The sequence below is a fragment of the Callospermophilus lateralis genome, chromosome 3 (genome assembly GCF_048772815.1).
Source record: "Callospermophilus lateralis isolate mCalLat2 chromosome 3, mCalLat2.hap1, whole genome shotgun sequence".
NCBI lineage: Eukaryota > Metazoa > Chordata > Mammalia > Rodentia > Sciuridae > Callospermophilus > Callospermophilus lateralis.
In genome coordinates, this window is record NC_135307.1 from 195,083,483 (window position 1) to 195,658,792 (window position 575,310).

The 575,310-nt window shown below is 48.9% G+C and overlaps 4 protein-coding genes across 4 annotated transcripts; 2 read left to right on the forward strand and 2 right to left on the reverse strand.

Moving 5' to 3' along the window:
- The first annotated feature begins 8,324 nt into the window (after nucleotides 1-8,324).
- On the forward strand, nucleotides 8,325-180,407 carry Phactr3 (phosphatase and actin regulator 3). The gene is made up of 12 exons (XM_076849507.2): nucleotides 8,325-8,442; nucleotides 112,551-112,712; nucleotides 115,828-115,905; nucleotides 121,207-121,389; nucleotides 129,472-129,684; nucleotides 134,237-134,411; nucleotides 135,151-135,398; nucleotides 156,336-156,489; nucleotides 174,242-174,297; nucleotides 177,685-177,746; nucleotides 178,616-178,756; nucleotides 180,327-180,407. Exons 1-12 carry the CDS (start codon nucleotides 8,325-8,327, stop codon nucleotides 180,405-180,407), a joined length of 1,671 nt encoding a protein of 556 aa, XP_076705622.1.
- Nucleotides 180,408-190,705: 10,298 nt separating this feature from the next.
- Nucleotides 190,706-253,465, reverse strand: Sycp2 (synaptonemal complex protein 2). The gene is given in 44 exon segments (XM_076849229.1): nucleotides 190,706-190,793; nucleotides 191,896-191,952; nucleotides 192,065-192,143; nucleotides 192,290-192,348; nucleotides 193,016-193,115; nucleotides 193,228-193,322; nucleotides 194,320-194,447; nucleotides 195,084-195,236; nucleotides 196,769-196,859; nucleotides 197,698-197,835; nucleotides 197,837-197,884; nucleotides 200,876-201,081; nucleotides 202,345-202,543; nucleotides 203,895-204,062; nucleotides 204,550-204,587; nucleotides 206,970-207,138; nucleotides 207,773-207,830; nucleotides 208,977-209,032; nucleotides 209,494-209,551; nucleotides 209,648-209,718; nucleotides 212,058-212,094; nucleotides 213,096-213,223; nucleotides 226,178-226,608; nucleotides 226,945-227,078; nucleotides 228,136-228,193; nucleotides 228,434-228,503; nucleotides 230,268-230,425; nucleotides 231,162-231,261; nucleotides 233,229-233,375; nucleotides 233,822-233,896; nucleotides 234,686-234,834; nucleotides 240,323-240,383; nucleotides 244,066-244,161; nucleotides 244,728-244,773; nucleotides 245,988-246,040; nucleotides 246,126-246,268; nucleotides 247,085-247,119; nucleotides 247,369-247,454; nucleotides 248,050-248,135; nucleotides 250,068-250,092; nucleotides 250,380-250,484; nucleotides 251,262-251,390; nucleotides 252,126-252,269; nucleotides 253,442-253,465. Coding segments are annotated over 44 exon segments (4,569 nt in total). The 3' UTR covers nucleotides 190,706-190,715.
- Nucleotides 253,466-271,016: 17,551 nt separating this feature from the next.
- On the reverse strand, nucleotides 271,017-274,353 carry Ppp1r3d (protein phosphatase 1 regulatory subunit 3D). The gene has a single exon (XM_076849230.2). It carries the CDS (start codon nucleotides 274,024-274,026, stop codon nucleotides 273,130-273,132), a length of 897 nt encoding a protein of 298 aa, XP_076705345.1. The 5' UTR covers nucleotides 274,027-274,353; the 3' UTR covers nucleotides 271,017-273,129.
- Fam217b (family with sequence similarity 217 member B) lies at nucleotides 274,025-282,050 on the forward strand. The gene is made up of 5 exons (XM_076849508.1): nucleotides 274,025-274,039; nucleotides 274,388-274,710; nucleotides 276,140-276,251; nucleotides 276,381-276,466; nucleotides 277,849-282,050. The coding sequence occupies exons 1-5, from the start codon at nucleotides 274,025-274,027 to the stop codon at nucleotides 278,966-278,968; spliced, it is 1,656 nt and encodes a 551-aa protein (XP_076705623.1). The 3' UTR covers nucleotides 278,969-282,050.
- The last annotated feature ends 293,260 nt before the right edge of the window (nucleotides 282,051-575,310 follow it).

Sequence of the window (575,310 nt, forward strand, 5' to 3'; positions counted from 1 at the left end):
CACCTGCCCAGCGCTGCCCTCCCAGGCTGCTCTCACTGCCTCCATGCTCACGGAGGGCTTTGGCTCATGCTGTTTTGGGGAATCCTCTAGTGCTCCACGTGGGGCTCACAGCACCACCTCGGTGTGCACCCCTCACAGACACAGGGGTGGTGACGGAGACTCAACCTGAAACAGCACAGGATCAGGCCCAGCCCCCAAGCTCTTCAGGCCCCTCGCTTCCTGGACTGAAGGAGCTGCTTCACTTGGTTGGGCATTTTGGGATCCGATGGGGGCATAGCCCACCCCACCCTTAGTTCCACACCTGTGCTTCCTCCTCACAGCACCCCAAGGTCCTTTCTCCAAGAATCTGCAGGCTCCCCTGGTACTCCAGTAGGCACCGACTCTCAGGTCCCCCCCCAAGTAGCAACTGGAAAGAACCCCAGAGGGTGGGCAACCCACGGCTGCATCGAGGAATGCCAGGGTGGCAGCTGTTGCACCCCAGGTCACGGCACTGAGCTGGCTGCTGCTGCTACCTGCAGAGTGAATATTCCTCCCCTTTTCCTCTGGAAAGCCCTTGCACTGTGGAAAGGTACCAGCACAGAGGCTGGTGATGGTGCTGGAATTTAATTGCTGAACAATTGCTCTCTAAATGCAAAGCCCTGGCAGGCCCCTGCGTTGGTAGGCAGACCCCTGTGTTGGGGTGCACAGGAGTTTCAGTGAAGGGCAGAGGGGCTGGAGAGCAGGGCTCTGTGAACGCACAGAGGATCCCCATTTGTGGTTGGTACAAATTGATTCCTGGAATTGTCATCTTTATGGCTACAGAACTTATGATCTATTTTTAAAGTATCACCTATATACCTAGTGCTATGGATTTTCTGTAATATATAGATCCACTTGAGGCTGTGTTTGAACTGTGACTCTGGGAAGCGGCTTGCCATTTCTGTGATGGAGGACGGTGACATAAATCCGGGCTGTGTATGGTGAGATCAGCCCAGAGTCTCCTAAGTGTATAAACCCAGGGAACATTGAAATGTACACATCTCATTCGAGGAAGGAGGAAGTGTTTGGGTCACAAAGGCCATCATTTTAATGTGATTATTCTCTTTTAAAAGTCACCTGTTGTAATGCGCACAGCGTGTGTTTTACCACGTGGCACGGGATCCCGGGATCCCGTGAGGCCTTCCTGCTCAAACCTGCCCCTCCTTTCTGAAGGGCCAGTCGCTCCTGCAGGCTGGACTGCAGAGGGCCCTCACTCTCCCAGCACCTTCCGTTAGGTCCTTCACCAAGTCCCGAGAGGCCTCCTTGTCATCTTGCTGGTGTGTGGCTCCACCTTGGCCTCCGTGGTCTCTGAGTGCCTGAGCCAACCTTCTGCCTCCCGGGGAACCTGCTGGGGCTGTTTGGGTACAAATGAGGAAGCCAGGCCAGAGGAGGGCAGCCTAGGACCCCAGTTCCTTGTCACAGGAGCCAGGGTGGTCGCCGTCCTCAGGGACCCATGACAGCACTGTGGGGTGGTGTTTGAACTCCTGGAGAAGGGTGCAGGCAGGACAGTGTCTCACTGAGGACTGTGGCACCGGTGTAGGTTTGCTCTGTTCCTCCCGCTTTGGCGTGGGATTCTGTTGTGAGAGCACATACCACAATTCATTACTGTCGTGCCTGCTCACATTCTTTGGTTGGAAACCTCAAAGAAGTAGTTGTCCGCCTGATTGTGATTGATTTGGAGGGGCTATTCTGCTGTGGGATGCCTCTGGACTTTTCCTACCCGGGGTGTCTGCTGGGCAGATTCCCCCCAGATCTCCAAGGCCTGTTGCAAAGCAGGTGCTCAGTGAACGCTGGTGCCATGAAGGCCTGGGCCCCTTCCCAGCCTGACCAGGCCTCTGTCCACTCCCTGTGAGTCCACATGGTGCTGGACACGCTCCACTTCTTCCCCCTGCAGTCTAGGTGGCAGGTCAAGGCTGGGGTAGAGCCGGTGTTGGGTGTCTTGGATGGCCGTGTTGACTTGGGTTGGTGGTGGGGATTTCAGTGAGGTGGGAGGCACCAAGCATGGGCTGGCTCAGAGGCCTGTGGGAGTCCTCCTCTGTCCTGTGGCACACCTGTCAGATGGGGCACCTTGGCCAGGGCATGTTAATGCAGTGCAGGTCTGAGCCCCGGAGGGTGTGTGGCCCCAGCAAGGACTTAAGTGCTTTGCATCTCATTTTCTTCCTTTGCCCAATGGGAGCGTCAGAGTCTGTCTCTCGGGTCTGTTGTAGCTCCAGCCACGTGAGTGATCAGAGTTCTGGGGACCCTGGCTCACAGTGGGAGCTGAGCAGGGAGTGGGTGAGAGCCCTGCTCTCAGGCAAGATTGATGCAGGGCTCCTTGCTCCGCTGCCGGCCTTGCGCCCCGCCATGTGCCCCTGCAGGGTCAGAGGATGGCCGCTGCCCCACGCCCAGAGACTTTGCCAAGGCCGCAAAGGCCCACGTCTGCATGCCTTACGAGGGGCTCTCTTCATTTACCCCCATCTTTCCAGGGGTCCCTGCAGCCTGCCCCCTGCTTCCATCCTGGCACCCCTGCAAGGGAGAGTCTGGGAGGGAGGGGGTCGCCGGAATATTTAAGGTTTCATGGAGCAGCACATGGAATGGTGCTGGGCCACGACGCAGCGCACAGGAGCCCGCTGGCTGTTTTCCCTCTTCCCTGGGGTCTCCTGCCCTCGCCCTGCCTCTCGGCTGTGTTCTCCGTCCTCATGCTCCCGGTGGAGTGTGGGGGTCACACAGGAACTAGCAGAAGGCAGGCGGCTATTGCAGAGCACCTGTGCTGGTCACAGGAGTGTGAGCTGGGCAGAGGTGGGACCCTCCTCTTGGCACACTAGGTTTAGGGGGGACATGGCTGGCCGAAGGCCCTCCTATTGTAAGATCCAGACCCAATCTTGCACGTGGGTCTTCAACCTCTGCTTGGAAAGGACTTTGTAGACAGCCTGAGAATGAACTGGACTGTAGGGAGGGCTGGGCACATTTCTAGGAAGCTGTGGGATGCCCACTAAGTTAGCACTCTGGCAGCCGATGCCTTTCCCCGGGGGACCATCAATGGTGAAATGGAGGATTTTGTTTTACAAGAGCAGTGTTTTATTTAAAGTTATAGTTGTCATTGCATTGAACTTCTCCCTGAGTCATCCAATGGCTGGGCCCTGTGTGGAGACTCCCATCAAAGACGGAGTCCTGAGGTGAAGGATGTCAAGTTCAAGGCTAAGACCTATCTCCAAGAAGTGCAAGGATGGCTCCCGCTTGGCTGCTTTGGTGCAGTTCCCCTGATGGCCACAAGAGGGTGCAGCCGCCCTCGTGTTAACCTTGCCCTCTGAGGCAGTGTTTTGTCTTCTTTTCTTTGGTCCTTGAATTCCCACGCTGGTGTTTTGCCCTTTTGTCCCACTTTGGTTGGTTCCCAAGAGTTTAGACCGCAGCTTGAGCAGTTCCTATAAAGTATCTGAAGTTTGCTGGTTTCACTGTGTTCATGTTAATGTGAAGGAGAAGCCCTGTGGACTAAGGAGTGGTGGGGTGACCGCTCAGTCCTTCCCAACCCCGGGGGCTCGCGCTTGCGCCTGGGCATGCCCCTGGACACACCACACCCATGCACACACTTATCCAGCCGACAGAGCTCTATGTCCTGGGCGCTGACCAGTGCTGGGAACATTCTTGGGTGAACAGATCCAACAGAGACCTCTGTGGAGCTGACATCGCAGCAGCTTAGGTCTTTGGTTGGGGGCTTCAGGGACACCAGGGCCCTAGGAGAGAAGAGCCAGTAGGCAGCAGCTAAGAGCAGCGAAGTGGGGGCAGCCATCCAGTGCTGCTACAGCAGTCCGTGCTAGAAGCTGAGGATAGCCCACCACCCGCTGCCTGCCCGCTGGCCATGTCAAGACTGTGGAGGGCACACAGCAGTCCTCCGGGGGGGGGGGGTCCTCACGAGAGCCACTGCCACTGTGTCCAGCACTGGACACGACCCCAAGTGGTCTCATGGAGCAGCCCAGCAGAGTGCTCCACAGATGGGAGATGGAGGCCCAGAGAGGGCTCACCCAGCCTGTGGGCAGTGGGGGCAGGTCACCCTGCCCCAGGGCTTGTGCCCCAAATGTTCCTCCTCTCCTCTGCCCCCTTTCCCTCCTGCCCACCCAGGAAATGGCATCTCACTTGACCCGTTGTCAATATGAGACTTGGGGGCTATTTGGACACTGCCCCCCATATCTGGTTAATCATCGTAACATCAGCCTCCCCCCAAAACCTGGGAGTCATCTGCAGCTCCTCCCTTTCATCCCAGCCTGGCAGTCACAGCCTGCAGGGACCCTGGAGCCAGCCTGCACTCCCTGTCTGCCTCCCCCAGCCGGGCCCAGGCCACTCCCCCTCTTGCCTGCAAGGTGGCTGGCCTCCTGATCTACCTTTCTGCTTCCGGTCAGCACTGGTCTCTTCCCTAACAGCAGCCAGGGGGTCCTTTGCAGGCCCACCTCTGCCTCCAGTGGCTTTCCACCATCCTTGGAAGGAAACCAGACTCCCCGGTGAGGAGATGTCCTGTTCACTGTGCTATTCCTGCACAAAGTAGATGCTCAGGAAACGTTGATGGGTGGATGGTTGTGCCTGTTCATCTGTACTTCCTGTGACAATAAGGCCATCACAGGGGGCTGAGCGGGATGGCCCTCCTGCAGTCTTTCCTCACCACTCCTCATGTGGTCGCATGAGTGCATGTGTATATGCAGGTGGCAGTGCTCTGCCAGCCCAGTGTCCCCTTCACCATGACACCCTTTCTGGCTGCCCCAGGGCAGAGGACAGTCCTTTCAGCACTTTGTGTTTCTTAGAGGCAAAGGGACCATTGGACTGATGTCACCCAATTCTTAGTGGTTCCTTCAGATGACAGTGTTGGGATCATCATGGCTGCCCTGGGTTGGGGGGAGGCTCTGGGTTTTCTGATCTAGGACCTGCAGGGTGGCCCCTCAGTGAGCTTCTGTCTGTTTCCAGGGTGATCACGCTCAGCAGGTGAGGGGTGGCACCTGCTATCCTCAGATCCAGAGCTCAGCCTGGGCCCCTCTGGGCAGTTAAAAATAAATAAATAAATAAATAAGGCAGCATGACTGAAGGAACTTATGTACCAAAGCTCATCCATTCAAAGTATAAAATTCAATGGCTTTAGTGTATTTTCAGAGCTGTGAAACCATTACCATAATCTAATTTTAGAACATTTTAAACATTTCTAGCACCTACCTCAAAAAAAGACCTATACCTTGGCCGTCGCCCCCGCCCCCCATCCTGGGCATCTGCCAATCTACTTTCTGGTTCTGTGGACTTTTCATAAAGTGGAGCCACAGGACATGTGGCTGTTCGTGCCTGCTTCTTTCCCTAGCATGGAGTTTCCAAGGTCCAGCTGCGGGGCAGCAGATGTGGATAACTGGAGCACGCGATACTTACCCATCCATCAGTTGGGACATTTTGGGGACTCTGGGGCCATCCTGAAGCCTTGTTGGCTCCTGTAGGGCTGCTGAGTGGCTTCCAGAGCTACCTGCCCTCACCAGGGATCTGTTGAGGGGATAGTCGGGACTTTCACAAGGATGGCTCCTCAGGCTGGAGACTCCTCTGGCCAGGTCCTTCCACACCCCCAGGGGCTCAGTCCAGGTCTGGAGAGGGCGGGCTGGAAAGCAGCTCCCTGATGGCAGTTTACCCAAGGCCTTTGACAGTCTTCTGTCCAGCATGAAACATGCTAAATGTTTCAAAAATTCAGAACTATTTTTATTATAGAACATCTTGAAGGCAAAGAATAATATAATGAACAGCTCCATCCCTACCCAGTTTTAACAAACCACACTATTTTGCTAAAATATATTTTTAAAGCAATAATAAGTAGCCATGCCTCTGTCTTCTGCTTCCCATGCCCCTTGGCTCCGGGGTGCTGATGCCAAGCCTGGCCCTTTGGTTTGCTCTGACCCCTCAGCTGTATGCAGGCGGGTGCAGTGGTGAAGGCCTCTGGGGCGCAGACCCTGTCAAGGGACTGGAAATCATCTTTGTGACGCACAGACAAGGCACCAGGTGACACTGACGTCCATAGTCCATTCTTCTGCTCTTCATCTTTCTGGGAGCAGGAAGGAGGACCCCTCCCTCTGGTGACTGCCTATCTGAACTCAGCACTTACCTGTGCACCTTTCCCACACAGCAGGAGCCAGCCCAGTCTACTGTGGTAGACCTGGTTGGGGGCAGGTGTTGCTGGAGTCCTGCCCACCAGCCTCAGCCCTGCTGGGTTTCCATGCAGATTCTGTGGAGGGGACTGAATTGACCCAGGCATCACTCACTCAGACTGGGAGATGCCAATAGTGTGGTTCGGGTGGGGACTCAGAGGACTTGCTCATGGACAACCTAGATCAGGAACACGGGCTGGCCCTGGCCCTCCACCTTCTGGCTGTGACCTGCGCTCATTTCTCAGCTTTAAAGCAGAGACCAGGGCGGCTCTCACATCCCAGCAGTTGTGAGGAGGGAATCACAGCCTGGTAGAGAACACTCAGCCCAGGGTGGCACACGTTTGTCACCACAGAGCCGGCTCATTTGTATGTGGATAAAAAATATCCAGTCCTGTGGAATTCTGCTTCCTCTTTGTTTCATGGTATTAATTTCCAACTGCAATTTAATGTGTCTTTGGCATCTACTGGCTTATTGGTGACCATCCTCAGCCTCCCCTCCCTCCTTCCTGGAAGACTCAGGGGTGGAGACATTTCTGTGTTTGCTTACACAGGTCCCTAAGCTTGGTGTGGTGCCTGGCACATACTAGACTCTGAATATTTTGAATGAATGAATAAGTGAATGGACCCTTTCTCTGCTGACATGGCCATTTCCGAGAGCCCCAGGCTGACTGTGGAGTGAGCGTCCATTCTACTTCCTCGTCTCTTCCTTCCTCCCTGGGCACCTAACTGGGTGTTGTTCAGCATGCCAGGGTGTTCACCTTGCACCCCCAGACCCTCATAACAGCCGCCTCCCGAGGTTCCAGTCCCGGCTCGGCAGGTGACAGCTGAGGATCTCAGGCAAATTCCCTGATCCTCAGTTCCACTGCCTGCCCCATGGGGTTGTGTGCAGGGCTGAAATGGGAGCCCTCTTCCCCAGCATCTCCTCCTCTGGGCACCTCCTGGACCAGGCTAGGTGACACAGTGCTGTGCCTGCCCACCCCCTCCACTCCTTGATCGGGTTTCCCTTTTCTCCACTGCTCTTGTTGTTGTCATTGTCACTTGGGACCAGGAGTTACCTGTGCTCACCCCACAACATAATCTAGAACTGTGAGAAGGGCTCATTAGCACCTTGGAAGGCACCTCTGTGAGCAGCAGCCCTAGAGTATCACCTTCCTTGCTGGGTCCCCTCAGCTTCATAAGGGTGTCTGGGGGAAGCTCCCTGGAAGGTACCTGCACCCCTCCTGCTGCACCTTTCCTAAGGGGTGGGGGCTAAGGGGAGGGCAGACCGGCAGAAAGGGTGTCCTGCAGGCCAGGCCATGTGTTGGGGGATAAAGTCTTGGATTGCTCTTCTCCCACGGTGGAGGGGTGCCGTGGGACCCACTGGCCTTCACATCCCCAGAGTGGAACGCAGAGCAGCCAGCTGCCACTGCCCGGGAGCTTGGCCTCCAAGGTAGGCACCGCCCTCAGGGTCTCCTCCCTTCCTGCGGGTGGGGGGCGGGGGAGGAAGGGACAGGGAAGGGCGCTTTCTTGTTTCCAGAGCAGGCTGGCATGGGTGGGCGGCTCTTACCCGGGATCCAGCTCCCACTTTCCCCTGGCAGCGCGCAGTTCAAGTATTTGAGACCCCTCCCCATCACCACGCTCATTCTCACTCCCAGCTCCCGTGACGTCATGCTCCTCGCTCGGCATGATGGGAGAATCCTAATGTTTTCCAACAGATGCTCCAAGAACAGCTTTCAGATTAAAGCAATTGCACGAGCAAAGATTCTCCCTTTTCCTTTTTTTCGGGGGGGTGGGGGGTGGGGTGGGGGAGGGAGCACCCCCAGACATTCCTGGACATCACCCCCTGCCCCAAGCACGCAATAAACACTGACAAGAAAAAGTTTTTATTTCCTGGTTCAACTTTTTTTTTCCTGGAATATAGACCGAAGAATGGGAATAAACACGAATAAATAACAAAGCAAGCGAGGCCGCGCACGCCGGGATGCGCCTGGCTGCAGCCGGCGGGGCTATTGTCTCCCCGCCCTGAAGCCAGCCCTGGCGTCCTCCTCCCGGTCCTTCCCTTCCCCAGTCCCTTTTTCTTTTCCTTTTTAAAAAGACGCCCCCTCCAGCCCCCTCGCCGGTGACCTTGGCCGCCTCGGATGCTCTGATTCCGCGCGGCTCCCTCCAACTTGCCCCCGCGCTGCCGGGCCCATGGCTGCATCCGAGGACGGGAGCGGCTGCCTCGTGTCGCGGGGCCGCTCGCAGAGTGACCCCACCGTCCTCACCGACTCCTCGGCCACCTCCTCTGCGGACGCCGGTGAGAACCCAGGTAACGGGTGGGGCGGGGGCGGCCGGGCGGGGTCGGGAAGGCATCACGCAGGTGGCGCCAGGTCCGGGTCCCCGCGCGGCTCGGCGTCCCTACCAGCATTGGCGAGCCGCGGCAGGAACCCGGCGCGCGGCCGCGGTTCCATCCCCAGTAATGCAGGACTGGGTCGCTGCGGAGCCCTTTGTCCGGAAGGAAGCCGCTTTCCGGGCTAGAGCCGGGCGCTCCGCAGCGTGCCTTCCTCTCTGGCTGCTGGGCTTTGCCATCCCCTCGGAGGGGGCTTCCCTTCCTCAGGTGCCCACCGCCTGGGGAACAGAGACCGTGGCCGCCTCCGCCCAGTGCTGTCTCTGAGCTCTGCCCTCCCTCCCCCGCCCAGCTCCTGGGGCCCAGCTTGGGGACCCCCGGCAGGGCAGAGCTCTGCTCCCCAGGCCTCTGCGCTCGGGGTTTCGTGGGCACCTGACTCCGGCGGGGCCTGCGGCACCTGGGCGCGCCCGCCTCACTGGACAGGTGTGCTGGGCAGAGCTGCCGGCAGGGAGCTGAGGGCGTGCGCCTGGACAGAGCCCGGTTTCATTACTCTGTGGACTCGCCTACTCCACCACCCCTCGACAGAGTCGATTGTTTAGGTGATAAACCGGTCACAAAGGCGTCTATATGGCTTGATTGATTACTTTCCAGGGAGAAAGAAAGGCCTAATGAAGCAGGAGGGGGGTGGGCTGTGAGCTCCCTGTCACCATGGAGACGCAGGAAGCAAAGTGATCATTAAAACCTTCCTCCACCAGAAGGCAATTTTCACTTCTCCCGGAGAAGTCTGAGCTTCTGAAATGTATCCTTCAAAAAAAGAATCAAAGCTGGTGTTTTGGTGTCAAGCTGCAGGGACTCAATTTTCTGTCTTAGAGGAGAGTGATCCCTTCATAGATTGTTTGGTAACAACTTGCCTTTACCTTCCTTTGAAGACTTATTCTCTCTAAATGCAATGACCCCAAATGATGGTGTTAAATGGTGGGCATCAAAGTAAAGATAATCCCCCAGGCCAGTGAAGGCTGGCTTTGTGGGGAGGGATTCCTGCACTCCCTGGAACACATCAGAGCTGTAGAGACTGCACAGAGAGACCCATTTAAGGCAGCTCCGTGGGTACCAGGGCCCTATTTGAAATTTTAAACAATAAACCCATGCAAGTCTTGTAAGATTTCTTTGTTAGGACTATTGACACCCTGTCATTCGGTCACACTAAGGTGCCAGCCTGAGGAAATCCCTACATCTGGGAGGGCCAGTTAATTTCCTTGGAGTTTCCAAAAAGGCTGCCATAAGCAGACCCTTAAGCCTTTAATTAATCTTTTTATTAGTGATCGAGGGCTAAGCCTTCAGTGCTCCATGATGCTTTGGTTTTCTCTGCGTTGGAGATGCACATCCATGATTGTTCCAATTATGGAAGTTGAATGGCTTCTCACGAGAAAATCCTTCCCCACTCCTTTTGTCTCCCTGGCAGTAGAAGGAAGCAAACTTGGAACGGAAATTATGGAGGACTTAGCTTTTTGGCTGTCTGTGAGTCGAGGCCTCCGTGGGTGGGAACGGAGGGTTTGGCAGGTGGCTGCTGCCAGTCCATTAGGGGGGGAGGAGGAGGGCTTGGAGGCTCCGAGGCCCGCGATTAAGTTGTGCCAGGAGAGGACGTGTGCGGGAGTTTTCTTTGGTTCCAATGGTCAAAATGGGACCCAGTGAGCAGATGTCAGAGGTGAAAAATCTAAAATATGGATTATTTACTAAGTGGTGGAACCTTATTAAAAAGCACCAGGCAGTTAAGTTTTTATGGATTGCATTCAGCAGAGGAGTTCTGGCAGAAAGAGAATTTTCAAGTTGGAAGGGACCTGGGAGCTCGGAGCAGCAAGGGTGGGTTTGGGGCATTGTGTGGGTCCTGTTGGTGGGGGACTTGGTGCTTAAGATGCTATGCATGCTTCTCTTGATGTGATGTGATCATACTGCACGTGGCCCAGGGCTGGAGAGAGTGTTTCCTGTTCTGGTCAGTTATTGCAACACCTTTGGGTTAAAAAGTCCCAACCCTTCATCTGACCCTCTCTCCTTTTAGGGCTGCCTCTGTCTGTCTATCCGCTGCTCTAACTCTGGCCTCCTGAACACAGAACTTAGCTGCTCTAGTTGGGGAGAAAGTTGATAGAAAGTAATGTGGAAGAGTTCTTGCTCCCACTGAAGTCTGTATATTTATGAAAGAGCTCAAAGCTGCAAAACACCCACCCCCTGGCTGTCAGTGCACTACTATGATCTTAGCCACAACTCCAAGTGTCCTTGGAAAGGTAGACTCTGCACTGTGCTCTAGACTGCACCTCTTTCTCTACTTCAGGGGGTCACTGTGTTGTGGATTCCAAGTTGCTGACCTCCCCAGAGCCTGTGTTTACAGATGCACTGGTGTGTAAGAGGGCAGAATGCACTGGGTGTGGGGGCCTCAGCGTGTGCTTCCACCTGAGACCACTACATCCATCCCCTCTCTTTTCACAGTCACATCTTATTTCAAAGACTACACTTTTGTGGTTCAGCCATCGGTTATTTCCAGTGTTTAGCTATTATGGGCAGCGGGTGGTGATTACCTGAGTGTAAGTGGCCTGTGCTTACCTCAGAGTTTCCTCCAGGTGGGTGCCAGCTTGTGGCATGTCTGGGCCTCAGGGGACTCACATTCTTTATCTTAATGATATTTTACCTTCCTGAAAAATATACCAACTCATATTCCTTCCAGGATCGGCCGAAGTGCCCTTTCTCCAGACCCTACCCACTCCTGAGGTCTGGAATCGCTTTTCCCCCGACAAACAGCATGACACGTGGTACCTGGTGTTAACTTGGGCTTCCTTGAATACTAGTGGGCATGAGCATAATTTTGTGCCTTCATTGTGCATTCAGTCCCTCAGTGGCAGTCCGTGGTGTGGACTGCAGGACAGGGCTGAGACGGTACCCCTGGGACGGAGCCTCCCGCCTGGTCCCCTCACTGCCCTGTCTGCGTCCTTCCGCAGCGCCTCTGTATAAATGGTCCTCTGTGTCTGCAGGCAGGGTTAGGACATCTTCCCAAGTTCCCGAGAGCTTTCCTCCTACGAGCAGTTCATGGTCACCAGGAGCTTTCTCCCTCTCCTCCACTGGCCCCAGGTCATAGGAATGGGCCTCTGCCCACTGGCACTATGGACGGCCCTGACACTGTACCTGGCAGGGAAGGTGGTGGTGGCCCTTTCTTGTGGGTCCTTCTCTGCCCTTGTGCCCTTCTCCCAGCTCCCTGCACTGTGGTCCTCTCCCTGGGCCAGGCCATCTGGGGTTCCTGCAGCACCCTTCTTTCCACCCTGCCCTTCCACTCTAAGCCTCTGAGCTCTGTCCTGTGCATCTGTCTCCTAGGTCCCCAGATGCTAGGACCATGGATTAGGCCAAGAGTCTCTTGCGACCCTTGTTTCTAGGGGTCTTGTGGGGGACCTCCTTCCAGATTCTGCTCAAGGGTGTGGTGTGCAGTGAGAAGGGGCCTCTGATCTCGTGCTGGGGTTCTCAGCCCCAGTGGTCTTGCTGTTGTGGCCAGGTTACTCTCTGTCATTGGGCCATGCCATCGGCTGTTGAGTGGCTTCTTAGCATCTATCCACTGGATAGCAGTGTACCCAGCTCCTGGTTGTGACAATCACATCTTCAGACATTGTCTTCTGGGGCAAAATCTCTGGAGAACTGCTGACCCCCCCCCTTCTGACTCGCTCCCAGCTCTCTCAACCCCCCTCCCCCCTGGGTTGCAGAGCCAGTGGGCATCATGCCAGCACCTTGGGCTCAAGTGACCTGGCTGTGACTGGTCAGCTGGCTGGACGCTTGCTGCCAGGGTGGTGAGTGAGGAAGAACCTGCACCCACATGTTTTTGCAGGGCCAGATTACCTCTGCTGCATGGCCTGGGGAGGGGGGCACCTGCCAGAACTTTCCCTCCAGAGCAGACTTCCTGCTCTCGAACTCCGGGCTTCCTCCTCACCAACAGGTGGGTATCATGGGAGCACCGTTCTTAGAGCCTCCCTCTCCTGCAGCCCCACATCGCGGTGTCACTGCTTTCTGTCACCCACCCACTTGTTCCAGGCCCCCAGGCTCCACTGAGCCTCTTCTCCTGGACAAGCTCAAGGTGGAGTCTGGGGTCTTCACTTCCTCTCATCCATTTCCCCTGACAAACAGAAAGTTTCCAACATGCAAATCTGGTCTAGCCTCTCCTTGGCCTCCAGCTCTGTCTCACGGTGTCCTGCCTGCAGGTGGGCTGCGGGGTGTCCTGCCTGCAGGTGGGCTGTGGGGAGCGGGAGCCCGGCTCTTTCTCTTTGCATTCCTCGAATGCTCTTTTACTCCACAGTTCTGACTGGGAGTCTCTGGCCCCTCTAGTGTATCTACATGGCTTCATTAGTGGCAGAACTATGCAGTAATTACCTTGTCAGCTTCTCTAGGGCTATTAAAAGTAAAAACTGGATGCTTTAAAAATACAGAGTTTAAAAATTCACAGTGTTTTCCTGATTATAAAAGCATTGCATGTTCATTATAGAAAATGTCCCCACCTCTCCCAGTGCCCCAAGGAAGCCTATAGGAATGCTTGTGTTGTAGGGACAAGGTGCCGTTATTCAGTTGCTTTGGTCAGGCTCCACAGTGGAAGAGCTGGGGTCCCCACCTCCTGCACCCCACATTCCTCTTGATCATGTATCCTGCGGCCGCCCGTCACTCGCCACCCTTTAATTCCACGTATTTCTTTGACAGGCCTGCTTATGGCCTAACTGATAGAGTAGGCACCTGCTCCCTGTTGTAATTTGACTGTAAACAACATGCAATACATTAAAGTTGAAATCCCCTTTCCTCGTTGCAGTAGCAACATTTCAAGTGTTCAGTAGCCTCATGTGGCGATGGCTGTGGCTGCCGTGTTGGATGATGCCGATGTCACACCTTCCATTCATGAGGACAGCTTTGCAGATTCTCTGGCCTGAGACCTCCCTGAGGACAGGGTCTGTTTTCCTCTTGCTGTGTCACCAGCACTGGTCTCTTGTATCATATCTACGTGAGTCAGACCTGTGCACTGCCCAGGGAGTGTTTGCTGACTGGATGGATACTCCACAGTGTCCTGGAGGCAGCCTTGGAGCTGTCATGTTGGAGGGGCCCTCGGCCTCCTGTGGTCTGATTGTCTCATCCTTGAAGGGGGAATCCCTAAGCAGGGAGAGTTTCTTATCTACCTAGGACCAATTTATTTCATGTCAGTGAGCTTCCCCAGAGAGTTTGAGACATGCGTGGCCCTTGCTAGATGGTTCTCTTTGGTCAAGAGAGCAAAGAGATACCATGGGTCCAAACCCCGGCTCTTCCATATATAATCTGCATGAATTTAAGCCACTTGTTTCACCTCTCTGAGCCTTGGCTTCCTTTACATTGTGGAGTGGTGGTAGTTACTGTCGGACTCTGCAGGGTGGGTGAGGGTTGCTGAGCTGTTGTCTGTACCAAAGAGCACATCTAGAAACCCTCTGATCCCTTGGAGATGACTCTATCTTTCCTTAGTAGTGTCGGGGAGGCTGGGAACTCAGTGATGTGTCAAGTGGAGAGGCCTTGGGAGGCAGCCTCAGGTCCATCCTGCCCACCTCTGCTGGCTCTGTATGGGCCTTGAGGACCACCTGCCCCAGAGTCTAGAAGACCACTGAGCACAGGGTCCATCTCAGACAGTGGTGAGGAGGAGGAGCAGCACAATACTGTATAATAAAGATATGTGTCAAGTCGTGCAGCCACCGCTCCCACCCTCTCTGCTGCTGCCAACTTTCAATGTCAGAGTCTACTGACACCTTGCCTGCTAGATCAGGTACGTTGGAGGGGAGACTGAGGCTGGCTGTGGGTGGTCAATTACAGATCCCAGATGGCGAGGGCTGCCTGCTATGTGGAGCACCGCCTTCAGGAGCGCCCATGCCAGTCACCCACCTCGCCTGCTCTCCCCTTTCCGCTGTTTGCTGGGGTCATTCCTTACCCCTCCCCCTCCAGCCCAGGGTCCTGGGTGCTACCCCCTCCTTTCCTGTCTCCCAGCAGGGCCCTCCTAGAGTCCCCCTGCTGTGCCCTGTGACCTGATAGCTGTGGGACAGCTCTTTTTTTTTTTAAGATAGAGTGAGAGAGGAGAGGAGAGGAGAGGAGAGGGAGAGAGAGAGAGAGAGAGAGAGAGAGAGAGAGAGAGAGAGAGAGAATTTTTTAATATTTATTTTTTAGTTTTCGGTGGACACAACATCTTTGTTTGTAGGTGGTGCTGAGGATCGAACCCAGGCTGCATGCATGCCAGTCGAGTGCGCTACCGCTTGAGCCACATCCCCAGCCCTGTGGGACAGCTCTTGCTGAGGTTTGGACGTGTGTTTTTAGGTCATCTTGCTTTGCTGCATTTGTTTTCTTTGCAGGTATATTGGTGACTCTCAGGGAAGGGCATCAGCCTCGAATGTCCAGGGAGGGCAGGCCTTGAACCCTGGTCCTGTGAATTGGCCAGACCAGTGAGGCCAGTGGGAGGGGAGTGTGTGCACAGAGGGATGTTCTGGGCCCTCACCAGGACCTGTCACCCAGAGCATGGTTGATGTGTGAGCAGAAGTGGCCCAGGAAGGAGAGTTGGCATGCGACCAGGTCTACCAGAGAGTTGGAGAACTCTCGAATTTAAGAAGTGGATTCTATCCTATGAACTGGAAACTATTTCCAGGACTCTGAAATGGTGGGGGACAGGAGGGGCCTTCTGGGCAGAGCTGGCTCTTGCCACAGGGGGCTGTGAGCCCTGGGTGGCTGGGTCATTCTGTTTTGGGAGCCTTGCTGGGAATCCAGATTTTTATGGGAGAAGTGATTTTTCAGTATTGGCTGGTCTGTTAGCTAGGGGTTGGTTTTCCTGCATGTAATAGAAAACATGCCCAAGCCGGGCCTCAGCAGGACGGAGGGTCCTCTTCCCAGGAGGTGCAGAGAGCACATAGCTGCCTTGCCCAGGGTCCGGGGCTCTGTCACGTTCTGGCCAAGTTCTGACTGCAGAATAGCACTCTACCTGCGGCAGCGGAGCGTGTCCTAGGCAGAAGAAGGGGACAGTGAAAGGCAAGGGTGTCCACCTGCCATTCTTGAAATGGCTTCCTGGAGCCCTACCCAGATTCAGTCACTATACCTGTTTGGCCAGAGGGGCACTAAGTGGCCACTTCCAGCTGCAAGGGAGGCTGGGAAATAGGCTTTTCTCTTCTGGGTTCTAGCTGTAGATAGCACATTGCTCCTAACCAAAGTGGGTCTAGAGGGAGGGGAGACTGAGGCTGGCTATGGGGTGGTCAGTTACAGCTCTGCTGTGTCATGTCAGCTTAAAAATCAGAAAAGCACCAAGTGGCCAAAACCAGCCTCACTGGGGAGTGGCCTGAGGCTGCAGGCTGTGCTCAGAACTGCAGGCAGAGCGTGTCTCACGGGAGAAGAGGTGTGTGTATGTTTCCTGCCTCTGCGAACAAGTGGGAGGTTGGCCTGGACGTGAGCCAGCCCCAACATCCTGTCATCTGGGTTCCACCGGCTGCTTTTCATCCAGGAACAAGACGGGTGAGGTCGGTGTCACTCTCAGAGCTGACGGTTTGGTCAGTGACTGGCTGCAGCTGTTCCCACATGGGAGCCCATTCCTCCCCGTGTCCTCTTCTTCCACACCCTGGAGATGGGGCAGGAGAGCTGGTGGGGGGGCTCCGTGGACCCTGTGGTCACATACACCGCTGTGCTTTACCTAGCAATCCTGGGCACCGATCGACGGCTTATATACAGGAGTCACCTAAGAGCGTATTGCCTAGTGATGTCCCACCTTGGTCTGTGTCCCTGCACTCCCTGCCGGACACATCTCAGGAGCAGCATCCGCTTTGCCAAGCCAGGCATGACTGTCTTGAGAGGTGGCTGAAAGAGTGAGTCCTGACTGAGTCTGGTGCCCACCCTCGCACGTGTGCCTCGTCTCCTTCATGTGGAGTAGAAAGGGTTTGATCCCACTCCTGGTTGAGTGATCTCCAGACACATGTGCGCCTATCTGTCGTCACATGGGTCCAGAGACACAGAGACACTGCTGGTTCATTTAACCACGGTGGCACCAGGACAAGATTTGTTCACTGAGCGCCAGGCAAGGTGATGGCAGAGGACGGCTGCCGCGGAGTCCTCAAGGTCCCATCTTTTAGTCTGGGGCTCGTGTTCCTGTTTGTTGAAGAGAGTCATGGAATTGGTGGCTTGGCAACGTACCTGATCTAGCAGGCATAGTGTCAGTAGACTCTGACATTGATCAGTTCGCAGCTGGGAAATGAACCTGCCAAGAACAGCGGAGAGGGTGAGAGCTGTGGCTGTACAACTTGACAAATATCTTTATTATACAGGATTGTGCAATTGTTTAAAACACGACACTTCTGAAGTAACCGTTTGTCTCAGTGCTTACTGATGAACTGTGCTGTTGTTATCATTATTATTTGTGGTGCTGGGAACAGAACCCAGGGCCTCCTGCATGCTAGCCAAGGGCTTTACCACTGTGCTGCACCCCAGCCTCTGACGTTTTTGGTTCAATATTTCTTGAAAATTTGTATCCACATGACATGCAGACAATTTTTTGCCTTCTTGTAATCAATAATTCTGGGGTTTAAATAAAGTTGGGAAGAGATCCCAAGAACTGTCTCTCCATTTCCCTTTGGAGGAAGATGCTGTCTCAGGCTGCACTGATTCTGGGACAGGTGTGTTCCTTGGATCATGCAAGCCCAGCAGTTGCTGACTGTGGCACATTCCCTGGCAGGGTCATCTGTGTGACACCCCGAGATGTGCTGGCTTCAGGACTGCCTCGTGCTGTTTTGCTATCTGTCTGGTTCTTCTCTATGACCTTTATTTTCCTGTATCCTCTCTGCACGGCCAGCGATACAGGGTCCCCACAGAGAACAGCTGACCCTCTGCAGCATGGATTTGACCAGCCCTGGGTCAAAGATAGGAGGAAAACTGCATCTATAGTGAACAATAGAGAATTTCACTTTTCCATATTCCCTAAGCAGCACAGGTGAGCAACTGCTAGTGGAGATAGTGCTGGAGGACACTGTCGTATTAGGCGTCATGAGTCACCTAGAGAGGAGTTAAAGCAGGCGTGTAGGAACTATGCAAACACTATGCCCTTGCACGTAAAAGGCTTCAACATCTGTGGATTTGGGTACCCAAAGGTGTGTGGGGGGGTGGTCCTAGAACTTCTCTCCATGCACAACTGGATAGTATTTCAACCAGGTTTGTTTACAGGAAAAAAGAAGATGGGCTTAAAATATTAATGGAGTAATGTGGTTAAGATGAAATATGGGAAGAGACCAGGAAGGTTGGGTTGGGAAGACATGCAAGGCCAGGCCACAGAGGTGGTGCGGTTTCAAGAGGGATGGGCAGATGCCGTTGGAGTGATCACCTGGTCTTGTGGCTTGGGGTTGTTGCACATCTGCTGAGGCGTGAGCCTTGCTGTGTGCTTGGCGTATGCTGTGGGGTGGGCATCTTGGAGCTCTGTGAGTGAAATGGCAGACCTAGGTAGTGCGTGCCAGTTCTCTCCAGCTGCCTGCTCTGCTGCTGAGTCTGCCCTCTGCGGGGCGTCCTGGGCCCCTGCAGAAGCACCTCCCGGCCCTCGGGGCCCACAGCAGTTCCCTGCCACTCTGCAGGTGTCTGCGTCTTGGTGGGGCGGGCCACATGCTGCCCTCAGCGCGTGGCTCTTCTGCACGTCTTTCCCTTCGGGCCCAGGGTGTGGCCCCGTGGTAGTGGTGGAAGGGGTGGGGACTTTGGGGTCTAGGCTGGAACCTTAGCTTCTGTGGGTTCTTTGAGAGTTGTCACACGAGCAACCTCAGGTCCAGGGGGTGAAATGCCCTGACCCCTCTGGTGCGAGGAGCAGGAGTCACATGTGAACAGGCCAGGACTTGGGGGATGTGGGCAGGGATGTGGGCCCTGGTGTCAGCCCACCGTAGACACCGTGTGACTTTGGGGTGAGCCTGACATCTCTGTGCCTTGGTTTTCCCACTTGTGCAGTAAGAATTGCTGATAGTAGTGTCTACCTAGGAGGACCCCACATGACCGGATGGGACAGCAGAGCCTGCCCAGGGAGCTCTGTCCCTGTGAGCTCCCCTTGGCCTCCACTCTCTGTGGAGAAGCGTCCGGCACCTTGGCAGGCAGCAGCAGAAGCTCTGGTGCCACGCCCTCCCGAGGCTCCCAGATGCCCTGGTCTCCTGCTGGGCCTCGGTGCTAAGGGGAGATTCCCTCCTGCCTGAGGGTCACCATTCCTGTGGGACCCGTCACTTCACCCTGCACAGCCCGGAGCTGGTCCACGGGACCTCTGGGTGTGCTGGGGGCTCCTCTGTCAAGGCACGGTGTCCCACTGTCCGAGGAGGAGCTAGGCTGAGAGGGCTGGGCCTACGTCACAGGCCGTGGTCAAAGGCTGACCCGCGGATGCTCTGGGCTCAACCCTGTGGCTGGCTGAACTGCCTTGGGGTCCCTGCGCTCTGTGAGGTCGGCTTTGGGTCAGAGGAGCGTGTGTGCGCAGCTGGCCAACCGGGCCTCCTGCCCTGTGCTCCGGTCCCTTTCCCCTGTAACCTTGACGAGGAGCTGGCTCTTCTTCAGGGTGACCCAACGCAAGATCTAGAAGTTCTCCCTCCCCTAACTTGTTCTGTGGGGACAGAGGGGATGTCCACTGACTTGCAGCGTGGAAGTCCCCTCCCCGGCTCCCGTTTGCCCAGGGTCTCTGGCCGTGACGCGGTGGCAGCACCCTCCTCCTCTCCAGGTCACGATCCCAGGCGGGGTCCGCACTGTCATGGGCTGGCTTTCCACTCTGACTGCCCCGCCTCCTGGGGAGCCTGCTTGTGTCCCTTTTCTGTGAGGATCTGTGTCGCTCCCAGCTCTGTCCTAGCCCAGGACCCAGCCTCGCAGCGAGTGCCCTGGGGCGTCCACTGCCTCCGGGCCGAGTGGCAGTGGCACTGGCAGCTCCTTTTTGTGCCTGTTCCTTCGCGGCCACAGGAAAGCAAAGGAGGGAGGTCTCGCCTGTGGGGGATCCTGGGGTAGAGGGGCCGCGGCTCAGAGCATGACTTAGCACGGACAGGCACCACTGAAAACAAGCCTATGGATCATTGGTATCTGTGGTTTTTAAAAATCAACCAATAACAGTTTATTTATCCCCCACGCAGCCTCTCTCGCGGGGGAGGATCTCAGTTCTGGTCATTTGTCTCTCTTTTCCTTTCTGTTTTGTGTCCTGGCCCTGGGGCTGGACTGTTGGCCGCGTCCTGCCTGGGATCACTTTGGCAGGAGGGTGTAGAGGTCATTCCTGGGCACCCAGGGGCTCAGCTAACATTTTACAGGGACCACAGCCCAGGTGCCAGCCCTAGTGGAGGGGAACCAGAGGCTTCTTCCCTGGGATCCAGAGCCCTGGTAGAAAAAGGCAGGTGGGACGTGGGTGACCTGCCCTGCAAGTGCCATCCCCGCTTCCATCTCTGTCCCTTCTGGCAAACTGCACACCGATGACATGCCAGGCCTGTGGCTGGGCATGAGGCACAGGCAGTCCCCAAGCCCACTGCCCAACCGAATGGAGAGTGCAGGGGGTGGTGGGCTTGGCAGGTGTTGGCCAGCGGGGAGGCGCCTCCGAGATGGGGAGGGCTGGCGCTCTGAGGGCACGCACCATGTGCATGAGCTCCAGGAGCTGCGGCAGGCCCCCAGGAGGTGCTGTGCGAGTCACAGCCAAAGGGGGATCCAGGCCAAGAGGGAGGGCAAGCTGTGCTGGCCTAGGGGAGGACATGGGCAAAGGCCAGCGTGTGCGCAGAGCTGGGGTGCCCACGACTGAGCACTGGGGTCTGGAGGGCAGAGAGAAGCCAGGGGTGGGGGGCACAGAGGGTGGAGGAAAGCCAGGGCCTCCCGCACTGGAGGGGCCTGGCCCAAAGGGAAGCGTGGGAAGCGCCGAGCAGGGTGTGCAGGTGCACAGGTGAGTGGCGGGTGGCTCAAGGGCCTGAGGGGCGCTGCACCAAGCCGACACCTGGGTGACCCCCGGGGTGGTAAGGGGTTCAGGGCAGCAGCAGAGCCACCTGGGAGGTGAGTGAGGAGGGCTGGGGGCAGAGGGCGTGGCTTCGGGCTCCCAGAGCCCATGTGTACAGGGGCTGCTCCTGCAGAGCCCCAGGGCTCCTCCCGAAGAGGGGGCTCCTCCCAGCTTGGAAGGGAGGCCAGGAGGGAAGGCAGTGCACTGGAGCAGGGAGGGCACGCTCCCTGGGCCTCCCCGTGGCACCTGGTGAAGCCGAGGCCTCTGCCTGACTCCAATACACGGTGGCTGTGGGCCTCGAAGGCCACGTGGGGTGACTGTCTCTCGCGGAGGACAGCGGAACACGGCCCTGTTTGGAGGGCGGCTTGGTGGCTCCTGACCTTGGGAGTGGTTGCTGGTGCCCTGAGATGGGCTGCTGGGAGCTGGACCTGGATTCCCTGCTCAGTGGTTCTTCTCCTGGGCCAGGTGGCAGGATGATGAGAGCTGACCATCACTGAGCACGGACCCTGTGTCGTCCCATGAGGAGGGAAGGTGGACAGGGACCCTCAGTGACCCAAGTCCTGCAGAATCCCCTCTCTGCATGTGGAAAGCCCAGTGACAATGATGGTGTGACCCTGTGACTTAGTTGCCCTTAGACACTATGATTACCCTTGGTGGGCCTGGCTTCATCAGATGAGCCCTGAAAAGGGACAAAGTTTTTCCGGAGATTCAAATTGGAGCACAGCATGGATGGTTGCCACTTGGTGGCAAGGAATGCTCATGACCACTGGGAGCTGAACGTGCCCCTGCTGACCATCAACAGGGCACAGGGACCTCAGTCCTATAGCTCTAAGCAACTGGGTGTCACCAGCCACCCACCTGAGTCTGGGAGGAGATTTTTCCTTCAAGCTTCAGCTGAGAATGCAGCGGGCCGCCACCTTGATTACGACCTCAGTGTCCCCAGCAGAGGACCTGGGCTTGCCAGGCCCAGGCTGCTGACGCTCAGAGTTAGGAGCTACTACACAGTGTTGCTTTCAGCCGCCAAGTTGGTGGCTGTGTGTTGTGAAGTTACAGAGGGTCACAGGAAGGGAACGGCACTTTTCCCTTTCACAGCTGGATGCTGAGCCGCGGAGAGGTTGAGGCTCTTGTCCAGGGCCACGTGGCTGGAGCCCGGCCCCGTGCCCCTCCTCTCGCCATTCTGTGGGACGTGCTTGTGGTTGTTGCCGCCCTCCCTGACACGCGGGGTGGCGTTTCTCCTGGCACGCGGTGCTGCTGCCTGCCCGCGCGGAACCCCCTGAGTTCTGTTGTGTGCTGGAGCAGCGGGACCAGGAGGCGCCTGCTGCTTATCACAAAGGACGGTACAGAGGGCACAGATGAAGAGAAACCTGGGCCAGCGGGGGGAGGGGACACCCTCTGGGGTCCTCCACGTGCCCAGCCCTGTCCTTCCCTCGTACAGGCCTGAGTGACTCACCAGTGGCCACTGGTGGTCAGTGGACCCTTTAGGCCCCTCCCTCCCTCCAAAGGTCTAGACCCTCTGATCCTGCCTTGGCCTCTCCTGAAGCCACCGCGGTGCCAGCACCAGTCAGCTCGTCAGCACAAGAAAGATGCTATGGCGTCCAAGGCGGCAAGGACTGTAGCAGTTGTGGGCCAGGAAACAGGGACCAAGGCCATGCACGTATCACAGACTCACAGTCCTCCCCTGGCCCAGACCCAATCCAGAGTCCCGCGTGGCATGCCACCACCGTGCTCCTCCGGGTCCCCAGTTGGAACAGTCCCTTGGCCCGTCTTTCCTTGCTGGCATGTCTGTAACTTGTTAGGCTCCATACGCTGCCCTTGAACCAGCTGGGCCTGCTTCAGGTGGCCTTTGGGCCATCATCTCAGGTGGCCCACAGTGTCATTTGGCCGTCGCTGGGGTATTGACTTGACCAGCTGGCCAGGTGTCTCTGCTCAGAGTCAACAAGCCCTCCTCTTGGTAGTCACCAGCTTCTGGGGAGATTCTTGGGGACCGTGCAAACACTCGGCCTCTCATCACCCTTTGCACGTGCTAGGGATTCTTGGCACCGTCAGGGCCGCGGGGTGGGAGGGTGGGTCCCTGTTCCCATCTGCCTTCTGCTTTAGTCACTGGAGTTTCAGTGCAAGGACGCTTTCCCGGTCTCCGTGTGGGTATTCGGCTGCTCCTTCGTGTCTGGATGCCTGTGTGCTGTTTGACCTGTGGATTGTACTCCGCAGGCGTCATCTTATTGCACAAACCGTCCCAGGCCTGGCCACAGGGAGCTCCTTTGAGTTGGCTCCTTCGTCTCGGGATACATCACCCTCCTTTTCAATGCCTGTCCCCACTTTGGGCACCATAACACATTCAGGCTCACAGGTCCTCGGAGGTGGGGTGGGCTGGTGGGCGGTGCTCTGAGGGCTGTACTTTCCTCTCCTGCTTTCTCTCACCTTGAGACCCCTGTGGGTATTGTAGATAGGGGTCACCTGCACACAGACTGTGATGTGATGTGCCTGGGGTGTCCCAGGGAGCAGGTGGCTCTTGCCCTGTGGAGGGAACCTAAGTCAGACCCCGCGCCAGGGGCACATGCACAGCCCATGTCACCTGGATCTTGGGGACCATCCACAGGACTGGGTGGGGAGTGTGGTGGGGGTCTGCAGCACCTGTCCCTCTTCTTGGGTTTGGGCCCCTCTCCACCCTCCATGAGCCCTCCACTTCCTCCCCCAGTGCCCCTTCTCCCTGCTCAGTGAGGCCCCGCCTGTCCTTATTGACGTCCAGAAACCTCACGTTCCTCTCGGTGGCCTCTCCAGGGACGCGCCAGCTGGCAGAGGGGGTCGGACTCTCCCCTGCCTCTGTAGCCTGGTCTGCTGGAGCCATGGTAGCTGAGGGTGGGCACAGGTGACTGAGCAGAGGCCACTGCCTCCTCGTGACGTCTGGGGGCCATGGAAAGCCACCTCCAGCACAGGCCGTGTGCCCAGCTGGGGGCTTGGTGTCTGGAGGGTGTAAGCAGAATCCACGGGTGGGGGGGTTGTCCTCCCGCCTCCTGTCCCTTCTCCAGCTCCTGCTTTGTCCTCCTTCCCTTCGTCTCCTCCCTCGCTCACCCCCTTCTTCCTCCTCCCCTCCGTCCCCAGCACAGGGACCGTGGTACCTGAGACCCTGCAGCCCTCCTAAGGCCTTCTGTCAGAAGTCTTAGGAGAGTGAGTCGTATGTGCGTGTGTGTGTGTCTGAGTATGTGTGCATGTGTGTGCTGGGTGCACGTGGGCGTGTGTGTGTGTGTGCGCGTGTGTGGGTGGGTACTACTGGAACTCTCATCTTTTTTAAAGGGCCGGGATGGGAAGGGACTTGGGTCAGGCCACGGCATGCCCCTCTGCAGCGAGCCAGAGCCAGCTCGCCTGGTGCCAGGTGCTGGCTCTGACAGGCGGGGCCCAGCCCTTGTGAGTGCTCTCGGCTGACAGGAGCGAGTCTCCTCCTTAGATGGAACCTCAGTTCCCTTTATGAACTGTGGTGTTGGTGGTTCCTGCCCCCTAAGTGGTTGTGGGGCCCAGATAAGGCTGTGACCTTTGCAGTAATTTTAAGTGACAGTACTCACCTGCAGGCATGTGCCCCCTGAGTTGGCAGAGTGGGAAGCACTGGCCCCTTCATATATGCATGTTGGCCAGGAGCCTGGGGGCTGCTGGGACCTGCTGGTGGTGGTGAGGCTCCCTGGGTGCCTGGGCCTCACGTCCACTCCTGCAGGGAGCATCTCGGTGCACATGAGAGCCCACGTGGGTTTCTGGACCTTGAGTTCCCCACTGGGGACAAAGGGGGGCCAGTGGCCAGAAGTGGCTCATAGACTTATCTCAGGAAGTGGGCTATAGGAGAGGAGGGTGCCCCCAGCAGTGCACCCTCTTTGGCCCAGGGTGGCCATTCCTGGTGCCCTGCTTGTCCCCCTAGAGGGCGTGGCTCACCCCTGTCCTGTTGCTGGGTGCGTTAGGGGAGTGCTGGCGGGGACCTCCGGCACACTGGTTCCCGTGTGAGGTGCGACCCTCAGACACACCCGCCTTGGGAGGCTGCTACACAGGAGAGCCTCTCCTCTTGTGGGAGGTAACAGGTATCATTCTTTATAAAGGCCGTCCGGCTTTTGAAACTCTGAAGAGTAGCCTCCGCACCCATTGAGACCCCATGAAATTGTGTGGACTGGCAGAGAGTTCCTTCTATCTTGCCCTCCTTTCCCCTCTTATTGACACCTGTACCAGGTGCTGGGGGCTGGGTGTGTTCCTCTGGAAACCATGACTGATGTGTGGCCACTGTGAGGCCCACACCTTAGGGCTTGGTTTCTCCTTGAGCTGTTTTCTGTTTCAGAGCCCCATCCCACCCAGGTCCCTGTGTGACACTTAGTCTCCCAGCTCCTCTGGTTGGGACACCTTGGACTTGATTGTTCTCGAGGACCCCACAGGTGTGAGGGCTGGTAAGGTATTTGGTAGAACATCCTTCAGTTCCGAACTTCTTTTCAATCCCCATCTGCCCCTGGGCCATGGTTCTGGGGTGGCTTCCGGTTGGTCTTCTTTGTGAGCTTGGCCTACATCCTGGGTCTGCATGGCACCCGACCCCTGTCTACTTGTGAAGGCGGGACTCTGCGAGGTGTTCCTGTGGGTGGGGGAGTGGTTGGGAAGGGTGTTGCAAAGGCTCACCAGCGGGCGGTGCTTGGAAACCGTCACCCACGCGGCCAATGTCACATCCTTATCCCTGGATGTGCCCTCTGTGAGTTGCTTGAAGAAACTGGAAGATCCCACTTAATTCTCTTCTGGACTATATTTAGAATTCTATTCCTGGCCCAGGCCCAAAGCTGATGTTAAAATTCAGAGCGATCATCTGTAGGGTGTGGTGGCTGCGGGAAGAACGTGCTGCTGCCTCCCCAGCTGCCATTGGCTCTAGTTATGAGCCTTCCAGCTCCTTGCTCACCTGGGCCACTCGCCCCTGGTCCCTGCAGGAGATGGGTGTGCCCCTGCCCCCACAGGCTTTCTCTGTGAGCACGCCCCCCCTCCGCCCCTCCTCCAGAGCTGCTTCTGTCTTGTTACAGACTGTCCCCTGCTGGAGTGCTGCAGGGACTTTAAATGAGGGCTCCATCCACTTCTGGCTGAGCCTGGTCCACATGGGATTTGGAGAGTAGAGCGGCTACATCTGTGACTGTACCCACCAGTTCGCAGTGATGGGCAAGGGAGTTTCTAGCCATGGAAAGGGAGGGATACCAGAGCTGCGATGGATTGGAGAGGACACCTGGCCCGGGAGCTCTGAGCTAGGTGCAGTCTTTGTAATGCCCTGTGGGGAATGGTGGTATCTGAACTGTATGGAATTTCTGATTGCCAGCTATTTGAAAAATCTTGATTGGACACATACTACATGTATGTTGCAGTTTTGGCCACGGAGTCTCAGTCTTGAAGAAGCGAGTTGCAGAGTGGGACCAGACAGGAGTAAGTGTGGGTTTGACTCTGAATGACGATACAGTAAGGCTGTGGAAAAGGTGCTAGGCAGGAGTCTGTCTGTGATGGAGAGTCGGAGGGGCCTCTGCACAAAGCTGAGGCAGAGAGAGGAAGCTGGCCACAGGAAGGCCTTGGGGAATAGCATGCCAGGCCAAGGGAGCGACAGGTGTGAAGGCCCTGAGGTGGGTGTGTGCTTGAGCTGGGCAGCATGGAGCCAGTGGAGCTGAGGCTTCATGTGATGGGCATGCAGACGTCAGGCCAATGGGGCCAAGAGGCAGGTTAGGGTCCTGAAGAGGGAACAGGGCTGGGCAGAGACTTGGGCTTGTGTTCTGAGCTGACCCTTTGAAGGGGTTGGTCTGGCTGCAGTGTGAGATCAGATGGTGTTGAGCAAGGTAAGGGTAGAAGGTCATTTAATCAACTCCAGTGGCTCGGAGCAAGTTTCCCATTAGCCAGCATCCCTGGGGGCTGTGCCCCGGCCTTGTGGGCTTCGACCACCTCTGCCTTGGTCTTTGTCTCTGGTTCCAACCCAGCCAGCATGTAGGTGGCCGGCACTGGGCAGGAGCTGGTGAGTACATTTTCAGGGAGGTTGCCAATTGATGGACATCCCGTCCGTAGCCTGAAGCTAGCCACAGTAGGAAATATTCCCATCCACAGTGGAAGCTGATGAAGGCCCCTCTCACTCCCCTTTGCCACCCAAACACCCATCAGTACACCCTGCTACCTCCACACAGGGGCAGCTGGTGCCCCAGGTCCTTTCCCAGGCAGCAGCAGTACAGCCAGAACATTGGGAGAGTCGGGGACAGTCCCCCACTGGTGGGGCTAGACGTCCAGGATTCTCAGAGCTCCCCTGGTGAAGCCCCGGCTGCCTACAGCGATGACCTTGAGGATGCGCCTGTGTGGCGGGTTTCCTCCTTCCCACTCTGATCCCCATGCTCCTTACTCTGCTTCCTGAGACCACCTTCCTGATAAACCCCTGCACCAGAATCTACCTCCATCTTTGCTTTCAGGAGAAAGCAAATCAAGATGTGGCAGGGCTGGATGTGGTGAGAAGTGGTCACCACCTTGAAGGTCAGGTCTCTAGATTGGCTGAGGATCTGATGGGTGCAACAAGAGAGGGGTCAAGGATGTGTCCAGGGGTTCCAGCCTGAGTAGCCAGGATTGTGAGGCAGTCATGGGTGGCATGGGGGCAGCCACTGAGATGAGTGGTTAGGAGTCTGGCAAATCAGCTGTCTCCTGAGGGCTGGACAAATTCTCGTTAGGTGTCTGTCCTATCAGATATGAAGTGCAAATGGCATGTGGTGTCAGGAAGTGGTGGGTGGATGGTATACAGCTGCATGGGGCTAGAAAATGTGGATGAGGACAGATTCCCATCTGCATCTGTGACTCAGCTGTGCCCTCCTTTTAAGAAGACTCTGTCTGTTGTCTTATTTTGCTATAGCAAAATACCTGAGGCTTGGAACTTATTAAGAATAGAAATCATTTGGCTCTCAGTGCTAGAGGCCTCCAAGTCCAAGAGCGTGGTGCCACATCTGCTGAGCATCTGGCAGGGCCTCCTCATGGCCTCACAACTTTATAGGGGGCATCACATGGTGAGGCAGCATGTGCGCTGGAGAGAGCTCGCTTCTCATTACAAAGCCACTCCCTGTGTGGTCAATCAACAGGTCCATCCCGAACCCTCATGACCTACTCACTTATGAGTGTCTCACCCCTCTGCCCTGCCATGTTGGGGACCAGGTTTCCAACACATGGAATTTTGCAGGATCCATTCAAATGCATCTGTCACTCACTTGCTGCGCCAGTCTATCTGTCTGTCTATCTACCTACTTACCTACCTCCTGTCAAGCCATCTACCTGGCTATCATCCATCCATCCTTCTATCCCATCCTTGCAATACTGGCTTCTCTCTGTCCCTTCCGCAGCATCCCTGCCTCGTCAGCATCTAGTCCCTGCTTGAATGCCCCAAATGACAGGGAAGTCCTTACCTCTTGAGGCTCCAGCCTAGAAGTTTCAAACTCATGTGACCACTTGAAAACACTGTCCTCTGGGGACTGTGTTTCTCTCCCATTTCCTCTTCCCAAGATGTCTTTACACTCTCCTCTTGGCGGGGGAGAGGCGCTCGAGAGCTCCGAGCTCTGCTCCTGGCAGCCGGCCACAGGGAGCTGGGAAGAACAGGGCCAGTCACAGAGGCAGGCCCGGCTCAGCTGTGGCTGTCCCCCTTCCCTGCTCGGGCTCTCTGGGCAAAGGCAGCTTTGTGCTCCCCGTGGACAACTAGCCATTGAGGCAGGCCAGGGGACACTGTGGAATAGCTAACAATAACTAGAAACTAAAATTAGGCATTTCACAGAAACCATGCCCTGCGCCCACCCCGTGGGTGAGCTTCTGTGCCCGTGTGTGAATGGAGCCTTTGCCTCGGCTGCGGCTCTGCGCGGGCCACGTGCAGGGGCTGTCTCAGAGCTCCCAGGAGAAAGACGAGCCCTGTTCTCTGCCCGGTTCCGCTTGACAAAAGTAGCACAAATACAAAGACACAGAGTGGGTGAGAGGACCGGCTCATTTTCTCCCGGCTCTAGCAGTCTCCAGGACCTGCCTGTGGGGGAAGGGGTTCTGGAAGGTTTCCCGCAACTCCTCTTCAGGTGGACCCCGAGCGGGCTGGAGTCGCGGGAGACTGGTGACGAGACCAAGAGGAGCAGGATCACCCAGCAGAGAGGAAGCCGCCCAGCGGAGACAAGGCTTAGCTTTTCACATTTCTTTTTCACATTTTCTAAACTTTTATTTTGAGATAATTTCCAGTGGCAATAATCGTGGAGCGTCCCCCAGCTTCCTTCAAGGGCATCTCCCTTCCCTGGCACATGGGAAGTTGGGGGGTCACACCCCACGGCTCCCTGAACCCGAGGCTTAGTGAGTCCCCACAGGTCCTCCAGCCCTGCTTCTGTTTGGGGTGTATTATTGTATCAAACTGTGACGTGTGTGACTTACCACGCTTGGGTAAAACTCTGCATTTAATTAAAAAAGGTCTAGTTCTCTTGCTTCTTAAGCCCACGCCGGGGACATGCAACTTCTGTTGGTACGTGGTGGCAGCCTGGCTTGCCTTCCTGCTCCAGAGGCGGCTGCCTCCCCTGGCCCCAGTCCTGTGCTTTTGGTGCCCATGAGGCTGCCAACCCCTGTTCTGCTCCCTGAGAAGGGCCTGGGCCCCCGTGGGAGTTGGTCTTCACCACTTCTCCTTCCCTGCTGGGCTGCAGTGGCAGCAAAGGGCCCCTTAAGAGGTGGCAGAAGTTGGCACATGGAAACCATTCCTCTCAGTGCTGCAGGCCATGAGTCTGAGGCAGAAGGTGGCAGGTGGCTCTAGGCCTCTGTCTGGACGTGCCTAGTGGATGGCCACCTCCCTGGGCCCCCTGTGTTGTGTGTTGGATTAGGGCCATTTAATGATCTCATTTGAACAGGGTCATCTTGGTAAATATCTGTTTCCAAATAGGGTCACATTCTGGCACCCTGGGGATTAGCTTCTCAGCATGAGAATTTGAGGGGCATGATTTAACCCCCAACAGTGACCTTCCCTCTTGTTCCTCCAGGGCAGCCAGTCTCCTTCCAGGGCAGACCCCCATCCTTAACACCCCCCACTACCATTTGCATCTCAGACTTCCTTTCTCCCTCTTCTCCCTGGGCCCCAGGGCCAACACGATCAGGTGCACTCACCCTGGCCAAAGTGACCTCTGTCTCTGCTCCTATGTATATGGCCCCTGGGATCTGGCTCCCAGCACGTCCCTCTAGAGCTAGATGGGTCAGTTTCCTCTTGCAAGAGATGGTCAGCCCAGTTCAATTTGGTGCACCCTAGAGGGATTTATTGGTGCAGGTGGCGAATGAACCTTGGCATGATGCTCCCTGGGTTTCACTCACGCTGGACTCCAAGCACTCAGACCCCGTCCCTGGGAATCGCTCTCACCACTCTGTATTGGATTCCCTCTCTGGCCGACCTTCTCCCTATGATAGTTCTTGGAGCCAATTTATGGCTTCCCATACTTCACAGTACCTGCAGAAAGAGTCCCCACCAGAGCTGGATGTCACCAGATGTGGAGCCCGTGGGGCAGAGCAGGCAATGACCTGTCGTCCATCAACTGAGCTATAGAGGGCAGTGCCCAGCCTTTGGTCCCAGGTGACTGTTGGCAGCATCTATGCCATCAGCTGCTCCGTCTTCACAAAGCCCCTCTGCCTGGGACCCCGGGTGGGACTCCGATCTCCAGGAACCCCGTCCTCACTCTCCCTCCCTCACAAGGCCCTGGACATTCTGCCTCCCCTCTGCTCTTTCTTCCCACTGACTTCTGCGTTGGTAATCCAGCCACTCTTTCGGGGATTGCTCCTATTCCCCTCTCTCCCAGCACCACCCTGGTTAGAAGCTCTGGGAAGAAGGAGAGCCCACAGGCTTGCTCCTGCCGAGGTGCCCCCAGTCGCTCACACTGAGGGAGCCTCTCACCCCGAGTCTTGCCGTGGCCCGTGCGGGAGGACCTGGGCCTTGGCACCTTGCTGAACAAACTGGCCGGCTGTTCTCAGTAACGTGGCCCTCATGGCTCTTGCTGTCTCTGAGGGTGGGATGTGGTGGGCAGGAACAGCCGCCTGGGCCAACCCCAACCTTTCCACCTTCTGGCTGAGCCACCTTGAGCACGTTGGCGAAGCTGCCTGGGCCTGGTCTCCTCATCTGCAGAGCGAGGTGGTGAGGGCAGTGTTCGCACCCACCTATCAGAGTTACTGATGAGTGAAGCACTTTGGCCACGCCTGGCTCTGGTGAGCCTGGGGAACTGTCAGGTCTGGTTGTTGTCACTGGTGTTTGTCACCGTCATACCACAAAGCAGGGGTCACCTCTCTGAAGCCAACTAGAAGTGAGTTTATAGGATCCTTCCAGAAATGAGTGGGACCTGGGAGCGAGATTCCCCGGTCCATGTCAACACACCGTGTCCTGAATCCAGAGGGCCATGGTCAGCTCTGCCCACTGGGCTTTCTTGCCCTCTCCAGTACTTGTCCACCTCTGCAGTCCTTGCTGGGGAGGTCCTGTGGGCGTGGGCCACGCGCCTGTCCCAAACAGGTCTGTGGCCTTCTTTCTGAGTCAGAAGATGGAGCAGAAAGAGCACTGTGTTCTCTTGTCAGAGACGCGTCCTTGTGATTCTGTTGAGCTCTCCAAAACAGAAAGGGAAAAAGTCTCAACCCCATGGTTGTCCTCCAAACCTCCCAGTGGGTGACATGGACCTGTCAGGACATTGGCTGTGGACTTGTCTTCCTTGGAACTGTGGAGATCCTGGGAGAGCACTGTGCTTGGGGACAGTGCTGGACGCGTCCCCCGCTGTGCTGTAGACCATGGGGTTCCTGTGGCCAAAGGAGTGGCAGAAGCCTGGGCAGTGGGTTAAAGCCCACCCAAGACCTGCCTTCCTGGGGTGCCCATGTGCTAGTGGACCCCTTAGGGGAATGGATGCTGATTTCCTGGCAATTACCAAGGATTTTAGGAGATAAATGACCTAGTATATAAAGTGTGCTTAAGTTAGGCATATGTTTGTTTAAATTTCTATTAGAAAATTACTACATTTATATGAAAGTAGATCTCAGATTTTCCTTGTAAGCTAACTTAGGAAAGCATTAAGCTCATCGTGGACGGAGCAGTTCCAGGAGGGTACAAGGCTCCGGAGTGGCTCAGGGCAGCCATCTGGAGGAAGCCCCGTGGGGCCCTGGGGAGGTGGTGCCCAGAGGGCCCAGGTGGCCCTCAGGGAGTTATAGCCCCGGGAGGGGAGGACCGCCCAGGAAGTGTGACAGGGACAGGTCCATCCAGCCCACCAGGGTAGGGGAGTCAAGAGGGAGAGCCACAAGCAGAGTAGACAGGGGTGGAGGGATTTGGCAATAGGTCCATGCAGGAGAGGGACAGAGTCTGTGGGGATTGTGGAGATGAGGTCGCCACCATCAGGGAAGTGGGCACGCGTTGTGGGTGTCGCTACTATTGGCCGTCATTGTCGAATGGAGGTCAAGGTGAGGGTTGAGAAGGGCTGAGTGCAACGTAGACCCCCATGCTGGGAGAGGAGCAACTTTCAGGGCTAGGAGATGGGTGGGCGCCCAGGCTCAGGGACCCTTTGGGGAGGGCATATACAGAGGCGGTTCTCGGACAGAGTTGGGCCCAGTGCTGCTCAGACTTTACTGGGTCAGCATCGGCTCGGGGCTTGTTGAAATGTGGACCCCATCTCATTGGGGGGCCTGAGACTGCACTGTAACAAGCTCCGGGACAGCTGCCCCTCGGGCTCTAACCCCAGCAGCAGCAGAAGCTGCTGTCACCCACTCGGAGGGACGGAGGGACGGGAGAGTGCTTGGATAGCTGTGGAAGAAGAGAGGGTGCATCTGGGTGGCTCAAGAGAGAAGGGAAGGGTGGGCACAGGCTGGCGTCTTTTAAGTTTTGCTCAAATATTGGGGGATGTTGAGAAACGAGAGAGGGCAGGAAGAAAAGCCTCCGAGGTCAATGTCCTTAAAAGAAACGGAATCTCAAGTTCGATGAAGTTCATGGCTCCCCCTTAGGGAGGCCTTACTGTATTGGCCTTGGGTACTTGGGACATATCACCTCAGGCTGTCATGAGGAGTAGGAGTAGGAGTAGGGCTTGTAGCTGTCAAAGTCGGGTGTCCGTGGTCCTCGGAGCTGCCCTCCCAGGAGCCCTTGCCTGGTAGCATGGAGCACCTGTCTCCGGCAGCAGCCGCTCTTTACCAGGAGGGTAGGAGCCTGGGGTGCCCTCCTCCTGGACCTCCCTCTCTGCTACTTCATCCTGGGGTGTTCTGAGGAGAGCCGGTGCTGCATCGTCCAGGCCTCTCCTCTGAGGCCCCTGGGTGTGCCCCTCACAGACCATGATGGGCCATGGCGGCCTGACTCAGTTTACCACTGGTCCAGCCAGTTTCCTGAGACAGTCACACTCTGGGATGTGTGGGGTTGAGCACCAGAGCTGGAGGAGGACCTGGGCGTCCACTTCTTCTCAAAGGCCACTACTGTCTGCTTGAGGGAAAGGATATGTGTCTCCATCCACGTGGAATGCCCATGGTCCTCCACCATCTCCCTGGGTCCAGGTGATTGGTGCTTGGATGAGCACGCAGCTTAGGTTTCACAACAACTCTATTCCAGGGCTTCAGTGGGAGCTTTTAGAAGAATCGCTCTCCCTGCGCAGCGAAGTCCCTGAGCCTGGACAGGCGGGCGGGGGGGGGGGGGGTGCCACCTGAGAGTTGATCTAGCTCAGGGGCAATATTGAGTGTGGATTTCCCAGGACATGGTTTGGGCCCTGGATCTGTTTGGAGCTGGTGTGCCCTTGGGCTTCTCTGTTGGACAGATGCCCTTCTCTGTGTAAGCTGCTTTGAATTGGGTTCTGTTGCTTTCTGATGGCTGCAGGTGCTCAGAGGAAGGAAGGGGCTTTGCCCAGGTCTCCAGGCTGGGATTCAGCTGCCACCTTCTTTCCCCAAAATTGCTCTCTCTTTGCCTCCATAAAGCACATACTCAGTCCCAGGGCAACTCCAGATGTCCCATCTCCCCACTTGTCTTTGGGGGTGTCTGCATAGCTGGGAGCTCTCCAAGGCTTTCCAAGGTGCTGGTGGAGGAGGGTGGGAGTCCATGGGACAGGAGAGGAGGTGCCTGTTGGTGGTGGCTGCTGCTGGTGGAAGTACCATCTGATCCCTGGTGACAGAGTGGGCACTGAGTGTCACGGCCCTTTTCAGGTAGGGAGGGTTTGTAGAGCAGAGGCTCATGCGCTCGGATAGTTTATATTGCTTGGGTTTGTTCCTTAAGTCACTGAAAGAGGTATTGTCAGGAGCTGCTAATGACATATTTAATTTTAATAATGAGGCACCCATGCCCACAATTTATTGCTTCCCGTGGCTTTAGACTCTGGTTTCTCGAGTGGTGTAATAGTGCAGAGGTTAATGGATAGCACCATTAATTATTTAGAACATCGAAATGGGAGGTTCTTGAAAAACCAAAGTCTTGTAACGGTTTAACTAATAGCTTCCTAACTTCATTATCATTTTGAATTTTCCACAGAGTATTTTCTCCCCCTCAAACCGCTCAGCTGGATAAAGTTATTAGGAGATGCCTAATTTTTACATTATTTCCTTGCTGGGTTTAAATACTAAGATTCTTCTTATTCCATAGCTATTCAGTCGGGCTTCGTTTTATGGCCTGTGAAATCCACGTGAAGGATTCAGCTTCTGAAGCCCATGGGAGAGTTTGCAGTCCAAGGCTGTTTTAGTGCCCAGTAGCTCTGATGGTGACTTCAATTCATTCTCTGAGGCCCCATGGGCTGTGGTCACAAGTGCAGCCTCTGAAGTCAGGTGGACCCTGGTGTGAATCCCAATTCCCTGACTCAGTGTCCTCCTTTGTCAAACGGGATGATAACACCTATTAGCCTGGTGGGATCCCACTGAAGATTAAATGATAAATAGAGGGTCAAGCACTGATGTGGTGCCTAGCACAGAGCCGGGGGCAGACTGTTGGCTGGTAGCAGTGAGGGAAAACCACCAGAGAAAGGCTGGCAGGCTCTGACCAGGGTCCACCTTCCACCTCACCCACTCAGGTTGCTTCCACATGCAGTGCAGAGCTGAGGTGTCTGGCCCAGGGTCTAATCTATTTCCTCTCAGGTCCCATATAGCAAAGAGCCTCTCCCTGCACTCGAGGTGCCCTGGCTCTCCTGGTCTCTGGCCTCCTGGCAGGCATCTTGTTGAGAGGAGCCTGGCCAACAGAGCAGCCTGTGGTGGTGGACATGTGGTACATTTGTGCCCTGCTGAAAGGTGCTGCAGCCACGGCCCACCAAAGGTGTCTTAAAGTGTGGCACATGCAACAGCAGCAGCGAGTCTTAATTTTTACTATTTACATCTAAAGAGACACCAGGCTGTGTGCAGTGTGACCGCTCCAGCTCAAAGCATGCCTCGGGCACTGCAGGTACCATCCTGGAATCTTGCTGGAAAATGCCAGGTGGAGGCACTGGCCTTGGCTGGAATGAGGAGGGAGGAAGGCCAACTGTCTTTCCACTCCACTCCAGAACCTTCTGTTGGAAGCACTCCTTGATGAGGAGGTATCTACAATGAGACCAGAGACCAGAGAAGCAGGAGAGGGCATCTGGAGTGACACGGACAGAAATTTAAGGATAGAAATTAGACTTGTGCTTTTGTGTGTGAAATATTTGGTAAACACAGAAGAGCGTGAAGTAAGAAGTTCAGCTGCCCAATCCCAGAATGAACAGACAAAGCCTCTCACAGGGCAGCTTCCTGCAGGGGAGGGGGCTCAGCGTGCTCCTGGGCGTGGCTTCACTCTCCCAGGGGATGGGAGAATGTCAAAGTCCTGAGGAGTGGCTGTGGGTTCTCTCAGAACCTCATCGTGTTATTTGTTGTCCACAGTGGGGACTTTGATCATCTATGTTCCTGCAAAAGGTGTTAGAAGCTGCTGCTCCCCCACGTGGGAGGCACTGCTGGATCTTGCCCAGCCTTTTACTTTTGCCAATCTGATGGCGAGAAATTGTCTGTCTGTATTTGCATCGCTTTTGGATAAAATGTGTCCCCAGAAGTCATTGCTTGGAAATATCACTGGTTATTTCTCTTGCTCCTTTTTCACTGGTGTTGGGCCAGTGGTATAAATCTTCAGCCAGTTTAGTAGGGGCCTGGCTCAGGACTGCTGACAGCAGAACATATAGCAGATTGTGTTTAATGAGGGTCTACTTTGTGCCTGGTAGGCTTTAGCTCATCAACCCGCCGATGGACCAGGAACTGTTCCTCTCAGAGTAGGATACAGAGTACTCCTTATGTCCCTGGTGGGCTGGGGACTCTCTGGGTTTGACCCACGTGTGCTTGACCCCTGAGCTCAGGTTCTTGCTCAGCTCACGGTGGGAGGCAAGGCATGGTGAGAAGTGTGGGGCAGGCTAGGCAGACGCACCTGGAATCGGTCTCCACATACTGGCTGTGTGGCTCTGGACTTGGGTCCGTGAGCAGAGAATTTGCCTGGAAGAGGGGCTTGAAAGATAAAGGAAGGGTGTTGCATAGCCCTGCATAGCTCCTTGCCCTGGCCGATGGTTACCTGTGCTCTCAGCAGCTGTCACCCTGAAGATGAGAGACAGCAGGAGGGCGTAGCACAGGTGCCCAGAACAGTCGCCACCAGGGGATGTCATCAACAACAAAACCTGGCGACCTGAGGGCACAGCTGAAAGCGCAGTGATGGAAGCCCTGGGTGGGTGCTGTCCATCGTCTCACCCACAGATCTCCACCCCAGGTGGTCGGCAGCGCTGGGGAATGGCCCAGCAGGGCTATCGCCACACTTCAAAGGAGGATGCTCCTCAGGCTCCTTGAGGGCTGCCATCCCCTCCCAGCTTGTCACACCTCTGCAGGTGGGTGGGTGTGTTTTGGGTGTGGGGTTGAAAGGTGGGCATCCTGTCCCCAGTCAGAGAAGACTCAGTGCCCCGGGGGCAGGAGCCTCCTGTTGCATTACTGTCCTGCAGGGCCTGACTGCTCTGCCAGGGTGACATTTCTGGTGGATGGCTTCTCCCGGGGGCCCCATCTGGCCTTTCTGTTGCATGCTGAAGACATCACAAAGTGGACAAGAGGGTCCTGTGAGCACATCCTTTAGGGACCTTCATTTTCAGCCTGGCTGTGCCTTCTGCTTCCCTGGGGTCACACAGTCAGCCGGGCTCTGTGACGTCTCAGCTCCCATGTGTTCCAAGTTCATGGCCAGTGAATATGCCATGGACTAACCCCTCCAGGAAGACTAGTCCATGGTGGACGCATCTCTCCTAGGAACTGAGTTCACTCTTTCAAGACGAGGGCTACGTCATTCATTCCTGGCTGTTCCCGTCCTCATCCTGACCTGGGGGCCCAACTTGAGTAGGAGTGAAATGATCCTTAAAGACCCACAAACCTGCTGCACCCAGGAAACCAAACGTGGGAATCAGGGACGAATGGCGGAGGGGAGCTATCCTTTTGGTGAACCGCCCTCCTTACTGTTACTGTGGTTGGTTTGTGTGGGTCATGGTTTGGATCTGGACTGTCCCCCAAGGCTCATGTGTTGAAGGATTGGTCCTCCATTTAGCAGTGGCCAGAGGTGGACTTTGGGAAAGTGCTTGAATTGCAAGGGCTCTGGCCTCCTCAGTGGAGGATTCCCCTGGTGGATTAACAATGTGATGACTGTGTTGGGAGCGATGGTGGATGGTGGGGTCCAGTTGGAGGAAGTAGGCCACTGTGGGGCAGGGTCCCTGGAAGGGAATATCTTGTTCCTTCCGCCACCTTCCTGGCGCCCTGAGCTGACCAGCTTTCCTCTGCCATGCCCTTCCGCCATGATGTTCTGCCTCAGCTCAGGCCTGAAGCGATGGAGGTTGTGATTGTGGACTGAAACCAGGAGCCAAAATAAATCTTTTCTCTTTAGAGTGTTTGTCCGGGTGTTGTCACAACAGTGGAAAGCTGGTGACATAGTGTACATTTTCCTGCAGTGTGAAAAGTAGCTGGATGGTTCTAGATGTGCTGCCGTCTTCCTGGTGGACTGCCCTCAGCTGCCAGGCAGCGAGCTCTTCACATACGTTTTCTCCCTGAAATCTTTGGACCTCTCTAAGTGATCCCAGTTCTTGTCCCCATGTTGGACTTAAGGACACTGAGTCTCTAGGAGGTTGGGCTGCACACCTGTGGTTGCCCAGCCAGAAAACTGCAGAGCCAGGATGTGAACCCAGAGTGTCTTGTCTAGGGCCTGAAGGGCTTAGCCTCAGTGCTACAGTAAATGCTGTCTGGTCCTTGACACTCACGCTCCACTCACCCCAGAGTCCTTTGGTAAGAGCTCTTCAACATGTTAAAGGTGATTTTAAAATATTCATCAAATGTCCTTTAATTGCTATCTAGAAATGTAGTATTCAGAACTGTGGCCAAGCCCATGGAGGCAGAGCTTTGCCTATCTGACTGTCCATTCTGCCCCAGGTGTCCTCCCAGCAGTGCTGTGGTGACTGTCAGGAGAAGATTCTCCTGGCCGAGTGAGATTCCAGGAGAACCAGCACACCACTGGACCCTGGCCACCTTGATTCTAGACCTTTGGTGCTCCCCACCTTCCTATTCTGGGCCTCTTGTGGGCTGGCAGATGGAATGAGAATATTCACAGGATGACTTGTGGGGTCTTGGGAGCAGGTAGAAGGGGCACAGTCATTAGTGGGTGCATCAGCTCCACCATGGGATGGCTGTGTGGCTTTGGGCAAATTATTTCCCCTCTCTGTGACACAGATCTCCATCATAATGCCAGTCTTGAGATACTGTTGAGGAGGAAGGGGATGCGTTTGTGTGGAAAGTAGCCAGCAACACTCAGCTGGTGTCTAGCAGGTGTTAATTCCCATTATCTCAGTTTCCGTCACACTCTCTTTGTTTCCTTTTTCTTAGACTCTTGGAAGAGATGTACTGTGCTAGAATTTAATTTCTATAAATCTGTTTTCTTTCCTCTCCATACTCTCCACGAAAGTGCAAAAAAAAAAAAAAAAAAAGACTTGTGAACCCAGCTGCGATGCTGCCTTCCGGTTCCAGCCCTGGCTTTGTGAGAGATTCCTATGCACAGTGACCCTTGGTCCTGTCCTGGGGTGGAGCCGTGGGGCATGCAGCAGGATGCAGAGTGTTGGACGGGGTATTAGTGCAGGCAGATTCCCATCCAGAACCTCCTGGCTTAGCCCTGTACCCTTGCGGGTCTTGGGAAGCTTCTTGGGCTTGAAGGTCGGTCAGATGCAGAGCAGGAAGCATAGGAAAGGCTTAGCACATTCCCGGGCTCAGTATGTGCCAGGTACTGATGCCACCGCTGTCGTTGCTATCCTGCCACTACGGAACTTGCCATCTGGTCCAGGCTGTGTGCGTGGAAGGGCTGGAGGCGCGATGGTGAGGAAGAGCCTGCGGGTTTGCGGGCTGGAGTTCAGAGCCAGGGTGGAGAGGCAGGTGCCCTGGACTGTGCGGGTATCAACCAGCACTCATCCCGCCTCCAGCTGGGGTGCTGCGAGGGGTGGGCATGGTAGCAGCCTCAGGTGCCCCTGCCCTGCCTGGAGAGGGTGACCCTGCGGGCCAAGGGTCCTATTCTCAGGTGGGAATGGGAGCTCAAGATTGTCAGCTGTCTGACTTTCAAAAGAAAGTCTAGATTTTCGTGTAAACCCCCATGACTCTTGGAAAACGCCCGCTTTCTATTCACATTTCTAAAAAGTCTGAAGTGCTCTTGGAGCCAGCATCATGGAAGGCAGAGATGAGGACAGAAATGACAAGTGACGTGACAGCAGGAAACAGTCAATGCAGGTATGAGCTGGGTGTCAGTCCCCCGGGAGAGAGGGCAGCCGTGGCCAGGGCACAGCCGGCCTCCCGAGAGACCGCGCAGGGCCGCTGCCCCATTTCCTCTCTGAGGAAGGAGCGCAGCTTTAGAAGATGACCCGGGGCACACGTGCAGTGACCTGTGGGGAGAATCCTGACAGATGCTCTTGTCGCTGCAGGAGGATCTTAAACGTGTCTTTGAAAGGCAAGGGCTTGGCTCCTGAGTAACGAGTGGGCCAGCAGGCTGCGGCGCAGAGCCCAGTGTCTGGTGTCACTGTCACAGGAGCCTCTGTCCTGATACTAGGCGTCTATAGAGCGTGTGAATGTGAATGTTTATCTGGAGATCTAGAGGAGGTCTAGAAGTGTTCAGGACTAATGTGTGCAGGCACACCTATTACTGCAGATTCTCCAGGAAAACCAACCAATAGCAAGTGGAAATCTCTCTCTCTCTCTCTCTCTCTCTCTCTCTCTCAATTTAGGAATTGGCTCTGTGGCTTGGGAGGCTGAGAGGTCCCAGTACTCAGCAAGCTCTGGGCCTGGGGCTGCTTGGGCTGCAGTCCTAATTGGAATCTGGAGGCCTGAGTGCAAAGCCAGTGCTGTGAATTTCAGTCCAGTTCTGATGCATGGCATCTCAGCCTAAGGACAGTCAAGCAGAGGCAATTTTCTTATTCTACCTTCTTGTTCTTTTTATTCCCCAATGGGTTGGGCAGGGCCACCTGCACCAGGGAGGGCCCTCTGCTCTACTCATCTATAGATTCAGATGTTCATGTCACCCAGAAATATGTCATAGACACCCAAAATGATATTTGGCCAAACGTCTGGGTGCCCTGAGCCTACTCTAGTTGACACATAAAGTTACCCATCCCGTGCACACCTATGGATATGTGAGCACCATATATAATGTAAAATTACCTTGTTGAGGGATCTCACGGCCTTGAGGTGGAGATTCCTCGTGACCTGGTGGCTTCCAGTATGTCTTTATATACAAACACATTAGGTAGCATTGATGCCCTGGTCCCACTTTATTATCTGCCTTCTGTTAGTCTATTGAAAGTCAGTTAAGCCTCCTGGAGCCCCCGTTCTTCTCATGGATATCTATTCCTTGTTACAGAATCCTGAGCCATGACCAGAGGCTATCCGAACTCCCCGGGAGGGAGTGGACGTCTTCCCTGTTGCAAAACCCCTGGTCTCTGGAGACTTTGCTATCCTGTGATTGGCAGCAGTGGGACTGCTAATGTCTGGAGGGGACAGGTGGCCTCTCTGTAGAGCACCAGAGCTTGGACAGAAGTGGTCAGGGCGGAGGAGCAGAGAGGACAGGTGACCTCCCGCCCAGATCCGCCTCCCTCACTTGGACTTTCAGAGTGTTGGGGGTTCAGATAGATAGCTACTTGCTTGTCAATCTGATACCTCTTCATCTTCATTTCTTTTAGTTTATTTTGAGTAGAAAGAAAACAACAGTTATTATTGAAAACTCAGAAAAACAGAAAAATGCCAAGGAGGAAATAAAAACCATTTAGAAACCCCTTCCCCCACTCAGAGAATTCTGGCTACTCTTTCATGTCTGCTGCCAGACTTTTTCTATGTAAAACTTTTTTTTTTTTTTTTACTGTATTGGGATCATTTATTGATTAAGCATATATACTAAAAACTCTGCACACTTCTTAGGATACTTAAGGCCAATTTCTCCAGAATATGAATCTGCCAAAATTTATTTGGCCCTCACTCTGTCATTGGAAATTTCATCTGGCCTGAGGCTTTTGTGTGTTTGGGTTTCCTTAATGAATAGCTGTGTGACTTCACGTTACAGGCTCATTTGTGTGCCTCTCTGATCACTGCTTTAGGCTAAATCCTTAGAAGCAGCTTTACCAGGTCGGAAGGGACCAAGAATGAACCTCTGGGCACGTCAGTGCTGTGTGTCTCTGGGAGCAGCTTCTGTCCTGTCCACACTGGACTGTTCCCTTAAGAAAGGAGCTTGAGCCCAGTAGGTGGAGGGGGGTTGGTCCTTCCCTGGAGGCTGGGCATCAGAGGAAGGCGAGCTAGTAGGAGCGTAGCCCGGCGCATGCAGAGTACACAGCCGATGAATGCCGCTTCTCTTCCTACATGTGGCCTTTCCCTTTATACCTGATTTCTGTGTTGCTTTACGTTTGCCTCCGCGGGTAGCATCGGGAGACGTCAGCACGCTCTGTTTTTATTATTATTTTAGCATCTTGATATAATGTGATCACCCCAGTTTGGCCTTTTGCTAAGTTTTGCCTGTTTTTTGAGTAATTTTGCATGAAACCGTGCCCTTGCTCCAAGAGGAGAACAGACATTTGCCTCCATCTTCACAGGATAATTAGACTCTAAAATTAGAAGGCACACACTGCATGTTAAAATGCATCTAAATAAAATCACAGTGGGAGTATTAATCCTTCTTGGCAGTGCGGGGAAGTCTGGCGTGCGCCTGATGGAGCAGGAGAAGCTGAGAGCCAGTGCAGAGGGCTCATCCTGGGGCGTTCAGGGCGGCCACAGATGCGGCTGACGCAACCCGCTTCGTTCCTCTAAAAATACTCGATTCCCAGTGAAAGGGGGTGGGCACAGAAGCCTCCTGCTTACCCCTTCCACGGTCACAGTCTGGACTCTGTGAAGGTGGCGCGCAGGCAGGTGTCAGGTCCACTGAGTCTGTTTTGTGAGTTTGTGAGAACCTGAGGCTGTCCCCAGGGAGGAGGGGGTCGGCCACCAAGCTCTGGCAGCATCTCTTCTCCAGCATCGGCCTTCCTGGAATTTTATTTTGTTATTATTTTATGGACCTGGAGATTGAACCCAGGGCCTCATACAGGCTGGGCAAGTGCATGACCCCCGAGCCACCCCCTCAGCCCCATCCTGCAAATATTTATTGACAGCTGCTAAAGGTCATGGAAGCTATAAGAGCTCATAGAGCAACGGAGTGGAGGAGACTCCTTTATGGGGTCAGAGTCCCTCAGAGGCCTGCTCTGTGCAGGCGGAGCTGGGTCATGAGAGTGGTGAGCCAAGGACATACCTCTTCCCTAGGTGAGCTGCCATGGGGAGGTGGCACCAGGCAACTCATCACCATCACTAGTAGTGAGAGAGAGAAGTGTGGCTGGGTATCTGGAGAAGAAGAGCACGTGTGTGTGCGTGTGTGAGTGTGTGTTGCATCCTAAGGTGCAAGACAGTTTTATTAACTGTCTGTTGTGATAGAAAGGAAATGAGCCGTGACTGTGACATCAGTTGCTCAGTTTCAACCCTCTCTCCTCTTTCTCCAGTCCCTGGCTTCCCCATAAATAGAATTTCTACCCACCCTGAAGCCTGATCTCCAGATGGGGAAGGGACTGAGTCTGTGTGGCTCCCTGCTGGGCTCTGGGGTCTGGTCCAGTGCCTGGCATTTAGTGGCGTGAAGCAAGTACATCGACGTGGATGCAGGCACACGGTTGGCTCTGCGGGGCTGAGGCCATCCAGCTGCAGATAGCCTATGCACCACCAGTGCCTGTGCCCGTCCTCCTGGTCCTCCTGCCCCTCCTCTGTGGCCCTCCTTGCACCAGCTGCCCCTCCCTTGTGCCGCCCTGCACCCTCTCCCTGGCTCTGTCGCTACCCAGGTCTCTGCTGCTTTCCTGGCAGGGATGCCCAGGGGTTGTTTTTACCACTGGTGCCCGTGCCTAGAGGACAGGGGCAATGTGGTGAGAATGAACGAGTGCTCTCTGTGACTCAGGGAGGGGCCAGGAGGGGGCTTCCGCCCTGACCCCTCCTGCCAGCAGCTCCAGGGGACCCTCCCGACTCACCGAGGCTGGAACCCTGCCCCTCCCCAGCACTGCCTGCCTGCAGCCTGCTTCTCTTCTGAGCACGCCTGTCGCCACCTGGACGTGCGCTGCCTGTGCACAGTTACCGTGAACTTGTAAGAGATCCTCGTAGGTCAGTGTGTGCACACATGGCAGCCCACGCCACTTGCATGTTCCCGTGAACCTGTCACTGTGGCTTGAGGGACTTGGCACTGTCCTATTTCACTGCCAGTGTCCCAGGGGAAGCCTCTCCCAGGCCCTGACAGTGCTTCACACAGGTGGAAGCTTGGAAGTGTTCCTCAAAGTGATGAATGAAAGCATTTCTTCTTTCCTTCACTCCCACATTTTGAAGGAGGCTGTAGAGCCCAGGGTCCCTGTCCACTGTGACCCATTGTCCCTTGGGGCCACCCAGGAGGCCCACGGTCTGGGGACCAGGTGCCTATGGAGTGTGTGGAGTGGGCCGGCTGGAGCTCTTTCCCATCCACGGTGGTTCCTGGGTCTAAAACCACACCCTGAGAGTCTGCAGGGACCCATCATGTCATCTGGTCCCCGGCCGAAACCCTGGATGTCCCAGAGTGGTGGCGTGGGCTCACTTCCACCTTGAGGCTGGCAGCGCATGTCCTCCCACGGCCACTGCTTGTTAGGGATCCCTGGGGCCTGAGCAGATGTCCTCTCTCTGTCCTTTGTGTCCTGGGTCCTGGTTTAGATCTTGAAGATCTTTGCATGGTTGCAGAGCCAGGTCAGTCTGTTCCTTATGACACATCTAAAAAAAATGAAGGCCATGGGGCTGGGCCTGTGGCTCAGTGGTAGAACGCTTTCCTAGCACGTGCGAGGCACTGGGTTCGATCCTCAGCACCACATAAAAATAAATAAATAAAATAAAGATATTGTGCCCAACTACAACTAAAAAATATTAAAAAAAAATAAAAGTGAAGGCCACAGGAAAGCTGCATTCCTTGACCTGTGATGCTGGAGTAGCCTCGGGACCCGGCTCTTTTGCAACAAGTACAATCTCTTTCGCCTCTAAACAGCAATGATTGCCTTATTTTGAGTCCGTTTTCCCCCTCCAAGGACAGCTCTTTGCCACAGGCTCTGCTCAGTCCATGAGCTCCTGCAGTGTCAGGTGTGGCTGACCACCAGCCCTGCTGGCCCCTCTTTCCGCCTGTGGACGCTGAGCCCTAGCAGCCAGGGCCGTGGGGCGGTCCTTCAGGGGAAGTGCATCCCTGGTGCCAATAGCACTCTCCCTAGCCCAGGCTTGGCGGTGGAGAAGAATCCCCCAGAGGCCCTCGGAGCGGGAGGCTGATGGATGAGCAGATGTCAGCTGCTCATGGCGGGGAGGAGAGTACGGGAGGAACATTCTAGAGAAGCGTGCATGTTGCTCATGGGTGCTGATGTGCTCTGCAGCAGCAGAGTGTGTGAGTTTGGAAGAGGCGGGAGCAACCCTCAGAAGGACCGTCCTGGTGGGGCAAACAGAGGGCCTTGTGGGGGGACTCGGGCCGGCAGGCTCCTGGGGAGTCTGTCTTTAAGCTGAGGGCTGGAGGATGTCGGGGGTTTTAAACACAGGGCCTGGCTGTGCGAGATCCTCCTGCAGTCCTTACAGTGGACGCCAGGGAGCCCCTGGCCAGCAGCAGTGAGGTTGGGCCTGGGACCGAGAGCTGCGGGAGGGTCGAGGTGACGGCCCTGTGGGGTGGCCTCTCCATTCTTGCACTGTCCCCTCCCTTGCCCCAGGGATGTCCTGCGTCCTTTGACAACAAGCTCCGTGTTTCCTGAGAGAAGGGACTGTGTACCGTCTATAGAGCCGCCTCCCAGGACATCCAGCTTCCTAGCTTGGTTCCTGAGTGGGACAAGGACAAGGACCACAGTCCCATCACTGCTGTGCCTGTGACCCTCCAGGTCCTCACCTGCGTGTTGGGGGACTTGGGTGGTTTCTTCTCTCCACTTCCTTTCAGCTCTGACCCTTTGCCCGAGGTTCTGCTGCGTGAAGACTGATGGCCCTGGGGTGCACCCACCTGTCCATGTGCAGGTGACACCAGGATTCTCTCAGGAGCACGTAGCTTGGCTGGAGGGACGTTAGCCTGTGGCTTCTCCTTCCAGGGCCTTTGTGTTTCTGACCCTTCCAGGAGCATGTGACACAGGCCCACTGGACACCGAGGGTCTAGTGAGCGCTTGTCCCTCTCCTTCTCCTGGCCTGGCTCTGCATTGTCTGTTCTCCTGCTGCCTCAGGGCTCCAGGCTCCAGGCAGACATCACTTTCAGGGAAAGGGGACGTTGCTCTTCCCTCTAGTTAAGAAAAACTCCAAACTCTAGGAGATGAGTCTTACTGGCCTGAAGGTGGGCAGCCCTTTTCCATCAATGACCTGTATGGGCAAGAGGCGGGTTCCCCAAGGGGAGTCCTGTGCTGTGACCACAAAAGGGCTGGATACAGCTGGGCAGGCCACAGAATCGTCTGAGTCTTCAAAGTCTTTAAAATTGCTAGCGCTTCCCTTGCCAGCAAGAGAGGGCTGAACCCGTCAACCCAGAGCCCCTGGTGGAGGACTTGACCTTGTGGGGCCGGAGACCATCTGCTGTACCTCCCAGTCACAGGCGTGCCAACCTTGGCTGGGCATGGGGCCTGTCCTTCTTTCCTTTTGGCACTAATTAGAGAGGACACGTTGAACTAGTGAAATGGTGGGTGGGGCTGATGGGGTTCAACGTGGGGATGAGCCAGCCGGAGACCAGCCCACCCTCGGCGACGCTGCCTCAGTGCGTGGCTGACACCTGCTTGGCGTGTGGGGGTGGGGGAGAGCTCAGCAGCTGTCCCCCCCCTTGCTAGGACCTCATGCCCTGTGCTGGGAAGCCCCTGTGTGCACCGAGCAGACCTGGGTGTGGATGGGAGACTCCAGTGTCCTTGGCTCCATCCAGCTCAGCGTTGTTGCTTATGCGCATGATCAAAAAGAAAGCCATCCCCCAGAGTTTATGTGCCGTGTAATTGTTTACTTAATTTCTGAATTTCCCTCTCTGACTTCACATCACATCTATATTTTAAAAAGACTAGAGTGAGATTTTATGGTAAGTATATTGAAAAGTAAATGGCAAATAACCCATCTATGAAATTGTTGTAACAGTGGTCACCATGGTAACGGCTGGGGCAAAGCGACTCTGTTCAGGCCGGCTGGTGAAAGAGAGTCCAGCCAGGACGCAGGACGCAGGACGCAGGACACATGCTTCCTAAGAGGCTTTCAGCAGGCATCAGGGGGTCTCCACCAGACCCCAGTACATTTCCTAAGGAAGTGTGTTCAATAGAGGGCACTTACCTGGGGAAGCACTCTGTTTTCTTTCTATAAATAATATATGTATTAAATATATATCTCATGTTTTAAATAGGGGCTTAAATTATACATTGTGGATTTTGTGGTAATATAATGGATATTTCATTGAGTCTGTGTTTATTTTTACCTGTCTTTGAAGAACTCTGCCCTTAGCCTATTAAAGCATCATCTCCTTAGGATCACAGTTAGAGGAGCTTATTCCAACTCAAAACAAAGATGCTGGGACCAATGGATTATTTTGGAGGATTTTTCCAGCTCATGATTCAATAATATGCACTGATGTGTTCTCTGTAGCCTAATAGTATCATTGATAAATTGGGAGAGCAAATTCCATATGAGATTACAGTTCCCAGGCACCCAATTGGTGTTGACCTCCTCGTGTTAAATTAAGAAACACAAATTGCATAATGTGCTCCTATGTTTTCCTGTTTTATTTTTTTTTCCTGAAGGTCAGAAGGTAAATTTGACACATCAATCAAAATATTGATGAATAATTTATAGATGTGTGCAAATTTTATCTTTATGGGTATGGAAGTAGATACAAAGGAAACTGGGAAGGATTTGTTTTTTGAAAATGAGTAAAGACTCCAATTACAAATGAAATGCTAGACTCTGTGTACAGAACAATGGTCACCATAACAGTATATGCATGGTTTATGGGCATATTTTCAAAACAACATTCTTAGCAATCTGTATTAAGGCCATGAAACATGAACAACAAAGACACATTTAGACAACAGAAGAACTATCTTCTAAAAATAAAGCCAAGAACTTTCCAGTAGGGCTGCAGACCACACCTGCACTCTCCTCCAGCACATACCTGTGGCTATGTGAGAGGGCAGGAGAAAAAATGTAAAAAGCAGCCTTTGTCTTTTGCGTTATGCTCACTGTTCCTGTGGTGGGAGGAATAAATTTTAAAATGGCAAGTGAAAGTAGACCTTCTCATTAAAGTAGGAAACAAGCTTTAAATCCTTGTCCCATTCAATAAGATCAGAATAATGAGATGCCATGTCCACTCATCACACGGGAAGACATCAACACGTGATAATGGATGGTGTCACCATGGGGCGGGATGGAGCACAGGCTGCGGGTGCTGGTGTAAGTGGGCATGACCACCTGGGGGGCAGCATGGCATGTCCTTTGAGTGGCTATGACTTGGCAGTGCCACAAGCTCAGGCCTCTGCCCTAGAGAAAAATCACACACGCGTAGCAGAGTCTTCCAGGGATGTTCACCACAGCATGGTGGGACAGCAAGAAGGAAACGAAAAGGAACAACGTGTCATAGAGGCAGGAGCTTGCTTATTTTATTGTTTTGTTTCTTCTAATAAAAATGAAACCCATCTGAAGCAACCACGTCAAGAGGTTGATCTTTGGTCATTCTGGTCATTGGATTCATGAGTTTTTATTTTGCATGCATGTGTGTGTGTGTATGTTGAAGTTCAGAAGAAATCAACCCCTGTGCACCTCATTCTCTAAAGTGGTAGAAATGTTCATAACAGAAATGACAACGAATCACAACGTTGAATCTTGTGGTAGAATATGAAATACTGCTTCATAGGTGGTTGTCAGCATGTCCTATCATTGTCTGTTAATTAATATGAAACATAAAATAGGGATTCCTGAAATTAAAAGATTCTATCACATTGTCGTTACGAAGTAACTGTATAAACCTCATGGAAGGAAGTTCGTCTTTAGCAAAATTACATATGCAGTTAGCCTTTGAACTAGGACTCCTACTTCTAGAATTCCACTTCAAAATAGCTTGCAAAACAAAACACATATGTAAAGACTGTTCACTTTGCCATTTTTCATTATAGCAAAATGTTTAAACAGTCTATTCATGAACAGTGGATTCATGGTGAAGAAGGGCATATGAGACAGTGATGCGTCGGATATTGTAGAGAGAGAGTTCTCTCTAGACCAAGGGGCAGTCCCCAGGAGATGCCATATGCTAGGCAGTGTTTCCCAGAGAAATAGAACATGTATGTGCCTACCTGCCTCCCTCCATCCCTGCCTACCTACCTACTTACCTACCTGCCTACATACTTACCTACCTACCTATATGCTTGCCTGTCTGTCTGTCTGTCTATCATCTTTATGAGGGAGAGACTTATGGGTATATGCACATGGATTCATATATGTGTGTACGTATATATATTTATATATATGGCTGATTACTGAAAATTACTGATTACAAAAAAAAACTGATTACAGAAAACTTTTAATTAATAAATGAGGAATTTTGTAATGGATCAATGGGGCCAATGTAGTCTGAATCGACTGATCTCCTTTGCCCTCTCTAAAAGTAGGACAACCAGACATCACACGTCTCCTAAAATGCACTTGGAAATACACACCATCCCCTGGGTTTTTGCCTTAAAAAAATTAAATCTGAAAGGGATTAACTTTGATGTTTCACTACCATTTTTCAGGAAATACGGGGGCTAGAGGAGCACGTGAACAGGCCACCCATCTTCTTAAGGAAGATTTGGAGCCTCTTGTCAGACATGGTCCTGGCTTCCTCATGCCAGCTCGGCCTCAGCTCTGTCACCAGAGATTGTCACACAAACAGCATGTGTTTGTGTGGGTCTGGGCCCTTCAATGAACAGGACATTTTAAAAATTTAGCCATCTTTTGGATGTGCTACTCGGGGCTGGAACCCGGGGGTCTCTGCCACTGAGCTGTATCCCCAGCCCTTTGTAAAATTTTATTTTGAGACAGGGTCTTGTAAGTTGCCCCAGACTGGACTCAAACTTGGATTCCTCCTGCCTCAGCCTCCTGAGTAGCTGGGATTAAAGGCACACACCACTGTGTGCAGTGGAAATCTACCCATGCTCATGTGAGTCTGCGTGTGTAATTTTTATTGTCAAGTAGGATTCCCTTGTTTGAATATTTCACCGTTTGTCTATTCTCTTGTTGGCAGATATCTGTGTTGTTTCCAGCTTGTGGCTAATGTAAACAAAGTTTCTCTGAGGATTCTCGTGTATTCTTGTCCATTTCTAGATTAGAAATCTACTGACATTGAGTTGCTCACATATAATTATATTTTAATAATCATAATTATTATAATTCTTTCTGCTGCTATATGTATGGTCTCAGCCCCTTTTACCTTCTGGTTTTTGCAATTTAAGTCTTCCCTCTCTTTATTTCTATTTTTTTTTTTTTATCAGTTTAGCTAAAGGTTTGTAAATTTGAACCCTTCAAAGAAATAAATCTTGGATTTTTTTTTTTAAATTTCACTATGGTTTTATATTCTTTTTTTTTATTATTATTTCGTCTCCAATTTTTAATTCCTTCCTGCTGATTGCAGTAGGTCTGGCTTAATTTTCTTTTTCTACTGTCTCAGGGGTGGTATTGAGTTATTATTTTGATAATTCTCTTCTTTTTCCCTATTGTCATCTACAGCTATAAACTTCCTTTTACATTTCTTTAGCTATATCTCTTAAGTTTTTTTTTTTGTTGTTGTTTCATTAATCTTAAAATATTTTTAAGTTTCCCTTAGTCTCTGATCTTTGACTCATTGGCTACTGTGGAGTTTGTTGTTAATGAATTTCCTAAATTTCTTTCTGCTATTGAATTCTAATTTCACCCACTTTGGTCAGAAGTTGAACTTCTTGTGATCTTAGTCTTTCAAAGTAGGGTCATGGATCAGCCTAGGCTCTTTCCCAGAGAATGTCCCGTGTGCATTTGAGAGGAATGGGTGCCCTGCTGCTGCTGCTGGGTGAAGTATTGTCTGAATATCTGTCCTTTAGTGTATGATGCAGTTTGCTTATGGGTGTTGCTTAGTTTTGCTGCTTTCTTCTTGATATTCTGCACTCTGGTTCTATTCATGACCACGTGGGCTACTGATGTCTCCGACTATTCTAGTTGAGTTGCCTATTTCCCATGCAGCTCTGTCAATTTTGGCTTCATGTACTTTGGGGTTCTGTTGCTATGTGCATACATTTATCATTGCTATGCTTTCTGATAGGTTGACCATTTTATCATTATAAAATGTTTTTCTTTATCTCTAGTAACATTGTACCATCTGTTGCAAAGTAATTTTATCTGATATTAAAATACCACTCTAACTTTTGTATGGTTGCTGTTTGCATAAATATACTTTTTCTGCCCTTTTACTTTTGCACTGTTATCTTTAAATCTGAAGTGCTTTTCTTGTAGACAGCATATAGGTGGATCTGCTCTGCTCATTCTGACGTCTCTGCCTTCTGTTGGGCTGTCTGATTCATTCATATTTAATATCATGGTTATAATTGTATTGGCATTTACCTCTCCTTTTCTACAACCCAGTTTCTTCTTCCTCTACTCTTCTTGGTCTGCTTTCTTTTGCAATAAGTGTGTGTTTTTTAGTGTAAATTTTTTCCTTTAAGGATATTTTTTAGTCACTGTCTTTGTGGTTGCTCTAGGGGTGACCATATACCCCATGTCTTACCAGAATTCTTCAGTTCCACTAATACATTCCAGTAAGATCTAGTACCTCAGTGGAGCACGGTTCCATCTCCCTTTTGATGCTATCATTATTATACATGATACATCTATAAATGTTACACTACCCTGTTGTAGTTATTACTTTATATGAATTTATGTCTTTCAAGGAAGCTGAGAGAATAAAGGAGAGCAAGTATATATTGTAGTTTGATACATTAACCATGTTATATTTTTCCTGTTCTCTTCATTTGTTCTTATAGATTCTCAACCTCAGGTGTCATTTTCTTACATCAGTATAGCTTTGCTCACACACAGTTTCTTTGTGCTGTTTTTGTGAACATTTTACTTTTGTATATGTGATAGATACAATAGTGTGTGTGTGTGTGTGTGTGTGTGTATGTGTGTGTGTGTGTGTGCATGCGTCATTTATAGACTTTTAAAAAATTCAATTGACAGAAGAAAGTAGAAGAAATATGGGCTAATGCTGTGTTTTACAGTTATGTGATTCTCTTTCCTGGGGCTTCTTGGTTTTGTGTGTTTGTAGCTGAATTGCTGTCCAGTGATTCTTACTTTACAACTTAAAAAATTCCCCAGCTTTTCTCACAAGACAAGCCTTTTAGTAATGACTCCTGTTTTGTTTATCTGGGGTGTCTTTTGCATATTCACTGTTGGAAGGTCATTTTGCTGGATGTTAAGATTCTTAGTGGACAGTCTTTCCACTTTGGATGTGTCATCCCACTGCCTCTGGACTTCCATTGTTTTTATGAGAAGTCTTCTGTTAATCTTACTGGTCTTTCCTTTTATGCAACTAGTCATTGTCCTCTTGCTACACTCAAGATTTTCTCTTTGATGTTGTCTTTCAACACTTTGAGCTTAGTGTGTCTGTGTGTGATTGTCTTCACACTTATTTTATTTGGAATTTGTTGAACTTCTTGGTTGTATGAACTAGAATTGTAAAAAAATCAACTCTGGGGGTTGAGAAGTTTCAGCCATTGGAGTACTTTCCTGCTCCTTTTCTACTCTCATTCTCTTCTCTCATTCTAGTCTTTTATGCTTTATATTCCTTCATCCCTTTAACAGTGCCAGATGATCTTCTAACTTTATTTTTCTTCCTATTTCTCTCTGTTCTTCTGATTGAATAATTTCTAATGATTTTCAAGTTGCTGATTCTTCTGCCTGTTCAAAGTTCCTAATCAATTCTTTTAGTGAATTTTCTACTTTAATTATTATAATTTTCCTCCCCAGATTCTCTGTTTCTTTAAATAGTCTCATCTCTTTTTTTTTTAATTCTCTAGTTGATCTTTTTTTAATTATTATTTTTTATTTGTATACGACAGTGGAATGCATTACAATGCTTATTGCACATATAGAGTACAATTTTTCATATCTCTGGTTGTGTATAAAGTATATTCACACCAATTCTTGTCTTCATACATGTACTTTGGATAATAATGTTCATCACATTCCACTGTCATTTCTAACCCCATGCCCCCTCTCTTCCCCTCCCAATCCTCTGCCCTATCTAGAGTTCATCTATTCCTCCCACACTCCCCCTCCCTACCTGACTATGAATCAGCCTCCTTATATCAAAGAAAATATTAGGCATTTGGTTTTCTGAGATTGGCTAACTTCATTTAGCATTATCTTCTCTAACTCCATCCATTTACCTGCAAATGCCATGATTTTATTATCTTTTATTGCTGAGTAATATTCCATTGTATGTATGTATGTGTGTGTGTGTGTGTGTGTGTGTGTGTGTGTGTATATATAAATAAATATGCCACATTTTTTATCCATTAATTTATTGAAGGGTATCTAGGTTAGTTCCACAATTTAGCTATTCTGAATTGTGCTGCTATAAAAATTGATGTGGCTGTGTCCCTGTAGTATGCCATTTTTAAGTACTTTGGGAATAGACCAAGGAGTAGGATAGCTGGGTCAAATGGTGGGTCCATTCCCAATTTTCCAAGAAATCTCCATACTGCTTTCCGTATTGGCTGCACCAATTTGCAGTCCCACCAGCAGTGTATGAGTATATCTTTTTCCCCACATCCTCGCCAACACTATTTTTTGCATTCTTAATAGCAGCCATTCTGACTGGAGTGAGATTAAATCTTAGAGTAGTTTTAATTTGCATTTCTCTAATTGTAAGTGATAATAAACATTCTTTCATATATTTGTTGATTGATTGTATATCATCTTTTGAGAAAATGTCTGTTCAGGTCCTTGGACCATTTATTGATTGGGTTATTTTTTTGTTTGTTTTTTGGTGCTTAGCTTTTTGAATTCTTTATATACTCCAGAGATTAGTGCTCTGTCTGATGTGTGAGGGGTAAAAATTTGCTCCCAAGATGTAGGCTCTCTATTCACCTCACAGATTGTTTCTTTTGCTGAGAAGAAATTTTTTAGTTTGAGTCCATCCCATTTATTGATTCTTGATTTTAATTATTGTGCCAAATGAGTCTTATTAAGGGAGTTGGGGTCTAATCCCACATGATGGAGATTAGGGCCTACTTTTTCTTCTGTTAGATGCAGGGTCTCTGGTTTAATTCCTAGGTCCTTGATCCATTTTGAGTTGAGTTTTGAGCATGGTGAGAGGCAGGGGTTTAATTTCATTTTGTTGCATATAGATTTCCAGTCTCTCAGCACCATTTGTTGAAGTGGATATCTTTTCTCCAAAGAGGATATCTTTTTCTCCAATGTTTTTGGTGCCTTTGTCTAATATAAAATAATTGTAGTTTTGTGGGCTAGTCTCTGTGTCCTCTATTCTGTACCACTGGTCTACCAGTCTATTTTGGTGTCAGTACCATGTGTTTTTGTAACTATTGCTCTGTAGTATAGTTTAAGTTCTGGTATATGATGCCACCTGCTTCACTCTTCTTGCTAAGATTTGCTTTAGCTATTCTGGGTCTCTTATTTTTCCAGATGAATTTCATGACTTCTTTTTTTTTATTTCTATGAGGAATATCATTGGGATTTTGATTAGAATTGCATTAAATCTGTATAGTGCTTTTGGTAGTATGGTCATTTTAATAATATTAATTTTGCCTATCCAAGAGCAAAGTAGATCTTTCCATCTTCTAAGGTCGTCTTTGATTTCTTTCTTTAGAGTACTATAACTTTCATTATGTAGATCTTTCACCTCTTTTGTTAATTTGCTTCCCAAGTTTTTTTTTTTTTGAGGCTATTATAAATGGGGTACTTTCCCTCATTTCCTTTTCTGAGGATTTGTCACTGATACACAGAAATGCCTTTGATTTATGGGTGTTGATTTTATATCCTGCTACTTTGCTGAATTCATTTACTAGTTCTGGAAGTTTTCTGGAGGAACTTTTAGGGTCTTCTAGTATAGAATCATATCATCAGCACATAGTGACAATTTGAGTCCTTTTCCTATGTGTATCCGTTTAATTTCTTTCATCTGTCTAATTGCTCTGGCCAGTGTTTCAAGAATTATGTTAGATAGAAGTCATGAAAGAGGGCATCCCTGTCTTGCTCCAGTTTTTAGAGGGAATGCCTCCAATTTTTCTCCATTTAGAATTATGTTGGCCTGGGGCTTAGCATAGATAGCCCTTATGATGTTGAGATATGTTCCTGTTATTCCTAATTTTTCTAGTGTTTTGAACATAAAGCAGTGCTGTATTTCTTCAAATGCTTGTTCTGCATCTATTGAGATGATCATATGATTCTTATCTTTAAGTCTATTGATGTGGTGAATTACTTTTATTGATTTCCGTATGTTGAACCAAACTTGTATCCCTGGATTGAATTCTACTTGATTGTGGTACATAATCTTTTTGTAATTGATTTGCCAAAATTCTACTGAGAATTTTTGCATTTATGTTCATTAGAGATATTGGTCTGAGTTTTCTTTTTTTGGTCCTAGCTGATCATATACTGTCATCATACCTTCCCCTTTCTCTCTAAGAATGGACCTGTTGGAATATTTGGATCTCATTTGTGATAGCTGCTTTGAAGGTGTGTGCTGAGGCTGACAACGGAGCCCTTTCACAGCCGGTTTCTGTTGTCTGTTTTCCCTTTCTTATGTATTTGTGACCCTTTCCTATGGTTTTACACGTCTTGTAACTGCCACCCCCCTCAACTGGACCTTTTAGATAATGTATTTTAGCAAGTCTGGATCCAGTTTTCCTTCCTTTGAGCTTGTGATTGTTTGCTTGTTTGTGTTTTGTGATATGCAAGGGCTGTTTTAGAGTTTATCCGCCACCCCCAACGTACTTCTCCAGCAAGGTAGCCTTGGGGGTATGCATAGTCACTCAAAATGACTGTGGTCAGTGGGTGTGTCTTTGGCGTCCCTCTTCTCCCTTCTTGCCTAATTTCCCTGGCAAGCCGTCTGCCTCTGTTGCTGGTAGCCTGCGTTAATTGCTATGTGATTCCTCTATTTTTCTTTTTCTTTTTTTTTTTTTTTGACAGTGCTCAGGAGTCATTCCTTCCTCTGTGTTCTGATCAAATTACATTTGAACATGTTTGCAAGGACATATTCGAGGCCGGTCCTGAGGTCTGGCCACAGAGGTTGGCTCTTGCTAGCTGTCTCTGTCTCAGACCCTTCTGATAAACTCACTGGCTGCAGCTGGGCTTGCTGCGCTCGGCCTTCTCCACCTGTCTCCGTGTTCACCGATCATGTTCCTTCCTCTGCCTTTTCTGCCATTAGCATTACCTGACGAGGTTCCACTTATAATGTTGTATTTTTCATTGTAATATTTCCATTTGGGTATTTCATAGTCTCTGTGTGTTTCATTTTTTCTATCTCATCAGACATCATCTATCTTTTATACAATATTCTTTTTTTTTTTTTTTAATTAATTTTTATTGTAGGTTGTTCAAAACATTACATAGTTCTTGATATATCATAATTCACACTTTGATTCAAGTGGGATATGAACTCCCATTTTTACCCCATATACAGATTGCAGAATCACATCAGTTGCACATTGATTTACATATTGCCATTCTGGAGTCTGTTGTATTCTGCTGCCTTTCCCATCCTCCACTATCCCCCCTCCCCTCCCCTCTTCTCTCTCTACCCCCTCTACTGTAATTCATTTCTCCCCCTTATATTTTCCCTCCTTTCCCCTCACTTCCTCTTGTATGTAATTTTGTATACCCCTGAGGGTCTCCTTCCATTTACATGCAATTTCCCTTCTCTCTCCCTTTCCCTCCCACCTCTCATCCCTGTTTAATGTTAATCTTCTTCTCATGCTCTTCTTCCCTACTCTGTTCTTAGTAACTCTCCTTATATCAAAGAAGACATTTGGCATTTGTTTTTAAGGGATTGGCTAGCTTCACTTAGCATAATCTGCTCTAATGCCATCCATTTCCCTCCAAATTCTATGATTTTGTCATTTCTTAATGCAGAGTAATACTCCATTGTGTATAAATGCCACATTTTTTTTATCCATTCGTCTATTGAAGGGCATCTAGGTTGGTTCCACAGTCTTGCTATTGTGAATTGTGCTGCTATGAACATGGATGTAGCAGTGTCCCTATAGTGTGCTCTTTTTAGGTCTTTAGGGAATAGACCGAGTAGTGGAATAGCTGGATCAAATGGTGGTTCCATTCCGAGCTTTCCAAGAAATCTCCATACTGTTTTCCAAATTGGCCGCACCAATTTGCAGTCCCACCAGCAATGTACAAGAGTACCCTTTTCTCCACATCCTCGCCAGCACTTGTTGCTGTTTGACTTCCTAATGGCTGCCAATCTTACTGGAGTGAGATGGTATCTTAGGGTGGTTTTGATTTGCATTTCTCGTGGTTATTATAGTCATTTTTAAATACCTGTCTGATAATTTCAATAGCTGGCTTGTTTGAGGGTCTTCTTTTTCTATTGCTGGTCACCTTTTGTGACCACAAATAAAATTTCCTTGCTTCTATGTTGTATTGCATCCTATTTTGTGCTGCATGCCAGAGATGTTTTTCCATCACATAACAGTGCCCTCCCCTTCTTTCAAGTCGTCAGTGTTGAAATGCTGAATCCATCCTGGAGCTGACTCTGATTTTCGGTAGCTTTGGTTTCATTCATTTCGCTACCAACTCCAAGTGCCCCGTGGGAAGGGCATGCCCTGGATTCTCGGGGGCTCCTTGAGCTTTACATCTGAGACATCCTTTTTTCTGAATCTGGTGACCTCTGACCTCTGACCTGCAGCCCAGGTCGCCCTCTACTAACTCCCGAGTCCTCAGGCTTTGGAGACAGCTGCCTGTTCTCTTCCAGGGTGTGAGGTCTGCAGGGATTCCTCCCAGTGCTCCTCCCTGCCTTTAACCGTCAGGAACCGGGAGCCTGGAGTCCCAGAAGGGCTTCCCTTGAGTTTGCTCCTTTTTTGTCCCGCCCTCATTTTCAGAGGGAGCTGCCTGTCACTGGGGGAAGCCCCACATGGCTCAGGGGTCTTCCAGTTTTCTTGCCCCTACCCCCCCAGAGAGTAGCCAGTGGTGAGGATTCACTCTGTGCCTGGGACTTCTTCACATGCTCCTCTGTCCCCTGGCATGGCTCTCCTGTCCAGGGTGAACGTCCCTTGTCTCATCATGGTCAGAGGTGAGGACACTCAGCTGTCAAACTCCTCAAATAACCTTCTCTATTGCTCCATCTCCATGCTGTGGACTTCCTGCAAATGGCAGTCATATAGGAACACTCAGGGTCAACAGGAGGACGTCATCATCTTGGAGAACCTAAAGTGATTTGGTTTATGGACCATTCCCAATTTGGCCCATTAAACAACAACAACAACAACAGGAAACTCTATGATGGTCATTGCCTTTGCCTGGGGAAACTACAGGAGGAGAAACCAGAGGTCATGGTTCTCACCCCTGAAAACACCCTGCTCCCTCTTGCTTCTGATTGTGCTTCTTCTAGCTCTGAGGCACAGGGGGAGGATGTGGCGGGTTGAACGTCTGTGAGATGGTATCTCGTCAACCAGAAGTCGTCTTTTCTTAATACCAATTTCAGAATGTTAAAGTGGACAGTAGATAGTCCAAGGCTGAGACCCTCCTAGGACTCCGGAGTGAAGGATACTGGGCTTGGGTCTGGGCATGACCAGCTGAAGGGACGCCCGCGTACCAGGACTTTGATCTGAATTAGGACGCCCGAGTCAGAGGTGTGCTCTGCTAGCTGCTGCTCTCTTGCTGTGAGGGGTGCAATCCCAAGACTTATGGTGACGAAAAGGCTGAGTGGCCATTTCTCTAATAAAGCTCCCTGGATAGTGGCCAGGACCCTATTTGCAGACTTGGTTCTTTGGCCCTGATATAACTGCAAGGCGCACCAGCAAAGGTTTGTGGCCAAATCTCCTGAAATGTGCTTGAACACTGACCACCGCAGGCTTCCATCGGCTGCCTGAGAGATGGTGACATGTTGTCCCCTGCGTGCCTGTGGTCTTGGCTCCTCAGACGTCAACTTGGCCAGGAAGCAACAGACGTGCCTCTCAGTGGGAGCTTCCAGGAAGTCTAATCAGACGGAAATCTGATCTGTATGCACGACTAGCTCCGGCAGGTAGGGCAGGTCGAGGGTGTGAAAAGTGAAATTCCTCCCAGCATCTCCCATTGACCCCTCCACCCTGTGGCTGGTGACCACCAGTGGCAGGGCGGTTTCTCTTGACCCCATGAAAGGGACTCATGAGGCCTACTGTGCTCGGTGGTGCCAGGGGACACCGAGAGGCATGGACCTCGCCTGCTCTTGGACCATCCTTTCGTTCTTCCTTCTCTCCCCAGATCCGTGGAGCACCTACCTCGAGTCAGGCACTGGGCAAGGCTGGGGGCTGTGGGAACAGAGGCATCTCCTCCCTCAGGGCTGCACTGTGCAGGGAGGGACAGACCCTGAGCAAGACACTTGGGATGTGGTGGGCACTTAGTGGGAGACCTGGACTTGCTCGGGGTGGGGTGTGGAGGTGGTTTTTTCCCTGAGACCCCCAGGGGAGAGACCATCCCCAGGAGACAAATGAGGGGAGACGAAGCAGGAACAGGAGAGCGCTTCCAACAGAGCAGGAGCAGCCAGCAGTGGGCTTTGCCTTTGAGAGATGGGCTGGAGGGCGGGTGGGGTTGCCAGCCAAGTCACTCTGGCAGGAGGAGCAGGGGGACATGCTGACTGGGATCGCGGAGTGGGCTGGGGGGACTGGAGCTCCCAGTTATGTGAGAGGTGAAACTCAGGGAGAGAACTGGGGTGGGGCTGATGGTGTATCCCAATGGCCGCCAGTGGATATGTTCATTCTCTTGGCCCCGAGGTTCTCCGGAGGGAGCTTCCTGCCTTTCCACCCTGTGCTGCTGGCTCTCCTTGGCTGTGGCTACATCTCTCCAATCTCTGCCTCTGTCTTCAGACAGCCTCCCCTCTGCAGGTCTCTGTGTGTCCCCTCTGCCTCCTATGACGATCCAGCCTTGGATTTAGGCCCACCACATGCAGGGCGACCTCACTGGAACTTAACTAATGACATCTGCAAAGACCCTATTTTTACATAAGGGCCCACTCTGGGGTTTTGGTAGACAGGACCCCTGGGCGGGGCCACTCTTCTACCCGCTACAGAGAGCAAGGAAAGACTAGGTAGGGACGGCTCCAGATGGCCAGCTTGAGCCACCGGATCTGGAAGACAGACCCACACCAGCGTGGGGGCTCCAGCACAGGATCAGAAACACGCTGTGTGAGTGTGTGACGTGACTGTACCTGGTGAGGCCCTGGGGTTGACTTCTTATTGTCCCTTTCCTCAGGGAAAGCTGGTGTGCAAAGCTGGCATGCAACCAGTGCTTTGCACAGCACGGGACCACGGAGACCCCGCACCACACCAGGCTCCTTGGTATTGTGTGTACAGGAAGCACCAGGGGCTGGCGCCAGGCTGGCCTGGGAACTCTCCCCAGCCCTGCCATGCTTCCTGGCTGTGTGTCTCTGGGAGGGCTCTGGGCTTCTCTGAGCTTGAGGTCCTTCCTAGTGCAATGGGGGTGAAAACGCTGGGGAAGAGCACTGGGAAGGAATTGTGCGCAGCTTGAAGGTGCTTGCCCGGGGATCGGTCTCCTGTATTTTCACTTTAAACAAATGCTCCATGTATCAGGTTATATTTTAGATTCTACCAAACACACCCACAGGAGGGTGTCCAGGATGCGTGATGGCGAAGTTTCCACTTTATCCTGTAGCGTGAATTATTGACAAGTGCTTATTTTCTTCTGATTTCTCCCTTCCTCAACAGTCAGTAGAGAATCTCAGTTAATTTTGAGTTCTGACTTAGGAAGGGCATTTGTACTTAGTGGACTGGGGAATGGTGGTGGCTGGGGAATGGAGGTAAAAATTTGCAAGTGGATCAGAAAAGAAAAAAGCTTCTCCGTAGATCGGAGGCAAGGAAGTCAACAATCCACAGGGAGCCGTGGGGAGGTCGAGCTTTTAATCTGAGAGACATCAGAAATACTTCTGTTCTCTTAACTTCCCTCTGCAGCCCGCCTCCACAGCCTGCCCTGGATCCTTGCAGCAGAGAGATTTTCCCTCCAGAATCAACCCTGAGCAGCAGCCTGCTGCCTGGTCACTGTCCTGCCTGGCGTTCAACCCCCTGGTGACCTCGTCCCCCAGCCCTCCTGCGGGCTCTTGCTCTTGCTTGGCATGGTTTCAAGCCCTTGCTAATACAGCCCGAATCCCGGGATCACGCATGGCCCTCTCCCCTGGATCTCAGCCCTGCCCTACTACAGTAGCCGTCATTCCCAGCTCCCAACACCTCTCTCCTAGTCCTGGGGAGCTGGCTCCTGTTGCTGGCAGAAATGACAAACCACACTTCAACATGCTTCCCCACCTTGACCAAGACCAAGGGCTCCTTTCCAATCCAGGAATGCAAAGGCCCAAGAGCGAGGTCCAAGTCTCACTTCACCGCTCACCGGGAGCATCTTCTGTCCACCTAGCAGGTGCCCCTTTCACAGGTCAAACACCACCTTCTCTGTGAAGCCTTCTGTCTAATGCAGCAGAAAGCAAGTGTCCTTCCATTCTCCATCACCGTCTGGACATAGGACAAGCTGCCCCCTCCCCGGCCAGGACAGTCTGCGTACTTTGCGTACTGTCTAAGTTGAAGTTTCATTTCCAAAATGGCAGGCATGATATGCACCATCTTTCAGTAGAAAACCCACTTTGGTAAAGTTCCCTGTTCCGTTCTTCCTGAGTGGACCTTCCCTGGCTCTAAGGGGTCCAGCGCGATTGCTAATATTGCAGTAAATCCCCCGTGAGTGGCGTTCTTTACAGTTAGGACAGATCAGCTTCCTCCAGGATGGATTCAGACAGAATTACAGAAGTCAGATGCTCCCTGGGCCTCTTCAAAGCCATCCAGATGTGCCATGTGAAGGGCTGGGGGACTGGATGCCAATGCCCATGCGTGGGGGTGTTCCGTCTCCCTGCACCCCCAAAGGACTGGGAGAATGGCTAAAGGAATCAGCGGGGGAGGGAAGACCCGGAAGGCTCTGGGTGCCTTTCCAACGCCTGCCAAGGGTGTGTGCAGAGCACAAAGTCGAGCCCCCTCCAGCAGACTTGCAGCTACCTGCTTGGGAGTGGAACTGAGCAAAAGCAGATGGTGCACAGGTGGTGGCAGTGAATGTTGGGGTGATTGCATCTCATGCTACCTTGAAATGCTGCCTGTGGGGTCCAGATTGACCTGGGTAGAAATGCCACCTGGGAGAGGGAGGGGTGCTGGCAGAGAGCTGGGAGTGGGAGGGAATGCAGCTGTGACTGGAAGTCTCACTACAGAGGTGCTTGGGGGTCTGGGCACAGGGCGAGGCTGGGGCTGCAATTCTCATGGGGGAGGCAGGCCTGGTGATAGCAAGCTCTGGCTCACCATCGTTGTGGTTGAGGCGCCGGCGGGTGGGGCTGGTATTGAGGACGTGGGGGATCCACGATGCCAGTGTCTGGTTGGTCCTCACATGGCACTGCACCACCTGGGCGTGGTGAAGAGGAGGTCATGGGCAGCTGCTGGGTTCCAGGGGCGATGGGTGGAAGCTCAGGTTACAGTCCAGGTGAGAAGCAGGTTCAGAGGACCTGAACAGGGTGCTGTTGACAGGGCTTCAAGGTTCTGGGGAACCAGACACCTAAGGATAGCTTGAGGGGTTGGGGCAGAGGTGCTGGGTGAGAGCAAAGAGTCTGGAGGGGACCAGGGCTCAGGGCCTTGCACCAGGGGCTGGGTGGGTTGGCTCAGTTTCCAGCACCCACTGGATACCCCTGAAGGGACCTGCAGCCATGCTGACCCTCTGGCTTCCTGTGGCTGAGGAGCCTGGGAGATTTCTCCATTATCACACTGAATCCACAGAAATTCCCAGAGGCAAAGGCAGATGTGATGGCATGTGAAGGTGCTTGGACAGTGTGGAGCGGTGAGCAGAGCCAGGCGGGTGCTTGGACATGGGTCCCAGCCCCTCCCCCTGCTCCTGAGTGGCCAGGTCCTGGCCTCCCTCACAGGAATACAGAGTTAGAGCCAGGTGTCAGTTCTGTTCAGGGCCCCCAAATGCCATTTTGTGATAGCTCTAATGGGCTAGATTGCAGAATAAGAGAGACAGAGACGGAGCAGTGGAGACAGTGAGATAGAAACAGAGACAGAGAAAGACAGAGAGAGGCAGAGACAGAGAAAGAGAGAGGCAGAGAAAGAGACAGAGGCGAGCAGGGAGGGACAGCTGACCTTCCTGGGGACAGAAGCAGGGCAGAGTGGGGTGCTGGAGAGGAAAGGTATGGAGGGAGGCTGTAGCCCCCACCCCAAGCAGTCTGAGTGGGCTTTGACCCTTCCCTGTGTGGGATCCAGATGGGGACTTGTCACCAGCACTCACGTCCACACCCTCCTTCCCTGGGCGGCTTCTGGTGGCACGTGTGGATCAGCGTGGAAACCCACCTTTGGGGAATGATGTCAGAGCTGCCCATCAAGGCACCAGCGGTGCTCATGGTCAGCAAAGGGACAAGACCAGGCAGCGTCTCTGCCCCTCCCACCACAGCCCAACTAGAGGGCCTTAGGCAGCTCCCTCCACCTCTCTGAGCCTCGGTTTCCTCTTTTGAACCGGGGCTCGTGGAAATACCTGCCTGAGAGCATCCCGAGAGCAAGGCCGGGCAGAGCAGCAAGGCCTCGGTGCAGGCCTGGGGGAGCAGCCCTGGGCTGGAGATGCCCAGAAGCCCTTCCCACCCTGCCCCAGAGCTGCCTCCGCGGTGGGTAGAGCGTCTCGGGGGATTCAGCAGGTCTCAGCCCTCCCTTCTCCGTAGGCCCAGCTGCCAGTGTCCTGGGCTGCTCCTTCCCCAAGGCAGGTGATTCAAAGGTGTCATTAGCAAGGGCAAGGCCTCTCCTCTGAAAGGCAGAGGCAGCCTGTCGGAGAGTCAGTGGTTACTGGAATTAGAGGTTTCCGGAGAGATCTTAAATGGGTAATAACTCCAGAAAATGCTTGGCATTGATGTGCTTACCTGGGATTTCTCTGACAGGGCCTGGCTCTGCTTAGAGCACTGCTCTTGGGATCACCCCTCCCCCTCCCCGTCCCCTCCTCCCTCCCCCACAACCCGCGTGCACGGTTATGGTTGTCAGCCTTGACCTGTGATCAGCACTTGGCACCTCTTAGCTCATCCCGTACCAGTCCTGGGGAAGGGTGTGTGGCAGGCAGCTGTAGTGCAGGGGGAAACAGAATTCAGAGCCCCCATCACCCAAGTTCATCTCTACTTGGGAAGGGTCTGGGCTCCTCTGGTGACACCAGGCACCCAGCCCAACAGCAAAGCTGCACCCTCCCAGCTCCTGGTCCTGGGTCAGGCTCTGGGGCCTGTTGCCCCTGTGCCCAGAGGAGCACTGCCGCTGAGGTGTGAAGCCCCACACCTGGTTTTCAGGTGGTGGGTACAGGATTCAGACCCACAGAGGCCTTTCTCCCAGGAGGACCTCTCAACGGGAGACTCTTCTGTCCCCAGGGCACCTGCGCAGTATGGAAGCACTTTGTCATCATAACTGGGGTGGGGCTTTGGGAGTCTGTGGGTAGAGGTCAGGGACATTGCTAAGTACCCCAGATGCACAGCACAGCCTCTCCTCAGAGAAGTACACTGCCCACAGAGGTCAGAGGCTGAGGCTGAGCAGCCCCCTCAGGTCCCTTCTTATACCTGAGCCAGCCAGAGAGGTGCCTGGAGTGGGGACGGGGGCTTCCCTGGGCCTGAAAGGAGGCTTCTGCACCTCTGACTGGGCTGGGATGCCCATGGGGGTCCACAGGGCTGGGCTCTGGGCAGCCTCCCCAGTCAGAGACAGTAGCTGCCTCAGGACTCTGGAGGGCAAAGTCCCCTTTGCTGGAAGTCCTGGTGCAGCAGGGCAAGAAGGGTCAGGACCACTGAGAAATGTCCCTCCCTTTAGCTCACAGAACTTGCTTGAGGCCAGGGGATATTGTTGGAGTGGCCAGTTTGTATACAGGATTTAGGGCATTGTTTCTGGAGATTTTAGCCACAGTCCAGTCAGCTGCCAGCCTGAGCAATGTCCCGACGGTGCTGGGTGACAAATCCGGGGCACAGATCTTGGCCCTGAGCCAGGTTGAGCAGAGGTTTGGAGAGGCCTAGCGCTTGGTCCGCCAAGCTGGCTCCCAGGCCCCGTGTGCCCTCCTTGCCCCCCGGCCCGCCCCGCCCTGGCACGGTCTATATTTAAGAATGTTTACAGATAATAATGGCCTTCAGCCCCAGGAGTCAGACAGGAGCTTCCTGACAACTGTGCTGCTGTGCCTGGCTGCAGGTTTGCTCTGGCTCTCTGCTCTTCTGAAGGAGCGAGGGGGCCTCTGGGCTTTGCCAGCCGCTGCCTCCCGGGGCAGCTAGAGAAGTGGCCACGACCCTGCAGGGAAGCAGGTTTTCTTGGGAAGATAGAGACGTTCATCCAGACTCATCCCATGGCCTTCAGGCAAGTCGAATTCCCCCAGAACCCCTAGTGGGACCCAGAGTGGGCGTCTGTTTAGGAGAGGCCTCTGGAAGATGAAGGCTTTGCAGAGCCCAGCAGCGCCAGGCCCCAGGGAATGACCGGCTGAGTCGGGAGTCCGCGTAGAGAGCGGTGCCACCCTTCCCCCCATGCAGGGTCCTTTTCGTGTGTCTGCTGGGTCAGACCCACAAAGAGCCTGGTGGTCTGTTTCCATGTGAGTGTGATCTTCACCTGCTTCTTCTGGGCTAAAAGCTAAGTTCCACCTGGAGCCTTTTCATCTCCAGAGTGAGACGATTTCCAGGAAATAATAGATCATCACCCATGTGCATCTGAACCGCACGGTGCCCTGCTCTTCAGCCAGGTTTTGTGGAAATTGCACGGGGAGCTTTTCACTTTCCACAGTGGAGGTGAGACATGCCTTCAGTGTCGGGAGTAAATATCTGACTTCGGAAGCTGTTATTCTGTGGTAATTTCCACACGGGATCCTGTGGCGGGTGTGCGTGTGTGTGCATGTGCATATTTTGCTTTTGTTTGACTTTGCATTTCGCATCATTTGTGGGTTTCGTTTCTGCAGAGTGGTTTGGAAATGAGTTAGGTTGCTGGAGTTGGGATGGCAAAGGAGCTGGGGAAGCCGTGTCTGAGTGTGACCCTGGTCCTGGTTAGTTCTTGGTTTCCGAAGGCAAGGGGTTTTGGACAAAGTGGGAAATGGTGATTCTGGAACCTGAGGCCTCGGGGAGACAGGTGGGGGTTGCACGCTGCACCACCTCCCCTGAAACGCCTCTTTCCTCGCAAGGGACAGGAAAGCAGGTGATTTAACTGTCCTCGGTGGAGTGTGCTTTGTGTGTTATTCTTTGAGGATGAATTACAGAGTTATGCAAATGCATAATGATTTTGCAAATACAAAGCCCAAGAATAACAAATCAGAAGAATAACACATGTTTGAGGTTCATTGAGAAATAATCAAAGCTGTATTGTCTGGCTGAGGAGAGATCGGGGAAAGTTGTCTGGGAGCCGCTGTTCAGTTGTCACGGGGCGCATCTCTCAGTAGAGATGACTGTTCCCAAGAAGGTGTGATGCACATCTGGGCTGTTTACCTTCATGACTTGTGTAGGGAGCTGCAGTGAGAAGGGCTTGGGGAAAGGCACTTTCTTGACCATATATTCTTGCCTGCCTGAGCACACCCATGGTGGCAGGTGGTTTGCAGTTCTCTGTACCCACAGAAGAGGTTTCTGTTTCCGTGTGTCCTTTTGGTATTAACTCTTTGATTGTCGAGCCTTGAGTCTGTTTGTACACCACCCGTCCGCCAGTTACTTTTGGGGTTTAAAGACGTTGTTATTACATAATGCAGTGTTGTTGCTTGTGGGGTGGCTGTTCATGTCGTGTATGCTCAGAACATTCTATTTTTAAAGTCTGAAATATCATTCTCAGGCGCAACCTGCTCGCTCCTGCCGCCCATGGAATCACACGCTGGGCGCCGTGGAGCTGTGGCGTGGAGGCACCTGGCACGCGGACGGAAGCCTGTTCCTCCCGTCTGGGCCCCAGAACCCTGGGAGTGGCCACAGGCAGTTTTCCTTGGGTCCTGAGGTCGATGATCAGGAGGGCAGTGCTATTTTTAGCTCATCCCTTCACGCATCTTGACATGATTTGACGTGTCCCAGCTGAATCTCATCTATGTGCAGAGGTCACTGTGCTCTGAAATCTGTTCTGTGGGACAGAAATAGTCCTGTCCTGAGCATATTACATTTGTTATTATTCAGGGAGAAAGTTATCAACTATCTTTAAAAGATACAAAATATAGCTCAGCCTTTTATTTCTACTGTTCATCTCCCTGGCCATGAGCCCTCCAAGGGACTGTTCATCCCGACTGCAGAGCAGGGAGCAGTGTCCTCTGTTTCCAGAACCTGCATCTAACGCAGTTCACTGTGGGTTTTCTGGGCCTGTGGGGGGCGGGGTTCCCACCTGCAGAGGTCCCCAGACCCCGAGGCTAATCCAGGCCCCTGCCTGTGCTACAGACGGGCATCAGCTGGAGTTCCAGAGGTTCGGGCCGATGGTGCTTGAGGCAGGTGGTGGGGCAGGAGGGTGGGCTGATACTATCCTGTGCTCTTGGTAGAAGAGGAACTTGACTGGAACAGAACTTAAAGTTTAAATCAAGCCAGCTTGCTAGTGGGTTTCCGTGGAGCACGGCCACCCCATTCACTGAGGCACCTCCATCTTGGCCCACATCTGAGGAGCCGCGGCAAGGCGATGTCAGTAGTGGGTCAAGCTGATGTGTGTATGATTGTTCATAACACTATTTTAAATTTTCCTGTGTTCAAAATTGTGTAAAGCATGTTGAGGACTGTGGTGGTGACCAGCCCAGGGTCTCCAGACGAGTGCAGTGGGCTCCATCCCAGGCTCTGAGCCGGAAGCACCTACCTAACAACCTGGTGGTTGCTCCACAGGGCACATGATACACACAGATGGAAATGTCGGTGGTGCGGCCGAGGTGCCCAAGAGCCAAGCAGCACTGGCACAGCATAGTGCTCGGGAGGCTGAGGCCACGGGAGGCTGAGGCCACGGGAGGCTGAATGCTGCAGGGACCCAGCTCACAGCCCTGGCGCGGCCCGGGGTGTGCGTGGGCCCTGGAGGGGGCGTCCTAGCCTGGCTGCTGGGGAGTGAGCAATGCTGCTGTGATTGTGGCCCCTGGGCTCACGTCCCGTGCCCACTGTCCTGCGGGTTGTTGATGAGCAATCTGGGAAATGAACAGGAAAGTAGGGCAAGGCCAGGAGAGCTCTCAGTGTGGTGGGCGGGAGACAATTGAGTACTAAAAAGAGTGTCAGGGTGGGCGACAATGAGGAGGTGACATTTGAGAGAAGACTTGGGGGCGATGAGAAACTGAGTCTAGTGGATCTGGGTGAAGAGCCCTCGGGGCGAAGGGGACTTTTGGTGCAATGGCTGGAGCAGGAGCCTGCCTGGTAGGTTCTAGGAGCAGCAAGGAGCCCAGGGTGGCTGGACTTGTGTGAAGTCACTGGGAGGGGGGAGGAGAGAGCCAGGGAGATCACCAGGTGAGGGCCACCGCCAGGATTTTGACTTTTGCTCCATGTGCAATAGTGAGCCACTCGGTTTGGAATCCGAGAGCCATGGTCCACCCATGATTTAAGGGAACCCTGGCTTCATTGTGAGAGCAGCTAGAGGAGCGGAGGACTAGCCGGCAGAGGTTCATTGCTGCATCCAGGTGAGAGATGATGCAGATGACCCTGTGAGAGCAGTGGACAAGGGCACATCTGGAAGGGGAGGCAGCCCCATGGGCTGAGGCTAGAGAGAGGAAGCCAGGCCGGGATAGCGCCCAGGTTCATCCTGAGCAGCAGACAGACAGAGCTACCCACTGGCCTGGGAGGCTGGGAAAGCCGTGGGGGAGCAGTTTGGAGGAGACACAAGTTCGGTTTTGGTGATGTTAAGCTGGGACGTCTGGTAGGCACACACACAGAGAAAACGCTGGCCATTGGCTGCCCGGATCTGCAGCTGTAGAGAGGACTTCCTGAGGTCGTCTCCTCGGAAGGCCAATGCTGTTCACAGGCCGGACACCAGCTAGTGTGCTCTTCCCCAGATTTACTCATTTGTCTGCCACCTGGAGTCCAATTTACTGAACATTTCCTTATAATCTAAGTCACTTTTTAAAACCTAAATAAATTCTTTTTAAAAGGAAATCTCATGTTGCAAATTTAAGTGGAAATCTAATATCATTGGCTTTTGATTAAAGGTAACCATAAAGTAAAACAGTGAATGTAAAACAACATTTAGTTCAAAATAGACACGGTCTCTTTTCAAGGGTCCTGAGTCAGAGGACCTCTGTACTTAGGCTACCCCTGACACCTGCAGGGTCAGGGGTCACAGTGATAACGACACTAGACAGAGATCCTTGGTGTTCTTGGAAGATTATGGGGAATTGAGGAAAAATTGAAATATTTATCTGGGTCCACAATTCCCTAACTCACCTTCTGATCCTCTTCTCTGTACTTGGCCCTTGGGGAGATGCTGTGTGGAGCTGTTGATTTGTGGGGAGTGTGTAGAATAAGGGAGCTTGGGGTACAGCTTGACCCTCTGCTAGATGCAGGGTTCACTTTAGGACTCTGGGTCTCCTGGAGGACATTTGCAACTGGAATTCACAAGAACATATAGAGAGGCAGTGGCTGTTTATTCTTGGAATAGACGTGAAGGTGGGATTTATCCCATGTGGTTTGAGTTTGCGCAGGGACCAGCTGGGATAGATACAGGCAGACAGGCGTTGATTCCCCAGGAGTAGGCACACCCTCTGGGAACTGTCACAGGAGTTTGTGCTTTTTAAATGGAGCAAACTGTTTCCTGAATGATGGTTGTTGGGGTGCATCCCTCCAACGCCTAATGAGCCAGCCCTGGCCCGTGCTGTCGTGGGTGAAGCAGGAAGGGCTGTGTGCACCCGCGGGTGTTTCATTAGCACGTTTGGCAGTGGAACCAGCCAGGAGCTGGCCTTGGTCCTGAGGAGCAATCATCGAATCTTGTGTCTGTGGGTGGTCTGGGACAGGCCAGGTGGCCCGCATCTCATACCTGGAGAAGAACTTACTGTGCTACCTGCTGGCCACTCCATGGCTCCTGAGGGAGTTCACTTCATTGGAAATGTGTGGGCAGTTGGGCTTCTCTCAACCTCAGAAGGGGTTTCGGATCTCTGAGGTCCTTCCTGCCATAACTTCAGAGTTAGCCTCTTAAAGCTCTCTTGCAGGATCCTGGGGCCCCTGGCACCTCCCTGGGCTGGCAGCCCCTTGAGAGTAGGATCTGCTGACCTGTTGGACCATCACATCCTGCCCTGGGCAGGCATATGAGGGATGCTCTGAAACGGGAGGTGGACAAACCTGAGCAGGCCACTGCTCAGCTCCAGGCCACCCACTGCAGCCTGGCCCCCAGGTCCTGCACCCACTGCTGGTCCCTTGGCCAGGAATGCCATCTCTGCCCTCCCCTGGCCCTCCAAAACCTGCCCGGGCCACTGAGCCCCTGCCTTAGGAAGCTGCATCTCCCTCCCGGCCTCCTGGTACATGGTGACCTTGGGCTCCTCTGCCAGCATCCTGCTCCCAGCCAGTGTCACATGGACTCTGAGCACCTGTGCCAGCCTCCTGGGTGACTCCTTGCTCCTGACCTCACCTGCTGCTTTCTGCCAGTGGCCAGGAGAGGCTCTGCATGCCTGAGACCTTGTCCTGTCCTGGTTCCCGTTACCTTGGTATACATCCTGAACTCCCAGCCAGGCTCTGCCATCTTCCTTCCTCCCTGGTAGGACCCTCCAACCCTGGGAAGCAGTGGCCGTGTAGCCCAGTGGTCAGTGTGGACTGGAGCCTGGTTGCCTGGGACTGAGCCAGCTCTACTGCACTAGAGCTCACGGCTTTGTCCCTCACTGTCCCCTGTTAAATGTTGGTGACAAAAGTCCCTACCTCACAGGATGAGATGGAGTCAGACCTTGAAGTGCTCCTGCTGCTGCCTCTCCCAGACACCTGTCCCTGCTTCTCCTCAGCCACTACACTTCAGGGCTCAGGCCACATGTCGCCTCTGAGAGGAGGCCCCTGGCACCTGTTGAAGAGCTCCCCACACTCATGTCCTGAGTGTCGTTTCCCCAGCCAGCACTGCCTGGCCCTGGCACCATGTCATGCACCATGTCACCAGGCTGCCAGAGGCCCTCAGGAAGCAGGGGCTGGCCAGAGCAGGGAGGGACGAGCACAAAACATAGACTCAGCCAGGATGTGGGGGGCTGTGTGGGTCAGGTGGCATGGCGTGTGGGCTGCACCCAGGCCTCACTTTCTTACATCAGTCTTTCTCTTCTGAATCCTAAGTTGCCAACTTCAAGGGCAGGGTGTCATCCCCTGCAAGGCACCTGGTTCATGGGGCACAGCACTGTACTTGATCTCGAATGAGAGTGAACGGGAATGGGAGATGGTGAGGAGCACGGATCTGATGCCTGGGGTGGGCTTGGCCTGCTATTTATTAGCCAGGTGACCGGCCAACTTTAAGTCTCAGCACCTCAGTCTCCTCATCTAAAGTCTGAATAAATGAGAGACCCTCTCAGGGGCGGTAGGGAGGATTAAATGAATTAGTTATACTTGAAGTCCTGCAATGGTGCCAGTATCCAGCACCTGGTAATTACTGTGTAGATATGAGCTGCTGTGGTGGTGCTGATGGTGTTGATGTTGGTGATGGTGATGGTGATGGTCAGGGTGGTCGTGGTGGTGATGGTGATGCTGATGATAGTGATAAGGGGATGATGATGATGGTGTTGCTGGTGATGGTGATAATGGTGGTGATGGTGTGATGTTGATAGTGGTGGTGATGGTGATGGTGGTGATGAAGATGGTGATGGTGGTGGTGAAGGTGGTGGTGATGGTGATAATGATGGTGATGGTGGTGATGGTGGTGGTGGTAGTGATGGTGGTGATGATGGTGATATGGGGATGATGAAGATGGTGATGGCAGTGATTAAATGAGTTAATTATACTTGAAGTATAATGTAATAATGGTGGTGGTGGTGGTGGTGGTGGTGATGGTGATGGTGATGATAGTGGTTATGGTGGTGGTGATGGTGGTGATGGTGGTGATGGTGGTGGTGGTGGTGGTGGTGGTGGTGATGGTGATGGTGATGATAGTGGTTATGGTGGTGGTGATGGTGGTGATGGTGGTGATGGTGGTGGTGGTGGTGGTGGTGGTGGTGGTGATGGTGATGGTGATAGTGGTGGTGATGGTGGTGGTGGTGGTGATGATGGTGGTAGTGGTGGTGATGGTGGTGGTGGTGGTGATGTTGATGATAGTGATAAGGAGATGATGAAGATGGTGATGGTGGTAATGGTGATGGTGGTGATGAAGATAGAGATGTGGTGAGGATCATCAAGATGGTAGTTATTGTAGTCTAGTGTTAGTGTTGGTGATGGTGATGCTGGTGAGGATGATGTGGTTATCTTATAATAGATTTCAAAATATGGAGTAAAGCAGAATTAAAGAAAATACTACTGAATTAATAAGAGGAAAGCTAGGACACAGGAAGTGTTCTCCAGGAAATGGATGAGCCCCAGTTGCAGTATCTTGTAAATGAAACTGACTTTGACTTTCACCAAGTATCAGAGATGGCTTAATTTTGGAGCAGTGCTTCTCACAACCTCTATGGCATAGGACCCATTTTAAGATTTCTGATCTGTTGCAAATTGATAGTTTCATTAATGTGGAGAGAAACATTGTCACTCTTCACCCCTAAGGGAAGAACAGGTGTCAGCTGGTACCTGGCACAGATACTTACCTTGTTGCCTCTAGCAACGAACACCTCCCAGATGGGTATTGGTAGGTGGATGCATTGCACAGCACTGTTTTAGATGTAACTGACGGGGCTTCGAACTTCACAGAACTGCGAGGTCAGATGTTTCCCTCTGCATTCTCTTTCAGTCTTTTGGTTGTGCATACTGAAGAGGAAGTTGTAGTTGGTGACTGGTGTGCCTCTGACGTCTGATACTGGCTGATTTCCCTTCTCTAACAAGCGGGGGGCAGTCTCGGGCGCAGCACCCTGGGAGGGCACACTGACTTGCTAGAATGTCGCAATTATGTTGACTTGTGTCTGTTGTATTTACTTTGTGACTGCTTCACATTTCTGGACATTGCTTCTGATTTTCCTATTAGAGTCCAGATGTAAAGTTTCTTGAAGAGATAAATTTATTTGAGTGTCAAAAGCAAGTTGCTTTAAAATATAAGTCTTCCACTGTCGAATGTATATATGTGACAAAAGTCATGAAGGTGGTATAGAAAGGACTCTTAACAGACCTGCAGAGGACTCTGGAGGGCAGGGCATGGGGTGGGAAGGGGTAGGAAGAGATCTGGAGTCACTTGTACCCCAAACCTCTGCCTCGTAAGAAACCACAGGAACATGCTCCTAGTCCCTGAAGGGCCTGGTTCTCTTTACCTATTGGATTTGGAGAATGTTGTAACTGACCACGTTTCTCCTCACCTGGGTTGCTAGGAAGCCCAGTGTCCAATTTTAATTCAAACCCCAATCCCTGGACAGAATCCTGTAGTTTGTGTTTTGGGTACTTAAGCCATGGGTTCACGTGGTTTTCCAGCTATTCTCGGTCTTTCCTTGATCCTATCTTTTGTTTTACCTGCTGTATGCGTTGTAGAAATGGCAGCATAGGTAAGCTCCCTTACATCCTTTTTTGGAATCTGGTGGGCAGTGACAAATTTTGAATGAATTAGTAAGATGGCGCCCCCTCCTACAGCGGTGAGGCAGGGGAGGCTCCATATTGGAAGCCTGATTAGGCCTGATTAGGACAAGGAGGCAGGTGCCTGTGGTAGGAAGCCAGCTTTGCTCCCGAGGCCAGGCGGGGTGACGCCGTGGTTGCTCTGAGCTCCGGGCGCTGTTTTGTGGAGGTGCCATACCTCAGGCCTCTATTTAGATAGAACGTGCGTTTCTTAAGGCACACATTTGCATCCCGCGTGGGCTGCGGTGGCTGCGTTCTTTCTACCCACACCAGCTCAGGGGTATTTTTAAATGCACGACTTAGGAGCCAGCTTCTCTGTGGTGTGCAGGCTCATCATGGGGCTAGAGAGTCCTTACCAGGGGGGTCTGCAAGGGTGGAGGCCAAGGCAGCCGGTGGCCAGCACGATCTCGGCCATGAGGGCTGCGCTCTGCAGCCCCCGTGGGGCCACCTCAGTGGGTATCCCTCCCCAGCAGGGCCAAGCTCAGTTCTTGGAGTCCGTAGGTATGGCTTCTGGAATGGCCAGAAGGGCAGGACTGAGGGCTGATCTGAGGCCGGGTAAGGAGATGAACCACTTAGGGGACAAACTCTCCAGATAGTGACCTGGGAGGCGGCGGGGCAGGGCAGTTGCCGAGTGGGCACTCGCTCTTGCCCCAGGTCTGTAGGAGGTGGTGGGGGTGCTCAGGGACCTGTTGGAGTTGAAGGGCAAGCGGAGCCACCTGAGCTGAGCGCTGCCTCCTGTCGCCTCCCGTCTGATTGGCGCAGGGTCAGGGTGCAGGGTGGTTCAGGGTGGAGTCCACACTCAGCTGAGGAAATGGCTGGGCCCTGCAATGCTGCAGCTCCTTGTTTGACAGAAAGGGAAGCTGAGGGCCAGACAGGGCCCCCAGAGCTGTGATCCCTGTGCTCTTGCAGACCCCGGGGACACCACCACCTTCCACCTGGTGGTTGACGCCAGAAGCCTGGGAGTCAGCCATCTCTGCCGTTTCTCCCCTGACCCCTGCAAACCCTTCGTCCTGGAGTCCCTGCCCCCAGTACATCTCCAATCCATCTGCTTCCCATCACCTCCAGCACCCCCAGGACCAGGCCTCCTGTCCCCTGGAAGCAGGCAGCTGCATCCTGACCACCACTGCTTCCTCTGTTAGGTCCTTCTAATTGGGTTTCTGCTGAGTAATTGGAGTGATCTTTTTAAACCTCAAATCTCATTAGAACCGAAGCTCCCCACCCCCCATGCTCCCAGCTGGCTTAAAATTCCTCAGTGCTTGCCCAGGGCTTGTGTTAAAAAAACAAAACAAAAAAAACTAACCCCCCCAAACATAAAACTCACCCAACTCCTCACCAAGCCAGTAGGCCTGCCTGCTCTGACCCCCAACTCCACCTGGGGCCCTGTGACTACATGGCCTCTTCAACTTCAGGACCTTGGCACAGGCTCCCACCATGGGAACTCCACCCCACACCCTGTACCTGCAGGTCTTTGCCAGGCTGCATCCTGCCCACCCTGCCCCCTGCAGCCCAGGTGTCCGTCACTCCTTCAGGAAGCTTCCCACCTGGCCAGGTCCTGGGCTCCAGGTCAGAGCTCGTTGTCTCTCTGGGCTTACTCTTTACCCTCGGCTGGGTTTCTGAACAGCCTCTCTCCTCCTGGATGCCAGCTCTGGGAGCCACACCCGCCTGTCTCTGCAGCCCTTTCCTGCCTCTGGCAGGCTGCCTTTCCAGGGTGGAGCCCCGGGTCCTCAGGGGTAAACATGTGCCCTGTAGAGAAGGGCTCAGAGTCCCTGGTCCAAGCAAGCTGTGTTGTCCTCCATGTCTTCCCCTGGTAAGCCTCTCCCTCCACACTGGATTGCCGGACATCATATGGTGATATGGTTTCAGTTTTGGGGTCCCAGGACAGGGAGCCTCCTCCAGCCCACCATCCTGAGAGCCTCTGCCTCCTGTTTCCTGGCAGGATGTCCAGTGCTAATGCCAATGATGGACATCTAGTTAATCCCTTGCTTTGTGCCTGCATCAGAGGCACCCTGCAGTGAGGACATGCAGTCATGGGGTGAGGTCATGCAGTGAGGTCATGGGGTGAGGTCATGGAGCTTGCTGCAGCTCTGAGCCAGCTCTGGGTTCTGGTAGGAGCTGGATGGTTCTAGAAGGAATGAAGGTGAGCTGGGGATCAGACTGTGATGTAAGGGTGCCCTGGGAGCATCAGGGGTCTTTGGTCAGAAGGCAGTGGGCTGGCTGAGACTGTGACAGTCCTGCTGAGAGAGCGGTGAGTCACCTGTGCGGCTCCCACATGGCCCCAGCGTGTCCTGGAGAGACCTTGCCCCCACCCAGGGACCTCCTCCTTTTCCGAGGACCGCCTTCTGTTTCTGCAGGCTCACGCCCTGGGGTCCAGCCCCTCCCCTGAGTCAGGGTGGTGAGTTTTCCAGGTGGACACTGGTGTTGACCTTGCTCCCAGGGATCTCTCCCCACAGGTGTCTTCTTCCCGATACAGGTGGACTTCTCAAACCTTTTCTTTATGGCATCTGGAGTTCCTGTCGTAGCTAGAAAGAACTTGTCCACATCCAGAGCACTTTAAAAATGCCATCCTTCACTCTCCTTACGTTTTCATTGTTATGTTTAAAGTTCTGTTCAGTGTGGAGGTTGTTTTCATGTGAGATGTGAAGGTCAGGACCAACCTACATGTATTCTAGGTTGCCGCCAACTGTCCAAGCTACATCTATTGAATAATGTGACTTCCTCCGATTTCCACTGTCTCCTGTATAAATCTATTAAATTCCCATGTGACTTTTGGTCTATTTTAGGACTTCATTTTGTCTCACTGAAATCTATTCTTGGAACTGAGCCACGTTGTTCTAATGATCGCCGTTGAATTACACGTTAATAACAGAAAAGTCTGCTCGTCGTCCCTCTTTCCCCTCGGTCTTTTCCTGCCTCCTCCCGTTTTCCATATTTATTTTAGCTTATTCACTGTGTGTTTTTGAACCTGATGGCTTGGTGGGGTTTTAGTCTTGTGGGAATTACTGCATTTTCATGCTGGAAGGATGCTTTGAGAACCTTCTGTCTACTTCTCATTCTCCTGAGAGTACAATGATTTTGTCTAATGGTGCTAAGAGGTTGGGGGGATGATAAGCCAGGAAGCCCCCCGTCCCTCTTCTGCACCCCCGTGCCCCTCTCCCACTGAGGACTCCCGCTCAACCTTTGCACCTTTCAGGCAAGCGCTCAAGTTGTCCTTGGGTTTCATTGTGACACTGAGTTGAAACACGCACGTTGGCCACGCTGCTAGGGGTCGACCAGGAGCTGAGGGATGCAGCCTGCATTTCCACTCTTCTGTTGTGACTCTGAGACTGGTGATGGTGGAGCCAAGGCCATTTCTTTACTTCAATGACAAGAGTCAGGGGTTCATTCCCTTCAGGGGGTGGGCTCCACTGGTCACGTGGGAGAACCTCGCACATACCCAGGGCACAGCCCTCAGCAAGGACGTCAGAAGAGCAAAGCCAGCCGAGGACAAGCCAGCAAGCCCAGCCTGCGGAGCTCCCTGGCTGAAAGGGCAATAGACGCATCGTGACAGTGCAGAGGTCGCGAGGCTCGGCTCCGGAGGCGGCCCGTTGGTCTCTCTCTGACTTAGCATCAACTTATTAATAGCAACTGGCCAGTCGCCCAATGATGATTTGGACTGTTTCTTGCCAGAGGCTTTGTGGTTGGGGTGTGAGTCCTTGTGGGTCTCCGTGACCTCAGAGGGGAATGAAGGTAGAGGACGAAGGATGATGTCAGCAGCTGACAGTTTTGGATGACTCACCCCAGGCCACTCTCTGCCCTCTCCAGGGATGAAATCTTAAGTCCCCAAAGAGCCCTTGGGGGCAGTTGCTGTGAGGTTGGGGGATGATAAGCCTTTGAGGCATTATAGATAAGGAAACGGTGCCCAGAGGGTGAAGACAGGGCCAGCTGAGCACCCCGAGTCTGCCTGCCGGGCTGCACCTCCCCTCTGTGTGGTCCTTCCACAGTGACAGTTGGAGTCACACACACAGCCTTGGTTAAGATCTCAGCCCCATGCTTTGTGACTTTTGGCAACTCATTGATCCACTTATTCACCTATTAAGTGGAACAGGGACTAAGTGAGAAATGATAAAACGTTTCCAACGTTGCCTGGCAGAGTAAATGCTCAATAAAAAGCAGTTACAGTTCTTACGAGCTTGCCGACTGTTTCTGAGCCTGGGTCTTCCCTTGACACGATGAAGGCATCATTGTGCAGTGTGAATGGCTGCACGCTCCTTGGGTTGGCTTGGTTCAAGGCTTGGAGGGCATGTCCCTGTCAGTGCCACCTGCATGTCCTGGGATGGATGACTTGGCCTCTTTCTGCCACAGTTACCACTTCCCTGGAGCAGAGTCTGGGAACTGACTCTGGGTTTTGTGAGGGTCAAATGAGAGATGTGCTCAGCTCCATGCCGGGTGTGACGCTGTCCCTCCCTCTCCAAGTGACTTGTACACTGCACACCTGGCTCTGGTCGTGACCCCTTCCCGTCTCCCTTACTCCTCTTTGTGGTGGTGATCTTTTGCAATCTGTGGAACTTGGCGTTGGTCCAGGGAATTATGAGCGAGTTCCAGGGCCACCTCTTTCATTGGGAGAAAGTCTTAGGTTTCCTAGACCTTGGGACAGGACTGGTTTGATGTCTGTGCTGTCTGCTCACTGAGCTCTGTGAATGAGAGGTTCCCATTGCCACAGGCACCAGGGGTGATGGGTACACTTGTGGGGGGGCTACCAGCTCCTGTCAGCAGCTTTTCTGCTCCTGAGGTTTGGGGAGGCACTTGATGTGTCAGGCAGCCCTCTCTGATAGCTGATCATCCCAGAGCTCAGAAGTCAACATGCATTCATTAGCTTACGATTTTTTTGTGCACGATTAGGCTGGGCTCAGCCGGCTGGTTCTTCCCATGGTGGATGGCCCTTCACACCTACTTCACAGAGGCTGATGGTCAGTGTGGCAGACTGCAATAGTGTCTCACATCCTATGAGATGCTGGTGCTCTGTGGGGAGTGTCTCCTAGCTGGCCTTTGCAGAGACAGAGACTCCCTTCTGCCCTCCCCCTGCCAGACTGAGGTCAGGTCAGTGCTGAGAGGACTGTCCTTGCAGTACTTTGGGGTGGAGCTCATTAGGCATCATAGACCACTGAAGGGAGATGCTTCTGTCTTCCCTTTGTGTCTGCCCTGTCACACACTTGTCACACAGTTGTCACACACACATACAAGTTAGCTTGTTTTCCTTCCTGAGCTGTAAGCTCCATGGAGACAGGAATCTCAGACTCAGTGTTGTATCCCTAGACCTAGTAGCTACCACAGGTGTTGAATGGAGGAAGGAAGAAGGAAGGAATGGAGGGGGAGAGAGGGAGAAGAGGGAGGGGGAGGGAGGGATGAAGGAAGGACTTTAGGAAGTTGGACAGATGGCCAGGTGAGAAGGAAAAAGCCCAGAGGGGGAAGGAAGCAAGAAAGAGGCCGAGGGCAAAGTTGAGAAGAGAAGAAGGCAGAGAGAGGGAACTTGAGCTGTTCTTCAGCATTAAAGTCGTGACCCTGGGGCAGGATATTGGCCGTCCCCAGCCCCAGTGACCTCAGCCATGCAGTGGGGCAGCTGTAGGACCCACCTGGGTTGCCAAGAACTGGTTCTCGGAAGGTCAGAGCCAAACTCGTTGCTGGTGGCTCCTCTGGCTGTTCTCCTGGTTGCTGGAGATGGAGTTGCTGGGCCCACCATCCTGGAATACAGGGCAGCCTGGACCGGATGACCACACCTGGACTGTATGACGCATGGGTGCAAGGCGGTGGAGCCAGGCTAAGAGAGTTGAGGGGACAGCAGCCTGGGGCTTCCAGTGGGACATGCTGTGGTGTCTCTGCCAGGGGTGGCTGTGCGGGGCAGCTGACCAAGCTCCACAGACCTCCGGGCAATGGAGCCTGGGCTCTCTGGGGCTCGGCGGCTTTGTGTGCACGCACCTCCTCTTGCTCACACTCCCCTCGAGGGTGCAGACACATGACAATAAAAATGTCACCACATATCACCCCACCACCTGGAGCAAACACCATCTGCACCCCGTCAGGTTTACTACGGTGTGCATTCCTGTTCCAACAGGCAACAGTGGGTTCTGTGGACACAGCCACAGTGGAGCCCGTGCTGCTCATCCCGAGCCTCAACCTCATGCCTTTGTAAGGGGACAAATAGATGAGGATGCTGGGAACGCGAGGTTAAGAGAATAATCCTATAAAATGAGCCCCCTGTACTGACTCCCTACATGCTTTCTTTGTCAAAAAGAAATCTGCCCACAGCCCTGACTGGCTGAGGGAACAGGAAATGACACATTTCTCAACAAACTGAGCCAGGGGTGAAGTTCAGGCAGTCCACGTAGGTAAAGAATGATGGGGTTGAGAAGATGAGGGCTGGTTATCAAAGAAAAGAGAAGGGGTTGGTAACAGCTAACCTCCGGGATGGATCAGCAGGGATTGCACTTCCCGGCTCAGGAGTTGCTAGGGATCACCCCTGAGCGGCTTCTTCCTGCCCTTAGGCAGGAGAAGAAAGAAAAGGGGGGGCCCTGGGGTGTATAAAAGAGCAAAACACACCTCTGCCATGGGCCCCCCTCTCTCAGCAGAGGTCTGTTATCTCTGTCCTTCTCTTAATTAAAACTTGCTCTCTACTTGCCTCAGCATTTCTCTGGTGTTTAATCTTCAACACCAGGGGATCGAGGACCAAATCCTGATTTCCAAGAGCAGCATCACTACTTGGTGAACATTTTCAGATTGACTGAGCGTTGGTGGGTCAGACAGCTTTCACTTTTGATATTCAGTATCTACCTAGAAACTGGGGAGAGCCAGAGTGTCTTCGTCAAGGGGTTGTTGATCCTGCTGAGATTCAGGAAGGGTTAAATGAATCCCATTCTGTGAGCATCATCTCCACAGGCTAATTTGGGAGAAGAGAGAGCTGTAGGTGGGGAAATGCTCCCTGTGCTCTGGGGCTGGCACAAGTTAAAGCAAGGGGGTCAAAGCAGGGGCACTTGTGGGTCCCCAAGCATTTAGAACCACAGCAGCTGATTATAAATGACAGAAATGGACCAGGGACGCTGCCTCTGAGGCTAAACACAGCCCAGTCAACACAGACAAGGCGGCCAGTGTCCTTCTAGGCACTGCCAAGCCTGCAAGGAGTGAGGAAAGAGTGAGACCAGTGGGCAGCACCTCTCTGTACAGCAACCCATCCTGGGGATGGACCCAAGTCCCTCCTGAGTGGCTGAGTGGCTGAGTGGGTGGGAGTCCTCTGCGGCTCCTCCTCTGTGCTCCCTGGCCTGGTTGGGATGCTTCTCACACCTTAGCAGGATTTGTGCGTCCAGGCCCCAGGCAATTGTATGTGACCAACAGCTGAGAGGACTGGGGAGCAGCCCCCACGTCGCCCTCTGCCTGCCTGGCCCCCAGGGCAGCTGCCCCTGGAGGGCCCAAGCCAAGAAGTGCCCAGCCAGGGGTAGGGCCCTGGAGGTTGAGGTCTGCTTTGGGAGACTTTGAAGGCCAAAAAACTTCCTCCCTAGCCTCATTCTTGCTACCTGAAATGTTCTTGGGACTTTGGGAGATTAAGGTCTCCAGTGGGGAGCCTCTGGCTCTGGGTGAATGGAAGGTGAGTCTATTGGTGATGATCTAAATAAGAGCCCCAGAGTTGACCAGAGTCCCCTGGGTACTTCCCAGGTGCTTGGGCAGAGGAAAGGGAGAGGGCTGAGTCAGAGTGAATCCTGAGGGGAGTGTCCCCTTTAATCATCACTACAGCCCCATGTGACCAGTACTGCTCTTCCAACAGGTGACAAAACTAAGGGCTGGGATGTGGCTCGTGTGCCTGGCATGCACGGAGTGCTGGGTTCGATCCTCAGCACCACATAAAAATAAAATAAAAAAGATGTTGTGTCCACCGAAATCTAAAAACTAAAAATAAGTATTAAAAAATTATATCTCTCTGTCTCTAAAAAAACCCCAAAAAACCCCAAAACTAAGGCTCGAATGAAGACACTTCCTCCAGGTTCAGTCACAAGCCCCGCAGCCTCCCCAGAGGCTGCCCACAGAAGCATGGGCCGGCGCTGCCCTCTGGGGTCTTCTGTGTGCTTCCTTCCGAGTCCCTGACCCACAGCACAACTCTCTGGGAATGGGGAAGGATACTTACCTTCCATGATGGCTCATACCTACCGTATTCTTGCCATTGTTGGCAGAGGCCCTGACAAACATAAGGGTGGCCAAGGGGACTTTGGAAGCAGGGGACTGCTTAAGACCTTCTCTGCCTCTTCTTAACCACAGGGCCATGGCAAGTCACCAACCTGGCTCGGCCTCAGTGGCTGCTGTTCCTGCTCGACACTCACTGGGACCATCATGCGTGGTTCTGAGCGTGCCTTGGCTGCCAAGGAGCAGAGGGGAGTGGGAGCTGGGTTCCGGCATAAAAGGGCAGGACATTTCACCCACAATGAAAACGAAAAAAATTCTCAAATTTGATAGTATCAAGTGTTGTCAAGGAATACGGGGAAACAGCGTCTGTCATTTCAGGTGAGCGTTGAACAGCCTTCCTGCACAGGCTTCCAAAATCAGGTCAGGTTGGGAGCAGGAGTGCTCCGGCTCCCAGGGTCCATTTCAAGGCAGAGTGGGAAGGACAGGGGCCCTACACAGTTTTAGCATTGTGATAATCATGAAAAACTTTAAAAAACACTGAGTGGCCATCGATAGGGGGATTTATGTCCCCAATCCAGTGAGGAGTGTTCTTACCGTGGGACTTGGCAGTAGTTAAAAACAATGAACCATATTTCTATGAGAAACAAACAAACAAACTAACTAACAGGATAAGACTTACAGTGTGGAATCACGTTTGCAAACATAATCCACCAGCAAGATGATAGCATGTCCATGTGTCCGAGAAAGGGGCCAAGGGGGAGGAAGAGAGGGGGAGACCGAAGAAATGAAGAGCACAGCAAGCAAGAGTACGGAGCTCGGAGTAGCAGATAAGAAGGGTTAGCTCCAAGCCTAGGGTGGTGCCCCAAGTAAAAAGATCTGATAACTTCCGCTTGTGCATTAGATATATTATTCTTGGCTTTTAACTCACTTATTATTCAGAGACATTAGGAACCATTTTAAAGAGAGATTTGTTTAGAAGGAAGGGGAAACTGACCTGATAAGGATTCTGATTTTAAATACAAGGACTGGTTTGACAACTCTCTTTTCCCTGGGGCCGTGTTTTCCGCAGACACTAGCTGTGTCCTGTGTGTGGCCCACAGAACTGTCCACGGTGCTAGTTCTTTACTGGGCCCTCAAATCTTTAGTTCATTGCCTTTGCCTTTGATGATATCATCTGCGTTTGTCTTTGATGATGTCATCTGCCCAGTTAGATGAGAATTCAAATTGCCATCTCAGCTGCGAGGCTGAGGCAGATCAGAGTGCCAATTATGTTCATAGCATCTGCTCTGATGTTTCATCAACCTCCAGATCCTAAGGCCCAAATCAGACCAAGGGTCCTGAATAAGCTACAAAGATATCACAGAATTACTGGAGTTTTAAGTCAAGGGGCCAAAGTATTCTGACAACAGGGGACATTTCTTGAACCATGCCAGGAAAGGACAGATGGCCCAGACCCTTGGCTTCTATCTTTAGCTCCTCCTGATGCCCAGAGGTTGGGAATGTGTTTTGTAGAGGACATGAATGCTTTTTTATCCTGTTTTACATCTTGGGTTGGGACCGATATGGCACCCCCTAGATTCAGGGCCAAGAGTTCCAGGCAACAGTCTGGCCCCAGAATTGACTGAAGGCAGAAGTCATTGAAGCCTGATGAATACACCCATCTGTCATTTGCCCATGTGGCTCAGAACGACCAGGTATGCCTTTTGATGCTATTTAAAGAACTCTCCTGGCTCTGTGGACTCCAGATTCTCACATGTGACTCCTGAATCTTTCCTTCTTGAGGTTGGGCATTGTATTTGACTTGGTGAATCTCTCTTTCCCTCCCCTCTTTACATTCCTTCTTAAATTACTCCAATGGGAAATACCTGCATGTGGCTAAAAAATCAAGCATCAGACAAAGGTTCCTGTTGGTCTGATGGATGTGACTATCATCACCCCCTTTATTGGCAGTGAGAAGTTTGCATTTTAAGCCTGGGCTCTGCTGGGCCAGTTCTGCCCCAAAGCAAGCACTGCTGTTTCCTCTTTCTGTTCCTCGGAGAGGTGTTCATGTCATTCATGGTTCTGTGGGTGTGTGTCTCTGTGTTTTACACTAGTGGTAGTCATCTAATGTACTGTCCCGTTGCTTTTCAATATTTCTTCTAGATCATTCCGTGTCAACACATGCTAGTCTTTGGTGCTGCCTGATATCCTGAGGAGACACGTAGCCAGCTGCTCTCCTCCTATGGGTGGGTACTCAGGTTGTTTCCAGACATCTGTCTGTGGAATCAGGACTGCTGTGAGTCCTCTCACCTGCAGGTGTCCTTTGATTTCAGGTGCCAGCTTATTTGTGACATATGTTCTAATGATGGCATCCATTGGACCAAATGAGGTGTGAATTTTTAGTTTGGGGTCAGTATAAAAATCGACCTCGTCATGATTTTATCAACTTGTAATCACAAATGTTAATAGGGGTGCTGTTTCCAACCCCGCCACCTACCCAGGTCCTTGAAGATTCTGAAAGACGCATTTACAAGAGTACTACTTGAAAAGAGAGTTATTTAGGGTTTAGGTTGAAGCCATGCTTACAGTTGGGATGGTATGAGGTTTGCATTTTATTCAGAATAACTCGGTGGTGGGAGAGATGGAGCGGGGCTGCGCATGGGGAGTGGCTGAGGCTGGGTGGGCGGGGGCCACTCCTGCCCAGCTTCCGAGTGCGAGGTGCGTTGGCATCCCCTTATTTTTTTCTTAACAGACATTTTCAAGCCAGATGTGAAACAGCTTCAGGATCTGACCCTCATAATAAAGATTTGTACAATCACTTCCCATGAGCCTCTCTTTCTGCTCACAGTTGGTACAGGCTCATGCTGAGCTGGCAGCCAGCTGAGTGCTGGCAGTGATCGCCTCGCTCCTCACAGCCTCCCGGCGAGGCTGGGAGTCAGTCAATGTTTTATTTCTGTTTCACAGATGAGAAAACAGAGGTTGAGAGAGACGAAGCAAGTGGCAGAAGCAGGGAACCCAGAGTCCTAGCAAAGCAACGCAGTGCTTCTGCCCGACCAACCGTCCCATTGCCCGGCACCACCCACCTGGGGCCACCTGTCTTCCAGACCCTGGGAACATGGTTTTCCCTGGGGGCTTAGTGACTAGACAGGCCCCAGTAGATGGCAAAGACCAGGACAGAAATAAATGCATTACCCAAACATTACACCAGCAACTCTTTTTTAAAATAGATTTTATATTTTAGAACAGTTGTAGGTTTAAACAAAAATTCTGCAGAATATGAGAGTGTTCCCATGTGCCTTCCCACCCCATCCTGCTGGCTTCTCTGCCATGAGCCTTTTGTCGGGTGCGGAGTCAACACCAAGGAGTGATGACTGAAGCCCATGGTGCACGTTGGGGGTCACTGTTAGTGTTGTCCACCCAAGCCCCGACAGCGCACAGTGTCAGGTCTCCGCCATCAAATGGCACCCTGCAGAGCAGGTTCACGGCCCCAGCTCCCCATGCCCACCTGTCTGTTCCCTCCTCCAGGGCTCTGGAATCTCTGATCATTCCACGTCATCACAGGTCTGCTTTTTCCAAGACCCGTATAGTTACGTCCTACGGTATGTAGACCTTCAGGTTGTTCTTCTTCTTTTTTTTTTTTTTTAAATTAATTTTTATTGTAGGTTGTTCAAAACATTACATAGTTCTTGATATATCATATTTCACACTTTGATTCAAGTGGGATATGAGCTCCCATTTTTACCCCATATACAGATTGCAGAATCACATCAGTTGCACAACCATTGATTTACATATTGCCATTCTGGTGTCTGTTGTATTCTGCTGCCTTTCCTATCCTCTACTATCCCCCCTCCCCCCTCCCCTCCCCTCTTCTCTCTCTACCCCCTCTACTGTAATTCATTTCTCCCCCTTATATTTTTCCTCCTTTCCCCTCGCTTCCTCTTGTATGTAATTTTGTATACCCCTGAGGGTCTCCTTCCATTTCCATGCAATTTCCCTTCTCTCTCCCTTTCCCTCCCACCTCTCATCCCTGTTTTTCTCAGCAAAAGAAACAATAAGAGAGGTAAATAGGGAGCCTACGTCCTGGGAACAAATCTTTACTCCTCACACTTCAGACAGAGCCCTAATATCCAGAATATACAAAGAACTAAAAAAATTAGACAATGAGATAACAAATAACCCAATCAACAAATGGGCCAAGGACCTGAACAGAAATTTCTCAGAGGAGGACATACAATCAATCAACAAGTATATGGAAAAATGATCACCATCTCTAGCAGTCAGAGAAATGCAAATCAAAACCACCCTAAGATACCATCTCACTCCAGTAAGATTGGCAGCCATTAGGAAGTCAAACAACAACAAGTGCTGGCGAGGATGTGGGGAAAAGGGTACTCTTGTACATTGCTGGTGGGACTGCAAATTGGTGCGGCCAATTTGGAAAGCAGTATGGAGATTTCTTGGAAAGCTCGGAATGGAACCACCATTTGATCCAGCTATTCCCCTACTCGGTCTATTCCCTAAAGACCTAAAAAGAGCACACTATAGGGACACTGCTACATCCATGTTCATAGCAGCACAATTCACAATAGCAAGACTGTGGAACCAACCTAGATGCCCTTCAATAGACGAATGGATTAAAAAAATGTGGCATTTATACACAATGGAGTATTACTCTGCATTAAGAAATGACAAAATCATAGAATTTGGAGGGAAATGGATGGCATTAGAGCAGATTATGCTAAGTGAAGCTAGCCAATCCCTTAAAAACAAATGCCAAATGTCTTCTTTGATATAAGGAGAGCAACTAAGAACAGAGTAGGGACGAAGAGCATGAGAAGAAGATTAACATTAAACAGGTTGTTCTTCTATTTAGTGATGTGGTTTTCAGGTCCCTCCACGACTTTTGGTGGCTTGGAGCCATTTCTTGTCATGGCTGATTAATATTCCATTGTCTGGGTGAACCAGTTGGTTATTCATTTTTCCCATGGGAGGGCATTGTGGTCTCTTCCAACTTGTGGCAGGCAGTCATTTTATATTTTCAAAATGGTTATGTTCCATCCGTAACTTTCCTTGTCCTTAGGAAGGCATGAGGGTGGGCCCATGACCCGAATGACCTGGAGCTGCCCTCCGTCCCCTCCCCTGACCTCATCCCTACTCCAGACCCACTCCCTCTCATCTGCTCCAGCCTTTCCTGCTCTCCCACGACCACTTGGACCCCGCATCAGCACCCAGTATAGCACTTCCCTCTGACCAGGGAGCTCCAACCGTGTCTCGCTATCTAGGTCTCAGCAGGAATGATGTGGCCGACTCTGACCTCCTTCCAAAAGGTGTCTGTACTGCCCAGCAGCTGGCCCTCACACATTCTTGTGTCGATTTTCTTTGTTAACTTTTCACTCTCGGCCTGGCTGTGTTCTGCACCTTGGCTCTGGTTTCAGGTGGCTCTCAACGTGTCCCCATGCACCTTCCTTTGGGGTGAGTCCCCGCGGGTTCCATCCTGTGCAAGGATACAGCCGCCAGTGTCACAGCCTTTTCAACACACACGTCCTGGAATCGGTTCCAAAGGTTTTTGTTTCCGTGGTCCTTGTCACCCACCTCCCAGCCATGGACAGGTGTCTGCCTGGAGCTGCCACCGTCCACCCCTGGCGCACATCACCCCCTTGAATGTGTCAGTTCAGAGCAGGTTCTGACACTGATTGACACAATCATCACCCTCCTGTCAGTCCTTCTGGGCACAGGTGGCCTTCCTTTGGTGTGGTGTGGCATCTGCAGTCGGGGACAGTGTGGCGGTGTTTCACGAGGACGTTGAGTCACTGGGATCACTTGCTCCTGAGTCACGCATTTATTTTGGGTCTGTCTCTGGAAAGGTCACTTACGTTTCTCAGCTGGAGTAGGTGTGTCATTGTCTCGAAGTCTCCTGTCCCATCCTGGCTCTCCACAAAGGGAGCTGTTTCCAGGAAAGACAGTGCTCAACCTGCCCCGAGGGAGAGGGTTCACAGACGCTCTGGGGGGAGCACCGCGCCCTCACAGGAAGGGAGCAGAGTCTCAACCCAAGTCTCCTTTGCAGCTGTGAAGATCAGACCTGAGGGTGATGGGGACCTTCCCAGCTTAGTGTGAGAAAGGAAGTCGTCCTGCCCCTCTTGCTCTACGCCTATTAGCATTTGGGGTGCTCCCTGGCTCCCGGGGTGTGCGCACGTGGGTAACCTCAGGCTGGAAGCTGGGAACTCACAGGGGCCTTGCCTGCCTGGTCATGGCCCATAGAGAGTGTGTGACCGAGACAATGCCCCACGCTGGTCTGCTAAGTGAAGGAGGGTGAAGTATGTACATGGCACATATTTCACTGCAACATTTGGATAGTCCTCTGTATTTAACTTTAAATCTTCCTCTTCATTTCACACCAGAAATTTTCCACTTTTAAAAAATCTTCTTTGAAAACATGATTCCTTTCATAGTGGAACGTCAGTTAGTTCATTGTACAAAAGTTATGTTGGAGAGCCGCTTCCTACTGGAAATCTTCAAAACTAACTTTGTTCATTTCCTGATGATGTACTTTTAGCAGAGGAATTCCTGGCTTAAGGGCCTGAACATTTTGAGGGTTTTATGTGTATTTGCCAAATATCTCTCCAGAGTGAAGGTGCCAAGCTCCACTCTCGATAAGTCGTTCAATGGCTCTTCTTCTTAACTCCCCATGGAAAGTGGCTTTGCATGGCTCATCTGCACTGTCAGTTTCCTGCCCTGTGTATTGTGACTTCCCAGCCCCTTAAATGTGAAGTGTCCTCCAAAAGCTAAATGCAAGAGGAGGCAATGCAAGACAGCTTAGAGGGGAAATGGGTTATGCGAGCCTTAACCTAATCAATGGTTAATCCCAGGCATTAACTGGGTGGAGACTGCAGACTGGCTGTGGCTGGAGGAGGCGGGTCCCTGGGGATGTGCCTTTGGGGTTTATATTCTGTCTGAGGTGAGGGGAAGTCTGTCTCTCTTTGCTTCCTGGTGCCATGTCCTGAGCTTCTTTCCTCTGCCACATTCTTCCGCCATGATATTCTGAACCACCTTGGGCCCCCAAAATACAGTCAGCCATCTATGGACTAAGACCTCTGAAACCATGAGCCACCAAATAAACTTCTTTCCTTCTAATTGTTCTTGTCAGATCTCTTGGTCACAGCAGCGAGAAAGCTGAATGAAACCCCGGGTTTTCAGTAGCATCATGATTTCTTACAATATGTTTCCACATTCAGAAGTTTTGGAAATTGTTAGGCAGAATCTAGTAGCATTTTTTTCCCTACATTAATACTTTATTTTCCCTACATTAATACTTTTAGACTCAAGATTGTCCCCATTGCTAAGACGAGTTAACTAGCTACCTGTTTTTTCCTTTTTTTTTTCAATAATTTTTTTTTAGAGAGAGAGAGAGAGAGAGAGAGAGAGAGAGAGAGAGAGAGAGAGAATTTTTAATATTTATTTTTCAGTTTTCGGTGGACACAACATCTTTATTTTATTTTTATGTGGTGCTGAGGATCGAACCCAGCGCCCCACGCATGCCAGGAGAGCGAGTGGCTTGAGCCACATCCCCAGCCCCTGTTCTTTCCTTTTAAATTTTTTTTTTATTTAAACAGGTTAATTTTCTTTGTATTTAACATTTAGCTCAAGGGAGACTCATGCTAGCGTGAAGTGACCTTCTGCCCATGCTGGGTGACACTGGGGACTCAGCACTATCCTAAGAAGCGCCATTTCTTGCCGTGTTTGGAGGTACAAGTGTTAAAGGGCACCTGCTTCTTACTGTACCACGCTCTCCTCTGGGAGTTTTTCTTTTTTTATCCAGTCTCCTTTGCCTTTGTATTGGTTGTTTTCCTGACCACAATTCATAGGGCGTAGTTTGACTTCTAGCCAAGAGCCTCCTTCATTATATTTTTCTCCATTTTGGGGGCCATTCTGTCTTGGGTGCTTTATGAGAAGATTATGATTTATTATTGGCTTAGATTATCATATAGAGATAAATTACATGAACTTTATGAAGCCATTCTAGAGCAACATTGTCTTCACCGAATAGAGCCGTCCCCTTCAGGAGCCTGGCACGTCTGTCTGGTTTTGACACTACTTTTTAAAAATCAGTGTAATTCTGGGTTTAAATCTGACAGTATTTTTCCTGAAGAGTCAACGACTTCCTCTAAGTCTTATTTCTAAGTGCAACATTTTGGTATGTTATTCTAAGGGAGATTTCTATTTCCTATTAAACCATGTGGGTCTTTGCCAACTTATTAGGGGAGAAGTACTAATTTGGGTCCATTTATTTGTAACTAGTCACCTTAAATGTTCTTTGTATTTCTCTTATTATTTAAGGTTTTGGGTTCACCCTAAATACTATCATATTTGTCTTAAATTGTTATTTATTATTTAGCCTGCAACCTAAGTGCTCTCTGTACTTAAGATGGGCTCCCGTTGGTCCTCTCCAGTCCTCCGAGCACAGGTTGATTGATTGGCAACCTGAGTAGGAATAATGAAAGGGGCAGTCTCCTGGGGCCTCCTGGCTCTCCGATGCCCTCGGGCCCCCTGGTTACTGCACAGACTAGGACTTCCCTCCAGGTTCCTCTCCCGTCCTGCCTGTGTCTGTCTCTGTTCCCAGACCAAAAGCCCCTGGCATGCAGGACTGCTGTGCTCCTGGCGTTTGACAAGTGACAAACACTTAATATTTTTGGGACAGGTGATTACTGAGTGAGTTACTATTGCGCCCCTTTGTAGGTGAAGCTTGTGCTTTGCAGAAAACCCATTTCAGTGACTCAGATTAGGCTCTTCCCATCGGTGAGAACTGGAGCTCAGCAGAGCAGTGTGGCCCAGCACCTCCCGACAGCACTTGGCACCATGAAGCCAGGGCTTGAACTGGACCTCTGTCCTCAGGCCTGTGTTCTTCCCTCTAACGGGGACCTGGACACAGAGTTCCCATGGGTCATGTTCACATGAACCTGATGCCTACAACTGTAAAGTCCTCAGAAGAGCCAGGCATCATGGAAGGAAGGCCCGCAGGGGCCCTGGACAGGCTGCAAGGAACAGATCCGCTGCTTGTTACCCACCTGGCCTTCTCCTGGCCTTCTCCCTCCCCACTCTGATTATCCGGCCACTGCTGGAGCCCAGCAGGTCCCCAATGTGCCACAGTCCTCTCAAAGCCCTGGTCAAGTGTTCTCAGTGAACCTTTATGACAACTGTGTGGGAAGCCAGTTGTGCTCACTTTGAAAGAGAAACATAATAGGAAACGTACAGTTAATTTTTATTTTTAAGTCTTTTTTAATATTTACTTTTTAGTTATAGGTGGACACAATGTCTTTATTTTATATTTATGTTGTGATGAGGATTGAATCCAGTGCCTCACGCATGCTAGGCGAACGCTCTACCTCTGCCCAGTTACTGTTTATGTCAAGCTTTGCTTTAGCTTCCAAGTTTCTCCTGAGGGCCAGAATTATTGGGGAGTTTTTCCAAAAAATACATCTTAGCTTCTTTTTCTATCCAGTAATCAAGATGACAAGAGGGGTGGGGCAGAGGAGGAGGAGGGTGGGCACAGGCTTACTGGCAATGTCCTCGGGGTGTCCCTTAGGGTGACAAACCACATAAAGGGAACTTAAGTGAATCTCCTTTAATACCAGAAATCCCAGTTTTTCCTCTTCTAGGATATCAGTGTCCAGGAAATGGAGTGGCAACACTTACTAGAACAATTTAAACACCCAATGTTACTAGCAACAGTGACAGCCATAACAATGTCAGTCTCTGTGGATGGATGGCCTACGCCCTGCCCCCTCCCTGCCCCTCAGCTCCACACTTGGACCTCGAATAGACCTCAGCAAGGAAGGGCCTTACTGGGGCTCTCCCCTGGACCTGGCGCTCAGGGAAGCTGAGCAGCCCAGCTCTGGTCACTAGTTGTTGATGGGTGGCCATGTGGGTTTCCAGAGCTTGTCCTTCTGCCTGGTTCTGCCTTCTGGGACATGGTAGCATCTGTCTCTGCTACCCATGAGCTGATCTGGTCAGCATCCTCCCTGCCCTCTCCACTGGGGCGAGCCTCCTTCCCCCATCCTCAACTGGCTGCCACGGTGCACCCTCTATTTTGTCCACTCTCAGGACCCATGGCAATGCATTCTGACAAAAGAAGCCTCTACTCAGCCGGTGTAAGGAGAATGACAGTACTGCAGAGAACCGTAGGGCACCTGGTGGGGGCCAGGTCCTGCTGGGCACCAGCCAGGTCTCCTGGAGTGAGTTTAGGGATTTGCCTAACCCTCAGGGAGTTGGAGGACATTGCAGAGGGTGATAGAGGTGATTGGGGAGTTGCAGACTGTGGGTCTGTCCCTGGCAGGGCCGCTGAGAGGCCCAAGGAGGTTGGGGTGCTGCATTAGCAAATTGGGAGTGACACCAGGTGTGGTGGCCATGCCTGTGATCCCAGCTACTCAGGAGCCTGAGACGGAGGATCACAACTTCAAGGCCAGCCTCAGCAACTTAGAAAGACCCTGTCTCACAACTTTGAAAATGTCTGGGAATGCAGCTCTGTGGCAGAGCACCCCTGGTTTAACCCCCAGTTTGGGGGAAAAAATTGGGAAATGACACCAATAGGTACCAGAACTGTGGCACACTTGGGATATGTGCTCCTGTGGGCCTCTCTGGAGGCAGTCAGGCTCTGGGGGCTTTTGTGAAGGTAACAATCTGAACCAATAACACCCTGGCCCCATCCAGCTGACCAGGCTATGAGAGCTCTCCAGTGCCCACCCAGAGCGGAGGAGCCCAGCACTCCCAGCTCCCAGGAGCCCCTGATGCTCAGCTCCTGCCTGGAGCCCACCAGCATTAATGGACGCTCCACTTGTGCCTGGAGAGATAATTGAGCTGTTTCCCTAAGAGCTGTTACCTGGGGAAGAAGGGTTGGGTCTGCTTTGCTTGTTCCAGTTGTGTTTGTGCTAAGAATGCAAACACACTCAGTCACACGCACACACTCAGCAAACCCACCAAAAGACCTGTGTCTGAGGGCAATCACCCCAGCCTGGCCTCCCAGGGCCTTCCTGATTGGAGCTGGGCAAGGGTGACATGCTTTGTCTCCTGGGACCTAATCACCCCCAACCACTCGAGTCCTCAAATCACCTGAGAGTCCCTCCTCAGTGTCTTTCTTGAAACATCTTAGCCTTTTCTTGAGAAAATGAAGTATATTTATATTAGGAATCTTTTGGAACAAGTACAAGAATAAGAAAAGTCTGACTCAAACTGGTGTAAATGAAAAAGGGCACCAGCTGGTTCACAGAACTGAGCGTCCGGGTGTCAGCAGGCGACCGTCAGTGGTGGACCACAGTGCAGGAGTCTTCTCTCTCCTGCTGGTTCTGTCGTCTGCCTTGGCTTCTTCTCCCAGCAGGTGGTCCCCACAAGATGGTAGGTGGTATTTAGAGCTCTAGGCTCATGCTCTTACAGTCCAGCAATCCTTACTTGGGAAAGCGAGTGTGCTTCCCAATAGTCCCATCAAAGGCCCTAGAGCTGGTTCTCATTGGCCCAGCCCAGTCACATGTCCATCCTCTGACCCAGTCTCGGTGGCCAGTGAGAGGAAACAATCTGCCGTGTTGGTCAGGCCTGGCTTGTGTGTCTGTGCAGCTGGTGCTGGGTTGTGGGGTGTGGGTGGGCAGGAGAGTGGGCTCCATCCGACCAGTGGACAGGCGAGGGCAGGGCGTTCATTGGGGTGAGCTGCTGTAACAGCCCAGACTCGAGAGGCGCTCACAGCCGCGCTGCTGCCCACTCTCCTCTGACTCTGCGCGTTGATGGCCGGAGGGTGAAGGGACTCTGCTCTCTGTAGCCCTCGGGGACCCAGTGTGACCAAGCTCCAACTCAGTGTGAGCCTCCATGGTCTCTGAGGTGGGAAATGGAGGTGTGGAGAACTGTGCCTGACTCTCAAATCGCCTGCTCAGGAATGGCAAGCGTCACTTCCACTCCTATTCTGACGGTCAGAGCAAGTCACGCCTGTAAGTCACACTTCTTGGTGTCTGAGAGTTAATGTCTAATTGGGGGCTGGAATGATCCTTAGCATGTTTGAAGGAGCCATTGGATTTTTGATGCTTTGAACCTCCCCTTTGTCTGGGACACACGTAGGAACTGGTGGAAGGTTGGTGGGGAGAACCGGTGCAGTGGGACACTAGTGTCTTCAGGTTGACTTGCTCATCCCGACCTGCTGAGTCAGGTCTCGGTGCCTTCCTGGGTTGTATGAGCCCTCCCTTGGCATCCCTGAAGGGCATCCTCAGGAGCACACGGGACCTGGGCTTCTGTGGGGTATCACATGTGTTGTATCATCTGGTCCCTTTGTAAAGCCTGCTGAGATTTGATCTTCCGTGTTTGCAGGAGAAGAAGTCATTCTCCGTGAAGGTGTTGTAAGTGGCAGTGTTTGGATCGATGTTTTCATCTTCTTGGCTTGTGGTCTTTTTTCGTTTTCTCTTCTTTTGCAGATTAACTTTGGAACAGTTTCTTTAAATCTTTTCTAGTTCACCCTATAATTCTTGAATCAATAAATTTCTCACAACAAGCATGGATAGGCTGATGTATTGGGGTATTGGGAACAAGAATGGAAATGACAGTAAAGGCCCCATTCACCCATAAGTGGACCTGTGGTATAAGTGGACCTTCTACGTGTAAACAGATCTCCGGGGATGTATGTGGACCTCTTGGGCCCAGGTGGATCTCCTGGGGTGAATGTGGGCCTTCTGGGGTGTCTGTGGACCTCCTAGGGTGCAGCTGGGCCTCTTGGGGTGTAAGTGGACCTCCTGGAGTATAAGTGTACTTCCTGGGGCTACATGGACATCCTGGGGGTGTTTGTGGACCTCCTGGGGTTTAAGCAGACCTCCTGGGGTGCACATGAGCCTCCTGGGTATGGGCGGACCTTCTGAGGTGTTCATGGACCTCCTCAGGTGGAAGCAGACCTCCTAGCTTATATGTGGGGTTTAGGTGAGACATGGGGTTGGGGGTCCTCCTTGGGTCATGACTGGGCTGATTTTTGCACCTTGATTTGTTCTCTGGGAGACAGTGATAGGGGTACAGAGAGGACTCATGTGTTCTCTGCAGCAGCAGGTGGACACCCAGCCACGGAGGTTGCTGTCCCCTTAGGCAGACTCACATCTGTAGTCCCCATGGTCTCTATCTGGCCTCCTATTCATCCCTGTTCCTGTGTGGCTCCTGGAGGCTCTTGGCCTCTGCCTGGGAAGCCGTCCCCTCTGCCAGGCAGTAACTGGCCCCATCATCGCCTTCTTAATTTCCACCTGTGTCTGTTTACCCTGCTCAGAAGGCATGGAGTCCCTCCGGGCCCTCTCCCTGGCCCTCTCTTGGCCCCTACCCAGCCTCCCTGCTCCTGCATCACAGCCTTCTTTTGCTCTAACCTCTTTCCCACTTCTCAGGAGCCTGCCCACCCCTCAGACCCCGTTCAAATGCGGTAGCATCAGGGAGATTTGGGGTAAGTGGAAGTCTTTGTTCCTCTGAGTCTGAGCGTAGGACATGCCTATTAGAATATTTATAAACACGTGAACGTCACTCCAGCCACGACACCCGGGGTCTTCACTGCGAATGTTCACTCTTGTCCCATTCATACGTTCCAATGCCTGTGCGCACACAAAGCATTCAACAATACTGATGCTCATTACGCACTTAATCACGCATCCTGATTTCACGTGTAACCGTGGGTCTTGAGAATGTGTTGGGATCATTAAAGATTTTTCAAGTACGTGGTTTATGTCAGATGCTTGAAATCCTGCCCCTCCTTTCTTCTACAGTCGTGTGAATATTCTGCTTCCTGTTGGACGGTTTACATTGTTTTCTTATAAAATTTAATCTACATCCCTGGTTATTTATTTAGAAGGATGAGAATTTTTGAGGGTGCATGCTCTTTTAAAGCTCTGGACTCTTATCGCCAAACTTTCTCAGGAAAGTGGTGTCAGCTGACCCTCCATCTGTGCTGTATGCTCATCTTTCCAAATCTCTCCAAACTTGATGAGATGATTTTTAAAATCAGCTACCAGTTTGGCAAAACACCAGAAACTTATTATTTAATTTTCTTCTTTTGGATAACTTACGAATTGAATTTTTTTTTCAATTTACTGTTTATTATATTTTTCTGCTGGAAACTTTTGTCCACTTATCAAGGGGATAGAGAAAGGATTTTGATTTTCTTGTTGGTTTTAAACAGGACTTTATATATTAAGGACTTTCTTCTGTTCTTTATTTTGAATGTATTCCAGAATAACATTGTTTTACGTGGATTTTAAATCAAGAGTTCTAAAATTCCTATGTAATTTGAACCATCCATCTGTTCTTTTGTTCTCAATTGTGGCCTTTGAGCTTAAAACTTCATCTTAAGTCTGAATCAGTTTTGTGGTTTTCCTAGATTTTCTACAGTTACGTTTTTCAAATTAAGCTGAGTTTACCTCAGTGCAGGTGTGAAAGGCCTTCTACCTGACTTTCCCCGGAGGCCGACTCTGTCTGTGTGGGAAGTGTGCCACTGGGTTAGGGAGCTCCTTCCATCCTGGCACGAGTGACCGGGCCCACATTGTGTGGGCTCTTCCTGCCATCAAATCAAGACACTGCCACGTGGTCCTGGAGTTTTGCCGACTGTGGCTTTGAGAGGCATAGCCTGTCTCTGGTGCCTCCTGCGCCATTCTGAGATGGTGGCCCCCTCAGCAAGGACTCCCCGTGTTCTGGGGATATATGAGCTATAAAGTGCAGGGCCTTGGCCCACTGCTGGCTGAGCACCTTGAGGACAAGGACTCACGTCGTCCCGTCAGCTTTGCGCCCCACACAGAGCACACCCTGTCCTGTGGTGCACGCAGCTTCTGACCGACCGTGTTCATGGACAACTGCGATCAGGTGTATCTGATTAAATTCTTGGCCCTATTTAGTAGGATTTAGGGTTTCAGCTCCAACCCGAGCTGATTTACCTTTCAGTGCAATGCGTAGTTATAGACGTCCAGTACCTGAATGGAGACGGTCCCATAGCCTATTTATGTTTACTTTTAAAAGTACATTGATTCATCAGGCTAAGTGAAATAAACCAATCCCCCAAATCAAAGCCAAATGTTTTCTCTGATATGCATATGCTAATTCACAATGGAGGAGGGGCTCGGGAAGAGCAGAGTTACTCTAAAGTAATTACCTTGAAGTATTTAGTTACTCTAATCTAGATTAATTAGGTAGAGGGGAGTGAAGGGAGGGGAGGGGGTAAGGGGAAGGAAGGACAGTAGAATGAGTCAGTCTTTATTACCCTGTGTACATACAGAACTATATGACCAGTGGGATTCTGCATCGTGTAAACCAGGAGAATGAAAAAGTATACTCCATTATATAGGAGATATATCAAAGTGCATTCTATTATCATGTATAACTATAATTAAAACTAACTAAAAATTTTTTTAAAATATACTGATTTGCTGGGCAGAGTGGTGACACCTGTAATCCCAGTGGTGCAGGAGACTGAGGCAGGAGGATTGAGAGTTCAAAGCCAGCCTCACTCAGCAAGGGCAAGGCACCAAGCAACTCAGTGAGGCCCTGTCTCTAAATAAAGTTCAAAATAGGGCTGGGGATGTGGCTAGTGGTTGAGTGTCCCTGAGTTCAATCCCTGGTACCAAAAAAGAAAAAAAAATTCGTTCATTTAATTAATCAAAAATTTTAATTGATACATAAAAGCATAAGAATCGTACTTATTTGTGAGGTATCATGTGGCATTTTGTTACATGTATACATTGTGTTATGTCTAAATCAGTTAAGCACACGTACTTCCTCAAACATTCATCACTTATTCATGGTGGAAACTCTCAGTTCTTTCTTCTGGCCTCTGAGGCCTACGGGGCTCTGTAGTTACCTCCTGCCACCCTCCTGGGCAGTGGCGCCCAGCCCTCGGACCCCCTCCACCCCGCCGTGACTACACCGCCTGCCCAGCTCTGCAGCAGCCCTCCCCTTCTATCTCAGATCAGAGCACTATTCCCGATTTCTATTTTCAACCCCACACGTGCTGCCGAGATGTCAAATGCCATGGAGCAGCTGGGGAGGAGACCTGCGGAGGAAGGCCAGGCGCCCTCTGCTCAGGTCAGGCCAAGGAGGCGCACGGAGGTGTGGGCACCGCCTTCCGGCTCTGAGATTCCTGAGGGGGTGCAGAGGCTGAGAGGAAGTCAGACTGATGAATCTGATTTCTCTATTTATATTCTGACATCTAATAGATTGTGGAGCTGTCTGGGGTACTCTTGCCTTTTCTTCAAGGCCTTATCTCATACAGAACAGGTATTCCATAAACAGATTCTTTTAACCTAAAAAAAAAAAAAAAAAAAAAAGAGTATAAGCCTTTTACTGAGAGAGAACGCAGACGATGCAGAACTTCTAAATGCACAAATTAACTCAGTGAGCATGCCAGGCGGTCTCTCATCACTTCCAGACGGGAGCACGACCAGGCCTCTGTCCACCCCGCCCAGGCACTGCCCTCCCAGAGAGAATGGGCTCAGCCTCACTGGGTCTTGGATTTTCCCCAGTTGGAACTGGACAGTGTGTATCTTGTCTCTGCCTTCTTTTGTTGAGCTTTATGGTTCTGGGACTGGTGGCTCTTGTTGAGGTTGGAAATAGTTTGTTCCTTCTTTCCCGGTTTCAGGTTCTCTGGGTCCATAGGCTGCACATCCATCCGTTCCACTGTTAATGACGTCTGGGTTGTTTCCAGTTCTTGGCTCTTATGAATGACGCCAGGAGGAGCCTTCTACTTGTCTGTGTTTGGTTTTTGACTTGCTGGGTCACAGAGCTTACATAGGCTCAGTGCTGGTAGATGCTGTCAGACAGCATCTGGTTGGGGAAGAACGGGTTGTAAAGTCATCTGGGGATGGTGCTTCGATGAGAGAGAAGCAAAAAGACATGAGTATGAAATAAATGTCGCAGCATCTGGAACATTCAGTGAATACCATGAAGATGGAAGAAGCAATAATCTCTCCCCAGCAGGTGGGAGGGCTGAGAAGTTGTGCCCATAACAGGGCTGGGGAGGACAAGGCCTTTATTTGGGAATGTAAATCTTCAACATTGATAGAGTTATCAGGAATGTAAACACAACATTTGACTTTTAATGTCACAGATGTCCATCCTCTGAAGAGGTGGTTAAGCTATTTAATGTCATTTGATTTTGTAACATGTCTTTTGGTTGCTATGACATGTATTTAGTAGAAATCCCTTTATTTTGGTACTTAAGGCTAAATAATTATATTAGCAAACATTAATCCTACCTGTGTAGGAGGTTAGGCAGATCTGTAGGCCTTAAACTGACTAAAAACGTCTGACACTGCAGCTACTCTTGCTAGTTATCAAGTACTCCTAAGAATCTCTTTTTTTATAGCCTCCAGTCTTACTTATTCTTGGGGCTTATTTTTATTCTATTTATGGCTTATTCTATGATATAACACAAGTGTATATCAAAACATGTTTAACTGCAGATAGATAGATAAATAGATACAGATATATAAAATGTATAATTTAGTTCTATTCCTAATTCGTTACATTTTTAATAATGAATGGATGAAGTTTTATCAAATACATTTTCTGTATTTGATGAAATGACCATATGACTTTTTTCCTTTATTCTTTAATGTGGTGATTTCTGATGATTTTTTCGTGTTGACCTAGTCTTGTATTTCTGGAGTAAGTCCGGCCTCTTGGTGCTGTTTGGTCCCCCTCCAAAGCCTTATCTCTGATCGGCTGACCACCCGGTATGCTGCTGCATCAGTGGTCACGAGACGGATTGGGCTGCCATTTTCATTTCCAGGGGTTTTCTTTTCTGGTTTTGGCATAAGGTCGTGTGGCCTCAGAAAAGAGTCTCCTTTGTGTTTTTGATTCTCCCCAGCACTTTGGCAGGACAGGTAGTTTCTGCCATCAGAGCTGGAGAAGTTCATGTGGACTGAACTGATTCCTCATGATATGTCGGAAGGTTTAGAGAGGCAGGCTTCTTCTCGGAGGGTCACACACTGAGGACACATTTTAAGACGTGCAGGCGGAGCTGCTGCCATGTTCTCCCTCGGCAGGAAAGCTTCATTCAGGTCTTTATTCAGCAAAGCATCCTACATGTGTGTGTCCCTGGGCTCCGAGGGACCCAGGCACAGGAGTGTCTCTGGGATCCAGGTTCCCCATGTTGATTGTTTAGACTCAAGGTGCACAGCATGTGTGGGGTCCTCGTCCCACCTCCCTCCCGCACACTCAGGGGTGCCGACCTGCCCCCTTCTCTAGCGTCACCAGGCTCCCTCCTCTACCCCATGCCATGTGCTATCCCCACCTTCCCCTCCACCTCTTGCTCGTCATCTGAGGCCCCTGCTCAGGCTTAGATGTCACATTTTCATAGAGGTTCTCTCTGGCCACCTGCACCCAATACGGCTCTGCAGGCCCTAGGACAGAGGCCCTGTCCTCTGCCCTCTGGGCACTTACCTGCTGGTAGTCCATGCTTCACCCTTGTCCTCGCCTCTGTTTCAGTGTCGCTCAGCTTCAGGACGTCTTGAGCCCCTGACCCAAGACCTGCCCCTGCTCTGCTCTTCAAAGAGGCCCTTGTGCCTAACACAGGCCAGTGCAGGTGCTCAGGGGGTGCGAGCCCCCTCCCTTCCTTCCAAAGGGCTCTAGAAGGACATTAACAGATAAAAACCCTCGTGCAGGGTCAGGCTGAATCTGACTTGCTCCTGACGGGTCCCCGGGCCTGCCGTGCTGGGTGCTCTAGGAGTGCGGGTGGGCGGGTGGTGTGGACAGATGGTGGGGGCGTGAAGAGTAACCCAAGTTCATTATGCCCCTCAAGGAAGGCGGAGATTGATGGAGACACCACAGTCAGATGATTTCAGTTGGTGGTGTTCTTCCCGCTCTCCTTTGGTTTCTGACCCAGTCTATACACGTGATCACGTTGTTTCATGAAAAATCAGAAGGGCCCTTGAGGGCTTCCTCGGAGGGTCCTTCCTGGCAGGTTTGTGATAGTGCACAAAGAGCCCTGGTCAACTTCTTTAATTGAGATTGGGGTCGGAGTCGTGAGAAGTTCCCTGGAGGCGGTCCGTGCCTTGCCCGGTGCCTGGCTGCCCAATGGCCCAGGCCGGCCCTGGCCTTGGTGAGCCTGCCGGACCCCTGTTGGCCCGTTTCAGCTCATACTGAGGCCCTCTGCCGCGTGCTCCTTCTGATTCCGAGGGGCTTTCCCACCTTGCAGTTTCCTCTCAGATGGTCAAGCTTGCCAAGTTCTGGGTGGATCAGGTGCTTTTAGCCTGCAGGATACAGCATCAGCCCTTTGGCCCACTTTGCCCAGAGAAAGGGCTGAACCAAACCCGTCACCTCCAGCCGGGCCTCGTCCTTGGGGCTCTAGGATGGGGAGGAACGAGAGCCTCCCACCTGTCCGTCAGGTTCCTGTCTGGTTTTGCCACAAGTGTGACCCGTGCTAAGATCAGTGCTGTCTCGCTTCACAGGCAAGGACCCAAGAGATGCTGGGAGAGGCCTGAACTTGCCTGAGGTCCATGTGGAAAGAAGGGGACCCACCCGGGGGTCCAGGCCTCTGGCTTTGAAGCCTGGCTCCCACAAGTTGCCCTGATGCCTCATACATTCAGTTTCCTTCAGATGAGGCTGTGGGCACTCAGGCAGCAGGGCCCATGCTCTGCTTCTTGGTGTGCCTGCCCCTGCCCTCTGTCTCGCAGGAGGCTGCAGAGTGCAGAGGATGGGGGTCTCGTCTGATGCGGCTTCTAAAATGGGGAAGTGGCCTCTTGACCAAATCATACTTGAAAGAGGGCTTGTTGAGGCAGCAGTATCTCTCCTAGTGATGTGCCAGTGTTGGCAAATGTTTGAGGCAGAGCAGAGGGCTGGTGCAAAGGCCCTGAGGTGACCACAAACTGACCCCATAGGAGGGGTGCAGAGGACAATCGGTGTGGCTGGAGAGGTAACAAGTTGGGGTCCACAAGAGCAGTTGACATCCTGAGGAGCTCAGGTTCGACCCTGTGTGGGTGAGGCCACCCAAGGTTGTGCTGGGCCGCCCGGGCCTGATTTGTATTTTTGACTATCACTCCATGTCTGTGTGGCCCGTGGACTGTGTAGCAGCAGGAATGCACACGGCATGGCTGGGGTTGGCCTTGCTGTCGTCCATGCTGCAGATGGTGAGCTGACATGAGTGGTGGCCACGGCGGGAGGTTGCAGACAGCTTTGGGAGACCATGGTGATCGCTCATGCTGGCTTGGTGTGGAGCCGTGGTCTGGGCAGCCAGGACCATGGTTTATGGAGCAGTCCTGAGTCCTGGGTTCCACGTGCCCTCAGAGAGGGGGCAAGGACACCTGCAGCTGTCAGCTCAGTGGACCTGGGAGATCTGTGGCAGGCCCTGCCCTGCTGGTCTCTTGCTTTTCACTGTACACACAGATCTGTGCGGCCTTCTCTACAGACCTCCATGCCTCCATGCTCCAAACGGAGGCTGCCCGTGGAGGACCCACTGTCCACGGTCCTCCTGTAACGACTAACCGACTTTCTGCCTCCAAGGATTAGCTATTCTGGAAATCCCATGTAGACAGATCATACAACGTGTGCTCGCTCATGCGTCTGTGTCTCCACGTGGCTCTTTCGTGGCCACTGACAAGCCAAGGAATGGGTGCACTGTCTACTCATCTGTTCTCCAGTTGGTGGACATTTGGGCTGTGTTCTCGCTTGGCTGTTATGAAGAGTGCTGCTACGTGTTCACATACAAGTTTTTGTGTGGACAGCTGCTTTCAGGGACTGTTTGAGGAGCTGCCAGCCCCTTCCCACAGTGGCCACCCCAGTCACGTCCCACCAGCAATGTGCGGGGCCCTCCAGCCCTCCAGGGCTCCCTCCCGGCCCTCACTCGTGATCCATCAGCCCATTGTTGACACGGTAACGTGCACCCGGAGCAGCTGGCCAGACACCGTGCTGGCATGTCCCTGCTGTGAGGGACAGTGCTGCCCGGGAGGTAACAGGAGCCGGGTCCCCCAGCCTGTTTTTGTCCTGTGCATTCCAACCTGCCAAGAGGAGAGGATGGGCCTTAACTCCATCTGCCTGATGGATGAGGAGGGAGCGATTCTTCAGGTCGGGACCCAAGGGGTCCCCAGGGACTCAGTTTGGATGATGCCTTTAACCCCTCATGGGATGTGCTGGCCCAGCTGGGAACTGTGATCCAAGCCCTCCTGTGTTTACAGAGGCAGTTGGAGAGTGACCTTGGGCTGTGTGTCCAGGAATCCCCCGTGCCCATGCTGGGCTATCCTGGGCCAGGCCCTTGGCCTTGCTGATGTAGCATCTTTGTCTCTAGTGTTTGTTAGAAGTATAGACCAGCCAGATGGGCTGGGGAGAGGGACGGAAGGTGGGTCCCAGGCTGCCTTCTCCAGGTGGAGTTGCACACAGCTTTTCTCTGTGCGAGAAGACCTGGGCCCCACTTTCCCCTCTCACCCTTCTTGCTCCCTGGGTCTCCTCTCCTGGGGGCATGGCCAACCCCAGGTCATGCTCTCGGCAGCCTCCCGCTCCCTGGCTGCTCACCTGGCTCCTGAGATTGCGGTGCATGCTTGTTATTGGTTGATAGCCCAGGTGGCTGTGAGCCCAGGAGGGCACTGCTCACGGTGGGTATGTGTCCAGGTGTGCGTCCAGGTGGGAGTCAGAAGCACCTGCCTCTGTAGTCCAGCAAGGGACTGCAGACTTGGCAAGAGGGCTGGATGTGGCCAGGCAGAGCCACAGGTGTGTCCACTCAGGGTCAGCTGTGTCCAGTGTCCCTCCTGGGTACTCCTGGAAGGCTTACAGGAACAGGGTGTCCACTCAAGTTAGACTCTGCATGATTTAGCACATGCTCTGGCACAAAATAGATCGACAATTCAAATAGTTCTTCCAAGTGGTGGTGGCAGGAGCCTGGTACCCAAGGCCCACAGCCATGCGTTGCAGCATGTGGCCCTTGACAGATGTCCAGTTCAGGGGGATGCAAGTTTTGCACATTGCGCAGACCTGTGTGTTTTGTTCTTGGAAGTCTGTGTACAGCACAGTTATGATCTTTGTGCAGGTTACCCATAGGCCTTCTGGCCCCTGGCGCCTAACTCTGTCCCGGGCTAGGCGATGCCTGTGAACAGAAAGGGCTGGGCCGGAGGGTCCTGGCGTTCAGCACAGGAAGCTGCCCTGCACAGGCAGAGCTGCTGCCATTGGAGAGACTGCGTCATCCCCAGTGCTGCTGGCCTGCTGGGCTCTAAGCCATGGGTCACAGGCAGGTGGGAGCTGGGGAGCCCTTCACCCCGTCCCCCGTGGGACTCTCAGTTCCTTCTGGTCAGCGAGGCCAGCCCTGCCCTGACTTCTTGACTCTCGGGGGACCCCCAGGCAAGAGACATGTCTGTGATTTCAGGTGAGGTGATCGACCACCCAGTTGGCCTTAGTAACCATTTAGAGGGTGTGGTTCCCTTGCACCAACCAGGGAGGATCTCATTTACATTTCTCTGAATACTAATTAGGTGGAGCATCTTTTTTATATGCCCACTGGCCATTGGGTGCCCTCTTTTATAAAGCGGTCAAGCACTGTGTGTATTTTCTGTTGGGTCATTTGATGTCATTAATTCCTAGGAATTCCTATTATTTTGTTGTTGTTGAAGATAAAATCCACAGCATTTGCCTTGCAGTCTGGTGGCACTTAGTACACTTGTGTAGCTCTGCAGCCACGGCCTGTGTTTATTCCAGAACTTTCCACACCTAAGGGAGACCAGGTCCTCTCCTCCTTCCCTGACCCCTGGCAACCACCCATGTGCTTTCTGTCCATGTGGACATGTCATGTGAACAGACCCCACATCCTCTTGGTGACTGGCTTCTTTGTTTGGCGTTGAGTTTGCCTGAATTGTTGGTGTGGGTGCTTTGCTCCTGGTGGGAATGGAAAACAGTGCCAACAGGTGAAAGGGTCCCGTGGTCCCTCAAGAGGTTTGGTAGAGGGCACCATGTGTCCCCACGGTCCCCTCCTGCAACATGCCTAAAAGAGTTGGAAACAGGTATTCAAAACTAAGTCAAAGCCCCTGTGCACGTGCTCACCCCTCCTGGCTTCCCCCACCTTGGCTTTGGGAAGCCCGGCTGGAGGGCCGACTGCAGCCCTCACCAGGGCTTGTCTAAGCTTGCACCAGGCGAAGCCTCCTGAGGTGCTCTACTTCGCGTCCTCCCTCTGAAATGCTCCTTTTCTCCTCTCTGTGATGCACGGATTTTAGGAGGATGTCTCTGACAGCTGCTCTTAGCCCTGAAAGACTTGTACAGAGGCTCCGGAGTTTGCAGGAGCAAAAGAGAGAGGAGCTGAGGCCCTGGGGCTGCTCCGCCCCCTCCCTCCTGAGGCACTGCCCTCCTTTTTTAACTCTTGCTTCCCCGTCCACTTGCCTAGAGCTGAGCTGGTTTTCTCTGGAGAAGTGGCCATCTGCCTGGCAGGCGCCGGCGACCACTGGCAGGATTATGGGTTGATGCTAAGCAGATGGCTTCCTGGTTGGTTGGGTGTCTTCTGCGCCACACATGTGAGCAGAACAGCTGCTCCAGAGAGGGCCGGGCTCTTCTGCTGGGGTCAGCGCAGCAGCGAAGCTGCTGGTCACAGCTTCATTTCAGCATCATGGCTGTAGGAGCCTGGGGCCACTAGAAGCTCCATGACTTGGGAAATTTTGAGGCCCAGTTTTAGCCAAGATCTTAGAGAATCCTATTAATTTTGAGACACAGATATTAGGGGAGAAGGATTTCATTTTCTAAAGATAAATAACCACGCACAGCCCTTGGCGGGAAGGCACTGGACTGCTTAACCCGGGGTGAATTGCTCCAAGGCCCCTTGGCGGCCTCTGGGTTGGTGCTGGGTGTGGGGGGGTCAGGACCCTTCAGGAGAAGCTGGCTGAACAGCTGGCCAGGACTGCGCCCTGCAGGACTTCTCAGGGCCTTGGTCATGCTGGCACGGAATGGAGCTTTCAAGGGGGCTTGTGGTATAGACCGTGATTTCCTAACAACGTCCACCACTGGCTCTCTGACGTCCGCCCTGCCATTTACCAGCCATGTGACCACTGGCACTCTTCTCACCTGCTCTGAGCCTCTGCTTCCCAAATGTCAGACGCCCTGAAAACAGTCCCTGCCTCCCTGGAGGTGCTTAGCTGGAATGGACACGCGAGAGTCCGGCAGCCTCCCCGCGGACGTCCGAACGTGTGTGTCCTACTGAGCGTGAGTGTCCTCAAGCCCTGACTCCCAGGGGCTGGGTTCACTCTAAGCTCAGCCAGGCTCTCCTCGCTTCTCTCTGCTTGGCACCTCCAGTGGCCAGCGGCCACTGAGCTCAGGGTGGGCAGAGGGGAGGCTGCAGGTCACTTAGGACTTGCAATTTCCCTGTATCAAGGGGCACAGAAAAGGCGGCGGGTGGACGACAGTCGCTGGCTTGCTCTTGACCCTGCCTCCATTTTTGCATCCCGGGATCAGTCTCTCTCCCCCACTCGTTCTCTCCTTCAGGCCACACGCCAGCTCGGGCGCTACGTGTTAGGGGCAGGAAGGGACACTGCCCCCCCTGGAAACGCGGCAGTGTCTCCCCAACACAGGCCACGAGGGTGGGTGGTGGTCAGGGATTCTCACGGACCGGCTGGCAGAGCTGCAGAGAGCAGAGCCGGGGGTGCTGAGGGGCTCTCTGGCCCCTGTCCTGCAGCCCTCCCTACCTCCCACCCACTGCAGTGGCCAGTCCTTCCTCCACCCTGAGCAGCATGATTGTGAATGGCTGGTGAGTGGCCTCAATCCGTCCTTGGAAGGGGTCCCAGAGTGGCCTTTGATCTGTTCTTATTGATCACCACACCGGAAATCCATGCTCTTCAACTGTTACTCAAGAACTTTCCAGAGTGGAGATCAAACCAAGAATACTTTTACATCTGGGAGCCTTGAAATCTGTATTTAAATTTGGCCTGGAGGTTCAGGGTCCAGTCTATTAAAATGCCCAGAACGTTTGTGGATGCTGTCCAGCCACAATCCCTGCCGACTGGCTGCAGGCCATTGATCCTGGGGCCCTCGATGCAGTAGCCCTTGATTTTGCTACATCTGGCTTACGTGCTCTCCTCCTCAGCCCTCTCCTCCCCAGCCCTCTCCTCCCTAGCCTCTCTGAGGGCTCTTGGAGCAGCTGGCATGACCTCTACTGCTTTCTGCCCTGCTCTGTCACTCGGGCTGGTGACCTGGGAAGTCCCTTCACAGCCCTGTGCCTGCCTTTTCCCATGTGGCTACAGGGATCTGGATGGGGCAGACATTGCAGGTTCACATCAGGTGCCCACAACGGAGCCTGCCATGCCGGGGGCACTCCAGGTGCTGCTGTGTGCTGACCGGCATGGCCTTGCAGGCCTTGGGCCCTGACTCCCGAATGTGCCGGTGACCCTCAGGGCCCCTGCCTTCATCCCTGGCTTCCCACCTACCCCCCATGCTGAGCTTCCCTGTGTCTCCAGGCTGATTGGCCACATCCTGGTGATTCCCCAGTGTCCTTAAGACCCTTGTCACAGCCTGCAGCTTTTCCTGGCTGGCCCACACCTGCCTTCTGAACTCCTCTGTCCTCCATAAACCATGAATCCCAGCCTGGGGGCTCTCGGTTAGTGCACAGACCCAGGCCAGCAGAGTAGGGACAGAAAGGACAACGCAGCTGGGTTTTCAGTTATTGATATTTAATCCGTGAAGAATCCTTTTTGATTTTCAGGCTGTGTTCTTTGGATCGGTTTTAGTCCGTGGTGTGGTAATAGATGATGGGGTTCTGTAGTGCATTTGTGTCGGCACGTGGTCATTAACTGGCCCCAGGGAGCCGGCATCGCTGGATCCCCGTTCTATGGATGAAGTGCTTTTGGGCTTTTGGATCTCGGGGACTGAGCGTCTCAACACCATCCATGCTTCTGTGAACGTGCACCTTTTATTTAACTCTTGCCGACCCTAATGCTGCCAGCCTCCTCCCCACCCCAGGAGGAGAAGCTGTGTCCTCTGCAGTTGGTTCCTGTCTTGGTTCTTCCGGGCTCCAAGCACTTGGTTTGCCCTGTGGCCAGTGAGACCCCAGGGCAGGGAGGGTGCCCAGCACTGGGCTTTGTTCAGAGATGGTGTCACCGAGTATTGGTGGATGGGTTTGGGGGACAGGGAAGCACTCAGTGAAGAGACAGAGGCCCCCGTCCTTGGGGCCACACCCCGACTTCCTGTTGGCCTCTTTCACGGCTTGTCCCCTTCCACAGCTCAGCTGCTGTTTCCCCATGTGGCTTTTTCCTCCTCCCGGGTCCTGGGCTTCCCGCAGAGGGAGGGCCCGGCTGAGGGTGGCCTGCTCTGTCTCAGGTCAGAGGAGCCCTCCACTGATACGTGGCGAGTGAGTTTGTGAATGAAGGAATGAAACGGACAGGGAGACTCCTGCTCCCGCGTCCTGTCCTCCGGTACAGCTGGCCCTGCCTCCTAGGGGCAGCCTCCCGCTGGCTCCCGGGGGAAGTTGTCCTGATGAGGTGGAGCACAGGTAGAGAAAGGTGGTGGTGGAAGCCGGGAAAGGAGAAATGCGAGGCCACTAAAGGGGGCCTCGAGATCAGATGGAGGCAGCCGCCCGGCTCCAGGGGTTTATTTGAGCAACCTTGAGGGCCAGGGGCCACAGAGATGCCATGACACAGGAACGAGAGGGTTACGCTCCTGTTCTCATGGGGCGTGGTGTTCCCCAGGAAAGGCAGAGGACCAGTAAAGCCTGGGCCTAGCTCCCTGGCTGGAGTGACAAGAGCTGGTGGAAGGAGTGTGAGTCCAGGGATGGCCCTGCGCCTGGCGTGGAGCGCAGCCCAGAGCGCAGAGAGTCAGTGGGCAGGTCCCAGAACAGCGCCTGACTTCCAGGTCGGGGTCTGTGGGTGGACCACCCTGGCCTGCCAGGGCCTGGGAGGGGCTGGGGCTGTCCCAGGGTCATGCCAGCAGTGTGGGCCGCCGCCCCACCCCAGCTGTCCTCTGGAAGCCCCAGGAGGGCTCCAGCCCGAGGCTGTGTGAGGCTGTGCTTCCTCAGCAGCAGCAGATGTAGGAGAGGCGTCTGGGTAATTAACAGCTAATGCCTCGGAGGTGCCAGGTGCCCCTGGCACTTAGCACCGCTGTTCCTTGAGGCTCGAGGACCTGCTAATGGGGACCTGCTAATGTGCTGGCACCTCCCAGAGTCTCCCACAGTGGGAAGGTGACTCCTCACCACGCCAGGGAGAGAGCGGAGAGGACTCCTGGGAAGACGGCCTCCCCACCGTCCCTTCCCTCTGTGGGCACACGCACAGGTCCACGGGCACCTACCCTCAGGTGCGCCCACTCACCACGTGCACCTCGCTGTGCACACACACCCATGGGCATTTGTGGCCACCCTCCTGCTGGCTCACCAGCACACACAACCCTCCTCTGCCTCCTCCACTGAAGGGCACAGCATCCGTGGTGACCTTCCTGCCCCCGGGAAGGCCCTTCTGCTGCTGGCCCTCGGCTGGCCTGGCCCTGGGCTTGAGCTGCCTGGGGCGGGAGGAGGGGAGCGGGTGCTTTGTCCTGGGGGAGGGGAACCCACCTGCAGACCGACGCTACCTGTCTCCCCAGGTGGCGGTCTTTGCGCCTGATGACCCAGCCCCTCCTGGGAACTTCTCAGGGCATCTGTGGTGGTTCTTGTGAGCTGAAGACCCTGCAGGGACTTTGTGCTGAACTCTGAGTCCAGGTCAAGCCCCTGCAGGCCCCGCAGCCTCCCTGGGGCATCCACGGTTCTTGCCCGCTGGTCCTCCTCCCCCTGGCCCACCCCCTGCCCTGGCGCAGCCCCTTTCTGAGAGCTGCCACCTGCCGGTCACATGCAGGCCCTGCTCGCCTCCCAGCTGCACCACCAGCTCTGTGCCCCTCACGTCTCCCAGGGCCTCTTCGGGATCTCAGGGATCCCCACCTGCCATGCGCCAGGACTGTTCTGGGCCCTGGGGACCTCGCTGTGGCCTCCCATCAGAAGGCAGTATGGCAGTAGGCAGGCAGGGACACTGATGCACAGGCAAATGAACACGAGTGTTTGCAGGGACGCCCGTGTAGGTGGCAGGAAATGGAGGAGGAAGAGGGAACTGCAGAGCCCGGGAGCCGGCGCTGTGGAATGAGCAAGGGCTGCTCCAGTGACCTCCTTCCCTGTCAGGCCCCCGAGGGCAGCTGGGCCCCAGGGCAGCGTCTGCGTCTCCTCTTCCCATGGTAGTGCCCGGCATGACACCTGGCATGTGGGTGAATGGCCAAGTGGGTGCATCAACGAGGAGCCCCGCAGGGGAGGGGGCTGTGCGGTCTGCCCCTCACACTTCTCTGAGCCGGGAGAGTCTCAGTGTGGGGACCCAGCACCTGCTCTAGCCACCAGGGGAAGGAGTTCGCAGGAGACCGCCAACGATGAACTGTGCTGACCCTGGTGAGGAGCAGCGCTGACCCCCTGCCCACCTTCCATCCTGAGCAGATCACTTGCCCACGGCAAGGAGTGGAGGATGCCCATCCTGGCTCAGCGGGACTAGGGGGACAGGAGGCGCAGGGGTGGGAAGAGGAGAGGGCTGGGGCTCAGAGCAGGGGAGCTGTGTCCTCAGCAGGGCGCGACGGCCGTCAGTGCACAGTTGAGACGATGGTAGAGCAGGGAGCAGGACAGACCAGGTGATCTCATGGCATTTTGTCCTGAGACGGGTGCCCTGGGGAAGGGGCTGAGCAGGAAGGTGAGACCACTCGAGCTGTGCTTCCAGGATGGCAGAAGGCCAGTCAGGAGGCCGGAGAAGGCCACGGCGGCGGGTGGTGGACAGTGGAGTTGCACACCCTGGCTGATTGGCAGTTTATTCTATATGCTGCTCTTTTTGCCCCTGCTGCTAGGAAGCCCAGGCCGCACATCGCCCTCCTCGGGAGCCCCAGGGTGTTTCCTGTGGGGCTCTACTAGCCCCTGGATGCCGTGGCCTGGAGCAGACCACCCTCCCTGCAGGTTCCCTCTGGGGTGGGCTTGTCTTGCTACAGCATCTCGTGTCTAAATGGCAGCTGACCCCCCACCGGCCTTTGTTCGGCGAGGCAAAGCATACATAAAGCAATGCGCTGCTTCCTGGTCTCCCGCGCCCGTCCCTGTCCTCCTCTTCCCAGCACCTGGAGGCTGAGGGTGACCTGGCCCTTCTGTCCTTGTGCCGGGAACGTTCCCAGGACAGCCGTCTCTCCTGGGTCCTTGCGGACTGGCAGTTCCGTTCCCATCTGGCATCGTGGGCGGAGGAAGGAGAGGGGAAAACACGGATGAGTTGCCTCAGGAGAGAGAAGGCCCGGCTGCATCCTCCTGTGCTGCGTGTCCCTGGGGAGCCATGGTGGCCGGGCCTGTGATGCCCTTTGGCCACCCTGGTTCCCCCATACTTCTTGGGGCCCCGCCAGGGGCCAGGTGCTGGGAATTGGGATCCCTCTTGAGAGAAATGGTAGAGAAATCCGTTGTCCCCACTTCTTCATGGTTCGCCAAGCCCAAGAGGAAGAGTCCCCGGTCAGGCAGCCCTGGACTGCTGCCCGATGGAATGACCACCTGCGGCTGCTCCCTGGGCCACAGGTGGCCACCGTGCCTGGGAGACTGCACAGTGAACGGGGCCAGAGGAAGCTGGCTCTGCTGACAGCCTCCTGTTTTGGCGTCCCCTGCCTCATGTCCTGGTCTAGCTTGGGGACGGGAGGGGTTCTGGAGATCCCGGCCACCACCAGCGTCGGTTCACAGCTCTGAGCCCTGGTCTGCTCGTCCGTGAAGCAGATGCCGACAGTCACGGTCTGTGGCTCAGGTCTCGAGTGAGCCCCATGACAGTGGTGTGCTGGCTCTAAGCTGTCACGGTGGACGTCCGGGTGGAGGGTCAGCGGGACCAGCCTGGTATGCACATGTCCAAGTGACCATGAAGCCCAGCATGATGCCATCTACACGCACCACCACATATGTCAATAGGCCCGTGTTCCTGGGTCGCTGTGCCCCCTGACTCTGTGGCCATGCCAGGCCACGCTCCAGCTCCTGCCTGCAGGATGCTTCTTACTTTGTAGATGTGGAAACTGAGACTTGGGGTGGGCCACTGTGGGGCAGTTCTCTGGTAATCACAAGCTGTGGGAACTCCAGAGGCTGCCAGCCGGGTCTGTCTGTCACCAGGCACAGAGGCCACTGCCCCGTGGTCCTTCCGATGCTGCCACATGCTGGCTCTTCCCATGCTGCCTGTGGGGCTGGACCCAGGGTGGGCCCTACCCCAGGCTTGTGGGGCAGCAGACGGAGCAGGGATGCCTCAGGAGGGAAGGCAGGAGGAGGAGGGGTCTGAAGGTCCTGGCCCCACGGGCTGCTGGCCCTGGGACGCTGGTTCTCCCTTCTGCTGCCAAACCTGTCGGCCACCCCTCCATCCTGCCCCCCAGCCTCTCTGCTCGGGGACTCTGGGATCTGAAGAGACCAGAGGTCCCAGCCCTTTCTCACAGGTGGCAATAAAGCGACTTCACCTGGGTGTGGAGGGCGGCCGGGGCTCAGGGTGGGAGTGTGTGTGCGGTGGAGGCCCTGGACAAGGTTGGGCTCACAGGCAGGCCGGGGACTTCCCCCCAAAGGACACTGGGGGGTTGATCTGGAGCCTGGGTGACTCAGGTCCTTGTCACTGTTGGAGGGAACATCCCTCCCCTGTCCCAGGAGGGATTCTGCCACAGTGTGTGCACACTATTCTGAACTGGGTCAGGATGGGATGGGTCCACGCGGAGCTGATGGAGGCCGCGCTGGTCATCCCAGGCAGTTTTTCTCCGACTCCAGCGTTTCACTAGTTGAGTTCCATTTTCCATCTAACTGAGCTTCTCTCACGGCCAGTGTGGCCAGCTGCACGGCAGCCTGTGTCGAAGCGCTGTCTCCCTTCCCAGCCTCCCTGCAGCTAGCGCCCGTTCTGCACGCAGCTCCTCGCACACGGAGTGCTGGTATTGCACACTGCTGTGCCGACCTGGCGGTTGACCCCAGGTCCGCCTCCTTCCTGTCCTCAGAGCTCCGCTGTATTCTCCTCACCTCTGCACACAGCCCACAAGAGGAAAGCCCCCCACTCTTAGCCAGTCGCCAGTGATGGCCTGGGGTTGCAGCCAGTCCCCTGCCAGCAGCTCCCCAGGACACCCATCTGCATGCATCCCACAGACTTTACAAACATGGTCTGGTTTCTCCAGCAAGGAGGGGATCCAAAGGCCAGCCACTGCCCTCTGTCCTTCATGGACCAGCTCAGCCTGCAGCTGTCTGCTGAGGCGCCCGATGGGCAGTCCCTGGGCTGGGGTCTGCAGCTGTACTAGGCCTGCTCTCTGCCCTTGGAGAGCTGACAGGCTGGGGGAGGGCAGTGCCCAGTGGGATTTGCTGTTTTTTTGCTTGCCCAGGTGCCCTTGGGAGCAGAAGAGAAGGGCTCTTTGGTAAAAGACTTCCTGGAGTAAGCAATGTGTGACTGGGTAGGTGGTTTATGAAGCAGAGAAAAGCTGGGAGAGAGAGAGAGAGAGCAGCACAGATAGCAAGCACAGTGTGAGCAAAGGCCCTGGGGCAGGGGATGTCTCACTGTGGACCCAGGCAGTCTTTGATTACCATAGTGGAAGGCAGAGTTGGGGGAGGGCTGCCCATGGCTGTCCATGTTCGAATGTGCTCTGTATATGAACCGGTCAGAAGCAGCCCCAGAGTGTCCACTGCTCTGATGACCCTCCTGGGCTCTAGGCCTTGAGGACTCACTGGTCTCCCCTCAGGGTGAGGGGGTTTCTGGGTCCCCAGCAGCCAGGTAGCTTGGGGGCCACTTGAGACCCTCTCTTGGTTTCGTCTTCCAGATGAGATGGACCAAACTCCCCCGGTGCGTTCCGAGTATCTGGTCTCAGGGATTCGAACTCCCCCCGTGAGGAGGAACAGCAAGCTGGCCACCCTGGGCAGGATCTTCAAACCCTGGAAATGGAGGAAAAAGAAAAATGAAAAGCTGAAGCAGACGACTTCAGGTAAGCCCTGGGCGGGGCTGGCCGAGGCCGGGTCACCCCTGTGCTGCGAGAAACTGTCTCCTGGCCCCACCCAGGAGGGTGGGCTGTGCTCTGTGGCTCTGAGGACCAGAAGCTGCTCAGCCTCCCTCTGGTCACCTCCCTTAACCAGCCACCTGGTTGGGGTGGGTCAGTACCAGTCACCATACAGGGACAATGCCCAGACCCAGGAGTGCACACAATCCCTGGGGCCTTGCTAACAGGCTCCGACTCAGTGCAGGGCTAGGCTGGACTAGGGCATCATGCCGGAGCCCAGCAGCAAGCACAGAGCCCTCACCAGACTCCACCATGGTCCTTGCCCTCCCACACCCATGATCTCAGCTGGATGAAGTGGGCAGCAACCTGGGTCCTACCCGAGAGGCCCAGGTGGGGCAGGCCTGGGTCAGACCTGACTCTCTCTGAGGGCTGAGGCCATCAGTGGGGCCTGACACCTTCAGGATGCTCTTCTTGTGTGAAGACAGAAAGCCCACCTACCCTCTAGCACCTCTGCTCTGGCTAGGTACACCTGTCCCAGTGCCTCCCACCCAAGGATCCAGAAGGTTCCCACACTCACTCAGGCTGCATCTTCACACCCTGCCTGTCCCAGCTCTGTGGGAAGTCGGGTTGCGCCGGGTTGTCCCGTTGCCCCTTCCTCCACGGAACCCACCGCGGGAACTGTTGCCACAAGCCTGCACCCCGGGCACGTGGCCCCAAGGTGATGACAAGACTGGGGATGGGACAGCAGGTGTCAACAGAGCGCTTGTGCCCCTCCCTGCTGGGACAGTCCTCTCCTGGCCCTGTCTGCCCCAGGGAGTGGAACAGGCTGGGCCTGGGAGAGTGCCTTACTCGGGGCCAGAGCGCGGCAGGACCTGCTATGGGCAGGGGAGGCTCTGGCTGGAGCCCAGCACCACAGCCTGCTGCGGACTGTCTGCGCTGCTCGCCATGAGCCGGGCTGCTGCCCCGGGAGCTGGGCCTGGGCCTCGGGGACGGGCCTGGTGGGTGGCACAGCAGGCCGTTGTCTCTGCGGCCCCGGGTTCCGCTCTCCTCCCCCGCTCTGGAGAGGCTCACACTCCAGGGCTTGGAGGGAGGTGGGGACAAAGCAGTGTAACCAGTGCCCTGTGGTGGGCCAGGGCAGCGGCCATGCTCCACTCACCCTGGTTTTCACTAACCACTTTTTAATGAAGAGGTCAGTCGACAAATTCTCTTTGCCAAGAATGAAGACAAAGCCACATCATTATTCAAGAACCCCCAGGTCCTCCTGTGTGCTGGGACCCAGCCCTGCCATGTGGACCTTCCGTGGAGGGGGAGTGCACAGGTGGCCTGGCCCTCTTGGGCTCAGCACCTTCACTGTGGGATTGGAAGGCGAGCCTCCTGCTCCCAGGACCCTGTGCCCCGCGCCTCTCCCGGCGCTGAGCTGAGGTACCCGGATGCTCTGGTGACCCTGGGAGGACATTTAACCCCTGCAGCATCCCCTCACAGTGATGGGCTGTTGGTTTCAGCATCGGATCCCTGATGTCGCAGGCAGCAGTGGTTGGGATGAGACTCTAGCGGGGCTCCGGGCCACCCACCTGCCGCACAGGAGGCGGCATCTGAGCCGTCCACCTTGGGGGTGCCTCCAGCCTGCTCCCCCACTCTGAAGGACTGATGTTCCTACCCCTCTGTGGACTGTATCTGCCCCCACCACCCCTGCCCCATGTCCAGCTGCCTCTTTGGGCCATGGGAAGGACTTGGAGTCAGTGGAGGCAAAGTCCTGCATCCAAACCTGGCCATGGGAGCAGCCAAGTGGCCGCTGGGCTCAGAGCCCCTCTGTTGGGGGCGTGAATCACGCCATCTCCACCGCACACCCCAGCTGAGTTCAGAGCGTTGGCATTGGCCACACATCCAGCACCTGGGACCCGCTTTAAGCACAGGCTGCAGAAAGGAATCTATGTTCCCTTCTCCCCAAAATGTGTCTCCCACTGTTTGGTTTCCCTTCTTGGCCTTCGCCCTGGCAGTCCCAGATACACTGTTTTCCCTAGATGACCCCACCCAGGACCCCAGCCCTGGCACACCACGCTGTCACCTGTAAACAGGTGTGGTCCATCCTGCCCAAACGTGCTGGCCTGGGGCAGAGGCTGCGTGCGTCTTGCTCACAGTGACTGCCGCAGCCGGGGCACAGCAGGTGCTCATGCTGGATTGGCATTACGATAGAACCCCTGTGGTCCCCGCCAGTACCCCAACCTCAGGGTCCATGAAGGCGGCTGAGTTGGATCTGCTCCCTGGGGGCTGCCAGCACCTATGCCCGGGTAGAAGTTACCACTGCATTGTCCTCACCTGGTGGCCATCTGCCGCCTCCACCCACCACGAGCTGAGCGACCAGCCCACCCCACGTGTCCTGAGCCCTGGCAGGGGCTGCACGTGGGATGGGTGGGCTTTGCGATCTGCTTAAGAGCAGGCACTTTGATCTTTCAAAGAAAGCAGCCAGTGGTCACGTAGCTGTGTGTTTGGAAACTGGGGTTCACCTGTAGGCAAATGGGAAGGGAGGAAGGGGAAGGTGGAGCGGCCAGTGAAGGCAGGACATGGGGTGTGCTGGGAGAGCTGGTTCTGCCATGGGAAGGGACAGAGGCTGACCTGGAGGACGAATGGGTGCCATTAGTGAGTTGGGGTCAGTGGAGGGACCTGGGCTGGCCCCCTCCTTCCCTGCCCGCCCCTCTGGTGAATCCTTTGAAGACTGCTGACCTGTGGTCTGCTAGAGCCTACCCCAGGGAGAGAGATGCTGGGAAGAGTGTTGGACAGACACTCAGAGTGGCCCACTAACGTGAGCCAGCCCCCCAGGGTGCTGGGGGCAGGGGGCCTCATTCCCCAGCTGGTGAGTTGGGGGTATGTGGTGGGGGTGCCCTGGGGGACGGTGCTGTGTGTTCGGGTGCTACAGGCTGGCCTTGAGAGTGACAGCCTCTCACCTGACGCTGCTTGGCAGATTGATGGACGTCCCCACCTGCCCCTGGGCCAGGCCTGCATGCCTGGCGCCTGCCGTCCCCTGTCTGTTAAACCTGAGGTGGGCATTGCTGTGACCTGGACGAGCCTCTGCCCGTGACTCATGTGGACCTTGTGTCTCGTGCAGCCCTGGAGAAGAAGATGGCCAGCAAGCAGGGTCGCGAGGAGCTCATCAAGCAGGGGCTGCTGGAGATGATGGAGCAGGGTAAGAGGGGTGTGGGCCCTGGGCACAAAGGTCAGCCATGCGGGATGCCCCTCAGGACAGAATGGACGTCAGGGGCGTCCGGTGTCCAGATGTGGGGTTTTCAGCCTCCAAGTTTGGAGAAATGCCCCAGAGTCAGGAGCCTGCGGACAGCGGAGGACCCCTGGGGAGCAGAAGGGCACCTTGTTGGTCCTAAGTTTTCCCCATATTAGCGTTTTAATCCCCATTTGGGGCAAATTCTTCCCACTCCACAGTCTATTCCCACCACTTCCGTGTGCCAGGTGTGCATCAGGTGAGGGAGGTGAGGGTCAGGCTGCGACTCCCGCTGGGAATGCGCATGAGAGCAGAGATGCAGTCCAGAGCCTGGTCTCTGAGTCTGTCCAGCAGTTCCGTTTTGGTGGCGTGCACATGGCCCTCTGTTTGCACAAGGCTGATCACTGTTGCCAGCACAATTAACCGAACAGAATCCTTTACTGCCCAGTCTCCTCTTCACAAGGGATTCCAATTGGTGTAGGGCACTGGGCTCAGATCCCGACACCTACACCCTTCGTGCCTTCTGGTCTGAGAAATCTTGGTTGGGGGTTTCACAAAACCCGCTACAACCACTTAGAAATCTCTATAGAGCTGGGCCTAGCTCTTTCCCCCTCACTGAAGCCCCACAGAGCCAGTTCCATGAGGCTTGTGTGCATATATTAATTCCTACCTCCCACTTCCTGTGTTTTAAAATATGACTAGTGTCTTTGCAATTTGGTCCAAGTATCAGACATTAGGAGGGACTCTCACGGAGTCGATAAATCCATATTGTGCACAGCCAGGCCTGTAGCACACACCCCAGCTGGGGTCCGGGGCTTCGGCAGCCTTCCCCTCCCTGAGGTCCAGAGTGAGGGGTCGATTGTGCATGTCAGGGGAAGCCCACAGGGGGATTGCTGAATACTACCAGGACTGTCCACCTGCAAGGAAACCCAGGAGGGAGCCCCATGGTGCTTGGACATTTCACTCTCTATTCAGACTTGGATTTGGTGGAGTTTTTTTTTTCTTCTGAAAGAGAAGTCTGGACTCTGAGTTTGGATGGGACCCAAGAGCCAAACTCTGGCATTTTGATTATGTTGCCAAAGGGCTTTATTTGGATCTTGGGAAGGGAAAGGGGAAAGAAAAATGATGATGTGTTTTTTCATCATCTAGTCCAAAAAATATTAGTTTTGATGAAAAAGGAGGAAGTAAAGATAGATTTGATTCTTGTCAAAAATTCATTTTTGAATAATTAAAGAGGAGCGTTTTCAGGAGGAGTACAGTTGGCCTTTTTAAACTCTGAATTTTGTAAGATGGTTTTGTTGGATGAAGTCGGAACAGAGGCCCAGTGGCCAGTGTCTGCAGGTCAAGGGGTGGCCTGCCTTTTTGTGGAAAGGGTCGGATGGTGAGTGTTCGGGGCTTTGGGGGCTGTGTCCGTCTGCGCTGCATGGCCGTACTGAAGGGCCCAAGGAGCTGACTTTGTAAAGGGGTTTCCTCAGCTCCCAGTGTTGGAGGCCAGAGGGCAAGGTGCTGGTGTTGGCTCGGTTCTGGTGACGGCCTTTTTGCCGGCAGAGCCCTGTGGTGGCACAGCACTCATGGTAAGGAGACAGCCTGTCTGTGTCTGTGTGGTCCCTCTTCCTCTTATGAGGTCCCCAGAATACAATCAAGGGTTTCACTCTGATACTCTTACCTAATGCCAAATTTCCCATCGACAACACCACGGTCAGATTGTTTTGAGCAGCTTAATACCTTTAATCTGTGCTTTGGGATTGAACTCCTGCCTGTGTTAGGTGACATACCATAGCAGGGGCCCTACAGGCAGTTTCAACCACCCGTCTCTGCTGTCACAGGGCAGAAATAGCCAGGGATGGTACATACGTGTGTGGGCATGGCTGTGTGCCAATAAACCTTTATTTATAGATGCATAAATTTGAATTTCAAATAATTTTTATGAGTCACAAACTATTTTTCTTATTTTCCAACCATTTGAAGATGTAAAATCCATTCTTTGCCTGGGGCTGCATGGAATGAATAGGTGGAGGGCTGTTTCGGGGCCCCAGGGTGTACTCCCAACCCTCACCCCTCTTTCCCTCTTGCTGAGCAATTGTTGAGCAGGAACTAGGTGACCACAAGTGCCATCTCTGTCCTTGAGAGCGAGCATGCACCATAAATTGATGGTGCAGAGCCTTACTGAGCGTCTACTGTGTTAGCCAAGGATACAGGTGCTGTTTTCCCAGGACACCGTCCTGTGGGGCACAAGCAGGAGGGAATTCCACAACTGGTACAGAGTCACAACTGAGAAGAGGAAGGCACAGGAGGACCCAGAACACCCTAAGAAGAGGAGACAGGGCCCACCTGGTGGGGCTTAGGGGGTGTCTTTGTCCAGGCCAGCCGTGGGCAGGAGGCTGGCTGTGTCTGCTGCATGTTAGAATCACCTGCAGCCATCACGATCCCCTGTTGCTGGGATCAGCTCAATGAGATGCTTCTCAGACCCCGTGGGCGCCTGTGCTTGATGAGCCTCCCCAGCTGACTCCAACTTCAGGAAGGTTGAGCAGAGATCAGGAAGGAGGGGTGACCCTAGGCTGAGGGAGCAGGCCCAGGGCTCAGAGAAGGTGTCTGTAGGGGATGGGTGGGACACGGGGGTAGGAGAGGGGCTTGGGCAGGAGGAGTCTTCCTCTTTGCTGCCCCACAATGGCGTGGGTGAGAGACACGCCCAGGGGAGTCCAGCAGTGGGGGCCTACAGCGAGCTTGCCCTTATGTGTGAGCAAGGCCAGGGAGTCTCTGGGGCACATCAGAAGGGGAGAGCAGGGCTGCCCCTGGGTGGCTGGGCTGGGGGCCTTGCTTTCCCTGAACTCTGGTGTGGCGTAAGTTCTCTTGGTGTATTCTTTGGGTAAATCTGCAGCCATAAGATAGCTACAGGATACACACAGATGTTGGTCACGGGCCTCTGAGAAAATCCCTGGCAAGTCCCCTTGAGGTTGACCTGTCTAGTTTGTCCAGTGCTGGGGGCACCAGGAGGCTCTCCCATACTGATGGGGACTGGCAGCCTCCCAGGTCAGGGGAGCCTTCAGCCACCTCCTAGAAGGGGAGAGGTGTGAGGGCTGAGGCCCGCCGCCTCCCGCAGGGTATGGGCAGTCCTAGGTCTTGGTTTTTCTTGGGTTTGGGTTAAGGAATCAGCCACCACCACCTCCCAGCAAGGAGGACCAACCTGTGGCCATGGGCGCCCCCCTGTGGCCAGCCGCTTGCACTGAGTGTGCGTGCCTTGTGGCCAGGACTGCAGGCAGGGCCGACCCTGGAAGTGTACAGCCGGGCATCTTTGGTGACCCACAAACTCGAACGTGAGCTTCCTTGGTCAGGACAAACCTCCTAGTGTCCCGTGGCTCGCACACAGGGCAGATGAACACAGGCCTACATGCCCACCACCCTGGAGTTGCCCAAGCAGCAATGTGAGCTGGGCCCTGGGCAGGGCTGACAGGACAGAGCCCGATGGGCCCAGAGGACGGGTCTGTGTCCCTCCCCTCAGCAGATGTTCTTAGGACTCTGTCAGTGTGTGTGTCCAGGAACCATCTGGGCCGCTCTCTTTCCTGCAGTTCTGCTAAGCTGCTGGGACCTAGGAATGCCCGTTTGTGGTGTTGAGACAAATGAAAGAGAGGGGGCCAGTCACTGTGGGAAGTGACCCTTTCCCACCCTGTCTCTTCTGCTCTGTCCCTCCTCCGAAATGTCTGTGACCAAGAACAGACCAGTCTCTCTGGCTTGAAGGTCCCCAGCCAAACAGGGCCGGACGTCCACCTACGTGGACACCATGGTGTCCCTGAACAAATTTCCCCCATCTTCCTGTGTGCACTGACTCAGCAGTTTCTTAAATAATTTAGGAATTTCATGCGCCGCCACTAGATATGTACCTCAGCGCTGTGTTCAGTGACCCAGGAGTCGCGAGCTCTGGGAACTGGACAGTAATAACCGGAGTCTGGTTCCTTTGTGGCTGGATCCCGGGGCTGTGTGTGCATGTTGTGTGCACAGGCCTGTGCTTCCCTGCCCCGTGTGCCTGCTCAGCGTGACAGCACGCTTCCCTGCACTCCCTCCGCAGCCCTCTGAGGGGCAGAGCAGTGAGTGTGGAGCAGCCTGGCTGCAGGGAGCCCACTGACCCTGAGTGAGAGGAGCAGGGCCTGAGCCACCCCACCCCCACCCCAACCAGCGTTTCCTAGCAACGGCCCTGGCACCAGGGCTATTTTGGGAACGAACTTCTCATTGAGCATGATTCTGGGCTGGCACTCGGAGCACAGCCCAGAGGGACCCTGCAAAGTGGCTGAGCTGCCAGGCCAGTGGAGAGATTCTAGACCTGCAGGGGGCGTGGGGTCTTCATGATGCTGGAGACCTCGGCCGCTCCAGTTCTGTGACCCAGCCATCTTATTTTTACTGTGGTGATGGTGGTGGAGATGGGTTATGATTGACAGCAATAATGAGGCTGTTCTAGGACCTGGAGTGGTGCCTGTAAACGCAGGCAGCTGCCCCAGCCACCCAGGGCATGGGTTGGCGTGGGTAAGGTGGGGCCCCATGCCGTGTCCCTGGGTATGTGCTCCTCTGCCTTCCAGGGGAGCCAGTGGCAGAGACTCACGGAGGTAGTCAAACATGAGCAAACCATCATGGCAAGCCAAGACACTAGAGGTGTGACACCCAGTCCTGCCCACCCAGTGAGTCCCTTGGCTGTACCCAGGTCCTTCCCTCCTGGGAAGAATCCGCTGGCCTTGCTGAGACCTCCGTGGCTCACATTTGAATTCATCCTGGCTGTAGATCTGCAGGCTGACCGCCTAGCTCTCCTCCAGGGAGAGGGGCTGCAGCCAGGGAAGGCGCCCACCATTGGCCAGATGCTGATGTGTCCAAGGGAAGCAGGACAGAGGTGCCTGGCAAGAGTGCAGCACCCGGGGAGGACATGTCCAGGGCGAACACTGGTTTGTCCCCAAGCCTGCTGTTGGGACAGAGGCCTTCTGGTACCCACAGCCCAGCAAGCCATCAGGCAGAGGGCAGGACCAGAGTAGGGGAGACAGAGGCCAAAGGCAAGAGAGTGGATGTAGGTGGGGGCTTGTCCAGCGTCCTGCAGGTGTTGGCGTCATAGTGGGCACACTGAAACCAGGGGCTCAGGTTCACAGGTCGCCTGGGCTGGGAGCATAGAGGAGGAGAAACTCCCTGGGGAGGGTGGGCACCAGGGCCTGGGTGGCATCTTCCCAAGGAGTCTTATAAGAATAAAAGGACATAGGAGAGAGACGTGGCCCCGCTGATGGCTCAATTTCCTTGCAGATGCTGAAAGCAAAATGTGCAGCCCCGACGGAGGCCCCCGGTCCACCCAGAGTGAACCCTCTACTCCCAAGCAGGAGATGCTGACAGCAAATGACGTGCAGCCAGGAAGCCCCGTGGCCACCGGGGAGGGCCAGGCTTCCCTGGAGGAGCCACTGTCCTCGGACACCCACTTGGATGATGCAGGTACCTGCTGGAGATCCTGTGGGCTGAGCTAGTCCCCAAATGATCATTAGCCTGGGGGGCCACCGGGGTCCCCGCTGAGGGCTTGGGCACAGCTCACATGGGGCACTGTTCTCAAGAAGGCTGCTTCCAGCCCTGCCATGCCCTGCCACGCCCTGGCACAGAGCTGGCACAAACATGTGAAGAACCACTCTTCTGTCTTCCCCAAGTCTGGCGCGGCTGAGTGAGTTGCTAAAGACGCTCATGGGTGACCTTTCTGGTATGCCTTTGTGTGTCCACTGGGACTTTCGGGGACAGAAGCCGCTGGAGGAGGAGCATCTGGGGTGGGGGGGTTCAGCTGACCCCAGCACAGTGGCCAGCTGTGTGGCTTGGGTTGGGCTCTCAGAGCAGAGGTCTGCTGCAGCCGCGCATTGCATGGAGGACCTTCCGGGCTGCCCCTGCCTGAGGGCCAGGCGCAGAAGACCCCGCAGAGAGCAAGGAGCAGGGAACCAGGCAGAGAACAGGAGTGGAGGATGGCAGAGCCCAGGGGCTGATGATTTGTCCTGGGAGGGGCCAGGTGGCTCTGATGCAGCCACTCAGCCCTGGGCCGGAGGCTCAGAAGCAGCCAGAGATGATGATGAAAGGGGTGGCGGGCGCAGTGAACCCACTCCTGAAACAGCCGTGGTGTCTCGGTGGCCTTAGTTGGCCAAGGAGCAGAGAGAGCAGGGGCCTTTGACTGGCTGGAGGTGATCGGGTGCGGCCAGAGCTGGGGCAGAGGCGAGGGCTGGGCAGCTTCCCAGAGGGCACTCAGAGTCCAGCAGGAGTGAAGGGGATTCACCTGTCGAGTGCCGCGGTGGGGACCGGGTAGCGACATGCCAGTGGTGCGGGGCGTGGCGGGTGCGGGCTCCTCACTGTGCACCGAGCTTCTCCTTGTGGGCCCTGAGCCCCTGGGGACATGATGTCATGTGGGTGGCACGGGGACAGACAATGGGAAAACATTTCAGTAGTGCTGTACTTATTTTCATTGCTCAGCACCAGTGGCTTCATTGAGGCTCAGGAGAGGGGTTTCCGTACAAATAAACTGGAACAAAAGTGAGGTCACTCAGTGATACACACCAACAGGAGCAGGAAGTACAAAGGGGGGTCTGCGTTGACCGCTCACTCCTCAGGGACGCAGGCGGGTCCTCAGGCCCCTGGAGATGACAGGTGCGTGGACAGGTGTGTTCAGGGCAGGTGTTGGGCAGACAGCTGCCCTGAGTGCTGTGCCCTAAGTGGAGACGGCCCAGGAAACCAGCAGGGTCCATAATGGAAAGGAGACCGGCAGGCTGAGCGAGTCCCCTAAAGACAGATGGGACACCGTCTCTGACACCAGGCTGATGCTAACGTGGGATGCTTTGTGACCATGGACAAGTCACGTCACCTCTCTGAGCTTGTTTGATCAACTTTAAGGATGTCACACAAACCCAAGGGCTGCTCCAATCGGGCCATCCCTGGAACACACAGCTCAGCCCTGGTGCTCCCAGGCACTCGGACAGCTTTGCCCCACTTATGATGAGCCTTCATCACCGTCCCTGTCCTCACGGTCACCAGCCCTTGGACCCATGGTCTCTGGCCTGCAGACACACCCTGGGAGGCGATGCCCCTCCTGGCTGTGTGTCCTGGGATGTGGGACCACCTGCATCTTGCTCCTAAGCCTGTGATCTTGCCCTGCCCTGCAGGCCCTGGTCCTGCACCAGGAGTGTTGTCCCCATAGCAGGCGGCTCTGGGTCTGTTCCGAAGCCCGCCCTGCAGGGGTACCTCAATGAGGGAACAGACTGTGACAATGCACAGATTGTGAATGCTGCTCTAAACATTGGCTTACAATTTTTTTGAATATTTAAAAAATCCAGATGTGCAGTTTCTTTGCGACCATCAGAGCCGAGGCCCCACTGGGCCGGTTTATCAGCCACTGTGGGGTCTTGTCTGTGGGGTCTGCCTGGCCTCACCTGTCACCTCCGGCCTCAGGCCTGTGGAGGCAACGAGGTAGTCACTGCTTGTTGAGTAAGGGACCTGAGGGCGCCGTGAAGCCTCCTGTTTCAGAGCTTGGGAGGACCAGCTGTTGGTCCAGTACTGCCCTCTCCCGTTCTCACATCCTGAACCTCAGCACCCAAGGGAGCAGCCGACATCTGGGCCCAGTCCCTCCACGTTGGAGCTGATTTCCTGACAGATGTCACCCAATGTCAGAGAAAACAGAACACCAAGCAGACAAGGCATGTGAGTGCCTGCCCCTGGGCCCAGCTTCTCTCCCTGACCTTGGGCAAGTTCACAGGATGCCCTGTAGGCCGCAGTCTGTACAGGAGCCCCTGGGCGCTCTCCAGTGCGCTCTCTGCTGTTCTAGATCTTGGCTGCATTTTGAAGGGTCCAAGAAAGTCAGATTCTCTTAAAAATCAAGCCTTCTATGAACTACCCGGGGTTGGGGAGAGGGGTCACTCCTGTCTAGCAGGTGGCTCCCTTTTAGCTAGGTGGTGACACCTGAACAGGGCTGCTGTTTGCATGTGCTCCAGTCACTGTGGGTGGGTGGGTGGTGGGCACTGCGTCCAGGTACTGCAGATATCCCAGGAAGAGAACCTGTCAAAGAGCCTGGCAATCACTGTGATCTGGGGGGACTGGGCTTCTGTGTGTGAGTGACCGTTTCTCCTGGTCTGGTTTGGACGCTGCCACAGTAGCAGCAGAGCATTCCCTGTGGCTCTTGGGAGGAGCCTGTGTTTAAACATTCATGGGTCAGGATCCTGTTCAGTGCTGTGTGACCGGGCAGGGCCCACCTGGTGCCCATCTTGGTTCCCACGAGTGCACTAATAAAAAGAAATGGCCCTGGGTGAGCGTGTTCTACATGTACTGAGTTATCTTGTGACTAACTGATGCATTGAAAAAATGGGCCAGGGAGGTGAGGTCACTTTCCTAAGGCCACAGAGCACAGACAACACTGGGGTTTGATAGTTTTGTCTATTTTTTTGGTTTTCTTTGGTACGGAGGTTGAACTCGGGGCACTTTACTACTGAGCCACATCCCTAGACTTTTTTTTTTTATTTTAATTTCAAGAGAAGGTCTTGCTAAGTTGCTTAGAGCCTTGCTAAATTGTTGAAACTGGCCCTGAACTTGAGATCCTCCTGCCTCAGCCTCCCCAGTAATCCCTGTAATCCCCTGGGATTACAGGTGTGCACCACCATGCCTGGCTCTGGGGTTTGATGTTAATCACAGAAGTCTACACCAAAACTAGAGCCAAGAACCTTTGTTCTGCTTCTGGAAAGTTCTGGGATGTGAGCCTTTTCTACATCTTGAACAGGAGCTCTCCAGCTGCAAGCTGCTGACCAGATTCTGCATCCTGTCCCTGAACGTGTGGCCTTTAGGTGCTGCTAAGGCACTGGCACAGGTGAGGGAGGCCTTGTGAGGTGCCCACCTGCCTCCCACCTGCTCTCTGCCTGGAAGGGTGGCATGGGACCCTGGACTCACTCCCAGAGGATCCAGGTGCCCTCTAGCTACTGGTTACTTGAAGAAATTAGAATCAAACTCCAGCTCCCCAGGAATACCAGCCCGTCCATGGCTCTGTGGCCACTTGCCATGAGTGGCTACCCTGTGGACAGGGAGGAGACAGTCCTATTGGGCAGTGCTGAGAGTGAGAGGTGGCCCCACGGCCGTGTTGGTGAGAAGCCAGGAGAGACTTTGCTATTTGGACTGGCCAGGCCTTCAGAGTTTTCCATATCAACAGACTGTAATTGCAGCAAAGTCCATAAAATTCACACTGAAAACATTTACCCTCTGGCCCTCTAGAGCAGGTTTTCTGATCCTTGGGGGAGAAGACGGGCTTGGGATGGGTGGGCGGCAAGGGTGGAGCTTAGGGCCATCAGGGGGCCAGGCTTGGGATGGGCGGGCAGCAACATGGAGCTTAGGGCCATCAGGGGGCCAGGCTTGGGATGGGCGGGCAGCAACATGGAGCTTAGGGCCACCAGGGGCCAGCGGGGCTTCAGGCAGAGGCCCTGGCAGCTCTCAGTGGGACAAGTGGATGTTCTGACATATTTTGGATGTGGAGTTTGTAGGACGTGACCATGAATTGGGAGTAAGACGTGGAGCAAGGAGGAGAGAGAGGCCTGGTGGGCGCTCAGTCCTGGTGCCTGGCGGCCTGGGTGGCACTAAGCCTGATGAGGGTGGGGTCTGTCTTGCTCATGCCATGGCTGCAGCTCCTACAACACCTGGCCCCTGCAGATGTCCAGTGACACTCCAAGCTGGATTGGCACTAGACAGGTGAGAGACGGTGGCCAACAAGGGAGAGCCTGTTGGGAATCAGAGCTGCTTGTGGATGTGTCTTCTCATGCCTGTTTGACCTCCAGCTGGGGATGTCGGGTGGCTATGAGTCCAGAGCTCAGAGGAGCAGTCAGGGGTCACCAGGGATGGGAGGGGCTCTGAAGCCAGAGGTCCAGTTATGGGGTTGACTCCTGAGAGGGCGGATGGGGAGCACCTAAAGGCCACACGTTCAGCGACAGGATGCAGAATCTGGTCAGCAGCTTGCAGCAGTACAGGCTGGACTCCCAGGCAGCTGGTACGGGGGCAGAGCCCACGAGGGCCTGAGCAAGTGTGGCCCACATGGAGACCAGGCAACGACTGGGCAGGGCAGCTGGGGCTCCAGGAGGGTCCAGGCCTCACCAGTGGGAGGAAGAGGGAGCAGGTGGTGAGGATAGAGACGTGGTCTGGGGACCTGTCTGAAACGTTTAATTTTCAAAGGAGCAGAAAGTGTAGCTGAAGGTGAGGAGTGTTTGGGCTGGTCGTCAACTGGTAGATTGTTGTGATCTAAAGAAATGGCGCAGTTGATACCAGAGGCCAGGGGGACAGTCTCTCAGTGGTGCACAGGCCAAATCCGTGCTTTCTGGTGAAAAACTACCCAGAGCACTGACAAGATGCAGGGGGACTTCATTAGCTGACCCAGGAGCGAGGCCCCAAGCCCACGTGCTCCCTCCCCCAGTAGGCCCTTCACCTGGCCATGCCCCACACAGACTGATTCCAGGGCCCCTGAGAGGATACTGGGGCCCAGAGGGCCAAACGGGCCTGCCCAGCACTCCATTCTGCAGGACCCGGCTGGGGCCATGAGAACGTCACAGCTGTGGCTCTCACCCGGGCCTCCCTCCACTGCAATGCATGTCCCTTAAAAATTTGAGCAGCACTTACCTAGGGTAGTAGTGCCAGCCTCAGGCACACTGTCCCCAGGCATGCTGTGTGGCAGTGTCTGTAGTCATCAGGGTTGTCTCACCTGGGGACGGCTGTGGGCCCCTGGTGGTGTGAGGCCAGGGTTGCTGGTGAGCCTGCAAAGTGCAGGACAGCCCTCATGACAAGGAGTGGCCCCCGAGGCTGACATGCCTTCTAAAACAGGGAGGCCTGACCGCCTGCCTAATGATGCTCTCATCTGGCAGCATGGCCCACGGCTGCTCACACTGGGTGACCTCATGCCAGCCTCTGTGACTTGTGGACAGGGATGGTTGCTTTTGCAGAGATTTGTGCAGATGAGAAAACTGAGGCACAGAGAACGGCACACTTATCTGGAAAGTGGTCAAGCACATACAGAAAGAGGAGGAGGAGTGCTGGAGACTGGCCAGGTGAGGCCTGGAGAGCCATTCCTGGGTCTCCGTCCCTCCTGACTGGAATCCTGCTGGGTGCCAGTGTGACCCGTTCACCCAGACTCCATCCGAGCAAGGAGGCACGCCGAGTCCAGCTGTCAGGGCAGGCCACAGGTGCGGGGCTGCTCCACAGGCCTCCACCCGCACAGCACCCCACAGAGGGAGAGGGCTCCAGGATGTGTGGCTGCAGGAACTCCAGGGGAGGGGACCAGCCCCCTGCAGGATGGGAACTCCTGCCCTCCTGTGCCTGGCAGTCCTGGTCCTGTGCTTGGTATTGAGGGCATCGGCTCTGAGCGTGTGTCCTTGGAGTTAGCGTCTGCGGCCCTGTGCTGGTTTATGTGAGGCAGGCTACCCAGCAAACCCCAGGACTGGTGTCAGAAAACGGGCATGTCTCTGCTCACCTGTGGCTTAACAAGGAAACCCCACAACTGTTTTGACCTAGGACTCGTAAGATGTCTGTATTATCAGAGAAAAAATTAAATGAAACAACTCATCAGAATCGTGAACTTTAAAAGTTGCAGGTTACAGTTCACTGGACACAATGACAGTCTTGAGGCCCAGGGGTTTTTATAAAGAGGCTTTGAGGACAGTTTGTAATTACAAGAAAATAAACTCAGCATTTTCACTTAGACACCCTGTAGGGCCAGAGTGCAAGCCTGCCACGGTGGCCAAGGTCACCTTCATGGCAGCTGGGTGCCCTTGCATCTGTTCTGAGATGTTCCCTGGGAGTTGGGGGGCAGCCGTCAGAGGCAAAGCCTACGTTCCTATGAACTTCTCCCAAGAGGGGCCCCAGCCTGAGTGAAACCTCCAACGTAATGTGGCGAAGGCCCAGAAGAGGGGGCGGCGGAGGGTGTGGCTGTGGCTTTGTATCTACGGCCTCACTGGGCACTTAAAGGGCAGGGACAGGCCTGCCCTGTCCAGCCTGACTGTGACTTCAGCACCGCGGACAGCGCAGGCTGGGCGCAAGTCCCAGTCAGGTTCAGAGACCATGAATCCCAGACAGCAGACACCCCAGTGACAGACACTGCAGACACACTGACAAAGACAGGAGGACCTCGTTAGCTGACCCAGGAGCCCACGTGCTTCGTCCCCCAGTAGGCCCCCCACCTGAGGACGGCCCCACCAGGCTGCTCCCTGGGACATGGGGGCGAGGGTGGTGGCATCTTCCTCAGGATGTCCCTTAGGACCTGAAGATGTTCATCATGTGACTTCCATGGGGCCTGGCACCTCGGGGCTCCCTGAGGCAGGGAGTGAGGGAGTGCCTGTCCCCAAGGGGCCGCCTGTCTTCCTGGACAGCAGGTCCTGTATGGAGTGGGGATCTGAGAGGAGCGCCCACCTGAAGGCCTGTTTACCCTGCAGAGCGCAAGTGAAGCTCAGGCACAGTAGGAGAAGGCGAGAGAGAGCTGGGGGCAGGAAAGGACAGGGGACGCTCGTCTGGGGGCGGGGCAAGCCAAGTTGGACCCTAAAGGTTGAGAGTCCCTCACGTCACGGTCTTCCTCCTGCAGGGGTGGCTTCATCCAGAGGCAGGATTTGTGAAAAGGAAGCTGGACAAGGGGCTTGGGGCGTTGGTGGCTTGCTGTTGAAATAGCGGACAGTGCTGGGCTTGTTGGTGTGCATCTGTAAGCCGGGTGGCTCAGGAGGCTGAGGCAAGAGGATCGAAAGTTTGAGGCCAGCCTCAGCAACTAAGTGAGGCCCCCAAACAACTTGGTGAGACAAAGTCCTTTCAAAAAACAGAAAGTTCTGGAAATGAGACTCAGTTGCTGAGTGCCCCTGGATTCAATTTCTACCAAAACAAACAAACAAAAATGGTGGACAGTGGAATGTGGGCTGGGCAAGGAGATAAACGAGAAGGTAGAGGGTAGCGGCCTGGGGTGCTCTAGGAGGCAGGGGGCCTCAACATGCAACTGGAGAGAGGACAAGGCTGTGGGCCAGCTGCCCTTTCTCAAAATCCAATCGCACTGCCAGCATCCGCCGCCTGGACTGGACTGCCAGGGCCAGGGTTGCTGGAAACTGGACATAAAGCCAGAGCTGGCAGCATGAGCGTCTGGATGTACCAGGCACACATCTGTCACTTCCTGCTGAAACCTCACAGTAATCTGAGGGGCTGTTGTCATGAATACAGGGACACGAGCAAGTGGAGGCACAGGTTAGGGACTCAGGATACACACAGTAAGTGCAGAGGCACCTGGGACCTGGGCTTGTCTGACCCCCGGCCTGTCACAGTGGCCACCATGCAGGTGAGGGGGCCTTGTCTGTTTGGGAAAGGGGCAGGGTCGCCCACACTCAGGATGGCCTCCCTCCCGCCACTTGATGGCTGACCTGCGGGGGTGGGGGGAGTCAGTGGGCCCGTGAAGGGACCCTCTGCGTTCCGCTCCCTGTTATGACCCCTCCCACCAGTCCCCCTTGGTCGCTCACCACTGTGGTCCCGGGGACAAGTTATAAGTGCTCTGTTTTGCCTTTGAAGCAACCAAGGTGCCATCTGCCTGCAGCGGGGAGGACGCAGACCCCAGTAGCCTCCTGCCCACCACCGACGAGCTCTCTCAAGCCTCATCTGGGTCTGACTCCCTGGAAAGTCCGCCCAGACCCCTGGAGAGGTCCATGGGCCAGCTCCCCAGCCCCCCACTGCTGCCCACTCCACCTCCCAAGGCAAACTCCAAAACCACGAAAAACGTCACAGGTGGGTCTGCGTGCATCCTGTCCTCAGCCATCTTCCTCCCCTCCATCCGTCTGTCCATCTGTCCATCCATCGGACCTGCACCCTTCCTGCCATCCATCCACAACTTCCACCAGTCATGCTGGGCCCCACTCTGGGCAGGTTCTGGCCCTTTGCCTCTGGGGCCAGGGCTCAAGCCCAGGGCACACTTCTCCTGCAGGCCAGAGGAAGTGGCCTCTCTGTGGAGTCTGAAGGGCTCCTTGCAGACACGGAGAGGCAGCAGCCTATTTCTGCCTCTCTCAGTGCCTCTCCCTCTCCCTCTCCTGGTCTCCGTTTTGCTGACTCTCTTTGCCAGGAGCTCTGTGCAGCAGGGCAGAGCCAGGCGTAAGGGTGGTGGTCAGAGGGGCGTGGAGCTGGGCAGAGGCCCCACGTGCCCCTCTCCTCTCCGTCTTGGGCACCCTTGTCCCACCGCTGCCAGGAACCTGGAGCTGCTGGTCTCAGGGAGGAGCAGGCCGTTTCTGAGAGGTGGTTGCTCTCAAGAGCAGGCCAGGCCCGGCCCCGTGAGACCACCGACCAGGGGGACTCTTACCCGGGCCTCGCTGAACCCACAGGCCAACCTCTGGGGGGAGGCGTAGGTACCTAATTCGCAGTTTAGGAAACCAAGTTCAGGAAGCTCCAGGAACTTGTCCCTTTGCCACGGCCACTGGGGACTCAAACTCAGTTTCCAGCCCGATGCTGCTGGCCACGGCACAGAGCTGCCTGCACAGGTGACCGAGTCCCCTCCTCCATGGTGTGTTGACCTGGGCATCAGCTGCTGGGCCAGGAACTGGGGCTTGAGCTCAGCAGGTGGCCACGGCGCACACTCCCTGGTGCCCTTTGGGGGGTGCCTCTACCTGGACCCTTGTCCTCTTACTCTGATCAAGTGAGCATTTAAGTCTTCATTCCAGCACCCGAGTGGGTATGTGGCATGGGGGACTCTGGAGCTGGGACCAGGCATGGCGGTGACTGTTATTCACCCCAAGGGTCAGTCTGTGCGAGGATGTGTCACTGGGTGGGGAAGGGCTGAGTGGGAACAGGTCACCCTCCTGCTGGGTGGTCCCTCCAAGGTCCCCACCAGTGCCCTTGCGTCCTGGTGCTCAGCTCAGGCTGCCTGTCTTGGGGACCTACCCCGACCCTGTAGTGCCACGCCTCCTCCCACAGCATGTGCCAGATTGTTTGGGCTTGAGTAGTGAGCTGGGTGGTGTCCCCTCAGACTCGGGCCCACCGGGAACCTCATGGCTTTCTCAACAGTGTCACTGGGTAAAAGTCCCTATAGAGACAGGGAAGGACATGCAGAGAGGACACCTGAAGATGGAAGTGGAGGCAGGAGCAATGGCAGCCCCAGGAGCTGGGAGAAGGGCCTGGGGTCTCTCCCACGTGTCCTCAGGAGCCCACCCTGCCCACACCTGGATTTGGGACCTCTGGCCTGAGGGCTGTGGAAGGCCTTCCTTTGTGGTCCTTTGTTACCGCATTTCTGGGACCCAAGAAAGCCTCTCTGCAGGCCCAGCTGCCTCCTCAGCCCCAGCACCCCGGCTCTGTGTTCACGGTCAGAGCTGAACACAGCCACTGTGCTGGCATACAGCGGGCGCCCAGCAAGTGCAGGTGACTGGCGGAATGGGCACATGTAGGGCGAGTGAGCTGCTGTGTGCATCTCTGGAAAGGTCGGGAACTCGGGTCTCTGGGTGACATGGACACTGAATGAGAGTAGGGTGCTCTGCTGCCACGTTGGTGGAACCCCTTCCCACCGCGGGAGCCTGGCGCAGGTGGGGATGGCTCGGAGCACGCTGGCCATGTGTTGTTCCTGCGAGGGCTCCGCTCTTCCGGAGCTCTGTCGCGCTTGGGAGCTTGGACCTCAGGAGACACCCGCGGTCACTTCCAGGTCCTTGGGGCCCATCTCCTGCCTGCCTGCCTGCCAGCACCTCTGACTTCCACCTCCCCCCAGGCAGAGGAACTCGGGGACATCAGGAGGACGTGTTCTGACTGTCCCCAGTTCCTGGGGGGCTGAACTGGGAGCGTGATTAGGAGCTCTGGACATCTGCCTAGATTCCTTTGGGTGAAGCCCCTGCCTCAGTCTCGGGTGCTCTCCTTTCCTTTGGGAATCCGTGCCTCAGCGTGTGAAGGCTGTGGGGCCTCCGAGGGCAGAGGCCCCCGACACACGCAGCTCCCTGGCACCTGCGTCTCCACCTGCCGCCCGCTCTCCCCTGGCACAGGGCTGCAGGTGTCCTCGTCCACTCCAGCTGCTGACAGAGTAACTGGGCGGTTACAGTTGGAAGTCCAAGAGCAAGGCACGGCAGCGCATCTGGTGTCTGCCGGGGTCCTGTTTTCTGGTTTGTGGGCCAGATCTCGGTCTTTTCTGGAAAGTCTTGGGCCCCGTGACTCGTGGGCCCCATAGTCATGGGCAGGTGCTCCTCTGCTTGCTGCCCTCCTGCCTCTCCCTTTTGCCCCTGTCCACAGGGCCCTGCCTCCTGTGTCTCACCTGTGTGGGTCCTGGACAGGTGAGTCCCCTCCTCACTAGGAGCTCTCCCTGCGCAGCCCTCGGGGTGACAGTTCCCTCCATGGCAAGGTCCCTCCACCTCTGACGGTTGTCACTGGAGCTGTGTGTCTCCAGGCGGCATGCCCTTGAGCTGCTCTGAACCTCGGTTTCCTCCTCTGAGAAATGGGAGCCAGAGAGGCCGACTGGGCACCATACCTCCAGGGTGGGCGAGTGACCCACGGAGCAGTGGAGGGAGAGCTTGCCTGTCACACTTGTGGCCCACTGTGGTCCAGAGACCCTGGGCAGTCTCAACTAGGCCGCGCTGCCTGTTTCCCTGTTTGTACAGCACGACTAATAAAACTCTTCTCATAGGACTGGGTGAGGCCAGAGGCAAGGCTGGCTAGACAGGGCCCGGGTGGCACTGGGGACCGCCTGCAGGTGCTCAGGACGGGGCCACTGTGATGGGCAGGGATGGTCTGCAGGAGTGCTGAGGTGCACAGGGAACGGCCGCTGGAGGCCCCGTCCAGTGTGGTCACATCCTACGTGGCTGTCACCTCCCTGTTCCTCAGGTCTCAGTCCACGTGGCTCCTTCTTTCCCTGGACTCTTTCTGCTGGCCGCCTCTCTGGCTGGGCTGTGTGCTGGAGCCTGGCTCTGCCTCCCAAGAAAGCAAAAGAGCCGAGATCCTCCAAGACACTTCAGAGCACCGTCTGCCTCTGGCTGTGCTCTGGGCACACTGTTCACGTTCCAGGAGTGCCCGGGGCCACTAGTTGCTGCGTGCTCGGGAATGGGCGTGGCTTATGTCCCTGGGGTTAAAGAGAGTTGGCTGATTGCACCAGCTGCTGGCTATTGGAGGGCCCAGTGTGTGGAGCCCCGAGGGGGAGCAGAGACAGGGCAGTTGGTGTCGTCTGTGCTAAGGAGCTGGTGGCCCACGTTGCAGACAGGCAGGCTGAGCCGCAGCCAGGCCATGAAGTGAAGGAGGTGGACACAGCCTGCCCCAGGGATCCCACAGGGTCACCCTCCCCGAGTGGGAGGAGGGGGTTGGGACAGCCTCTGGTCCTGAGGGTGGATGTCAGGGCTCCAGACGGTGAGAGTCACACAGGGCCTCACCGAGAAGGGGGCGCAGGAGCAGAGGAAGGGGATGCATCCTGGGCAGAGGGAGCAGCTGGAGAGGGCCTCCTGTGCTGCGGTGACGAGTGAGGCGGGGACAGGGAAGAGGTGAAGCCAGGGGGCTCAGTGGGCAGCGCAAGGGGCCTTGGACCTAGGCGTGAGTGCACATCACATGCTGAGGAAGATGGCAGGGGCATATGGAGTCACCTTCCAGAGAGTCCCTCGGCTGAGGCAGGGGAGGGTGAGGCAGAGGGTGGCTCTGGTGGCACCAGGCTGGAGGATGGCTGCAGAGCTGGGGAAGGCTTCTGGGTCCACATGAAGCGAGAGTGGCTGCAGGATGCTGGGTCCTGGCAGGGAAGTGAGGAGGCTCGTCCGAGTGGAGACCAGGCAGGAAGGATGTTGCCCCAGAACCCCCCACAGCTCAGCCCCAGCACCCCACAGCTCGGCCCCAGCACCCCATAGCTCGGCACCAGCACCCCACACAGCTCGGCCCCAGCACCCCCCACAGCTCGGCCCCAGCACCCCACAGCTCGGCCCCAGCACCCCACACAGCTCGGCCCCAGCACCCCACACAGCTCGGCCCCAGCACCCCACAGCTCGGCCCCAGCACCCCACAGCTTGGCCCCAGCACCCCACAGCTTGGCCCCAGCACCCCACAGCTCGGCCCCAGCACCCCACACAGCTCGGCCCCAGCACCCCACAGCTCGGCCCCAGCACCCCACAGCTCGGCCCCAGCACCCCACAGCTTGGCCCCAGCACCCCACAGCTCGGCCCCAGCACCCCACACAGCTCGGCCCCAACAGCCCCCACAGCTCGGCCCCAGCAGGGCGGGCCCCGTGGATGGAGGGAAACCCACAGGGATGTGCCTGGGTCTGGCTGGGCTTGGGGAGGCGTGGATCCTCTGCCCCTGGTCCCAGCATGGAGTGTGATGATCCGGTTGGTTCCTCCACGTCCAGGCCAAGCTGTGCCCTTTCAAGGCCCCGGTATGAAGAGTGCAGACCCGCCCCTCCGAGGACAGCTTTCCACGCCCACGGGGTCCCCTCATCTCACCACAGTCCACCGGCCGCTGCCCCCCAGCCGCGTCATGGAAGAGCTGCACAGGGCACTGGCCACGAAGCACCGCCAGGACAGGTGAGGCCCGGAGTCTGCTCAGGCCGCCCGTGCTACCAGAACTCCCACCACGATGGCCTTGTGAACCTGCCGCCCGGGGGTCACCAGGGCCCTGGACTGAGTTTCATGTACTTCCGTAGCCATCTTGGCATCCTGGGCAATCTCTGAACAAGGGTGCTGCATTTCGTCAGGCCCCGGACTCTGCAGACCACAGAGTTGGCCTGGTTCCCATGGGAGGCCGTGGGGGCTGGGGCTGTGTGCGAGGGGACCTGGCCGTGAGGCTCCTCTGTGAGCCCTCGGGATGCAGGGGGTCACAGGGGGAGCAGCTGACAGCAGGTTGCTCTTTGTGCAGAACTTGAGGCCTGGAGCATCCTATCGGAGGTCGGAAGCCCTGTGCCCACAGCCACCTCTCGCTCTCCATCCATGTGGCCTGCGGGTGGAAGGGGAAGGGGTTGCTGGAGGCGGGGGGACCACAGGACACGTGCTTTGGTGGAGCAGATGCCCTTCTTGGCCCCTGTGAGGTCCCTGATCACAGCCGTGCCTGCTGCACCCCGCGTTGGCAGGCCTTGTCCCCGCATGCTCTGTGCTCTCCCGGAGAGCCTCCTGCCCAGGGCCATGGTCCTTCCATCACTCCCTGCCCAGGTGCCTGGGACAGAAGCTGCACGTTCTCGGGGCCACCCTAGTGATGATCACCCCAAGTCGATTTTGCCGGGTTTCCAGGTGAGGGCTGGCCCGTAACTAATGAGTCTTTCTGATCTAGTTTTCAAGGACGGGAAAGCAAAGGGTCTCCCAAGAAGCGGGTGGATGTCCGTCTGTCGAGAACGTCCAGCATGGAGCGGGGCAAGGAGCGGGAGGAGGCGTGGAGCTCCGACGGGGTCTTGGAGAACAGGCGGACTGCAGCCAAGGAGTCGGAGGAGAACAAGGAGAACCTGCTGCTGAACTCTGAGCTCCAGGACGACTTGCTTTTGTACCAGGATGAAGAGGTGCTGAACGACTCCGTCATCTCTGGTGAGGAGGGCGATGGGAAGCGTGGGCCCAGGCAGCCAGCCACCAGGGCTGAGGCACACGGCCACGTCAGCGCTGGCACTCTCCCCTAGCGTGCTGAGGGGCAGGTGCAGGCCTGAGCGTGCAGAGAGACAGAGGGCAGGCTCCTGGGGCACCTCTCCTGGGACGTGTCTTGAGGCCTGCAGACAGGCTCAGGAGGACCTGGGGACACCTGGGACACCCAGGACACCCGGGGAGCCTGTCGTACCTGGAGGGTTGAGTGTTATTCTCAGGTACGTGTTCTTTGGTGTATGAAAGTGCATTAAAGTGAGCGGCAGGTGGCTTTGAGGATGCCACCCTGCCAAGGCGTGCCCAAGGCTTAGACGTGGCAGCAGAAGCTCTAATTAGAGAAGGGCCAAAGCAGAGTGAGACGTGGAGGGAGGGACAGTGTTTGAACTGCTCTGTCCCAGAGGGGACAGCCGTGCAGAAGTGGCGTGGGTGGGCAGAAGTGGGGTCCTCCCTGTCCGTGAGAGGAGGCCAGGCCCTCTTCCTCAGGTGTCCAGGGGGAATGTGTGGTGGCTGAGGGTGATGCTGGTCCTGGCTGGAGCTGAAGGGACGTGGGTGGCAAGTCCCAAGGCCAGGTGGACCTGGGAGCCCAGGGCTGCCCAGTGTCCCTCCTGCCACCTTGCCCCCCTCTCAGCCTCTCCACCTGGTCTAAGCAATGTGAGGTGGGCGCAGGATACCCAGGGGGCACTGGGGTCCCATGGCAGGGGGCAACTCAGAGAGTTGAGTGGTGTCTTTGTGGCAGAAACTCAGCCAGCCCTTGGCCAAAGGGCAGTGGACAGCTCTCCAGAGGTGGTACCTCCAGAAACGTTTGACCCTGGAGCCTTTCCCTTAAACACCCATCGGCCTCCTGCAGGACACAGTTAGGTGGGTCATACCTGAGACCAGCAGGTGCTACCAGGAGTCATGGGCTACACCAGGAGCCTCAACCTTGGCACTAGTGGCATTTGGGGGTGGGGAGGCTCTGCTGTGGAGGCTGTACTGGGCATCAGGATGTTTAGCAGCCTCCCTGGCCTCTACCCATCAGAAGTGACCCTGAGGGGCTGGGGACCATCAGCCTAGACTGGGCCCTGCACTTGGTGTGTGGCCTTGTGTGAGTCCCTCACACACTCTGTAATGTGGTTCTTGGACACTGTCATGACAACGGCCACCCTGTCTTATTGGGTGTGTCTCACGTTTTAGGCATGGTCGGGTTGTTATAGGAAATACTGTGTCCTCACAGCAACCCCACAAAGTAGGTGGCACTTTTCAGATGGGGAAACTGAGGCGCAGAGAGGCCATGTGACTAGGCTAGGGCCTCGTGGCCAGTTGGTGCCAGGCCGGGGTCTGAGCCCAGACTCTGGCCCCAGCAGTTCACCTCCCTGCTAGGCTTTCTCTGAGGCTTGGTGGGTCAGCCCGTCCCCTTGGCTCAGGCCCTGGCATGGAGAAAGGCGTCCAGCCACAAGCACTGTCCTCGCTCGCCCAGGCCAGGGTGGGAGGAGACCCTCTCCAGGAAAGGGCTCCCGGGCTTCCTGTCATGGGGCATTGCCAGGCTGCTGGACGTGAGGTCTGGACTCCTGGCCAACAGGCGTGCTGTGATCAAAGGTCATTGACAGGAATCTCAGCGCTGCCCTAGGGACAGTGAGTTGAAACAGGGCGAGAAGGAGTTCCCGACGCCTGTGTAATCTGCCGTTCCTGAGCCCCTGGAAGCAGGTGCAGGCAGTCTGTCCCATTCCCAGGAGGGTCCCCGGCTCCCCAGGGTCACAGACCACTGACCCGACCTGTGTGGGAGGAAGTTTCAGCATTGGTTAACAAGAAAGGTACACTGTTGTTTGGGGGGATTTCCTCACAGAGGGAAGCCCGTGTGGGGCCCTGCTGTGCCCCTGGGGACCAGGATCAGCTTTGGTGTCTCTGCAGCATCGAGCCCCAACCCCACTGGCCCTCCCTCAGCCCACATGTGGCGAGGAAGCAGAAAGTGCTGGCCGTAGACCAGTCGATTCTCAGGACAACCGCAGTGTGACCGCCACCTGCCCATCCGCCGGCCGCACGTCTGCACACGTGATGGAGCCGGGGCATCACCTTGTCCCCTGTGAGCATCCTGAGGGAGCTTAGGTTTCAGACCTTTTGTGACCCTGGCTGCTCTGTCAGTGGGCATGGCTGGGCATCTGCTTTGGACTTCAACTTTTGGAGATGCCGAGGCCCAATGGGAGGCAGGCTGGCCTTGAGAAAGGCTGGGAGAGGACAGGTCTGCTGCCTGGGGTCACCGGGTGGTGTCTGCTTTAGTGCAGGTCTGACGATGGGCTCCAGGCTTGGTGTCCGTGGGTCTCGTCAGCACAGGAGGGCTCCACAGGCTGGGCCTCACGTCATGCTGGAGGCAGGACACACTGTGCGCGCTCACCAGCATATGCTTGCACACTCGAGCACATCCACACAACAGTCAGGCACTGTCACGCTGTGCGTGTGGTCAGCCCTGGGGACAGCAGAACCTTGGGAGCATCAGGCCACTGAAGGCGAATTTCACAAGGAACCATTTCTGTGTCGTTGCTACCCCAGGGTTCAAGTTTTAACGACCCTTAAGAAAACATGCTTTTGCATTTTCTCCTGTGCTAAGGCCAGGAACGGGGACCACACCAGTCTTGTTTGCAGAGCGGTCCCTGCGCCTGGCCCAGGGAAAGCACACGTGGGGGAGGGGGCCAGGGCAGAGGGGCTTCTGCAGGAGGTAGGGCCGCAGCGGAGGGGTTCAGCCCCGGCTTTCTCAGCTCCCAGCCTGCCACAGCCCATGTTCATGACAGGACACCCCCCGGGCCAGGACAGGTGGGTGCCTGAGCCGTGCTCCTGTGAGATGGAGCAGGCCTTCCCACTTCCTGCGTGTTGCCGACTCGGCTTGGGCTGCTCTAACGTAGTACCACAGACACGGTGCCGTGGGGATGACAGAAAGCGATTCTATGGCCCTGGAGGCTGGAATCCAAGGTCCACACGTACCACGTGTGTATATAGAGAACACGTAAACACACACACGTGTTCCATTTTCTTCATCCACTCACCTGCTGAAGGGCACCTAGGCTGGTTTTGCAGCTCAGCTACTATGCATTGAGCTGTTATAAACATTGATGGGGTCGTGACGCTGATTTTAAGTCCTTTGGCTGTAAACTGAGGGGTAGGATAGCAGGGTCAAATGGTGGTTCCATTCCGAGTTTTTTGAGGAATCTCCATACTGATTTCCATAGTGGCTACACCAATTTGCAGTCCCACCAGCAGTGCACAAGTGTACCTTTTCCTCACATCCTCGCCCACACGTCATTAGAATTTTAACAGGAATTGCATTTATCACTCGTATTTTTGATGATTTCCTTTCTGACTAGGTGATAGAGAATCTCGGTGTAGTTTTAATTTGTATTTCTCTAATTGCTAGAGATGTTGAACATTTTTTCATATGTTTGTTGACGATCATATTTCTTCTGTGAAGTGTCTGTTCAGTTCCTTTTTGACCACTTATTGATTAGGTTATTTTTTTTTTTGCGTTAATTACTTGGGTTCTTTATATATTCTGGAGATCAATGCTCTGAGGTACAGGTGGCAAGATTTTCTCCCATTCTGTAGGCTTTCGGTTTATGTTACTGATTATCTGCTTTGCTGTAAAAAAGCTTTGAAGTTTGATTACATCCCATTTATTGATTCTTGATTTTACTTCTTGTGCTGTAGGAGTTGTTGAGGAAGTTGGTTCCTAAGAGACATGGTAGAGAGTTGGGTTGATACTTTCTTCAAGTAGGTGCAGGGCCTCTGGTCTCATCCTAGGTCCTTGATCCACTCTGAGTTGAATTTTGTGCAGGGTGAGAAATAGGGGTTTAATTTCATTTTGCTACGTATGAATTTCTGTTGTATAGGAATGCAATTGATTTATGGGCTTTAATTTTATATCCTGCTACTTTGCTGAATTCATTTGTGAGTTTTAGAAGTTTTCTGGTGGAATTATTTGGGGTCTTCTAAATACAGAATCATGTCATTGGCAAATAGGGATAGTTTGACTTTTTCTTTATCGGTTTGTATCCCTTTAATTTCTTTCTTTCTTTCTTTCTTTTTTTTTTGTCTAATTGCTCTGGCTAGAGTTTCCAGAGACTGTGTTGAATAGAAGCCATGAAAGAGGGTATCCTTGTTTGTTCCAGTTTTTAGAGGGAATGCTGTCAATTTTTCTCTGTTCAGAATGACGTTGGCCTTGGGTTTAGCATATGTAGCTTTTACAATGTTGAGGTATGTTCCTACTATCCCTAATTTTTCTAGTGTTTTGAACATGAATGGATGCTGTATTTTGTCAAATGCTTTTTCTGCATCTATTGAGATAATCATGTGATTCTTGTCTTTTAAGTCTATTGATGTGATAAATTACATTTATTGATTATTCTGTATGGTGAACCAACCTTGCATCCCTGGAATGAACCCAAACTTGATCATGGGGCACTATCTTTTTAATATGTATTTGTATATAATTTGCCAGTATTTTATTAAGAATTTTTGCTTCTATGTTTATCAGGAATATTGGTCTGAAGTTTTCTTTCTTTGATGTGTCTTTGTCTGGTTTGGGTTTCAGGGTAATATTGGAAGGGTTTCCTCCTTTTCTATTTCATAGAATAATTTGAGGAAGATTAGATTCTACCTGTCTTGACATGTCCCTTACTAGCTCTGTGACCTGGGGCAAGTTGCTCACCCTCTCTGTGCCTCAGTTGTAGGAATGCGGTGAAAGCAGAGGTGGTAGGAAGGTTGGCAGTGACCCAGCTGGTCATGGTCCTGCCTGCCGTGCTTGTGGGTGAGCTCTCGTTTCTAGGGCGACGACCATCCTGGTCACCTCATTAGGAGTATGAGCACAGGGAGCCTGTACCTTACCTCAGCCCCAGCCGCTGAGTGTCGTCTGACTGCTGCTTCTGTGGACGTCCCTAGCTGATGTGGACGACGCCTCATTCTCTCAGCAAATTTGTCAACTTAATAAGAATGTCCATGGCCTGCAGCCAGACAGGCCCATCTGTGCTCCACCACGTGCAATCCACACGCTGGAGATTGGCATGGCTGTGCCTGGTGAGCAAGGATCAGGGACGAGGAGAACTCACCCCTGGTGGCTCCCGTGGCAGGACAGGCTGGTGAAGTCCTCGTGTTGTTCGGGGAAGAAAAGCAGGAGAAGGCCGCTAGGTGGCACCTGCCCAGAGCCGCCTGCCCCAGGCCAGGTCGGGTGACTCTCACGGCTCTGTGCCCAACACCCTGGGCAGGTCATGGAGAGTCCAGATCCTGACTGTCCATCCTTGCAGGTGACAGCTGTGTCCCCCTTATCCAGTTGTCACAGAGACCCGAGAGACGAGAGTAGCCAAGGGCCTGACTTGTGAGGCACATGGTGCTCACAGTGACTTGTCCTCAGGGTCGTCTGCCGTGGCCTCACGAGAATCCCCGCCGGAGCCACCACAGCCTGCGCAGCACCAGGCACCCTTGGGACAGCAGGTGTCGGGGCCCCTTTCATCCGTGTCCCCACATTGCCCTGAGAACCCAGGCCCTGGCCTGGACACCGGGCGGTGGGGGACCCGGCTCCAGGGAGAGGCAGTGTGGGACTGCAAGGACTGTCACTTAAGATGTCCACAAGCCCAGCTTTCCCCACCTGGTGATGCTGCTGCCCCCAGATCTGCCTGTGTCTCCCTCTACGAGCCCCAGGGTGGGGGTCTCTCCCTGTCCGTGGTCCTGCTTGGTGGGACGGAGGTGAGTTGCATGCCTGGTGAGCAGGGGTACCCGCAGCCCAGGGGTCACCGTGGCCTGGTCCTGTGCTGTTCCTGGTGCTGGCGAGTCCCCTCGGCTGGCCTCTGAGGTGTGATGCCCCGGATACGTGCTGCGAGGGGAGTGTGGACCGGAGGACCGGGGGGAGCCAGCACTCGGAGCCCAGGTCCACACGGGGCACTCAGGTGGCACTGGTGTGTTGGGTGCCACAGTCACGCAGGCCGGAGAGCGGCCAGCAGGGAGGGCTGGGACATACCAGCCCCGTGGCACCTGGCTGGCACCGTCTCCTGAGCTGCTGTCACTGTATCAGCATGCGTCTCTGCAGCAGCAGCTCCCGGAACACGCCCGGGTCCTGGCTCTCCTGTGGAATGGCCGTGACACCTGGCTGAGGTGAACAGGGGACCTGACAGTCACTGGTCATGGGGCTGCCCTGTGTCCTGAGGGGCATCTGCCTTCCGCTGGGGAGCGGCCGCATGGGGGTGTTCAGGGCCTTAGGGCTTGTGAGGGGAAACGGGAACATTCTGCATGGTGGTCAGTGGGGGCCATTTAGACCAGCCATGACTGGGGCCTAGCGATTGTCCTTTGGTTCATCAAATCAAGGCTGCTGTAGGCTTGAGGCATCCCAGGGCGACGCACACGGGTCCATCATTTTGTTTCAACTTAAAGCTTAAAAACTAAAGTGAATTGCCTGCAAGGACACGCCTCTTGGCCCCTCTTCTGACATGGGCCAGCCTCATCCCAGGCCTTCTGAGCTGAGCACAGGCCTGGTGTGACCACCCACCATGTGTCCTCTGTGATGTCTGGCCCTCATCCCGCAAGATGGGCGAGGACAGGGACACTAGGAAGCCGTGAGTGCTCCTCCTCCCCGGTCATGGTGGACCACTCACCTGACTCAAGCCTGCTTTTCCCGCTCTGTGGGGGCAGGCTGGGTGAGTGCCGGGGAGGCGGAGGGGGTTGAGGATGAAGGAGATGCAGCAGGAGCTCGGGCCCACGGGCAGGTGCAGGAGGGGACCTAGCTGACGGTCCCCCAAGGTGTACTGCGTTCCCTAGCATCTCCCCCATTCCAGGACTCCCTGGGAGGTGAAGAACGCAAGTCCTGCCACTGGTCATCATCGTTCATGGCAAGAAGTGTCCGTCTTAACAAATTGGGCCTGATTTGGGGATAAATACAATGAAGTGATAAATATTCAGGATCCTGAGTGTGGTGCTGCCTGAAGGGACCCCCCAGCTGAGCCCAGGAAACTGCCCCTGCAGGGGTGCCCACCGTGCATCTGCCACCCCTGCTAGAAGCTTCCACCTGTGCTGTGTTGCCAGGAGAGGGCAGTCCTGCCAGCACCCCATCTATGCATGTCCTGGGGCCCAGCCACCCCACCATGGCCTACAAGTCCAGAGGCCCTCCTGGTCCTAGATGGAGCCCTCTGTGCCTTCTGCTGGTGAGGCCTGGGAGCCAGGCTCTGCCCAGAGGCTGGGGCTCTGTTGAGGCTCTCGGCCAGGTGTGCAGCCAGATGCCAATTCAGAGACCACCTTTAGGAGAGGCTCGTGAGCTTTATGTTGTGCATCCCAATAGTTAAAAGAAAACAAAAGCCCCAGCATTTGTACAGGGTTTACTTTGAGCTGAGGCGGGAGGGCAGAGGGTAAGGGGCTGCCTGCGCTGCAGATGCGCCCCCACAGTGGGAGGAAGGGTGGCTGAAGCATCCGGGGAAGCAGTACTTCCTGCCTGGCCCGACCTCCTGGACCTTGGCTCAGTGGTCTGCCCTCAGCACACATGGGCAGGAGTAGAGAGGCTCAATGTAGGGGTCTCCGTGCTTTCTACAAAGTTTTTAAAGCTTTTAAACTTTGCTGCTTATTCAACAAGTACTGAATGTCCCGGCTCCAGACCTCAAAGATTCCAAGGAAAGCCTCGACTCGGTCTTCACCCTTAGGAGTTGAAGACGCCCTTCAGAAGCCGTCATTCAGCAGGAGGTCAGGGGGCAGGGGTTGTCGGAAGGTAAACCCTAAGAAACGGGACCCCAGAGATGTGGTGACCCAGGCATTTGATAACGCGTGAGCCGCGTGGGGGGAGGTGGCGCGCGGGTGGTTCCTGGTGGTGCTTGAGTTTAAGGAGGGCGGCCCCCTCTGCAGCTCCAGGCCCTCCCCAGTGGACGTGTGGAGAGCGGAAAGTGTCAAGTGTCATTCAGATCCCTTTTTAGGTGTGGGGAGGCACATGGAAAGCCCTGCAGTGATTCCCTCTGTAAGGTGAAAAGCCACCTGTCATTGTCACGGTAAATTCACAGGACTCTAGGCGGCCATTCAAAACCAGACCACGCCTCTTGGACCCCAGAGGTGCTGATGTGCTAATCTGGACTTGGGGACTCCCTGGGGCAGCTTGGGGCAGGGACCTGCAGGCTCTGGGTGTCCCAGCTGAGCGCCCAGCAGCAGAACTGGCACAGGGTCAGAGCAGCTGCAGCCTCTGCCTCTCACTCCAGAGCCTCGGCTTCCAGTCAGGGGCCTCCCTCCATCCCACCCTGGAAGGGCATCACAGATGCCAGGTTCTCAGCTAGGCTCCGTGAACACGGCCTGCAGGTGGCCCACACTCGGGACTGAGGGCTGAGCAGCAGACGGAGAAGGACCCTGCCATTTCTACACCTTAAAGCAACAGTTCTCAGGCCAGCTGCACACTTTGAAAAGCACCTGTGTGTGTCCCACCTTGGAGAGGTTGCGTCTATAGCTCAAGGCCTGGCCTAATGCTTTACAGCCTCCCCAGGTATGAAGGTCAGTGCCAAGTGTCCAGTTGGCTGCTTGGTCCTTCCAACTTTTAATCAGATATACTCTGGAGAGGCTGTGAGGATATTCTGTAGGTGTGGGCATCATCAGCCATCAGTTTACCTGCTTGATAATGTGGGTGGGCCTCCTCCAATCAGCTGAAGATCTTGGGGACAGAGCTGAGGATTCCCAGAGGAGTAATTCTGCCTTAGGCCTGCAGCGTCAGACTCTGCTGAGTTTCCAACCTCCCGGGGTGGCCTCAAGAGCTATGGGCTGCTGGTCCCACCACTGTCTGGGTTGAGTCTTTCACATGCATATTGCGTGGAGGTGTGTGCGTGCATGAGTCTGGGGGTGTGCGAGTCCTGCTGCTCTGCTGCTTTGCAGAGTGTGGACTAACAGCAGGTGACCCTGAGCTATGGCCACAGGTGAGAATCAAAGTCTCACTCATTTCTTCTTTCATTGACAAATAATAATTGTGTAAATTCCATATTTTCGGGCTACAGTGTGGAGCTTCACAAGTGCACGTTGTGGGATGGACAAGTCATTCTGATTAACAAATCCATCACCTCAAGAAATAAGTTTTTGAGGTGAAGACATTCAAAATCTAAGTAAATTTGAAATGCTCAGCACAGTGTGGTTTATTGTAGTTGTGTGCGCAGCAGACACCAGGCTGTTCCTCCCAAATGCAAGCTCTACACCTCATCAGTGGCTCTCCCCCCTGCTCCCCCTCCCTCTCTTCCCCCTCCCTCTCTTCCCCCTCCCTCTCTTCCCCCTCCCTCTCTTCCCCCTCCCTCTCTTCCCCCTCCCTCTCTTCCCTCTCCCTCTCTTCCCCCTCCCTCTCTTCCCTCTCCCTCTCTTCCCCCTTCCTCTCTTCCCCCTCTTCCCCCTTTTCCCTCTCCCTCCCCCTCCCTCCCCTCCCCCTCCCTCCCCTCCCCCTCCCTCTCCTCCCCCTCCCTCTCCTCCTCTTCCCTCTCTTCCCCCTCTTCCCCCTCTTTCCTCTCCCTCCCCCTCCCTCTCCCTCCCCCTTCCCCTCCCCCTCTTCCTTCTTCCCCCTCCCTCTCCCTCCCCCTCTCCCCCTCCCTCACCCCCTCCTCCCCCTCCCTCTCTTCCCCCTTCTTCAGTGGAGGGGGGGTTAGACTTTTCCAGGTTCCCTCGCAGCCCGAGGCTCCTCTGTCTGTGCCTGGCTTATTTCACTTGCTGTGATGTCCTCGGGCCCATCCCTGCAGTCACAGATGACAGTTCCTTCCTTTCCAAGGCTGTGTGTTCACCACACCATCCTCTCCGTCCATGTGCATCCCATGATGGACGTGGTAGTGCTGAGGTTGGTGCTGAGAGGAGCACAGGAGAGCAGCAGCTTAGGCACAAGGGCCTCTGTTCCTTTGGTCATTCCCTGGGGAGGGATTGCTGGATCAGGATGGAGCTCCTGCTGGTTTCCTGAGAACCCCTCTGTTTCCCACGGTGGGTTTGCTGCCTCTTGCTCCCGTTCGAGGCACACAAGGACCCCCTCCACACCCCGGGGCTCGTCTTTTGGGAAGCAGCCATCCCAACAGGTGTGAGGGGACACTTCCTGTGGCTTCTCCTGCGTCTCCCCGTGTCACCTTACATGTCCCCTGGTTTGCGCATTTTGTTGGGGTTTGTGTCTGTCTGTCCGTCCCCCTTTTCTGTCGGGCCCTTATTTCTTGGTGTTGTCTGGATTCGGTGTGTTTTGGAGGCCGGCCTCTATCAGGTGGCTCTGCTCGTGCCACCCCCCACCTGTGGTCATCTCGGCTCTCTGCCCCTTGCTGTGCACAAGTTCTTGACAGTGCCATTTCATTTGTTTTTGCTTTTGTGCCTTTACTTTTGGGGTCACGTACAAAATGTTTCCCAGACACTGTGCGGCATTTCCCCTGTCGTCTTCTGGTGGCTTCACAGTTCCAGGGCGTGTGCTGGGGCCTTCAGTCCCTTTCCCATTGACTTCTGTGGGTTCTGTGGGATGAGCCCCTCTCCTCCTGCCCAGAGTGAGGAGGTGCATATCCAGGTTTCCCAGATGGTGACTGAAGAGGCCATCCTCTCCCCTTTGTGCGCTCCTGTCAACTGACCTTGCCGGCTTCAGCTCACTCTGGGCAGTCCCGGTTCCCTGGCTGACCTGTCTTTACGCAGCGCCATTCTGTCGACCGCTCAGCTTTGCACGAGGGTTTGAAGTTGGCACTGTGATGCCTTCAGCTTGGTGCATTCCACTATCAGATGACCCCAAGTTTGGTACTTGGGGTCTTTTGTGGCTGCGTTTAGGATTGTTTTTTCTATTTCTGTGAAAACGATATTGAAATTTGGACAGCGATGACACTGACTGAGGACATTTTGGGTGCATGGACTCTGGAGGGATATTGATTCTTCCAACCCATGAACCCAGGTTCCTTTCCATTGATTGAATCATCAACTACTTCTTTCATGACTGGTTTGTAGTTGTCAGTAGATTTTTCATTTCTTGGTCCAACTTCACCCTTGGTGTTCTTTTTGCCATCGTGAGTGGAACTGGTTTCTCAATCCCTCTTTCGGGTAGTTTACTGCTAACATAAAGAAAGGCCCCGATGCTTGCTTGCTGACTTTGTGTCCTCAGAATTTGCAGGATCTGCTCGTGGGTGCTCAGTTGGCTGGTGCAGTCCTTCGGGTGGCTCTGTACCAGGTCACATCATCAGCAAGTGGCGTCCTTCCTTCCCTGCCTGGATATGCTTCTTCTCTAGTTGCCCTGGACAGAACATCCAGTGCCTCTCACGGAGCAGTGGGAGGGGCTGCTTGTCTTTTTCCTGATCCTAGAGGAAAGCTCTTGGCCTTCCCCCTCTGAGTGTGTTTGCGGTGGGCTCTTGTTATGGTACATTTGTCCTGTGTCTAACTCGGCCACATAGAGTCCTCATGAGCACCTGTCAACTGCTCAGCAGTCCTAAGAACATTGTGTATAACCCTCAGGCCAGCTCTGTCGGGTCTGCAGAGTTCTCAGGTTGAAGCCCTAAACTCCACGGAGGCTGTTTGGGGGAGGCACTTCAGTCCTACTGGGGGAGACTGAGGCAGAGAAGAGGAATGGACAGAGCTGGGGAGTCGCAGGGAGTGGGTGATGGCCCTGGATGAATGCCTGGGAGAGCAGGTGCCGGGCCCCTGGCTGAGAGGAGGGACACAGGGCCGGGGCAGAGCTGGTACTGGTCCCCGTGAGCTCAAGCCTGTCCAGCTTAGGGTCTTTCACAAGTGTTCACCTGTGCCTCCTCCATGCTCATGAGCATGAGCCACACCACAGATGCAGAGGACAGTGGCCTGAGTGTCCCTCCGGTGAGCATGTCCTAGTGTGTTTTGCTACTGTGACACACGAGGTCAGAGCCACAAGCTACTTTGTCTCCGTTGTCTCCTCTGCGTCCCCTGCTTCTGGTGGAACGGGGATGGCCAGACAGAAGGGGCAATTCCTATTTCCGTGTGGGTAGTGAGACATCCCGCGTCTGGGTTGTCAGTGCTATTTGGATTCAGAGACAGGAATATCCTTCCACCATTGTTATCCATCTTCTAAGTTAGTTCAGTGTTTCGCCCGCACTCTCCCCATCTGGGAGCCTTGGCTGGGCCCTGAACAGCCACTCGGGGTTAGCTCCTGTGGGTCCCCGCAGTGTGCTCTCCAGAAGGACTCTTCAATTGGAGCCCTGGGGCCCCGAGGAAGGGATGCAGGGATCTTCTCTTTGAGAATTACTTTGAGAACATGACAAGTCAATCATGCCAATGTCACAAGGTCCTGCTGGGGAGGGTAGCAAGGGCAGCTTCTGGCCACCTGCTGTCTGTCTGCAGGATAGCAGCTGGCTGGGCAGGAAGCTGCTCTCAGGGCAGAAACCTCCCAGGACCTGCCAGGACTGTCCTGAAGAATGGAAACAGCATGGCCAGTGCGCTCGGCCTGTGCTCTTCTCTGCTGGACAGCAGGCAGGTGCTCATGAAGGGCCTCTGCAGGTGACAGGAGCTTATGGAGACCTGTAGCAGGTGACTGACAGGTGCTCATGGAAGGCCTGTAGCACTTAGTAGGTGCTCATAGAGGGCCTATAGCAGGTGACAGGTGCTTATGGAAGGCCTGTAGCAGGTGACAGGTGCTCATGGAGGGCCTACAGCAGGTGACAGGTGCTCATGGAGGGCCTATAGCAGGTGACAGGTGCTCATGGAAGGCCTGTAGCACTTAGTAGGTGCTCATGGAGGGCCTATAGCAGGTGACAGGTGCTCATGGAAGGCCTGTAGCACTTAGTAGGTGCTCATGGAGGGCCTATAGCAGGTGACAGGTGCTTATGGAAGGCCTGTAGCAGGTGACAGGTGCTCATGGAGGGCCTCTGCAGGTGACAGGTGCTCATGGAGGGCCTATAGCAGGTGACAGGTGCTCATGGAAGGCCTACAGCAGGTGACAGGTGCTCATGGAAGGCCTGTAGCACTTAGTAGGTGCTCATGGAGGGCCTATAGCAGGTGACAGGTGCTCATGGAGGGCCTACAGCAGGTGACAGGAGCTCATGGAAGGCCTGTAGCACTTAGTAGGTGCTCATGGAGGGCCTATAGCAGGTGACAGGTGCTCATGGAGGGCCTCTGCAGGTGACAGGTGCTCATGGAGGGCCTCTGCAGGTGACAGGTGCTCATGAAGGGCCTCTGCAGGTGACAGGTGCTCATGAAGGGCCTCTGCAGGTGACAGGTGCTCATGGAGGGCCTATAGCAGGTGACAGGTGCTCATGGAAGGCCTGTAGCAGGTGACAGGTGCTCATGGAGGGCCTGTAGCAGGTGACAGGTGCTCATGGAGGGCCTCTGCAGGTGACAGGTGCTCATGGAGGGCCTCTGCAGGTGACAGGTGCTCATGGAGGGCCTGTAGCAGGTGACAGGTGCTCATGGAGGGCCTCTGCAGGTGACAGGTGCTCATGGAGGGCCTCTGCAGGTGACAGGTGCTCATGGAGGGCCTCTGCAGGTGACAGGTGCTATGGAGATCTCTGCACCATCAACTGGTGTTAAGTTCTCTCTATACAATCAACTGGTATTTACTTAAGGAACCAGATGTGTGTTGTCCAGCACAATCGGGAGAAGGTGAGGGTCCTCAGAAGCATGGATGGGTCCACCTGTCCACATTGATTAATCTGAGCACCTGCTGTCTGCCTGGCCCTTCTGGGGGCCTGGGTGCAGACTGAGATCAAGACAAGGAAGTTCTTACCTGTCCTGGAGCCCAGTTTCGTGGACAGTGCAGGTCCCAGGCAGGCAGAGTGCATGCAGACTGGGGTGTGTGTAGTGAGGCACATCCTTGTTGATGGGCGGTGACAGGCAGCCACACAGGCTGATCAGATGTGGGACCCCAGGAGGTGACATGGAAGGCAGCTAGCTGTGCAGAAAAAATTCTGAGGAAGGGGAACCTCAGGTACCAAGACCAGGCAGGTGGGGGCACGCTCCAGGAACAGAGAGGGAGCTCCTGCAGAGAGCAGGTGGGGGGGATGTGGGGCTGGAGGGGGGCGGGAAAATGGGTCCTCGATCACAGCAGGAGGGCCAGCCCCTGCCCTCACTGGGATAGGAAGGCTGAACAGAGGGGATGTGAGAAGGTCACTTCAAAAAAGATCTTACTGCTCCTTGGAGGGTCCCTGTTTTATGCAGCTTTCTTGAGGTGTGAGTGGCCCCTAGAAGACCGCACACACCCAAAAGTCAGCACAATGAGGTCTGTAGCACTTAGTAGGTGCCATCACCACAGTTAAGAGGCTTATCTGTCGTCCCCCCAACTTCCTTGTGATCGTCCCTGCAGCTTCTACATGCCGTCTTCTGCGTCCCCAGGCTGCAGGGTACGAGCTTTCTATGACACGGACCTGCCTGTGCTTTCCAGAATGTGTATAAACATGTGACCCTGTCGGCTTCCTCTCCTGTTAAGTGCTCTGAGATCTGTCTGTGTCGCAGCGCAGCTGACCCTTCCCTCTGTGGCTGAGTCCTACCCTGGACCTGTTACCGTGGACAGAGACTGGGAGGTTCCCAGCCATCACAGTCGGCCCCTGGATCTTGGAGGCCGGAGGTGGACCCTGCCTAGGAGTGGAAAGGCTGGATCCTGAGGCAGGTGTTTAACTTTTTAAGACCTTGAACGTCCTTTTCCAGGTGGCCCTGGCCTCTGCCTTCTCAGCAGCTGTGCCCTGGAGTCCCCTTCCTCCAGGTCCCTCACTCGAGGGCACCTTGAGTGGTTTTATCCGCGTGTGCACAGTGATTCACGAGGAGGAGCATCGCTTCATACGCTTATTTCCCACTGGATCTTCTTTGGTGAAATGTCTATTCAAATATTTTGTCCGCTTTTTCAGAATGAGCTTGTTTGTTTTCTTATGTTTTGAGAGTTTCTTTAAAAGATTCCGGATACAAGTCCATTATCAGATACGCGCTTGGCAAACATCTATCCAGTGTGTGGGTTGCTCTTTAATACTGCGGCCTTTGAGGAGCAGAGTTACTATCATGGTGAAGTCTAATCTATCCGTTCATTCCTCCATGGCTCATGCTGTGGGTTGTGTATCTTGGAAATCTTTGCCAAGCCCAAGGTCCCGAAGGCTTTCTTCTCTCCCACAGCTTTGTATCTTGTTTTGCATTTGCATCTATGATTCATTTGCATTCATTATTGTGTAGGGTCTGAGTTAGGAATCAAAGCTTACCATTCACAAAGGAATATGCAATTGCCTAAGACTGTTTGTTGGAAAGAAATAGAAATACACTTTCTTCATTGAAATATTTTGCACCTTTGTCAAAAATTGATTGTTGGTACTTGTGTGACTCAATTCCGGACCTTTCTATTTGGTTCTGTGGAGCAGTTTGTTTATCTGTACTCCAACATCCCTGCCTTGCTTACTGTAGCTTTATACTATGTTTTGAAACCAAGTAGCGTTAATTCTCCATTTTTGCCTTTTTAAAAAGTGGTTTTGACTAATTTATGTCCTTTGTACTTCCATATGAATTTTAGAATCAGTTTATCAGTTTATACACACACGCACAGGCACACCACACCCTGTTGGGATTTGATTGGGATTATGTTGAATTTATAGATGAATTTGGGGGAGAACTGTCACCTGAATGACGTTCGGTCTTTTGCCACAGGCACCTGGTATGTCCTGACATTTATTTGAGTCATTTAACACTTCCTCAGCAAATGCTTCATAGTTTTTAACGCACAAGAATTTCACATCTGTTGTCAGGAACTGCTGGGTATTTCCTGTGTGGGGGCATTTATCTATCATTTTTACTCCAGTTGATTGTCTTGCTGACATGTGGAATACAGCTGACTCTCACCTGACTGCACCTGCCCCCTCTCTGAGCTCACTCACCTCTTCCGGCAGTGTTCTTGTGGATCCCCTGTTCAGCATAAAGGACCACATATTGGTGAATAAAGACAACTTTGTTTCCTCTTTTCCTGTGTAGACCTGCTGTGTCCTGTTCCTGCTCTCTGCCCTGCCCCAGGAGGCCCTGTCCTGAGGTGGTCTCAGTGGGGGGTTCTCCCCCAGCCCCATCAGTAGCCTGTGGTTTGCAGAGGGCCTCACCTGGCTGAGGACGTCTCTGGTTTTGTCTTTTTATTGTTGTTTGTTGTGGGTCTTCTCATTTGTCTGCAGGGTAGTGGTGACCTCGTCACATGCTTTTCCTGTGTCTAGGAAGGTAACCTGTGGCTTCCTTTTTTGAACTTGTCAGTGTTTTCTGAATGGTGAACCCATCTTGCCTTCCTGGGTGAAAAACCCGTTTGGTCACAATGACTGCCATTTTTATAAATTATGGGACTTGATTTGGTAAGTTTTGGTTTAAAATTTTGTGCCAGTGTCCTTAGGAGATGGTATATTTTTCTGGTTTGGCTTTCAAAGTAACTTCTGGCTTCCCAGGATGACCTGTGGAGTATTTCTTTTTTTTTTTTTTTTGATCAGTATTTCTTTTTTTTGGAATTATTTGTAAAATATTGGTTTTATTTATTTCTTAAGTGTTCTGTAGAAATCGCTACTTCATCGCTCTGAAGCTCCAGGATCTGTGTGTGTGTGTGTGTGTGTGTGTGTGTGTGTGTGTGTAAGGGAGGGAGGGAGGGAGGGAGGGGGAGAAAGAGGTTTTGAACTGAAACTGTGTTTACTAGACAGAGGTCTGTGCTGGTCACGGATCTCCCCGACTGAGTTTTGGCAGCCTGTATCTTTTCGGTTTGTTCATCTAATCTGAATGGTCAAACATATTGGCATAAAGTGGCTTGGAGTACTTCCTGGTAGCTTTTTAGTATCACAGCATCCGCTGATGTCGCTCCAGCTCCTGCGCCGGCCACCCCTCTCCCTCCTGATCAGCCTGTCCAGGGTGTCATCAGTCTATCAATCTTCTCAGAGAACCAGGCCTTGGTGTCCATGACCTTGTTGCTTTTCTGGTCTGGATTTCATTGGTTTCTGCTCTGATCATCCTCACTTCTTGCCTCTACCCATGCAGTTCTTCTTTTTTGAGTTTCTGAAGATGGACGCTGCAGTCATGATCTGAGACACTTGTCATACAGGCCTTCAGTATTGTAAATGTCCCCTGGGGCACCATGTGAGTACACTGTGTGTTCATTTGCTTCAGAATAATTTCTTATTTCCTCTTTGATTTCTTCTTGGAACGATGCATTATTTGGAAATTTTGAAATTTAGTTTCCAAATATTTGAGTATTTTTCCAAAGAGCTGGATTCCACTCTAGTCACAGAACCCGAGTCCCTGGAGATTTGTTGAGGCTTGTTTATGTTCCAGAGCAGGGTCTGCCTATGTCTTGTGTGCACCCCTGAGACGAACCTGTGGTCTTCTGTTGGTGGAGCGTCGGGAGCGTGGATGAGCCCGGCAGTGGATGGTGTCTTCTTCCCCGTCCCCAAAGGTTCTGTCCTCTTGTCCTGTGCTGATTTAGATGGGGGTTTTGGTGTCTCCAGCTCTAACTGTGGGTTTACATATTCTCAGTTCTATGGGTTTTCGTATGTGCGTTTTGAAGCTTTCAGGAGGTTCGCCCGTTCTGAGGGTCTAATGCCCTCCGTGGGATGTCACCTAATGCTATAAGGTGGCCTTTCCTCGGGCTCTTCCTTACTTGCCGACACATTTCCACTTACTTGGACCAGTGTGTGGATGGTGAGTCTTTCCCTTTTGTGTCTATGGCTGAAGTGTGTGTTCTGCGGGTACCAGGTAGCTTGGTCCTGCTTACCATCCTGAAGTTGCTGGCCTTTAATCGGGGCATCCAGAATACTTACATTTCATGCCTTTGGTCTGAATCTGTTTGCTGCATGGGATCCTCACTCCTCTCTGCTCTCTCCGCCCCCTTCTGCATGGGTGCTCTTGGCCATTCCATTTTGCCGCCTCCGTTGGCTTTTGAACCATTACCGGGTTTTGCTGTCCTGGTGCGGTTTGCTGTGTTTGTCGTGTGCACCTCTGTTATCACTGAGCCCCTTCAGCCAGGGACGCGGCCTTTGCCCAGTGGCCTCATGCTGCACCCCTCTCCCCTACAGCCTCTGTCCTGGGGCTGTCGTCCACTTGACCTGGACACTCTGAGCCCCGGGCTGTATTGATGAGCAGTTCTCTTACAGAATGAGATAAGACGTCACATGCTGACACTGTGGTCACCTTGTTTGTGACTCTGTCCTTCGCTCAGATTACGTTCCCATATGTGTCGTTTCTTCTGCCCTGACTTTTGTCATTTCTCCCAGTGCCCTTCTTGGAGAAATGATTAGTCTTGGAGCTTTCTATGTGCAGAAGGATGTTTATTTTGCCTTCATGTTGACAGATATTTTGCCGAGCAAGGAGCCCTCAGGTTTCCTCTCCTAGCACTTTGAGCGTGTGGCCCGTGTTTCCTCCTGGCACTGTGCTGAGTGACTTCCCTACAGCTGGCTCTGACGGCGATGGCCTTAGCACCGTTGTCTTTGTCATGTCTGAGGGTCACAGAGCTCCTTCCTGCCACTGTGCAGGTGTGATAATTCTTGACTGTCTCACACTGTGACTCGCTTGAGTTCTGTGGATGTTGGACACTTTCTTATCCCTATAAATATTCTTGAGTTTTATTCTGGGAAGCAGCTGAGTTACGGGGAAGCTGTCTAACTCATCCAGGTCTGGCTTTTAAGATCCTTAGATAGAAGCAAAGCTCGGCCAGGGCTAATCACACCCTCCTGCTGCCTTGGTCACGCTGGTCCAAGGGGAGTCAGCAAAGGGAATGGAGATGTGGCAATGAAGTGAGAGGGCTCCAGGCTCTGCCCTGGGAGATAAGAGAAGAGCCTTCGAGAGATAGCATCCATGATGGGGTGATCTCGGGCAGCTGGGATCTGCGATTCTCCGTGATGTTCTTGGCCTCCCTGGGGTGGGTAATGGGAGCTGATGTGCCCAGGGCTGGACACTGTGTCCAGCTCGTGGTGGTGTGGAGTGTGGAAGGCGAGGCGGGGCCCCGGCCACGACGGCTTCCTTGCTTCGGGGCTGCTGCGGTACCTGGGGCGAAGGTGCCAGCACTGTGCTTTCCCGAGATGCAGTCGGTGTCCTTGAATGAGCAACCCTGTGTTTGAAAATGTCGATCCTGATAATTTTTATTAAGTCATCGTTCTCTTGTTGCTTTCATGTGGAGCATGCCCTGTTTTCACTGACATCACTGATACTCTTTAGAAATTACATAAGGAAACTATTTATTCACAAAAATAAATCACAGGAAATCAAAATGTGTAAGTAATACCATCAACCCCTGGCTTTCCTAGGCCAACCTGTAATAAAACAGCGCAAGTTTGCAGAACTGGACGCATACACATGGCGCCCCTCGTGTGTACTGTGGCTTATTACAGTTTGCCTTCCTCGGGGACCGCTGGCTTTCCTTGCCCTCAGCCACACGCACACCGCACACCGCGGGTTTCCCTTCTCATGGAGCACCACTCTCAGATGGAGCAGACGTTCCAAGGCCTAGCAGGCGCCCTCTTGTGGACGTTCACGTTGTGTTCAATCTCTTACTCTATGTACTTCCATGTCCTTTTATGTGCTTTTTATCCACTTGCCCCATTTATTTTGGGAGGCCGGCTCCTGGGAGTGGGGTTTCCAGGTCTCAGGACATGGAGAGGAAAGGGTGCAGTGGGGAGAAGGTCTGGCCTCATTTCTGAGCTGCTCCTTCCTGTTCCCGGTTAGACATGGCGCTCCTTCAGGGAGGTTGGGTAGAAAAGTCAGAGTCACCAAAAGTCTTGCAGCTATTTTTCTGGAAATCTCCTTTTTATGGCTTTTAAGTTTTTAGCAAAATCTGGTAACTTCTTGGTGAACATCTGGTGGCCTGCAGGTTCCTCATGAAGATGGTGCAGAAGGTCTGGATGTGGCCCTACTGTGTGCCCTCCTCATAGCCCCAGAGGCTGGAGGAATAATAGATGGTAGTGCTGGCCACTGCACAGAGGCTCCTGGGGGTGGGCCCCCACTCACCTCTGGGTATCTCCAACAAAAGGCTCTTCTACTCATTAAGAACAAATACAATGGAAAGTTTGTGACAATCCCGAGACGTTGGTGTAGCCTTACAGACTCGTTTTATCAAAAGCTAAAATGATTAAACCGCGTTCAGTGGTTTCCTGGCTCAGCACACTGTGGTTCATGGAAAATGGCCACCTTCCCCTTGCCGGGTATTGGACCCTCAGCATCCATGAAGGACTTGTCCCAAGACCTTGGAGACGAACTGGAAAACCCCTGACTGCTTCAGATCCCTCATGGCTCTATAAGTCGGTCATTTATAAACCATCAGCACACCTGTGCCAGCCAGAGGCTCGTCCAGCTGTGACGCCGCATGGTGGCCTACCTCCCGGCCCTTTCAGGATGTAGGGAGAGCAGGCTGTCGCTGAATCCAGAGCCCAGGGGAGGAGACAGATGATGAACTGGCCAAGAAGAAGATGTCAGTTGAAGAAGGGAAAAGGCAGGCGGTGTGATGGGGACTGAGACTCCAGCCACATGGCACTGTTCTGAAGGGGGCCAACCCTGGATGGGCCCTGCGGAGCTGGGGTAGGCAGAGGGTAGGAGACTACGGACCCTGGAGGTGGGACCTGCTAGGAGTGCAAGGCTCATGTGGTCAGAAGGGGGTGAGCAGGCAGGCAGGAGGCCAGTGCCACCCTGGGGACAGGGCGATGGCTGCCATGGAGGCAGTTGCTGTGTGATTTATAGCCCAAACTTAGACATCTTTGAAAAAAAAAAAACGTGGGTGCTACAGGTACCAACCAGGGCTGTCCCTGTGACCTAGATGCATGCTCCCCCACCTGTGGAGCGTGTGCCCTAGTCGGGGCTGGTGAACTGGCCTGGTGGCATTAGGCCCCTGAGCTGCCCACCGTTCCCCTGAAGGCCCCTGGGCTGGCACCCTGGGTCCTTCCAGCTCCCTCCCTCCCCCTCCCTCCAGATCCCCTCCTCCTGCAGGCCTGTTACACCAGCACTCCTCTGAGACCTGTTTTCTTTGTCCCCTTATCTCCCTGTCCCTGATGGGTCTCTTAGGAACCCTGCCCAGGAAATGCAAGAAGGAGCTGCTGGCCGTGAAGCTGAGGAACCGGCCAAGCAAGCAGGAGCTGGAGGACAGGAACATTTTCCCCAGGAGGACGGATGAGGAAAGGCAGGAAATTCGGCAGCAGATTGAAATGAAACTCTCCAAGTAAGTGGCAGCGGGCGGACGGGGTGGAGGCTGGTCACAGTCTCAAGGTCTCTGAATCCTGCCTCCCCTTGGCGCTGGGGGTCTGTGCCATGTCCTCACACCTCGGCACTGGCTGGCTAGCTCTGCTGCGGGGGCTACCCTGCACCTCCCAGGAGGCTGAGCGTTATTCTGGCCTCTGTTCCTTCCCATGGCACTAAAACCATCCCAGAGTTTCCTCCAGCCCCCTGCAGGGGAAGCACTCCTGTGGTGGACAGCCAGCCGAGGTGAGCGAGGGACTGGCCAGGACATGCCTTGCACAGGTTCTGGTGGGGGCAGTTCCCATTCACCTCCCACTGGTTTCCTATGAGAATGAGGTTGTCTGGCCTGATATCGCCAGAGCCTCTGAGTTTTCCAAGAAAAACTGTACTCACATATGCACACCTGCGCATACATACACGCATGTACACACACACACACACACACACACACACGTGCATTTTGGAGGAGGGTGTGTTCGCCGGGTCAGTCTGTGGCCCAGAGCCATGAATAAGCACCTTCTGTGCCTCCCCACCCAGCCCCGACTCCTGGTGGAGATGACTGAGCTAAGAGGCTGAGCAGTGGGCTACTGCATGCTGGTGGCTGAATGTTCTGGAAGGCAAAGTGGCCAGAAATTAGGGGTGGGACCGTGAAATGTGGTGGCTTTCAAGAGCCGGCTGCCTCCCAGGTTGCTTTCCCTGTGCCAGAGCCACTGGGGCCAGGACACCCAGAGCTTGCTCTCTATCCCAGCTGTGGCTACTGCCTGAGGTCAGCCCAGAGTGGCCCAGTGGGCATTACCCAACACAGGAAAACTGGGCTCTTCTAGCAGATGAGGGCTTAAGGTGGGCCCGATGGCAGCCCCAGTTGTCTTGTGTCTCTGAGCCAAGGAAGCACCCAGGGAGCTCCCGCTGCAGTCCTGGTGTGCAGCACCCTCCTCTCCCTCTTCCCCTCCTATACACAACTGGATGCCCCCAGCCCACCCTTCCCTCTTCCAACCCAGAGTTGGCTCCCTGCAGGGGGAGACAGGCCATCAGAACTGCTCAGGTGGTGACTCCGTCTCTGCTCCCTGGACCTCCCCTCAGCGCTGGTGCCCCATGCGCCTCTGGCCTGGGTTTCTCAGCTGTGCAGCAGGGGTGATGCCAGCCTCCTGGCTCCCTGCAGAGGAGGCTGCTCAGTGTGGCCCAGGCCTGCTGCAGGTGCCAGGGGCTGAGGCAGGGTGGGCTCTGGAAGCCACAGACCCTGGTTTGCCCTGATGAGCAGGACATGTTGGCAAGTGCTGCCCGGCTGTGAGGTGCGTGCTGGCTCTCTCAAAGCCCCTGAGAGCTCGTGGGAGATCCTGAGAACCCACTGTGCTCCCCTGAGTGCTGCCGTGCCTAGTAAACCCTGGTGGCCGCTGCTGCTGCAGCCCTAGAGACCTGGAGCCCACCTCCAGCCCCTCTGCTGCCCCTGCCCTAAGCTCTGGGGCTGTGATGGCCTGGGGCCCAGATCTAGGTCAAGGAATCTGAGGTGGCCATGGCTCCGGGTCAAGGAGCTTTGAAAGTTCGATGGTGCAGGACTTGGGTGTCCTTGGTGAATGCTCCACTCTCATTAGCCTGCTGGGAGTGAGGTTGTCCAGCCCACCGTGACATGGGGTGGGGAGGGACATGGTGTCACCAGGCCGTTGGAAGCTGCTGCACTGCTTCCCTCCCCAGAATGCCCAGGGACTGCAGCCGCCTTGGGGTTCCTTTCTGCCCTGCAGTGGTGGGACTGGGGGCCCGGGCTTTGGCTCTCCATCTCTCTGGCCCCTCGTGAGCTGGGACATATTTTCCTCATGCTCCTCCTCCTCCTCCTGGACTTGGCCTGAAGTTCTCAAGTCATCCCAGCAGCTCATGGTCAGCGGGCTGCACTGCTCATTGGGCCCCAGTTCCTCAGGTGCAGGGTCCTCCTCCCTGTGTGTGGCTTGCAGAGGTCCCTTGACCTACACTGGGGTCACTGGGGCCACAACAGCGTGAGATGGAAATGCGTCAGTACCCCAGGCCTGCAGACAGGCAGCTCGCCGACGGCACTGGTCAGGTGGGTGGTTCCCCTGTGCACCTGGTGGACGCAGCTGACCAGGGCTGCCTTGCTGCCTGGTGTGAGCATGGCTCACTCCCAGGGACAGCAGAACCTTGAAGCTGAGACATGGTGAGTTGAGCTGTAGTCAGAAACTGTTTTCATTACTGAATGCTTTTTCTGGGTGTGCAGATGGTTTGGTCGTTAAGGTTGCCAGATCCTGTACTTCAGGAGCTGATGGACTTTCACCGTGAAGGGCCAGGTAGTGACCACTTTCAGCTTTGTGGCCACACTGTGTTGCACCTCCTTGACTCAGCCATGGAGTCACTGTGGCCAGCGTCGCTGTGTGAAAGACCAGGCGTGGCCAGGTGGCAGGAGAGCTGTTTACAGTCAGGTAGTGGTCGTGGGACGAGGCGTGCTGACGCTCCTATCACTTGGCCTTGTGCGAAAAGCGCCCCGCCTGCAGGTCTTTGCCCACCCTTGCCTTCGAACTGTGACCTGGAAAGGGCTTGTCTATTTGAAAAAGTTCTCTTTCAAACTGAAATATTAAGGGACTGACTGGACTTAAACAAAAAATACACATAAATGATGACACATAATGATGACAGCACATGTGGTCCAAAAGTACTACCATAGTCGCCGTGAGGTGCTGGGGACAAGGGAAGCGGGAGCCCGCCCTAGCCATGGATGCACAGGGACACTGGGAGAGCGGGGCTGCCTGGGATCACCTGCAAGGTCCTTTGCATCGCTGTGACCAATGCCTCACAAGAATTCTTCAGAGTGGAAGGGTTTATTTGGCTCGTGCTTTCCGAGGCTCAGTCCTGGCCATCTGCCTTTTAGGCAGAAACATCTTGGAGCAGAGGGCGGTGGAGCAAAGCTGCCCAGCTCCTGGGCGCTGCAGAGCAGAGGTTGGGACTGGGGAGAAGATGAACCCTTGACCGACGGTCCCAGGGAACTGCTTCCTCCAAATATGTCCCACCTCCCGGTGGCCCATGGAGTTATGGACGTATTAACGCCTCATGTGGTGGAATCCACTGAGGAGTCGGAGACCTCATGATCCAACCCTTTCCCTAGAGTGCCACCTGTGGTCCAGGCCGCACCGTAGACCAAACCTTCAACACGTGAGCCCTTGGGGGACACTGCAGATCAAACCGTGACAGCCTCTTATTTGAGAAGTGCCAAAACCATAGACCCTGGGACTAGATTTACCCAATTACTCATTGAACCCCTAACCAGTTTTAAACCTCAGATTAGAACCCAGCAGCCCAGTGGACATTTGTCCCATGTTTAAGAATTGGAAACCAACCAAATAGACACAGGAAACAGCAGTGGAGAAAGGACCCCCGAGGTCCTGTGTGGCTCCCCAGGAGCTCTGTGTGTGTCTGCAGGGTGGACTAATTGGGCCCTTTGTCTTTGCCTCCCTTCAGAGATCTCCCACCATCTCCTGCTGAATAACTCAGCCTCTGGTTGCCGTGGCAACTGGCCATCCTCCACTCCCCGGAGGCGCCTGGTGTTTTCATTTGTTTTAATTTTTCATTTCCAGACCCTTCGTATCTTGAGTCTCACTGCTCGGGCCTCTCCTGGATGAGGTGGTCACTGTTGCCACCCCCACCCACAAACACCCTGCATGCTTAGTCTGGGGACCACAGCACAGTTGGGGCCACCTTTGTGGGGTGAGCCTATTTTCTGGTGGGCATTTAGCTCACCTTCAAGACTGTGTTGGTAAAGGGACAGAGTGTTGGGGACCTGCAGCTTGGCCTCACACCGCAGGTGTGTCCTGGAAACCACACACTGGTGCCACCTGCTTCCTGTCTGCCACATCTCCTGGGGAGCCCACCATGGGAGAGCGGCCATGAGCTGTCAGCTGTCTCTCTTACCCTGTTAAGTCACCCTCCCTGGACCCCAGTTTGGAACTTCTATCATCTCCATTTTACAGCTGAGACCAAGCCTCAGCCAGGGGCCACAGGCTCAAGGGTCCCAGGGTACAGCGTGGTCAGGCCCTGGGCAGGAAGGTGTCGTGTGGCCTCATCTATCCCAGGGGTTTGAAGAGTCTTCGGTTGGTCTGGCTTCACTGTGGGTCTTCCGGGGCACACACAGGGCTCGGGTCGGGGAGACTTCAGACTGTGTCGGGAGGGGAAGACCACACTGCCCGGTACAGGGAGGGAGAGGCAGCTCCTTGGTGAACACACCAGGAGGCGGGCAGCCCAGCAGGGCTTGGAGAAGGGAGGGCCGATGGGCTTGAACGCCACCCTGCCCTCTCTGTCATGCCCCTGTGTAGCAGTGCCACCAGCCCAGGACCTCCCTCCTGGTGTGTGAAGTGGGGAAGGTGGTGGCCCTGCAGAGGTTCTAGGTGAGCACATATGACGAGTCCCATGAGCACGTTCCCAGAGGAGGGGCCAGGGCTGGAGTGCTGTGGTCATGGCTGTGGCCGGGCACACTCCTGGGTTGATTGTCATTTGCACAGGGCACAAGGCCACCAGCAGGCCTCATGAGGAGGAGAGACTACGCAGGGGTGGGAGGGCACGGATGCCAGCAGCTAGTGGCCAGGAGCCTCGCTGTGCTTGCTGCTGGGGGCCTGTTCTGTGGTGCTGGGACTGTGCCTGGAGACCCGGCGCTGGGCAGCCTTCGTTACTGCTCCCACGGGGAGCCCTGTGTTCTGAGGCTGCGTGTGAGAGGCCGATTACAGCTCCCTGGCACCCTTCAGGGTTGGCACTGGGCATGTTGATGCCGTCCTTAACTCATCTTCCGCCTTCCCTCGGGACGTTTTGTTCTGCATCTGAAACAGGCTGCTTCGTTCAGGTCTGAGGGGGAACACCATGTTCTGGGGGAGAATGTGTGGCTGGAGTGTCCCAACCTCGTCCCCACCACAGCCCGAATCCTCACCCATGGCCATCATCTCATGGCTGCCATTCCTACCCCACAGCCACCATCCTCTGCCCCTGGCCTCCACCCCTACCCCGCGGCTGCTGTCCCCCACCACACTCCCACTGAGATCTGAAGTTCTATGAGGCTGCCTGATGCTCTTTAGGGTGGAAGTGTGTTAAGGGGAGGCTGACGTGTGCCCCCTTGTCTAGCTGAGTCCTCACCCACTGGCCCCGGCAGCCCTGAAGCTCTGCACTGGGCACGGTGAGGCCTGGGCGCTGTGCAGGCGGGTCCCCCCTTGGTCCTGCAGCAGTGTCACGCCGTCCTGAGATGGTTCTGATTGTACCCTCTGCCCTTGGTTAATGCCTGGGTGTGTGACTGGAGTGGTGTTTTAAGGTAGAGGACAGATGTTCGAGAGGCAGAAGCAGAGGACTCATCCTAGGACTTCACGTGCCCTCAGACCTCTCCTGGGAGCACACTTTAGGGTCAGAAATTCGGGGTTCATGGGATGTGCAGGTGGTAGGCGCTAGGGTGCAGAGACGGCCAGACGGGCTCATAGATGAGTAAGCACATTGCAGCGAATGACAGAATTGGTGCAAAGTCAGACCAGGAACGAGCTGCCGAAGCCCCTCCTGGGGACTAGTGCCACAGGAGTTAGGTGGGTGGGCGTCAGAGAGGGGAGCATGGTTCTGGTGGCTGAAAGGTGTGGGCTTCCCTGGTGGGGGAGGGGGGGAGGGTCACTGGGAGCCCAGAGGCAAGGGCCTCTACCGCCACCCGGTTTCGGTTGCTGCTGTGAAGGTTCAACATCAGGCTAAGGCAGAGGGGAATGGAGGGAGGCCAGAGGGGCCATGGGGCTGGCAGTGAGGGCCTCCACACTGTCCACTGGGTGCTCCTGACTCACCCCTGTGGGCCCAGGCCAGCCCCCGGTGATGAGGCCTCACCCCACCCCCTCACAAAGGAGCTCACAAAGGAGCCTGGAGAACAGGCAGGGGCTGTCCGTGGTTTGAGCCTGTCCACCGCAGTCCTGGGTGGCGGGGGTCAGAGGTCAGGGCACCATCCTGGTGTTCTGTTTGTACCTGTGTCTCCTTTCACCTTTGGCGTGGGGCCCTTTGGCGTCCCCTCTCTGGCTTCACATCACGTTTACAATGGAGAGGGAGCGGTGGCTGTTTCCATTGACCCACAGGCTTCCTGTGTGCAGGTGAGACGCCTGGCCTGCTCCCGGGAACCGTGGCTCTGGGCTTCCTTCTAAACACAATCCAAGGAAGACAAGGGGCTCGAGTCTAATTCTCCTTGTCCTGGGAGCCTGCAGGGCTCCTGCCGGCAGGACTTCCTTAATGATCTGGGGTTTCAGGGCTGGCATCAGGAGCCGAGGGCTTCTGGGTGGGTAAAGCAGGAGGTGATGGGGAGGCCACCATCTATCTCCCTCAGTGTCGGGAGCAGGCTGGGGACAGAGCTCGCCCACCTCCATGGCAGAGCTGCCCTAGCCTGGCCTGGCTGTGGGTTCTGGGCGCGTCCCCAGTTGCAGAAGGCTCCGGTTGCTGCAGAGCCTTCAGACAGGGAAGAGCAGTCCCTCCCAGCACACGGACAGGCCTCAGAGGGAGGACATGGCTTCCCAAGGTGTGCAGACATGTTTATCTCCTTGGGCTCTGGGGTCACCCGTGGGGGTGTCTGAGGGATTTTCCAGCAGAAGGTAAAGGAGACAGAGCTCGCCGTTCCCAAGAGGTGTCCTGAGCAGAAGCCGCGGCGGGGCACTTGGCAGAGAGTGCGGCCACGGCAGCGAAGGGAGATGATGAGCTCTGGGCTCCCAGTTCCTAGCGGCCTTGACTGTGGGCAGGAGAGAGACTGCCTCTCCGCAGGCCGGTGTGTGCTGGATCCTGAGGGTCAGTGTCCGGGTCCTCCTCCAGAGCTGCCCCCTGCCTTACACTCCATCTCCAGGTGCTGCCTGTGCCCTTGGACCCCCAGCAGGGGGTGACTCCAGTGCCCTTCAGGACCTGTTCCTCTGCAGACTGAACCATTCCTTGGTTGTTGGCACCTGGAAGCGGAGTGGAAGGGGGAATAATCAGGGTGAGATGGCCAGAGTCTCCTGGAGGTCCTGGGAACCATTGAGAGAGGCTTGGGAGCAGGTGACGGCCAGCTGGAACTGATAGGTTGAGTGCCAAGAATGTCCTCACACTCACCTGAGTCCTGGAGACATCTGGTAAGACCCCTCCTGGATGCAGGTGTTCCTGGTGCCCAGGAAGTTCACTGAGCATGGGCAGAAAGCCTGTAGTCGCTCCTCTTTGCCCAGAGAGGGCCACTGTGCCTGGCTGGCAGAAGGGAAGCAGGAGCTGTGTGGAAACCACGTAGCACTCGGGGTGCACCTGCACCTCCCCTCCAAGCCTTGGCATAAGGCTCCAGAGGGGCCATTGTCACTGCTGCCCGGAGGTGCAGAAAGGGACCAGCCATGACCAGCAAGTGAAGGATGAGAGTCTGGGGACTCTTGGTGTAGCCAGCCATCACCCAGGGTTTCTTAGACACATGGGTGGCTTCACAAATTGTCACAGTGACTGGGACTTCTCTTGTATTTTGCGGTGGTCCCAGGAGGCTAGGCAGCCGAGGGACATTTCCTAAGCAGGGAAGTGCCCACTCCAGTGCCTCCAGATGTCCCTCAGACACTCACACAGGCCCAAGTCTGTCAGTCCCAAGGCCATGTGCGGGCACTTCTGTATGGGTGCACCAGGTGTCCACAGAGTGCCCTGCAGAGGGCGCACTCCTGGAGGGCAGAGCATGGAGACAGGAGCATGCCCTGTTTGTCCAGGACATTACCACAACCGTCCCCATTTCAGGAAGAGCTGCTCTGGGACAGCATCTCTGGGACGTGTGTGTGGCTGGCTTGACACCTCTGGGCCCTGTGTGCAGCTGGCGTGGCCTGGTGATGTGAGGTGAGCTGTGGAGTGTTCACCCCGTCACCCTATGTGGTCACGTCTGCGTGCTGTGGGGCTAACTTCTTGACTTCCACTGTGTCACAGAGCATATCTTGGTGTCTTAGAATTTCCTGTGGGGTGGGCTGGGGTAAGGGGCTGTGGCAGAGCCTGTGCTGTGGGGAGGGTGTGGGGGCTGGGACCCTGAGCTGCAGAAGGCGTCTCTGCTGAGGGCCTGGTGCTGGGCCAACACTGGGCACTGTTCACACAGTGGGGCACGGAGCAGGAAGTGAGGCTGGAGGGCAGGGTGTGGGCTCGCAGGCCTCCCTGGGCGTCTTGGCCAGTGTCCTGAGGACAGTGGGAACCAGAGCTGCGGTGCACCCTGGGGTTTTAGGAAGGTCTGCCTGCAGTGTGGAGGCCATGGACCCTCACAGGTGCCGCAGCTCCCCAGGTGAGATACTGGTGGCCTGGACCCCAAGGACACAGGTAGAACCTGGGGGCCTTGCAGGTCCCTGGGGTGTTAGACCAAGTAGAACTGAGAGGTTGCCCAGGAGGCTGAGGGTAGCCAGAACCAGCCTGAGACAGGGTTGGGCGCTGAGCGAGCGTAGGAGGCTGGGGCAGGCTGTGGAGGGAAGGGCTGGGGTCTATGTCCCCGGTGCTCTGGGACGCCTGGTCCGCTGCTCGGCACCTGCCTCCTCTCACGTCAGCACAGGGATGGTCAGGATCTGCTGACCTGGGGGTAGAGGGCCAGCGTGCACCTGTGGTCCTGCCCGGGGCCCCAGTGGAGTTGGTGGAGGCTGCAGTGCTGGGCAGTCCCGGTTGCTTGTGGCTGAGGCTGGCTGTGGGCAGGTGTGGTGCTCCCAGGAAGGAGCCCCCCCACAATAGCAGCGGCACCCCGAGGGGTGGGGGAGCGTCTGTTTTCCAGCTGTGCCTGTCTCTGGAAGGCACCTGCCCTGTTTGGAAGGAACCTCTCTTCATTCCCCGCTTGACATGGAGCTGACTCTGGACCTGGAGTCCACCTTGGCAGGACCTCTGCTGGGAGCTCTGGCTATGGGGAGGACCTGCAGTCCCTGGGACAGGCTGGCTGCTGGGCTGTGTCCAGAGTCAGCCATGGGGCTGGAACTGCAGCCCTGGGAGAGCTTTGTCCCTCCTGTTCTTGGAGTTGCCTGTGTGTGGCTGACTGCTGCTGTGGCCTACCTGTGTGAAGGAGCAGCCACCTGAGTGCCACGTGTCCAGGACAATCCATAAACTGTCACCAAGGGTCTGCTGCTGCCCGGTGGGTGCTTATAGTTGTTTCTTTAAGATCCTCGTAACAATCCTGAGATGAGCCCACTCCAAGAGAGAACTGAAGATCAGAAGGAGTAAGTTGTCCACGCCCCGGGGCCCACCTGGTAGGGCCAGGACTGACGTTCAGGAGTGGCCGAGGTCAAGATGCACTCTTGGCCTCTGTCACTACCTAGTTGCCAAAGTCCTTTCTAGATGAGGGGGCTGGGGCAGGCCTGGGGCCTACCCTCAGGAAGCTGCGGTCCAGAAGGAGACGGGAATGCCCAAAGAACCCCAGACTCGGGTGCTGTGGGCTGTTCCCTGGGTGTGCAGGCAGGCCATCGTGGAGATGCAGAAGGTGGCCGGGGCTCTGGGAAGCCAGGCTGCATGGTGGGAAAGAGTTGCCAACACAGTGACCTGGGGGAGTCACGGTGAGTCGGGGGTACAGGGCCCAGATGGGTAGGAAGAACAGGGCAGGAGCGGGATGTGGCAGGGACGGTGCTGTGCTGCAGAGAGCTACCCCGAGTGCTTGCACAAAGCAGCGCTCCGCCTGGGGAGCGCTGGGGTGTCTCCCAGACACCTTGAGGGGCTGACCCTGCCGTGAAGAGGGAGGGTGAAGTCCAGAGAAGCCCATGGTTCCTGCAGGGTCAGCGGTGGAGTGCCAGGGCCCCAATCTGAGGCCAGCTGTCAGACTCAATGTGCTCTGCAGGAAGAGCAGCCATCTGGAAGAGCTTGGGTGTGCACGGAACGCCACGCCTAGTGTCAGAGTACTAGTGCTCCTGGCTCCTTTCCACGTCCAGGAGCATTACTTTTATTCTTACTTACATCAGCAAAGTGTGCTTGCTATCAATAACTCAACAATATTGAATGCCAACATCCCTGACGGTTTCCTTTTGCAAATTCGAATGCATTCCCTGGGACACTTGCCTTACTGATGAGCGGTCACTGTACTTTGTTATGGGTCCAGTGAGGTGTTTTGTGTACGATCAACTTGGGAGACCTGGCTTGTCCATCACTGCAAACACTTGTCATTTCTCCGTGATGAGGAACGTGCAGTACATATATTGACCCCATCTGAATCAGACCCCCCACTACGTTCCTCCTGTCTGGCCGTGACTTTGAACCCATTAAGCAGCCTTGCTTGCCCTGTGACCACCTTCCATGTGGCTCCGTGAGTTCAGGTGTCTGACAGTTGGCTTCCAGGTACGTGGGACCACGCGGTGTTTGTCTTTCCAAGTCTGGCTTTTCACTTAGCACGATGAGCTCCAGGTCCCTTTCTGTGGCCACAAGTGACAGGATTTCTTTGTTTTTCTGGCTGAAGGATGTTCCCGTGTGGGCACCACATTCTCTATCGGTTTGCTCGCTGCTGGGTGCGCTGGCAGGTTCCCTGTCTTGCCAGTTGAGAGTTGTGCCGTAGTAAACGTGGGGCGCAGGGGCCAATTGGATACACTGATTTCACTTGCCTTAGGCTTACCCGCAGTGGCACTGCTGGGTCCTGTGGTAGTTCTGCTTTTAATTTTTGGAGGAAACTCCGTACTATTTGCCACACTGGCTGCGCTCACATACAGCATGAAGGCTTTGGGGTTCCTTATGTGCTGGATATTAATCCTTTTGTGGACAGGAAGCATGCAAATATTTGCCTGCTGCAGGTAGTCTCTGCGCTGATGGCTTTTGCCGTGTGGAGCTTTGTAGCTGGATGGGACTCCAGTCTTCTGCCTCTGCTCTCACATTCTTGCCCCAAAAAATCTTTGTCCGGATCCATGTTATAGCATGTTTTCTCGTAGTTGTTTTACGGTTTGGGGTTTCACATTTAGTGCTTCAGTCAATTTTGACTTGAGCGTGAGGTGAGCCGGGGGTCTCCTCCTCCTCCCACCTGTGGCCAGTTCCCCAGGACCATTTGTTGAAGGTGTCCTTGCCATAGCTGTGTTCTGGCACTCTGGTTGTCCTGGTTCTTGTTGTTCTAGCAAAGGGGCTCAGCTTGTCAGTGGGCACCAGCATCAGAGGTGCTGAGAAGCTGGGCTTCTTGGTAGGCTGGCACTCGGCCCTGAGATGGGAAGATCTCAGCTCCGCTCTCCTCCCTGTGTGCACGTGACCCAGGGTAACCGGTTTCTCTGCGTCTTGGTTTCCCTGGTCTATAATGTGCCCACCACTCGTCCCCTCCAGAGTCACTGAGGAATTGGTGAAGGCAGTGTGGTGAGGTGTGCACTCGGGAGGAGGGGGCTGAAATCTGGCATGTCCCTGACTCAGTTTCCCACCTGGCAGGTAAGTGGTGGTCAGTGACAAGTCTCAGAATCGGGGTCCACAGGCCATGTGGAAGCCTTGTGACCTGTGTGACCTGGGGAGAGAGGTGCCAGGCGGTGGCTGTGCCCGGCTTCCTCCTCGCATGAGCTCTGCAGCAGTGCAGGCCAGGGAGGCCTGGCTTGCAGAGCCCCAGAGCTCGTCCTGGGGGTGGATGTGCAGGCCCCAAGAGTGACAGCCCCAGGTCACCCTCTCAGAGCTGCTCCACCTGCTATTGACCAGTCTGGCCCACATCATGGCCCCTCCTCTTTTGCACAACTCTTGGGTCCTGGACTCCGGGTCTCACTGAGCCCTGGCGGATAGGCTGACCAAGCTGTTGGGAGGAGAGGCCCTGTGTGTCAGCCACTCTCCCTAGGGTCGTCTGGGGAGGCAGTTTTCCCTCATTCACTCAGGAAAGGTTAGAGTCCTAAACGACAGTGGCCAGCCCAGCGGGAGCAGTCACCAGACACTAAGTCCAGGGACCAGCTTGGTGTGCATGACCACCTTTTGGGGCAAGTGGGGCTTCTCACCTCCAAACTGCAAAATTGGGCTTAGGGAAGGCCAAGACTTACTGAGGCATCTCTGCAAAGGCAGTGGAGGCAGCCTCCAGTTCCCGGCTGGTGGAGGCCCGCGCTGACAGCCTGAGGGGCTGCGATTCCCAGGCCATGCTGGGGGTGGCCTGGACCCAGCCCTGCACTCACAGGCCAGGGCCTGAGGCACGTTCTGGACATGCTGGACTCTGCGGTGGGCAGCCTGATCTTGATCTGACTCTCCTTCCTGTGGGCACCCGATCTTCCCATCCCCCCAAATGTGGGACACATGTAAAAATTACAGCATATAACTATATAATAGCATTATTATAATGTTACTAATGTTAATATGCTACCCAAAAAATCTTCAATATAGCATATAATATTAATACCTAACAGTAACATAGTTATAATGTATTATTAATAGAATACCTATAAAAGCATAGCATGTAAAGCAGTATAATTATAATAAATTAAATATAGTACATAACAATAATAGTGATATAGTATAATGTAGTAATGTTAACATAAAACCTATAAAAATTTAGCATATAATATGGTTATATAATAGTAATATAATGTATTAATAAAACACCTTTCAAAACTTATATGTAGTATATAATATGTAATTATATAACATTATAGTAATTATTATATAATAACATATATGCTCTAGATTATGATTTCCAACCTATTTCAATGTCAATTTCACTGAAATACATACAGAATTGAAACCTGAGGCTTGAGGGGTCAAGGAGCCCGCGGCCAGTGGACAAGGCAGACAGGCCTCGGGCAGCAGCAGCCTATTTGTGGTATACCTTTTTGTTTAAAACATGCATTAAAAATGACATCCCAAGGGACTTTATACAAGAAAGGGAGAAGGACACCCTGTCACCCATGTGTGCTGTCTCTATTTCCTTGGTCCCTGAGCCCTTTGCAACCTGCTGCTCCCTTCCCCCATGTCAGGAGCGGCCCCCAGGGTCCACTCAGGGGGACTGCTCCCGGGGCAGCCCAGAGGAGAAGGCAGCACTCAGCAGACCCTCTCCCGGGCTCCAGGGCAGGTGGTGCGAGCAGGGGAGCTGCTGCCCAGCTCAGGAAGCCTGTGCAGGAGGCCCATTTGTGTGGACTCTGTGGGCTGCTTCTCCCTGGCACGTGCCTGGCAGGGGCGGCATCTGATGGGGGAGTGGGCATCTGGGGGAGGAGGGTGTGAGTCCGATGGAGGAGCCCTTCTTCCCCTGGACTGCAGTGCTGCTGGGGCAGGTTGGAGGCTTTGGCGTTTCCTGAGGCGGAAGAGAGGAGCCTGGGCACTGCACACTGGAGGACAATAGCAGTGACATCATGGTGCCACCTGTTTGTGTGCCAGCTCCAGCTGTGCTTAATGTCCTGGTCCCCACCCTATTGGTTTGTAGGGGCATGTGGGGGGGGCAGTGGCCCAGATCAGCCCACTGACCAGAGGCAAAGCTGGGACTTTAGTTCAAAGGTTGTGCCAATGTGGTGGCCCTCAGTGCTGATGCAGAGAGAATGCAAATCTGATGCCTCCCTCCTAGGGACTGAGGAAGGAGGCACAGCTACCTCGCCTTCCTGCAGAACGGCTCTGTGCACCCAGCCCCTGACTGGGGGCTTTGTTGTGTGGGTGCAGCCTGCCCCTCCTCCCCCCTTCCCCCCTCCCAGCTCCCCCTCCCCCCTTCTCCCCTCCTCCCCTCTCCCCTTCACCCCTCCTCCCCTCCTCCTCTCCCCCCTCCTTTTCCCTTCCTTCCTCCCTCCTCCCCCTCCTTCCCCCTCCTCCCCCTCCTCTCCCTCCATCCCCCTCCTCCCCTCCTCTCCCTCCTTCCCCCTCTCCCCTCCTCCCTTCTCCCCTCCTCCCCTCTCCCCTTCACCCCTCCTCCCCTCCTCCTCTCCCCCCTCCTTTTCCCTTCCTTCCTCCCTCCTCCCCCTCCTCCCCCCCTCTCCCTCCTTCCCCCTCCTCCCGCTCCTCTCCCTCCTCCCCCCTCCTCTCCCTCCTTCCCCCTCTCCCCCCCCCTCTCCCCTCCTCCTCCCCTCCCCCCACACTGTTCCCTGTCCTATTTGGTTAACAGTGCAGGTCAGGTGTGTAGGTGACCACCACAGGAGGCAAGTGGGAAGGCAGATGGATCCAGAAAGCCCCCGTGGGGCTGGCATCCTGTCCCCCAGCCCCTGAGGCCCCATGGTGACAGCCACACGGCAGCACCTGGATGCCCTGTGGCGCCCACGTGGTACTAGACACCTGTGACTCCTGTTTGAGTCCTGGTTCCCCTGCCCGGTCAACCCTGCGGCCTCCCTGCCACCCTCTCCTGTGTGCGCGTGGGTGGATGCTGCTCTGTCCTTGGCATTTCTTCCTTGGTTCATGCCCACCCTGCATGGCATTGCAATCAGCTGCCACACTTGGGCTTTCCCAGTGCCGATAGAGTCAGAAATAGCCCGCGGCTTCCCCAGCAGCAGCTGCACATGGGCGGCGGATCTCTGAAGTAGGAGAGGGGAGTGCCGGGGAATCCCGCGGGCCACTGGGTGCTACTATCCCCTCCGCTCGGGTCCTTGGCCTCTTCTGCTCCCAGCTGTTTCTCCCTGGTCCTCTGGGCACTCCTTGCTCCCCAGACCCAAGCCATGGACACTCAGCTGTGTGGCTGTCCTGAATATGCAGAGTGGTACAGGGACAGGAACTCACCTGTTCCCCCATCCAGAGCGGGTGTTCACCTGCGGCCATGGGGTCTCATTTCATGGAGCTTCAGGACCCCAGAGGAGGTCCCAATTCAGCCTGACCTCCTCCTCCTGGGCTGTGACTTTACCCCACAGGATGCCCACATCTACTGACACTGCTTGTCAGCCAGGGTTCACTGTGCCCCTGCCTGAACCTCGCCGCCCAGGCTACAGCCCTCTCTTTGTCTTGACTAGCCCGGCCTCTCACCCTGTCCCTGCTGGCTAGTGTCCACAGTGGCCTCTGGAACCAGCTTTGGGTTTGGTTCTAGCCCCAGGAGCCCCTGCAGCTGCCTCCCTGAGCCTCTACCCACCCACAGCCAGCTTGGGGCCATGCAGATGGATGGGGTACCCCTAGTCCCTGTCACTCAGACCCAGTAAGTAGCAGGCTCTCTTGTTGTTCCCGTTCTACAGGGGCTCAGACGTGTGGTGCATTGAGCCAGCCCCAGGTCTTTAAGTGCCATTGAACCGACATTTTTCTTCCCAGGGTTTTGTGTGTGGAACTGGGGAAGATATGCCGCTATTTTTTAAGTGCCTCCATACAAGCCCAAATGCTTATTAATAACCTAATAACCACAGTGGCCACAGCGTGATGGTGATCACAGCAAAAGCTACAGGGCCCTTCTCTTGGTACTCACCACAACTCTGGCCCCAGGAGAAATTTTCCTCATCAGTCACCTCATTTCATGTGCTTGGGACCTCTGGGAAGGAAGAATCCCACATCCTCGCTGTGCATGTCATTCAAGGGTCTGTGGCTTACCCGGGGCCACAGTGGTCAGTGCTGGCGCTGGGACGCAGACTTGGCAACTCCAAGCCTTGGCCAAGGTGCTAAGTGGCCACTTGGGCTGCACCAGTGCAGCTGGCGCCGGGGGATGGGGCGCAGGTAACTAGATGGGGGTCTGACCAGTGCAGTGAGTTTTGTCACCTGTGGCCTCTGCAGCCTCTCAACCCTGAGATGGACAGCGGAAGTTCCAGGTGCCACAGCAGCCACTGCTGCACACAGGAGGAGCAGTTGGGCCGGCCAGAGGGAAAGCCCTGCTGGGAGGGCTCTTTATTTTTTTGTGGTGCTGGGGATTGCTCACCCACAAATGTCAGAGAAAAGGTGTAAATTGAGGGCGTGACATCTGGGAAGGAATTTATAAAGACCTTGTGCTCTTTATTTATAGACATCCTTGAAATAATTTCTAAAGAAATCCCCAAATTCCAAGCAAGTGTTTTATAAAACACCATTGTGCATCATCTCATCTGATTCTCACCACTCCAGGAAGATCCGTTGTTTAGTCCTCTTTGTGGATGAGAAGATAAGGCTCAGAGAAGTAAAGTAACCTGCCCAAGGACACATAGCTGAGAAGTTACACGCCTCAAACTTGAGTCCCAAACTTGTGTCCTCCTGCTTCCAAAGCCTACGTGCCACTGCTCTGCCACACCACCTCACTGTCCTATTTCTTGAACACTTCAGGAGGGAGCCTTGTCTTCTTGAGCCCAGAGGCTGCAGAGCTGACCACTTCATTGCCTCCTCAGGAACCTTCACTGGCTCCCCACTATGTGCAAGCTCACCCCGACAACTGACTTCCTCTCTTTCTCATCTCCTTCCATCTCCAAGAGCCTTCCATTCTGTGCACCACCTCCCCCCCCAAAGTGGATTCTGCACAACGCAGAGGTTTTCTCTTCTGAAGCCTGCCTTGGTCCCTCTTGGTCTTTAACTCAGTGACCAGTGTCTACAGGGAGGAGGGACCTTCCCCCACTGGCTCCTCATGCAGGTCTCAGTGGAAATGTGTCTCTCAGGCCCACTCAGCCCTCACCCCTGGCACCCAGGTCTTCTCTCCCCCATAGCATGGCCTCTCTGAAATGGTGGTGCTTTGTCTGATGTCCCTTGGACTGGGGGCTTCCCAAGGGCAGGAAGGCTCCTCTGCTCAGGCTGTATTCTGGGGGCTTGGAACAGTGCCCGGCATGAAGCAACAGTCCACAGTTACTTGCTGACTGATCAGAAAAGGGCATGTGGGGGGTTAGGTCCAGACAGCAGGGAGCAAGGTTCAGTGAGCTAGGCTCTGCCTGAGTGGCTGGGGACAGATGGAGAAGGCCCTCTTCCCTGGGTTCCAGCCAGTTCACATCTTGGGGAACATCAGACAGGCTGCAGGAGCAACCACCCACAGAGCCCAAAGACACATGAAGCCCCTGGGGGCGAGAGCCAACTGTTGGGTTGCAGAGTGGAGGGCTGCCGGGCTTTGTGCTGGGACAGGCGGTAAATCAGAGGCTTATTTTTGGAGGCAACAGCCTCACTGGGGCAAAATGTTAGGGCCCCAAATTCTGGGTATTCAAAGCCTTGGCCCTGTTGCCTCCCTGCGGTGGCTAAAGGATCCGAAAGTGGGACATTTTCTGGCTCTAACCCAAGGACAACATTATCTGAGGCTCCAATTATTTTCGTAACTAACATTAATTTTGGCTAATTATGCCTCCCACTCCTGACAAAAACCTTTGTTTATGTGTGTTGGGGTTTTATTTTTTCTTTCTTTGGCTGCATTCTCCAAGTCCCCATGTGAGAGGCCATTTGAAAAGGAAATAAGGATTCGTCTTTAGAAGCAAGCGGCACAGTGGCTCCGCGTGGAGAAGGAGGGGAGGGGAGCGACCAGCGGTGGGCTGGCTCTCAGAGGAGATTCCCAGTTCCTATTGAGCGCTGGCAGTGCGCGTCACTGACAAGAGGGGGACGCCCTCAGACGTCCTTAGACAACTCCCCTGTGCTGGCTGCTTGGAGGGGAGCCGCTGCGGGCTGGTGCCTGGGCTGATGGCAGGGCTGGGCTGGGAGGTGTGGAGCTCCCAGCATCTCCAGAGCCAGAAGCCTGGAGACAGGTGGCGCCACCTGCCCTCCCCCAGCTGGTGGGCCAGAGGAGGGATTTTCTGAATGGACACTCCTGGCAAGCTTTGGGTGAGGAGCCTGGGAAAGGAAGACCTGGACCCCTGGAGTTGGAGCAAGGACAGTCCTCCCTCCCGCCTGGGAGCCTGACTTGATTTTGCCACCAAGAGGCAACAAAGGTTCACTCTCTCTCCTTCCACTTTTTGAGAGGCCATCTCCAGGGGTGTGCCAGCCACCCTCGCCTGCCTGGACCTGGGGTGAAATTTGCAGGCAGCCACCATGGTGCAAAATGTAATTCTAGTGTTTTTCCGCAGACGGCTGAGCCAAAGACCTGCCGTGGAGGAGCTGGAGAGAAGAAATATCCTGAAACGTGAGTGGCTGAGGATTCCTCTGGAGGGTTCCTTCACTGCTGAGGCTGCTAACCCAGCTGGCTCTGTGGTTCCCCTGGGTCCTAGGAGTCAGGAGTAGGAAAGCTGATGGGTGTGGTGGATGGGGGTCCCGATGGCCAAGGAGATCACTGGCCCAGGTCCCAAGTCTTACTAGAGAAGGACACGCTCCTTGGTTCTCACACCCAAGAAAATAAAGCAGCCACTGAAAGGAGTAGGGAGCCACAGGACTGTGTTGCTCAGGCCTGGAGCTTCCCCAGGAAAGCATGTAATTAAATCTTGTGCTGAACACAGGTGTCCATGGGTAATCTCCACCTACACAAGAGTTCTGTGTCCTTAAAGTCTCTGGTGTTTGGGTGTTAAAACTCCTTCAGTGTTTCTCGGTATGTTTTTCACCTGGTCAACAGATTTCAATTTTTCAAACATTTTTCATAAAGCAGTGTCTCCTAAGGGCCAATTGTATAGCATGATAAAGTTTTTCTTTTCTTGTTATGTGATGAACACTGCAAAGGTTCCTTGGGTTTGGTTTTTGTTTGCAGACATCTCTTTACAAATTCTAGTAGTTCTAAGACCAGCTGGGGCCCTGCACTCTGGTGATCCCTCCCCTTTCTTGGCCTCAATGCCTTCATTAGCTGCCCAAAGCAACTCTGTCATTGAAAAATATTTAACCCTAAAGATTAATGATTAAAAATTACTCGTTTTATTTTTTAAACTGAAGAAATGGCAACTACGGTGGGCGATGTCTTGAGGATTGCACTGATGCTAGGCATAATCAAGTAGGTAGACAGAAAAGCTGTTTGTTATCAAATATTCAGGATTTAAAGAACCAAAGCCACTTGTTTATAAATGTGTGGAAGCCACAGATGCCATTGCTAGTACTAGTCCAGTAAGTCGTAGCCAGGAAGTTCCATGCTCCCAGCAGCCTGCTGCCCACAACAGGAAGAGACACTAGAGATGCTGCCTACCAGAGTCCTTCTTCCTGTCCACACTGGCCTCTCTCCTGTCAGGGGCAGCTAGGTCCTCCCACCAGCAAGCGCTTCTAGTTGTGTTATGTTTCGTGAATGTTAAACCCTTAAAAATAAACAGTGCTGTGAATAGAGGGCTAGTGAGTGGACAGCTGGAACTGATCACACTTTCCTTATGTGCACAAAGGGAAATGGACTTCTCTGCACTGGTCATGGCAATGCTGCCGTAAAACCGCACCTTTATCAGTGAACCCGGTCAGTCCTTAGCTCAGAAGCCTTCTCAAGTGTCCTGAGGGAAGGACCTGAGAAGCTCACCACTAGGGTTGTAGTGGGTGGTCTGTGTGCTTGTTCTGTGGGGATGAGAACAGGGTGGCCACACAAGGCCCAGCACAGAGCAACACACTCACGAGCCCTTGACACATGTACGCCAGACACTCACACCAGAAGGCATTTCTGCTGGTAACAAATCTAAGTTATCATAACTTTACATTTGCTTCTCTTCAAGTTGGGAACTCATGACTAATTGCAGTCATAGCTATGGGACACTTAGAACTCTGCCTGTGTGTTCATAGATAGCAGAGCCTGAGACACGGGCCCTTTGTACATGACCACAGTGATTCTCTAGTAGGCCCAGGTGTACCAGCCTTGCTTTTAGTACAGTCTTTACTACAACATGTGAGGTTGTCCTGAGGTCTGAGAGGAAGTGTGATGCTTTAGCAAATTACCGTTGCAGGACAGAACTGGAGTCCAACCCCAGGTGTGCCTTGCCCGATTAGCCGTATTCTTAACCACTGTGTGAGGAAAAGCTGCACGTTCCTAAACATCCTTGGAAGACAACTTACGACTGTCCAGGTGGCTGGAGTGGCTCCCCACAAGGATGGGTGTAGAGGTCCTGCCTATGGACCTACTTTACATAAGGCCTTCTAGTTCTGCAAAGAAAAAGCTCACATACGTGTTGCTAAGGTCACTTGCGGGGGAGGTGTGGGGGCTTAGGCTGGCAGGAGGGACTTCTTGGAGCAGGTGACTCACTTATACCCGAAGCAGAGAACAGTCTTGACAGGTCTTCCAATGATCACCTCCCAATGTCCCTGCCTCGCTCACAGGCCTTGGTAACAACAAAGTTCTCATTTTGCTAGCTCCCCCCGACCCCATGTGGAGGCTGTTCTTGGGGTTTGTCTGTGGCCTGAAATTTGATAAATTACATTCATATCACTTAAATCCAACATGGCTGGTCTTATATCTGAATCTTGCACACTTCTTTTTTAAATATATCACCCACTTTCTAATCATAGCTAATTATTTTTTTCCTGGCTTATCACTTGGCTAAAGAACCAAGCAATCATAGGGTTTTATTTCCTTTTCTAAAACGCTCTAATATAAGAAGACTCTTTTTTAAAAAAATTATTGAGAAGTGCAATTTCTTACATATTAGACACCCATATACCAATCCCTCAAATGGATCTTTTAAATAAAGGAAGATGACGTAAAATCTTGTTAACTGCAAGTAGCAGGAATTCCCATCCCCAAACTGGCAGTGTTTCTCAGAGTGCTGGTGGCTGGGAATCTCCTCAGGAGTGAAGCCCTTCTGGGGCTTGTGGCTTTATTTAGCAACACAGAGCAACAGAAATAGGGCACCATTATCTTGTGTCCCAGGGCACAACATACATTGTACTCTGTTAGCACTCTGGTCTATATTTAGCTTCCAGAGTGGGCGTGAGCACAGTGTGGGTGTTAATAGTTACAACTCACAAGCAAAGTTAGTTTCAGTGAGGAACCTGGCTCCTCTCAAAGGCACTGTTCACAGAATTGTTTGCATGCTTGAACAAACGTGAATCAGGTGTCTGTGTTCAGGTTTGAAATACACCTTGAAAAGACTCATTCCAGGTGAGCATATGCTGCCCAGAGCTGAAGAAAAGTATGCCATATCTTATGTTGAATTGCTGAGTTATGGCACCTGTGAAATGGCAAAACCAAAAAGCAAGGAGTGAGAGTGCTGTTTACAGTCAAAGGCATGCAAACCTCCACTTTACAGCAGCTGCTCTGTGTGCCATCTGTGTTCCTAGACATAAATATACAGAGAGATTTGGGTAGGATAGAGACAGACCTGCTTCCAGCAAACAGGAAAACAGCACAATATCTGTGGCTGTTTCTGATACAGAGGTAGGGCAGAGGGGAACCAGGCTGGGATGGTTCTGTGTAACAATCAGACTGGGATTCCTGAGCAATGATTGGCCCCCTGGAAAAAGGAAAAGTGGGAAATGTGATATGGAGAAGTGTCAACCCCAAAGTTTCCTTGACATCCTCCTTCAAGACCAGGGCCAAGGGGATCTTCAGTGTACCTCTCTACCCAAAAAAAAAAAAAAAAAAAAAAAAAAGTCTCCACCTGTTTGTTTTAATCTTTTACAGAAAGGAATGATCAGACAGAGCAGGAAGAAAGAAGAGAAATCAAGCAAAGATTAACAAGAAAGGTATTATGATTGAAGTATTTTATTTCCTGAATTAACAACAAAAATAGGTGAACTAGAGAGACGCTCTCCTGCAGCAATGGGTATGGGTAACCTAAGACACCACCCAGGCATGGCACAAGCTAAATCAGGTGTTCACTCAGCAACAATCAACTCACCAAGACAACACAAAGGGCAGTGTCTTTTGCCACTACCAGTGTCTGGATGGGGACCCTGGACGAATCCTTGCCTAGCAGTGGGCAGGCTGGAAAGGCAGCAGAATCTAGACATCACCACCTCCTCCAGGCAGACCAGAAGCTGATTGGGTGCTTTCTTAACTTACATGATGTCTAATAGGAACACATCTGGGTATTGCGTGGTACTTTCCAGACTGTTTTCCCCTTTCTGGTTGCCGCATGTATGCGGAAGTATGTCTGGAAGCTCCCTGCCTGCAGACTGGACTAGTGTCAGGGCTTGTGCATGCAGTCTCCTCTGGAAAGGCAGACCTTTTCTAAACTCAGCAGTTCTGTTCTGCCTCTCCACTGTGCTCCATGATCACAATGAACTTTTTTTCTGCTCAAAATTAATGAAATATACTTCCTGAGCTTGATGTATAGTACTAGGAGTCTGCATAACATTGTCAATAATTTAAAGAGAGATTATCTAATGGTGCTGATGCTGTAAAATTTATTCTGAGTCAGTTTATCAACCAGTCCTTGATTCTGTGCTACATTCTATCAGGGGTGGGAATCCTCAAAAATGTGTTGGAAGAAGGGGGATGTGATTTAAGAACATATAATTTAAGCTGTGTATATTAGATTGTATTTGGATTATATTATATTTCAAAATTAGTTTGGCATGTGATACCTAACTATCATAATCTTTTACTTTAGCTTAATCAGAGACCCACTGTTGATGAATTAAGAGACAGAAAAATCCTGATACGTTTCAGCGATTATGTGGAAGTAGCTAAAGCACAGGACTATGACAGGAGAGCAGACAAGCCCTGGACCAGACTGTCAGCTGCAGATAAGGTACAGAATTGCCTGTGCTGGTTGGGGTGTGGTGTCTCCTAAGAACAATAAACCTGCCATGCAGGGAGCTTATTCTTATGTAATGGCAGCCGTTTTTTTAAAGCTTTTCTTTGACTACATGTTGGCTTCACAAAGATAGCTCAGGGTCAGAGTTGAGCAGTGGTTTTCAACTTGGGGATAGTTGTGTCTCGAGACAATTCTGGTTGTCACAATTTGGGTGCTACTGGCATCTAACGAATAGAGGCCAGAGATCCTGCTAAATGTCCCATAATACAAAGAGCATTATCTAGTTCCAAATGTCAAGAATGTGTCAATTGAGAAGCCTTGGTCTGGAGGATGAATCAGAAATATGCAAGGCTGGCATAAGTCAGATGAGTTTTAACAAAATGAGTTGTAACTGGACAAAGAGGAATGGAATCCATCCGAGAGGATTTCAGGAAGTAGATACAGAGGTTCTGGATTTGTTCCTGGACTTGTGCAGCTTGAGATGTCTCTGGGAACCCTCTGAGGAGTTTGAACTTAATTTTCAGAGAGCAAGGAGGCAGTCTGTCACGGTAGGTCTGGGGTGCAGGAGGGGAGTGGACATTTACTGAGCAGTGTGGGTAAGTTTTTGTCCATGATCAAGTGCTAATGACTGGCAGGATTTAGGTCCAGGAGTGTGTCTGTATCAGCTTTCAACCACAACTGCATGCCGGTAGCAACTTTCAGAATGATTACAGGTTTTAGGACAAGGAGAATTAAATATTCAGCCAATGAATTTGTAATTGTTTTTCATTCTTTATTATGAATGTGTGCATTTATAAATGTTCATAGGTGTTGTGTCAATTTAGAGGAATGCTGTCATGCTGAATTTGGACTGACTCTTGGTTAGTTAGGGTTAATTTGCTTAGAGGATCATAGTGATAAGAAACGAACACATGAGCTTCCAAAGACACAAGTATGGGGAAAAAAAAAATATGCCCCCAAAATTCTAAATTCAAAAGGCTTTCCTTGTTGCAGAGGCTATGTTTGATGCTCTTGTCCTACTTGGCCTTAGAGGGTTTATCTGAGACACACATCTTAAGAGGACAGTGGGCCTGGGAAGCTCAAGGAGGGGGCAGCAAGATCAGGCCCTGGATAACTGAAAACATCATGATGCATGCCCCACCCATCGTGATAATAATAAAATGTTATTATTCAAATGTCACAAAACTCACATGCTGAAGTTAGAATAGTTTCTTTCTGGATTATCTAGACTGACATGCAAAAGTCCATGTTCACCAAAAGCTGAACTCTGCACATTGTTTTGCTGTCCCTACTTCATTAGTGCCTTAAGCATATGGTGGTTCACTTGTTAGTGCGGGAAGGGCTATCTGCTGCTCCAGCACAGCAAACTACTGACTTCCACAGGTCTGACTCCTTACTACCTTAGTAGGACTATAAAAAGGAGTAAGACAGTCTAAATGTTGAATGAAAAAGTTTTTCTATGTATTACCAAACAGCAAGTATTAATGTTAATCCATAAACATAACTGATTTCCTCTGTTAACCTTTGAATGTTCTGAAATGCAATATCCTATCTTTAATTTCAGGCAGCAATTCGTAAAGAATTAAATGAATACAAAAGTAATGAAATGGAGGTACATGCATCAAGCAAGCATTTGACAAGGTGATATTTGTTTTTTATGATATTTACAGCATGGCATTTTTTTAAAAAACACAAAAGCCATATATCCAGGTAAACAAATTTAGCATTCTCACAGAGAGCTGAATTGAACAAACCAAATGCACCTCATTTAAAAATACTATCTTCTCCAATGATTTTAAATAGGGTCTGGTGGAAAATGATTTATAAAATAGTATTAGACAGGTCATTACATTACTTTAAGTAGTGTAATTTTAAGGAAATTAGTCTCAAAACAATGGAAGTAATTTTCTTATACATTTTTCTAATATGTAGAATTTATCAATTTATACCTAAGAGTACTGTGAAATTACTCTCTACCTTCCCACTTGCCTTTCTGTATCTTAAATTTATAATCACATTTAACACAGTTAATGTTCCCCAAAGCTAAAAGAGCATCATTTCCCCAGCAAATATCTGCACACCTACGGTGTGGCAGGTACTATTTAAGATGCTGAGAATGTGACTGCACGTGTGATCAAGGAGGCTCCCATTCAGCCCACCTCCAGCTGGGGATCCACAACCATTCCCATCCAGGTGCACATATTCTCTGTCCACGCCACTACATGGAAAGGATGACACTGGGTTTCTTGGTGATGATGAAGTTGGGAAAAAGATTACTCTTGGTACTCTGCTTTCCCTTCTTTCCCATAGCCATGACCAGTAATAATTATCTTAAAATTCTCACCTGCCTTTAATCTTATGGGGATGACTGTGATGAAATACTCACTGCAGCAGTTGCTTTCTCTAAGATGCTTGTGCTCCAAGTACAAAGACAAAGGAAATCCTGAGCATACATACTGCCTTAAACTAAAATGATTTATTTTCTGTTTGTCACAAAGTAGCCACTGTAAGTATTGAAGAGCAGTTGCTCTGTACACTCTGTGTGACTATGGAATTCCTCTGTACCTCTGGTTTCTGTTATATTGAGTAAAAATGTATCAAGGCAGGAAAAGCAGGTAGTTAGGAGAAAATTATGCAAATAAATAATTATTAAATTTGTTAAGATCTCCTCACACAATGGACATATTTCTGGGGAGGAATAGATCATCTTAGTTTTGCTTATTCCAAATGGGTTCCTTATGAACATTTAGGAATTAAAATATAGTAAAACATGCAATTATTTTTAATGTTCACTTTGTTTTAAAAAATAGGCTGTGTAGTAAATTAAATCCTAAGTATAAAATCTCAATTACATTTTCCCAATATACATTATTAAAATGTTTACTCTGGGTATTTATCTTAAGTTTTTGATAGATGACACAATTTTCAAGACTCAGCTGGGTATGGTGCACGCCTGTAATTCCAGCAGCCTGGGAGGCTGAGATAGGAAACTGCATGTTCTGAGGTTAGCCTCAGCAACATAGCAAGACCTTGTCTCAAAAATTAAAAAGGTCTAGAGATGTAGCTCACTGGTTCAATCTTTAAAGAATGAACCCAAACCTGAACATCAGGAAATAATTCAAGATTCTTCATGCCACATTTTAGCACTCCATATCAATTTTTAAAAATAATATTTTAGGTCATGAGATTTTCTTAAATATTACTATGAACATATTATCAACTCTATTTAAAATACTCATGGCTCTAATTTCCAATAATTTATCACCTCATTACTTTTGCTGATTTAGCAAAGCCCTCACCTTTCTGTGTACTTTGCGGGTTTAACTAGTAACTTTAATACCAAGTTATATGCAATACATTTTGAGGTACAACAAGGGCATGAGAGTTGGGAGCCCTCTATCCTACCAACCAGAGAAGCTCCGTTTTTTTTTTTTTTTTTTTTTCATAGTGAACTTCAGAGAAGCTTTGAATAACAGCAAATTTCTATGTGGAGGTTTTTGACAATTTTAACTGTTTTTATAATTTCTAGATTCCACAGGCCATAAGAGATTTTCTTCTGAGAAGAATTTGTGTTTAATTTTTGATACCAACATTTTGAACATTCATCAGGGAACTTTTCCTGAAAATCAGCTCAAGACTACCTGCTGTGTTTTGAGGAGAGCAGAATCACACAGGTGCAATCTTGGCCACACTTACCTACAAGAGGAGTAACCAGAGGACATACTTCTTTGGTGTCTGAGGAGTGTGAACTGTTGGGGTCAGTTAAGGCCCAAAGTAACTCTGCCAGAAGAAAACTGTTGTTTGCCTTTCAATCTCGTTTTACAGTTCTGCAGTGTATGGAGGACGGGTGAAGTGCATGTGCAGGCTCACCACTCCCAGGCCTCTGATGCGAGGGACATGTGACACAGTGTCATTCAGTATTTTGTTGAAGAGACATTTTTATTCTGATCATGATTAATTTGAAAACTCTTTAAGTTCATGTTATATAAAATGATTTACTGTATTATACTTTTTCTTTTTTTATATGTCTAACAAAAAAATACAGCTCCGACATTTTGATTCCTGTTAATTTTGTTCTTTAATTAAATGACTACTTATTGCAGGAAATTAACTCAGGCTTTACATTTTCTTGGGGTGGGGATGAATGGTACCTTAGAATAGGCATTTGTGGAACAAGTAACTTTTAGTACTTTGGAACCATCACAATCTGAACACATGAATAAGAACACCATTTTTTATGTTTCATAAAATCTTAGTATATGTGGAAAACCCAATTAACTTACAAATCAGTACTGAATACATCCAGAAATAAGCAATAATTTGTGGGCATAATTTTCATTTTGGTAAAATTTTTCACGTTTGAGTATTTTTAAGTTCGCATTTGCAAATATTAAAAACCCTGTTATAAGAGATACAGGTTTAGATGAAGCCGAGACACTATTAAGAGGAAATTTACCCCGGCCCAAAGGTAAAAATGAAACTTGGCACATTCCCTGAAAAATATTTTTTGGGTTTTTGCATAAGTGTCCTGGCAGAGATGAGCCTCCCCTCCCTCCCTCCCGGTTTGCTGCTGAAGCAGGAGACATAGTGGCTTGGAACACGACCAGGTGCTTGCAAAACCTATTCTCAAATCTAAACTGCTATTCAGAAGATTTCTTATTTTCTCTTGGATGATCACCCTTGTCTCACAACACTGCAGTAATGTCTGAATGAGAGAGTAGCTGAAGTGCTGGCACAGTGCCTAGCACATTCTAGGCCTTCAATAAATGCGAGTCACTGGTATGGGGCCAGAGAGTGCCTAGAGCAACTGAGTGTCCTCTGAATGTTTATCATGTATGCTACCTCATTGCTTCCTATGATCCTCCCTTTTCTACTTAAGACTTCTGAGGAAACTGTTCAACCCCTATGGCAGCACTTTGAAGAGACTTGTGGTCAGTCCTAGATACTAGCAAATGTACTTACTATTAGTCAAGTTACAGTTTATAAGAAAATCTTGTTATGGTAAAAAAAAAAAAAAAAATTCCAGTTCTACCTCTTACTTTTCTATGACATGTCAATCACTTGTTTTTCCTGAGCCTTGATTTCTTTGTATATGAAAGGAAATGTCTAAATTATTTCTAGTTAGAAATCAATTATATTGGGTAGGGGAATTGTACCCAGGGGCATTTAACCACTGAGCTAGATTCGCCAACCTCACCCCTCTTTTTTTGAGAAAAGACCTCACTAAGTTGCTAAGGTTGCCTTTGAACCTGTGATCCTCCTGTCTCATTATCCTGAGTTGCTGGGATTACAGGCTTCTGCCACCATGCCCAGTTGAAGTCAGTTAATTTTATAAGCATTTAAGATGTACATAAGTTGTTTTATTCATAACATTATTTGTGGCTTGATAATCACCAATTTTTTTTTCCTTTTCAAGCTATATATTAGCAGCTCCCGCTATTTTATATTGTGCTCAATTTAAAATATTAATTGCAGCCCAAATGTTGTAATAAACTAAAACTATCATCTCCTTCACACAGAAATAGCTTCGTACTTACTATGAAACAAAGGGAGAAAGGTTCTACTGTTCTAGAGACCACCCAGGGCCCTCAAAGCTTAAAAGATCATTACTGCTTAGGAAAGAACCAGATAGAGCATATGCTTAGAAATAATGTGGTAGACTGGACCCATATTTAGTTTTTTCCCCCCAAGTTACATATCTAATGGATAACAAAAATTAAAATAAATTTCAGGATACCCAAAGGAGGATTTGGGTTAAGATGCAAAGGTTCTAAGATATCCTAAAACCAGCAGACATTTTAATTTTAATCCAAATTTTTGGCAACAGTATCTAACTACTGCCTTTGGGTTTTTGTTAGTCATAAACTGCTGCTCTAAATTATACTTCCATATTTCATGCTGTATCAGGTATTGTAAGAGTTAAAAGATAAACGTGAATCAAGTATATTTACTCTGAACCTGATAATTATATATAATTCTGTACTAAATAAGTATGTGATAGCACATCTCAAGTTAGTTGGAGAAAAAAGTTAAAAGCAATTCATCATAAATCAAGCAATGGAGATATAATAAATATACATTTGCATGTGGTGTATAAATATGAAGAGTTTATATTTGAGTCTAAATACTTAAGTATAAAACTTTATTTTGCAACAATAGAAGCAGTACACAAATTGTCAATGATTACTAGTAGTATTCAACAATGAGGTTTTTAATGTATTGACTTTAAAATATTGTGAAAACAGCAAAGGATTTTAAAAGTAATAATATTTAAATGATGAAAGTAATTCTGTTTTTAAGAAGCTTAAAAGATCTTTTACAAACTATTAGTTATTTTATTAAGGACATTAAATAACTTCCAGAAATATCTTCTAAGTTTTAAGCTAATGTGATGGGGGAATAAATAGTACATCATATGATTTTGTAAAAAGCAAGTTTAAAGAATGTAAATGGACTTTGAAATTTTAGCATCTGAATAATTTTTGAATAACTGAAGTGGGAAAAAAATATAGAAACAACAAAAACAAAAAGACCCTATCATTAAGTGGTCCATCTTGTGGAAGTAGATGGTAACTACAAGTCTAATTTAAGACTACAGGTCACTTTGGTGGTAGAGGCAAAGTTCTTCAATAGCAAATTCAAGTCCAGAAGTATGAAATCCCAAAAGAACTTTTAAAATTACTAGACCCACATTTCTAGTACCCATTACCCAAGTTCTTTTCCAGAGACCTTATCTGAAGTTTAATCTCTTTCATCTGAGAACATCTTAGAAGATGTTCAACATAACTGAACATAAAAAAATCCAGCTGTATATGTGAAAGTTTTCAAAAAGCTAATTCCTATAAATTATACATGATCATATTTCTCTGTACATCTATTGGTAATGGTAACATTAGGAATATATCATTAGTTCATGTGCAGACAAAACGTGAGATGGAAAAATCTACCAGATATCAGGTCCATAGCTCTATGGAAACAGAGCACATTTTTATGTTCAGAGTAATAAAAAACATTTTTGAAGATTGTAAACACAACTGTAAACTGCCTTAAAAATATAAACAAGAATCCCTAAAATTATATTTTCTTGGTAAGCAATGGGAGAGAAATATGGATATGGTGTACATGCTAATAATTTGATTTTAAAGTTGTCAACATGCTAGTATATATTCTTTGTGCATTATACTTTTTAAATGCAGTTTATTAGCCCTCTTTAAAGATGTGCACACTGAACATATTACTATACTGGCCTACACCACCAGTTTGTTCCCTGTTCCCACCTAGCCTGCCTCTTGGTGGGGATACCTGGTATGGCACAAAACATGATTTCAGGAACCACTTGCTTACTATCTTGTTCTAATTTTTACAATCCATATTAGATTTGTTTGCTAACATTAATTTATTGGTATGTTATTTTGCTCAAAATTCTACTTTGTTTATTCACAGCATTTTCTATGCTTACTTCAACTTTTGATTAACTACGTTAAACACTTATATACATAAGTATGCATTCATGTACAGTAAGTGTGACCAGGTAAATGTTAACCGGTAATGAAGATAAAATGGCTGAAGAACTACCTCCAGCAACTGGAGCTCCACACTAAGCACTGAACTCAGAGTTGGCAGAATTTGTGACTTTACAATGAAATTCTGATGTGGAATTAAAGGCTATATGGAAAGCATACATTTTACTATGAGTTTGATGGATATGCTGGCCTTTTAAATTGGTGTCGGGTGTTTATGGCTTCAGGATTTCTTGGTATTTAGATCACTGTTGTAATTGCTGTGAAATTTAGGTTCCTACCTAACTATACTAATCTAATCTTTTTTCTCTTTCATGTCCTTTCCATGTGTATTTCGGGACAGTTACTACGCTGCAGCTCTATTTGGTTGAGAATGTGGTAAAAGTACACTAACATGGTGTTAGGTTGTAATTCAGGTAAGATATGCAAGTCATTAACTACAATGATCATTTATTTTTAATGTAATAGAAAAGTCAACAATTTTTAGTCTTATTTATTAATATACCAACTTTGCTCATGAAAAACTGATTTAAATCACTACTTCTGTTAAACAATAAGATAAACTGGGGAAAACTGCAATGAAGAACAGAGAGATGTAATCTTTAAAATTTTCCCTCTAAACTTGCGATATGTAAACTACAGCCTACAGACCAAATCTGGTCAGCTTTTTAAAGAAATTTTTTAATGACTTGGAAGCAAAGAATGGTTCTTATATTTCTAAGTGGTTACATTTGAAATGTCATAAATTTGCCTTTTGGCCCACAAAGTCTAAAACATACACTATGTGGCCTTTTAAGACGTTTGCCAACTCCTGCTCCAAACTTAAAAAAATATATATAGTCGAAAATTTTAGAAATGAATTACCCAAGACAATTAAAATACCTAAAAGTTATATATAAGCCTAAAAGATTTTAACATCAAATCTATTCCAATTTCAATACTCATTATAATTTCATCCTGGAAATAGTCATCTGACTTATATAAAATGCATTGTCAAATTAGGTAAAACATAAAGAAAGCCTTATCAATATTAAAGGCAAATGTTTCAATAATCTGACATCCCACTCCTCAAATCCTTTTTACTTAAAATTATTGCTATCACAGTACAAGCTAAAAGTATATTATCTAAAGTTCGAGGTAGTATATAATATATTGATCTCACTCAATATATCTGTATTCCTGAAAAAATGTTGACTTATTTTCCTCCCGATGTTATTTCAGACGATTTCCATGGGTCTAAAAAAATGAAAACTAACCATTACAAAGACATCAACATGTTAGCAAAACAGTCCATGTAGGCGATTTTTGTTTTCACAATTCCTTCAAGGGTTCAACAAAATGGAAATTCATATGAATCTACATGACTTTAAAGCACTTATCTCCTCATTTTTAAGTATGAGGAAGGGGCTCATTCTTAGCTCTGCGTCTAGAGTAAATTCAGTGCAATGCATGTCATGTCTCATTAATTGCAATGAAAATGCTGACACACAGGACTTGAATGCTTCAGGAGACATACTGGCTCTCTAACTTAGTAAATTCCTACTGGAAAGGCTAAGTCATTTGTTCCTTCACTACTCTTTTAGGTTCTGAAAATTGTGATGAATGAAGCAGTTAATGTTCTTGGCTCCTACAGAAGTTTCTGGAGTAGGTTTGGGGAAGAGGGGCAAAAATAAAGACTTCGGATTCCAAAAACTGCCATATGATAGAGTAATATTAGCTTTACTAGGATGGTGACAGAAGTTCTTTCTGAAGAATTGCCATTTAAATGGAGACCTGAGGACAGCAAGTCTTCCTAGAAAAGCGAAATCACATGAACAAAAGACTCAGAGGAATAAGATTGTTCAAGCCAGGATGCCTAAAGCATACTGAACAAAAGAGGAGTAAAAAATAAAAGAGGAACAAAAGGAAATTGTTTGAGAGGTGAGACCTTATTTGAACTGTCCATTAGCTACAATAGATAATATTCTGATGTTTAATGTGAAGGTCAGGACTTTTATACTGTTACACATCTGTGAAACATCAACACAAGACATGGCTATTACATGGGACTGGATGATATTACCTAAAGAGAAAGTATAGAGGAACAAAGAAACAGATTAGACATGACATGACTAGACTAGACCTGAGGCCCACATGAAGAGTAAAGACAAGCCTGGAAAGAGACTAGAGGATTTTAAGTGTGAAATACCACAGAGAGGCTAAGACAGAGATTGGGTCTGGTAATATAAATGGTGGTTTCGATAAAAGTTTCAATGAAGTAGTGTGCAGAAGCTTGGACTGAGGGAAGGTAAGGAGCAAACAGGAAGTGATTGAGACAGTACTAACTACAGTTATTTTGATATGCATTCAGTGAAGGTGAGTCAAGAATTACATGGGAAAGGCACAAGAGGAGAATTTGATGTTCAAGGGAGGGCCTTATTTACTTATTTAATAAACATGGGCTATATAAACGAGGAGAGAAAAATCAATGCTAATGCGATTCAGAGCTCCAGTGAGCAGACTGTCCTTAAAGAGGCAAATATGCCATTAGAACAAAGAAGAAACCAATTTTTCTGATTTTGTTATTGATGCAAGTAACATTTCGATTTTAGGGCAAAATGAGGAAATTATGAGGTGAGACCCTCAGTTGAAAAATAAAGAATGAACCCATTTTGTCCCATTGTCCCAGATGTGGAACACCTGTAAAAACTTATAACAGAGAATTATATAATATTAGGTAAAATAGCATAATGATATAATAGTTATATTAATAAATAAGCTCTATATTGTGTTTATAACCATTTTTAATGCACTTGGGTCAATTTTGTTGAGCTATTTGCACAATTGAAAACCTGGGACTTAGTGGGTTATTTTATATAAAATACTCTGGAATAGTAAAGCCAATAAAACAGGGCAGTAAAGACTGCTGAGCCAGTGCTGTGTGCCATTTGAAATGTGTGAACATAAATTTAAAGCTTGATGGCACAATTTTTTCCAGCGTTGCTCAGCTCATAAAATAAGAGTTTTGAATTATTAGGTAACATTGACAGGAGAAAGGTCAAGAGAATATTATTTTGGAATCTAAAATGGGTAAGGAAGGAAGGACAAACAAGAAGGGTAACAAGGAGAGAGAAAAAGTGGTAGAGTAGATGACCTGGGATCATTCTAGAAAATAAACTGGAAAGACACAAAGTTTGGGGCATAAGAATGTTAGAAAGTGAGAGTCATTCTGTTGGTAATGTAGAGAGGCCCATCAGGGAGAAGTATGAGCTTGGAATGGCTCATATATACAGTGGGAATAAGTGTAACATGATTTAGGGAGTCTTGATTTGACTGTGAGCTAAACAGGTTAAGTCATGCATGAAGGGATTAGTTCTGAAGTCTCACAGGAATATGGAGTAACAAGTTGAGTAGTATTTAATATTATAGCAGAGATGTCACTCTCTCTTGAAATAGAAATCCCACTACCCTATCCATAAATCTTAGTTAATGCCAGTATTTGAATGAGCGAAGATGAAAGGGTTTTGTTTTTAGCTTATGTTGACTAAGAAGCCACTTTTACTATCATATTTACATACTGGTATTCAAACACTCTGCTACCTTAAATATGCAAGGGACAATAAAAGCTGCTTATATTATTATATTTCAGTCATCTGATTAGAGGAGGATATTTTGTTTGTTCCAATGATCATAAAAGAGAAAATAAAGATAATCTCATAATATTTATGCAACTGAAATAGGCATTTATTTCATTGTAATATATGAAAGCAAATCAATGTGTACTCATTTTGAAAAAATAATCTAGCAAAATATTACTATATCAGGAGCTTAAAAATGACCTGCCAAATAGCCTTCTTATGAGTTGATTTCTATGCTGAATTAAAATATTTAGATAATACAGTAATAATTTTAGGCATTTAGTGCCTTCTAATACATTGAAGCCAAAACTGAATGAAACAGTGAGCTGAAAGTACTGGTTTATTAAGGTGAGCATTTTAAATTGTGGACTTCCTTCTCTATTAAGTGTGCCTAAATTTTTATTAACTGAATATTCTGAACTATGAAACAAATTTAATAATGTACTTTAGTTCAAATGGTATTAATTTTACAATGCATTTTATATAATAAAATTTATTAAATTAACTTTTAAGTATACTTAACTAGTGTAAATACTACCACAAAAATAAGCCAATTCCTTTTACTATTTGGTTTCCCAAAACCTCCCCTCTCTAAAACAGAAAAAGTATTATTGGGTAGACAAAAGTCTTTAGGGCTTGGAGTCCAGTTACAGTGTTTCTCATCCATAAGGAGGGATTTCTTTGAATTTGGGGGTTCCTCCAAAGGAACACTTGACTAGGTGACATGCAGTTTTTTTCTTTGTAGGACGAATCTATTGTTTCCTTAGTTACATACAAAAAAATAATTAGATAAAACATGTGATAGCAATTAAGATTTCACACATTAACATTTCTTTCATGGGCCATGAATAATGACATCAGTCCTCTCCGTACATTAAGAAGTTCCTCTTCTTGCTATGACCAAGAAAAAAAAATCATGGATTTTACATTATCACATAAAATAGGAAAAAACAAACAAACCTATTTTTAGGTATTAATTATAAAACAATCCCTTTCATAAAGATATTGTGTATCAGTGTTCATTTGATCTGATTCACCAGAATCTGTATCAAGATATCCATAGATTTCTGTGATTATCAGTAACACCCAAGATGATAAAATTGAGAGAAGACCTAAAAATCTTTTAACTCCCCATATCAATGACATTTAAATTTTTAAAATGAGAATAAAATATAGATAATCTAGAAGAAAGTTTCAAGAAGGAGCAACCTAGTCAGGTAGTTCTGGTTTGCTTCAAGCTACACTGGCTTAGCTACAACATCCTGGACCTCTCCTATTTTCAGCATACTGAAATCCTATTAAAATTTCATAAGTATATTAATATATCTCATAGACCACCATAGTTTAGCACTCTTTAAGTGCTAAAGTGCACTTAAAAATATCTCCCAATTTGAAAGACACTCAAACATATTCACCTGACAGGTGCACTTGCTGTTGTCTACAATCTTTGGGAAGATGAGGATTTTTATCCTCAAATGTAAGTCATAAAGTCCTGCTGAACAAGTCTTCCACTAAATTACACAGCCTTTCTAGATAGCTTTGTCCTGCTGCAGTGCAGTGTTTAGAACAGTGCAAAGACAACCATGGTAGTCACACCTATAATCCCAGCAATTCTGGAGGCTGAAACAGGATGATTACAAGTTCAAGACCAGCCTGGGCAACTTAGCATGATGCCGAATCAAAATGAAAAAATAAAAAGCCTAGAGATGTAGCTCAGAGGTGGTGGGAGGATGTGAAAAGAAGTATTGCCTCCAGCTAATTTTTCAACTTACAAATTGATATTCTTTTTACCCATCGTCTGGAGGAATTCATTATTTATATTACCTTAATTCTTTGCTGTAACTACATTACTGTTATTTTAAAAACTAAAAGTTAATGGGCTTAAATTGCCTTCTCCAAGGCCAAAGAGAAAAAAAGAAAAACCTATGGAAAAACATCCCATTACAAGACATTAAGCTTGATAACTGCATTGGAAATGCAAGCTCAGCTGACTCACCATTTCCTTCAGAAGCCTGTCTTGGAGCATTTTCATGTTCTCTTTCATCAGGCACATCTGTAAATAAGTAAACATATTTCCCCTATGAAATTTATCATAAATTTTTTAGAGCAAAAAGCCAAACTAATCAAAATCAAGAAAGATTATATATAAAAATATAAATTTTTACCTCAGATGTAAATATAGTTTCTTCATAATCAGTGTTATAGAAGACATTTTTATCCAATGATGTTTTCAAAAGATGAAGCCTAACAAATAAAATGAGTTACCTTTGTATTTATTAGGAATTCAAGTTAAATTGCTTTGTGTATATATGCAATGTTTTTAAAATTTATATTTAATTTTAAAACCTCATTTTATAGATTCTAGAAGTCATTAAGAATAACATACTAACCTCTGTTGTTCACTTCTCTGATATGCACTGAACTTCTGAAATATCTTTTCCCAAAAGTCCTAAATTTTAGGATAAAAAATTAATTGTACTTCAATATGACTGAAAACTAAAACTTAAAAGTTGAAATTTGTGTATTTCTAATATTTCAAATTTAAATAAACAATTTGGCTAAGAATATTCTAGATATTATACACTTTCAGAGTTAAAAAATTGAAAGTAACATTTCTGAAGATTTCTCCTTGATTATCAAAGATAATAGAATAATAAAAAGATAATATAAACTTGTTTGCAATTTAAGTATTTATATAAAGCTGATTAAAAATGTAAAACTAGGGGCTGGGGATGTGGCTCAAGCGGTAGCGTGCTCGCCTGGCATGCATGCGGCCTGGGTTCGATCCTCAGTACCACATACAAACAAAGATGTTGTGTATGCCGATAACTAAAAAATAAATATTAAAATTCTCTCTCTCTCTCTCTCTCTCTCTTTAAAAAAAAAAGAACTCAAAGCTCTGCCTTCTACCATCTTTAAAAAAAATGTAAAACTAGATTATGTTATAAAAAACAAAATGCATTAGAATAACTCATTTATTTTCTGCTTTGAGAGAGCAACCTAACTATAGTTTTAAAGTCAAGAGTTTAAAGTAACTTGTGTCTGTTTTTTGACATGTTCTTTAGTGTTACATTCCCAATGCTTAAAGTTATGTTTAAGCTCTTAAAAGCACAAACCGCAAATTCTTTCTCCAAATCTTTTAAAGATTGTGAATCTTTTTCAAAATTCTCCAGTTCTTCTATGATGATAAATTGGAATTTATCAAGTTTTTTAATCCTATTAAAGAAACACAATATTAAGTTCAAAAACTATAGCATCCATAATATGCATTTTCAATATATTAATATACAACATTCAGAAGTTTTCAGAACAGAAAGTTATTACAAACCTATACTCCTGAATTTGATGGTTCATTGTTTTCAGATGTTGCCGAGCTGTTTTCCAAGACTGCTTAGTAAAATAATCCATCATTTTATGTCGGATCTGAAAAATACTAATTTTTAACTTACAATATCTCCACAAAACAACAATTGAAACAAGACCATACTAAGAGAAAAACCTGTCCATGAAATTTAAATGACCAAGAAAAAGTTTAGAAAGTTAAAAAACTAAAAATTAAATTGTTTAAACTGAAGATTTTTATAAACAAGCTCAGTCATTCTATCAGTAAAAAAGTGAGACCCTGTCTCAAAATGAAAATAAAAAGGCTAAGGTGGTAGAGCACCTCTGGGTTCAGTCCCCAAGTAACAACAACAACAACAACAACAAAAAGGTAAAAATAAATTTTAAAAAGAGATGCACAGAATTTTAAATAATTTTCAATTTTATCCCTGAGCAGAAGAAAAGGGCAAACATGAGGCAGGGCTGATAACAACCATGATAGTGCTAAAATACCTTTTATTCAGCAAGGAATATAAAAGAACTATTTCAAATATAGGCATATGCGAGAAAGATATGGGTAGAAAAACATTCTGATAATTAAATATTGTTTGGGAGAGAATTTTTGCATATATCATTTTATTTTGAGGCTTCTAGAGCATCAAAAAAAAAAAAACAACACAAATAAACAAGGACAGACAAGTACAAAAAAACAAGGTAGAACAAAAGAGGCAGGGTAACATACTATATCACACTACTCTCATTAATGGTCACCTCTGAAATAAAAATGTTTAAAAGGCACAAAAGGAAACTGCTCAGGAAAATAAAAATTATAGAACAAACAAAATGAGACTAGTAGAAAAATAAACAATATAGACAATGGACAGATTTTAAAGTTGGAGAAACTCAGCTCATGAAAGCAGGTTTTGTTTTGTTTTGTTTTTTTAACCTGATAATTATTTCAGTTTTTCACATGTGCAGGAAGTTGAATTTGTGAATGGGTGTTTTGTTGCCCAAGGATCAAATAAGCCAACAGTCTAATAAAATATGGGATATATGTTATCATATTATTGAGTATAAACTATAAAGAATGATAACTCACATGAATCTTCCTCTTAAATTCTGAATTGATCTTCTCACAAATCAACCCTACACCTGAAAATTCACTTTCCCAGTTCTCCTCAGGAATTAAAAAATCATCTGTTGATAATGGAGATATGTTTTCAGATACTAAAAAACAAAAACAATCACCTAAAGTTAAAATATACATTACTATTTTCATAGTCTATGTATAACCTAAAGTTTATGAAATCAAAGGTAGACTTCATTATGCCTTTTTTTTTTTTAAAAAAAAAACACAATACCTTTATTTCTCTTATTTATTTTTATGTGGTGCTGAGGATCAAATCCAGGGTCTTGCACGTGCGGGGCGAGTGCTCTACCGCTGACCCACAACCCGAGCCCCTCATTGTGCTTTTTTAATTTAAAAATAAAATTCTGATTTATAAAAGAAATCTTTTGGTATGGCTATTAAGCTAGAAATAACAACATTAAAACTGAGCATTTTGGGATTTTTTTAAAACTTACAACTACTTCCAGATAATCATTAACATGAGTTTTAGAGACATACTAACACTAATTCATACTCTACTAAAATTTAAATGCAGTAATAAGTGACAGAGAAGGAGGGGGAGTTTGAGTATCATCTGTGACCCTTCCTACTTTATTTGTAATGAAACACAGTCCAACTTGGAATTATTCAAAGTTGTCTTTACAAAGGAATTTGTTTTGAAGATGAAGTCATCTAGAATCTAAGAAGCCACCTTCCAATCATTGTATGCCGACACAGGCTTTTGATATACCCACCTCTGCAGGTGTGGTGGTCTGCATCTTCAGTTCTACACCATCTTTTGGGAAGCAAGTGGACTCTCTGTTCTTCTTCTTCCATTTCCACTTCACTGACATTACCAAGATTATCTTCTATGTACACACGTTTACAACTAAGATGCTGAGTGGAGCCTTATAAATAGTTAAAAATAATGAATAGTACTACAATTTTGATTAAAATACCTAATTATTTCTTGCTTTTGTTTAAAAAGCCTTTCAGTTAATTATGTTTTAAGCAATTGCTCTCTAAATTCTACCTAGTTTATATATATATATATTTATATATAATTATTATTCATTTTATTTGTTATTTTTTTATAAAATCATTTTACTATTTTTACACAATGATTCAATCTAGGTGTCAGATATGCTAGTTGTGCCACTGAAAACCCCTGTAAGGTAGGTGCAAATATTATCTACAATTTTTAAAAATGTATTATAATTTGATATGTATGACAACAGAGTGTAATTCAATTCATATTACACAAATAGAACACAATTTTTATGTCTCTGGTTGTACACAAAGTACAGCCACACTATTTGTGTTTTCATATATGTACTTAGGGTAATGTTATCTGTCTCATTCCATCATCTTTCCTACCCCATGACCCCTTCCTTTCCTTCCCTCCCCTTTGCCCTATCCAAAGTTCATCTATTCCTCCCATGCTGCACCACCCCATCCCCATTATGAATCAGCATCCTTATATCAGAGAAAACATTTAGCATTTCGTTTTTTGGGATTGGCTAACTTCACTTAGCTGTACATTCTCCAACTCCATCCATTTACCTGCAAATGCCATGATTTTATTCTCTTTTAATCTGAGTAATATTCCATTGTGTGTGTGTATATATATATATACACACACATACCCAATCAATAAATGGGCCAAGGAACTGAATAGACACTTCTCAGAAGATGATATACAATCAATCAACAAATACATGAAAAAATGTTCAACATCTCTAGCAATTAGAGAAATGAAAATCAAAACCACTCTAAGATTTCATCTCACTCCAGTCAGAATGGCAGCTATTAAGAATATTATTAATATATTATTATTTAATATATTATTAAAACAATAAGGGTTGGCAAGGATGTAGGGGAAATGGCACACTCATACATTGCTGGTAGAACTGCAAACTGGTACAACCAATATGGAAAGCAGATGGAGATTCCTGGGAAAACTGGGAATGGAACTGCCTTTTGACCCAGCTATACCACTCCTAGGTTTATACTCAAAGGACTTAAAAACAGCATATTTCAGTGATGTAGTCACATGTTTATAGCAGCACTATTCACAACAGTTAAATTGTGGAACCACCTGGATTCCCTTCACTAGTTTATATATTCTTTTTTTAGAGAGAGAGAGAGAGAGAGAGAGAGAGAGAGAGAGAGAGAGAGAATTTTTAATATTTATTTTTTGTTATTGGCAGATATAACATCTTTGTATGTGGTGCTGAGGATCGAACCTGGGCCGCACGCATGCCAGGCGAGCGCGCTACCGCTTGAGCCACATCCCCAGCCCCATTAGTTTATATTTATATAATGGCATGACTTAAAACTAAATAATGGCATGACTTAAAACACACAGTAATGTGAAGTTTCATCTAAAGGAACTATTTCAAATAGTAGTACTTTTTTTAAAAAAAGGCCGACTACAAACCTGATACATGAGTAGTGTCACAAGGCATATCGAACAATATTTTCTCTCTTTTTTCACTAGACATGGATAATGGAGATGGTGAATGGCTTTCCTAAAATACATATTAGAAGTTAAAATAACAAAACACTATAAGTACTCGTGGATTCACCTTTGACCATCTTGCTAAAATCCTAATTTCAGTAATTTGAAATGATGTTAATTGTTTTTCAGATTGTTTCTCTTTTCGTCTTTAACAATACCATTAATGGAACTAGATTCTAATTGTCAATCCTAATATTAATTGTTTTGAGCTTGCTTTTTTGACTATTACTGCTATTCAATTTTTCCTTGTTAAATTTTTCATTAAATTTTGTGGGGAGGCACAAAAAAATTTAAGGTTTAAACTCTTTCTTCCAAACTGCATCTTTCACATTTAACCTTACGTTTTACTATTAGAATACACTTTTTTTTTTTTAACTTTGTAATCTTTATTTTGGTTACTGTTATTGCTCAACTTCATCTGTATATACCTTAGGTCGATCTCCAATCCCACTTCTCTCTCCAAACTATAAAATTCAGTCTTGAGTGTGTTTGTATTTTATAGATTACAATATTTTTATTAATGGACTGATATACTTTTATGATGGCAAGAAGCTCAAGGCAACCAAATTCTTATATAATTGTGAAACCATTCCTAATTATAAATATGTAAGTTAGGGGGTTCAGCAGCCTAATCTTCACTATTTAAGACCTTGCTATCCTCATTTTAAAACTTTAAATTTTTATGTCAAAAACATCTTTCTATAATTAAGTATTTCTATACACTTTAAACATCAGATTTTCAGGTAGTAGTTATTGAAAAGTATTAAATATAATTACCATTAAAGACCAATAATTTGATTCTTACAAGAATTATCTCAAAGGAAAAACTGAAGACTATAGCATATTACCTCTCTTTTGCTTTGTATATGATTTTCATTAATAATTGGAAATTCAATTTCCATAAGCTCTTTTTTTCCTGAATTATAACTGCTTACTTCTGAAAAGCTATTACAATTATGTGTACAATTAAGTACCACAGCATTTATACCTTTTTCTATTCACTATTGCATTATTCTGATTTTGAAGATGCCTAGGCTATGAATGAATAAGATTCAGAAACCCAAATGAATTTAGACAACTGTTTTTAAAGCCAAAAAAAAACCCTTTAAACATAATAGGAAACATTAAATCAATACTACTTACACTTTGAAGGAAGTATTAATTCGCTGCTAAAATTCAACACCTATTCATAATTTTTAAACATTTAAAATTATTAATAATTTTTAAAAATTTTAAAAATTCATAATTCTAAAAAATCTTAAGAGAAATAGAACATTAACTTGCTGACAAGTATCTACTAAAAAATATAGAGAAAGAGCCCTCCTAGTATAGAAGCCTGGGACACAGAAGTATACCACAGAGGTCAAAGTCAACCTTAACAAGAAAACATTAAGTATAAGGATTGGAACAGAAATGACAAAAATTATCATGAGTAATAGTGTATATAATTGTCTATACGCACATCTAAGAGAATATGTGCAGAAAATTATAACATTCAGCAAGGTTATTCAAGATACAAAAATCAATGTTCCTATATAAAATTAAAACAGCAGAAAATGTAGATTTTTTAACAGTGTGTGTGTTTTTAAGACACAACAAAAAGAAAACTCGTAAGAGGAATTAATTTTAACAAGAAGCCTAATTTTCTTTGTGAAAACTTTGGTACCACTTTGTAGGAAACAGGGCCAAAAAATGGAGAGAAAAACGATATGGATGAGAAAGATCAGTTCAATACTGAGAAATGCAGTTCTTTTCTTAGACAAACTAATTCTAAGGTTTATACAGATAAGTAAAGGGCCAAAGGAATGCTGAAGTAAAAGAATGGGGTGTGTATGAGAAACACTGTGTAACTGTAAAATTACAGTTGTTAAAATGATGTAGTGTTAGCACAAAGATAGTAAGTAGGTCATTAAAACAGAATAGTGCCTAATAGATCATCTGTGGTCACCAAGGTATTCTGCTCATGATGTTGCATAAATTTATTACCTATATGAAATAAGAAAGCTCAGAAAGACAAAAAAACTTAAAAGTTAAAATCAAAAGTAACATTTCTGCAAGAAAGGAAAATGCTTGTATGAGACAATAGCTTAGTGAAGGAATTCTTTTTGGGTGTGTGTGTGGGGTACTAGGATTGCATCCAGAGGCACTTTACCAATGAGCTACATCCCCATCCCTTTTTATTTTAAGAGAGTCTCACTAAGTTGCTTAGGTCCTTGCTAAGTTGCAGAGGCTGGCCTTTAATTAGCAATCCTCTTCCCTTAGTCTCTCAAATCCCTGGGATTCCAGGCATGCACCACCATGCCTGGCAGGGAAGGATTTCTTAACAACCCAAATGATAGATGACACTACACCATTTGCCATATGGAAGTTTTGGATTTAACTAAGTCAAAAGACAAGATGCATATTAGGGGAAAAAATCTACATTACTTACAACCAATACAAAATATCAGGAGAGATTAAGAACTATAAATTTATAAGACAAATTGAACAAGGCATTTACAAAATTAGAAAATAAACAGGTAATTCACAAGATGGCTAAAACATATATGAATACTTGTTGACACAACTTGCACATTTATCAGATTGGCAAAAATAGTCATCTGATAACATCTAGTTAAAACTGTGGAGAAGGAGCACTATCACACAGCACTATTGAGAGTGTCAACTTGTACACCTACTTTTTAAAAAATAAAACTTATATAGTGCTGGGGATCAAACTCAGGGCCTTGCTAGGCAAATCCTCTACCACTGAGCTACATCCGCAGACCTGGTACAGCTACTTTGTAAAGAAAATGTCCAATATCTTAATAAGAGTCAACAGTAAATGGAGGGGGAAATGTCTCATGTATCAGTATCCAACAGATAAATACATAACAAATTCTAGTACAGAGTGGTATCAAGATTGAGAATTACATTGGTTTAGGCATTTTCAAGTTGGGATACTGAGGAACTAAAGGATTCAGGGAAACTAACGATGACAGAGCAACACTGATAAATGACCACAGGATAATAATCTTGTGGGAAACTAGTTTTTAAATTGTCTGTATAAACTCAGTCTTGAAAAGTGTGTTGGGGATTATATGGGGAGGAAAGCTATACAGGCTAGGATTTAGATGTTCTACTTCTGCTTTGAAGAACATAGTTCCACTCTCATCTGTTTGATATATTGGGAGTTTTCTGCAAGAGGTCATTTGAAAAATATTCTCTGTGAAGACTACTGGTTTAAAATAATAAAAGGACCTTAAAATCTTCTAGGAATAAAAAGCACATTCATTTAAAAGTACTCAGACAGAAGGTTGGTTTTAGCAGCAGTTTTAGATCTCTGCTATAGGTGTGCTGAATAGTCATTAATAGTTTTTTTTCTTTTTTTTCCTGCAGAGCTAGGGATTGAATCCAGGGCCTCATGCATGCTAGGTAAGCACTCTACCACTGAATAATTAACTCTACTTTGTATGCAAAGGTTAGCACATATCAAGATCCATCATATATATTTTAACTTTTATATTCATGTTATTTACCAATCAGTTTTAAACTTCCTTATAAAAATTTAAAGCAAAAACTATACTTTTTAGAACTACATTCTTGGCAATTTAGTTGTCAACTTGTGATTTCAATTAACTAAAGTTTCTTAAAAGGTTATAGACTTTGAATTATGGTGAAATGTGAAGAAGGTACCTGTGTTGCAGGAATAAATCTATCCCAAACTAGAAAATGTATGCTGTTCTGGTGTATAGAAAAAAAGTAGAAGTGATCATTCCTATCACAGAATCCTTATCTGTACGCTATTGTGTCACAATACCACATTTTTTTTTTCCTGTGTAGCAGCTATACATGAGTCTGTTAGGTTCACTGAAGCAGGGAACTGTATCTTATTTGTCATTATGTCCTCTTACCCCAGGCCACAGACCAACTTCAAAACCTTAAATAGACAAGTTATGTATATTTGATTAAGATCATAGACAAATGATTTACTACCTTCAGACAGATATATCTGATTCTCTGCCCCTTTCCTCCCTCCCCGCTTACCAAAAACAGAGGTTGTGGAATTGGTGAGCAACTTTCACTTGCACATAGCAAGTTTGTTCCATTGTTTTTGGATGAGTTTACTGGACCTCCAACTTCTTTGTTACTGTCTAAGGATTCAGGTGATGAGGTTTTCAGGTAAGGTGATAGAGATTTTGTTCCACAGTCATAATCCTGAATAAAATCCTTTTCTGTTATTTTCTCTATACCTGTAGTGCCTCACAAAACACAAACAAAACAGATGGCAGGTGTTATCAAAGATGTCTGCTTTAGAAATAGCATGATTACATTCTAAGAATATGACCAGTTATTGAACATTAAAATCTTAGCTACATTTAAAAAGATAAACTTTCACAGGCTGACTCAGTGGCAGAGTGCTTGCCTAGCATGTGGGTTCCATCTCTAAAACTGATTCCCCAGGACCACTAAAAAACATAAAAGAACAACTTTCCATAAATTAAGGCTACATTATGTTTAAAATATTTTGTAAGGCTCTGAAAAATAGCTGAATTTAAAAACTTTCAAAACATTTTCTAATAAAATATCTACAGTATGAACTGAAATATAATTATCTAAATATTATCTTGATTATTTTATCACCATAGTAAATAGTGTTTTTACATATTAAAGTCACAGAATTTTATGACTGGAAAGGCTAGGAAAATCATCTGAATATCTCATGAGGAAATTCACTGCTGAAATAAGTCTTAAAAGAATTTTCAGTTTTCATATGAAATCTGGGCATGTACATCTGTCTTTTCAGTATGTGCTTATCTGAAGTGACAGTTGTTCTAAGCATTAGTAAAGTAAAAGAACATAATCACTAGCTACTTTAGGGGGAGCATACATACATTAACTGATCTATTTGCCAAATTTTAAGTGAAATGAGTAACATTTAGAAATACTTTGAAAGATCCTTGTAAGCAAATGAAAGTGAAGCGAAAAGTGCGAACTTTAAGGAGTTTCTTTACTTGAAAGACATACATATACCAAAGCTCCAAAGATTGTGAATTTTCTTTACAATTTTTTAAAAAGCAAAACATCTATTATGAAGATAATCTACTGTTAGTCTACAGGATGATCATGATATCCATTGGATTCTTGTCAATAAATTGTAACAAGGAAAAAATACAAATTCCTATAATACTTGTGTTTTTAAATATATTTCCAGCTAAAAGCACACTAAAAATAGGCTCTTAGTTGAGCTTTCACTGTACCTTGCAAACAATATATTAAGTGTTTTCCATATTAAAGCATTTGATCTTTAATTTCCTAACATGAAAAATTTAAATGACATTGTTCCCAAGTTAGCAAAAATAAAGTTACTAACATTAACTAGTATAACAATGAAGTTTTAACTGCCTATAATCTTAAATACCTATAATCGCAATCCCTCAAAATTAATCTACAAATTATACTTTCACATAATTAGAGTTAATTATTTAATTACAATGCACAGAAATAATACTGACATCTCATTACTTCTACAGATGATGGAGACTCAGATAAAGATGAAGGAGATGAATCCAGGCTGTTATCTTTTATAGTATCTTTTAGTAGAGACGAGTATTTCCATTCTTTTGATAGTTCTTTTTGTGTATCAGCAGAGAAGACTTTCTGTCGTTTCTTTGGCAGTTTCATTGTTTTGGTTCTGGAATGGATGTTTTCCTCCTAAATTTATTGATAACCTTGAAGTTACACTTCAATACAAATACTTACACTTAGACACATAAAACAAATCACATTGAAATACTTATTAAATGTTTTATGCTTTACTACATACGGGCATCTCAAGGGTCTAGGCATTAGTGAAAAACTTTCTAATATACTGGATGGCATAAGACAAATGTGCAGGAAAATGTAATGTTTAGATACAATAAATAAGAGATACAAATAAAATTCTATAAGAGTTCAAAGATTATATCCAATTTAGGGAAACCAGAAAGAATTCCTAGATTTTGAAGTATCTGAAGCACTGAGGAGTGGTGAAAGAAGGAGTGAGAGGAGGACTTACTGGGATATGAAGTCGGCTGATAGACTGAAGGCAGTGGAAAGCTCAGGTTTTATGGTATCTGGTTGTTAACAGTTCTGGGTATATAATGGGGAAAAGTAGAAGCAAGCATGGAAAGGTATTTTGATGCTTTGAACATCAAGAGGAAGTTTTCAGGGTTAATTCTTTGAAGAGCAATAGGATGAGAGGTGACTTGGATTCATTTGCCTAGATGTGAGGTAAACTAAAATTGAAGTGATACAAAATGTGGAGGTAAGTAATGAAGTCTTCCAGGTAGGAGATAGTAAGGGAGGTTGAGGTTTATTTACTTAAGATCAATATAACATAGTAGTCAGAAACCTACCAGACTCTCTGGGTTTAAATTATATCACTTTCTTGTGTGATAAATCTGTAAAGTGCTTAAAACTGCAGCTGACATATTATCTTTCACCTTTTTATTATAAAAGCGTGCAAACCCAGATGCTGGCAATATGTTGTAACATTATGAGACAAGGGTGGGGCAGTATAAAGGAAGAACCTGACACCAATAGTTTTGCTTTCATTCAAGAAAGAGCTACAGTTTCCCAACAGGTTGTACTATACTGAAGCATAATTTTGGAAAGAATTAAGTACTTTTCTATTTCTAAACATCATTTTAAAGTTATAATTTCACTGGAGACAGACATCTAATTTTTAACACTAATGCCAACTTATAAAATTTAGCACTATATTTCCTAGAGACCAATTTTTAGAATTATTATAAAAAGTTTTCTCCGCTAGGGTTGTGGCTCAATGGTAGAGCGCTCGCCTGGTATGCACGAGGCACTGGGTTCGATCCTCAGCACCACATAAAATAAATCTATGTCCTGTCCACCTAAAACTAAAAACTAAATATTTAACAACGAGCTTTCTCATAAAGAAGGTCAAATCTTAAAAAGAAGTAATAAGTTAAATTTGATATTTTTACAAAAGTATATATTTAATATTTTAAGAGGCTTTGAGAAATTATTAAACTGAACTGTATCTATTTACCTTTACTAGAAAGCTCTCTTTAAATGAATGTGACAATTCTTGTTCACTCTCTGATTCTGAATTTGAGAGATCTTTATAATTCTTTTTGGTTCTTGCTGCTCTTCTTGGAAGTCTAGTTCTCCCATCGGGAGCTATCTCCTCCCTCTGCTTGGTGTTTTTTTTGTATGCCTTTAAGAGAAAAATTCCTGAATATTACTAGATCAATATTTAAGATAGAAAAAATACAAGCTACTTGCTATAAAATTGACATTAGACATACATAAAATATTTGGTCAGAATAAAATGATTCTTGATTAATAGATTTTGAATGATTTTGTTTTATTTTCCCATTTCAATTTTCTTCTTTACCACTATTTTCCTTTATCAACATTTCAATTTTCTTCCTTATCATTAAATCTGTAAGAGACCTGATATAAACTATATAAAGTAAAAGGAGGTCAAATGTACCTGTTATCACACAGAATGAAACAGACTAAAAATAAGGCCAATATGATTCTAAAAAACACAAGTCAAGAGAGGTGTGCAAAGACAGAACAATTACAGAAAATAAGCAATTGACAGGAAGAAAATTATGAGATGGCAAATGAATTATTTTTATATGATAAGAAAAAAATAACTTTAAGGGAATGTTTGAACACAAAACTTCTTACTTTACCATTTTAGATCTTGGTTGACCCTTATTCAAGGATGGCCCTGCAATTTAGGAAAATAAGGTTAAATTTTTCCAATATATAAAAACTGGCATTAAGTTTCTTAGAGCCATCGCTACATGTATAAATTAAAAATCATTAAAAACAAGAGCGTATATCCTTTTTTAAAATTTTGTTTCTTCATGTGGCTTTAAGCCACCAGGACATAGGCCCCCCAAACACCCGCCCCCGCCACACACACATAAATCTTCACTGTTCTGTTGAAGAATTTGGCCATCAGGTTGACAGGCTGCTTGGGGAGCATTCCCTTCCTCCAAGCTTCCTGCCCCATCCCTTGGTACTGGGGATTGATCCCAGTGGGTTCTTCTGCCACTGAGGTACGTACATCCCTGTTTGTATTTTATTTGAGACAGGGTCTCACCAAACTGCTGAGGCTGGCCTTGAATTTATGATCCTTCTCTTTCAGCCTCCCAAGACACTGGGATTACAGGCACATACCACCACACGTAGCCATTCCCCTGAACTTTAGTTAGTATTCGTGGTACCATATCATAGATGGGAAAGAATTCATCTTTAAACACATTCAGAATTTTAAATTTCAAGAATTGATACTCTTACTATATAGTGTTTGGTATAGTATGAATTGCCAATCTTCCTGCCTCTCCTTATTTTATATTCTCAAACTTCTTAAACATGTAAAAGCATTTGTAATATAAGTTATAAAGTGAACAGCCATTAGTTTACTACTCAATTTAAGAAACAGATTATGAATGGTATTGATCTAATTACATATCTTCTTTAGTAATCCTCCATATCCTCTCTGCTAAAAGGTAATTACTATCCTGAAATCTGTTTCTCATTCACTTGATTTAAAAAAGACTCGTTTCACAGATATGTAACTCTAAATATAGTAAGCTTTGTAAGATTAATGTCATGTCCTATTCCATGATTTGCTTTGTTTTCCATACATTGTTATGTTTCTAAGATTTACCCATATTATTGATAGTAGCTTTAGTTCCACTTCCCTTTTTTCCTTTCCAAGGATAATATCTTTTTAAATATCCACTGAAGCCTAAGAAATGAGATCATCCAAGTCAAAGGAGTAAAAGTTTATTTGGAAGAAAGGTTTTCTAATCCCGGCAATTAGCATATATACATATTAATTTGTCACTTAATCATTTAAACAAAGTAATTCACTTAGAAGTTCAATTTTATAAATATTTAATGATTATAGTATTTAATCTCTAAGGTCTTGAGAATTTCCAGTCTTCTGCTTTTTAAGAAATGTATTCATTTGTATATCTTCCCACTAAACTGTGAGTCTCCTGAGGTCATGTGAGCCTTACCATGTTTCTCCTGGGCTTATAACACACAGTTTCAAACTCCAGATTCCATGGCTAGATCTAGCCTCACCTTTCATTATTGTTACAAATAAAATCTATGTATGTTACAACTACCCCCATTCTGCATTCCCTGAATATACTATGCTATTTTATAATCTTGTCCCTTTTACCTATGATAATCTTGCTCCTTTCCTTTCTGATGTATTTGGTTGGACTCTCACATTTTGAGATTCAGCCTCATTTCTAAGTATATTCCCCAATTCATTTTTGTCTAATTTTAATTCTCTTTAAGCCATTTCACCCTATTAGCAGTCATTGGTTATTTTTATTCTAAAACTAAATAAAAGCTAATTCCCTTGAAATAAATATAAATTCAATTGAAAAACAGTTGTCTTCTTTTAAAAATGAAGTATATAAAGTCTTTGTTTTTTAGCAAACATTGACATTGATATTCAGCTGCAAAAATGGTAATTATCTTTAGCGAAAACCTATAACTCAAACTTGTATTCAACTACTTCAATAGATTCATTTTCACAAAAACAGAAACCATACTCTAGGAAAATATTTTTTGTAAGAGTTGAAAATTGTTTCCCTTCTGATATATTTTTATTGCATCCAAATGAATTCCTAAAAAGCACGTGTAAGCTGGCTACAGAAGAGAACCAGGATGCTGAGAAGAAAATATATATAATAAATGCAAATAATCGTGAATAGATGAAAGTATTGAGGCTCAAATTCTGGTTTTGTTTAAGGATTCTGAGTTTACCAGTACTTTGTGTACTATTTACAATAACTAATTAGCTCAGCAGCAGTTAAGTGAGCCATGAGTAAAAAAGTGATGAAAGTATGTCATGAACCAAGGACCACATTAAATCAAATTTTGTGTCCTTACAGTCCTATTAAAAATTAATTTAAATATAACCATAGTGTACAAAACAAAAACATAACTACTATAGTGTTTTGTCCGATTTGTAGGGAATATATTGTTGTAAATGTCTACATATAAAAGTATGCTTATCAAACAATAAAACATTTAACAATCAAAATGATAAATTTGCATTATTTCTCTAATAATTTCTTACTTGATTTCCTGTTTTCACATTTCTTCACATTTTTATTTCTGCTATAGTCTATTAGCTGTGGTTTTGATTTTGGTTCTTTTAGCCAGCTAATATCTGTCTTGCTGTCATCATACCTATATTCTGTTTCAGTATCACTGAAGAGATTTTTCTTTTTATGATTTGTGATAATCTATTTTTTAAAAAAAGATTTGAAAGAGATGAAGAAATATGTTATTAAAGGAATTTAAGTCAACACCTTCTCCCCCCAAAATCCAGGAAATCTAACTTCTCCTTTTTTTTTTTAACATATCAATTTAAGGATTGGCATTAAAGGTCTATTCAAGAAAGTCACTCAGAAATACAGATCAGATAGTGAGATTTATATTTTGATGATAGTGTTAGTTAAAAAATCAAAACAATATACTTCCAGAGATATAACCTAACACTGTTAAAGAAAACAACAGAAGTTGTTATATTAAGATGGATAATTTCATAAGGGAATGAAAAAATAATGTTTTTTGGGGGGATGAGGTACCAGGGATTGAACTCAGGGGTACTGGAATACTGAGCCACATCCCCAGCCCTATTTTGTATTTTATTTAGAGACAAGGTCCCACCAAGTTGCTTAGCAACTCTATTTTGCTGAGGCTGGGTTTGAACTTGAGACCCTCCTGTCTCAGCCACTTGGGATTACAGGTGGGTGCCACTGCACCCAGCAAAAAATAAAAATATTTTCCCCCATTTCTTTGATGAGAATCTTTGGCATTAAAATGTATTAAAATAAATGCTATTTTTATAGAATTCATTAAGATATTATAACTTACCCTTTCATCTTTTGTTTTGAGAGAAGGTTGAAGTTCATCATGATTCCGTGAACCTACCCTTAAGCAAAAATAATAATTAATGTAAAAATATCTTTTATGATTGTTTTCTTAAGTCAACATGCACTGGACAATTAGATCTCAGTTTTCAGCCTCAACTCTTTCACTAATTAGCTATATAATTTTGGCCAGGTAACTTATCCTCTCAACTTAGTAAGTTATAAAATAATGTGTATGGATTGAAGAAATACACAACTACAATTCAAAGTATAGATAATTTGCATATTAACTGAAAAAGTAAATGCTGAAGTAGCAGAATCATGATAGAAATAATCATGACAACCTGGGAATGGAACCACCAATTGACCCAGCTATATCCCTCTCCTCAGACTATACCCAAAGGACTTAAAAACAGCATACTACAGGGACACAGCCACATCAATGTTTATAGCAGCACAATTCACAATAACTAAACTGTGGAGCCAACCTAGATGCCCTTCAGTGGATGAATGGATAAAAAAAATGTGGCATATATACACAATGGAATATTACTCAGCATTAGAAGAGAATAAAATCATGGCATTTGCAGGTAAATGGATGGGGTTGGAGAAGATAATGCTAAGTGAAGTTAGCCAATCCCAAATAAACAAATGCTGAATGTTTTCTCTGATATAAGGAGGCTGACTCATAGTGGGGTAGGAAAGGGGAGCATGGGAGGATTAGATGAATTCTAGATAGGGAAGAGGGGTGGGAGGGAAAGGGAGGGGATTAGCAAGGACAGTGGAATGTGATGAATATCATTATCCAAAGTACATGCATGAAGACTCGAATTGGGTGTCAACATACTTTATATACAGAGATGAAAATTGTGGTATATATGTGTAATAAGAATTGTAATGCAACCCCCCCCCCACAAAGAACATGTATAAAGGCATGAATTGGTGTTAACATACTCTATATACGAAGATATGAAAAACTGTTCTCTATATTTGAAGTAAGAATTGTAATGCATTCCACTGTCATGTATTTAAAAAAATAAAATCAATAAAACTAAAAAAAAGAAATAATCATGACAGTAGCATTTTAATTTCATTCCTCTCCTATGTTAAAACCTCTTAGAGAAACAGAGTGAGTACAAGCTACTTAAGAGGGGAAAAAGTTAAAATTGTTTTAATCTGACCTATGTTATTAAAATAAAAACACCTACAATTTTATTGAATTATCCACACTTGCTTCTGTAGCTGTAGCTTGAAATTCTTGGATCTATATGGTGAATAAACATTAAAAATAAAGAGTATTCTTAGTGTCAAGGTAAACAAAAATTAAGGAATAAGCATAAAATCTAGTTTCTGTCATTTCTTAGAGTCATAAAAATTGAAAATAAAATTTAAAATGATACAATAAATACAATAAAATACATTCAAAGCAAAACAAATAAAAATATTTGTTTTAAACCTGTTCCAGCAAAAAGAAAGAAAGAAAGAAAGATTTTCTTGATAGAATAAGTCCTCTACTTCTCCCACTCATTTCTTTCCATCTTATCGCAAAACATTTAGAAAAACCCTAGAGATACCTAGGCTGGTTATCCAAATATATTTTCACACATTTAAAAAAATTTTAAAGTACATCTATAAGAAGATGCACATCAAAAACACTCTTAACTGTATAATACATGCAAAATAACTACTGAATAAGTACAAAATAAACATTAATTTCTAGCTTACTCCGAGTTTTATAATAGGATCATCAGCTCCATTCAAGTTAAAATTATAAACATCATTCCTGTGAAATTAAATACAAATGTTAGTTCCATTATAAAATAAATGTTTAGTTTCTTTAAATATGAAAAAATGAAAAGATTAATAAAAAATTACTTACAATGGGCATTCAGAAGTAACATTAACAAAAGTAGTCTTCAGTTTTCTGTAACTTTTTTTCTGAACTTTTTCCTAAATACGAAAGGTTTACATAAACCATTTAAACTTAGACTACTCCTGACCACATAGCAAACAAATCACATATGCAATTAAATATTCATCTATTTAACATTTCCATCTGCACTTACACTACTATAAATCTGGCATTTATAACATTTTCCTTAACGTGAGTTAATAATCATATACCTCAAGAAATGAAATCACCACCTGTAAAGATACCTGCACTCCCATGTTCCTTGTGACATTATTTTAATAACTAAGACAGAGAAACAACCTAAAGTGTGTACTGACAGATGAATGGATAAGGAAACTAATAAACACACACACACACACACACACACACACACACACACAGAGGAATGTTATTCAGCTTTAAAAACAGAGATACTACCATTTGTCACAACATCTATATACATAGAGGGTATTATGTCAAATGAAATTAAGGCAGACAAAGAAACCTGCATGATTTCACATGTGGAATGTAAAGTTTGAATATATAGAAATAGTAAAATGGTGGTCATGAGTGGGGCAAAGAGAAGGAAATGAGAAGTTGATTAAAGGATAATAGGTAGGGATTAATCAATTCTAGACTCTAATATAGAAAATGAGGACTACAGTTGATAATATTATATTGTATTCATTTTTTTCCCATAAAAATCATACTTTAGGTGTTTTGTGAAACACACATACAGGTGAATTATGTGAAATAATGGATGTGTTCATTTTCTTGGCTACAATAATAATTTCACTATGTAATATCATCATTTCATGCACCTTAAATATATAAAAGGAAAATATCAAGCATCCGCACTAGAAAAATGATTTAAATGCATGTATTAATTAAAAACATAATAAAATTATACATCTAATATCAAACCATTATTCCTTAAAATTTACTGATATTACAATACATACATAAATGATGTTCTGACTAGTATTGTAAGCTAAATTTGAATGATTCTAGAATCTCAAAGCAAGCATGTTTAAATTTTGTTGGATTCTCGTTTGCTTTAAATTCTTAAATAAAAAAATTTGAAAGAGGTTAAGGTTTATGTAAAATCTAGTGTGAAAGAATCAAAAAGTATTATTTGGGGGAAAATATGTGTATAATTATTCACATAGATTATAGCTCAAAATATATTCAACCAGATCACAAATTACTGAGGGCAGTAAAGAAGTTAAACAAAATTTAATGAATTAATATTTGTATTGTTTTATTACATTTAACTATGGTTAAGTAATATTGCTAAATAACTAATCAAAATAATCAGAAGACTAATTTAACATCTGGTAAGTTATAAATATTAAAATCTAAAACATTCATTTTAATTTGTGATTTATTTTCAATTTAAAATTTTGGCTATATCATATAGAATTATTTGCATTATTCTCAAAACTTTCTCTCTATATATATCATTCCTCTGATCACTTATCTGACTTACCCAGTGTTCAGGTATGTATGTTCATTTCTCTTTTGTGTACCAGTAATACCAGCTAGGTATTACAGAACATCATAAAACAGGATATGCAAATGTTAATACATGTATGTATTATAGAGGTACAAAGGTGAACAAAGATGTTAAAAGAAGATATAAAGATGACTCAAAACAGTTACACCCTAGTGAGATAGGAGAAGGGAAAACCCTGTAGTAATGAATAAAATAATTTTAAAAGCACAAAAATTATTTATTTCTAATCGAATATATTTTTTCTTTGGTCAGGGGACCTTGGAAACTTTTCACAAAGAAGACAGACTCAAAAACAAGACTCCCAACGAATATTAAGATCTTGGTAATCACAAAAGAAGGAATGAGAATTTGAGTTCTTTCCAAAAAAAGGATAAAGAGAATAAGTAATGTAATGAATGGATTGGCACAGAAACATATTACAGTATAAACAAAGAGAATTACATAAAGACTATCGTAACAGTTCAGGAATCAGAAATTAGAACTGAAAGACAATAGGAGTTGTCATAAAGGAGAAAAGATTCAAAAGGAACTTACAGAGGGTAAACTTCAGAATTTGATAAAATTACAGAAAGTAATTTTAAATAATAAATTTAAGAAAACTATTTTTGCCTCAATGAAGATAAAATATTTTTTTTACCAAATCAGGACTTAAGAAGGATCTATAATTGTCAAGACAGATGGGATAAGTTAGCGCAAAAAAAAAAAAAAAAAAAAAAACCCAAAAAAACCAGTGATATGGACATACTGAATCATGTACAAAAAAGTAAAATATTGAGCTTATATAAAAGAAGCATCCAATTCCTTCTTAATACCAATTTAGTGTCTACAGTCAAATATCAAGTTTGACTACAGGTTTGGTGAAATTAAATAAAAGACACCTACCTTACTAAGCTGTAGGTCAGATTTGTTTAAAAAACCACTATAAAAAAAATTGACAATATTTAAAGAGCAATTAAATATCGATTATTTTTTCAAAAGTTATTTTATATAAGGCAAAACATATTTTGGTCACTAACTCTATATTCAATATGTTATAAATAACCAAAATGCCACAGCTATATTTTTTCAGCTTTTCTAAGAGAAAATAGCAACTAAAATAGTTAAAGTTGAATCATTAGTGAAGCAGGAAGTAGCAAACAATTTTTAAAAAATGGTTTTGCCCTGAGGGTCATTTTTAAATGTCAGAATTAATTAATTTTAATTAAATTAACAGGGCAAGGATTAATTTTAATTTGAATTAACAACCTGACAGCTGCATGCAGTGACATATGCTTGTGATCCCAGCAACTGGCAGGCTGAAGCAGAAGGAATACAAGTTCAAGATCAGACTCAGTAACTTATTAAGGCCCTAAGCAACTCAGTCACTGTCTCAAGATAAAAATAAATAAATAGCATTGGGGATATAGCTCAGTGGTAAGGCACCCCTGGGTTCAATCCCCAGTACCAAAATAACAACCTGATAGTTCATAAATGAACATTTTGTATTAAAGGAATTAACCTTAAGATAATAAGGAATACATCATTTACTATGTTAAAATAATTCATTTAAATAAGCTCACTTAAACTTCATATTTCATTAAGCAACATATTTAAATTTAGTTTTACTCAGTACTCTCAGTACTAGAGTCCATAAATAAAATTGTAAGATACTTGCATCCTAAAGATTTACTTCTAAAATGGTATACTGTATTGATATGGCATTATTTGATACTTTATAAAATGTAACCAATCACTAGAATAGCACATTTAAAATTTAATTCCCCTCCTGCTTAATCTAAACAGCTATTGCTCATAACAACTATATGTTTTCTACTGGATAATTACATGATTTGAATGCATACTTAAAACTAGCATTTAAAAAATTAATTCAGTTGTTAGCTGTTAGAAAAATATTTATGTCTAAAATTTTAATCAACATACCCATCCATCAAAGACTCCTTTAATTTTCTTGTAGACTTCATGTCATCTTTTGGTTTGTATCTCTTATTAATTTGGCTTATTAAGGTTTCTGCTGCATTAGTAAATTCTTTTCCTTTTGACTTTTCTCTCTGAAACAATTTATAAGTTACTTTAAAACTCTCCCAGTTGACTTTCAAAGAAGAATAAAGGCTAAATATAAAAACTCAAGAAAAATTTGGTTCTATATATATCTACAAAGAAAAATAAAAAGAGCCAAAATTAGTTAATAAGTTTAGGCTTTGTAAAGCATTAGAACCAACCAGGACAAGTCTTTAACATAAAAGATATGCAGAATGCTCTATAGAGTAGTTTCTTTATTCTATACATGAGAATAAAAATAAACTTTAGGAAAAAGAAGCCAGTTCTTTGAAAAGGTCAATAAAATTGATAAGTTTCTAGCCAAGTTAAGGGAGGGAGAGAGAAAAATACTATTTTTTTTTATAACTTTCTTTTTATACGTAGTGCTGAGGATCGAACCCATTGCCTCACGCACGCTAGACAAGCGCTCTACCACTGAGCCACAATCCCAGCACAAGTTACTAATATTGATAAAGGAAGAGGGGCCATCATTTTAGACCACCTGGACATTAAAGTGGTAAAAAGAATATTATGAACTCCATGTCTACAAATTTTATAACTATATAAAATGGACAAATTTCTTGTAAGATACAAGGTATCAAAACTTGTGCAAGGATAAATGGATCATTTGAATATTCCTGTATGTATGAAAGAAAGTGAATCTATAATTAATCTCCTAAAACAAAAAGCGCCCGACTTAGATGGGTTAATGGTAAATTCTACCAAATACTTAAGGAAGAAATGATACTAAATATTCACAATCTTCCAAAAGAAAGAGTGGAATACATTCTAAGTCATTCTATGAGGCAAGTATGACACTAATGCCAAAACCCAAGACATTAAAAAGAGAAATCTACAGACCAGTGTCTTTCATAAACACAGATGCAAAAATTCTCAACAAATTATTTGCAAATCAAGTCAAATAATGTACTAAAAAAAACTATGCACCATTACCAAGTGTATTCTGGTATGCAAGAAATCTATCATATAAACAAGCTAATGGTGAAAAATCTTATCAACAGATACACAAAAAAGCATTTGACAAAATCCAACATCCACTCATGCAGCTTAATAAAACTTCATGTGTATATATACCACGTTTTTTTTATCCAATAATTTACTGGTGAATACCTCAGCTCATTCCATAGTTTGACTATTGTGATCCATGCTGCTATAAACATGGGTATGCATGCATTGCTGTTGTATGATGATTTTAATTCTTTAGAATAAATACCAAGGAGTGGTATATCTGGGTCATATGGTAGTACTATGCCAATCTTTGGAGGAAAGCTCCAAACCAATTTTTATAGTGGTTGTACTACTTTACAATCTCCTCTAAATCCTTTGTTTGTATTCTTGATGACTGCCATTCTGACTGCTGTGAGATGAAATCTAAATATGGTTTTGATTTGTATTTCCCTAAATGCTAATTATGTTGAAAACTTTTTCATATATTTGTTGGCCATTTGTATTTCTTCTTTTGAGAAGTGTTTAATTCATTTGCCCATTTATTATTGGATTATTTTTTGTTGTTGTTGCTGTTTCGGTTTAAGTGTTTTTGAGTTCTTTATATATTCTGGATATTAATCCTCTAAGAAAAGTGGCTCACAAAAATTTGCCCCCATTCTCTAGGTCCTTTCTTCACATTCTTGTTTCCTTTGCTGTGCAGAAGCTTTACAATTTGATGCCAATTTTATTAACTCTTGGCATAATTTCCTCAGCTTTATAGGTCATATTTAGAAATTCACTGCTTTTGTCTATAAGCTAGAATGTCTACTATAAGTTTTCTTCTAGGAGTTGCTTTGTTTCTGGCCTTATTCCTTGGTCTTTGATCCACTGAGTTAATTTCTGTGCACAGTAAGAGATGAGTCTAGTTTCATTTTTGTACATATGGATAACCAGTTTGGGTTCCCAGCACCATTTCTTAAAAGGCTGCTTCTCCAATGTGTTTCTGGCACCTTTTTCAAGTAGCAGATGACTATACATGTGTGGGTTTGTCTCTGCATTATCTATTATGCACCACTGGTCCATGTGTCTGTTTTTTATGCCAGTACCATGCAGTTCTTTTTACTATAGTTCTGTGCTATAATTTGAGGTCAGGTATTATTCTTTTTGGCTTAGAATTTCTTTGGATATTCTGGGTCTTGTTTTCATCCAGATGAATTTTAGAACTATTACTTTCTAGTTTGATGTTATTGGTATTTTGATGGGAATTGCAGTGAATCTGTATATTACTTTTGGAGATACAGCCATTTATTTACACAATATTAATTCTGCTTCTCTATGAACAAGAGAAGTCTATTTCCTTTTGCTTTCTTCAATTTCTTTCTTCCATAATGTATAGTTTTCATTGTATAGATCTTTTACTTCCTTGGTAGAGATTTATTCCTAGGTTTTAAAAATGACTATGGTGAAAAATTCCTTTACTGACTTCTTTCTCAGCGGATACATTATTGATATTGGAAAGCTACTGATTTTAGTATGTTGATATTATAATATGCCACTTTGCTGAAGTTATTAGTTATAACAGTAGAGTTTTTTTGATCTTCTGAGTATAGAATCATATCATTTGCAAACAGTGATAAATTGACTTCTTCCTTTTCTATTTTTATTCCTTTTATTTTCTTCTCTAGTCTAATTGCTCTGGATAGAATTTCTAGCACCACATTAAATAGGAGTGATGAGACTGGACATCTTTGTCTTATTGCAGAATTTAAAGGAAATGACTTCAGTTTTGCCCCATTTACTATGAGATTAACTTTGGATTTTTCAAATACAGTCTTTATGTTGTTGGGGTAGGTTCCTTCAATCCCTACTTTCTTCAGTATTTTTATTATGAATGGGTGCTAAATTTTATCAAAGGCCTTCTCTTCATCTGTTGAGAGGAGTGATTTTATGCTTAATTATATTAATGTGATGAATTACATTATTGATTTGAATATGTTAAACCATCTTACCTATCTGTGATAAAACCAATGTGGTCATGATGTACAATCTCCTTAATATGTTGAATATGATTTGCTAATATTTAATTAAGGATTTTTACATGTAAGTTCATCAGGGATATTAGTGTGTAGTTTGCTTTCCTTGATGTGTCCTTATCTGGCTTTGATCTGTGAGTGATACTGGCTTCATAGAATTTGGAATTTGGAAGTGTTCCATTGCTATCTATTTCATAGAAGTTTAGGGACAATGACATTAGTTTTTCCTTAGATGTGGCAGAATTCAGCTGAGAATACATCTGATCCTGGGCTTTTGATAGTTTTTTTTTTTTTAAATTACTGCTTCTCTCTCATTACTAGTAATGCTGCTTATATTTTCTGTCTTCCTGGTTCAATTTAGGCAGGTCATATGTGTCTAAAAATGTATCCATATCTTCTAGGTCTTCCAATTTGTTGGATCCACTGGATTTCTGTGACGTCTGTGATGATTCTCCTTTTTCAACTCTAACTTTAGTGAGTCTTCTTTTTCTTTTGGTTAGATTGACTAAAGGCTTATTAATCTTGTTTATCTCTTCAAAAATCATTTCACTGATCCTTTGTATTTTTTATTCTCAATTTCATTGATTTCAGCTATTATCTTAAAACTGTTTACTTCTACTGGTTTGGGAATTGGTTTGTTCTTATTTTTCAAGGGTCTTGAGATACATTATTAAGTTGTTTATTGGGGATCTAATTTTCTTACATAGGCACTCATAACTATACTTTCCTCTTAGAACTGTCTTCAATGGTGTCCCAGAGGTTCTGGAATGTTATATCAACTGTTTCATTTCAGAATTTTTTTTTACCTTTTCCCCTGATTTCTTCTATTACCCATTCATCATTTAAAACTATATTGTTTAATTTCCATATTTTTATACATTTATGCCATATGTTATATAGTCTGATGGTTTTCTGATGTTGATCTCTAATTCTATTATGATCTGATAAGATGGAAGAAATTGGGGCTGGGGTAGTGGCTCACTGGTATGGAGCACCTAAAACTAAAAAATAAATGTTTTAGAAAAAGATGGAAGAAATTATATCAATTTTTTTTGTATTTGCTGAGAGTTGTTTTGTGGCCTGGAATATGGTCTATCTTGGACAAGGTTCCATGAGCTACTGAGAAGACTGTGTATTCAGCTGTTGTTGGATGAAATATTCTATAGATGTCTCAAGTCCACTTGATTTATAATATTTTTTCAGGAGTCTTTCCTGAGTTTATATCTGGATGACCTAACGGTGACAGAGGTATGTTAAAATCACCTAGGATTATTGTACTGGGGTCTGAGGCTTTAATTCAAGTAGTTTCTTTCTTTCTTTTTTTTAAGTAGTTTCTTTTTTATATAATTAGTTGCACCAATGTTTGAGGCATAAATATTTATGATTGTTCCCTTTACCAGTTTGAAGTGATCTTCTGACTCTTCTGATTGATTTTAATTTAAAGTCTGCTTTGTCAGATATGACAGTAGCTACCCCTGCTTGCTTTTGGACTTCATTCACATAGTACATCAATTTCTATCCCTTTCACTTTCAGCCTGTGACTGTCTTTGCCTGTAAGGTGAGTCCCTTAGAAACAACATATAGTTGTATCTTATTTTTTGTTCCATTCTGCCAGCTTATGTCTTTCAATTGGAGAGTTGAGACCATTTATATTAAAAGTTTTTATAAAGAGGTTTATTAATTCCTGCCATTTTGATTTATTTGTATTGTTTTATTTGGTCCTGTTTCTCATTTGCTTAGCTATTGTTCAAATGAGATTTGTTCATTTGTGAGTTCTGGGGTTGTTTTTTATTTTTCTGTATGGAGAATTTCTTTAATTCTGTATGCTGGCTCAGTATACCAGCATTCCAATCTTATCACAGAAGAATTTTATTTTTCCTTTGATTATGAAGAATAGCTTTGCTAGATATAGCAATCTTGGTTGACAGTTACTTTTTCAGGACTTGGAACAGAAGCATTCCAAGTCTTCCTGGCTTTTAGAGACTGTGCTCTGAAATCCAGAGTAATTCTAGTTGGCTTGCCTCTATATGAGATCTGACGTTTTTCTCTTGGAGCTTTTAAAATCCTATCCTTGCTATGTATGTTAGGCATTTTAATTATAATGTGTTTGAGAGAGGTTTTTTTTTTTCTTCCTTGTCTAGTTGGGATTCTGAATGCAGCCTATATCTAGATATTCATCTAACTGTCAAGGTTTAGAAGATTTTTCTGTAATTATTTACCTGAAGAAGTTGTCCTTTCCATTAGCCAGCATCTCACAACTTGCCTCAATTCTAATGAATTAAACTTGGTCTACTAATGTTGTCCCAGATGTCTTGTATATTCTGGTCATAGTTACTTATGTTCTTTAATATTGCCTGAATGTTCAAGCCTGGCCACTTTTATTTTCCAACTCAGATTCTGTCTTTAGCACAGTCTACTCTATTAGACTTTCACCTGCACATTTGGATCTTTTTTAATATCTCTATGTTCTTAATCAATTCCTCATTCATATCCTGTACTGGCTCCTTAATTCATTCAGTTGTTTTTCTGTGTTCTCTTGGAATTCATTGATCATTTTTATAATTATTCTTTTGAATTCTTTATCTAGAATTTCATCCACTTCAATATCTTTGAGGTCAATTGCTGGTGAACCTTAGCAGGTATTGTATTACCCTGTTTTCTCATATTTCTTATATTCCTTGTTAGGTTTTAGGCATATGTTTGAATGAATTTCTCTTCCACTCTTACATGTGAGCCTTCTTAAGGCACAGCCTTGCTAAAGCATCCTAGAATGATCTAGATTGAGACCCCCTTCATAAGTGTGGCATCCACAGCCTTTGTGTTACTTCTCCGTTTTTATTGTAGCAGTGGATATCTGTGAGTAGAACCTAAGGGCTCACTCACATCCCTTTCTACTTGGGGATTGGTCATTAGTTTGGGTTTTTGTCTCTTCTGTTCTTAGTATTAAAGTATAGCTGAAGTTTGAATATTAATATGTATATGAAGCAAGGTATGTGCAACCCTTTGGCTGAGTTTAGTTTAGTTCAGCACCAGAGTCTCTACCCTGTCAACTCCTCATGTCCGTGTAGGTCCTTAGCATCTCACAAAATAGGGGGAACAAACAATAGCAATAACCAACAAACAAAATACAGCATTACAATAAGTACCCAGTTCCTAGTATGACATCTATAATATTAATTACCATAACAAAGAGGAATGGAGGAATCAGCACATGCCAACAGAAAAACAATAACCATGAACTAGAGTGAGCATTAAAGCAAAGAGCAGGTGTCAACTATGTTATCCACAGCAGTAATTCCAAGAGCATGGATGGTGGGTGCAGGAGTTACATAAACCAGTTCTAAAAGATGGTGGAAATACAGTTTATTGAGAGAAAAGAAAATATAATAAGGTAGAAGTGAGTTTACAACGTTTAAAAGGGAACACAGAATGCAGAAGAGATGTAGTAGGTGATGGTTATAAAGGAGGGAGGAGAAAAATATGAAAAAAGGTGGAGAAAAAGAAGAAAATTTTGCTGTTAGCAGAGGAAAAAAAGGAAAGAAACCAATAAAAACAAAACCTAAATAAATAAATCAAAACCCCTAACTCTCAAAACACAAGATGATAAAAAATAACTGTTCACAATGACCAAATTATGGAATCAACCCAGATGTCCATCAGCAAGTGAATGTATCAAGAAAATGTGGTATACATACACAATGGAGTTCTACTCAGCCATAAAGAGTAAAATAATGGCTTTTTCTGGTACATGGATGGAAATGGAGAAAATCATGCTAGGTGAAATAAGTCAGACTTAGAAAATCAAAAGCCAAAAATTCTCATTTGTGGAAACTAGAGCAAAATAAGGGGGAAGAAGGTGGCAAGAAAGGAGATTGAACATCATAAAGATACATGGCAGATCAGTGTAGTGGAAGGAAGAGAATGAGACAGAGGGAAGAAAGAGGGAAAGGGGTATAAATATGGGATAATTATGTTTTAATAAAAATACTAAAAATGAGAAATATGAATATACACAATCAGTACAGCAAGTGTGTGTGTGTGTGTGTGTGTGTGTGTGCGCACACACACACACGCGCGCATGTAGGAAAAAATGATTCTTAATGAAAAATAAAGGAAGTGTTTCCACTGATGTGGTCAAAATGGTCGGCAAGAGACAGAGAGAATGAGAGACTGCACACAAGCAAATGAATTGCGGCATTCCTCTAATATACCATCTTGAATCTCCACACAAGCAAGGGCTGAAGATTCTTAACCTCTTCCTCTTTTTTGTGTTTCTTTCACTGAGCTAGCCATTGGAGAGGCCTAAGTCTGAGGTTCATGGAAATAGCTCAGCTTCCCTTCTTACCATATAAGATAGGATGCAGTTGGAGGTTCTGTTAATTGGAGTTGTCCACACAGACCAGATCAATGCACTCCCAAGACAGGGCTGCTGCAGAGTTCAATGAAGGGATTTCCAGGGGCTGCAGTTTAGGTCTATTCAGGCCTTAGGGGCTTTGCTGGGTGGTGTCTGCTCTGGAGAGATTAGATCAACACAACAGGGGGCCAGGCAGTTGCTCTGCTCTGAAAATTGGGATCTCAGGAACCTCCCTAGAATTCTACTCATGGGACAGGAGAGTCCATCCTCCAACCTCTCTGCTGCCCATAAACACAGCCTTCCCAGGCTTAGCACCTGAGTATATTCACATCTCCCTGTTCAAATTCCTGACCCTTTTCATCTGGTCTTCTGAGCTGCCAGACTTGTAGGAAAAGCAACTTGGGCTCCCCTTTGTTTTTCTGACTTGAATTCCCCTGGTACAATCTTTTCTGTGCCTGTTTCATTCACATTCTGATAGGTATAACCTAAGCCACATAGTAGGCATTTGCCTGGGCAGTGTGGAAATGTTTGCTCTGTCCTTGAGGTTCCATAGCAGCAGCTACAGCATGTTTGCCTCAGGATGACTACTACCTCAGCTCTCCCTAGCCACAAAGCACTTTTCAAACACCAGTTCAATACAGCATCTGGATCAGCTAAGTTCATGCTGCTTTTCTGATCTATAGGTTTTTCCATACCAAATCTGTCCATTTTGCTTCTCTGTGTTCTGAGGTGGACCCATGCCTCTGCCTCTACCACAAATGGCCTGGCTCAAATGTACTCTTTCTTCTTTGTTCAAGGCACCCAAATTTCTGAGTCTCTAAGACACTCTGACTATCCAGTATTGAATTTTTGTGAAATCACTCTTTCACTCTCTTGAGAAACAGTACTCCCGCTGCTTGAATCCTGAGCCACAAAGCAATTAGGAATGCAGCATTCCTCTACCATCTTGAATCTCCTCCCAGTAACGTTTTTATAAATAGCAACAAAATTAAAAACACAACTTATATTAGCACCCCCCCAAATGAATTGCTTTAGGTATAATTCTAACAAAACATAAGTAACTACACAATTCTGATGCAAGAAATCAGAGAAGATCAAATGAACAGAGAGATATTCCACATGTATGTATAGGAAGTTCAATACTGTCAAGGTGTCAGTTCTTCCTAACTTGATCTACAAATTTTATGCAATCCCAATGAGAATCCTAGGCAAGCTATTTTGTGGTTATGAGCAAATAGATTGCTAAGTTTATACAGAAAAGCAAAATCCCAGAAAAACCAACAGAATAATGAAGAACAAAAAGAAGACTGACATTACATGACTTCAAGTCATGTAAAAATATTACAATAATCAACACGGTGTAGTAACGGCAGCATAGACAAAGGATCAACAGAGCAGAATAAAGAGCCCAGAAATAGACTCCCATGAATAATTTCAACTGATCTTTGACAAAGGAATAAAGGCAATTCAATGGAGACAGCATTCTCTTTTCAACATATTGTGCTGAAACAACTAAATATCCACTTCGCAAAAACAAAAACAAAAACAAAAAACAAAACCTAGACACAGACCTTATACCTTTCATAAAAATTAACTTAAAATGATTCATAGCCTTAAACTACAAGAAAACTCCTAGACGATGACATATAAAAAAATCTAGGTTATCTTGGGTTTGTCAGTGCCTTTTAAATACAACATCAAAAGCACAAATCATGAACAAAAGTAAGACTTCATTCAAATTAAAAACTTAGACACCATTTAGAGAATGACCCAGACTGGGAGAGAATACTTGCACAACAGCTGTTTGATAAAGGACTGGTATCTAAAATATACACAGAACTCTTAAATAAAACACAAAAATATTACATCAAGCCAATTTTTAAATGCGAAAAGGTCTTAACTTAAGGACAACTCACCAAACAAAATATACAGGTCAGATGGCAAAATATTGACGTACATACAACATCCTGTCATTAGAAATCTGCAAATTAAAATACTACACAACAAACTCCCAATCCTTGCTGCCAGGAATGCAAGGGTATGGCTACTTGGGAAGACAGCAGTTTTTGTTGGTGGTGTTTTTGTTTTGTTTTGTTCTGTTTTTTAACAGAACTGAACATACTCTTACCATATGATTCAGCAATCATGCTCCCTGATATTTCTCCCAAATGAATTAAAAATTGATGTCCACACAGAAACCTGCACATAAATGTTTTGTGGTTTTATTCATGACTGCCAACATGTGAAGGCAACCAAGCAAATTCAAAAGGTGAAAATAAACCTTGTTAAATCCACAAAATGGAATATAATTCAGTACTAAAAAAAAAAAAAAAAGAAAGAAAGAAAAGAAACAACAACCAAAACAGCAACATAAATACATTAAGAGACCTCCAATGCATTTGCTAAGTGAAAGAAACCTCTGAAAAGACTACATACTATAAAATTCCGAACACATGACATTCTGGAAAGAAAAAAAAAAGCTATGGATGTAGTAAAAAGAATAGTGGTTTCCCAGGATTTTGGCAGGAGAAATGAATAAGTGCAGCATGGAAATTTTAAGGCAATGAAACGATTTTGTATGATACTGTAACAGTGTATACATGTTATCACATATTTATCAAAGCACACAGAATATACAACAGAGATTGAACTTTAGTTAATAATGGACTTTAGTTAATAATCATAATGTTTCGATAATGATTCATCAATTCTAACAAATACATGACTTAAATGCAAGATGTTAATATGGGAAATGGATAAGGGAAAATATGATAAGTCTCTTTACTTTCCACTCATTTTTTTTTTGTAAATGTGAAACTCTTCTAACAAAGTCTATTAACTTTTTTAAAAAGTATCAGTATAATTTTAAAATTCTAACAATACTCTTAAAGATATAAGGTCTCCTGATTTTATATTTACTTTTTTTTCTAAATAAAAGGTATTTGGAGTTTTTTAAATTGTAGCAATATAGGCATAATAAACTTTTTAACCATTTTGAAGTCCATATGCTTTTATAAATAAGTAATAAATTATCATGTACTATACTTCTTGAGATTATCAGCATGAAGACATGGTTTACTCGTCTTAATAAAAAATACAGTAAAAATAAGCCTCCTTTAAAATAGTATGAGGATGAAATGGACCTTGGGATGAGGTTTCTGCAGGGCTGGAGGGGTTCAGGCAGGGGTCAACTTTGTCTCAGGAGTGGTTTTGCAGAGGAGGACAGAGCTCAACCAGGTGGGGAAGGTCAGAACAGAGGAATTTGTCCCTGAGTGGTGGGGAGGAGTGTTCAGGAATGTGTCATGTCCCCTCCCCGGGAGAGAACACAGCCTGGTGCATATAAGAATGGAAGGTAATTGGATTCAACTGGAGTGTGGGTGGTTACTGAGGGGCTGCCTTCCCCTGAGTCCCCTTCAAATTGGGTTCAGTCCCTTCTCTGTTCACATTGTCCCCCTACAGACCCTGACTGGACTGCTGGCCACGCTGTTAGGACTTGCTTCTCTCTTTAAGGTCCTGTCTTTTGTTCCATGGTAACCTAGTCCTGTTCCATGGTAACCTAGTCCCTCCCACATAGTAGTGAGATAGGAATTTGGAGGTGCAGAAAGCAAAATTAAAAAGTCCAAGTCCCTAAAGAAGAGGGCCCAGGAGCTGTGGGAACGCAGGGAATGCCCATGAACGTTGGAAGTGCAAACATGAACTCCCCAGCAACCCAGCCACGCTCTCAGCCCTTGTCCTGGGTGGTCCACACTTACCCTTACTTGAAAAAAAGCAACATCAAGTTCAAAACAAAGGCTAGAAAAACTGGTACAAAACTGTGCAACTCCACCCTGATTTCAGTCCTCCTGTCCAGTCCCTAGCAAGGGTCCCCAGACCAAGGGGTAGCTAGCTGACCTCCCTTTCCACCAGCAGATCCTGCTCTTGTCACAAAGTAGCTGTAAGGGGTGTATGTGTCAAGGTCACCTCCCCTTCATCCCTTCTGTTAAGGAGATGGCAAGCAGAGCCTACGTATGGTGATACCCTGGCCTAGATAAGGTGTAGAAATAATTGAAGAGGAACTGGAAGGTCAGAGTAGCCCCCATTCTCCCTTGAATGTATTCTTGCTTTCCTAAATAAATATGTCCATAATCTCAAAAAAAAAAAATAGTGTGATTTCAGAACTTTCAATATCATTAGAGCCAGGGTGGGAAATCTGAACTACAGAGATTTACTCTGTGATATACTAAGTAGGAAGGCAAAGTCAGACCGATGATTACTTTAGAGTGATCCATTAAACTGGCAGGAAATATTGTGTAGTGATACAGAAAGTACGAAGTAATGATGAGAACCTCTGAAAACAGCAAAGAGATTTTTAAAATATCATACCACAGCTTAGAATAGAGGATTAAGTTTCTGGACTTCCAGAAAAAAGAAATAACTAGATCAGGAAAATTTTGTGAAATGTTTCTAATACTCTTACCCCACCAAAAAAAAAGTTTCAAATTAAAATTGAACGACATAACTGTGTTTGGACAGTTGGAATCTTACTTCCTCTAAGATTGAGGGAACTAAATAGCAGCTAAGAGTCTAAAGAGAAAAGAACACCATATTAGGAATCAAAAAAACAAAACAAAAACAAACAAAAAGCCCAAAGGAATATACGGAAGAAAGCACACAAATTAAACATGAAAAGTAGATTGTAGGTTAAAAAAAATTTTTTTAAAGGAGGCTGTCAACAAATTAAATAATGTCTAGATCACAAGGTATAAACATTTTACATTGACTCCAGAAATCTGACAACTTAGGTATTAGTAGTATTTTCAGAGGATAAATGAAAATCTAAACCTAAAAAAAAAACTTATCATAGGAATGGCAAAAAGCAAATTGTGTTATTGGCAATAAAATGTATTCTGATTAAGAATTTTCCTTAATCTGTATCTTGATAGCAATTACAAAAAGTCATGACAACTTTTACAAAAAGTAAAATTTTCTTCTGTGTAAGTGTGATGCAGAGTAGTTTAAACTGTGTTGGAGATGTAATACTTAGATGATTTAGTCTGAAAAATAAAGCTGGGGCTCCAATAAGAATGAGCAACAATTGCAGAAGACAGTCTCTTTTAAGTTATTTACATCATTTCCTGCAAACCCTTGTAAAGATTTAATGCGTTCATCCAAGAAGTGTTTAAGATGCTACTATGTGTAATATAGGACTTGCAGGAAAACAAAGGCTGAATAAACACAAGCCCTACTCTTTGGTAGGTTAGTTATAGAAGAAAAACAAAAATAACCATTTATAAAAACGAAGAAAGAATTGCTTGGTGTGTGTATTCAAAAGGAAAGAATGGGAGGAACCCAAGGAGAAGAGATAGAAACTTCAGGGTTCACTTATTCTACACATGTCCGCATGGGTCAAATACTGATCTATCAGAGCTGGGATTAGGGAGAAATATGGATCAAATACTGTTCTATCAGGGCTGGGATTAGGGAGAAATGAGTAAGGAGGATAAGGGAAAACCTACTCTCAGGATTTATACATTCAATCAAAGAACAAGGCATTACACACATTAAATATGCAGCAATCAACTTTCACTTTCTTATGTAATTAAGTAGGCACCTTATTGGTATGAAGACATCAAAACTCACTGAAAGCTCACCATTTGTTTTTCTTTCAATTCCCAGGAATTAAGTTCCGAAGTCACTGCTTTCCCTGATTTTCTCTGACTTTTCACATTTTTTCTAGGAGAAGGGCTTTTATCACAAATAGCAGTATTCACATCTTTTGACAATATGTATTTCTTCCTATAGATCAGAGATTCTTCAATTGTCTTATTTAGAAGAACTGACTTAAAAGTTGTTTCAGATTCAATGTGCCAGTCACTCTGCTTGGTGTTTTCAGTATTCTTCTGCTCTGAATACTGTGGATGATTTTGTTGTTGATCGTTTCTTTTGCACAATTCTTCTGCTTTGTATATTTTGTTAGGCTCCACTATTTCTTTCGTATATTTTGCATTTTCTGTTTCTTCAGAATCATCGTCAGATATAGAAGATGATTTTTGTTTAGTATATTGCTTGTTGATATCAATATCTAATGGAAAGATGAGATTAATTCTTAAATAAAACGCATAAATTTATAGTTTTTTTTATTTTTTGCAGTAATGGGAATTGAACCCAGGTATGCTCTACCATTGAGATACATCCATGCTCCTTTTTTATTTTGAGACAGGGTCTCACTAAATTGCCAAGGCTGGCCTCAAACTTGCAATCTTCCTGCCTTAGCCTATTGAGTAGCTGGGATTATAGGTGTGTGCCATTGTGCCTGGAAATAATTAAAATTTGTTAAAACCCCAAATACTTGTTAGACATCCAAGGAAGTTATTATTTCTTTGTATTACCACCACATGCATATAAAGCTATGTTTCACCTTGATTGAATGTTTCTCCTGAAAAAGTATCGACTCTTTGGTTATCACATAGTTTAATAGTTGTTACAGGTGTCCAACATGCCCATTTCGAGTTCATTTTATTTTCACAGATGTTGTCTAAAACACCAGGCAGTCTAGAAAATAAATTCATTTGCTTAACATATTACAAAAAATTAGCATATGACTCTTAAGACCTTGACTTTTATTTAGTCAATGTTTATTGAAAACAGTCTGTTTAAACATGAAAATAATTTCATAAGACATGACAAAAATTAAAATATATAATTGTCTGATTAAAAAATTAGAAAAGTACTAGTACTCTAACTACTTGAATATCCACCTAAATATATCTCACTTTTCATACATTCTACTGTGTATTTAAACCAAGTTAAATTTTTTCACATTCATACATTACATTTAAAAAATCTCATCCTTTTAAAATCTCTCAACTTGAAAAGAGTTATGTTGGTTAATATGGAAATAAGTATAGACCATTTCCCATTGTGCTATTATAATAACTGAGCAAGATTAATGCTATGACTAATATTACATATTACATTTCTCAAATCTGTTATATTCATCTAAAAATAACATTATATACTAAATGATTTAATGTATTTTCTCATACTTACACAGGTTTATCTATTTTTCCCACTGCCTGTGATTCAGAAACAATGTCCTGGAATTCATCTAAATAAAACAAAAATGATATTTTCATTTTTCATATAGTTGGGAAGAGTCAAATGGGGGTTAGTGTAGAATTCCATAAAGATCCACAAATTTGGATACTGATCTCTTGCTTCCTCCATCTCAAACCCCAATTTTTATTTATTTATTTTTTAGTTATAGGTAGATACAATGTCTTTATTTTACTTTGTGTGGTGCTGAGGATCAAATCCAGTGCCTCACACATGCTAGGCAAGTGCTCTACCTATGAGCCAAAACCCCAGTCCTCAGGCCCCAATTTAATGGAAACAGAAATTTTCTTCTATTTCTGTGCAACCTCAAAAGTTCCTGGCATATACCAAAACACACTCATTATAATTTTTCTTTTTCAACTCAATGAAAGTCAGTGGGGCTAAATAACTGAACAAGATCAATGCTATAACAAATATTACATTTCTCAAATCTGTTATATTCATCTAAAAATAACAATATATACTACATGATTTGATGGATTTTCTCATTTACACAGGTTTATCTATTGTTGCCACTGCCTGTGATTCAGGAACAATGTCCTGGAGTTCATCTCTGTTGTTTATTCATTTAGGTAACAGGAATTGAACCCAGGGGTTCTTAACCATTAAGCAATACCCCAAGCTCTTTTTTTTTTTTTTCGAGACAAGGTCTCATAAGTTGCTGAGGCTGGCTTTGAACTCGTGAACTACCTGGGTCAACCTCCCAAGTCATTGGGGTGACAGGAATACGCCACTGTACCCAGCTCTCTCTATATTTTAAAGCAACTTAAATTAAATCAAAAAGAACTTACTGAAATTTTGGTTTGGGAATTCAATGTCCTTCTTTTCTGTCTTTCCCGCAACTTTAGCAGTTTTAATATGCTACAAACACAGGACACATATTAATGTAAACTTTAATTAAGACATATGAAAACTTTAAAAACGTCAAGAGTATTAAGATTTGAAAAAGTAAATCTGTCTTGCTATGAAAGTTGAACAATGCATATATTTCATAAATGTTATGCTCATTCTAGAATATTACCTATTCAGAAACATAAGAAACTACCTTTCATTGCAAACAAGGAGGCAGAAGATCCTACAAATTTTCTAATCCCATCCATAGCTAGAGTAATAATTCTCATCTATTATTGACAATCTCTAGAACCTCCACGGCAAATCTCCTGTTGTTGCTGATTTCACAGGCTATACTATACTCTTCTGTCTTTTCACTAAAGTATGTAGAGAACTTGGAAATTATGAAGTATTAAATTATTTTAAAAATTTTGGCCCCTGCCCAGGTAAGTTCTTGTCTGCATTAAGCTTTCCTCTTTCCATAGCCACAGAATCATACTTCATGAAGATAAAATTAAAATTTGCTATCACTTTCAGAAAATATACCCAAGATATCCCAAGATATTTTACCTTGCCTTAGCAATCTTTTCTACCTAATTTAGCCAATGATTTTCTATACTTGGAAATAGCTGTAGAAATATGCAGGTACATTTTTGGGTGTCACAGTGAAGAGGGTTCTCCTGAAATATGTAAGTGCAATTTAGCTACAATACCTATCATTTACAACATTCAGGACCATGGCAAACAATTAAAAAATAATACCCTTATTAAAAAATACTTAGCTCAATAATTTAAGCCATTAGTTTTACTATTTTTTCTCTCTTCAACACTTACACTATTTCCCACAAACACCCATTTAAAGTTTTAAAAAATCCACCAAGTGCTCTTTTTAAAAATTTTATCATGAAGATACTATGCTTTGAGAATATTGCTCACATTTTATGAACTAATGTATGTTCATAAATGTATTGTATTCAGTAACAAAGATCAAATTCAGTCTTAAATTTAAACTGATCCTTACCTAACACTTGGACTTATTCTCAAGTTTTCCCCTTAGGAGCTATTTTTAAATCTTTACTTGTTCCTGACCCCTGCCTTCAACAGATCCCAGGAGAAATTTACCATGTTCATACTCCAGAAGAAAATAAAAACCCATTAAGTGTTCCTCATCTACAAACTTGTTTCTCCAAGAAACCATTTTTTTTTCCTTATCCATTCCCTATTCCTGTCCCTTCAATAACCTGGAATGAATGCCCTTGTTTTCAATATTCATGGGACTAACTTTTATTGGTACTTCAAAAATTAATTCACCCTCTCTCAATATTTCCTTAAAAGGTCTCTGCTGATTTTCACCCTCTCTTCCAGCTATATTGGTTAGCCTTTTCAATGGCTGTTATGGAAACTTCTATGTACATCTGATAATGCTTACACTGTGTTGTGATTCTTATTAACCATGAGAGACTTTGAAATACATAAATACAGAGTCCATTTTGATCTCACATTTCTGTACCCACTAAAGCCTTCTCCATAGCAGACGTTAACTTGTATCACAAACTCTTAAATAATAATAGAAAGACCTTTTCTCCTAACAGTGTAAAAGCTGCAATTATAGTGAACACATGTTAACAAGTCTTATAGCAAGCATAGTAAATGAGTCATACTCTAGAAGAAACCTATTTTAAAGGATAATAAATGATATCTAGAAAAATATACTGGTTATAAAAGAAGTCAGCTCAATATATATTTCTATGATAATCTGAAAACAATTTAAAAAAATACCCAAAGTGTACTTACTTTGTCTGTATTATCTCTCCTATTTATTCCTTCTGATGGTCTAGGTTTAAGGGATACAGCATTATCCACTCCATTTTCTGATGTTTTAGAAAGAGCAGCTTTTTCTGCTGAACTTATCATTTGCAGTGGTGGTTTAATTCTTCTTCTTCGTGGTGTTGCTAAAAGAGGAAAAAGGATGGTGAGAGTTTTTTTTTTAAATTTTGTACTTAGGTACTTTTTAGGTGAGAAATATAAGAAAGGGAGGTTCTTGGAAACCAGTTTTCAAGTTTCCGGTTTAGAAGAATAAGTGGACATGGATGCCACTTACCAAGAAGTGGAGAAAAAAATGTCAGAGTGTAAAGTAAGATAGACTTAATTTTGGATTTATTAAGTTTGAGAAATTTGTCATACATTAGGCAACTGCCCAGCAGACTTTGTTTAAAACCACTAGCACAAAGTATCAGTTTTTTCTAAATTTATAACTCTTAGTATATGCCAAGCATTGTCTAAATATTTAATAAATATTCCTTTTTGAATGATGATCTTTATTTAATCTTCTAATTTTGATGAGACAGACACTTTGATTCTGTATCACAAAAAAGACAGTGGTTCTAAATTTAGCTAGAAAATAATCGTACAAAATACACACTGGGGTACAGGAAGAGCCAAACAGTATGATTAATTCAATGTATTAACCATTATGATAAATTATTAATGCTGGTATTAATATTTTGAAAAATGTTTATATCTCAATGCTCATTATATCTTTCTTCCCACTAGAAGACATTTGTGATTCATATTTTTATCAATTTTATGTCTCTTCAGGAAAATGATGTTAAAATTTCCCAGAATTAAATATTTTCTCCTTTGAAATATAATACTCGTTAAAAAATCTTTTCAGATTATAAAACTTACATGTGTTGATTAAAAGTACTGGACTTCTCACAGTGTATCTATCTGCACCAGGAACAATCATTGATGCTTCAGACATTTTTCTTTTGCTAGGAGTAGTTATCTTAAACCATGAGAAACAACCACAATAAACATACACTCTCTCTGAAATTAAATATGCTACAATTTTACTCATAACATGCATATGATGCTTTTTAAAAATAAGACAATATTCAGAAATTTCTGTGTTTCAGGCTGACCACAAGGTTTTATCCATATTTGGTATTGCATAAGTAATCAAAACAAATCAGAAATACTGTTTAATATTTATTAAATATCTAGATGTATACAATATAGTGCCTTCATGTACAAACTGAAAATATTTTACTGATTTTATCTAGCTAACCATTGACTTGCAATTTCCTCTTCTATTTTATGAGGATTATGTTTGTACTTATGTACATACTTATGTAAAATTATTTTTAAATGCTTTCATAATGTTAAGCATTCTTTAAAACTTTCACACAATTTTGAAACTGGAATTAATAATCTGTGGAAACCAAAATGCCTTTGAAATAAGCCACTATAGAAATTTAGAGATTTGGTGGCACGTAGGAGAGGCTTCAACAAGGATTTGTATTTTTCTACATCATCCCAGAGTGAATGATTTATAAGTATAAAAGTACCAGAAGTAGATAAGCAAAAGTGGGGACCACAGGGATTCAGAGTTTCTGAGGGCACCACAGAAAGTAACATACCATACAGAAGCATAGGACAGCTGTTTTTTTCTTTCTTTTTTTTAAGTAACAGTCCCTTAAATCAGAGGGGAAAATAAACCATGGAGCAGGGAATAGGTATATATGTGGGATGTGGGGTAAGTGTAGAAAATACAGAAGGAAAAGGAATTTTAATATTAACCAGAAAAGCAGCTTTGGAACCAGTAGATTCTTCTTAAAGAAATTACTGTTTTTGTGATATATTGAATGAGAACTGAAATATTGATATATTGAACTTATATACTGAAGAAATAAAAGATGTCATTTTTCATTTAGTTGAAGACATAACACCACAGAAGAAAGTACTGAGTAACAAACATGCAAAAATGTATGGAAAAGCCTGTGGAGAGTCATAGTCGACTAAAGATTAATAAAATCTGAAATAGAAAAAAAGTTTCAAGAAGAAAGAAAAATGAACTAAGACTTGCAAATATAAGTATGTTTTAGATAAGTTTTTTTTTTTTAAAGGAACAAACGATGTGATTGCAGGTCTACAGAACTAAGAACTAAATCAAAATAAAGTTTTTTGAGCAAAAGAGTGCTGTCAGAACACTGATATTTAACAACAAAATCACTAGCATAGCAGGGATAGCTTAGAGGATGAAGCAATAGTGTCAACAACCAATTAGGAGGCTACTATGTTAACCTAGGTATACTGAGGTGAGTAACAGAAAGAAGGAAGGATGTGAAAGACACTATGAAAGGACAGTCATCACTATCTTGGCTCTAGATATGTGGGGAAAAGATGCCAGCATCAAGGCTATCTCCAGAAAAATTAACAGTAGTGTTATTGAGGTGTGGAGGAAGATATGATTTGAGCAAAAATTAAGATTAGACTTTAGAAATGACTTGAAGATAGAGACAAGAGGAAATCTTAGAACAAAGAATATAGATGCACTGATAGAACTTTGAGGACAAGTCTGGACATAATTTAAAAGCTTAAATTATGTGTATGAAAGAAGCTCTGCAAGGAAGCCGTAAAATGTTTAGAACACTGGGTAGGTAGTAAGCTTTTAGAGAAAAATCTATAAAAAGGTGGATGGGAGAGAAAGTTTCTTTGATGGAGCAGAAGTAGGAAAAGAATTAGAGTGCTAATTCCATAGTAAACCTGTTCTAACTCCTAACCCTACACATATACATAATCAGCCAAAATATTACCTTCTTGTGTTTGCATTTGCAAAACGTGGGAGGAAACTGAATTGTCATTTATCAAGGCCAATAATATATAAATGCAAGCTAGGGTTTTTTTGTACTTATAATAACAATGATTTGACTTATGCAGTTCTATAAACAACTATTTTGACACCATATTTACCTCAAGCTCACTATTTTTCCCATTTCCTTGGTTACTATTTTTGATGTATTTTGGAGGCTCAGCAAATTCCTTTTGAGGATTAGATTTTTCTTTTAAACTACTAAGTTCTTCTTCTACTGGTGAGAACTGACTTTCTGGCACTAGAATCTTGGTAGAGAATGTAGGAAAAAAAACCTATTTTAAAACTGTAACCCATAAAGTTCTCAAAACTGTGTTTTAATAAAATTTTAATAAATCTCCTACTCACCTCACATTTACAAATGTCAACTCTTTCCCTCTTTTATCCATATACCAATTTTTACAAAGTGACTCAACTAAATATTCATTTGCAAACAAGTTTTGCCTTTAGTGGAAGAACATATACTTCTAATTTACAAAGTTACTAAAAGTGGTGTTTATCAATAATGGTGTAATCTTTGTAATGAAATTATCATTAGTAACTTTATACAAATCATATACATTTTATTAGAGTTCCGTTTATATTGAGATAATATGTGTTTTTTTAGATATTCATCCATTGTCAACTTTATTGCTATTATTGTTTACTCTTAAACTTTGCCAAGTGATAAAAATAAATTAAGTCAGAGATATACCTGTGATCCACTTGCATCAAAAAGTATATGCACAGATGTTTTGGCAACTGAAATACCTTGTTTTCTGGCAAATTCCTAAAATTCAATTCAAAGTAATGTCATTTTCTTTCCATTTAATGCAATTATTTCCTATCTGTATTCTTCCAAATTACCAAAATTTCCTTCTCATATATATAAATACCCTTCCTCAGAACACTTCAATTACTTCCTAGTAACCTTGTCTTACCATTTTGTTCCCTCTACAAGGGTTCCTCACCAATATATCCTATTATCTTTCAACATAAATCTTCTGCATTATCTAAACTTTTCAACAGGATATCTCCCCCAATTCATTTAAGATGAATTGTCACCTTAAATTCTCGTTAAATAATATTTGGCTTAAAATGTCTTCCACAATTCTGGAAAGCATCTTATCCAAATCCTTCTCTTTAACTCTGAAGCCCATTCAAGGCCCATCTCCACAATAATGCCTTACCTTCAAACCTCTTATGATCATTCTCTTTCTTCAATTTCCATATATAGTTCATTTTCCCTAGACTAATTACTTACTTCTTCTGAGGTATCATTGGTACAATTCTTACAATGCTTAATATCTTGAAGGGCTATGTTTCATTTCACTTTTAAACACATGGTAGGAATTCAATAATGTTCTAAGCAGTTGCTGCTAATTCTGTCATCTGAGATATTTTCTAATAGACATCTCAAAGGATATTAGGTGATGGCTATTCCACAGTACAATTTTAAAGAACTACATGTCATTTTAAGAAATGTAGAATGGGAAAAAATAGCAATGGAACTTTTAGCCCCAAACTGGGTTTCCAGAATTATGAACAGAATAAATATTTAAAGAGTTTAAAAACTTACCCTATATTTATCAGCACCAAAAATTTTTTGAGTTACATTAGTGATTTCCAATGATACATCAAAATACAAAAGCAATTCCTTCCCTTCTCTTTTACCAATTTTTACTATATTTTTCAGAATTACAGTCAGTAGCTTCTTTGATTCTATCACTGCAAACAAATCACAATTTATATTAATTTCTATATCACTCTGTAAGTATACTATAAATAAGAAAAACACACAGCATATTAATTTAAATTAATTCAATCAAACTTAAAACTTCTAAAACTGAAACGTGTTTAATCAATTCTGGCACTACTTATTTACGTAAATAAGTCAATTTATCTTTCAGTGTCATAGTGTCCTAGATCTATAAATTACTTGGTAATGTCATAACTAATGAAATAGAGCATATAATAGTTCTGGACTCTAAGAAACTCTTTTTTAATATTTATTTTTTAGTTTTAGGTGGAGAGAATATCTTTATTTTATTTTTATGTGGTGCTGAGAATTAAACCCAGTGCCTCACTCATGCTAGGCGAGCGCACTACCACTTGAGCCACATCCTCAGCCTCCTCTAAGAAATTCTTAACAAAATATTCATAATACATTTGAGAAAGCCATTTTATTAACTTTTAAAAAGGTCAACAAAGAAAATAACTTTAATAAGTACTAAATTTCTATGCATAAGCATTTATTCAAACATTTCTATTAAATATAGTTGTTATTTACTTACATAAATATTACAAATACCATTTGATAAGTATCAATAGGATATCTCCCCCAAATATCTTATGCTCAACAAATTTATAAATCCTGCAAAAATATTGTAAGTGCCATCTTATAAGCAGTACTCCACTTAACTCCCCAGAAAAGTTATCTACAAATCACCTGGTACCTGATTAATTTGCCTATATTATGGACTAAGCCCCAGCCCAGGGACCACCACTGCTCCTATCCTACCTATGGTAGGGCTGCTACTGTTGGCTGAGAAATCTCCACACCTGCCCACAGAATACACTTTTGAGCAGGAAGAAAACATGCGGAGGTAGAAGAACAAAATATGGAATTTCTGCTTCAGAAAAAGCTTTGTAGGCCACCCCATGATCTGCCTAAAGAAACGAAATAACCCTATGGGTTATGATTTCTGATTCTTAAGAAGTTTGCTGAAGCAGAAAATGTTTTAAGTCCTTTTGCAGGTATATGTTGTGAAACTTCCACAGTAATTCACCCTTTGATGGTAGAAATTATTAATAGATTGAAGATAGTGGTGACATAGTTTCTAACTCAAGGAGTTATGGTGGTTTAAAAACAGTCATGCGCAACAGTAACAATTTTTCAGGTTTCAGAGATGAAAATTTAGGTGGCTTTTAAGATAATGTTTCATGTTTCTATGATCAAGATTAAAACATTTGTAATCAATAAAATATTTTTGCTGTTTTATCCTTCTGATAATGCATTTTTTTCTGTAGTTTGCTGGGAACTTAAATATAATATTTGCTTTTGTGGCTTCAAGCACAAAAATATGAGAATTACTTCAAATCTGATTTTGCTGAATGATTTCACACTTGTCTGTACAAAGATTTGTGTACTTATATTGTAACTGCCTATACAGAAATTCATTGGTATTTTTTACATTTCATTGATTACTTACATGAAATTTCTGGTACTTGCATCAATTGCCTGGAATATGTTTGTGGCTTGCTTTGTTTTTTAATTTGTTAGCAATATTACTGAGATTCCAAAAAACTTCCTGTTACATTGTTTGCTATAAAATTTAAATATTTATGTATATCAACATATCAGAACTTTATTAATGTATCAAATTCAATGGATGGTATTCCAGCATACTATAGTTACATGAATATGTTAATATGCTTTTATCCTGCAAAGTCATTTAGAAAAATCTTTTAAAAAATATATACCTAATTTTTATATAAAAATATCCTCATGAATCATCACTTCACATTAATCAAACATGGGACAAAGGGACTGAGAATACATTCAAAAGATGTTAAGTAAAAATGAATGATCATGGAAAGTGGGTTATATAGAGGAAATGGTCAAGAATGAATTCCATATTTGGCAAAACTAGATGATTACCAAACCATTTATTAAGACAGGAAATGAAGGAGGAGCTTTTTAAAGTATGATAATGAGCTCAGTTTCATACATGGGTATTTGTGAAAATATCCAAGTAGAAAAGCATTGTATCTGTATCTAGAGTCAGCTGAGAAGAAAAAAATATTTTAAAAAAAGTTGTGGCCAAGATTGTCAAATGTGAGTCAGTATGAGGACTGACTCACATTTTTTAAAATTATGAGTTAATTATTATCTTGATAGTGAAAAAATTTCAGTGGAGTTCTTGATACAACAGAACATATTAAGAACAGAAGTTAGTAAGTGGGATGGCATCAAATTTAAAGGCTTATGTACAACAAAGGCTATGAATGGGAAAAGAGCTGAAGAAGACATGGCTTTTTGTTTTAAGATGTAGACATGTAATGCCTTTTGTATGCTGAAAAAAGAGAAATGAGGAAGAAGATATAAGAAATATGAATTGATGGAGCAAATAACTGAAAAATGTGAATGGAGAACTCAGAAAAATTAGCCTTCCACAAGAGTAGATATACGTCTTCCATTTACAGCAGTTATTTTTTTCTTCTTGCTTTTGTTTTTTGTTTTTTTGTAGTGGGTGAGGGTATTGGGGATTGAACCCAGGAATACCTTACTACTGAGTTACAACCCCAGCCCTTTTTATTTTGAGACAGGGTCTCACTAAGTTGCTGAAGTTGGCCTCAAACTTGTGATCCTCCTCTCTCAGCTTCCCAAGTTACTGGGATTATAGGGGTGTGCTACTGCACCTGGCTACAGAAGAGTGTTTTTTTTTTTTTTTTTTTTAAGAAGGATAGAAAGATGTTTGAAGACTGAGGGTCTAAGAAGTTAAAATCTCTATAGACTTTCTTACCTGAAAATAATCATGTTTTTCTGGGTTATCACATCAGAGTAAAAGAAAGGGGGGGGAGGGAAAACCCAGCTTTAAGTTTATAAAGATGTAAATAGCTGCTGTTAGAGAACCAGAAAAAAAAAAGTCACTATAGACATGAAGGACTGCCAAGTAGCTGTGAGAGAATCTGAAGTTCAAAGTTAGAGACTTCCATTTGAGTAAGATGTAGTAAATTATCCTCCTAGAAAATAATAGGAAAAAAATTAAAACTCATATATGTTTAGTTCTTTTGCCCATTTGTTGATTGCGTTATTATCAGTGTTAAGATTTTTTGACTTTTAAATATATTCTGGATATTAATACTCTGTCAGAAGAACAGCTGGAAAATATTTCTCTCCTATTCTGTAAGTTCTCTCTTCATATACTTTCAAGTTTCCTTTGTTGTACATAAGCCTTTAAATTTGATGCCATCCCACTTATTTCTTGGGTTTTATTACTTGAGTTTTAGGGGTCTTGATAAGGAAGTCAGTGACTGTACCGATAAGGTGAAGTGCTGACCCTATGTTTTATTCTAGCGATTGAAAAGTTTCTTAATTCCAAGATCTTTGAACCACTTGAGTTGACTTTTGTGCAGGTTAAGGGATAGGAATATAGTTTCATTCCTCTACATATAGATAGCCTTTTAAATATATGCTGATAGGAAAACCGGATACTTTTATTCAACATACGTTTTTGGCTCTTTTGGCAAGTATCAGATGACTATATCTTTGTTGATTTGGCTGTGTCTTCTATTCTATTCCACTGATCTTCTGTATGTTTGATGACAATACCATGCTGTTTTTATCACTATTGCTCGGTAGTATAGTTTAAGATCAGGTATTGTGATGTCTCCAGTAATCCTTTTCTTGCTTAGTACTGCTTTGGCTATTCTGGGTCTTTCATTCTTCCAAATGAATTTTAGGAATGTTTTTTCTAGTTCTGTAATTTGCTATTGGTATTTTGATGAGGAATATATTGAATATGTATAGTGCTTTTGGTAATAAGTTCATTTTGGCAATATTAATTCTGCCTCTCCAGCAACATGGGAGATTTTTCCATCTTCTTGTGTCGTCTTCAATTTCTTTCTTGGGTTTTTCTAGTTTTCATTATAGTTTTCCAACTCCTTGGTTAGATTACTCCCAGCTATTTTTTTTTAAAGGGGGGCAGCGTTGAATGGAATAGTTTTCCTGATTTCCTTCTAAGAAAATTCATTATTTGAATATAGGAAAGCTACTGATTTTTCTCTTTCAATCTCTATCATGCTACTTTTCTGAATTTGCTTATCAACTCTAGAAGTCTTTGGGTTGAGTTTTCTTTGGGTCTTGTATATATAATTACAGACAATTCTCAAAAGAAATGCAAATGACCAACAAACAAAAAATGTTCAACATCCCTAGCAATCATGGAATATTGAGATTTCATCTCACTCCATTAGGATGGCAATCATCAAAAGAATATAAATAATAAATGCTGGTGAGAATGTGGGGGGGAAGATACATTCATGCATTGTTGATGGGACTCCAAATTAGTACAACCACTTTGGAAAGCAGTATGGAGATTTCTCAAAAGATGAAATCATTGTATGACTTAACTATCCCACTCCATGGTATTTACCCAAAAGAACTAAAATAAGCATTCTGTAACATACTATATTTATAGCATTCTATAGTGGTAAAGTTTCTGAGTTGTCTGTTACTCCAGGCCCAACTGATCAGTTAAATATTTGCTGGTAATATTTTGGCTCTAGCAGAGTTTTTCTTCCTAAGTCTACAGAGTGGTGAAATGTTCCTATGGGAAATGCTTGAAGGTTTTTCTTGTTACATCTATAGCACTCTGATACATTAAAACATGATTTTTTTCATTTTTGTTATTTTTAATGTTTTGATTTTTTATGAAATAATGAAGTTCCTTTTGATGTATTCACGCAAGCATGTAATATGATTTATTACATTCCAATCTCTAGTAATTCCATTTCCCCTCCTCTCTTCCCTCTTTCTGCTTCTTCTACTCTATTTCCTCTACTCTTACTGGTCTTCCTTCTATTTATTGTTTTTGTCAACTGGCTTTATATATATATATGTACAACTTAAAATGTTGTTTTATGCACTTATGAATATGTCAAAATGAGCCCCACTCTTATGTAGAATTATAATGCACTAAAAAGAAAAAAGATATTCCAATAAAAATTATTACTCATGAAAAGTACTCAACAACATTGGACTTTAGGGAGATGCAAATAAAAATCATAAAGAGAGAACACTAAATGTTCACTGAAATGACTGAAATATGTCTTAATATCTGAATTTGTAAGGACACCAGTCTGCCAAATTACATGATTTTATCCAGCAGCATTACACAATTCCACTTAAAGGAGTAGAGAAACTAGATGCTGGGATTTAATCAAGCAAATAAGATAAAAATATCAACAAGCAAGGGGTCAGACTGATTGATCATGGGTTCTAGACTATATAGAAAAGGGAATAAGTACAGGAAGAAGCTGGGTGATTAGAGGGAAATGTGGAGTAGGAAATTTGATGACTTTATGTATGTGAATATCTGAAAATGTTAATTTTGTTCCCATTATTCTACTGTGTTATCCCAAAGAAGATACAGTTCTATTCCAGAAGGTAAGAATCAAGAAGAAAACTATAAATGACAATACTTCAATGTACCTTCAATGCTGTACATTTGTACTTTTTCTTCAGGCACAGTGACTGCTTCCCACTGATGATCCTTAAATGTAAAAACAAGTTTTGACAATAAACAGTAGTTTATTCCTAGTTTAAAATATCTTTAAATATCAATTTTTAAGTTATATAGATGATATGATGGTACTAATTTTACAAATTCTTATTCTTACTCCCCCAAAAGAATGACTGTTAATATTTGAGGTTACGATTTTTAAAAATGTTTCCACATCCTTTTTTTTCTTCCTTTGAAATATTTTGTGAAGTCACAGTCATTCCTCAGTTTGCACTACTACTACCTATCTCTAGTTGTAAATCATAATACTCATTAATTGATTATCCTTGGATTAAAAAACTGAGCTCACATGAAAAATAGCCTAAGTAATAATGTGTACCTGTCCAAGTGTTTTTTACTAAAATCTGTATAAATAAAATGATACTAAATTTACAAAGTTATAGTACAAATTATATATTAGCCCTAAAAATATGGGACCATAAATCCTCCAATAATCTTGTGAGGAAAACAGTTCTAATTATTTGTTCTTTAAAGAAAAATACTTATAAATGAAGACACATATGAAAATTCCTCCAAATCCTCAATCTCTTCATTAATTCTCTTCACTTCTTTGCCTTAGTTGAAACTGGTCATCCCTGAATGGCATCACTTCCTTTCTAGCCTTCTTCAATTAGGGAACTAATTCAGCCATACCTCAAAACTCCAGTGTCAGGAGGAAAGTATTGGTATTCTCCTCTCTCTCCAAAGTTCTGTAAAACAAACCTTGCTATTTTGAGACACATGATGAAACAGAGCCCCTTTAAAATTAAAAGTGACTTCCTGGAAGCTGCTTTTCTGTGTCTGGGATTTCCTTCTACAGAGAAAGAAGCTGAGGAGCCACCTACTAGCCAGGGAAGACACCAGGGAAACCGACTTATTCTCACTAGCATAGGCTAGCTAATCTACAAAGTATATCTCCTGCCTTTGGTTCCTAAGTACCTCCTCTTTCATAAAAGCCGAGTCCCTTAAGATGGACATTCGAGACAGAAAGGTTTTAGTGCAGCCTTGGTAGAATCTTCATTCCTGGTTAACAATGGCAGCCCTCACTCTATAGCTACTGATTATTATCATCTACCAACTTGAGAGCAACTCTTACCCATATATTGAGATACCCCTTCACTGCTTCATTTAAAAAAAAAGTTATAGGAATTTAAAACTAGATTTTTTAAGAAGTAAAAATCATAGTATTACAAGCCTCAACTATGCCTTTACCCAGCTTCAACAGTTTTTAATATTTTGTGGTAACTTATTCCATCATCACCTCTGAATCTATTTTATGTGCTTTCCTCTTGACCTTAATTTCTTCTTACATCTCCTGCTCGAATATCTGCCTTACATCATCACCTTTAAAAATCTCTAATACTTAAGATAAAGAACCTAAAAAATAAAAATAGAAAAACTCTTCCCTTAAGTTCACATTATTCTACCTACTATTATGCTCTCTTTCCCTTAATTTGATGTTGGGACTTCTCAACAAAAATTCCAATTTTCCAGGAATGCCTAAACTCTCGTCACTTAAGTGAAACTTCTCTTTCGTGAGTCACTAGTTTTTATATTTCATGGTATTTATCACCTTACAGGAGTATTTCATGGTATTTATCATTTTCTCTTATAAAAATTCCTTTCTTAGTCTTCCACAACACTACACCCTTTTAATTTGTTCTCTTTGTGCTGATTCTTGTATCTTGTAAAAATGCATTTTTCACAATTCTTCCATACAGACACTCATAAATCCTATGGTTTTATTTGTTATCTATATAAAGACAGCTTCTATAACTCTACTTAGCGATCACTGCTTGCACCTGAGCTTGGGACCAAAATATTCTACTGCCTACCAGATCTATCCAAGTGTCTCCAAATCAACACATTCAAAATTGAACTCCCCATTCTTGCCCTACAAAACTTACCCTCCTATGACAGTATCTCCATCTAGTTAACCAAGTTTTATTAAACATTCTCATTATAAAACACATCACTAAGTTTGTCAATTCTACCTCTCCTTCAGTTTTTCTACAATCCATCCATTCTCATTGTCACCTCCCAAAACCATGCCATTAGAACTTTTCACCTGGATTATTTCAAAAGCCCCCAAACTGCCTCTGATATTGGCCCTTAAACATACATTCTCCCCATAGGGATATCTTATACATTAATGCATAGTACATATCTAATACATAGTTCAGTTCTTAATAATATTTAATGAATTAATGTTGCCTCTTACTTAAAATCATTCTTTGGCTCCACACTTCTTTATTTTTCCTAACCCTCCATGCATTATATACACTAAATTATATATCATACAGTTCTTTCACTATTTATTTACTTATTTGCTCTGGCAGTCAACATGAGCCCTTGAATGGCTATGAACAAGAAAAAGCAGGTCCCTGATATCTCATGAATATTACATCCTATGGAGGAAAGTGGACAACAAACCACAAATAAACAAAATTATTTTAAATAGTAACATACTACTACTAAAAAATTCAGAAGTGAGAGGATTCAAAATATATTTGAGAGAAGAATCCCCAGCATCTTGATCAGTGTCTAAAACATAATTTATAAATGCATAGTAATTTCTCTAACATATATGATACTATAGTATGATACTATAATATGGTCTGAATCTCATTAGACCAGGCTGAATGGAGGGAAGAATTAAATTAATAAAATTCTCTTCTCCAAAATGAAATTTCACTTTCTGCAAGAAAATTCAGTTAAATACTCCCAAAAACACACTAATGAAAACTATCACTGTCCTTGAGAAGTAGAGCTAATCAATGGAATTCGGTTTTAATTAAGAATTCTAAGAAGGTGCTCTAAAATTCAAAAAAGTGAAAATATATGGAAATTCTAAGGTATTTGGCTAATGTTTGCTTTCAGTTTACATGGAACAAAAAGGAGGATTCTATCAAGAAACAGACTAAAAGCCTTAAAATAATATCACCAGCCACAACCAGATTAATGTCAATCAAGTCTCAATCAGAATTTGGTAATGAGACCACACAATTCCAGATAAGTATGCTAGTGTACCAAATATTAGGTGAAATCTGTTAAGAAACAATGGCTCAAGAATTATCTTCAGGTAAAAAGATCAGTAGAAAACACACCACCTGTCTAGAAGGTTTAAGCAAATTCACTTTCAAATGCTACCCTATCAATTTCTCACTGTTTCAAAGAGAACATTTTATGAATGAATAAGACTCTTTTTATTGCCATCTGTTAAAGTTAATTTTAACAGAATGCCTCTGTATTTGAGTAGTTACTTTTTCTTTTTTAATAATGTTGTGCTAGGGATTGAACACAAATTAAGCACACACTCTGCCACTGAGTTATACTCCCTTGCCTCTCTGCTGTCTCTTCCAGAGTCAACTGACTTTATTCATGTGAATGTACAATTTTGCATTAACATAATTTATTTCTGAAAGGTGTATGTTAAATTTAGTATTAAAATTTAGGATTAATTTTCCTGTTACAATAAAACATCAGAAAAAAATTCATTTCTAATAAGCTTGGTAGGTTACTATGTTACTCAAAACTACAAGGGCTAACACTGAAATATATTAAAGGAATAGCCAGAAAAATAGAAATTCTTAAAGTAGATTCTTAAAAGTACATATAAAAATTTTTATACATACATACAAATACAGAATAATACAAGAGAAATAAAGCTTACATCATTATCTCCAGCAATGTAAAATGATAGAGTCTGGCTCCCAAGATTAAAATCAATCCAAAATTCCTCAAGTTTTTCATCTGATGGTATTTGCAGCTAATAAAATGAACATAAAACTAGTATATACTATATTTATAAAATAACAACATAAAATTATTATATCCATGGTTGAATTATTATCTTAATTGGCTTTTTAACTAATTGAATCCAGCAACACTATATTCCATAAAAAAGAAAAAGTGTTCTCTGAATTCTTTCTGAAGGAAAGAAAGAAGAGTATAGTTTGAAGGGGAAATAAGAGAACAGAACAGCGAGTATAACAGATTAATTTATAAAGAATCAAAGAAAATCCTAGTTCAATATTTTATACAGAAATTAACCTGCTTCAGGAAGTTACAAATACTCAAGTACTAACAGAGGTTGAAAATATTAGTTTGAATATATTTGTGAATGATAAATAATGGGCTTGATTAAAGAAACAGGAGAAAATGTGTAGAGTTATAGCTACACATGCGCTGTATTTTCACAGAATTTTTCCTGGTGTCACTGTCATATAAAATACTAAACCAGCTTATTAATTTCTTGTATCAAATCCCGTAATTTATTTGACTTTCCAAAATTAATTCAAAATTAAAACAACATGTTTTAAATTTCAAATTTACCTCATATTTATCAAGAAATGCTGACAAACAAGGAAATGTAAAGACCCTGAAATAGAAAGTGGTTTAAAAAGTTAATAAACCTTCACAGCTTAATCTTCTCCAGTCATAAACTCATGCCTAGAATCAAAGGGAAATCAGTCAGTGGTCATAACATTTTAAATGAAATCCTGTCTATCACCCTATAACACCAGTGTTTAATGGAAATTTGTTTGGGAAAAGAAAAGCATATTACTTTGAGGATACTACTGTACCTACTAGTTTCATAAAGTGACTATATCAAATATTTTGTGTTTACTATCAAATATGAGCATAAATTCCTAAGTTTGCTTACACTACACTAATACAACAAAAGTTCCATAGTAAAAGTTAAGTAAATAATTCTGATAGTAAAAAAATAACTTCTTACAGTTTTCTTTCATGGTCAAATACTGTTTTATACACTTAACATATTATACCACTTAATATTCACAACAAACACAAGATAGGTATTATCAGCATTCTTATAGCTAAGGCAAACTGAGGGAGTATAGTTAAATAATTTGTGTGTGGAGGGGTATGTGATGTGTGTATACATATTCATACATATATGTATACACACACACACACACACACACACACACACAATGAAGGTGTGAACTTACAATTTAGATCCAGGTAATATGACTTCTTGCATTTAACCCTCACTGTATTTTTCATTTCCTTAGTGAGTAAATACAAACTAATTCATCCGAGACATCAATTAAGAAATCAGGCATTACAAATACTACTGTTTTATCATTATAAAACTTTTTAAAATTTCTTACGTATTTTCTCATGCTCATGCTTGTGATTAAACAATATGTCAATTATAAAGTAATGAGATGATGTCTTTGCTTCATACTTTCATGCTAGTATGTAGATGAAGTAGGCAGTTTAAGAAATATATACTTAGATTTTTATTATTCCTCAAACACTAAGTAATAATGTCTATGCAACTCTGAAAAACTATGAAATTTGGAGGCACAAAATGATTAATATGAATTAAATAGGAAAGCACTTTTTCTTCACAAAGTAGAAAGCTAAACAAGGTCAGCAAAGGATTATTTCAGATTACTGGTGTAGTAATTACTAAATGATGTTATATAAAATATTGTTTTAAATTAAATACCCAAGTTCACTACATACTCAAATATAAAAGAATAAAGTTATATTAATAAAGGTTTAACACTAGATGTTCCCTCTTGAGCTCTATTTATCAGTAAATGGTTGCTTTGAGTTTACCTTCTCTTATCTCCAAGCATGCCATTTACAAGGTTGAGAAATATCCTGCAATCCTAATTTTAAAAAGAGAAAGACTTTTTTAAAAATCATAATCAAACAAAAACATTTGCTTATTTCTATTTCTTTTATTCGACTTACTGTTTCAAATTCAGAGTCTTTAATTCCTTTAAATGCATTAGCAATAAAATCCATTGAAAACCACTGACATGCCAGTTCTTGTCTTTGTTTTTCTGTGGTCATTCTACATAAAGCTTCCACAATGCCCACCTGAAAGTCATAATCTAGAAAAAAATTGTAAATTAATGTATGATTTGAAATTACAAAAATTAATTTATAAAACTACATACATTTTCAAAGGCTTTAGAAACAGAAAGAGAAATAAGAAAATGCTGATATAGTTTATTCATCTTTTGCTACTTTCCTTATTTGGGTTAGATACATTTTATCATTATAATAATTAAACCGTCCAATTTTTTAAAAAACAAGATCACTGATAAAAGAGTAAAATTTTAAAAAGTATTTAGAAGAAACATCTACATATTCAGATTCTGCTGTTTCACTATTTTTACTAGAGTTGTAAACTGCAGAACATAGTATATGAATCACAGAATTTTGTTTTCCTTTTCTTCGACATAATGTTTATAATTAACCCATGGTACTTTAAACCTTGTTTTACTCTATGTAAATCAGTAAATAACTACATCAAAATTTGCTCATAGGAAACTTTGGAAATAAAATTTAGATTCTTTTAGTAAAGATACTGTTTAAAAAAGTTTATTTATCCCAGGAATATTAGACCTTCTAATTTCACAAAATACCATTTGAGGAATTGTTTATCATAAGTAATTCAAAACTATTAGAAAACAACTATTATTCATAAATTACCATTAGGCATAAATTATATTTATCTAATGACAAATTATCTGTGTCCCAAAGACACTTTTGAATTTGTTTATACTAAAGTAATTTAAAATGCATGATTATATATAAAGAGTTTATAATTCCTTCATATATCACATTATGCTAATATTTAATTAAATATACTAAATATTATTTATAAATTTGAAATTATTTCAAATCTTAAAAGATATACTTGCCTCCAGCATCTAAAATTCTTTCACCCATACTACTCCTGTAAATTAAAATAATAGGAACTAGTATTAATTAAACAGAAAGCCTACATGTTTTGGGGGATTCAGTAAAATTTATAATTGGCTAGTATAAATGACTTTTGCAGAAAATTCATGCATATATTAAACCTACAAAGTTTGTATGTTTCAATTATTTAATGCAAGCTCGTGGTTGCCTTATTGCCTTATAAAACATTCTTTAAATTCTTGACTTGAACAACTAATAAAAGCAATATAGTACAAATTATTACATGAGTGTTAACATTTCTTGGTTAGAAAGTATTTTCCTTGCATCTTGAGGCATTTTGTCAAGCATGGCATTCATTTTTTTTAAGGTCTAGAAAAGAAAAAAAAAGAATTAACTTTATACTCAGTAAAACATTAACTATATATATAAATAGGCACATAAACTCAGAAGTTTTTTATCTTAATCACTGCATTTTATACAGGGAATGGAACAGAATAAAAGAAAGAATATATGAAAAATTAAATACAAAATGACAAATCATAGATATTAAAAATAGAATATAACATGACTCCTGTACTTAAAGCATTTATACCCTTTGCAAAACGGCAATTATTCTATTGTAAGTTCTATGGAAACAAAAAAAAATTACCTTATTAATTTTGTTCTTATGGTATATGTATGTAAATAGACACAAATATAAGTTATTTTGGCATTCATATATTTAATGATCCCAATATCTTGATAACATAATTTATTTTAGCATGACTATATGTATATATAAATCCATATGGTTATGAATTTTTTACATTTGGGAAATATACCAGGCAATGGATTAAGTCAATATAAATACACTCCAAAAGTTAATTTAGTTTAAAATGAAATAAATCTTTAATTTGATGAATTAGTGTAAGATTTCTTTACTTGGAAATTCTTAGGATTAAAAGACAATCAAATGCGACTTTACCTCCTGCTGAATACAAATATTCACTCTTGAGTCAATAACCAGGGCACAAATTCGAGGTACGAAACTTTCTACAACTTGCTGTTTACCTGAATAAAAGTGTTAAATTGTTGATAAATGTTAATTGTAAATCCTTTATAAAGGCAGTTTTTTTCTTACATCAATTAGTGGGAAGGATGTATTAGTGTAATTCTGAAGAAGGGCATCTAAAGCATGAAATAAGCTCATATCCAACTTCTCATTTCAGGAATTTGCTATGCTGTGTTTCATAATGTAAACTTTAAAAATAACTACAGAAATACGGCAACAAAAAATGGATAACTTTCCAAAGTAACTAGAAGATAAAATATACTGAGATAAAAAGATATGACAATTTACTTTCAAAAATCAATTATATAATTGCTGATGCTTTAGGGCTTTTTCCTCCCCTAAAAACTTAAAAGAATTTAGATGAGGTTGTTATGTTAATTGTAAGAAAATCAAATCAATGAAAAGGCAGTGTTAATTATTATTTAAATTGACCACAATTAATTTAAAACTTTTTGGCTTTGAAGATAATAGCTGTATTTATAAATTATTGACCAGACTCAACTGGCATCCTGGGGCAGTCTTACTCAACCAATAAAAATAGAGAGAGAAAATAACTTTGATCTGACTGCTTCTCACAAGACACTTGCTAGTCACAAGTGAAAGGGCATGTTCTGCATTCTCTTGATTCTATAAGATCAAGGGTTGGCAAATTATGGCACACCAACTAAGTCCAACCCACTGTTTTTGTATGGCTACATTTACATATAAGCAGGTACCTACAGCCGACATATGAATGTCATGTTTTATTGAACCAGTGCCAAAGGTGAACTTCATTCTCTTATCTTAGTCAGCCATTGTCAGTTATGTGAATTTTTGTTAGAAATAGTAACCAAGTACGCTACTTGCCCTACAACACAGCAATCCATGGCTTAATAGTGGCAAAGCTTTATTGTGACTCTTGAGACTCAGGACCAAGACTAAACTTTTTCTGAATAGAATTATCTTTAACTATTACTGACTACTGAACATCTCTTGATAACTAGCTTTGATTGTAGAGTTGAAAATGCTGCTTAATGAATTGAGCCCTAAATTATAAGACAAATAGTGCTCATGATGAATTTACACTGCAATAAAGATGTTTTAATGATAACTAAAGTTGTCAGTGGCAAGTATACTATAAGGTAGTATAATCTCTCTGGATTATACTACCTTATACATTTCCTAAACTATTATAAGTTATGAGAAAAAGCAACATCTCCATTCCCACACAAATTTATAGGGCATATTTTTTTCCACACTGTAACTATAGGTCCACCCGTGTTTTTGGACCTTAATATGAATTCAAAGGAAATTTCCCTATTTCAAAGTCCTTTTAATAGGTGCAACTCTGGTGCTTCCCAATAGCCTTCAATTGGAAGTGATTATCTATAATGCAATGACATTTTAAAAGGCAAATATTTAAAAAATAACATAACAGAATTCTGTTAATGAGTTCTAAGTAATGAACATGTTCAATTGAGATCATGCTTATGAACTTATATATTCTGCTTGAAAAGACATTTTTCTAATTTGACATACATAAATTTCCTGAAGGTAAACATTAGCAAATGAATATATGTAATCAATTTTGAAAATAGGGCACACTAACTTTAAACAGTAGTGAAATGTTACCCTCCTCAAAAAAAGAATGCTATCCTTCTCATTAGTAGATCTACGTACTACAAAAAATTCAATTATTTTATTCTCAATTATATTAATAAAACATTTGCAGACATTTGTTTTCTTTGTTATTATATAAGTATCTACATAATATTCTCATTTTTTTCTCTTGGCCTACAACATCCAAAGTTTTATTATCTTTTTGATCCCTTCTAGATAAAAAGTTTCTAACATTAGGACATACTACATGAATTGCAAAATTATACTAAAACTTGCAAAATTATACTAAAACTAACAGTAAGTCATTGTTGCAGCAGAAATGTTTATTTTACCTTCATCATTGATGTCATGTATGACCTAAAAAAAAGTGAATAATATTTAATGTATAATTTATTATAATCTTCTAATATAAATCATTAAAATGGTATTAAAAATGGCAATTTATATTTTAATTCATAGCATAATTAAATTTTATTAATGAACCATTGAATCAGATAAACCAATAGAAATACTTTTTGCAATCTAAACAGACTAATCCAACCAAATAATTAATCAATCTGTTATTGACTCTTGAATAGAGAACACAAATGATTTTCTAAATAAACACATGCTTTATAACATCAGTTAATCAATGTGATTTTTACCATCAAAAGATCAAATAAGTCTTCTATCATATTTATAACAGCTTCATCTTTTGAATTTCCTCGACTGAGAATAATCTCTCTGGATTTTTCAAACCAGGTAACCATGTAGAAAAAAAAAAACAGGAATTATACATATTAGTTCATTTGAATTCCATTTTAATAAGTTTGAAAATGTATTTTTATTTGTATAGATAGTAAACGTAGGCAAAAAGAGACATTAAAAATAAAAATTTCAGTACTGTATCAAAATAAGTTCATGCTTCTAAACATCTTCTTCATTTTTGTTTTTTGGTTAACTCACTATAAGATGGGAATGGATGAATCTAATCTAAGTCTAGGTAGAAGATCTTTATTTCCCCCTTCAAATTCCTAGTCCAGGTACATTTGTTAGAGTATATGAAAATAAATTATCATTGCAATGTAGATTATTTTGGTATCATTACTAAATGAAAAGTTTCAGCACTATTTTACTTTAGTCAATTAATTTAGATACTTGAGTACATACTACTTTCCAGGCACCGTCCAAGATACTGGTTATACAGTAATCGATATAAAGACAATAATATCCTAAATATTGGAATAGGAGACGGTCAGTAAACAATATAAAAACAAAAATGAAGTTAGCGACTAAGAACAGTTAAATAAAAAATAAAGGTCAAAGGGAGACCACAGACCTTAAATTCACATGATTATCAAGGAGCTTTCCTACAATCTCCTTGTGATCTTTACTTTTGTAGCATATATCACAAGGTTTAAAAATATTTATTTTCAAAATTTTGCAGAAATCTCCCAAATTTATTTTTTGACAGTTGGGACCATGTTAATAAAAAGTACATCTTTTATACTTCCCTTACATGCATATTTTACATATTCTATACTTATCTTTTGAACTAGTCCTTGTTTTATCATGGTTTGAAGCCCAGCTTGTCCCAATATGCTGATATTTTTGCCACATCTTCCAATAGAAACTAAAATGGTTGAGGCAGTTTGGATATTCTTTTTATTAAGTTCCTGAAATGAAAAGTATACATTTAAACTTCTATAAAAACAAAATAGTATAGAATAGGAATTGTGCCAGGAGCATTATACTTATAGTTCTAATCCTCACAAATGCTGAAAGATAACCATTACCATCATCTTTATTTCTGAAAGTACCAAGCACTGTGTCACATTAAAAACGCACTGATCAGGGCTGGGGTTGTACTCAATGGTAAAGCATTTGCCTTGCATGTCTGAGGCAATGGGTTCAATTCTCAGCACTGAATAAATAAAATAAAGGTCTATTCACAACTAAAACATAAATAAAAGCATGCTTTTAAGTTTATTAAAAAAATATCAAGTTGTTTAAACTAAAAACTAAAAACAGGTAAACAGTGTTTTATTACCCCCCATGATTATGCTGACACAATAAAAATTTGATGAAAAAATTGAAGTCAACGTTAAAACGTATTATTAAAATAATACTTTTACACAAGATACAAAAAACCCAGCATATCTGACTACTAAGTTCTTAGTGGGACTTAAATAGTAAAGAAAACTACATAAACTGCATAATATTTACTAATGGTAAGAGTTCAATGTTAAAACTCCTCAAATGAAAAATAAAAAAGCAAATGGTAAAATAAACATTTATCTATATAATTGCAAGCAATCTTTCCCAAGCTTCTTCATTTTTTTCTAATGGTGTACTTCCTAGAAAATAAAAATTAACAATTTTAACAACTTTAAGCAAAAATTAATATTTACCCTGCATATAAGGTCATCCAACTTGTGGAAAAACTGTTTACTACATTTAATCTTCACATCTTCACATATATCAATTTGTAAAAGTGTTTTCAAAGGTTTGAAATCATTTTTTCTTAAAGCATCATCAATGCACTTTTCCAACTGCTAGAGAAATACAGTTAATGGCACATATATAAATCAAAACCAAAATAGTTCCCTTATGCATTCTAGTAATTTGAGAATTATTTTTACACAAAACCTCTCAAACAAACTAATAATTCAATTTTTAAAAAACCTACCCACTATTAAATCTGAAGTAACTGAGAGATTAACTTTATCTGTTAAGAAAATTTTAGGTAAGAAAAATATTTCACAAATATGGCCAAATTAATCTTTTATTGTTAGAGTCACCATTATTATACTGGACACAATGAAAACTTGATGAAAAAAGTGAAATCAACTTTTTTATAATATTTTAATACCATAGATAAAATTAGCATATCTGACTACCAAGTTCTTAGTGTGATTTAAATAGTAAAGAAAACTGCATAAAGATAGGCAAAAACACCTTTTAAAAACTATACCAATCAATATAATTTAAATAGTACTCTTATGTAATATTTATAACGTTTACAAAACTTGCCTTCCCTGCTATTTAGTACAATTTCAGTAATGAGTTTTCATACTTCAAGCTGACCACTAAGCAGACTTGATGTTGAATCATATACAATTTAAATAGATTTTATTAAAACTTAAAACTAAAAGTTTAAAAAGTTGATATAAAAATATCCAGGCATAATACTATGACTTAAATTAGTGTGTAAGTTAAAGGTATATGTATAAAGAATCATTATCTTTAATATTCTACATTTTAATATGATTTTGAAAACATATCTATTAAATGAATGAAAGGAAATATTTATGTAAATTGATCTACTCTAACCATTTCATAAAAACATGGAAGCTTAGATACTGCTAAAGATTATAGCACTAAAACTGGGTGTAGCATCTTACACGCTATAATCCCAGTGGCTTGGGAGGCTAAAGCAGGAGAATTTCAAGTTCCAGACCAGCTTTAGCAACTTGGTGAGGCCCTGTCTCAAAATGAAAAAAAGAAAAAAAAATGGCTGTGGCTGTGGCTCAGTGGCTGAGAGCCCCAAGTTGTTCAATTCCTAGTATGGGGGGATGGGGGGGTGGGGGTAGTGAGAGAGATGGAGGGAGGGAGAGAGAGCGAGAGAATGAAGATTGACTGAGATTATAGTACTGAATATGTACAATTACATGAAAAATGATTTTAGGAATTAAAAGACTTCCTTCTGTTCTCCAGGACTACATACCTGAAGATCTGGTCGTATTGGCATTTTTGTCTTTGTTTAAAAACAGCAGGAGAAAGCAAATACCTATAAAAGAAAATATTTTCTGTGCCTTATAATCTGTTTCATGTGTTTATAGTTTAATAATCTTAACATGCATAAATGAATATCGCTACTTATAGCAAAGGCAATAAATATAGTTTACATTCCTCACTAGATATTTTTCATACATGCTACTTATACCAAAGGCAGTAAATACAGTTTAAGTTCCTCAGAGGATATTTTCATATTTATCAAATTATATCTCTAGTCAAAAACATTTCTAGAGAAAAGTTTAAAGATCATTTACTCAAATTCTTTTTAAAAATAGATTATTTAAATTAATGTCAAAGAGTCCTGCCAAAAGGTCACAAAGCTAGTTAGTAAAAGAAACCTAGGTCTTCTTCACCAGTGATTCCTACTATATTGTTCTACATTGGGGAATGAGAAGAAAAAATATTCTTGTATTAATATTTGAATGAAATTTAGGCTAATAATAAATTATTCAGGAAGAAAGAACACGCAAATACATTAAGAACAAGACTGATTAGAACATACAAATATACAAGGAAGAGTGAGGAGAAGGTAACCCAAGTACATTTTATATGTGAAAGAGAATGTTCAGAAAAAAGAGAACCTTAGTTTCTGGCCAAATGCCCAAATCAAGTAGAGAGTATCACTTTCCCAAAGTAAAGTGGACCCCTTAAGACATGGGATGCACATACAAATGACCACCAAAAATGAATGTTTAAGGGGATGCATTCCCCAGGTTCTAAAGTAAGATTCAATGCTCCTGAAAAAAGGACCAAAAATAGATGATGCTACTTCAAACAATCCTATTTAGGGAGTTTTTAAAAAGGAGAAAGTCAAAGGTTATTTATTTTTCCTTTCCTGAGCACTATGGGATTAATGATGCTGGCAATGGAGAAAAAAACATAGATCACTGCTATAGTCATACTCAAAACCTAATATGATGTTTCATTTTGTAGAATGTGAGGAAGAATTTTGTCTATCTTTTACGGAAAAAGCAGCTGAAAATTAATGTGTGTCAGTGGTGTTTCTGAGAGTATTAGTGTATAATAACTTTCATTGATTATGCTCTTTTTTACCATATAATTTTAATAATTACAGAAAATTTTTAAAATATGATATATTGGTGTCTGTGTACCTAGCAAGAACATCTCAGCATGCTCTATACAATAAACACTTTTTATCTAGAAAATAACCTAATCATATTTTCCCTTCAAAGGGGAATAGAAACAGAAAATAGCAGAGTTGTATGACACACCACCTGCCAACTCAACAAAAGTATCTTAACATCTTCAATGGCATCTGGAGGTCGGCTCAGAAGAGAAAATAATAGCATATTTTTTAGAAATTGTGACTAAAATAATTTTAATAACCTATATTGTGAAGAGCTTTGTATCAGAATCAGCAAAAAATCCAACACAGAGAGGCAGTTAATTAAACCATGAGGACTATATAATTATGATTTCATAAAACAAGAGTAATTAGTCAGTTTACTTTTTTGTGGCACAGCAGTAGAAAAATTGAAGGCCACAAAAGACACATGAGACATTGGAAAGGCATGGTTATAAAACCAAGCAAAAATCTCTTGTATTTCTAAATGAATTAAGATTAATTAAAGGGGGAAACTGATCCCTAGGGAAATAATTGCTTCATTTGCATAAGAAATTGGTTATAGTGAATTATTTTATAGAATAGAATTATTCTATTATTATTTTATAGAAGCACTTGAGTGGCAAAATTTCAAAAGCATTTAGATAGAAAGTGAAAATGGTAGGCAAAGTAAGGAATAATGGATTTTGGTATATGATAATCATTGTTTGAACAGTTAAATAAAATCAACCAGAAGAATATCTTCTTTTTTAAAAAATATTTATTTTTTAGTTGTAGTTGGACACAATATCTTTATTTATTTATTTTTATGTGGTGCTAGGAGAGCGCTCCACTGCTGAGCCACAATACTAGCCTTTAGGAGGATATCTTCTATAAAACAATTTTAAATGGCTTAAAATGTTGGCAAATAACATACAGTGAAATGCCATTCATGTGAAAAATAACTTTGCATTTATGATTATATCTATATATTCACATACACAATCTTGCTTCATAGGTAGAAAATATGAAAAATAGAGAAAAGTATACTCAAATGTGGAGATAAGAAATAAACATTGGAAGTACTGATTAATGAAGAATCACAGAGAAGTAAAGGAAGCTAGAGAGCACTGAGCACCCACTGCCACTGTTATACAGACCTGAGAGCTTAGGAAGCAGCTCTTTTTCTTGATAGATAAAGATCAGGTTGAGGAAATAACCCAGAATATTATAAAGAAATGATAAAATACATATTAGAAAAAGTTGAAAAATAAAAGAGAGATTCAGTTACTCCAATAGGTATACAGTAAGAGTTCTAGAAATTAACAAATCCAGAAAAATTAGGAAGGGAGTAACAGCTAATAGCCAAGAACTTTCAATAACTAAAATCCAAGTTGAAAATGTCCACTAAGTCCCAAGAAGATCAATAAAAAGAACACCTAGACAAACTGTGATGACATTTATAAGAATAAATGAGAAAATCTTAAGTTATCAAAGCAAACAGACAAAAGCATGCAAAGTTATCAAAGCAAACAGACAAAAGCATGCAAAATAATCAACACAATACTTGGCTCTCTGATCATAATGCAGTAAATCAGGAATTAGATACAAAGGTAGCTTCAAAGTATTAGATATTTGAAAACTAATATATTTTATATATATATTTGAATAGTCCAGATATAAAAAGATACAAATCACAAAAATATATTAGTGGATAAGCAAATGTCTTCATATGAAAACCTATAGGAAGCAACAATAGCAGTATATAGACTTTTGAATTTATTAAAAAGTGAGAAATAGCTGAACTATTGAAAAGAAAAAGACCCACAGAACCACCAGATGGTATTACCCAAACATTTTAAAATAACTGATTACCCATGTAAAGATTACAAAACAAGATTGATAATTTCAGCAGAGAATTGGAAACTGGGGTGAGAGATGAGTACAGTCACAGAAAATTTCAAAAAAAGAACCATTCTAAAAATAATAAGTCTATAATGAGATTAAGAACAAATAGATGGGTTTAATAGCAAATTAGTTGCCGATGAAGTGAAAATTAGTGAAATAAAGCTATATTATAAGAAATATTCAGAATGAAGAGCAAAGAGATTAAAATATTGGACTGGGATTTGGGACAAGAATATACAAGATATATGATAAAGTCATTATATGTAACCAGATTCCCAAGAGAGGAGATACAGAATAAGGCACATTGAAAGGTAACAATTTGGGCTGGGGTTGTGGCTCAGTGAAAGAGCACTTTCCTATCATATGTGAAACACTAGATTTGATCCTCAGCATCATATAAAAATAAATAAATAAAGTAAAGGTACTGTGTCCATCTACAACTAAAAAGGTATTTAAAAAAAGAAAGAAAGGTGACAATTTTCTGAAACCAACAGAAGATAGCAAAACTTACAGATTCAAAAAACTCTGGTAGAAAAAAGAATACAACAGACACCAGAATGGCAATATGTAAATCAGTGGTTGTGCAAATGATGTGATTCTGCAATCTGTATATGGGGTAAAAATGGGAGTTCATATCCCACTTGAAACAAAGTGTGAAATATAATATATCAAGAACTATGTAATGTTTTGAACAACCTACAATAAAAATTAATTAAAAAAAAAAGAAAAAAGAAAAACCACACCCAAACATACTATAGAAAGCTATTAAAATCAAAGGCAAAAATATTAAAAGAGAAAGAAGGCCAAAAAACCCTCTGTGCAAATTAGAATTCTTTAGCCAGCAAAAAATATATCTAAAAATAATGAAAAATACATCTTAAGAGGAAAAAATAAGAAAAACTCAATTTATATAATGTTACCAGCAGACTCTCTAAGATACTAAAATTTCAGAAGGAAATGATCCCATATAGAAGATGGAAGACTATAGGAAGAATCAAAGAGTTAAAAAAATTCTAAATATATATTAAGCATATAAAATAATGTTTCATAATGTTAAGTATGTATAAATTTAAAATATATAAAAGCCTATGTGGTCATTTTAGTAGAAATAAACTTAAAGCATTCCACACTGTAATTATTAATATATGCTGATAAAAATTAGAATATCATTTTTAACAGTGAGCAAATACGTCGGTATTAAAGTAAGGCAGGGGAAGGTAATGTTTTTATTTTAATAAATCCAAAAGAACAGGAGGGAGAGAAGGAGCATGAGTGAGATCTCAACCCAGAACAGGAGGGACAAACAGAAAGCACAAAGTAAGATGGTACACTTAAAGTTAGTTATCAGTAATTACATTAATATATACAAGAAAATGAATTAAGAATGTGTCATCCTAAAATATGCTGCTCTTCAAAACCATTTTGAATTAAAGTCACTTAAATAAAAAGGAGGTCTAAGATCACTCTGGCCTCCATTCTGTTTTTCAAAAGCAGAAGATGAAATTCCCATGTTAGAGATGTCCTTCCTATTACAAAGAAAGTAACATCTTTCCATCAAGTACAGAAAAGTAAAGCCAAGAAAAATCTACACAAACAAATCTTGTTAAACTAATCCTTACCTTTCTGGTCACTTTTCTACCCAACTACCTATATTAGTTCAAGCCTCTTCTGCCTTATCATATTCTATGAATTACTATTCTGTCTGACTCAAACTGCTTCTTTGGGTTTTCATATTCTTATGAGGGCTTCTTTGCCAGGTACAACTTGCATAAAATAAATCTGTGGTTTTCTCTCATTAATCTGTCTTAGGTCAATTTAATTCTCAGGCTTATCTGGGGTGGGGGTCAAAATGAGAGGAAATTTTGTCTCCTCTATAACTCCAGTTTAAAACAAAAAAATTTTAAACTTTATATATGCAATCCAAAAAAATTATACTTTTAAGACACACATCTAGATAAAAATACAAAAAATAAAAGGATACACACCCTTTTATATATAAAACATACAAATATTAAGTAAAAGAAAGCTAGTAAAATTATATTAACATAGATTTACCAAAAGTCAATGTGGTATTAGCCAAGACAGATGGAACACAATAGATAATCCAGACTATAACAACTTCTGGTTTATGATACAAAGGAGTAAAGATAGACTGTTCAATTAATTGTACTGTTCAACTGAATGACCATAAGCAATACAACCAAGCCTCACTAATGCTTACCAACTATCATATCATATGCAAACATGCCTAAGTGGATTGAAAATTAAAATGTAAAAAAGGTAATATATTAGAACAACTTCTAGACTTTATAAGTAAGGATTTATTATTATAAAAGCACTAACCAAATAGACATTATTAAAAAAATAAAGTCCCAATTTCTATACAAAAAAAACACTAACCATTCAGGAAAAAAACTATGTTGGGTAAGCTTACAATTAAAAATACTTGTTCAAAATACATCATTAAGAAAGTAATAAAGCAAGCCACAAAGTAAAAGTCATTGTGGCTGCATTTTTACAGCCACCAAGTCTTTTTTTCTAAACTAGATGAAGAATTCTTGTGTCACTTTTAAAAAGATAACAAAAATGGAAAAGAAACTCTAATTGGCTTATTTATATGTTATTTTATGGTTAAGATGCAAAAAGAGTACTGTCAATCTTTTTAATTGTTGCCATCCTAAAAGGTTACATAGTATTTTCTTTTTTTTTCTATTTGCTGCATTATCTTATTAATTTTTTCAATATTTGTTGGAGTTAGCATTTAGGGGGGTGCTGAGAATTGAACCCAAGGCCTTGTGTATGCAAGGCAAGCACCCTGCCAACTGAGGTATATCCCCAGCCCCACAGATTTAGCCTCTTATTCGACATTAGAAGCATCTCATGATCTTTTATTCACTGTTCATATTTCAACAAGGCACCAGAGAGCTGATCAAAAGAATTTGGGTTTGATAACTGGTGGCTTTTACTATAGGACCAGGAATATTTATAGGGTAATAAAATGCCAGTTCCTATAGGTCTTCTTTGCTAAACCAGTCAGATTTCCCAGAGAATAATCCCTCTGCTTGTTGCCTGGGTGCAAGGTTCTATGTGCCATGTAAGGGAAGAAAAAAACAAGGGAGAGAATTAAATTACAGCAGATGAGATAGAGAAAATGGGAGGGGAGGGGAGGGGGGATAGTAGAGGATAGGAAAGGTAGCAGAAAACAACAGTTACTAATATGGCATTATGTAAAAATGTGGATGTGTAACAGATGTGATTCTGCAATCTGTTACGTAGTATTTTCTTAAGGTCATTTTCATTTGTATTTCCCTGATGAATTATATATGAGGAGCTTGTGACGTGTTTATCTGTATACAGAGATCTTCTTTCATGAAGTTTCTATTCCCATCTTATGTTAATTGTTGTGCACTTACTGCATTTTATGAGTTCCTCACTACATTTTGAGAATTCCTCATACATTCTAGAAACAAATCTTTTATAAAATATATCATTTGCAAAATTTTCTTCCAGACTATGGCCTGTCTTTGTATTCACTTGATAATTAATGTCCTGTGAAGAGCAAAACCTTTTAAATAATGCAGTTCATCAATTTGTTCTTTCAGGCTCATGCTTTTCAAACATAGCTAATAAATTCATGCCTAACCCAAGGTCATGAAGGTTTTATACTTTTGTTCCCTTATAGTTTGAGGTTTTCCATTCAGGCCTATGCTCCATTTATTTGCATGTATAATATAACATGAAAATAAAGGGCTTCTTTTTCCTTACCAAATTGATATCCAGCTATTTTGGTACCATCCTTTCTCCACCAAACTGCCTTTTCATTTTCATCTCTACCAAAAATCAGTGTCCACATATGTATGGGACTATTTCTAAACTTTCTATTCTTCTATGTAACATTTCCCTACTATCCTTTTAAATTTCTTCATAATAAGATGTAGATGTTGCCTCTATTATTCAAGATATTTAGTATTTTTCTTCTTTCTCTGGTAAGTGTCTACAGCTTTATTTTATTAATCTTCTAAAAAGAGCAATTTTGATTTGATATTTTCTGTTTTCAATTTAATTAATTTCTGCTGATTTTTATTCTCTTTCTTTTACTTGAGTTTAATTTTTCTTTTTCTCTTCTAGTTCCTGAAGTTAGAAATTTAGGACAACAATTTTCAGACCTTTTTTCTATAATAGGCAGTTACTGCAATAAATTTTGTCTTAAATACTGCTTTAGTGGTATTCAACAAATTTTGATATATTATTCTTTTCACTTTCATTTTGTTCAAATTACTATGAAATCTCTCTCTTGATTTCTTTCTTTGATCCATGAATTATTTAGAAGTATGTATTCATATATGTATTCATAGTCACAGAACATGCCTGGCATGATTTGCATCATTTTAATTTTTTTCAAAGTTTTTTCATGGCCCTGAACATGGATTATTTTGGTAAACGTTCCATGTGTACTTGAGAATAATAAATATTCTGCTATTGGATGAAATGTTCTAAAATGATTAAGTCAAGTTAAATGATTGCACCATTCAAATCTTCTACAGTTTCACTAATTTTACTTATTCTATCAATAATTTAGGAATATTGACCTTTTCAGTGATATATATTTAAATATTTTACATTTGCTTTTTTGAATTATAACTTTGAATTCCACAGTATATTTTACATTGATAGCACTTCTCCAGTTAGACTAGCTATATTTCAAAAGCTAAATATATATGGCTAATGGCTACTTTATTAGAAAGCGTAGTCCATGGAACAAATCTGTTTCTTGTTTGTATCTTGACTATATATTATCCCAGCCTGTTTTTCTGGCTCTCAAAATTCCATGAATGACTTGATATTCAATAATTGTGCTTCAAAAGAAAAAATCCCAAACAAAATCTATATCATAGAAAAATTCAAATGCATTAAATTCAAAAATAAAAATAAAAACAAACAATAGAAGAAAATCTAGAAGAATATCTCATCTACTAGTGAGAGAGACCTTCTTGAGACACAAAAATTAAAAACTACAAAAGCAAAGATAGACATTATAATCATACCAAGACAACACATTAAAGGAAAAGTATGAGGAAAAACAGGTAAAACTAGTTCAAAGATTCTGATCTGATGAGGGCCAAATATAGATAATAGATAACAGAAAAAGGTTAGTACTCCTGTTATTCACTTGTGTTAATACTCAAAACTTTTACTGTATTATTTGATTAAACAGATTGTGCAAATATATAGTTGGAAATGTTAACTGAACAAGAGAGACTTATTTAGTCCCCAGAACTTATTTAATGCCACGTCTCCTGACTGTCAACCTACAAAAGAAGTCTCTGATGCTGACCAGCTATCTACTTGTTAATGTATTCCCCTGGTAATAAGGTTTCAATTGACATCTGATTCCTAAATGTTTTAAATACATGTAATATTTCTTCATCAAAGAGAGCATTGGTATTCCCTTCTCCCAAATGCACAAGGGTAACAACCCAATCACTAGGTTTCTTTTTTTTTTAAAAAAAAAAAAAAAAGAGGAAAAACTAGAAGTTCAAAACTGTGTTCATTTCAATTAAATGTAACAACAATATAATCTGTTTTAAAATGTAACTAGTTTGTCAAAACCTCATAGAGAACTGTGGAATAAATAACTGAATTTATGTTGATTTGTCTCTAGGCTCAGAAATCATCTTCTCCATCCTCCCTCCCAGTATCAAAGGATTAAACTTCAGAAGTAACCAAAGCAGCTTCCATTCAAGAATCTGCTGGGGGAGTATCCAGCAAAGAAAAGTATAAGTTGAGGGAGGAACCTGCACTAAAAGAAGAGGTTTTACAAACCTCAGACACTCCACAAGAGGTAGCAGCAGTTAGCTTCTGTGATACTACAAAGAAAATGTTTGCTATACAACTATATTAATTTCCAAGAGCTACCTTAAGAAAGCATGAATAACTCAATGACTTAGAACACCAGGAATTTATTATCTCAGTACTAGAAACTAAAAGTCTGAAAAAAAATCAAGATGGGAGTAGGACCATACTCCCTTTGATGATACCCAGGGAAGGATCCTTCCTTACCTGTTCCAGCTTCTGGTAGCATGTCTTAACCTGTGGGAGCATAGTTCCAACCTTGGACTCCTTTCGCTGCATAGTTTTCTCCCTTTTTACTCTTCCAAGTGCCTTCTTTCTATGCCTATTTGTGGACATATTTCCCCTTTTTATAAGGACACCTGTCATGACCTTATCTTAACTCAGTAATGCAAAAACCCTATTTCCAAATAAGGCCACAATCTGAGATATTAGGAGTAAAAACTTTAACATATTTTATTGAGGGGAAATAATTTAACACAAAATAGTCACTAATTAAAACCTACACTTAATTCCACACTGGAGTGCCAGAAATATGGGATTCAAACAAAAAATAGTCCAGGTGCGGTGGTGTACGCCTATAATTCCAATGGCTCGGGAGGCTGAGGCAGGAGGATTTCGAGTTCAAAGACAGCCTCAGCAAAGGTGAGGCACTAAGCAACTTGGTGAGAGTTTTTTTTTTTCCTCTAATTAAAATATAAAACAGGGATGGGAATGTGGTTCAGTGGTTGAGTATCCCCGAGTTCAATCCCCAGTTCAAAAAAAAAAAAAAAAAAAAGCATGAATAAAAGTTAATGTTCTGAATATAAGAAACCTCATTTAAGATCTAGTAACTAGGGTACTCCCCTATGTATGATGATAATGCCCCTAGAGAGTAATTTATGCATAGAAATTTTCCTTAAATGTGATGCCAATTTTTTTCCATTTCAGTTAAAGAAGTCAGATTCTTGATAACTGATGGAGATGAGCTGGTCTTCTGGAGAGTCTAAGATCATCATTTCTGTATGCTCTCTTCCCTCAACCCCATACTACTGAGATTCTTTTGAATCATTCTTTGGCAACACTAAACACTAGGTAATGAAAATACACTTTTCCCCCTGAAATAACTGCACCAGGAGCCAAGCACTGGCCATTTTTCTACATCAAATAGGGCTAGTGTTATACTACACATATATGTCCTGTAAATTTTTAAATGCTTTCAAAGGGACTATATATCAGAAATTTGGCATTGAGCTAATATATACTTTCTGAAAATCTAGAACTAGCACTTCTCTTCCGTGAAAGACAGCTATGAAAGTTGATATCCTGAACAAAATAAGGTACTGTAGATGGATATTTGGGACTTAAGAATTTTGTCTACAAAGACTTTTTAATTCAAAAGTACCAGAAAATTAGATTTTAAACTTTTAATTCTTTTGGTCCTTGGGCTTTGACTTGCAGAAGATTTCAATCTTTAAATTTTAAAGTTCTTAAACTTCCTACAATAGAAGGACTTTATATTCAAATGTGGAGAATCTAGTCTACTGGTACTTTACTTCTGAGACATCTTTATGCATTTTACCTTAAGTGCTATTACAAATTTTTTGTTCTATATAGCATATCAGAGGATCTACAATATATCTTGACATAATTTCAAATGAGAAGCAGACTAGGGAATTAAATTTTGCCTCAGATACAAAATAGTACTAGATTTGAATTAATTTATTCAAATCTAGTACCTCTAGGGCCAACATCTAAACTTCTCCTCCAGTTCAAACATGATTCACAAAAGGGGGAAGTGGCCTTATCAAGGTGGGAACAAAACTGTCTAGATAAATCTCTGAAATAATTAAGTGAACAAAAAGTTAGAAACCTTTTCCCTAATCCTAGTTTCTGTGAGAAATGACTGGCCTCTTTCTCATAACGCCTCTGATGATCTGTAATTATTTATTTGGTTGGTAAATTCTGAATGAATAATGAACCAGACTCTGCTCAGCCCCACACTTAATTGTACATGGGAATTCTTCAGTTTCATGTTGTATTCAGTTTTGTTCTTTCAGGAAATTTGACTTTGTGAGAAACTCAGCACCTTGTTTTGTCCTCTCTTTCCTCTAGAGTAAGCCTCCTTTCTGTTCCAGGGTGTAAGGTGGGGGATACAGGGCAGGAAAGATCTATCTAACCTGCTGCATTTCAGATAGTAAATTCCTTAATTCTGGAGCTTAGTATTCACAAATTTATTACACCAACATCCTAAACCCCAATTCACCAAACTTTCATTTAACCTTTTTGGCTTTAAGTTTCTGCAGAAAACCAAAAAAAAAAAAAAAAAAAAAGTGTTTTTTGAGAAATTCCAATAAGGCTCAGCACAAATATCCAAATATCAGCAATAGTAAAAAAAAAAAAAATAGAAAATTTTAGATATATAAAACTAAATTGAACAAGTTAATGAAAAATAAACAAGAAACATAAGACGTTAATATATTAAGTACGTTAATAAAACATGAATATATAGAATTATTCCCATTCATTAATGTGAGAACTTAACATTAGAGATCTATTAATTCTTCCCTAAAATGAATCTGAATTCCACACTTCAAAGTAATTCCAATAAAACCAAAAAATTATATTTTTCCAACTTTGTTCTTTAGATTCAAATGCATACCCAATTACATATTGGAAGATTACATATGAGCAAGATGGTTTTGAAAAATCAGAGAGGAAAACAAAGTAAGTTAGGCACACATTGGTATTGAGAAAAATGAATCACCATGTGGAAAAATAAAATCATAACTGTATTCCTCTATTCACAAAGATAAACTGTAGATGAATTAAACTATCAAAATGTAAAAAAAAAAAAATACCCAAATGTTTTAAACTATTCAGATAAAATTCAGGAGAATAGTTCAATGACCTTGCAATAGGGACGAATTGAAGACCTCAAAAATCACAAAGTATAATACATTTGAACTTTTTGTACATTATTTTCTATAAGAGAGGCAGCATATTATGAAAAGTTCTGCAATGGAATGACAGTTTAAAGATTAACATCAAAATACAAAGAATTTACAAACCAAGACAAAACACTAATCCAATAGAAAAGTAGAGGAGATTAAATAAGGACAAGTAACTCAGAAAAAAAGAAACTCAATAAAAAAGTGAAAAGATGCAACTTGTATAGTAATCAGAAATGATAATTAAAACAATATCCTCCATCCACTATATTGGCAAAAACAGGAATTAGAAGAAGAAACTGAAATACCAAGTCTTAATGAAAATATGGAAGTTAGGAAAGCATAGGAGTAAATGACTACATTTTGTAAAAAATGTTTCATGGCATTTCATAAAAATTCAAATTTGTTTAACTATAGTAGTTATACTTCTAATCTCCTACCTTAGTAAAACTCAAAAGTAAAAAGGGAGAATAAAAATATTATTGAAGTGTTATTTCTAATAGCAAGAAATTGCAATCTGCCTGTATGTCAATGTATCAGGGGAAGGGTTATATAAACAGATGCGATGTGGTATAGTGGTATTTAGAACATGATGCACCTCAAACACAATATAGGATAAAAACAAATTTACAGAATAAGACATACTGAGACAATGTCTATGTAAAATTAAAACTATAATAAAAGGCTATATACTCTTATAGATGTGTGTTCATTTGTGATAAAAACTGAGGATAGAATACAATAGTGCCTAGACCAATTACATAATACCATACTGCTAATCCAATGGCTCAAATTAACCCAGCTCTTTTGCCTAAGGTTCAGCATATATCCATACAGTATACACTTTCAATCACCACAATCCTTGGGACAGGCAAAAAGGGACCCAGCCTCCCTCTCCTCTTTCCCTGTTCTCTCCCATGAAAGAGCACACAAACATCTCTTTTCACTTAGATCCACTATTGAGTACCAACTGAGCAAATTCTATAACCACATTCACTCATAAATCACACCTTTCAGGCCCAGAGAAACACTTCTCTTGCCTATGCCTTTGAAAGAAAAGTGCAATTAAATGCACTGCTTTCTTTAAGTATTATAAATCTTCTATAATAAAAACAATTCAAGAAGTGCAAGAGGGAATGGAAACCTACAGCTGAACATAAGGAAGGTTGCAGGTTGGGATAGCTATGATATTTTAGTCTCTGCTTCAGAACAAAGGTAGCATTTGTGCAACTCAAGAGCTTAGGTAAGAAAAAAAAAGACATTAATCGTCAAATCTTTCCTCTGGCAGAGTAAGACTAATAGGTTCTTGCATAATGAATTATTTCCTAATGGTGCCAAATGACCATTTTCTTGTATTCTAATTGTGGCTCTGGAAATATCAGCAAATTAGTGAACAATAGTTTGTAACAGTTGCACATGGTAACCAAAACATTTTGTAGCACTATGCAATTCATATTTAATGCCCGATTTGCAGATTTGCAGACCTAGAAGAACTTCATGAACATAATATGGACTCTTTACAATGGCAGTGTGAACTTTAGGAAAAGTTGAATCTCCAAAGGTCCCAAGTTGCTAACTGGACCTAAAATTCAGTATAAAGACTGACAGCCATTCACTGATTCTACTCTGTGTTTCTGTAAGTATCACAAGCTAAACTTTGAAGTCCAGGGTCTGTTTCTGTTCCAACTGCCCAGATTAAAGCCTCCCTAATCTCCAAAGACCTGACCTACAGTCATATATAAACATCAACCAATCAGGAATAGAAATGCTAGAAATGCTAACCATGCTTGCACCCCCCTCATTTGTGGTTCCTCTATATAAGCCAGCCTATCCCTTTGGGGGCATATTCCTTTTGTACCCAAAGTTGCCTCTTCCTGGTTTGCAAACTCTTTTTTTAAGCCTCCCTTTTAATTTTAAATTATTTCCTAGTGCATTTTTGTTGATAGCAGTTAGCCGGCCAACAATTAGAATGGTAAGTTTATCGTTACAAAAAAAGTAAGATTCAGTTATTAAAAAATCTAAAATTCTGTGGTCAATCTTTAGAATAACTCAAATTTGTTTACGTTCTGAATATGTTTACATTTTGTTTTAATCCTTAGATCATTACTGACAACAGAACATAAAATAAGTAGAAAAGGTCTCGATTATGATACAGTGAAATGCATGGGATGCTTATGTTTACATACATCTTTCTAATAGCACTGAAGAATTATGGCCAAGAGGCACATTAATAAGGTGGTTTTAATTTCTAGCAACTTTTTCAGAAGGAGATCAATGAAAGAAAAAGGAAAAATAATTTTTATATTGGTAGATAATTTTAATAACCCAGTTTTACATTCCCCCCAAGGGGAATGAGTAAAGACTGCAGTCCAGCCGGTAGCTTTACCAGGTACTCTATCAAAGAAGTGGAACATCTGCAAATAAAAGGGAAATCTAACTCTAGAAGCAAACAGAATCAGAGCATATGTATCCTACCACTCCAATAAACAACAGGAAGGACAGGGGGCACGGAACAACCTGGGAAATCAAGCACAGCTTGTTTCTAGAACAGGGTCGTGCGCACAGGGGCTGTGCCCACGGGCCGCGAGGCCACGGCGGCGCATGCGCAGCGCAACAGGGCGCTTGGGACCCAGGAGCGGGGGGCCGCCGCGAGAGGGCGGCGATGAGGCACACCTTCCCCACCACGACGACAGGTCCACCCCGGCTACTGCAGGGCACACATGTGGCCTGGAGGTGGATTCCGACACCGGCTGCGCTGTGGCCTTCTGCCTGGCCTAGGCGCCCACTGCACGCACGTGCCCGCAGCCGTTACCACAGAGCTGGCCTCAACCGTGGGGACCGCCGGCCCGAAGCAGGACTCTCCACCCCCGCCCTGCCGTCAAGGAGGCCCACCCCGGCACCTGCCCACTCTGCTGGCCGAGCAGGACTCCGCGTCCTGTCCTGGAGCCGTCGCTACCGGCGCCGCTACCGCCACCTCCTCCGCCGGGCGTCGAGTCTTCACCCCTCAAAAACCGCCGGGCACGTCGGGCACGTCGGGCACGTCAGGCGGTTGACGAAAGGCGGGAGGAGCCCCTCCAATTGGCACCGGCGGTCAGCAGCTCAGCCAATCCGTGCCAGCCGGCCGAGCCCCGCCCCTCCACTTTCGCCTCTGGGGTCTCCCAGGCCGGCCCTGAGGCTAGAGGCCGGGGAGGCTTCGTCTGCTCCGCCAATGGTGCGCGTCGGCCGGAGGGACCAGCAGGGGGCGCAGCGCAGCTGACCTGCCGCCCAAGCCCTGCCTGGCGTGGGACGGGGCCGCCCGAGGGCGCTAAGCGCTCGCGTTAGCCCCGCCCCGGGCGCCGCAGGCGTCTGCTGGGCTCTTGGCTGCCCCAGCTTTGCCTGGGAACATACAGCCCGCGCCCACCCAGGCTGGCTGCTGCGAGGCCGGTGGCCAGGCACTGGGTACGGATTCCCCGCCTCCAACTCATCCTGCCCCGGGACCTGCGTGCACGCTCCCTACTTCCCTCCTACCAGCAAGTGCTGCAGCCCCAGACTGTTGGCAGCTGTCTGTGCTGGGTAACTGTCCGCGTGGGAATGCCTTGGCCGAGTGGCACGTGCGTCAGGGCAGAACTTAAGGTATTTCAGTAGCAATCTATCTAGAAGGCAACACTTGTTTTAACATATTGGATTAGGCGGCTGGAGTGCAGCTCAGAGTGCACACGCTCAGCCTGCAGGATGTCCTGTGTTGGATAACCAGCACCCCTCCAACACACACAGATAACATTTATATACATAAACATACACGCACACACCGTCTCCCTATGTATAAAATTAAGATTTAAACATACAGTGGAAAGCACCTGAAAAAGTAAACGCAAGGAAATAAAAACTGAGGACCAAAGCAGATCAAATCACATAGGATAATATAAATTATAAAGCATTTTAAATATTTTGTAGCCTTTTTTGTTTGATACTGGGGATTAATCCCAGGGGCATGCTTTAGCAGTAAGCTACATCCACAGGCCCTTTTAGTTTTTGTTCTTGAGTTTTGAGCAAACTGCTTAGGGCCTCAAGGTTGTGATCCTCCTGCCTCGGTCTCCCAAGTGGCTGGGATTATAGGAATGAACCACCATGCCCACCAAGCATTTTAAATATTTTGTGTAGGTAGAATTACAAACTGCCTGGCAATTTTGTAAATGCTACGTTGAACTTAATTTTAAGATCTTAACCTGTAAATTCAGTGTACAAAAGACATAGGTAATCTAGAGGGATTTGGAGGTGTTTTATAAAAATCAAAATTCTCAATGTTTTTGAATTCTTTACACAATTTAGTGTTAATAACATACATATTATGCATAATGTAAACTCGGAGTGCCTCAATCTCCTGATCTGACAGAATTTCATAATAATCTTCACATCTAATTTTCCCCTAATAGATTTAACATCCTTCATGATGGAGTAGTGAATGCTCAGGAATTTTACTAATACACTGTAAAAATGAAGAGTAGTGATTTTCATCTTCCTTTTTTAGTAAATATCAATAAAGTACAATGTGGAAGAAAAATCTTATTTGTATTTTTTTTTAATGTTTTAGATTATGGTGTTTGAAGGAAAACCTTATCAAAATTTGGCTTCCGTGTTAGGTATTTTGATCACAGCAAGGAAAAACTAAGTTCAATTTAGAAAAGTTTATTTTTACTCACCTTTTCCAAGGTTCACTTTATGGTGGGCAGACTCCATCACTTTGGACCAGAGTGGAGGCAGAACACCAGGGCAGAAAGGCAAAACAAAGGAAAGCTGCTCACCTGTGGCTGCCAGGAGCAGAGTGGGAGGAACCAGGGGGAGGAGACATAATCCCAAGGGCCCCCTCCAGTGACCCACCTCTTCCAGGCATGCCCCACCTGCCTAGTTACCAGTTCTTTTGAGTTATTAATCCAGCAAATGGATCAGTCAACTGATGAGATTACATTTCTCATAATCAAGTTGTTCCACTTCCTGCATTAACACAGGAGCTTTCAGGTGGCACCTCATATCCAAATTATAACAGCATTTTTTTCCCTGCACTGCAGAAGGTTGAACCCAGGGCCTGTGTATGCTAGGTAAATAACCAACTGCTGAGCCACCTCCACAGCCCCTTTTAATTAAATTTAACAAGCACTTATTGGAAACATTCTGGATGCCATATCACAATGGCCAAAAGAACAAGGAGCTTGTTGTAAGTTTGAAGGCTGAATTGACTACTTACCAGCTGTGGGATGTTAGGTGAATTACTTAAACTTCTTTGAACTTTGATCACCTCAGCTAACAGAATGGGCATATATATATTATCAACCAGGTAGCATATTTTGCAGAATTAACTGAAATCAAATAAAGCACCTATTATTTTGCCTAAACAGTTAAAAAAAAAAAGGACAAAATAAATGTTTCATTTCCAACAAGGGCAAGGCTTTGTATTTCACAGGATCATACACTGGTGGAAGGGCAGACACATACAATTCCACGCACAGGGGTAAGTGCTATAAGTAGAATAATTAGCACTCCCCAGGTTCCTTAGAGCTTTCATAAACTCAGTTTTTCAAAAGCATATACAACTCTGCTGCTGAAGGTGAGGTGCAACATTTTTTTTTTAAAACTAAGACCCTACATTTATCAGTGCTGTGAAAAGGATAAAACTTATGCATGAAATGATTTAAACAATGAAGTTTCTAAACCTTTGTTTTCTGTGATTAGACCACAAAAAATTCCACTTAAATAGAGCACACAGACATTTTTGCACATAATACTTTAATACTTCAGTAAAATCATTTTCATTGCATTACATTAAAATACGTTTGGGGAGACAACCCAGCAATTGCACGATCCATTACAAGCTTTTAACATCTAAGCAATATAGCTTTGACTAAGGTCTGAAAACTCTTGAGATGTCTATTGAAGCTTTAAAGTTTCAAAATGTTACTTTTTTAAAAGGCACCTTGAGGTTCTCTTAATTTTGATGATATAACTATTTTATGACCAGATTCCTTCTGGCAAGTGACTTTCACATAGATGAAAGATACTTTACATGCCTTTAGACAACCCATTTGGCAGCTCTCACTTGTACCTGAATAGTAGGGACAATTGTCTTGCACTCTGGGCTGGGGCCATAGGCAGAGCAGCCAAGGCCCTCCCACACTTGCTGACCTAATTGGATGGTTTGTTAAGCAGCAGGAGATGCACCAGGGCTTCCCTGTCTTGCATGCCAATGTAGTTCACAGCCCTAACAGGCAGAGTGTGCAATTTAATCACAAGATTTTAAATCAAGATTTGGTGTTCTTAGATCAAAAGTTACCAAAGAAAGTCACTGTTCTTGGAACTTTAAAAACACAAAGGTTGCAATTATTAAAAACAAACTAGTTAAAAGGCAAAATGCATCTTTTCAATACTGATTAGACAAGTGTCAACAGGTATTCAAAAATTTAAGCATTACTCCTGGTGACAGCCATCACAAAATCAACCACACTGGCTTCAGCTGTATCACATGGGTCCCATATTGGAGGTTCTGTCCATCTCAGCTGGGTTTTCATGCATCAATTCTAGCACCTGCTGTCTGAAAGACCACCACTCAGCACCAAAAGAATTCCTCAGCCTCTCCACAGGAGTAGCAGATAACACTGGAGCAGTGGGCTTGACTACTTAGTTGGAGGGTTTTTTTTTTTTTTTTTAAAGCATTTAACATTTAAAAACTGGGAAACAAGTCCAGAAAATGTTAAAAATTTCTCCTATCTGAAGGCACAAAGAATAAAGTTGCAGGTAGCTGATAAAAACCTGACATAAGTACAATTTAAAATAACTCAGAAGTATAAAATTTGTGAATTATTTTTCCTCAAGGGCTCTAGCTAATGCTGAAAACACCTTCTAGTTTCACTTGGTAACTGGACTTGGAAAAGACAAATCCTGGAATTTTCTGATGCTTAAAAGGAAATTATAGTCACCTTCATTGTCAAAAAAGTAATTACAAAGGGCATGTTGCTTGAAATTCTATAGTCACCTGAAAATTGAAATAACTTAAGGCAAGATCTCTTAAAATGTTTAGGTAGTTTCAAACTCAAACAGGAGGGCCCAAGAGACAATGTGCAGACGCACAATTACCAAACAAGAGAAGAGCAGGATGGGAGAGGAGGGCAGGCAGAGGAAAGGCTGTTGCCCTTGGCAGCCTCAACTTTCTCCTCAGCTGTTGGTTCGGGAGAGACACTGCCTTGAAGCCCAGAAAGGCTGTGTGATGGCTGGTGAGGCAGAGGTCTCTACCTATTAATAGTTGCCACTGCTAGAAGGCTACAGGCATTGGCAAGCAAATGAGGTCTCAGATTTTCCTTGTCCCAGGGCAGGAATGCCTCCAGGGACCATAATGCAGGTCACACTGCACATTTTGTTTACAATGGGCACAAACACACAACAGGACTTTAAGCTTATTAAATTCAGAATATTCCTGAGAAGGTATCAGCTATGGGCCCAAGGTCCCAACATCACAATAACAAATATCAGCTAGTTCAGGGACACATTCCAGACACATGCAAAAGGCCTTCCTAGCAGCAGGTGGGTCTTTCCCCAAAACCTTACCTGGGTCCTCTCCAGAGAGGCACACACTCCCATGCACCTACCCTCCCAGGACCCTCCCCCAACACACTCCACAACCGAGTTGGCCTGCTGGCTACGTGAGGCTACTCATTAGACAAGGTGACACTGAAATTTCATGTAGAAGGCAGGAAGGGCCACTGTCAAGAGACCTTGAAAAGGAAATGAGTTCAGAACTTGGGGGTGTGGAAGGGTAGGTGAACCCACCAAGAAGTGGCCACCCAGTCAGGAAAGACCTGCAGACCAGCACCTCAGAGCTCCAGGTACCCTGACCGCTGCTCAGATGAAGTGGATCCAGCTCTCTTCACACTCCCCACGTGGCATGTGCAGAGCGTGGTTGCGACATGTGAGGCTGTAGTCACGGCTGTCGTTGTTGTCCCAGTACTCAGCACCGGCCACTCGGTAGCGAAGGGCGAAGTGCACACGCGATCCAAGCTCTAGCAGGAAGGGTGGCACCGGGAAACCGAAGGCAAAGACGTCCTCCGTGCCTTCAGAGCTTGCCGGCCCGCGCCACCGCGCCACCGCTTCGTGCGCATTGCGCCAGCTGGAGAAGGTGTAGCGCACGGCCACTTGCTTCTCGAAGGCCACGTTGCGCACGCGCACCGTACCACTGATACCCAGATCGGAGCAGGTGACCCGCTCCAGGCACACGAGCTGGCGCTGCAGACGCTCGCCGAAGTCAGCGGCCTCGACAGGCGGTGGGAAATCTGGCACCAGGCACCGCAGAGTGAACTCCAGGTCCTGGCTGCTGCAACACAGGTCCGAGTTGATGGCTAGCCGTGACAGCACGTGCAGCGGCACTGACGGGTCATCTCCCGCATTAAACACCTTGACCTGGGCCAGCTCCAGGCCCAGAGCATCTGCGAAGCGCACGCGGAGCTGCCGGCTGCAGCCTGGCCGACACGCAGCGCCCGGCGCACCCGAGGCCTTCGGGCGGCGCTCTGGGGAGCTGGGCAGTGAGCGCGCTCGCCTCAGGATGATGGGCCGCAGCTGGGGGTCGCAGCCCGTGGGGGCGGGGGCCAGCGGCGCGCGGCCCGGGCTCTCCGGGGGCCTACAGGGCCTCGGCTCCGGGGCTGCGCCCCTGTCCAGGTCCGATAGGCAGCTGAGGCTCCGGGGAGCAGGCTTCCGGAATCCCAAGGCTGGCGGTAGGATGGTAGAGCCTGGGCCTCTGGACATGGCGCGGCCGTCGGTCCGGCGGTGGGAGTCAGAACCGCGGGGCAATCTTACCACTCCTAGCCGGCTTCCTCCGTGTCCCCAGTCCTGTTCCGAAGCCACTGGGTGTCCGCCGGATCTGCAACCTTGCAGGGGACCCTGAGCCTGCCACGCCCTCCCCTCAATTCCTCACCTTAGGTCCTCGGCTTCACCCAAGGAGGGGGGGGGGCACCAAGTATTTTCCAGGGCGCCAAGTGCTTCTCTGGTGGAGCTGCTCTGGCCACCCCGAGAGGGCAGCGCGCACCTCCTCTCGCTCAGCTGGGCTTACGGGAAGGGCGCGCGGCCGAGGGCGCCTCCCACCTCCCCGTCCGTGGGTTTCTTATAGGGCTGCAACTCCAGCGGGCGCAACTTCCCGGCGCGCCTCCGCCCCGCCCCTCGTGACGCCGCCGCGGGCGGGCCCCGCCAGCCCAGCGCCTCCGAGCCCCGCGCCCGCCACGCCGCCGCGCCTGCCGCAGCGCGCCGCAGTCCGTCCCCTGCGCGGCGCCGGAGCCAGTGGGCTGCGGCCTCGTCACGTGCCCCCAGCGGCCGAGGAATAGGTCTGATCAATTTCTGTCCGCGTCTGCCTAGGCTGTGCGCCTGTCGATCACATTGGTGTCTGCACAAACCCAGGAGGAGGAAGGTGCACGCTGCAGGTCCTCGAATTTCGGGGTTCGTGGGGGTGGGGCGAGGGAGGGCAGAACCCAGCCCGGCCAGGAGCCGGTGCGGGTCTGATTTAGTGTCTAACCAGCCAGCTCTTTGGACGTGTGCCTGCAGCCTGTACCCGCGGCCAGCCCGAGGGAGCCTCGCTGCGTAGAGAAGCGTCATGCTCACACGTCCCCACAATCCTTTGCCCGCCCAGTGGCCAGCGGGTTCCCTGGGGTGGGGGTGGGGACCGCTCCTGCCTGGGATCACCGCCAGAGGAAGACCCGGGATGGGGGTTAATGCCCTGTGATGAATTGTGCAGCTGTCCCATGCCTGGGGAGCATTTTTGTAGCCTGAATCTCTGACTTTTGGCTTCCTTTTTATGCAAGCCGGAACCACGGGAAGGTGGGAGTTTGTTTTTGCTTGCTTAGGACCCTGCAGGCGTTCCTTTCTCCCAGGCACTTCTGGCAGGAAATAGGCAGCTCTTGGTGTGAAGCTTGTCCTGTGGAGTGAAAGGGAGAGGGTGCAAGAGCACTTTGTGGAGAGAAGTTTGGGCCAAAGCAGAGAACATTGTCTACACCTCAGTTTAAGCCTGCTGGAGTGTGGTGTGGTCAGTTAACTGCGAGAGCCCATATGTGATTCCTGTTACCATCATATGTGAACCAACTAAAAAGGCCCACATGGTCATGATAAAGAAGTTCAATAACGTTTTTAAAAATGAAAAATGATTTTAAAAAGTACAGGAACATTTCTTTCTGAAATGTTCCTAACATCTGTCATTCCCCTCTTTTCCATTTCACAGAGACAGGGGTGTTATGGGACAGAAGTATTCAGTTTCTAATGAGCGCACCTCATGGGCCTCTCAAAAGAAGAGGAATAACCATGGCCTGGTTTGAGTGACTGAAGTTTCAGAAGGGAAGACATCATAGGGAAGGCAGAAGAATTCAAAGGGAATTGCCTCACTAGAGTTTAGGCTCCATGGGAAGAGGAGTTGTGGGCCATTTCTAGGCACTCCTGAAATTTTTTGTTGAATGAGCGAATGAGTATATGTGGGAGCTTTGTAGTAGACTTGACTTTAGTTAGCATCACAGATTTCCTCAACAATGCATTATTTTCAAGGAGGCTGTGTGTGTGTGTGTGTGTGTGTGTGTGTGTACACGCGCGCGAGTGTTCATGCGTGTGCATACACAGAAGTAGAGAAAGAATCCAGTCATAACCTTGATACTAGTGTGGTCTTGAATCTACTGTCCACTGTGGGGGGTGGGGGACTGAAAAGACTAAACTGGAAACATATGACTATATCCCCCTCTAATCTGTCACAATTCAGAATATATGTTACAGCCTCGATGTTTCAGTGCATTGCAAATACTAAAAAATAAACGAGAAAAAATGACCCAATACTGGCGATAGGACCATTTGCAATCAATACTTACTGTCAGTTTGCTGTTGCTTCTAGTTCCGGTGGTGGTGAATTCTTTCCAAACATAAGAGGAATAAAGAAGTCACCTCCCCAGCTGTCATCATCTTCCAACAGATTGAGCAAGAATAGTTTGAGCAGTGCAGAAAAGGTGATGTAAACTTTAAGGGACAGTCCTGTTTTTTTTTTTTTTTTTTTTTTTTTCCTTTTTGTGTGTTTTCATGTATGTGTGCACATATCTGTGTTCACGGTATTTATTACTGAATATCTCTTTTTTTAGACAGTCCATCAAACCCTAGATGATGGTCGGCCATGTGAATTTCTCAAGAAAAGGAATAGGGTGAATGAATGTGATCAGAAAAGCAGGTAAATAGTTTTCATATAATTGCTTTATCTTGCAAAAGGCATGTTGCCTGAGTTCTCCAGATTGAATATGTGTCATTGGAAAAAATAGGTCTGAATAAGAAATACACATTCATATTTTTCACCTAGCACAAACGAGTGGACAAGGTGGCGTTACTTGTCAGCTTGCACAGGGGAGGTTCTGGCAGTGTCAGCAAGTCCCTCCGTCACTTTGCTCCATTGGTTTCCTCTACATTAAAGGGCACTATCAGTAGCTGTCTTCTGGGGGTGCAGGTGACAGCTGGTTGTAAACCAAGGTTTTCACTGTACTGGTTGTGGATTCAGAATGGTGGCAATCTTTCATTGCTTTCTCCATCACTCATATTTGTTGAGCATGTTGAGCTGATGGCCGTGATGTTACATACTCCATATTTATTAATGAAGGGTAGCACATTCTTGGTGTGGTTGAAATTGCTGGAGAATGAACCTCTTGAGTTTTCCAGGAAGTATAATTATCTCCCATTTCTAATTTCTATCTTCTGATACAGAAAAGTACTTACTTTGGTTAAATGCTGTATTCTTGATGAATAAATTGAAGTACAGGTATTTTCAACTCTGATGTGAGATTCTGCCTTGGAGCATATTACCCCAGGAAGAATCCAGTGCTAGCTACACTAGTAACACACACAATATTCTTTGTTTGCCTCTGCTTGCCATTCACAAGTCAGCACTAACTCTATTTTTCATTCATATTGAATTATAATGGCATCATATAATTTTATTTCTATTCTTTTAAATGCATCTTTCCTGAGCATGTTTCCTATATGGAAACAAACAAATGAGCTTTTAGTTTAAACTATAGTTTTTATGTGCTGTACTTTAACATATTTGAATTGGCTTAGAATCACTACCAGTGATTAAACAGTGTAAAATGTGCATTTTACATTATATTTACCTTTAACCTAAAATAAGTCTACAAAAGAAAGCTGTGGGTTTTATTTCTGAACATTTTTAAACTCTATTGACTATTAACAGACTAGGTGGAGAGACCTATAGCAGGTATTCTCCAGACCAATGTTGTTTAAAGCACACACAGTTGATCTAAAATTATGAAACAAGCACTTTGAGAACTGTGACTGTTTTTCTTAAATGCTAGCATTTGGTGTCGAGCAGAATCCACACGGTACTTGGGCACAGGCAGTCCCTAATGTTTCCTGAGCAGATCACTATGCAGAGAACTTTCTGTAAAGCTACTGTTTCTGCAAGGATTCGGAGGCTCTAGGTTTTCTAAGGCCTAGTAATAGCTGAAAAGTATAGCCAGAGGCTTCTTTTGGTTTCTTTAATCATAGCTCAATTAGACATTTTTTGGCTTTATGTGGTAAGAATTGCAGTTTTGTTTTTCACAGCAGTACAAATGCTGGCCCATCTTGGAGCAAAGCCCAACAATCAAGGAAGTCTTCAGGAAAACGGCAGAGTAAATCCCAAGGACCCCATGTTTCCTCCCAGCTGAGAAGCAGCCTCCTGGGGGCCTCCGCCGGAGGCGAGCCCCAGGCCAGCACCCTGGGCTCTAGGTGCAGAGAGGCCTCCGAGAGTACACTGTTTCTTCACTTCCAGTCCATGAAAATTATGAAGGAAGATGTGGAGGAGGACAGTGCGAGTGACCTGTCAGATTCAGAAAGAATTCCCATTCCTCCTTCTCCGCTCTCCCCTCCAGATCTCAAGCTTCGAGCTGAAGAAATCGATCCCATTGACTTTGACCTTCCCCCAGGTCAGGGCCACACCAAGCCAGAGTACCACTATCCTGACTTCCTTCCGTCCCCTTTCAACTCCTGGGACCTGCGGGATATGGCCCTGCTTCTGAATGCAGAGTGCAGAACCACCGATGTGCCCCGGGCGGGGGGAATCCTCGGGAAGTACATCGACAGACTCGTCCAGCTCGAGTGGCTGCAGGACCAGACTGTGCAGTGTGAAAAGGCGAAGGCGGCCAAGGCAAGACCTCCTGGGGCCCCTGGGACCTTGGGGGCGCTGAAGAGCCCTGGGAGAAGTAAGCTAATTGCTACTGCCCTGTCCAGGCCACTACCATACCTGGAAGGGGCTTCAAAGTCAGGCCCTTCACAAAAGAAAGGTTGGCACCATGGAGAGGTTCACCCTTCCTGTTACACCTTTGAGACTTCTCCCAGGTCCCCGGATGTACCGAGTAGCACTAGGTTATGTTCCCAGAAGCAAACCCCTGAGACGAGGACGGAAGAAAAGAAAAAGAGATCAAATAAGAGTAGCAAGCTGCAGCGCTGGGATTTGCCTTACAGTGACAGCAGCCCCAAGATGGAAACCAGTGGTAACATCCGGATTCCCAGACAGACAGCCATGATTCTGGACTCCGCAGACCCCTGCAAGAGCTCCAGAACACCAGCACATGTACACCTGAAGAAAAAGGGAAATACAAATAACTGTGGCCATGCCACTGTGCCCGGTGAGAAGAAACTCAAAGCAAATGGAGTAAAACAAAAGACATGCAAATTAAAATAATGATGATCTGCAAAGACAATGGACCTCAATACTGGAGCTCTTCCAAAATTACACTTTATGACTGACGGACAGCATTTTATGACTGACAGCTGAGTGGTTGATTGGCTCTTTAGTCCACCCCACCCCCAGTAGTGTCATTTTCAGTAGTCTGTGTCTTGCAGTGAGACTTTCTTTGCATTGACAGTCTTAGACATTGAGAACCCTTTAGGTAAAAATTAACCAAAGTATGTGCCATATAAAGGGATCACATGGCAGTACTTGGGAAGAGTCAAGGAAACTTCTGGGTGGGACTGATAGGTTGGTGCCCCATTTCCTCTTGCATGTAAGCGTGTAAAACAGGGCTGACTGTTTGAAATGATGTGAAGTCCTAGCATTTGGAACAAGACACTCTCCTGCTTCTGCATAAGCTCTTCAAGTAGAATTTGTATTCATTTTATTCCCAGAGAAGCCTCATTCCTTCTGGGTCAGGGAGTACACAGGTTTCTATTTTGAGCAGTCATTTGTCACTAAATTGCTCGCTCACTAGAGACAACGGCATCTGAAACTTCAGTACTTCTCTCTGACATGGGATTTTTTTTTTTTTTTAAAGGAATCATTGAATTCAGAGGCCGTGGTGAAGTCTCATTTCTGAGTTTTCTAAACAGATTAAAAATAATTTGCAGATTTTCCAGTTGGAAAGCCAGGGGGTTGAAGCTTGATTTTTATTGTTTGGTGTGGCACCCAAGGGTTTCTGCTGTGGGAGGCTTCCCTGAAGGGAGTCCCCAGGAACAGCCCCTCTTAGAAGTTGGGAACGAAGGGCCTGCAATAACTGAAAATTCATGGGACGTGCTGCGTAGCAGTTACTAAATTACTGACTTGGGACCTAGATTCTGTTGTCCGTAGTCAAAAATAATGATCTATTTCTGTTTGTAAGAGCAAGGTTTTACAATCAGCCTGGGCGTGGGGGCGGGGAGGCCACAGGAAGTGCTGGAGGGAGGAGTGTAGATGAAGTCGCTGGATGTGTTTTCATCATCCAGATCTAGACTTGGTTTCCTGGCTCTTCTACAAGTATCTTCCTTCTCTGGAGTTAAGTGACATCTTGTTCCTATGGTTGTGCTGGGAATTTTCTTTTGATGTTTGTATCTTCAAGACCTTTGGTTGGCAGGTTCTTGATAGTGTGTTTTAATGACTGGACTGTGGTTGATTTTATCCCTTCAAACAATTACTGTGTTTGGTTTTTTTTTGTTGTTGTTGTTTTGTTTTTACATCTGTGTTTCTGTCTTTTCACGTTTGGGGCAAATGAAAAACTTGGCATGTCGTATTTGAACATATAGTGGTTTACAAACTCTTATTGCAAATAGCACAAAGACAAGACACAATGTGCAGAGGTTAAATAATAAGATATCTTTTTAAAACGTGACTTTAATCATATGAAACAACAGAGGAAAATTTTATAATAGCCTTTTTTTCCTGACTTTTTGTGCAAGTTTTTGCAGATTCTTCACCTCGTGTGCCACCCCACTGGAAAAAGCATGCTGTATGCTACGCTCTTATGCCTGTGTATGCAACCAAAAGATGTACGCATAGTAGGCATTGCTCCCGTAGTCCTCAAATATGTGCTTAACCCTTGTCCTCAGTAGATGCATTGCATTGGAAAAGCATCCCTTATTCTCCTTTCTGTGGTTCCTGAGTGGTGTCCCTTGTGCCCTAGCCTGCCCTGCTCCCCGTGAGCCCAGATCAGTCCACTACGTGTGGTTGCCACCCCTTGTCATTCTTTCTCTGCAAGATTTTTATTCAGCTCTTTATATAAAGTTTCAGGACCAATTAATATATGTAATATAATATCACACACATGTGTATTTCTTATTCGCACTGAGCGTTCGTGCTAAGCCCCTGCCTTTCCTGAGGTGTGCTCTCCTGGGTATTCTCAGAGACCTAGAGTGGTGAGGTGAAGCTGTTTCCTTTCCTGCCTCCCCTGTGTCTGAGCTGAGGATCGTGTTGATTGAGGATGAAGCAATGCCTCCTGCATTCTTTCCCAGCTCTTTTAACTAGGAGATAGTCAGTTGCTTCCTCTGGAGAATAGTCATATATTCAGACAGTTTTGAAAGCCAAAAAACTGTCTTTCCCTGTTTACTTTTTTTTGTTTTGACTCAAGTTGGTTATTTTAACCAGTATTATTGGATCAGATCAGAGCTCCTAATGAAGAGTATTAAGATTTTTTCTTAAAGTCAGGTCTATTACAGTACTCACATAAGCACAATTTTAGTTTGATGATCTCTGATACACATATCCAACCCATCTCAATGCACTGACTGCTGCAGAAAAGAATCTTGGCACTTCCATGCCGATGGTGTTGGAAAGCTCAACTGTGAACTCACTCGGTTCATCGAATCTTGAATCTGGTGACAGAAGTCTTTGCGTTTTCAAGAAGTGCCTCTCATTTCCGAGGAGTTGTTTACATACACCTTGCATTTAGACCAACTAAAATGATCTGAGGTCAAAACACTCCAAAAGAGTGTGTGAAAAAATATTTCCAGCTTCTACTCAGTGGACAAAGTTGTAGAAAAATACAAAAATGGGCCACAAAAACCCATCAGATTGTTTAGATTTGGACTATTTTCCAAATCTTTGAATGCCTAAAGGGGCTGAAGGTTTGTCAACAATTTGAAGCGAGTAGAATTGGTGGCCTGACAAAATGTCGGGGAGATGCTGTCATTGGTCTGAAGATAGCTACTAGCTACAAGGAGGAGGTGCATGGCGGTTCTTCAGCCATCTAGGCCACATCCCAGAGAGACCAGAATCGCTGCGTTACATGTATAAATGCCGTCTGTTTCCACTCTCCTTTTTTGCTCATTTACTCAAGTAGTTACATAAAAGTATGAAGCTCTTGGTGGTCCAGCATTTGAAGGTAACAGAGGCAGTATTTATTACTTATTTATGTACATGTTCAGGACACTCTTTTAAACGGCCTGGAAATATTCAGCATGTTTCATTGGTATCATAATGATTGTATGTTTGATTTTGTACAGAACCAAATTCATGTAAGTTTTTGTGAACTCATATTTTTTTCCTTCCTTGAGATCAATTAAACAGCAGAAAAATATTATCTGGGCTTTTGGGGTGTGGTTTTGTCTAGCTCTATATGCTGTTTGGTTTCTAAGTTTGTCTTTAGTTTCTCCTTGGTGATTTCCAAGAAGTGCTTCAGCCGGACTTCCATTCGATCCTATCCCCATACCGAGCGATGACCTGACTAGCTATCCGCTGCTAGGTCCATGGGAGGAGCACCTCTCAAGTGGCGAGACCTTGGTATCCTTATTACCCAAAGATGTCGAGGAGTGTGGGAGAAGGGTGCAGATTTAGTGAGTGTGAAATTAAAGTGGCATGTGGTGGGATGAATCCCACCATAGCCCTCCTTGGCACAGACAACAGCAGATGGTTTGGGGCTGTTGCTGTTTTACCATCATCCACAAGGGGGAGACTAAAGCTTTTTGGATGGTCATGGATTTGTCTGTCCTGTCAGTGCCTTCTGGTCAAGTAAGGAGGTTTGTCCGGGAATGAGAGAGAGAGAGAGAGAAGGAATGACTTCAGTCACAGACCAGGTGCTTTACTTAGCTCTGCTCTGCCTTCAGAAGAGAAACTGGTTTATTCTATGTAGTTAAGTGCTGTGGAGGATTCTCTTTCATTCACTGAACAGTCCCAGATCCTAAAAGACACCATATCTAGGGTAAAATAATGCTCAGCAAAGTCACAAAAATCACTAATTCATAAAAATATTCATAGAGACCCCTGTTTCATAAAACCTAATTTAAATATTCCTATACTCAGCAATATAATATATAAGGAATTAATTGTCATAACACTGTAAAATACATAAGGAATTTAAAAATGGGATTCTTCTGAATATGATTACAATTGTTCTAGCTTGAACGGTTTTTTAGAGCAGTGGAGCTCAGGAAGGGCGACACTCAGGTGTGGATTCTTGGTGCTAAACACCTCAAACTCCAGGGGAGGGGCTCAGAAGCACTGGACGGCAGGCGTCAGTTCAGCCTTGCAGAGTCTGTGACTCCCTTTCAACATGCCCAGGGGCTCCTTAGAATGCAGAGGGGCTGCGGACTGGGGACATATCTCAGTGGCTGAGCACTTGCCTAGCGCGCAAAGCCCTGGGTTCAATCCTCAACCCTGGGGCCAGGGGACACTGAAATCCAGATGGACTGGGTTTGGGGGAGGGGCTCACAGACCCTCTCCGACCCTCTCCTGCTGTCTTTCCCCTGCTCTCCCTTCTCTAAGAAACAACTAGAACCCCTCGCCCCCAACCCAGTCATAAACCTGGGAATATTCCCCTACCTTTCTGTGTGAGAGCTGGCATTAGAATGTGACCTCATTCAGAGTGTGTCCTTGTCCCACACCTGGGAGGGGAAAGACTGGCCGGGAACAGAGCCTGCTGGGTGCCCGCAGTCTCCCCAGGTACCCATGTGGTCCCATCACGGTCCACACGCTGTCCGTGTGCATCACACCTCAGCGCAAACATAAACAGGCTTCCCTGGACCATCCGGTCTTCAATGCTGAAGCCTCCAGAACATCCATCAAATGAACTTTTTATGCTTTTCTCTTGTTAACCTGTCTTTTCCAGGAATGTCGGCTTGGCTCTTAGGATGAGTAGGGAGAGTTGCCACCTCTCACCCCGTGGGAGACAGCTCATGATGCTCATTAACTTCCACTAATCTAAAGCATGGTTTCGAGCCCGTGAGCCCCTCCCCAAAACCCAGTCCATCTGGATTTCAGTGTCCCCCCACTCCAGGGTTGAGGATTGAACCCAGGCAAGTGCTCTGCCACGGAGATATGTCCCCAACCCCCGACTCCCTCCGCATTCTAAGGAGCCCCTGGGCATGTGGAAAAGGGGGTCACAGACCTCTGCAAGGCTGAACTGACTGCTTGCTGTCCAGTGCTTTAAAGTGGCACCCCACCCACGGCCTGGCACACTGGGGCTGCTAAGGAAATCATCAGCTGACCTGGGTGATTTCCTCCAGGGCCTCAAGGTGCTGGCTGGCTGTTAGCTGTACCACTGATCCCCAGTGTGAGAAACTGTGGCCTCTGTTGACCTCCTGCAGGTGGTAGCTCGGAGTTGAGCTTTCTTGGGACACCACCTGGTGCTTGCACTCACCGTCTCACTCTCTTAAAGTCCAGCCTGGAGGAGTCTCACTCTGCCTCTGTCCCTTTCAGGGCTTCACCATTTTAGCAGGTGTAGAAGGCCTCCCCGCCTGTCCTAGGGCTGTTCTCGGCTCTCCTCCAGAGAGGCCTGCATTGACCCAGCAAACGAAAGAAGATAAGGCTCAGTTTTTTGGGGGTGTTTTCAATTTTCTAAATACTGGAAAGAAATGCTTTTTATGTATAGCATGCCAAGTTTCACGGAAGACGTTCTGATCTTTAAAGGAAATGCATCTTTGGGTCAGCCGAGAGCTGCTATGAGATCAGCTACACTCCCTCTTGGACCCCTCCCCACCACCCTCTCCCTGTGTGCGGCCTTCTTCCCTAAAGAGGCATAAAAATGTTTGTAGGTCAATGACTGAGGAGAGCCGGGTAGCTCCTTACCAGTGTCATCCCTGTGGAAAGATGCATGCGAGAAGTGAGAAAGACTTGGGCCTGCTCTCTCTGGCAGGCGTGACTGCAATGCAAAATGTTCAAACGTACAGAAAAGTTGAAGGGGCCCAGTGAACAACCACAGGCCCTGTGGATCTCCAACAGCTCCCGTCAGTGTCCACCTGCCTCACCCGTCCCTCTTTGCACCAGTCCATCCCTCTGCAGCCTCTTCCAGGCGCCTGCCTCCCTCAGGTGAGTCTGCTCTCCGTCACCCTGCAGCACCTCCACCAGGTAGCTGATAGCTGTCATGTGCCTGTATGACAGCTGGGACTTGCAGGGCCGCTTGGCCGCTACCAATGAAAAGAAGAGACCCTTCTCCAGACTGTTCTGAGGAGTTCATCTTCAGATGTACTGGGTGGACCTCAGGGAAGTCTTAACTCAGGAGGTTTGAGCAGAAACCATTTCCACTCAGGATCTGCCTTGCTGGTCCATCCCTGGGTTCCCTCTCGGGGCCTTTCCTTCCAGCCTCTTCAGTTTAAAATTCCAAGGTCAACCTTGATGGAAACCAAGCCTGCACACTCTGTCTGGGGAAGGCTAGTGGTTAGCTTGCCGTCTGCTTCCCCTCCCACAGAGCTGAGGGAGCAGGTCAGGGCCAGGGTTCCCTGGGGTCCTCTGCTCCTCACTCTGCTGCACTCAGGGCCTCCAAGGCTGGGACAGAAAGGAGAGACCAGGCCTGAGGCTGGGCTCCTCTGTCCTCCCCAGCTGTTGGTGCTGCTTGCCCACATGCAGAGGTACCCAAGTGCCAAATGCCAGCTGCTCTGTGTGGGGCCCTGTCCTTCACCACCCAGCAGCAGGAACACAGGGGAGTCAGGAAGGGGGTGCATGACCAGCTCTTAAGTGTTTACTTGGTCCATCCAAGACACACTGAGTGGCCGTGATGTGTGGCGCATCCCTGTCCTCTCCGTCCTGTAGTCCACTTTAGTTCCTTTTCTCCCAGCTGGCCGTGGGGCCTGACCGGTCAGAACAGTGTCTCAGCAGAAGTTCATGTTGGGCTGAGCTTTAGACATCACACTTATTCTTTTTTGGGGGAGTGCTGGGGATTGAACCCAGAGCCCTGTGCATGCGAGGCAAGCACTCTACCAACTGAGCTCTATCCCCAGTCCCTCACCTTTAGTCTTTACCAGTGAAGCTCCCATCTGGCTTCCTGAGGAAAGAAGCCCACCCCAACTCCAGGGGCCAGGCAGTGAGCTGTTTCTGTGAAAGAGGCTGCAGAGGACAGCGCCACCCCTCCTCCATGCCTGACATCAGCAGGAGGACTTGGGGAGAGGGGAGGCTGGGCTGAGGTGCAGGCGGAGGTGGCAGAATCACCACTGCATGCATTTGGGAGTCTGGAGTGGTCTGGCCCCAGTTATCCATGGCTTTCTTAGAATGAAGTAAATTTAATGCTCCTTTATTCTCAGCTAAGGTCCTGGTCACAGTAGGAACTTTCCTGTGACATGATTTTTCCTGAAAACACCATGAATGCCCGTGTTGAAGTCCTCTTGATCAACAACTCTGAAAAGAAAACTCAGTGAGCCTGACAATCCCAGAGCTGTTTCCGACGTGGACACCTCCAGGCAGGTTCACCACGTCTTGGAAGCATCCTGAGGCATTCACCATAGAGAATGCAGAGAACAGGACGGGGAGCACACTGCGGCACCCAGGCTAGGCGACTTACTGTGGCTCTGGCCTTGTGGGCTTCAACACACAGTCATTGTCAGCTTGCAGGGAGCTGCCACCATGTGGCTGTGAGGTATTATTGTACTTCTGAGGACACAGGAGCACTGGCTGTTGTCCCTAAAGTCCCAGAGGCTTAGGACAGAAACCTCCTAGTTCAGACTTGCAGCAGGTGCAGCCTGAGGTTGCCAGCTGAGTTCGAGGACCCCCAGCCTAAGAGGGTAGAAATGCCTGAAGGGCAATCTGCATTTTGCCTTATTATTATTTGAGGTTGAAAATGTAGTTACTACTAAAATGTTAAAATGCCAATTTCTTTCAAATTGGAGCTCATGTAAAAGCAGAATCCTTCCCTAGCTCCTCAGACAGCCCTGCGTAGACTAATGGGTTGCCTCTGGTGCTCTACATCTCAACCCCAGCGTTATTCTGCCACAGGAGGGCCCCACCTGCACTTCTCCCAACGAACCTTCAGAGACTTAGCTCACCTGACCCATGAATTCTAATTAGGGACTAACTTAAGTGTGCAGCTGGCTGCCATCACAGAACCATGCACAAGCACAAGGTGGTCCATTCCATCGTTATTCTGCTTCTCTTTACGCGCAGGAAACGTCTAGAGGCTGTCACATCACAGTTATGACTTTTCACTAATAAGCCATCCATCTGGGCCAACAACGTGATAACCTATTCAATTGCAGCACTGGACAGCAGACCATAGAGCTCAATGCACAGTCAAGGATCTACCTTGATTCCATCTGCTAAAAACAAGATGTGATGACAAGCTGAGGAGTTAAGGTGACCATTGTTCATATCTCAGATTTGGTTCACAAAGGGCCCATGGCAACCTTGAGTGTTGGTAGAGTAGAACCTCAACTTGTCCCTTTTCCCAGAATCTTAACAGAGAGACCTCCAGATTGCTGAGAGTGGAGGCACACACCTGTAATCCCAGTGGCACAGGAGGTTCAGGAAGGAGGGTCAAGAGATCAAAGCCAGCCTCAGCAACTCAGTGAAGCACTGTCTCAAAATTGAACGAGGGCTGGGGATGTGGCTAGTGGTTAAGAGCCCCTGAGTTCAATCCTTGATACAAAACTAGAAAAAAATACAAACCCTCCTGGTTGCCACAGATTTCCTATTGAGAGGAGGCTCTTTCCCCATATCTCCTCCTACTTTAATTCCAAAGTCAGTTAATTCCAAGCTCAAAAAGGCAGATTAATCTTATCTCAAGAGAGATTTGGATAAAAATAATCTAAACCCCAGAGCCCAGACACGTTTGGGATGAAGACTTTTTAAAAGTCCTTTGGAAAGTAAAAGGCTTTTCCTTTCATTTCTTTCTTCCCCACCTACCCTCCAATCCCCTGCCACCTCTTTAGCTAATTTCCTGGAGTTCTCTTGCAGTGTTTGATTATTATAGTAGATAGCCTGCTAGAGAAAGAGCAGTGAGCATTCCATCTGGGGACTCAAAACCAACCGAGAAATGAAGGAAGGAATGAACAAAGCCAGACCTTCCCAGTGGCTCTGGCCACTTCCCCTGGCCTTCTGGGGGTTTCCCACCACTCCCTTCCCAGGGCCGCTCCTGGCCACAGAGGAGGTTAAAGCTCACACACCAGCTGCTCACACTGGCAAAGGAAGAAGGGCTGAGAGGAAGGGAGGGGCTGCGGTGACAGTGCCTGGGCCCAAGTGTCCAGAGAGCCACTGGAGGAGAAGGCCCTGGCTGGGAAGGAGGTTCCAGGTTCTGAGCCAAGCCACACCTTGGAGGACTGACCATCGCCTGTGGGCTCCGGGCACATCTTGGGCATCCCCACCCAGGCATGAGCCACAGTGGTTTCACTGCTGCGGCTGCAAGTAAACTGGGACGGGTCCCAGAACTCAGGTACAAGAAACTGAAAACCCAACACAAGCTGGCTTGCTCCTTTCTGGCTACAGGAAGAGGGCAGAGTGAGTGTGGTGTGGCTGAGCCTGGAGAGAAGGGCAGATGTGCACCTGGAGCTAAGGGCTGGACAGCGTTGGAGTGAGGAGTGTGTGCAGTGGACCGAGGGGAGGTGTGTTCCAGAGCTGATGAGGAGGTAGGGCAGGTCACAGCCTGTCTGCAGGAGGAGCGAGGGCCACTGAGGGATTTAAAGCTGGCATTTAATTGAGATGACGTCAATCTGCACAAGTTTCTTAACAACACTTGTGTTCGCACTTCTCGTAAGATTGAGAAAATCTCCGTATTTATACAAAAGACAGTGTGAACAAACCAAAGGGGATGGGAGGCTAAATCTACCCTTTACCACCACCAGTGGCCGCTGCTTGATCAGGAATCAAAACAGTGGAATGATGATGAGAAAAATGTGCTTTCTCTGTGGCCCCGCAGTGGACAGGGTTAATCTGAGAAATCACTCCTTCCTGTTAACGTTGGCCAAGTGGGGAAGCAGCGCTGCGATCAGGGGTAAAGATTGTGGACTCTGGATTGAGGTGCTTAGCAAACAAACCCAGGCTCGTCCACTTACAGCTGGGACTCTGGCCCTCACCTGGCTTCACGTCTGACTCCCCTGGGAAGCTCTGACATATCTCAATGCCTGGGGCTTCCTCAACTGAATCACCTGTCCGGGTTTTTAACTTACCCTCGTTAAGCCTCAGTTTCTTCGCCTGAAAATGGAGCTAATCACTGTACTCAGCTGACTTGGTGAGTGTGCCCCAGGGACATGGCACCATAGTGGCTCACCAGCATGTGCCTGGGTCTTTCTGACTTTCTAATCACAGTGGCAGTGGTAGTTGCCTTAATTCTGTGCTCAGACTACAGCTAGGCATTGGACACCTGCCCAGGTCAGATGCTCAGAGAGGCCCTGGATACAGCAGTGCACAGAATGTAGGGAAGCCCGTCTCAGCAGCACACACTTTAATGGAACTCCATTTCTCCAGGCCAGTGGCTTGGAGTTAGGCAAATTTTCTTGGCCATATTTTGCCATGTCAGGAGTTGGGAGTGTTTTAAATCAGATGGTGCATTGAGTTTATCTCTAATGCTTCACAGAACCTTGTCTTATTATCCCCCGTCAGCATGGGTTTGAGTATCCTGAGCTCCAGTCCTCTCCCCCTGCTCTCCCTCCTGCTCTGCCCTCCGCTGGTCTCCCTGGGAAGCAGAGCTGCGTATGAGTTGGCACACTGCCTCAGCAAGGTGATTCACCTCTGCAAGTGTTGACTGGGGGGTGGGCAGCAGGGATTGCGCTGTGATTGTACTTCAGTGTGTGGTGGAAGCAGCTTTCTACAGACCCCAGGGAAGCACAACGGATGGAGGGGACGTGTTTTAATAAGTGTCAAAAGTTTTTAGCAATCAGAACGCTGGACCATTACCTATGCAAAGGCTATGCAGCAAGTAGGTGCTTAATTATTTGCCATATTGGCCATAGGTGACCTGCTTGTTACTTTCCCTCCAAATTGGTTTATAATCATGTTTGACATCCATCACAGACACCTACTTTCTCCCTCCTCTGCCCTCCATATTTGAAAACTGGTACCCATCCTGCAGGACAGCAGTAACTCTACAATAGCTTTCTCCCGAGCCAACTCCCTGGCCTCGTCATTCTGGCATGGACCCAAATGACAGGAGACTGTTCTGCAGGCTTGTCTTTGTTCCATGTTGAGTGACATGCAGTGACAAGCCATGGGAGATCAGTCCCCAGAGCCCATGAATCCTCAGCTTGGGCTGGACAGGGTTGAAAGGCCAGAGATGAGAGAGACTTGAAAAGAATGAAACTGGACAATGAAGAAATCCTGTTATTTTTTTTGCTATGATGGTGGTTTTAATCTGGGACATTCTGAATTGTGTGATCTTTTAGAAAATTGCTAGTGTTTATTCTCTGACCCATTAATTCATTCAGGAACATCTGAGTTGGAGGGTTGTAGAAGGTGGACAGAGGAGTGGTCAGAGGTGAATCTGGTGGAGGTCAGCAGAGACAGAGCAGGCTGGACTCTTTCCTAGGAGCATGGGGGCCTGTGCGGCTTCATGCTGTGATGTGATGGCATTTGTCTTGTAGAGGATGGATTAGGAAAGTGTGTCAGTGTCCCAGGGCTGCCGAAAAAGTAGACCCACAACCAGAGGTCTTGAAATAGGAGGGACCGATTCTCTCAGTTCTTAGATGCCAGAAGCCTGAAATCATGGTGCCAGCAGGGCCAGCTCCCTCTGAGACTGGGTGGCAGTCTCCCTTGAATCTTGGGTTCCTGAGGTCGCCCACTCTGCCCAATGCTCCTCGACTCCAGCCTGTCATTGCATGGCCTACCCCATTTGTATCCACCTGTTTTCTCTCCTCACAGAGGCACTGGTCCCTGGTTTAGGGACACCCGAATCCAGAGTGACCTCATCTGAACTTCATTACATCTGCAAATATCCTATTTCCAAGTAAGGTCGCATTCCCAGGTGCTGGGGATCAGGGCCTCAACCTATGTTTTTAGGAACACAGTTCAACCCCCAGCAGGACAAGGAGGGACAAGAGCAGGCAGTCAGGCGGTCAGGCAGTCACGAGGACATTTGCAGCATCTCTCAGGAAAGGATGACGGTAACTCCCACAGTGGAGGTAGCCGCAGAGAAGATCTGGCAGACCAGAAACTCAGGAAGGGAAGTGGATGGGGCATGGATGCGGGGAGAGCCAGGAACAGCAGGGTTGACCTCTGGGATGAGCAGACAGACTTTCATAGAGTTAGGGGCCCGAGGAAGGCGCAGGTGTGTGAGAAGATGAGTCACAGGATCATTTTGGACAGGTTACATTTGAGTTGCCTTTGAGAGATGAGAATGGAAATTAACATTAATGAAATTCATAAAATTAATATCGCAGAGAGACTTGTACCAGAAAAGTAGCAAAAGTATCTGTATTTGTGGGGAGCCTTGTGGTGTTTGAGTTCATGTGCACATTGTGGAATTATCACAAGAGCCACTTGAACCCAGGTCATCTGAGTCCGTGAATGCACACGTTGCCCCACGACTACCACAGTCCTCATTGTGATAGACGAGGGGGTGGCCACTAATCCCATGGCAGTTTAACTTTAAATTAACTAGAAGCAAATAAAATTCAAAATTCAGTTCCATACTAGCACAAGCCCCATGTGGCTGGTGGCTGCCACGTCGACAGCACAGGTGTGGCTACTCCAGTCCTCGAGGGTTCCCCTGAACCACCCCGTCTATACTCCCCCAGCTAGAAACAGGGTAGAGAGCAAAAGAACCTCTATTGGAATCTCTTGCAGGAAATTCAAATAACCAATTTCTAGAAAGCCAACTTTCTCCTTGAATGAAAGTTTACATTCAAAATTAAATATTTTTAGACATTTCCAGGGAGAATGATTTCTATATGAGCTTTCTGGTTCTATGGAGACACAAAGGTTCCATTTAGTCAAGTAATTTCCTCCCCCAAGGAGCCACTGCTACCTAGGCAGCCAGCTGAACAACCCTGGTGAAGCCCTAAGCCCAGGCCCACCTGAGAAAGGATGTTAGGGCAGCCCGTGCATTAGCCACCTGGCTGCCCCTCTCTGATAAGACAGCAGTGCACGCTGTGGCTGGAGGAACCCACCTCCCCCTCTCAATGGGGAGAAAGCATTATGCAAATCCTTTTGAGTGACATCCTCTTTGGACAAACTGCCTAAATTGGCAGAGATGGGAAATATAACAAGAGCACTTACAAAACCATTTCAGCAAATGTAACGATTTCTAGTCTTCCTGCATCGCTCAGACTGGATATCCCAAGTTAATTTCCAAGACATGCATAAAAAGAGGAGAAGGGAAGTGGGGCCGCCTCGGGAAACTGAGGCCTCTCTGAGGCAAGGAGCAGACAATCATCATTTCAAATCCCTTTTCGAACCCCCAGCCGGCTCTGATCTGATGTTTGGCTGCGCCATTTATGGGCTATCATACTAAAATGAGTAGGCTGAGCCCGAGTGCCGGAAGGACCTTTCAAATGGCTGGTCTTCACCCTCCCATTACAGAAGCGGAAATTGAGGCTCACAGAGAACATGAAACCTCACTTCAGTCCTTACCTACACCTGTTTTGGAAACGGAATGAACTCTCTCATTTGTCTGCATGAACTACAACTCTCTGTCTTAAAATTATCCAGCCGGTTGGGCCTTTCCAATATAAATCAAGGATCATTCATTGTTTGAATAATTGGTTCCTGTTTTGGGGTTCAGTGAGTTTAAAAATTCTTTTCTTTGGGGTAAATATGTAAAAACATAGTCGATGACAGGAAACAAATATCATTGTCATCTTTGAAGTCAACAGAACAACCCAGCCGTGTCACCTACCGGGAGGGTGGCTGACCACAAGGGAAGACATGATTCTTCATTTTCTATAAAACCACTTTCCAAAGCTCAGCCCACTGTGCTGGGATGCACTCTCAAGGGAGGATGGATCCCTGCAGGAGCCAGGCAGCGCCCACAGAGAGTGACCAGGCAGGATCTGAGTGGTCCATCAGTGCACTTGCCCTGCCGCTGGTGATTCAGGTATAAACCCTAGGGTTTGGGCTCATGTGGGTTCTATTTACTGATACTGTGTGGGGAAATTTTAAACTTATTTCTCAATTCATTAAAGGCAATAGTAGACCGACTACATGCTAATACATGTAGTAGATCTTTATGCAAAATAACCAACCATGTTTTTCAAATGCCACGGAGGGAGAAGCACTGTGCTGCTTTCTTCTACTTTTGCAGATCTTCTGACTGTCTGACCCAGGAGGCCCGCTGGGCTGTCCTGTGCATCTGTATGCCATCCAGTGTGCCCACCATTGGTCGAAGTCTGATAAGAACTTCTGGCCTCACACAAGTATGCATTATTTCAATAGCCTTGAGCAAATAACTGTGGCTATTCTTCTTTAATAATGCACGAAAGCCTGACTTGGCAGTATCTTCACAGTTACCTACAATGTGGAATCTACACCCATTTTACTCTCTTACATTAAAACCCCTTTGTCTCTTGTGCTCGGCGAGCCCCTCAGTGGTGCGTGATTTTGGCACGTACTGGGTTGGTCTTTAGGAAGTTGTTGGCTCACTGAGTCATGCAGTGCTTTGATTTCGATGTGGTTTATCTCCCGAAATTTCATGTGTGAGCAGCTTAGGCCCCATTGTGGTGACAGAGGTGTGGCACCTTTAAGAGGTGGCCCAGCGGGAGATCAAGAGGGCTTACCATAGGCCCCTGGGTGTCACGAAAGCCTAGGTCTGGCCACTGGCTCTCTCCCACTTCCTGTCTGGCCATGTAACGGCTCGTCCTCCCACCCACGCCCCTCCAATTACCACCTACCATGTCATGACACAGCCCAGAGGGCCCTCACCAGAGCTGAGCCCTGCCAGCACCATGGCCTTGAACCTCCAAAACTGAGCCAAATGAGCCTCGTTTTCTTCATAAGAAGCCTGCTTCAGGTATTCCACCCTTAGCAACACAAAACGAACACAAGCAGAGTCCAAATGTTGACACGTTTCACTCCACCAAAACTCAAAATCCATTCACATCTCCACGGAGGCCTTCCAAAAAAATCCGGTTCCTGGGAAGCTGTCACTCTTAATGGCAGACACAAGTTTTGTAAAATTCTGATCTTTGCTGAAGGCTTTAATTTGATCATTGGGTTTAGAGGCTGCCCACCGTTTTCTGGTAGCGGCAGGCTCTTGGTTCATTATGAAGTGCTGCACATCAGATTTCCACACCGAACCGTCACAGTCCGTCAGTTCTTTCAAGTAAAGTGGTGTTCTGTGTGGAAAGTGGCGGGTTCATCTGGCACCTCAGACAATCACACCCACGCTTTTCTTTGAGATAAACCTTCTGCTGGGATGGCAGCAGCGGTGCTGTCTGCAGCTCCCTCCGGGTCTCGGAGAACACTGAACTGTGTACGGTGCTGCAGCTGAATGCCATGAATAATTCTTACCCCTGTATCAGCTGTCAGGGATTCCGGTAGTTAAGCCAGTTCACCCATTACACGCAGGTAGTTCTCTTTTTTTCTTTAATGTTTTTCCTGCAAGCAGTGGTGATAACCCCTTGGAGCTCGGTGCCACTGACTTTGCCATTGCTGGTGGGAGCAATTTGACCTGCCTTTGCTCTGTAAGTGTGTCACAGGAAAATAGGCAAATAACGCCTTAGTGCGACTACGAAAGCAATTTGGCCTTGCGGACTCTCTGATGGGCTTGTGCGGACCCCCAAGGCAGCCACACTTTGAAAACTGATGCTCCACAGATCTATTGATATGCACATGATGTTTATTACCGCAGCTTTGTGGTTTTGGTACTCATGAAAAACTGGAGCCAATCTAAATGACCATCACCAAGAGAAGGGCTAAGTACATTGTTCCCTATTCATACAGTGTGGAAAATGAATGACCTACAACTATAGGTCACACACCCCAAAAAACTTAAAAAAATAAACAAAAATCCTCCAATAAAAATATAAGTTATGGAGTAATGCTTATTCCCAACCATTATTTAAAATCCCCAAACCTACATAGTATTATGTATATATACACATCTGTCCATTTGTGCTGCTGTGACAGAATACCTGAGACTGGGTAACCTACAATATAGGAAACAGATTTATTTCTCATAGTTCTGGGGCCAGGGAAATCCAAAGTCAAAGGCCTGGCATCTAGCAAGGGCCTTTTCACTGTGTTGTCTTGTGGTGGAAGGAGGAAGGGCAAGAGTGTAGGGTCAAGAGGGGCCAAACTCACTTTCGAACCAATCAGGAGCCCACTCTCTATACTGACCATAATCTATTCATAGGGCAGAGCCCTGCTGACCTAAGCTCTTCTTAAAGGACCTGCCTCTGTAAATTGGAGAGAAGGTCCAAGCACATAGCGCCACTCTGCGGAAGGCATTTGAACATAGCAACACACACACACACACACACACACAAGTTTTAAGCATGTGTGCTAAAATGCTAAATGCAATTTAGGATGAGGCTTACTTCTGAGGAGAGAAGGGGATGTGTGAGGGCAGGGTACACGTGGAGCTTCAGTTTATCTGTAGCAGTTGATTGACACTAAAGCACACGAGGCAAAATGTCAAGATTCGATAGGATTGGGTGAGGAGTCCCGGGCCCTTCTCGGTTTCTTTCTCCTTAAAGCATTAGGTTATCAAAAAAAAAATATCAGGAACTGTAAATTGGAAAAAGTTTATTGAAAATGTTTAATTTTTTAAAAACAGCCTTTTCTTTTCACTTTAATGGTCAGAATCTTAGTGCTAAATTGAATATTTAATTTTGGTCACTCAACCTAAGTAGTAACTTTAAATTTTGATGTAAAACCATGTCAATTTCAAGGAAAATATACAGAATTCCAAAAGACCCTTTGTATCATTCATCAGCTGTTTATTTCCCTGTCCAGTTGTCTCACCCTAGTTATCCTGGGTGCCCTCCTCTGTCTCCCCTCCTCTGTCTCTCACACACATACTTCTGTGTGCCCCTGGTTTTGGCAGACACAGCAGGACTTCCGCTTTCTATTTCCTCAGTCTTATGGAAGGTGTATTTTGTGGGTGAGTAGGGGAGGTGGTTGAGATGTAAATTATAAGTAAGTAATTCTCAACGTAAATCATTTTGTAAATGTGAAGTGCCAAGTTCTACTCTTTTATTCATTGTTATAAATAATGTCTCAATATAAGGGAAGATAGGAAAACAAACCCAGTTAAATCCCATTGCCATTGACAATTGTTGTTTTACATATTACATATAAGTACATTTGTGCCCACCCTGAATAGACACGCTGACTTCTTAGTTTGTTGATTAACAGAGCAGTATTTTTTTAAGGTTTTAAATGTCCTTGCCATTGGTTATAAGACATTAGAAATCGTTTGGTAACTTTGCTTGTACTTGTAATCATGAATTTGGATGCAGCAAACAAGAAATCACTGTTATCAAAACCAAAGGCAGGAGTATTTTTATTTTTGGTTGTTTCTAATTCTAGATGTGTATGGCTTCCGGTAGTTTCTATGGGATTCTGATAAGTATATTCCCCACTAATTAATGCCACTTTTTATTTTTAAGGTCAACATTGTTAACGGCTTCTAACATGAAAAAGATGATCTTCCCAGTCAAAGACAGGGCTTGGAAGTCTGTTGCTTAGTAAATGAAGCTGGTATCTTGACTGTATTTAGAGACGGGATGGCAGTTGTGAGTTCTCTAGTGCCCTGTCAATGTTTGGTTTGCAGAAAATAAAATAGTAAGTAGATGTGGCCTTTTAGAGTCTCCAGGTACTGCCAGGGAGTCGTAGAAGAGGCTTTTATGTCTAATTAGAATAGAGCAAACTGTGAGTCTCAGGAATCAAGCACATGGCCCTGGCCTGCAGGCGCGTCCACGCCACTTTCTTCTTATGACATGAAAACGCGGTCACGTACCTGCCACCGCTGTGAGTTCTACCACGTCCTCCTGCCACTGCAGGACCGTTCACTTAGTGATGCTCTTTTGATCAATTTCCTTTGTAATTAAGTCACTTTAAAAAAAAGACTTTGCTTTTTGTGGATAAAAATTAATGTGGTTAGAAACCAACTTCACTTACAATAAGTAGACAGTAGTTGTAAAAAAACATATAATGACGACCAAACCATGTTAAGTTCTTCTGTATTCTCAGGCCTCACAAAAATCTCAGCCCAGGATCTGAATCTGAGTCTCTGTCTCTCCCTGTTACAGGGGAGATTAGCCATCAGTTTGTTACAAGGGAGAGTCACAGACAGACAGGCACCAGAGATGCGTTGGCTCTGATGCCCACCTTCTTGCAATGGTTTCAGAAAGGCTGAGAGATGGATGGAAAGGTAAGAGGGCCATTGGGTGTCTACCGTAGACCACGGGCAGCTGTGCGGTGGACAGCGATCTTTAATGTTGCATCAGAGGAGCCCCAAGAGTATCCACAGACCTTATACGATCACTGGGTGGCTGGTGCCGCGCAGCTTGGAACAGAAAGGACCACAGGTAAAGGACAGGCACCTGCCCCCCAAATGCAGTGACTGCTAGCGGGTGAGAGAAGCCCGTGGGCTGGGCCGCGCCTGCTCTGAAACCATAAGCTCTGTCGGCTCACTGGGCGGCTGTCCCCCTGGTCCTTTTGGTTTTCAGGGAGAGCGTCACCAACCTCTAGGGCCATCCAAAGAAGACCGGTGGTTAAGTGCCTGAAGCCGAGGAGGGAGACCAGGGCCCTTTCCTAATTTGGTGAGGTCAAATTAGGCTCTTGTTAAGGGAGCCTCCATCCCTGATGAGCACACCCCTCAGGTGGGAGGACTGACTTGGGGGCTCTGAGCTGCTGAGGCCAGCTGGGGAAGTGGGCGAGGCGACTCCTGAGGACTCGGGTGCTCCTGTGTTCAGACCCAGGCCTTCTCTACCGGAACCTGAGACTTGGTGGGTTCCTTCTCCATGTGAGTGTGTCATGAGACTCTCCTCCAGGGCCGGCTGATTGATTCTAGTCTGCAAGGCAATTTTATTTGCCCCATGAAGTCTTTTAATTTTTTCCCCCACTGTTTAAAAATAGGGAGATCACATTAAAAATTCTATGCTTCTAACGGCTTTCTGAAAATTGCAAGTTCTGGCCACATGGAGCCCACATTCCCACAGGTCAACAGTTAGATAGGGTTTGAGTTACCCAGAGTGCCACAGCCTGCGCCACTCCCTGTTGCCCTCCTCATGCTGAGGCTGAGGACGTTGAGAAGCCAGAATTCTGACGCCTGGCCGGGGGTGTTCATTTCCACTCCCTTCACGGTATCAGCAGACCTTTCAATTATGTGCTGATTAGGTTCTCTGATAGCTATGATTTCTATGATTCTTAAGGAAAAAAATTAAAAATATTCTACATTCTTGAAATACCCATGAAAGTAGTGTACGCCTACTGTAAGCAAATGTTAAATTTACAGGACGCATCCAGACTCAGTGGCAAAAGGCTCAGGAGGACAGATTGGGTTTGTGGTCCCTCTGTACCTTACTATGTCAGGTGACCTCAGTGTGAGCTGTCTGCACAGAGGGTCCAGGACAGTACCTGTCTTACAGATGCAATGGGGAGGCAAGAAAGGAGCAGAGTGAGCCACGCCTTCTGCGCTCTTTCTGAATGTGAGCTGTCTATCACATCTTTCCCTTCAAGGGATGATCGGTATTAACAAATCAAATTAGCAAATCTGTTTCTTCTAGGTATTTCTCTACAGATTTAGGAATGTGGCTCTGTGTAAAGGAACCGAGATCTCACTGCGTGCTTGCTCTGCACCTCGCCTCTACGGTCTTTCCTGGCCGTGGACACGCATCACCACAGGCTGCAGAGGTGCCCGTGCTGTGGGACTGGAGTATCATTATGATTCGTTCCATATTAATGGATATTTATGCTATTTCAGCTTCTCGCTACTACAGACCCAACTGCAGCCAGTGTTTTTGTGTCTCATCTTTGTACAGCTGTTGAGTTCTTTAGTGTGAATCCTCAGATGTGCAATTGCCGGTCATGATTCCTTAAAGATGCCTTTGATTCTGAGCCTTGATGCTGGAGGATCAAAGGGGTTTATTCTCATTTTCCTTTTTTTATTTCCATCATTTTCTCCTTCCAGTTGTTCAACAATATGTCTACTAATATGTCATTAATGGATTGATCAGTGAACCTGGCATGAATGAATATCCAGAGAAGATCATGGGAGTAGAAAAATCTATGTTTGCTCTGTTGATTGAGAAATGACACCATCTCTCATATGGTACATCCTGGCTTGGATTTGTTGTATAAAGCTCTTGTGTTTGACAAACATCATCTAAGCTGCTGGGTCAGGTTCTGGGAGACTGACAAGCTTAGTAGCTTGCCTGGGACCCAGGCTAGTGGGGGAGTCTTCCTTCACAGAGCTGGACTTGGCTCTGCAGTGATGTCTGCATCTACCTGAGCTGTGGTGGCTCTTGATTCTAATGATCAGGGTGTCTGAAAGAACAGGAAATAGAGGCACAGAATGCCATGAAATGGAACAACTTATTTTCTGATAAGTAGTTGGCATTTGAAATACGAAGACCAGCCACAGATAGGCCCCCATACCAGATGAGTGGGACTCGCGCACCTGTGGCAGGGTTTGTTGTGAGTCCAGACATTCCTACACGTGTCTGACCCCACAGTCTCCCATCAAACTCAAGTTCAGGTTCTAAGCAGCCAGAAAAAAAATTTTAAAGAAAGGTGCTGAAGTCACCTGATGATATGTTATGTGTCCTACCTTAGGGTCTCGTTAGGTAGTCGGTTTTGTTCCGTTCCGGCTCCTGTGGAATGGAGCTGTGGGAGCCGAGCTTGGTTCTCAGGCCTGCATGGCAGTGCACCGATTCCTTCAGAGTGGGAGAATGTTGCTAAACATCTGAGAAAAGTAGTTTATAGGCTTTCCCCTGTGGCCTGAAAGTATTTACGTATGCAATAAAATATTTGCCTCTAACACACTGACAGGCTCTGAATCTGTCATTTTTAGACAGGCAGAATTTTCCTGAAATTGAAACACAAAGTGTGTCTTCTCTGTCCACATCAATTCTTGCCTCCTTTCTCTTCAGAACTCACAGTGTTTTGTTGTTGTTGTTGTTACAGAAAAGGGACTATATAGTGGTTTAAGGGGGCCTGGGACAGAGCTTCTCAGGGTCTCATAACCAAAGATCACCCAAGGACCTTGAGAAAATGCAGATTCTATATCAGTAGGCTGGGGAGGGGCCCTGGGTCTGTGTTTCCAAGAAGCTCCCAGATAACACTGGAGCCCCCATCAGTCCACACACGGAGCCGGGAGGTGCAACAGGCCTGAGCTGTGGGCGTTTAGTGCTTGCTTGTTCCGGCTCATTGGCTTTAGCATGCTTAAGGATGTGTTAGGCAGCATTCACGAGGTCTAGTGTGGAACTTGGCACTCAGAAGCCAATAGTGCCAAAGCTCGGTCCTAGCAGCATTTCCCCCCACCCCTTTTTTGTTCTTTTTAGTCATGCATGATGGTAGAGTGCATTGTGACATATCGCACATACATGGAGTATAACTTCCCATTCTTGTAGGTGTGCATGATGTGGAACTATACTTTGCATATTGATATATGAACATAGGAAAGTGATGTCTGCTTCATTCTATTGTCTTTCCCATTCCCATTCCCCCTCCTTTCCCCCCATTCTCCCCCACCCTGCCTAATGTGAGTCAGCATCCACATAACAAAGAAAACATTCAGCCTTTGGTTTTCCGGGATTGGCTTATTTCACATAGCATGAAAGCCTCCAGTTTCATCTATTTACAGCAAATGCCATAATTTCATTCTTCTTTATGGTGAGTAATATTCCATTGTGTATATATACCACATTTTCTTTATCTATTCATCTGTTGAAGGACACCTAGGATGGTTCCATAGTTTAGCTATTGGGAACTGAGCTGCCTAGCAGCATTTGGTAAGACTTGGGTGGGGATGGGCAAGCTGGTGCATCACCAACAGGTCCCAGGCACCATTTAGAAGAAAGAGTGAGTAAGTCACTATTCTAAAGTGCATCGCATTGCCGTGGGGTTTTTCATGTCGAGATTTCAAGGCCCTGGTCTGGGTCCTCCTTCCTAGGCACCCTCCTGGGTGCTCTGTTCCCCCAAGAACCGTCTTGATGAAGATTACCAGCCCTGAAAAGTGGCATAAGCCAAGTGTCACATGAGCACTGCAGGAATGGAGCATCCTGGCTTAGCCATCTGCTTCTCCAGGAGAATGCTTATTACTGGTTTGGGCAGGCCGTGCAGACAGGACGCCATGAGGAGTCAAGTCAACCCCATGTGGCTGCAAGAAGACATCCTGGTAGCATGCAGCACCTGGAGGATACAGAGAGGGTCTCTGGAACTAGCTGGGGCATCTGAACACTTGGATCTGGTGGTCGGGGTGGGAGTCTAACTTCTCATTCATTCCATAAACCTGTAGGAAAGCAGCAACGCCACTGAGAATCGCTGTAGGGTTTGACGGTTGGAAAGGGAAAATGCCTGGTCGCGTGTTTGTGCATGAATCTCACCTATTTATTAAATATGCTCAGTTTTACAGGATACAGATACACCCCCAAATCTGTCCTTTTATTTTCTTCCAAGTAATTATTTATGATCTCTATTGCCACACGGTCACCTTTCCCCCCTCCATCCTGTGCATTCAGGGGTCCCATTGTGCCTTTGTTGTAGACACTGTTTCCATGTGTGTGTTTGTGGGTGAGGCTGTAGATCTTGTGCGTGTAATTCCAAATGGCCATATGGCCATCCATCACGTCAGTGCTCCGAGGTTTGTTTATCCAGTGGTATAAATCTTACGGCTATCACGAAAGACTGAGAGCCCTTTCCAAGTGCAGGGAATATCCATATTTCCTTCCTCCTTTGTGACTCAGAGTATCCCAGACATTTCTAGCATCTTGCCAAAGAATAAACAGCACTCACACTTTTCAGGCATCTTACAGAACTAAAGGTCTCAGATGTAGCGTTTAGGATAATAAATGGAATATGAAATAATAAACATAAAACAAACATGTGGTTCTTGTTTTAAGTGGGAGGATTTTAGTTGGCCCAGTTTTAGAGCCAGAAGTCGGGGTGATTAAGAAGCAAAGAGCTGCCAGCACAGACATGAATTATGGAGGAGCAGGGAGCACTGGTGTGGGAGAGAGCCAATTTGCTTGCACAAAAATTTAAAAATGTATGTGAGACTCCCTGAAGCCAACTAGCTCAGTAACAGAAGCCCTGCAGCCGCCGTCAGTCTCAGTGGGCAGGAGGAGAGCAGCCTGGAGCCGACTTGGGCCTGGGCCGTGGAGGCTGCTGGCTCTGGGCTTTGGGAAGCCCTTGGGAGAGTGGAAGGAGGACCTGTGGTGCAGGCTCCACTACCTGTACTGGCCCCTCTGCCTCTCTGGTGCAGAGGGAGCACTGCATGCCTGGGGTTCTGCCAGGATGCCAGGAGCCCATCTACCCAAGGACCCTGTTCTGCTACTACACTGTAGTAAGCCAGCTCTCCCTGAGCTCGCCTGGCAGGCTTCTGCACCTGCAGCCAGAGGGCCTTGAGAATCAGACGCCCCATAGAAGAGGTCCTCTGCCTGGTGGCTCCTCCAGGAGGGGGGTCCTCCTGGAGGTGGCTCCTGCGCTTCCTGCTCCCTTTGCGGCACCCCGACTTCCCCTGGTCTGCTATCCCTCTTTCCCCACAATCTTCAGCCTTCCATGGTAAGATCACTGCTGATCCTGTAGTGAGGAGGGCTGCAGGACCAAGGCAACTGAGGCCTTATAAACAAAGAGAAGACACACACACACACACACACACACACACACACACACACACACTCTGCCCTCCTCATTTTATTAGTAAGGGCATACCTTACTTGTTAATGGACTTTATTTTTTGCAGCAGTTTCAGATGGACAGAAAATAGAAACACGCGGCGAGCTCCCGTGCCCACCCCGAGGGGGGTTGCTGGATGGTCTGGGATGATGTTTAGTTTGGTAAGAAAATGCTACACTTCTGAAGTGGCCATCCCATTGTGCATTTCTGCCAGCAATGAATGAGAGTTCTTGGTGCTCTTTAGGTGTAAGACTAATGAAGACTTCTTGTAATATTTTAGATGATACTGAGGATTTATTTTTCTTAAGATAATTTTAGCCATTTAAATCACTTTGCTTTTCCCTATAGATTTTGGGGAAACTTTTTGATATTTCTAAAACAGTTTTGCTGGTCTTTTGTTTGGGTTTGCATCAATTTGGGAAGGATTTTCACCTTGGCAATATCAAGTCTCAAAAGCACAGTTTATCTCTTAATTAAACTGGGTCTCCTTTGATTTCTTTCATTAATGTTTTGTAGTTTTCAGTAAATAGATCCTGTACATATTTTAGATTTATAAATAGTATTATTTTTAAAATTTGGACTTACAATTATCCATGCCTGGTTTATAGACTATGATTGACTTATATATGTCAACTCTATATCTTGTGACATTATTAGCATTTAATTTCAAATATTGAGTCAGCCTGACATTTTCAGGATAAACCTCATTCTGTCATGATATTCTATATTTTTTACATATTGCTGAACACTGTTGGCTAATATTTTTGTTGAGGGTTTTTGAGCCCAGAGTTATGAGAATTCTGTAGTTTTCTTCCACTTCCAAAACAATCTAGTCTGTTATTTGGATAACATTAGTCCCATAAATAAGTTGGGAAGTTTTCTTTCCCTTTATAGTTTCTGGAAGGGATTGTGTTGAATTAATATGACTTCTTCCTCCAGATTTTGCTATAATTTGCTCTTGAAACCATCTGAGCTTGGAGGTTTTGATTCTTGGAAGATTTTGAACTGTAAATTCCATTTCCTTAATATATATAGGACCATGCAGGTTCTTTCTTTCTTCCTTTTTTTAAAAAAGGGGAGGAGGCCTCCCTGTGTGCTTCCTTGTAATAAACAGCTGTACACATTTTCAGTTAGCTTTCAGACATTTTCTACTTAAAATATTCAGATGGAATTATTTCATTTTCATCCTTCTCTACATTTACCCTGCTTTTCCTCTTACTGGATTCCTAAGTTATTTATTTTCAATCCTTCTAAGGAACACATTCAAGGGCCAGGCATACTGGCACATGCCTGTAAACCCAGTGGTTCAGGAGGCTGAGACAGGAGGATCACAAGTTTGAGGCCAGCCTCAGCAATTTAGCAAGACTCTCTCTGAAAGTTAAAAAAAAAAAAAAAATGGGGGGATGTGGTTCAGTGCCAAAGCATTCCTGGGTTCATTACACAGTATGAAGAAGAAGAAGGAGGAGGAGGAGGAGGAGGAGGAGGAGGAGGAGGAGGAGGAGCAGCAGCAGCAGCAGAAGGCTCCATCTTTCAGGGAGCTGACCTCCTGGTGAGGAGATACAGGTAATAAACACACCCATGTGACATGGATTCCACTTGTGGAAAAGAGCAAGGATTCGCGGGATGGTGACGAGGTTTCCCAGGTGACATTCACAGAGACGTTACTTGGTCAATAATCAAATAGGAAACTGTTTTCTGTGTTGGGTGATTACATAACATGGAAAAGTGTGGGTGGCTCCGCTCATTTCGCTGAAGTTGTTGATAGCTGACCTGGCCTGGCTCGTGCTGTCTCTCATTGTCTAATACTGTGTGAACTGTGGGGAGACAGCCCTGCTTTCTTTCGGGAGGTTGATGACTTCTGCCCTGCTTCCCTCCCTCTCCTTCCCTGGCTCCCTCTCCCTCGCCCTCTCCCCCTCCCCCTCTTCCCCGTCACCTTTTCTGGAGGGTTGTCACTTTATCCATCATGGCAAAGACCCAGATCCCTCCTTGGTGACTTCATTGTCTGTCTGTTTCCGTTGCACTGACGTCTGCTCTTACCTTTTTTATTCCTTCTTTCTGTTATTTGAGATTGATTTGCTTTATTTAAATTTTCTTAAGATAAAGGTTTACATTACTGATCCAAGAGCTTGGGAAGGCAGGCTCCTCAGGGGCATGATGGAGGGGGGCTGGGGTTCTTACTCACTCCAGCAGGAAGGCAGGGACCACATATGGACCCTCCGCCTGTGGATGGTGGTGGCGGCTCCTCCAAGTGTCCTCTTTCCCTAAACTTTAAGTGTCCGCTATGGACACATCCCAACAGGGTTGAGAGGCATCTCCCTTCCTCATGACATGTGGGCCGCTGTAGGAACTGAAGCTCATAAGCAGCTTGCCTGTGTTTGTTCAGGTGAAGAAACTGATTTCAACCTCATAAGAACTCAAGAATTTTTTTTTCAAGTCAGTGCATGAATTTGTCCTACACATGTTTATTCAGCACCTAGAGTGATGCTCAGTCCCCGGGGTCACAGTCCCGGAGATCCAGGTGATTGGTATCCTCCAAGCTGTAAGTGCGCTGCAGGAGACAGTGGAAAACTTGTAATTATGTTAACAGCTTTGATTGGTGTTGCCCAGGACCTGGGCCTGCAACATATATCCAGTCTTCTGCTTCCTGGGTTTGCTTTGCTGGTTGTGGATTTGCTCCTTCCTTTTCAACATCAGGATCAATGATCAATGGTGTGAATGATAACACATCCTACTTCCCTGAGAGGGAGTTTGACATCAGTGGGACAGAGTCACGCTTCGGTGGCTGTGGCCAGTTGTGGAGCAGGCCTTCCTCCTCTCAGCTCTGTGAAGGTTTCCTGCTTTGATTTTGATGGGGAACTTGATTCTGGGGTCCTGGGAGACTTTTCACTATTCACATTTCAGAGGTCACAGGCCCTGGGTCTGAGCCTTACTTTTTACTGGCACTGGAATGATAGGGACAGTGCGGAAGTTGGAGGAGCTGATATGAAGTGGTGATCCAAAGCAGAGCCGCATGCAGTGAGAAGACAGGGCTGGTGAGGTCTTTGCAGGTTGCTTTTCTAAAGAATAGCAACAAGATGGCATCTGAAGTTTCTGACATACAGATTCTGGAACTTATTTTAAGCCAAATACTCTTTCTAGAAGATGGGATTGTTTTAATAACAGAAAAGTATGATTTATTTTGCAAAATCGTTTTCAAAAATTTGGGAAAATTCCAAGAAATAAGAAGGTGAAAACAGGAAGCATCTTCAATGCTATCAATTAGAGATGAGTAACATAATGTTTTAGTTTGTCTTTTTTTTCAGTATTTTTCTTTTCATTGAACCTATTGGTATATGTATGTGTACATACATACACTTTGGGTTATATGTATGTATTTGTGATTTTTATATAAAATAACAAATGCATATTCACATGTACTTACATTTTCATGTTTATGATAGTATAAAAGGTTTATATATACATATTCACACTTAAACATTTACAGATACAGTGTAAATATTACAGTAAATACTATAAATACAGTGTAGTCAGCTTTTTGTTGCTATGACCCAAATACCTGATAAGAATGACTTGGAAGAAGAAAGATTTATTTCTGCTTATGGTTTCAGAGAATTCCATCTATGGTCACCTGCTCCATTGCTCTGGGCCCCAGGTGAGGCATAACATCATGGTGGAGTTGTGTGGTCGAGGAAAGCAGCTCAGTTCTTGACAGCCAGGAAGGAGGGAGGGGGAAATGGAGGGAAGGAGGGAGGAAGAGAGAGAGAGAGGAGACAAGGATAAGACACAGTCCCAAGGGCATGCCCCCAGGAGCCTAAATCCTCATTCATGCCCCACAGCCGACATTTCTACCACTTCACATCAACCTGTTCAGCTATCAGTGGATTAATCACTAATGTGGCCAGAACCCTCATGGTCTGCTGGCTTCCCCAGGTCTCCTCCTCTGGGCATTGCTGCGTGGGGGACCACACCTTCAGCACAGGAGCCCTTGGGGACAGCCCAGATCCACAGCAGACTCTGGGTGTGCTTTGTCATATGTGTATGTTTATGATTTTCATTCTTAAAAAGGAATTTGATTACAAACAGTTTTCTCCTATGGCATCTTGTGCAGTACCTATTGATAGACGATGTGCTCTAAGATGTTTGATCCGTCTTTTATTGTTGAACATCTACATTTTGTTGCCACATTTTGCTATTTTTATAATACATGTTTCAATGAACATGTTTGAGCTAAATCTGGCTCCCAATTCGGCAATATTCATTCTGTATAAATTCAGGAAACAAGACTCCCTGGGTCAAATGACACACAGAGTTTAAGGGCTGAAATTTAGTCCTTCACCAGCGACATGTAAGAGGGCTCTGAGTGCTGTTCCTCTGTGATCATTAATTAGGGGCTGAACATTGCGATACGTTGTGAACACTATTTTTTAATCAATTGCTTGTTCCTTCCCCTTTCCATTTTTCTATCAGTGCTTCTAATTTTTCTTCTTGATTATGAATTCCTCATTCTGTGTTCAGAATATGTGCCTGTGATGTGTATTTCAAAATGTTTTTCTGATTTATCATTTCCTTTTTAATTTTGTCTATAGTTTCTTGCTATCCACTTAAAATGTAATCTAATCTGTCAGTTTTGTCCTTTAAACCTCATTTGCAATCATGATTAGAAAGCTCTTTTAACTTTACGGCTATTTGAATATTCATCTTTCTTGTCTGGTCTGGTGTTTCCTTAGTACTGCACTCGCTCTGGTGTATTCCCCAAGGCCGTCCAGCAGACTCCACTCTCATGCAGGTTTGTAGCTGCCCTTAACTAATAACAACAACTTTAAAAACATCTTTCTAGGTCCATCAGTTTTCAGATGTTAATAGCTGATTTGGACCAGAAAAACACTCCAATTTTATTTCCTTGTTTTTCAAACCTCATTACTGGAATGAAGTGGCTTCCGCATTGATTGGATTAGTGGAGAAACAGGACACTCAAGATGCTCAGATTACCAGGGTCTTTTTAAAATTTAAAACAACTGAAATGTTGCTTGTCTTTAAGGCCCAGTCTCAGGGTCTGCTTTGGCTGTGGCTGGCTCCTCTGGCTGCTGTGCTACTGGAATTGCCAGGACAGAGTTCTTCTCTTCACCTTTTTTGTCTGTACCAAGCCTGTTCCTCGGCTCACACCGCTGATGGGAGCCAGGGATTGTGGAGAATTGTCACTATCATCCACGGCCACGCCACGTGCTGGAAAGCAGTGGCCACATGCCCTGATTCACCCAGGACAGCGTAAGGCTCTGCTGCAGAACAGTCCCTAAATCAGGCTCGGAGACCCATGCGATTCTCCCAAGTAACTTGAGCTAGAATTGAGGAACCAAGCCACAGTGATAGGGAATCACTCAATAATTGTCCTAAGCTGACAATTTGATCGCTTGTTGCCACAAACTGTGCTGAGAAGGTTTCATAAGCCAGGATTCCTGGGCTGTGTGAAAGAGTTGAGAACCACTGAAGATCAGCTTGGAAACACTCCACCAGGCACGTGAGGTTGCCTCTGGGCAAAGACCTCAGGGTGTGTTTCCAGTTCAAAATCTTACTCTTCCTGTAGGTAGTTTTAAAAAGTAAATATCCAAGGTTTCCCTGTCTCTCCTGCTCTCTCTCAGTGAGGCCTTTCTTGACAACCACATAAAAGCCTCCCTCCCTCTCCCTGGGGACCTCTAGCCCTTTTGTTCTTTCTTTAACTAATTATCCTATTCATTGTCTAAGCGCCCCCCCCCCCCTCAATTACCAGCTACTTGCAGACAGATTTTTTTTTTACCTACACCTAAGGGAATCAGGTGCACAGTAACTGTTGGTGCATAAATGACACAATTATTTTTAAGGGGTTACTTGAAAAAAATAAAATAAAATGATATAAACCAAAGTGAAATGTTTTCAAATGAAAGCAGTTCTCCAAAAAGTATTCTTAAAAAAAAAAAAAAACTGTAAAATAATATTACTGTTGAGCCTTGCTTCAAAATCTTTCCTTGGCTTGGTAGAAAGCCGTGTTCTCAAGAGCAAGGCAGGAAAAACCTCCTACCCTGTGATCTTGAGACATCGTCGCCAGAAATACTGAATACAACACTATCACAAAGATCCACATGTACTAGCAAAGGTTCACTTTGATCTCATTAACCACAAGTGTCCTTTCCAGAAGAGCGAGGATTTTTAAAGCACATAATCTAGGATCTGACTTACTAAGGAATTCTTGGCAAAATAGTGCCCCGAGCTGGGTTCCAGAGGACTTTGGGAATTACTCAGTTGAGACAACAAGTCACAGGCAGGAGGAACTAGTTTTTCTTTGTTGATGCTCCTTCTCCTGAACTGGCCATTTCAAATGCCTTAAGGTCAAGTTCAACAGCAAGAGAACTGTCCAGGAGTGCTGAGGACCTGCACATCTCCATCTCTTCCTCCTCCCTTCCTTTTGCCTCCCTGATGTGCAGTGAGGACTGCCTTTAGCAGTGTAAGAGTCAGACTTCTGAGGGTCCCGTCAGCCAGGGCATGGTTAGCTCCTGGATCAAGATGTAGGCCTGCCATTGACATCAGCTTAGAGAGTAAAATTCAACACAGGGTTGGCAAGGGGAGGGACATTTTGATGTTTTGATGGACCTTGAAACCAATAGAGGGGTGTTCAATATCAGCAAGGTGGGGGTATAAGGAGGACACACCAACCAGGTGATTATCCTGCTGAAGCCCCTCTGTAGGAGGAGCTGGTACCAGCCAGTGCTCTCTGTGTGCCTATGTGACATGTCACCCGTCACCCCGTGAAGACACCAGGACTTCGTTACAACTTTTGTATCTGGGCCAAGGGCACCTCCTACCAAAATAATTCATTATTCTACATTGATCTTGATATGACTGAATTCTTCAAGTTTTTTGTTTTAGGCAAAATTTAATAGATTTACCTAGACCCTAAAATTTGTATTATTTTCTGATGTGATTTAAAAAATAAAAAAAAAATGTTTTCAACTTAGAGTTTCTTTTTTTGTTTCATCTGACTTTTAAACATCTCAAACTTTACACTTATGATATTGAAAAGAAATCGGAACACGTGTGTGCCCCCTGGAAGGGTGGTGAGCCCTTGGCACTGTGCCTCGAGGAGAAATTGGCCCTGGAGGGAAGCATTACTGTCACAGTTTAGTGATAAGAAAAACAAAGCCCAGAGAGGTGGAGTGGCTTGAGAGAGGTGGAGGCGGGTTCTCACTGGTGCGGTCTGCCTCCAGTGCCTCCGGTCTTCACTGTCCTCAGTGAGACTTCAGAGTGTCCAGGGCCTCAGTGCTGCCCAGGTGAGTACCCAAGGGGAAAGGCCCACCTGAGTCAGTTGGTCTCAGTGGGGCCGAGACATCGCCTGTCTGTGGAATGAGCTCCCGGGTGAGGCTGATGGGCCACAGACCACACTGCTCAGCTGTCCTCCGCCCCAGATGCCTACCATTGGGTTTCCAAATATCTCCAGCCTTTCAGTCCTTTTAAGTCACTGGCCACTTTGTACCCTGAGTAACTATGATCATTAATATCTATATTTCCCTAAGTCCCCTTGATTTTTTTCAGCATGGCTGTCACATTAATGTTTCATTAAGTTATGGTTTTTGTTGCATTTTTCATTACCCCATGACGGATGGCGGCTCTTTTCAACCAGGAGAGGAGGAGGGAGGAAAAAAAAAAAAGAACTCCATAAGTGATTTGAAAATGAGCTGAAGACTGTCTTTTGATCATTATCAAAGACACTGTAAATAATAAATGAAGTGCAAAAGCCACAAGTTCTCGGTCCCCTATGGTGATGACGACCTGAGCTGAGCTTCCTCGGCCAGACGAGTAGCAGGTGCTAATGAAACCCTCTCCCTGGCGCTGCAGCCTTGGGATGATGAAGCTCACGCAGCTCACAGCCTCGCCATTGCTGCAGAAGACCAAGAGCAGCCCTTCTCCTGCCCGGGGCTGAGTTCCACCTCGGAGGAGGGCTGCGGCCAGCACCACTGCCAGGATGCAGCTGGTGGACGCACGTGACCTGCCCTTCATCCTGGAGCTTCAGGGACAGGAAGGGTAGCTCGCCCATGAGCGGTCCACACCCCTGAGGAGTCCTTGGGCAAACAGCTCCTTTGGCATGGTCCTGGGGTGACTTGGCCTCTGTTATGAAAATACGAGAAGCCACTGGCACTGCCCATTGCTGGCCATGGCTTGGCATCCTCTGCCTCACCTGGGGGGTCCACCTGCTCCTTGCCCTTTGCGTTGCTACAGTTTTTGTATGAAAATAAATTATGTTTTAGTTCCGTACTTCTATGTCTCTGTTTACCAGTGGTTGTAAACTGGTTTCCCTCTTGCTTCTGGACAACAGAAGTAGCTTTTTTGTTTGTTAACTTTGGCAAGATGTATGTAAGAATCACCATTATAATGTACACATCAATCACTCATTAAGTATGTTCACACAGTTATGGCTGTGCAGTCATTACCACTGTCTACCTCCAAAGCTCCATCCATTTTCCCAGAGTGAAACTCTGCTCTCATTAAAAACTCTCACCCCATTTCTCCCTTTCTCTGGCTCCTGGAAGCCACCATTCTTTTCTGTCTCTGTGGATCTGGCTACTCCAGGGATCCTAGAGGAGGAGTCCTTCAGCATATGACTGGCTTACTTCACTGAGCTGAGGTCTTTGCAGTTCATCCGTGTTCAGCACATGCAGGGATTTCTTTCCTTTGTGAGGTTGAATATACACACATTGTCACATGCTTTGGTTGATCTGCCCTTCTATTCATGGATGCTTGGGTTGCTTAGTGTTTTGTTTTTTTTTTCATTTTTTTTAATGGTTGTTCAAAACATTACAAAGCTCTTGACATATCATATTTCATACATTCGATTCAAGTGGGTTATGAGCTCCCATTTTTACCCCAGTGTTTGTTTTTTTAAATGTTAAGTTGCCAGACTTTAAAAATCAAAAGATCATGTGCAAAAGCTTGAATTTTCTGGATGCTCTTAGAAAAAGTGGGAAAGTTTGGCATCTGGCCTGTATTCCATGGGGCCATGGCCATCTGGGCAAAATGAACATGTGCGTCCTGCCCCTTCTCAAGGCCAGCTTCAGTTGTTGGTCCCTGGCCCTGTCACCCAGTTCATTCATTTCTATCACCTGCTTGGTGCCTGCCCACACTGGATTTTGAGATTCCTTCTTAAAACAGGATTTCTCAAAGAACCTGTTGGGAAGGGCAGATTTTTTGAAAAAAGATTTTCGATTCATTTTGAAGCTATACTTTTGTACAATATGATGAAAATTAACTACTAGAAAAAACACCATGCACTAGAGGGACACAGCAATACAATGACTGTCAGAATTTGTCAACGCTTGGCCTGTCTTTGCCATGACCTCCTGGTGAGCAGCTAATGGAAAGTCACAGGCCCAAGCATCTGTGTTGGTGTAGGCAGAGAGAGCATGGCTCTCAGCAGTGGGTGCCAAGCGGCGTGTATCAGAGCTTCAGAGGACTGGTGGAATGCAGATTTCCAGCCCCCACAGCTAGAATTTCGGATTCAGGGTTCTGGGGTGAGGACTGAAATATGCACTTCTAGCAGGTTCCCAGGTGATGTTCATGCCGCTGCTCCAGCCGCCTCCCTTTGGGGACCACTGTTGCAGAGCCCTCTCTTTCCATGGCTGCTTTCCTGTCCCCTGAGTGAGGCTGGCTCATCAGAGGATCTCAGCAAATGTGCAGTTGTGTTGAACTCAAGGATGAAACAGTCCGTTCACTTTGCCCTCAACAATAACTTTTCCAGGGAGCCAGGCGAGGGTCTTTGGTGAGAGGGCGGAGGACATCTTGTTCTGCTCCATCTGCATCAGCTGTAGTTGCCTCTCATGCCCAAGATTGCTGAGAGGGCTGCTTTGGGCTGAGATGAGCTGCAGACCAACTGAGTTCCTGTGCCTGGATCTTAAACCTGGCAGAGCCCAGGAACTCCTGAAACTTTTCCCAAGAGGTGAGGTAGTTCATGAAAAATCTTCAAGCCCTTTAAAAGCTGGGCCCGCTGAATATCAGGAGGATACTTGTTTGACCCTTTGGAAAGCATTTCCCAGAGGAGAAAGAGAAAGCATGAGGGGAAACTGCCGTCTCCTCCATGTTTCTCTGGTATACAGATACAGAAGTTTCCTCCTGTGGGTCCCTCTGCAGGCATTTGTGGTGGGCACAACCTGTCTTGGTGGGCACATCCACTGGGTGCCATCTGAGGGTCAGTGGCTCTCAGAAATCCTGGAGACTGGCATTCCCCTTCTTACAACTGCACCAGGTTTGCACAGGTGTGGGGTGTGGAAGGCCGTTTGAGGACTGGGTCACCCGTGTGAGAATCCTCTGGGCTCTGGGCACCCAAACATTGGCTGAGATCCTCTGATGAGTCAGCCACATTCAGGACAGGAAAGCAGCTATGGAAATAGAGGGCTTTGCAACAGTGGTCCCCAAAGGGAGTGGCTGGAGCAGCGGCATCAGCATCACCTGGGAACTTACTAGAAGTTCACATTTCAGTCCTCACCCCAGAACTCCGAATCCAAAATTTTAGGAGTGGAAAGTGTCTACAAGTTCAACATTGAGATGCTGAAGACATGGACACCCACAGCAACAAAGGACTGGTTCTGTTCCAGGAGGAAGTGCTTCCTCAGCCCAGGCGGGGTCCTGCTCAGCCCAGGGAGGGGTGGCTTGGCACCATGGTGAATATGCCTCCGTCCAGGGCATCTTCATGCTCCCACAGCTGCCCTCAAATTCATGATTACTCTTGTGGATTCATTGCTCTTAGAATTACCAACTGAATTGTGATAGGAATTGGGTTTCTAGGACATATTTTGATTTGTCTCTTGATGCATGTTTTAATTTTAAAAATCGTGTGTTTCCTTTTATAAGATATAAACTCGTTCATATCCAGCAAACTGGGTCACTGTGGGTGAAAACTCTTGGGTGGTTACCACCAGGAGCAGGTTGGCCAAGAGTCCCTTCATGAAAATGACAGTTTTTACACAGCTGTTGTCCATGCCATTGACAAGGGAGTGTGTTTACCCAGAACTGGGGGGAAAAAGTCCTGTTCTTTCTTCCTGAGGGAGAGTTTTTCAGTCCAACTGAGAAAATTATGAAATAAGCCTTGTTATCTCTTTGTATCCAGGCCAGTGATTATTTTTGATAATAATTCTCAATATGGCAAACCAGGGACCAATATCGCTGAAAGAGGGACAATATTCATTCAGGGGAGACAGTTAACCAGCGAGGAAGAGGCAATCAAACCCATATTTTTCATCTTTTCGTGAGACAACACTGCAGCTCTTTGTCACCGCCAACGATGTGTGATAAATACTTAGCACAGCTTCCCGTACTTGGAATGGCAAATGAGCTCAGGCAAATGTGACTGCATGGGACGCACTTGTCATAAACCTGAATAGGTGGTTTTATGAACGTGTTTTAGCACATTTCTCTACAATCTCCCAAGGCTGGATTTTTAAATGCATCAAAACATAAAGTTGAATAAGAAACAATTTTCAAATATCTTCAAGCATTGTATTTAAAAGAGTCTGTGAACTAAACTGAGGCTCCAGGTGACATGTACCTGCCTCTCCCACTTGTGTAATTAACCAGAGGAATGCTGGTATGGAGACATGACAGTGCCCCTCCTCAGGATTCAGAAAGGAGGAGGAAGCGGGTTGGTGCTCCCGGGTCCCCTGACTCTCCTAGGGATGGCTTCATGATTGGCATTTATTTTCAGTTAGGAAAAACTATTTTTGGGTAATTGTAGATTCATGTGCAGTGTTAAGAAACAATACAGTGGCCCCCTGTACCCTCGGCCCAGTGTCCCCCGGGGAGCACATTGCAAAGCTCTTGTGCACAACCAGGATATCTATGGGCACACAGCCATGAGCAGGGCATTGCCATCCCACAGGGACCCTCCTGCTCACCTCTACAGTCACCCTCTTGACACTTGGCATGATTGACAGCGTAGCTTATTTAGTGATTCCTCATTCCACCTCAAGGATTCGAGGTGGTGAGTTTTGTTAAACTTCACATAGTGCAAGAAAACAGACCAAGCATCGTCCCGTGCGACCTCTGATTTTGAGAGGGAAATGGTTTCAACATGTCTGTGGACTGGTTCTTTCTTGAGAGAGTGAGTGTTCATTCACCAGGGGTCGGTGTGCGTGAGGAGCGCCCTTTAATCAATAGCAGTTCCCCCTGCGACCCCCTCCCCTTTCAAGATCTCTTGCCAAAGACCCCTCCAGGGACCCTGAGTGGATTCCTGTCTGACAACAGAGACAAGGGGCCAGCCCTCCAGTCCCATTCTCACTACAGGGAGGCCTGGGGGTCTGCAGTGAGTGAGGCCCTCCTCCTGGAGGGGAGGATCAGACCTGGGGCCCCACTGGGACCATTTCCCTTTGAAGAGGACACTGCCTGGGGAAGTGCAGAGGACAGGTGGACAGTGGGGAGATCGGGTGCTTGGATGGGTCAGGTAAATTCTCCTCATTCTACCCGTGAGCTTTCCCTGACCAAACGCAGACCAGCAGTACGAAGCTTGCAGGGAGTGCTGGGGTCCTTCCAGAGAACTGTCAACCGAGGTGGTTTTGGGGACACTTGAACTTACAGTAGGTGTCAGAAGTGGGGGTGGGCTTGGGACTCTTCCCTCTCACTTTAGCTGGCCACTTCCATGTAGCTGTGGCCATGGGGCACCGAGGAAGCCCATGTCAGGTGGGTGAAGGCTGAGCCGGGCAGCGCCTGCGGAGCCCCATTCCCTCTGTGGGTGGCTGGACTGAGCTGGTGTCAGGACGCCTCCTGCCTGGCAATGGTGTGGTGCCACTGTCTAGGGAGAAGTCGGAGACTTTCCAGAAGCAGAGCCTCTTGGGAGGACGAGTCCCTGTCCTGTGGATTCCCACGCCTGGAGCACCAGGAGGCAGGACCCGGGCTCCTGGTGGGGCCCTGTCCTCTGTGCAGCCTTTGAGGCTCTGAAAGGTCAGCAGCCTGGGGTATCCTGGGTACACGGCTTCACTCCCCAGGCTGTAGGCCAGGTGGAGTCTGCAGGGGTGGGAGATGGTGACAGTGGGACTGGGGGATGCCTTTGAGATAACCTCTGAGCCCACTCAGGTCCAGGGTGGTGCACGGCTGGTTAGCAGCTTGTACTCAGCAGGCTGTGGGTCCAGCAGAGGAGCCCACAGAGGCATGGAGCCCACAGAGGCACGGAGTCCACGGTGGCCCTGTTCCTTATAACCACGGGAGCAGGTGATCCCTGCGCAACGCGAGAGCAAAGCCACAGCCAGGCCGTGGACATGTGCACTGTTTATGCAAATGACGTCAAAACCACGTGGACGTAAACACAGCCTGTGTTTTCACCATCTGTGTCCCCCAGGCCTTCATTGTCATTCATGTTTGAACAGCAAGTAGGGGAAATATCCTGCAAAACTGTTCCCACCCGACCAAAGGACTGGACGTTTTCTTCAGAGGTTCTCAACCACAGGCAATTTTGCCCCCAAAATTGATACCTGGGGACAGTTTTATTGTCACAGGGAGGGTGTGTTGTCACAGGCCCAGTGCGTTGAGTGGGGCTGCTGCCTGATGGACATCCTAACACACAAGGGACAGCCCTCCCTGCAGAGAAGAGTCTGGCCCAGTGCCAAAAGTGCTGGGATGAGAAGCCCCCCTTAGGGGGGACACGGGTGTGGCTGGTGGTGAGTAGAAAGCACCATTCTTGCTGCTAACCCAGTCTGAACTGGTCTCTTGGCCCTGGCCGGGATTGGCGGGTAGAACCCACTGATTCTCCCTCCTCCACAGAGAGGCCGAATATGGAGCCCCTGGTCCAGCAGGGATGAGCTGGCTCCAGGCCTGCCTTTGCCGCTCACTTCACCCGCCTGAGGAAGCCACCTGATCCCACGCCCTCATCGCCCCTGCACTCAGATGATGGAGTCACTGTCCAGCCAGCAATTACAAAGGACAGACAAACAGCCTCTCCCTAGAGAAGTCACTGGGTTTGTGGGACGCATGCCTTTGTCACAGCCTACGCCCTTCTCTGGGATGGCATCAGGGTAGCGCGTTCAGGGAAAATGGCTTTCCCAGCTTTCTGATTTCACTGCTGCCGTCTGTGATTTCAGCCTCTGTCATATTTATCTTCCTGTGTTTCACGGACAGGGCCAGCTGTGGAGGGCCAGGTATCAGCTCTGCCCATCAGCCCAGCTGTGGGCGGCACCAGGCTGGGTGTGAGGGTGTGGATTCTGCCGCTGATTTACTTCTTGATTTTAGAGAGACAAGAGGCTTCATGTCAGGGAATCCCTGGAAGCTCCTCCTCCTGCCCAACCAGTGGGGTCCTTTGGCAAGTCACCCCACCAGCAGCCTCCTGGCTCCCTCAGCCTCACACCTTCACTTGGCTGCGAGGGGCCCTTCTAGTGCCCCATGACTTAGTGCTTCCACACTGCAGACCATCCTGCTGTGCCTCCACGGGCTGCCGCATGCGCTTGACACTTGCACTTTGTCTAAACGGACTTAAACCCAAATTAAGTACCTTTATTTTAAACAGGAAATTTTGTATTTCATGGTAAGTGAAAAACCAGTTTTGCTGGTGTAAAGAGCAGACAAGCGTGAAAAGAGACTCAAAACAAGAGAGTCCACAGTAGTTGTGGGTAGATAATGCCGCCTGCCAGAGAGGCCCAGGGCCTCCCTGTGGAAAGGCCCAGGTGGCAAAGCCGCACTAGCTCCAGAGGGGCACTTCCTCCTGGACGTCAGGATATGGAAGACACATCAGAAAGAGAAGATCTCTCTTACGCGCAACTCTGTGTTATTTAAAACCATTTCCTGTGCAATCAAAAGCACATAGATTTATAAACAGGAAGCTGAAAGGGAGGGAAACTGGAACCCCAGTGCGGGAGCAGATGGGCCCTTTTCCTTGCAAGGGAAAAGAGAGGAGATGGAGACTAAAACAGAACCCTTTCCCCTTATGGAGATTCTAACAGTTGTTATTTGTGATCTTTTTTTTTTTTTTTTTTTAATCTTGGTTGGGCCTCAGAGTAGCCGGATGTGTGGTCACACGTTACTCTGGATATGCATGGGAGGTTTCTTAAAAGGCCAGTTACACTTAGTAAACACACACTAACTGCGGTTTCCAACTGGCTAGCTCCTCCTTTCTCTGAGTGGTAGCTGTCCTCACTGAGGAAAGGAATGTGGACCCAGGCTGCCTCAGGTTAGGGGCAGGGTCCGGGCCCCAGGTGCATCTGCTCACTCGCACCTCTCCTGTCTGTCCCCACATGCACCCAGATGTGCCATCAGCAGGGCTGGCCTTCCTTCTCCGTCCTCCTTAACTAGTCTGGGAGGTTCTAGAGGCCAGAGGCACTGTCCTGAGGAGCACTAGCTCCGAGCGCTGAGCGTTCCTGGGGTGCACCACGCATGCCCAGTCCTGCTGGCTCTTCACCAGGACCCCAGGAGGGAGGAGCCATCCCACCTTCCGGAGTGTCTCTGGTTCCCTTCCTGGTGTCTGCCCCAGTTGCCCGCATAGCCCCATTGCGCATCAGCCTGTGCCCCTGCTGCTCTCAGGCTCTCTCCTCTCCTTTCCCACTGGCTCCTCCCTCCCTTCTCCTGGCCTCAGAGCATGTGAGCAGGAGAGGTGTGAAGGTCACCCAGACCCATTGGTTTTCTCATGGGGGGAAATTAGCATGTCCCCCTAGGAGCTCAAAGAAGTGCTGCCACTGTCAGCAAGGGTCAGCCCAGGGCCCTCTGCTCCAGGGACTGCACTGAGTCAGAGAAGGCCAGTCCCTGACTGATAACAGGTTCCTTCAAGGAGATTCTGTGACACTGCAACAGGATCACACACTCCATGAAGATCCGAGAAGCGGGACTTTCTCTCTGGGCGTGGTATATATTCCACCATCTTTCCACCAGTCTAGCTAGCTATCTTTGTTCTTGATGGTGGCTGTTATTGAGGAGCTGATGTTTGCTGGTCTTGAGCAAATATGACACCTTTTGGAATACCCACAAACAGATATTTTCTGTGTCATCTAAAAGGACCAGAGTCACCTATAAGATGAAGAGCACATGACTTTTGCCCTGACCAATTCCCACCCCGTGATCCCACATTTCCAACCAAATGGAGCTGGGCTTCCCTCTGTCTTTATTATATAATCGACGCACACACTCTAGAACTACTTCTTTGCTTTGCAAATAATTTTAGACTCACAAGAAGTCACAGAAACAGCAGGGAGTGCTCCTGTGGACCCTGTTGATGCCTTGGGATAACATCTTGGGTTACTAATCCATCCCATCAAAGCCAGAAGTGGGCTTGGCAGAGCACCATCAGGGTGGGTCTCAAGCGCAGGTCTTGTTTGGACCTCACCAGTCGTGCTACCAATATTTCACCCCAACTGGTTAAATTTGAGGGATCAATAACAAAACCAAGAGCCCATTATGCAGTAAAGGAAGGCTGAGTCTTTGTCTCCAGAATAAGGAGAGGAAGGAATGACTCTCAGATTGGCTTCTCTCAGCACAGAGACAGTGAGGGAGTTCCTACTCTCAAGAGAGAGGGGGACTTTAGTTCAGGAAGACTAGTCCTGACTCCAAGGGGAGGGGCTCTCTCTGTCATGGAGATGAGGGGTCACTCCCTTTTGATCCTCGTGGGCCTCTTCCAATGAGGGTCAGAAGTGGCCAAAGTGCTGGGGGGTAGGAATTCTGTCAGGGCCACATATCACAGTGGGGTGGCTGGTGGCTGCGAGTCTGGGGCGTTGGCAGCCCCACTGTCACCCTCTGTGGCTGAAACAGGCTTTGTCGGTCTGGCTTCACAGCAGCCACAGGGCCCCGAGGTCCACGTAGATGGCTCGGTGGCTGTCTAGTCGGAAACAGAGCCCTGGTTAGCAAGAAGGATGGTTTCTCTGCACTCGAGAGGGCATTTGCCTGTGGAGTATAACTAGTATTTTGACAAAACTCACTTTTCTGGCATACAGCTAAAAGATTTTCAAGATCTGAAGAGTCATGGTAGAAAAGCTTCTGAACCAGCATTTGTGATCTCTGTAATTTATCTTTGCTTAAACCAGACCAAAGGAGCTTGCTGGTCTTTGCGTAAAGATGGTGCCACACCAGTGAGGGGTTCTCCTGTGGACAGCCATATCCCTCAGTCCTGGCAGGGCCAACCTCCCTGCACAGAATCTGTGCTATGTTACGGGGCCCTTGCTCAGAAGGGCCCATGCTTGGTTCAGTTCTCTGCTGTCACCACCTTGACATCCTAAGCTTTTGAACAAGGGCCCCACATTTCCTTTTGCACTAGGTTCTATATGTTTTGTAGCCAGTGCGTGTGTGTGGCCCCAAGTCTACTATTCTCCACCTTCCCAGATGAACTCTAGAACCTGTCCATGGACTTCAGAATCACTAAAGGCACCATGGCTGCAGGAATTTCTAGTTATGTGTTTGCCTCCTTTGGTGATTTATATGGAACTAACAAACTTCATCCTTCTTAACTAAAGGGTTGTGCTGTGGTCTATGAAACAAGAGGAGCAAATAACCAGCACTCTACTCCCACACATGCAGCCTGATCCTGCCAAGGCTCGCAGCTTGCCTTAGTGCTGCATCTGGTAGCTGTGGAAAGCCCTGAGCACTGGGAACTGGAAGGGCAGGGTGGAAGAGGACATGCCACGGTAGACCCGGAGCCTACTCCTGCCTCTGTACCCTGGTTCCTGGGATAGTACCCAGCAGCCAGATCCATGAACAAGTGTGCCCACCCCAGAGCATCACCTGGGCTTTACCTGAGCCAGGTTAAGAGGGAGAGAAGTTAAAAAAGCTGGGAGGAGCATGGCCATCAAGGGAGCACAGGCACAGATGAGGATCTCCAAGGAATCAGACTTTTTTTTAAATGTACAATTTATTTATTTATTTATTAGATTCTTTTTGTTTGTTCTAAGTAGTTATATAGCATAAGTCATAGTTAATTATACAATAGAATGCATTCTGACACACTGTGCATAGATGGAATGAAACTTTTCAAATCACATTTGTAGAAAGGCCCTTAAGGAGGCAGGCTGGGTGTGCTCCGGCCCCTCCTTCCCTGGAAGCGTCTTTGGCCAGGCATTGGAAGGACTAGTGATGGAACTTGCAGGGCCTCCCCCTCCCACCACATGCATGTCACCCTTGACCTGAATCTTCTCCTCAGAGAAGCTTTTGTTGAGTCGGCTCCACCTCTACCACCTCTGCCAGGACCATTGATCCTGCAGAGGGCATGACAAGGGTCCCCGTGTTGTTGGGACCACTGTTTCTGGGGGGCATGACAGGGTCCTCGGAGCTGCTAGAATTCTCCTTTTCCCCACAGGCTTCCCTGGGTCCCTTAGTGCCCACATGGCCCCTGGTGCTGTGGGAGGAAGGACAGTGGAGACAGGGCATCAGGTAGCTGGTCTGTTCCACTGCCCAGCTCTGCCCTTCCCAAGTCCCTGTCTCAGCTGGCTCAGGCCACCAGAACCACACCTACAGGTGCTGTAGCTTCCACAGCCACCATTCGCTGCCTCACACTCTGGAGACTGGAGGCCTGAGATTGGGATGGCAGCATGGTTGATCTGGTGAGTGCTCTCTTCCTGGCCTGCAGATGGCCATCTTCCTGTTATGTGCTTGTGTGACAAGGAGAGAGAGATCAAGCTCCATGCTGTCTTATTAGGGTCTCATCACGAGTGCCACCTCTTGCCCTCCTCCAAACCTAGTCACCCCACCACCAAATGCCATTATTGTGGGGTTGAGCTTTGACACCTGAATTTAGGGGGCACACAGTCCTGTCCTTGGCAGCCAGTTTCATGGGAACCCTCCTTTAAGGGATGCTTTGCAGAACCCGACTTAAGGAGTATGATGAGTCTTTTTTCTGAGCAATTGTGAAAGATATGGCGTGGCCCTGCTGAGGGGGACTGTTGGGCAAGGCCCTGATGTTAGATGTGTCCTGGAAGGCTCCTCCATATGACTGCCACGGATTCTGGGGTCAGGAAGCACCTGTTGGGAAACCATGACAGGATTAAAGTTGAAGGGGAGGGCTGGGTTCACCTGCTTGTGCCACAGAGGCCCTGCGTGCTCCACTTGGGCAGGGATGCTCCAAGAAGCTGCTTGTGTCTAGAGAAACTGGAACTCAGACTGTGACTCAGCAAGCACAAAGGTGACACCTCAGTGGAGGCGGTCTGCAGCCAGATGCAGATTACTTGCAAATATGCATAATACTTCATTCCAGGCCATTCTGAGTGCTTGGAAGTTATGCTCTCTCAGAGCTCCCAGGTACCCAAGGGGTAAAGAGGTTGGGTGATGTCTTCTAGGTCACAGACGTAAATAGTAGTAGATCTAGGGTTTAAATGCAAGCAGTCGAGCTCCAGAGTCTGGGCAACTGGGAGCACCTTAGGATGCGTAAGCCATACAGACCCTGCTTTAGTGGGCCTGGGGCTCTCTGGGGCCTCTGACTTGAGGTTCTGGAACCCTGTTTTGTGAAACCTGGTGATGCAGAGGAGGGATCCCCTCTTCTGACTGACAGTGTGGACGAGAAACAGGACTGCAGGCACCCACAGTCCCAGGGAGGGAGTCCAGAGTACTCCACTGCCAGGTCCCCCAGATCAGGTTCCTGTTGCAGTCCCCAGGATGGGAGCCAGAGCTCTGGGCCTCAGGGGCAGCCCCAAGGCAGCTATAGGACAGTCTCTGCCCCCCGCCCCAGGTTCCTGTCTCTGAGTCCTTCAGAGTGAAAGATGCCCAGTGATTGCTGGGACATGAAACAAACCAAATGAGCCAGGCCCCTCTGGGAGGAGACCACGCACCCAGAGCCAGGCCCCAGGAGGCTTCCTCAGGCTCCGACTCCCGGGAGGAAGATGTGTGGAGAGCTGTGAAGCCTCTGTGCCTCTCTCTGAGCAGACGAACTCCCCAGAGGACAGGCCTGACGTGATCACTGAGGAATGGACAAATAAAAGGAGTGCTCTTCGCCTCAGCCCGAGCTGGGGGATGGATCCCAGAACCAAGGGCCAGAGCAGCTGCTCCCGAGTGGAGCTGCGAGGGGCAGAGCCAAGCCGGGGCCCTGGAGGCGACTCCAGCCTGCCCTCCTTTCGGGCCGTCCTGACCGTGAGCAGTGTCAGGGAAGCCTCTCCACCTGCCTGTCCCCGGTGTCCCACCTACAGGGAAGGTGGGAACAGGTCTACAGACAGAACATCGTAACCTCTGGCCTTCAACCTCACAGACATGCACACACGAGTGGCCCATGCCAAGAGGGCTGCAGGGACGGGAAGGCTGCGTTCCAGAGAGGGACACCTCCTCCCCCTGCCAGGAGGAGGGCGGAGTGGCTCAGAGCAAGCTGGAGCGCTGAGCTCGGTGTGTGAGAAGAGGAAGGAGAAAAGAGAAGGCCCAGCTCTTTCCCTGGTGAGCCTTCTAACTTAGTTGGTGGTTTATGATGAATTATTGATCTTATGGGGCTCCAAAATTGCTGAATCAGGGTGCAGAAACCTGCTGCTCTGCCGCCGGCCTCGGGGGTTTTGAAGTTGAATCCACAAGGCACAGCCCCACTGCAGACTCACCAGGTCTGCCATTAATTATCTATTCGGCTTCACAGGGGGACGTGACCGGACTCCCAACTCCTAGGTCAGCCTGTATGCCTGCTTGTTAACTGGCAGGGGCTCTTTTCCCTGCCAGCCATTGTGTCCTGCGCTAGAGAGCCTTGTAGGGACAGACTGCAGGGGACAGCCTTCCACCTCACCTGTGGCTCCAAACCCCATGCACCAGTGGACGCTGGGCCAGGAGAGCTGTTCTGCTCAGTGGAGGGCCCGGGAGGAGAGCAGGTGGACATCCCTGGGCTGGACGAGGCTGGAGACCACTGCCTGCCAGGGGGTGGGGAGGGCGCGGCTGAGGGCTCAGGAGCGAGAGTGCCTTCAGAAGGGGACTCACATGGAGCCCTTGGGGCCCCTCAGCTCCTGCTGTCAAGACCTCCCCACTTCCCACTGGGGCTCTGAGCCCTTGGGTTCTGTCTGACCTCATGTTGCACTTAAAATAAACTTGTTGGAAATCCCTGTGAGCTCATGACAGGCTAGAAAGCCTTGCTAAGCCCCTTCCTGCCAAGGCCAAAGCTCCTCTTCCTCCCCTCGATCTGCCCATCCACCTCTCCACCGTCCACCTCCATCCATTCATTTATCCATCCATGATCCACCTCTTCGTCCTCCTCACCTCTTTCCCTCTCTCTCCTCCCTTCCCCTCTTTCCCTGTCTCTCCTCCCTTCCTTCCCCTCCCTCTCCCTCTCCCCCGCTCCCTTCCTGTCACTCTGCTGTGCCTCCATCATCCATCCATTCATTTATTTCTCCATTGTTTAGGCGCCACCCATCCTACAAACACTCACAGAGTCATTCGTGTAAGGAGAAGCTGGAAAGGCTTTGCAGTGGGCTCTGAGCAGCGATTAAGAGCTGGCAGACCAGGTTGGTAGCAGGGCAGTCATTCCCAGAGAGGGAAGAGCAGGTGCATGGCCAGGAGGAGGGGGACCTGGTGACGCAGCCCTGCTGGAGGCCCCAGACCTGAGTGGCGGGCCTGTGAGGGGACCCACGGAGGTACGGTGGGAAGATGACCCAGCCGGGGTGCAGCTGCTGTCCTCGGGTTTGAATGTCTTTGGAGTTTGGAGGACAAAATTGCTACAGGGGGTTTTAGGCCAGGAGATGCGTGCTCAGATCCGAGGCCTAGGAAACGTCTCAAGCTTTGCACAGGGTGGGCCAGAAGTGGGGGCATGGAGGAGGCTGGGAAGGGGAGAAGTGGGCCTGGCAAGAAAGGAGTCGGCAGCCGCAGCACAGTGGCTGGGATGGATCCCTGCGCTTGTCGCTCAGCAGTGGGGTGAGGGTATTCAGCGGGAGCCTTCCAATGGGGTGTAGCTCCCAGCTCCCCGAAGACCCGGGACTGGAGGACAGGAAGGAGAGAGCAGGTGGACGTCCCTGGAAGCTGGCTTTCATTGTCCAGGTCTGAGAGGCAGGAAGTGAGTTCTCCCAGGGAACCAGCAAGAGCAAGAGGGTTTGTCAGCTCCATGTCACCATCTGCCACCATGCTGGACAGAGGGCGTGGTCTAAGGCGGTGACTGTGGCCCTGGGAGGAGGTGGCAGGTTTGCTGAAGACCACCCAGGGTTTGGGTGAGCACCGTGCTTCTGGGTGCCATCGCTGGGGCCAGCTGCACTTCTGCCAGCCTTGGGAGCCTGTTTCGCTTCACAGTCTTGCTGGTTGTGTGGCAGCCAGGTGAAGAGGCGTGGTCAAGATGCGTAAGAGGGGGTAGACCAGAGCAGGAGACACGGCAAGGCGGCAGGGAGGAGAGACGTTGTCCACATGAGGGGCAGGGCCGGGGAGGTGGGTGAGCCCCGATGGACGTACCTGAGTCCAGGAGTGGAGAAGACCCCTGGGGCTCCTGTCTCTCTACCTGGTCTGGCCTCCACCAACCTGTCAAGTTCCCTCCCAGCAATCAGCAAAGGTGGTGTCTATCCCCAGCTGGCTGGAAACCCCTTTTGGCCTGGACTGTGGCCTGCCCCCTGTGGACATTGCATGAGGTGTCCTCAGTTCCAACCCAGGGAACCTGACTGCTGACTGGTGGCACTCACCTCCTGTCTCTGAGGCTTCCCCCAGAAACTCTGTGGTGTGATGTGCTGGATGGGGACACTGGCCACCCGCTGTGCATCTGCAGCAAGGAGGGGTCAAGCTGAGCTGCAGGAAGCCTCGGCCTCCTACCTCTCACCTCAGGGCTGCAGCTGCCCCTGGACGCACTGGACGTTGGGGTCTCAGGCTTCTTTATTTGAAGCAATGACTCTGGGCCAGGGCTCCCTCCTCCAGGGGGTGTGATTGGGAGAACTGCAGAGATTTGTGGAGGAACTACCAATAGAGGCTTCCCCACTCTGCTCCTGGCTTTCAGTCACCTCCTAGGACCAGGAGGAGGGCAAACTAGGGATCCAGATTAAATGCCTTGATGTTCTCAGACCAGCTGTCTTGAACCAAAGCACAGCAGCGTGTTATGCTTTTTATAAGTCTGATTTGTCGCATTTTCTAGAGAAACTTGACTTTAATCGCATTATCCTTTGCTTCCATTGACAACCCATCTCCGAGGGTAAATGAAAATACAGCACGTAGATTCCAGAGCTTTTTGGCAACAGCAGGTAACACTGGGGAGAGATGAAAATAGGGTTTTAAAAGATTAGTTATATTTCTATAATTATGATTCTGCTCCAATTTAAGTGGGAAAAAGGTAAATTAGCAAATGTGTTCCAGAACATTTATAATCAGCATTTTTTAGTGATTTTGAGAAGATAAACATCATTTCCTTTTCACTTTGATTAACTAGATAAAATATGTTATCCTGAAAGAAATAATCATGCTTAAAACTTTATGAGCAGTAGATGCTTTGAAAAACTGAAGGACTGATATAAATTACTTTGCATGAATCAGGGGAACAAAAGATATTAGGAAGATTTGAACCAGGAAGTTCTGGTAGGGTTTAAGCAAAAGCACAGCCTGACCTTGGTCCTTACCTGTCCACTGACTGTTGGTGCAAGCTGTGGGGGTGGGGAGGGTTTCCTTTAAACATCTTTTAAACATTTATATAGGAGGACCCGCGCCCTCTAAGCTTTCTTGTCTAGCAATAGACATGAGACTGACTAAGCAAAGTTCAAAAGTCTACCAAGACACTTCACTATATTAGATATCTAAAAGTCGGGAGCCAATGCCTAAAAAAAATTCATAGACCTTTTGAACACCTTTTGTGAAGTTCCTCTCAGATGCCTTAGGAAAAATTAAGAGAAACGTATTTGCTGCTGAATTAGTGGAGTATTAAACAGTAATAGTACATACTCTACTAACCGTATTCTGTTAGACTGGAGTAGAACCTTCCCCTTCTTTGTGAAGAAGCTGTGCAAATGTTTACTTGGAAGAGATCTCAGCAGTTGTGCACAGCGCTCGGTTTGTTCTCTGGAGCTGTGGATGACTAAAAAGGAAGGGGAACCGTCTCCAAGGCCTCAGTGCCCTGAGCCTGATGCAGGAGTGTGTCCAACAGTTATGCCCATTAGTGGGGACTCAGAGCAGAGTCTAGGATATTTTCTGGGTAATTCAGGATAACAGCATTTTTTTTTTTTTTTTTTTGTAGAAAAATGTACTTTTGAGCCTTAATTGTTGGCAGGGGTTAGTAAGTGGCTATTAGACCTGAATCTAAGCCAAGGTCAGAAACTACCACCTGGGCCAGCCTGGCCCACCATCTGTTCTTGTAAATAAAGTTTTATTGGCACACAGCCACGCTCATTTGCTTCCCCTTCCTCTACGGCTGCCTTGGGCTCTGCTAGAGAGTTCAGCAGTCACAGGGAGACAGCGTGGCCCTGAGGCCCAACCACAGTGTTTACTTCTTGGCCCTTTACAGAGAAGTGTGCTGGGTCTTCCCTAGGGCAGTCTTCCTGGAAGCCCCCACTGTAGCAAACATATCGAGTGGCACCCACACCCTGTGTGAGAAACAACTTCACTGCCATGCAGAGTTGAAAGGTTTCAGGCAAGTTGCTTCTGGCTGTGGGCAGCTCATTTAATTTCCTGCTGGCCCTGGACCCTGGCAGTGGTCACACAGATTTGAGCATTCTCCCCATGTAAGAAGGTCTCCAGCAAGTTGTTTTCAAAAGTAATAAAATACTCATGCAATATTCATAAATGCCAAATTCAACAACTAACAAAGGGACCAGAATGTTACATTTTGTAGTATTTAAATAGGCACTTATTAATTTTGATTTTGCTGGATTGTTTATATATTTTGAAGCCAATAGTTTGTTTTTTTTTTTCCCCCCTGATTTTGATCATTTTCCTAGGCCTCAGGCCTTGGGCTTCTAACATCCAGCAGAGAAAACAGCCTTGGCAACTTCGCAAAGCCCCCTGGCAGATACCAGAGCCTCCCCCTCCCTCCCCCTTGGGTGTGAATCGAAATTACATGTCCTCCCCTTCTCAGCTGTCACCTGCAGGAGGCATTCCTGGGTGTCCTGAACGGTTGTCCCCACAGTTCCTTCTCAGATCCATTGACAGGCTTAAAAAAATCCCTGTTAGCAGTGTCAGCAGAGGGAGGGTCTGGGGGCAGTGAAGCCGCCAGGGGAATTTGCATATTCTGGTGAATTAGACCAACCCTTGCTAATGGCAGTGGAGAAGGCAAGAACACAGAAATAGTAAATATTTTCGGGGAAAGTGTGCTTTTATCAAGAACATTAGCTTCCCAATTACTTAGCAATCCAAAGATAGCTGCAGTCCCAGAAGTTAAATATTCATGTTGCATTTCATGGGTCTGGGTTTCCACGTGCAGTGACAGTCTCAGGGTTGATGGCTCCTCCCACCCGAGGTGCTGACTTTGCTCACGGTGTGATTTGTGAACACAGAAGCCAGCTCAGTTGTTAAGACTTTGCTCCCCCAGGCGGCATGCTGACCGGGGGGCTCTAGCGTGTCCTGCACGGGGGATGAGGCAGCCGACCTCTGTGCCTACTCACCTAGGCGGCGGGGGACCAGGACAGCCCCAGGAGAGGAAGGTTCTGGGATGGTGCCCCTCATCAGAGAACTTCTGTGTGACAGACTGTGACCTTGCCCAGCTCTGCCTCCTCTGTGATGTGTGTCAGAGGAGGATCAGGAATGTGGAGCTATCACACAGAGCCCTGCCCGAGTCCATGTTCCCTCTTCCTCAGGAAAAAACCCTGAATTGTCCACAGACATGCCATCCAGAGTGGGAATGATATTTCCCATCCTCCACCACAGGGAGACGTAGCTGAGTGAGCACATTTCAGCCAATGTACAGCAACCTTCAGGAAGAGTCCATGAAGGGTGGAGACGAACCTGTCTGCTCTCCTCTTCTTCTACTACAGGGAATAAGAGTGTGATGGCTGGAGCTGGGGCAGTCATCCTGGACATTGCCTTTGAAGCCACACATCAGCTTAAATGACTACAGGATAGAAGGGGTAGTGATCCTTGATACCCTGAGGCCTACACCATTCTGGTACCACCAAGTAGAGGAGATTTAATGCATCCTGTTTGAGCTATTGCAATTTTGGATTTTCTTGTCACTTATGGCCAGATACAAAATACAGAACTAAGAGAAGCGAGCTTCAAGTAGCAGGATTTAAGTATGTGGCATTGGCTTAATGGGTGTCCAGGTGGCGGGACTAAAATATTGTGGACAAGAGAGCTGGCAACCCTCACTGTACAGAAACAAAGCATTTGATAAAAATGCCCCCCACTGTGTTTTGAAAAGCAGCCCAGGTTCTGAACAAGGATAACAGTGGGAAGTGGTGGGAGAAATTTGTAGTGTGGTCGTGCATTAGCCTCTGCCTCTGACTGCATTCAGCACTGTGCCGAAACAGAGGGGCGGACTTTGGCTACCCTGGCCGTGGATGAGCGGGAATGACAGGTACACAGCTGTGCTAATGGAGGTGCTCCCGGCTGGTGCCCGGCACTCTAGGTTGATGGACAGCTTGGTAATTTGGAGCTTGAAAGGGTTGAAAACTGTGACTGCTGCGTCTCTCAAACCATATTAGTCCTAGAAGTGTTTTCTGCAAAGCCATGTACTTAGCAGGAGACAAGACCGTGCCCATCCTGACGTTTGGAACCTTGTCTCAAAAGTCACATTCAGGATGCTGCCTTCCCAGCAACAGCTGTGGCTTCTGGTGGCTTGAGGTGATGCTATTAGGCTGGGAGAGAGGCGCGGTGGGCAGAGCACGGAGGCGCTAAGCACGAGGCCTTGTAGCAGAGCAGCCTGCGAACGAGTAGGCCAGAAATCGAGACGGCTCTGGAAAGTCTGTTTTGCCTAAGAAGTTCCAAACCTGGCCTGTGGAATCCTGCCAATGGTCAACCCCAAAAAAGCCCCGTGAGCCCTGAACAGCAGAGCAAGTTCCCTGGCTGGAGTCGGAGACAGCCGGCGGAGGGGGAAGCCGAGGTGGGAGGGGGAAGGGGCTTCACTGGGCCCGCTGGGGGGGGGGGGGGTCTAGATCTGAGAGCAGCCCCAGCTTCAGCCAGCAAGGAAACCCGAGTCCCAGTCTCCTACAGGGGTCCCGAGGTCACGTTTATCAGCCGCTGCTCTTCTCCTGTTTTTATTTCAAAAATTTCAAACAATAGAGAAGTTAAAGAATTACACGTGAAGACACATTGGCCCACCGAGGCCCTGCGCATCCGTTAGAGCTGCTGCTTAACACACACCGGTGCGTCCTCCACGCTTCCCTCCTCCCCTTCCTTGTCCTGCCTTCGTATTCTGTGGTGCACTTCGAAGTGCGTTGCGGACAGCTGTGCACAGCCCTCCTGACCACTGCTGGACAGGCAGCATTGCGTCTGATGCTTTGCAGGGTAAAATTTACAAATGAAAGGCAGAAGTCTTACCTTCATCATCCCATGAGTTTTGACAAATGCACTTGATGGTACATAACCCTCTAGAGACATGGACCAGGCTGGCCAACAGCTACCCAGTGACGGAGAGGACCAGCATGACCACTGCAGCTCTGCCTTGAGCCCTCAAGATGTGGCTACTGAGGCTGGAGAACTGAGTCTTAAATCACGTGAATATTCCAATGTCCCTCCAGTGGGTCGAGGGTCACAAGCAGCGGGACAGCGCACGTGTGTGCTACACCCTGAGCTCTTCCACACCGTGTAGCTCACATGTACTCTCCAGCACAGACACAGGCTGAGCCAGACCAGGGCAGAGCCCACACCCCAAAGAGCCTCAGGCCACCCTGTTCCGGCTCGGAACTCCTCTCTCAGGCCCTGGTGGCTTCTGGTTGGTCTGCTTGGGACTTAAACAATGTCATACAAATAGGATTGTACAGGGAGTAATTTTTTTGAAATTGCCTTTCTTTGATCTGCCACATTTAAAAAACGCCCCTCTTCCCGAGCTCTACTGAGGGTATTGATATACAAAACCTGCATGTTTAATGTCTGCACCGTGACGCGTTTGGAGGTGTGCACAGTCCGTGAAGCCCGCTCTGCCCGCCCTTGCTGGGTGACTCCCTCATGTGGTCCTCAGCACTATAGTAAAGCTGAGGTTCTCTCTGATTGACAGGTTCTCTGCCTGAGCCCTAGGGCCCCAGGACTCAGGGTCATCAGGAAGACCCTGGAAACTGCAGCGCAGGAACGTTGGTTTGTTGGCCTTTAAGATCTGTTTTCCCACCACCATCTCTCCATCTTCCTCTGGGAAAACACCTGGACCTTTCTCTGAGCCATTCTCCATCTCGCTGTCTTCGGCTCTTATGGGTTCCAGAGTCGTTCCTGGATTATTTAATCAGCATAGTTCATCCCTACAACCACCATGATGAGTTCAGAGATGTGCAGGCTGCCCAAGCTGGGCCCACAGGACTCAGGCCAGGAATTCTTTTTAACGTTTTGGGTGGGATTTGGAGTGGAGAGGGGTGTGTTCAGGGGAAGTTTCAGCCACTTGCAACTACAAGGGGCAGACGGGAGCAGGTACAGACCTCGGAGGTGACACCATGTAGTCGGGCTGAGTCGAGAGAGGGAGAAGAGTATGTTCCTAGTGACACTGCTTAGACACAGTTCCCCCAGGGCCAATCAACTGCACAAATAGATTCACTTTTGTGCCTGATGCAGGTTTTTAGAAATCAGCCCCAAGGGAAAAAAAAAATCCCTTTTAACAAAATGTTTTCCCTCAAGAGTTTCGCCATGAGCCCAGTTCTTCCAGAGGACCCTCTCCACCAGCACCTCCCACCTGCTCTGCTGACTGTTCCCGGGAAGAGCCTGCCACCGAGTGATTACAGCAGGATGTGAAGACGGGAATTGTGCAGGCAGGAAGCCGAGCCACCAGGCTTTGGCTGAACAGCCCTTCAGGAAAGTTCTTGGCGATCAGGCAGAAGGTTTGAGTCTCTACACGTTCACATGTAGTAGATTTCCCTTCTTTAAAAAGATTCAATTATGAATTCAGGCATCTCAAATTTAACACTGGAGAATGAAATGAATTGAATGAATTATTTGTAAAAACGTCCTCAGGTTCTTTAGATGAAAGAAGTGTAATATTCATAAATTCTGTTTGCAATTTCCGCACCAGTTGATGCTCCTCATTGCGTTTGCTGAAAGCTTTAGAAGACGTGGAAGGTTCTGCAGAGACTGGCTGAGAGAGAGCAGAAAGGGCAGCTGCGACAGGGCCACTCATTCTGCCCAGGTCTTGGGCTCTCTGGGTCTAGTGGGGCGGCAGCCATTGCCTCTGTTTTTTTACTCTCTGGTTTGGTTGTTTCAAGTTCTGTCCTCCTACTTTGGTAGCACATTCACTTCATCTGTCATATGTGTAAATCGAGAGCCTAACAGACAGGCGCTCTCTGCCTCTGCCAGCTTCGATAGCGCCCACAATATGGCTTTGAAGCTTCTGAGTCAGCTTCTATCCAGAACAACACCGAGTCGCACCTCAAAAGCCAAATGGGCTGGGAATCATAAGAAAAATAATTGCAGCATTCGATCATTATTAAACTGGTGCCTGAAGGCCTGAGCTTTGCAGTGGAGGAGAGAAGATAGAGTGAGAAATCAACCTGAAATTAATCCGCATATTAGTCTGGGAAATTAATACCAGCAGCCATAATGGATAGATCCACAGAGCCTCATAACCTAACAAAGGTTTGTTTCTCCTGCAGGTAAATTCCAGGAAGTGTACGTTTGGGCCTCAACGTTCCCTGCTGCACAGGGGAAGGTGGAAGACTCACATGGCCTCAGTCTATTTGCAAAGGAGGCTGAGGACAGAGGACAGTGAGGATGTTGGATGTATGTGGCCTCTCCATCACCAAAAGATGCATTTCTACCATTGAGCTGTCAGTCAGAAATTAAAGTCAAGATTCTGACTTAGATGTGGAACTAGGGATGGGGCCCAAACCCATGAATCCCATTTACAACCCTGGTGTCCCACAGAGCTTGACCTATGAGTGCACCCAGGACATGGGAGACACACAACAGAGGTGTCTGGAGCCCTGGTTTGAGTTAAAAGATGATTATCTATCATATTTATAAAAACCGTTAAATATGTGACAGTTAGAAATAACTAGCGTATATAGTATTCTTAAGGTGCACTGGTGGGGCGCACAGGCTGGAAGGAGACTTGTGAAAGGCAGCGCCAAGCCGTGGAGGGCAGTGAGCACAGAAGGCCTAGGAGAGCTGCGGCTCCGGGAGCCCCAGACCCAGCCTCCTGCTCCGGCTCGGCAGCGCCACTCTTCAACATGAGCATGACGGCCCTGTGTGTCTGTAGGGCCACACGGAGCCCTAGCCTCCCGCTGCTGCTGCTAGCTGAGAAGGCAGCATGACGTGTGCACCAGTGGCTGAGGGCCTGGCTCTGTCCCTGGGGCCGCTGAGGAGGAGCCCTGTGCTCTGAGGGAAGGGTCACCAGGCAAAGGGTCATAGAGGTAGCCAGAAAATTTCCAAATTAGTCATGGGAACAGGCCAACCCCAGAGCAGGGACCCAGAAATCAGGAATGTTCCTGGCCCTGGCCGTGACGTCTCTGCTTACAGCCTCCGAGATGTGGCCCCACCAAGAAATGCTAAAAATACCTTGGCCAGGGGCCTATGATTGCACTTAAAAACTGCTCTCCGGAGGCAGCCTTGGGGACAGCTGATGGTACTGTGGGCACCAGGCAGGCAGCCTGCCCAGCTGAAAAGGTCAGCCAGTGTTGGATGCTTCCAGATTGGAGTTTCTGCCAGGACTTCTTGAGTATTCGCCATCAAATGCAACACCCACCATAAGCAGCTCTGCCTGACCTGCTGGGGACAGAGCTGAGCCCCTTCTCGGTTTCATCGCCTTAATGGTGGTCCTGCTTTGGCTCAGCTGGCAGTTGGACAGCAGGCAGGCAGCACAGCTCAGCTACACCGGGATCACCTGTGCCTCTGCAGGGTTTCCAGGCCACTTCCTCTGAAATCCCTGCACATCACAGGAGGGCGCTCCTGGCTCCGGGTCAATGCCCTGCTTTCTGTTTCTCCGACCAGGCGCAGGCAGGACAGAACCACCCTGGCCTGACACTGCCGTTGTCCTTGACACGGGCGGCCTCCTTGTGGGACCATCACACTTTATGGGCACTAGGTTTCTAAGCACTAGTTCTGAGTCACAGCTGCCAAGAGTCAGTGTGATGGGTGGAAGCTGGATGGTGAGGCCCCCATGGTGGGGACACTGTGGTAGGGACCCGGCCCGTGGTGGGGACGCCAAGGAGGGGAGGGTGCCAACAACCAAGAACAGGCCCCAAACTACCTATTCTTTCTTTCCCAGATGCTAGCTCTTTGCCCTCCTTTCCAGAGGTGACCCAGAGACTGGGCCCCAGAGACTGAACTCCAGAGATTGGGGCCTAGAAACTGGACCCTGGAGATTGGACCCCAGAGACTGGGCCCCTCAGACTGGGCCCTAGAGATTGGACCCTGGAGATTAGACCCCGGAGACTGGGCCCTAGACACTAGCTTGGACTCCAGAGACTGGACCCTGGAGCCTGGACCTGCCAGCAGGTTGTGGCTTGGTCACTTTCAGAGGCTCCATTCCTTTCCTTTGTATGGTTACATGATGGCTTACTTGAGCAGTTATCTGAGAACATTCAGTGGTTCCCAGCTGTTGCTGCAGTAAGCACACCTGTTAAAAGCGTGCTTACTTACATGTTTGGTCACATGCACAGACAACCTAGTAGAATACAATCTCAGCAGTGAAATTCCTAGAGGAACGAGAAGGCACACTTGCATTGTTAACGCCCACTGACAAATGGCCCTCCAGCAAACGGTATGCCAACTTTTAATCTCTGTCAGTCTAAGTAAAACAATTTGAAATTGCAGTTTTAAATACTACTTCTTTCATTCTAAATGGAGTTGAAGCACATGAAAATATGCTTATGAGCCATCTATTTCCCTGTGAAGTGCCTGTTTTGTTCTTGATCCATGTCTTGGGTGGGTTGGTGATCCCCTTGTTTATTCACGAGGGTGCTTTACATGTGAAGATACTGGCTCTGTAGTTTATATGTGTTTCAAATATTCTGTGCAGTTTGTCCTTTGTTTTCTGATATATTTTCCCATGAGGATATTTTAAAGAATTTTGCAGTCAAATGTGCCAGACTTCTCCGTCATGGTTCCAAGAGGACATTGATACAGAAGCCTGGAGGGAGGAGCTAAAGAAGACTCCGGTCTCCACCGCAAGCATGCAGTGCAGGGCAGACTGGCAGCCCAGCCGCACACCTGCCTTGATCAGGCTCTCTTCCTGCCTCCCTCTTGCTGCCCCAGGGGGTTCTGACCCTGAGTGGTTCTTAATGACTCATTTCAACAAGGCACCAGGGACACCAAGGGCATGAAAACCAGGGGGGCTCCTGAGAAGGGGGAGGGCAATGAGCCAAGGGGCACACAGGTGACCCTGACCATGTCCAGTGCTTCAGAAGAGGCTTGTGTGACAGGAAAGCGTGTGCCCTGCAGATGGACGTGTCTGGATGTCCACTGAGAATGGGTGTGCACGGTGGCCTGGAGGGACAAAGTCTCAGGAGAAGGACTGAAGGGCAGGAAGAAGCTGGGGTCTCAGGGACCCAGGGCTGAGGAAGACACAGCGTTCCTGCTTGTCCTGACCTTGCCCTTCAGAGGCTTGAGGCTGAACCAGGCCCCTGTTGAGGGAAGAGAAGAGGATGCATTTCCCGTGGGACATGTGACGAAAGGAACACATTTCTATCCCTTGAGCCAACGTCATTTGTTCTCAAGTGATCAAACAGAGGTGGTGGCAGCACTGGGGACCTGGGCAGTAGCAGGTGTGGGCCCTGGAGGGTGTTTCAGGAGAGGGCCCTGGGGACAGGTGACAGGGACAGGTGATGGAGCATCATCTGCTGAAAGGCAGGCTTCCCATCTGGAGGTGACCTCAGGGAGCCTGCTCCAAGGTGGTGCTGGCTGTGAGGGAGCTGGCCATGTAGGTGAACTCGGGAGCCCAGACACTGATGTCTTCTTAACATCTTGATTGTCTGGAAATCTGAGATCAGGGCCAAATATCAGCCTCTGCTTTGGATTTTATTTCCGCTGTAAGAGTCAAAATAATGCACATTTCAGCTTTGGATGAAATAGCCAGCAATTTTGAAACTATGTTCATTTTCAAAGTTTACTTGCTCAATAAATCATGCTTTTGCAGGGATGCCATTAACTAATAATTCAAGGTTGGTAACCTTCAATCAACCGTGATTGAAGAACTTTTGCTGAATGGCAGGGGATGATGCATTTTTCTGAATACCAACGGCAAAATCTGCTTACACCATCCATCTTGTCTTTGATAAACTGCCCTTAACTAATAATTCCAGATGGAAGGATTCTAGTTCAAGCATGGAGGTTGACAGGGTCAGGGCAAACTCTCAATAACTGTAAAGACTATTTTGTTGCAAACTGTTTTCAGATGAGTGACATTCATTTGGGTTCTGAAAACCAGATAGTATCCCATTTCCCAGGGCACCTCACCTCTCACTCTCGGTATGCAATTCACACCAGTTGCATAAGAGGCTGGCTAGAGGTGCGGATTGCAGGCTTCCCCACTGCCTTGGGACAGAGGGCAGATCCCCAACCTCCCCCAGCCTGTCTCCCCACTCAGCCATGTTGACATGTCTCTGGCTCCCTCCCCCTCAGCCTGCAGGTGCCAGCTGGGATTTGGCCAGGTCTCTCCTATGATTGCCATGGTGCCTCACATGCCCTATCATGTGGTTCTCGTGAAGTGCAACACAGACAAGCCTCCCCCCATGCTGAGAGCCCTCTGGGGGTCCCTGCAGCACCTGGCACAGGGTAGAACCTCCTCCAATGAGTGTCCAACTCCACGATGAATGAACAAGTCCCCTTCCGACTTGTGCTGAAGAGGGTTGTGGCAGGATGGTCTGCAGCAGGCCAGAACCATGCTACCCTGTGCCAGAATCTCCCGGGGACCCCAGGAGAGTGCAAACACCAGGGTCCTGGCTCTGGAAGCTCCTTCAGGGGGTCTGGGTTGGGGCTCCGCACAGACCTTGCAGTCTGACACGCTTCACAGGTGATTTGTAAGCTGCTGTCATTTGAGATACTCTGTGCTCATCCCTAACTGGGTTGAGGATAAGGTGATGTAGGTCTACAGAGCTTACCAGACAGTGGGAAGCCTAATGTGAACGCTGAGGATCTCTGTGACCACGAGATGCCAACTAAGGTAAACTCTTGTGAGAATCGCTCATTGAATTGTTCATTCAGCTGTTTCCACTGAGCATCTGCACTACATGAGCATTAGGAGGCGGCAGGTGCTGGTGGAGAAAGGTTTATAGGAATGACGTGATTCAGAACCTCCCAGTGAGTGGGCTCCGATGGTGGGATTTGAAGGGAGGGAGGGTGGATAAGGCCACGCGGAAGGAAGGGTGACAGTGGTGGAGTACACTGTCATCAGAGTGTCATTGGAACCTTCCTCCTGACCAGGATGGGAAAGAGTCTCCCTCCCAGCAGATGGGCCACCTGGCAAGCTGTGCTGACCAAAGTCACAAGGATTGTCCTGAAGGCATTGATAGGCCTGTGATGCTTCCTGTCTGTCTTATTGCCACTTTGTCCTGGAGACCAATGTCAACTGAACAAGAACCTGCATCTGTTTGACACTACCTACAAACTCAACAACACAGGTGACCTGCAGAAAGAGTCTGTGACCTTCATACACCTGACCCTGTTGGTACAGTGAGATGTGAGGCTAGAGCAAGGCTCGCCTGCCTTTGAACACCCTGCAGAGATAAAAGAAGGGGAAACTCACCAACCATCTGTGTACTGATGGCTTGAACATATTTGGATAAAGCTTGAACATATTTGGATAAAGTCTATTCTAAAAATTTATTTCACTGTTTACTTTTACTTTTTTTTAAGTGGCTATTAGGTAACTTACAATCACATATGTGGCTCTCATTCTATTTATCTTGATTGCTGTAATCTGGAATCTTCACCATTAAGAATGCCCTGGTTATTATGTATTCCAAAGTCTAAAGTGACCAGGTGGCTTAGGACAGCTAACGTCACCTCTTGTCTGTGGCGCCTGGACCCACAGGCAGCAAGCGCCACTGGGAAGTTCTTGGAAATGGTAGTTGTTAGGACTTACTGAATCAGGAATTCTGGTGTGGGGCGCAGCAATCGGGTGTTAAGAAGCCCTCCTTGCGGCATAGTCGTGATGCCGCTGATGTCACCCCTATGGAGGGAGCTGAGACATTGCCCAGGCACAAGGGTTTCCTCTGGTCTTTTCCAGAGGGCAGAGCAAGAGGCTCCAGGCAGAGGAGTTTGGAGAGCAGAGGCCCTGGCACCCATGCCAGCCCTGGAAAGGGGCTGAGCTTTGATTTCAGAAGACAGTGAAATACAAGAAGCAGCAGGACTGAGTCTTCAGAACCAAAGTAAACCTGGGGTTTCTGCAAGAAACTGAAAATCTCCGAGACCTGACCCATTCGTAACTTGTGAAGAGGGGTTAAGGTGCCACCCTTAGTAGCAGGTTTGGAAAATAAGCAAGTTTTGTAACCCAATGTGTATAACTCTTCAGCGACCTGCTTGTTCCACGCAGTGGTGGAGCCTGAATGGGAGCACTCTGTCTGACTTCATTCTGCCGAGTACAATGCCTTTGGCCACCCAGAACCTGGATTCTGTTGGGGTGGCAGTGTGATGTCCACCCTGAGGAAATCTGCATGCCCTGTGTCGAGAGCAGGGACAGACTGATTGTCCAACCCCAAGAAAAACTGCCTGTGAGCTTCCTCCTCCTGCAGGGTTGGCCGGATTTATTTTGTGGTCATAACAGGTTGCTTAGGTCAAGGATCCATAACACCCAGCCTGGTCGCCCTGGATCAGAGCCTGATCCACACGTGAACTTTAGCTCTGCTTTGGGGACAGACTTCTGAATCGTATTTGGACAGCAGAAGGGAAAGACAAGAAATCGTCCCTTTGGTTTTGAAAGGGCTCAAGCAAACCCACAAGGCATTAGGCACCAAAGAGCAAGTGGTTTTAAAACTCAGCCCAGTTTGAACATCGGCCAGAAGGGAAGCTCCGGGAGATGATGGATTTTTGACCAACACCAGGGGATTAGCAGCTTCTCAGGCAACCTCCTAGAAAACAGGCTGCTCGGGTCGCTGAGCTGCCCGCACAGTGGATGGGGACAGCCCTGGGGACCCAGCTCAGAGTAGAGGACTGGGACCAGAGAATTTCCTGCCTTAGAAACCAGACAGAGCCCATGCAGTGTGCGTTAGGAAGTGAGAAGCACATGTGCCACAGAGAACATGTCCTCGAGCCTGTTTGTCACAAGAGCCGAAGGGCAGGGCACTGCCTGGGTTGGGATGTCTTGGCAAAGAAAACCAGCGTGCTCTGCACCTCCACACGTCTGCCAGGCTCAGGTGTGGAAGGATTTTCTCCTCCGGCAGAGAAGTGTCCCTGGGAGCAGTTTCCGCTTGCCAACCCCCTGGGGTGGCGATCCCCAAAGACTGCCATAGGGCACAGAGAAGGAAGGGCAGCTAGGAGGGCAGAACCTGTGGGGTGCGGGCTCTGTGACGCTGCCCTGAGGGGCTGCCATCTGGTGGCCCATTGCTTCCCCTCTGCTGTCACCTTCAGGTGTTCTTCCTGCCCTCCTGCTCTGAGCCACCACGCAACCCTGTGGCCACTGACCTAGTGTGACACTTGCCAGGTGGTGCACTGGGGAAGGACTTGGGCCAAGGAGGAGCTGCGTATGGATGGCAGCCAGAGACAAGACGAAGACAGCACAGAGAGAGCAGGAGACAGGTGTGGGGACCTCTGGAAAAGATAAGCCCTCTCCTCCAAGGAGCCTCGGGTGTCCTGGAGGGGACCAGCCAGGGGTCCCAGGGGTGTGTGGGCTGTGGCTATTTTGCCTGGACGTTGCAGGCAGGTGGGTCCCAGGGTGGAGGATGGCAGGGAAGAAATGCAGCTAACGGTGGTGCCCAGCACTAAGCTAATGGCCATGGAGGAATATGAGAATCTGGTGTCTTGAATGTGCAAACTGGGTTTTCACCGTGAAGTTCAAAGCAGTTCCCAGCAGAAAGCCTGGTGTGCATCTAGCTGTGTCCTCATTACCCTAGATAGCACAGCAGCTGTCCATTACAGGGGGACATCCTGAGCTCTGAGGAGGTCAGGGTGACACACTGAAGGTCATCTTAGGAGTCAGAGACAGAGTCAGGACATCTTAGGAGGCAGGTCGAACCCAGCCCTCGTTCTGGTGGGCTAACAGTGCTTTCCTGCGGGTCAGAGCACTCAGATGGCCCAGGTAGGAGGCAGGCATTGGAGGGCAGGATTTGAAGGTTGGAAGAGTCATTGCAAACAGATTTTTTTAAAATGATGAGAATAATGTTGATGATGGCAATTATGTTGATGACAATAGCAATAAACAGCCTAAATTCATTCTAACAAGTCTTGTGGCACACACCAAGCTGAATGGCGTACAAGGGTTATTTCTCAGGCCTGGAACCTGTAACACCTCGCTCAGGGGCAGAATTACCCCGTTAAGAGTTGCCGCGGAATCCCCCTCTTCATCCACCTGGAGGACCTCATCCACACAGCACCCCATGCAGCGTCCCCCTCCGGCACTCCCAGGGCCTGCTCCTGGGCAGCCAAGTCCACTGTGAGGCCGCTTGCTCATGACAGTCCCCTCCTGGAGCCTGATGACATCGAGCCATCAAGGCGGGCTCCCTCCTGGGCAGCTCACAGGAGAAGGTGTGCTGCGGTAAAGGCAGCGCTGCTCTGGGAGGTTCAAGCTGCGTATGTCAGAGGACCACCCCTCCAGTTCATCCTTAAAGAGGTAAGGCCTTTCTAGCCAGAACGTGTGACTCTTGGATTAGCTAAGATTCTGGAAGGTTCCTCACATTCAAGGCCTTTCTGCATATTTTTACAAAGACGTGCTTCTGATTTTTGGATTGTGTGGCTGCCTCTCCCTGGGTGCTGGGACTCTCTTAGTCTGGTGGGTCCCCAGCCCTCTCATGATGTCTGGCCTGCAGTAGGGGCTCTTTCATGGGGAGGGAAGGAGGGGACATGTCGTTACTTGGGAATGAAGGTCCCATGGGCTGCATTCAAGCTGGGGGTGCCGCCTGGCTCACCGCCCAGGTAGAGTGGTGGTCTCCCTGGCCAGCAGCCTGAGTAGGCCCTGAGCAGGACACTCCTGACTGGTGGTGACGTGGGGGCCACGTGAACCCATCCACACCCTTCCCATCCCATATGTCTGTGAAACTGAAGATGGTAGAGTTTGACAGTGCTTCAATTTTCTTATCAGCAAAATGGGGATAAAAATATATCTGGCAGGGTTATGATGAGGATTAAATTGGAAAAAAATTTCCAAAGCATTTATCATGCTTGACAGAGAGTAGGTGTCCAGGAAATTTTAGTTTCCTCCTCTTCCCTGTCTTTTCTACCTGCCACCACCTGGGGAACTCCCTCCTGTTCTCTCCAGCCTCGGGGTGGGGGCGGGGGCTGCTAATCACAGGCCCAGGCTGGCCAAGCAGAGTGCCCGTGGTTCCAGGGCAGTGAGCATGTGGCCTGGGAGAGCCCAGGCCTTCCCAGGGTGTTGGTGTGGACGCGGGTTCTCTCCTGCCTGGGGCACTGGGCTGCGAGGAGAGGCACTGGGAGCTGGCCTGTCCCATGGCCTGCCTGGGATGCAGGGGACAGCAGTGGGGCGAGACAGGGAGCCGGGTGCCAGTCATACTGTTTGGGCTCCTACCTCCAGTTTGCCTGAAGCCCACACGTGGTTTGGATTTCTCAGTTGCATAAGTCAGTATCCATCTACTTCTTAAGAATCTAGTTTCCTTTAGATCTTTGTCACTTCCAAGTAAAAAGTCCCCAACACATTATTCGTCTCTCTCCTCCTTTCCTCTTCCTCTTGACTGTCTCCCCGCCTCCACTCCTTTCTTTCACTCTTCCCTGCTTTCTTCTCTGTCACCTGTTGTCCCCATGTCTCCGAGGGCCCAGCCATATCCCAACAGTGTCCTTATCTTTCCAACCATTTGTCACTTCAATGTTGTCCTCAGATGATGGAGATTTGAATCCTGGATATTTAAACGTAAAGATGAGTAGCTTCTTTCCAGAGTTGAAGGCACTCAGCTGCTAGGAGGATGATGGGCAGTGACAATGACACTTTAGATTAGAGGGGCAAATATCCCTAGTCCCACGAGCCCTGTCATTGGCTTCGGCCTCGTTCATTTCCATGCAAACAGCTGCCAGGAGACCCCGGCCGCCTTCAGCCCCATCCAGGTGGGTTTTGAGGTCATCTCTAGTTCCTTCTGGTGGCTGACGTGGCTAAGGGCGCACTGCTCCCCTGGCCAGAGCCAGGCCTCTCAGGAGACGCCACCTGGAGATAGGATGGAAATGCACTTGGCCTGCTGGTCACTTCTGCGTCTGGCACCCCAGAAGTCCATGAGCAGTCACAGGCAAAGGATGTCATTGGTCTCCTGGGGTGTCCCGAGCTGCGGGTCGTCTTCTCTCTGGTGGGGCTTTGTGGCTCCTGGCAGGGCCTGACGTGTGCCCCAGGGGGCAGGATGAATTAGCCCAGTGGCTTCCCGTGCTCTCACACCCACGAAGCTTCCGTGTGAGCCATGAGGGCCCTTTGTGTGGCCAGAGGGCAGGCCCTCTTGAGGGTTTGATGTCGCCCCTCCGTGGGCGTTGTGGGGAGCTTTGGGAAGCTGGCGATCAATCCCCAGGCCAGTGGCACGGGGCCCTCTGTAATTATCCCTGTCACCTAGCATGGCTTCCCCTTCTGCACGGTGGCGGCTGGAAGGGTGTGCGGCAGGCCAGCCCCTCTGCTCACCCCAGGCTGCTGACTGGGGCTAGTAGCAATCACCACGACAGCTCTGCTTTCCCGCACCCCTGCCTCTTCCCTGGGGCCTCACATCCATCACCTCCCGCCCCCCAGCTCCATCCTTCACGTGTCACCCCCAAGACGTCGGCCTTGTTGGTGCGATGACAATACTGTCACTTTAATAATTCAATTTTTCTTACAATAAATGTATTTAAAAAGAAAGTCTCCCAACTCTCTTCTAAATAGAAAACCAGCACCACTGTTTAGGGAGGGGGAGCATCGACCCAGATGTGAATCAGTCAAATGCCGCGAGGACTTCAAACTGAGACCCGCCTCCTTGTTACCACGATGAGAACTTGGCAAACATTGGGGACTTGCCTGAGAGTTTCCTGTCACCAGAGCCAGAGAGGAGCAGGTAGAAGGAAGAGGGAAACTTCTCACTGTGTGCCTGTGGGTGCTCTGGAGGTGTGTCCTGCACGCATCAGGGTGCTGAATGACCTCAGGTCCTCGGTGTCCAGCTCTGCAGTTGGCTCTGTTGGGTCCATTTCAGAGCCGAGGAGATGGAGCCTCAAGGAGCTGGGCCTGCGGGGACCTGCCAGTGTGGGACTGGATCTGGGAGCAGGGCTGCTGGGGACATCTCTGTTTGGGGCCAGTGCGGGGCCCTAGCTCAGGCCTTCAGTCCATCCCTGTGTGCACCCAGGCTCCAGCACCGTGGGTTTCGTGAGGGACGCCCAGGCACACGCGCCTCCCTGGCTCCCCAGGCCCATCTGGCAGAGGCAGAGGCAGGGCTCCAGGCATGTGTGTCTGGCCTCCCACCCTCCTTGCTTCCTTGTCCACATCCAACGGGGAGCATCTGCCCGGCGAGGCCTCACGGGGACAAGCAGCAGCCACCTCTGCCTGGTGAGGGTCCTGGAAGGGCGACACAGAGTGGACAGATTCAGAGTGGAGGCTGGGGAGGTGGACCTGGCAGAACCAGAGTCCCGCTGCTTCTGTGCGGGGAGGCTGTGGCTGAATGAAGAGGCTCCAGCCTTCTCTCCCTCTTGGCATATTCTCGAGGGTGGGACCCCAAGTAAAGGGTCCCATGTCTGCTCAGGTCCTGTGCCCCCTCTTGGGCAGGATGGCCTCTTTGTTTGGGCTCCAGTGGGAAATCAGGTGCTGTCACCAAATAGGAAGGCTAGAATTAGCCCCAGTGCTGCAGAAGTTGCTGCTACATGAGGCTTGATGCCGGGTGGGCCTTCTGCCACCCTGTGTAGGTCCTGTCTCAAGAGGGAATGGTTGGCCAGGTCCTTGTCTTCTCTCCACCACAGGCCCAGAGACGTCTCTCCTGAGTTGGTGGCAAAGCCAGGCTCTGCCACTTCTGTCTGAGCAATCTTGAGAAGTTGACTCACCTCTCTGTGCTGGGCCAGTGACAGTTCCTCTTCCTCCCAGCTTGCAGCGTTCAGCTAGGTTACTCTAAGCCTGTTGCCACATGTGCACACACGCTCACGCGGACTGTCTGGTAGCAACAGGGCCGTGGCCTGGAAACCCACTACCACCAGATGTTCCTGACCCCAAGGGATGAGCTCACATCACCTGTGCCCGGAGGACAATATCACAGAGAGGGGGAGCTGGCTCAGGGCTACTAGTTCTTTCTTTAAGATGGAGGCGAGGCCAGGTTGCCTGGTGCATCTCTCGCCCCGCGGTGGTCTGTCTGTCTAACGGGCGCTGCCTCCTCCTTCATGGAGTAAGCCCGAGATCCTAAATGCCAACAAACTGGGGCAACACAAGCAAGGCCTTGTTTTTTGCACAGGCTGCTTCTGAAGAACAGGAGGGGTGGAGGCTGGGGGGAAGGCCCCGGGCCGGCACCAGGGAGAGTTCAGCCCTCCCTTCCTCGCTGGATGCTGCCACTCATTTCACTTGCCAGTTCCTTGTTCAAGTGAGAACTTCCATGTGGAAGACGGAGCTTGCTCCCCAGAGCCTGGGGCCCAGGAGGCGACAGTAGGTGAAGAACCACATCGAAGGTCACAAGGGGTCGTGACAGTCCCCGGGAGCTAGGGCAGGGCAGCAGGAAAGCTGGAGAGGAGAAGTCACACCAGCAAATGACCAATTGGTGTGCAGAAAGGAGGGCAGGCCTGCCAGAGCCCAGCGAACCCGGGAGCCGGCTACTGCTGACATCATTGAAGGCACCTCTATACCAACAGCTGACTTGGGCACAGGCTTTCCCTGCAAGACATCTGTTCTGCCCTTGGAATGAGAACCAGCCCCACAGTATTTACTTCAGACTCTGGAAGCAGCTGGGATCCAACACTAGGGGCTTCATTATGGAGCCTCTAGGAAATAGAATACTATGCTGCCCTTAAGTGTTACCATCGTAGATTATTATGATAAATACTACCAGTAAAATTTCTAAGGAATATGAGAATTTGTCTTCTGTGTTCCTAGTTTTGTGTAAAGCAGTGTCTGTGTGAGCAGGAGAGACGACAGGAAGGACATCAGACGTTCTGAGTGCTGAGTGCTCAGTGCTGGGATCTCTCCTCCTTCTCCCTACTCCTCTGCACCCTCCACATCTGTCTTATGTGCTGAGGATCTGTTACTTCCATAGCCACAGATGTCAGGAAAGGTGTTTAAGTCCAGCCTTGCTTCAGACTGCAGGAGCGCTCAGCTATCTCTTGGGGGCCACCCCCACTGCCCATCAGCATGTGCACCCCAGGGGTCTGATATTCCTCTGACATCTTTCATCTGCCCCTGATTTCTCTCTGGGCTCCAGGGTGGCCGGGTACCATCTCCTGGGTGTTTGGTTTGCTGCCAAAATGTCCGATCCTCTCTTTGTCTCCCCAGTACACCTGGAAGAGCGTTCCCTGACGGGTCTTCATGTGCTAATCACGGCACTAAATGAACCAAGCTATGAGATATTTGTCCTGGAAGGGAGTTTAGAGACACTTTACTCAATAAATAGTGGGCATAAGACACACACACATGCACAAACATGCACACACATGCATGCACACATGCACACATATACACACATGTGGACACATGCATGCACACGTGCACATGCACACATGCACACACAGAGGCATACACATATACACACGTGAGTGCATACATGCACATATGCACGCACACACACCTGCTGGGCTTCTCTGAGTGGCCTGCCTGTGGGTTTGGGGACCTTCCACAGCCATGAGCAGCTTTTGAGTCAGGTGTGGCCCCAGTGTCAGCTTCATCATTGTGTGAGGAGGACAGCTTGTCCAGCTCCTCCTGAGCATGAAGGTGCGAGTTCAGCCCTACTGTTTGAGTGGCTGCTGGGCTGCACAAGGGTCCCCCATCCCCCCTTCTGAGCAGCGCCTTTCTGTTCCAAGGCACTGGCCAGGGGCAGCCAGGACATGCTGTTCAGTTTCTGTGTACACAGAGGACAGTCTCCTGGACACTGCCAGGACTGAGACCTTGTGTGCCCAGCTTCCTACTGTATCCTCAGTGCTATTTCCTGACTGTGTGATTTTGGGTTACTTACTCAGCCTCTCTGTGTCCTGGTTAACAGTGGGGTATACCTCATAGGGGTGCTGGAATGAGGGAGGCCATGCAGTAAGTGTGACACAGATGCTGCCCGGTATTGCTGTACTTGTTCTTGTCACCAAGGGCAGAGGCTCTTGCTTCTACACCCACCCTTGCCCCCTCTCCTAAAACCCTTGTTTCTAGTTTCAGGGGCCTTCAGGCCCTGAGCGGGAATGGCTCTCCCCGCCTGGTCTTGCCTCCCTCAGCCGGGCTCTGCCAGGGGCACCACCTCCACACCACCTGTCCTCTGCTCGCCGCCTCTTGCTGCCAGAGGGGCTGCTTGCAGGCTTTCTTCATCTCCTGCATCACGTCGGCCCAGGAAACAGTGGCTTCTGCTTCACATCCTGCTGGGTGGCCCTAACCGACGTCTTGTGAAATCCAGGTGATGGCCACGCCTGGCAGGGACATGAGTTGCAGTGACCGGGTGCATGTCCTGAGGCCTCCCACCTTGAGGAGGGGCTCACCTGGGGGAGCAGCCAAGCAGGTCGTCCCAGGCCCAGGCCAGGGCTGAGGCCTTTTGCACAGCAGCGTGGCTGGCGGCAAACACATGTGGCATAACAGCCACTCGCCACCTTGAAGAAATTGGAAGTGGGTGTTTTGTGTGTGGTGGTGCTGAAAATTGAGAATGATGACGGAATTATTAAAAACAGCCTTCTCGGCCCCAGACTCCTAACTCCCTCTGGGCCGACAGCTGAGGAGTGAGCACTGCAGCATCCAGATGGGCACTGGGGGCCGGGAGCTGGGAGGGCGGCCCTGGGCTCTGGCTGGTGGGCGGTCAGCTGTACTGGGGCCAGGGGAGTGGAGCAGGTGCTGGACCCCAGGCCTGGGGCTCTGGTCTGGGGGAGCTTGACAGGTCGGGTGATGGTCCTGTGGAATGAGGGGGCTGCAGGGCTCTGGGTGGCTGTGGGGCAGCCAGGTTGGGAAGGGCTAAGAGAAGAGGCAGGACTGGAGGACGCTCCGAGCCTTAATGTGGCTGCAGCAGCAGACATATTATTAAGCACTTACTCTGAGCCAGAAATAGTGCCAAAGGCTTTGCTCTTGTCTTCAGCATGTGGGAGGAGAGAGGCCAAGGCCTGGAGGCTGTGCTCAGCCAGTGGGTGGACTGCCTGATATTTGCCTCAGATCTGTCTACCCAAAGGCCCGTGCTCTAACCATTGCCCCTCACTCCCTATCTTCCCAGGGAAACCGGGGAACCTCGAGACCATGCAATCTGATGCTCCCACTTCTCATACTGCAGCATGGAGCCTCCGAAGAGCAGGGTGGCTTCTCCCAGACCTCTGAGTGGTCAGCTGTAGGTGTCTCCTCCTCCATCCCCTTCTCTTCCCACAAGTCCCTCCCCAGGGGGGCCTCAGGGTGAGGATGGAGGGGCACCTGGGCCGTCTGCTGGTTGTGGGTCATGTGTGCCCTCAATTGCCCTGTTGCTTGGGTTCAAATCCCAACTCCACAACTCTGTAGCTTTGTGACTTTGGACAGTTTCTTAACCTCTCGTCTCTTGTCTGTGACTAGAGATGACAATCCCCCCGATCAGGTTTAATATTGGCTGTTATTTGAGTTAATAGATGCAAAGTGTAGGGAAAGTCTTGGGACTTGGGGCTGGAGACCCTCTTGGATCTAGGGTCTGCTCCAGTTGCCTGAGTTCAGGGCTGGTTTGGCCAGGCAGAGCCTGTCACAGAGGAGCCGCCTTCTTGAAATTTCTCATGAAAGGGACAAGAATCTCCAGACAGGAGGTAACCGGCCTTCCTTGGTGCGTTTTTACCAGTGGCCAGCAGATGGCAGAAGCAAGCCAGGAACGGGGCCTGAGCCTTGCCCAGCCCAGCCTGGCTGCTGCCTTTGAGATCCTGGACATCTGCCTGTTCTATGGAGACCGCTGTGGAAGAAGGTCCTTCTGTCCAGCAGGATTCTCAGGATGTTCACAGCTGGCATGGCTGGCACAAGGGCCCCAGCCCATGCCTGCTCCCTGAAGGTGTTGATGTCCACGTTTGCCCAACGATCCTGGGGGAGGGCGGGTTGTCCCTCTCTAAGTTCCCGACTGCAGAGGAACTTTATTGCTGGTGTGCCAAGGCTGGGGAAGAAAACGTGACCACATATCCCTGTTATTAAACAGGGGGCTCTTGACAATGATCCCATAGGCAACTGGAGGGCGTGGCTCGCCATGCACTCCCTCAGGGAGCCCTTGGTGACCTCTGGGCCTGGTCCTCTCCCAGGCCTGGGGATGCAGTGTGAGCAGCACACACAACGTCCAGATCATCGCCTGGGAGGCCAAGTCCTTGTGGGAAAGAAAACAGCGAGTAGAGGTAAGCAAGAGGGAGTGGAGCAGTGCAGGGCAGGAAAGCAGGCCACACAGGAGCTCTGACCACTGCACGGAGCACTCAGGAAGGCTGAGCCTGGGTGCCAGGGAGCTGGGTAGAGGGACAGCCAGGCACACACGGGGAGGAGGGATGAGCTGCTCATGCTTGGGACCTAGACAGCAAGACTGTATGGCCAAGCAGGATGCCCAAGATGGGGTGAGGGGGTGCAGATGCCTGGGACCTGGTCCCTGTCTGCAGGGTCAGGGATAGGCATGCTTCCCAGGAAATAAAGTAAGTATTCTGTGATGGCCAGGTAAGCCATCTCCCACTGAGGACTAGGCTTCTGAATCTCGCAGACCTTCTACTTCCAGGGTCCCCTCCCAGGCGGATCTGGGTGCCCAGGGCAGCTGGAAACCTCTTCAGGGCAGGATTCTGACATCATTTGCCCTGCAGTGTGGGCTCCTGTGCACATCGGGCTCCTGGGCCCTCGTGGGGAGGCTGGGCAGATGGAGCCTGAGCAGAAGCTCCGCCCGCCCTGGCCCCGCTGGTCACAGCTCCTCCCCAGGGCGTGCTTGAGAGCCAAGACATGTTCCTCACATGTGAGGATTGCTGTGCGAGGGGTGCTGAGTATAAGGAGAGGTGGGGGAGGCCCAGGGGAGGGCAGGTGGGGACCTGGAAGTGTGGCAGTGGACAGTGATTGGTCGCCCTCAGCGACCCAGTCCCAACACCTGTTTCCTACTTGAGAGGCTCTCAGCCCCGTGGCAGACACACACATGTGAATATGCATGCACAGAAAAACAAATCCACGTGTACACAGACACACTCGATATACATTCATCCACACCTGCACACACACAGATATTCATGTATATACCTACATCAGCCCACACCCACATGTGCATGATGGCTATACACACGGATATATGCATCAATATACACTGAGGCACACACAGCTGCATCCACACATGAATCTATACACATAGATACACATCACACAGGCACATGCTCATGTGGATGTATGTGTAGATACATATGCATATGCATGTCTACACATGTAGCTATTTTTGCACAGCTACACATGCACATGCATGTGTGCACAGAAACATACACATTTGTGCAAACATGTACCCATACAAATGCATCACACAGATGCACGTACACCTATACGATACACATGTATACGTGTATGCACAACACACATACCCTTGACATGCAGGAATGTACTCATGAATGTGTGGGGGTATAGACACACACCAGCAGACATGACACACATAAAGCACACATATGCACACTGCTATGGTCTGAATGTGCCCTTCTCAACTCCATACATGGCAACTTAACCCCAATGTGACGTCCTTGGAGCAGGGCCTGGGGAGTTGATGGGTCATGATTATGGAAAGCACTGGCCCCTCACGTGAAGGCTGGAGGAGACGTGCTGGTCTTTTGCTCTCCCACCTCCTGCCTTGTGAGGACCTGCGTCCATCCCCTCAGATGACACAGAGACAGGTTCCCCACATGGAGGCTGCTGTGAACTAACCGTGGACTTCACCATGGAGAAATGACTCTCTACATCTGTAAGCAATCTGTGCATCTTGTTGTACAGCAGGAAGGTGCAAGACACACACACACATCCCTGTAGATCTCCACATATGCAGACACACACGCATACACACCCCCTGTAGATCTCCACACATGCAGACACACACACACACACACCCCTGAAGATCTCCACGTATGCAGACACACACAAACACATACACCCCTGGAGATCTCCACGTTTGCAGACACACACAAACACATACACCCCTGGAGATCTCCACGTATGCAGACACACACAAACACATACACCCCTGGAGATCTCCATGCACACAGACACATACACACACACCCCTGTAGATCTCCACACACACACAGACACACACACACACCCCTGTAGGTCTCCATGCACACACACACACATACATACCCTTGTAGATCTCCACGCATGCAGACACACACACACATACACACACACACACACACACACCCCTGGAGATCTCCACGCACACAGACACATACACACACACCCCTGTAGATCTCCATGCACACAGACACACACACGCCCCTGTAGGTCTCCATGCACACAGAAACACACACACACACACACACGCACACCCTGTAGATCTCCACGCATGCAGACACACACACACACACACACACACACACACACACACACCTGTAGGTCTCCATGCACACAGACACATACACACACACCCCTGTAGATCTTCATGCACACAGACACACACATGCCCCTGTAGGTCTCCATGCATGCAGACACACACACACACACACCCCTGGAGATCTCCACGCTCACAGACACACACACACACCCCTGTAGGTCTCCATGCATGCAGACACACACACACACCCCTGTAGGTCTCCATGCATGCAGACACACACACACGTGCATCTTTCAAGTTAACTTGACTTTGCTGAGGGCTTGGTGTTACCAGATGTGTTCTGATCTCTCCACACAGGTGTCCCCCAAGTAGTCACTGAGACAAGGATTTGGGAACAAGTGGATAACAAGGGCAGTGCCCAGGAAATGCTTTGGGTAAGTGGGGCCAAGGGGCAGGAGGAAGGCAGAGGGTGAGGGTGAAGGTGAGCAGGGCCATGCTGAGCCGAGGCTGCTTCTCAGGGGTGGGCTGAGAGTGCACTGGGAGGACTGCCAGGTTTGCGGTGAGTTGGGGGCAGAGCCAGGAAGGAGGACAGCTCCGCGGCACGCTCTGGGCTGCAGTCCTCGGCTATGGGGAGAAGATGCGTGTGAAACCTGTTCACTTCGAGAACGTGCAACCCGTCCAAAAGCCAGGGACTGCCAAGGTGGGTGGCACAGGTGGGGGCACAGGTGGGGGGCACTGGGACAGGCCTGCGGTGCTGCTCAGTTGCCTTGTGATTGTGTCAGTTTTTGAAACACCAGCCTGTCTGGTGTCACATGTGGGAGCTTTAAAAAGTGAATGCTGCTGCCCAAAAAGTGAATTTATGCAAAACGGAAATGATGTTTCCAGCACACCTGAGCGTCCGGGGCATTTTGCAGCACCACTGTCCTCTCTGCCTGTCTATCCTTGGGGTTCCGTCCTTCATGGACACCCGTGATTGCTCTTGGCAGACAAAAGGCAGGGGACACTCCTGACCTGAATCCTGTTGGGAGCATATCCAGGAATTGAGAAATCTGAGTGGTACCTGTGTTCCCCTGGTCCTAAGCTGCTGGTGGAGGGGACATTGTCATGTGCCTGGGGAGAACAGGGAAGGAACAGGGGTTAACGCAATCCCTGCCACTTCTTGCCATTAACAAGAACAGTCATACACAGGCCAAAGAATGCAGCTCAGTGAAACCTGGTGGAATCCTCTCTCTGGGCTCCCTGGCTAGGGGTCAGGCAGCAGCCTTCACCCCAGGGCAGCAGTGGAAGGGCCGTCTGCTGCTGAGCCACAGCAGGAGGCTGGTCACACCAGTGGGCTCCACAGGTGCAGAGCTTTGACTCTTGTGTGGTGCCAGTCCCGGGGTGAGCAGAGCTTGTAATTAATTGGAGCCACAGCTGATGGTTTCCTCAAGGCTGGCACTCAAGTGGTACCCGGGGAGGCTTGATGAGTCTGCTGTGCCAACCTGCTGCCAGGCCTGTCTGGGCACTCTCTGCAACTGCATTTCTCTGCTGCCTATTCTGTGCAGAATGGGCACTGCAGAGCCACCTGTCCATCTTGCTCTGCACCCTGTGTTCTGCCAGAAGATGCTTGTGGCCCGAATACTTGTTTTGTGGGCTTGTTCTGAAATGCGGCTTCAGTGCTGGCAGGATCAAGGCAGCAGATTCCTCTCACTGCCTCTTTGTCAGCCCCCGTAGGGCTGGTGGCTGCTGCCTGCCAGGGAGAACCACTTGCCCATGCTGCTAATTAAAAACATGGCACTCAGGGCAGGAGAAAAATCTAAAACTCTTAAGTCATTTTTCATAATAGAAATCTCATTTTTGAGCTATTCATGGAAGTCAGGCTAAAAACTTGCAGACCACAGATGAATCCAAGTAGATGTATTTAATTTACGTAATTAAGTGTCCACAGGCAGAGCCAGGAGGGGGCCTGCCACTAGCCGGCCCTGGGGCAGCCACCCTGATCTCTGGCCTTAGGGGCTGTGGGGAGAGAGCTGGACTTCTGTGGAGGAATCTGAAACTGCTGAGCAGATGCTTTGGGATTTGCTGACCCAGGTGCCTGAGAAGGCAGCCTGACCAGCCGTCTCCCTGTCCGGCTATCTACAGTCTGAATGATCGCTTTCAATTGGAAATTAATTTTAAGGTGGCAGTAGCTTTGGGGGTGGAGTGGGAGTGACTGTCCTCAGAGTCCATTAGTTTTATAGAGAACTCTCTTCCTTCTGCGGATTTTCTGGTTTCTTCCACTGCTTGGAATGCTGATGGGCCGGTGGGGATGGTGGTATCTCAGGCCAAAGCGGCAGTCTCTGCGGAGGAGAGCTGGAGGGCTCTGCGGAGGCCCAGAGGAAGGGGCGTGCTGAGAGTCAGGGGGCAGGGAGCCTCTTGAGGGCATGCCCACGCCTTACTGTCATGGAGGGACCAGGGCTCTGCTTCAGGAGCTAACTCAGGGCTCTGAGCCACTTGGTGGAATTAGCGCTTGGTGCAGGGCTGGACTAGTATAGTCTTAAGTAGGAGCCATTTAGCGCCTTGGGATCAGGGTCCTCTGTCCAAAACATAATTCTATCGTCTCCCCTTGGGTAGCCTGATTGAAGCCTAAGGAAATGAGGCTGGGCATGGGCGGGCCTGGAGTTGCTATGGAAACATGGCCTGGGATAGCTAAGCCAGACCTGGTGCCGCAGTTTGGGGGTTTGGTGTGGCCTCTTCAGAGGGGCCTGCCTTGACGGAAATACACAAGGAGGTAGCCCCTATTCTTGTCTGTGACATATCCTACAGAAGCCCTACATAGAACGAAGCATGCTTTTTAGAATAGTTATTTATTTCTCCTGTCCCACTAGGCTGATGAATATTTCATGGACTAGTGCCTGATGCATAGTAGGTGCTTATTTTGGTTAGAGTAATGGTTGTGGCAACAGATACTCCGGTGACCTCAGGGGATCATCTCACTCAGAAAGTATTATTTCTTGATCCCAAGCCTCCCTCTGCTCCCCACAGACCAACCGACATCCTGCTTCTTGTAGCTGCACCCCGACAACTTGCAGTAGGTGACCTGCCAGTTTTTATTTAATTTGATTTCTTTCTATCAATGCATATTCATGATGCAGAATAGTGGGTTTCACTGAAGCATCTTCATACATGCACAGAACATGAGTTGATGTAGGCCTGCCAAAGCGAGGGACTGGGGAGCAGTGGGCTCTGACTAGGCTGTAAGTATGTACCACCTCTGCCCCAGCTGGTTGCAAGCCCTTCTTGCTGTAGGGGAGCTGGGGGAGTAAGGAGCGGGTGGAATACTGGATGGGCACCTGGGGGAGGGACGGGGGAGAAGAGATGCAGAGCAGGGTCCAGTGTAGGAGGGCTGGAGTGGGTAGCGGATCCCTGGGGAGCAAACGACACTCCCACTGGGCCCTATTTGCACGGGAGCTTTGCTTCTGGAGACTGGTATGGCTGAGCACAGCAGGGATCGGGACAGCCCTCATGTCCTTTCACTACAGGGCTTGTGCACGCCTGTATGCATGTGTGTGTGTGTGGGCACATGTGCATGGTGTACATTTGTGACCTATGTGGGGACACAGCACCCCAGACACAGAGGAGACTGGGACTGTGGCTGCTACCAGAAGCAGGAGACATGGGCATGTTGGTGGCACAGGGAGAAATGGGCTTTGTTATTTATAGTTAGGATTGGGGACTGTGCCCCATGGTCCCCATGGTCCCCAGGACAGTGAGGTTCAGAGGTGGGGCTTTTAGGCAATGATTGGATCGTGAGGGCTCTGACTTCATCAGCAGATGAATCCATTTGCTGGGCTAATCCGTTAGTAGCTGAATGGAGTACTGGCTGGTAACTGTAGGCAGGTGGGCCCGTGGCTAGAGGAAGATCACTGGAAGTGTGGCCTTGGGGAGTATATGGGTTCCTGCCCCGTTGTCCCTCTCTCCCTCTCTTTCCCTATCACTTTGCTTCCTGGTTGCCATGAGCTGAGCAGCCGTCCTCCTTCACATCCTCCTGTCGTGACCCTGACGTTCTGCCTCGCCACAGGCCAGAGCAACGGAGTTGATGGACCGTGGGCCAAGACCTCTGAAACCACGAGCCCAAATGAATCTTTCCTCCTCTAAGTTGTGGCCAGTGGCAAAAACCTGACCAGCACAGGCTCCAAGTCTACTTTTACGTCCAGGTCTCTGTGACCTCGGCTAGCTCGCCTCAGCTCCCTGAGCCTTCCCTTGTCACATACTCGCAACACTTTAAAACCTTGGCCGTTCACACAGAGGAAGAACAATGTGCACCAAACCCAGGGAGTGACCCGAGGGCAAACCAGGCCGTGTCCAGCACCGCCATGCTGAGCTGAGACACGAGCCTGCCTTCCCCAGATGGCACCTCCCCTCAATCCTGCTCTTCTCCCCTGTGCACATGGCCATGCTTGCTGAGCCTTTGGAACTGTCCCCCCAGTTGCAAACAGCCTTTGACACAGTTGTGCTGTGTGCTGTCCTCCAACGTGAAGTGACAAGACAGGGTGACACTTAATATGCCCAACTTGGTGGGCACTGTCTGGCGGGCCTCCCAGAAGAAGAGCCGGTGCTATCACCCCCCCGCTCTGCAGATGAGGAGAGCACAGGTTTGGGAAGGAATTGGAGGAACAAAGTGGAAATGAGATCCAATCATGGCTGAATCCAGTCACAGGCTGAGCCCTTCGAGTCCTAGAAGGGCTTGTTTCTAGAAGTTCAGACTCTGCTACCCTCGTCCCGCCCAGGTGTGCTGCCTGGAGAGCCGTGACTGTTTCTTAGTACAGTCATTAGATAATCAGGTCACTGGGTACCTTTTCCAGGGTTTGATCATTTCCTTTTCTGTTTCCCAAGGAATGTGGGGTTCCATGAATTAGCCAGCTCAAATGTTAGGTATTCAATGAAGGACAGAGTGATCTCGTGTTTGCATTGAACCGAGGATTTGAGGTGGACCCCCGGGAATTTACGAGTGAAGGATTTCCACCATTTTTCTCATCTCATGCTGAGTGAGAGTGGCAGAATCAACTCTGAGTGAAGGCATCGAGTTTAAGCTGCTGATTACTTCCTAATCATGCAGAATAAAATCTACATCCCTTAAAACACACCAGACAGTGAAACATAATCTTTGCTTTTCCCTGATATTCTGGAAGGAATCCACACATTACTGTCATAACCACTCTGTAAAGGAAGTGCCCAGCTATAGCAACTTGCTGCTTGTTTGTCCCCACAGTTTGTCCTGGGCTGTGGTTCTGATGGCTACTCCATGTCACTGCAGCCCTTCTGGGCAGGCCGAGGGCATGGTTCAACCACACAGAGGAGATGGGCCAGCACAGAACCTCCCGAGTGTGCTCATAATCAAACATGGGTCTGCTGGGATTTTTTAGCAGATGAGGCACCTGGAGGAGCAAGGTATGGAGACGATGACCTAGACAGAGCGGAATGCTGAAGTCCAAAGTAATCAGGGGTTATAGCTAACTGTAGGTCCATCTGTGTGGACCAAAAGCAGCCAGTATTTCCAGGGGGCCTCTTACCCCTTCTCACAGTACAGTCTGGTGTTTTAAGAGACTGTGATTCAAAGAAGGGAAAGAATCCCCCAAACTCTCAACAAGAAGACAGAGAAGGAGAAGGGATGCAAGAGGTCAGGTTCTACCATTTTACACATTCATATTTGGTTCAAGCTGGTATTTCTTCTACAACAGCTCAAGTGAACTCACGATCTTGGGAAATAAAGTTGGTTTTGAGATTCAGACAACAAGAGCATTTTTAATGCTTATTCTTTTACCTTGAAAATGACCCTGCATACTGCTCACTGTAAGCATTTCAAATGACAAACAGGTAGTGAACACTAGGGTTCTTCCACATCTCTTCCCCAGTAGCATGTTCCTCTGGATATGGTTCTGTCCATGCTCTACCCCATGTGGTCCCATGAGATGGGCACTCCAGGGATGCGACAGGAGGAGGGGACTTCTGGAGTTGAGAGCGGGAGACTTGGAGAGTCACAAGTGCACCTGTGTACTAAAGGCTATGAGAGGTTCTGTAGCAAACAGCATCTGTGACTTGATGCCATCCCATGTTTCCCAAACCGCCTTCCCATGGAGCATCCCATGCCCCACCACAGGTTTGCATCTGTCCAGAGAGGGCTCAGAAAAGGACCTCCTTCCCATGAGCATCTCACACCACACCACAGGTTTGCATCTATCTAGAGAATGCTCGGGAAAGGTCGGCCTCCCCAAACTGAGCATTCGTCTGAGTTATTCAACAAGCACACACTCTGGGCCTGGTCAGTGGAAGGCTCTGGAAGCTCCGGGGTGAATGAGGCAAGCCTGCATGCTGCAGGGCTTGTGTCTCATGGGAGAGGTGGCACAGTGTCAGCAAGAAGACAACTTGCTTTCAGAAGCTGGCTATGACCGGGAGAGGCAGGAGAGGCCCACGGGGTCTACTTTTAGACAAGGTCTTTCCATCAGTGAGACCGTGTGAGCCACGCAGCGTGTGGAGGCTCTGATGGTTTTTGGAGAGCTAGATAAAGATGTGCACATGATTCTGCATGTTTGGTACCATATTGTGTGCTGCACCTGCCTTTTCACCCAACTAAATGACAAACGAAATACTGTTAGCTAATAAACACATTCTATTGTCCTCATGTTCAAGGGCTGCAGAGCATTTATTTGAGCCCATCCCCCATTTTTCTTAACCGTTCATCTACTGGTGGAAACGGGGTTTTCATGTGTGTGCATATTTCTCACTTCTGAAAAGGCCCAAGCGAAGGTCTGAGCACTTCACACTTTTGCACAATATTGCAGACTGCCTTCCGGAAAGGATGTGCTACCTTCCATTCCAAGTCTGCAAGAAAACACCTGCTTCCCTGAGTGCTTGCTGGCTCTGGGGACAACTACACTTTATTTCTTAGCCCACTTGATAGGTGAATACGTATCTCATTTTCATTTATTTGCTTGATAATGGGCTTGGACATGCTCGTTAGACTTTTGTTTTCTGATTTGGCAAAATGTCTGTTTAGATCCTTTGCCAATTTTCTACTGAATTATTGATTTGTAAGAGTTCTTTGTATATCGAGTGTATTAAGCCCGTGATAGGATTATGGATTGTTATCTCTTGACTTTATTAATGGTGCTTAAACCATTTGGAGGTCATGAATTTTTATGTTGTTGAGTTTGTAGGTCCTATTGTGCGTTTTGGGGTGCTCGTCTGTTTAATATGGTCACACAAACCTACCCTAGGATTATGTACATATTCTCTGGTAGTTTCTTCTAGGATTTTTTTTTCCCTTTTCATGTAAAGCTTTCTTCTTTCCGAAATTCACTTTGCAGTGGGAATGGACTTGCCTCCAGTTTAATAATCTCTAAAATGGCTGTTCAGACATTCCATTTCCATATTCTCACTTAGTAGAAATGACCACTGGATCACAAACAAAAAACCTGTACCCTGGGGACTGTTCCGATAACAGACTCTCTTTTCTTCTGAGCTATCTTTTGATTTCTTTGCCAAACTACACTGCTTTATAGCATTGTCACTGACTAATACATTTTTAATATCTGGCGAGACAGGTTCCTCAATACAGTCTTTTGAAGAGTTTTCCTGGCTATGATAAGATGTTTATTTTTCCAGATAAATTCTAGAATTTTTTTTCAAGTTAAAATTTATCCCACCTTAGGATCATATAAATTTATAGACTAGATAAGGGAAAAAATCATATTTTTTTGCTGAATTGAATCATTTCACCCAATAAAAGAAACATGCATTTTCATTTGTTGAAACTTTCTTGAAGTACTGGGATCAAACCCATAGACTTGGGTGCATGCTAGGCAAGTGCTCTACCACTAAGCTACTTCCCCAGCCCTGCTGAAACCTTTAACAATATCCTCATTCAGACTTGTCTCTGGCTTCCTGTGTGTCCCTCACAGTTTTGTTAAATTTATTTCTAGGGGTTTTAAGACTTTCTATCGAATGTTTTCCAAATTATGCATTTTCTAGCTTGTCATAATTTATGTATGAGAAAGCCACTGCTTGTTGTGTGTTATTTGTAACTGATCACATTCTGTATTTATTGTTTTAATATTTTTCTGTTATTTTTGGTTTTTTTCCAGGCGGGCAACCATATGATCTACAAATTACGATTTTCTTCTCTGCCCGTGTTCCTGACTGCTTTTATATTCCTAACTGCTTTGTTCAGCACTTTCAGAATTATGTTTTGCAGTTGTGATAAAGAACACTCTTAAATCGTGTTTTAGTGGGATGATTCCTGTGTTATTGCCATTAATTATGATGGTAACTTTTGAATTGAAATATGTATTTTCAAAAATCCTAAAAGGAGATTGCCACCATTTTCAAGTACCAGTAATGGATGCTAGATTTTATTCAACGTCTTTATGGCCATTAAAAAAGAACTGAGTGACTGTGTCTCCCTCCTTTGTCCCATGAACATTTTGAGTTTCCCTGGACTGGAAGCTCGTGGATCGTGGGCATCAGGCACTCGCCATCATGACACCAACTTGCTGTCAGGCTGCTCAAGCTTTTGCAGGTGACCTGGCTAATCACCTTTTGGTAGGGTCCCTGTTGAGCTCATCACCCAGGTTATTCTGTCCCCTGGCAACAGTGGCTTTTTTTTTCTTTTTTTCTTTTTCTGTGTACTAGAATCGTTTAGGGTGTAGGGATGATCAGAAAACGAGGCTCTGGCAGGCAGGAAGTCATGCCCACCCCTGGTTGGGACTGCAAACGGCTTTGGTCACTTTAGAGACTCATGTGATCACATCTGCTTAGGTCCAAACCTCTACACCCTACAATTTCCTGGCCCTACTCCCAGAGCTGGACCCCAGAGCAGCTCCCTTAGGAATGAACTGGGAGGTGTGGGCTGGTTTCCACTCTGGCGTTTTTCACATTGGTCAACAACTTGGAGATGGCCCTACATGCTCTCAGTGACTTATACAGTTGGCTACTCAGTGGCTGTTGAAATGATTGAATTAGACCTGACCATAGCAACCTGGAAGATTCTCGGAAACTCAATGTGGTGGGGTGAGAAGCAAGTGAACAGGAACCTGAAACAACATAAAGTCACAGGAAGCCGAGCCAGGCATGACGTAGGGAGCCAAAGTCTCTATAATGTGCCCACAGACACCATCAAACACACAGGGAAGGAGGTGGGGGAGGGGAAATGGGGCTCAAGGCCCTCGGTTTCTTAGTTAAGGACCCCGAGAGGCCTTCTGAAGTCTCCTTCTGTGTTCCCACCTGTTCTGCTCACCCTCTGAGAACTGGAGGGGCTGGTTACCAACGCCTGCTCCTGGGTGCTCTGACTTGGGCAGCACTCACCTGGCGCACGTTGGATGGCGGCCTCACCGTGCAGGACACCTGGGCTCAGGGCTTGGCCTCTCCACAGCCCCTGGCTCCAGCTCTTCCCCCTGGTGGGAGCAGCGCCCTGTGAGGAATTGGAGCCTTGCAACCCTGCGAGTGTTGCTGGCCTGCTCCTTCAAGCTGCAGTGCTGATCCAGGCCACCCTTCAGTCCCGCAGCCTCGCCCGCCCTGCCTGAGACCCAGCCACAAACACGGTTCCTCCTCTCCCAGGCACCTGTGGCCACACAGGCCCTCACACCTCCTCACACCTGTCCAAGGGCTGAGGTGCTGTGCCTTTGTCTTTTCCGGTTGCCCCGTCTTCATGCTGTCTGGAGGTTTGATGTCGGCACAGGTGGGTGTGCCTGTCACCGGCCCAGGGGAGGCCGCAGTCTATTCCAGGACTCCTTCTCTAAATGGTTCTTGACCAGGAGTGGTTTTGCACCCCAGGGATGTTGCAATATCTGGGGACACACTGATTGTGGCACCTGGGTGTGGGAGAGGGGGGTTGTGTTTCCAGTGACCAGTCAGTAGACCCCAGGGGTGCTGCTGGACGTGCCTGGTGTAGACAGCATTCCTTCCCAGGGTAGAGAGCACCCTGCTCCGTGGTTCTGCTACTTTGCCAATGTGTGGAATGGGAAACCTTTGCTTGAAGGCAGAAGATGGGTCTGGACTTCTCTCATGCATACGTTCATTTAACAAGTGTTTACACAGTGCCTGCTCTGCACCATAGAGGATGCCGGACAATGCCCGGCGGGTGATCCTGCCCAGCAGGGATGCAGGAAATGAGCGACAACCCCCACACGTGTGGGGCATGGCCATCTCAGTGATATCACTCATGGCCCTTTGTCCCCTAACTTTTGTTTTTGCCTAAAACTGGTTCCTGTGACATTTACAGTGGGATGATCCCTTCAGCCCCACAGAGTCTGTGCCCTGCGAGAGCAGATGGTGTCCTTTTCTCCCCCTTTCCAGCTGCTGGCCCCATGTGGCACACAGACGGCAGCACCCAATGCGTGTGGAAGGGAGGAGTGACCCAGGAGTTCCTGAGCCCTCAGGCCTGACGCTGCAGTGGGTTCTGGACCGGAGGCTGTCTGGGTTCAGTTGGTGGCTTCTCAGTGTGACCTCAGTCAAGCCGGTTAGCTTCACAGAGCCTCCGTGTCCTCAGCTATAAAATGGGCATACGAATCATTCCTACTCTCTAGCCTAAGAAATCACGTAAGATGTTCCTGGCATGCAGGTGGTCGAACAACGTGAATCACTGTTCATGTCAGCTGGGACCAGAGAGGCGCAACTCTGTTTCTCTGGGCTGAACATGGACCACGCTGTGCGTTTCTTGCTGCAACTTGGTTTAATTCTAGGGCAGCACCTGTCCAGTTGGGGGTTCAGTCAGGGGCTGGAAAGTGGAGGGAAATGGACACCCAGTGCTGCGGGGTGCAGGGTCAGAGCCTGAGTCCCCACACTGGGAAGCTGGCGTGGTACATGGGAGCTCTGGTTTCCTCCTCGAGGCTGGTGATGGCAGCTTTATAACTACCAAGGCCAAGGGAGTACTTAGAGGGGTGCAGCAATGCTTCTGAGCCTTTAAGCTAGAAGCCAGATTCTGGCAAGTTCCTCGGTCACAGCTACATGGGCATAACGTTCTCTGCAGCCTCTCCCACGCACCTGCCCAAGGAGGAAGCCGGGTGGACGTCAGGTGGGGGAGTGGCGAGTGACGGGGAGTGGGCTCTCCAGGGCTCTTCTCTTTTCCTCGACTGAACCCCAACTGGACGGGTGCTGCCCTAGAATTAAACCCAAACAGTGATTGTGTGACTCTTGGGCCTTGAGACCCTGTTTTCAGCAGAGTGGGCTGTGCTGCAGGGACCCATAGCCAGCGGCTGGGCCTGGGAGGGACCGCCTCCACCTTCCCGGCCCTGGGCTCAGGAATGAGCTAGTTCTGCCTTCTCCTCCCAGTGGTGACTGGTTTAAATGGGGTATTTGCATCTCTGGGAGAACTCCTGGGGGTCACATGCCCCTGCCCTGCCCACACTCCCCGTCACAGTCCGTGGATCCCATTACATATCAGACGACGGGATGCTGGAGCAGACGAGGTAGTCCCCACAGCCCCGCGTCCAGGGGGACACCACATCCCAGCACAGCGACTGCTCGCCTACATGTGGCCTCGTCTTTGCTGCAAGTGGGGTCCTAGGAGGAGCAGGGCTGGCCATCTGCTCCTTCCCACTGCCCCGTTCTCCACAGCTGGCTGAGGACGCCTAGCTGCCTGCCATCACTGCCCTCTGACCTAGGGGGTGGCTGGCAGTGGGCTGGGGTAGGGGGTCACTCCTCAAATACAGGCTTCAAAACTGGGCCTTGTCAGCCCTCGTCCCTAAGGTGCTGGGCAGAGTTCCTCAGCCCGTGGGACCTGCTGGCAGCATTGTTCTCTGTGGAGGCTGCTGTGAGAACAGAGCACTTGGTGGTCCATTTTCAAAATAGAGTCCTTGGTCTTAATTGGATCCACTTGTTCCCAGTTTAATTCTAGCCCTTCCCTTTTCCTGCCCCAATTTTAAAATTTGCTGATAGCATAGATTATAACCCAGCTCCTCCAATCAGGGTGAAGGACTGCGGTACATTGGGGATAAAAGCGGGTGGACAGCCCGCCCAGGTGAGCTTGCTAGCCAGGTCCAGGAGCTTGCCCTTCTGGCAGGAGAAGATGCCTTGCTCACCCACTTTCAAGTGTTTGATTTCTTGTGGCGCCTCGGTATTTCTCATCCTGTGTAAGTCAGTTTCCTGTTGCTGTGACAAAACACCTAAGATAATCAACGTATAAGGAGGGAAGGTTTATTTTGGCTCTGGGTGTCAGAGGTTTCAGTCCATGGTCAATTGGCTCCATTGTCTCTGGGCTTGTGGTGAGGCAGAGCGTCATGGTGGGAGTGCATGGAAGAAGACAGCTGTCACCTCATGGTGGCTGGGAAGCAGAGAGCAAAGGGGACGAGCAGAGGACAAAATACATCCTTTAAAGGAACATCTCCCTAGTGACCTGCTAGGCCCCACCTCCTAGTTTCTGACACCTTCCAATGGAGCCACCAGCTGGGGACCCAGCCTCCCACAGGAGGGGGCCTCCAGGTCCTAGCTATAACAAGGACTGTCCTGTGCACTGTGGGGGCTGAGCAGCATCCTGGCCTCTACCCTTTGATGCCAGCAGTGTCCTCTCCCGACCAAAAATGTCTCCAGACAGGGCCACCTGGGGATGCTACTGGGATTAAAACCTGCCCTGGGAGGGACCCACCGTGAGAGCCCGGGTCAGTGGAGGGTCTGCCTGTCAGAGTGGTTGAAGGGTGGGCGGCTCAGCAAGGGCCACCAGAGGGACTTGGCTGAAGGGTGGGGCCTTTTGACTCTGGCTCACCCCCAGCCTGGGCACGAGCCCTGCCCCAGGCTCTGTCCCCACCGCTGCGGGGAGCTGCTAGCACACAGGCCTCCCTGCCTCTGAGCTGGCCCCTCTGGGTCACTCCTCCCACGGCAGAGACACTCCTCCCCCATCATCCCTGGCCCGCTGCAGCTCCTCCCTCTCCTGGGAGGACCCAGGCCCTGGCTCCCCTTAAAGCAGGACGAGCCTCAGGGGAGGACTTCCCCTTCTGTTGGCTAGAAGGTTCCACACCATTACCCTCCTTCCATTGATCTACCTTTCTCAAGGTATTCAGATAGTAAGGTAAGACCACGTAAAGCCTGGCCTGGTGGCTGCAGTCACTGGCACTCACCTGTTCAGGAGGCTGCACAGGTGAGGAGCTTTTGATGGAGAAGCTAAAATGGTCTGACTCTTTTCCAGAATTATCATTTTTAAATAGATTTAACTAATGCTTCCCAATTTGCTGGGCATGCCTTGAGGTCCCCGTCTGCTCAGGATATGTCCACACCCCATGCACAAAATCAAGAACAGGAAAGGCTGACCCCAGAGGAGCGCGAGGACTCGGCTCAGACAGCGCCTCTGGAAGCAGACCTCATTATACAGTCACCTGCAAGCGGCACAAAGACGTAATTGGCACATTTGACTGCAGATTGCTCAGGCCTTTTAATATCGCCTCTGATGTGATAAAATTAGCTTCTTCCTAAACCACAAAAGAGAAAGGAATGTCCTTCCTCAAGCAAATCTGTAGAAAAGGCTCCCATTTGTCTGCTTCAGTTAAAAGTGGCCCTGTCTGAAGTCAAGGGCGTGCACCCGGTGACCTTCCAAGGCAGCGCCCAGCCTTAAGATGTTAGATTTCTCCCCTTTTTATCGGAAAGAAATAAAAAAGACTTTCTTGAGACTTCAGAGCGATTTTAGCACAATGGGGCCTGGAGAGCAGGGAGGGGCGGAGGGGAGCGTGGAGCTGTGAGATGCCCTGCGTCTGGGCTTTGTGTTGAGGTGCCGGGATGGGAGCCATGAGCACATGGGTAGTGGCACATAAAGGACACCATATGACTGAAAGCTACTCGGCTCCCGGTCCTTCCCTGAGCCGTTGGGTGTGCTGGCTCCTGGTGACAGGGGTTCCCTGGGCTCACATCAGTCCCACTTGGCTGCCTGCTTTGTCTCCACTCTGCATAGCGACTGAGCTCAGTCTTAATGGTGAAGCAGCTGCCAGAGTCCCTTTGGGTGCAGGGGAAGGAACAAGGATCAGACCCCTGTCCTTCTGTCCCAAAGGCCAAGCCATTAAATTGGGTTGAACCGTGAGTTTGGGGAAATCCACCAAGGTTTTCTTCCCTAGTTAACAAGAAGTCCCCAGAGAAATAGAGGAAACATCTGAGACCACAAGGATAAATTTTAAAAAGCCCTTTGGGAATGCTTCTGCCCTTGAACTTCACCTGGTGTCATTGGTGGCGACAGCTTCCACTGACAGACACCTGTGGTGGTGAGCCCTGACCAAGGGGTGATGTGGTCTCCCGGGGAGCTGCACAGAGAGATGTGAGGCCACTGTCCTCTGGACATGCAGGTGAAGGAGTGGTTGAGAAGGCTGCAGAGGACACATTTCATAGTCTTGATTAATATTTTAAGAGTGAGCTTCATTCCTGAAGCAGAGAAGAAAGAAGTGAGGCCATTGTTAGTATTTTTGATCCTACAGGGTGGGAGTAGCTTGGATGGGCTGATGTCATAGTGGCTAAGCCCAGGAAGCTCACAATCAACCACACCAGGGCCAGAATTGCTGGGTTTGGGTTTCCTGACCTGGGGCAGGTTAGGGAATCTTTCTGAGCCTTGGTCTTCTCACCTATAACATGGGGTAACTGTAATGGCCTCAGCTCACCATGGTGCCATGCCTGACCCCTGGCTACAGTAGGTGAGGGAGCTGGCATTGATGAACTTGGGGTCAGAAGTCCTGCTGCCCAGGGTCGGTTCTGTCCTCCACTTGATATGTGGCTTTTCTCCATCACTTCACTGACCTGAACCCAAGTTTCCTCCTCTGGAAAAAAATGAAAACAGGAAAGATATGGGCAGGTTGGCAGGCAGCACACTGGTGATGGAAAGGAAACTCCTTTGTCAATGCCAATCTGTGGAAATGGAGGCAGGAGAGCCTGTGAGCCACGCATGGTGGATGGCTGAGCCTTCCTGACTCCCTCTCTCTGGGCCCTCCAATGTGGGACGACCTGGTTCCCACTGGCCCACTTATTCCCCACCAAGACTCAGGGGAAGAGCGGAGGAGCCAGGACCCATGGGAGGGACGAGCAAGGGGTTCTGGAAGGCTGGGACGAGGTCCAAGTTTCCCTTAGCCGTGGAGAGTCTGGAGACAGGTGACCCGGGAGGGAACGTGGAGATGCCGCAGGCGGGGTGACAGTGGAGAGGAGCAGGGGAAGGGAGCGGCCTTGAGAACCAGGAGACTGGCGTGGGGTCAGGAGAGACATTTGGAGGCAGCGGGTAACTGCAGAGAGATTTGGAGAGATGAGGCTGTGGGTTAGTGATGGGATTCCCCTGCAGGTTGTGGAGAGAGGCAAGAAAAGAGAGCCCTTCGCTTCCAGTTACCTCCCACGTTGGAGTGTGCTCCTTACAGGCCATTCCAGGCTGGACGGAGCCACTTGGGGCACAGGTAAGTGTCAGGCCTTGTGACAAAGGCGTCTTTGAACATCCTTCTGGGAACAGCTGTTTCCCCTCCAGCCTGGGCAGTGCCCGGTAGGTTCAGAATGTCTTCACAAGTCTTTTCCTGAAGTTTCTCCCAAGCCCTCCGAAACACTACAGCATGGGTTTTCACAATGTCTGCGATCCTACAGTGTGTCTTAACTGCTTGTCCTTAAAGAAGGGTGGGTACAGGACATCTGGCATCTAGGATACCTAGGGTTATCTCACTTTGAAACAGGAGAAACGGAGCTGCCCATGGTCCCCTTCCCTCTGCCCTGCCAGTAAGAGGGTGAGCTGGGGTCAGAAGTCAGCATGTCAGACCAGGACACGTCCTGAGCATCACACACGGGGCTCCATGAGGGGATCTGTACCAGGCTGTCGGAAGGTCTCTCCCTGTAACCTGCAGCCTGTGTTCCTGTACTCATGCTGGGAGGGACCCTTGAAAACTGTCACATTAGGCAAACTCTATTACCCCGTCTGGCATTATCCATGTCAGCCGCCATGGTGAAATGAGGTTTGGGAGCTGGAGTGCAGAGGGCAACTCCTGTACCATTTAATGATCAACCTCTTTTACTTCTTGTGGGGAGGGAGGGGAGCAGAGCTTCACGGCTGTGGGTACTTTAATGGAATCTGTGGGTCACAGTAAGGAGGTAAACGAGGTCTCCGCTCTCTGCAGGAGACTGGCAGTGCTGAGCCAGGGGTTTGTTCGTGAACAGATATTCTGCACCACAAAGGCAGATGGAAGGTGACTGAGGTCGGGGAGCCTCTGACTCCCTGGGGCAGGGGCTATGCTTGCCTGCCTCTAATGCCCCAGAGCCCTTGGCAGGGCTTAATGCCCAGCAGGTGTCCATGCAGGGGTCACCAGTTCCAGATGCACAGGACAGAGGAGCTGCTCTCTGTGGGTCACAACAGGTGTCTCGTGCTGCACCCCCAGTTCAAAGCCCGTACCTGACCACCCACTCACCTCCCCCCTCTGGCTGTCATGATGGGAACAGGAGAGACGATGTCCCCTGGAAGGGCGTTTTCTCCAGCAAAGCCCCAGGTGTGGCCCTCCACCCAGCCTCCCGGCAGCGTGGCACCTGGCACTGGTCCTGGTTCCTCCTCTGTCTCCTGTCTCTGGAGTCTGCCCACCTGCCATCTATCACCTCGAGGGCCACACGAGTGTCATTTCCTGCATCCAGGACACCAGTCTCCTGGCTGGTTTCCCACCCTCACTGCCTGCTGATCACGGAGCCCCCAGAAGAGCACCCAGTCAGCCCCGACTTCAGACCGTCCAGGGCTCTGCAGATCCAAGTTCAAGATCCTCACGTGGCCCAAGGCCTCCTGTGGCCTGATTGTGACCAGCGTCCTCATCCCTGCCCCCCTGCGCCTCCAGCCACCTCTGTCCTCCTCCAGCTCCTCCACAGCCCCCCACGCCCGGGTTCCACTCTCCCTGCTCCCCAGATGTCTCCCTCCTGCTCCCTAGTCTGCCAGGTAGAGTGGCAACATTTCCAAAGCCCCTACCTGAGTGCTTTACATTCATTAACCTTTGGAAGCCTCTCAGGGTCCCTGCGACATCGGAAACAGGTTGTCTACGATTTGCAGATGGGGAGACTGAGGACCACGTGGTGAATGAGCTTGGCCAAGGTCTCAGAGCAAGTGGAAGAGCCAGGCTCCAGGCACCAGCCCCAGTCTGTGTTTTCATCAGTACGCCAGTGGCTCAGCCTGACTGTGACTGTCTGGTGACACACTTGCTCATTCTCTCTGTGGCCTGGTGCCCTCCCTCATGGCCCCTGCGGTGGCCCGGCAATGGCCCCTGGGTGCTAGCTGCCCCTGTGAACCCTGCCTGTCCTGTCTCTGGTACCCAGTGCCGCATGCACCTGTGTGGAGGAGGACCGCGGGCACGTGTCCTTACCACATGGACAGCAGATGGCCGCTGCAGGCATTCTTGCTGTGGGTGTTTCGGGTTCAGGGAGTGAGGGAAGATGGCCGGTGTGTGTGTGTGGAGTGAGCTGCCCTGCAAGGGGTTTGGGTGGTCCTGCACCTCTGGGCACCCAGCTTTCCTCTGGAGCCCTTGGCCTTCATGTTTAGGAAAGGGAGGTTCTGCTGATTTTTCCTCTGCAAAAGTGAACGTGGACGTGCACCTAGAAGCCTGAGGGACACTTGAGAGCAGAGGGAAGCTGGAGCACCCAAGGTCAGTGGGCGTCCCCTCTAACAGGATGGGTGGTGAGGTGTGTCTGTGTGAGACACATGGTCATTCCATGGTCACCGCTGAGGACGGCTGGGTAGGGGGCTGTTTCTCTCGTCCTGGAGGGCACCAGAAGGTCTTCCAGAGAGTTCTTCACTGGAGTGCACAGCTGCAAGGGGGTCCTGAGCCCTTCCCTGGAGCCAGTGACAGGGCCAAGGACCTAGTGTGATAGGGCCCAGGACCCAGTGTGGAGAGCCACACTCTTGGGCTGAGGTGCTGCCTGTGGTCACACCACTCTGGGCTGGTGAGCCTGAGCCCACATCCTTAAGGACACCAATGCAGGGTAGGGGAGCAATAACAACTAAAGGGGGACTTGCTGTCCCATGGATAAGTGGGGTGCTATTTGCAGATTAAATGTGATGTAGACAAGTAGAGGACATGGTACCTCTTCCCTCCTGGCCTCGCAGGCCCGGTCTTGCAAGCATCTCTGGCTGCATGTCTTGAGTGCTGGGCACACGAGGCACACTGGTGGAAGGAGGGTGGGTGCTGGACCCTGGGCACAGGGGTGTCCTCTGCAGTGTGAGCACTAAGAGGGGCTGTCCTTGGAGCTTGGGTGCACCTCCCAGATGGGGCGGGGGAGTGTGGAAGACAGTGCCCCAAGCTGTCCACCATCCTATAGGTACAGATGCTGGGTCTGCCTTTCCCTCTTGCCTCAGGTTCCTGAGGGGCTGGGACAGGCGTGCACCACAGCACCTGGCTAGTTCCATTTCCAGCTTCAGGGCTTGGGGACACCCTGACCAGCACACCTGGATGTTATGTCTGGGGATCTTGCCCACAGCCTTTAGGTCACCAGGCCGGTGGCCACAGCCTTTTCAGGGTAAGGCAGGCTGAGTGACAGGTGGGGCTGTGAGAGGCCCATCCTGCAGGGAGCGGCAGGACAGCACACTGGTGTTCTGCAGGGTCCTCTTGCCACTCGCCACTAGACTGTCTGCTGACCCATTAAGTAGCCGCTTGGTCGTTACACCCTCCCTTCTTCCCTTCCCGCCTCTGTCCAAGGGGAAGCCTCTGTGTGGTGCTTTTCCTTGATGGCCTCCCCGCCCCAGGGAGACTGGAGGTTACAGCCAACCAAGCAGAGACAAAGAACAGTGTGTGTGTTGGGGGGAGGGGCTGAGGAAGGGGAGGAAGGGGACCAGATGAGAGTGGCTTCACAGGGGAGCTGCATTCGATAATTAATAGCAATTGATAGCAGTGGGCAGAGCAGAAAATTTAATTAGCACTTGCAACTTAGATATGCAATGGGCTCCTGGGGTAACAACAGTGCGTTTCACGACACCCCCAACTGGAGGAAATGAGCTTGTTTTCAGCCATAAGAAGGGATCACTCCTGAGCTGCGTGGCTGACCGCTGTCCATGGTGACTCCTGTATCTCAGGGTGCAGGACCCACAGGTCCCAGAAGGTGCTCCAGTGACACTCCTCGGTTGATCCCAGGAGCTTCTGGGATGGGGATAAATAGAAGGGGACACACGTGGCCTCGAGGGCCTCTCTGGTGGTCGCCCTGGAGCTGCCTTCCTATGGCCTCAGCTCCGCTTCCCGGGGCGGCGCCTTCGCCAGGCACCCACAGGCCTGGCTAGCCACCCGGCACTGACCCCACGCAGCAGGCGTTCTTGTGCCCCTTTTAAGAGGAGGAAGCTAAGGTCAGCGCTGGCTCCTAAAATGTCCCCGTTCTCTGGTTGAAGAATTGCTTGAGTTGAGACTTGAACCAGCCAGAGAGCCCAGGGCCCCTCTGTGGACTGCCAGGGCTGTTCTCCTGGGCCATCTCCTGGTGGCGACCCTCAGCCCTGCACCCTGGACAGCTGGGACAGAGCAAGGCATACAGCAGGGAGATGGCCAGCTGGGGTGGCCACGTGGCTGAGGCTGAATTCCCTGCTCTCCCCCATGAGTGGGCTTGGGCAAGCAGAGCTCAGTGCCAGGAGAGCAGGGGGGTGCAGCCACAGGTCCTGGGATGGCCTGGTGGGGACCTCTCGACCTGTCCTGGGTAGGTATGTGGGTGCCTCAGTGACTGGGCTCTGGGGGGGGCATGGGGCAGACAGCTGAGTGCTGGAATCAGTTTACTGCCCACCAGCCATGGGGCTTGGGTCCAGGCACATCAGAGATCGTGCTGGAGGCTGATTCTTGATCCCTGGAGGCTGGGACCAGCCTGGTGCTGCCCACATCCCATTTACCCTGCACCAGGTGGGACCATGTCTTTAAAGCCACGTTCCCCTGCCCCGCCGCCCCACAGGCTTCCTGCCCCAGAGCGAGCAGAGTTCTCGCCTGCCTTGGCTCCTGCCTGTCTGACTCCCCCAGCTCCTCCTGCAGCCCCACAGCCTCCTCCGGGTCCTGCCTCAGGGTCTTGGCACATGTTGCTCCCTCTGCCTGGGATGTCTTGATAGTCAGGGCCACCCTTCATTTCCACAGCTCTCAGCTTGAATGTCACTCACCAGAGGATGTCCCTGTCACCACTCCTGCAACCCTGCACCCTCCCTGGTGCACCTGTGCCCTGTGGCCACACTTGTTTGCAGGACTCTGACAGTCCCAGCTATGTCCCAGGAAGGAAGCCGGGTGAGGGTCTGGGCCCTGCGCTTGGCCATGGGTAGCCCGGGCCTTGGCGAGCACGGAGCAGGTACTCAGGGCATCTCTGTGGCGTGAAGGAGGGTGGGAGTCGGCTCGCGGCTGCAGGGAGAGAACCGCACCAGCAGAGGAGGCTCTTAACAGCCACGGAGCCCATTTCAGAGCCTTCATTGTCTGAATACAGGTTTATAGTTAGGATGTAGAATTTTACTGTTAATGAAGTTATAAAGAATTCTGAAACCTGTCTACAACACCCGTGCTCTGTTTATCACTTTTCTAATACTAAAAAAAAAAAAAAAAAGTACTTTTATGGAAAATTTAGAAAACACATTTTGTGTAATGAAAATAAAAATCACCTGTAATATTTTTAAACCCTTTCAACCACCCCATTTAAGATAGACTAGATGTCAACATTTTTGGCCTTCAGATTTTTTAAATCGTGGTGAAATATACAAAGCGTGAAGTTTGTCATCTCAGCCGTGTCCCAGTGCACAGTTCGGTGGCATCGAGCCCATTCTCTGGTGTGTGGAAGTTCATTTTAAAGCCCACAGGATCCTCTGGCCTTTCACCTTGTCAGGACACATGTGGTCTCCTCGGGAGGGAGACACGCGCCCTTTCTGTGCCCCTCTGGAGCCAGAGGGCTGGCCTGCTGGGGCCCTCCTAGAGGCTTTGACGGGGAGCAGCGGCCTCCCTTTACTTTCTCAGCCTCCAAACCACCTCCCCCCTCACTTGCTTCTGTTTGTCTCTCATCCCACCCCCCAGCACCTTTCCAGAAAGGCAGCCTGTCCTCACAGTGACCAGTTGTGACCACATGAAGGCTGAGTCCAATTGGAGGTCCAGTTTGTCTGCCTAAAGGCATCTGGCTAAACCTGGGGGTGAGGCTGGGAGCCCTGTGGTCACCGGGGCACTAAGGGAGGCCTGGGGACCACCACCCCGTCCTACTCTGGTAGCCTAGGTCTCCTGCCTGGACCCCTGTGGGGTTGTGGGCACTGTCACACACAAGCCTGTGTCCTCAACATCCTGGCTTTGCTTTTCAGGAGAGGTAAAAGAAACAATTCCAACCTTGGAGGAGCCACCAATCCATGCGACCAACAGTGGCAGATCGCTGAGCAGGACAGTCAGCACCTACCTTCAGCCCAGCTGCAGGCCAGGGAGGACTCTCTGAGGAGGGGCCACTTACACTGACCCTGAGGACGGGGGTGGGGGCTTTCAAGGAGCTGGAGGACAGCGGATGAACCCTGGGGAGTGTGCACGGGAATTCCCGGGCCAAATTGGGGAAGGCCAGGTGCCCGAGGGGCAAGTGTGTCCTTGATAAGAATTGTGCTGTGATTCTTGGTCATTCTCCCGAGGTGCCAATGTGGCTGTGGGGGGACCGAACGCCAGTCATTTGCTAATGAAGAAAGCGTCACAGCTGCCCTCCTGTTCTTTTTAAAGCCCACAGGACCCTCCGGCCTTTCACCTTGTCACATGTGGTCTCCTGGGGAGGGAGACACGCGCCCTTTCTGTGTGGCCGGCAAGTCTTCTCACCTTCTTGCCATGCCGGCCTTGCTGGGGATTCCAGGGCCTCCTGCATGACCACCACTAGCAGGTGGACGGCACTACGCATGATGGGTGGGGTTCTTTGCACTGGGACCTCCCCATGCTGGCGGCGGGTGCTATTGTAGAGCACCGTGCCATTCCGTCAGCAGGATCTGTTATTGCGATTGGAACCTCTTGATGCCCTTCTTTCAGTTACTCCAGGAAGGAGGTCAGGCAGGTACGGAACCCTCAAGGGGACAAGCACAGGTCACCAGAGGCGAGGCAAGCCTGGCTCTGTGCATCTGGGATGCCGTGAAGCCTCTTCCTGCCCAAGAGGTGCTTTAGGAACACCTTTCCCAGAAAGTCCATGTTCTAGAAAAATACTGCCAACTTGCAGTCCCCCCAGAATGTCTTTCCCCACATCCTCGCCAGCACTTGCTGCTGTTTGTATTCTTAACAGCTGCCCTTCTGACTGCAGTGAGTTGAAGTCTTGCAGTAGTTTTGATTTGCATTTCTATAATTGCTAGAGATGTTGAACATTTTTTCATGTATTTGTTGATCGATTGTTTATTGTCTTCTGAGGAATGTCTGTTCAGTTCCTTGACCCATTTATTGATGGGGTTATTTGTTTTTTTGGTGTTAAGTTTTTTGAGTTCTTTATATATCCTAGAGATGAGTGCTCTGATGTGCTTGTGGTAAAAATTTGTTCCCATTCTGTAGGCTCTCTATTCACCTCACTGATTGTTTCTTTTGCTGAGAAGAAGTTTTCAGCTCGAATCCATCCCATTTATTGATTTTATTTCTTGTGCTACAGGAGTCTTGTTAAGGAAGTTGGGGCCTAATCTGACATGATGGAGATTTGAGCTACTTTTTCTTCTATCAGGCGCAGGGTCTATATTGCTGGTGGGACTGCAAATTAGTGCAACCAATCTGGAAAGCAGTATGGAGATTCCTTGGAAAACTTGGAATGGAACCACCATTCGACCCACCTATCCCACTCCTCAGTTTATACCCAAAGGGCTTAAAAAGAACACACTACAATGATGCAGCCACATCAATTTTTATAGCAGTACAATCCACAATTTGGCTAAATTGTGGAACCAACCTAGATGCCCTTCAATAGATGAATGGAAAAAGAAACTTTGGTATACATACACAATGGAATATTACTCAGCATTAAAAATGAATAAAATCATGGCACTTGCAGGTAAATGGATGGAGCTGGAGAAAATGATGCTAAGTGAAGTAAGCCAATCCCAAAAAACCAAAGGCTGACTGTTTTCTCTGATATGTTGATGCTGATCCATAATGCGGGTGGGAGGGATCATGGGAAGAATGGAGGAACTTTAGATAGGGCAAAGGGGAGGGAGGGGAAGGGAGGGGGGTGGGGCATAGAAGATAGTGGAATGAGATGGACATGTATGTACAATCAGAGAAATGAAAAATTGGGCTCCATGTGTGTACTGTGAATTCCAATGCTTTCTGCTGTCATGTATAACAAATTAGAATTAAAAAAAAAGAAATACTGCCAATGTTACTGGTGCTGGTTGTTGAAAGGGACAGAAGTCCTGCTCCCTTTGACTGTATCTTGGGCACAAGCTTTGCATGAGCTTGGATACCCTCTGACACACGCTTGGTCACTGGGATGTGCAGGAGCCACACTCAGGGCTTCTGGTCTCTCTTCACCGAGGCTCAGCCAGGTTGCTCTGGAGACCTGCCACTCTAACAGGGCTGGCTGGCCTGCTCCCAGGTCCTGTCTTCCTCCTCCCCCACTCACACTGGGTATAGGAACTACACTTCCCAGCGTCCCTTGCAACTGGTTGCAGCCAGTGGGATGCAATGATCCGGGGAGGCGGGAGGAAGAAGGAAGAAGGGCAGAAGCCTGGGGGCTCCTCTTGTCTTGGCTCGACCTTACGGGGTTATCTCCAGCTCTGGACACATGTTTCCTCCGTGACCCATGCTCCTACTGGATAGCGGCCTCCCTCTTGTTCCCGACTCAGCCAGCCCATCCCGACGTGGTGAAGGTTCCAGGAGCAGGACCCTGGCTTCCAAGTTCTGGCGTGGACCTCCTCCAGTGCTTCTGCCCTCCTGTCTCTGTTACAAGGAGGCCTGAGAACAGCAGAGAGGCCAAGGGGGAGGGGGGAGGCAGCCATTTGGCCACGCCCACTCACCTCCAGCTGAGCAGCCCAGAGGCCAAAGCACAACTGGACTGGTGGATTGTCCCATGGTGAGTGTGACCCAGGCCTGCCAATCCAAGAGTCACACCCTCCTTTTAGCAATTGCGACTGACTTAGGGTTGGGCAAGTGACTTAACAAAGCCAATCAGGAGCAGTGAGACTTCTGTTTGAATTAGGGAGCGGATTCCCTCTTGTCCCCCTAGGTGTTATGACAAGGGGGACAAGGAGCTTCTGCCAAGCTGCATGCCACCACCACCTCCCCCCGAGCTAGCCAGTCCTAAGGACTGTCTCCCCCTAGACTTTGCTGAAACACCAGCCCATTACTCCTCTTTCAAATGGAAGTCAGTTTGAGCTGTATTCTATCACTTGCCACAGAGTCTTGACAGCTCTCTCCCTGAAGCCAAGCGGGCGTCGCCCGAGTGACAGGATGAGGTAGGAAGGGCGAGAGATGGCATCAGGGGACGTTGGTTCAGTGTCCACCTCCTTTCTAGTGTGTTGACTGGCCTTGGGCAGCGGAGCCACTTTTATCTACAGGACCTTAAATGCCCTCCCCTGTAAGATGAAAGGGCGACTTTCCTTCTAAGCCAGTGTCCCTGGTCTGCAGTGTGGAAGGCCCCTGAGGTCCCCACAGTTCAGATGAGAGGGTGCCTACTGGTCTCCCCTTGGCTCTGCTCAGACCCTACCTTGAGACTGAGTGGCTCAGGACCTAGCTGTCCTTATCTGTGCACACATTCCAAGGAACTGGTGGATTGGGGGCTGCTTTCCTTAAGGACGTGACCATCGGAGTGTACAGCCTGGGGTTTGCAGAAAGAGGAAAAGTTGCAAAAAGCGTAACCAGACTCGACCAGAAGCACAATTTGAACAAAAACCAAGCTTAAAATAAAGAGGAAGTGCCACCTCTCAATGACAGGCAGGGCTCATATTAGTAGAACATGTGGTATGTCCCTCTTATTTACCAGGCGGTTATTAATTTCTGCTTACTGTGTGAAGTGTTTTGTGGACCATTTTTATTTATCCTCATGGCAACCAGAGTGCATCAACCCTGTCCTTATCCTCAGCTCACAGATCAGAAAATTGAGTCTCACTCAGGAATAATGACGCAAGGTCCCGAAGTGGCAAGTGGGGGCCTCAGTGTGTAAACCCTTGCAACGTTATCTCTGCTCTCGATTGTCTAGCTGTTTAGAGGCATTTTCACTGACTTTAAAAATGTCTCCTCTGCTTCTGATGGCAGCATGAGCTTACCAGGGTCTGTGTTTACTGACGATCGTGCTGAGATTTTCCATGGCTCAATCAGAGATCCCAATGCTCCCTGTCCAGTTCAAAGTTCAAATGCCCCCAGTCCTTATGTGTCCACAGCAGGCTGCTCTGGGCCTCTGGAATCCCAGTGTGGGCATCATCTGTTTGGGGGTCACTCTGGGGAAGATTCCTTGGGTGCTGCCTTGGCAGGACTTGAGCAGGAGACCCTGGCTCCTGGGCCAGCACAGTGTGGCACAGAGGACTCGGGCTGGGGGTGACTCTTGGTCCTATTGCTCACTGGCTGCCAAATGCTTGCATGATTTTGAAACACAAATCCAAAGGTGGAGCTCTACCCACTCCAGGCTCTGGAGGTGGGGCATGGTGCAGTTTTGAGCCAGGCTTTGGAGCCTGGCAGAGCCAACTCTTGCCTTCCTGGCTGATGAGTTGACACCTCCCCAGGCCTCAGTAAGATTCATTTACTGCAAATCAGTCTCACGGGAACAACAAAGCCATATGCCTTGGCCTTAACACAGCCTGGTGTTCATAAATGCTCTCTAAACAGCAGTTGCTGCTGTTACAATTATTATTACTGTTGTTACTTTTATTAAGAAGTTGCTGTTCTGCAAATAGTTTCCTTTCTTCCATTCCTGGAGCCGCAGGTGCCTTTGGTCCACCAGCCGCCCTTCAGCAAGCACAGCTCAAAGGTTCTAGAAGTTGAGGCAGCCTTCATTCTCCTCAGTTCACTTTCAATTGCCTTTTAATGGGAGAGAGATAAAGTGAAATTACAGCTTTGGGTAGCTGCTAGCTTGGGAGGCTGGGAACAGCCCAGCCCTTTGTATCATATACCATGGCTGCGTTTATAGTCCCAAGAGCAAAGGGACCGATAGCAAATCAGATCATTTATTGCTGCTGCCAACTCAGCGAGGAGAAAATTCCCGAGGGGAGAGGTGGAGGCGCTGGCTGTGAGTGGAACACTTTGGTCCCCAGGCTCCTGTGGATCAGAGCCGGCTCACCAGCGACACTGGCTTAGGAGAGCACTAAATGGTGCCCAGACGCGATTTTCTCCCTGTCTCTGAGTCCCTGTTGTATTTGTGTATTCTGCTCACCAATCAATCTCTGTGTGAGATGGGGAAGCTTTCTAACCAATAATCTGCAAAATTAAATGCAATTTGCAAAACAAACAAATGATTGAAAGAATATTGAAAGAGTGGCCTTGTGCATAGTCCTCGACCTTCAGGGCTCTCCTAGTTTGCTTCAGGGGAAGCAAAACTCTTCCCCAAGCTCCAGGGACTGCATCCTGGGGTGCCTTCCTTTGTTTCCAGGTAGGGCTGGGCATGCACTCATAGATAACTCACAGAGCCACCACAGATCAAGCCAGTTCTGTCCATTAAAGCCCCCCAGGACCCAGCATGGGGCTTGGAACAACACACGGGGTGCTTCCCACAGATTGTGCTCATAAATAATTTTTTCCAGGCCATTATTGAGCAAGTGATGTGCTCAGAATCAGAAGATTTTATAGGTCCCTCTCCCCGCCTTTGTGCTCTGCCTGCCATTCCTTACATCTATGCACCTGGAAACCCCATCAGAGGGAATGATTGTTACTTTCCAACATCAAGCGTTTTTAAAATCTCAAGAATGTAAGAGTCCACTGCCTTTGCTCAGGGAAGCTCCCTTTCTTCTACTCTCCCTTCGTTCTAGATTCTTCCTGTTTCCTGTTTGGGGACTTCCCTTTGCATTTCCTGAAGTGTAGATCTGCGAGCAATGCATCTGCAGCCTCCTAGTTTCCCTTCCCCAGAGAATACCTTTATTCTGCCTTCACTCCTACGCTCTGGGTAGGATTCTGGGCCGGCCACTCTTCCAGCCTATTCAGCATCCCGAGCCACTTCCCAGGGCCTCCAGGGCCTCTGATGAGAGACCTGCTGTGGTTCAGGCCCTCACTCCCCAGCTGTACCTTAGATGGTTCTCTGATTGCTCAAGATTTTTCTAACAATTTTTGTTTTTATTAGCTTGATTTCAAAGTGTCTGGGTGTGGATTTTTTAGGGATGTTTATCCCAATTGGATTTTGCCAATGTTCTTAGACGTGTAGGTGTAGACATTTTACCAAATCTGGGAAATTTTCAGCCATTTTTTCATAGCACATTTTTCCATCCCTGAGCTGTTTCTTCTCTTTCTGGGACTTCAGCAACATGAGCATCAGAACTTTGGCTGCTGTCCCATGGCCTCTGAGGCTCTGGTCATTTAAAACACTTGTTTCTACTCTTTGTGGTCTGGATTGGATAATTTCTATTTACATTCATGTTCGCTGGATTTTTCTTCTTTATTTGGATTTGGAACCCATGTAGTGAATTTTTTTTCTAGTTATTTTATTTCTCAGCTCTAAAATTTTCTAAGTGGCTTTCTATATGTGTTCCATTTTTTAAAATATTTTCTTTTCCCCAATTTTCCCAGTTGTTTTAAGCATGACCGTGATTATTCAGAGCATTTTTGTAAGACTGCTTTGATGCCTTCACCATGAGGTCCTGACTTCTGAGCCATTTTGACGTTGGGGTCCGTCCAGGCCCTTTTCAGAGGGGATCCTTTGCATGCTGAATCCTTACAGATTGTGTTCTGGACACATCACGGGACTCAACATCTTGTTTACATCTTATGGAGAATATTGAGTTGTAGCAGGAACTGAACTGGTGAGGCTGAGCCTGGGAGTGCCCGCCCGCCTATGGGCTGCAATTCAAAGCCTCCAATCGCATCAACGTGTGCTACTCAGAACTGTCCTGAGGGCCGTACTCCACAGCCAGTGGCTAATGGGTCAGTTCTCAGAACCTTGGTGTGAGGACAACCACCTGGTCCTCCCCTGTGCAGCATTCAGGTAACCCAGGACTCGCACCTGCCTGGCGGCTTGCCACACTCCTGCTCTGTGGCCCCCTGGTTCTCCTCACTTGCTAGAACTCTTGTTTCCAATCTTCCCCTTGGATGGTGGTCCACTCTGCCATGGGCTTCTGTGACATTGCCCACCCTGTGTCCAAGTGGCAGGATGAAGAGAGGACAAAGAGCAAGAGGACTCACGCCAGCCTCTTCCACCTTCTGGAAGGAAAGCTGCCCACCCTCAGAGTGTGGCCCTGGTCCCCTGTTGCTGCCACTGATACTGCTTGGTGGGATTTCTGCAGTGCCTTGGGCTTCAGCAGTCCCTTCCCACTCCCCAGTGTCCCTGAGGTCTGAGTCTGAGTCCTAATGTCCACGTGCAGGACTTGGGCTGTGTGGATCCCGCCTTGGGAGATTCTGGGGGAGGAGATGCACCCACAGCTCAGGGGCACTTCAAGTCCAGGTCCTCTGCTGGCTGCTGGGTACAGAGACTGGGAGTCCTGGAGCAGCTGCTCATGCACTCTTGTCCAGGTTTTCTTCCGGTACTCAGGAGGACAGGCAGGGTGGGACACTCTTTCTCCTTGGTACTTGGAACTGGAACCTGATGTGGTTCTTGGCACAAAGTCAGATGAGCTGAATGGAAAGTGAACATCAAGTGACAGGAGCAGGCACAGGAACGGGAAAGGAGAGCCCTTGTTCCAGCCACCTCCGCCAGGGCCAGGCGGCTGTGATTCTGCCTCCTCCTTAACTGCACCAGGTCCCAGTGCCTGCTGATGTTGAGTGGGGCCAGCGGCAGCCATTCCTCAAGGAAGTTTTGAGGGTGAAATGCATAAAGGTACATGGTAAGTGCCTAGTAAATGTCTCTGTACCCTCTGATACAGACAGGTATGTCACCTAACAACGGGACTGTGTTCTGTGAAATGTGCAAAGCTGTCCTCAGGCGGCGTCATCACTGTGCACATATCACAGTCTGCTTACACAGACTGGATGGCACAGTCCGCGGCACCCAGGCTGCATGTATGTACCTGTGTGTGTATGTGCGTACACATGTGCATGCCACACGCATATGTACAATGGCTTCTTGCTCTCAGGGCCATGTGGAACAAAACAGCCCAAGAGGAAGAACTGCAGTCCAGACGCCAGCAAGCACGAGCTGCAGGAGTGCTGGCTGCAGCATATGCACAGCAAACTTCTTTGTAAGTGGGAGGCACTGAGATAACAATAATAGTATAGTATGGTGAACAGGCAGACCCTGGCAGAGTCATTTATCTCATGAAAGACCACGTACTGGGCACGACTGTCCTTACTGGACTCTGGTGGGACCCGCAGTGTGGCAGGTACGCTTACTCCAGTGTCACCACAGCCGCAGGAGGAGCGCATTGTGATACAGTGTTCAGGTGATAGGAATTTCTCAGTCCCATGATGATCTTATGTGACCATTGTTATATATATGGTCCATCGCTGACCACAATGTTTGGTGGCATGTGACTATACATAAAGCTTGTGCACGCCTCTGAGCGTGGAAGCAGCTATTACTTGGTGTGACAAAGACGGCCAGCGGCTCTGCCCCTTCAGTCTGCTGGGCCGCTCTCGTGTTGGTGGGAGCAGCCTGGCCTTATTCTTTGAGAAGGCTGCCCGAGACGCCGTTGCCTGGCTGTGCAGCAGCTGGGTTTCTCTCTTTCCTTGAAAACCTCTTCCTCAGGCTCTTGCTGTCCATTTCCTTCTGACAAGAGGGGTGGCCCGTCCTCCATGCCTCACTGTGCTCTCCCATAATCGGGCTGGATCGTGAGACAATAGCCCCTACTCCCAAGAGGGGCCCTGCCACCTTTCGCTTTAATTCACTGAGCTTCCGTGCCGACCCTGGCTGGATTGGAGGGGAGGGATTCATTAAAGTGCATATTAAGGGCTCCGAGATTTGTGTGTTACATAAAGTGCAAGACAGGTATTGATTGGTTTGCTTCAGAGTGCAGCACGTAGCTTTTCTCCTGGACAGAAAGGGCTCTCTGTGGAGCGTTCTTGTCCATTCCGGGAGGAGGGCTGAACGTCCAGGGTGGCGTTTCCCTCTCTGTGGTGCTGGAATCAAACCCAGGGCCTTACACATGCTAGACAGTGCTCTGCCGCTGAGCTACATCCCCACCCGGCTTTTCCCTCTCTTGTGGGGATCGTGAGCCCTGGAGGGGTTCAGACCTCAGCACTGAGGTCCAGGGTTTTCCACAGGCCACAGTATCCAGGCAGAATTTACTAATATTCATTGATTTTACAGTGTTCCTCTTTTTTACTATTGCTTTCTATTTATGGCATGTTGCATTTTTAAATATATATTTGAAAAGTGAGATAACTTGAAGAAAAATATGAATAAGCAATATGGTGCGGGTGGCATTTGGATATGGCATGATTCACGTGGGGGCTCCCGGACAGTGTAAGTTGAATGAGGAAAGGAGCAGGGTGGTGGTGGTGGAGACTGCCTGTGGGTCAAGGTGCCGTGCAGAGCGAGGCGGGAAACAGCCACTTATCTGTAATTTCTGAGATTGGCCCCCCCTGCAGGTTCCAGGCTGTCTGCTGAAGCAGGAGGGGAGGACAGAGCTGGCCAGGGCAGGGCTGTGGACAGGGAAGTTGGAGAGAGATGGCAGACTGTGGCAGCACAGTGGTGTTAGAAATGGGCCGGGTGGAAGATAATCCACCTGCCCCCAGGCAGACACCAGCTTTTGGGCAGACACCTGTTATTTTCTTGCTCATGAAGCTCATTGGCCTCTTCCTGGGAGATGAGCCTACATCTCATCTGGGAACCTCCACCTGTGCACATGTGGCCCAGCTCAGGGAAGGCCACGTGGCTCAAACTCCTGGTCTTGGTGGGCAGTGTGGCCATTGAATGCAGTCCCATCAGGACAAATTCAGCTTCTGGGCTCACTCCCTGCTTGCTGGGATTGTAAAGTGGGCAAGGAGCAAGCCCTGAGCTCCCTCTGAACAGAAAGGTCCTGAGATCCAGGCTACTCATGGAGGCAGATACCAATACTGGATTTTTTGTATGTATGGGGCCATAAATCCTCTTCCTCTCCTTTTATTTCCTGAAACCCATTTTGTTCTGAGCAACTCAGTGTCCAGAGCACCCATTTACCTATGTGGAAAATTTCCTGTGTTCTGGATCACGGTAACTGTCGCTCAGTAGTCAGAGAAAGTGGCATGGAGTGGACTTTGACTCAAAGATCAGAGCAGACACATGGAGGCTGCAGGGCCTGGAGCAGGCACTGCTCTGGTCCGTGGGACGGGGTGGTGAGAGAGTCCGTGCAAAGGCTGCAATAAGATGCTGGCATGGAGGTTTTGCCTTTGTGTGAGCTTCTGCTAATGGTGAAGATGGTTACAGTGCAATCTAAACACAGCAGCCTGTTTCTCAGCTCCAGGGCTGTGGAAAGATGCCCCTAGCTGGCTCTGAGTGACACCAGGCTGGGGTAGGTGGCTGGGAAACAAACACCTGTCTCCTCCAGATGCTCTGCTGTACTCACGTGGGCCCTGGAGCCCGCCCCACACAGAGGACAGCTTGCAGGTTAAAGATGCACAGACAGGACAAAGCCAGAACAATTGTGGCTTCATGAAGAATCAAACTGCCCTAGGTCCGTCTTGCTTTCCTGAAGCTCCTGGATGAGTTAACAGATCAAACATCCAGGAAGAATTCACCCTTCCACCATTGTTCTCCTCAAGTGTCCCTGGCCTGGCAGCCTGGCTGTACAACCTCTGCTTTATATTCCATTTGTAGGTGTGTAGCTCTGAACGCACGCTCACCACGCTCTTGTCAGGAGCAACTGGAGGCAGACGACAAAGAGAGCCAGGGAGAGCTGCTAATCAAACGTCCCATGCTGTCACCTGTCAGAAGTCACTCAGTAGTGTCTCCACATCCCCCTCCATGCAGGGCTTTCTGCAAGCCACTCTGAAATCCCCGACTGAAGCCTAATCTCCCCCCCAGAGAGCCCTGGGGCTCAGCTCCCTGCCAGGCCAGTGCCTCGTTCCTCCTGGGCCCTAGGACTTGTGGCCCCGGCAGCTAAGAGGCAGCTGTCTGTGGAAATCAGATTGATGCATTTGATTACATGCACTGTTGACTTCAGCTAAAAAATAAGACAAAAATTATTTACCTGTCACCTCTGAGACACCATCACAGCCAAATTGTTGACACGTCTCCGGCTCACCTTGGAGAAGTACAGAGGGAGAGTGGACCGTGACACACTTAAGAGATTGCTGAGCGTTCTGTGCTGCTTGTTACCTGGCTCAAGAGCCATGTCCAACTGCTACAGTGTTCATAAGTGACGTGCAGCCACAAGGACCATGCTGGCTCTGCAGTTCATTAGACATCTTGACCTGTGGGGAGGGACGAGGAGGGAGCCAGCTGGGTCAATGGCTTCGGTTCCTAAGTGTGCTAGTAGGGTCATCATTGTCCTAGTTGGTGGCGCACAAACTTGGCAAGAAATGATGGTGGAGCCACACTTCTGCTCTCCCTCGGGCTCTGGTGACAATGTGAGAAGTCTCCAGAGGTGATGGGTGACCTGAGCTGCTCTCACTCTCCTTCCCAGCAGGGAGAGGTCGGACTTGGGTGGCAGCTTCTGCAGGTGACCATGCTAAGTTGACACCACTCTTCATTGGTGTTTCTTCTCTTGGTAAAATAGAGTTCGTGGTTTAGAGTAGCTTTAGTTGTACAACAAAAAGGAGTAGCAAGTGCAGAGGCTTCCTGGGTCCCCTGCCCCACCCGTGCCTTGCCGTCCCGTTGCTGGAATGGTGATCTGTTAGAATGATGTCCTGCATTGCCATCATCACAGCCAGAAGTCCGTGGGTTTTCTCTTGGTGATGTAACCCCACAGGTTTGGACAGAAGCATGGTGGTGAACTCCTTGATCAGTGTCACCCGGCGTCTCCAGTGCCCTAACCCCTGGGCCCCACCTGCTCATGGCTTCTTCCCTGGCCCCTGGTGACCCGCTCCTGCCTTTTGTGGGTTGGTCTTCTCCAGCATGTTGTGGGGCCAGGCCATGCAGCTGGCAGTCTGCCCCGATGGCCTCTTTCCCTCGGCAGAGGGCATTTCTTTCCTGTGGACTGGGTTAGGCTGACTGCGAGAGACACGCAGGTGCCCTGTGAGCCTGGATTGCTGGGTGTGTGTGGGAGTGGGGCTTTGGGTGCTGCTTCTCTCGGTGGGTGCTGGCCTGGCAGGAAGGGCCCCAGATGCCCAGGTGGAGCTGACCAAGTTCCCAGGAGACTTCTAGGTCCTGTTGTCCTGCTGGAGCTGTTTTGTTCTCTTGGATTCCATGAATATTCCCGAGCCTCGGCGGGAGCCAGCTGGGATGAGGGCTGTCCTTCAAACTGAATCGAGACAGAGACCCCACGAGAACAGGCCTGCTCCAGGGAGAGCCGGAGCTCCCACTGTCTCCACCTCTGCGGGTCACATCTGAAAACTCAAGTTTGTTCTTCTTTCTTTTCTAGAGAGAAACCATCTTAGCTCAGCGTCTACTTTGGCCACGGCTTTCAGGACCAGTTCCTAATGGTGAGTGTTCAGCGTTTCTTCTTGTGGTCAGAAAGGGAAGAAGGAAGGTTTCATTTAGAAATTGCAGAATGGATTTATGTTGAAAATACGGAGAGCCTCGTTTGTGCCCTGGAAATCTGAGTGGGACGCAGAGACCCCTTTCCTGGGCTGGCTGTTGGCGTGAAGCCCCCGGCTCCAGGGAAGGAACTGAACTCTCATCCTCTCCTCACATCAGCAATTTGTTTTCAACAAAAGATTCAAAATGCCTTGTTCATTTTTTTTTTTTTTTTAATAAAGAAAGGATATAGTCAGTTGACCAGGGATTAGCTGGGATTAGGGGCTGGTTGACTTTGCTCTTCCCACCTGCCTTCTGTGCATGTACTTGAATTAACGATGGTAAATAATCAAAAGGGTATTAAAATGTGATTGGGCCTCGGAGGGACCCTGACCTATCTGCTGTGGCAGGAGCCCTGGGGCCTTCAGCATTCGATGGCTCCGATTCTGTAGTTTCTGAGAGCTGGGGCTTCCTCAAGTCCCCACGTTGCTCAGACACATAAATAGCAGTGATATGGGGTGACTTTCCTTAATGCTGGTTATACAGTTTTGGGGCAGACACACTGGAACAGCCCACAGGCTCCTCCAAGAGGAAGGCCAGCTCTGTTGGTGACCGGCAGGCCCATAGGGGAGAGGTGATTCCCAGGGAGCAGGGCCAACCCCAGGCTTCCCACCTGCTCAGTGAAATTTAACTCACCGAGGCTGGGAGGACAACTGGATTAGTTCTGAATCTCTGTGGAAATCAGAGCCTTAGAAGATCAAGGCTTTGGAATTCTCCTGGGGCAAGCTGAGCCACACACACAGAGGAAGCCCTTTCTGCTGTCAGGGGAGACGCCCGGGCCTTGCCTTCCTGAAGAAGTTTACAAACGTTTGCAGGTTGTCAAAAATAATTAGTCTAAAATTGTTTTCCAAACCATGGAATGAAGCGGTATGTGTCTTGTTGGGATCAGAGGGCTCTGTTGTGTCTTGTAATCCAAATGAAGTTTGTTGGAAAGTAAATCCCAGGAATTAGCAGTTCTGTGGGGTGCTGGTGACCGGGAAGGGAGCAGGGGGGTTCAGAGCCAGACACAGTCCTGTCCGGGGGGATGGAGGGGCCCTGGACAGTGCAGATGCCTTCAGTCAGCACTTGCCCTACACTGCTTCTGGGATGAGCTGGCAGTGCGTGGCCCTGTCCTGTGTGAATGGTAAGTGGCAACTCCAGCCATGCGGCTAGAGCAAAGGAAGAGGCTGCCTCAAGACCTCAGGTGGAGTCCCGGAAGCCTGCGGGAGGGGGTGGATGGGGAAGGTGCTGGTGGAGGGGAAGCTCACATAATGATCTCAGTTCTCTGAGTTTCGTAGACATACAGACCCACAGGCAGCACGCATGTGTCATCTTCTTTCTGTGATCTGTCCTTCCCCTTTAGAGTGGTCACTTGTTGCCATGGTGACCAGGACCCAGGCCCACCTGGGCTTGTACCCAAGGAGTCCACCCCTCTGCACCTCTCCCTGGGCTCTGTCTCCCCCACGGGCTCCAGGAGGGCAGCATCACGGCTAATCTATGGCCCCGGCACTCACTGAGAAATGACGGCTTGAGGCTCGGGGAGCCTCTGTGAAAGGGACATTCAAAGTGTGTCAGGATAGCCATGTGAGAACGCCCAGGGAAGTGACACACCACCTCCCCTGGGCCCACTGGCCTGTGAACAGCAGCCGTGCGCAGGGGGCCAGAGCTGCTCTCCACTCCCGAGGCAGCCCCCTGCGGCGGAGCCTACACACAGAGGCACTGTTGGGGGTGTTGGAGTGTTTTATTTAGAGCTCGTGTCACAGAGTTACTTATGGCCAAATACCTCAAGACAAATTACGCACTTTGGAATTTAAAGTGCTTTTTTTTTCTTTTTCTTTTCAGTGTAAAAGCAATACATCCCCATTAGATTTCTGCAGCGTTTGAATTTTCATGTATTCTGAAAAAGTGAAAAGCTCCTCCATTTAATCCTGCAAATCTTCCAGCAACATATTCCTCTTCAGATATGTGCTAGACTCTTATTTTTACCTTATTTAAAAAAAAAAAAAAAAAAGAAGCCAAACATTCTTGTACAGCTTGCTTTGTTCACTTAACAACAAATCATGGATACCTTCCTGAGAAAGTACACATCAACTGCATTCTTTAAAACTTTTCTCTGGGGTTCTATACAGTGAAAAGACTATAATTAACTTAATAAGTCTTACGTTGATAGAGACATAGTTGTTTCCAATTTTTGATTATTATGAACTGTGCTGCAAAGACCATTGGGTAAAAGTCCCTGCATAATTAATGAAGTTTTCTATAGGATAAATTCCTTCCTAGAAAGAGATTCATGTGGCAAATGACACAAGCCTTTTAAATATGAATTGACATTGCCAAATCACCACGCACACAAGACTATGCAGAATGTACTCTCTTAATATCTCTGAGAGTTTCTGCCAAAGAGAATGCTTTGGGATACAAAAATCTAACTCCAACCAATTTAAACTAACAAAAATGTTTGGGTCACAGTCTGGAGAATTTTGCTCCAAAGACTTAGGAGATGTCACAAGTAGGTCTGTACCTCTCTGTTTGACTGTGTTTTGCCTGTTTTCAGGCAGGTTCTCCCCTCTTGGTCACAGGAGGGCTTCTAGCAGCAACTGGACTGTGTGGTGGAAGGTCCACAGGGGTAGAATAGACCTTTCCAGAATCACTGCGATGGGGCAATTGTGGCTCACGGGCTCACCCCTGCACCAGTCAGTGTGGCCAAGGCAAGATGATGCAGGGGTCCCCGTGAGCCTCTGCGTCATCATCGTGCAGGTCTGAAACCCATTTTTATTTTGCATAGACTCACAAACATCCCAGTCTCTGGATAGAAGTGGAGGCTGTTTTAGGAGCAGGGGGGTCAGCAAAGCCTCTCCAGTGCCAACGCCTTGGGAGCCTCCGTCCCTCGGTCTCTCTAGTCCTTCCCTGGGTGTGAAGTGCCAGGGCTGGCCTGGGCACTCTCCAGGGGGTGTCAGCTCTGCTGTTGTCTGATTTCTGACATGGGCCTCCTTTCTGGTATGAGGAGGAGGTCTGTACCTCGCAGCAAGATCATGGACATGGTGACGTTTGTAACTAGAAGGTGCCTCAGTTGTACTGGCATGAAAAGGTGACCGTTATATCAGAGAATTCAGTCACAGGAGTGATGGCCCAGCTTGATTCATCTCTTAGCAACCATCAGCGTTAACATTTCCAATAAGAAGGCCGGAGGTGGAGGGCTTGGAAAATCGTAGGTTGACATTAGCTGGTGTAGTGGGTCAGGCCTGTTTTCATGGTCTGTTTCCTGTTTGCAAGGAAGCCGATCATGCCCTCTGACTGAAGAGGGAAGTGGACATTTCAGTGGCAGTCACGTGTGTCTGATGTGCTTCTTCCTGTACATCTTTACGTCCTTTTACACATTTCAAAGGAGATTCTATTAAGTGGCCCATATTCCAAAAGTGATTGATATGTAAATTAGTCATCAATACACAAGCCCATCCTCCTCTAGAAAGGAAATGGAGCCTCTGGGTGGAGTTGGAGCCCTTGGCTGCAGTCTCTCCCACCTGCCCTTTCCTGGCCTGCTCTTGGAATTGCTCCTCATAGAGGCACCCCCGTACCTCCTGCCCCTCCTTTTAGAATTCGTGTGTCGATATAGATACATCCAGATAGACAGGTGACATGCACAGGACACACACACAAGTGGGCTGCCTGGACGTGAGAGTCCTCGCAGCATAGCTCTGTTTGACTGTTGTCCTCCCCCTCGTGGTTTGGCTATCCATGTAACTAGGTGGACCTACCCCAGCCTTCATAACCACAGGAGGGTTTCTATGAGAAAAAGTCCACCTTTTAACGGGGCCTTGATAGGCCTCTAGGCTGACTTATGATTTTTATAATTTCACACAAAAATGTGTTGTGGTGAACTTCCTGGTACATGTCCTTGAGAGACAGATCTCTAATATGGGTTCCTGGAAGTACCGGAGGCTGCTGAGTGGCTGTGAAGTGAACTGTGAGATGGTTCACTGGGGCCGCTCCCTGGGTCACACCTCTGGGGACCTGGAGGTCCAGAGATGGGGCAAAGAGGGCCTGAGCTGTGAGGAGCCATCTTGGATCTCACCCTCCCCAAAGTTTGGGTGTGCTGTGAAACAGGCATGGCTATTCAAAGTTCTGAGATGGCTCCATGGTGTCCACAGGCTGGGCGCTTGCACCTCCACGTCGGTTGGTCACCAGGTGTGGGTTCCTGGGAAGGGGTATGACCTTGACTCTGGTCAGCAATCTTAGCGATGGGATGGCAGGGTGAGGTTGTGGGGACTGGGTTGAACCCATGATCTGTGAACATCCTAGGATTCCTGAGAGCTGGTAAGTCCAATCATGAGGGTGGGAATCCAGCAAGGGCTCCACAGGTCCATGGGGTCTGCGCATTTAGAGAGCTGTGAGAGATTGCCTTAATGGACACGTGGGCTTGGGGAGCTGGTGCAGCTAGAAGGTGGAAGGAGTGGTGAGGAGAGGGAGAGGACAGTGCCAGACAATCTGAGGCAATTCTGTGACTGTGTTGGTCAAGTTCTCATCACTGTGACCACAAGGCATAACAAGAACAACCTCAAGAGGGAAGGCCTTATTTTGGTTCATGGTTTCACTTGAAGGTTGGCTGGCTGCACTGCTGTGGGCCTGCGGCAGAACATCATGGCAATGTACATGGCGGAGGAAAGCTGCTCAGCCCACGACAGGTGGAAAGTTGTGTGTGTTTGGGCGAAGTGGACAGAGACAAGGTATAGTCCCCGAGGGCACCCGCGTGACCTATTTCTTCCAACCACACCTCAACACCCACAGTTTCTACCTCCCCAGCAGTCTATTCAGCTCTCAACAAATTAATCCATTTATGAAGCCAGAGTCTTCATGATCAATCACTTCCCAAAAGCCACATCTCTGAACACTATTGCAGTGGCGATTAAGCCCTCAACACCTGAGCTTTTAAAGACGATCCACGTCTGATCGAGAACAGTCCATTCCTAATCTCCAAAGGCTTGTGGCCATCTCATAATGCAAGATAGATTTAGTCCACCTTCAAGAGTTCTCAAACTCTCAAAAGTTTCAGCAATACTCAAAAGTCCAAGCCCAGAGACTCCTTTAAGCCTCAAGGCAAACTTAGCTGTGAGTCCCTGTAAAACTCAAAAAGCAAGTTCCACACGTCCAACATAAGATGGTAGGATAGGCACAGGGTAAACCTTCCCTTTCCAAGAAGGATGGATGGGGACATAGGAAGGATTGGACCAAAGCAAGACCAGACCCCAGCAGGATAAATGTTAAATCCTGTAGTTCCATGTCTGGTGTCCATGTTGTCACCAGTTGTGAGCTCTGAAGGGCTTGGGAAGCCCTGCCCCTGTGGCCTTGCTAGATGCAGCCTACATGGCCTCTTACACTGGCTCTGCTCTTTGCCTGAAGCTTTCCACGACAGACATCCCACATTCCTGGCATCTCTAACTCTTTGGCTCTCCACTGCAGCTTGGGCTTCACCTTCACAGCAGGGATTCAGGTCCTGGGGCACGCTGCCTGTCCTCTAGGGTTTTCATTTGCGATGGAAGCCTCCATGACCACATACATACCTTCAGCATTCTTTATGTCTGCAAAATCAGTATCACACACACGATGTCACAGTCAGCTGCCAGGTGGAGCAGTAGCCAGGCCTCCTGGGACCATGGCCACAGTGGTCTTTGAGTGCCTGCATGGCTGAGCACAACGAATCCCATCCTGGGAAACAACTTCCTGGGCAGCCCTGTGGGAGCAGGCAGCTCAAGGGCTGTTTTCAAAGCAGTCTTTCACTTTTCACTCTGGACCCTGCCCTGGGTGGGGTCTTTCTGATTCTGGGGATGGTCTCAAGGCATCTTTCCCAATGTCTGGATGCCAACTACTTGATTTTTCTTTAGTGGTGCTAATCTCTGAAGCAACCACACCTTTCTTGGCCTCAGTTTTACACTGGCTTTCCTCATCAAACTTCAAATTTTAACATCTTTTTCTTCCACCTTTTGCTTCTGATTCTCACTATAAAATATGTCTAAAAGCTGCTGGTAATATCAATGATACCACCTAAGTGCTACAGTGTCTTGAAGTCTTATTTTCAGAGGAGGGAATACTTCTACTAGGGAGAACAATAATGATTCTGTTGAACTAGAAGAGTTCCCCTGACCACTTTGGGCCCTTCATGATTTTGAGTCAACAGGCAAAATTGGACTACTAATCCACGAGAAAGATAAGACGGACTATGTCTGACATGGAAAACCCCTGAGAGTACCTCTTAGTGTTACCACATCCGATTACTAAGATCAATGGGAAAACACCACCGTCCAATCCAGGCAGGTTGATGAATGGCCCAGACCCTTCAGGAATGAAGGTGATGTTATGGTTTTGATGTGAAATGTCCTTCCAAAAGCTCATGTGGCAATGCAGGAATGATCAGAGGTGACATGACTAAGAGAAGCTGTAATCTATTCAGTGAATTGATTCATTTCATGGATTAATAATTTGAATGGATCACTGAGCAGTAACAGTAGGTAGGTGGGACGTGGTTAGAGGAAGTAGGTCACTGGGGGGATGTGCCCTGGGGATTATATTTTGCTCCTGTTTTTTTTTTTTTTCTCTCTCTCTCTTTGTTCCTGCCATGAGGTGAGCAAATTTCCTTCGCCATACCCTCTGCCATGATGTTTCTGCCTTGGAGTCGGCCAGTCATGAACTAAGTCTCTGAAACCATGAACCAAAATGAATGTTTCCTCCTGAATTGTTTTTATCTTGTATCCTAGTCACTGACACAAAAAACAAGCCAACACAATGGGGCACCCTCTGGGTGAAGAACCAAGACCCACTGAGCCACCTGCTGAAGGCAGAGGGGATGTAGAATGGGTGGTGGAAGAAAGTAGTAACACCAGCAATGACCATGTCAGCAGTCACAGCAATGAGGATTATAACCATCATGAGTATGTCTTTCCTATTTGTTAAGAGTATATTTGTGCACTATTATGGTTTTGCTATGTAGTGTCCCACAAAAACTCATGTTTGAGACAATGCAAGAATTTTCAGAGGTGAAATGATTAGGTTACAAGAGCTGCAACCTATTCAGTGGATTAATCCCCTGATGACTAACTGGGTGGTAGCTCTGGGCAGTTAGGGTGAGCCTGGAGGATGTAGGTCACTGGGGAATGCCTTTGGTGTTTATATTTTGTCCCAGGTAATCTGAGGGTGCACTCTGGCTCTCTGTCTCTCCCACACCCCAACTCCCTCTCCCTGTCTCTCTCTCTGCTTCCTATTGCCGTATCAGTAGATGCTTCCTCTGCCATATTATTACACCATGATGTTATCCTTACCTTGGGTCCAGAGCTAGGGAGCTGCTTGACCATGAACTGAACCTCTGAAACATTGAGCTAAAATAACCCTTTTTTCCTTTAAGTTGTTCCTGTTTGATCTTGTTGGACTCAGTGACACAAAATCTGCCTAAAACATGCATATATACCCATGTATTAAGCAGATATCTTTGTTTTCTCTCCTCTCTTATTCCTTGTTATATAACATAATATCAATTGATGATATCAGTATGCAAGTGTTGTTAAATCTACATAACAATATTAAAGAGGATGTCAGAAGAATAAGTACCACTTAAATTTTGTCTCCTATTCTGGGGAAGGGTGTAATGCATTTTTGGTTGTATACAGGATAGTTATATCTTATTAGGGAGAAATATGACCTTGTTATAGTGCTTATTTGGAGATTAAGCATGATTTAAAGAGATATGGTTGGGTGTCAAGTTGACAAAGGGCGGACTTGTGATGGTTAATCTGGATTGTCAACTTGATTAATTGAGGAACGCTCAGGAAACTCCTAGGATGAAGAGACTTCCGCATGTGTATGAGGGTGTTTCCAGAGACAATGGGATGTGAGGCTGCAAACGAGGGGGGGACCCTCCCTCAATATGGGTGGCACTAATAGGCTATAGCTGGGTGGAACAGAAGCCGGAAGGAGGAGGAAGCCGCAGCGCAGGATGCTCATGTGGCAATGCAGGAATGATCAGAGGTGACATGGATTCCTCTTGAGGGGGTGTGATCACTGCTCCTTCACCTAGTCACCAGCCCAAGCCCCTCTGCTCTTCCAGTGTGGCCTTGGACTAGCAACTCTCAGGAAGTTCCCAGGCCTCCAATCTCAGAATGGATCTGCCTCATTGCTCTGAGGATCCAGCTTCTTGAGTTAAGCAGTTGCAGGTTTCTCCAGCTTTCCAGCCTGCAGACAGCCATTGTGGGACTATCCAGCTTCTGATCATGTAGGCCTAGTTAATAAATCCCCTTTTATGATTACAGATGTACATGCCTTGTAGGTTCCATTCCTCTACAGCACCCTGACTAAACCGTGACATTCAGGGCATATCTGCGTGTTTGTGACCATTTCTAAAAACAGCCTCTCTTGGCAGCTGCCTAGACTCTATTTCATTCTGTGAAGCAATCAAGAGGAAATTGACCACATCTTTTTTCCTTTTCTAGTGCAAATGATTTTTAAGGTAATCACATAGGGCAGGACTCCTTCTCAAATGCCTCTGACCAGAGATTTTCAGAACGCAGGGAAGCCTCTAAATGCAAATTGCCACGCATTAACACATGCTGTGCTCTGCTTGGGGCAGCCACGTCAGTTAGAAGAACTCACATAAATTGGGATTTGATAACTTATTTTTACACAATAAATTTTATTAAACATAAATGGGAATCATTAGCTGAAACACTTAATTAAAACTATGGCCAAATTAGATAAATGCTAAGGAGCGTTCTCTAAATTTATTGCCCGATGATCTATAGGCTTGCTTAGTAACGTACTCCCAGGACCTCCTTAATGAAGCTATTAAGTTCATAAATATCATATGTGCCAAATGGCAGAATTTAGTGATGATCTAACCCACTTTACTTGCTAAGTAAATAAACCCTTCTGAAAGAGCCACTAATTTATGTCACTGATGTCCCTAGGATGACATCCCTTACCTGTCTGAAAACATACCTTTTGAAGTAGTGATTTATTGCATCCAAACTGCCCAGACAGCGAGGAGCTTAGCCCTTCCCTTGCTCTGTTTCTTGAACTTTCCTTCATGGATGCAGAGCATATGCCCTAGCGCCAGCCCCCCGCCCCCAGGCTTGAATGTGCTGGGCTAACTGACCTGGAACCTCTAGGAGACGCGTGAGTCCTGGGTGGTTTCACACCTGGAATTGCTCTGGTTTGGGAGGCCCTGGAGGGCTGCAGGTGTGCCCTGAATGCACCCAACCTCCCCTCCTGCTCCTACTCCTGGAATCTGTCTACCAGATGTTCCAAAGCTTCATGCTAAGTAGTGGACTGCATGCCTGGTCTTCAGTAGCTGGACCCCAGGATGGTGGCCCTGCAGGCCTTGGCCTTCCTTACCTTTGCTGACCTGGTTGACCTCTTCTGCTGATACTGCTCTCCCCCCAGCACTTCCTTCTTTGAGTGCCCCAGCCAGAAACCAGCAGGGAGTGCCCCTCTTCCCACCAATGCCAGGTGTCGGCTCACCTTCCACCAGAGTCTAAATAGGACCCCTGCCCCAGTCATGCCATCAGTCTGGCTTGTGCTTGCTTCACAGTGCCTGTCATCAGATGGTGTCTCCATCTTTTATTGTCTGCCACCCCAGGAACACTACCCCGGGGAGCCAGGGAGGGAGGAGGCCCTTTTTAGTCCACTATGAATACAGAGTGCTTCACACATGGTGGATGCTCTCTAAATCATATTTTGGGCTGAATAAGTGAATGAATATATGAATAATAAGCAGCAGATTCTCGAGCCTGCCTAGGGTGTGGGGAGCACTGTTCTAGGATGAGAACAATGCCTCCCTCACAGCACTGCCATCTTTGGAATTGGGACAAAGTGATCAGGAGTTTTCAGCAAAGCAGGGGGTGTCTTGTGCTGCATCAGGACACGGTATCAAAGCAGCACAGGCAAGGGTCTTGACTGCACACGGGGCTGGGGATGTCCTCCAGAGAAATGTCTGGAAGCCAAGCCCACATCCGGGTGGTTGATGCATGCTAATCATGGTTACTGGGGCACGGAGGTGTGGTTAGCTGGAGAGCCTGTGCAGTGGGGGTGGAGCAGCCAGGGACAGTCCCCTCAGGAGCTCCAGCACCCTGCAGGAGAGGGGAAGAGGAGCTTTCCATGAGCAAAGAGCAGCACCCAGATGCAGGATGGGAGCAAGAGAGGTAGGTGCCAGGCACTAAGACAGAGTGGGCCAAGGGAAAGGTCAGTGGGGACACATCGCTACTCACCTGAACAATGGGGCTATGAGGATGGCTCAGGCTGAACCACAGCTTTAGGAAGAGAGTGTCCGAGGGAGAAGTGGAGGCAGGAGGGCTGGCACTGGCCAGTCTTGGCCAGTGAGGCCTTTACATGACGTAATCAAGCATTTGCAAAGAACTGAGGCTTCAAGTTGTTTAGCTGCACCCAGGTCTGCCTGACCTCATGCATGGGTTATGGTCACTCTGATCCTGGGTCCCAAGAGGACTTGTTTGGGAGTTGTTTTGAGATAGCCCTAAGGAAAAACAGTCCATATGACTGATGAGTCCCTGCATTTCCAAACCTCTGTCCTAATAGCAGAAAGGAGAAAGCCACTTTTAGTAGCTGGTCTTCAGTAGCTGGACCCCAGGGTGGTGGCCCTGCAGGCCTTCCTTACCTATGCTGACCTGCTTGACCTCACCTGCTATTACTGCCTTTCCCCCAGCACATTCTTTATGTTGGAGAAGCGCCTCTCTCCCACTGGTGATCTTTCTCAGAACGGTGAGAAGCGTTTGGTGAGCTCTTTCTCAGGGCATGGTGTTTCTGGGCTTCCCTGGAACCCGTGCTTTGTGGCAATGCGTGCTGATCATTTCCTTACCTTCCAAGGGGTCGAATGGTGTCCTCAAACTCATGTCCACCCAGAACCTCAGAATGTGACCTTAGTCAAGGTGAGATTGCTCTAGATAGGTGTGGGTCTCACTCCAGTGACGAGTGTCCTTATAAGAAGGGGGAATTTGGACACTGAGTCTGACACAGAGAGGACATTGTGACCACCCCAGCAGAGATGGGGTCATGCAGCTGCATACCAAGAAATGCCGTGGATCCCTTGAGCCACCAAGAGCTAAAGAGGCAGGAGAGATCTTTCCTAGACCTTTCCAGGGAATATGGTCCTGCCAACACCTTGATTTTGAACTTCCAGTCTCCAGAACTATGAGGTGATAATTCCTGCCCACCCAGTTTGTGGTCCTTTGTTATGGCAGCTTTAGGAAACTCACACAACCGCTTTGTGAAAATTTATCAGTCAATAATTGAAAAAAACTGCCCTGATATTGATGAGTATTTTGAAACTTACAAAGATTCTTTTGCACCTGTTTTATCTTAGGTGAATCTTCTGAAATCATATGGGAAAAAATATGATTCTGGCCCAATCCATGGGATCAGTATTGAAGACACTGTATCTTTTTTAAAAAAGTAACTGACAGACAAAAAGTAAAATTTTGTTGATCTATATTTTTCTTGAAATACATTTGATGAAATTAGGCAATGGGACAGATGGCTGGCTTGGAATACTGATCCTTCTGGGCACCTTCGTCTCGTTCTCACTTCCAGCCTAAGAAGCGTAAGGGCTGTTTGCAGGAAACCGAGTCTCCTGTAGGAAGGCAGATTTATCATTCAGATCCGTCATTAATTTCCCAATGATGCTCTCCCTGGCCATAAAAAAGACTTAGTGCTCTTCATGAAGGTTTTATTCCAGAGAAAATGGTCTTGGAACATGGTTTTCACCGACCTCTCTTGACCTTTGGCTTCCTACGTTATTATTATTAAGTCATAATGTTGCTTCCTGCCAACCTAACTCTTCCCTCTTTGTACTTCAGAAACCTAGTGATGCTTTTTGGTGTGGAGGACAAATCGGCACTCAGCCGCTGCCCGTGCTCCTGGCCTGTCCCTGTAGGGCTGCTTAGATGGCAGTCTTACATCATCTTTTACGAGTACATCAACTTATTTGCAATTAAGTTTATATTGTCTAATAAAATCTGGTGACATTTTAGCTTACAGTTTATGTCCCAGTAAAAGGCTCTGAATGTTATGGCCACGAGAATCCATGACACGGCCCCACATGAAGGTTCTATTTCTGGCCAGCAGCTGATGGTGTTCTCAGCAAGGGGACAGAGATGGAGGGAGTGGGGCCAGAGCTGTGGCCAACCCTGGGCGTGTTATCTTCTCTCTCCGGTTTGCCTCATAGAATTAAAAAATGCTCAGCACTTTCCAACATGAGAAAGGGAGAGGCGTGGAGATGCCCGCGGGCTGCGGGGCGGCAGCCAGCCTTCCTCGTGGACTCTCTGGTCCTTGGGAAATTACCTCTGTGCTTAGCTTGGGTTGCTCCCTTGGTGGCCACACAGGCTGCTACGTGAACACATAGCTCAGAGTCCTCGACTGGGGCAAGGTGGCAGTGCCGAGAGACACCTGTTTTCACACTTGGGATGAGTGATGCTGTCACGAGGGGGTGGGGCCAGGCCCACTGCAGGAATGATCCTGTCCAAAGTGTCCCCAGTCCTGACCCCAAGCCATTGGGAGGGAACTGAAGCCTTGAGAGGCCAGACCTGAGAGCTGTGGCGGCAGTGGTTACCCCTCCTCCTTGAGGCACCATGTGGCCCTGCCCCGCAGGGTGCAGACTGCTCTGAATGAAGGGCCTGCTGAGGTTGGGAGGAGTGGCTGGCCAGCACCCAGCCTGGCCTGGTGGGGCACACGGTCTGTGTTCAGCAAGCACAAGAGCAGAGGGTGCAGCGGGTTCTTGGAAAGGAGGCAACCAGCACTGGGAGCTACTGCTCGGTTTCCCTTGAGAAAGATGCGACCTGGAAGCCTCGTTTTCACATGGGAAGCATGTCCTTTGAGGATGGGGGAGGAGCCCAGTGCATTTGGAAGTGACCTTCCAGAACTCCTCAGGATTTATGACCCAAACTACACGAACAGGTGCTCCAAAAGAGCCACCAGGTGTGATATGCATGAAGTGTGGAATATTCCAAGACTCTGGCCTCCACAGAGCTCGTGGCTTTCAGAAATGAAGCCAGTTCGTGCATAAAATATCCCCTCTCTGAGCACGGCCATTTCCATGCTTCCCCTAGGGTGGGGATCAGGCTATAAAGTATTGTGGTTTTACCCGAGGATCTCCAGGCGGGGAAGGCGGCCCCTGTATTTATAGCCCTTCTCATCTCGGCTCCCGGCACACGCATTAATCTCCTGTGAAGTCTGAGCTCCGAGCGCCTCAGGAGATGTGCTAAACCCTCCCCTGGCGTTCTTCCACAGAGGATTTAAGAGACACCAGAGGATGGCACATTTATACTGAGTCTGCAGTTTCCTAAACATGAAGGAGATGAACAGCTCTCCGTCAGGAAACATGGGTCAGCGAGGAGCTTGAAATTGGATATTTGAGCTGAGACAGGAGAGAAACTTGAGTGGCCCCCTGGGGTGTGCTGGGTCCCTAGCTCCTTCCCAGCCCTGATGAGAAGCAGGTTAAGGTCAGGGAGTGTGGTCCTACTTGAATTAATGGAAAAGCCAAGTTGCACAGAGCGCTGGCTTTGGACTGTGCAGGGCGTAAGGGGGCTCAGAGACTCTGCTGCAGGCATAGGGAGTGCTGGGTAGGCACCCTGCCCTCCACTCCCCTCTGTCTTAAGATTTGATATCCCAAGTGAGACTTTTGTGGAGGAAACAACAAAACAAAACAAATCAAAGACTCTGCTGAGAATTCAAAGGAGGACGGGTTGCTGGTTAAAATGTTGACAGGAACTATTTTGAGGGAAAGACAGATCCATTTCCTCTGGGGAGCTGAAGAACCCGGGGAGAATGGAAAGCAGAGGTCTTTGTAGTAGAAGAGTCCTGGTTAAAATCTCAAGTCGAAGCACTGTTCGCCATCTCCTGACGGGAATTGTCAGTTTCTCATCTTTAAGGAAGAGGGGACAGTCATTCATACCTACCAGGACACCATGAGGGTTCTGCCCAGAGTGCTGTCTTGGTGGCAGCTGCACAGCAGTCCTGGAACTGGACCTCTAAACAAGCCGAGGAGCTTGGTGACGTGTGGCGGCCCTCAGGTGAGAGAAGCTCTTGGTCTCACTGGTGCCCTGGGAATCATTCCATACCCAGCATCATTTAGGGTTCTTTGGCAGCAGGTGATGGAAACCAGCTCTATTTTCAACAACAAAGGAATTCTCCTGAAATCTGCTGGGGTGGCAAGGACATGGCGAGGGCAGGAATGCTGGAGAACCAGATGTCACAGCAGAAAGGAGCCAGGGCAGCCCCCTTGAAAAGCAGAGCTGGAGTCACAAGCCTGGTGCTTGGGAGGGCAGAGCTCTTGGGCTGAGATGCAGTCACCCTGGCACAGTGGGGTGCAGGCAGTGCCCCAGGTGCTGTCGGGGAAGGGGGCCTGTGGGGAGCCGGCTGCTCAGTGCACCATGGAGGCTCTGTCCATCCTGAGCTTCCTGCCCCTTGCTGTCCAGGCCAATCCCATCTTGGATTGTCTTACTTAAAGCACCATCCTCTGCCAGCCAGATAAAAATTGCTGTCAGTCCAAGTCAGCTGCCCCAGCTTGTTTATCTGAAGTTAGGATTCTGCAGAAGCTTCGGCTGCCACTGCAAATATCCCTGTCATCAGGCAGGCAGGCAAGTGGCATATGCTACCGTCTTAGGGAGTTTGAGAGTCTTTCTAATGATGTACTCCAAAAACTTGGTCTTAGATCTCACAAGTTTCCGAGTTAACTAATAACCCAGTTCCCAGAAACACCATGAACAAATATTGATTCCCAGTGCCTTTCATAGCACGCTCTCAAGATGTGGGTTTTAGATGAAAACTGAATAAATTGGCGGTACGTATGATCTTATGCAAATGCCCAGCCCTCAATTGTTCTCACATGCAATGATAGCTTTAATATTCTGTGGGAAAGTTCCTTAGATTTATTTTCTTATTCTGCTATATGATATGAAGAAATCTAGAAAAAAATAAGCAAATAATACAGGCGCATTGGTTAATTAAAAAAAAAAGAAAGAAAAAAGCTAGCAAAGCAAAGAGAAACAGAACCTCTGAGTTTCATGCTTATGAAATATTTATTTGGTGGCAAAGAAGACACTGGAAGTCGGAAATGAACTTTGCAAAGTAATTACTTTTGATCCCTGCAAAATCTGTTCAAAGGCCTTCAGGTAAACAGGCTCTCTGATGGGTGGGAGGTGAACTGCAAAGCCACACTGTGCCTTTTAAAGGAAACCAGGAACGAATCAGAGGAGACACATTGTCTAGGGCCCTGGAAACTATTTGTGTGTGAAATTTCCTGGAGGATGCTCCTTGCAAGCAGGACAGGGATAAAAAAGGGAGGAAGATGAGCTATGAGAGCAAATGAGAAAAGGCACAGGCAGCAAGACAGAGGGCGGTCACCCTTCTTAAAGAGACTTTATGTAATGCAATGTATTTAAAGAGAGTATGTGCACTAATTTTGATAAAGATCCTTAAAATGACATTAAAATGGAAAGACTCAAACTACGCTTCTCCTGGGAAATGTCAGTAGTTATGTTACATTTGTTTTTCATTTTGTTCCAGTGCTCTGGTGAAAATAGCTCATCTTCAAAACCCCCAGAGTAGAAAAAAGAGGTTTCAGAGTGAGGAGAACATCTTTTGGTTGTGAATGAATCTGTGTCACACACGCAAGGACCAACCTCGGGGGGCTTAGTTCCCAGGGGTGTGCACCCCTCTCTTCTTGCAGTATATGATATGAAGCCTTTCTCAGAGGAGGCCAGGGCCGATTCCAAGTTGGTGATGTCACTCACCAACATCCCTATAGAGAACCAGCCAGGCCCCAAGTGAATACGTAGCTCAAACCCTGTAGGACTTGACTTCCCTGGCTGACCAGGTCCAGTTAGAGATGGCCTGATGGCCTCAGAGGATGTCTCAGGGCTATTCTAATGTTGTAAAATATTTAATGTATTTATTTAATTGAAAAATGAAGGTTGTATGTACTTATCATGCACAACATATTCTGAAATACACATCCATTGCAGAATGTCTAAGTTGAGCTGATTGGCATACGTGTACCTCATATGCTAATCATGAGGCCAGACCACCTGCAGTCTATTTCCTGTGTTTTTGGAGAATGTGGAGTGTGGTTGACTACAGCCACCAGGCTGCACCCCAGGGTGGCTTAGCAAGGCTCAGCAGCCATGCCCACAGGAAGGAAGGTGAACCCTCCACCCCATGGGATGCAACGTTGAGGTTAGTGGGCAGAAACGGGTTCCCTTCCTTTGAGAGTCGTTAAGGCAAGAGAATATTCTATAAATTCCCTGTATGCTGAGAGAGAGAGAGAGAGAGAGAGAGAGAGACAGAGGAAGAGAGAGAGAGAGAGAGAGAGAGAGAGAGAGAGAGAGAGACTCTGAACCTACCTCTCTCCTTTTATGACATCTCTAAAATGTTTTCTTATAGCTCGAATGTCATTTCCAGAGCCCTGTTCTTGATACCTTACTGAAACCCTGACTTTGGAAAAAGAGAGAGAGAGAGAGAGAGAGGGGAAGAAAACAATAAAATTCCCTTCCCTCCCTGGCTCAGAAGGCAAAGTGAAATCTACCACCATTTTTGAAAGCAAAGCCTGCCGTCTTCCCTCCCTCCCCCCTGGGATCTGCAGAACAGGGAGGAGGAGAGCAGAGATTCAGAACAGCAACGAAGGCCAAATCCCCCCACAGGGGGCTGGAGACTAACCCTGGCCTTTGTAAATGGAGAGATTTTGGATTTTGAGGGTGGGTTTTGAGCAGCCCAGACAAAGTGCTGGGGATGTTTCTTTGGGACGTCCAGTGGGCCAGACCTTCTGCCGCTGACCATGGAGGAGTGCTGGCCGGGGCGGAAGGTGAATCCAGCCCGAAGCAAATGCCCACCCAGCGCTGCTGCAGCAACCTGAGATCTGGCTTTGTGCACAGAGGGCTGCGGGAGCCCAGCAGGGGTAGTGCCGAGGAGCACAGACCTCAGACACAACTGGGAAGAGCGTGGGCCCAAAAGGACACAATGGTCTGTGGGATCCGGGTTTCCCTGAAAACTGTTGCACACTGAAAAGACAAGAGCAGAGCCGCAGGAGCCGCACAAGAGCACCTCAGTCTGGTGGAAATCCTCCTGGCTGGGCCACGGTGTGAAGCGTGTCCCCTGCTTCTCACTGGCTCCTGTCATCTGAGCAAACCGAGGCCTCTTGGCTGAGGGTTGGCCAACAGCCTTGGAGTCCGTGCATCTTCTTGGAGCCCCCACCTGCCACCTCCCTCCTCCCTGCCTTCCACCTGGGCCAAGGGGTCTCATGGGCACTTTGTTCCAAGACACTTTGGGCAAAAGCCATTTCCTCCAAGATAGAGTGATTCGCCTTCTCAGCTCGTTGCTTCGCGTGCTTTGTGAGATCCTGGTCTGCTTTTTGCCTGCACCCTTCTCTTCCTAAGGAAGTCAGAAAAAGGCCCATCCCCGGGGAATGTGACAGCACTGCTAAGTGACAGTGAGAAGTAATCGACACCCCTAGTCCTGCGTCTGCAACCTCCCACGTTTCCTGTCAAGCAGGTGTGCGCATGGATAATTCATAGCCGAGCTCCGCAGGCGGGTGGAGGAGCTGCTCCCAGGGTTGCCGCCTGGAACACGGGAACCAGGAGCTCACCCTAGAGGTGAGGGGTGAGGGTTTACAGCTGTGGAACTACTTGGCTGATGACCATTAGGGCTCTTAGGACCCCAGAGACACCCCAAGCCCAGCTTGCAGCAAGCCGGCTTCTGGGCCACTGATCTTCTCCGGAGCACTGCTGCAGCTTTCTGAACTTTATTCTTTTACCCAACAAGTGTTAAAGGAGCCTGCTGCACAGACGGACACGCCAGGGACTCCATCTGCCATCAGCCAGGACAAACATGTGTCGATGTCTTCCTTTGTCACTCAGAAGGAAGGAGGCCACAAGGTCAGCTGTGGCCTAGACTCCCAGCCCGTTGAGTGGGGAGGGCAGTCTATGGTGTGTGCACGTATCTATGCATGCTTACAGAGCCACAGAGAGTGAACCTTGGGGCCAGGAGGGCACTGGGCTGTCCTGGGAGATCCAGGAGTCAGGATGAGAAGGAGGAAGGCCCCCAGAACGAGTGGGTTCGGAGCTTACCTGGGGCAACTGGCTCCTTGGATTTGATGTCGGAGTGGAGCCTTTCCTGTTGCCGCCACCTACTTTGCAACACAGAGCATGCTTGCTGGTCTCAGAAGATGTGACCGAGCTCTTCTCATATGTGTGTGTTTGTGTGTGCCTGGGTGTGCATAAGAATGTGTGAGCATGCATCTGTGAGTGTTTGCATGAGGTGTGTTTGTGTTTGCACACGGATGTGTGGACGTGTCTATGCATGCTTACGAGCTGCATATGAGTGTATGGGCTTGTGCACATCTGTCCATCTATGCCTCCCATTCCAGTGTGTGTGCACGGGTGGTGCAGGAATGTGTGTGTTGGTGTGCATGCACACCTGTGTATGGGAATGCGTGTGTGTGTGTGTGTGTATGCACAATGCATTTGAGTGTGTGGACATGTGAGCAAGAGTGTGTGCATGTGTCTGCATGATGTGTGTGCTTGCCTGTGTGCACATGCAATTGCCATGAGCCTGAGCTGTGGCTGTTGCTCATGGGGTGGTTGCAGGCCAACTGCTCCACCCCACACCCCTTTGCCTTTGCTGTCCATGTCCCGTTGACTCGACACTCGTCCATTCCCCTGCCTCCCATGTCTGTTCTGGAGTCACATAGCCCTGGGGATGGGGTCTGGTCTCCCACCCAGGTTCACCTCCTCTTGGCTGTGATTCACTTCTGCTCTTTCCTCCCCTTAGTGCTTGCTGCTCCTGCCTCGTGGTTCAGTTGGTTGAGTGCATCTTCCCCGGCGAGGGGCCTTAGTCATGCTCATGCTGCGGCCCTCTTGGAGCGTGTTCGTTCCGGGTCTTCCCAAGGCACCCTGTTGACATCTCCTCATGGCCTCCTTCTGAGGAATGCGGTCACCATCTTCAGGGCTGGAAGCTGAGGGCCACAGACACGATGTAGCTTGCTCAGGGTAACGTCAGAGTCACTCCAAGATGAGGCGAGGACTTGACCAGGAGTTGGCTCCATGACCAGGGCCATGTCTGTCTGCTGTGCTGCCATACTGAGCGCAGCACCCTGCCAGGTACACAGGTGAGATCCCACACATACGGGCACCAGGGAGCCCAGCTGGTGGGTCTAAAGCTGAGTCTATTCTGTGTGTGGCCCTGGCAGGGATGCCCTGGAGGAAGCAGTCTGTGTTCAGGAAAGGAAAACAGGTCAGCACTGGCTTCCTCACAAAGCTCCCCTGCAGTGAGATACGGCGCATCGCATCGTTCCCTGGATGAGTTGGAGGCCCAGACCACTGGCCTGACTGCAAGCACTGAGGCCATCCAGGCCCGATGTGTCCTGGTGCTCTGCACCTCATACTGCGTTCTGATGTGAATGTCATTTGACACGTGAAGCAGGACTTGCCTGTGGTAGCTGTCCCAGGTCCACGATTAGTGGGCATTTATCTGCCATCTCCCTTGCCCTGTTCATTTATTTAACCAATAGTCCTGAGCTGAGCTCTATGGGAACCCCAGAGACAACGTGCATGCTCCCTGCAGTACAATCACCTTCGCCCTGAGAGGCCCACCCTCTGGAGGTCCTCCCAGCTTGCCATGAAGGGTCTCCTGCCAGGTCAGGTCTTGTGATTTGAGGTTCTTTTCTCTTGAAGGCAGGGCCTTGCTGTGACATGGCATGATCTCCTGCTCCCAGCTGGGGAGGGAGACGTTCTGCAGGTGGACGGTGAAGCAACCTGGGTAAGAATCGAGTTGTTTTAACAGCTCCCTGTACCTGTCTGCCCTGCCTCACCACCTCTAGGCCAGTCTGATGCTGAGCTTGGGGATGTCACGAGCAGCCGCTTTTTAAAATTTTCACTTTTGTTTAACTGCAAAGAGTATAAGTTAAATTTTGTTGAAGTAATAATTCACAGCACGTTTGTTTTACCATTGGAAGGTTTTTATCTCCTTATTCTGTCTTAGATAAGCATCAATAAGGAAGAATGGGTAGTAAAATGTTTTCTCCTTAAGATGGTGCCTGGGCACATTAAATGGGTCACGTTCTCAATGGGCCCAGATAGAATTTCCTCCACTTAATGTTCCTGCTCATTGGTTGTTATTTGGAAGAATAATGATGAGAATTTGAGAAGTCTTTCATATGGAACTTAAGAACTCATGTTTAATATTTATGGTGTGTAAAGGTCTAAATTGCATTTTCCAAAGTCAGGAAACAGGGGAATGTAGAAACTGAATCTGGGCATTGTTCAAAGCGTGAATCAAATCGGATGCTTTTCGTTAATTGCACGTTTCATGATGATTCAGGTTGAACCCAGAATAATGTGAATGCTCTGTCCTGCTTGCTGACTGGAACAGTGAATTTCACTTATTTTGAATTTTCTAAAATTCAGGATTGGGGTTCATCTGTGAGTACTTGGCACTGACATCAGTTAGCCCCTTTTCCCAGCTCACTTCATGGAGTCTGAGCTCTGAATTAAGGACTTCAAATCCTGTGTCCATTCCTTGAAAACCTCTGGCCTTGGAGTGCCTCATCAAGTGGGCCCTCAGTTTCTTCATCTGCCAAGTGGGGATAATGACCGCACGGTGTTCACGTGATTGGGGACTGTAGAGATCACTTACTGATGCACTTGTGTCTGGGTCTGACTGCTGCTGTGATTAGCTGGAGAGACCAGACTTACTGTAGCAAAGGCGTGCATCACAAAATGCTGTGTGACAGGACAGATGAGGTGAGCGGGAATATTTGCAAAATCGCTTCTTAGAGAGGTGGATGTGAGTGAGCTCTTGAGGAAGAGATGGCATTTAGGTGGGCAGAGGTCGTGGAGATGAGCGCAGCAGCACAGCAGGCAGACATGGTCCTGGTCATGGAGCGACGCAGGACGTGGGCAGGAGACAAAGCAAGGGAGGCATCAGGAGGCGAGTGGGCATTCTTGCCTGCATTCCTGTTCTGCAGGATGGCCCTTTTTCCTACCACGAGTTTGCATGTTTCCTGAGGCACAGGGTCCCCCTTCACCCACATTTTGAGCATGTTTTTCCAATCATTTGTGTTCTGGATACAGGACTCCAGTTGGAGAACAACACTGTGGTTCTAACTTAATCAGTGATTGGGGCATGCTGGCAAGTGGGTCAGTGGGAGGTGAGGGATGACCGCAGGTGAAGGCAGAGGGCGAAGGCCAGCAGTGTGCGGTTGCAGCAGGGGCTGGAAGAGCAGAGGCAGGGTGGGGGTGGGGTGCCGTCTTCAGAGCCTGTTTGTTATTCATAGAGGAAAGCAAAATTTTGCAGAAATAAGATAAATGTTCCATGCAATTGCACAAGTTTTCTTGTCAAATTAAAAACACGAACAGTGTCGCAGCAGTGCAAGAATTTTCTGCTTCTTGTGCCTCCTCCAGCAAAAAGGAGGAGGGGAGGGGATAAAAAAGGAAGGAGAAACAATCATGGCTCAGGCGAGGCTGTTTGTTGGCTTCACAAATTGGCAGATTCCGTTGGTGTGCCACGTGGAAGGCGGCCGGGAAGGTGTGAGACGGGGTGAGAGCGTCTGTGCCTGTGCTCAGCAGCAGGCCCCGAGCTCAGCGGTGCGCTTGCTTCTGTTCCACCACGGAGGCTAGGGAACTGTGGAGGGACCGACTAGCACCTAGCAGGGCACAAATCGGAGCACCTGGGCCTGTTCTGGTGACAGGCCAGGGAACCAGCCTAGAGAGCAGCACCTGCAGACGGTTCCTCCCCAGCTCAGTCTTGCACACAAGGTGTGCACTGCAGCTCAGTCAAGATACTTCAGCAGTAGGGAAAGGGGGCCTCACAGCATTGATGGCAGGATCGAGAGTGGGAGCCCCGGGGTGGGGTGTTGCTGGACGTCAGTGACCTGAAGAAAGCTGCTGGAACCTGCTGGGCAGGCCACTGCTGGCTGCCCAGTCGGTGGTCTGCAGGTTGAAGCAGGAGGCTGGCAGTGAACTGTGGGGCCAGGAAAGGGCCAGAAGGGCTTGGGCCTGCACAGGAGGAGGAATGGGAGATGATGCTCATCCTCTGCTTCTCATGTGAGCCACTGGTGTGTGGAATCCAAACCAGATCGAGCTAGTGAGGGATTCAGGAAAACGTGGCTCCTGGGCTTGCAGCCCCTGAGAACATCTGGCAAGCTGTCAGGGGGCATATTGGGGTGGTCTGGGTGCTGACATGCAGCAGCTGGCAGAGTCCCCCTCCTGGCTACTTGCATCCACACCCCCCTCCTGTCCATGTTTGATTTCCAAACAGCAGTCATAGACCCATCATCAAGCTTCCTCCCGCAACAGGGGAAATTGCTCACCTTCACTCCAAAACAGAGAGACCCCAGTTCTCGTCCCCACAGGTCCATCTCTAATGCCGGGCATCCCCTTTGTCCAGAAGAATCACCCTTGGCTGGACTTGGGTCTAAGGGCAGATTCCTAGGTTCGCCACCATCAGTACACCCTAGGAGAACAGAGGGACAGAGAGCAGGGACAGTTCAGCTGACAGGTAAAACCCCAGGACAGAGCCAACAGCTGTGCCAGGCACTGGCTCTCCTCAGGGCTGCGGTACCTGGAAACACCTTCTCCACCGCACTCCTCGCCCTGCTCTACAGCCTTGCAGCTCTCAAGGGGAGCCGCGGAGTCTCTGGAGGTCAGACAGCCCACGCCCGGGCCCTTCCAGCAACCACACTCCTCTCACAGGAGGCTGCAATGTGGGCAGAGCTCTCTGTTGTCCTGTGTGGCCAGGATGGAGAGGCCTCATGCTGTCCCTGGCCAGGTGACATACTGCTGTGGCCCCAGAGGCTCTGGCATCATCTTAGTCCCCTGCACCCAACAAACTGCTGTGGGTGGCAGTGGTCACAACTGACAGCCTCAGCTAGGGGCTGAAGGCCACGCTGGGCAGCTTTCCCAAGGCCATCTAAGGTGCTGTCCCTAGGAACCACAGCTGTCTGCCCTTGACCTCTGGAAAGAAGCCGAGCTCACCAAGTCTCCCTGTTAGGAGTTCGCCAGCCCTCTCCTGGAGACCCACGCCAGGTCCCTACCATGCACGGTGTGGATTTTTCTTTTGTATGTGTGTATAAGAAAAATACAGGGAATTGATTAAACTTAAAAAAAAAAAAACCTGAAATGGCTGTGTTTGTGGCTCAGTAGTAGAGCGCTTGTCTACCTTGTGTGAGGTACTGGGTTCGATCCTCAGCACCACATAAAATAAACAAACAAATAAATAAAAATAAAGTTATCATATTGAAAAACCCAAAAAACTCAAAATGGATTAAGGACTAAAGCCATGAAACTTCTAGAAAAAAAATTGGTACAATATCTTTGGAATCTAGGGATAGGTTAAAAATTCTTTGATTCGAACCAAATTTGTGATCCATACAAGAAAAATAAAAACCAAATAAATAAACAAAAGTACCGATATAATGGGCTGCACCCAAATTAAACACAGTGGCTTCTGCAAAAGCCCACGGAGGAGGGTGAAAAGGGAGGTACAGACTGAGGGAGTTTCTCAACTGTGTGTCCAGTAGATGGTTAGAATATTTAAAGAATCCTCAAAACTCAAACAGTAAAACCCCCGAATAGGAAGTCAGCAAAGGCAGACCTGGTGCTGAGGAGGAAACAAGGCTGGTCAATCAGCACATGAGGATTGTAACGTGAGGCACTTGAGAATGTCAACTGAAGCCACAATGCACACCTGTGGGAATGGCCCAAACCAATGGAAGTGACAGGGCCAAGGCCGGGGGGTGCACAGAAGCTGTGGCCCTGCATGGCTGGGGCTGGGCCATGCTAGACAGTCACCTCTCCGAAAGCCGCTTGGCAGTTTGTCATGAAGCAAATATGCAAATTGCAGACAATCCAGTAATTGTGCTCCTGGGCATTTATCCCAGAGAAAGGAAAACTTATGCTCATACAGAAACCTGAATGTGAATGTTTATAGCAGCTTTATTCATAATAACCCCAACTGGGAGCAGCCCCTGTGTCCTTCAGTGGACTGTGTTTGAGCAGACTGTGATACCCTTACCGTGGATACTGCTCAGTAGCTAAATGGAACAAATGCATATAAATTTTGGGGAATCTTATGGGAGGAATCCCCGAAAGTCACATGCTTCCTGTGTGTAATCCCTTTTTTGTGGCATTCTTCACATAAAAATTTTTTATGTGAAGGGAGGAGTGGGTATGTAGGGAGGAGTGGGTGAGAGATGGGTTTGGCCACCGCAGAGAAGCAGGGTGTGAGGAACGGACATCACAAGTGGGTGCACTGTGTCAAGGTCACTTTTCTGCTTGCGTTTTTGCCTCTGGTTTTGAGGGACCTTACTGCTGGAGAATATGCATATGGCGCCCATGGAGTCTCTCCATATTGCTCCTCCCGGCTGCTTAGAAATCTATGATCATCCCCCTCCATCAGAAAACATTTGTTTTAGAAAGGGTTTCATTTCAGAAAGGCTGGTGAGGCAGGGGTGAGAGTGGTGGCCCAGAGTGGCCCCAGTGTCTCATGTCCTCGGCTGTGAAGTGACCCGGCAGCAGAGTGAGCACGGCAGCAGACTCTGGCCCGACGGGTGGAGGAATGGGTGGTCAGGGAGGCTCTGGCCAGTTCCACCTGGACAGGGGTCTCCAGTGTTATCCCCCAACACACACAAGATCGTTGGTGGTCTGCCTCCAGTTTTATACTTGTTAAGTTTAAATTTTTTTGACGCTATAAGTAAAAAGTAGATATAAGGAAATAAAAAGTGAATTTTTAATTGTCTAAACAATGACTACTGGTGATTACAATGATTTTATATTCTGCTGCCTTTATTCACTAACTATTAATTACATTTCTTTATTGGTTTTTTTTTTGTTGTTGTTGTTATTTTAGTTGTAGATGGACACAATACTTTTATTTATTTATTTTTATGTGGTGCTGAGAATTGAACCCAGTGCCTCACACGTGCTAGGTGAGTGCTCTACCACTGGGCCACAACCCCTTGGATATTTTTAATGAAAAGCTTTATGTGAAAATAATAGTGTAGATAGTGGGAATACAAATTTATGTAGCTTTCTTGAAACATAATGTGACAACATAAATCAAAGAACTGAAAACAATGACCCCCAAAGTCCCTTAGCCCAGCCATCCGACTTCGATGAATTCATCCCAGGAGAATAATTGGACAGGTGTGCAAAGATGTGTGTGCAAGGTTATTAATGGTATTGTTGATGGCGGTGAAAAATGAAAATAAGCAGAATATCTAAAACAAATAAAAACACCAGCTGGTGGTGCCTGAAACGGTGAGAAGAAGAAAAGGCTGGAGAGGACCCTGCTCTACGTGTGCTGTGGGGAGGTGCTTCCAGATGACGAGGCTAGTCGCTGGGTCACAGGCGGGCGTGCAGGACGAGTCCTTGTGAAACGTCAGGGCTCTGTGTGGGGGCAAGGTTGTGATTGGAAAGCGAAAAGACCCAAACCCTGACTGGCTTACGTGTGTGCAGGAGAATTCAGGTAATTGTGAATTTTAAGAAATGCAACCCTGTGGCATTGGTGATTATTTTCCATGATCACTAATGTGAATAAAAATAACCCAATCTCCTGAGTTATTGTTACAGGAAATTTTTTTTGTGTTATCATCTGTATTTTCCAATTTTTACTTCATGGACAATTGGAATAAAAACAGCAACATTTAGTTTAAATGTGACTAGGGAAGGCAATCTACTTCTGAGTGCAGAATGAGCTGCATTGCCAACATCTAGACACGAGCAAGTGGTGGTGGTGGGACACCATGCAGAACAGGCTGGGGTTTGGTCCTGAGAGATGGGTGTGGAGCTAGGCCAAGAAGACATTGCCCGCAGCCTTTGAGGGCAGGGAGCATGCCCGCCTGTTTCCTGCCTGCCTCCCGTGCCTGGCTCAGTGCCCGGCACTCCACAGTGTCGTCCAGTGGATAAAGTACCCCGAGTCATTAACTCGGAAGGAGCTCCGCTGTCTTGCTGGAGGTGGTCTTTGTGTTGGGCCAGCAGCTGTGGATGTGGAGCTGTGGCTGTGGCTCCCAGGAGAGCGAGAGGTGGACAGCAGAGGGGGACCCCTGGGGGCCTCAGCAGAAAAAGAGCTCTTTGGAGAGAAAATATTCATACCAAGCTGGTGGGAGGAGTCACCACCAGGCCTGGGGTGAGCCGGGGGTGGGGGGCACGTTCTAGTGGGAAGCCAAGAGTGAACAAAGACCCCGAGGCAGAAGCAGCTTCAGGGCCAGGCATTGGCGAGTGGGGTGAGGGTGTAGGCTGGGATGGGTGGGTGGGACTTTGAGAGCTCCCCAGAGGTGGATGTAGGCAGGTATCACCGGAAGCTGTTGGAGGATTAAAAACAAAAACAAAACAAAACAAAAAAACTTTTATTTTTAGAAAAGTTTTAGAATTACAGAAAAGTCACGGATACAGTGACCTCTTGCCCAGGTCCCCCCACTGATAGTGTCTCAGATTTCTACGGTGTGCTTGCCAGTTAAGAAATTAACAGAGGCACAGCCTGTCAATCAAACCCCAGGTTATTCTGATTTCTCTAATGTCTTTTTTTTTTTTTTTGCCTCAGAATTGCAGCCAGGGTCCCCCATGGTGTTTCACTGTCTGTTTCCGTAGGCTCCCCTGGGCAGTGTCATTGTCCCAGACTCCCTGTTCCTGATGACCTTTATGGTTTCCAGCACTCTGTCCAGATGCCCTGGGTGTGAATTTGTGTGATGCGGCTCCTATGCTTAGGTGGGGTGATGGGTTTCTGGGGGGATGAGCACACAGGAGTGAAGAGCCTTCTTGGTCATGTCGGGGTGCCTGCTGTCCACCTGGTGCACCAGTGACATGGAACTTGGTCAGCTGGGCAAATACTGAGGGACTGTGTATGGGAGGTGACGCAGGCTGGTCAGCCTTGACCTGGTGCTCTTGGGCCAAGTGAGCTGGCGGAGTGGGCCCAGCAGCAGAAGGCAGAGGGTGGCCAGCTGGACCTGAGAGGCGTATAGGGTGGGATGGACCGCATGCCCACTGTGGAGTGCGTGGGCCACCTCAGTAGATTCTAGGTCTGGCCTCAGAGCTTCCTTGAAGAGAACTTTACCAAAAAAAGCAAAACCCCAAACAAAACCTACAAGCGGATTCCCTGTGATGGAAGGGAGACACTGAACCCACGGTTACTGGTGGCTCCCAGCTCCCCTAAACCCCCGGGACAGCTAGGGGCAGAGCTAGTGATGGGCAAGGTGGAGGGTGTGTGAACCTTGGGTTCCCCAGACAGAGGCTCAGAGGAGGCCCTTCATTCAGGTAGGAAACCTCTACCTGGGTCAGGTGGGCAGAGAAGGTGTGAGGAGGAAGTGCAGGTGCAAGTCTCCTGCCCGCGGCTGCTCATCTGGCCCTGTGTGGGAAGAGGCCTCAGAGTCCCTCCAGATGTAAAGGTGGACACCGTCCACCTCGGCTCTGGGCTTGCATTCCTCTCCTCCTGTCTCATGGAGTAACACAGGCAGGGACTGCAGAGGACGTGGTGGGGACAGGGGACCTAACTTGGAGTCTGGCCACTGGTGTGTGCTCATTTCCTTAACTGAACTTGAACAGCTGTCTCCAGGGCCCACGTTCCTCATTTGCTCAAGGAGTTTTGCAACCTCAACCAAAAAACAGAGCTTTGGCCAACCTCTGGTGCCAGACAGAGGAAGATAATGGCCGCACATGATGGCCCAAGAGGAAACCTTGTCCAGTGTTTAATGTGCAACAACGTTTTGCGGCCGTGCCTTCTTTCGGGCCAGATGGGGTTTCTCTGCGGGGGGGTTCCAGTTTGCTGACGACATCACTGAAGTCCTGGCCTCCTCTGAAGCTGCCTTCATTGCACAGCAGACCCTGCATGAGTCCCCGACTTGCCCAGCTGAGGTGCAGCTCTCCCAGCTCCCTTGGGAATGCCTGTCCAGCTCCCTCCTGCTCCTGACCCTAACCCCTCGCCCCGAGTGCAGGTGTCCGACACACATTGTGCTCCGTCCCACGACAAAGACCCGGCATGGCTTCACTCACCAGGGCTCCCAACCTCTGGGCTTCTCTGGCCAGTGGAACTGGAGATAGCTGAGTGGAGGGCGTGTTCTGGCCCCGCCCCAGATCTTCTCCATCAGAAACAAGGATCTGAATCACTTTCCCCTTTAACTCTGGAGCCCAGTGGCTGAGTCCAGCTCCCTCCCTCATGCTCAACTCCCAGGGTGCTCCGTGAATCGGCCTCTCTGTGAGGACAGGCTCTACGGCCCTTCTCCTGTCTGAAGGACGCGGGTTAAACATGGATTCTGGGAGTGTCCATGAAGGGGCTTCCCAATGAGGTCAGCATTTGAATTCCTGGACTCGCTGAGCAGATGGACTTCTCCAACCAGTCTGGGAGGGCCTGAGCAGGGCGCGATGCCGTGGGGTGGGGGGACCTGCCCCTCTACTGCCCCTTGCTTGAGCCGGGGTGTCATCGCGTCTTGTCAGAGTAGCATTTATGCTGTTGGCTCTCATGGTCTCGGACCTTTGAACCTGGGTGGACCCACACCAGGCCTCTCCTGGGTCTCTGGCCTCCAGAGGACAGGTTGCAAGCTCCTCAGCCTCTGCGTCACGAGAGCCAAGTTCTCTTTCCCCGGGTTCTGTTTCCTCTTTCTCTGGGGGCTGTGACTAAATACAGCCCCTTGAAGAACCTGGGACGTGGGCCTGATTTACATGATGGCTTGCCGTCTGGGTGGAGTGCTCCGCCTCGTGGGTGCCAGGCATGGGTGTGTGGCCTGGATGGTCAGCATATGGTGGCTGGCTCCACTTTTCCAGCCGGAGCGCGAGTCTCTTCTGGGTAAGTTCTGGGGTCGCTGCTGAGTCCCAGTGACCCAGTCTAGGGCGCCTCTGGTCTAGCTGAGAGGGCGTCTCCCTGGGAAACCTGTTTATGTTCCGGTGGCATAGGATAGCCTTTCCAAGTGATGAAAACCACGGTGACAATAAGGCCATTGTGTTCAGGGCCTGCCAGAGGCTGACTCTGCCCAGGCACTGTCTGCCTCATTTCAGCTTGGACTTCGCACACCCAGTGGACAGACGGCCATTCCACAGACGGCCGTGAAGTTTGAGAAAGCCTGTCAGGCAGGGGGCCTCACAGCAGAGGCCTGCTAACTACTGGAGGGTGTCAGGACCCTGATGCTGGGGGAGGGACTTGGGCCAAGCCATCAGAGTGCTCCCCAGGGGACAGACAGCTCCACCTGCGCCAGAGGCTGGCCATCTTAGAGCTAGACAGCAGGATGACAGCAGACGTGGTCCCTTAGATCCGAGATGTCCAGGGCTGCCTGACGCTTCCTTCACCTCGGTCAGCTTCAGGACAAGTCGGCCAGCTCCAGTGATCCTCTCCAGTGCGTCTGTCTGGGAGCAACACGATTCTGTCCTTGAGGGGCCCAGAGCTCTCAGCTGTCACCTGAGCTGATGAGGCTGGGACAGACTCACATGTGTGTGCTCCGGCTTTGTCCTCATCGCGTCCACTACCCTGTGCTCCTCTAGTAATCGAGCCCCTCCACATATGTAGGCATGTACGCCCCAAGTGTTCATGACCTCTACCTGATACCGTGTTAATATTTGATAGCAGCCCTAAAAATCAAACCTAAATAATTGTACTCACCAAATCAAGATGGTGTGATATTGCCAGTCAGACCAAGGCGGCTCATCCTCAGTGTGTGTCGTGTGAACCCACAAATCAGGCAGCATGTCAAAGAGGCAGCCACCCCCTCTCATTGCTCCCCCGAATAATGAAACGCTGCTCTTCTCCACGGGCAAAGATCTGTCTCCGTGTTCTATCGATTATGCTCCTTCCAGCCTGGACCCACACACCTGCAGGTCCCTGGTACCCGGACAGGAATGCAAGAACACAGGAGGCAGACCTGGGGGAGGGCTGGGGTGCCACCATGGGCAGCCTTTCTGGGCCCCAGGCAAAGGTCAGGCCAGGACTGGCTGAATTCAGCACTGCAGGTGGGAAGTCTGAGGTGGCAGGAAAGATGCCGTCCTCTAGGGCAAGAGCCCTTTCCCACCGCACCATGGCCACCATGTCCTGAGTGCAGACGTGGGGGACCAAGCAAAGAGGGGTCTCCAGTCTGTGTTGGGTTGAGAAACAAAAGGAACTGAATATAGAATGAGATTGCTACACCAAGACTCAGTCCTAGGTTTTCTGATTTAATTTTCCATAAATTTCATTGTCATCAAAGCTCTGAGCACAGAATTTGGGGATACAGCCCCAGTGACAGCATCCACTCTTTAAAAAATACCTTGTTGGGCTGGGGATGTGGCTCAGTGCTAGAGCACTTGCCTAGCATGTATGAGGCCCTGGGATCAGGCCCCAGCACCAAACAACTAAAATTTAAATACATATATTTGTTGAATCAACTAAGTACTGGGTATTCCGGATCAGGACCGAGGCTGGTATTGTGATACCCTGGTATGATAGTGCTCAGAGTCTAATGGGGTGGCTGGTGAAGAATACTTAGTTTTCAATGACCTAGTGACAACAGAAAAGCTACATTTATCTAACCCAAAGCTACTTTTTAGAATCATTGTAGTTATTAGGATAAATATTAAAATAGTTATAAATAAGTGAGAAATGATATTATTTTTATGAAATTAAGCAGAGGTTTTCACATATCTTTTAGCTTTGTAAGAGGAAACAAAACTCAGGTGTATAGTAAAGAAAGAATTCCTCCGTCGGGTATGGAAATGGAGATACCTGGGGAGGCATCCTGTGCAGGGTGAGGTGGGGGCAGACGCAGGATGCAAAAGCCCTGAGTGAGCAGGTTTTCCGCCACCACGCAGAGCCCTGCAGCCCTGTTGTCAGCACAGGGTCCCACGCGGCCTTCTCCCCGGCTGCCTCCATGCTATTCGCTCACCCACCATGGGCCCCTGGACTCCACTTTCCAGCCGCCCCTGAGCGCTGCCCTGTGCCTGTGCTGATTTCCAGCCTCTGGTCAGGCAGAACCTCAAGACCTCCCGTCCCTTGGAGGTCAGTTTCTAGCAAGAGGGGAGAATAAAGGTCACATCGTGACTGGTGCTGCTGGCTATGAAACATATCCTGTGACTTTCTTGTCCTCCTTCAACCAGAGGGAACAATGTCCCTTTGTCCTTCTCCCTCTCGTAGTTTCTGCCATGCATCATGTAATAAGATTTCAGAGCACTCAAGAAGCAGAGGAAATACATAAAAGGCACCACCACAGTGTCACGGTGCTGGCCGGCTGCTTCGCTGTGACCCCCGGGTTTTCTCCCAGTGCCATTCCTTGTGAGCTAGCTGCCGTCATGCTTGGGAGATTCTGACCATGGGTTTTCACTGGATAGACCTAAGACTTTAATGGGCAGGTGGCTGGTGTTCTTCCCAGGCCACTAACCACTGAGCAGCCGTGTTGGCTCACAGAGCTGCCCCCTGACACCTGTCTTGCCTCCACTGGCAATGCCCCCCCGCAGAGGACGTCACCCCTTCTGCTGAGAACAATGCTACGAGGACAGATTTCCACTCGTCCAGCTGCTGGGCCCAGAGACACAACGTCTGTGATAGCCCTCACACGGGCCTGCTGGTGCCTTCCGAGAGCTTACTACTCCCTTTTCTAGTTTGCCAGATGCTTCCGGAAATATATGAGAACGCCAGCTTCATTCCACTGCTGCCAGCCCTAGGAATGCATTTTAATGCGAGTTTCATAGGCGAGAGGGACTCGCTGTGTGTTTTAACCTCTGTTCTTCACGTGGTCGTCAGCGGGACACTGCACTCCCCCGGAGAGGGCAGGGCCGCTGTCTCCAAGGGACCCCAGCAGCAGCTGCTCTGTTCCTGCTCCTACAGGAAGCCACCCCTCAACACCCCTGATGTCACAGATAGCCTCTGTGTTGATGCCCGAGTGCCTGCCTTGTCACCCCAGGATCACATGCCCCTCTGTGTCCCCTCACTGGACCTCCAGCTCTGCGGGCCAGGGCATGTCACTCTGTCCATCTCCTGCCTAGTCCTAGTTGGCTTGACAGAGGGAAGGAGAGAGACCAGCCAGCCCCGGGTTCCCCTCAGGCCTGATGTCCCCTGGAGTTCTCATCCTCTAAACCGTGGTGCTCACGCTTCAGCAGGAATCTGCTTGAGAGACAGGTCCAGATGCAGACTGCTGGCCGCCATGGAGGTCCTGTCGTTATAGGCCACGCTATATGGGCAATGACCAACAGACTCCACGTTGCCCTGAGTCTCCACGCCGTGTAAGAAAGGCTTCTCCCATGGAAAGCCCTCCTCTGCACCCATCAACAGTGGCTTAGCACAGCACGTTTGACAACACAAAACGGCAATTCTTATACAATGTAAAAGTGTCCTCTCTTTGGTTCCTGTTTTTCTTGGACAATGTGCCCTGTCAGAGAGTGATGGTCTAGATGTTAGTGACCAGGGACGTTTTGGCCCACTCCCTTTTCTGCTTACGATTTTAGATCTCATGTCATTTGTTTATGGTTTTGAATCATAGCAACAGCCACTTATGCTTTAATCTGTTTTGGACTATAAAAGGTATGCTCAAGCCCAGGAGGGGTCCGAGGGTGGAGACTGGCCGCCTGCCCCTTAGCCGGCCAGCTGCTGGATCCAGACCACTGGCTGGTGAATAAAGGTTCCCTTCCTGCTTGAAGATCGACTTGGTGATTTATCGCGATCTCATTTTAGCACTGCCTGGAGCCTTGCCTTTCTGATCTGTCCCAGGTGTCCCTGATATCTCTGGTCTGGGGCTTGAGAGCCACTGCTCCAGGCTGAAATGACAACGGTGGCCTTGTGTAGGACGTGTCCCCGTGCCGGGTGCTGAGCACTGCACCCCTGCCAGCTGCAGAGCAGTCTTTCTAAGGAGCTGTTGCAGCCTTGACTTCTGAGCTGAGTCCTGCCAGGGTGAGAGGTGCAGCCTGTGTCGGGGACCTTCTCCGGTGGCCGGCGGATCCAAGCCTACCATCAGATTGCACAGGCCGCCCTCAGGTGGTGCGAGGCCTCCTGCCAGATGCCTGGTCTCCTCTGGGTGCTGGTGACGCTGTCCCTGAGCCCTGCTTCTCATGTGCTCTGGGCCCCCAGCTGCACTGCTGCAGTTTTACACAGTTACCTTTAGAGATCATAAGGAGGAGAAATGAAAGACCACGTCCTGCCTTCACCGATTCTTCTGGGTGCCTTCCCATCCCTCTGTGGATCTGGTTTCTGCTTCTTCCACCCTGGAGACACCCTGCAGAGTCTGAGAAAGTCTTAATTTGTGCTTTAATTTGAGGGATTTTTCTATATTTAAAAAGCAAGGTTTTTTTTTTTCCTTTCAACCCTAAATGTGTCTCTCCATTCTCCTGCTGAGATTCTCGTCTTTGCTCCTGTGTAGCGAAGGGGCTTCTCCCCGCCTCTCTCGTTTCAGGATTCTCTCTTGTGGTTGAAGTCCCAGGTTTTGCTGGCTTTTGTGTTGATCTGCTTGCTGGGTCTTGGGCTCGGTGTCTGTCATTATTTCCAGAATGTGCTCAGCCATTTCAACATTTCTCTGTTCTCTCTCCTCCTGATGCCAGTGGCTTGCAGGTCAGACCTCCCCAGAGTGTCCCCCAACTCCTGGGCGTCCTGTTGGGCCTTCCTCATTCTCTGCTTGTGTCTGGGTTCCTGAGTGCCCCTGGCGCGTGGTCAGGCTCACCAGTTTTCCCCCCACCTGTCCTCACTCAGGACGTCACAGCCATTCCTGTCTCTTCAGCCCTCTCCTTGGGGTTCTTTCCCGGTATCCCCACTGATCTGCCCCTGCTACCTCTTGTTCCTGCAGCCACTGCCTTATGAGCCCTGCTCGTTCCCTGCCTGGGGCTTCAGAGTGGCAGGAATTGTGCTCTGTAGCCTGTGGTGTGAGGAATTAGTGAACTAGGCTCAGAGGGGGGCTGTGCTCAGTGTGTGCTGAGGCTACAGGAGCCGGGGCCCAAATTCCTCTAGCCCCCTGCTTCCTTCTCCCTGCTTGCACTTCCCAGGTCCTCCCCAGAGTCCAGCCATGGTGCCCTCCATGGTGACCACTGAGCCTGTTGGATTGGAGAGTGGGGAGCAGGTGCCAGATCTTCAGATGAGATGGTGGTCTTCCAGTGGTCTTCACCAGTGTCCCCATCCCTAGGTGAGCTGGGAAGGCAGTGAGGATGAGAGATGCCCTTCCCAGTGGGGAGGAGGCCCTGGCAAGGCCTTTCCCTGGAGAAGGGGCCAGGCCTGATTCATGAGCCTGGAGGGGTCTTTGGGGATCACCATGAGTACACAGGAGTTCCTGAGATAAAGCCCAAACACATGGTGTCCCCAAGTCTGCAGCCCAGGACTTCCTCATCTCCCACATGCAGTAACCTGTCAGCACCTCCCTAACGCCCGAGGAGCTCAGGTGTCCAGCTGCTCCTGCTTCAGGGTCACCAAGCTCTGGGGACACTCTGGACTCAGCCAGATTTTAGGTGTTTGTCAACACATGGTCAAAAGACAAAATCACTGAGACTTTAAAGAGTAAGTGGCTTTTGCTTGGGATTCTGGACTGGAGCAAAGCCCCAGTCCATGAAGGAGCATTCTCGAGAGCCCAGCAGAAGAGGCTACCTCACAGGCACAGAAGGCCGGAGGACACAGAAATGACTGGAGATGGGCGTTTCCTACAGGGAGGGACTTTCCTTTTAGTGTTGAGACAGGAGACTTGGGTGCTGGTGCCCCTGCCTTATAGGACACTGGCCTGTCCCTGGCTCAGTGTGGTGACTTGGCTCTTGGCACAGGAGGCTCCTCTCTGCGGGGTTCTGCTTGTACCTCCCGCATGCTCTGGGTGGCCCAGTGATGCCAGCTCTTCAAGAGGTTCCAGAAAAGCCTTGCTGACTTTCAGGTTCCCCAGCTGTTTCTTCCTGGGAGGCGTGGGGCACGACTTCCATGCTCCCTGTGTGTGAGAACGTGAGGCTTGAACCCTTCCTTGTAAGTGAAGAGCCGATGCCCACCTTCGCGACTGCTCTGAGCGCGTCACCTGTGGACCCTCTCCCAGGATCATGTATGTGCTCTGTCGTCGGCATTTTCCACTTGAACAAGAGGCTCCCGGTTTTCTTCCAAGAAATGTCCATGCTCTTCTGCATTACCTCACAGGGGCTGGTGGGCGGGTAGGTGAGGGGGCAAAGGTCAGAGGAAGTGGGGAGGAGGCACTGTTGCGATCGCGCCCCTGACATTTTCAGATTATGTAAAGGGCTGATTTCGAGCCCTTAGGTTCCATGCCATGACGAATGCTCAGGAAGGACTTAGGCCACATGCTGTCTTAAAGCACTTCAACACCAATGGGTCTGAGAATTGCCTTTGCTCACGTGGGGTCGAGAGACATTTTCAAGACAGTAATAAGGATTTTGTCCCACTGCGCCTTCCCCTCCTGGCAGCCGCACCCCAGGATCGATGCTGTGGCCTTGCTAATGTTTGCAAGCTGCAAATTACACGCAGGTTGTTGAAAACAGTGCCTGGGGCCTTTATCAACCTGCTAGCGCTTATTCACGCTTCCTTCTGTTCAGAGAAATAAAACAATTAAACTGTTTATCTGTTTATCTGTGAGGTTGGACACGACATCACCCGGGCTCTGTGCTGTGCGGGTCACCACCAGGTCCCAAGAACACAAGGCTCTCCTGACCCTGCTGGTCCAGGGGGAGGGTGACCCCATGGTAGGGTTTGAGACAAGTCCTCTCCTTTCCCCTGAGTCATGAGCTAGGAGTGTGAGGGGGGGGCAGAAATCTTCAATTGATTTATCTAAACAACCCCATGCAGCGAGAAGACAGGGGACCGCGGGGCTTTGGAGCCCAGAGGTTCTCAGGAAGAAAGAGAAGGCCATGCCAAAGGTATGAACTCAATGGAACTCCCATGGGACAGCCACAGCTTCCAGGTACAACACTGGAAACACTGGGGACATCAGAGATTCCCGTAGGACCGTGTGGCTTTCTAGCCAGGGAGAATCTCTTTTGACCAGTTGTCTGGTGAAACAAACCCAAATATGCTTCCCAGGATAAGTCATAGGAGCAGGTCACCTTGGGACAGTCTTGGTCTTCTCCCCCTCAGTCCCCTACCAGCCAGTGACTAAGGCCTGGTCCAGAGAGCAGCCGTGGAAAGCCACACAAACTCACCTTCAGTGCGTCTGACGACTGTACTTTGGAAGGAATAAATGATTCAAAGTATTATTGCATATTCTGTTCTGCTCAACTGTTTGAGTGATCTATACATTTAGACATCACACGAGTCCAGATCAGAGCATCGGTGACCCGCCATACAATCGTCTCTCCACGGTGGGCTCACAGCCTCTCATCCTTCAGGTCTCAAGGTAAATGCCAACTGCTTCTAGAGTCTTCTCTAGAAGACTCTCCACCTGCTATGGATTGAGTACTGTATCCCCAATTCATCTGTCCAAGCCCTAACCCCCAGTGAGACCATATTTGGAGATAAAGCTTCTAGAAGGTGATTAAGGTTAAATGGGGTCAGAACGGGGGACATCCACAGCCAGTAGAACTGGTGGCCCTTGGTGAGCTCTCTCTCTCTTAAGCACACACAGAGGAAAGACCATGTGAGGAGCCAGTGAGAAGGGCCATCTGCAGGCCAGGCGAGAGCCCTCTCCTGAACCTGCCACGCTGGCACCCGGGTCTTGGACTCCAGCCTCCAGCACCGTGAGAAGCTGAGTTTCTGCCGTTGAAGACACTCATCCATGTCATCCATGCTGCTGTGCCATGGCAGCCTGAGCTGAGTAGCAAGCCCCTGGTTTGAAGCATCCCCACCATTTCTCCATCACAGCACCCTGCGTCCTCCTCTTATTGTGACCGTCATGGTTGGGGTGCTGTGCTTAAGGACTGTCCAGATGGTGGGCATGGCCAAGCCAATGGCTCCTTCCTCTCCTACTGCCCTTTCCCTTCTCCTGGACAGTGCTGCAGGGCAAAAATGGGTGATCAATACTTGTTTAAAAATAACACCAGGACGTCCATCCAGCTAGATGATCTTATAGCAACACTTCCTGTATTTGCTGGACGATCTGCAGGATGCTCTTACTCACATGATCTTGCTAGAACCGTGTGGAGACCCTGTGCAGTGGAGCCAGGCCTGGGCACCCACAGAGTCATGTCTCCCTTCAGGGCAGAGAGAGGCAGAGCATTCCAAGTGGAGGGAAAGCCGACAGTGGGTTTCTGGCCTGAAGAGGACCCTGTGAAGATCTGTTTCTAAACAGTACACCAAGAACCAGAGGCAAGTGGTGGAGAAGAGGGCAAAGATATGAAGAGTGAGAGAGAAGGGGGACCGACCATGAGGGGTTGGAACGTCAAAGATAGAGAAAGCGGAGAGGCAGGGCTCACGTGGGGTGCTCAGGTGGGGGAGGCAGAATCCACACCTCAGGGGACAGAGCAGGAGAGGGTCCTTGCATGACTGGGGGGCTGGGTGTCAGGCTGGAGTGCAGCCTCCACGGCAGCCCTCGGTGTCACTCTGCAGCTATGGTGTGTGGGCTGGATCCGTAGCCACCTCTTCACCCAGGGCTGGCTATTTCACAGGCACTTGAGTATTTGCAGAATGAGGTACCTGACCCAAGGACACAGGGAAGCATGGACCGTCCCGTGCTTCAGGACCTCAGGGCAGGGGCAGTGTGAATGAGAAGGCTCTGGAATCTCAGCAGAGCCAGCCCCACGGGCAAGATGCTCCAACTCCAGGGCCTCCTGCGCTGGAAGCTGCGGGGGCTTGGGCTTGTTCACCCGGGGTGCTCATGCATGGAACACGACTGTCAGAAGTTGTGCGAGTGTGTGTGTGTGAGTGTGTGTGTGTGCACTTTAGGATGTGGTGTTCCCAGCCTGTGGCCAGGTGCTGCAGATACTTTCTTCTCCATTGTTAGGAAATGCTATCTGGCTTGAGGGGACAGTGTGCCCAATCGCATTACCCTGAGTGTTTGTGACTCAGTAGGTGCACGCACACTCACAGCCAGACACTCCACTTGTCTTGGTGAGCACTGCAAACACACCTGTGCCCCTAAGCGGCCTATGCAGAGTTGGTCTTGCAAAGCCCATGTGCCTGAGGGGCAGGAATTCTGACTGCCAGATCCTGGACACCAGAGTGACCTCGCAGCCTCAGTAGCAGGCATCTGGATTTCCAAGTAGGGTGGACACTTGTCAGGAGGGCACCATCTGCACATCCTGTTCTTTAGGCTTAAATAATGAAGAGTTTGATTTCCCTTTCTTTAGGCAACTTTGCAAGTTTTCCCAAAACAGCACACCTCTGCAAACCCCGTACAGCCCTTTCCCTGCCAGTCATCATTTTCCCCAAAAGTGAATTTGGTGGTGGTCCTGAGTGACAGACACGGAGGGACAAGTCCATCTATCCGGCTTGCAGACGGGGCTGATGGACAGTGCAGCTTCATTGTATCGGGCTAGCTAAACTTCCATTTTGTTTTTTAAACTAGAACTTGAATTTAAAAGTGAAGCAAACTCGAGACATCCATTAGGGCAGATTAGTATTGAGCTCCAGTCAGGAGCTTCAGCCGTGGTGGTGAGGGCTGCCTGGGAGAGGTAAGAGGGGAAGAAAGCCTGGTTCCTGCTTCTCACCTCCCATTAATCTCAATCGCCTGAGCGGATTAAAGCAAAAACCCTGCAAGTGGAGATACAGAGTGGACTATGGTGGAAGGCAGGAAGCACAAGCCGGCCACAGTGGTGTCTGGAGGAGATGGACCCCGATGTGTCACTGTGGCTGAACCCAACCTAGCAAATGACATGGCTCCCCCAGGAGGACCCCGTGGAGTGGCACTGTGAGAGGTCTTCGTGAAAGGTCACAAGGGAAGAATTGAAAAAAGAGGGGAGAACTCACATTTAAATGCCTCACGACGTGTGATGCTTAATTCAGAGAGTGAAGTCCAACTCTGCGAGCAGTGGGTTTTACATTAAACGCCCTGAAACTGGACGAGGGCTCAGTGGGAATTTTACTTTGCCTTGGTCTTAGGTTAAGTAATTAAAATCAGCACCAGGTTGTGCCTGAAAGCCGGCCAGCCAAGCAACAGCTAATTGTTATAGCAGGAAAATTAGCAAACGATCAAATTTCTTGCGCAGAATAGATATGCATGAAATTCTATCCTTTGGTTCAACAAAATGCATACAGGGTAAAATTAAATCTGGCTAATTAAATTAAGTGGAGTTAATCCATATGTTTGATTTACTAGGCTGTATTAACATTTATCAAGACCTGGTCATGAAAGTATAGATTCTGTAATTGGAAGGGACCCGGCTGGCTGGTCCAGCCCCACCCTCCATGAGCGGCCTCACTCTTGCCATTTTTGTTCCCTGCACACGTCACTGTCAACTCTGCAAGAACAATCCCGGACATCTCACCGTTCCTCTCTGCAACTCAGACATGGAGGTGGGGAAACGAGGATGTGACATTGGCAGGAGGAGAATGATACGTTGTCACTTTCAGGTCAGACATTGGAAGAAGAAGTAGATGTGAAGAGGAGATTGCGGAACGGGCACATTCTAGCCACCACAAGGGAGAGGAACTGAGAGAAGTTGCCATGCAACGAAACGGACCACTGGGTGTCCTGGGCTATGGACTCCTGTGCAGGAAGGGGCTCAGAGAAGCAGATCTCATTTGTGAAGGGTGGCTTTGCTAGTAAGGACTGACTTCCATTTCTTTGCTTCCATCAGAGAGGTTGTGCTGATCCCAAAGGGTTAGGAGGGGTAACAGTGGGATTCCATAAAGGGTGTGCGTGTCCAGTGGTGTGGATCCTAGGGGGGCACCTAGCCCATTTTCTCCCATCAGTTCTGCACCTCTCTCTTAAATTTCACTCCTTCAGCATCTTCAGGGTGGACATTCTTTTCTAAATGATCTTTGTAATAAGGATTACTTCATGAACAATGAGATGCATAGGTATTAAGATTGAGTGAATTTTTCAGTTATGTTCACTCTGTGGTCTTCGCCCAAAGCACCATGCAGAACGCCCTTGGCATCCCCATTCTCAGCCTCCTTCCACGCAGGCCCCTAATCCTCAAAGGCAAGCACTCTCTTACACCAACGGCCTCACCCTCAGTGTATGCTGGCTTTTGTGTGATTCTGCCATGTTGGTATCAGCAGTGGCTTGTGCCTCTTTATTGCCAGGTGGCAATTTAGTTTGTGAAGACCTTTCTATTTGTTCTTTGGCTCACTCACTGTGGTTGGACAATTGGGTCGTTTCTATTTGTGAGCTTTTATAAATAAGGCTGCTCTGAACATTTTGTACAAGTCTTTTATGACCATATATTTTAATTTTCTTCCATAAATACTGGACAGGTAGAATTGCTGGGTTAGAGAGCAGGTGTATACTTAACTCCACACAGAACTGCCCCAAAAGTGCTCCAAATACTGTTCTGCACTCCTGCAGCCAGGCATGAGCACTCTGGTTGCTCTGCGTCCCTGTCAGTGTGGGTGCTGTCAATCATTTTGACATGGACATGGACTCATGTCTTGTTTCAGGTTGGTGTTCCTAGTGATTACTGGTGTTAGGTGCTGTGGGAAGCATGCTCACCTGCCCAAACCCCAAGATGGGCTTGAAAAAAAAAGCCTAAAATAAAAAACAAACAAAAAAAATGAGGTTTTAATGATGGTCTTGCAACATTGGGTGTCTGGGGAAGCAGGCAGGCACACCCAGAGCAGTTATAATCAGCATTTTGTACCCCAGTGTGCAAGCTCCATCCTCAGGTTCCTCATCAGCTGAGGACTGTGGGGTGCACGGTCTTCCCAAAGGTTACCTCGGTTTTACCGTCTCCTATTGGGTTATTTAAAGAGATGTGCCTTAGTTGGCCCCACCCTCTTTGTTCTCTGGAGCCTGGAAGACCTTTCTGGAGTGGGTGCCTCTGGGCATGTCTGAAGTTTATCTTGCTGGTCAGGCCTCCCTTTTATCACGGGGCTGTGGTTCTGTGAATCCGTTGGCCCCTTGTCTATGTCCTCTTTGACAGATTTTCTTGCATTCTTGGTAATTTTACATTTAAGCTTGAACACTGTATTCTGAAATGGATCTGTAGACATGCCATTTCTCATAGATACATGTGCTTTGTAGACGTTTTATATTTTCTTTTGTGAATGTCTGTTACATCTTTTCCCCTTTGTTTTAATTGGGGTGTTTGTATTTTTATTATTGATTTATCAGAGTTATCTAAACATTTTGGATACAAGTCCTTCATTAGAAAAATGTATTATGAATATTTTCTTCTTTTCAGTGGTTTGGTATTCACTTCTAAAATGGCAACTTTTAAAGACAAAGTTTGAATTTTTTTATTAAAACTATTTGACTTTTATTAATTTTTGCTCTTTGCACATTTTATTTTTTCTAAAAACATCTTGATGTCTTGGAAGCTTTATGGTAATAACATAAACACCTCTTGTATTTAGGCCTACTTATTATCGATTTCATTACTTTGTTATGGAGCAAGGTGCGATTTGGACCATGTCAGAGCCCCTGCCTCTGATAGGTGTTCAAATGTTTCAACATTTTTTGTTGAAACACTTTTCTTTCCTCATTGAATTGATTTGATGTCTTTCTAAAAAAAATCAGTGTTGTTCTGAGCCCTCCAGTCTCCCCCATTAATGTTCTTTTTACTCATATGCCAGAATCACCCTTCTTGATTACTATAAATTTATGTAAGTCTTATTAAGTCAGAAATTGTAAATCCTCCTATTTAGTTTGTTTTAGATTATTTTTAAAGATTGTTTTAGCTATTACAGGTCCTTTGCATTTCTATATAAAATATAGGAGTTAATTTTACTTTATTTATTTCCATAGATTCTTTTTAGTTGTGTATAATGTTAGGATTAATTCTGATGTGATTACAAAAGCATGGAATATAATTTGCTCTGATTCAGTCTCTAGTACTTTCCCTTCCCTCCTCCCTCCCCCATTACCTTCCCTCTACTGATCTGTCTGCTATTTATTCACAGTTTCTTTTTAAAATCAGTGTCTTGTGGCCAGGCATGGAGGCACACACCTGTAATCCCAGTGGCCTGGGAGGCTGAGGCAGGGGAATTGTGAGTTCAAAGCCAGCCTCAGCAAAAGTGAGGTGCTGAGCTCAGTGAGACCCTGTCTATAAATAAAATTCAAAACAGGGCTGGAGATATGGCTCAGTGGTCAAGTGCCCCTGAGCTCAATCCCTGGTAACCACTCCCCCCAAATAATAATGATAATTAGTGCCTTATGGATGTACATGATGGCGGTTCACCGTGGTACGTGCACATAGGGAAGGCAGGTCAGGTTCACTCCACTGTTCTTCCCTATTTCATCCCTCCTCCTCCCCCTCAATCCCCTTCCTCTGCTTCATGATTTGATGCTCTTTTCCCAACCTTTCTTCTCTCTCTCTCTTTCCCTTCCCCCCTCTTATTTTTGACTAGCTTCCACATTTTACTCAGCTATAAGGAAGAATGACATTTAATTTGGGTTAAACTGGAGACTGTCATGCTAAGTGAAATAACCCAGGCCCCAAAAGTCAAAGGTTGAATGTTTTCTCTGATATGAGGAAGCTAGTCCAACATAAGGGGGAAAAATAGAAGTCTATTTAAAAGCCTGATAGGATTTTTCTGGGATTATGCTTAATCTACGGATCAACATGAGAAGAATAAACATCTTAACAACATTAGTTCTCTAGTCCTTAGCACTTGTTCAGTTTTTGAAATTAATTTTTTTTGTACAATGTGTTATAGTTTTTAGTGATGAGGTCTCACAGATCTTTGGTTAGATCATTCTAGGTATTTGATATTTTTATATAATTATAAATATATTACTTTTAATTTTCCCCCATTTCCATTGCTTACACATGGAAATGCAATTCAGCTTTATGCCTTGACTTTATCTTCTGTAACCTTTCTAAGTTCACTTCTCAGGTCTAGTAGCTTTTCTCTGTAGAGTCCATAGAATTTCTGTAATGCACATGATCATGTTGTCTGTTAGTAGGGCAGATAAACATAGTCTTTCCCTGACTTTGCAGTTCTTTGTTTTTTATCTTATCTTATTCTAATAGCCAAGATCTCTAGTACCACGTTGGATTGGACTGGTGGGAGCAATGTGCCTGTGATCCTGATATGAGAAGGAAACCCCTCCTTCACTGAGTGAGGCGTGGGTACTGGTCTTTCATAGATGCCCTTTGTTAGATTCTGAAAATTCTCTATTATTCCCATTTGGCTGAAAGTTTGAAACAATATTTATGGATCTTCAATTTTTTCAGATGCTGTTTCTACGTTTATTGAGAAGGTCATATTTTTATTCCCCTGAATTTTGTCGATGTACTGAGTCACTCAGAACGATTTTTAAATGTTGAAGCCGTTGGTATTCCTGGAACAAGCTCACGTCAGTTGCGGTATGTCTGGTAATCACTGTACTACATGGGCTGATATGTGAAGAAGATCGGTGTATGATTTTGTTTGGTTTGTCATGTTTTGGTACTGGGGTTATGCTGGCCTCCTAAAACAAATGGGAATTGTTTCTTACTCCATTTTATCTGTTAAAGAGTATGACTTTGGTGTTGTTTTCTCCCTTACACTTTGGATATCATTCTCTTGAGGCCTGCAGGACTTGTGTTGAACTCTGTAGGAAGGCTTTTGACCGTGAGTTCAATTTTTAATAGATGTTGGGCATCTAGATATTCTGATTTTTATGTCACTTTTGCTGTCTGATTTTTCAAGGTATTTTTCCATTTTGTCTGAAATGTTGAGTCTATTGGTAAAAAGTCCTGCTCTTGGTAGTCTTTTCTTCTTTTTCTTTTCCCTTTTTGCTGGTCCTCAGCATGTTCTAAGGAAGAAAGCAACAAATCAAAATTCACCATCATCATGACAAAATTACCCTGAAAATATCAAGACTCTAAGGTAATAAAAACGTTGAAGAAGCTCATCTTGAGGTCATAATGGAAGAAAAGGTAGACATTGGGGCAAAGAAGAAAATTGTGGGAATTGTATACCATCCACGAATGCCTGGGGCTCACAGGGACACAGGAGTTCATTACGGAGAACCAATACCACCCTCGTTCCGTGGGGCAGAGTGATAAGCATTTCTTTTTGATACTGAGGATTGAACCCAGGAGTGCTTAGCCACGGATCCCCTTTTTATTTTGAGACTGGGTCTCACTAAGTTGTTTAGGGCCTCACTAAGCTGCTGAGGCTGTCTTTGAACTTGCCATCCTCCCACCTTAGCTTCCTGAGAGTCTGAGATGCCTGACTGATAGGCACATTTTTGATGCATGTGTTCAGGACGGGAGAGGTGGGCAGAGGGAGGTGAAGAATCACGTACAAAGAGCAGGGACAAGAGACCCCCATCTTCTGACTCTTGGTGGTTTCTCCCCTTGCTTTGCGTGACCCCAGGACGTGTGTGCCACCTCCTCACCACAGGCTGCCACAATCTGTGGACATTCCACACCAGCTGCTTCTGCAGGAATCAGGTCTTCTCCATCACGTCTTTGCGTTTCCTTAGGAACATTAAATCGCCCCAGGGCTCTGTCGTCCCTTGATCTGTTCTGGTTCCAGTCCTCTCAAAGCCCGAGGCACTGTCACTGCTCCGCTCTCTCTTTTGGGGGGGTTTGATGTCATCAGCACCATGGGAGAAATTGGGGAAATTGGATTTCCTCTTGCTACTTTCTGACTTCTCCAGGGTTTGGGATTTTCATCCTCCTTCATCTTCTTACAGTTTTTCATAAATTCAGGAATTAGCTCAGGGTGATCCAGTTCTTCTCTGGTCCCAAGTCTGCAGCTCCTCAGAAAAGCCCTATGGCTTCAGCGGACACGGCACCTGCCCCGCAGCCAGGCATCAGGCCCCTTCTCCAGGCCTCGGGCCCCTTCTCCAGGCCTCACCCTGCCTCCTCTGAAGATCTGTGGTTTTCTTGCCGTGGGCAGGTGGTGCCACCTGAGGACTGAGCACCACGCTCTGGGTCTTTCTTCCCTGTGGGCTCTAGGAGGGCTCCTCCCTGCCCCACGGGTGCCCAGTGACACTCTGGCTGTTCCTCAAGGCCTGAGGGACCTCTAGTGGTAGCCCCTCTGGGATTCTTCACATAATGATTTAAATCCTCTGTTTTTCTCGTCAGTCTTGCTAGTTTATAAATGTTATCAATCTTTACAAAGAGCCAAACTTTGTCTTTGTTTTCTCTCCCCTTACTACTTTCTGTTTATCCCATCACCACACATTCAAACCATTTATTTGACTTCTTTGTTTATATTGTTCTTTTTTTCCCCTCGCTAATGAAGTTGAAAGTTTGGTTCCTTGATTTTAAACCTTCCTTTAACTAGATCATGTATACATATACTTAAAGATATAAATTACCTCTAAATACTACTTTAGCAGAATGTTACAATTTTGGTAATTTTTTTTTCTTTTTATTATCCTTCAGTTGATCTACTTTCCGTTTCACCATGTGATTTACTCTTTGACTTTTGCATTACTTAGAGGCATTTTGCTGAATTTTAGCCACCTTAGGGTTTTCTCGCAGTCTTATTATTTTCTTTGTTTATGCCATTTTGATCTGAGGACTCACTGTTCTGTGAATTTATGGAGATGTGCTTTTTTTTGAGAGAGAATTTTTTAATATTTATTTTATTTTTTAGTTTTCGGCGGACTCAACATCTTTGTTTGTATGTGGTGCTGAGGATCGAACCCGGGCCGCACGCATGCCAGGCCAGCGCGCTACTGCTTGAGCCACATCCCCAGCCCCTGGAGATGTGTTTTTATGGCTTACCAGGGCTCTGCGTTGGTTCAATGTATTTCATTCCTCTGGTTGACGGATAGTGATGAGCAAATGTTGTACGTCCTTCTAGATTTATTTTTTAGTTGTCCTAGTAATTACTGCGAGAAAGTTGTTAACAACTGCAAAACAGACTTTCCTCTCTCTGGTGTGCCAGGCAAGTTGAACTGGTTTTGTCAATCTCTGCATGACATTTAGGACTGTGAATTCTTCATTATTGCCCCTGATTGCCACGTGTGCCCATTGTCTGACTGTGCTCCTTGTCCACATGAACCTTTTCATGGTGCGAATATCATTCTTATGCTTCTGTTTTCCTGGCCTGTCTTCCTCCACCCGTTGACTTTCAACCTGCCTGGCTCCACTTACCGCCATGCTTCTGGTCAGCGGCACGGGGTAGGTCGTGGTGAATCCTCCCGTCTCTGCTGTTCACCTGGACTGTTTACTAATTGTTGTCAATACTCCTAGCTTCAAGTTCACCCTTTTGCTATTTTCTTCTTATTTGTCCCATTCATTCTTTGCTTCTTCCCTCTTTTGGGTGAGGTAAATGTGTTTGAGGTATTCCATTTTATCTCTTCTTGTCAAGCTATATCTTTTAAAAAGTTATTTTGGTGGATGCTTTAGATAGTACAGCATTTACCCGTGAATCATGAGAGACAGCTTCGACTATCTTACCTCTTCACGGACAATGTAAATATCTTTTAACCATATAATTCTATTTATTCCCACAACACTTTCTGCTTTCTTTTATGGTCATATATTTTACCTCTGCGTATGTCAGGAGCCCCGAAACACTTTATTATTTGTGCCTCCCACAGTCAATAGTGTGGTATATTTCTCTGTAATTCTAAAAAAAAAAAAGTCCCTTTTAGCTTTATTTTTTTATAGCACCTATTTGCTGTATATGAATTCTCCCAGCTTTTGTCCATCTGAAAAAGTCTTTATAGTTTCCAACTCTGAAATATGCTCTAACTGTATAATAGAGTACTCTCAGTTTGGCTTTGTTTCTTCGGAGACTTATCAAAACAGGGCTCTTGGGATCCTGGGGTGGGCTGGCTTCTCCTTGTGCTCTGCGGGGTGCTGTCTGCTTTTCCCAGGGGAATATTTTTAAGGCTTCCTCTGTCTTTGGTTTCGGCAGTCTGGTTATGATGTTCCTAGTTGGATTTCCTTTGTGTCTGTCCTGCTCGGGGTTCGCTGAGGTTCTCGGCTGTCTGGGTTGGTGTCTCTTGTCTTCATTTAGTGATTTGACTGAGAGGTCCAGACACTTCTCATTGCTCCAACTCCCGTCTTCCTGGGATGCCACACACACTGAGGCTGCGTAGCCGGAGTCCATTCATGGACCTTGGACCTCCTCCTCCAGCTCAGCCGTGCTGGTGCCTCAGCCTGGATGACTCATGACGTCCCCTCCTCAAGTTCACTGGTCCTTCCTATTTCCTTCAAAAGGCTGTCTTACCCCTTGTGAAGACTTTGAGTCAAATATTAAGTTCCGTGTTGTGGAATTCTGTTGTTGTATTTCCAATTCTAGTTAAGGTCTTCATTTTCGGGGAAAATTTCCATGTGTTCACATGTTGTCCATATGGTGTGAGCCCTCTAGTGTATTTGTCATGGTTCTACTAGAGTCATTGATAATTCAACCATGACGTCACTTGTGGATTTGATTCTGGTGATTGTCTCTTCATTTAAAAATGGGGCATATTTTCCTTCTCCTTTGTACATCTCATAATTTCTAATTCTATGCCAGGATTAAAATGGTAAAATAGTATCCTATTCCAGTTGCTGTATGTGAAAGAACAGTAGACAGCGAGTAAGCTCTGTTCATCCCTGAAAGGGCGGGGTGCCACCCCCTTTTAGAACGCAGGTGTGGGGGGCTGAGTCACCTCCATTGCTGTGGCAGTTAGCCAGGGCTCTGAAGGGCTCCTGTCCTGCGGGAATCCCTGTCATTTAAGTTTCTTTTGTTTCCGTCTCTCTGGTGGGTCTTTGCAAAGTCAGATTTCATGCTGTGCCCATCTTGTTCTGGTTGTTGAGATGGTACAGACCTCTCTTGCAGCTTCTCGCCTCCCAATGAACAGCAGATTCCTATTGCATCTGGGTTGTGCTGACCTGTCCTGATGCAGCCGTACCCTCTTCCATGGCAGCGGACTGAGCTGCCCCAGATGCAGAGGAAGTTGTGTTGCTCCAGGGAGACTGTGGCATGGTGTCATGGGAACCCAGGTTTCGAGGGGAATTGTGCAGGCCGGTTCTTGCTGAGCTAGATAATCATTTATAGCAGGGACTGTTGGATACAAGCTGGTTTCCATCCTGCTTTAAAACTTTGCACAACATTAGGAACTTTTATCTGCGGCCCTACCCTCGACCTGAGTAGTCTGAAGCCAATTTTAAGTGCACTGCGCACCCCATGGTACGAGAACCTTCAGTGCAGCCAAGGTCTAGGGAGGAGGGTCCAGTGCCTCCATGGGGGTGCAGGGAGGAATGGAAGGAACCCCTACGTGAGGGTGTCAAGTGGGAAGCTGTAGCCTAGGTAGCTGTATGAATGAGAATTTCTTCCTGGCCAGGGATGTAACTCAGTGGTAAAGTGCTTACCTTGCATGCATGAGACCCTGGTTCCATCCCCTAGTACTGGACTTAAAAAAAAAAAAAAAAAAAAAGGGCTGGGATTGTGGCTCAGTGGTAGAGCACTTGCCTAGCATGTGAGAGGCACTGGGTTCAATCCTTAGCACCACATAAAATAAATAAATAAAGTACATGTCCATTTACAATTGAAAATACATTTTTTTAAAAAATCAGACATTTTCCTAATAGGCTCCAATAGGCAAATTAAATCCCCCCGAAGAGCATTTATTGAATATCTCCTATATTTCAGGGTCTGGGTTAGAACAGTTTCGTATTCAACCTGTTTGTAATGTATATTCTACTTTAGAGGTTTTCCCTAGAAATCTGCTGGGCATTTTATGTGATTTATCTCAATGTTACTTTGTTACAACCCCTTGAGACAGGCTCTGCCCTAAAGCCTGCCTTGTAGTCTTAGAGGTTTAGAATGTAGCAACCCTGCAGTTTATGAGACTAGTGCATAGCAGAGCTGGGAGTTGGCTGTGGCCCAGCTGAATTCAGAATAGTTCCCATTTGCAGATAGAGGGATTGGGCATTACCAGGCTCTTTATGTGAGCAGGTACTGCCCATTAGGACAGCACCTGATGTGAGCAAGATGGTGTTTCTGGTTTCATTTCTCTGCCTCTGTGCCCTGGTGAGTGTCTAGCATACTGTAGAGTCTCAGTACACATTTGAATGAAGAACTGAGTTTGTCAGTGACTTCTAGGCACCTGAAATACTAGGACCATGAGTCTCCATCACAGGGGAGATGGACAAGTAAGTGGGAAGACATCAGTTCTTCAGAAAGGTACGTAGAAAGCCAGCGCAGTGCTCTCCCGTCACATGGTATTTACTTGGTTGTCTCCTGTCAGTCATTGAAGTTCTTGATGGTGTGACCCTGACCACTCACCTGCTGGTGTCTGACGTGGGGCCAGACTCTGCAGACAGCTGTTGAGTAAGTGCAAGAGAGAAGCCGAGTGGGCCTTCTCTGACCAGAGAGGAGGCCTGCAGAGCTGGTCATGTCTGAACAGAGATTTAGTATAATTCAGAAAGGGCTCTTCCAGCTGGTGCAGAGAGCGTTTGTCCAGACTGAGGAACAGGATTAGGCGCAGAGAGACCCTGCGTTCCAGAGGAGGCTGAGAGAGCCAATCTAGGACCCTGTAGTCCAGACAAGGCTGAGAGCAATTCTAAGACAGCAGAAGGGCAGGGGAAGAGGATGGGTAAGGGAAGGGACAAGGAGGAGGAGGAGAAGGAGAGAGAGAGGGACTGAATGCTATCCAAACCTCTAAGTCTCCGTGTCTGACTCCTGGCCCCTTTGATTTCTCAATCATGTGTTATAAATTCCCTCAAATTCCCTGTCTTGATTGGGCTGGTTTTGTTTTGAATTTTATTTTGCAGTTGAAAGAATTTTAACTTTAAATTGGCAAATTCCTATCCAGCGGCTCCATCTTAACCTATTTTTATAGCAATTTAAAACAAAAGCCAGACAACTGCAGTTGATGGTTGAAATCCAGTCTCCTGCCTGCTTCTGTGCAGCCCCCAAACTAAGAACCCATAGTGCACATTTAAATGACTGGGAAAGAAATATAAAATATCACATGTGAAAGTCTATGAAATTCAGATTCCAGTGTCCTAAGTAAAGTTTATTTAGGAACTCAACCCAGTGACATTTATTCATATTGTCTCTGTCTCCTTTAAGGTAGAACGAGGCCATTGGGAAGCTGGACTGATGACAAATGATTTTAAACCTTAGGTACGCCGCACTGCCTGATCCTTTACAAAGGGTGCCTGCCAGCCCTGGCCTGAAGCATCTCTTGCAGAGCTGTTAATATTTAGTGGGGTCGCCGGGGGCATGGCCAGGGCTCAGGACCGAGGAGTGGGCAGGAGCCCCCAGGCTTGTTTCAGGATTTCCCCTGAAGCCTGGATCTCGCAGCCTCTAGCTCCCCGCTTCTTACTCTCCTCCTTTGGGTGCCAGCGCATTCAGGCTCTGCCAGGGGACTTAGCGCGTGACTGATGGTGTGAGATCCAGGCAACCCACTGCCCCCTGACTTGGAGGCGCCTCCCCGGGAAAGCCGTTTGGTTGAATGGCCCCATTTTCCAGGTCAGCCAGGAAGACGAGTCCTGATGCGCAGGGAGGCGTGGATGGTCAGAATGCGCCTCCCCTTCCCAGGAAGCAAAGCTGCAGGACAACGGAATGCAGTGTCATAACAGCCACCACAGGCCCAGGCAGAACCCAGTGACGGTCATTCCCTGCATTTCCACCCCTGTGTTTGACCAGCTGTGCGTTGAAAACGTCATCTACACACTTGAAAGTTTAGAATAGTGCAAAAGTGCAAACTATGAAAAATGGAGGTAAGACTACCTCTGTCCCTCCGCATTCTTCCCAGAGGCAGATGTGGTTAGGGTTTTTATATACGTCAGAAAAGTTCTCTGCATACATCACTAGTGAACATGCAGTGTGTGTGTGTGTGTGTGTGTGTGTGTGTGTGTGCGCGCGCGCGCGCGCGCACGCTGTTGCCCCTTTTGCCTACCAGCGAACATTCCAGAACACCCTGATCTGAAGTTAACTGCATTAAAAACCATTTCCTTGCATTCGGAAAAATGTGCAGCCTGTTTATCGCAGCACTATTTGTAATCACTAAAAACTGAAGTGGACCCAAATATCCACCAACAGGAGACTGAGCAACTATGGTGTGTTCCTGCAACAGGACACCAGCCATCAATGGAAATCAACAGGCCACGATTGCAGGCAGTGACCGGGTGGGCCACAGAGACATTACCGTGACCTAGCGAGTCCCAACCAAGCAGCACTTGGCTATGATGTCACAGGTTAGGACACGGGTACCCTGATGGGACAAGTAATGTTCTACTAGTGGATGTGGCTGCTGGTTTTCAGAAGTGTCCACTTTGTGAAAATGTATTATTTCATAAGGTTTGTGCACATTTCTGTAAATATGATTTTCTTCAATAAAATTCATGCTGGATAAAAAAAAAACAACAAACGTATTTTGGAAATCAATTTTGGAGCATATGGGCTGCCCCCTTCCGTTTCATAGCTGTAGATAGTTGTCCTGCACAGATGGAAGGACGGCATTCTCCTCCTGTCCTTCGCCCTCTGAGGCACATGTAGGTAGTTTCTGGCTATTTGCTGCTCCTAACAACCTGCTCCCATTTAGAAGGGCCACCCCGTTGCTCTGCAGACTCCAAGAGGGAGGTCAGCCTGTCCTGACCAATACACAGGTACATGGGGCCCTGACCATGGGAAGCCAAGCCCGTCTCGTCACGCGGACGCACCAGCGCTAATGGATATTCCCAAGGCAGGGTGCCATTCTTCGCATTTTCTCCTTGTCCCCAACGCCCAAGCATTCTGAATATTAATGAGACAATTTGCAGCCTCCTTTGCAGGCTTAAAATATTCAGCATCAGACACACTGTTTCGTTCCTATTTCAGCCAAGTTTAATTTCTCTTAACCAGCTTTGTTGTGGTAAAGTAAAATTAATGTATAATTTCAGTGTTTAAATCTCAATTCTCAGCAATTCACGACAGATTGCGAGTGAATGTGATTTGTTCGTTAACACCTAATGGGCTGAAATAATTTATTGGGCAAACATTTCCAGGAAAACAACGCCACTTGAGCAAAAGCAGGGCAGGAAATGCTGCTTGTTTATCTAATAAACCACCCTCGGGTGAGCGAGCACATTAGCTTTGCACAAACTTTGTGACTTATTCATCATCACTATTTATTATTAAAACTTTATCTGTTTCAACTTAGTGAATGGCTGCCCTGGGACATGCCGCTCGCAGCAACAACAACAAAATAAAGTTTATGCGATTTGCATAATATTGTACAAAGAATATTAGCTCAGAACAATATGAATCCCTGGATCCTTTGCACAGCCCTTTGGTGTTTAATGTTGGTAAATATTTAAATAACAGCAAGGCTGTATAATTATGAAGATTCCTCTTTCTAATCTGCCTGGGACGTAGCGCTGCTGTAAATCACTGTCATCACATAATTGGCCAGGAGGGTGCTCAGGACTGAGGAACAAGCACTTGCTCAAGGCCAGAGGATGGTGGGGACCTGGGAGCTGGCCCAGGAGAGGAGTCTGGGCAGGGTAGGAGGCCGGCTCCACCCGTGTTTCAGGAGAATGGGCCCTGCACAGAGCAGGTGCGCAGGGCAGGTCCTGAGAGTTCTGCAGCCTCTTCCAGGAAGGGCTGTTTCAAGCTAAGTCACACCTCAGTGCCTTGGACATGCCCCTGCCTCTCCCTTCAGCCCCTCCTCCCTCCGTGGGTGCCCTGCAAGCCTCTGGGCTCTCCCATGCCTCTGCCCGGCTTGGCCTCCCTATGATGCAGCTTCAGGAAGTTCTGGGTTTCCCCTTCCTGGCTCACTCACTCAGGTGTCTTCCATGTCCCTGCGCCTGGAGGGGAGGGACTGTCCCTGTCAGAGCAAGGTCCTGGTGTAACCTGTGGCAAATGGCATAGTTTTGCCAAATGCGAGAGTGAATAAACTAACACCTGTAGTGACCATTTAAGGAAATGGCTACATAATCAACACCCAATGCTATATTTACCTTTCAAATTAGACAAATTAAAGTGAATTTTAGTGCCTGGTGTGAGAGTTTAGGGATGTAGGGATTCAAATACTTCAGGAGAACAATTTAGCTGCACGAGACAAAAAAAAGTCTGAAAGTGATTATTTTAATTTTATTTTTGGCTCAGCAAATACATTCATGAGAATTTACCTGAAAGCAGTAATTTGGAAATGTGTGAACATATTTGGTCCCAAGGATATTCATTACAGTGTTGTTTAAAATTGTGAGAAATTGAAACCTACTTATATGGCCAATAATAGAGGATTAACTGAAAGGGTTGTAATTTATTCGAATGAGAATACAATGAAGGTACTAAAATGATGATTTAGGAACATTTTAAGGACATATGGAGAGGTTTATGATATACTCTGGGGCAGATAAAGTAAATATAAAGCCTGTGTAACTTAGTCTGCTTTGTGTTGCTGTAACAAAATACCCGAGGGATGATGGGTACTTTATATTAAAAAAGGTCTACTGAGCTCATGATTTGGGGGCTGTTAGTTCAAGATCAGACAGCCCCATTTGGCTGGCCACTGGTTGGGGTCTTTGCTTGCCTACTGGGACCTCGTGGGAGAGATCACAGGCAGAACAGAATTCCAGGTAGCAGGGAGGGTCTGGTTGGCTCTCATGGCCGCACCTGTTACTGGGAGGGCAGAACCCCGGGACCTGATCACCTCCACCAGGTCCCCCCTAAAGGTCTCACCACCTCATAACGACATGAGATCAAGCTTCCAGCACGGACCCCTTTGGGGAATGACCACATCTAAGCCATAGAGCAACTACAAATCCGTTTCTCGATAGTCCATTCTGTGGGTGCAAACAACTGCAAGCATATGTTTTAAATTGTTAAGGGGGTTCTAATCTGGAGTTTGGTGAGATTTTGCTTTTGACCCTTCCTAAAACCAAAGCCAAAATGAAACCAATTAAATCCATGCACAGGGTTGTTGGTTGAACCCACACAGAGAAGAGTCAACTTAAGTGAATGTGAAAAGCAGTAATTTGGCTGCACATCTCAGGAGAGCATATGATAAAGACAAAAGAACATGAGAGAAACTTTCTTTTCTTTTCAGTAATTATATTGTTAATAATAACATTGGTATTGTTGTTTGGTGGCTGCTTAAATAAATTACAGGATAAATCAAGTAAGGATTCATGTTAAAGTCATTGATAAATAGCATATTCAGCTTAAAGAAAAGAAAGCAAAAATATAAAGTAATTTAAGTAAAAACCCCAAGCCCTAAATTTGAATTGCAAATTATCAGTATGGACTCCAGATGCTTTTTCCCTGAAAGCACTCATTTCCCACCTCTGTTCCCTGAACAGGCTCAGAAGCCAGGATCTACCCACAGACCATGGGACTCCTGGCATCCACAGCATGGTTGCCAAACACCAGATCCAGTAAAACAAACCGGAGCTCCAGGGAGCGGTGGCTGGCTCCAGGTCCAGAGCAGGAAATGTCCGAGGAGATCCAGGATCATCTCACCAACTGAAGCAGAGGCTCCTAAGTCGGGTCCAAGGACAGACGCTGGCCTGACAGCAGGAGGTGGCCGATGTGGGGCATCAGGAAGACTAGCAAAGACACTGAGCATTTGTGAGTGGACATCCATGCATGGAGCGTGGAATGGCCACAGAGGACCCCCTGCACCTAACACACCAGCCATGGTGGCACAACGTGGCTCAAACACCAACCAACACAGCAGCAGAAAACCAGCAGCAGAAGGGGGATTGGAACCAACCCAAGTCAAACCAGAAGTGGCAGAACAACTGCCACCACCTGCTTTGTAAGGCTGGTAAGGAACAAGCCTGAGAACCATCGGGGAGAGGGGAAGAACGGAGATCCCCCACTTCACTCAAGCCACACCTCGGAGCAGCCGCCATGGGCCTGAGGGCTTCTCTTTGCTTCAAAGAGAAGATTTGAGGACCGGGCGGGGCTACAACATCACGAGTTCCCACCGGCTCAGTGACTGCTGGCATCAAAGAAAGAGGAGCAAGCAGATGCCATGAGACCCTGGACAGAAGTACAGGCACCGCTCATGCTAAAACGTGGAACCCAAAGACAGGAAGAGAGGCACAGTAAATGACACCACACGGCGTGGTCCCCAACTTTAAGAGCAGCTCTCTGCCACTGTGGCAAAGTATCAGACGGTCTGTTACATGGGCTCACAGTTCCAGAGGTTTCCGTCCAGGGCCGCTTGGCTCTGCTGCTTGGGGCTGTGGCAGCACCATGCACCAAGGCGGAAAGGCATGGCAGAGCACGCCTGCTTGTCTCCGTGAGCAAAGGAGGCAGAGGAAGGGGTGGGGTGCTGGTAACCCCTCTCAGGGCACACCCCCACGACCTATCTTCCTACCACAGGGCCACCTCACAAAGGCTCTGGCACCTTCCAGGGAGCCATGGCCAGTGACCAAGCCCCCCACACCGTGGATAAAGAGACTCAGGAGTCAGAGTCAGTGGCTGTGGGGTGGCTGTGTTGGGATCCCGACAGGAAGAGCTGGATATGAACACTCTCCGGGGCGTTTGGTGATGTTAGGAAATCATCGCCATTTTCTATGTGGGATAATGGTACCGTGGCTGCTTTTTTAAAAATCCCCGCATTTTAGGGAGGAATGCTAATTCTTTCCAGAGGAGAGGAGCTCACTGGAGTGCGTGGCCCCTGTCGGCCTCGGCTGTGCTTTCACTGACTTTTGGAGTTCCTTGAGGACCTTTCATTTTGAAAACTCAAAGTGAGTCTTTTTTTAATTTTTTATTCTCAGTGCCCAGAAATGCTCTTTTGCTGTTTTATTGATCTTGGCCAGGATCCCACGCACTGCTTTCTCATTTTGTGATTCCCCTGGGTACACAGGTAGCTAGGATGGATTCTGTATTTCTCTTTCTTTATTCCCTCCAACTTCATCATTTCAGAACAATTGAATTACTTTGAATTAAATGAAGTTGATCCAAAGCCACTCACAGCCAGCCTGGGAGAAGCCAGCAACAAGACGTTACATCACTAGATATTACACGGCAGACAGCTCGCAAGCACCAGGGAAACACAGGTCCTCCTGTTTTTGCAGGAAGGTGAAGTTCAGAGCAGGAAACCAACAATCACCTTTAACCCTACAGAGAAGCAGCAGGAGAAAAGAGCCCCAGCCTCACTGGAAACGGGATTAAGTGTCTGAATCAATTACGTGAAGGCAGCAAGGAATACTTCTTTTTTTCTCGGGTCAGCCACTAATTGTTCTATAATGTTCTTAGCACTTCATCTGTCACTGCCGGGAAACAGCACACTGTAGATGAGAGACTTGGCACTACTTTGGTTAATGCAGACACAAATCCTCACCTGACTGGAGCTGTCCATGGGTTGCATGTGGGTCACTGTGCATGGAAGCCTAGTGGATAGAAACATCTTGTGTCTGGGAATGACCATTGGACATTTTCTCTGGTCAATTGCCCAGGGACAATGTGAATTTCTATCCTGCTCTGCTATGGCCCACAAGCACCTGAGATGGGTGTGACCTGCCAAGATGTCAATCAATCTGCTGACTACAAGACATCACAGGCAAGACCCCACCCTTGAACCCTTACCCAGCCTTTGATGTATCCCCTTAAATAATCCACCAGAGCCGCTTTTTCTTTGTCTAGTTCCAGGGCCCATGTAGACTAGATCTATCCTGGGGCTTCAGCTTTTGTAAATATATTTCTGACTATTTGTGTTTTGTTAGTCACTAATTATTTGAGACTTGAAGTTTTAGGGGGCTTAGATTCCCCTGGGCAAGAAGAAGAGCCATCAACCCTGATACCACCAGCACCTCAGTATGGGATACTGGGTCAATATCAGGCTGGTTTTAGAATGGGGTGGTTTCAGAACCACAGTACAGGTAAATGCCTTCACAGATTCTGTAACTGGAAGACAAGGATCGTACTGGAACACCCCAACCTGCATTCCTGTTCTAATTAGCTTGTTAACAAAAGTTTAATTCATCTCTTCTTCAAAAAGCTACTTCCCTACAAATATTAGTTTCATTAAGTCTTTTAATTACCAGTCACCAAAATCCAGCTCACATAATAAGGTCATTTTCCTTTAAAATGATAATACACTGTGTCCTGCTGTTGGAAAGACCAGAGGCCAGCCACAGGCAGGCTGGAAGGGGCCCATGGTAGCACAGGGTCCAGCCCCTCACCTCTGCTCTCTTCCTTGTCAGCTCTGTCTTTCCACCTGGGGTAAAGGAAGCCATCAGCGGCCTCTGGCCATGCTCTCCCAGTCGAACCCTCACTGGGATGAGGAGTGAGCCCCTCCCTAGCCCAGGGTCAGCCCATCTGCAACCCTGAACACATCACCTGGTCAGAAATGCTGCCCATCGGCCAAGCGTGGGCCCCCCGTCCACCGCTGGAGCCAGACCACAGGTTCATGTACGCCCCCTACAGCACGCAGACCCTGCTGTGTGGAAAAGGGGAATGGAGCTGGGCAGGATCAGGGCTGTTTGCTGTCACTATAATGAAATCCTAGGGGCTGAGTATTTCATAAAGATAAGAGGTGCGACTAGCTGACACCTCTGAAGGCTCAAAGACAAGGCTCCAGCGTCAGCTAGGCTCTGGTGAGGACCTCGTGGCCAATGGCATTGCAAAGGCAGGAGAGCATGTGCACCAGGGACACTGCACCCTGGGACAGAGAGCCAGAGCGTAGGGCAGGGCCAGGCTGCTCTTTCAAACAGCCTCCTGCGAGAACTAATCAGAGTCCCCCGAGAACCCCAGGAACATCTTCCGAGGGCAGCACCCCAATGACCCGATAGCCTTATACTGGGCTATGCTTCCTAAAGGTCCTAAAACCTCCCAGCACCGCCACATGGGGCCAGCTCCTGACACATGAACCCTTGGGAACACACAAGACCAAGTCCAACTACAGCAGCAGAGGTCACGGAGACTCTTGGACAGCTTCTGATGGGAAGACCACTCTGCAGGGCCAGGAGGCTCCAGGTGGGGAACGGCAGCAGGGCGGACTTTGAGGGGAGCCTGCTGCCTGTCTTAGGGCCATGGGAGCTGTGAGATGAGGACCTGTACCTCTGTAAGGGTCCAGCGAACGACGGAGGAAGAGACCACCAAGAGACCGACTCATGCAACAGCAAAAGGGGGTTTATTGGGGATCCAGCGCGCTGGGGCTCCATGCTCACTCAACAAGGGAGAGCGGCCAAGAGCCCCGAGCAGGGGTTGAGCAGTGCTTAAGTACACGTTTTTTAGGGAGGGCAGGGACTTTACATACATCACAGTCCCCTTTAACAAATCACCATACACCGTGGGAAAATCAAACAACAATTCTCAATCATGATTAGTACATTCATTGGCGGGAACAGGTCGGGCTGGAGTGATAGGTCAGTCCTAAGGAGGGGGATACATTCAAACTGATTGGTTTGGACCCTGGGGTGCCTACGTGCCAAGCTGCACAGGGTCCAGGTTGTTAAACAACTAAGTGGTCAGGGGGGATTATCTAATGGGCAGTCCCGGGAATTGTCCTAACAGCTACAGGAATTTCAGGCTTTGAGTGTAGCTTAGAAACTTAACAATACCTGGTCCTCTACATTTTAACTCAGGCTTTGCAGCTTAGAAACTTTACAATACCCGGTCCTTTACATTTTAACTTCAATTTCTTTTACCCTTTCACCTCCAGCCCTGGATCTGGTCCTTCTTTTCCCCACAGAGACAAAGGCGGAATCATCACACGCACATGCAATGGCTGACCATTGACTTTAGGAGTGCTGTGAAAAAGGAGTGTCCGACAGTTCTCTGAGATTCCAGGAATGACAGAGTGGCCCCCAAGGTGTCCACCTTAAGGGAAATAGAACAGTGCCCTGTTTATCCAGCCTTGGCCATGTCAAATTTGCAGGCTAAAGAGCTTCACTGGTCTTTTCTGCAGTCTGGCTGGGCACAAAATAACCGAGCCGCCACAAAGCCTTGTAGGTTCAAACAGCAACTCTTTATTCCCGAACTCTCACCAGCACTCTACCCACACTTCCCGGGAACACACTCCCTTCACCAGGCTCTGCGGCGCCAATTCTCCCGGAACTCCAAAGTATCTGGCGCCCGAGGCAACAGGATCATCCCTAATCCCAGAGCTGCCCTATCCCCCCCCCCCCCTCAGCAAGGTCACCTTTAAACCATCCTTTAAACCATACCCTCTGGCAAAATGCCTGGCGTCTTTCCGACTTAACTGTGGCTCTCAACAGGTCTTGAGCGTCCACACGTGGGCCATCCCCCGGGGATGGGTGTCCAAGTGAAACCTGTAGGCAAGAGGGTCAGGCAGCGGTCAGGGGGTCGTCTTAAGTCTCACCAACCTTTAGCCCAGGTGTGTGGAGCACCGACGTGCAGGGTGCTCTGCGGTGTATGAAGGATACAAATGTATGAACGGCCTTGGCGTCCTGTAGTGAAAGACCTATGCAATTTCATTCTGCTTGGGACCTTATTTTGCTCTGAAACTTAACCTCTGACTTATTGTAGTCCTAAAGTTAGGGAAAAAAACTTCAGAAAAGCTCTGTGGAAACAGTTCTCCTCGGAAAAGCTAGAAAAGCCGCAGATAGGCCAAGATAACCACATATCTGAAATTCCAGATGGCCTCCACCTAGGTGTAGTGACCAGTATCTAAACTAGAAGCCCTGCAGTTTGGCACGTACTCCCCTTGCGACATCCTCACAGTTTAAACCAATCAGTTCAAATGAATTCCCCTCTTGTAGTGACCAATCACCCCTACCCAACTTGTTCCCGCCAGTGAATGTACTAATCATGTTTTAGCGTTGTTATTTGATTTTCCAGCGGTGTGTGATGATTTGCTAGGAGATGCTATGATGTATGTGAAGTCTCTGCCTTCCCCAAAGAATGTATAAAACTGCTGCAAACCCTGGGCTCAGGGCCTCTTAGTGTCACCTGTGCGTGTGCGGAGGACCGAGCTAGCTCGCAATAAACACCTCTTTGCTGCTTACATGGATCTTGGGTCTCTGGTGGTCTTTTGGGGGTCCCGAATTCGAGCATAACAGTAGGTTAGGATCTGCTTGTAATAGGTCACATCTCAGAATAATTCAAAGAGAATGGGGATGAGGGCTTCAGTAGTTAAACAAAAGGAGATGAGGGAGAGGGACTTAATAATGACATGTCAGGATCTTTGTGGCTGAACTACATGGGGTTTATTAGTTTATTCCTAGATCTGCTGGTTGTACCAATGGAATAAAATAGAAGTCAGTTTTAGGATTTCCCCCCAAGCGCCTCAGTGCTCAGGAGCATAGGGGTTAATCTCTGACCTGGGGGAGTTTATCATGTCCTCAGCTGTGTGCCAGCCAGCTGTATGACGTCAGACCAAACCAACCCAAGTGGTGCTGATTGCTGTCACACTGTTCTTGGCTAGAGACAGAGGTTTCTTCGTGTCTATACAATGTTATCTTGGAATCTGGCCCACTGACGTAAAGAAGTGCGTGTTCCCCTGGGGTGCGTGTGGCTGGGCATGGCTGCTCAAGCCCTAGGAACTTGGCTCAGGCTCCGTAGCCCGCAGCTCACTGTGGGCCTTCACCATAACTAGGCACCAACTGGCCTGTCTGTGGCAGACACAGGGAAGGCGCTGAAGACTTGGAAGACCTGGGCCAAGTTAAATACGTGAGGTCCTGAGGCCCACCTCCAGCCCCCAAACAAATAAACAAAGCAAAACAAACCCAAATACATACAAAAATAGACAAATAACCTGCTTTATAAATGCCAGGTTGTAATAAGCATGCCAACCAAATTTCACCAGTTGAAGCCCTGACCAGTAACGTGACCATGTTTGGAGACAGGGCCCCTGACCACTAGCCAATCACAGCTCTACATGTGAGCCCAGGTGAGCCCAGGAGCAGAGCGACCTACCTCATTTCAGTCCAGCTCTCTGACCCCCAGAACTGAGCTTCAGATATATGCTTATTGCTCCAGGCCACCGAGCTTTGGGAAGGGTTGCTATTTGGCTATTAATAACTGATTCAAGAGGGAGGTGTGGAGTTTCTAGTCATGTGCTTTTGTGCTCCATGGAAACACTTGAGTGGCGCGTGCTCCTGCTGGTCTGATTTGCAATCCAATTTGTCTACACTGTGAGTCGGAGTCCTATCCACAGGGATCAGGCAGGCTCTGTGAATGAGCAGGGCGGGCTCTGTGTGCGAAGATGATCAGAGGCCCTCCTAGCTCGAGTTCTATTTTCTATCTGTGGATAAAGACGTAGGTACAGAAATACTCTCAGACCATAGGAGATCAATTGTTCAGGTGAGGTGTTTGATGACGGTTGGTACAAGCATCATAATGACAGGGACACACTAGGGACTGGTAGGGATTGTGGGGAACAGGATGAACATGCTTTTTTTTTTGGGTACCAGGGATTGAACCCAGAGGCAATTAACCACTGAATCACATCCCCAGCCCTTTTGATGTTTTATTTAGATTCAGGGTCATGTGGCTTAGGGCCTTGATAAGTTGCTGAGGCTGGCTTTGAACTTGCGATCCTCCTGCCTCAGCCTCCCAAGCCACTGGAGTTACGGATGTGTGCCACCTTGCCCATCTGAACACACTTTAAAGAGAACAAGTGCCCATAGGCTTCAGTCCTGGCTGCCAGCTGAGCATGCATACCTGCTGTTTTGTACTAGAGTTTTTATTTTTTCAACAGAAACAAGATGCCCAGGATTTTATATAAAGTCTTCCAATTTTAAAGCAGTAGTTCAGGGCTGGGATGTAGTTCTGTGGTAGAATGCTTGCCTAGGATTTGCAGGGCCTTGGGGTTTGATCCTCAGCCCTGCAAACAATCAAAAGTAAAACAAAATACACTGATTTGATTCAAAATAACATACTATATGGCCTAAATAAAATTCACTTCAGATTCGCTCTACAGCGACTGCCAAGCGTGAAGGTAGAAATCAGCCCGGTAGGTTCCTGTCATTGTTGGCCTGGGTGTTGTCTTTCCCATTTGTGGGGGATTTGCATGTTTACAGGGTACACAGATGCAAATGGAAGGCTTTGCAGAGAATGGGCCCTGAATCCAAACTTTAACAAGCAGGAAATGGAAGAGTGAAAGAATCACAAACTTTGATTACAGGTCTTGCTGCCTGCAAGCTAGGAGAAAACAAGCAAATAAAACACAAAACCTAATATGGCAAAACCCAGTCCACAAAGTGTCTTGGATTTAGAAAACAATTAAATGAGGGTTTGCTACCTCGTCTTTTGAAATGATTCTGAGCAGACAGTGAATTTCTTGAAATAATTTTATTTATTTGATTTTATGTGTCTTCGCATCTGTTTCTGGCAGGTGGAAGCACCGGGTGGGTTGTTAAGTGGAAGAATGCACGCATGCTCCAGTGCGTCCTCGGGTAATTAGCGCATGGGCTGTGTTGGGCAGAGGCTCCTGTGCTCTGAGCAGGCTGGAATCAGGGGATGTGGCTTTTTTTTTTGTGACCCACTCTCTCATTTCACTTGAGGATACCTAACTTCTGGCCTCCAATCCTCAAGTGAAAGTGAGGATATCAGAAAATACCTCCCTGACAGTGAAAATCCAGGAAATCCCTGCCTGGGACACAGGATGGCCGGGGCTTGGCACTTGGCCCCCACAAGGCCCACTAAAGTGGGCGGCTGGTTAGCTCTGAGCAGGGGTTTAGCAGGTAAGCTGGTTGGTGGGAGGGAGCGCACAGCCCTACAGGGGGGAGCTCTGGAGTAGAGGCAGATTCAGTGCAGGCATCCTTGGCAGGGCTTCTGTGGGAACCAGCTCAGGCCTCGCTGGGACAAAAGGCCAGGAACTCAGAAGGAAGCCAGCGCTGTTTCCAGTGCACAGAACAGGGCTTCGCTCTGGAGCTGCCCTTCCCAGCAGTGCACAGGGCAGTCACTGAGTACTCAGGCCAGGCCACCCGCGCAGCGCTGCGAACGTCCTCTGCCCTAGAGCCTGTGCCTCTTCACTCGCCACCCTTCCCGTGTCTTGCTCTCCTTTCCACTTTGCCATGACCTGGCAGGATCTCCTGGGGCACCCACATGCCAGTGTTCAGCTCTTCTGAAGGAAGAGCCCAGAGGTGCCTGCTTCTAGGGCACATTTTGTCATGATCACTACTTTTACTATTACCCTCCTGGTGTTGGCTGGGCCTTCCTGCCCTCAGAGATGCAGACTAGGACAGAATACCCAGAGAAAAGTCCCTGCACTGCCAACGATTCTGCCTCTGTGGGCCAGGAGGGCAGTGCTGGCCCTGAGGGCTCATTCCTCTGCCTCCTGAGGCAGCGGCCTGCCGTGGGCCATTGACACAGGAGGTCAGACCCCACTGTTGGCATGACTCCTTGGGCTGCCCGGCCCTGGCTCCTCCCATCGGCCCCATATTTCTTGCTCCTCTTGCAGGTTTTTCCTGGCACCCCAAATGCAAAGCAACTGCGTCCTCTGCAGCACCCCTTCTCCAAGGACACCACTCATCAAAAGGCTCAGGCAGGGAGGAGCCCTCCTCAGGCACGCCCCTTAACAGCAGTTCAGGCCACTGGAGGGATCTCCTCCTGCCTGCCGCAGTCTCAGGACTGAACATGCCGTCTTACTAGAGAGGCAGGTGTGTGTCCTCGCTTGTGCCCATTGTTCTGTGATTGTTAAGGGCACCACTTTGTCCAGATGATCCCAGTCGAGATCATGAGTGACATGGCCACTGTGCATTTGCTGCCCTCATTATTTACCTGGAGCGTCATGATAAAATAGATAATAGAGACTATATGTGGGTTTAAATCTTTTCAGTAATCTCATTAAGATGAAAAAAGGTGAAATTAATTTTGATAATGTATTTTATTAACTCAATATATCCCAAACACTGTCACTTCAACGTGTTATTAGTGTTTAAATGATTAAGGAGCCATTTTACCCTTTGACATCCAGCAGATGCCTGTTTGTGGCACCACCCTGTTGGGACTGAGTCCTCAGTGCTCATGTTAGACCTGGTGGGCATAGAGTGTTGGACAGCTCTGGTCTGGGCCAGGGTTACCCTGGGCAATGTAGTTTTCTTGGTATTCCTGCCCACCCCCAATCATTTAAAATTTACAAGTGTCTTTACAAGATAAAGATGCTTGTCTTTAAAGTGAACCACGGTACTAGGAGCAGTCCTTAAAAACTAAGGAATCCTTAATTTTACTGAATACCCAATCCACATTTAAATTTTCCCATTTGTTAACATAATTTTTCCTTTTCCTTTTTGTTTGTTCAAATCAGAATCCACATCAGGCTCCTACATTGCAATTAGTTGTCAGTATTTACTCTTCATGTCCCCTCACCTCCCTATTTGCCATGTAGATTCCTGGCTCTGGGTTTGGTGCTTGAGTCACTGGGGGGTTGTTACTTTTGCTTTCCTCTGCAGGGCTGGAACCAGAGCTGGGCAGGGACCCCTCAGAACCCTGCAGAAGCAATTCATAGGAGGTGGACCTCCACCACAGGAAGCACCCCTCCCTGATCATTTGCCTCCTTGTTGCGTATGTGTGTGGGAGTGAGTGCATGTGTTTGTGATGGTGAGTGTGTGCCTGAAAGTGTGTGAACATGTGAGTATGTGTGTGTGCATGTGAGGGTATGCTTGTGTAAGTGCATGTTTTCCCATGTGCATGTGAATATGTGCGTGTTGATGTCTGTGAATGTGTCCAGGAGTGTGTGTGTATAAATGTGTTAGTGTGTGAAAGTATGCATGTATGTGTGTCCATACAGTTAAATGTGTGTGCCTGTGTATGTGTGAGTTTATGTGTGTGTGAGCATGTGAACATAAGTACATGTGTGTAAAAGGGTGGGTGTGTTTGTGTGTCCGTGTGTGTGTGTGTGCTTGTGAATATGTGCCTGTGAGAATGTGGAAGTGTGTGCATATGTGTGTATGCAAGTGAGTGCATGAGCATGAGTGCACATGTGTGTGAATAATGTGTGAACATATAAGCATGAGGGAATGTACATGTGTGTGTGATGGTGGGTGTGTTTGTATGTGGGTGGTGTTAGTGTATATGTGCTTTGAGTGTGTGAGTGGGGTGTATATAAGATGTGTGTAATGTGTATAACTATGCATGTGCATTTGTGTGAGTGTGTGCATGAGTAAGTCTGCATGAGGATACGTATATGTTCACATGTGTGCATGCATGTTTGTGTGTGTGGATGTGAGCATGCTTTTGCGTATGCATAAGTGTGTGCACACACATGTGTGTTTGTGCATGTGTGTGCATGTGTGAATGTGTAAGAGTGTGTATAAATGTGTGATTTGTCAATGTACACACGAATATGTAAGCTTATGTGTGTGCATGAGTATGCATGTACATTTAATTGTGAGCATGTGTTCATGTGTCATATATGTGAGTGTGTGCATACATATGTGTGCATGTGAATGTATATGAGGGTGGACATTTGCATATGTAGGGATTTGTGTGTGTATGTGAGCCGGGTTTCTGTTCTTACTACTAAAAAGCTCAGGGTTTACTCCAGTTGAACTGGGCTGACTGGGCTGCATAAAATAACCACACAAGAGACATAAATACCTTTTTCTTTGGGGTCACTGTGATGCCTCCTCTGACCTTAAGGGTCCACAGGAAGAGAGAACGAGAGCATGCACTGACCCCTTTTATTGAGGAGAAGTTATTCAAATGAGACAAGCGGTCAGGTTTCAGGGGGCTGAGTCTATCTTCATGATATCCACTGTCAACAGGTTGATTGACATCTGTGTAGGCCACACCCAAGGGCACATTTAGAGAAGGGGACAAATACAAGGCACTTCCACAGAAAATCCTATCCTAAACAGGGCAAGGGGTTATATTACAAAGGAACAGGTTAGCATAGCTTCGCCCATGGGGCTGCAGGAAGACACACCCATGCACGAGACACCGACTCACAAACCCAAGAAAGGTGGAGAAAGCTCTGCCACATTTCTGTGACTGAGCACCTCAGCACCCAGCCAGGGAGTGTGACTCAGTCACGTTCAAGGTTGGTCTCCCACATATATGTTCTCATGAATAGTGTGTGCATGTGAGCACATGGGAGTGCAAGTGGTGTGTGTGATTATCTGCAAATGTGTAAATGTGCATGATTGTGCACCTAAGTATGTGTCCATTTGGATGTGTGCATATGTGAAAGTGTGAGCACTGTGTCCATGTGTGTAAATGTGTGTAAGCATGTGTGTATGCATTTGTGTTTGTGTGTCTTTGTGTGCATGCAAGTGTGTTTTCATGCATGTAAGTGCTTTTGAGTGTTTATTAGTTTGTGTGAATGTGTGTGAGAATGTGTTTGTTGGCATTGGTTTGTGTATGAGTGTGTGCATGTGTATGAGTGTGTTCATATGCATGCTAGTATTGCGGTCATGAGTATACACATGTGCAAGAGTGTGTTTGCATGTAAACAAGTGTGTATGCGCACATGTATATCAATGTGTATGAGTATATGTGCTCATGCATGTACATTTGTGTGTGTGAGTGAATATGCATGTGAGGTTGTGTGAGAGGGTGGGTGTATTTCATGTGTGGGTGTGCAAGTGCACATGTGTGCTTGTGAGTATGCATCTGTGAGTTTGTGTAAGTGTGTGTGCATGTTAGTACATTTGCCTGAGTGCCTGTGAATGTGTGTGTGTGTGTGAGTGTGGGTGTATATGGGTATATGCATGTATGTGCATGACTGAAAGTGGTTTGTGTAAATGTGTGTGATTGTAAATGTAATTGTGCATGTGTGTGCATGAGTGTGTAGGAGTATGTGTGCATGTGTGGGAGTGTGGATATGTTTGCATATATTGGTGTGTGCATGCACATAAGTGTATTTGTGTGTGTGACTGAATGAGAATTTTTGAATGTGTGTGCATTTGTGTTAGCATGTCTGTGAATGTGTATGTGTGCTTGTGTGTATTTGCGTGCATGTCTTTGAGTCTATGCACATGTGTGAGTGTGAAAATTTGTGTGCATGTTTGTGAGTTTGTGTATCTGTGAGTGCATTGCTCAGTGTGTGCATGTGTGCATATGAATGTGTGACTGTGCACATGTGACTAAGTGTATGCTTTTGCATGTGAATATGTGTGCAAATGTGTGTGCATGAGTGTGCATGCATGTGATTGTGCAGGAGTGCAGGGTCTTTCATTGGCTTCCAGGGTGCAGGGTGGGGCTGGATTTGGGTGCAGGCCTCCCTGGGACTTTCTCCTGTTCTCCGTTTCCCTGCTCTACCTCTGGATGGTTCTGGGATGACGAGTGAACTATCAGGCATCAACTAACCTAAAGACACGGGCTCCACACTGAGGGTCTCTGGCAGACCCCTGCTCCACCAGCATCTGCTCCTCAGTGGCTGGAAAACAGGATGATGTGTGGGGGGGGTCCTGGAGGGCAGGGTGACACCACGGTGACACACTGGGGGACCTCAGGGCAGTGGCCAGCAACAAACGCTGAGGTGTTGAGAGCCCCAGCAAACTTCCAGCTGCCAGCAAACTTCCAGCTGCCAGCTGATGATTGGCTCACAGCGGCCCCAGCAAACTTCTAGCTGCCAACTGATTGGCTCCTCTGCGGTGATGCTCATTGGGCTGTTTCCCCACCCTTTCAGACCACGGAGCTGCTCATTGGGGGACTTTTTTTTGGCTCCGCCCACGTGACCCAGCCAATGGGCCTCAAGAGCAGGAGGAGTGGGGGAGGTTGAGAGGTTGTGGGAAGCCGGTGGTGGCAGTTGGGCTCTGAGGGTTTTCCTGAGGAGCTGTGTGGTGTGGTGTGTGTGTTCTAAAAATAAAGTTCGTTTCCTTTGACAAGTGGCTCCTGAATTGTGCCCAGCCAGACTGCGGCCCTGAGGCTGTTTGCTAGTGCAACAGCCTGCTCAGCTCGGCCAGTGCTGCCTGGTCTGGATGTCTGTTCTCCGACCTGCCCGTGCCTCCTGGTGGCAAGGTGGCCACAGCGCATGTCTTCACAGGCTCATGTACAGCCAAAGGCAGGCCACGCCCAGGTCCTGAGAGTCACTTGGAGTCACTGAGCTGGGTCAGGGGCCAGGATTGAGATGGGCCGATGGCTCATCATACACTGCATCCCAGGTGCAGGGGCCGGGGCTGCACTTGTCCTGGGACTGAGACTGGAGAGAGACGAGCACAGATGCAAGCCAGGACTGGGAGGGGATGGCTGGGAGGAGGCAGGGCGGAGGGCAGCTCCACTGACCGGGGGAAGCTTGGGGTGTCCTGTCTGGTGGCAGCACATTTACTTTGTGTTCTGTCCTTGTTCCGAATATGGAGAGTACTCTGTTACGCGTGGGCCCAGGGGTGCAGGCGGTGAGCGCTCTCCACGCTGCCTTTCTGCCTCTTGCTTGGCACCCATCAATCAGAGACGGGGGGACAGCAGGGATGACTCTCCATGTGACTCACCAGCAGGCAGGAAGGGCATGTGGATTACAGGGCCCAATGCTGTCCCTTGTTGGAAGTGACTGAGGACCTCAGGGTGGCTGCCGAGAGCAGTGCACAGCCAGCAGGCCGTGCCTGTGCAGGCTGCGTGGCAGGAGCCGGCTGTGCCAACTCTCTGTGGGAATGGTGCACATTTCTTGCCCTAAAGGTCAGAAGAGAAGCTCCTCACAATTGCAAGTGCTGAAACGCCTCTGCGGTGGTTTGGCCTCTGTGTCGTGTGCCACTCACAGTGCTTTAGTGTGTGGTGAGGGGCTGCTCTGCACATCTTCATTCATCCCCTCCCTGTGTGGGCTTGGGCCAGCCCCCTCACCCACTGACCTCAGTTTGTCCCTCTGTAAAGTGGGACAGTAACACCACCTACCTCGGGGGTATGTTGTGAGGAGTTGGTATGAGATATGAAGATAATCTGACTTGAGATAATGAGACATGAAACACAGTGTGCCCAGGGGGCCATTCCATAGGTTCCGCCAGCACTGGGTCGAGAGCACTGTTGTCTCGTGATGCTGTCCCACCCCACCATGCCTCCCAGTCTTGCCTATCCTGTGCTCCAGAGAGGCAGGCGTGGGTGCTGCGTGTGGCTGTGGAACGTGGTGTGAGCAGGGCACAAGAGCCCTTGGCATTTCCCAGGCACAGTGCCGACACAGCCCACTGCACCCACCAAAGACGTTCAAGAAGATTAACTTACACACAAAAATCATGCTCGGATTTATCCTAAGGTCTGCACCAATGCAGTCTAACCTGTGCTGTCATTTGGCACATGTGACATGTAAGCATATCGTTCTTTACTGTACAGGGTTTTTAAAAATGTCTCTTGCAGTACTGAGATGGAACCCAGGGCTTTGTACTGCTCGGCAAGCACTGCACCACTGAGCCACACCCACAGCCTTACCTAGGCTTTTTGGAAAAGCTACAATACATTTCAAGAAAAAGAAATTTGAGTTAAATCTTGGTGAAACCTTGAATGTTTGCAGCAGCGTGTGAAGGCCCTTGGATTCTAGGGCACTTACTTGGCCCTTGGCAAGGGCCTCATCAGGGAATTTACCATAGTAAGTGCCTGGCTTTTTTATTAAATGGTAAACACAAAACAACAAAACCCAAACTTGACTGAAACTTGATCTTAAAATAATGCAGTGTAAATAATCAAGGCAAGTTACTTATATATTTGATATTGAAACTATAATCACAGTTGTGATCTGATTTTACAATACAGAAGGAACAACCCTAGTATTGACTTTTTTCCCAATTGTTTTTTACTGTGTCAAAACACAGTCAATGTAGAAGTTACCATTCGAATCGCTTCAGCACACGGTCAGGACACTGGGCACATCCCCTTGGCCTCCGTCCATCCTCAGGGCCTTTTCCCCAACTCCTTCCTCTCTCTCCTCTGCCCCAGCGGGTCTTCTACTTCCTGTCTCTGGGCGACCACTCCAGGGACCCCATGTGGGTGCAAACCTGCAGCTCTGGGGCTTCTCCCTGAAGCTCAGGTGCACAGCCTTATGCACGGGGCTCATGGACACTGACGTCTGGACACCTCCACCGAGAGGCATGTCTGCCGCCCGAGTGCTGCCGCGCACCTGCTACGTGAACCTTCTAGCTCCCCTTCACTCAGGTGGCTGAGGAGGTACCAATTCTGGAGGTCGCAGGGCGGGGCCATGCATGACTGGGATCCCCCCAGCTTTGCGGTAGATGACACCTCTGACATGTGGGTCATGATGACAGTGGTGGCCTCGGTTAGTCTTCAGGGACCCGAAGGCCAATTTTGCCAAGAACACTGACTCTGTGCTTGGGCCTGCGATGACCCCTGGGTGGCTGGAGCAGGATGGATGTCTTGGCCTCTGTCCTCATATTGGGTCTGTCCCTTTGCTGCCTTAACCTTTGGGTTAGATTCTACCCAGATCTGCGTGCTGGCCTGTTGGACAGCTTCCTCCTGGAACCATGGTGGAAGGTCAACTTGACCTAACTTACACACTCTCCTTCCCCTTCAAGGCTAGACCCCGGCCAGCTGCCATGACCAGAAACTAGACTATGAAAGGAGAGATGGGAGGTGGCGCCGAGCTCCTGGGCGGCCTCCAGCTCCTCCCAGATGGGCACGAATGCGCTTCCTTCCCAGCCGTCCCTCCCCTCAGCACTCCTGTCCATGGAGCCGAGAAGCTGACTTGCCAGCCACGCTCCCTCTTTGCCCTTCTTTGGCACTGAATGGCGCCTCTCCTTCTGCCCGATGCTCCTGTCCTGGGTGTGGGTTTCTCTGCCAGATGAGCCTCTGGACCTGGGTTTGGTAGGGACTAATTCCCCGCCCCCGGGAGGCCACAGGGTGCTGATGGCGTCTCAGAGTTCCTCTGTCCTGGAACTGCGCTTACCCTGCACCCTCCGCGTTCTCTTGGGTCTGGCTCTTCACTAGGCGCGAGGTGCCCGTGGGTCCCTGCTATTCTCTGTCGTCTCTGCTGGCTTCCCTTCTGTGCTGGGTGTGACACTCTTGCTATCCACTCCTTTGGATGGACATTCCAGGTGTCTAATTGCCTGTCACAAATAAGGTCGCCAGGCCCACTCTGTCCAGAGAGAGTCTTTGTTCAAACCGTCTGGGTTTCCTTTGAAGGCTCTGCTGCAGGCCCGGGTCTCCCTCTTGTTCTTCACTCTGCACACCCTCCCTGGGCGCTTCCTCAGGAGACAGCTTTGCAAGATCCCAGCTCTCTTCTTCACAAAATCCTGTGCCGTCTGCAAGATTTCCTTACTTTCTTTGAAACCAGTTTGTGCTGTACTTTTAGGTGTTGCCAGCACCGGCCTCTCCTGACAGGACCCGGCTCATGCAGACACTGGTGGGACACAGAGGGCAGGAGCCCGGGTAGGAGGAGGCTGCAGGCAGTTCTCTCCCTGCCCGTGCCTCCTGGGGGAACGTCACCGGGTGGTGATGACCTTCCTCCTGGGGCGGCCTGGGAGCTGGGGTGACATCACCTAGGCTCTCTGGCAAGAACTCCTCACATGCAGTTGCGAGTCTGTCGCTGCAGAGAATCAGTCCCATGCCACTTCTGAGGCCTGTCTTCCCATCTCTTAGCCCCACGCTGTGGCCTTTGATTAGTGGCACATAACTATGGGAAGGGGACAGTTGTCACTGGATTACAGACATCTGAATGCTGATTTGAATTGCATGAACATGGAGGGCTGCCTGCCCTGAGAGATATGCAAAGCCCGCGGTTGGAATGATTAGAGTCAGGCTTTGGGAGTGTAGATAAAGCCCTGACACCGCAGCGGGGGACATGCGCTAAGAACCTCATTTTAATGAATATACATTTTAGCTTTTCAACTACAAGGGAGTTAGGGCAGCAGATTTATTTAGATCTTCCTAATTAATACCCTGGCTAGGCTATACTTTTTTTGTTTTATCTATTGATTTTATCTCATTAAAAGGGAGGTGGGAATTGGCAGTGTCTTGCACCCTGGTAAGAATGTCATTTCACCACAAGCTGGGCGCGAGATGCCCCTGGACTGCAGGGGCACCAGTGCTCTGGGTGGGGCTGCACCTCGGAGGCCCTGGTCGTGATGAAATGGGCATTTTCTGTGATGAGCTCATAAGGGTTGGCAGCATGGGATCATTCGGTGGTCACAGCTCCCCTCATTCTTTTGCGAGGAGTCTGCAGGGGTGCAGGGTCTGGCTACGTCCCTTGGTCCCAGAGCAGCCTGTAGTTAGGGACAAGCCTCTGGTGTGGCCAAGAGTATCGGCCAGCTCTGTGCTGGCCGGTGTCAGAGCACACTTAGTGCTTGGGAACGTCAGATGAAATTGCCAATCTTTCTAGGACAAAAAGGGCTGGACACTGGCACAGTCTGTGGGTCACATGGCGCGTGCAGATTCATGCTCAGATACCCTCTCATGTTGGCTTCCTGGCTGGCCTCTGCAGTTCTTCGCTGTGACTGGTGCTATTGGTGAGGGCGGAGAGGATTTATCCACAAACTTGGGGAAATGCAGAATGCTCGATTTCTTCAGTGTTCAAAAGACTGACTCTGAGGCGGAATGGCTGCAGGTGGAGGAGATTCAGTCCCACACTCTGGAGCTCTCTGCGTGACGCTTCTGAGTAGAAACATCGGAGCTTCGGGGAGTCGGGCACTCTGGTCTCTGTCTCCCGGGCTCAGGTTGATACCCGTGGGGCCACCAGCTCATTATCTTAGGAAAATGAAGGACACTCTTCTGGCTGCGTCTTCCTGCTCTTCTATCACCAGTTAAAATCTCAAAAGATACTTTTATCACAAGGGTTTTGAATAAGCCATTCCCACAGTGCTCAGGGAAGGCGCCGTGGGAGTTCCCAGGCGACTCCGGCCTGGCTGTGGGCACAGTGGCAGGAGCCATCTTATCTCCTCCCTGCGTCCCCCCATGGCCTAGACCTTGCCTGGCTCAGAAGAGTGAATGATGGAGATGGGAAGGCCTCAGGGAGAGTGGACCAGGAAATGTGGGGCTTGGAGAATGACCTGGATGTAATCCCCCCAGGACTGGCTGGCAGTCAACTTAGGAGGGAAAACATCCCTGACACCCATTTACCCTTTCCAGCAAAGGAGACCTGAGGGATCTAAAGCACTAGGAAGATATCTAAAAGACTTCTCAGGAAACTTGCTGCAGGCAGTACATTTGTATAATTTACTACTAAATATAAAAGGACATGATCTCTTTTAAAAACATATTTTTATTTCAATATGATGTCCATACATAAGTGTACATGACTGTTTCTGTATACTGAGTGGATCTTTTTGTGGGGAGAGTGCCAAAGATTGAACTCAGGAGCACTCGACCACTGAGCCACATCCCCAGCCCTTTTTAAAATTTTATTTAGAGACAGGGTCTCACTGAGTTGTTTAGGGCCTTGCTAAGTTGCTGAGGCTGGCTTTGAACTTGCGATCCTCCTGCCTCAGCCTCCCAAGTCACTGGGATTACAGGCGTGTAATCCCACTAACCACTGTGCCCAGCTAGTTAGTGGAGCTTTATCTACCCGCAGTCAGAAGGAGAAGGTTGCCAGCCAGGCCCCCAGCTCCAAGCTCTGGCCTCTCTTTCTTTTTGTAGTGCTGGGGATGGAATCAGGGCCTTGTGCGTGCCAGGCAAGGGCCTTACCCGGGAGCTGCCTCCCCTCCCCTCCTGTCTCGCAAGAGCGAGTCCCTACAGAAGGTCCGTGGTCAGGGACTCATGCTGATCCTCGAACTCCGCAACAGTGGAACTGTTCCCTGTGTGTCTTTTGTGTGTCCTCTTCCCCTGTTGGGCTGGGAGCTGTGCCCATGTGGGCACATGTGGTTCCACTGAAGAAGAAGCCCTGGTACATCCGTCATGCAGCTGGTGGACACCCGGGCGCCCGTCATACACCCTGCTGCTGCCACCTGTCTGTGTCCCTCATGGACACACGCAAACACTTGTGTGGAGTGGACTCTGCTGAGGGGTGAAATCACTGAGCATCGTAGGTCACGTCCCTAAAGCAGCATCTGAGCTGGGTCTTGTTCTGCAAGTGACTTGCAGGAAGATTGCTCTCAGGAGGGGCCTGTACAGAAGTAGGGGGCAGAGGGGAGCACGAGGGGAGTGGGGCCAAAGTGTGCATGTGGCTGGGGACCCAGAGGTGGGTGCTGTGCAGAGGTCTGGAGGGTCAGCGGCACTGCAGAGTTGGTGCCTTCTGGGCTTCTCACCTTTTCTGCAGTCAGCATTGGCCAGGGTCCTTCTCAAGGGCTGGGCATAACACCGCGGGGAATGTCTACACGTGAGGACTCACACCCACAGTATAGTGCCCTGGAAAAGGCGTGAGCCTTCGACAGCCAGTGCATAGCAGTTGGGAGGTTGGAAGTTGGCTCCGTGGCCTGTCAGGTGACATGGGGGCCCTGGGAGCGTCTTCTACACCAGAACCCGGGGTACCCACAGTCGGCTTTACTGAGCACTGCAGTGGGCCCCTGCCCAATGCCACCTACCTGTGGTTCCAAATGCTCACTGGCACCAGGCACGGACTTCCCGCTCTAGCCCCTTCTCCTCTGTGTCTCATCTCACAAGGTAGCACCCGGTGTCTCTGGAGATGCAGTCTGCATCTTCCTGATGCCTGGGGCGGCAGACCCCCACTGTGCTCACTGCCATGGGTCATTGCCCTGGAGAAGTGTCTGCAGACCTGGCCAGCTGATGGGTGTCTGCCTTTTTCTTTGCACCAGGAGCCGATGGTCTGCTCTGGACAGCAGTCCTTGCTCTTGTTTGTGGTACAAACAGTTTCTCCTGCAGTGTGCTCTGTCTTTTTATGCTCCTAAGACGTCATTTGCTGAAAAGAAGTTCTTAATTTCAGTGAAATCCAAGATGTCGTCTTTCCCCTCCGTGGTCCCTGCCAGGAAGTGGTCTCTTGAAGGACCTTAGGCCAGGGCCATGAAGATCTCCTCTTTCTGCCTCATAGAAACTTTGTTTCCATTTTCACGTCCACAGCTAGCTCTGTGGATCATTTGGAATTGATCATTGCTGGGAGGTGAGGCAGTGTCACCTTGTCATTGATGAAGGAGCCAAGGGAATGAGCTGCATCTCTGTCTCCACCCTGTTCTATCCCCTGTTTGTCTGGCAGTTCTCGACCAGGAGTGACTTTCGCCCCACCAGGGGACAGCCCACAACGTTTTTGTGGGACAAGTCTATGGGCTGCTGCTGGCATCTCCTGGCTGGACCAGGGATGCTGTGAACCACATGCCTCACACGGGACGGCCCCTTTAAGAATCCCTCCCGCCCCAAACACCAGGGCTTTGAGGCCAGCACCTGGTGCAAGCCTCCTGGGCGGTTAGTCTGCCTCCAGCCCTGGGACTCCTGGTTCTGTGGTCTTCCAACCCTGCTAAGGCTCCTCTCTGGCTTGTGTTTTTCTATGCGACTTTTTGAACTCTCTTGTCAGTTCCTATAAAAGCCCTGCTGGGATTTTGATGGGATTGCAATATAATCTATACATTGATTGGGGGAAGATTGATATCTTTCTCAAAACAAGTCTTTTAATCCACAGACATGATATGCCCTTCCATTTCTCTAGGTCTTTAAAATACTCTTTGCTCTTTTGCATTTTTCTCTATAAAAGTCATGAGCGACTTTTGTTAGATTTATCCTAGATATTTGATATTTCTATTGGTATTAAAACACTATCAATTCTTTGCTTTTCAATTTCTAGTTGCCTGTCACTAGCATATACACGGCGATTCCTTCTGTAAGTGACATGTGTGTAGCAGGGATGTCGAGTTCTCTCGGTGGGCCTATTACTCTGTGAATTCTTGTGGAGTTCCTAAATACCAGTAAAAGGCATAAAAGTTTTACTGTTTTCTTTTCAATCGTCATCATATTTATTCATTTAGTATTGCCTTGTTTAGGACCTCCAGTTACAATTGTGGGTAATGACCATCATTCTCTTGTTCTCAGCCTTGGGAGAAAACGTTCAGCATTTTACAACTAAGTGTGATGCGTGTGATGTTTTTGTTGACACTCCATCAGAAATTTCTTTCTATTCTGTTTGTTAAGGTCTCTTCTTAACTGTGTGAATGGTGTTGAACTGTGGCAAGCCTGCATTAAGATGATCTATCATTTTTCCCCTTCATTTTGCTAACGGGGCTGTATAATAGAGAATCAACGTTACTCAAAAGTAGGCCCAGCCCTTCTCTACAGCTGCCATGGGGTATGCTCTAGATCCCTGGAGAGCTCTGCCCCATAGGAGGGTCCTCGTGTGCCAGGAGTTTTAGAAGTCCAACATTGTGACTTACAATGAGGACTTGGGGACCAGTCACACCAGTTCTGACCCCTGGAAGAATCAGAGGCTAAAGGTCTCAGCCTGACCATCCAGGAGGGCCTGGAGACTGAGGTCAGCCAGGCCGTGCCCTGTGACTCACCCCAGTGAAAACCCTGGACCCCGAGGCCTGGGTGAGCTTCCTGGTGGGCGGCTCTCTGGAGCATCTTGAGCCACAGCAGCTGGGGGGGCCGCACCCTGCAGAACTCCATGGGAGAAGACTGCCCAGAGCTTCCTGGATGGACCCTCCCAGGTCTGACCCAGGGCCTTGTGCAGCTGCTTCCCGTCGCATCCTGTCCTTATGATAAAACCATGACTGTAACTACAACATTTTTCTGAATTCCATGAGTTTTTCAGTGAATTCTTGAACCTGAAGGAGTTGTGGAAATCCTTGAATTTACCAGTCAGAAGGGTGGCTCTGGGGCCTGGAACATGCAGCTGGAGTTGGAGCTAAGGGAAGGTGTGGGGACTGTCCTTACCTTGTGAAGTGTGGCCTCACTCTGGGTGGTTGACCAAAGGTCACAGCAGGATGAATTACATCAAGTTTTTGCAAATGTTAAATCTCCTTTACATTTGTAGAATAAATCCACCTTGGCCATGGTGTATTCTTTTTTTTTTTGATAATCCTTTTTATATATCACTGTACATGCATGATAATAGCATCATGAAGATTTTGTGTTTTATTTTATCTTCTTTCCTTTTTAGATTGTTCAGAATTCTTCTTCTCTTATGTAAATATCTGAACTAGATACTGGTCATGTGGCCTGAGTCATCACGGCCTGTCTGTCTAGTATGGTTATATTGACACCGCCATAACTCCCCATAGCCCGTCTCCCCTTGGTCTTCTTGGTATGTGTCAGTCTACATACATCTCAGATCCCATGACCATTCTTCTTCTTCTGTCCTCCCAACAGTTCTTGAGCCTGATTCGTACACTCACACCTTTCCCCTCAAGCCGTCCCGAAGCTCTGGTTTCTTGAGGGATCACTCCTGTCGCCCTTGATGAGATCTCTTTCCTTTCCTAGTTAGGTTGCTGGATTTGTCTGTCTGGAAGTGTCTTTATTTAGCTCTTGCTTTTGCATCATAAATTCCACCCAGGGTAGGATTCTTGGTTGCATGTTAGTTTCTTTTCTGTTTTAAGTGCTGTTCCTTTTCCTGCAGGGCTCCATCGTTTCTGCTGGGAAGTCCACCGTCAGTCCTACTGTGAAGGCCACTCCTCTTGGGATCCCGGCAGCCTTTGTCCGTATCTTAAGAGCCTAGGGCAGCTTTCCTGGTATTTTTCTCTTCTTGTTTCTCTTGTTACTTTTTTGTGATAATATGTTTTTCCTGTTTGCTTTTAAATTCTTTCTTTCTTCTAGGCTCTCAGCTGTTTCATTAACAGGCCCTAGATATGGTTTTCTTTTTATTTAACCTTCTCAGGGTTTATACTATTTCTGAACATATGGATTATTGAATCAATTTTGGAATAGTCTTTGCCATTATCTCATCAATTGGGACTTATTTTCCCATTCTTGACTTTTGGTGATCTAGTTATGTGTCTGCTCCAACTTATAGTCAGGTATTTTTTAAAACCTTCTTTCCACTTGCACATCTGTCTAGCTATCTTTTGCTCTACTGTCAGTCTACTAAACCACTTCATGGTTGCAATCTCCTGTAGACCCACATATCAATATGTAATTTCAGTCATTGCATTTGTTTAGTTCTAGAATGTTCAGTTTCAAGCTTATAGATTCTAATTTTCCACTGAAATTCTTCATTCTGTTATTTGTGTCCCTGAATATGTTAGTCACAGCTATTTTTTAATTTATTTTTTAGTTGTAGTTGGACACAATATCTTTTATTTTATTTTTATGTGGTGCTGAGGATCCAACCCAGGGCCTCGCACGTGCTAGGCGAGTGCTCTACCACTTAGCCACAACCCCAGCCCAGTCACAGTTATTTTTAAATGCATACTTTAATGGCTGTGATACAGGCATCATCCATAGGTCTGCGTGGTCGCTGTGTCTGTCTTCATGGTATGCGTGCTGTTTTGGATTTTTTGATTGACAGATGGTATAGAGTCTCTATGGGATGCTCATTCCTCCACACAGGGATTTTATTTTATCTTAACTGTCTCAGGCAGTGATATTAGGGGAAGACCCTCAAGCCAGTCGGTGTTCGCATTCCTCTCTGGAGGCTGAGTCTCAGTGGAGTGAGGTGGGGTCTTCCCCTCCCGTCAGCCCTTTTCCCTGGTGCAGCCCTAAACTCTGCCTGCTTAGCACCGTGAGGCCACTGAAGGCCGTGCAGGCTTCTGGGTGTCTGTAATGGTGCTCAGCTGATCTTCTTGGTCTTCCTCTGCTCCCTGCTTCTGGGCTGGCAGGTATCTCAGGGGAGCCAGAGCACAGGGCCGGCTCCTGTCTCTGTTGCCTCTCTTTCCAGTCTTGGATCTGCATGTTCTGGTAGCCTCATGTCCTTGAGGTCACCATCACCTAGGGCCACAGTGCTGCCCCGGCTCTGCTCAGCCTTCCCCTCCTGCCTGGCTTCCTGCTCAGGTCTTGGCTTCTTCCCCGTGTGGCCTGCAAACCCACGCAGTCTCTGGTGGAGAGAGTGGGGCGCATCTCTCCCTTGAATAGGCCCATGAGACCCTGGCACCTGCTCTCTTCCTTTTCTCTGGATGGTTCTATCTCCTCTTGATAAACCAAACATTTATGTAGAATTAAGTTTTTTGTATATGCACTGTATTCAGTTTTTCTGTGTTTTCAGTAAAATATTTGTCTTGCTGCAGATTAGTCCTTTATATGATTAGCTAGATGACAAAATCTCGTCTTAGTCCCCTGGCTTTATATCTTAAGTTAATAGCCTATATATCAGTGAAAAAATGTTTTGCTATTCTTGTGAGCAACAGAAACTGATTCTGGATAGCTTAAGCAGATCAGAAAACAAGAGGAAATCTGCCCTCTGGAACTGGCATTGCAGTTACCCTCATGGTCAGCCTGAGGGCCTGGGCCCTGGAAACAGCATCAGGTCCAGGGTCACAGAGGCAGTAGGCAGTGATGTGGGACCCAGACTGGTGCTGTGTGGCTCATAGGCACTTCTGTGTGCTAATGCTTCCTACCAGTAATGTAGATTCATACGATGCTGTAAGAATAACAGGGAAATCTCACACCCCCTTCACTCTCCCCAATGGTAATATCCTGCACAACTCTAGTACAGAGTAAAGACGAGGAGGTTGACCTGGACGCACTCCCTGGCTGTTCACGGGGCACCGGTTAAACATGCACCTGTTGATCTTGGAATGTCTGTGCCCCTCTGAGCTTGTCTGTGGGAATCCTGCCTCCAGACAGTGGGGTGAGGAGGTCAGAAGGCTGGTGCCCCCAGGAATCGAGTCAGGGCCTCCAGAGTGCTCCTGCTGCCTTCCTCCATGTGAGCAGTAATCTGCAACAGAAGAGCCCGCACCAGAGCCTGGCCGCGCTGGCCCCGTGAGCTCAGAGTTACTCTCCAGGGCTGTGAGACAGCCACTTCTGGTTTTAATCTTCCCCGTCGGGGGTACTCTGTTCCTGCAGTCCTGACTAAGGCACACTGGTGTGAGTGTTGGGGTCAGAACATGATACCCCACGGCAGGTACCTTGGTGGTCAAATGCTTTTGAGCTGAGGAAGACAGGAGGGCAGAAGCAGGGGGGGTACATGACCTTTCCCTTTCCTTCTCTTTTTCCACCAAATGAAAGCTAGAGCTCCCTGAGCTGAGCCATAAAGCCCAGGAAGCTCATGACCCGACCTCCTCCCTTCTCTCTGAACATCGTTATGTGAAGGTGTCCTCCTGGATACCTAGGGAAGGAGGATCTTGCAGAGACACGGGGAGGAATCTGGGCGGACAGACCTTATAAAGGTCCCTGAGTTTGTGACTGGTGGCTCCTGCTCCTTCCCCTCCTGTGCCTCCACAAACACCCACACTCCAGGCGGCTGAGCACACAGTGCCCAGTCCTCCCTGGGCTGTAGTCCCTCACATGTACTCCCGGGGTACGGTAGAATCACACACTGAGTGACCTTTTGGGTTGGCTTGTTGGGCTCCACATACCGCCTGAAGCCATCCCCACCTCTACCTGCGGCAGAAGTCCGACCTTGGGGTTGCTGAGTGGTGTTCCTCTCAAGCTTGCCTTTGGGCTGGAGGAAAGCAGTCTAGGGACGCGCCCAACACGGAGAGCACAGTTTAGCAGGTGCTCTGTGTCGGAGCCGTTGCCATTGTCGGTGGAGACCGGAGACAACGATTTCTTAACAATGCTCAATCGCACATGCTGCCTGAGGATGAGTCCTGAGTTTCAGACCTGAGAGGGTTGGAGACTGACCGCCCTCCCCTCCCACGCCCTCTGGCTTAAGGAGCCGGTCAGCTCTGATCAGAGGACAGAGCTGTGCTGGGGAGCTGAGCCCACACGGGAGATGGCTCTGCTGGGCTGACCCTCCTGTAGGTCTGAGGGGGCGCTGTGTCCCTCAAAGGCCTGCTCAGCCAGGGAAGCTGAGCCCAGTAGGATCCCATTGGTGAGTGCCCGGAGCTCCCTCCAGAACCTCCCTGGCCTCCCACCACTGGCTCCTTCTGGCCAGAGCGGCAAGTGGGTGTGGAGGCTGAAGCCTCCGAACCTGAGGACTGTAAGCATTCGGTCCTGATTCCCCCAAGTCCTCCCGCCTCTCTCGAGCTTGCGCCAGAGTGCTCAGGGCGTTTATGACTATCCAAGACCCCACAATGGTCTGTCTGGAGAGAATGCAGGTCTCCTAGGGCTGTTAACTGGTGCGACTTCCTCTTCATTCTAATATCAAACTAAACCTTCTCTGAATTGATTTGGCTGCTTATGTCGAAGTGACAGAAGGGCCTGGTGGGGCAGGGACAGGTTTTTGAGTAACCACAGTAACTACAGGACATGTGGCTGCCGTTTATTGAGCACTTACTTCCCACCAGGCTCCTGTGAAGCCCTCTGCATCCATTACCGTTGTCAGCGCTCGCTTCTGTGGGTAGAAGCACCTGTCTGTCACCCACTCCAACCCACAGCTGATGATTTGAACTCAGCTGCTTTGAGAGTCTGGCTTCTTGACACAGAACTAAGGGCTGAGTTACTGTCAGTTAACAGTTGGCATTGGCTTTCAACGTCAGCTGTGGAGGGTGGCCTAGTGTGAGCCTGTAGCCTTCTGTCTGGAGAGCCAAGGCCACAGTCTGGCCAGGCATCCGGGAGGCTGAAGGGCCCAGCAGGACTGACACTGATGTAAGTAACCATGTGGGAGGCGGCAGGACCCCAGAGCAGCCTGGGCTGAGTGGCGTCACTCCTGCTGGGTGCTGTGCTGTCACGCGGGTGTTCCAGCATGTCCCCTTCCACTGAGCACTGTGGGGCCCCTGGACTCGGAGTCAGCCCAGGACTGCACAGGGGTGGAGGGGAACCCCAGAGACAAGACACAGTGTGCAAAGAAGAGGGAGATAGGAACCGGGGACTGACCCACCAACCTCCCCTAGAGCAGAACAGGATCCACCGTGGCCACACAGCAGCGGCGACGGACAGGCAGGTGCTTTGGGTGGAGCTGCCCAGGGACGAACCGCCCACGCTGTCACTGCCAGCCCTGGTGCCAAGGGCCTCAGTCTCCTGGGCGAGTTCTTTCCATCAACAATATTGAAACAATAAAAGCTTTTCTCCAAATCTGTGCATATTGGATTTGGTGGCTTTAAAGAGACCCACAAAAGAAGCCAGAATCGCCCATTTCTTCCCCCATTCCCTTTCTTTCCTGGGTCGCCATTTATTTTCAAACCAAGCAAAATCCATGACAAGTGAACAAAAGCAAACGGGCAGTTACTGGCTGCGTCAGACAAAGTCCCTTTCTGCAGAAGTTGCCCTAGAAATTCGCCAAGAATTTAAACTAGAAACTGGGATGTCTCTGAAAGTTTGAGAAGGTACCAGTTCATCGAAAAGAAAGGTAAAAGGAGATGAAACACGTTCAAAGATAGTTCAAAAGGAAGGACTTCAAACGAGAAGTTTCCAAATGGCTCCTTTGGTCCTAAGGAGAGGATGTTTGTGCAGAGCTGCCAGCTGGGGGTGCCTGTCCCCTGACACTGCCTGTGGAGGTGAGCCCGGAGCGCGGGGCCCTGAAGTCAGCGAGCACATTCAGATCCACCAGAGACAGCAGCCTGGTATTTTACTATGAGTAGCTGCTTTTAAAATTTGTAAGCCTTTGAAATCACCAAAAACAGGTTGCTTTGGCTCACCATGAGATGCCCAACTTAGCACAAAAGTCCCCAAAGAGGAGAGGAGGTGAGCCCTGCCCGTCTCACCCCTCCCGACTGGGAGTGCCAGCAAGTCTTGCGGGGAGACTCGGGCTGCAGCCACCGGGGCTGAGAGCTGTAAGAGATAAAAATGGACATCATGAGAAAGAACTTTCAGAACATTGGTTCCCGGAAAAAAAAAAAAAAAAGTTCTTCATTTTACTCTATTTTTTTTTTTTTGAAGAATTTTTGTGTGACCAGAATTGAGAAACACATTTGACTCCCTGAGAGTTGTATATGTGAGTACATTTGGATCTCTTAGAAATCCTGAGAAACTTCATTGACTTAGTGAAATCCAGTGTTTTTCCAGCGCAATGGACAATATCCCTTTGCTCCAGGGAATCTGACTTTTGGAAAGGCTCTTTTGAGTTGCCGGCTGGGTTCCCATCCAAGGCAAAGCACTGGCTGCTGCGGACCACAGGGGAAGAGGTTCTGGAACAGATTTTCCTACTTGAGGTTGCTACTTTCTTAAGGCTAGAAGAGTCCAGAGAATTCACCCCTTTGCAGAAAGAAAATAAGTCCCCTGTGCATCCTGTGGGCCTGGAGAACCACGTGACTAACGAGAGCATTTGGCTTCAAGCAGATAGTGTGTAACCTGGCACAGCCAAGGTCACTGTGCCTGTCCTCCTTAGGACTGACAGTCCAATGGATGGCACACTTATCAGGACTCTTCTACTTAAAAAAAAAAAAAAATTTAGCTCAAAGTGGATTAAAAAAGAATAAGGGGAATTAAGCATCTGGAAGCAGGGCTCCCGAGGGCACATGGACATCTCCCTGTCCTGTCTCCCCTTCGCTGGGTCGGCTTCACATGCTAAGACACATCTCCAAGCTACAGCAGAGGGAGGCAGCGGCTCCAGGCTCAGCAGGAAGAGCGGGCTGTCCCTGCCGGCTGTCCCTGCAGGCTGTCCCTGCAGTCTGGCTCCACTTACCTGGATCAGCTGTGCCCTCTGCACTCACTCCCAAGGTTGTAGCTGGCATGAGGGACCTGTTCCTAGAAGTGGGGAGTGGTCAGCACCATCAGAACTCATGATGGGAGGGCAGGGGATAGGGGGCACTCTAGACACAGCAGGGGCACCTCCAGAAGAAGGGCACTGACAGGTTCTGGAGAGAGACTTCACACAGTAAGGCTGAGAAGTGAAACAAGCAGGTGGTCCGGCTGCCCAGTGGTGTGCTCAAGGGTCATTCCTCCTACCGCCCATCCAACTGGCGCTCTCCTGAGGTTGGTGCGCAATAGAACTTTGTTAAACACACTGAATGGAAGGATGACCGAGAGGACACTGGATGGTAAACCATGGTCTATGATCAAGATCACAGGATCCTGGACGTGGGCAGAGAGGCTGCCTGCCTTCTACTTTCCTGTTCTAAAATCAAATGATGTGACACTTGAGCTCCTTGGAAAGACCAGGTGCCCCAAGTCTGAGCAAATTAGGCGAATTCCCTCAAGACGTGCCATGATTCAACCCTGGAAACCCCAGCCTGGCTCTGCCTCCCCTTCTGTTCTGCTGTGGGTCCTGTGGACAGAGGGCTCCTGTGCTGGGGGCACTTCCCATAGGTACTGGTTGTCCCCGACTAGAGAAGGTGGGCTCTGCTCATGGACACTGCCTGCCAATGCTCACAGTGGTTCAGGGGAGACCAACTTCATAAAGACGAGCCTGGCTTGCCTGCAGCCTCTCCACGTGCGTGTGGCCAGAGGACAGGGCTTGTCCTGGACACCCAGTTGGTTCCCTCCTGTGGTCTGTGGACAGGTAGAGCCTGTCCTCACAGCTCTGCTCGTACTTGGTGGCTGCCCCCCACCTCACAGTCCTTCCCTATCACTAGCCCCTACCTGAGTGCAGTCTGGTATCCCAGCCGGCAGGGCATCCGACATCCTCAGGCTCCTCCTCTCCCGGCTTGCCACCATCCTAATGTGGCCCAGGATGGCTCCAGGTGGGCTCCCGGTTGCTATGAAGTGGGTCCAGAACACAGCTTTGCTTCATAGCAGGTGTGCGTCATTGGGAGAGGTTTAAACCCTCCCCTTCTTTTGGATACAGTTTTAATTTAGCAATAGTTTAAATTCACAGAAAACTCCCAAGATAATACTTCTCTCTCCTCTCCCCGTATGATTGACATCCCACATCAGTGACATATATGTTATAGTCAATGAAGCAGTATTGACTCATTGCTGTTAACTAAAGTCAAAACTCCATTCTACTTCCTTAGCTCCTCCCTAGTGTCCTTTACTGTCCCAGCACCCCATCCAGGACGCCGCACTCCACCCAGGTCACCGCACTGCAGTTAGTAGTTCGCCCAGGTCTCTCTAGGCTCCGCTCGGCTGTGATAGCTGCCTGGACTTTCTTTGTTTTCCAAGACCTCCACAGTTTGGAGAACTGGCTGCACTTCGTGGAGGGCCCATCAGTGGGATTCCTCTGATGTCTCTCGTGGATGGTTAGGGGTGATGGGAGGCTCATGTTCTGAGCGCAGTTTCTTTTCCAGTGGATAAGGTCTAGGGAGCGCTGTCAGGCAGCACAGGGCTCAGCGTCTCCCCTGGATCATCTCATTTAATCCTCGCAGATGTGCGCAGGAGGTAGACGTTACCTGAAACCCATTCTGCAGATGTACAGTGAGGCATGGTTTGGACCAGTGACTTAGCTGAGACCCGAGAGCTTGGGAGATGTGCAGCTGGGTGGAGCCCCAGGATTCCCAAAGGCCCAGGCCAGGGAAGACGGGACGCTGCTAATTTCTGGCCATTCCTGCCCCACCTCTCAGGCACAGGCCACGGGTTCCAGGCTCTGCTTCTTTCCCCATGACAGAACCGACTTCCTACGGCTCTGCAAGACTCCAGTGGCCACTGGGCAGTACCTCATCTCGGTGCTCCCTCAGAAAGTCTGGGTTCTGCCCCAGGCCAGCCACAGCGTTCCAGCCTGTGACGGCCACAGTCCTACACCACAGGTCAGCTTTTTTTCTGTCCTTAAATGTAAGCATTTCAAGCCTAAGATTCACCATTGAAAAATTTTTTTAAATGGCTATTTCTTATCATTGACATTGGTGAAAATTCAATGTCATTTGCCATAATTAATTTGAGAAAGTGCTTGACAATTAAGCAAGCATCTGCCCTAGTCCCGTCTAAGTCCTTCTCCCCCATCAAGGATGAGTGACAGGCTTTGCGAAGCGCTGGGGCCTTCACTGAAGCACTTTCTGTTGAGTGGCCCAGGTGGGAATGCCACCGTAACGACTCTGTGGGTCTCCTGTGATGGTGACGAGATCTCTCCAGAACTTCGGGCCTCAGATCTCCCTCCATCCCCCTCTACACACAGTGACACTAGAACACAGCAGGGACTCACTGCTGTCCCTAATGAGTTTCCCTGGAATGAAAAACTGGGGACACCCAGGGAGGGAGAGAGCTGAGCTTGAGTGATTCACGTCACACGGGAGTGGAACCCCATAAGTTGTGCAGGACATTATTTATTGTAATTTATGGAAATGTATTAGTGAATTTCCTGATGTAACCGAAAAGGTCTAAATTATATTCAAAGGAGAATGTTTAATGACACGTTAGAGGTGCTATATTTGAGAGCTATTTGTTAAAGTGCTCCCAATTTTGACAAACATTTGTAGAGTGAATTTTTTTTTTTTATCTTGAGGGAACAGAAGTAATATATGGATAAAACTTTGAGTAATATCCACAAATGACATTGGGAAAATAAGAATCCAGCATCTGATGTGTTTTCTCTTCTTTGCATAATAAATCAAGCATCTCTGGCTTATGTACATAATTATCAGAACTCATTTTTATAAAACCAATAAAGAATGTTAAATCAGGAATTTTGTTAGAATGTTAAGTTAAACAGATGATAAAAGACTCTTACTAGTGCTGATTCATCTAATAAAAAAAAATTTCAGGATAAATTAATCTAATTTCATAAAATCAGGGCAAATACAGTAATTGCTATAAAATTTTCTTTTAGTATATTTTTATCACCCTCAAAGAAGTTCCGTATCCATTAAGCAATGACACCCACACACCTACTGGCCACTGGGACCTGCTCCTAGTTTCAAGCATCTCTGTGCATTTACCTGTTTGAAGTACCTGGTCGGGTGGATTCCTGCCGAGCTGGTCTTTGGTGTTGGGCGTAGTTCACTGAACATGTCTTCATGGTCCCCCAAATCATAGCGTGTATCTGAATTTTGTTCCTTTTCAGCTAAATAATCTTCTATTGCATGCATGCACCATGTTTTGTTTACCCATGCAGGGGTGGGTGGAGATTTTTTGGACCTTGTGCCCACTGTGTGACTAATGCTGATGTGCACACAGATATTTGAGTCCCTGATTCAATTCTGTCGGCTGTATGCCCAGGAGTGAAATTGCTGTTTCAAATAGTTTTTTTTTTTTTGTTTGTTTGTTTAACTCTTGGAAGATTGCTTTTGCCATATTTTCATGCCAAATGAATCATTTGGAAATTGAATTTGCCTATACAGTTATGAGGGATACTCCCTTATTTACTTTTTTCATTAAAAAACCCGAAGTGTTTGTTCAATCATTAGTATTCTTCGAGTCCTCCGATCTGCCAGGCAGGGCTCCAAGCAGGCATGGGCCCTGGAGTGGAGAACAGACCACGACTGGTTCCCAGGAAATGCACTGTCTCCTGTGGCAGACAGAAAGAAGCAAGAACGTCTGTGATGTCACACTGTGAGAGGAACCTTGGAGAGAAGGAAATGGGAGTGGAGGGCTTGTGGGGTTCCTGCTAGGGCTGGGGTGGTTGTGGGGGGCTCCTGCAGGGCACAGGAGTGAGGGGACAGTGCAGGAAGCTGGAGGGAAGCTATTCTGGCAGGAGTGGCATGAGCCAGTGCTCAGAGCACATCTCTGGTGTCCGAGGGCAGCAGGAAGGTCAGTGTGGCTGCAGCCCATAAGCCAGGAAAGACAGGGGCAGCTGTAGAGGAGGCTGTCCGGCCATGTGGCCTTGATGGCACCCTGAGGACGTTGGCTTCCAGCCTAAGGATGAGGTGAAGCTGTTGTGAGGCTTGGGGCTGGCTCACATTCCAGAAGGTCTCTGCCTGGTGGAGAGAGGGCTGGAGAGGCCGGGGGTAGAAGGGGAATGCGGACTTGCCATCCCTGCTGGAGGGTACGAGGTGGCAGGCCTTAGGGACCCATACTCCTTCAGGGTCCTCTCGGAAAGGCTCTGTGGGCCTCGCATTTCCAACTACTGTCAGAATCATTGCTTGGTGTCTGGCGTTAATTATGCACAAATGGCCAGAAAGAGCAAATGTCTCTGGCATCTTTACCACCTCATCAGGGCTTCTGCCCCACAAGGGGATGCTCCAGATAGAGGCAGGCCAGGGTGCTCCTTTGCAAGCTGCAACCAGGAAAAGCATTCTGTGAAATTAAGCTAGTGCTTTCCTTCTGTGAGCTTCTCTTACAGCATTTGAGGAGCACTGAATATGAAGGGGAATTAAGTAAGAAGCCTAAAGATTTCCCATGCAGAGCTTGAAGGATGGTGATAAGCCCTTCTCAGCTCTAACCCAGGGAGCACTGGCGTTTTAACCCAGGGAGCACAGGGGCTTTAACCCAGGGAGCATTAGGTTTTCAGTACTCTGCTGATTTCACAGGTTTTATAAACAAGGATCCAGGTATTCCTCACTAATATATAATGATCAAGGAGAGGAAGAAAAAATAAAAAAGAGAAAATATATTCATTGGTCCATTTTGAGTACATGTTTCTTTTGGCAAATGGAATGTCATCGCCAAGTTTGCTATAAGGTGTTGGTGACCAGATATTCAACATCTGTATTTACTTACACTGACTTATTTCTCCAGATCCAACCAGAAAGCTCAGTTCAGCTGGGGAACGGTGGCCCGGGCTGTCTGTGCCCATGACCCCCACACTAGGAGGCTCTCTACCGGAGCCAGCTTTGGCATTGGTTGATGGTGACTTTGCACAATTTCTGGCGTTCCTTAAATTGGGGAAGATGTATGATACAGTAACATCATTTGTTTTTCTTGTCAAATCCCATCCCAAATAACACAGAAAAACCAAAAATCAAAAAAAGCTAAAGCTACAGCAGAGGGCCAACAACACCTTGCAGACAGAAAACAAACGGAATCAGTGTTTCCGAGGAACAGAGCTGGGGCTGACCAGAGCAAGAAATGGTGAAGACAGAGACCAGGAGGGCTGTGCAGGGGGCTTCTCCAGGGGATTAATTCAGGCTGGGAATTAAGAGTGTTGCCTGGGAATGGCATTTGCCTGAGGCCAAACTAGTGACTGCAGGCTCTGGGGGCACAAGAGCTCTGGTGGGCAGCAGGCCTGCCCCTCCCCACTGCAGGTCATGCATCGGTATGTGGCCCAGGAAGGGGACCAGGGAGCTGGAAGCACAGAGAGGGGCGGGCAGTCTCAGCACACAAACCCCAAAGGCAGCGGAAGAACTGAGGGCTTGCAGAGCAACGATGGCCTGGCAAACGCACAGAGCAGCCCGCAGACCTGGCTGCTGGAGGTGCAGGGGAAATAGGCACCCCTGACGGGAACACACTGCCAAGGAGCTGAGAGGCGAGGAACGGGGTTCTGGAAACACTGAGCTGAATGCATGGGCGGAAGAGCAGAATGGTCAGAGCTAGGGCTTCAGGAATTCTAGAGCTCAGAAGAAAGGTGTGAGAGGAGCTAAGCAGCACGGGGGAGGAATGCACAGATTGACATCTCGGGAAAGCATTCTGGGAGGAGAGAAGAGCAGAAAGGTAGAGAAGGAAATGCAGAAAACATGAGCCTCGATCCTGAAAGAATTCACTGCGGAATAGGAAAAAGGAGGAGAAAACAGCTAGCCAGGGCACGAGGAGCCGGAATTCCAGAGAACCAAGGATGTGCCGAGCACACACAAATTCCCAGAAAGAAAAACACCGTTTCCTGCCAAGGAGCAGAATTCGGGCCATGTCAGCCTTCTCATTGCCCGTGTTACATGCCTGGAGAAGATGCAGGCCCATGTAAGTGCCAGCCCCGAACCAAGACATTTTAGACATTTTAGACTCTAAGGTTAGCTGTTCAGAGACGCTCTGAAGGTTCCTTGACTGTGTCCTCCAGAGCACAAGTGACACAGTGCAAAACCAGCCTGTGTCTGCAACACGATTGAAATAACACAGAAATGTGCAGAGTGAAGGGTGGAGTCTCCTCATTACCCCTCCCACAAGAGTCCTTGTTGGGAGTATCACTGTTTGAAACGGTCTTCCAGGTGTGGCGCACATGTATAAATACACACACACACACACCCATTCCAGCGATAGGTATTCACATGAATGGAGATGTGCCTTTGCAAGATCAACACATTCTGCGTGACGCTGGCAAGGCTGCTTTTGCAACTTTGGTTTCACAATGGAAACCACTCTGCTTTCTTTATGTGCAGAGCTCCCTCGCTCTTGCTAAAGTTTGCATAAGCTTCCATGCTGCCGAGGGCCCTAATTTATTTAACCAGTCCCTATTAATAAGTGTTCAGATTGCTTTTATATTCCATCATTAAATGAATACCGCAGTGAACACCCTTGGACTTTTATCTCTGCACATGAGTGATATTTATACAGGTTAAATGCCTAGAATTGGAATAATTGCTAGATAAAAGGGAATGGTCAATTAAAAACCTGATAGATCTTGCTAACTCTTCCTACAAAATAATCATAGCCACTTATTCTTTGGATAACTGGGTTCTGCATTGGGCTCTTCTAGGGAGGTGTGGGGTGGGGGGGTGGGGGGGGGGTGTTGGCTCTGGATCCTCCCAGCCCTGTCTGGGATTGGTCTAAAAGGCAAGGCTGCAGGCATCCTTCCTGGACTACCACGTTTCTCCTACAGATGGCGCTGTTGCCTCGCTCTCCTGTCACTCAGGCCTAGGTAAAGGGCTGTAATTATGAGACAAAAAGAAATTAAGCTGCACACATAAGTGGGCTGCAGTGTTTTTTATGTTTATGCCAAGCCAGGGCCCAAATCTACGCTTCCTCACCTTCCTGGCTGTAAAACTCAGATAACTTTGTGATCCACTGTTCTTCAGAAAGAAAAAAGAAAAGATTATATTTGACCATCTTTCTTGAAATCTTTAGAACTTCACCCTTTGAAAATATGTCTTTGAGAATTTCCAACAGTGCATCCAGTCAGTGTATTTCAGGGGAGAAGAACTAATTTGGGTTTTAGCTTCGTATTTTTTTTTTTCATTCTCTTCTTTCTTCAAAACAAACAAACAAGCAAACATCCTTTCTATCCAAATGGAACCAACGGGAATGGCCACCTGTGACGATCCTGTAGAACTCGGGCTGCAGGGGCAGCTGGCCTCTGTGCACTGGGCTTCTCTCCCAGGGTTCCATCTGTCAGGAAGACCTGGAAAATCCTGCAGCAGGACAGCCTTGTCCTTAAGACCTGTTGGAGTGGTGTCCCTCAGTGTTTGGTGACAGACCCAGGTTGTAAGCAGCTGGAGAGTCTTTCCACACAGGTGGGTGGAAATCAGGGACACGAAGGAGGTGGGGGCTGCTAGCCTCCAGGCTTCCTGGACTTTATCTCAGGAGCAGAAACAGTTCAGAGGGGGGACTTACTTGTAAGAGGCAAGTGTGGAGCAAAGGCCAGCAGCATGATGCTCAATAGGCCCCTTGTGCCAAGGGCTGTCCGCTCCCGTGGAAGGAGCACCAGGCCCATTGCAGATGCCTGCTCCACAGTGTCCCTGGGCCCGGTTCATCCTGCCCAGGCTGAGAGGAGGCACTGACCCTGTCCTTGAGAGCTAGGGACTTTTGCCTCAGGCGTCTTCTTAGAAGCGGAAGGCACCCACCTGTATGGAGCGCTCAGCATAAAGCTCCAGGAATGGCCCCGATGAGTCCCCTGCAAGGAAATGAATCATTCGGGAGAGTGAAACCCGGCTGCCGGGCGCTGTCCCTCCTTAGCAGGCCTCCGTTTTTCCAGATGTCCCCAAGTGGGCGATTGCAAGCCTTTCTCCACCAGGCATCTGGTTGCAGCTCCAGACCGAGACGGCTGCTGTGGGTGCAGCGGCAGAGCTTGCTTTATCGGTGTTATTAAAGTTAACAGGTTTCTTTGTGTGAGTTGCTCATTCTGCTGGAATGGAGCTGCTCTGTTGTTACTGTAGCATTAACGCACATCAGCAAAGCAAGCTCTCTGGGAATCATAAAAACGTGATGGCAGATATTTCAGTGTGTCTCCAATGGAAATCACAGAGAACCAGATAGGCTTTCAAGGGTAGGGGTGGGGGAGCTGTGTGCAGAGAACCCAAGGTGGTCGAGGGGCCGGGGCTCCTGCACATGCATCCAGGGCGCCGACTCAGGCCCTGCTTCCTCACAGGGAGGCTTGATCTCCTGTGTCTGGGCAGACCTGATGGCCACGAGCTGGGGCTGGGCAGAGGAGCTGTCCTGCCAGATGACTCTGGCAGGGATCAAGAAGCAGAGCTTTGGGGTCAGCCCCCAAGTGTCCAGAGGTCAAGCATTGTGGCATTCTGGGAACAAAGAGGTTGAAACAATTGACTGTGGTACTTGCCAGTGTTTCATCTCAGCCTGAAGCCAACTGCAGCCAGGGAGCCAGCCAAGCAGGAGGACAGAGCTACGTGGGCAGTGAGATGAGGACGGCTGAAGTGAAGCCAGGCCCCCAGGGGGTAATGGTGTGCTCACTCCCCCCGCGGCTGGCCACATTCTCCAAGCTCCATGTGGGTTTTCTCATTCATGAGCTGCGATGATGGCCCCATCTTGTGCACATTCTGGGGACCCTGGACAGCTCTGCAGTGACACAGCCTGCCTGGTGTTGGACCAGGTTCCCTGACTTCAGAGCCTGTGCTCCCACCCACTGCTCCCCTCTGCCGTCTGCATCCCATGAGCCCCAGTGATGTGCTGGAGGGAGGAACGGGGGGCCTGGACCTGTGCCCAGGCCTGGCACCACCAAGCCCAGGCCCACATCCTGAGATCATAGCCAGGGGACAGAGGGCGCACCCTCTCCTTCTCCGGGTTCCCTTTCTAGGTGGGCTTTCTTGTCACCTAAGTCCCCGGCTGCCCCCTCCCAGGCTCTTCCCTCTCACCTGCCTGTGTCCTGGGTTCACCTCGCCCTGCAGTGTCCTGCTCTCTTCAGGATCCTCAGGCAGGAGGAACTGCCCTCTGCCTGCCCACCCGCCTTCCAGCTCCCTGTACTGCTCCCACAACCCCCTCACCCATTCTCCCCAGTGACGCCAGAGAGACTTCCCACAGCAGTGGTGGAAGCTGAGCGCCCTGCTGGAAAGCAGCAGTGACGGTGACACCCCTGCCTCAACCCGACAGTGGCCTTCCTTGCCTCAGGTCCTGTTCTGGCTCTTGTGGTGGCAGCTGCCTGGAGAAGGGCTAAGCCATGTAAGCCTTTGCCTGGCTCTCGGGCCACCTTCTCTGGGGTCCACTCCATTCCTGTCCAGCCCGCCCCTGGACCCCCATCTCACTTGAGCCATAAAACCATGACAAGGCAAGGCACCAATTCCGTCATCTAGAACAGGGTTCTGAGGACAGGGCAGAAGTCTTGGGACCGATGGCCATGACTGACACCTGCCCAGAGCACAGACACGGTGAGCAAGGGTCGGTATGTGGTGTCTCTCCCTGGCCCCTGTGGTCACCCAGCACACTGTGTCTTTTGGGAGTCTGAGTTTTGCAATGTCACTTCTGCCTTGGGTCACTTTGCTGACTCACAGTCCCCTTTATGACTCCTTGTCCCTCTGACTTTGAGGCCCACCAAGTACTGTGTCCCCAGTTGCTGCCACAACCGTCTGCACATCTACTTCTTGGTGTCCTGATTCCCCTCCCCAGCCTTCCCTGAGCTTTACCGGGAGTCCCTGGGAGCAGAGAGAGCTTCAGAAATCACATGTTCCCAGGACCTGGCATATAATCAATATTCAAAAATGAATGTTGAGTTTTGGAAATCTACATCCTTCATATCTGCCTTTGAAATCAGCCCAGGATGGCACAATTAGATGGAGGTCTTACTTAACTGTATAAATGGATTCTTCTACCTGGCTTGACTTTCATGAAAGTGTAAGGGGAAAGAAATTAAAACTCAGAGACAGCAGGACTCAGTTGAGGAAAATTAACTACCCGTGGCGTCTGAGGTGAGCCATCTTCCGCTCCCAGGGGGATGCGAAGCCCCACTACAAGCTGCATGTGGTGGTGGGCCCTCTGCCCCCCTGACCTGCACTTGGGGTCTTGGATGATGAGAACCAGGGCTTTGTCTTGTCATCGTCTCAGCTCCCAAGAGGCAGGTGCTGGGGAGAACAGGAATGGACTGGGCACAGGCGACGTGGCCTAAAGGCCGGGAGAAGGCTTACAGCACCAGCCTGGTCACGCGCAGAGTGGGCAGCACCCCGCAGTGGCAGCTGAGATTTTCAGAGCTCCTGCCGTTTCACCCCTTTCTCAGAGCACTTTCTAGCTCAGCCCAGTTGACCCCCGTGAGGACTCTATTGGGAAGGTGCTTGTATTGTCCTCACTCCATAGAGGCAGAGACGGAGGGCTAGGTCACTGGGGGAACGGTTGTTCCCACTCCGCTGACGTTGGGCAGGGTAGTCTGAGGAATATGAAATGCACTTGCCAAGTGACCCTGGCAGCCGCTGGCCAGCTTTCCTTGACCAGGGTCAGATGCACACATGCTGAGCACTGGGATGGAGCAGTGAGCAGCCCACAGTCTCCAGGATCCAGCAGGAGACAGGACGTCCTTGGCACTTACACTAGGAGGCAATGGCCCAAACTGTGCTCTCCAGTCTCCGTGGTACTTACCTCATTCTGCTCTCTCACGCATGCCTGCTTCCCTCCCCGGAGACTAGGGGGAAGGAGCTCTGTGACCCAGGGCTGAGGGCTTTCCACCTGCCTGGGCTCTGTGGGGCTGTGCCAGTAACCACACACAGTTTCAGGACAGCTCAGAGGACAAAGGGAACTCTCTTCTTGCAGCCATGGATTTGGGGAGCAGGTGGGGAAACCCTAGCTGCTTCAGGAATCAAATCAATCTCACATGCATTTGTTGAGCACCTACTGTGTGCCAGGCTCTACTCTCCTGGCCCTGGAAGGAAAGTGGGTGCTGCTTTCCAGCATGTCTTGAGACACTGATCTTCCTGAGTTGCCGGACAATCCTCAGCCCAGGTATCCGTGCAAACACCTCCACCTCTGTGCACATGGCCCAGCGGCTGGAGCGGTCGCCAGCTTCTGCGGGTGCAGAGGGCAGGCAGCCTGGGGAGGAAGCAGGGTGGTGGGCAACCACAGCCGGCCAAAAGGCCAAGGGGCACGAGGGCTCTGACCTCCCTCAACCCCATTCCAGCTGCCTGGCAGCCTTTCCCCTTCCCAGCCTGCCAGAGGGGTGCAGTTGTTCAGCTCTGTGGTAAGTCTCAGAAGATGTGTGAGGAGGGTCCCAAGAGCTGGCACCCTGGTCTTGCCTCAGTGCAAAAGAAGATCTATCATCCCAGGAACTGCGGGGCAGATGCTTACCACTATGCTAACCCAGGTGCAGGTGCAATTCTGCACCCTGTGGGCGGAACCCTGCCTGGGACACTGTTGCTGTGTGACTGTGGGTAACTCATTTCATCTCCCTGTGCTGCCCTACTGTGTCCACTGTACAATGGGGTGAGTAACAACTCCACCCCCTGATGTGGGGAGAGGGCCACAGGAGCCACCCTGCATCAAGTGCTTGGCACAGGGCTGGCATGGCACTGGTCTGGCATGCAGCAGGGCTGCCACAGCAGGAGGGATATCCTTATGGGTGCCTCAAGCCCTCTCAGGCCACCGCAGTGCCAGCTGGACACCTGCAACACCTGGTTGACTCTCACCCATTGCTGGTGGAGACCTAGATGCTTCCCTGTGCGGCCTAGAGAAAGAAGACAGAATGCCCCGTGTTGGCGCAGCCCTTTGGTGGGTGGAGAGGCAAAGCGGAGCCAGCGCCTCGTGAACGGCTGCAGCACATGTGCATGCACACAGGGGCTCAGGCGTTCCCTGAGAGCCCAGCCAGGCAGCTGGCCACCGAGGACCTGCGCAAGCTCCCAGCGTGGGTCCTGGAGATGGCTGGGAGGGTTTGGCTCTGGGGAGGAAATCCCGTTCCACGCGTCCCTTCTCTCTCCTCTCTGAACATCCATGTGGTCTCTGGAGCTGTGGCAGTCGTTTAGTACTCTGGAAAGAAAGACCCAGGAAACTGGGGAACCCAGGCCTGATGACATTAGACTTTTAACTCATGTTGGCAGCCACCTTTTAGACTTCTTCTTTTTTTTTTTTTTAGTTCTAATTTGTTATATATGACGGCAGAGTGCACTACGATTCATGTTATACATATAGAGCACAATTTTTCACATCTCTGGTTGTATACAAAATATATTCACACCATTCCTGTCTACACACATGTACTTAGGGTAATGATGTCCACCACATTCCACCCTTATTTCTACTCCCGTGCCTCCTCCTCCCCCTCTGCCCTATCTAGAGTTCCTCTAATCCTCCCATGCTCCCCTCCCAACCCCACTATGAATCAGCCTCCTTGTATCAGAGAAAACATTTGGCATTTCGGTTTGGGGGATTGGCTAACTTCCCTTACCATTATATTCTCCAACTCCATCCATTTACCTGCAAATGCCATGACTGTATTCTCTTAATGCTTAGTAATATTCAATTGTGTACTATACCACATTCTCTTTATCCACTCATCTACTGAAGGGCATCTAGGTTGGCTCCACAGTTTAGCTATTGTGACTTGTGCTGCAATAAACATTGATGTGGTTGTGTCCCGTTAGTATGCTGTTTTTAGGTCCTTTGGGTATAGACCAAGGAGAGGGATAGCTGGGTCGGGTCAAAGGTGATTCCATTTCCAGTTTTCCAAGGACTCTCCTTACTGCTTTCCATATTTGCTGCACCAATTTGCAGTCCCACCAGCAGTGTATGAGTGTGCCTTTTCCCCACATCCTCACCAACACTTACAGTTGTTTGTATTCTTAACAGCTGCCATTCTGACTGCAGTGAGATCAAGTCTTAGAGTGGTTTTGATTTGCATTTCTCTAATGGCTAGAGACGTTGAACATTTTTTTTTTCATATGTTTGTTGATTGATTGTATATCACCTTCTGAGAAGTGTCTGTTCAGTTCCTTGGCCCATTTATTGATTGGGTTATTTGGTTTTTTGGTGTTTAGCTCTTTGAGTTCTTTATATACTCTAGAGATACATGCTCTATCTGATGTGTGAGGGGTAAAAATTTGCTCCCAGGCTGTAGGTTCTCTATTCACCTCACTGATTGTTTCTTTGCTGAGAAGAAGCTTTTTAGTTTGAATCCGTTCCACTTATTAATTCTTGATTTTAATCCTTGTGCTATAGGAGTCTTATTAAGGAAGTAGAGACTTAATTTGAAATGATGGAGATTTGGGCCTACTTTTTCTTCTATTAGATGCAGGGTCTCTGGTTTAATTCCTAGGTCCTTCATCCACTTTGAGTTGACTTTTGTGCATGGTGAGAGACAGGGGTTTAATTTCATTTTGTTGCATATGGATTTCCAGTTTTCCCAGCACCATTTGTTGAAGAGGCTATCTTTTCTCCAATGTACGTTTTTGGTGCCTTTGTCTAATATAAGATAACTGTAATTATGTGGGTTAGTCTCTGTGTCCTCTGTTCTGTACCATTGGTCTGCCAGTCTATTTGGGTGCCAATACCATGCTGTTTTTGTTACTATTGCTCTGTAGTATAGTTTTAGGTCTGGTATAGTGATGCCACCTGCTTCACTCCTCTTGCCAAGTATTGCTTTAGCTATTCTGGGTCTCTTATTTTTCCAGCCTGCTTTTTCTATTTCTATGAGGAATGTTATTAAGATTTTGATTGGAATTACATTAAATCTAAATAGTGCTTTTGGTAGTGTGGTCATTTTGACAATATTAATTCTGCCTATCCAAGAACAAGAGAGAACTTTCCATCTTCTAAGGTTGTCTTTGATTTCTTTCTTTAGCGTTCTGTATTTTTTGTTGTAGAGGTCTTTCTCCTCTTTTGTTGGGTTGATTCCCAAGGATTTTTTGTTGTTGTTGTTTTTTCTAGTTTCCCTTTCAGAGGATTTGTCACTGATGTACAGAAATGCCTTTGATTTATGGGTGTTGATTTTGTATCCTGCTACTTTGCTAAATTCATTTACTAGTTCTAAAAGTTTTCTGGTGAATTTTTTTGGGTCTTCTAGGTAGAATCATATCATTGGCAAGTGGTGCTAATTTGAGTCCTTTTCCTATGTGTATCCCTTTAATTTCTTCCTTCTGTCTAATTGCTCTGGCTAGTGTTTCAAGAACTATGTTAAATAGAAGTCGTGAAAGAGGGCATCCCTGTCTTGCTCCAGTTTTTAGAGGGAATGCCTTCAATTTTTCTCCATTTAGGATGATGTTGGCCTGGGGCTTAACATAGATAGATTTTATGATGTTAAGATATGTTCCTGTTGCCCCTAGTTTTTCTAGTGTTTTGAACCTGAAGAGGTGCTGTGTTTTGTCAGATGCCTTTTCTGCATCTATTGAGATGGTCATATGGTTCTTGCCTTTAAGTCTATTGATGTGATGAGTTACATTTATTGATTTCCTTATGTTGAACCACCTTGCATCCCTGGGATGAGTCACACTTGATTGTGGCGCACTATCTTTTTGATATGTTTTTGTATTCAATTTGTCAGAATTTTATTGAGAATTTTTACGTCTATGTTCATTAGAGAGATTGGTCTGAAGTTTTCTTTCTTTGATGTGTCTTTGTCTGGTTTTAGAATCAGGGTGATGTTGGCCTCAGAGAATGCATTTGGAATTCTCCCTATTTTTTTTTCTATTTTCTGAAATAAATTGGAGAGTATTGGTATTGGTTCTTCTTTATAGGTCTTGTAGAACTCAGCTGTGTATCCATTTGGTCCTGAGCTTTTCTTGGTTGGTAGGCTTCTGATGGCATCTTCTATTTCATCACTAGAAATTTATCTTTTTAAATTGTGTAAATCATCCTGATTCAATTTGAGCAAATCATATGACTCTAGAAAATTTTCAATGCCTTCGATATTTTCAAAATAATTTCTAATTATCTTCTGTATTTCTGTAGTGTCTGTGGTGATATTTCTTTTTTCATCACATATGTTTGTAACTTGAGTTTTCTCTCTGCTTTTAATTAGCATGGCTGATGGTTTATCAATTTTATTTGTTTTTTTTAAAACCAACTTTTTGTTTTGTCAGTTTTTAAAAATTGTTTCTTTTGTTTCAACTTCAGCTCTGATTTCAATTATTTCCTGTCTTCTACTGCTCTTGGTGTTGATTTGTTCTTCTTTTTCTAGGACTTTGAGATGTAATGTTAAGTGATTTATTTGGTGACTTTTTCTTCTTTTGAGGAATGAACTCCTTGCAGTGAACTTTCCTCTTAGTACTGCCTTCAGAGTGTTCCAGAGATTTCTATACCTTTTATCTGTGTTCTTTATTCACCTCTAAGAATGTTTTAACCTCCTCCTTGATGTCTTTTCAACCCATTGTTTATTCAGTAGCATATTATTTTGTCCAGGTGTTGGAATAGTTTTTAATTCTTATTTTTTCAGTGATTTCTAATTTGATTCCATTATGATCTGATACAATGCATAATAGTATCTCTACTTTCTTATATTTGCTAAGAGTTGCTTTGTTGCATAATTTAGGATCTATTTTAGAGAAAGATCCATGTGCTGCTGAGAAGAAAGTGTATTCATTCATTGAAGAATGAAATATTCTATGTATGTCAGTTAAGTCTAAGTTATTGACTGTATTAGTGAGTTCTCTAGTTTCTTTGTTTAGATTTTGTTTGGAAGATCTATCCAGTGGTGAAAGAGGTGTGTTAAAGTCACCCAGAATTATTGTGCTGTGGTTGATTTGGTTCTTGAACTTGAGAAGAGTTTGTTTGATGAATGTAGATGCTCCATTTTGGGGGGCATATAAATTTATTATTGTTATATCTTGTTAATGAATGGTTCCCTTAAGCAGTATGAAATATCCTTCTTTATCCCTTTTGATTAACTTTGGTTTGAAGTCTGCTTTATTTGATATGAGGATGGAAACCCCTGCTTGCTTCCACAGTCCATGTGATTGGTATGATTTTTCCCAACCTTTCACTTTCATTCTATGAATGTCTTTTTCTATGAGATGAGTCTCTCAGAGGCAGCATATTGTTGGGTCTTTTTTTTTTTTAATCTAATCTGCCAGTCTATGTCTTTTGATTGGTGAGTTTAGGCCATTAACATTCAGGGTTATTATTGAGACATGATTTGTGTTCCTAGCCATTTTTGTTTATTTTTGGTATTTAATGTGACTTGGTTTCTCCTTTGATTAGCTTTTCCTTTAGTGTAATACCTCCCTTTGCTGATTTTCATTGTTGTTTTTCATTTCCTCTTCATGGAATATTTTGCTGAGGATGTTCTGTAGTGTAGGCTTTCTAGTTGTAAATTCTTTTAACTTGTGTTTATCTGGAAGGTTTTTACTTCATCATCAAATCTAAAGCTTAATTTTGGTGGATTCAAAATTCTTGGTTGGCATCCATTTTCTTTCAGAGCTTGGTATATGTTGTTACACGATCTCCTGGCTTTCAGAGTCTGGGTTGAAAAATATGCACATAAGCTAGTTGGTTTTCCTCTATATGTAATCTGATTTCTTTCTCTCATGACTTTTAATATTCCCTCCTTATTCTGTATGTGGGGGTTTTCATTATAATGTGCCTTGGTGTGGATATGCTGAGATTTTTGTACATTTGACATCCTGTAAGCCTATTGAATTTGTTTATCCAATTTATTCTTCATGTTTGGAAAATTTTCGGATATTATTTCATTGACTAGATTGCTCTTTCCTTTGGTTTGGAACTCTATGCCTACCTCTATCTCAATAACTCTTAAATTTGGTCTTTTATGCTATCCCGTATTTTTTGAATATTCTGCTCATGTTTTCTTACCATTTTCACTGTGTGGTCTGATTCTTTACAAGATTATGTATTTTGTCTTCATTGTCTGAGGTCCTGTCTTCCAAGTGGACTAATCTGTGGGTAATGCTTTCAGTTGACTTTTAATTTGGTTTATTGTTCCTTTCATTTCAAGGATTTCTGGTTTTTTTAGAACCTCTATCTCCCTATTGAAGTAATTTTTTGCTTCCTGTATTTGTTTATGTAGCGATTTGTCAAAATGATCTTTTGCTGTCTGTATTTGCTCTCTTACATCATCCTTTAATTCACAGAACAGTTTAATTATGTACTTCCTGAGCTCCTTCTCTGCAATGTCTTCTGCTGTGCTGGCCCTGGATTCTAACAATGTGGTGTCTTGATTTGTTTGGGGCACTTTCTTCCCTTGTCCTTCCATATTGCTTGTGTGCCTTCCCATATAGCTCTGTGGATTGAGGCGTTACCATTTTTACACTATAGCTTATGGTGCTCCTGTAGGGACCCAGTATCTCTCCTTTGAGGTGAAGGACAATGTTAACAGATCCAAATAGAAACAATCTACATCCTAAAAACGAATGTTTGTTATTATGACTTTTACAGTTGGCTCACAATGTTCAGAAATGGTGAATTCAGTTATTACCTACAATATGCTCAGTAGGTTCGTAAAAGGGCTTACAGTTTCTGATGATGGACAGAGGACCAGGGCTGAGGAGTAGGAGATATGCTGAGGAGGTAGGAGGTTACATAGAGTTATTATAGCTTAGGAGGAGTGAAAGAGAGATCTAAAGAGGAAGATTAGTAGCAGGAGGAGAGAGAGGAAGTTATTTGGGGTAGACAAATAAGTGGGAAAACAGTAGAGGACGTAAAACAAACACATATACATATTAAGAAAAATAAAAAATGTTAAAATAGTAGAAATTGACGGGAAAAAAGAAAAATGGGGAAACAAACAAAACTTACCACACAACTGTAACAGACCATGCAGATGTCCCAGTCCTCAAACCCTGATTCATACAAGTACTTGGTCTCACATAAGCTGGGGCTGGCGGGCAGGAGATGGAGAGGGAGGGAAAGTCCTCAAGGAGGAAGCAGGGCCTGTTCTGGTTGGAGAGCAGTGTCCTTCCTGCTGCCCTCCCCAGCCAGCAGGTGTGGTCCTCTGTGGTTAGCTGGTATCTTTGCCCTCAGGATGGAGAAGGTAACCAGGGGGTCACTGGGTCAGGGTGTCCTCGGTGGGGAGAGGGGGGAGTTAGAAACTGGGTACCTGTCCAGCCGGAGTTCAAACCGGGAGTCGCCCCCACTGACGATGGTGACGAAAGTGGCCCAAGATGGAGGTCCCTGCTTTCAGCAATGGGGTGTCGGGTTGGGTGGGGGGAGCCAGGCGATGGCGTTGGACGATGAGTTCAGAGATGAGCTCTGTGGCATGCTGTGTGTGGCTGTGGCTGACTCCAGAGCCTGTGTGACGTCCCCGGGTGTAGGTAGGCCACGGTGCGTAGGGGACTATCTCTGCTGATGCAGAGTCTCAAGATGGTGGCAGCCGGGGAGCCCCACTTTGGTAGATGGGGGTCCACATGGGAGTGGCAGAACATGGAGTTCCTGCGTGTGGGAAGCTGCCCAGTGTCCTGAACGGGAGCAGTGTACGTGATTTCTGCTTGGGTGGGTGGCCGGAAGTTCTGGGCGGGTGCTGATGTCCCCGGTCCTGCTTGGGCACCCTGCAGGGGCGAGTGGTTGGGAGACCCACCCTGATGCTGAGGCCTGGAGCCCTGCAGGGGCATGGTGGCTGTGATTCCGAGTGGGAGCAGGGATACCTCTCGCAGAGAGGCAGTCTTCTCACCACTGGAGTCAGTCACAGAGGGACACAGAATGCTGCCTCTCTCTGGCCCGCCATCTGGGATCCTCCACCTTTCAGAATTCTTGCCACATGGATAAACTAACCGCTCTGTACTAAAGTTTGTTGGGTTTTCTGCTTCTCGTTAAAAGGGACCACAGATATGGGCAGTGAACTTGGAAAGCAAGGCACTTGGGGTCTAGCCTGAGCTCTGTCTCCTTTGATGTGTGGCCTCTGGCAGGTTTCTTTTCTGTTCTAATATCCAGTTTAAGAGCTTTTAAAACATGGAGGTGGAACTTGATGCCCTGGATACTCCATGTGAAATGCCTCAGGGGCAACATCCTGCCTTTCCTCGCTTGAGATGCACCTGCCAGATCCATTGAGGTTGCCAGGAAGAGAAAGCTTTTCTGTAAGCTAGGCAGAGAGACGGTTGGCTGGAAGAAGGAGGAGCAGGCTGACAGGAAGTTACTACAGCGTTGGCTGGAGCCATTGCCAAAGACAGCCTTGGCCCTGAGCCCACCCAAGGGTGGGGCGGAGCTGGACTCAGGAGGGTGGACACAGGTGAGGGCAGGCTGGTCCTTTGCACTCGATGCACTTGCGTGCTAGTAGAACTCTGCGTACATTTACGTGCTGATTTGTCACCTGGGAAGGTGGATGTTGGGAAAATATTGCCACCTGGGGTGAGTCTGGCTCCTTGAGGGTCCACCTGCCGTGACGCTGGCCGGAAATCCTCCTGGTAGAGTCTTCATTTCATTTGAATGGGCAGATTAATCAGCACTGTGACCAGTATTTCAGAAAGCTTCTTGTTGTGATTTTGTAATGACATGTTTGGGTTTCATAACTGCAAAGCATCATCTTCTTGGAAAAAAAAAAAGAAGATGAATATATTCAGAGAAAGGTAGCCCCTTCTTGCCCCTAGTAAACATCACCAGATGATGAAGAAGAAGGACTCAGACCTGTCTCCAGCAGTCCTGGAAGGTTCCATTTCCTGGGCATTTTATTCAACAGTGTCCGCCTGACAGTTCACGGACGTTGTGCCTCTCACAATGTTTTTTGGCTGATAATATCTTTCTTTCATGTTCTCAATAAAAACTGAAGCAACAGCAACAAATGCAGGGCATTTCTGGGCTCCCGGGCATGTCCTCGTGTCTGATTTCTTAACTGGACCGTACTCCCAGGTTCACAGGACCTCCCAGGGGAGGGACGGCTGAGCCTTTGCAAGCTCATCCTCCAGGTGGCCTTGAATCGGGAAGTTCCACAGCCGGCAACAAGCCAGGGAAGCAGGCCCAAAGGGGCCGGAAACCGGGGCCCTGGCTTCACGTGGTTGCCGCTCCCCGGCCCTGGCCTTGGGCATTCATGTCCTTCCACCTTCCCCATCAGCCAAACAGGACACTGGTGGGATCAGGGTCCCCCTGGGCACTAGTGACTACCTGGGCAGGGAGATCCTTCACAGGTGACCTCTACCCCCAGCCAGGAGCACTCCCTGTGTGACAAGCAGACTGTCTTCAGCATGGCCAGTCTCAGGGAGAGAGGGCAGAATGGCCCCAGATGACACCTTTCCTGTGGCTGGGATGCTGTGTGACCCAGAGGGAGCGGACACCTCAAAAAGGTCAGACCAGGTTCCACGCCTCGTGGCCCTGGGTTCTTCCCGGCGGCCCTTGCTCTTCACTTAGAGGCCAGTGTGATTCTTCCTGCTGAATCAGGGCCCAGAACACACACGTCTGTACTCAGCTTTACGGTTCTCAGTTCTCACTGATGTGTGACTCGCAGAGAAAAGCCCACCAGGCCAGAGTTCACAGCTCAGAGGATTCACACAGGTGGCCAAGCTGCAGGACAACAGCATCACCCACGTCCAGCGGCAGGACCGGACCCCCTCCCCCGCCCCAGGTCACCCAGACCCTGACAGGGCCCTCCTGCTTTAGCTCGCAGAGCTTGTCGCACTGTGTGACACAGCCAGGCAGGTGGCACGGCCGTGGCACCCTCTCTCCCTCTGAGTCCGTGGGATCCGTTCCTGTCCCCACCCTGGTGGCTCACTATTTCTTATCGCAGCATGTTTCATTGTTCAAGTGGCAACTGCTTGTCTGGGCGGCTGGTGACAGGCCTGTAGGGAGCCCAGGTTGGGACTGTGAGCTGCACTGTGTGAAAGGTGCACGTGTGTGTTGGTGAGTGAGCACTCCAGTGAGGGTGTGGCCAAGTGTGTGTGCAGGGTCATAAGGGCGAGCCCCTGTCCAGGGCCAGAGGACGCCACGCTCTGGTGAGTGAGTTCTGTGGAAAAGCCAGTGAGAGACGTGACCCTCGCATCTCCAGAGAAGATGGTCAGGCAAGCAGAGGACGGGGGTTCTTGGCAGCTGAATCTCCTGGGAATGTGCCGAGAACCTCGATGCCCTTCCTCGACCTCCACCAGCGACCACGAGAAAGGACCGCAGCAGGTGCTGGCGAGGGGTGGGGCCCCGGAGCCTCCACGCGCCCTGTGGGGTGGGGACGGGCACAGCCCTGCAGGCCCTGTGGCAGCATCTTCTTTGGGACTTGGAAGCCATGGAAAGGCAAGGGGGCAGCGCCGAACACTTGCTCATTGTAAAAAACTGGATTTTTTTTTCCCAATGACATTCCTTGCAGAAATAGAAAAAGCAATCATGAAATTCATCTGGAAAAACAAGAGACCCAGCATAGCTAAAGTAATTCTAAGCAGGAAGAGTGAAATTGGTGGTATCACGATTCCAGATTTTAAACTATACTATAGAGCAATAGTAATAAAAACAGCATGGTACTGGCACCAAAACAGGCTGGTAGACCAATGGTACAAAATAGAGGACACAGAGACAAATCCACAAAATTACAACTACCTTATATTAGACAAAGTTGCTAAAACAATGCAATGGAGGAAGGATAGCATCTTCAATAAATGGTGTTGGGAGAACTGGAAATCCATATGCAACAAAATGAAATTAAATCCCTGTCTCTCACCATGCACAAAAGTCAACTCAAAATGGATCAAGGAGCTAGGAATCAGACCAGAGACTCTGCGTCTAATAGAAGATAAAATTGGCCCTAATCTTCATCTCGTGGGGGCAGGCCCCAAATTCCTTAATAAGACACCTATAGCACAAGAGTTAAAACCAAGAATCAACAAATGGGACAAATTCAAACTAAAAAGTTTTTTCTCAGCAAGAGAAATAATATGTGAGGTGAATAGGGAGCCTACATCCTGGAAACAAATTTTTACCTCTCAAACATCAGATAGAGCTCTAATCTCTAGAGTATACAAAGACTTCAAAAAGTTAAACAACAAAAAAAACAAATAACCCAATCAACAAATGGGCCAATGACTTGAACAGACACTTCTCAGAAGAGGATATACAATCAATCAACAAATACATGAAAAAATGCTCACCATCTCTAGCAGCCAGAGAAATGCAAATTAGAACTACTCTAAGATACCATCTCACTCCAATAAGAATGGCAGCCATTATGAAGTCAAACAACAATAAGTGCTGGCGAGGATGCGGGGGAAAAGGTACACTCATACATTGCTGGTGGGACTGCAAATTGGTGCAGCCAATTTGGAAAGCAGTATGGAGATTCCTTGGAAAGCTGGGAATGGAATCACCATTTGACCCAGCTATTCCCCTTCTCGAACTATACCCAAAAGACCCAAAAAGAGCATACTACAGGGACACAGCCACATCAATGTTTATAGCAGAACAATTCACAATAGCTAGAATGTGGAACCAACATAGATGTCCTTCAATAGATGAATGGATTAAAAAAATGTGGCATTTATACACAATAGAATATTACCCAGCACTAAAAAATGACAAAATCATGGCATTTGCAGGCAAATGGATGGCATTAGAGCAGATTATGCTAAGTGAAGTTAGCCAATCCCTAAAAAACAAATGCCAAATGTCTTCTCTGATATAAGGGGGGTGACTCAAAATGGGATAAGGAGGAAGAGCATGAGAAGAAGACTACCACTAAATAGGGAGGAGAGGTGGAGGGAAAAAGAGGGAGAAGGGGAGTTGCACGGAAGATGGAAGGAGAACCTCATTGTTATACAGAATACATATATGATGCTGTAATGAGGAAAAGAAAAAAAAGTGTGTCACATTAGATTGGATAGAGAGAAAGGATGGGAGAGGAGGGGAGGAGTAGGGGGGATAGGAAGGGCAGCAGAATAGAATTGACAATATGATTGATGTATGTACATCCCATGTATGTACTATATGTTAAAATGCATTCTGCTGTCATGTATGACGAAAAAAAAACAAAAATAAAAACAACAACAACAAAAAAACAACAACTGGATTTTATGTGAATGAGGAAAACAAACTAAAGGGCCTGTGTCTGAGGAGACCTCAGCAGGGAGAGGGAGGCCCTTGGCAGGGAGCTGTGCTGAGCGGTGCCGACTGGGAGCAGGCAAGACCCAGGGGGAGGGAGGAGCTGGGCTAGGGGCTGTTTAGGAAAGGGGAGGGTGTGGAAGGAGAGTGGCCTCCTGCTTCTGTGGCGCTCAGGACAGATCCTGACGGGCATGCCCATGTCCTAAGGCCAGCACAAGCCTGGAGGGACGCTCTGGAGTTTATCCGGGCCCTGGAGGAGGGGGTGGGCAGGGAAAGGATGAGAGGGCAGTGACCAGGGCCTCCTGGGACACACAGCACCCCAAGCAATGACCAGCAGTCAGAGAGAGAAGGGCTGGATCCCGGAGACCCCAGCGGGGACCTGAGGGGCAGGAGCCGACTGACCAACCTCTCAGTGAGGGGGAGGCCTTGCAAGACCATTCACCCTCAGGGGACAGGGAGCGAGATAGAAATACCCACTTTTGATGGAAAATTGGGGTCAAGCTGGACAGAGTCACGGGTGAAGAATAGGTGGTCTTCCCTGGAAGGCTGGGGACCAGGAAGAGCCGAGCGCAACTACAGCAGCAAAGCGAAGATCACTTTGTGGAGTGGAGCTTCTGGCCGCAAGTCACCGGCTCTCCCTTCTGCACCCGCCAGGCGCTGTGGGACCTGCGTCCGCCAGCCTGCCTTCTTCATGACAAAGGTGATCGTCCTGCCAGGTATTCTCCCTCAGGCTGCGTCCAGTCTCATGGAAGAAACAGACAAAGGGACTAAAGCGTGGAATCACTGCCCTGTTCAGTGCAGGGTCACCCAGAGGGTGGCTGAGGCCCGGTGCTCTGAGATGGCCACTGTGGAGCACGCTTCTCTGAGGAGGCCGGAAGGATGAGGAGAGAGTCTTTCCAAGGTGGACACGCAGGAGAGGTGGGAAGTGAGGGGGTGGGCTGCACAGAGCCCCGAGGCAGGACAGGGAATCTCCAGGGAGTGACAGCGTCAAGGTGGCTTAGTGGCCAGGGCGGGGTGCATGGCTTACTGAGTCCTGTGGGCCATGTGGTGCAGACAGAGAAGTCTGGGGGTTGTGTGGTCCACGAAGCCTCCGTTGAGTAACTGACAGAGCTGAGACAGCCCAGCCGTGGGCCTGGGGAGCAGAGCTCTTAGACATGGCGGGTACACGCTCCCTGGGCAGTTGGTCACCAGCAGGTGGCTGGCATAGCTGATGCTGGGAGGCAGGCAGGCCTGCAGCCCTCGTCCCCAGGACCACTGTTTCCGTCCTGGTCATCTGGGTTCTAGGTCTTCCTGTGGGTCCTGTATCTCCAAGCTGTTGGCTAGGTAGCACGGTGAGGAGGAGGTACTGGAGTCGGCCACGTCCTGTTCCAATCCTGGCTGAGTTATCTCCTTGCTCAGCCTTAGCCCTCCCACCTGGGAGGGGGCCTGGAGGGAGAGGAAGTGCTTAGCACAGAGCCCAGAAGAGGGGATACACACACACACACACACACACACACACACACACACACATCAAAAGGTGTCATGTGTGTGCATGCACAAAACAGCCAAGTATTCATTAAAAACATTTTAGTTATAAAAGTTACACTCTTCAGCATGAAGATTTAAATTTTTGAAAGACGATATAAAAAGGGAAAGAAAAGAGTGTATTTTAGAAAGCATACTTAAATTAGAAGTAAATAATGACTAATTAGCACATAGCTTTTGCATATTTTACCTCTTCCTATATATTTCTTAAAATTTGGATCTTACTGCAGAAACATTTTTAAAACCCTCCTCATTTAACAATATACTGTGAATGTTTTCCCTGTGGTTAAATACCCGTCTCCGGCACTGGGTCTAATGACTCATTGCACTGTGCCCACGCACAACAGAGATTCTGGGGGCTCTGAGTGGTGTCTACAGACACAGGCCGAGTGTGCAGGGGCCTCTCACATGGGGACCAGGACAAGAGGCCCAGGAGCCCAGAGGCCTCCCCAGGACACAGGGCTTGAGGCACCCACAGCCTCCAAGGGGTGCTCCCAGTCGTACCTCACTGTGTGCAGGGCGCCCAGTTGCCCTGCCTCTGGCTGCAGCCAGATGTTGTCAGAGGACACGGTTGCCAGTCTGGACGTATGGAGACTGCGACCTGCGGTCTTAGGCTGCATTTCCCAGGACCCTCAGGACGCCCAGCACACGAGCTCTCCCGTTTCCCCTTCCAAGGCCTGCCTGGGCTCTCTGGTCGGGGGGCATTTCTCCTACTTTCTCAGGAGCTCTTTATACATGCTAGCTACGGGTTCGTCACAGCGCTGTGCACGGCACAGGCATGTTTTTAAGACGGGAACTGGCCTTCTTCTGTGCTTTCTGGCATCTTTTGCCAAAGAAAGGAGTTGATATTTCAGGAAGTCAAGCTTCGCAGTCGCTCTGCCTGGCCTGGGTGCGAGGAGTCCCACGCCCCTCCAGGGCACTGCGCAGTGGCTCTGGGCTGCGGGAGGGCTCCCTCTGCACTGGGGCGTCATGATCACATCCAAGTGCTTCCTTGCATTATTCCTCAGAGTTAGCAGAAGTTACCTGGAGTGTCCTCCAAAGAGCACCTGGCACCTGACAGTCACCCTGGATTTCTGCGATTAGCATAATTATTGTGGCTCTAACAGTTTCACTTTTCCTTTTAGTGTTTTTTATTGCCTCAAGTCCACTTGCTGTTTATCTGTGTATAAGGCACAGACATAATTTGATTATTTCCATACGACCGGCTTAAGATCCCTGCATAAGTTGTTGAATGACCCAGCTATTCGTCAGCAGTTTGCAGGTTTTCTTTTGTTTCGTATTGGGAATTGAACCAGGGGTGCTTTACCACTGGGTCACATCCCAGCCTTTTTGTTTTTTTATCTTGACACAGGGTCTTGCTAAGTTGCTGAGGATCTTGGTAAGTGACTGACACTGACTTCACACTTGTGATCCTCCTGCCTCAGCCTCCTGAGCCGCTGGGATCACAGGTGTGTGCCACCACGCCTGGCTTGCCAGATGTCCTGTGCTATCTTGTTCCCCATTCTGTTTCCACCCCAGGGCAGTAGTGCATGTTCAGTCAGCGGAGTCTGAACTGCAGGCACAGGAGGTTGATCCTCCCTCCACATTCCTCTCCAGAACTGTCTCCCAGCCTTGTTCAACTCTCGTGTCTACAGGAATTACTTACGAAGCTCCATGAAAACCCAGTGGCCAAGGATGGCCATGGTACTCATGGCACACGGCTCCCATCAGAGTGGTCATCGCACTCACATTCTATTTTGGAAAGTTTCACAGCTGAAGCGTCCGGTCTGTAGGCCGATGGCTTTATGCACCTGTGCTGCAGCAGCACCGCGTCTCCTGGTGTGTGCTGGCTCCGCTGTCCAGACCCTCTCCGCTCTCAGACCCTCCCGGCCCACTATACCGCTGGACCTAGAAGTGAGCAAGTTTGTAAAACTTGTTTGTAAAACTAGCACACAGGCGTTAACTTTAAAAAACAATTCCTGCCAACACAGAAGGCTAAAAATAGTGTTATTCTAATTTGCACTTTTTGGATTTACTGGGGAGGCACAGCTGTTTGTTTTTGCATGTTTATTGATCACCTATGTCTGTTCTTGGTGAACCAGCCCCTTTGCCCGAGTGAACACGCTGGTGCCTTTACTTCCTGTAGTGGAGGGCAGGGAGAGTGGTGGGGTTGGCTGAGAAATACCCCTGGATACATTTGCATGGTGTCAACCAGACAGATGCAGACAGGACTGTGATTCATTCTGCCAAGTGGCCCCTGTCCTTGGGAAAAGGGCCCAGGTGCTGTGCACGGGGGCTCACTGCACAAGGAGTCCAGCCAGCACTCTGCTCTCGAACACCCAAATGCCATCCTCTGAGGGTGCCTCAGTGGGTCCTCCCACCTGCTTACGTTGACTGATTCGGTGGCGCAAATTCCCAGCACCCTTCGCGGCCCCCACATGCTGCATGTGCGTCCTCTCTATTGGTCCTTACCATACTGTGTGGGAGGTGCCCCGGGGCGCTGCTGCTGGCAGGAGAGGAGCTGAGCTGGTGACACCTGAGACACTTGTAAGGCCGAGGGTTCTTGGGCCTAGACGCTGCTCTGCACACCCCCTCTCCCCTCCCCAGGCCCTCTCTTTCTCCAGGTCTTCCAGGAGACAGGGCCCTGCAAGGCGAGAGTCAGGTGTGTCCAGGTGAGAGGGAGCGGCCCCAGAGACTCTTCTGAAAGCCGAGAAACAGCTTCGTGGGAAAACAAGCCTGGTTTCAGGACCTCGGAGCCCCTAAGTCTCTTGGGGACCCCCTGGGCCCTGAGTCCGTGGTGGAAGCCCAGCCTGTACTGACTCGGTTTCCCTGGTGGGGCCGAGGAGGCAGCGCCCTGTGACGTCCCCCAGGTCTGGGTGCCTTCCTGTCTGGGCCTCAGGCCTGCTGTGCTTTGCAGGGGGTCTTCCTGCTGCCATTTTGAGTGTGTGCGGTGACAGCCCGCATTGCTGTCCCACCCGGAGCCCCATCTTGTCTGCCCCACTGCCTCACAGAGCTCCTGTCCATGTGCCACCCTCCTCGAGCTGATTGTGGGTGTCCAGGAGCAGGGCTAGGCCCTCACTTGCTGTCCTCATCTGCGGCAGCCTCCCTTTGAGTCGAAGAAAGGGGTTGCTAAGTGGCTAGGGCCACAAAGCAAGGCTTCTTGGGAGGCGACGGCGGGCGGTGCCCAGCCTCCTCGGCTCTAGACACTGGGGAGCTGGCAGGCTCGTCTCACGCAGGTGCCAACGTCTGGTCTGCGCACATGATTCCTGACTGTTCTTTGGCCAGTTTCTGCCCAGCACCATGGACTCCGCTCACTCAGACTGTGGTTCAACCAGCACCAGCACCTCCTTACCCCGGGGGGGTGAACGTGGAGGACGTCCGCTACCGTGAACCCCACGAAGCACAGCCCGGCCTCTGGGGAGACCACACAGCCATGGGAGCTGCGTCCAGCCCTGGGGACTCATCGCAATGACTCTGAGCTGCTGGGAGAGAACAGCATGGTGTCCCTTGTCCTCTATGAAGTACTGCTGCAAATAAACCTGGCAAGCAGCAGCCACCGTGGCCTGAATGGCCCGGGGTAGGCCCTGTCCTCTGGGTGAGCCTCAGCTCTCGGGGACAGAGAGCAGCAGAGAGAGCGTCCCTGGGAGAAGAGGGGCTCCTTTCTGGAGGTTGGTCCAGCACCAAAGGGTCCCATTCTGACTTTCCACCCTGGGCCTGGGGGTCCGATTCCCATAGGAGCGGGGGCTGAGCTCTGCCCTCCGTCCCCACACCGCTCCTCCTCTGGCATCCAGGAATCACATCCACAGCACACTGCAGTCCTTCTGCGTCCATCTTTAACCCCTGCCACAATCCTGGCTGCGCCCTCTGCCCAACTCGGAGTGCCACTCCTTGCTCTGGACCTGAACCCTGCTCGGTGCTTGGCCACGGTAGCTCTCGCGCCTCGGTCCTCTCCTTAGTCTACCTGTATCTGAGGGCATGTCTCACACGAGCCTGCTGACACCGACCCCTCCTCTGCCCGAGTTCCATTGGCCTCTGCTTGACCATCAGACGTCCTCCGGCCTTCACAATGGCTCCCCCACTGCTAAGTGAGACACAGCCTGACGTTAGGAATTCCTTCACCCTGGGCAGCCTGAACATCTGTATCTTCTTCTGAGACTCACCTCACCTTAAACTTCAACCATTTTTTGCAAGAGCCTTGCGTGTTCCTCCTGCCTATGTGATAGAAGGTCGTGCACACACATGGCGCAGATTTCCCCCACACCGTTCCTTTCCTCTGGCCTCTGACAGCCAGCACACACGGAATCCTGTGCCGCAGGAAGTGCAACCCAGCTCTGCCCCCCAGGGAGCTCACTATGGCATCGCCCACTCGGAGGCGGTCACTCTTTAGGTGGCTCTCATTGTCATTGTCACCCTTCACTGAGAAGTGCGGGTTTGTGGCCTGGCATGGTACCTTCACGTACGTGTGCAACACAGAATGCTGTCCGGGCTGCAGGGCACGCCATCCCTCATGCCATGGTGTGGATGTCACCCTCACTGCGCTGGAGCTCGCCTCCTCTGCTGGTGATGAGAGGCTGGTGGACTCTGTGCTCAGGTCCTGTGACGCCGAGAAGTCCGGAGCCCCTCCCTCCCTCCGTCACCCCCTCCCTCCCTCCGTCACCCCCTCCCTCCCTCCGTCACCCCCTCCCTCCCTCCGTCACCCCCTCCCTCACAGCTATCGGCTTCTTGAGAAACTCCACGAGGATGTGGTCGACCTCAGAAGCCTCATGCTGGAGTAAGTCCCTACTGTCACTGATACAGTTTGATCTGTCCTTCCACTGTCCCTCCTGTTTAGGGACATCCCGCTGCTCCTTGCCCCATCTTTTCTCCCTCTCAGTCGAGGCCCATCCTGCTCCCCATGAGGCCTGTGTTGAGACCCTCCCGAGGCAGCCGAGTTGGTGGTGGTCTCACGGAATCTTTATTCTATTTTCCTAACTGGTCGCGGATCCAGTATTCTCTCCAGGAGGCTTGGCGAGCTCCGGTCTTCGGCACTCTCAGCTCCCAGCTCCTCCTCTTTCCCCAGATGGGCCTCCTGGGGCGGAGGTATCCTTGTTTCCATTTCCCACAGATCACCTAGAACGTTGGGTTTCTTTCATTAGAACCATGGGCTTTACGAGGCCCTTACCTTTGGGTCCAACTGGTGGAGCTCTTGGTCCTTCTGCACCAGGATCCCTCTCTCCTCCGGATCCCTCCCTCCCCCACCGCATCCCCGCTCTCCTGCAGCCTCTGCTGAGGGGGTGTTTGGTGGCCCTGTGAGGCTCCCGTCTCCTGCCTTCCTCCCCTGCACACGGGTGTGTCCCCCAGGTTCCGAGCTGCCACCTCTGCCACTGGGAGACGCCTTTCTGTTTATTAGGAAGTTACCCGTTGATGGTTTAGCTGGCTGCACACGCTGGGCTCGGTCTCCTGACGCCTTCTCTCCTGTATTTATTTCCCTGGCCTTTTCTCTCTTTGCCTGCGGGTCACATTGTCTTTGACCATTTTCCCAGTATCTTGGAGGCACGTGCCCTGTTTTTATTGCAGTAATAGTTACCTTTAAGCATCTAAAGTATATCTTCTACTGTTTTGTTCTTCTATTGTTTTAACAAATACCTACCCTCCTATTTCTGCCATTATCGGCATCGAGAAGAATAATATCCACTGTATTCCTTTCATAGAGCACAAAGGAAACGCACGTTAGAAATGCTTTTGGTGAGAACCAAATAAAGCACAGAAGCTTTGCTCAATGTGGCCTAAACAACTTATTGTTTATTTTTGTAAAATGGTGAGAACCCTGGAGACAGGCAGCTCTAGCACTGGTTCAGCAAGTCAGTAATGAAAGTGCCAACATCTCTGCAAATCTTTTCCTCATGCTAACAAATGGCTGCCACAGCTCCAGGCATTCTATTGACATCCAGGAAAGTATGAATAAGTTTCCAACTGTTTCTTTCTCAGAAGTCCCAGCACCTAGAAGACTCCTGTTAATGCCTCTGGCCAGATTCTGGCACATGCCCTTGCCCCCAAACACAGAGGACACTCAAAGAAGGAGTGTCCTTCCTACCCAGGGAGTGTGGGCAGAAAGGAAGAAGGTGCTAACTGGGGAATCCACACCCTTTGGTTTCTCCCCAGCGCATAGTAGGTGTGGAAAACATCAGCTCAACAACCCTTCTCAGCTTACTCACCAAACCCCTCCTTGGAGTGGCTCTGCTTAAATTGCCAAATTCCATATCCTTTATTCTATGATCTCATTTTTATCTACGTTTCTTTCCAACACGATCGCCTTTTCTCATTCCAAGTAATAACAAAAGACATTTTCTCTCAAATAATTTGTATCAAGTTATCTATAAAGAAAGTTCCTTCAATAAAGAACACATATAGCAGAGACCGTCACAAGCGTCAGGAATAAACAGATAGCGGTCTTGCCTGGCGATGCTGGCGGGTGCTGTGTGCTTCCGGGCTGAGGGCCGTGGTCTTTGGTTAACGCGTCTGTGGCTTCAGAGTGGCTGGGGCTTCACAGTGCGATTTCGGGGACTGTGTTTGCAGGAGGCTGGCAGAACTGTCCTGTTGGTGTCCTGGGATTGCGCACATAGGTGAGGAGCGTTCTTTAGGCACTGTGCAGTCTGGCGTGTTTGGATTTATTTACGTGGCAAAGTTTATGTGATCATATACACAGTTGCAGTTTAAATAAATCCTAATCCATGAAAATTCAGTTTAACAGAATGTGAGAAATCGGTGCCTCTACGTGGTGTTTACGAGGGAAGGAAGCAGTCAGGCCACGTGGGCTCAGCCTGGGCTCCCCCCAGCCACGGGGCCCGGCTGGCCGTCATTCCCTTTGAGTTTCAATTCGAGAAACGTTTTTACAAATTCCTGTATAAACTCAGGTTCGTACATGACAGGATCAAGGTGGGGATCAGCGGTTCGATGAAAGGGTCTGAGTACTGAACGAGGTCGTCATTTCAACCTCGGCAAGGCCCTTCTTTCTTGGTAAACCTCCATCTCAACTTTGGTTGAACAACAGAAACGGAGGCTGAACTCTGAGGAGGTCCCAGCTCTGTGCTCCAGGGCCGTACAGGGACCCACCTGGTGCGTCTGCGCCCAGCAGCACGGCTGGCCACGGCCCTCATCATGCCCACTGTCCCTGGCTGAAAGACCCCTTCCCAAAACACCCTGCTGGGGTAGCGCTGGGCATGCCGTGTGCATGGGAGGGGCCGCCTGGGGGCCGGTGTGGACAGCTGGTGAGGACAGTCCACCTGGGTGGGCTGGTGGTGGTTTCTGCCCACGGGGAGGAGGGAACTGACTGCCAGGTGTGCCACGCTGCCCCTGAGATCTTCCTGAGCAGCCCAGAAGTCCAGTGCCTCCCGCATTTCCACCTGTACCCGGGGCGGCCCGTCCTGGGACAGGGACAGCACCTGGGACTCTAGTTTCCAGCTTCCGCCCGCTGACCCCTGCGCGTCCCTGCTGTGCTGTCCCTGTCTTCACCATGGGCCTGAGTGTGGCCCTCTCTGTGTTGCCCATCCAGAGCCCCTCACCCACTCCTGGCCTCCTCCCTGAACTCACCCCAAGCACCTTGTATCAGGGACACCAGGCACCCACCACGAGGCCCTTCCATGTCCTGGGCCTTCATATCAGTGTGCTGTCCCCCAGAGACACTGGTGAGCAGTCTGTGTGTCCACTGGGGGTGTCGGTGGTGAGCAGTCTGTGTGTCCACTGGGGGTGTCGGTGGTGAGCAGTCTGTGTGTCCACTGGGGGTGACGGTGGTGAGCAGTCTGTGTGTCCACTGGGGGTGACGGTGGTGAGCAGTCTCTGTGTGTCCACTGGGGGTGACGGTAGTGAGCAGTCTGTGTGTCCACTGGGGGTGACGGTGGTGAGCAGTCTGTGTGTCCACTGGGGGTGTCGGTGGTGAGCAGTCTCTGTGTGTCCACTGGGGGTGACGGTGGTGAGCAGTCTGTGTGTGTCCACTGGGGGTGACGGTGGTGAGCAGTCTGTGTGTGTCCACTGGGGGTGACAGTGGTGAGCAGTCTGTGTGTCCACTGGGGGTGACAGTGGTGAGCAGTCTGTGTGTCCACTGGGGGTGACGGTGGTGAGCAGTCTTTGTGTGCCCCCTGGGGTGGCGGTGGTGACAGTGGCACGCTGGGGTTGTGGCTCGGAGGTGGAGGTGGTGCCCCCTACGTGCCCACAGGGTGATCGGCAGAGTGCCATGCGTCCCCGCCCGGGCAGGGGCTCTGCTAGCTGCGTTCCCTGCTGCGCTGACAGCCCTCGACAGAGCCTACAGATAGGTGCTCACTGGACATTTTCTGAGAAATTCTTTAAGGGATGAATAAAAACCCGTGGGGCTTGGCCGTCAGGGTGTGGAGACAGACGGGTAGCCAGCGCCCCCATTTGCCTGGACTGCGGGGTCTCCAGGAGGCCGACGTCAGTGCTGAACCCAGGAGAGTCCTGGCAAACCAGGAGGAGCTGGGTCCCCTGATGATAGTCCCCAGTGTCCCCATGGAATGAGAACCCCGGCTTTGAGGAGGGTCATGGAGGGTGCCCGTCCCTGTCCCCTGTGGGTCTGGACTGCTCCAGGCTGAGGTTCGAGGCCATTGCACCTTTGCCACGGACATTCCTGGTGCCTGGGAAGGGGCCTGGGCAGGTTGCTGTCCTGGTGAAGGCACAGCATGGCTTCCAGCTGACCTTTCAGAGCCCGCGCTGCCCCGTGAGGGTATTCAGAGCTGCGGGGGTCTGCGAGTCCCCTGCCTTCTCCTGCTGGGCCCTCAGGGTTTGCAGGGCACCACACATGGCGACTCCCAGGGAGATGCCACAGACGGGACAGGCTAGGGGCAGCCTGGGGAGACAGGGGGCCTCCTGGGAGACTCTGCTGAAAGGCTGGGGCCTCGGCAGTGTCCCTGCTCTGTGACCTGTGGGCTGCGAGGAAGCGCGACACCCAATCCACAGCTGGGAGCCCGCTTTTCTTTTCCATCTGCTAGAAAAGGGTGCAGGGAACAGCCCAAGTCCACGGAGCAGAAGGCCCAGGGCCAGGGAGCAGACAGAGAAGCCTCCTGAGGACCCCCAGGCGGAGCACACTGGCGCCTCTCTGCCTGGCTTGGCTTGCCGAGGTTTGCTTTGGCACCATTCGGCCAGGACAGAGCAGTCTCCTGCGGCGCCTGCTGGACATGTCCATCAGGCTGTGTGCCCTTTGGCTCCACAGCTCTGACCAGGTGTTCAGACTGTGCTGTAGAACACAGCGTCCTCATCAGCACCCACATCTGCTTCACTGACCAGCTCAGGGGTAACAACCAGTCACACTCCATGACTTCCTCCCATGTCCCTCAAAACGTGTCCAGAGTGAAAGGGAGTCTCCAGTTTTGTGCTCTCCTTTCCCTCCCAAGCCGAGACGGTGCTCAGTAATGAACGGCAGGCTCTGCCCCTGCAGGAGGCTCACACGGTTCTCCAGGGAAGACTGGACAATGGCATGTGCACAAGTCTGAACCGGAACCTGGGGCTCCGTCCCTGCCAGAGTTGGCGATCGCAGTCAAGGAGTCCAGGTTCTTCTGCCCAGCTGCAAAAAGTCCTCTTGTACAAGGGGGAAAAGTTTTTGACAGCAAGAGAGTCTCGGTAAGTCCTTTTCTAATTTTTTTCTTGTCTTTTATTAATGAGGTTCAGCTCAGGGAGACTGTCCTGTAGAATTAAAACCCTGCCTTGCAGCCACTCTCAAGAGCCACCAGGATTTGATGGCGGGGGCTCAGGGTGAGCATGGGTGCTCTGGCTGCGGGAGTGGTGGTGGGTGGGAGGAAGCCGCTGGGCGGGAGCCGTGCCACGGGTCGGGTGGGCTGGAGGCACACACTGTGCCCTCACCCAGGGCCACGTCTCCCGGCCTTGTGATTCCCCTCCAGGATCCCAGCGCAATGTCCCTGCTAAGAACATGGTCTTTGAAGTCAGGCCCAGGTGGGTTCCAGTCTGATTTCACTCCCTCCTAGAGTGTGAACTTGGACGGGCCTCAGTATCCTCATCTGTAAAATGAGGAAGCCATCACAGGGTTGTGGAGAGGATCAAGTGAAACAATCCACACAAAAGCTCAGTGACCTGCATCTGGCAGGCCTCAGAGTCTTGATTCCTGTAGGTAGAGCTCCCCCGTGCCATCCAAATATCACGTTTGGCTGGCACATGCTGCCCCTCTGTCTTGCAATGTATTTTTCACTGCAGTTCCACCTTCTCTCCGTGTTTGATGAAATTTAACCCATAGGGAAGTCATAGCAGCATCAGTGATAAAAGCCCCATGTTTCACCAACCCAATGGCATTAACCGATGGTGGGTATAGCCATATGAGGGAATATTATTTGGTCATGAAAAGGAAGGATGTACTGACCCATGTGCAACCTGGATGAGTCCCCGGACCTTATGCTAAGTGAGAGCAGCGAGACTGGAAAGGCCATGTGTTGTGTGACTGCATTCAGATGAGGGGTGGAGAACAGGCAGACCTGCAGAGATCAAGGGGGTGTGGGAGCCTCCGGGGGTCTGGGGGTGAGGACCATAGTGACTGACAGGGCACTGAGGTCTCTTTGTGGATGGTGAACGTATCCTAAGATTAAGTTACGACCACAGCAGCACAACTCGGAATCCGGTATATCTTGGATGTTGTAAGTGGCCAGACTTGTGTATTTTAAGGAAGCTGTTGGTTGCGCACTGATGCTGATTCCTGTCCCCTGGGGGTGTGCATACTGCAGACCAGGCACACTGCTGTGTTGGGGTCAGAGGTGAGGCCCCCTGCTGCCCGGGTGGGAGACAGTGCAAGAAAGGCCAGAGGGACTGGGTCATGCCAGCCCTGGCCCCGTGGGTGTGTTAACCCCGATGGGTGGCCACCCTAGGCAGGGTGTGTGGCTGGAGGAGCTGGTCCCTGGGGCGCACCTTTGGGGTACGTGTTCTGTCCTCGCTGAGCAGAGCCCTCTCAGCGTCCTGGTGTGAAGTCCTGACGCACTTCCCTCCGCCACACACTCCCACCACGATGTGCTCCTCACCGCAGGTCCCAGGGGATGGAGTCACCCTAGAGGGACTGAGACCTCCGAGATCGTGAGGCCCCAAATAGACCTTCCCTCTGAAATCCATCTTGTCAGGCCTTTGCTCACAGCAGAGAACAGGCTGACTGAAACGTGCAGTGTGCAATGTATACATTTGTACACTGTATCTCATGTGCACATTTGAATAGGTCGACTCTATCTCTGCTTGTATGGACTTTGGAGTTGAGAGAAAGATCCCTGAGAGATCTGGATGGAGCTGTAGGTCTTGTCCAGAAATGGAAGCTGATTTTCAACTTCCCAGAAACAAGATGGAAAACTGTCAAATGGAGATTTGTGTGTGACATACTCATTCAGGGGAGATCAAAAAAGTGGTTTCCAGACATGAATCTGTGGCCTAAAGCACTTGAGTTATGAAATATTGGAAATTTAGGGCCAAGAAGTTGATACAGTCATATCCGTGTTGATTTCTCAGGTTTTGTTTGCTGGCGTTTGTGGTGCTGGGGTTGAACCCAGGGCCTCATGCATGCTAGGCAGGTGCTCTACCCCTGAGCTACGTCGCCAGTCCCAATTTCCTAGCTTAGACTTATTATGTAAGATACTGCCTGAGGGGACATGGGACAGCTCTATGATTTTTGCAACTTTTCTGAAAATGTACATTTTTTCCAGAATGCAAAATTTTACTTACATAACACCCCTGCCCCCCAACAAAGCCAGCCATAATGGCAACGTGAGGACAGAGGCAGTGACCTTGGCTAAACCCCCAGTGAGGGGCTTTTCATTCTGAACAGTCTTCCAACACGACTGGTGTCAGATGTCCCTTTTATGAAGCTGGGTCATTGTCCCTGAGCTGACAGCGCAACAGGTGTCCCTCTGTGTCAGCCTCCAGCTTAGGGACGCCATCAGCATCCCATCACTCCCTGGGGTGGCTCACACACAGGCAGCTGCTGGCCCTGCCCCTCCCTGTCTGCCCCTCAGGGAAGCCCCTGCCCGGGGATCCTCCCCTTGATCTGCTTCTGGGCACTGAGAGAAAGACATCTGTGGTCTGTGAACCAAAATCTGGGACCCCAGGCTGGAGACAAGAGGAAAGTCCAGAGCAACGTAGGTGCTTCCCAGGGGGGCCACTCACACAGGCCAGGCTGTGCGAGACCCTGGGAGGGCAGAAGCCTAGTGCTTCACACTGAGTGACTTAGGAGAGCCACGCCTGTCATCTCACAGTTCTGAAGTCAGAGGCTGGAACGCAGGTCCCAGGGGCAGGAAGGCTGCCGGAGCACCTGCCTTGTCTCTGCCAGCTCCGGGGACTCTAGGCTTGCCTGGTGGGCTGCAGCGGGTTCCCGTGCCCCAGCCTGGGTGGCCACATGCGGGCCTCCTCCCTGTTGTCACAGGCCTCTCCGCTTTCTAAGAGCCCACTCTACCCAAGCCTGGCCTCACTTTAGCCTAGCTCTTTGCATCTGCGATGGCCAAGTTTGTAGGTTTGCTCTTATTCTGAGCTCGAGGACGGCCACAGGTCTTTAAGGGACACTAGTCAATCCAGTGCAGATGCAAAGAGGAGGACAGGCTGGGCACTGGACCTGCCTTGAGATCCTGTAGACAAGCGGGTGATCAGGCGTGTGCCTGTGTGTGCGCGCGCGTGTGCAGATCCTAACACACACTAACCAACAAGCAGCCACACAGAGATGCTTTTCAAACAGGATTCTGTGGCTCACACAAGAAGGAAACTTGGCTTAGCCTGAGGAGGTGGAGGAGAGGACGTCCAGGGTCAAGAGGGAGAGCAGTTTGGATGGGCATTGGGCGTAGCAGACGCTCACCTCCAGGTGAGGCCAGAAGCTGGGCATGGAAAGTGTCCTAAAGGTCCCACAGCAGGGAGCGATGAGCCAAGGAGGGAGGGAAAGGGGCAGGCACAAGAGAGCCCATGGGCTTGGCAGCTGGGTGGGCCGGGATGGAGAAGTGCGGACTCAGTGACATCCACGCAGCAAGGAAGCCTCAAAACACACCCAGCCACTCCATCACCCCAGTGTGCTTAGCACCTGTCCACTGCAGAAGGACACAGGTTCTGGAAGGAGCCACAGGTCCCGGAAGTGCTAACTCTGATGGGACCCCAGGGCATCTTTGCTGCTTCGGGTTCAGGCCTGTTCAGAGAGGAAAATACCCAGAGCAGAGGTGAGGGAGGGAGGGAGGGAGGAGAGAGGGGGAGAGGGGGGGAGGGGGAGAGAGAGAGATGGGGAGAGAGACAAGGATAGACAGGGAAGGAGAAAGGAAAAGGAGGCAGGCAGAGAGTGTTGGGGAGAGGAGGAGGGAGAGAGGGAAAGAGGTGCAAACAAAGGGATACAGAGAGAGAGGGAGAAAGAGAGATGGAGAGAGATGCACAGAGATGGACAGAGACACACAATAGAGAAAGAGAAGGAGAGGGAAAGAGATGTTTCTTTCCAGAGTGGGCTGGTGCTCTTCCTAATGGAGCCCGAGGAAGCCCTCCTCTTGCTCCCTCCCTTCTACCTCCTCACCCCTTTTCTCTCTGGAACATCCCCTGAGGTCCCCCAACGCACCTGACTGCTGCTTCTCTCACCAGGGTCCGAATGGGCTGGCTCCAAACCATATCATTGGTTGCACCAGAAAGACCACATCCAGCCTTTGGCTTCTGACAGCAGCAGAGGCCCCTTTGCTGAAAGGGTTGACTGGCAATTCCTTTTCTCCAGGAAGTTGAGATTGATGGCCTAGGGAAGACCATGAGAGCCACAGGAGTCCCTATGACCAGTGTGAGCCGTGTCACTCCCCGACTGCACCGCGCTGCTCCGCGCATGGGGCCTGGACTCAGGGCTCTCTGGAAGCATTAGATAGGAAATTACTTTGCATGATGCAGCTCAGACAGTGAAAGCGCAATGCTTGGGACTGCATGATTCAGTGAGAAAATATAAATGGAAAATTACTGGAGCTGAAATTTTATTGCAGAGTTATTTATCTTTGTTATTACTTTCTGAATCCTTTTGTGCTTTTTGTTCCCAGCAATGGATAGAGGCTCTCTTACTTACTCCTTAAGTAGAGATTAGGAGGGGAAAATATTCCTCACCGCAGCACAAAATACCAGATTAAGTCTCAGCTCAGGCCTGTGATTTCTCTCATTACAATGAAATGTTGAGCAATTGAAATAATAACCATAAAAAGTTCTGCGGTCCTTTCCACAGACAGTGCATATGGCTTCCAAAAGATGCCACTTAACGTTTCCTATTAGAATAATAATGGCTCAAAAAGAGCTGCAAGAGAGACATGCCCTGGGGTTTCATAATGGCAGTCTCTGGCCAGTGTCCTAGGTATTCCCGACACCTTGTGAGAGAAGACGGGTGCTAGAGACTGTGTCAATCAGTACTAGTGATTCAGATCACCGAGCCGCTGCTGTGACCACCCATGCCACACAGTTAGCTGAGCTGTCTGTCGGCAGGTCAATCACTCTCCACCTGAGCCGTGGACGCCGTGGAGCCTCCACATATTGAGGAAGTCATGTCACTGTCCCTGCTGCTGCCAAGTCACGTGGTTGGCCACACTGTTGTCCTAATTGTCCCAAATTTCAGCCGTGGTCCTCCCGAGCTTCTTAGCCAGCCCTACCCATGACTGGGTCTGCCGCGCTCTCCGTGTTTCCTACTCCACACCACCCCACATTGTCCCACAGATGAGCTCCTGTTGGCTCCAAGGGCACTTACAACTACTGAGGAAGTATCCACTGTGGTCTCTATGTCCAGCGCTTCCCAGGGCCAGAGAGTCACACCGTTGGTGCCCCACCTACCTCTGTGTGTACCAGGCCTGCCTGGGGCATGTGCATGTGACCCCTGGAAACAGGCTCTGACCCAGTCACTGTGCCCCAGTCCACCAATCACAGCAGAAAAGCCACAGCGAGACTGGGGAGAGAACTTAGGGTGAAGGCCGCCTTGAGAGAGTGCTAGGGACAGCCACTTAACCAACTGTGAACACTCAAGTCACAAGACATACAGCATGGCAAGGTGACATGGCCCTCAGGAGACCACAAAACTCCCCAGTGACAAGCCTCGGAGGAAAGGACCTCTGCAAAATGCCCACTAAAGAATTTAAAAAAGAAAATTATAAAGTAAACTAAATGGAAATCAAGAGAACAGAAATAATTTAATAACATTATGAAAACAAAACATGATACTAATGAAAAATTCAGCAGTAAACTTGAAACATAAAGCTTCAATAAAAAAACACATCTTTTGAAATGGCTGAGTCAGACAAAAGAAAAAAAGCATTATGAGAGCTTTGAAGATATTTGGGTCACAGTTAAACAGCCAATATTTGCATTTTGAGGTACCTGAAGGTAAGGAAATGGAAATGTGCATAGGAAACCTATTAAATGAATTGATAGCTGTACATTCCTAATCTTGGGAAAGAAAAACATTCAGAAATGGGGTGCGCAAAGGATCCCAAATAGATCTGGCCAGAAAAGGTATTTGTGATGACATATGACACACTTTTAGGAATACAAGACCGGAATTCTAAAAACTGAAAGGGAAAAGTGCCAAGTCACATTTAAAGACTCTCCGCTGTACTAACAGCAGATTTGTCAGTAGAGACTGTATCAGCCAGTAGGGATTGGAGTCATACATTCCAAGTACTAAAAGAGAATAAGTGTCAGCAAAGAACATTATATCCAGCAAAACTATCCTTCAGGAGTGAAGAGAAACAAAGAACTTCCAACGCAGGAAGAAACTGAGCCAACTCACCAACACCAGCCTGACTTCACTTACGCTGGTCCCACTTCCAGAAGTGAAAGGCAATCACCATCGTGAAAACTTGGAAAGTATACAACTCACGAGAAGAGCAGATGATAAAAGAGAAACAGAAAAGAGTCAGACCTTGTCAATACAGTAAAACACCAAACCACAGAAATGACCAAGAGAGGAAGAAAATAACAAAAATTATTACCAACAACTAGAAGACCATCACCAAAATGATAGGAGTAAGTCTTTACAGAGGAATAATAGGTTTGAGTATAAATGGACTGCATTTTCCATTTAAAAAATACAGACTGGCTGAATAGATAAAAATTGACCCAATTACATTCTACCTACAAAAAAATTCATTTCACCAGGGAATTTTTACACACACACACATACACACACATACACAGAAAGAAAAGGATGGGAAAGATGTTCCATGTGAATGAAAATCAAAAGCAATCAGAGCAGCTGTGCTCATATCTGTCAATACAGACTCTAAGACAGTAACTGTAAAAGGAAAAAATGGTCACATTTTGGTCAAATGATCAAAATGACAAAAGGAGATATAATGACTGAGGGATCAATTCAACAAGAAGATATGACAATCTCAACTATACATGCACCTAATGCCAGAGCGCCCATTTTTGTATATATACACCACAGTTTCTTTATTCGTTTATCTCTTGAAGGGCATCTAGGTTGGTTCCACAGTTTAGCTATTATGAATTGAGCTGCTATGGACATTGATGTGGCTGCGTCCCTGTACTATGCTGATTTTAAGTCCTTTGGGTATAGACCGAGGAGTGGGATAGCTGGGTCAAATGGTGCTTCCATTCCCAGCTTTCTGAGGAATCTCCATACTGCTTTCCATAGTGGGTGCACCAATTTGCAGTACCACCAGCAATTCTGGGAAAACTGGAAATTCATATGCAGCAAAATGAAATTAAACCCCTATCCCTCACCAGGCACAAAACTCAACTCAAAGTGGATCAAGGACCTAGGAATTAAACCAGAGACCCTGTACCTAATAGAAGAAAAAGTGGGCCCTGATCTCCATCATGTCAGATAGGTCCTAACTCCCTTAACCAGACTCTTAAAGGGCAAGAAATAAAATCAAGAATCTCAGCAAAGGAAACAATTAATAACATGAAGAGGGAGCCCATGGAGTGGGAGAACATCTTTACTCCATGCACATCAGATAGACACTAATTTCCAGGATATATAAAGAACTCTAAAAATGCAACACCAAAAAAATTAAATAACTCAATCAATAAATGGGCTAAGGAACTGAACAGACACTTCTCAGAAGATATACAATCGATCAACCAATATACAAAAAAAAAAAAAAATGTTCAACTTCTCTAGTAATTAGAGAAATGCAAATCAAAACTATGTAAGACTCCATCTCACTCCAGTCAGAATGGCAATTCTGAAGAACACAAGCAACAATAAGTGTTGACGAGGATGTGGGGAAAAGGCAAAATCAGAGCACCCAATTTTATGTAGAAAAATAACCGTCAGATCTAATGGGGACAGAGAGCCTCCAAAACAATAATAGTTGAGGATGTCAGCGCTCCCCTTTCTTCAATGGACAGATCATCCAGACCCCCCCAAATCAACAAAGAAACATCAGAGGTAAAACTATACTATGGACCCACAGAACCCAACAGACATGTCAGAACATTTCATCTCACAGCTGCTTTTTAGTAAATGGAACTGTCTCTAGAATAAAATGTATGTTACCTCATGAAACAAGTCATATCCTGAATCTTTTCTTTGAATATTTTTTTTAGTTGTAGATGGACACAATGCCTTTATTTATTTATTTATTTATTATTTTTATGTGGTGCTGGGGATCAAACCCAGCGCCTCACACATGCTAGGCAAGTGCTCTGCCATTGAGCCACACCCCAGTCCCATATACTGAATCTTTTCTGGTGGAATAAAACTAGAAATCAACTGCAAAAGAAACTGGAAATTATACAAATGCATGGAAATGATAACACACATTCAGACAAAAGCAGGTCATTGAAAAAAACAAAGGGGAATTGTGAAAACTTTTGTAACATATGAAAATGGAAACACAACACAGCAAGACTTATAGTTAAAATAAAAACAGCACTAAGAGAGAGAGTTACAGCAATCAGTACCCATATCACAAACTTGAAAGAATTCAGATAAATAACCAGACAATGAATCATATGGAGCTAGATTGATAAAAACAAATTAAACCCCAAATTAGTAGAAGGAAAAAATGACAAAGATCAGGGCAGAAATAAACAACATAGAGACTAAAAAAATTATAAATATCAGTGAAGTGAAGTCTTAGGTTTTTAAAAAGATAAACAAAGCCAACAAGCTTTTAGCTAGACAGATCAAGAAAAAGAGAGAAAAGACCCAAATGAATTAAATCAGAGATGGAAAAGGAGACATTGCAACCAACATCACAGAAATACAAGGATCAGTATATGGACCACTATGCACCTACAAATTGAAAAACCTAGACAAAATGAACAACTTTCTGGATACGTAATACCTACAGATCCAAACCATGGGGACATAGGAGATGTGAATAGAATAATAACAAGCGGGGAGATTGAGTCAGTAACGCAAAGTCTCCCAACAAGGAAAACCCAGGACCGAATGGTTTCACTGATGAATTTTCCTGTATCTTTAAATAATGTCAATTCTTCTGTATCTAAGTCCAAGAATCAAAATGGAGGAACCCTTCCAAACTCATTCGTAAGGTCAGCATTACCGTGTTATCAAAACCAGTCAAGAACACTACAAACTTTGAACCAATAAAAAGAAAACTTTGGACTGATATCCCTAATGAACACATGTGCAGAAAGTTCTCAACAAACTGGAAGCAAACAACACATCCTAAATATCATTCACGGTGATTCAGGATTTAACCCACGGATGCAAAGGCGAGTTCAAAACATGCAAATCGATAATGCAGCACATTAACAGGATGAGGGTGAAAAGCATCTGATCATCTCATCGATGTAGAAAAGGGGTGGAGAAAATTCAGCATCCCTTTGAGATAGAAATCCTGAAACAAACTTGGTACAGAATGATCACACCCCAGAATAATCAAGGTTGCTTATGAAACACCCACTGCCCACATCACAGGTAGGCCATGCAGAAACCATTTTCCCTAAGTTCTGGAACAAGACAAAGGCACCTACTCTCACTTCTCTGGGATCATGAAAGCATTCTCATTCAGGAAAAGAAATGAAATACTAGGAATCAATTTAGCCAAGAAAATGAAAGACCTCTGCTATTAAAATTACAAAACACTGATGAAAGTAATTGGAAAAGACATTAAAAATGAAAATACCTGCCATGTTCATAAATTGGAAGAATTAATATTGTTAAAATGTACATACTACCCAAAGTCATTTATAGATTCAATGTATTCCCCATCAAAATATCAACAATGTTCCATAGAACTAGAAAAAAAATCCTAAAAAGCATAAAATATCCAGGACAGCCAAAGCAATCTTGAACAGAGAACAAAGCTGGAGACTCAGCAGCCTGACGTCAAGACGTTCTGCAGAGCCGGAGTGACCCAGACAGCCTGGCACTGCCTACCACCAGGCCCGCCCACCAATGGGCAGAGGAGACCGCACTCACACATCTGTAGCCAACGGATTCTCCACGAAGGGGTGAAAAACATACATTAAAGGAAGGTCAGCGTCTTCAATAAGTGGCACTGGGAGAACCGGAGATCCACAGGTAGAAGACTAAACTTGACTCCTCCCTCCCATCGTCTGTAAGTCAGCACCAAGTGGATCAGAGACCAAACCCAAGGCCTGGATCTACGAAACTACCAGGAGAAAACAGAGAAGACCTTCACGTGCGTGGTATGGGCTAGGATATGTTGGATATGACACCAAAAGCCCAGGAAACAAAACTGAAAATAGACAAGTGGGAGACATGGAACAATGAAACTTCTACACAGCAAAGTGAAAGACCCGCAGCAGGTGAGGACGGCTACAGGACAGCAGGGGAGGTTCACCAACTTCCACCTGATGGAGGATTAATGTCTAGGACACATGGAGAACTCCAGAACGTCCCAGAAGAAGCAGTGGCCCAGTCAAAAATTGGCAAAGGATCTGAGTAAACACTTCTCAAAAGAAGAAATACAAATGGCCAACGAATGTATCAAAATGCTCAATATCATAAAAAAAAATTCCTAATTAAAATAAATAAATTAAGAAACAGTGCTCAGCATCATTATCCATCAGGGAAATGCAAATCAAAACCACAGTAAAATGCTGTCTCATCCCAGTTCAAACGGCCACCAACAAACATGTCACCTGCTCCTGTGACGGGGAGAAAGGATCTCTTGCACAGTGTTGGTGGGAATGTGAATTGGCTCAGTCATCATGGAGATTGGTGTTAAGTTCCTCAGAAGACACAACAGGATGACCATGTGACCCAGCTGCCATCCTTCTGGTGCATACACAAAGGAAATGAAGTCAGTGTACAAGAGAGCCTGCCAGTCCATGTCTGATGCGCCCTGTATACAATTTCCAACAGTTAAGGCTTCAGATCAGCCCAGCTGCCCACCAGTAGATGAATGGATAAAGAAAACGTTGCACATATATAATGGAATATTATTCAGCCATAAAGAAGAAAAATCCTGTCGTTTTAAGCAAGATGGAGGACATTAGGTTAACTGAGATAAGCCAGACCCAGAAAGACAAGTAGTGCATGTTCTCCCTCACACAGGGAAGCCAAGCATGACTGGCCTGAATGTGCGACAGTGGTCACTAGGGGTGGGGACCGTGTGGGATAAATAAAGGGAGGTAGAATTTGACCAGTACACGTGATTGATCTACATGTGTTGAATGTCACACTGAGGTCCCCTGTTATACCGAGAATACATGCTCATGGGAGTAAAAATCGTACCAACTGCCATCTCTTAGTTTTTCACATGGCTCTGTGATTTTCAGCATTACAACGTACATTCTCTTATTTGATTTTTTAAAATGCAAATATATTCATGGAACTGAAAATGAAGTATTTGTAAAACATGAGTATGTTTAAAATATTTGCATACACACACACAGACATTTTAAAGTCTTTAAAGGATATAAACTCTTTAAAGTTCATTTCTCACATTCACTTTTTTATGCAAGAATGTGTTGTCTTATTGAAAGAAAAAAGAAAGGGTTTCCTTTTTTAACTCTTACTTTTTTTTTTGCGTCCTCGTCTGGGCATGGGTAAGAGGGCCATCCCTGTGGACTTGCTCCCGGAGCTGGTCCAGCTGTTGATCCTCATCCCTGTGCCGGGCCTGTGTGGAGGGTTGCGGGCTCTGTGCTTAACCAGCCCTCTCCAGTGCCAGGCGCGCCACACAGAGCCCACCAGTGTCCCCCTCCCAGCGGAGTGGGAAAGTCCAGGTCCACGACCATGTCCTTAACTCAGGGCCTCCGCGGGCTGAGTCGCAGGAGTCCACCTGGCACCCACCTGCCACCCGGGTCTCAGGAGCGAGAGGGCGAAACGAGGTGGGGAACTGTGGGGTGTGGGAGTGCCTGTGGGCAGAGCGCAGGGTGCAGTTCACGCACCCGCCGCGGAGGAAGGTGAGGGTGGCCTCTGGACCAGAGCCTTGGCGCTTGGACTGCCTTTGGAACCAAGCAGGGAGCCCCAGGATGTGAGGTGCTGGGCCCTGGAGCTCTGCCAGGCAGTGCTGGGAGGCGCGGGAGCGGAGGGCTGTGCGCAGGTGAACTTCCAGCAGGGGCGGTGGGCAGGGGCCCAGGGGCACAGGAGGCAAGGCCCTGACAAGCCTTGTAATCTCCTAAAGGACAGTGTCCAGGAGCCCAGCCCAGGCTCCTGCGGTGAGTGTGGTGGAGAGGAAGGACTCCTCCTCCTCTTCCAGGCTCCCTCCTGCCCTAGTCTCCAGTGTGCTCACAGACTGATAGGCTCCCTGTTGTTTCTTTAAATAGCCCCAGGGGACAGCTCAGGAGTCTGATGAATGGCCTCCAGGGCATAGCCGGTGGGTGGGGCTGAGGAGCACATGGAGGCTCTCAGCCATGGGGCCAAAGAGCAAGCGTGGACAGCAGGCAGGCTGACTCTGCCAGCTGCCTGCCTCTGGGGAGAGGACCACAGGGGACACCCAGGGTGCACATGCCCCAGGGGCCGGGGAGTGGTCAAACACTGATGAAGCCTGCGTTGTCCCAGCCGGGACTCCTACCTGCAGCAGAGGGACAGGAACCTGTGCAGGCAGAGCTCACCCCCTCCTGCTGACCAGCTGTGTGCTCTCCTGGGGCTATTGAAACCCACACCAGCAGTGGACACAGTAGGCTGCTGACGTGCAAATCAGGAGCCCCGCTTCGGTTCACCTCTTAGTCCTGCCCCTCTCATTTCTGAACCGGGGGCTGCGGGAGCACTTCCCCGTGGGCTCTGTGTGGAGTAAGAAAGCTCTCTTAGGACCAAACCAACTCAACCAGTGCCAGAAGAGTTAATATAAACTAGGAGTATCTCTAAGCAGCAATCCCATCAGAAAAGTCCTTGAGTGGAAGAACAGCTGGACTCAGGGATTCTTGCATGTCAGCATCCGACTCCTTGCTAGATGCAAACAACCCAGCCATGAAGCTCTAGAGGCTGCAGCAACCCTGCTGGAAGAATGCCCGATACACTGCTTAATAAAACACACGTTTGGCCTTCTGCAAAGGTAAATGCATTTTAGAAAGTTATATTGAACATGGAATGAGTTTTGAACGAATCAATTTTTTTTTTTTTTACCCCAACTGCCTGCAATAAACTTAGAGTTAAAACCTGCCCCTTTTGTGGAAATAGAGACACTGAGCCATAAATGTTATTTCTATACTAATTTCCCCAGACCATTTTTCTGGATAAGTAATAATCTCAATTGAAGACACATTGAAGATTTTCAAACGGTTTTCCTCTCAGAAGACTGTTCGGGCTCATTAACAAGGCCTGGACCGCAAGAATCCTGATTTGTGGAATTTTAAAAGATGACCTTTGGGACAAAGGCTTGTCTTTGGGTCATCAAATAGGTATTACCTGTGTGAACACACACTTCTCCCTTCTTCCAGGAGGACGAAAGACAGGGGAGTCCTCTGCCCAAGTCCTTTGATATCCATGTATTATTTATGGGGTTTAAAAATCACTGCTTTCTGGTGTGGCTTCAGTTACAATCTTTGCTCTCTTCAGAAAACACCCGATTCTCTGAGCTTCACCTGCAGAACCTCTGGCCTTCCGGCACCTAACCAGCTCTGCAGAGTAGACGTGCCTTCTACCTATTGACGCATCTTTGTGAGACTCTTCCCCTTCCTTGTCTGCCCTGAAGGACGGTTCTCCCCATGAAAGTGTCTGCAAGCTTCCGACGTTATTCACGGTTCAAGTGTGCCCCCAAGTCCTCCGCGTGGCGGGGTTGGGAGGGGGCTCTTTACGAGCAGGGGCCTGGTGGGCAGTCCTGAGGTCAGTTGGGGGTGTGCTCTGCAGGGACTGGGCACCCCAGCCTCTCTGGCCAGTGTCTTCCCTTCATCTCTGTCTTCTGCAGCCAGGGTCTGGTCAGGTCATTATGGCCACTCTGCTGAAGGGCGGGGAAGTTCACAGACTGGCACTTCTCCTTCCAGGTCCCGGGGCTGCCAAGTGGCTGCATCGTGGCTGGGCGCCAGGGTTTCTGAACCTGAAAACCTTTTCTTTTATTCCAGGGCAGTTCCTGGCAGCTTACAAGGGCCACCGGAAGGGCTGGCTAAAACCCAGAGGGAATGTCTGCCCCAGCAGGTCTGGTGGGAAGAAGGACTGGCTCTGCTGTTGAGCTCCTGGCTGGTGCTGACCCTGACCCCAGGGTCACAGTGAACACGCTCCTTGCTCGGCCACTCTGGGTGGAGCAGCTCCGGGCTGTGGCATCATGGGCCGGGATGGAGCTGCTCACAGCTCTGCACTAATGTTCAGGGGGCCGGGGGGTAGGCTGACTGTTTCTTATTCAACAAAATGTTTCTAAGCCCCGGATTTCTTCAACTGAAACATGAATGAAATTACTCCAACAATCAATCAGTCGATCAAAATGTTGGTTCTGTGTTCAGGAGGGACTGAAAGATATGCTCTGGCTCATCTCTCTCTTCCCCGCCCTCTCCCGAGTCCTCTCCTTCCTCTTCCTTCTCTCCCCGTCTCCGTCTCTGGCTGCAGGGGAACAGTGCCAAGGGGTCGGGGACAGGTTGGCAAGAGAGGCGCACGTTCCAGGGTTCTCAGCCTCCCACACGCTTGGGGAGAGGGTCAGAGAGGGCGTAGGGACCCTGGGAAATGTCACACACACGGCAAAAGGGTCTTTGCAGACGTGATTGGATCAAGGGCGGTGAGATGGGAGACTGTCGGGATTTCCCTGGGCCTGTCCTCAGGAGTGGAAGAAGGCAGGAGCCTGGTCCAGAGGGAAAGGAAAGAGGTGAGCGCAGGAGACGCTGAGCACCACTGCGGGGTCTGAAGACGGAGAGAGGGGCCCCAGAGCCCAGGCTCCACCCAGCCCTCCCCCCAGCGGGGAGACCCAGCCTCCAATAGTGAAGAGCGCCATGCCATCAGCATGGATGACCTGGGACCGGGCTTGCAGAAAGGCAGGGGCCCTGGCCACCCCTGCACGTCCGACATGCCCCACCCAGGCTGGTCAGTGCCTCCAGAAGTGTAAGGCCGTGAGCAGTCTCTGGGGCCCTCAGTTCCTGGTAGTCGCTACAGCACCTGAGAATGAATGGAGAGGCCAGGACCACGGGGGGGCTCTGGGCTGCCCACTGGGCCCACCGTCTCCACGTGGCCGCCTGTCCTCCGAGGCACCCGCACCTACTCCTCCAACCGTGGCCCTGGGCCAGTGCACACCCTCTCCCTGCTCCCCTCTGACTCTCCTCCTTCTGGTGACCCCCTTGCCCACGAGTTCTTGAGATAACCCTGGTGGGTGAAAGCCCCTACTACCCGTCTTCCTGTGCCTGGCTTCTGTCACTGTCTACAATGTCCTCCAGGCTCACGCAGATGGTCATATAGGACCAGATTCCATTCTTTTTTGTGTGTGTGGCTGAGTAGTATTCCACTGACTACAGTTAGCAGGGATGTTTTTAAAAACAGCCAGATGTAAGGATTTTGAATGTTCTTATCACAAAGAGCTGACAAGTGTTTAAGGTGGCGGATGTGCTGATTCCCTTGTTATCAGATGTGCATGTGTTTCAGAGCATCACACTGTGCTCTGTTAATATGTCAGATTAAAATATAGCAAGAAAAATAAAGTGGAAATAACAATACAACCAACCTCACGGAGTTGCTTTGTTAGTTGAGTAAGATAATCTCATAAGGTGGCTAGTTCAGTGTCTACCACGTTCTGCCAAAGAATGTCAGATTATGAAGAAGAACAGAAAAAAAAAAAGAAAAGAAAAGAAGCAAGACCTTTGAGTTTTTTTCTTTTTCTTATTTTGATTTTTAAAGTAGATAAACTGGGTCAGAAAAGAAATGCAGCTTGACTAGATGTTACAAGCTAATTCAGTTTTGAGGCCTTTTGAGAGTCTTATTTTCATCTCTATAAAATTGTAGAGCTATCCCACTCCTTGGTTTATACTCAAAGGACTTAAAATCAGCATACTATAGTACACAGACACATCAATGACTATAGCAGCTCAATTCACAAAGGTAGACTATGGAACCAAGCTAGGTGTCCCTCAATAGATGAATGGATAAAGAAAATGTGGTATATATAATCAATGGAATATTACTCAGCTTTAAAGACGAGTGAAATTATGGAATTTGCCAGTAAATGGTTGGAGTTGGTGAATATCATGATAAGCAAAATAAGCTAATTCCATAAAACCAAAGGCCACATGTTTTCTCTAATATATGGGTGCTAATTCACAATAAGAAGGGGGAGGGCAGGGGCAGGACTAGAGAAGAATAGCATTACCTTAGATTAGTAGAGGGAAGTGATGGGAGGGGAGGGGAGGGGATGTGGGGTAGGAAAGACAGTAGAATGAAGCAGACATTATTGCTGTATGTATTTATGTGACCACATGACCAATGTGATTCTGCAACATGGACACTCAGGAAAATGGGAAATCATATCCCATCTTTGTGTGATACACCAAAGGGCGCGAATGCCCTACTGTCCTGTGTAACTAATTAAAACAAAAGTTTTTAAAAAATTGCAGAGTGGGGAAAACATACACAAGGGCACTGGAAAGGGAAACACGAGGCCACAGCTTTTTATTTCTTGAAAGAAAAGGCATGTCGGGGGAGGAAGCACGAAACGTCACTTTAAAATTCCACTTCCAGAAGCCTCCGCCGTGTGACATTTGGAACACGGTCGGGCCCTTCGCCTCTGCTGCAGTGTCACAGGCCCAGCACATTAACACCGGTTCTTTCTCTATTAAAAGGTCAACCTTGTAGTTCCCCAGGTCTACGCGTTTCCTGGCTCCCAGGTCCTGAGATGTGATTTCTCTTTCGCATCCCTCTTTCCTTTCACGCAGAAAACCTCTACCCAACACATTTCTGTCCTTCTCGCTCTATTTCAGTCTCTCAGGACACACAGAAGCTGGGTGCCGAGTTCTAGCTTCGCTGTCGGCCAGGCTTGGCCCGGGCTGCTCCTCTCTCCACATTGGCACCTGCACCTGTGCCATGGGGACCGTGGGGGACCTGGAGGAGCTAAGAGGCCCTCGGGATGCCCTCAGCAGAGGAAGTCCCCCCATCTGCGGGTGCAGTTGTTCCTGCCTAGCACGCTCCCCTTGGGGGTCTGGGTGCCTGACATGACCCAGGGGGGCGACGCTCAGGTCCGGCATCTCCTGTGTTAGCGGAGGTCAGGGTCTCCTGACGCTGTCAGCCTGGCCTGTGCCTTCAGCTTCTGGCCTTCCTGCCGTGGGTCTGCTGCTCTTCTAGAAGTCTGCCCAATTTAAAATCATCATTCCCACACCATGGTCTGAGCAGTCAGGGGTCCAAGTGGTTTTTCTCCGATTATCTAGCCAGGCAGTTGTGGAATCATTCTTTACACATTGTTTCATTAACATAAAATCATTTTCTAACTCACAGTAACAATGATCATTGCCATTGAGCTGCAATTCAGGGCGTCTCACGGTGTTTCCATGATCATCTGTATCTCGCCATTGCCGATTTTGCTAATGACACATGAGGGTGCATTCATCACCCACTCCTGTGACTCCGGTTCCTCTGCAGCAGAAGCAGGGAGGCAGGGGTCTGGGAAGGACATGTTCTTAGAGATGGCCTCGTCCCAGTCCTCAGCCTCTGGTTGACCCCACACCGTTGCCCCGCACCTACCCAAGAGCCTGTGAGCGATTCTCAGGTGTGGGCACCTGAGACCTCCTGGGAAGTTCTCTCTTACTTGACAACTGCCCTCCTGGGAAAGGCCAAGGTCGGCCTGCTGGAACTGGGGCCTGTGGGTCTGCCCAGGAGGCCCGACACCCACCGTCTGAGCTTGGGTCTACAGAAAACCTGCGAGGACCTTTTTCAGGGAGGGATGGTCTCTGAGTTTGGGTTTCTCCACAGACAAGGATCTGAGTGATGGAAGTTCACAGGAGCAGAAGCGTCCGCTCTGGGGCTGGGCTGTGGACCTCTTTCTAGAAACAGCCATTGTTCTTGGGTCCACATTGTCTTGATCCACACGACTTTGTTGCTGTTGGCTGCCCTAAAGCTGCTCCCAGAGCCCCTCCTCCTGGGATCAGGAATGTACCTCACTCCTATATCTTAGATAGGATTCTCCCAAACACACCCTCAAATGTCTTGTCCAGTCCTTTCTGCATGACGGCATGACAGAAACTTGATTTTCCTGGTTGTGTGAGCTGGTCAGGGTATTGGGGAGGGACAGAGGAAGGGCACAACTGGCCCACAGACCCTCAGGAAGCCAATATGCAGGGTGTGGAGGGGAGGACCCACGGGCCACTTTCATAGAGAGGTGGGTGGGTGCAGGACAGAGCCTGCAGTGCTGCCCCAAGTCACTTTTAAATTAAAAAGCATCAGGAAACAGAGCTGTTTGGGCAAGCACAGGGTTCTGCCTCTTGGATCAAATCAAGGGCCCAATGTGGTGTCACTGGGGTCTTCCTTTCTGTGTCTCCTAGAAGTTGAGGCAGTCCAGGAGGGGCAGGGCACCTTTGGAAGGAAGATGGCAGGAGGGGACCCCTGCCCCTTGGGAAGGGTGCCCTTTGTGGGTGGACTTGGGGACAGTGGTGGAAGGCTGCTGCAGAGAGAGTGAGAAATCGGGACAGACACACCCCAGACTTCTTAGCACAGGGACCTGGGCGTCCTCTGCTGGTCCCCTGTGTGACCGTTTAATAATGCTCTTCTTAACTTGTGGTCAGTGATTTCCTCTCTCTGGGCTGGGAAAGGCTGCACTTTGGGGACCAGCTGGCCTCTCTCCCTGGGAGGGTGGCAGCATCCTCAGTCTTACTGCTTCCTGCCAACTCATTAATGCCCCAGCCCTCTGCAGGTCAAGTCAAACTCCAAGCCTGTCTGGGCTGCCGGACTCCTCTCCTGACTCCCGAGGCACTCGGGGCTCTCTTTGTCCTTCATCAGCCCAACAGACATTTTGAGCATCTGCTATGTGCCAGGCACTGGGGCTGGAGATGTGAGCGAACGGCAGAGTCCCTGTCCTGGGGAGTGCTCATGCCAGCCAGGAGACAGACAGGAAGGAGCAACCGTCACAAGGTCAGAAGGTGACACAAGCTATAAGAGCAACAAGCCCAGCGCGGCAGGCAGCGGGCTGCAGACTGGGTGGGTAGAGGACTTCTTGGAAAGGTGAGAGGCCAGCAGAGCAGAGGAGGAAGGGAGGGAGCAGCTGGCACCCAGAGAGCTGCAGGCGGGCTGCGCAGTGACTGGGGGTCTTCGGAGCTGCTGGGGGCTGGTGTAGCAGGAGAGGTGCAGGCAGGGCTGGGGTGTGGGAAGGGTCTGAAGAGGACGGCTGCAGGCCACGGGGGAGTCTGCGGCTGTAGCCCAGTGATGTGAGTAGTGGGGTTTTTAGCCAGGAGGTGACGGGATGAGAGCTGTTTTTAAAAGGAGCTGTTCAGCTGCTAATCAAGTCCAGAGTCAAGTGCAGAAGCAGAGAAAGAGGTGACAGATGTCAATGTCACCCAGGGGATCCAAACAACCCTTCCCCAGTGACTGTCCAGACAGAGCTCCGTGGGGAATGGCAGCCCTCAGCAGTGCCATGGTGACCTTGGGACACCACCAACACCTTCGGAGTGCTTCTGCTAGGCTAGGCAGATTGGCCCCCCACAGGACATTCCCAGTGTCTGGGACATTTCAGTTGTCACCACTGGGAGTGGGTAGGTACAAGGGGAATCTGATGAGTAAAAGTCAGGGCTGCTGGAGACTGTCCCACCTCTGGGGTACGTGACCCTGGATGTCCACAGGGCCAAGGCTGAGACACTAGAGTCTGGAACCCAGATACATGGCATCTGTGCTCTGCTTAACTTTATCCTTAGAAGGTCCACAGTGAGTCATGGTTCGCATCCTACCACAGGGTGCTGAGATTGAGGGACTGAGCCACTTTCTCAGACGATGGTGATGGTTAGTAGGGGAGCCTGGATCTGAACCCAGGTCCACTGGATTCTCGAGTCTGTTTTTGTGAAATGTGGTTCTGCCTGTCAGGTGCCCAGTGCAGAGTAGGCATTTGGCATTGGGCATGAGAGCATAAAGACACCTCTCTGCTTCAACGCACAAGTTCTTCAGGACCTGCCTGTGTTGCCGCCCATCGAGGCTCAGTCTCCTCAGAGACACTCAGGGCTTTGGCATGTGGGCCCTGCTCCTTGTCAAAAACAGACCCTCAGGTACAGGCGGCCCCAGGGCAGACCACAACCTCTCGGGTGTCCAGGAAGGTGCCACTCAGCAGCAGGTGGGTGGGCACTGTGAGCATTGCCTGCTGGGGACTGGGTGCTAAGGCTTTCTGAACTGTTCCTGAGCCTCCATCAGCCCAGCCCCCTTCTTATGAAAGCCAGCAAGCAGCCAGCAGTTTACGGACGGGGATTCCTGGACAGGATTATGTGACAGGAGACGCCCTCCCAGCACCCACAGCACCTGCTGCCCTGGAGCAGATGAGCAGGCGTGGGACAGACTCCCATTCATAGGAGCAGACTGTGGGGCGCTTGCTCTGTGCCCTGTCTGATCCTGCTGCTGTCCACGCACACCTGCTCATGCAGCACCTTCATGGTCAAGCAGGGGCACCCTCGAGGAGCCAGTGGTCAGTCTCTGGGTGTGTCCCCCATGTTTGTGACCTCAGGGACACAGCTAACCAGGGAGTATTTGAGGATCCAGTGGTCAGATCCTAGGGCATGGGCCCTCATCCAGGGGACCCTAGGGACACGAATATGAGGGAATACTGGAGGATCCCGTGGTCAGATCCTAGGTGTGTCCCCCGTTTTGTGACCTCAGGGACACACCTGAAGGGGTACTGGAGGATTCAAGGCATCCCACAGATCCCCTGGAGGTAAGATGGTTCTGCACTTTCAGACATCAGGTGTCTATAGCTGGAGCATTTGGGGGGAGGGACCTTTAATTATGAGCATCTTCATTTAACCTGGCAACAGGGAGGTGGTGTGGCGCTGACTCGGGGACACAGGTGAGGCCCGGTGATCAGCCACCACCTGGAGATCAAGGCCACTACTTGAGGATGTCAGCCACTTGAGGACACACGTTCCATCCTGTCGTAGAAGAGGGACCCAGGAGTGACCCTGACCACCTCCAGATCCTTCTGGAAAACAGGAGAGCCTGGGGCAAAGAAGTAGTGAGGGCTTTCTGCAGCGACAAAAGGAACCTCGTGGAGTCTGCCTTCACCCCGTGTGGAACCTGCCTTCACCCCGTGTGGAGGCGGGTTTCACGGTCCCTGCCTGCTCTGCTTCCCCTGCTGATTTGACTTGGGAGATAAGTAAGCTCTGGCACCACGTGGAGCTGATCTGCCTCAGTGTGGGTCAGGGCGACTGGGAGGGGAGAAGGTGGAGCTTGGCAGAAATCCCATCAGCTGTTAGAAGTCCGCCTGCTCAGGGAACTGATCAGAGACTCCCATCCTGAGGGCAGAAGTCCCACCATGCGCTGCCACAGGGAGGTTGCGCTCTAGTCCACACCCTCCCTGTTGGGCAGCATCAGAGCAGGAGGAGCAGGCGTCCACCCGGGTTCTGGATGCTCATGTGGACACAGCTCAGCTGGGAGCAGTGTCTTCCTGGAGTGCAGGGAGACCTCCTGGTGCCGGAGTCGGCTTCACATCTCCCTGCTTCCCTGGGTTCAGGCAGGATTGGGAGCAGTCCCTCCTTTTCCCCCTCTCCTACTTTGTGGAAGAGCTGCCTGCTCTGTCCACACTGGGGTCTGAGATGCCCGTGGCTGGCAGCTCCTTGCCCTGTTATTCCATGATGGGGGCAGGTGTGGACATTAGAAAACCCACTTTCTATAAATATGGCCACACTCGGTTCCAGCAACTTCTGACTCTAAAGCTGAAGCCCAGACCCACTGCTCAGCCAGGGGCAGCCCCTGCTTGTGAGGTGGGCATTGGAATGGACCTCTGCAGCAGCTCTGAACCCCAATTCTAGGTAGCAATGCTCAGTCCTCCCATGAGACTCACCCTTCATGCCAAGCACATCCTGGGGAGGGAATGAAACCTCTTGGCTGCCGATGCCCCAAGTCCCTGTTACCAAGACAGTCCATGCATGGAACGTAAAGTGCTGGGGTCTTACAGGTCAAAAGTCAGGGTCAAGCCTGGGTTCTGGCCTCCTGCAAAAACCTGCGGCAGCCATTAGGAAAGAGGAGAAGCTTGGAAAGAGGAACACACGTGTATTCCAGAAAGGGCCCAGGAGGTCTGGGAGTAGACTGCGACCTGACCTCTGTGCCTGTCTCTCTCAGCCTTGTCCTTCCTGGCTCTCTGTCTCTATGTGTCTCTCTTTCCTCTCTCTACCTCTCTGAATTTCTGTTTCTTTCCATCTCTCTATCTCTACCTTTCTGTATCTCTGCATCTCTCTTCTCTGTTTCTCTCCTCTCTGTCTCTTTCCTGTCCATCAGCCTGTCTCTCTTGCCTCCTGAATATCTGCTGTGCCCTCTGCTTCGTCTTTCTGGACTTTGTCTTGCTGGTCCTCCGACTAGGGCTCTTGGGTTGCCACAGCAGAGTCCGCTGAGACTCGCCCCTGGGTTCCACGCGAAGGTAGCAGAGCTTGGAAGGGAGCATCAGGAAAGAGGATGTCGGTGCAGGAGGCTCTTTCCAGCTGGGGCCGGGCAGCCTGGGGTCATTGAGAAGCTGAGTGGGTAGAGGCAGGGGGAGGGGCACAGAGGCCAGGTGGGGTGGGCTGGGGTGGGCCTTGGTGTCCATGAGTGTAGCCTGGACCTGGCCATGTGCCAGGCACTACCAAGGATATTGAAGGGGGCAGGGTGGGGTAGCTCACTGGGGAGGACAGGAGGGTCCATGCCTGCATGCTCCTTGGGTCCTCAGGGGGAGGTCATGTGCCGGTGGTGGTGTGTGTCCATGGTGAAGGGCCCGTGTCCTGCCACTGGCTCCTGAGTGCGGGAGCTCGCCTGCCATTTCTGAGTAGTAGAGTGTGGGCAAACGGATTTCTTATTTTCCAGTGAAGTGAGTTGTGAAAGGGATTGTTTTCACAGGATTGGAGGAAACCCACATAGAGGACTGAGCACAGAACTTGGCACACAGCAGGTGCTCAGTAAATGCTTAGCAGTTAGAAAGACCCACGGTGCTGGAGCAACACGAGAAAAGCCAGGCTGCTCTGTTTCATTGTCATCCATTCCCTTGACTTCATGACCGTAGCAGGTGCTATGTGCTGCATGTTTTGTGCATTCATACTAGGTCTGTATGAATCCCTTCCCACCCATGTGTGTGTGTGTGTGTGTGTGTGTGTGTGTGTGTGTGTATGAGAGAGAGAGAGAGACAGACAGACAGACAGAGGGAATCAAGTGTCAGAGTTTAATGGTTTGACCTTGCGCAGCCACTTAATGGTGGAGCTGGGATATGAACCAGAGTCTCTCTGCTCCGAGTTCCTGCTCCTTCTGCTCTGACCACATCAGGCTGCTGGGCGTCATGGAGGGGAGGTCTCTGATGAAGTCTGGGGTGTCCCTGCTTCCTGGACCTCTCAGGCTCCTTTCTATCAGCAACGGGCAGTGAGGACTCTATATGCCACGGTTGCTTTCAGGGAGGGGCTCAGCTTCACCCATTCCTGTCCTTAGGAAAAGGACCTGCTTGGATTCTTCCAGAACCTTCTTGGAAACTGTGCCAAAAGGAAGCGATTCCTTGCAAACCCAGCAGCTACTGCAAGCACAGAGCTGCTTCCAAGATCATCAAAAACCGCCCACCCAATCCATTTTTATTTGCTGCCTATTCACTTTTTATTTTCTTCCCTATCTCCACAATATTTTTCAAGATTCTCTTCTAATTCTCTGCTTAGCATACTCATGCCTCTTGCAGAAACTGTCATCTGCTGTCACTTCCAGTGCCGTCCCGCGGCCTTGCCAGCGAGGGCTGTGCACGTCTTCTTGAGCTGCCTTTGTATGTTTTAGATTAATTCCTGCTGTGGTCGTGTTCATTGGGATAATTTTATCAAGATTTCTTTTGCTGTATTGCCTTCCTTTCTTGGTTACTTATTAAATTTTAAAATATCTTATTAAAGTCACTTCTTCTCTTGTGACAAAAGCACAACTTTCCCAAATTTGCTCTGAAAACCTGAGGACCAAACTCTTCCTCAAGCCTCCCTGGGGCCCTGGGGGCCCATGCAATGGGGAGTTGGTGAGGGATGGATTTTACCTTTTAGTCTAAATGCATCTTTAATTATTTATAATGATCACAAGCTATTTTAGCTATTTTTTAAAGCAAAAAAAGAAGACTGCTAGATCTGGTAATGCTATTTTTTTTTTTTATAAATTCATTTCAAAATCAGGCAATACTTTCCAAGAAGCACAGTTATCAGAAGTCTTTAGTGAAATAAATTTTAAGAGCTGCACCTTGAAAAACAAAAGGCTTATGGTAATCCCTCCAGTGAAAATAACGAGAATATCAAATCCTTGCGGAACTCAACAGGTTTTTAAGGCTGCTTGGCTCATAGCTGAGATGGGAATCTTAGTAGGTTCGTCTGGGTCACTCAACGGCGGAGCCGCCAGCCCCCATATCAACACTGCAGAGTAACATCTCGTCCAAGCAGATGACTTCCCACCTGGCATCACTAGAAGCCATTTGGACGGACAATTCACAGAACAGAAGGCTTTTTGTGACATATGCAGTGAGTGTGGCTTTTTGAAAAAGGCTGCAGAGAGCAAGGAACAGAACAAACCCAAAGGTTTGGTGGTCACAGCCCCTTCAGGCTTTTCTCACCCGGCAGGTGTCCGCCTCCTGCCCATGAGCAGGGAAAGCCTTGGAGCTGGAGACCTCTGGATGGGAGAGGAGCCCGGCTTGGGAGCCAGCCCTGGTGGGTGGGAGCCTTCCTTCCTGCACAGGGGGGGCTCCCTTGGGATACTCCCTCTCTGGGCTCCTCGACATCTCAACAGAGCGGAATCCGTGAGGCTCCAACAACCAACACATTGCAAGTCCTGCCCCCCCACCTCCACACACCCACACTCAATATCAGATCAGGGTTTCTTAGATACGAATCTAAAATTAATGCATTTAGGCATGGTTCCTCAGGGGGAAAAAATGGAGTAATCATCCAACACCAAAATGTTTTATCCAAATTTCTAAATGAATGAAAAGTAAAAATAAATAAATAGATAAATAAATAGATAGATAAATAGATAAATAAATAAATAAATAAATAATACAATTCCCTAGGGAATTACCTGGCCATCCATTTTTCCATGGACATATGTCTATTTGCCATTCCCTAGAATGAATCCACTCAGGACTGTTTTCTGCTGCTGATCTTGAGCTTAGAGGGAGAAACCACTGGCTTTAACCAAACGAAGTCCTGAATGAGTCCCTGGTTTCCACAGTGGTCTCAAGACAGGAGGCAAATGACTTAGCTGGGGTCCTGTGGTTCACATCTTTCCGCAGGGCCACAGCGGTCCCCCGCAACATGCCCAGACACAGCTCCTTCCCTGGTAAAGCCAGTTAACCTCTAGAATCCAGGTCTAACCAGAACTCTCCACTGGAATTACGCAAGCCATTACCCTCCTCACTACAGCTCTGCCCTCGAGCACTCTCGACTGCGTGTCAGGGGAACCGAGTGCTTTGTCAATTGGAACCCCAGCCTCCGGATCTTAATTAGAGATGTGCCAAAGCCCCTGAATTTAATGGAGGAGGTTGGCAGACAGCTCTCTCTCCACCCCTCTTGCATTTAATGACTTCATTACTGATTACTGTCCACGGCGATGAAGAAATTAAATGTGCTCTGAAGGAAAGCATGGTGCTGAGATGCCCTGCTCTTGCATGCACGTTCCGCCTGGCTCGGTGCCTTTGCAGGTAGGGAGATCCCAGGTGTGAACCTGTCCTGCACACCCTGCCCACAGCACAGCCCTGCGGCCTGGCCTTGCAGATCTGGGAGGGGTCCGCCTGAGGTGCCAAGGATGAATTATTCATGAGCTCGATTCTATCCACGGACAATTCAATATTCTACTCTCAATAATCTTTTCCAGTGTTATCTATATTCATCCTCTCGTTCCATAAAGAAGGCTGCTAAGTAATTGTTAAATATCTCTCCTGTTCCCTGAGTAAATTGGAGATACAGAAACATAACAGGGATATGATTGCAACGTATTCATTTGGTCGTGTTTGCCCTAATTTCATGGTGTGGGCCAGCAGCCAGTCCCAGCCTTGCAGCACTGTGGCCAACCTGAGAGGTTCCAGGCACCTCTGTCCACGGGCTCTTCCCATCACTGGTGATCCTTACTGCTCCTTACAAGCCATCTCCCTGCCTTGGGGATCCCAACCTTGAGCACCAGGAGCACCTTCTCCGCTGAAGAACCCAGAGACGGCGCACTCGCATGGAACCCTGCCGGCTTCGTTTGAGCTGAACATTTCTATTTCGGGAGGCTTGCAGGCACCTGTGGCAGTGTTGGGGGGGTGGGCCCCATAGTGTGGGCCCCAGGAGGAGGCGCGGTCATGAGGCATGCCCTCAAAGGGGCCATTAGGACCTTGCTCTCCCTCTTTGCTTCCTGGCTGCCAGGAGGTGGACACACATCCTCTACCACCTGCTCCCGGCCAACAGTCCCCAAGCATCAGGGCCAAGGGACAGTGGACTGCCACCCCTGGCACCCGAGCCAAAGCAAACCACTCCTCCTTCTTCTCAGGATTTCTGTCACCAGGAAGGAAAGCTGGGAAATCGTCACTTGGCCTTTCGCAGGCAGAAGCATGGTCCAGCCTGAGGGTGGACTTGGACCTTGTCCCTGATGGGCCTGGCACTGGCTGGGCTGCTGGGGCTGCCCCTGGGAAATCACTTCTCTTCTTTCCCTGCTCAGGCTCCCAGCAGGGTGTGGCTGCTTCACAGAAGGCAGAAGAGCCCCCAGTGGGGGTCTGCTGGGACCTGCAGGTGGACACTGCAAGAGGGCCAGCAGTGGTCAGGGTGAGGAAGGCCGCAGAGCTCTAGGCTTCTGTCAGCTGCCTAGAGTCTCCACCATCTCCAAGGTTATTTATCAAGTCCTGTTGGCAGTTCGCCTTAGCTGTGACAATAAACCTAGATGCTCAACACAGCTGTTCCTGAGTGTGTGCTCCAAGACAAGGGACGAGGCCCTGGCTACCAAGTCCTTCCTCTGCCACGTTCCAGCAGCTCCTTGGCCTTGCTCTGCATGCAGTCCGCCTGTCCCAGGTGGCCGGGCCGTTCTGCTTTCCTGGCCCATGGGCTCCCAGTTGCTCTCTTTGGGGCTGGTGTGGTCCCCTCCCCAGCCTCTCCTACACATATGCCAATGTCTGCAGACATTCTGTTGTCACCCCTGGTGGTGATGACTGGCGTCCGTGAGAAGAGGCAAAAACACTGCTAAATATCCTACAGTGTGCGGCAGTCTCTCCCGCCCTGGAGGATCTTCCAGCCCCAAACATCAATGTTGCTGAGTCCCTCATTTTCAGCAGCACTGCTGGCCATGCTGGGTTGGAGACTGTGGACAGTGGATGAGCCCCCTGTCGTCCAGTGTTGGCAAAGCCAGGCCTGGAAAATGCTCCTTGCCAAAGGCAAGGATGTTATCAGCCTTGACTCTCGGCTCTGATGCTAACAGTTATCAGTCGTCCCAGGACAATGGGTGTCCTGGGTACAGCAGGGCAGTGACAGAATGTTCTTAGCACCGCAAAACAGTATAGCTGCTGCAAAATGTTTCTAGCTCTGTAACTTTTTAAGGCACACAGAAGCCTCTGGCCACTTACAAGCTTTGAACAGTTTACAATGCCCTTATAACTTAACTTCCTGATTATGAGACCCTATGGGATAAACTTGCTGAGCTATTCTGGGTCCTGCTTCTCCATCAGAGTGCAGTGTTTCCACCTGGCCCCAGCTTACAGTGAGATCATCTCTGTGTCGTGTGTGTGTGTGTGTGTGTGTGTGTGTGTTCATCTTCCATTCCCCCTACTCGAGAATCCCCTATTATTCTGCGTGGGTCTCAACAGGAGACCAGCCTGCTACCACTAGAGGCACCACCTCTAACTTCCCCGTGGCTCCTCTGCTCATCTGAAGACAGACACCTAGCTCCCATGTCACAAGGCTGTGTGAGGCTAGGGAACCAATGCTTATAGTTATTCCTGCACACAGGAATATGAGATCTGGTTGCTGTCGTTGTTGTTTTTATGGGGCTTTTAGAACTCCAGGTTGTGTGTGCTTCAGTTTAACCTCTCTTGACTGTTAATTTCCTGTCCTTTTCCAGCTCACAGTCTTTTGCTGGCTGCCTACTCTACCCTAGTTCAAGGGGAGCCGCCCTGAGTCCATCTTGGAGGGCACCTGACTGAGAGCAGGAGGCCTGGTCCTTGTGGCCAGTGTCTAAAGCTTCTGAGCCAATTGCCAGCTGTTCACAACCCTCTTTGTCCGCCCAGAAACTTGCTGGACTCTCCAAGACCTCTGTCACCTGGAATGCCCGTGGATCCTGATCACCTGGCCCAGGAGCGACTCGGGTGTACAGAGCCTTGCTCACCTACCTTTTCCTGGGCAGCCATCTGCTCACCTCTCCTCTCAGTGGAGCCTGACCTGAGCGTCAGAGTGAGTCTTGTCCTTCTCAGATCTGTGTTCTGGAAACAGGGTGGGGGACAGGTGTGGAGCGTGGAGTGACCCCTCCTTCATTCCACTGGTCCTTCTCTGCCAGGGTGCGTCATGTTGAGTGATACTAGGGACCCCTAGGGGCTGTCAATATTGCCACCATCTTGAAGTGAACTTGGGGCAGAGGAAAGAGCCTGCTGCTCAGAACCGGCTCAGTGAGGCTGTTTGCAAAACCTTCCTGTGGTGGAGCTGGGCTTTCACTAATGCAGCCAGCAGGCCGGAGGTCTTAGCATCTTCAGCTGACTCCAAGGAGGTGGCTCTGGGTGCAGCAGGCCCAACCCCAGCTTCATGGGGGTCCTCTGGTGAATTCCATCAAGTGATGTGGCCTTGGCTGCCTGTCCCCTTTGTCCACAGGCCTTCCTGGGCATCTCATAGAGGGGCACTTTTTCTCAGTCACAGCAAGACATCACTAGGCTCTGGCTCCTCTGTAACATGGCCCTGACTTCCAGCACCTCACGATGCATCCCCTGGTGCCTTCTGTGAGCTCTGCGTAGGAGCGGGATTGAGTCTGTCATCAGTGAGCCCCATGCTGTGGCATGTGGGAGGCCTCCAATAACCACCCACCAGGCCCCTGGGGAGGCTTTGACTGGATCAAAGCTGTCCTGCTCCATGATCGGGGAGGATGGTGGAAAGTGAGAAGGAGTGGGGAGGCCCGGGCACTGAGACACGGTGAAGCCTCCAGAAGGTGCTGCCCGGTCCAGCCTGGGGCCAGAGTGGGCTCTCATGGGTGTGGCATGGGGACACAGGCACTGCTGATGAGTTCTCTTCAGATCCTGCAGGGTCAAAGGTCTCTCATCTTTGAAATCCCACCATGCCCTCTCTGGGGACCACGGATAACAATCACTCAGCAGGTGTGGCCACCAGTCTCGGCTCTGGGGCAGCACTGACTGAGAGCATGGGTCTGGGCCCAGTCCCAAGGAGCAGCAGCACCTGCTTCCAGACTCTCTGGCTGGCAGGGAAATGTGGTTGGAAAGTAGAAGCCACACGTGGCAGTTTGGACACCAGCAGGGGACGTGAACTGGGCACCAAGGATGCTGCAGGCACAGGGCTCTGTGTTGGTGCCCAGCCCCAGATCTTTCCTGCAAAAGGCCCCTCTTGGTACCATGAGGGTGTCCCCAGTGAGTGGCTGGGGGACTCAGCACCAGTAAGAGTGTCTAGACGCCCCCATCCTCTGCCTCTGCAACACCTCAGCCTGGGGCTGCCCCAGGCTCCTGCCCAGCCCGGCCCTGCTACTCTGCACACGTGCTCTTTAACTGCCTCTGGTGCAAACGGATCCTCCCTCCTGGTCCTGAGGGGCAGAGGCCAGTATCTGGGGTGTCCAGCCCTGGGTGCTCCCACGTTCTGCAAAGGCAGTGCTCCTGTTGGAAGGTAACTTGTCAAGCAGGCTTGTAAGAGGTCCCTGTGGTGCCCCACGTGTCTACACGGTTCTTCAGTGCAGCATGTTGGTGGTATTAGTCGGGTTGAAAATCCAGAGCTGAAGGGTCAAATGTTGGAGCAGACTGCAAAGCTCTAGATCTGGGTTCATTGGACCTTATTTGAATCCCAACGTACCATTCACCACCTCTGGGACTTTGGGCAGCTTCCCTTCTCTAAGCCTAGGGCATTTTTATGCTGACAATACAGCACCATGGAGTGTGACTGTGACTTGAGCTGTGCCTAATCCTCTCCTTCTCTCTGAGCAAGACTCCTCTGCTTTGGGGCATACATTTCATTTGGTTCAGTCTCCACATTCCCTGGGGATGGGCCATGACCCCAGCTTGGCTAACACACGAACAGACTAGGCAGTCAGCTCAGGGAAGCACACCTGGGCAGGTTGTCGTGGTCCCTTGGAATTGCTCTGGTGGCCTCAAGCTACCCACTGAGTGACCCAGTGGTGTTCTCAGAAGCCGTGGACTGAGTGAGCCCTTCGTGGTGCCTCTGAATTTTGGAGATACGTGAGCAGGTTTCTTCCCATCCCATCTCTTAGACGGCAGCCTGCAGCCCAGTCACAGGGCCAGGCACAGGGGACACTGCCAGGTGCTATAAAGGGGGAGTTGGATCCAGAGTTCTGGGAAGAGAAAGGTCCCTTTCATTCACTGACTGCACAGCCCCTGGCAGTTGCTGGCTGTAGAGGGGATGAGTGGCCCTCAGGGTCCTTACTGGCCACCAACTCCCGAAACACTGGAGCGGGAGAGGGTGCCTTTGTGAAGATCTGTGCCTGGGCTCTGAGTGGCACACAGTTTCCATCCTCAGAATGGTGCTATGCAAAATGTGGTTCTTTCGTGCGGCGCTGAGAGAGCTTTCTTCTTACCCGGCAATTCCCCAGCGGCCAATGGAGACTAATGACACGCTCTTCCTTCCCCACTCCTGGGGTGATTCATTCCTCCTCGGCAGCGCAGACTCAGTGTTACAGCCACAGACGGCGGGCCACCCAAGCCTTGCCTTTCCTGGGAGCCCTGGGCCCTCGGCGCAGGTGACCGGATCTTAAAGGGAGTTGCTGTGGAGGGTCAGAGGTGCTGGGTTCCTGAAGTGCTGGTCTGGGGCAGGTGGGGTCCTTCCAATGAGCCGTACAAACGTTGAGGCACTGAAGGCTCGAGTGGAGGAAGTGAGAATCGGTAGACTCAGAATTTCAGGAGCCTGAGTGGGTTGCGTGTGCACAGAAGGGTTCCATGCTCCGCTCGCAGTGCCGACAGCTGAGCCTCACATAAGTAGGACTGATCGCACCAAGCCATGAATTATTCCCACATAAGGACGCCCTTCCAGACTGAGACAAAAGCTGTCATTACGGCATTCGTGGGCTGTGTCTCATTTATTCTGGGATGGCTCTGCAGAAACCACAAAGAAACATTTTCTCCCCCCACTCCCCAGAGAAGACTGCCTCCACCAGGCCAAAAGGGCCTGTTTCCAAACAAACCCATCCCTGGAGGCCACGGGAGCCAGGCTGCGGGGCTGACCTGACTGTTTTGGCTCATCGGCTCCATGACTGTAGGGCCTCCTCCTTTCCCACCTGTTTCTCATTTCCCTCAAGTCTGATGATTGCAATGGCCAAGGACACTCTCCCAGGCCATTCCGGGGACCTTTGGAGGGGAAATTCTGGTGGTGGGGAGCACTTGGAGAGTGCCCTGTTGGGGGCAGGTCCCAGCCCACCCCCTGGACCCAGGCTGTCACTGGGCCCTCACTGTTTCTGGGGGCCACAGGATGCGGTATGTGGAGGGAAGCTGTGGGTGCGTCCCCAGGTGGGAAACTCCGTCCAAAAGTAAGTTACGTGGGGTGTGTCCTAGGAAGAGCAGGGACGGTGCTGGGTTTCCTGGGGAATGCAGCAGAGGGCTTAGCAGAGCAGTGAGGCTCCAGACCAGCCGCCTTCACAACCCCTCTTCTCCATCACCAGGTGATGGGGCGGTCCCTGAGCCTCCATGTCTCAGTCTCCCACATGTACAGGGGGCTGTGGTGAGGATCAACAGTTCAGCACCCAGGAGGTGCTGGGCACACAGCCTGGTACCCTGTCAGCAAGGCCAGCCTCGGCTTTCACAGGTCTTTGTACTGAAACACTGGATTCCAGCCTTGATGGAGAATAAGGGCGCCTACTTGATAGGAACCACAGCATCGTCCAGAGGTCCTCAGAGTGAGTATCCCCTGGTTCCTCCAGGGGCAAGGCACGACCGTGGAAGATGACTGCTGTCATTTGTGCGGCCCCGTGTCATCAGGAATAAGCACTTGGAGGAGGCAGGGTCCTCTTCCTGAATGTGTCTGCCTGAGAGAGGGTGATTTTGCTTCGCAGTTCTGAACCAGCCTGGCCTAGCCCCTCGCAGGGGGGTCCAGAGGGTGAAAGGTTGACAGCATCCTTCAGACACTTCGCCATCACCCACTTTGTGATCTGAATGTGATGGGAAGAACTCTGTGGTTCGTCAGGATCATCGCAGGGCCAGAATCTAGGGAGCTGGACTCAGTGAGCACCCTGGGAAGGGAAAACCCACAGATTCTCTTAGAGCCAGGTTCTGGGATGCCCCAGAAGGCAGTGGGGAGAAGGCTGGAGCATGACTTTTAACAAAGCCACCTTCCTCAAGAAGCAAGTCGCTGGCAGGCACAGCAGATCGACCAGAGGAGTCCAGACCTCAGAGATGTAGGCTGATCTGAGTTAAAACCCACGAGGCGCGGGGCTGCTTGTCAGGGACCTCGCGAGGCTGGCTCCCAGGAGTTGCTGACACGCTCTTTCCCTTTCAAAGTGGTGGCTTGGCTCCCAGGAAGGCAGGAGAGCAGTGACCTAGATAAATCGGGCTCCGGTGTCTGCAAGGCATTCCTGAGAGGGGACAGGGCCAGGGAGGGGGGCTGGGGCTCCATGGGCACTGGGGGGGCAGGTGTGAAACCCACTGTGGCTGAGGAAGAGACACTGTGACGTGGAAAACCACCCCCAAAGGGGAGTTCAGGTCAGAAGGGAAGAATCCAGACAATGGCTTCCATCTGTCTCAGTGATTTTATTTTTCAAAAAAGAAATGAAATTAATGACTGCTCAGGAGTTTTGGCCCAGGCTGGGCCTGTCTGTTTAGGGCAAGCCTGGAGGTCAGAAAGCAGTGTGACCTCCTCCAACGCAGTGTCTCCCTCAAGCCACAAAGTGGCCCCTTGAAACCCTGAGGGGCCCTTTCTTGATAAGAACAGTTTGAGCTAGCCTTGTAATTGCCGGGTGCTTAAGGAGAACTGAGCAGGGCCAGCGTCCCTCTTCCCAATTGCCTGCCTAAGTGGGCTAAGGTGACCCCCTGTGCGAAGGTCGACTTCTCCTGGGGTGTTGGCCATACCACATTTGAAATATGGAAGATCCTGTGAAAGATTTGCCTCTGGGTGCCCCTATGAAAACAGCTAAAAATAGGAATGTGGAGGGAGAAATCTAGAGGAATGCTAAGGACGAGGTGACCTTGAAGCTGTGGTGCCAGGTCCTGGCTCTCCTGGGCTGAGGCAGCCAGGACCCTGCTCGGCTCCACCCCACCCCAAAGAGACGATTTCCTGCTAATGTAAAAACACGTCCCACATGGTCCTCATGTTCCCGGGAGGTAAGGAGCAGGGTGATCACCATGAGAAGCGGGCAGCAGGCTGAGGCACCCACCGGCGTGTTCCCGTCAGGATGCGGATCAGTCTTCCAACCCCACATAAAGCCCAGCCTCCCTCCCGAGGCCTCATCTGCTCCTATCTCCAGCCACCAAGGAGGCACCCCTTCTGCAAATAGTCCCCCCAAGCACCGAAATATAGAAAAAGCAGAAAGAGTGTCTCCCTCCTTAAAAGAATTCGCCCTGCATTTCTGTAAATTGAAGGCGTGCATTGCCTCCATCCTTGGATTCAGAGGCTTGGCCCACCCTCTCAGGGTGTGTCCATTTGGTGGACCGAGGCTCACCTGAGGCTGCAGAACCCCCTGCCAGCCAGTTCCTTCCCTCGTCAGCCTGCCAGGCCTGGGAAGCTCCCTCCGGGCTGGCCTCCAGGCAGTGCGTGAGCTCCACCATGCCAGATGAGCAGCTGCAGCATCAGCCAAGCCCCGTGGGCTCCTGCAACCTTGGCTCTCAGCTGCGTTCTCCCAGAAGACAGGACGGATACAAGTGTTCCCGAGGTCTCCTGGCCTGCTCCAGGGCTGTTCATTTCCCAGCACCCTCTTGTACAAACCTGCTGGTGCACTGGTGTGCGTGCACGCCTATACACATGCACACACCCACACTCATGCCAGGCCTCCCTCTCAACTGCCCGAGGACATCTGGGCCTCATGGAGAGCACCTGTGTCAGCAGTGCTCACTGCTGCCTCCCGGATGGTCCCTAAGGGGATCATCTTCCTTCAGCCTACAGTTGTGATTCCCACTGGGGGAATGGGTTCTTTCCCCAGGGGATCCTTGGCAATATTGGAGCCATTTCTGCCTCTTACAACTAGAAAAGGCTGCTGTGGGCATCGAGTGGGTGGAAGCCAGGGTGCTGCTCAACAACCCACAATGTCCAGCAGGGCTCCCTGACAAGGTGGTCCGGCCTCACTGTCAACAGTGCTGAGGCCGAGAGTCCCTGGTCTGCAGGGGGGGACTGCATAGAATGTAATGACCAACAGCTGGTGTTTAGAGGGACACTGGTCCAGAATCTGTGGGCAGCGTTGGGACCTTTGTGTGGAAAATTGAATAAGGAGAAACATGCCCACGCTCCCAGAACCATACCCAGGCCCGTTAGGGACAATTACAGCGATGGCCATGCCTTAATTAGAAAGCACAGTTGTAAACACGGTGCTGGATTGCAGTCCTCCAAGTGGCGCATTTCCTGAGCAGCCAGGCGGTGAAGGACACCCGGTCTGCCCGTGTCCTGATGGTGGCTGAGTCACAGGCAAGGAGAGTGAGCCAGTCTTTTCTGAAACACTTTCCCTTCTGTTATTAAGATATTGCTTTGCAAAGAGACACTTGCTGTGTTTGGTGCTATTAATAATTCTCCATTTGTGACATCACCTGCATCCCCAGAGAAACACCGTGTTTCAATTACTGCTTTTCAGAGAAGCGCTTGCAGGACTGGGCAGATGGATGGACATATTAACGTGGACCGTCTGCCTAGGCAGGGGCAGTGGGGAGGGGCTTTCTAATTTAACGGATCCGAATAGGACAGCGAGGTCCATCATTGCAGGAAGCAGAAGCCTTCCGTTGCTTGTGAACGTATTAAGTATGACTTGCTACCGAACACACGCGCTATATTTAGCTGGACACTGGGAAGGGGAGAGGAAGGATATGTTGAAGCGGAGGTTCGGACGGCTTCTTGTGGACAAACAGCACTCAGTGCACACCTATCTCTCCACTTAGGGAAAAAGAAGAAAAGCTTCATCTCCTTATTCCCTCAAATGGAGGTTTCCGTCTCAGAAATCCTGCGCACAGTGGTTCTCATTAACACAGATTTTAATGGGAGATATTTGTCTGCACCACGAGGTTGCTTCCACTCGGGTGAGGCTGCCATTTACAACAAGTGTAATAGCATCTTTGAGCTTTTTAATTAAAAATTAATTAGGAGATTTAAGAACAAACTCATTGGGGGTTACTGTACAATAACATGTTTACAAAATTAGGTCTGGGCTTTTTGTTCCAGCTAAGTGTTTCAATCAATTCTGTATCTATTAAATGTAATTACGTATGATGCTTCCTTAAAATTATAATGCAGCCTTTAAAAAGCAGCTGGGAGAAGTCTATAATTTTAAGTTTGGAATTAGGATAACTAACAAAATGCAAATAAAGGTAACCTTAGTTGGTTGATGGGGGAGTGGGGGCCACGGTCTTCAACACAAAATTTCTACAAAAGACAATTGCCCCGGGTTGGTTTTCTGGGGGTCTCACCTTGTTTCTTAGCTCTGTTGGGTTTTCCCCTGGGTGCAGATCTGTGTGGCAGGTCCCAGAGCCACCAAGTGATAAGAATAAAGGATCAATAGCCTTGCACAGAACTTGGCACCTACTTAAGCACTCATTGCTTCTTAATGAGAGGTATTAATTGATTAAATGTTGGCTCTGGAGTTTGCTTCTTGAAGTGCATGTGTTTCTAGAATGCTCTTAATTTTCTCAGTTGGGAAATAGCACTTTCAGACTCTTTGGAAGTGGGTTCTATACCCAACTCGTTTTGTGTGTGCATTTCTTTAATGGGCAGATATTTGATGAGAGATTTCAGTGTGCACAGTAGGCGTAACCCAGGTTCTAGGAAGAGTTCTCTCTCGTCCCATTCATTGACAGTTCTGTGACAGAGTTTTAGGGGCTTATTCAATGCCACCTAATTGATAATTTTCATTAAATGGCTGTTATATATCAAGAAAAATTGTAGGAAGTAATTAACAACCAGAGCTTCCCAGAGAAGAATGCCAGGGTGCACCTCTGTGGCCAGTTCCTCCTCCCTCCTGTGATGACAGGAGAGGTTCGTTCCCATGGACCAGAATGGGCACATAAGAGGGGGCAGTGGTGGGCTCCAGGAGATGGCAGGATGAGGCCTGTCTCCCTCTGAATGCAGGAGGTCGGAGCTTGGACGAGCTGGTGCTCCTGTGGGAGCTTCTGCAGGGTGGCGCCTTGGCCTGGCCTGAGGCCCAGCAGCCCAGTGTCAGGTTCTGTTTCCAAGGAGAAGGAGCCCTCCAAACTGCAGTGTCCAGTGCCTTCCTGTAAACTGCCCATGACTGGGTGACCCGCCCAAGTCCACCTTGGAAATCCGCTCTGGCAGGACCTCTGACCGTGGTGGCATTTCCACACTGTGGTGTGATGACTTGGTTCCATGTTGAGGTCATCACAAGTCGAACACGAGAAGCTCTTCTCAAAATTATCCCTCAGAACATGAGGGTCACTTGATGTCGCCTCGGGAAGGTGTGCTGGGCCGCATCCCATTCCACTCCAGCGCTGGCTGCTTCAGGACGACACAGGGCAGACACTTTTTAAGAAGTGAGGTCAGCTTAGAGAGAGATGGCAGGTATTCCACGGGCAGGCCTCCGCACGCCCAGGTGCGGAGGTCATTGTGAACATTGAGAGCCGCTTTAGGGAGCGACACACAGACAGGGCAGCTGTCAAGGAGGATTAAGATGGAGGACGTACTGTTTGCATGTTGTGAGAGCATGCACTCTGGGGAGGAAGCAACTCCCAGCCATGCACAGGGCGGAAGCCAGAAGCAATTTTCCCTCTCGCACAGAGTCGAGAAGTACTTAATTACAAACACCTGAGATGAGACAGAATGGTGTCCTAGGAAAGCCATAGGGTGATTCACAGGGGCCTTGTGATGGCTCTGGTGACACTGACCCAGGGAAAGGAGTCTCATCACGTGTGTGAAGGAAAAGGCCAGCCATCCAACCGGCTGCTGTCCATGTAACTCACATCTGCACAGCGGCCAGTGAGTGACATCAGCCTGTTTAAAGGTTGGACTTTCAGGCCGGGAGTTTCTCCACTCAGGGGGCCAGCCCCTTTAGGGGGCGTCCCACAGGGAAAACGAACACCGTGCATTTGTATACACACACATAGTTTTCTTACTCTTTCTAAACATGGACTGAGGATGGATGATTGGAAATTACTGGTGGAGGTTGAAGGAACTGACAACTGATGCGTATCTGCTGCCCGGGTTCTGCCACCCAGTGCAGCAGCCCTGCCTGTGGCCAGCTCATCTTCGGCTGTGCTGAGTACCGGCACTGTCTGCAGGCACCAGAGCTGCTTGCGGTGTTTATTAAAAATGCAGATTTCTGGTTGTTCCACCCCCCTCCCTGAGTCTGGGGCAGGGGCACCAGGAATCTGCATTTCGAAGTTGCCTTTCCTGTTACTTTGGTGGAGGGCACCAAGGGCTAAACCTGAGAAGCGCTGGACCTGGTGGAGGGGCGTCCTCCTCCTGTGGAAGCAGTCCAGGGAGGCACACATGCAGGAAGACCAGCCCCCAGCAGAGATATGGCAAGGGGATGTGGCATGGAAGGAAGGGAAGGAGCTGGGTTTACCCATGTGTGGTGAAGAGGTAACTTCACCCTAAAATGGCTTCCGGGGGTGCTCCTTAGGTCCCTGGAGACCTCTGCCCCTTAGGAATGTCCTCGTTTGCCAGGGATTTTGGATAGTTCAACAGAGTAATTTATGATGAGGGCTTGGGGACCAGTCACGCCAGTTCTGACCCCTGGAGGAATCAGAGGCTAAAGGAGGGCCTGGAGACTGAGGTCAGCCAGGCCGTGCCTGACCCTCCAGGAGGGCCTGGAGACTGAGGTCAGCCAGGCCGTGCCCTGTGACTCACCCCAGTGAAAACCCTGGACCCCGAGGCCTGGGTGAGCTTCCTGGTGGGCGGCTCTCTGGAGCATCTTCAGCCACAGCAGCTGGGTGGGCTGCACCCTGCAGAACTCCATGGGAGAAGACTGCCCAGAGCTTCCTGGCTGGACCCTCACAGCCCACCCCAGGGCCTCTCTGGCTGCTTCCAGTTGTGTCCTTTCCTCATGACAAAACTGTGACTATAACTAGTGCTTTCCTGAATTCCAGCACGAGTTGTTCAGTGAATTCTTGAACCCGAGGGGGTTGTGGTGACCCCTGATTGGCAGCCAGCTGGGCAGTAGTGAGGGTGACTCTGGGGACCCTGCCCTTGGGTCTGGCTTCTGACATCTTGGGTACTCTGGCAATCAGGAGCACAAGGAAAAAACAAGTTTCCCAAATTGAGACCATTTATGCCCATTTTAGCAGGTTTGGCCAAGCCATTTATCATTTGTTAACATATGTGTTCTGGTCCCCAGGGTCCATGCTTTGTGACCTGACCTGTACGTGCATGCGTGGAGGGTGCATGGATACATGCGTGCCTTGCCTGTGTAAACATCTCCCTGGTCACTCACTCACCTGGATGCACAGGGCATTGTAGTCCTGGGCTGGAAGGACACTCAGCATTTTCATGACACAGTGGCCTCCTGGGTCAGGATAAGGAGCCAAACGACAGCTGTTGGTGTTTGCTAATGATGGGGGTGGTTGATACAGGTCTACGTTATTGTTCGATTTGTTCCTATGTTTTTCTCTATTTAAAACTCATGTTCAAGTTACAAAGGCAAGGCGGCGGTGGGGGGGAGGGGACGCCAGTGCCCTGTGGGAAGTGCCGGGGCAGGAGTTGGTCCAGGGGCAGCTGGGCCTTGGTGACATAAGAAAAGGGAGGCAGGGAGGTGCTGTGCTCCAGGGGGACACTCCCAGGACAGTGACCTTAGGAAGGATGTCTTCACTGTTGGATCTGCAGAGGAAGGGCCAGGAGTGGCCTATCTCTGGACACAATCTGATGGTCTGCAGAGGAACTGAGTGTCACCCATGTCTTGTGCAGACTAGAGCCTGAGCACCCGGCAGGAGTTACCGAGTGCACCTTCCCCCGCCCCCAGGTGGCCCTGTAACCTAGGGCCGGCACCCTCAGGAAGCTGGACAGGAGTGAGGAGAGCCACCTTGTTGAGGCCCTCCTTCTGACGGTCCCGGAGACCTGCCCCCCCCCCCCAGCCTGGCTGGCTCGGTCTCGGCGTCTCTGTCGTCAGCCCAGGGTCTCATTATGCTCAGCGACTGCAGAAGTCAATAAAAACCCATCTGGCTCTCACAGCACAAAAGGCTGAATTTGCCTTGAAAATTCATTTGTGCTGAGCTGAGCACAGGCTCCTAAATCATAGGCCCCCAAAGAGTCAAGGTGACATGGCAGGAACAGAAAAACCAGCCCTCGGAGCCACCCGCACCCGAGGGCTCAATTTCGCCTCTGGTGGGAGGAAAACAAAACATGTTCCCTGATCTGTTCATGAGACCAGAGGAAACCTGGGCAGGCGGAAAGCCCCTGTTGAGCTCCCTCTGTGCCTGGCACCGAGTGGGCCCCGACCCAGAATGTGCCCTTGACCTGAAGCTTACGCTGGGTTTCCGTGGGATTCAATTGGGAGCCCTATGAAATAGGCTGGGAGTCATGGAACCTCAGCCTGGGATCTGTGGGTGTCCCGAGGCAGCCAGGGGACAGGGAGCCGCCCCTCTGATGTACCCGGTCCTTGCACCTCCCCTGACCTCATGCACATTCCCAGGAGAGGGAATGTCCACCGTGGGAGAGGAGGTGAGGACACCTGGGTTTCCAGAGCAGAAGTGAACCTGATGTCACCGAGCGTGTTCCAGGCCATGCTCCGTCACTGTCCCACTTCCTGAGGCTCTGCAGTGGCCACGTCCTGAGCTGAATTGTCTTGGGGAAGAGTCTCACCACCTTCAGTGGGCCTGCTCTCCTGGGGGCATCTAGCAGGGCAGACAGAAAAGTCCGCCAGAAAAGCCCACCAGACACTGAGGGCTGCTGGGACAGAAGTCATGGGGGGGCAGCAGAGGGGTGGGAGCCCACGGGAAGATGGGATCTGGGGGCCAAAGGAGCCACCCAGGGGGAGGGGAGGGAAGGCAGAGGCCTAGGAGGATTAGACGTGAGCCCCGCCAAAGGTGGAGAGCCAGGTCAGAGGGAGGGGAGAGCAGAGGGCAGGGGAGTGAGGCTGAGTGGGCCGGGGAGGAAGTGGGCAGAGGGGAGGGCAGGAGGGACACGGTGGGTAGGGGAGGGAAAAGGAGGAAGAGAGGTAGAACGTGGGGAGGGCGGGAGGGGCCAGAGGGGGAAGGGAAGGAAGGAGCCGCCATTGCTGGGCTCTGGCAGGGTGGCTCTCAGGTGACCGTGGGTTCCTGGCACTAGGTGACGACCCCTAGGAGTGTCCAGAGCTTGGGTCTGAGCACACCCAGCCCAGGCTCTTCTCTTGGTTCTCAAGCAGCCAGCATTTCAGGAGCGGGAGCCTCCTGAGCAGCTGGGCTTCGCCCTCGGCGCCCGCCCAGGCACGACGTGCAGGAAGCCAGGTCTCCCCGTCACCTGGATGCTGTGAGGGAGGGAGGAAGGCCTGTTTCCATGACAAATGTCCCTAGTCCCATGGCCCATGAATGAAAAAGAAGAGTTTCACATTCTGGTTATGAATTTCTTCAATAATTCTAATAACAATTGTGATGATTGAATTAGTATCAGCCTATGTGTTTTTTTTTTTAACATGAAAAGAGGAACAATTTGCCAGGCTAAGTCAATTTGAAAGCATGTAACTGCTCGTATCATGCACTTAAGAAGTGGAAACTCATTTCCCCACCCCACGCAGCGTGCTGGCCTCTTGGGTGACGGGTGCTTCTGATGACTGTGTCAGCTTTGATGGATGTTGGTTTAGAGATGAAGTGTCCCCTGAAGACTCACGTGTTGAAGGACCAAAGCAGCAGTGAGCAGAGACGGGGCGCCTAGGAGGTGACTGAGGGCTCTGACCTTGTCAGCAGGTTATCCATGGACGGGTGAATGGCCCAGGTGGTGGGAGCAGTGGGCCCTCGGGCTGTCCTTGTAGCTGGGGACCATGTCTTCTCCTCAGACCTTTCCTTTCTCTGGTCTTGTGCTTCCCGGCTGCCATGAGGTGAGCAGCTGTCCTCTGCCAGACCTTTCCACCACGATGTTTCTGCCTCACCACAGGCTAAAGGCAATGGTCCAGCCGATCGTGGACCAAGACCTCTGAAATTATGACCCAAATAAACTCTGACTCCTTTAAGTTGATTTTACCAGGTGTTTTGCCACAGTAACAGAAAGGGGACGAACACAGTGGACATGTGAGATTGTCTTGCCTCTCGTTCTCTTCAGACCTGGGACAAGGATGAAGAGTGACCACTGGGTTTTGAACATCTCGCTCCCCTGACCCAGGGTGTTGAGGAGGGAGCACGTGAGTCAGCAGCTCCCTGGCTCCCAGCCTTCCTGTGTCCTTCAGAATGTTGCTTTACTCTTGCCTAATGCTGCCCACCCATGGCAAGTAGGGCCAAGCCCTCCTCCTCCAGGCAGCCTCCAGCGATGGCCTGCGGGCGAGAGAGCTTGGCTGCCTGTCTCCTCTGCCCTTTGACCTCGTGCATGGTGTCCCCAGGCCCATCCTCTCGATGATGATTGGGGAAGAAGAGAGAAGGTTCTGCAGTCTGCCCCTTCCTTCCTGACTTCCACACTGGAATCTGGTTTGGGGAACTGATCAGACTCCACCTGAGGCTTCAGAGGGGTGCACTTCTGCCAGGGTGGGCCCCGGCCAGGGGTGGGCATCAGGATGATGACCAGCAAGGTCTGCGGAACGGGAGGAGGTGACGAGTCTGGAAGGTTCGGGGGGTGGGTGTTAAGGAGGATTTGCTCTCTGAAAAGCAGGATGCAAAGAGACAGAGGAGGATCAAGAAGGTCATAGCCCACAGGCGCCAGGTTTGGGGAGGATCTCTGAGGATTTGATGCTGACAGCGGATGCTCTGGGGAGAGGGGAGAGACTCTTGGGTGGGAGCTGTTCCTTTTGGTGACTACCGCGACCAGCCTGCGTGGTGCCGGGTCTTACTCGGGTCTCCAGCTGCTGGCTGTGTGAGCTCCCAAGTGGGTTGAATTCTGAGTCTCCACTTGAAGACAGGAGGAGACTTCTCCGAGTGGCCTGGTTTCTCCAGGGGAAAGTTCACTTGGTATAAAATGGGTACACGGAGGAGAGCTCCCCGGAGGGTCATGAGGTCAACGTGAGAGCAACAGAGTGAGAAGAGGCAGGGCCTGTGCTCCTGGGAGTCTCCTCCTCCTCGGCCCCGCGCTGTCCATCTCCTACAGCCCTGCCCTTGCGGACGCCCTGGTAGGAAGGACCATGCCTGTGGCTCGTCTGTGTTTCCAGGCCCACCCAAGATGGGAGCTCCAGGGGCAGCTGGTTGGCGAGGACACAGGGCTTGTGGGCTTGCCCGGGGCTGCCGTGGCAGGAGGACCAGGAGGTGAAGCCACAGAGGCTTGTGCTCCGGCCAACAGCATGTTCCCCAGAGGGCTGCCCTCTGCTCTCCACTTGCCCACACCTAGGTTCTTAACTCTGGCTGCAAGAGTCTCCTGAGGGCCACCAGCAGGGTCTGGCCCGTGTGCTCAGTCTCTAGAAACAGCACACGCCAAGCAGATTCACCGGCTGTCCCGGGGAGCAACCACACACGCACCATCACAGTTCTCAGCAAGAGACATTTGTCCCAGGGCTCCATGCTGGAAGACGTGCATAGCAGGGAATGTCACCAACACCATGTGACCCAGAGCCCCACATCACCCAGAGCCCCACGTCCAGTGATTCATGTTTCATGTGCTGGCTTCCTGTCCGCTGCAGTGTTGGAAACCACCGGGTCCTCCAGTAGTCGGCCTGAGCTAGGCCAGGAACTGGGCTGCATGCCGGAGCTGGGCAGCTTGGGCAGCTCCTCACCCATGCAGGGCACTGAGGTTCTGTAGGCACTACACTGGCATGAAGTTGGAGCACAGTGACCATTGCTGTTATCACTCTGGTCAGGAGTCTTGATGCCATTGGCTCCTCTGAAAAATAAAAAAAAAACATGTCTTAAATTTTTTGAACTCTAAAATGACAGGTAAGTTCTTAATCAATGGATACCTTGTGGCTTTTGTCTGTAATCCTGAATGTCAACCACTCTTGTGCTTCATAATGCTGCTGAAAGAACCAGAGACTTGGCTTTGCAAAACGATACATCTTTGCCACCATCAGATGAGCTGGCTACTGCAGGCGCCATAGGCATTCTGCTGGTGGGATGTGTGCGTCCCGCCAGAAGTCAGGCTGGATGTGTGACTGGAGTGTGGGCCTTAGAGACATAGTCGCCTGCGTGGACTCCTGCACCAGGGCTGAGAGCAAAGGGTGAGCTCGGGAGCATGCCTTTACCCATGCAAGCCATTTAGAGGAAACCATGGGGACAGGGAGCAACTGCTCAGACAGGGGGCCTGCAACCTGGGAAATAGCAGGAAATGCCTCCTCTGGCAATTTTAAGATAAGAAGCTTGAAAAGCATAAATCACAACAGAACTTGGTTCAATAATTTTGCAAAGGAGAGGAAAGTACAAAACAAAATAAGAAAGAGGAAGCAATCAGAGGCTCTGGGGTTGGGGTGCTTGGCTTTTCCTCGGGATAATCTGGAAGCCCAGCCTGAGGCATTCTCCTGTAATTTCTCCTGCTTCTTTGATCCTGAACAAGCAGAAAGGGCCAAGTGTGGGTCTCAGAAGTCAAGGCACCTCGTTGGAGACAAACGATGATAAGCACCATCCTTCTGTGCAAAGTGCATTGTACAGAAGGATGGTTCTTATCCATGTGCATCACTCTGGTTTTATTGGTCACCTGTGGATTGGGAGCACACCACCGCACTTCATAGGTGCGGCCTGCTCACGTGCCTAAGCTGCTCGAATCCCAAGTGCCAGCCTCCAAGGTGATTCTTTCCTGTTCCTATTGGGCTGAAAGCTGTTCCCCAATGTTCTACCTGCCACCCAGACCCAGCACTGGAGCTGCTGGCCAGTGCCTGCCAACCCTGAGGACAGCTCGGCCCTCTGGCCCCTGCAGCGGCCCCCCGGCAGTAGACCAGTCTCTGCTGCCCAGTAGGGACTGTCACCCCAGCCTGCTCCTGAGCTGAACTCTGCACACCAGTAGCATCTGCTCACTAGAAGGGGCGCCTCAGCCCCTGCTGTCCTTGAGATAGATCCACATCCACAAGGTCCCTGGAGGGTCCTTATGTTGGAGAGGTGCTGCTCTAGAGCTGGGCTGGCCTTGGTACCGTGCAAAGTCCTCCCAAAACCTTGCTCCTGGTGGTCCCCTGTCCCTCCCTCCAGCAAGCTGCCATCTGAGTGTTCCCCTGGCTCACTGTGGGACGCCCCTCCTGCCACCTCTAGCAGGGCTGACTCACCATGGCCTGTTGGTCTTATCCACCAGAACCTCATGCCTGTGACAGCTCACAAGGCACATCCAGCAGGCTGTCCCCAGCAGGCTGACCCCAGCAGGCTGTCCCCAGTGTGCACTCTGGCAAGGTTGCCAGACAGACTGTGGGTGATTTTCCCCATGGTTTCAGACAGGAGCTCGTCAGCTCAGTGCCTGCCCCTAAGGGCCCCAGGGTCCTTTGCCTGGAGCCTAGAGGTGCCACAGGAGAATCTGCCGTGGCAGACCCCCAGAGGACTGAGGGAGCGGCTTGCATGGAGCTCTGAGCAGTGGCTGCCACATGGGACACTAAGCTCTCCAATTCTAATTGTCCTTAAGAGAAGCAAGAGGGATCCGAGCATGTGACTATTCCAGTGTTCCTCCAAGAAACAAGGAATATATGTAAATGTTTATTTATTCAAACATGGGGAAAGTGTGTGAACACACAAGGAATGCGTGCACACACACACACACACACACACACACACATACTTTTCATCTCAGTTTCTTAGAGAATGACTTCCTTTGGCTGGTTTCCAAAATTAATTCTGAAAAAATGGAAATTCACTTCCTGAAGGAGAGAAAGTGTAGACAGAAGACCAGGCAAGGATCCCCAACCGCCTGTCAAGGCTTCGGGAACGCCCTAGGACAATGTCCCCTAGCCTCTTGGAGCTAGGGTGCCGTGTCCTGCACCTGGACACACATACTTGGCTGGCGAGGCCTGTTCCATCTGGTGTCTCGATGGAAGGCAATATCTTTTAAAAGGTAAAATATAGCTCACCTAGATTGTTTAACTTTTTTTAGCTCCTTCTATAATAAAAAAGAAACATATAGCATTGAAATGAGCGATTTATGTCAGCACATAAAGAACACATTTTCCTAGAGAGTCATTGAAATTTAATTTAGAGACGAGGAACCAGGGGAAGGGATGCCTTCTAACGTTGCTTGCTTCCCTCCCAGACGACTTTGACTTGCCTTTGAGAGAGCGACCGAGTCCAGTTAGGAAAGAAGTGATGGGGTCCAAAATGATGCCATCCCCTTTGGGTACACACAGGGTCACCGTCCAGTGGGCAGAGACATTAGATCCTGGCTCCAGCCTGGGGATGCTGAGAGGGGTGCGAGGTGCTGTCCTCGAAGGCGCCTCTCAATGCCACTGGAGATTCACTCAATTGGCCCAGAGCTTGCTGAGTGCTCCACTCAGTGCTTGCTGAGTGCTCCAAGCCGGTGCTGAGTGTTGAGTTGCTGTCTGTAGAGCAGCAGCCTCGCTCCTTAGAGACCATACAGGGCTTCTGGGGCCTGGTTGCGTGCACATCGGTATCATGTAGGGCTGTTCAAATGGATTGATTGCTGGGCCTGACCCCAGAGACTGGAACTGGGGCGTGGCTGGGAGTGGGCTTTGGAGAGCTCCTCCAGGTGGTTCTAATGTGCAGCTGAGCTGAGGGACCCTCAGTCACGGTGCACGACTCCAGCAGCTCATTGTCGGGAGGCGAGGGTGTCCCTGGGAGTGCGCAAGCCCGTTGACCTCTAACGGGAGGCCAGCAAACTCCAGGAGGTCACTTGTAGGAGAGCTGATTCATGGGACCTCAGGAGGGGCACAGGGGACACGGTGCCCAGGTGTGGCGACAAGGGGAGGGCTCTGGGGCTGCGAGCCTTGGCGGAGAAGCTCAGGGAGGGGATTGCTTTGCCCTGGAGGAGAGGTGTCCGCACACGGGGATGGTTTTGCCTTGAGCCCTGGCACTTCCATGCAGAGCTCCTGAGCGTGGCACATGCCCTGTGTTTGGTGTCTTCTGAGTTGCAATAGTGGCAGGGAGGAGAGCTCAGCAGAACAGATTATCACTTTTCCCCATACGTTATTTTATGTACTCCCATCCCTTAAGCATAGTAGCCTTCTCGGCCCTATTCCCATCATGACCACTGCCATGGTCCACAGGCTTGAGATATGGCCATCTCCTAGGCTTCCACTAGCTGCCGTGTCCTGGAGCCGAGCCACATCCTTTGAGGATCCCAGCTGACCTCATGTTCCTGTGGAGGGCACCTCTGTCTTCCTCCTTTGTGGCACTTAAGGAAATGAAGGCCCAAGAGATTAAGTACTTCACTCATGTTTCCAAGGTCGATTGTTAGGTGGTGGGATGGACTCTAATCCCGAGAGGTGTCATGGAAGCTAAAAAGACAGGAGGGTGGCAGGCCAGAGACAGAGGACATGGTCACTCACAGCAGCCAGCAGCATGAACTTCCTGTGGGCCCTGGTTTCTACCCCCCTGCTCCGCCCAAGCCCAGGTCTTCCTGGAGGGTTGCTACGTACCCAGTGGGTTTGCTTCACAGCTGAGGAGCATGGGCCTCAAGAAATGCATTCTGTTACAGCAAGTGGGAGCAGGCCTGCTCCTTGTCCCAGAGGACGATGACCCCCATCCCTTAAGGGTGTTTGTAGCACATGCAACCCAGAGAAAGAGACTGAGTCCTGGTGTCCCCACCTAGGGACTGTGGGAAAGTCTCCTGGCATCAGGGAACAGTGAGGGCAGATCCAACTCCAGTGTCCAGCTGCTGACCACAACTCTGTGTGTGACATGGAGGCCAGGAAGGAAAGGATCCCCAGGCAGTTCTCCTAGACTCCGGGCTTTCCATCAGCTGTCAAAGCAGCTGGGGAGTCTGTGCACTCCCGAGGTTGCTGCTGTGGAGGAAGGAGTGACTCCGCGGCTGACTCGGGGCTCTGCCAGCTGGGCAACGCTGTGTCCCCACCCACGCAGTTGGATGACATCGTTCTTGCTACGCTGGGAGAGGACTTCTAAACCCTGCTTTGGCATCTACTTAGGATGTGTCTCCCTCCTCCCTCATGCATGGCTCATGTTGAAGCTCATCTCTCAGTCGAGACCACCACTGCCCACCTGCCCCCGAGGTCATCCATGCTGGGCTTCCTGGTGCCCCAACAAAAGCTGCAGGCCATCCCCAACCCGGCCTCCTTGCACCTCCCACTCGGTCTTCCAGGAGGCAGAGCACGCGAGACACTTGGAGAATCTCCCCGCATGAGCTGAGTCTCCACCTGGCTTCCACTCTGGAGACTAGCACCCATCCCCTGACCAGATGTGCTTCTCTGTCTTGTCCCCATCACCACCCATTGTCTTCACAGCAGCCAGAGACCGTGAAAGGTAGGTGGGCTCACGTTGCTCTGTGTCTTGCCTCCAGCGGCTCTTCCCTTCCCCAGCTGGACACCGGAAGAGATGAGGGATGGTAAAAGGAACAGGTCGCATGACCAGGAGGAAGATGCACAGGGTTCCCTCTGACACAGAGCCTGCATTCAGTCCCCTGACCTCACGCACACCCAGGCAAGGCCTCTTGGCAGGGGTGCTTCGTGGGCCACAAGAAGGGATGATTGTAGGGAGAGCGAATAGCATGGCAGACGAAGAGGATTTCAACAAGTTCATTCTAATGTAGGAAAAACTGACACATTGAAAACATGGAGAGGGGCTGCAGTGGCCAGAGGCTGGGAAGGAGGACCCCTGTTATTGCTATCTTGTGCCATGACTTGCATGCTCTGCCCTTGAATCGGTGTGTGGGGGGGGGGGCAGTCGGCACAAAGCCTCTTCTGTTCTTCAAGGGTCATAATTTGGAAACTTTGTCAAAAGTCCTCAAGATGATTCTGGACTGGCAGGTGTCAATCTTCAAGGCACAGCTCCATGTCTAGCTGCGCACGAGGACTCGGTGCTGAAGGAAGCCTGGGAGATGATGTCTGGTCTTCTTCACGCCTAGTGCACACAGACTCAAGTGTGACCCGGAGGCTGTCTCAGACCTCCTCTGCAGCCACCACGACAGACTGGTGGTCATTTAGCTCTTACATATTAACTGAGCACCGTTCTGTACAGGGTACCGGGTGAGCCTTTGAGAGCTGCGGACTGCGCAACCCCCAGAGGAGAACGCATTCCCCAGGCTGGGCTTCCCAGCACCGAGTCCCTGGGAGGATGGAGGTGCAGCCTGCAGCCCTGCACAAGGACTTCTGCAAAGCTCTGCTCTGCAGCTGCCCTAGGTCTCTGCTGCAGGTGGTCTCCACGAGGAGACGAGGTGTGTGATGGCACTGAAAGCATTGGGGATGCCACTCAGAGCCGTGAAGATGCACAGACAGTTTCTGAGCACTGATACTCTCCCTGCTCTGCGTCTATTGTAACAAATGTGAACAACAATTACATCCATCCTAGTGGAATAATTGCTTGCAACCCGACCAGGAGCACAGCTTAAAGCGAGCACCTGAGTGGTGCAGATTGCCTAGCACGGCTGAAAACCTTCACATTATCCCAGGAAGCAGAAGGAGGCGCAAGCTCATCCACAGCTGCGTTCGTTCCTAGATTGTCCAGCCTTTTGTGTGTCATTAAGCTCTTCAAAAGTACCCTGCTTCCCTGGAGAGAAAATATATTTACATAGCTCCCAATCTTTCCGCCAGAGCTGCATCGCCCGGAGAAAAGCTCCCGGCGCCAGGGAGGAGGCTGTTCTGCTGGCCCTGACCAGGCCCAATTACACTGCAGACAGCAGCCGGCTTCCCTGTCCCTGCTGCTCCTACAGTGTGCACAGGGAAGGAACAGACAGAAAAGTGCTTCGGCACCGTAATGGCCAGAGGGGGAAGCTGCCTGCTCGTGTCCTCGCCATCTCTCTCAGTGTGGCCACCGCTAAGAAAGCAGGAGCGCTGATGGTTCTCCCAGGCCCTCCCCACCCCGCCTCCACTCGTTAAAAGGCCTGTCCCTGACACCCAGCCTCCCTCGCTTGGTTCCAGTGGCCTGGAAATGTGTCGGGAAGAAATGGCCTGGAGGATGGCCAGCTTCCTCATTCTCTTTCTTTTCAGTAATTAACTTTGTATTGAGTTCCCTCACCAAAACGAACAGCCGGGCCTCGATTCCAGATAGAAATCACAGGGAGAAACAAATGGGCATTGAAATAAATAACATCGCGGGGCTTGATAAATGCACTTGCAGCGGCAGCAGAGGCTCCCTCCTAAGGAGTCGCAATTACCCATCTGACCTGGTCCAGCCAATGCCACGGTTGCTACAGATAGATGAAAAGCTCACAGGGTCTGGGGTGGGTTATTTCCATATATTTGTCCTGGAAAAGTTAATCAAAGCAAAACAGGGACAGGAGAGAGCCAGGGTTATTCTGATAGTGTTAAAAAATTAAATTCCTGTTGGCCCTTTGCAATCTAGTCCTGTCTCTCTCTCTCTCCCTCTTTTCTTTATTAAAACTATGCCTACAATGTGCATTTCCTTTGTGAAATGTCATTTCCCCCTTTAATATGTAAAAAGGTGTTTGACATTTCTTGGGGGAGTGGAAAAGCAGCCGACGAATCTGCAGCTTGTACCGCAGGGTGCAAGGTAGAAGGTTGGTCCTTTTGAGCTGGACAGTGTGCAGTGGTGACACAACTCCTGGTGGCTTCAACTGACCTGGGCTTTCTTGGTGGACATCGGCAGGAAGAACTGACATAGGGACTCAGAGGGTAGCAAAAGGGCAGGCCAGATGTTATGGATTCTCCCACACTCCTGTGCTAAAAACCCAGGATACAGGAGGGTTGTGACAACTCGGTCACTCTTGTGACCATTCCGTCCTTCCTCCTGCCTGCTGTGCGCCAGGCAGAGGCCAGGGTGCCTGTCAGGGCTGCTTCAGACAGCCCTGGTTTAAGCCATAAGGGACTTGGGAATAGGAATGACTCCTGAAAGAGCTGAGGAGGGCTCAGACTGGGCCCCAGATGCCCCCTGAGAGCTGCACAGCTGGCCTGGCCCCGCTGTGGTGGCACCTAAAGCCACAAAAACTCAGGGGCTCATGTTCGGGTGACCACCGCTAGATGTCCCTGCCTATAGGAACACTGGCCTTTAACCTGTGACCCAGGGGCCCACCAGCACCTAGACTGGTTTGGGTGGATTGGACTGGAGCTGGACACAGCCCAGTGTACTTCTGACCTGCTGCTGCCTGCAGGAAATGAGCAGCAGGGTGCTCTGCCTTATTCCCACCCCTCCTACCAGGCCCATCTGCATCTGAACCCACCTGGAGGAGAGGCCCTGCCCAGGAGGTTCAGCAGGAGGCTGCCTGGGAGCTGGAGCCGTCCGGCCTGCTTCCCAGCCACGTCCTGACCAGTGCTTGGCTGTCCCCCCATTCTCTGTCTCTCTCTTTCTCTCCTCTCTCTCTCTCTCTCTGTCTCTCTCTCCCTGCTCCATCTCTCTCTGTCACACACACACACACACACACACACACACACACACACACACACGGGCAACACTAGGCCCTGCATGTCAGTCCCTGGGCCAAGGTGGCTTTTCTCCAACCTTGACCTTCGCCTTGTCCAGAGATTTTGGCCGTATCCATTTGGGCCCACGCTGCCACTTGACACGTTGGTCATATCTAAGTGTCACCTCTGTTATTATGCACTTACTTGTTTCTTCTTGGTTGGTTTTTTAAGCTGCAAGTGTTTGTTTTGAAAGGGACCAGTCCCTGGATGGAGCTGGTGAGGCGTGTCTCAGCAGCAGATGATGGCCATGATGAGCCCAGTAGAAGTGAGCACCTTTTAACCAAGTGTCACTGATCATTGAAGACATCATCCCAGGCTCTGCACTTTTACCAACAAGATAAATGAGTAGGAGTGTTGTGCAGAGACAGGCATCTTGGATGGAGACCTTCCCCACGAGGCAGACAGGGATAAGGGCCTCCCTGGGCACAGGGCAAGATGAGGCCCAGCGGGCTCGAGGGCTCCCTCCTGTGACTGCCTTCTCACTTAATATCTCAAACTACTCTGGAAGAGGCGTCACCATTCCCAGCTCACGGACGAGGAAACTGAGACTCAGGTTGAACAATGTACCAGGTGGAGGAAGCTGAGGGGACGGGAACTGAGCTCTCTGACCAGTGGCCTGGGCTCTGTGTGGATTGAAGGGGCAAACGATATGTCCCTGCTCCAGCTGGGCTCACTCGGCCCAGCAGCCGTTGCCTCTCCTAAGGTCACCTTGGTTCCAGAAGTCTCATGGCAACCTCCCTCTGAGTCATGGCAATGTGCTGGTGTGTGCTGGTGTGTGCTGGTGTGTGCTGTGTGTGCTGGTGTGTGCTGTGTGTACTGGTGTGTGCTGGTGTGTGTGCTGGTGTGTGCTGGTATGTGCTGTGTGTACTGGTGTGTGCTGGTGTGTGTGCTGGTGTGTGCTGGTGTGTGCTGATGTGTGCTGTGTGTGCTGGTGTGTGTGCTGGTGTGTGCTGGTGTGTGCTGGTATGTGCTGTGTGTGCTGGTGTGTGTGCTGGTGTGTGCTGGTGTGTGCTGGTGTGTGCTGTGTGTGCTAGTGTGTGCTGTGTGTGCTGTGTGTGCTGGTGTGTGCTGGTGTGTGTGCTGGTGTGTGCTGGTGTGTGGTGTGTGTGTGTGCTGGTGTGTGCTGGTGTGTGTGCTGGTGTGTGCTGGTGTGTGTGCTGTGTGTACTGGTGTGTGCTGGTGTGTGCTGGTGTGTGCTGTGTGTGCTGGTGTGTGCTCTGTGTACTGGTGTGTGCTGGTGTGTGCTGGTGTGTGTGCTGGTGTGTGCTGGTGTGTGCTAGTGTATGCTGGTGTGTGTGCTGGTGTGTGCTGGTGTGTGCTGGTGTGTGCTGTGTGTGCTGGTGTGTGTGCTGGTGTGTGCTGTGTGTGCTGGTGTGTGCTGGTGTGTGTGCTGGTGTGTGTGCTGGTGTGTGTGCTGGTGTGTGCTGGTGTGTGCTGTGTGTACTGGTGTGTGCTGGTGTGTGTGCTGGTGTGTGCTGGTGTGTGCTGTGTGTACTGGTGTGTGCTGGTGTGTGCTGGTATGTGCTGGTGTGTGTTGGTGTGTGCTGTGTGTACTGGTGTGTGCTGGTGTGTGTGCTGGTGTGTGCTGTGTGTGCTGGTGTGTGCTCTGTGTACTGGTGTGTGCTGGTGTGTGCTGGTGTGTGTGCTGGTGTGTGCTGGTGTGTGTGCTGGTGTGTGCTGTGTGTACTGGTGTGTGCTGGTGTGTGCTGGTATGTGCTGGTGTGTGTTGGTGTGTGCTGTGTGTACTGGTGTGTGCTGGTGTGTGTGCTGGTGTGTGCTGGTGTGTGTGCTGGTGTGTGCTGTGTGTGTGCTGGTGTGTGCTGGTGTGTGTGCTGGTGTGTGCTGTGTGTGCTGGTGTGTGCTGGTGTGTGTGCTGGTATGTGCTGTGTGTGTGCTGATGTGTGCTGTGTGTGTGCTGGTGTGTGCTGTGTGTGCTGGTGTGTGCTGGTGTGTGTGCTGGTATGTGCTGGTGTGTGCTGATGTGTGCTGTGTGTGTGCTGGTGTGTGCTGTGTGTGCTGGTGTGTGTGCTGGTGTGTGCTGTGTGTGCTGGTGTGTGCTGGTGTGTGTGCTGGTGTGTGTGCTGGTGTGTGCTGTGTGTACTGGTGTGTGCTGGTGTGTGTGCTGGTATGTGCTGGTGTGTGCTGGTGTGTGCTGTGTGTGTGCTGTGTGTGTGCTGGTGTGTGTGCTGGTGTGTGCTGGTGTGTGCTGTGTGTGCTGGTGTGTGCTGGTGTGTGTGCTGGTGTGTGTGCTGGTGTGTGCTGTGTGTACTGGTGTGTGCTGGTGTGTGTGCTGTGTGTGTGCTGGTGTGTGCTGTTGTGTGCTGTGTGTACTGGTGTGTGCTGGTGTGTGTGCTGGTGTGTGTGCTGGTGTGTGTGCTGGTGTGTGCTGGTGTGTGCTAGTGTATGCTGGTGTGTGCTGGTGTGTGTGCTGGTATGTGCTGTGTGTGTGCTGGTGTGTGCTGGTGTTTGCTGTGTGTGCTGGTGTGTGCTGGTGTGTGCTGGTGTGTGTGCTGGTGTGTGTGCTGGTGTGTGTGCTGGTGTGTGCTGTGTGTGCTGGTGTGTGTGCTGGTGTGTGTGCTGGTGTGTGTGCTGGTGTGTGCTGGTGTGTGCTAGTGTATGCTGGTGTGTGCTGGTGTGTGTGCTGATATGTGCTCTGTGTGTGCTGGTGTGTGCTGGTGTGTGCTATGTGTGTGCTGGTTCTCCAACACTGAGCTTCCCTGGGGCTCTGAGTGGACAGTGGACCTTCACCATGGGGGCCAGTTGGATCTTGTTAGAAAGTGCCTCTGCCTTCAACATTACGGGTAATCAGAATGTGACATGGTGACCTTGCTCCACGAAGCAGAGATTCCCAGCCCAGGGACGCCGGTCTCCATGCATGCAGCACACCTGGGAAGACGAGGACCTGTACCAGCAGCAGTTCCTCTGAGCAGGGCCCTGGCAGCCTCCTGGTCCCTTCTTCACTGGTCAGTGGAGAAGGGCGTAGGATGGTCAGACGCCTGCCCAGATGTGGGAAGGGCTTCTTGCCCACAGTCATGGATGTGGCCGGCTGCACTTCTCAGAAGGATGAAACCTGTAAGTCTGTCACCTGTGAGCATCTGGAAGGGGTTATTATGCATGCAAATTTTATGCATAGAATTCAAGCATGGAAGGAGACACCCCCCCCCCAACATTTATGACCATGGGTAAGTTGCAAGGGAGCTGTGCTTGTGGCTCATGCACCACAGCAGGTCCGGGGCATCTGCCAGGTTCTCCGTCCTGAGCAGGGTCATTGTACCTCTATGGCTTCACTCTGAAGCCCTTCCTTCCTGCCTTCTCCCGATTCCAGTCCCCTTTCATTCAACCATCAGCGACATGCAGCTCATATGTGACAGACACAACCCTGGGCGCAGGGAGGTGGCAAACCACGGGACACCAGGCTTCTGCTCCTGCAGGAAACCTGGCCTGGGGGTTGGGAGTGCAGACCTCGGGTCCAGGCCCAAGCCTGCCTCCACAGCTGCCTACCCGTGCAGCCTGGGAACATCAGGCCTCTACTCTGCTCCACCTGGAAATCCAGAGGACAATGGCCCTTACCTTGGTCTCTTCAAGGAGGGCACACAGGAGGCCCTGGAGACAAGAGCCTGGGGAGTGGGGCTGTCTTCCTTCTCTTCTAAGGTGGAAGTGGGTGGGCTCAGCTAGGCTCGCGTGGAGACCGGGGATAGAGGGTAGTTGTCCAAAAGACCCATGGGGTCTGGCTTTATTTTCTGAGATTCTGGAAGCTGTGGACATGAGACCAGTGTGGATGGGGTGATGTCACGATCCTCTGGGAGGGGCTTATCCCAATTCTTTAACCACAGACACACACAGTGGAGCAGGGACCATCACCAGGACGGTGTTGGCCAGGACCTGCAGCGAGACAGCCTGTGCACGCAGCTGACCTTCAGGCATATTCTGGTCCCTGTGGAACGTGGAGCTCTACCCAGAGGGACCCACTGTCAGGGCACCTGACCTGTCAGGAGGCAGGGTGGTCAGCTGCTGGGGGCAGAAGCCCAGACCCCAGGCCCAGCAGGCTGCTCTGGCAGGCCCAGGTGAGAGCCAGTCCCACACAAGCTGGGTTGAGGCTTCCCAGATGCCCTCTCCCTGTCCTTCAGCCCAAAGCTGTCTTCTCAGTAAGGCTTTCTGGAACCCACCACAGAGCTCTGTCTCCCTCTCAGCTGTCCCCCGTAGCTGACCTGGCCTTCTAAGGCACTGTGACTGTGGATCCCAGATTCCCACCGTGTGGCTTTGCTGGTAAGCTCTAGGCAGGATCCTCACAGTCTTGCTCACAGTGCCCGTGCGTGGGACTCCTGGGTGGACCTGGTGGGCGTGGAAGATGGTGGGTAATGAGCAGCAACCGGCCTGGCCGGTCCACCAGGCTCATGGCATCTATAGACAGAATCACCCGTGGTCCCAGTGGGATGGCCAGTAAGAGGTATTTCCTAACCTGTCTTTCTGATTCTCCCTGTTGCATATTTTCCTTAAGTTGATGTCAGCCAGAGTGATTAATTGTGAGAGCGTGAAGTGCTTTGGAGCAGGATCAGAATTAACTTCCAGAAAGCTGTTTGTAGAGTTATCCCTCTTCCCATTTTTTTTTTTTCTGGGAACCATGGGCAAAAATGTAAAGATATTTATTAAATTGTCAAGTAAAAGAAAAATAAAATTTGAATACTCCCCTGTGTTCCACATCAGAGAGAAGAGACTCAGCGGGATTCTCTGTCCTCACCCATGTGCGCCTTTGTCCCTCTGGTCAGTCATTTGTTAGCAGCACTGCTGGGGCGGATGCAGCCACAGGCAGCCAGGAGCAGGCAGGACTGTGGGACCAGGTGCTCTGCAGGTCAGGAAGACGATGGGGCAGGGGTGATGGCATTGAGAGTGGACAGCGAGGCTCGGGGGTGGGCATGCAGGGGTCTGCTGGAGATTCACCCAGGCTTCTCAGAGAGGAGACAAGGACGCAGAGTGGTGGCCAGAGCAGGAGGAGTGGGGAGAGCGGCAGGGGCTGTCTGCGGGATTTGAGGTCCGGAGGAGAAATCAAGGGCAGACTGGAGGGGGCAGGCTCCAGGCCCGAGGGCTGAGTGCATCCGTGGGCGGAGCTGTGGGAGTGGAGGTGGTGCTGCAGCTGGGCGGTGCACCCACTCTATGTCCTTCCCAGCACAGGTCCTGCCCAGAGTCAGCAGGGGTCACTCGGGTCACCTAACTCAGGAACACCCTCAGCACCTGGCCTGCTGGGCAGAGGGTCAGCTGCAGGCACCATTGCCCAACTAAGTCACTGCGGTTCCCTGGGTGCCAAGTAATGGCTCATGTAACTGCGACTTCCTGATGATCTGTAAGTTTGAGGGTTTTTAACTTTTTCATGTGCTCTTGTGGATCACCTAGTCAGATCTTTGTGCTCACTGGCTGTTGGTCGGTTTCTTTTCATATTTTGGGGAAGTTTGCGTCTCTTGTAGATACCAAATTTTAAAAACTAATCCTTCATTTATCTGTTGGGATTGCCTGTAAGAATTTCCCCACATGCTCAGTTTTTCGTAGTCAGGAACGTCTCCCTTCTCTCTTATTCACCTCTGGGTTTCCAGTTCTGGTTGGGAATGTGTCCCCATCTACCGGATTCTCTATGGCATTTTCTAGGTTTCTTCTGAATAAACACCCCTTCCCCACAGCTGGCAGAGCCTTGTGTTTCCCATAACTTTAATTAAATTTGAAATGGGAAAAATATGAGCAGATATAAACTTGTTGCTTTAATATTGTTTGATAATGCTATATCATGGTCCTATGAGAATTGTTTTTAAAAAAGAGGAATTTGTACAGAACTTTTGCAAGAATTGGTTTGACATGATTTCGACATGCATGCTGTTTTCTAACAGTCTGGCACAAGTCTCTTTTTTTGGGCATCAGTGTGCCCAATGTCTTCAGGGGGAAAAGTGCCTCTTTGCCACTGGGGCTGCCTGGGGGAGGCCATCAGTGTCCTTTCCATCCTGAGCTGGCCAGAAGGCCAGCCGAGCCCAGTAGCCTAGATCTCTTGAGCTGAATGGGATTGCAGAGGGAAGGTGGACGTGCTCAGGTCCACCCAGGTGAGAGGTTGGCCTTTGAAATAATGAAAAGCCTCCTGCGGCTCTGGCCTCCGGGGATGCCTTGATTCCTGTTCCCAGCTCAGTTCCACTGTGTGAGCTCACAGGTTCCTTCCCGTGGGGTCCGCTGCTGCTTGCTCTGGCCAGATTCCATTTCTGTGTCCTTCAGCCAAAGAGCCCTCACCGCTCTCCTCCTTCCGGCATGCAGCAGCGCAACACTTTGCTTGTGAAGTGTGGTCACGACAGCACTCCATCGGACCTGCCCACACTGTGGGGACACTCCTGGCAGTCATTATTCCCACATGAGGAAACCGTTCACAGGGTCAGGGCACCAGGCTTCATTGGCGGCTCTATCCCCATAGCGCCGTGCTCAGAAGCACACAAAAGCAACTTTTGCTGAAGCCCCTTGGGTGACTGGTGGGAGAACTGACTCCACAGTCCTGCAGTCCTGGGGCCACAGGCAGCCTTGCCTTACACAGTCAGCAAGCAGCCTGGTGTACCCACCTGTGCTCCCCACCGCTGTCCACGGTGCTGATCGGGACAGAAGCTGGGGATGTGAGGAAAAGAACGGACTCCCCCTCACCAGAAGCAGGGGAGAGAGCTAATGGCAGGGGGCCAGGAGAGTTATGAAGAAAACTGAGCTCCCAGTGCACTGAGGTGGGCGGGGTTTCAGGCTGCCTGGTCAGGGAAGGTCTCTCTGCGTAGGTGACGCTTCATTAGTGGCCTGAGTGAGCAGGAGGAGGAAGAGGAAGAGCTCCAAGGCTCAAGTGCATGGAGAGGGGAGATGTACTGAGCCTTGATGTTTATTAGAGAACCCCAGCATCTGATAGTCCCAAGTGGAAACTGTCCCTTTGGAAAGATTAAGCTGGGCTGGTAGTTCATTGTCAGCAATAGATGCTTACTCAGGCCTGGCCAAGCCAGGGGAGCCATTATAGAGGCTTAAAGATCTGTCTATCCTCTCTCTGTCCCTTGGTCCATATTTCCTTCTCTACTTTCTATCCATCCACACACCCATCCACCTGTCTATACTCATATCCATCCATCTATCCATCCATCCGTCCGTCTATCCGTCTGCCCGCCCATGCATCTCTGTGTCCATTGTACGTGGTTCTTTTGTTCAGCTGTGCATCAGTGGGCTTTAGACATGGACCACGTCCCTGCATTGGAGGAGCGAGGTTTTCGGATGGGCAGTGAGATGCAGGGGGGCAGGTGCACCTCGAGGGTCAGCCGGGGAGGTAAGGAACTGGCTAGTGAGAGAAGCATGGTGAGTGAGCTCGCAGAGCTCCTTCCACTCTTGGTGACTCTCCTCCTCACCTGTCCTCAAAACCTTCAGGGCACACTGGCCTTGGAGAAGTTGGCATGAAAGGACTGTGTCATGGGCCTGTTCCAGGCTGAGGTCAGGTCTGGGTGATGGTGGCAGAGGGCAGGGTGGGGGTAGCCCGACCTCAGTGGGGGCCCTGTGCTGGCTCAACTGTTCCTGGTGCCCGGCAGGCACATGGCGAGCACGGAGTGAGCAAGGAAGCTGTTGAGCTGCAGTGGCACTTGCGTCTCTCCCCTTTCTGCTTCTGCAGAGAATGTCTTCAGAAGTATCTTGGGAATCACCAGGTCATCATGCTTTGCTCCCCTTTCCCAGCAGACTCCGACCTGGAGGATTCCGCGACTTGTTCGCAAGCAGATTTGGAGATATACGATGTTAAAAGCAGGTTGGGTGCTGGTGGCCTGGCACCTTAGAGAGCTTACTTGTTCTGAACTCCTCAGGAGTTCGGTGACTCCAGGCTTGTAGCAGGCTGAACAGGGCATGGGATTTCTGGTGACCCCCTCCTGCTGGCCCTTAGGGGGTACAGGAGCTGACCACTGCCAAGCCACTCTGTCCCAGAGCCGCCTGTGAGGTCTGACATGGGCCATGTTTTGAGGGCCTGGATGGGATAAGCAGCAGCTGAGGGTGGCGGGAAGCTCTTAGTGCAAGGCGTGGGGAGAAGCTTGCCCAGGACCCGGGGAGGAGTGCGCTCTGCGGTGGGCAGGGTACGTCTCCGCATTCTCAGGCTTTTGCACTCAGAGCTGCCCAGGAAGTGGAGCCATCACACACGCCTCGCCTGCTGGTCTGTGGGTGAACTGCCACGCTGTTCTGTTTTGTTCCGGATTCGATGAAGTCACTCTAGTCTAAGCCACAGAGAAAGCGGCCAGGAGAGGCCTGGGTCCCTGGAGTCTGGGGCTGTGGTGGCTCCCACAGGTGGGCTGAGGTGCTGCGCCCTCTCCCACCACCTGCCGCCTGCTTATCATCACTCTCCCTTGGGCTGAGTCCTGTTCCATCTTCTCATTCCTCCACTAGGCACTCTGACTTCAGCGGCAGGGAGGCTGAGGCAGGAGGATCACAGGTTCAAAGCCAGCCTCAGCAAAAGTAAGGTGCTAAGCAACTCAGTGAGACCCTGTTTCTAAATAGAATAGAAATAGAGCTGGGGATGTGGCTCAGTGGTCAAGTGCCCCTGAGTTCAATCCCCAGTACCAGAAAAAAAAGGAGGGGGGGAACTGGAAAGAGGTCCTTAGGGCTAGGAAAGCACAGAGCAAAGGGAAGTGGCAAGAAGTGAGTCTGGTGACGTGGGCAGAACTGACCACCTGCCCGGCCGCCCAGACACCTGGGAGCTGGACTTGGACAGCGTCTTAAGATTGGCGGATTCTCAGGTGTCCTTGCTCATTCAGCTCCACCCAGCACACCTGGCTCTCTTGTCCCCATTGTCCGTACCCCGACTGGTTCCACTCTTCCTGGCCCCTCCCCAGGTGCTCACAGGAGGGCCATGGAGCAGCACCTGCACTGCACTTTCCGACCTCAGGCCCCACCTCCACTCTCTGCTTCCCACCTCCCTCTTCCCACTCACCACCTGGAGGCCACCCATCGCCCTCTCAGTGAATCAATCACCTGCCCCCGGGCTGGACGCCATCTCCATGGTGAGGTGAGGGGTGTCTCCCAGCGCCATCCTGCCTGCCCTCCAGACTACAAGCAGGAGGTGGGAGCCCCAGGACCTTTCCTGCTGGAGCCCCTGCCCGCTGCTGTGACCAAAGGGCCAGGCCCCGCCTGCCCCGCCGCAGCCTTCCCAGGGCCACCAGCCAAGCCGGAGACAAAGCAGCCCCTTTCCATGCAGAGACAGACAGACGGATGGGCTGTCAGGCCGCGGGGTGAGACCAGGCTCAGAAAGCTGTCAACTGGGGTGCTTAGCACACGGAGCTGTTTTCCCATGCTAGTCACAGACGTTTTGAACCACATTAGAATAAACAGAATTCTGAATTATCTTCTCAGCAGTACATGAAATAACTGTCTGTCACCCAAAGGGAAAGAGGGGGATGATGAATTTCTAAGGTAAAAATCCCAGAAGTGAAAAGAAAAATCCAATCCACATGTGCTTCTGGAAGCTTCCAGCACAGCAGGTGGTCCCCCTCCCCTGCCCAGGCCCAATGCTGGGGACCTGGGGAGAGTGTGAGCCCTCAGGGGCCTGGCCAGGCACTGGTCTGTGGGCACATCTGCTCATTTCCTTCTGCAGCAGGTCAGAGTCCAGGGTGCGGGGACCCCTCCCCAGCTCAGGGGTCCTGCGGAGGTGGCTGCAGAAGCAACCAGCAGCCAGGCGGCAGAGCCAGGCTGCAGGAGCTCTGCTGTCTGACCAGGTCCCACGTCACGGCCTTTGAAGGCGTGGTTTTTGTAGGACATTTAAAAGCCTCTCAAAGGCCTTCCTTTACTCCCAATCTTCTATCAGAGTCACACCTGCTGGATGGTGTCTCTGTGCTGCGCTGGGGACTTGGTCACAAAGGCCTCCACCCCCTGTAGCTCCCATCCACCTTGCAGCCATGCTGGCCACCTTTCAGGCCTTTCAGTGGGCTGTCCCCTGCCCCCACCACAGGGCCTTTGCAGGAGCCGCCCCACCTGGCTTCCTCCACACCTCCATTGTTCTCCTTTGTGATCCTCTAGCTCTGTCCTCCACAGCACTGGTCACAGTGGGGGTCATTTCACGTGCCTGTCTTCCCTCACACTTTGTGGTTCCTTTATCAGAATCATTCTCCGTGATGAAGGGGCTTTGTGTGCCCCTCACTGCTGTAAGCCTGGAGCAAAGCGCAGGGCCTGGCAGTGGTGGGATCAATGAAAATCCGTACAGTGAAGCCCGGCCACCTGTTGGTGGCTGCCAGTGGGCAGGGGCTGGGCACTTGCTTCCTGGCTGGGCCTGGGTCTCTGTAGACCACCTGCACACTCCAGTCCTCAGATGCGACAGCCATCAGGTCCTTTACCCTCCAGTCGGCACCAGTAACGAGCCAGGAGTGACCAGGCCATTAGAGCAGCTCTCGTCCTGCCTGATTGGGGCTGCAGTGGCCAGACCACATTTGTCAGCGTCCCTCATCAAACCAGCAGGCAGAGGTGGGGTGGCAGAGGTGGGGACCCGCCACCCTCCAGCTTCCCTCCCAGGACCAGAGGGCCTCTGGCTTTGGGAGGACGGCAGCTCCTGTCCTTCCAAGGTAGCCGCTCCCTTTCCAGGGAACCGTTCAGGCCCCGCCCTCTCGGGGTCCAAGGTCTGTGGGAGAGACGGCCATGGAGTTAGGGGAGCAAGAAAGACGCCAAGTGCTTAAAGGGACGCACACAGGACCCACGCTCACTGGGGGCGGTGCAGAGAGGAGGGTCGCTGGCCAGAGATGCAGAGGAGCCATTCCACTCTGCTGACTGCACAGCATGCCGGCTGTCAGGGTTTCCCTGGACGGACTGCAGCCTCCGTGGCCAGGGGCTCTTCTCCCACTAGCCTGGAAGGTGTCCTTCTGAAAGGCTTTTCCTCTACTCAGAGGACCTGGCTTCCGAGCTTTAGATCTGAGTCCTGGGCCGGCTGGACAGGAAGACAGCGTGCACGCAATAGGCCAGCCTGAGAGGAGGCAGGAGGGAACAGGTCACCAGGTCACATGTCCTACCCCCTCTGCTTGGGAGGCAATTCACTGTGTGTCACCCATGGCTACGGAAGCAGAGCTGGTGAGGGCACCACAGTTGACCAGTGCGCCTGCCCCCACATCCTCCAGCCCCAGTGGACTTCCTGTCCCTCCTCACTGGTCCTCCTGTCCCTCCTCACCTGTCCTCCTGTCCCTCCTCACCTGTCCTCCTGTCCCTCCTCACTGGTCTTGCTCTCCTTTCTGGAACCTAAAGTCTCTGCGGACAGCAGCCTGAGGACAGTTGCCTGTGTCCCTCTCCCTGGAAGCGTTCTCCTCTGCTCTGCTGCTGTGTCACCTTCTTAGCAGCCCCTCCCTGACACCCCTCACTCCCTGTGCATCTGCCGCAGACAGGAGCTTCCTGTGCAGGTCTTTATTCACCCTTTTCTTCCAGTGCCAACCCCTGTCCTGCCCTGAGATCTCCCGTGACCTTGCTTACCTTCTGCAGGGGACCGAGTCCCACTAAGGATCACTAGGGTGGCCCATCCTCCTCACCCAGGTCGCGTGGATCTCTAAATTGAAGAAGAAACCAGAAGCCAACACACATGAACCAATTAGGAAACAGCCTCATTTAAATCTTCATGGCTGACACTTCTCTAAAGATCACAAAAGATGTCGAATATCTTAATTGATTAATTACCTGTGCATTTTCCCTACATTTTTCTGCTGCGTGTTTTGGTCTTTTCACGTGGGAAGGATTCTGTGGTGCTGTTTTCTGCAGAGATAATAGAAAGAACCTTCTTTGCTTCCTCTTGTGTGGTGGAGAGAAATTTATCTAGTTTTAAAAATTATGAACCCCTCTATCCGCCCCAGCCCTCACCATCCTCTCTAGCCTCACTGGTCTTGTGCCCCTTCCTGGAACCCGGAACCCCCCACCCACGGCAGCCTGGGGACATTTGCAGGAGCCGTTCCTCTGCCTGGAAGCCCTCTTGCCTCTGCTGCAGCAGCACGTGCAATGGGCAGACTGACAGCCGTGCTCACTGCAGACTGTGTTAGTCTTTGTCCTATAGACACAAGAGTTCTGAGGAATTCTATTTCATCCCATTAAAAAGAAATAAGTGGTGCGTTTACACTTCTATGTACACATTATGAATTATTCTTTACAGGGGAGAACGTTTATTTTGACTAGGTGATAATGAGACCCAAATCCTCTCCTACGTAACATGTCTGATGATAAGAAGGCTTTTCGCTGTCTAGCTTCTGCTCCCACGATTCCAACCTTCCTCCTCCTCCCCTGGCACTGCTGGGCCAGCGCCCCTCCCCAGGCAGTCTGACCCGCCCGCCCGTGGGGAGGGACAGGGAGAGCCAGCTGTTGCTCGGGCAGGGTGCGTTCCTGGCTTTCTGTGGGAAGTGATGTAAACTTGCCTCTAGGCCCTACATACTGTGTCCCAGAAGTGCCACCATCTGGGGTAAGGGTGACTTGGTGGACAGTAGAGGCTGGGGTCTGAGCCACCTCTGTGAAATATCTCCGTTTGCAAGTTGCATAAACCCTAGCCACATGAACCCCTTGCTAGGTCCCTCCTCATCTTGAAAGGCGCCCCATGTCTGTGAGCCCCTGACCCTACTTCATCTGCAGTCCCCTCCCCCATCACCTTTGCCAGCTGGAGAACTGTGTGGGGCTTGGGGTGGCTCCTCTGCTCAGGGCACAGAGTGCCACGTGCTAAGGACAGGGAATGGGTGCTGTGACTGAGTGGGAGATTGGCCCACAAGCCCAGGTGGGCCCTGAGCACCACACTGTGGTGGGCTGGGGACACTGGTAACAGCACCCGAGTGAGGGCTCAGTCATTTCCCTGGGCTTCTAGGGGACAGCCAAGCCCTATGACATCTCCTTGCCCCATGCCAGGGGTGGGGTGGGGTGCACAGCCTAACCAACAACTGCTCTAGCAACTCCACCCCTGGACCTTGACCCTCCAGCCATATCGAGCTTTGAAGAGCAATTAGTGAATCAGTTGACATCTTCCCTGAGAATTCTGGGTCACGCCAGCTAATTAACCTCCCTCTTGCATTCCAAACAAAGTTCCAACTGCTGGGACCCAAATATGCCAAAATAAAACAGGAGGGAAGAGGGGAGGGAGGGGGCAAGGAGGGAGGGAGGCGGGGAGGAAGATAAGTATCTTTAAAAAAAATTAGAAGTTTTTCTGTAAATAAAATAAGCTGCATGGAAGAGAGAGGGTGGGAAAGAACTCCCGGGGCAGCCCCCCCGCCCCCCCCGGCACCGGGAGGGGCCCACATGGCCACGCTCTGCTTTGAGGTCCACGTGGTCTAGCAGGCAGCTCCTTGGGATGATGACCCTGGGCTTCCTGTTCTCTGGGGAATTCTGGAAGGGAGCATGATGTGGGGAGCCCAATGTACCCTGAACTTGGAAGTGTGGCCATCTGGGCCGCCTGGACGTACAGCGGCTTCCCGTGGTGGACTCGTGTGGACATTCCCCACACAGCGAGGCCGCCGGGTTGCTACGGCCCTCCTTCCTGTTCCTCCCTGAGGAGCCACTGGCCGGGGGGTCAAGGATGTAGGCCTCGCAGGGCTGAGCCCGAGTCCCAGTTGGTCCTCTGACACTCGCTGGCTGTGGCCTCGCACACTGATTCCCGGGCTCCACGGCGGATGCCCGAGCTCACCGTGGTGGCTTGCTATGGCGATTTCCTGTACCTTCTGTGATACATGACCACTAGGCCCCAGCCTGTGGCCTCATCATTCTAGAGGTCAGATGCCTGAAGTCCAGCTGCAGCAGGTTGTGCTCGCCCTGGGGTGCTTCAATGGGGGACCCTGGGTGTTCGCTTGCTTGAGGAGGCATTGTTCCTCTCCAGCATCACACAACTTCTGCCTGCCCACAGCACGGGTCACATTTCCTCCTTATAAGGATGCCAGTCGTGGGAGCAGGGGTCTCCTTCCTCCAGGGTGGCCTCAGCTTAGCTTTATCCCATCTGCAAAGACCCTGTTTCCAGATGAGGTCCCATTCTGAGATTCTGGGTGGACACAATGTGTTGGGCATAGCTACAGCTTGGACACCCACCTCCAGGATTTACTCCGTGGCCCAAGAGAGCTGATCACAGAATCTCTTCCCTACTCCATGTTCAGTGACGTCATGCTGGTGGCTTGCAGTGGGTCACGGGGAGCAGAAAGGAGATCTACACAAGTCAGGCTTTCTGAGGCCCTCCTTGGCAGCTAGCTGTTAAAGAGTAAGAACATAGCTTTGGATACCTGAATAGTCGTGAGCTGCTATTTGCTCAGCATTTTCTTTTGAAAAGTCCACATTTTTTAAAAAACAAAGATAAGTTTATTTTGCAAGGATATGTTAGACTAGGGGCCAGCAAACTCAGGCCCCCAGAACAAAGCTGGCCCATTTCTTGTCTTTTTAAATAAAGTTTTGTAGGAATCCAGCCATGCTCATTCATCTACCGATTGCCTATAGCTACTTACACGTGATAGTAGCAGAGTCAAGTAGTGGGGACAGAGATCGTGTGGGCTGCAAAGATGAAATGCTCACCCTCTGGCCCTGTGTGACAGTTTGCCAACTCCTGCTTCAGCCCAGCACTTCTCAAATGCTGATGCACCAGATGAATCACCTGGTCACTTGCACTGGGGCCAGGCTGCCAGCGTAAGTCACAGCTAAAAGGAACCAGTGCACCTGTCCCCAACAGAAGGGCCATAAAGAGGAGCGTGAGGCCAAGAAAATAGTCCTGCACAATGCTGGCTGGAATCCATGGCTTGTTGAGGGCTCTGAGACTGAAGTCCCCATCTGATCTGAAGACACAGTAGCATGCATCCTAGAGGCTTTAAAGAACACTAACAGCAAAGCAGGGTCACACCCTTCATGCAGGAAGAGTGGTAGGATGATGGCAAGTGCAACCGCTTCACCCTAGTCTCAGCGCTGCTCAGCAGAGCTTGGATTGCATCCCCTGAGTTCCTGCTGCCATCAGAGGGGACAGCTCATGCATGGGACCCCACTGCACAGAGATACCATGGTTCATCAAGGAGAAAGCCAGCTGGGCTGGCAAAAGTGTACATGCATGTTGTCCTTCCCATTCCCCCTAAGGCCACCCTCTTCCCCACCGTTGACTGCCTGCCAGGGCCTAGTGTAGGACATCAGGAGAGTGCAGAGCCAGAGAAGTGACTGTTTGTCGTCTTTGACTAAGTTACCCTGCTTTAACTTTTAATTCCGCGGCTCTTGCATTATTTTAAAACCGTCTGGCATATCTCTAGAACTAATGGTACAAACTGCAGTGTGATAAATTAAAATGCACCCCACTCTGTCAAGTAGCTTCTCCCAAGTCTTTGAAAAAGTACTTCCAAGATGAAATATGTACTTGTGTGTTCTGCAGGTTTTTAAAAAGTCCTGAATCTTTGCAGATTTACTGGAGAGGAGGGGGTGTCTCATGTAAAATGTGTTTTCCCTTGACATTTAGAGGTCTTGCAAAGTGGTTTATTATAGATCTTGTGGACATCTTGATATTTAATTAAATTTCAGAAATACATTTTCTGCACTCATAAGGAGGAATATGAAGAATGTATTTATTCACTCTCTATTTGTTATTCTTTTTCTGTCTCTAACACAAAATTATCAGTAGGAAGTAAGTCATCAGAGGCACTTAAAATTTTTCGGGGTCGGAAATCTAATTAACCTCAGCAACTGTGCTTAAAATGTTGCATAATATAAGACAAGCCCTTACAGGAATCTTTGGCAATACTCAGCCTTGGTGATATATTTACGACTGTTTTTTAAACTGACCTTCAATGTCTGTTTTCAAAAGGCTCGGGGGACAGGGAAGCGGACGGGAGGCAGGTCACTGCGAGGTCCCATCCAATACATTTCAGCAAATGACTGCTGAATGTAAGCAGATGAATTTGTAAATTATTTCATCACTTTACATTTTTATAGACTGAATTAAGACTGAGTTCACAGTACATGGTCACTGGCCTGAAAATAGTACTTTTCCCCATTTAAACTTGAATCTGAAGGAAACGAGCCAAATGTGCTCACCCTTCAGGTGTGGGGATCTGTGCTTCCCGACTCTCGCTGGTGCGTTGGCTTGTGTAGCTTCAGGCTGTTTTCTGCCTACCTCACCATGGCCGAAGGCCTGAAGGAGCTTGCTTTTATCTTTCTGTTAGGGATTCTCGTTTGCAATGAGCAACTTCCTCCTTCGGTGGCATTCAAATGACCCCCGAGAGTCCATCCAGAGACTGTCTGTGTTGCCCCTGACTCATCTGATCCAGAGCTCACGAGATCAGGAGTGTTTGGAACCTGCACGTGACACGAAGACAGGAGGTCACGTGGCTGGTTCTTGGGCCTGGTGAGGATCCAGGAGGAGGCAGGTCGCCTGGAAGGACCATGACAGGGAGAGGAGCTGGCACGCAGGCAGGGGCCAGCCTGGGGCCCATCAGGAGCTGGAGTCTGTGGGGACAGACCTGGGAGGGAGGGACGAAGCTCAGCACTTGGCATCTGGGGAACAAACAAGGTCAGAAAGGTGTAGAAGTGGAGAGAAGAGCAAATGCTGGTCAGAGGAGGTGCAGGGAGGCTGGCCCAGGGAAGAGGTGAACTGGTTCATCTTGGGACAATCAGGCATCGGCCAGTATCAGTGTCCTGTGGTTGCACTAATATTGCCACAAACCCACTGGTTTCAAGCAACACAAATTTATTGTCTTATGGTTCTAGGGACCAGAAGTCAGAAGAGGGTTCTCGGGGCACAAGCCACAGGCCTGGGGTGTGGTCCTCCTGGAGGCTGGGGGAGACCCTTCCCAGCGTTTCTAGCTCCTGGAGCACAGGGGCCTCCCTCGCCTCCTGCCCCCTCTGACAGTGCAGCCGGCAGCCAGGGCTGGGCCTTGGCTTCCCCTCTCTAGGTCTTTCCTCTTCTTCCATCCCCCACTTACAACATCCCTGTGATCCCATGGGGCCCACCCATGTGATCCAGGACCCTCTCCCTCCATTGGGTCGGGGTCCGTGGCCATAACAAGATGGCTGAGGCTGGTTGATGTCTTAGTGCAGGAGGCCCAGGAGCGGCAGGCTGGCTCGTGCTTGCCTGCTGAGGGCCTGGAGGCAGGTGGCATCACAAGTGGACACACATGCAGGTGCCACCCTGGGCCAGGCTGGAAGGCAGGCAGACACTGTGGCCAGACTCCTTCGTTTATAACAACGCCCCCTGCAGGTGGCACTGACTGTCTCTGTGACAGCAGCACCCCTCAGACCTGAACCCCCTCCTCCACCTCTCAGAGACCCCCCAAGTCACCCCACCACACCCAGCCCAGGAACCTTAGAGGACAAACCACACCCAAACAGTAGCTCTCAGCACCTCAAAGCCAGCTCAGCAATCTTGCACCCGTGTTGCCCATCCCTTGTCCCTGTAAGGCAGTGCATCTACAGGTCTGCACGTTAGGACCTGGCCCTCTTTGGGGGCCATTATTCTGTCCACTGTGGGCCAGTCCAGACAAACACGTTTACTACTCATGGGCAAGTCGCCAGGCGGGCCCTGGGCTCTGCTGTGGGACTCCCTGCCCCACGTGGGTGGTGTAAAACAACTGTCATTGCACTCACAGAACCCAGGAGCTGGGAGTTCCTCCTGAGCAAGCCGGGGACAGCAGGTCTGCTCACGATGTCTGGGTTCTCAGCTTCAGACACTAGGGAAACCCAGAGTCAGGGCTGGAGTCACTGAGGCACCTTGGCTGACATGGCTGGCTGTGGCTGGTGGCAGCCTGGGGCTGTGATGGGAACTCTGGTCTCAGCTAGAACAGCTTCCCTCCCTGTGGTCTGCCCAGGATGTCTGCTGCAGGGTGCTTGAACTTCCTGTGTGGGGTCTGAGGGCCCCAAGGCAGGCGACCCAGCAGGGAGGTGGAGTCTGCATTTCCTTAGAGGTCACCTCATGGACTTCCACAGCATCCTGTTGTTCCTGAGCAAGTTATAAGCCCCACTTTGGCCCCAAGTCACAGGGAGGAATATTAGATTCCATTCCTTAATAAAGGAGAGACATGGGTTGAGGAGGCACGCAGGAGGGGAGAGACCGAGGTCCTCATCTTTGGAGAAACACTTGCTGCCCTAGGTGAGGGTCTTGGTGTGGCCGATCCCCAGTAGGAACACACTGGTGGCTTCTGCTGACCTTCATTCTAGGGTTGTCAAATGAAAATACAAGGACATCAGATATTTGAATTTCAGATAACCAACGAATTTTTAACGTATAATTATCTGCATGTGGTGTTTGGAATATATTCATGCTAAAAAATTTCTGATGTTTATCTGAAATTCAATTTTTATAGTCATGCATTTTATCCGGCAAACCTACTCTGAATACCCATTGTGAAATGTTCTGAACATGGCTCTGGACAGCAGGAAGGAGAAAGAAAAACGAGTGGGCAGCTTTTAAGAGGAAACCCTTGTAGAGGGAGGAGTGACCTTTGGGGAGAGAGGACCCAGGCCCCTGTGGCCAAGTCCCTCACTCAGAGGCTTCTTAGAGTCCACTGGATCAAGCCTCACCCACCATGGGCTGTGAAGACCCACCCAGCCTCCTGGTTGTGGATGAGATGCATGAACCTGCTCTTCTGATGAGTTTTCACTTAGCCTTGTCCAGCTTTCAAATGCTCATGAATAAATGAGTAACAAAGACCGTATCTGCTCATAACCAGGGGACTAGGGGCCACCTCCTCGTCATGTCACCGGCCACCCATCACGACCAGGACAAGCAGGAGAACCCCAAGCAGTCACTAGACATTCCTCTGCTGGACACCACGCTGGGCTCTTTACCTCTTGGCACAGTTATTTGGCAAGTTTCTCTTCTTGTCTGAACTGTGCCAACCAAGAGACTGGTGATCAGCCCAGGGTCCCACAGCTGGAAAACAGAGGAGCCAGCAGGAGCAGCGGGGGCCCGCCCGGGCCTGGCTCTCTGTCCTGCACTCTCACCATGCCAGTAGTTTTTAAAGAACAATGTCCTTTTGCCTTGTGAGGACAGAAGCTAGTTTGTGACAGTCACCCTGAGGTGGTACAGCTAGCCCTTTGCCAGCCACAGTGAGCTGGGTACTCTTCCCCCAAACAGAGCCAAGTTCCAAGCCCTGGAGACTGGCGGTTTGGAAATGCAGTCTTTGGAGATGTAATTGAGGATCCTGAGATGGGGTCCTCCATGATTTACAGTGACCAAGTCCAGTGACCTCTGTCTTCAGTGAACATGAAGATGGGATGCAGATGGGCACTTCGGGCCTCCGAGAGCTCCGGCGCTGGGAGAGGGGTCTGGGCAGGCTTCCCTCTGCCTCTTGAGGGGACCACGCCTGCTTTCGGGTTCTGGCCCCCAGACCTGCAGGGCAACAGGTTTCTGCTGCTGTAAGCCACTCGGGGTGGTATGTGTTTCTGGCCACGAGAAAGCTGGGGTCGTCTTCCCGGCTGCCCTGGTCCATCCCTGTGTCCCCAGCCCAAGCCACCACTGGCTGCTCCTCACACAAATCTCTGGGCTCCAGTTGGTTTCCCCTTTGTGTGTAAGACGGTGATTTGTGATTCCAAGCCTGCCCCGGCCTGCCCGCTGCACTGGGGAGGACAAATCAAGCCCGCAGCACCCCACTGGGGACTTCAGGGGGATTTACGGTAACGTGGAATCTTTGTGCTTTTCTTAGTCAAAGGATCAAAATTACAGTTTTTATAACTTGACCCACTGAAGCCCTTAAATCAACTCCAGCAGTGAGCCGGCCAGCCACCACGGGATGGCCTCCGAGTGGCGCAGAGGGGCACCTGTTTGGGAAGATGAGAAATCACTTGCAAAGTAAGGGGCTCGCTGAGTTTAAATCAAAGTCAGCTCCTAGGGCTTGGGGGAGACTTTAAAAAGCACCGCGGTGCTGCTCCCCACGTACGGGAGCCCAGGGCAGGGAAGTGCAGGAGCACAGCCCAGTTTCCTGGTGTGCTCATCTCCTAGGGCGAATTCTGCAGGTCACCCCTGCCCTCACCTGACCTCAAGGAGGATGAAAATGATCATGTGTCTCTTGGCGCTCCCAGCAGCTCTGGCTGCCGGTGGGAGGCAGGCCTGGGCGGTGGCCGCAGTAACCACCTGGTTGTGGCTTTTTGCAGAGCCAGTGGAGCTCCGGATTCCCCTGAACTTCAGAAAGTGCAGGAATCCCTTGAGCAGGGGTCCTGTGAGGACAGCAAGGGGTGGGCAAGGCGGTAGAAGGTGTGCTGAAGGAGACATGGGCAGGAAGCGGCCAGGAGTCTGCAGCAGCCCAGGGGGCTTCCTGCTGAAGGGCATCTTCCATTCACAAAGGTGAAAAGAGCAAGGGGTGGGTGAAGGGACCAGGGCGTGAATGAAATAAAACCCAGTGTTTCCTCCCATCCCACCCAGCAGAGGCCTGGGGGTCTCCAAGGACCCCTCCATGTGAATCCTATAAAATGTGGGGAATGAGGCGAAGTGCACTCGAGTGTCTCGCACATTCTCACCATGCTCAGGAGAGCTCAGGCCATTGGGCAGCCACGACTGGGACTGGCAGGGGTTGGGTTGGGTTCACCAGGTGCACTTCCTTTCCCTGTGTGCCTGCTGTGTCATGGTAGCCGGTGGGTGTATTGACAGCAAGTCAAGGAGCCCAAGGCCCCTGCCGTGGCTGTGCTGGTCAGTAGCTTGCGGCCTCAGTGGTTCTGACTTATCCACGCTCCTCTCTCCATATTGAAATGGGGCTAATTCTCTATAGGAGAGTCTGCAAGGTCCAATAGGACACGGGGTAAGGAGAGCAGGACTGATGGCCATCAGGTGGCCTGCCCCACCCAGTGCTGTGCTCAGTGCTGTCCAGGCACAACACCATTGTCCTCCCTGCTTTGTGCAGAGCAGCCGAGAGGTGGAGAGGTGAGGGGACCCACCCAGGCACAGGGCGAGGGAAGACGAAGAAGACACAGTCTCCCCTGGAGCTTCCTGTGAGGTTGGACTGGGTGTGGTTCTGCCCAGGAGCCTGTAATGGCACCTTTACCTCGCAGAGTCCAGGCTGTCCCTGGGGGTCACTGCTGGTGCTGCGCTTGCTGAGTGAATCACACACTCTGTGCCCTTCCCCTCGGCTTCTGCCACTCGGTACCCTGCAGCAGGTTTCCTGTACATGCCCTCTGTCTTGATAGCTCATTTTCCTTTTCTGCCGCTTGGCCTTCTGAGGTCGGGGTGTCATGGGGTTCACCTGCCCGCTCACCTACTGGGGGGCATCTTGCATGCTTCAAAGCCTTGGCAATTGAGGGTAGAGCTGCTGGAGACCTCCAGAGGCAGGTTTGTGTGGGGCACGAGTCTGCTCCTCATTAGGCGGATGCCAGGGGTTCCGCGGGTCAGACTGCATGTTAGGCTTAGTTTTGTAAGAAACTGGCAAACTTCTCCAGAGCCACTGGCGTTGGCATCTTGCCAGCCGTGGGTGAGCGCCTCTTGTCCGCGGCCTCGCTGTCATCTCTGAGTTATGGCTACCCTTCACAGGTGAGGGGTTCCCTGGATCTCTTTTTCCTAAACGTGGCCCAAGTCCCTCCCTTCATTTCTCAAACTAGGATTAAAACCACACTATTTCACTATTGGCCAAAACTTCATTGGTGGCTCAGAGGGAGAGAAGAAGTTGAAAGGCAGCTGTGATTGGAAGCCACATCTGGCCATGGGAGTGCCGTGAGCTGTGCTTGCCTCGACGCCCACTCTTGGCACAGGCCCACACTGAAGCCCATCGCCTACCCTTCCACAGAAAAGCCGTGATCCCAGGCCCTGTGACAGGCCTCAGCACCCCACTCCTCCACAACAAAGAGACCCAGAGCCCAGAGCACAGGCCAATTCCAGGCTGGTCTTCAGAGCGCGCCCTTGACTGGGGGGTGAGCTGTCCAGAGTGCTGACCGCCTTCCAGCCTACTTATGTCTCCAGGCTTAGAGACTCGGAGCCTTAGCGCCTCCCGGATGGGCTGTTGGCTCCCCTCCACGGAATCGAAAGGCTCATGAGACGCTTTGTTTACTTTTGTTTTTCTGAAATAAAAGCAGTTCTCCCCCAAAGATGGATCTGAAAATGTCGAGGAGAGTGAACGGAGCAGCACATCCCTGCTCCCACCCATCAAGTATCAAAAAATAAGAGGGGGGGGGGGTCCAGTCTCAGAAAGTCCAATCTACCCAAGGGAAAATCAAACCCAGAGCACATCATCATGGAAACCATAGTCCCTTGTCAGTTTAAGTAGAGAGGAAGCTAGCAGGTTCACAGACTGGGGGAGACTGACGTGCCACTTGTCAAGTGGGGGCAGGGAGACGTCTCCCTTCTCCCCATCCATGGAGGGCCACAGCTGGACTTCGGGGCCTGCAAGTCAGGAGCCTATTGGTTTGGCAAAATGCACTCTCTTTCTCTACCCGCGTCTGGAACTACATTACAATCAATGCCTCCTGGGTTCTGTTCTCTCTTTTTCTCATTTAGAAAACAAAAAAGAGGTTTTTAATAGAGAGGTCTCTCCACCACCCCAGCCAGGGCTTGGCAGTTTCCATGATCTCAGAGGTGGGAGATATGAACAGCAGAGGAGATGTGGCGCTGAGCTCTGCACACATCCCTAGCGGTGGGGGGCGTTCTGCCCAACTGAGATTTAATTGGTACCTTTGCATTCTGAAGATAATGCTGCTCCATTATCTGCTATTGTTATAAACATTTTATGATTTCAGAAAGAACTTTTTTTAGTATGCTTCTACTCGGATTGCTTCATTGTCTCTTTTATTTGGGAATGTTTACCACTTCTTCTGAAACCGCTGGCTTTCATTTGGGAAACCAATTGAGATCGATATGGGCATTAAACATCGATCCAAGAGCCAGGCTGCAGCATGGGAAGAGCGTCTTGCAGCGGCCATATCAGTGCTGTGCCCTGCTCCCCTGGACTCCTGGGTCGCCCCCAGGCCCAGGATGCCCAGTGGTCTCCTGAGGAAGCCTGGTAGCCACCAAGCCTACAGAACACCACCAGTGCATGAGCTGCCTGCAGCAGACACCTGCCTTAGCCATCTGTCTCTGTGACGGGAGTTGCTGGTACCCTGAGGGTTAAGTGGCCCAGGGCCACTATGCCAGGTGCAGACTGACCTAGGCCTGCCCCGTCCCAGCAGACCCTCCCTTTGTGGTTTCCACTATAGTCTGTTGCTCTTTGGGCACAACTCAAAGGGATGGGGAAGGAGAAATCCACAGACATCCAGGGTTTTCAAGTGATTTCAGGGCTCTGGACTGCCTGAAGCCTCACCTTGGGCCCAGTCTCTGCACTCTTGGTCTCTCAAGCCTGATCTTAGGACAAAGATGCTTCTTTGTTCACTTATTTGTCTAACAATCATTGATTTTGAGCTCATTAAGTATCAGCTCTGGCAACAGCTGGAGGAATAAAATAGACAATTCCTGTTCACTGGGGAGACCAACCCAACAAGGAGTCCTGCATCGGCTACAGATGACCCAGGTCCCCAGCAGTGGAGATGCCCCAGTGTGGATGTGACAGTCCCCTGCCTTCGCTGTGTGAGGCATTCCAACCAGGCAGGGCAGGGTGTTGCCCAGGGCCTGAGGAAGCACTAGGCAGGTCACACAGGGTGGAGGCCAGGGTGGTCCAAGCAGAGGGAACTGCGGGAGGAGAGAGTGAGCCGGGGCTGCGCAGAGTCCTGTAGGACAGGGTGCCCTGGACTTCTCTTCCAGCCTCAGAAGGAAGCTGAACTCAGATGTGAACTGCTCCCCGCTGGAAAGCAGGGGTGGGTGGGCTACCTGGTGCAGGTGTTCAGGTGCG

What these genes read in the sequence shown, in the direction of transcription:
- Phactr3 (XM_076849507.2), top strand. Translation starts at nt 8,325, where the DNA reads ATGGCTGCATCCGAGGACGGGAGCGGCTGCCTCGTGTCGCGGGGCCGC. An exon ending in AACCACGAAAAACGTCACAG is followed by an intron (nt 129,685 to 134,236) that starts GTGGGTCTGCGT and finishes CTCCACGTCCAG; the next exon opens with GCCAAGCTGTGCCCTTTCAA. An exon ending in ACGAAGCACCGCCAGGACAG is followed by an intron (nt 134,412 to 135,150) that starts GTGAGGCCCGGA and finishes TTTCTGATCTAG; the next exon opens with TTTTCAAGGACGGGAAAGCA.
- Fam217b (XM_076849508.1), top strand. An exon ending in GTTTGAGCAGTGCAGAAAAG is followed by an intron (nt 276,252 to 276,380) that starts GTGATGTAAACT and finishes CTCTTTTTTTAG; the next exon opens with ACAGTCCATCAAACCCTAGA. An exon ending in GAATGTGATCAGAAAAGCAG is followed by an intron (nt 276,467 to 277,848) that starts GTAAATAGTTTT and finishes TGTTTTTCACAG; the next exon opens with CAGTACAAATGCTGGCCCAT.
- Ppp1r3d (XM_076849230.2), bottom strand. Translation starts at nt 274,026, where the DNA reads ATGTCCAGAGGCCCAGGCTCTACCATCCTACCGCCAGCCTTGGGATTC.